Source organism: Betta splendens, chromosome 1 (assembly GCF_900634795.4).
Source record: "Betta splendens chromosome 1, fBetSpl5.4, whole genome shotgun sequence".
Lineage (NCBI taxonomy): Eukaryota > Metazoa > Chordata > Actinopteri > Anabantiformes > Osphronemidae > Betta > Betta splendens.
In genome coordinates, this window is record NC_040881.3 from 11,518,315 (window position 1) to 12,087,564 (window position 569,250).

Sequence of the window (569,250 nt, forward strand, 5' to 3'; positions counted from 1 at the left end):
CCCGCCGCTGCTGTGAAATAACAGCCTCAGAACACAGAAATTGCACATCGGGCGTGAATACCAGTCACTGAATGTAAACCGTTCAGTGAGGCCACTCTGTGCCGCCGTGTGATGCACTGTTCTATCCTTTTTTTTTAGATTGTGTGGGATTTGTTTGCATTGAAATTGCTTAGTTAGTGAAAGAAACATCAGGAGCAGCAGAGTTTTGTGGATGCAGTGAAAATCATCAGCCTCTGTGTGACATCGTCATTTAACCCGGCCTCCTCTGCCTCGTACACATCTTGGTATTTCTAAAGGATCTGAGTTGTGATTTGATGATGTTTATGTGCGAGGTAACCCTGCCCGACTTTTGCACGGGATTCATTTCCATCCCATCTGTGGAACCTTGTATTAAAGAACCAGAGGTTGTCAGCTTCCGTGGCAGACTGTACTTTGTGGGCTACTACAATATATCTCTGATAAAGATTTGCATGCATTTTTAGAGATGCAGATTTGAAAGAGCTGTTTTTTTTAGATTGGACAACATACAAAAGGGTCTGATTTGAAGAATGTCCTTTTACAGTGAGTTTTGTTTGCAACAAAGTCACATTTTTATAGCTTAGTTTGCGTTTCATACTAAATATTCCCACATATGAACATTTATGACAAAGGGTTGGAGTAAAAGTACGAGTCGAGTGTAATTATACGTCAACATGACAAAATCGTTTAGTGTAAAAGGAACAAAGCTATGGTTAATAATAGTTTCTCTTAATTGAGATTTTACTTTAAATCAGGTATAAATTGTGAGATTGGAGTTCAGAATGTGAATTTGAAGTTAAATCAAAGTGCTTTGACTTTATTGTGTGACATTTATGCGCAGTATGTGTCAACCAGGGCACGTGTGCAGTTTGAATTATGTCATCAGTTACAGTGTGTCTCAGTCTCATTTGTGTGCCTGAAAGATACAGTACATCACAAGTGTGCAAACTGAGATAAAAAGAATATTTTATTTAAATATAATAACCTTCATAATAACAAAGAGAGATGCAGAAGTTTATATCGCTGACAACTGTGTATTTCTTTAGGAGCTTTGGACCCTGAACGTTATAATACTGAAACCCACTTATATAGAGTTAGAGAACAAAGCAAATCCCACTTGAGCGGCACTAAACTGGAGAGAAAAATCTCCCTTTAACAGAAGAAACCTGCAGCGGAAGTGGGCTCGGGCGATTCAGGCGACGCCGCTATTCACTTCTGAACATCAGAGGCCACAGTGTATCACAGGATCGCAAAAGCACACAACTATGAACCACAAAAAGAAACAGTGTTTGTCACCTTGAAATCTGTTCTGGTTTTGCTTTGCACATGTGGCCACGCTGGTGCGTGTTGGCGCGTGGTGCTGTCAAAGGGCCTGGGTAGTGGTTGAAGCACACAGCTGCTGCTGAAGTGCTGCTGATGGACTTTGAATGCATGAGCGGCACACTAGACTCTGGAGAGTGAAGAACCATTACAGCTAAAGCTGATAGTAGCGATTTGAAAACACGCGCCGCGGGATAATTGAGAGTAACAACATTGAATGTTTCACGTGCGCGCGGCCCCCAGAATGGGTTACATTTTTAAATGTAAAACACTGGAAATATGACAGCGGAAGATGAGACGCGGGGAACGTATTTAATTTTTCATCCGCATGCTACAGCTTCTGTGCCGTAATGCAGCACAGTGGCCTTTGTTTTCATAATTCACTGCAGGCCAGGACCGCGGTGGAAATACGTTATTTTAGTGTTGTTTTTCTTCTGTCCTCCGTCTTATTACGCTTTTCTTTTATCTTTCATGAATATTTGGTGTTTGCTTCTGACAAACCAATGCACAGAAAGAACCAGTCAGATTTTTCAGACAGACAGACAGACAGACAGACAGACAGACAGACAGACAGACAGACAGACAGACAGACAGACAGACAGACAGACAGACAGACAGTTGTTAGCCTAAACTAATACATAGTTTTCAGTGTTCAAACAACCTTTAATGAAGTTAATAATAAAGTCATTAAAGGCATGTATATAAAATACAGTACATTTATGCTCTACATAACTCTTTGTGTAAAAGCACTAAATGACTTTACGTTCATGCTGAGTGGCTGCAGCAAAGCAAATTAAATGCTGTCATCAATGGACACAAGTTGATAGTAAAATTAGCAACGTCTGCTCTTATCGATAATTGAGTAAATGCTATGGTGTATATATGTACAAAGATTGAGTGCAGCTTCCTTTCCAAGTACAAAATTAAAGGGACAGAGGCAGATACAGAGAACAACAAGCGTTCAGGTTGGCCTACTTCTACTGTGGATGTACCCAGGCTACATTTTTAATGAGTTCTCGGAGCAGCAGAAAATAATTGTTAAAAATAAATGTGTCAAAATTAGAATTCAGAAAACTAGAGTTTACCCCATTTTGATAAAATGAACATGTTTCTGCTACGGACAATAAGGTGGAAGGAATTTTATGCCTTCATGCAAATGAACATTGTTTACTGCACATGGCCACACATTTACATGTGTTTTACTTTGTTCTTCTGTTTTTTTTTTGCATGCGATGGATTTTACTGTATAATGGTTTTGTGCTTGTGCTTCTCTGGTAATGTATTCCACCATGGTCAAAGCCGTGTGCATACATGTATCTAATTACGGAACTGTAAACTGGACTTATTCTAATAATGTGACTAACAATTTGTGCATGTGCATTGATTGTTGACTCAGGAACAGTATGAACCACTAGTCTGGTGGACTTGATTAGACTGTGTAGTAAATGCATCCAATGCAAGTGCTCATTGCTCAGCTAATTTTTTAAACTTTTTATGATACTTTAAAACTGTATTATTTTAGTTTTTTTCTACTAACAGGTTTTTGGAAGAAATGAAAAGTAAATTTATTTCCCAGGTCCTTCCCAGTCTGATGCGTCATCGTCCTCCTCTCTCGTCATTAGCCTTGTGTGCCCACAAACCCTCGGATGACTCAAGGGATGTGGGAGGAGTGTTCGTCACAAAGCACCTGTACAGCGTCTGATGAAAACTGAGAACGCAGTGAGCACATATGTCACCAAATGCATTCATCCCCACCTGCACACTGGCAAACACACAACACAACTGGACGTCATCTCTTGTGTTTTAGACGCATTCATATTAGAAAAACTCCCACAAAGAAGTCTTTCAAATATTTCAGAGCTGTTTTTAAATAATTATTAATATCATTAAATTTATTTACTTATCTCTGCGTCAGAGCTGTTTTAAAATAATTATTAATATCATTAAATTGATTTACTTATCTCTGCGTTTGGTCTGTGAGCAGACTGTTGGATTTGAATGAGCAGCTGGTCAGATCTTGAAGCTCCTTGTTGCAATCAGAGGCTCTTTTTCAGATTTGCCTGGTGCTGTGATTTGACACAAAATGCCTCCACTGTACTCTATAAGTCAAGCAGTCAGTGTGTGTTCTCTGAGCAGTCCTCTCTGGATTATACATGTTACGGCGTCTATGGATTTCTGCCTTTCATGGCCCCCACATCCTACAGAGAAATAACATTAAGAGCTTTAATTATTCGGCTCATGCCCGATGCTTTGAACAGGCCACTCGAGGAGGCAGAATTCTTAGGTGCCAGAATAAAACCCTTTAAATGGATGGAAATGAAATCCTGGAGCCGGGCCTGAGTGCTGATGAGATTTTAGCAAGAGCAGGCTGCGGTTTATATGGATACACAAGGGAGATGGGACCTTTCCTCAAAAATAAGTTCATTCAACCATCTTCAGATTTTTTTAAAAGGTTATTCACTTCATTAAGTTATTCACTGTCACCCAGCCTCTTGCTTTTTATGTTATTTTGATTAAATACGCTCCTGATTATTCCTTTGTGCGCCGCTTGAGCCAATCTCCAAGTGGAAGCAGCATGCTCTCGCCATCTGACTGAGCAGTAGAGCAGTTAGTCACAACAGACGAAGCAGCTTTAGTAGCTGCCACTGCTGCAGGTTCCTCGTACACTACAGTCGGCCTGTGACGCTGAAGAAAAGATGTTGAAGCTTGTCGGGAGTTTGCGAAACATTTGGAGAAGCGTGTGGTCAGACGAGGAGTCTTTGGCAGTGATGCTGCGCCTTCTGTCGGGCGAAGGGATGTGGCCGTGGAGCTAGAGCGACTCGGGAACCGGCTGCGTCTTGCTATGGGAGTGTTAGTGATCCTATGTATGAGGATGTGTCAGGGCATCCTCGAGAGGAAGACGCTGGGATTCAGCCGGACTGTGAGGATGTGGGGGAGCTAATCAGCTCTCAGCACCGCATTATTAGGCTGATTAAGGCAGGATGTAGCTGGGATTATGACTGTAATGCGCTGTTGGTTGTGACTGTAGTGGCGCCTGTGCTTCAGTTACTGTATGTGTCTGATTGTGCATAATGGCTCGCGATGGTTAAACCCCATATAGATAACATGCCGCACCTGCTATGGACAGTTATTGAGCTACGGCGCTAATTCCTAGCAGGGCTATTGTATTGGATTAGGTTAAATTGTACTGGGTCGGTAAGGTATTTGATTATGTGCATTGTGTTGTGGCAAGAGCCAGACAACGTGCTATGCTAATGCAATGATCCCACTAAAGGACTGAAAGATTAATGGGCTGAAGGTAATACACAGACTGCTCTCATTGTCATTAGGGCCGTCTCATTTTTCTACCAGCAAAACTTTGAGAGATGCTGTAATCACATAAAAATTCTGCACACTGAGGATTTAATGAGAAGGTGATTAAAGTGGCAAAGTCTGAAACTCTAGTCTTGTGTTCCTTCTTTTTCCAACTAAAACGCAGTCCGTTAGGAAATATTGGCGACATTAACAAAATCTAGAAAGGTGGTGAAAAATTTGACAAAACGACATTTCAACTAAATGTCTACAACATTTTTCACTTGCACAACTTTTTGCTTTATATTTGAAGCGTGTGTGGGTGTGTGTTAAACATGTGCACACACGCACACACACACACACACACACACACACACACACCCGTTTGTCCTTTTTGGTTCCTGTTCTCCATCATTAGTGGACCACATTCATGGAGACAGCCTTGACCTGGATGTTGTAAACAGCAATAATCTTGCCTTGAAGGTTAATGGCAGTGATAAATATTTACCCCAAAACCGGTTTCTACTGTGGGAGTTAAAAAATGGCACCATGCACCTTGGATTATTTTCCACACAGCTGCACATTCTGATAATTAAAACCTGGGGAAGACAGTTTATCCATGATGAATGCACACGTCCTGACAGCGCCGTGCACTGGTTCACGTCCCAGCGACTGCTCCGCTCCAGCAGCACAGCTCAGGTAATGTGTCTTCAAGTGTGTATTACATTTTCACACATTAACATATAACACAGCGACACGGATTTTTCAAACTGTGCCATTATGGTTAAAGTAGTTGTAAGTTAGATTCATTCACAGCAGGTGAAAGTGATGATACGCTATCTCCTCTAAGGAAACACAAAGCCTGTGTGGAAGGTCACATGAAGGTCACAGGTTTTGGGGTTGTTTCTGGCTCTGTTGTCCTGTTGTTATACAGAAATATGTTTGTGTTACTATCAGTAAAATAAACATGTACAGTAGGGAGACACAGTTTAAACAGGAGCAGAAAATTAGACGGCAACAGGCCTTAGTGGGTCCCTTTCCCTGTTGTGTGTCAGTGTTCTGAATGTCAGCTGTCTTTGCCCAGCGTTTGGTTATGTTGCTCAGTAATTAATTGATTTGTTTAGTTTTCTTGAGTTAGAGCAATTTTGTAATTTGTTTTATTTTCCTTTTGAAACCAAATAAATGTCATTATATTTGAGAACTCCACTTGTGTTCCTCCTTTCACAAAAATATACATAACCTTGCAAATACCTTACAAACCTAACAAACAGTTCTTTCAAATTGAAACCTCTTGGGTCACGTCAACTTTGACCTTACACTGGTCACAAACTGTGGAGAATTAGATTACAGGAGCGAACAATGCAGATAAACGATGGGCACATTTAAAGCATTAGAGCTCTCAATGTTTCATTCTGGCTGCTGCTCGCCCACACATGCTGATCAGACAGTGAAGAAGTAATAGCCACAGGAGAAAACATTCACTGACAAATTTCAGTGACTCACCTTAAGGGAAGCAGTTCATGCCTGGCCAAAAAGTTTGGCAGATTTGTTGCTTGTACTGTAGCTTATTTAGAAAACCGCTGCCTAAAGGGGTCTGAGAAGTCGCTAAATTGGAAAGAAAGGGAAGTCATTTTGCCAACACTTGAACGTGAATGTCTCAGGGCAGAAACTGACTGGATGCTGGAGTTGTCACACCTACCAGCATGCTTATTAAATTAAATCAGCAGCTGTACTAGTAGTAGCTGTACTATTAGTTGTGCTGCTTTATTCTTTAAATCTTGGATGATTACTTTGATTGTATCAAAAATCAACCCAACTGTTTAAACCAGTGGAAACTAAGTGAAACCTAGAATAATACAGTATAAAGTAGAGGCTTCATGCTAAATACATTTAGCATATTTTACATCAAGCATAAAACACTCTTACTGTAGTTTTATGAGAATTTGTATTGCATACAATATGTACAATAAATACATTTTGAATGCATGTTCTCACGTGGGTCAGCACAAACAACTAGAGAAGCTCAGAAATAAAATGTATATTATCACAGTAGTTCGTGGTGCAGTAGGAAAAGTCTGTATCAGTGTGGATGAAGCTGTATTCAGTATGTATGCGTCTGAGATTATGGGATGTTTGTACAATAAATAATCATTCATTTGTGCCTTCCTGCTTTATTTGAAGGCTCTTCTTTCTTTAACAAAATGTTAGTGATGCATGTGTTGTTATCACGTTGTTTGATTCGTACCTCCATCACTGAGCAACTAAGAACTTGTATTTTTCCGCGGTGTCAGAACAAAATTCAAGCATTAACATGTCGTCATTTGTTCAGCGAGGCTCATTGAGAGAAAGCCTTATACATGAAGGCCTTGAACAAGGACACCCTTTTTCGGCTTGTTAGGCCACTGCTCAGATTAAAGCTGGACCTGTGTGGAGGAGCGCTGACCCCTTGTGCTAATAAGAACGATTAAAGCTGCAGGAAGCGTGAGGGACGCTTGTCTTTTATGCCCACACTGTCTGTAAATGAGGCCTAATCAGCCAAAAGGATGAATCATCTGTAACAGGGTTGCAAAAAAGTTTGTCCCGTTAACAAAAAAAAAAAAAATATATATATATATATATATATATATATATATATATATATATATATATATATATATATATATATATATATATATATATATACTTTTGTACAAAACTTCTTCCCTGAGAAAAAGGAGAAAAACTTTAGATCTATGTTGTAAAAAAGCAGGTTTTGTAAATGTTGCCCAGCTGCAAAGACTGCAAAGGAAAGGAAGCATGGCGCTTCCATGTAGAGCTGCATGAAGTGTGATTTGTAATTACTGTGCGTTACGTGGCAGATCTGCTTGGGTTTGTGTTTTTGCCCCTGTGAGCGCTGTGTGTGTGTGTGTGTGTGTGTGTGTGTGTGTGTGTGTGTGTGCATGCATCGTTTTCATGTGCAGCAGGCTGCCGCACCTTTAACACATCTGTCACGGCGCCGCGGAGCCGTCGCGAAGCACGGGACAAAAATAGAGACCGCCTCGTCTGCGGAGCGGAGCAGTGGCGCTCTCAGAAGCAACTTAAGAAGCTGCAGCCCGGCTTGTCACCTAACAAACTAACAGGTCTCGACTCAGTGTTACGCTTAACTAGCGGCTGAGCACACACAGGGAGACGTGCACGTTCCTCACGCTCCTCCAAGCCTCTTTCTCCTCTTGTCAGCTTAACAAGGACGAAAAAAAGGCCGTGCTGCTATAAATAACATGACATTTGTGTTTTGCTCAACTTGTACTAATTAATTTTGATTTGATGGGGGAATCTTAACTTGCCCCTTTTTTATGTTGTTTACCAGTGATTCACTCGAGCTTTAATTAATAGCTTTATGTCCACAACTGTTAGTGATGCTGGTGAAGGAATAAGTCTATTTTTGATGATGATGCACATTGATGGGCTGTAAGTAAAATCACACTGAAAGGGGGGAAACAAATGTTATCCCATTGTTATCCCATGTTGTCCCAGCATGAACTATGTTGAGTACACACATACTGTACAACAATGTCCTACATGTATGAATGTCAGGGCATGTTCTCGTACAGACCAACTAGAGAAGTAGAGGACAACAGGCGGCATAATGTTTGCTCAGTGATGCAGTGGGATGCTGGATCTTTGCGTGTCATATTCAGACGTTCCGTGAGACGCGGTGCCTGTAATGACTCTAAAACGTTACCGCAGCAGACCAGATATGAAACGGCGTCAGGAACACGCGAGAGCCGCGCAATGAATAACGCGGAGCAACAACGGAGCGACGCAACAAAGCACCAAAACCAAAAGCAGGCAGAGAGTGATGGTGTTGCTGTGAGCGGAAGAAATTCACATGGTAAAGCTGTCCCAGCGCAGCAGACAGAGGTGAAGTAGGCAGAACTCACTGGAGACCAGAGTGAAGAGACTCGCATTAATACCCCCCACATGCCTCCACAAATTCTGCCCCCGGACAACAAGACAGAAATGGCCGCGTAAATAATAATGGCCTGTATGTGTGTGTGCGTGTGTGTGTGTGTGTGTGTGTATGCGCGCGCATTTTGAGTGAACGAATGATGATAAAGCCGAGGTTTAAATGACATGCGTGTGTCACGGATGAACGCGCCGTCTCCGGTGCGCGTCGCCTCAGCTTCGCGTGCGCGTCGCTCTTCGCCCGCGTAAATAATCCCCGAGGACTATTTGGCCGCGCGCGCGGCCGTAAAACAAGGCGCGAAACCATATAATAAAATAACAAGTGGAATGTTGGGGTATGTAAGAGGTGTAAAAGCCAGCCGACTGAGAGATCAATAACTTCGGCAGATTTACGCGGAAGGCCATCTTCGGCCGGCTCGCTCCCGTCTTTCTCCTGCCGACACTGTTGCCTAAATTACTACAAAGATGCACGGGAACACAAAAGCCCCACTGTCCTTTCAGGTCCCTGAAGCCATCGTCACGAGGCAGATGCAAAAAAAATCGTCCCCGCTTTACAAACCAATCAAAGTAAGGGCGGCTGCTCTTTCTCAGCTTTTCATTCAATCTCCCATGTTTCTGCTCATCCTGAATAATCATAATCAGTAATCATCAAATAATTTCTAATTGAAACATTCTTGCATTTACTGATTGCGTCGCGTGCCTCGTCACTGCTGGTGACATCTCTGCCGCGTCGGCCCGTGCGCAGCAGCTTCCGGGGCGTTTATAGAAAACTAGTCCCGTCGCTGTTCGCGCGTGCTCTTCCCCGCGAGGTGCCGAAAACGGTGTCAAGCCACGCGGTGAATTGCGTTAAACTGCAGGAGTGCGAGGCTCGTAAATGTCTGTCCCCGTTGTGTTTGGAGCGCAGAGGATTCTGTAGGTTATAAAGGGGGCGACGCTCCATGGGGTAAATGAGTGTTAAAGTCATAAAATCAAAGTTGATCTGATTTAAAAATGTAGCTAACACGATCAAAAGCCCCCGGATTCCGTGTTAGTGGCATTTATGCCGGATGTGTTGGGGATAGAGGGCGTCCTGCTCACCTTTACTCTCACTGATTGTGGTCTTACTGTGACCTGCCGTTGTCCTCATGTGTACAAACGGTCAAAGTGTGTGTGTCAGTGTGTGCAGTGGGCAAACGAGAGCGTGTGTGTCAGTGGAAGGGTTAGATGCAAAATTCATTGGCATAGAAATATTCCTTTTGTCTGCTGGAAGGCCAGGAGCTGACACTGAAGCTGCTGGTGTGTGTGTGTGTGTGTGTGTGTGTGTGTGTGTGTGTGTGTGTGTGTGTGTGTGTGTATGTACTTGTACTTGCATCGGAGCGAGAACCAAAAAACATATTTTCTAAAGTGAGGACATTTTGACAAAGTGAGGACATTTCAGCCACTTGGCTAAAAGTGTGTGTGTGTGTGTGTGTGTGTGTGTGTGTGTGTGTGTGTGTGTGTGTGTGTGTGTGTGTGTGTGTGTGTGTGTGCGGACTTCATGCCACATTGTTTTAAAATGGGCCTAGCGTTGCTCAGTGCATGGGAGACGATGCATTTCCTCGCCGCGTAGATGTTCTTGTGTTGATTGAAGCGTTTCTCCACAGCTCGCCTTCGGGTGCCTCTGCTCTCATTTGTGTTTCGTGGTCTCCTCGCTGCTCTGGTAATTGTGTGCCACCGCTCGGAAGATTCCACCGATAAACCTCTTAATGGCCGCCTGTCGAGGCGCTTCCTGCCTCTGGGCTGCCAGCGTCGCCCGGGATCGGCCCCGGCGGCCCTCAACAGGGAAAGTGATTAGGATAATGGATGTATTGATGGACCTCCACATACCTGGTCAGCGTCTGACACAGGTTGTCGCTGTGCTTGTGACAGAGCGACGTTGCCACTCCTATGTTGTGCACCGCATCCAAAAGCCTCCGCTGAAGCACTGGCTCTCACCATGTTGTCAGGAATGAATCAGGCATGATGTTCCGTCCTACTGACAGCACTGAGCATTGAGCATGTTTTTTGGCTGTCAGTGTTGATAGCTAGAAGCAGGTGTTGCCTCTAGAAATTTTGGGTGCCATAAAAACAGCTCAGCAGCAGCTCTGACATGTTCTATATCCAAAATTGCCTGTTTTTTTCTATTTTTTTTCCAGTTTGTGTCCAGCTTTGGGGTCCCTGCTGGGAAAATATTCCTCCAAAAGGCATCGCTCTCTGCTATTCATGATGCGCATGATGTATTAGTAGTGTAATGTTTACCGACTCGCAGCTCATATTATCGCCAGCACCAGCAACAAGAATAAATGCAATTACATAAACCAAGACTTGAACCCTGGCAAAAATCTCGAATTCACATCTGGAGATACGATTTAAGTATGAATTATCATTTCTCTCTAAGTTGCTGTAATCATTCATAAACCACGCTGCCAAGTAATGCATGTGAATAACACAATAATCACACAGTAAAACAGCCTTTTGTACTGTAGCTAATAAATCACATCTTTCCTCGATCCCGATCTTATTCTAATGCAGTAGTGAGGCCAGGAGAAGATGAGTGGACCTGTCCACCAACGTCCATTCTGGCCTGAGAAGACAAACGACGGCGGCCGAGCGTTTCAGGGCAACCGGTCCAAACAACATGTGAGATCTATCTCCACGGGTTGACGGTTATTAATCTAACTACCTGATTATGTCATGAGCGGCGCGGCATGGGGCCGATACGTTAGAACAGCCCTCCTAATGTGGCCCATTACAGCAGCAGGCGAGTCTTTGACCCTTTGTCCCATTGGCCCAAAAAATTTGTGTTTTTCTAAAAGCAAAGACTCAACGAATGCATTAATACATAGAAATTCTACAAACTCATTTTGCCTTAAAACGGATTAGTTGATGTTGGATTTGGTCTAATTAGTGGATTTGATTAGATTGACACACAGCGTGAAAGTCGGCCACAGGACACAGTGCTGCCCTTAAATATTCATTACGCGGGCAGGCGTGACCCTATAGAAAGCCTTTCTGCTGGGCGTGTGCAGCTTTTGAAAACGCTGCACTGACTGAGTAAGCATTTACTCAGAGTGCAAACTTTAATGTGCCATTGTAAAGGAGAGGAATGGTCCGCGTGAAACCGGCCCAAAGTGCGATTTTATATTGCCTCTTGTCCGACCCAGAAATAGCCTTTCGACGGCTGCGAGGCCACTTTGCAGGCTGTGCGCTAAATTGGCAATAAAAGGTAAACACCCCTATTTGCAACATTAACCTCATAGAGGGAGAGTCGGAGGCTCCGCCCACCTCCCACCCGCAGTTTACTGGAATACCAGCGGATGCGGGTTGCCTGGTCGCGCTCTCGTGGTGGAAGCTAGTAACCCTCAGCGCTTTATGGCTGTCACAGCTGCAGCACGCCCCTGCAGCTCTGCTTACAGTATTTTATTTGAAACTATAAAACATGTAGAGGCAGTGAAAAGTCAATAGACATTTATTGTTAATATCGCCCCGAAAAGGATTTTATTCTGACAAATAAGGACAGAGCGTAAAACGAGCTCCTCGTGGAAGCAGGCTCAGCCTATTTTCAGTGCTCGGGGAAGAGCAGCTCTGCCCCCAGGAGCTGTGTCCACATTAGACCGTTCCACGTCTCCCGTTTTACAGTATCTCCACCATTAGTGTTTGTGTGTTTGTCTGCATGAGTCATCGCTCACAACACAGACCTCGTACAGTAGGAACGCGCATGGGGACGTGATCGGTCTGCAGTCCTGTGTGTCACACTAGCACACGGGAGTCCAGAGTTCAGCCCGGGCTGCAGACGCACAAAGGCCCGAAAGACGCAGCGTTGTCGACGCGCTGGAACCAGAAACCGCGCATTTAAGACATTAATAGGAGATCGCAAGCGTTCCAGCTGCGGCGTCGCCTTTCAAGCGCCTCCGCTGTACCAACGCTCGGCTCACCTGCTCGGCGCCGCTCAGACCCGGTAGGTGGTAGCGGAGGGAGGCCTCGGAGACCATTTGAAATTCATGAAGGCATCTGTCAGTGGCGCGCGTCAGGTAATTGGTTGACTAATAAAAGAACGTGTCAGTCCTCGTCAGGCGGCTTTGTGAACGCTGTTTCTGTTTGTGCGAGCAATAATAAAACAGTCGCATGTTACTACATCAACGTCAGCGCCAGTGTTCTCCCAAGGCGTTTAGTTATGACACCTTCCCGCTTTCATTTATCATTTAATATGTCTTCTAAGACGTTGGCTGGCTGCCACGGAGACGCGGGGAAATGCACGAAGTCGCCTGACAAATATCCGCCGGTCCGTGGGGGGAACAGCCGACGAAAGCTTGTTGAGGAAATGTATTTGTTTGTTCTAACCGCAGAGTAAATTAAAGGGTCAAGTCACGCACAAAACAATATTGTCCAGCTTTTCCCCGGTGGTCTTGGGCTTATTTGCCAGCAACTGTGAGGCGTATGCCGTAACAGCCGCGATGCTGTGTATTTACACACTCATTGGCCACTCTGTCAGGTATGGACCCCCCCCCCCCCCCCCCCCCCCCCCAGATCCTGCCTCCGCTACCTCTTAGCTTTGTGTAGTCACCCAACAGCTTTGCAGACATGGTTAAAACGCACCGTCTCACTGACATAATCATATACCGGCTGCGTGTTTCGCATCCTCCTCTCTTCTAATCAGTCCCTTTGTTGCTGTGATTTGTCACATAAAGGTTAAAGTGACAAAGCCAAATAAATAACCACACCGCTCGCATCACTTGTGACACAATGAGGGATGAGTCACGCGTGGCCCAAATACACACGCCGACACTCCAATCACAGACTGCCTTTTAAGATGCAAATGTTGACGTGCAGCACTCAGCGCCACTTTTCATGGATACAGTAATGAGAGCATCTTGGTTGTGGATCCGTCTGACGCATATTTAACACAGGCTCCAGTTGCACTGGTGGGAAAGCGCTGTAAGCATGCGTGGTTCTGTCACTGCACTGTTGGGTCAGACAGGAAAACAAACCCTTAGTGACTCACGTGAGGTGTTTGAGCTGGACAGTTACCGCCAAATGCTTCGACTGGAAGCTGTGACGCCCGGACTTCTTACTGTAGGTCAGAACGCTTCACTTCTCAGCCCAGTAGCTTCATCAGCTTAATCTTTTGGGGGACAGATGAAAGGGCAGTGAAGTGAGGTTACATCTGAGGCTGAATGAGAGGCTGCTGTAGTCTGCCCTTTCATCTGTCCCCAGAACGATCGAGGCCACTACACAACTAACCTGGAGGACACACGCGCGGTCTCAGACTGATGAAGTCGCGTGGATGAGTAGTAAAATGTTTCCACCCAAAATAAAAAAAGACCAATTGAAACAAAAGCCTGAACATGCACATCAAGAGCAAAGGTATGATGATGTTTAGGATGTTTTCTGAACCTGTCTCAGCAGTAGAACCTAATGTTTGTGATCGTGTGCAAACGCAGATGATTAGGTTTTGTGGCTGTGCTGCGTTCGAGAGGAAGTGAGTGCTCCACATGCAACGCGTCGCCTGAATTAACCTCCTGTTCCTGGTGTTTCCTCTGCACCCGCGACCCCGATGCCACGGTGGCAGCGTGAGACCTCATCTTCGCCGACCTCGGTGGCATCTGGATTCTACCTCGATTAGCGACCTCCCTCGCTCCCCCGTCACCCCAGCACCCCCCTCCCCCATCTGTGTGTCTACCTCGAGCTTTACCTGTCTGGCACGCAACCTATTAGCATGGCTCTATCTTTAACCTCTCTCTCATTCATTAATGAAGCAAGGGAATAGGTGAGGCATATTTAATGAAATCAGAGTGTGACCAGTCCTGCTAAATTATCTGCACAGGTTAAAGACCAAATGACTCTTTACACTTGATCATGCACACTACAAAGCTGCTCAGTCTGCACAGATTCTGATGAGTTTGGCCTGATCAAATTAAACGCGGTCAATGAAGGCAAAGAGGGGAAAGAACGTGTTCAAGCAGTCGTTGATCCAAACAACCTGCAAAGCGATGCAGCAAAATAGACAGCGATGTCTATTATTGAGGTGGCAGCAGGAGGCGAAACGTAATGCAGGCTCTACAGGTGTAGCTAATAACCAAGTGGTCAGTGAGTGTATTGACGAGACGTGTAAAGGAAAAAATCTGGTGTGATAGGAAAGGAAGTGAATCATTTAGGAGATGAGAGTGAGCCGAGAAGGGAAAATGACAATGGATGAAGTGACAGGTTAAGAGTGGCCTTCGGAAAAGTAGAAACATCAGGCGTGATGATTCGGGATTTATGTGGGTTCAAAGGTTCATGTGGTGAACAGGTCTGGGTCTGAAACTCAGTTTGAAGTATCAGTGACCTACAGTAATTGCAAAGCATGTTTCTAAGACAGATGTTCCAGTTTTTCACAGTAAAATCTGCAGAAACAATCAAAGGTTTTATTCTTTGTAGTCTGTGTTGGCGGTTCAGTGGCAGCAGGACCAATGAAAGGACCTTCAGGCTCACAGATGCGCCTCACGTTGCTGCGTCCATCGACGGTGAAACGCCGCATCAGCCACACGTCACAGTTCACGTCACAGTTCACAGCTCCCGGAGAACGAATGACGCTTTTTGGGCCCAACGCAAAGCGCATTACTTAATTCGGGCTTTAACAGTGAGAATGTTCGGGAAAGGTCACGGTGAAAGTGGGCTGTGATTGGAGGGAGGTCATTTGCAGTCAGTCATTGTTGTGACGTGAAAATCCATAGGGAAGAGGAGTTGCCCCTCTCTCCCCGGCTGGAATCAATCGATGGGCCAGGAAATTGGTGGCGCGTGCAGGGAGGCAGGTGGGGGCCAGGTGTGTGTGTGTGTGTGTGTGTGTGTGTGTGTGTGTGTGTGTGTGTGTGTGTGTGTGTGTGTGTGTGTGTGTGTGTGTGGGGTGGGGTGGGTCACTGTTTGGTGAAGCTTCAGCTAAAGATTATTTATGCTCATACATATATTTCTGCTGACACTCTGGCAAGTAGGTCCTGGATTATGAGTCTTTTATTATATGCTGAATGTTTCTTTTTTCTTATTCCAGCGTGCAGACCTAGAACTCTATTCCTTGGTAAATGGCCACCCTGTGATTACATGCTGAAGTCCAAATGAGGATCATTTACTCATTGTCTTCTCATTTACGCTCAGGTCTTGCGAGCCCCAAATGCGTCGTGCTGGCGTTGACGTTTTCCCATCTTCTCTCTCTCTTTCCTGCCTCATCCACTTGTTCTCTCCCTTTTTGCTGGCTCCTCTGATCTCATTTCTTGCTTTCCCTCTCTCTCTCTCTCTCTCTCTCTCTCTCTCTCTCTCTCTCTCTCTCTCTCTCCAGTAGGTACCACAGAGACTTGGAGATGAGCTTATCACTTTCTGCATCACAGGGCCAAGCTGTCACGCTGGCTCTGAATAAGCCTCCCTGTGTACTGTATGTGCGTATGCGTCGTGGAAGAAGCAGGAAGGAACAGCTTGTCACTTTAGATTGGCTCTAGAACAATAATTCTAATTAGTTTTAAGCTCGGCTCTATCTGGAGACGCTAATGACGCGACACAGTCTGATGGAACGCTTCCACATACTGTTTTTTGAGGAGGGATGACCCATAAATTACAATATGAACATGCGCAATAATTAACTTAAGCAAATATGAGCACAGTACAGTACTATACAACACACTGTTACATCGTTTGGTGAATCAGGTCTCCTCATCAGGTGCACAGTTAGCATCGACTAGTGACCTAGCTACACCCCACCTTGCTAACTTTGGCCCAGTTGAACTCCAGATCTTAACCACAGTCTCCCTGTGTATAGAAATGTGATAGTTTTACTCATAGTCAGGTCAAATTCATCAGTGTGTTTGCAATAAGCTCCTCCTCCCAGTCTGCTCTTTTCAACATAGCACTAGCACTCACTGCTGATTGTTATATTTTGCAGTTAGTCACTAATGCATTTGTGCTCAATTCATGCTCAGCGTCAGATTTAAGTCATGATATGTCATGATGCAGCACTACATCAAACTTAACAGACAATAGACACATCTTATTATCTGAGGACAGGAACTCGAAAGATGAATTTGGGGCTGTCCTAATATTTCAGAGGAACAAAGAGGCAGCATCGGCTCCTCGCGTCATCCCCAAAATGTTCCACACATTTAGAAGTAATCCACACACTTTTTGAACTGACTAAAGTTTTCTTCATCTCTTCCCTCAGCTGGCGCAGCGTTGGCAGCGGCGAGCCGCGTATGAAGCGATGATTATGCTTTTGGAAGACGTTCAGGGACGTGGCAGGCATCTTCATCGCATTAGCATATGTCTGTGGATAGAACCTGTAAAACACCAAAGCAGCTCACGTAAGATGATCACACAACATATCAGCGCGTGAGAAGCCTGAGTGGCGCTGTGGGCGGGGACGGAGGAGCGCAGCAGGACTCCCTCAGGTCTGACAGGTCTGTCTCTGCTCTGTTCATTACCGACTGATTTTGTGTAGGCAACATGCGAGAAAGGCCCTGTTTCATCCCATACAGTACAGATGAGGACAGTTCCCAGTGCACAGCAGATGGTGCATGTTGCACACAGTACATGTTAAAGGCTAAGGGTTTGGGTCTAGGAAAGCCTGTTATAGATTTGACACCTTCTGCCTGTGGCATCAGTGGTCGAAAATGAGATTCAGGAGATCACATGGGCACTTGCTCATGCTGTTGGAGTTGATACTGGAGGTCAGCGCGGCATCTCATGCTTGTCTGCTTTTAAGCCGCTTTCATCACCTGAAATATTCTAAATGATGGAGTCGTCTCAGCACCTGTTTATCATTTGAAAGGAAGTTCTCAGTAGGTTTAAGCCAATCGCTGTCCTGGTCTGCACCACATTTGTGGGAGCCAGTGCAGTACGTGACCCTCTTAACAAGTAATGCATGTTCCTCCAATGAGCAGTTCTCTGGTCTCAGAAGCTGCATGTGTGTTCTTTGGAGTACAGTCGCCCCACCAGAAAACATGGTCCACTGTCTTCTTCAACGATGCTGCAGATTTCTTGCATGTATTAAATTCCTCAAAAGAATCTACACCAAATAAATTACTAGACACGAGCATCAAAAACAGACTCGTCGTGGTCAAGGTTCTCTGTGTAAGTAGGGATAAAGCTTTTTATTATGTGGTGTCACTATTCATATTTCTGCACCTTTTCACTGCTACACAATTAAAATCTGCGGCAGCATCGATGCACTGTAGCTAAAGATAGAGGTATTAAACTGAAGGGGAAATTCATTGCCAAGGCTGTAGCTGAACGTGACTGTAGTAAAGAAAAATGTTTGTCACTCCTGTGTGCGGAGGAGTTTGTAGAATAAAATATCTTGACTATGTTGAATACATGTATGTTTGTTTTATATAAATGTTGTGAAAGCGATACCTTACACTGTATATATTGTGGCTCCTCTATAAAGCAATTCGATTTCAACATCAGGAACATCCAGGGAGACGCATCTGCTGTAATAGTACTTCACTCATCAGTACAGCAAACGGGGGAGTTACACCATCGGAGGTTATAAACCTTTATTGACGTGTTATGTACATTATATTGTAAACAGCCTGACCTGCACGTGCACTTTTCAAAACATATCCCGTCTGTTTGCTTTAATATTCAGATTCTTTAACATTAAGTCACTGCATTTTCATAAAGCACGTTGCTGTGTTACAGTCAAGTCGGCCTCCCAGCCTCATTCTAATTGCCCGTCCCTGTGCATGACACTGTGAACTACAGTAGCTCTCTCAGTGCCACTGATATTATAATTCGCTTATCTGTTGTGCTACCAACCGGCTGGGCAGATCCTCAATAATACACGCGACAGTAGCGGAGGATGAATTATTGAATGAGGTACATGGGGCGGTGGGAGGTAGCAGGATGATTTGGTTATTATGGGATTGTGTATATGAGGACGCGGTGTGTGTTGTGTAGATGATGGAGTGAAACGCTGTATACGGACACTCATCACTTACAGGCCGCCGTCCTGGGTTCAGGCTACCGTTGACCTTCTGATGTCACTGTAAGCACTAATGATGAAATAAACAGATGGTGTCATACCCTGCATATTTTGGCCACGCTGCCCTGTGAGTCAGAGACCTGTTGAGTCATAGCTTTCGACTCTCCAGCTTTTCGGCCCGTTTTTTTACGACCTAAACACTGATTATTTTGGAAACCTCTGCCAAAAGCAAATAGTCTCATGGCTCAAATTTGCTTTTTGCGCTGTTCAAAATAAAGAAATAAATGAACTGACCAGATGGGCTGAAAAACACGCTGTTGTGGATTTTCATTTCATCATCCATCTAAGAGGACTTGTTGTCTCCTGCTGCAAGAACACGCACAGAAAAGCGCTACGAGAAGAAGAAGAAGCAGCGACAGACATCAAGCAGAGTCGCCGCTAATGAGCTGCTAACTATGCAACGGAATCTACAATAAACACACTTTAAAAGTCGTCAGATGGTTTCTTTTTACGGGACATGGCCTTTTTTAGGAACGTTTTTTGTTTTGGCTCAAACGATCATAAGTTAAAGACTTTCCATTTACAATTAAATGTCGTGACACATGGTAACAGATTACATTGTAGTCTGTTCATGTTGAAGAACAGTCATCACTGTTTTCAGGTTTCAACATTTATGGATAATTTTCTCAGTTTCTCACTATAAATACATTTACTAAACATCAGACAGTCCAGAACTTGGCGTTCATGGTGATTCTCTCTTCAGCTCCGGCATCATCTTGATGGAACAGTAATAGCAAACAAATATTAAAAGGAAAACGTAGGAGAAGACCCGTGGCCACGTTCCTGTAGCCCACGCACATGTGTGTGTTTAGTGTAATGCTTTTTAACTGGAAACTGGCAAATGATCCAGTCCTAATTTACTGGTTCCCACTGTGCAAAACTGTACAAAAAATCAAAAAATCAATTCAACTGAAGCTAAAATCACAGCGTTGCCGCCTGAGATCTTTGTTAGTTTGCTCCTGTGACAGCGTGTCGCTGATGATCTGCACTGCTCTAATAGGTCTGAAACATGTGGACACAGTCAGAGTTGTCTCCATTATTTGGCTGAAGCCGCCCGTTACCCCTCGGATCAAATGTAAAATCGATTCAAGCAATGAGTTCTGTGTGTTTTCCATCATATGCAATAAACGCATCTTAATGCTTAAGAGGTCCTTTAATGGTTTCGAATCACCAAGAGGGGCAATTAGTGCAGGAACATTTTGGTTCAGCGTTGATACGAGCACCTGACTACTGTCTAAATCCGCTCTATCCTCGCTGTAGCCGCAGATTAAGACATTAACAGCCACAACATCATTAACTTTCAACTGGGAGGCGTTCAGAGAAAAGCTGCCCCTTAAAACCACATCTGCCGGTGACAACCGCGCCGCCATTAACATGCACTTGTAGCTCGCTCCCAGGCAATTTCTGTAATCTTGAGGTGAATAAATGAGCCTGGCATTAGGCGATAAATTGATGTTAATGACCAGAAGTTGAGGCACGGCCGATATGAAGTTTTGACAGCCAATATAAGATATCGGCCGTCTGCAACCCGCTGTCTGCCCCGCGCATCATAAACAATTAATAATCATTAATTTGAAATGGGCTGATAAAGCAGCAACTGCAACTCGGCGAAAGCGTTTTATCGCAACGCGATGACCAGGTGTTAATTATGGCACATATAAATAAATAAATCACTTAACTGTATACGACAGGAGCCGAACAGCTTGAAAGCATTCGCAAGTAATTACCCCCCCTCTGAATCTCCATGCGCCGCTGCCGAATCGCTTGACATTAATGTTTTGTGGCAGCGGAAATATATTTTCTAAAGGGCCGCGGTGAGAAGCGTGTCACTTTTTTTTCTACGATCGCTTTTTTTTTTTTTCACCGGGTGTTATCTTTATTTTCGGTGTAGATGAAATAGGTTCGATCTTCCAGAAACTGACAGCCACACCGGACAAATTATTCTGCGGAGGCTTTGATCACCCTGCTGGCCTGGGCTGGTGGGGAGGTGGGAGAGGGGGGGGGGGGTCTTCAAAGAGCCGCATAAGTGAACTTACACGAGCCTCTCTTCATGCTCTTGTCACACCGGCGCCGCTACCTGTTATGCACTATCCAAGCTGGGATCAATTATGGATTCAGATGCAGCGCGATGATTTGTTTATCACCCTCATTCGTGTGATCATGGAGCAATAATTACTTTTAAAGGGTGCTTTGACATTTTGGGAAAACGTGCGCATTTTGTTAGTTGAGAAGATCGATATCACGCGCGGTGAATTATGAATCTGGAGCCGACACTGGCTTTGCCTGTGGTTTCGAATGCGACGGCGTGACTGCATCACATACTCGGTTTGGCGTGTTTACCTGCGCTCAAAGCTGCAGTGGCAGCTGCCATACGGAGCCACGGGCGGAGGCCTTTTGCATCAGCCGGCGTCTGGGGCTTGTTCTGAGCCCCCTGATGCACGTCTGTGGCTCTCATCCGCCGCGTAAATATTGAAACGGGGTAAAAGTGCTTGAGTCCCGGCCTCGGCATGAGCTCGTTCCCGCGTCTTGGCTTGTCAGAGTCCTCGTTCGGAATTACCCCGTTCCGCGTCTTATTCGCACTCGTCTGTTTGTTTGCGTCGGCCCTCGTGCCGCTCGCAGGCCAAGTGTCGGAGGAAAACCCAGTGCCATAAGCAGACGCACAGCATGAAAGAACAGGCGTGCCTCGCGCTGCACCGGCGAATCCACTTAACTCTGCCCCACTAATGCCGGGCGCAGACGTGACCATGAATGAGAGTGGGAGAAAAAGTAGTTTGATAAGCAAATAATATGCAGTTTCTTGAAAAGCTGTCAGCACAGAACAGAAGGCTGCGTTTTACTGAGTATCTAGAATGCAGCGCGAAGGCAGCGTTTACAAAAACATCAATTATAATACATGGGTAAAAATTCACGCAAGGTTATGACGATTTAAATTTAAATATATCTCACAAGGTAAATCCACGGATTCCACAAACAGGGGTGCTACTGACCTGAACGTTGGGGGCCATGCAACGCGTTACGAGAAAGTTGGATTGAATATCCCAAAATTTGAATGCAGAGTTACATCGACGCTAAATCACAGCATCTTGCAGTCGCTGTCGGCAGTAGAGGTAGATCTGAGCGGAGACGTTCCTGCATCCTGGCAGCGATGGCGACGGCTGAGACGCGTCTGACAGTGGACACGTCCCCAGAGCACACATGCTGGTTATTCAAATTGATTATCTTGAGCCAAATATTGGCTGAAGCTTATTAGGAGCATTACGGGAGCTGTGGTGAATATGGCCGCTGGCTGACGCAGCGGCTCCGTCTGCACCCTGATACGGTTCCACTCTGACTGTGTTCCTTAGGAGCGGCCTGCTTAATTATTCACGCTGCCTCGTCATGAGGGAGCAGCACCGGTGGCTTACAGTACTTTCCTTTGGCCACGGTGGTCACAATCGTTTGGCTCTCAGTGTTTTCTTTTCCTCATTAAATCAATTAAAAGTCTGCTTTTGTGCAGTGAAACACGTCCCTTCCTGCTCCTATATTCAGACAAAAGCAGAGTGGCCCAACACCGACAGTCAGGCCCGTCAACGGTAATTCTGAGCGAGTGTCTGGGTTCACAAGGCCTGAAAGGCAAGAATCTTTGATCCTACCTTCTCCTTTAATCAGCACATTAAAGACCACCTCCTTCACCTCTGTGACATGTAGCCATAATGTGTTTTTTCCGTCCATGTAGAGCGGTAGAGACCCTAATTCACACCTTTGTTAAATGGGTCCGCTCCCTCGGACCCGTCTGATCTCCTTAAACCACATCCGTCCTGAGCTCTCAGAACCCAGGCCTCGTGTCCCCAGAGTTAAGCTGGTGTCTGCGGGCTGCAGGGCATTTCCCTTTCGTGCCCTTCACCTCTGGAATGACCTCACTGACGTCAGACTGTCTGACTGCACAGAGGTCCTTAAATGCAAAGCTACAATGTATCTTATCTTTATTATTATTACCTCACTTTCAGTTAATTACCCATTATGTGGCTACTTCAGGCTTTTCAACCATTAGAAATCAGTTCCTTCTGCCTTCCTGAGACACTAAGGTGCAGTGTGTGGTGTCGTAAAGCACCTTTGGCAAAATCCGAGTGAATAACATTTAGCTTCACCTGAATTCTCCTTGAAACCAGCGATCTCTGTCACATCTGACCACACGTTGTTCACACATCTCTGCTCTCCATCGGCCTCACCTCCACTTTTCTGTCCCCCTCCTTGTCTCCGTGTGTGCGAGGTCCTTCGGGTCACTGCTGTCGGGGTTAAAGGTGGAAGCTGTGCTGTCCACACCGGGCGTTTATGTAGTCAGCAGAGTCATGGAGTCGGTGCCATCTGCATGTGGGCTGACCCGGTGTGTTCCGGTCCGCAGAGTCACCTGTTACGAGACAGACAATTCTTTTTTTTAACACGAGCAAATGTGAATTGACAGTCAGAAGGAGCAATGTGATCAAAGTCTCCCGAGGAGCTGAATAAAAGCTGCACCATGCAGCCGCATCAGCTGAGGGCGGGGTGCGGACTCAATTCCAGGTCAGAGCTACAGACATGTTGCTGCGCTGCACGGCCGAGGTGACACCATATGTTGCTAACAAGCACAACAGCCTCTCTCCTTGAAGTGTCTGTTGGCGCCGGAGTCTGAGAGCCTCTGATGCGGCAGCCTGGGATATGTTACTGCAACAGCCCTGTCGCCTCGCATCAGGTCAGGGCAGGATTTAAAATGCAAGTAACAGGCGAAGCCCTGAAAGTTAAAGAGAGAGAAACTTTACAGATAGTTCATCACCTGCCTTTGCTTATTTTTTGTTATTTAGGAGCACACAAAACTAAGTGTTCTGCAACTACATGTATATACGGTAGATGAGTAGGTAAGATTTGATATCACGTTTCTTATATCTTCCAAATATACAGCATGCATGTATTGAAAAAGACACTGATGGATGGTGGATGAATGATTCCTGCTTCTTTAGGTACATACAGGAGGGCGAAGGAGCCATATAGTAAATCACAGGGACGAATAATGGGGGAAGATGACAAATTGTCCTTTTGAACGTATGCTGATATGTGCACAACATAAACAAGTCAAGGTCCTTGCCTTGAATGTGATACTCCAAGACTATGTCACGGTCAAACGCAGCGCAGATCAGATTCAGACACCAGAACCTCATGTGGACGTCATGTACATCAATGACGCTTTCATTAAGGTTTTTTAAACAGCAACATGGGTCATGTGCTGTAAAGATGATTAGTATGAGTTATTTTTCTGTATTTTCTGAGCAGTACTTTGAGTTTTAGTGAGCTGGTATCGGTCCAGGCAGTTTCTGAGGCCAAAGAGAAGTTGGGAAGCCATGCTGGCAGTGGTTCTGCGTATTACACACAGGCACGTGTGGGACTTTCAGCCGGTTTCTGCACCGTATCAGGGTCTATCTGACAAATTCCGGTATATAGGTGGAACATTTAATCAAAGTGCCGTTCATATATTCAGCATAGCTGTCAGGGAGGAGGGTTAGTCATCACATCCTCCCAGACAGTCTGGGGATTTGAACCAGTCAAGCACTGACGGAGCCGTTTGGAAGGTTGGAATTAAAACGTTTCCCCCCTCGACGAGCGTCGGTCCAACTTCTGTTCCAACACGTGTTTGTAGCTTCAAAAAAATCACACTCCCCCCTGCTGCTGGCACCTCACTGACCTTCCCTAAACCACACACAATCAAGTGTTTGAACAAACAAAAGCAAGTAATTCAATAATAATTTATTTGATAGCATAGTATTTTCAGAATCCAGATTTTAGGGTGTGTTTGTATCTTTTCTATCTACTGAAATGTGTAAATAAAGTGATTCAGCTCATGTTAATATGACAATCGTAGTCACCTCCATCCACCTTGATGTTCAGCAGTACAGCATTTCCTGAAGTGTTCTTATATGGGTCACTTGATAGTTTGATGAATGAGGAAGCGATTCACCGAGGGACATTAGTGTTGAGTCCCAAAGCAGCGTGCGCCTTGGGCTTCGCCAACCTGTGTCCCCGAGGAGCCGTGTGACTAATATAGTTTCGCAGAGTAAAAATAATTACTATCTCAAGGCTCAGCTCGCACAGGACATGTGCAGCTCCGCACTCTGATAAAGTCGTGCCACGTTTAAGGGCGCAGCATTTGCAGGACGCGGCGGAGGGAGACGAGACAGTGGAGCCAGATGCCTTTTCTGGGGAGGAAGGAAGGTGGGAAAAAAGCCACGCGTGACCTCACAATCCAAAAGCAAATATCAAAACCGCTTTTCACCTTGTTGTGTCCCAGTTTTACGCTGTCTCTATTATCCCTGTGCTGTTTTACTCTCTCTCTCTCTCTCTCTGCCTGTCTCTTTCCAACCCCCTTTTTTCTCTCGCTCAGATTTTCCCAGGGCTAATCATTACGCTCTAACAATGCGTCATTAAAGTCACACCAGACGGCTCGGCGCTCACACCGGCCTGCGTTTGGTGTGTGCGCACACGCAGGCTCCCACTCGTATGGTCAGGACTCAAACGGTGTCCCTCGGGGGTCATTGCCGATGCCAGACAGCCCCTTTCAGATTAGGACCTGAATGTGCTTCAACAGGATTGCGCTCCAATTTTATCCCGACTGGTTCGAGCCGGGAGGTTTGGAGCGAAGTCCGACACGTGACGCTTTTAGAAATTGTTGAAGCCGTTCCCTGTTCTCGTTAGAAAAATAGCACAAAGGACGAAGACGAACAAATGTCCTAGACAGGATTTTAAATATAGAACATTTTTGTCTTTAATTTTTTTCAACAGATACATGAAGGAAATTGTTCATTGAAAGTATTCCCACTAAAACTTTGTGGAGGTCCGCAGCAACAACAGTTTTGGGGCCTTAAACTCTGCAAGATTTGCACATCTAAATTTGGGCATCTTGTCCAATTCTTCCTGGCAGGTCCACTCAAGCTCCATCAGATGGGACGGGAGGAGTGTGTGAATCGCCTGCTTCACGTCTCCTCACAGATGTTCCTTGGGGTTTAAGTCTGGGCTCTGCTTGAGCCACTTAAGGACAGACTTAGCTTTACGCTTCAGGGTTTTTTGTGCTGAAAGGCAGAGCGCGGTCCCCGGTCTCAGGTCACACACCCTGCGGAGCAGGAGTTCTTCACCCGTGATCGCTCTCCCTGTCCTTTACACCACAGCGGTGACGGTTTATTACCAGGGCACAAATAGTCTAAATGTTTAGTCCAGAAAGGAAGATAAAGGCAGTCATTTCAGAGCGAACAGCTACTGTATCATTACAGGATAAGTCACTGATTCAACCACTCGTGAGTTCAACTCAATTTGTCTGACAGGAAAAAACACACTTTGTCCTTGTGGTACTGGTTTCCTGTACAACGCTGCTCGGTAAAGTGCTGTGCTAATGAGAGGCATCGCTTCAAAACTAAGAGTAAAGTCTGAAAGTACTTTTCCGACATAGCGACAAGGCCGAAAGCTTTTGGCTTTTAGAGACTCTTACTTTTCTAAAGCTAACTCTGTTTTCTGCTGAGCCCCTATATTTTTCTCTTTAGTGTCACCAGAGCCCTGAAAATAAAGTAAGCAATGGAGTCCTAGAATGTGTGTATAGAGTAAACCAGTTATGGCATCGTATGATAATTTTAGTTATGTAGCGAGTGTACGACGTGTGTGGTTTACCAGTCAATGATTCTCCAACTGTACAGGAAAATATACTCTCAGGTTAGATTTAATTATATTATCCAGATGATCCTGATGTAAATGAGCACTCCTGGTATTGTGGTTGTGATATGTGTCTATATATATATACATATATATACTGTATATGCAAAATGCCAAAATATATTTAAATAAAATGAATTTCTCTGCATCCTTAAACAACTGAAAAAGGAATTTTCAGGAAGGTGTCCTTGTGTATTTACATAATGTTTATATATGCAAAATACAAAATAAAAACTTCTAAATACAAAGAGAGCCGAGGGAGGGCAGTGCTCTCCACAAACAAGGAAATGGAGCCAACTGTAAGTGACAGTTAGAGGCTGTGGGCCATTATTGGTCCATTTTCTACCTGTATGAGGCCGACTTGTGTAGCTGACATATTTGTTCTAACAGGCTGTTGTAACACCAGGCGCTAATAAACTCATTGACATCAGCACTGTTGAGAGCGTCACTTCAGGGAATTCAGTGTAACACACATTAGGTCAACATACACATGTATGCGCTTTTTAAACTTCTCTTTAGCTGCGATACGGGATTCAGTTCAAGAAGAAATCTTTTCGTTTTTTTGTTTCTCCTATTGTCCCTGGCACTAACAAAGAGCCCCTTTCAAAGAAGTTGGTAGCAAGGCAACATATCTCGCAATTTTGTGAAGACATTCCAAGGACTTTAATTTTCAGAGCCTTCAGGAGATAAAAATGTCTTTTGTACAGCAAAGCATCTATGGTTATTATAGCTTTCATCTGCAGTCTGGCTTTCATCACAGTGCTACTATAAGGAGCATTAACAGCATTTCAGTCTAGCGTCTAACTGTATAGCGAACAATAGACACGTGCTGCACAGATGTATAGAGGAGCAAGTACACATGGCTGTGGGCCTGAGGCTGTGGTGGAGGTGGACGAGTGCGGGTCCAGGCTAACGCGCTGCGATGTGAGATAATGCGAGCTGAAGGCTGACGGTTCGTGGGACGTACGCAGGATTTTCTTAGAACTGTGGAAGTTTGAGTTTCTTGTGGAACCTAAAAAAAGGGTGTGACTCGTGTCCAGCGAGCAGCGCTCTGCAAGACTGATGCACAATTTACAGTAAAGCTCTACATCAGCTTGTGACTGATTAGTGTCGTGTATTCTCATTTTTTTCAATCACGGCAGAGATTTCACATGAACTCAACTTTGAAGTTTAAATCAATAGCATACAGGTTTATTTTATGACAAATTAGAGTAATAGCAAGAGAGGCAGAGACCGAATTCACCTGCCTGTTCCTCTGCAGAGAGAACTGAGAGGTCGGAAAAGGTCAGCTGTGTGCTACCAGCGGACCCTCTGCGAAGCGCTCTGAAAACCCCAGCCTGAGAAGGCCTGCTTTTAACCACCACCTAAAATCTTTCCACATGTCCAAATAAGGACGTGCAGATGTTTTTCCACATGTCCAAATAAGGACGTGTAGATGTTTTTCCCGGCTACTCGAAAAGTCCTGGCGCTGGGCCATGTTATCTGTCCAGCTCCCGGATCCATCTGGCCCACCATCAACCTCCTAGTTCCTTTCCCAGGTCGGCGTGACATTTTGATTATTTCCTTAGGAACAGCTCGTTTAAACATTGTTAGGCAACAGATTCTGCGAACACAGATTCTGGGAACCCAGTTTAAGCAAACTCTTTAACCCTATTCACTGAGGACACACGAACCCAGTTTAAGTAAACTCTTTAGGCACTACATCAGTACAGATTTGCTGTTGGCTCTTGAAGTGCAAATATTTGCCATTTAAGCCGATATATATGTTATACTTTTTCATTTTATACAGATCAGGGTTTGGCGTAGGATCAAATTAGATGCAGCTTCCAGTGGCGGACAAACATATGTTTTTCTTGTACGGCCAGCACACGTGGCTGTAGGCAGACGAAAGGTCTTCACGAGACTAAGATATCGCACACATCCATTATAAATGAGCGCATCACACTGAATTAAACATCTGACCGTGGGTGGCAGAAAGGTGAAGATGTTACCGAGTGCTGCATCCAGCCATGGAGCGCGATGGCTCCGCGTAGAGCAGTGTTTCTTCCACATACTGTAATTCCCAAAGCAAATTATTTGCAATTACTGGCATATTTGTGCCACGTTATGCAGCATTTGAAATCAAAGCTGATTGGAGGTCAACCTCCAGACGCAGCTACGATAGATTATCGAGGTCACAACTTTTGATGCTGAGCTTTAATCTTCAAATAACTGTTTTTGTACCGGGATTAAGTAGAATTTCTTAAGAAGCTGTATGATATTCTGTTTTCCTTGACCTCGCGGGAATTTGTTGTAAAGTAATTTTTAGCAGAGCTCACGTATTTACGGTCTTAGTACCTAAAGCTGAGAACGGTAATGCTGCGTGTCGACAAACATCTTAGAGAGAATCAAAGCGCTGTCATAGAATAAACACAGCTTACATGTCCACACAGAGCTCGGTTCATAAACGGGAGCCCTCTGTGCATCTGGATACGCCTGCTGCAGCGGTGGTGCAGATCCCACGGGTCGCGACCTCTTCAGCCACGGGTAGTTTGATCTATACTGCGTTTCTCAGTGACATCAGTCTACAGATATTTTAAATTCTATTTCCACGTTGGAACTTTATGCCTTTTTGATTGCTCTCTATCTCGGTCTGAATCATTTATCAGGCAGCCGACGATGTGTCACCAAAAAAAACAGTGTCAAAATAGCATGTTAAACATGAGAAAGAGTCAGCATTTATGCATGAGGCGAGGCGCGTTCACACACTCAGGCAGCTGCCTTTTCAACACAATGAGACAATGTGTTTGCACACGGTTACATGGGAAGACAAAAAAAAAATATTTGTTCAGTTTTGATTCTGCAGTCTTGGGGAAAGATACGCCTGAACGACTGTGCCAGAGACCTCATTCACGATTTGTCTGTCAGGAGAACGTTGCAGAGGATTGCGTAACCCTTAGCATTCAGCGCGGGAGCGATTTGAATTAGATATTTGCATCAAGGTCTTGAAAAGGCAATTTATACAGGATTGGTTATTATGAATGAATAAAAGAAGAAACATTTAATTAACAACTGTATGTTTCGAACTGGACCTGAGGACAGAAGACAGAGATCAGTCAACGCACTTTATTCTGACCTTTGGCGCAAACAATTTGAATATTCTGTTCTGCAGCAGCGCAAATCTTACAGTATATATGTTATAAAGCAAAGTAATTTGCATGTGAGCCGCTCCTTCAGGCAGATGCACAGGAAGCACAGCCCAGCTTGGTTCTGTGCTGGTGTCAGACAACGAGCCACTGGATCCATCTTCTCGGTGCTATTAACACGCTGCGGCGTTCGGAGCTTAATAATAAAATCGCCGTCGGTTTAGTAAAATGCTGTCAGTCAGATGAAGGCACAATGCATTATGTAGATTGGACATTGTTGTGTCACAGCGGTTCTCCTCGGAAGCCGAAGTCGGCCGCCGTGACATCTATACATGTTGACATTTTCATTTGAGGAGAGAAAATGGTGGGTCCGCCGCTTTGTGCCATTGTCATGAGGGTGACAGGAGGTTTTAATGTGGGTAATTATTGTTTCACTTGAAAGTAAGACAATATTGGCGCCATCTAACACGGTGTCACTGTTGCCTCACGAACTTTTAGCGAGGGCCAGATTAATGCCGGAGACGGTCCTACCGCCGTGGACAGCAGCAGGCTGTGACTCGCAGCATGTAAATTCCGAGGTCATTTTGGAAGGTTAATATGATTTTGAATTCTGTATTATAAAATTAATGTGTTATTCATATTCAAAAAGATGAAGTAAAGACGTTGCTGGAGGGATCAGTGGCCTCGGGTGCAGAAGGCAGTGACGTAAAAGTAGAGTTGCGTGGTTCCATTCATTAAAATGAACAGAGGCAAGCGCCTGTCCTCTCTATCTCCTCCAGAGACGCAGCCAAATATAATTATGCCTTTCCAGGTGAAGAGGCCCAGGAGCTCGCTGGTGACTGAGGAAATTACAATTGCATAGTTTAATTTAGGCAGACAATAATGAGTCCATACGATAGAGAGACTGGTGAGTGGGTCCGGAGGCGCCGCCACACGGACGAGCTGCGGTCGGGCTGATACCGACGACCCGCGAATGCTCAAATAGACCAGAATGGTGAAATTCGGGACTACCAACATGCACATTTGCTTTTCACTGACGTGGTTTAAATAGCAGCAGTCGATCCAGACTTTCCTTTCCCTTGATTGGACTTCCATGTACAGTAGAACACGTTCACATTAGTTAAAAGGCTAAAAATAATGGACCAGAGCACGTTGCTATAATAAAACCCATAACGGCCATTAAAGGGAAAATGGGTACAAAAAAGACTCACTTAAGTAAACAACCCAGATATTAAGAAACAATCTTTGAACAGAAATATACAGAGGCCCTAAGGGAGCATGTTCCCTGTAGCGTCTGGTTTATAGTCTTTAAAATAGAACTCATCCGTGTGAAATACAGAGAAGAGGCACTCTCAGTTTAAAGTATGTGTAATATTTTGGCCTTTTTTTCCTGGTTTGGGAGGATTGGATTTGGTTCATAACCAGCAAAAACTATAAACAGACAGTGACTGGTTTGACTCTTCTTCATGATTCATGGCAGATGACTCCAATATTGGGTGGGGCTTTTCACACTTACATAAAAATAGACGTCTGACAGTCAAATACATAAATGCTCCAGCACAGCATACAGTATATATAGTTTCTTACCAATCCACCAAACTCACAGCTGCAGTTTGGCTCCATTTCTGTGGAGTTCAATATCAATAAATCAATGAATCAAGAGTTGTTTCTAACTTTATTTGATGCTATTGTTGGCGGGTCGCCCCCCTGGAGCTCCTGTGCCGGGGTGCGACACACATTCCACCGACACCGAACTCTGTTTTTTTTTTGGTTTTTTTTTGCATTGATCCACCACAACATTGAATCATCAGGGCTTTCGGCGCTGTGAACAGATGTCGGCAGGAGCTCACCGGTGCATAAACACCACCTGCAGCATAAACAGGTGGTGTTTAAGCGGCGACTATTCCGCCCGTTCACTGTCTCGCTGCATCACGGCGACGCTTCGGTGCCACAGCTTCATCAGCGGCGCTTTAGGTTCTCATCATTAACCCTGAGGAGCTACGATCGCCTGACGGAGACAGAAATACGCCAGTTCTGCTTGCATTTTTTTTATATCTTTTTGGAAACAATGCATCTTGACCCTCATGAGTCACAGTTTACACAACTTTCCTCTGTGGCGCTGTTACCGACTCCCTCCTCCTACACATTCACTGTAGACAGCGCAACACAACCATAGGAGCCGCGCTGCCGAGGCATTAACTTAAAGTCTGGCTAAAACCAAACAGTAAAATCACATAATAGATAACAAGAGAAAACAGGCGATGCTGCAGCACAGAGACCTTCTCCCCGTCCCGTCGATATATACTTCTAAGCCCTGGTCGTGTTGTGTTGAAGTAGCAATATTTAACAAATGTCCCCTTTTCTCTGGGGATGTTTCTTGGCAGAAAATAAATGTCTTGCACCACATCAACACAATTTTTACACACATTCCCAATCATTAAGGGGTGAGGCTGTCTAAAAAGTGAAATATGTGTTATTGCTGTTCTAGGCTTGGCTGTAATGCTGAAGACTTTATCAAACAAGTCAATGCACGTCTTGACAGGGTCCATCTCGTATTCTTTGTGCGCTATTTAACCTTTGGAGCAATTCCTTTAAATTATCTTTTTATTTTGCTTCCGAGGGCAAATCAAATGAGATTGGTACAATCACTCTCCATCGGCCATTTACAGGGTAAGAATTAAGGGACAAAGACCTCTTTACTGCGAGCGTCGCTGATTATTCTTAGAAGCAAAGGCAATTCTGGCTGCGTAAAGATGTTAGAGAGACATTACGAGTCTGGGGTCTGGCACCAATAGCTGAGCGAATGCAGAGGACCTCTTCATTTGTCTCAACCTCTTCTGGGCCTTTTTTTACATGGGTCATATTGAATAATATTCCATTAGTACTGTCACACAGAGCCGCCAACTCACACGTCAGATCAAATCGGAAAAAAGGGTGTTTTGTGTTAATGACATTTTTAACATACGTTGATTTAAATATCCAGCAACGTGTAATTTATGCACAAACCAACATGTAAAAAGACACAACATTGAGTTTTTTTTAGTTTCTCATATCTTATTTTATATCTCACCTCTTCCTTGTCCAAACGCCCGACATTCCTCCTGCTTTGATCAGGACGGTGTTGAGCCGGTCTCAATGAGGCTGAGCTACAGCGGTCGGCAGAGTGTATCTGTCTGTAGACACATGCAGACGCTGTATACAGCTGTGCCAGGCACCTTCACACAGGTGACTGTGAAGACCCTGCAGCACGCGGCCTATGTGTGCGATTTCTCTGGCAATGCCCTGGTCTAGAATGCACGCGACATTAGGAGCCGTGAAGTAATTTCTCCACCTGTCACTCCTTGAGATTTGTAACTTCAGATTTGAGAGTGTGACTTTGCCGGGAGTCATTGCTCAACAGCAAAGCAACTTTATTTTCTTGTAATCTCTCCATTTTCTCCCAGAGGACATTACCCCCACTATTTTTCATCAACATTTCCTGGGAAATGAACACTACCACTACGAGTCTTATTTACCAAACTCCCCCGAGTACCCGCGGTGTCTCATGGGACACGGGATTGATGTAAATGGGGCCTTTTGAATCTAACGCGAATAACGTTTACCAGAACCAATTCGGAAGCACTCAGAAAGAATCAAACATGAAAGTATAGGTGGGTTGAAATCTTCAGTCTAACTGAGGCACACAAGCTCTGAAACCCTTTATACCTTGTTCCCCATTGACACAAATGAGCAGGTTACTGAGGAAATTAAATTGGTGGTTATAGGACTGAAATGAAAAATCTGCTGGAAAACATCAAGTTCTGAAAAGTATTAAAAAAAGCAGAATTATTTACAGTTTTACAACATACGACTTTGATGGCATCATTTCAAATTAGGTGCTTAGTTTAATTGTGCTCATCTCCAGGAAGGCTGCGTCTGGTTATAAATTTAATTACTGTGTTGCTTATGTGTTGATGAGAGGGGATATTAAAATGTGTCTCAGATGCTTTAATCCCATGAGGATATTATGCGTCCGCCGTGAGTGAACGCTGCTGCGTGTGTTGTGCTTTAAACGCCTCCAGGTCTCCGGTCCCAGGATCTCCTGACCTCTGTGCTTTTGTTCTGGTGAAATCCATCATGGGCGGATCACGTCTGTGAATGGGCAAGAACAGGAAAAACGTGAGGAAATGTGACTTTTCCTCTCTGGACCACTTTCCAAAAGTTGGGAAGCCGCTCGTGCCCTTCCTCCCTCGCTGCCTCGCAACCTGGGGCGAGCGGCCGCAACCTGGGCTGGACCGCGGCCAGGCTGCGGCCCACACGTTAGACAGTTGTAAGCACAAAGTAAGGTCGAGCTGGAACTTAAGTGGCCGAGACTGTGAACCCGTGCCCTGCTCAGTGGAGAGGTTAATAGGGATTAACAAAGAAGGACTCTCTGGGGAGCCACTGTTGTGTTCCCTGTTTTTAAAGGCGAGACCCGACAAACCTCGGCGCCTGCGCCGGCCCAACGCGGGCCTGTGGTTTCAGGAGATCCCGTCAGTATTTCTCTCCCGTGCGAAGCCTCCGTTAAAATATGTGCGGCTCCCTCCTCGGGACAAGCTCGGGGCGCCGCTGATTAACACGTTTTCTCGCTGCCGCATAAATACTGTAGCGAGCCGCGCGGCGCGAGATTGATAACAATGAGATATTGTGGCGTGGATCTGCAGCAGATTGGGCTGGGTCAGCAATCCGGCTCCCTGGGCTTAGGTAATGAACAGATATAGCTGCTATCATCACCGGCGATAAAAGCTGGATAGAGTCACTACATCAATACTGGGGCATCATTAAGAATGCACCATTTCGGAGAGCGGAGAGGCCAAAGCCAGAGGTAAAGGCTGCTCTTACACACAAAGCGCTCCATAAGATGTTTATATATCAAAGCCTGGGTTCTGCTTTTATGCAGACACTTAAGGGACCCAATGTCAGAATTGTCTTTTACATGAAATGTGCATTGAAGCTTCTTTTAGTTTTTCACTTCCCCGGATGATGTTGTCTGCTATTTTAAGAGGTTTTATATATTAAATAACTCCCCCCCCCCTCGCGTTAATACTAAATGAGCCCCACCCACTTTTAGAATGCATAAACGCAGAAATACGAGTTCATCCGTCAGCAACATTTGTGTCAGGTGGCTGAAGGAGATGTCAATTCTTTGGCGAGTGATCTGCTGCGGCAATGAAGTCGTAACACAGCAAAATGGGGATTATGTTAATACACTGCATGACACGCTGGTGCACACGCTGGAATGAGGACGGTGGGGAGAAATAAAGTGCACAACGAACTGATTTGCATAAGAAAACATGCTCTTAATGGCCAGAAGTGACGGGTGCCAACAACGCGTTTGCATTTTAATTTAACGCGCTCTCTTCTTTGCCTCGTATATTTGCCGGTCGTACCTTTCCCTCCTCATCCCACCGTTTCATTGTTGGCGCCGCCGCCGTCCCCGTCGCCTCCTTTTACCGCTCATTACGCTCTTTTTCCCCGCGTTCGCCTTCATCTTTCCCCCTCTCTCGTCCCCTCCGTCGTCTACGCGGTGCCCACCTCCCTCCTAACGCTTCCCCATCCCTCATTACTCCATCATTCTATCTCTGTACCAGCACAGCTGCAGAAATGAGAGTTGGCTGTGACTAATCTGCTGGCAGAGCCTCCGAGGGCCCCTGGTGGTGGTGCCTCTTCACAGAGGACACACGTGATTGATTGAACCTAGGGAAAACTTTGTCAGGCTGGCCATCATGACTGGATCTCTTGCCTGATAATAAATTCCCTCCTCCCTCAAGTACTATCAGGAGACGCGAGTGTCATGTGGCGCATTTTCATGACACATGGTGCCCTGTCCTATTACGGTTAATCGTCACTGCCAGCTTCAGCTTTCTCCCATACGTGTGTCACTCACCGACCCCAAAGCAGCCAACACGTATTTTATGTTCCGTTTGTATTTGAGGAGGCTGGAATATGAAAGAGAAATGGGCCTGTGTGTGTGTGTGTGTGTGTGTGTGTGTGTGTGTGTGTGTGTGTGTGTGTGTGTGTGTGTGTGTGTGTGTGTGCGTGTGTGTGTGCGTGTGTGTGTGCGTGTGTGTGTGCGTGTGTGTGTGCGTGTGTGTGTGTGTGTGTGTGTGTGTGTGTGTGTGTGCGTGTGTGTGTGTGTCACTGCTGTGAATTTAGGCATTAATCTGTCCGTATATGGAAACACAGAGCATGTATTTGCTGAGGGTCTAAGTGTGCAACCAATCATTCCAATAACCCCCTTCTTGGTTCTAAGCCTAGTGTGCATATCGGATGAGGGCCGGAGAGAACAGGGGAATTACTTTTATCGGCAAAGTGTCATGACAAATTGATTTTCTCACTTAAATCCCAGACAATGGACAAGACGTAGCAGGTTGACTGTTTCTCCCCCTAAATGGCCCATTTTCTCTTTCCTTCACAGATCAACGCCACAGAGTCATTAAGGAACCCGAGGTAGACCCCCGTGCCAGAACCAGAGGGGCTAAAAGTGCCCCCCCCCCCCCTTTCATCCCACACATGTTCATTTATCAAGTGTGCTTCTGATAGCTGTGGAGCACGAGTCCATGTAGTCTATCACAGGCTCAGTCACCCAATGAAAAGACTCAGAGCTACGTTTGTCATTGGGCCGCTACGTGATTAGTGAGGCTGGCGTGAAGAGGAGGAGGAGGAGGAGGAAGAGGAGGAGGAAGAGGAGGAGGAAGAGGAGGAGGAGGAGGGTGCAGTGAAACGCGTTTCCCCAGCCTGGACACATACTGGGTTATCCACAAAGTCGACTGGCCGCACTGTTCAGCTGTCTGTGTGAAAGTCTGTCAACCAGTTACGGCGCTTCCATAGAGACCAAGACGCTCAAAGCAATGATGAACTAGTATCTGCGAAGTGCGTAGGCTTCACTGGGGAGGCCCTTTATGAATTACGCCTCTGAAATGCACAGATGCCGTTTTCATGCACATTAGTGGTGAACCACACATTAATTCAATGTTTGTTTCGTTGTGTAATTAACTGACATTTACAGCCATATGTTAATTACTGCAGGCAGGTCTTGGGGTAATTTGCATCATCTGAAAACTTAATATCTGTTAATTTATGTGGAAAGTTGAGAGATGTTTAGCCGTTAAAGCCACGAGCTTATACTGTAACCGCAGTAGCTGGGTTTGTTGTGTGCGTTGTATAGTTTTATCTGCTCCACAAACAAATCTGTGTGTGTGGACTAATCCTAAGCTCAATGACCCGCGGCGTATCTGATGTGAGATATTACTCACTCCTCTGCTCAAAAAATCTTAAGAGCTTTGTTGGGATTCATAGGAAATAAAATGTTAACACTAATGCCTCTGTTGTCTTGTTTTATCACACAGGCACGACTGGGTGAAGGAGGAAACAGCCTCCGAAGCAGCGAAGCAGTGGCGTCATCCACTGTCTAACAGGTACAGAGACTTGACTGACCCTGGTGAACACTGTGCAAACACAATGCAAAAAATGCTTTTTTGTCTGAATCCAGTCAGGATATTTGTTGGTTGTTGTTCGCTTGCCTCATGCCTCATGCAGCAATTCCAAAGGAGCGAATGCAGACATTTCTCCTCGTGATCACATGTACAGTTATGGTGAAGTAATGAGGTTGTCTCAGGTGGGGGGGCGCAGCTTCAGTGACATCTTTATTTGCATCTGCCTCTTTGTTTTAACAACCCAATTATGTCCCGTTCCTTCCGCAAACACGGGCGACGAGCCTCGATAAAGCCTCACGAGCCGAAACAAGCCCCGGTCTGCAAATGGCACGCCGGTAAATGGTGGAAATCCAGTTCCCCCCGCCTCGAAACGGGAAAAGCCCACTTACAGTACAGTGCGCCATAAACGTGGCATGTTATGGTCAGAGGAATATATGAGGAGCCACAGACGCCCATTTGTAATCAGAGCCACTAAAAAGGTGCTTCTGACTGCGTGTCGCAAGGTTTTACAGACATACTAGTCTAGTCTAGTCTATAAACGGAGGGGGAAATGCTATATCGCTAAAACCCCATTACAGTATATGTGGAAAACATGCATGTCCTTTGAATCAGGTGTCAGCACATAACAATGTGCGTGCGTGTGTGTGTCCCGAGATTAGATATCTGCTACCAAAATGGCAGCTATCTTGTGACTCAGCATGCTGCATTCCTTAAAATCGCCTCAGATGATGTCTCACTATCTGGGAGAGAGGTAGCCTATTGGTCCACAAGTGATGAGCTGCCAGGAACTACACAATGTCCTGCATGTTATTGCCTCCCATGCTGCGCGACCATGAAATCCGCCTTTCACATTTCGGCATCATCTCACGCTGAAGTGTTTCCTCTCCTCTCTCTCTGCGACAGCGTAGGGGCTTTAAAGCCACCCTCCTACTGTATATGAGCCCGCGGGCGACCAGACATTAATTAATCAAACTTGCAGCCGTTGTGATCAGGCACGAGTCCTCAGAACATGTTGCAGCTTGGACAAATGTGCAATATTCCTTGTTTGTTCAATGTGATTTATTTTAATGGCGAGTGCTGCCCCTGTAATTCAGCGTCTTCTGCATGGATCATTAGCTGATGAGGCAGGCTTTTGCCTGAAACCTGGAAGCTTTGGCCCTTTTTTGCCTCATTAGCCAGCACTGAGTTAGCGTTATGTATGGAGCCATCATGTATGCATATTTCAGCCCTGTGCGGATGTCTCATTCCCAGTTTTTACACTTCTGCTACAGTTGCCAGCAACTTAAAACTTCTGTGGATCGTTACTAGAGACCAGCTAACGTCCCACTACGTTGAAGAAAAGAGGATTTCTGAACGCTCCGCCTGCAGCAGTTATTCTTATAAATGACACATTAGGTGCTTTGCAATCTGCAGAAGTAACTGGGGGCATCTAATGAAACAGCAGGGGAGGTTCTAGGCTACTGAAGGTACACAAACCCACCAGCCCATGAGGAAGACATCTGCTACTGACCAATGCACCCCTGCTTAAGCTGCATGATTTCCCTGATGAAGTGCGAAAGGGCCGCTATACATATAACGTGACAAGCAGATGGAACAACTAATTTAAGACACAAATTAAATTGACCAAGTCATTAGGTTTAAGTAGCTGTCTGTGTAGCGTAGAAGGCCAATAAAGTGTTTGGGGTTCAGGGTGGCTGAAGCCATGTGATGTTAACTCACTGATAGCAGCCAAAGTGTTTTCTGCAAATGATGTTTAATTTAGAAATCAGCGTTAAACATACGACCTGATGAAGGGAACACGCACGGGTGAAGTGGGATGTTGGTCGATTGGGCTTTTCCGCGCGTCATTAGTTGATCATAGAGAGGAAAGTGTCATTTTGAGACTTGTATGTTTAAAAACGATTGGACATGTATCAAACTTAAAGCCCCACAAACATGTTGCAATTGAGTCAAGCTCCAACAGTATTTGAGCCACTGTTGCCCAGAATGTTATTCTGTAGTGTGAAGCAATATGAGAATTTGAAAAAATCATCCAATAGTGTCACTTTGGGTTGAGCTTTTAGTACCGACAACACAGTAGTGCGCAAATAACCAACAACTTACCGCTCGCCTGCATGTGGGAGGAATCACAATGTTGGCGCTGGCATCATTAACACCCTTCATTATAATCAACATCCTCCAACTCTGAATAATTGTTGGAACGTGTGAGTAATGACCTGAGAAGTTCTTCACCCTTCTGTCGCCAGCGGTTGGGCCCCACGTAAATATTAGGTTGCTATAGCAACGCGTCAAAACGCCGCGTCCTTGCGTCCTTTTGGATGGATCTCGCTGGCGTCCGCGGCCTCTCGTTTTAACTGAGGAGCGGAGAATTTGTGCCATTTGTGCATATGATAGATTTGAACAGCATTAACAACGTGATTCAATAAATCAGATTGGTATGGCCCGACATGGGGCTATCGTGGCAAATTGCTTGCTCCCCTGGCTACCTCTAGAATAAAAATGGAAAGGAAGATTGCGGCTCAGATTGTGGAGTGATTACCCACTGATTCCTGCTCTTTAGCGGACCCTCAGATGTCCATGTAATACCACGATGTAATGTCTCCACGGACCCGCTCGTTCCTGTGGAGCTTTCAGTTCATATTGCAGGCGCATTCAAATCAAGGGCCGGCTCCTCGAGCACATGTCCGCACGACTGCTGGCCGATCCCAGCGATGATCAGGATCATTCTATACAGATGTTCATTTGCATTTAGCCGTCTGACGTTTAGCATCTGCAGTATATCAGCTTCTCCGTCATCTAATTGTGGTTTTATTAATAACAAAGTATTAACAAAGTATATACTGTATGTGTTTTTGGTGCATGTGCACTGAATTTCTCAGACATTGGGCAGAACAGAAGTAAATAAAGAAGGTTTTTAATGATGTACTGCGCTTCTCACAGCAGAGGTTCCTGCCTTAATCACTGTCAACACAACATTTTGCAGACAGAAATCCCCGCTTATGTGTTCTCTCCTCTGTCTTCCTACAGCGGCAGCTTTATGTCTGTTCCCCCTTTTAAAGGCTTGTCATGGCTTTGCGGCCTGTCAGCGTTGCTCTCTCGGAGCTTCCCTCCGGGTACAGTCTGTGATGACCATCTTGTAAAGCACAGATTCCCATGTAAAGCTGCCTGGCTTTATCTCCCGGACTGTGTTTCTGTGTTCTCCTCCCCTCTGCCTTCCCAGGTGACCGAGGCACGACATGTGTCAGTGGTGCATGTTAGTGCGGGGAGATGAAATGTTAGCCTCTCTTGTATCAGAAGTCAATGATTCACTGGGGTGCGGAGGACATTTTGCAGCAGTGAACACTTCCTTTGCAGCGCTTTGTGCCTTCATGCAACTGTCTCCAGCTCTTTCTCAGAGCCGGATTTTTCTCCACCCGGCACTATTTATCGCTATGTGATCATTCATTAAGTAGATACACTATAGACCTGGTGCCAGCCCAAGTCCTGTATGTGCTACACTACACTATACCGGTGCATACAAGCTAGTAGGATCCACTTTATGCTAATCCTGTGGTAACAAAGTTAAGGATTGGTTCTGCTTGAGCAGAACTGATTTGTCCGACCACATACTGTACTGTTGGTACAAGTATGCGTAAATGCAGGAGAATATGTGGGCGCTTCGAGGAACAATATGTTACACAGCATGGTCACCACACTTAAAATGAATGTGATTGTGATGAAAGGGAGCATTTAGCGTTACAGCGTGTACGGCCTCATTAGAGGCGTTGGAACATCTGTTTGTGTTTGCACCCGTGCGATGCTGCCCACTGCACATTTGGACTCCGCCGGGCGCCAGATGTGGAACAGCTCAGTCGGTCGAGGTGAGGCGGCGGAGGTGGAGGCAACCTTTACGCAACTCTCTACCAGAAACAAACGAAGCCTGGTTTTAAGCGCATTTACACAAGTGATTACAACCTTATTAACACTACTACATAGTTAGGATTGACATTTAGAAGTATTTGCTACTGAAGCTTTGTGCAGAGGCCTGGTTGCAAATGTAACTAATACACTGTAGGTCTTGTCACGTCCCGATTTGCTTTCTGTGGTGTTTGCCTCCCACTTGTATATTAGCAGGCATTCCACTTTAAAAAGTAAATCCACTTTGGTGTCAATTCCACAACACAATTATTTCGGCGACAGTGTTCTTTAGTTTTTCCTGTATTTTTTCACTTGACCGTTTCAGTCTGCCGCTAGCAATACAACGTAAGGCGACTGAAACCACTTTATCTCCCCCCTCAAGGGTGGTGCACACTGGAGTAGAACGAATATGTATGTATTTATCACATATGACATCATGATTATATCGGCCGTGCTTCTCTGGAGCTTAGTTTCTCGTCCACTGACCGTGCTATTACCCAATATCTCTGGATTGTTTCTGAGCACTCTTGTGCTTTTTAAAGTGTGTGGAAACCGTGTGCTTCAGGTGACAGTGAAGGATAGATTGAAGATACACGTGGAGCTTTGTGGAGTACTGATCGTATCCTCTCCAGGAAATTACTTGTATTTTCAAAATACATATGCTATTATTACATTTCGGCGCTGATACATTGTCTAGCCCTGTTCTGCCTTCACGCAGCATCTGATTCCCACATCAAAATGTGACAAAACTGCCAGTACTGATTTCACGAGTGCATTTTTTTTGCCAGCCGCTGAGCAATGCACAGTGATCCAAGCACAGCAGCAGCTAAAACCACTGCTCAGCAGTGGGTAGCTGGTGCAGGACAGACACAGCAGCTCCCTTTAAACACGGCAGGTACTGCTGAAACAGTAGCTACTGATCCAAAATGTAATAATCACAGACTGAAACGCCATGATATACGTAGATGACGGACAAAATTGTGCCAGAGCACACGGTAATATTAATGTTGTTGTAGATAAATTTAGGACTAATGGTCAAACTAAATTCATTCTTTTAGGGTACATCAGTTAAATTGGCTCAGTATTTAAAAAATGTTTATTTAATTTAAAAGTACTTTTTTTTTCACAAACAAAAAAATATTGTTTACTTTATTATTTAATAACTGCAGCTTTCAGGAAATATTCCACTGGATACAGTATGTTGCATCATTGGGTTCATTCTAGACTTTCTATCAGTTTGTGTGGGCGTCCGTGAAAATGCCTCCTGTGCTAATGCGCCCGACGTCTTGTGACACGTCGCCGTCTCCACCGAGGGTTAAAGTGTCATAATCACCCGGCGCCGGTTCCGCCGGCCTTGAGGATGTTAAAAACGAGTGCTCCTGCCGATGGAGGTGACACGCAACTTCTTTAAAAATGATGGGGAAACTTTGATAAGTCTTCACCAGGGACGTGAACTGTCAGGAAGACGGATACCTCAAGTGGAGCAGAGACCTTTCGTTAATGTAACGCGATCCCTCCGCCATCTGTTTAAGCTGACACGGCGAGGGTCCTTCTGACGCACTCGTGAGCCCCGTGCATGAATAACACTGCTCAGCACTGATGTTCCAGGAGTCTCCAGATCATTAACGTGTGTCTGCTCGCGGTTACAGTAAGCGCACAGAAAATCCATGCTTTACTATTGATTAATCCATTAGCGAACCTTTGAGTAATTTGAAGATTTGGAGACAGGATAAGCGATGCAAATGGGAAGTAGTTGGCCACACAGCAATAATAGATTAATAACAATTAGTAATCGTTCATAAAATACCGCTCACAGGCTTTTCCTGTAATAAAAAATGAATCACTGATGTAATTTATGTTCCCATGTAGCAAGATCATCATAAACAAAGAATTAGCAAAACCTGAATTATAAATGACACCAATTAAGGATTTCATATAAATTGGTGGACGCTTGTCTAATATGTCTAATGTTAATGGAATCAACACAAACTAAAATACCAAGGATGAAGGTTTTACAACATGGTAAAAAAGCAGGTGAACAAACGGGTCCAGCGCTGCCTCGGCCACATGCATGGTGGAAAAACTACAGGTGGAACCACATTGGTATTCCGGCTACAGCTGTCTGCACCAAGCCCACGTCTTCAATTTATAAGCCTCCTGCACTACTATTCTTTTGTGTCCAGCTCCAAATAAAAATCTCTGAGCAGCACACTACTTGATCAAGATGGTGTTGGACCTTGCTACACTCGCTATCGGTATTCACGGCACAGGGCAGAGACGCGCTTTCAGAACAAAGCAACCGCACCTGACAAAAAAAAAAAAAGCAGAGAGGAGAAGCCGACTGCAGCGCCCAGAAGGGAAATCAAGAAGGGGAGCTAATTTTTCATAATCAGTGTCTGTTGCACTGATTATGGAAAATCAGGGCTTAAGTAATCATTAAGCACAAGCGAAGCTTTCTTAGGAGACTTCTGACTGACTGACAAGGGTCTGAAGGGGAGAAGGATGGAGTGGGAAAGCGAAAGCACTAATGCATGTGACAGGCCAGAAGAGAGAAACATGAAGCGAAATGCAGAGGCTCTAATGAGGGAGGCTAGACGCTAATTAAAGCGGAGAGGAACTCTCAGTGTGAAACTTTATTCTGAAGGCGCGCTGGATAAAAGTGGCCGCTCCCTCGACATGTTGTCTCTTTATTCTTCTTTGGATAGTGGTCAATTAGACCGGTGCTCATGACTGAGGAAGACAGTCAGTAAAGCAGACAGGCATGTACACACAGACCTGAGACAGTGGGATGTGACAATGCTGTCTTAATTGGATGTGTACAGGTTGCTGGAGCTCGCCGCTGCCTCCCTCATATTGATATTTCATCAGCCCAGTGCTCGTGTCCCATTTTAGTTCGTTTTGCTTTCCATTCCCACAGCCTCTGGCCAAGCTGAGTAGCGTCGGTCAGACTGTGAGTCACGTCTGGCCTTTCTCATCTCTCGCTCTGTTATCTTGGAATTAAAAAAGTGTGAATGCGGCATAAAAAAGAAAGAGAAAAAAAAAGAAGAAGCTTCAAACGCGTGTATCTTTTAATCTAGGAGAAAGATTTTGCCACTTTCTCTAATGGAGTCAGAGACTTCAGTTGAACTGAGAAGAAGAAGAAAGGCACGAATGCATAACCCTGCGATTGCTGTTGTGTTTGCGTGCACAATGTTCGAACCGTCGCTGCGGCTCAGACATGATCATGAACAAACATTGCTCTTAAATCGTATGCGTGTCGTATGAGTGTGTGTTGAGTAGACGGCGGACACGAGGTGTTTGGAGCTAATGGATCCATATGCTCCATGTTTACCTGCTCAGCGTGCGCTACTCCACAAAAAGAACATTAGAGGCTAATTTAATAGTAGCATGAAACTTTTACTTCATACAGAATATTTAGACCTCCCAACTTTAAAAGGCTCATTCCCAGTCAGCCAACATTACTGGTGCCAGCTCGGATTCCCACACAGCATCATTGTTTCATGTTGTACTGTGACAAACTAATGCTATTAACACAACCCACAGTCAAACATGAATATGAAGCTAAGGATGTGAATTAGGTCGGGGTTCGTCTTCTGTCTAACCACTCGTACGGTAAATGGATGTATTTATGTATTTGGTGATTTTGGTTATTTAAACAGTTAACATGCTATGCAGTAATCTTGCAGTTATAATTTTCTCTGCGACTGGAGTATGAATTTCAACTCAGTCAGTGTTAAAAAAACTCCAAGCTGCAGTTGTCAGATCATTGTTTTATTAATATAACCCCTGAGGCCAGAGCCAGATGATACAGTAGCTCCGTGTCCTCCTGCTTATCAATATTTGCAGTAGAGTTTAGTTTTCACTCATCACTCATTATCACTCATTATTATTAAGGGGTCAAATTTTGCAGCCCTTTGAGTGTTGTGGTTGAAGGTTATTGATTATCATTATATTTTATTTAAGAACAGCTACAGTAGATGGTACATTTAGTATAGCTATAGGTATGAAGGTATATAATTATGATTATGTAGGAAACCACAACAGAACTGTACTGTAAATATGAGTCTTGGAATTTGCATTCTTACATTGTTTTCTCTGATGCACCTCATTTACCGGTAACAGGTGTTCTGTCCTGCTGAAGTATTGGATAGTCCAAAATACACCGGAATCATCTTGCACGCCTATAACGAAGAAAGGAATTTGCATATTTATAAGGTAAGATCCTGTAAGACCTCCAGATACAGACTGACAAACTGGTAATGGCCAACCAAGCTGACATAGTAGTGGTGAACAAAGAAGAGAACAAGGCTGTAGTGATACAGTAGATGTAGCAATCTCGGGTGATAGCAACATCAGGAAGAAGGAGCACGAGAAGATGGAGAAGTACCAAGGGCTGAAAGGAGGTGATGGAGAAGATGTGGAGGGTGAAGTGATACAGTAGGAACACTGGGGGCTGTAACTCCCAGACAGGGAGAGTGGCTCCAGCCGATCCCAGGAACATCTGAGATCTCTAAAAGTGTAGATGAATGCCAGACTTATAGTAGGACTTCTATATGAGCTACTGTACCTGCTGTTCTGTCTTTTCTTCAGAGGGTTATCTCCCTGATTACATAGCTTCATATTTGACTAATATACAGTCATAGTAATTCAATTTTGCAATAATCAAATCAATATAAACAATTCTGTTGGTTGGAGTTTTTTTATTTGTCACTGCCTCGTATAAAAAGATTCATGAAATCGCAAAGCCTTTTTTTCAAACCTCTAGAACGTTTTATTGAAAAGCGCACAGTCAGCGTTGATGCTCCGCTGTTGAAGGCCACTGCTAAACACTGCTACTGTACGAGCGTGTCTCTGGAGCTCTAGTAGTAACTAGCACCGCTGCAGAAATGCGGCCAAACAAAAATAATGAGCGATTAGCCCGATGTCGATGTTGCGTGCACGCCGTGGGATGATGTGTGACGCTTTCTGCCGCCGCATCCGCCGTGGCTGCTTCTGCTGTGAAACAGCTGCTTTTTCCCTGATTCAATCAAACACAATTAGCATCTTCAAGATAAACACTAGCTTCCCCCCATCTCTCTCTCTCTCTCTCCCGCACGCACACACACTGACAATGGTACGATCCCCCTCCCTCTATTAACACCACTCGCCTATGGGGAGCTGGCAAAGTTAAGTGAGCTCTCCATCTGTTAAATTAGAGAGTGTCAAAACTTTTGGCTGCTGAGTGATCCAGAGACATAATCCCACGTCTCCTTGGGTAATGAATTGTACTCATGCTAATTAGTGCGCACATGGCCAGCAGTAGCAGTGAGAATGTCCTAATCAAACAGACTTATGGTTTTGTCATGTCTGCCGTTTTTCTGGAATCTGGCTCAAGCTTTTCTAAACAGCACATGTCATTGTGTACAGGGTAGAGAAACTTTACAAGTCCAAAGGTGATCTATAACAGCACCGACTGACACCAGGTGCTCGGACGCTGCAGGTACATGGTACATATGTTATACACCAAGGACACCGGTTGGTAGTGTTTGACAAATGACAAACATTATGTATCAGCTATATCTGTAGGGGTGTGACACCATAATTGATGAAAGATAAGGATGCACATTAACTGTTCTTCCTGAACCAATATTTGCACCTTTAACGTATCTGTTCATCAGCCTGTGCCGTGGAGTGATAAAATAGAGAGTGACACGAGAGGAGAAAGTCTTCAAGGGTGACTGGAGCGGAGGGTGTCGGCGTTGCTAAACACTGGCTATAATGGAGGCCGCGGATTAGATGGCAAACTTTCTAGCCCTGCACCCAGAGACGCAAATACACTGCATTCCATCAGGGCTTTATCTAGCCTTTTATTTGCCTTTATCGAGCATGGCGGAGGCAGCCTGCTCAGCGCTAACAATGTCGGGCTAAAGTCATTTCACACAACACTACTTGGTCATGTAAGCTGACAACTTTTATATTCCCCCGTGCCCTTGGCCCGCTCTGTCATATGGGCTTATCGGAGCGGCGCCGCCAGTTGGTTTTGAGCACCCGGAGATGCCGCACGGTGGGGTAAACTGTGCTAATTTCAAGCCTGGAGCGACCTTTGCCAGCAGGTGAGCGTAAGTGGTAGTGGCAGGCGAAAGTGCTTTGGAAGGAGGGAGCTACAGGTACACGCGGCACCGGATCTACGCCAGCGCTAGCGTCGTGGTGCATCTAAGCATCTAAGCATTTGCATGCAATTTATCCTCTGGTCGACCAAAGGTGTGTTCCTGGACGAGGGGGGGGGGGGGAGTGTTGGGGAGAGGTGTGACGAGTTCCTCTGCACAGCCTTTTAATTAACCTCGTGCCCTGCTACTGTCCACACTGCCAAGACTTGGCTGACCTTACGCTGATATATACCACAATAAAAGTGACAAGGTTATGGAAATACAGGCTGATTCAAGATGTGGCGAGGGGTGGAGGGGGGGGGGGTGCTGACAGAGGCCTTTATCCTTGATGCCAGATGAAAACGCGTAACGTACAGTACAAGTGCCTCCTGCATTTCATCCCAACCTCCCAGGAAGACGAAGTCATACAAGCTAATTATAGTAGGAACCTGTTTTTATAGCCAAATGAGTGAAGGAAGATATTTGAATAAAACTGAAAAATGACTGATTATAGCTAGAATTCCTTAATATTATCAACACTGTATTTATTATTTAGTCCAGAATGACAATTAATGAAAAATCCCGAAATGATAACATTTCCCATCACTGAAATGAAGCAAAACATGAACCAGGACAGAGTTAATGAAATAATAAAGTGATTGTTCTTACATAGCGTAATCTGGAATGACTAATTATAGATTATTGTAAATGTGAAGCCGTTCTTCCTGACTTCCGTCTTAAAGGTACGTGGGTTCCTCTTTCACTTAGTGTTTGTGATTTCACACCCGCATACATGCCATGCACGCTAATCGTGTCTCTTTCTATGGCTGCCAAACACCATTAGACTAATAGTGCTGGACTTTATCACTGCACTGTTTTTGCTCATGTGTCCTTCTTTTCCTTTATCATTATTTAATCCTTAATGTGAAATGACACGGGGCACAGTGGCTGTATGAATTTGTTAATGGGGATCTTAAAGCGGCCGGGTTTATTAATTAACGATAAAAAGCAGGGGCGAGCACGGTTAGACGCTTCAGCGTGCGATTGCTTCTGGCTGATGACACTTGATTGAATATTGTGTTTTTTCTCGTGTCCGTTCTGCTGAATCGATTAATTTATGTGTTTCGAGTCAATTCAGCAGTGCTAAATTATCTTGCCAGTTAATTAGCATCCTATAAGGACTCGCAGCCCACAAGGTAACTGCCCCTCAGAATAGTGCAATATTAAGTGTACGGGGTCAAAGTGCCTGTCAATATTACCATAGCTTGAGATAATTGAATAATCGTCACTTGGTTAATGGTCATGGGAATGTTGCTAGCAGCACTCGCTATATTCAGTGAACAGGCTTCTGTTGGTATTAGATGTTTGAGGTGATTTTTTTTTCTTCTTGTATTAAGTTTGCATGTTGAATTTTTCACCCAAAAATGTAGCTGTTTTGGAAATGCCCCTGTACAAACGCCAAGCAGCATTTAGCGTGTCCTCCGATCAACCAGCTCGAGGTATTTTTATCAACACATATATTGCGGTGAGAAATTATCTCCACTCACTGACTGACTACAGTGAACACAGTAGATTAATGACACAAAATAATATGAGATCAACTGCCAGATTCCAATGTGCCTTTCAGTGTTAATAATCAATTTGCAATCTGCTGATTTCAGTGAGTCATCGTCCTCCAGCCAAGCAGACGACACGAAGCCAAATACCAGGACAACGAACCGAAAGGAAGCATCACTTGAATCTCTCACACACACACACACACACACACACACACACACACACACACACACACACACACACACACACACACACACACACACACAGGCCACAGCCATTGTGTGTTCCTGCAGCCTCAGATTATCCTGTCGGGCATGTCCTTGACAAAATATAACCCATCTAAATATCTACAGGTCCTTCGTTTCAAAATCTTGATCGCTTGTATCTCGAGTCTCTGCAGACATCGCTTCTCTCTCTTCTCATTTTTTGTCGTGGTATGTAAATAGCTTCTGGCACTGTTCATTGATCTGCCGCATGTTGTGTCTGGATGTTGTTTTGGAGATTGGGCAGGATGAAGGAGCTTATGTAAGCAACAGTCGCAGTCATCGGGGAGGGGGGAGATTTAGCCGTGCGTCGATGTTAGAGGGGAAGCGGTGAGATATTACCAATATCAACCCACTCACGCTGCGTTGAAGCGCATCCGCGGAGTCCCGGGAACGAGCGCGGATAAAGAAGCTGCGGCAAGAAACAGGCGTCGCATGAACATCTGTTCATTACGTTAAAATTGCTACATTAACAGCTGTGAAAGGAAACTGGAATCTTGTACCATAATACTCCTCAAACTGGGTGCAAATGGCTTCCACGCCGATTGGCCCCCACGTGAAAATTGAGCCGGGGCCGATATTGTGCAGGCTCCTTCCTTCTGCCAAAACGGCTTTCACGGGGCCGGACAGGTGCTCCGCAGGGACCCGGACACGTGCACGCCGGCGTCATCTCCTGCCAAGTAAACGAGGCCATGCGGGCGAAACACCTGATTCATCAAGTCCTTCTCCCGACGTCCGCTGAGACAGGCCTTTGTGTTTTTGGTGGTGGACAGGGGCTGTGACACCATCAATTGAATGAGTTCTAAATCTGAAACAGGCACCGGGCCCTCGGATCATCAGAGTCGTTGGGTCACACAGGTCGGGCAGGATTTTCCCTCACTCCCCCACTATCCCAGACGGCGCTGTTTAATAATTATATTATTATAGCTGTGTTTCAGTGGTATTAGCCATTGTATTGTCTTTCAGCAGTTCGTAGGTTGTGGGTCGAAAAAGATGCGATGCCTTCTCATGCTGCCTCTGGCTTTTAAAGCTGTGTTCTAAGTGTACACTGTAAATTTTACTTGCCATTTCCTTGAACTGTGTGTTACGTAAAACAAAAAAAAACAACTAAAAAACTCTTTGCTGCAACACTGACTCATAAACATCTTTGTAAATGATAAAGGTCTTGATTTTTTCCCTTTCTGACGGATATAAATGTATTTTTTTACCATTTGAGATGAATCATCTCCTTTATGACCAAATCATAAATAAATTATGACAACAATCAGATGGAGACTTTATTGAGACCTACAGTACTACGTGTTCATGCAGTCAGGACAGTTTGAGGAAGCTGACGTGGAAAAGTTTTACTGTAAAAACAAACACTACTCAGAAAATTCAAACACGCTCTAATACAAACATAATAATTTGGATCAGGCCCAGTGAGCTGAAAGATGTTAAAAATGCTCTGTAGAGCTGAGACCAAGCAACAGCAGAGCAAGTAAATCTCCCTTATAAACAACACAGCTACCAAACGTTTTCAGGGGGGATTATTACAGCTTTAAAAGGATATCGAAAATCCGTGTATTCAAAGCTCAGCCATGACATGACAAGTTCCACCATCTCACTTTATATGTAGCAGCTACAATAGGACAGAATACGTAAGAATGACGTGTTTCGTCAAAAACCTGGTCTGAGAACAGCTGGGCATCATTTTTTTTTAAGTATTACAGTAAGTGAGTTACCAGTGGAGTCAGTTGGAAACCCTACAGCACAGTGTGTGTCTGTACACAGACACCAAAGGGAGCATGGCTTATCTACAAGACACCAGCGCTTTGGACATGGAGTCATGTGACAACCAGGGACGTGGCCACAGCAACAATCAACTCCACCTCCTTCTGCCAGCGACACACAGCTTTCACTCTGAAGGTGGACTGAGTCATTTGATAAAGCGGGTTAGTTCTTCAGTCTAATGTCATTAACCGCTTATAAGAGAGTCTGCATTAAAATTCTACAGGAAGGACATTATTTAATAACATGGACGAAACCAGCAGCACAAAACTAGATCTGACTAAAAGCTGTCCACATTTCCTGTTGAATCACTCACTCTGTGATAAAAATACACTTAAAATAAGAGATGGCTTTGTTTTACGACCACCTTACATCACCAGCAGCCAAGGGTCAGGCGGCAACAGCTGCTTTATGGAACACTGCATCAGTGTCAAAGTAATTCATCTCAGGGAGGAAGTTTTAAAAATGGAAAGTTCCCGGAGCGGCGGTGACATTATGGCGGTGAAAGGGAACGTGCCTTTAGTTTACTGATCAACGCCTCCAGAGGAACCAGCCGGAGCTGACGGGCGCTGCTTCCGAGCGTATCCGCGCTCGGCAACCCTGAACTTTGGAAGCCAGACGCTACCTGGAAGAGCGGCACGTGGAAATGCAAATGTGTGACATTCACAGGCTGCGCATTAGGCGGGCGTCTTAGTGCAGACTGGGCGAAGTCCGGAGGGCGTGTTGGGAATAAAGCAGCTCCCAGGACGTGGGCGTCAACGTTTGTATTGTGCGACCGACGCTGCTTCTTCCACAGGGAATTCTTTTCCCTCGAGCCCTGACTCCTGCACACTTTACCCTCATCCGTTGAATCCGCTGAACCCAAACAGCATGAGAGCACATCACACGCGGACTAACGTCTGTCCAGTACATTATGTCCTGAGCGGCTCTTTTGTCATTGCCTGCATTAGTCATTGAGCATCGGGAACATCCTCCATCAGCCTTTATATGAGGTACAGTAAACAGCTTAGTGCTAATTAGTGCCTTGTTCCTGTCGCCGTGTATGTGTCAGACCTGGACACAAACATTTATTTAGCTACTCTAACAAACATTAACAGCCTTAAGTCCGTGAAGCGTGCGTTGTACTGTGTACAAGCTTGAGTAGACGCAAAATAAACCAGGACACAATCATTTTTATGGTTTCACGTGACTATGTTTAAAACCCTCTTTGAAGAAATACGCTGCTTCAAAACTCAGCATATTTGTTCCAAGGGCACAGAATTGGTGAATTCCAATTAAACACTGCCCTGGGCTTTTACATATCAAGCGAGCCACAGCTCTTTGTGCGATACCTGCTCACCGCAGCAGCGGTAATGAAACAAAAATGGAAACTACTAACAATGAACCCGGGCTTGGAAATCAACCCAGAGTGATTAGAGCAAACACAATTTGTAGAAATTACAACATAGGAAGAAAGTGAATTAATGAACTCCGCTGCCTGCAAATCGCTGAATAGGAAAATATTTGCTTTTCATGTAAGCAAAAAGTTAATGACGGAAGCAGGGACAGGTTTATGCCCTTGAAGTGAATTACACTCATCAAATGATTTCCGGTGATGCTTCTACTCCAGTGTAACCCGTCAGCTCTGCAGCTCTGTGACATCAGCCCACTGCTGGCAAATTTTAATCAGCTACAACTTGTTTAATTCACAGTTTGCTAATTTGGATTTCATAAAACATTTATTTTACTTGTTCATATCGCATATCATTTAAATTATGTGTTTTGTGGAGGACTGATAGTGTTGTTAAGGCGACACGCTGCCTTCCATGACCGCAAATTACTTAACAAATGGACTCATCAAATGGACTCATAAAAAACTCATTAAAGTTAGTCAAAATTCTCTGAACTTCCTGTGTGTGTGTGTTTATGTTCCTTTAACTCAATGTCAAGTCAAATTAACAAATCATTAACTATTCTACTGTCAAGTGAGGTGATCTTATTTTATTTGCAGTATGTTTTTTATGCGTTTGCAGCTTGATCCTGATTTAGACACACTTAATTTACACTGAACAGCCTTTGGATGCGTCCTGGGAGTGTTGACGTTTTCAGCACATCAGTATTGAAAAATAAACCGAGTTAACAAATCGTTGATCAGACGGGTAATGGCATTCAGGTTGGTTCGTAAATTGGGAGCATCGATTATTGAGTGTCCCCTCAGGTCAGGTGATAAATCTCCCTCGTGTCCCTCAAAGAGCAATGACTGCGCTTGACGTGTCAAGTTGTTGGACAAATTCACCAGCGCCAGAGTTTTTGACAACTAGAGAACTTGGTTTTTTTTCTCCAAACACAATAAAACTTTCTCCTGTCCCAGTACTCGCAGACATTTGCATTCAAAGGGATGTGACCCAATGGGACATCCGCTGTTATAAACAATCACAGACTCCATCATGAATAAAACATATGGTGGGATTGACTCGAGACGCTCGTGTTGCAAACGAATGGGTCGTCCAGGATTTTTTGACTCGTGGTGTGTTTAAAACAGACAAAATGCCTCAGATGTGATATTGTAAAAACAAAAACCTCAGTAACAGGATACCAAAGCAAACAAACCAAAGGTTGAAATCAAAGCAGCAGCATTTGTTTTCAACCATCCCCAGACTTAATTGCTCCATTACTTAATTAGTTATTTATCTTGCACCACTTGAAGACGGCATGTTATCACACCATAAGGGCTGCTACACAAATCTGTTGTTTTTCAAAGCAGAGAGCAACGCCAGGCGAGAGTGTGCGATAGCCCATACATCCAAATTAGCCCTAATGAAGCGAATTATTCCACTGTTTATGATGACAAAGAGGCCAGCTCGCAAACGACTCTTAATATCAAGTGACGGATGGAGGTGAAAGGGAGGCTCGTATTAATACACAGGGAACTTCTTGACACTTTTAATTGTCACCTTAACCTCTGGTGTCAGAGTCATTTAAACAGCACAAAAGCCCCACGTGCGGAAGGAGGAGGAGAGGAAAAAGAGACTAAGCTCTGCATCAGCCTCACTTATCCTCCTTAGCCTGTGACACTATGTTCCCCTATAGTGCTTTGCCAATAAACCAGTAAAACTCCCCCAAGGCTCTGGTACACATGACAAGCCCACAGCGCTGTTATGACCCCTCTCGCTCGGCGCCACTAACCGTGGCTCTTAATTGCCATCTTAACTGTCTTCTGGGTGAACTGCAGACCCGTAACCACAAGCATCAGCGGGCGCAGAAAGCACATTACATAACATAAAGTCAGTCATAATGCACAATAAAAGGCTCTTCGCTCTGTAGGTTACAGCTGAGGATGAGGTGCAGCGCAGCATAGTAATAATGCACTTGCTGGAGGATGATGAAGCCTAAATAAAATGATACCTTTTTGCTCTTTTTATGCTATTGTTGCCATTTTCAGCTCATAATAACCTCACTGAAGCTACTGGAAGTCCAGTACGTGATCCAGTAAGTAGTCTTCAACATTCAGTGTTTGTGGGTTGACTTCAGTCTTTGGTTTGTAGCACTGCGTGCTTTAACCAAGCATACAGTATGTTCATGATTTATGATGTTGTCAGGATTTCCATTCATGGAAAACGAGGCCTGGTGAGAATTTCAGATTCCACAAGAGCCTCTAACCCCCGATATGAAAACTGGACGATGTTCATTTTTTTGGTTATGTTTGGCTGTTACAGTATAACAGAAGGTTAAGTATTTTCTGTTACTAACTTTTTTATGTCAGTGCAGTGAGACACCTTAAGTAAATGTTGACTGATAGAAACAACAGTGTTCATAGGGTCAAAGATTAACTTGTTGACTATCATTTTATGCAATTTCAGAGGCATTTGCATAAAATGTTCTGAATTTTCCCAAAAACCTGTGTGGTTGATGTTGGTTTGTTTTCATCAATGTGGGCCTATAGTCTTATCATTTCGCTTATGAAATGTTTTATATTTTTTATCAGTTATATAATCCAATATAATAACTCAAATTTGAGACAATTACCCCCTTAATCTCCAAGCAATCAACACTCCTTTCAACATATTCAATTTGTTTTTATGACCAGAAAATAAATAAACAAGAAAACCAATCATGTACGAATGCTACAGGGAACTGTTCCAGTGACATTCTGTCACTTTTTGCAGGTTTCTTTTACCTCATTTAATAGAACTGAAAAATGGCACGAATATCATTTTTAAGGCGTTTAAAAATTGTCACCATCTCTGTGATGCGAAGGATAACAGGCTGTTTCAGACCGAACCGGCGCAGGATTTGGTTTTTCCTATTCGTTTGTGTTTGCGGTTAGTCCTGGACAGTTCAACAGACCATGATATTTCCTTAAACTAAATGTCATGAAGGCATTCAGGCATGAAATGTCACACTAATTCAGGGCACAAGCACAAAATGTGAGCTCGCAGAGGACTCGCTCAAACCATACAGAGCAATCCATCAAAGCGAAAAGGTGGCCAGAGAAGAGTGACGCAAAAACAAATGGTGTGCGGACAAAGCGCCCATTGATTTTCCAAGACAAAACGGGCCTGAAATGTTAATTTCAGTTACATGTTGAAGGTGAACTTTTTTGGGGGCAAAATCTATTTGAAAGAAAAAAAAAAAAACCTGTGACTTTTTATTGTGTGTCCGCACATGACTTCAACTAACAAATATTTAAAAATGCTTTTCTTTTTTTATATTTTATATATTTTATAGATAATTTTTTTTTGGCTTGGGATTTTACGACTCCCTCAAAACTAAGGTCACGTGCTTTGTTCCTACCAGAGATGGGTTGGATTTCGTTGAATTACCTCTGAAATCTACTTCTCCAACAGGGATCTTTCTAAATCCCTCATCAAATCTGTCAGCCCGTATAGAAATTTCAAATTCATAGATCACCTCACCGCAACTAAATAAAGAGGTTAGATTAGAGTGCGCTCTAACCTTGTCCATCTGCTTACAGTAAATCTTCATTTAGCTTTGTAATAAAGGAATTGTTTTTGTTGTGTAATAAAAATGTATCTATCCTGCTGCATAAATGCTTCCTGTCCCCACATAAAAGTACACGCTAGTATTAATAGCGTATACATCATCATACTGTGCTGTACAGTAGTTTGCTCTGACTGCATAGAGAGTGTTGAAAGTGAATATTGTACAGGTTTTACAGTAGTAAGGATGTTGACAGAGTCTGAAACACACAAGGCTTCCTTTGACTGTCATGTTACTAAACTGTACAACCATCTAAAACATATATTGCACTGTATCAGTACTGTACAGGATTGACAAAGCCATTCTCTGCCTAATGGGGACATGCCTTTGTAATGATTGTAACTGTACTAATGGCTCTGATTAGTTAATGATCTGTGGCTGGGTCCAGACATTACAACTAGTGTATGATTCACTCCCATTTATTACCCCGGTACTTGTATTTTCTGCATAGACTACAGTACAGCCATAAGACCACCAGTTGTAGCCTGTTAAACGTGGAACACATTTAACCTAAATGGACTGGATTGCGATACGAACTCATCCCCCTCGTTAGCCACTGCACATGTTGTTAAATTGAAACAAGGAGCGATTAAATGAGGATAATAAGGTGCAAGATGAAAATGAAGGGGTTACTAGAAGAGACAGAGCGGGTCAGATGTTAAGTGACAGTGAACTTTCATTTAGCCCGTCCTGAAGCGATTCCGGGTCCTCCTTCATGTTGCATCTACAACCGCTGCTAAACAGCGTAATGAGAATCCCCAACAATCACCGGTAATTAGCTGCTGAATATTCATCAGCCTTAACCAAAGCACGCCTCAGGATTTGCTGAATGGTATCAAATATTAATAAGTGTGGAATGAATGCAGCGGTTTATAGAAGAAGGTGCAGATGTGAGTTATCAGGTTTGATTAATTGGACAAACACTGTTCTATTATTTATGACATAAGGTCTGACAGCGAAAATTTCGAAAAACTAGACTCAGCTTCCTTTGTCACATGACGTTTCAGCAACAAAGACAATCTACAATACGTAAAAAGGGGTTTTCATTTTTGCCTGTCACTTTCATTCATTTCAGCAATCAATGATATCAATGGGGATTCTTTTCATACTTTTAATAGAAAACACAAATTGAATATACATGTATCCAGGCCCCAGCTGTGGCCCAGCTGTTAGTCAGATAATCCTGTTTGTACCTGGACATGTTTGATCGGGCTCACGTTTTGAAGTTTCTAATGTCGCCTCCATGTTGAAAGGGTTTTATACAACGTGTTTTTAGCTTTTTGCATCATGGGCTGGCACAGTTCATTTTCTGTCGCACGTGTTTGCAGTGCCTTGTATACTGTATGCATGCACCTTCCTGACTCAAGGAAGAAAATGGTGTCAGGTTTGATTCCTGTCGCCTTCAGTGTGGTACAGTAAGAACAACTGAGATGATGAACTGCTGTTTGCTGGTAGTATTTGTTATTGCTCCCTCTGGGATGGTAAAGTAACTTTGAACCTGGCAGTTCTGCAGGATATGCATGCTCCTGTTATTTTACTCTGGCTACATTTTAGGGAATCTCTGTAGACTACCTCAGTAACATTTTGTGCTAGAACTGGACACGGATGTAAAGCCTTTGATAAAGCTCTGAGTGTTCCCTTCAGTATTAGAGAGGAAGTCTGGAAGCACCACTGAACCCGGCGGTGACTCTAATAGAGTTTCAGAAATACTGTACTCTGTAGAGATGGGCTCGTCTGGTGAAAGGGTGACTGTCTCAATCAGACCTTGACGGCACAGTGGTGAGACTAGAGGCACTTTAGATTATGAAATGAAAAATGATTCTCTGGTCTGGTGAAACAAAAAATTAACTCCGCCAGACAGAACTTCACGCTCTTCGTCTGGTGTCATCGCAGCTTGTTGAAGCTGCCTCGATCCAAGGGGAGAGGATCTGATTGGCTCAAACTGCAAATAGTCCTAAAGTTAGTTAGTTAGTTAGTTAGTTAGTTAGTTAGTTAGTTAGTTAGTTAGTTAGTTAGTTATTTTTTCTAAACCTGTCCAATATATTTTAATTACAATAATTTGGCCTTTTAGTCATCAATTAAGTATCAAACCAAAATCAAGTCATTCAGAGTCCAAAATAACAAGACACAGATAAGGAGTTGTTAAAGTTTATCCAATTGTCTTTATTATTATCATTGTTTTGTAGTGAACAACCAAGTCACTGTGAATTTACAGTGGAACTAAAGTAAAATGAGCAGTGTTCTAAAAATAAATGCGCTAAAAAGCACTTTTCATTCTACTGTATGTTGTTGGAAACCAATAATTGGTGGTTTATGGTCAAATGAATCAACATAAGCAACTGGATGGAGGCCAAGGTATATTCCAGCACTCTAACAATCTGTTTCCTGAAACAAATCCATTATGTTTTTAATCTTTCATTTCTGGAGGCCATCAATAATAATGCAGCAAGAAAAAATGAATACACGCAAATGATATAAATATGTATTAGCCAGAAATGCTGTGCAATTCAAAACTCTCTCATAGAGGAATTTGTGCAGGGGAAATGTTATCAAGACGACGCTCCATCCCTGCTTCTCATTTCACGATTCCGACCTGTCGTCATTTTGAGTGCTGACATTTCTCTGCGATGGTGGTAATGTCCAGCAGCAACAGCCCCGCTGCCCTGATGGTCATTGATCACCGATATTTATGGGGGAAAATTGCTGAATCAGACAGGGGGCTTATTTTACTGCCACAATTGACTGAATAATATCAATACTCACAGCGAGAAGGAGGCGGACTGAAATGAGTGAAATCATCAAGAGGCGATGTAGCTTGTTTTCATTAGGGAGTGGCCGATAACATCAGATGATTAATCACCGATTTCTCTGCTGCTGTAATTCTCCACATGAGCCAGAAGAGATGTCTAGTAACCAATCACAAAGCATCCTCAGCGGCATAAATCAGCCTCCTTGCAACATGTGAGGGACAGAACCATCATGAAATGGCTTCATGTGTTCCCTGTGGCCGACGCGCTCCCGACCTCACTTCTACTGATGCCGTTACGAAACGGCTGCCATTATTTACACAAGCGTGGAACATTTTATTTTTGTTAGTTAAAAAAAAGGAGGAAGGGGGGGGGGATCTTTGAGGTTTGCTTTAATCCTTGAAACAAAATGGTTCAGAGAAGCGCTGTCATGCATTATGCATGGTGCATTTCTCTCACATATTCAAGGTTTTTTATCTTAACTTGTGCTGGAAACGCACAAGAAAAGAGCTTCCACGTCGCCAAAGCTCAGTTTCCGTCTGTTTGTAGAGGACTAGGGCACGCTGCTCTTACAATGTGTGATAGACCAGACTGGTTTGATTTCCCTAGAGATGTTAAGGCTATCATAGTATCTAGGATTTCCTTTCAATTTGCTCCCACTTCAATTTATGGGACACAATTCGGTTTTAAATCCTCTACAACAATCCTGTGGGAGACTCAAAATAAAGCACAGCCTTAAAAATATATTGTCAATGATCATGATTAGTGCCGTTCTGTTACAGTAAAGGTTAAGATTTGGAACAATTAATATCTATATCTAACTTTTCAATTACACTCTTTCCTTACACACCTACTGTATTAATATTTCTGTGAATTAAAGTGAATTATCAGGTATTAATTGACTTCTGAACCCTTGCTCACCATGCCTTAAATACAGTACTATTGATTCTAACACACACACACACACGCACGCACACACACACACACATGCTGTGCTGTAGAATATAAGAAAAATGTTCCATCATGTGCTGTAGCATCCTGCAGATTGATGCCATCGGGTTGACATCTGAAAATTCATTTTCAGGTTGTTCAAATTCAAATTCAACTTTTTTCCCCCAAACTATGACAGAGCATTTCACTAAAATGTGCAGTCTCTATGTCAGAGTCAGTCCAACCTACGAAAGAGTTCTCATAAGAACACCGAAACCTCCTCTGCCCCCTTTTTATTAAAAGCTATCATTTGACCCACACAAGCTTAAGGTCACAGGAAATGTCTTTTTCTGCATTATTGTGTAAAAAATCTAAAGTACACTGTACTTAGGATATGGATATGTATGTACAGTATAATACCAGAAAATGTATAATATTTATTCTAAAACTATTTTGGAAAATGTCATACAGCCGTCTTCATATGTAAAAGTATAGTCTATCTTTGCTGTGAAATGCCACGGCAAATGCAACAATGGAGCAAAATTAATGTCATCATATTCGCTGACCTTGCTGGAGACAAGAAACTCCTTACTGAAGACCAAGCAATTCATATTTGTGTCAGAAGAAGAGTGTGGAGCCAGGAAGTGGCTTATTAATGCTGCCCTGTAAATCTAACATGGACAACTCTCGGCCTTATTACAGCGTGCTTTTATTAAAGTTGTCAGTTCTTCAGATTACGGCGCTGACCTCTTTTAATGTAGCCTTCTTTTAATGTTCTCCTCAGTCCATCTGGCTTCATAGAGCTGCTGCCAAACCATCACACTTAATCATACAAACAAATCACCAAATCCTGACACTTAGCACCTTTAGCCTCATTAGCGGCATTAGGCAGAGCTGGAGAAACAATAGCATCTATTTGTGAGGAAACCTACAGTGTGGTATCATGTCATATGGGGCATGTTGTCGCTGGTGTAACTTGAAGCTTCATGAGGATTTGTAGCCATAGTGATCGTGGCTGGACCTAAATCCTTCTCCTATCTCTATATTACAGACAACCTGGATCATTGCCTCTAATTTATTACATCACAAAGGACTACATAAGTCAGAGTTAAATAGAAGTCCTTGGATTGAAGTGATTTCTCGAGTCCTTTTCCTTTAGTCACGCTTAGTTAGTAGCAATAAGTAAAAACAGCATCTGCGAGTGAAGCCCAGCTCTGTGTGATTACGAATCAAGCCCAGCGCCGCGGAGCCACAGACTCGGCTCTGCTCTATTCTCGTGTCTCTGTTATGACAACAAGCTGTGTCCAAGAAGGCCGGCATGCTGTCTTTCAGTCACGCAGCCACACGTGAGTCAAGTCCTTAATACGAACTACAGAGAGTAAATAAATATGTCCACAGAACCGGAGACGTGAAACAAACCGGATGCTGGATACAAAGTGAGGCCGCTTTTCACCGGCGTTTGTCTGAAGTCGAGGTCAGACGACCGGCGGATCAGCTGGTGAAGAATTTTCACAAATTAAATGTAGATGTTCTGCAAGGGCCCCAGAAGAATAATATAGTTTATTATTAGAATGTGACAGTCACCATTAGCTCAAAGCTTCTACTCAGGGACAGCTGGTGTCACTTGTCTATTAAAACTAATACGTAAGAATATATTATGGGTTCTATTATTTCTTTCTTGCTACAACAGAACAAGAAATACTTTAGATGAGAGTCTTCATTTAAATTTATATCAGTGAGCAACTTCATCACAAACTGTCTTTATTTTTCTATTTTAAATACATTATAATTGTTCAAAAGCGTGATCCTGGTCCACACCTTCCCCAGTGCTTTGGTGTTTAGATGAAAAAAACCTGCATGCTTCCACCATTTCTTGTGTCCTGTATATGATTTGCAAGTAAACTCTACTAAGAAATGTCCTCATTATGTTGATTATTAAAATATATGCACATTTTCCCAGCAGAGGATTTTTGATCTTCCTTCGTTTTGCCAATTTGGGGCTATTTTAAATGTTGCCACGCAGCCTCACTGGGTTGACACAGTCGCATCAAGCGTGGCCGGTTCGACGGCCTGTGCCAGAGCCGGACCAGTTGTCGCAGGGCCACAGTACATGCCTGCACTCCGCAGGTGTGTTGTGTAAGATAGAGGCCTGGTGTGTGGCTGCAGATCCAACAGTAACTACTGTACGGGACAACATAAACGAATCAGCAGCCAAAGGCAAACTCTCATCGCCTCAGCCCACGGACCTGTGCAGCAGAGATCCTCTGCACGACCCCGACCGAATCTGTTCTTTACACATTTGTGACAACACCTTATCTTTTTTTTTTACTTTTTGACAGCTGCAGCTCCCATTTGTCACAGCTTTGTACAGCTTCACTTACAGGAGGCCCGGTGCTGTGAAATCCACAGCTTTCTGGAAAACAGACTAATTGGTGCATTGAAAAATACCCCTGTCTCTAATCTGGCCTTATTAATCGTGTGATTAATGAGACCAACACTGTGACTCTCAGGAAACAGAAAGGAAGATGCTTCAGACTCTGGCTTCATGCTCAGTCAATTAGTAACTAAACTGCCTTTGATTTATCTTCGGCTACGGCAAAAAAAGAAATTATCTGGCCGTACCTTTGGTGAAGAAGATCATTAATTATACCCAAATTCCTGCTGGTCCAGGACAACAATGAAGATGCACCCTACATGCACACGTGCAGCGCGGCCACAGAAATCTGGCTCCGTCCAATCAAACGTCTCGTAATTGATTTGCAAATGAAACAAATTGCAGTCCACCCATGGCAGATAGAGGTTCCTCACTCCCACATCACATCGTGGGACCCTGCTGCACCAAACACCAAGATGCTGCGGCAGACGCGCTCAGATCTCCCAGTCTTACTTGTCTCTTTAAGGACGGATATCGTAGGATTACAGGAAGCTTGTTCCAAATCACACAATGACTACAATTTCAGCTGTCCTCAAAAGCAGTTGCAGATAGAATAATCAAATAATAGGAGGGTTCTCTGCATCAACTCATTATATCATTTCCAGTTTTGATCTCGCGCTGCACGAATATGTGTGTGTGTGTGTTACACCGTGATGACCCCGGACAAGTTCTTCTAATCAGAAATGCACAAACATGGTCTTTCTTCTTCTTAAGATTTAAAGGAGCTCAGCGACATCCTCGGGATTCGTGATTCGATCACTACTTGATTGCGATCCGGACTCTGACTGGGGAAAGACGAGCCATCTTACTTTCATGTCATCTTGTAGTAAATTATGTAACATCATCCAACAGCTACAGATGGAAGACAGTCACGCTGACATTATGCCTTCCTACTTTTTTGCATGTGCGTGAAGCCGGTGATGAATATGCACACTGTGTGGTAATTGTACAAAATCATTGCACAATACACGGGGCCTAGGAGAGAACATTCACTGAATGGCTAAACCATTACAGCAATTGCAGTCATTTATTGAAATGTTTACAATTATGACAATTAGGCAGCAATTAGCTTGGATTTCTTGGGAAACAGCCACGTTGCCATGTAAGCCTGCTTTTAACTGTGGTTATGAATATGAGCATTTCATTTCTTAGCGTTACCATTTCAGGGCTGCTGGAACTGATTCCAGCTGTTACTGGGCATGAGGTGGGAGGAACCTGGACCCCAGCGCTAAATCTGCTACGACACAAGCATACAATGACGACAGAAAACCCCAACGCTACACAACCGTGACTCCTAATTTGTCTTTTTTATTTTGAATTAACTCTTATGTTGCTGTCTTAAGTGTCTCTGATTTTTTTTCCTAGGGCATATTTCTGATGATATACCTGCTTACATGCTTTTGTGTTCTGATTGTGCAGGTGGTCGTTCCGTTCCCCATCACTGTTGAATTACGGCTTATCAGCTGTGCAGCATTCAGACGCTGCGTGACCTGTTAGCGCTACAATTAGCTGACGTGAAATGCGTTGACCTGTCGCTAAGCCTGCCTCGTTTGTGTCCACATTCTCCAGCTGCTGCGTTGCCTTTCGCTGCATTCCTCCGAGAGATCATAAACACTGTTCCATCCCCCTCGGATCCCAAACACCTGGCTTCACTTCTCACCTGCTTCGTTACTCCGCTCCCTGGGAACCATCCCCCCTCGGACATCCAACTGATCTCAAGGAACTCAAGGCATCCTCCCAAGAGCTCGCTGCTACTGTATCTCCCCTAGTTTGTTTGCTCAGACTCTAAAACCTGAAGTACATTTTATTGACATACTATGCTTTGACAGTTTTTTTTAGTATTTGCAGTCATATGTTTGATAAAACACTGTAGTACAGCACTGACAATGTTTTTAGCCTCCCTGATTTGTGACGTGATAGAAGTCACTCCTTAAAGACAAGCTGCTCCGAGAAGCAGAGATTTATATTTATAAAATCAATTCTGTAACACATACTAGCGTTGTCTGCTGCCACAGTTGGACTGGCACAGACACAATAGGTCATATACCTTCTGCTCAGGAAACCTGGGCTGCATATTGATGCACGAACAGATATGCATAAGCATATGCATGTGCCAGTGTCAGTATAGTTAGTATTCAGCTTTCATTTGAACTTGTGATCCTAAAAGAATTGCACGTACAGGTTTGTGGTTCTTTGCTCTTAAAGTCACTGACAATGTAAACAATGTGCCAGAGAAAACTACACGATTAACAACAGGTAGTGCCGCTGTTTGTATACGTTGATGACCCAAGAGCATCTTCACTGCAAAAGGATAACATGTATTTAATTCCTCCTGTATTCTTTAACAAGGCTGATTTTGATTTGCTGTAAAATACCTGAAAAGCAGTAAAGTCCAGGATTAAAAAGGCTTTGATTTCAAAATCCTGGATCTTGTGTTTGTGGTTCATTCAAGTATGTGCACAAAACTACAGTATGGTTAAAAGGTTCAAAAGTTAACCTGAAGGTCTGTTATTCCGCCTTAATCCTTCCAGCAGTCTGTAATATGAACAGAATGACAGTAAGCTTGTTTTGGTAGCAAAATTTCACGTGATGTTAAAAGCAACACTATTGCAGTAATCCTATTAGTGTAAACAGGTGACGCTGATTATCACATCATTACAGCAGCAGCTGTTAGAGCTGGATGCTACAGTATGCAGCTCTGGCACGTCACTGTATAAGTGCACTTATTGAGTATTTGTGTCTTTGTAAAGTCGATACAGTGCTGTATTAATGTCATTCAATTTAAATTTTACATTTTATGAGCGTTCAAATCTAAGGTCTGATGTCAAAAACCTAGTTATCCTGTTATTAACTTAAATTATTGGTGCGTAGCCGCGCCTCCGAGTCACATGACCAAATTAAGACACTATAAATCTGACTGGATCCGTCTTGCGCTGTTTTTTACTACAGGGCTCGTCATTTGTGATTTCCAACAAACCCTTTAAAAGTGTGAGCGAAGACATTCTGCGCCACAGTCTTGCTGATAAGTCATCTTTATCGTTCTGCCACGTCCAGCTACTGCGGAGACTTAACTGTCAGAGTTTTTAATGTTATATCACAGACATATAAATTTCCTGTCCACTGACATATTACAGGAACATGTGAAAAATGCAAGCACCGGTCCTTTGATTCAACTAATACTAATGTATTGGCGAACACCAGTAGCCTGACTGCTTCCACTACATATTACTGATTTACCAATAGTTTGACCATCTAGAATCAACACTCACCTAAAGTAACATGTGAGTACAGTATCAATTATTACATTAACACAGGCTGGTTGAGCATCCCTGTGAGGAGCTTCGGGTCGGATTTGCTCTCATCACATCCTGACGCAGTAGGATTCCTGCTTCACTGTTCAAGTCATTGGAGCAGACGCTGTCGCATAATAATTACATTGGAATTATTGGCAAATGCAAATCTGCATGTTACGTTCAATGTTCAAGTCCATTTTTGACAGACTGATTGGAAATATGTTAAAATCCCTCAGCACTCATTGCATGTTAACCTTGTATGATATTAAGACACGAGGAGTCTGCTGATGTAGATAGATTGTAGACATTAAATTGAGTTTTTAGCATTGTAAGCTTTATATGTTTAACAATTGAATAATGTTAATAACTTTAAGGTAAACTTAAAACATAAGAATAAATCCAGCAAGTCCCTGTTGCAGCAGACTCACTTTTTTTTCTAATATGCCATTTTTCTGTACTCACAAGCTGTTTGTTAAAGTAAAGTTCTTCAGAGCGACTGTGTGAAAAATGAACCTCTGCTCCAGCCGTTATTATCCTCATGCGGTCAGCGGCACCGCTGTCACTTCGTCTGAACGCACGGCGGGCGTTTCACGGCTCCAGCCATTCGTTTTGTTTAGCTTTCTCTGCTGATGTAGCTAAAAGTTACACTTGCCCCCTGCCCTTTATTGGAGCGCGCCGAGACCGATGACACAGCGCTGAGTTCGTCAGAATGATCAGTCAAGTGTTCTGACAAATAATCCCAGTAATCCACGAAGGCTCTGTTGTTGGGTTCAAACACTTGTTCCTGCGTCTGCAGTTACTACGGTCACAGGGTCACCGGCATTAGGAGTTAGGAGTCCCAAAATACTGATTTGATTGAACAGGTCAAACACTGTTGTGAATTTCATTTAGTATTTTGGCTCAACGGTGAAACCTAGCAGTAACAGCTGGGGCCGTTGTTCTTTTACATGCGTCTGAGCTTTTCCCCTCGAATTTCAAGTCAAATCAGCCCAGGAGCTCTCTGCTCCCTCAAAGAAGATGAATCGCTGTCTTCACCTCACACCTCAGCAGTAGCTCACAATCTCGTACTGAATTCAGGAGGAAGGTTTCAAAACTTTCAAATATAGATTAGACTTTAAAAGTGAGAGGAATAATTCTTGATCCCGTTGAAGGTATCGCGCGATACGTGGCAGAGAAGAGGAACATCTGACAGCTTAACAGATGTCAGATATATATCTATCCTTGTCAAGAGAATTATTATATGGCCTTGCGAAACATTCAAGGAACAATAGGACACAAAAATAGTACAGTATAAGTATTATCATCCATAATCTCTCACAGAATGCTAATTTGATGCTTTAAAAAAAGGTCATCAAGTCAAATGATTCCATTTTATGGGACTTTTTTGAATTTGACTTTGGAGATTTTATGGCTTGAAAACAAAAAAGGTTCATTAGGCAATTAAGATGTTTTGGGAAATTAATTTGCATCCCTCTTAGCAAGCAAATGGTCCATCTCTGCAGGGGTGTAGTGCTGCTGGAATATTTAGACAGATGATTTCATATTTCCGTTTGACTGCCAGTCTGCAGCAGTGTCAGTTTAATTGATTGAATCCATTGTGAACCGCTAACTCGATTAAAAACTGTGCGCAGTGCAGTTGAACAGAGCTTGAAGCCACATATGAGGCCCCCCTTGTTCTCTGTGGGTTTCCCCTTCAGTGTGTGCGTCCTGTCACAGTATTTACTCTCTCCAATGGATGTCTGCTGATGATGTATCCCCGTCTACTTCACACTGGCTAAAAGGCTAAAGATGACCTTTGCGGGTGTTGTTAGTCAGGGCCTCACAGCCTGTGCTCATTTCTACAGGATATCGAGTACAAGAGGAAGAAGTTCACACAAAGCAGAACCAAACGCCTTCAAATATCACGCCAGCTCTTAAGGTGACAGGTTTTAACTCGGACAGCCTCACATTTCACAGCTGAATACTGTGAAGGGATGGGAAAAACAACATGCAGTTCATAAATATATGAAGATAGACAGGATAGATACAGTATAGATAAGGCCTGAAGAAAAGAATCTTTGACCAAGAAGTTTTATGCATCCATTACTGTAAATGTTGTGCCAATTTTGGGCTTATTTTTTTCTTGAACAAAGATTTTTTTTTCACAGCTCCATATAAATGGGATTCAGATCACCACCAAAACTTCTTCAACAAACTTCCCAAGGATGCCTCACGCTCCCCAGGGCTGCAGTGATGAACACGAGGGCACTATAGGCAATGCTAAAGCAGGCCCTTTTGGGAATCTAGTTAAAAGTACCACACAATTAAAACAGCACGTAAAGTACATTCTTATTCATTATTGATACATACGCCAACAAGTTTATTAGAGCTCTGTGTTGGAGTTGGAGACACTAGCCGGTAGCTTTAGCCTTAAGTTTGTAACTCAGTTTTGGAACTAATGGGGAAATCTGCTTCACTTGATCGACAAGGCTTTCAGTTAACTCACAAAAATATCACTGCCTACAAACAAAAGTGTAATGATAATGTAATAAAGCTCATCTCTTGTGATTTTAGACTTTAGAAGCAAAAAGTGACTACGGTATATTGATAATAACCTTCAGGTCTTTTTTCTCTGCCAAGGCTGCCATTTAAAAGCAGTACTGTACAGTATGTATGATTAGGCTTGGTTTGCCTTATCATCAGTAGGAGGGCTGGATTCAAGCTAAAAGCCGTGTTCTTTTTGAACACTGTTTTTAGTGCAGAGCTACAGGCATCGATTCATCCAGGATCAACCTGAAATCATGACTGTGATGACACCGGCGCCTTCACTGAGGTAGGCTGAGTCAGGCAGCAGGCCAAGAGCTTTTTTATTGACCCTTCCCTATGCTTGGCAGGAGAATGGTCAGGATACAGAGCACACGGCACTGGTCCACAGACTCGACGCACCATAAACACGCTGCATTTGGTTCCAGGCTCCGTGAGCTTCTGCGATGGGTGGATCAAGATGGGTGGATGCGTTTAGGGTTGGCAGGAGCAACAGTGTTGAATGCTAATTGTTTTGAAGGGCACAGGATCCGCTGGTTGTTATGGTAACAAGAGGCCGTGCACACGATTGCAGGAGAGATGTGGTGAATTAAAGAAAAAGAGCGAGAGCGATGGAGAAACGGAGATAAACAGAGGAACAGAAAGACGGACGAGAAAAAGGCAAACATCCACAGACAATCATGGAGGGGGAGAAAGAGAGACGTGTCTGCAAAACGTACTGCAACAAGCCACCGTGTCTGGAGTAGTGGTTGGTTTGTAATTTGTAAATCTGATTGAAACAAAGATCAAAACCTTATCAAAGAGGCAAGAGTTTTAACAAAAGGACACACAAGTGGGGCTTTGATATTCTTATTTTGGCAGCTTGAAATAGTTTGAAAGCTTTTTTTAGAAAATGAGTCAGGGTTTCTACTTTGGTAGAAACTACAGTACCTTGGCATCATTATACCACGAGTAGTAGTATATTTCAACCTCACTTTCCTATCTTTATGGTCATATAACCTGGGACCTGCTCATAAACGTGTTATTGAATAGTAATTACTTTAAGACTATTTCATAAGAGATATTTTGGTTTATTTTGGTAGCGGTTTCTAAACCGGCATAGTTGGTCCTTTGGTTTCATTAAATCTTCTCCTAAATTCTTTAAATAGCAAATGTACTGCAGTTCAATCAGTGTAGCACAAAGCTGGACTCGAGAGTGGTTTCCATGGCCTTGAAGAAATACATGTCTGTCACAAACTCCAATTTCAAGGTTTCAGGTCAACTGACATCGAGCTTATTCACACCTGGAATATTTTGACCCAAGCGAGTGTGCTTATATGTAGGATTGGTTGATTCAATGCATTTCACTGTACAACTCTGACTAAAGTTTGGATTTGGATGTCAACTGGTAACCTTCTAGATGAAAGTTCTACATTTTTATAATATAGAACATTATAGAAGGTTAAGCTGCACTAAAAAACTAAAACTATGGCCTCAGTCTCACTCACTGCTGAGATGCTGACCGGTTGATTCTTGCCCCTCTATGACAGCATGTGAATTCCCACAGCCCTCTGACATTTCAACATCACACATCTGAGAAGGTGTTTCAGGTGCTGCACCTGCATGAGCATGTGGAGGCAGCTCATGGGGTCACAGGGAAGATGAATGCGTGTCTGCCTGCACCAATGGGGGCAGATATTTAGTACATGATCTCATTCAGTGTTTTGGGTTTAAGTTGTGATCAGTATGAGAATTCTAATAGTACAGGCTGGTCAATACTGGCATTTACACTCAACCAGAGAACTTGCAGATTAATTGGCTTCTTGTTGCTCTAAACAGATTTTAGCAACTCAGTGAAGGAGACTGCTTTTATTGCTTTTCATGCTAAAGAATGTTGGACTTTAATGTCTCAATAAGGTGTCTGCAAGTTTTCGTGCCAAACAGCCCTGTAGACTGTCCACGTCTCAAAGTGAGTATTTCCAGCCCCCTGGTAGAAAACGCTGTTTTAGGGGTCTGTCGTATTTTTGGACCCCAGCATTTTGGATGGGTCAAACGAGCCCATTTAAGCATTTTTAAATCTACTGTGTAGTCTTTTGTGTCGAGCCGTTCACACCTCTTCATCACAGGGATCACAGGTCACAGCATCCAGCTTGCTGTTGTTTGGCTAAAGCTAAAGGCTCACAGCATGCTAACAGCCTGTTAGTTATTATATTAACCCAGAGTCTGGGTTAATATAATAATTAATCAGATTATTTTTTAGGTACAATGCAGTTTAAAGAGTCTACAGAGAAGATTTAATCACCCAGTTGTTGTTGGATCACGCACATAGTCTAGCGCTTCCACAGCTGTGTTTTACAGACCACATTCCATCCCTCAAAAACAGCAGCATCTCAATTTGCTAACAAAGGAAAAAAAATTATGAATCACAAGCTGGGATGTTTTCTTCGCTGCCTGTTGCTACAAAGAAGGACCGACACAGCTGTGGAGTCTAACACAGCTGCAGGTTTGCTGCATCACTTCCAGCAGCGGGGCTAAACGTTGCACAGCCACATCACCAGTGTGGACTCACTGGTGGACTGAAAAACTGATGACACACTCTTGTTGTTGAGTAACAAAACAAAAAACAACAAAAAAATGGCACTGCAATGTGGAAATGGACTAAACTGTCCTTTTAAAATGAATGGCACTGAATGTTTCTAAGAGCTTAATAGAATAAGCTCTTAATAGAAATAGTCCAAATGAGTCGCAAGCTACAAAATGGTTTCGTGAATGTGTTGGTGGTGAACTGGCCAACGACTGTGGCGCACGCTGTGAGCTAAGTGATAATGATGACACATACTGTTGCTCCACACGCTGTTACCTGTGAAAGTCATTAACTTAAAGGTGCAAAACAAGATGTAAGCGTGATTAGGCCAATCTCCCCCTTCCGCATATAGCCTTTATTCTCACCCGTGTGTATTGATGTGTCACAGCGAGATGTGTTCAAGGAGAATACGGGATGTGCACCCTAATTAGTTGTCACTTCCAGCCGTAGTGACTATTCATGCAGAACGCACCATCAGTGCAGCACTTGGAAAATACTAAGTATGTAGTAAGTCCCACCGCTGCAGCAACAAAGAACGGAGGAGAAACGGGATGAGCAGTGTGTTGTGCCATTGTGTCGGACAGAACAGGAGGAGGGCGTTGTTGTGTTATTTCCTCTGTACGGCCAGTAAAAAGTGAAAATAGACACACTGTATGCAGTAATACAGTCTTCATCGCACCGTTTCAGCTACCGAAGAGACACAGTAGCAATAGATTCATACCTAAAAGGCACATTCGCTGCCCTCACCTTTATGCTAGATGTGGTTTTCTACTCTCAAATTTGCAGTTTTATTTTGAAACAATCAGTGCTTTATGTCCAGATTTTAATTTGGGCGCAAACAACACCAGTAATTAGGACCCAGTTGTTTACAGGCCATAACCGTGTCATTGTCATAATGATAATGCTCGGGCAGCATAATCCGAGCAGATGGTTTTCAAACAATTCTTTTCTGTTTGATAGAAAAACCTGTAAAACCTCCCTCACGATCTCTATTTCGGAGCTAATGGTGAGAGTGTGAATGGCTGCTTGCAGGTCTTTCAAAAGGCTCAGCTCGCACACGTGTCCCCACAGACTAATGCAACAGAGGAGTCTCCATTCTTTTGAGATATGACAATGAGCACTAATCTACTATACAGTAAATATTATGCGCTGATGAAATGCATATAGGATGCATTCATTACACAGCCTTTATGCTGCATAAGCTTTTCAAAGACTTGGGTCATGGAGTTTTAGTTTAGTTAAAATACCCATGGGTTCTCAGTTCACAGGGATGGGAAAACTTGCCTTTTTACAAGGTTCCACAACTGTGTGGTCCATAAAAAACAAATAACCGGATGTGAAATATCCTTCAGAGTTTTCTCCCTTTCATGTTTTTAGCAGTATTGATGTTAAAAATATAATGAAATATAAGCACAGCACATCTTTTCTGTGCTGTGCTGAGAGACTTGGAAGATGCATTTAGACATTGTTTTGGGGAGTAAACGTTTTACACAAATGATCATTTTTGCAGACTGTAAGGTTAAGATTTTCTGTGCATCCTGCAAATTAATAATAGCTAAAGAAGATGGAGGATAAGGTCAAAGTTTTAGTCTTAACCTTCTCCATCCTGCTTTGTTTAACGGTGCTTTCACCTTTACTCCAAGCCATTTATTCACTTCTTACCCTATATATTAGTTTCCATCCTTAATTTCTCTTCCCTATAGCATTATACCACCATTATACTCCCATCTGTCCCTTTAACAAATCTGTGCCCTTTGGTAATACATTTGTCACATGTCAGATCATTAGAGTGTCCTTGCTCCAGGTGCGAGAACATTTGTTTCGCTTACTGTAATTTGTGGACCAAATGAAGGCTCTTGAGGATTTACGTCACAAACATCCCATCATTTAAAAAACTACCCGCTAAGAATGATATACTGGAATTGAAAACATTATGTTTTAACATTCTGAAAATACTTTTTTAATGAAATATTCGTTTTTAAAAGGCTCCTGGAATGTTTGTCTGTAGGTTTAGGGACAGGCCATGCTCTAGTTCCAAGTCCATGCGCTAGTTAAACGTGCTGGGTCATCACAATATCCAGTGTGATCTCAAAAGTACTGCACTTCAAGCCATTAACATTCAGAGGTTGTAGCTGAAACCTCTGACCTACTGTACAGCATATCTGCATCTCATATTTGAACAATTTTCTTCCTATTGGGCACCATATTGGAAAAAGATTCCCATCCAGACTGCAGCACGGGAAGCTACAATACAGTAACGCGAATACGCTACAGTAGCTGCTTGATTAAACCAGAAAAGTGCTGCAGATAAAACATGAACATACTGTATAAGACACAAACTACTGATGTGCTGGTAGCTTTGACTAAGCAAAGTTAAACCAGCATCAAAGGAACTTAAATGACACAACACACAACACACACACACACACACACACACACACACACACACACACACACACACACACACACACACACACACACACACACACACACAGTTGAGTCAGTGTCTACTAAGAATAGATGCACCTCAAACTGCTGGAAACCACTTTGAAGTTTGCTTTTCCAAAAGATCAACTGCAGATCCATTAATCTGTTTGAAGCAATTTGGGATGTTTCAGCTCAATGTCTTACGTTACAGTGTTACACTTATTTAGACAATCACAAAAGCTCACTCACTATAGTCTATCTGCCCATAATTAACATGAGACACAAACATAAAGTAGATAATTATTTAAAAACTTTACATTCTCTCGTGGAGTTGTGCAACAAACTAGACAGAAAGTAAATAAATTTGTATTCATCGTCACAGTTTTATATAGAAAGTACATTGCATGCAGTGTTAATTCTGACACAACTAATCCTGACACAACAATAATCGTGCCCGACCATGTCCAAGAAGTTCAAAATATATATGAGCTAAAGTCATGAACTTACTAATAATTAAAATACAGTAAACTGCGTTAAGGTAAACAAGGAGGACACATCATATCAATCTGGGGGAATAATGACATCAAAGAAAAGCAGCAAACCAGAGTCCCCATCACGCACAGCTGGCAGCACAGTGACTCCACTGGTTCTCTCACTGGTCACATCAAGAAGGAGTAGTTGCAACTCTGATTAAAAATGACACCAGACACAGAAAAAATGGCACCAAAAATGATTTCAGTCAAGTTTTTCCTCCTATGCTTTCGTGTTTTCTTTATATATATTTTCAACCTGACCTCTACTGTAAAGTCGACAGATTTAGAAACGCATGATCACACATTGTAGAGAAATGTAGTTGTTTCTCGCTGGGTTCTGCATTATTTCTGAAAACTCGTGAGTAAAAAAAATGAAAAAATATCTTAAGAGAACCTGCACCCAGCTGTTTATGTTGGAGTCGGATCAGACACGCAGTGTCCCAGAAGGCATCTGAGGCCAGTAAAAGCACTGGTTACATACTGCAGATGTGTTACACATTAGAATAAAACACATACAGCATTAGAATGTGTACTGTACATATTGATTTATGTTGTGCAGCAAAACATTACTGCTGAAGGTCTTGACATTCAGAACATTCCAGGAGTCACCAAGTTAATATTTTAATATCTGTGATGCATGGCTTTAGTCTGTTGTTGGTGTGATTATGCACAGTATAAGAAATGTGTGAAGTAGTGGTGTGTTGCTATATTTTGCTTTTTTAAAAAACTAGAGAGGGATTTAAGCAGAGACTATAAGACCTCAGGCCTGTAATGTATTCATCATCATGCATTACGATTATTTTAATAAGATGAGAAATGCTCTCAGGAAAAATATTACTAACCTATGACATTTGCAGCATGGAGATGTGTCATCACTATGGTATTTGGTGTAGGAACATGGGGCATTTCAACCACAACCACATGATGTTTGTCTAAGGCATAAAGTAAAATACAGTATAATAAATCACATATATGACAAACATATGAAATGAAAAAGCCCACTGGCTACCGTCATCAGTGTTTTGGCCTATTCTAATTTAAGTTATTGGATATTTGTTGCATTCTGTTTATTGAATCAAAACTTTGAGCTTTTCAGTTATATATGACATTTTATTCGATTAGATATTTTATTTAAATGTCTGAAATCTGAAATTTTATTTAAAATAAGTTTGTGTATTTGTATGTGTGTGCGTGTTAATTACTATTTTTATTATTTTTATTTTTGTTATTTATTTATTTATTTATTTATTTATTTATTTATTTATTTATTTATTTATTTATTTATTTATTTAATGCTCCTTTTTTGCAATCCTGCACAATTTCCTTGCTGTTGTGTTTCTTTGCTGTTTCCTTTTTTGTTTCCTGTAACTGAATTTCCGTGCTGTGGGATCAATCAATTCCATCTACTGTATCTATCTACAGTATCTATTATTGGTGCTACATTTTCTCTATGTTTACGCTGAATTACCTGATGATCCAGCTCAGTCCCACGGTGAGGGCCCGTTCGTGGCAGTTGGTGCGTGTGTGTGACCGGTTCGTACCCAAGGCAGATCAGCGGATGTGTCCGTCTGACCAAGTAACTTACAATAGGTGGGCGGGCGGCAGATGGCCTTCTCTCTCGGGGTGCTGGGCTCACGTCAGGTGGACGCCAGAGATCAAAGGGAAGGTCAGCGCACACCCGAGGACGATGATCAGCCACGATGAGTGGAAGTCTGATCCCCACTGGCGAGGACTGTAGGAAAGGAGCTATTAATCATGTTTTATGAGGAGCCGGGCAATGAACCACCAGTCGCCTGTCACCACACATGTTTGGCGCAGCTGCGTGCTGGGATTCCTCCTAAAAGCCGTGGGCACAAGAGAAGAGGAGCGTGTTAGAAGCTGCTTCCAGCTGGTTAAACGGAAACTTTCATTACAGTGTGTGTGTTGTGAGTCACCAAAGAGTGAATCTACTGAATCAAACAGCATTTAGCTCTGCTGTATTTTCATGTAGAGATCCCGGCCGGGTCAGTGAGACAAACCTTTTGCCCACATATGTGACATTCAGAAATCCGTTTAATGCCGCAAACCGTGGCGACAAATGAATAAAGCGCTGGGGCTTAAAAGAGGAGGTAGTGGGAAAAAGAGATGTCACCACACCAATAAACAGTGTGCACCGGCACAAAAGTGGAAGAATGGGGAAGAGGAAAACATTTTAGGACGAGGACGGGGGGGACTTTTCTTTAATCCCTGTGAGGCAAAGCGACTTAATGGAAACTTCCTCTTATCAGGCATGATGCAGCGACGTTACCAATGCCTCTGCTTCACTTTGATGTGTTTCTGGAGAGAGAGAGAGAGCGAGAGAGAGACCGCCAAAGACGGCTTGGGCATGTGCACGCACACATACAGTACAGGCCTCACAGCCCTTTACGAGGCCTCGCGCTGCAATAGACCCCCACTGCAAACATGTGGCTTTTCCCACGACCACCGGGTTTGAACCTGATCCCACCGCGTGTGATGTGTGATAGCGTTTCACTTTCAATTCAGGTTCCCAGAGGCCCTCGGGCACAAATCAGGCCTTTTGACCCCTTGTCACGAGCGAAGGGATCATTTCAAATGTTTTAAGATACAGTGAGATACCGTTCGCTCTGGCTTCATCAGGCAGGGAAATAAATAGGACTCAAACGAGGAGCCGTCCTTCACGGGGTGATTAATAGAAAGCGTGATTGCGGCGCCGGCGCCGCTTTGTGTAGATGGTTTGATGAAATATTGATACAATTGTAATAACACAATACGGTTTAATGCTTTGTGAGAACACAAGTGGCAAATCCCCTGCAGAGATAACAGCAGGTTTTTGTAATCACCATCCTCACAGTACGTCTGCTATAAATCAAAACAATGTGAAGATCGTGTAATATTAGTAAACAAGCGTTCGCTGATTGTGGTGTACTCTGGCATTTAAACACCCAAAATATTCCTATTCCGCGCCATGCCCTCCCGGATTAGACCAGCACCGTAGCTGCAACAGGAATTAGTTATACTTTCGTTCACGTGTCTGAGGATTGCACCATCAGATGGTGTTGATGTCTTCATTTTTTAAATTAGTGAAAAACAGAAATGCAAATAAGGAGTCTTCACACCATCTTTCAAGGGGAGCTTGAAAATATGTCTCATTAAGGGGAGCGGAGTCCCTGCGGCTGCTTCATGCTGGGTTTGGTTTTCCACAGATGTCCTACACCGCCGCCTATGACCCATCCTCAACCTGCTGCTTGAGCGCTGCCTCGTCTTGCTGTTCGTGCGAGAGCGCGAGGTTTCCCCTGATTTCCCAGACCGGGTTTGCTCACCATCGCCTTCCAGGTTCCCAAGGTGTTCTGGGAGAGAGAGACTTTTTTCCTTTTTTCATCTCTCGTGCGCCTCCCTAGCTGAGTCAGTGCTGTGCTTTTTGGGGTAATCTGGAAAGTTGGTCACTCCGGCGAGGATTCACTATTGTGGAAAGTGGTGTTAATTTGGAGATAATGGGTTTGAGGTTCGTTTGGGTCTCAGAGCTTCAGTAATCCTTCCTCTTCAGGACTTTGCTTTGATTGTACCAAAACATGGTGTTTAGGTGAGATGGGCAACGAAAGGACACGCAATACCAGGTCTGACTCTGTTTTTTGCCTATTTAAATAAATAATAATTTAAAAACAGAAATAATTGATGTGGTACTGTATAAATTTACTGAAATAGCACTTCAGTATGTACTTTCAGTACAGTATATACAGACTCTATGTACTGTAGTTATGGTTGTACCTACAGGTAAAAGAAAAACACTTATAAAAGACAAGAAGCACGCAGAAAGAGGAGAAAGTCTAATCAACACGCAGACATAAGGACGCATCATCTGTTATTCAGTGCACATAGAACGTCTGACAGGAAATTGGAAGTGTTAATGTTTTTCTGTGCTTTTTGTTATACGCAGTGTTGCATTTACAGGCCAGTAAAATGGCAAAAGAAATATTGTAGTGAAATTTATCAAAATCAATTTTTCAAAATCATCTCAATCGGCCAGTAGAATTCTAATGAAAGGACTACTTGAAAGCAAGATTCTGATTATGGTGGGGGTTATAAAAAGAAATATAGCTAGTAGTTTTATATTCTCCTCAAAGTAGAGAAAATAATACTTTGGATCACGTTTGGCTTATTATAGAGGATGATGATGATGATGATGATGATGATGATGATGATGATGATGATGATGATGATGATGATGATGATGATGATGATGACGATGACGACTTTGGTAGGACTGGCAAATTATGCAATTCAGTAGGAACTAACTGGAACTAAAAAAAAAAATCAATGTAGGGAGCTTCTCTGTGAGCATAGGGCAGATATTCAAACACATCTTCTGATTATCCTACTTGGTAGCGAGAGCTTTATTCATCACTAAGCCGTGCTACTGACCACCTGGAGTTGCGACCTGACTGGCTGAATAAACAGGGAGAGATGCACACATATGGAGCTTTATGCAAATAGATGAGAAGGAGCAGGCACCAGTAGGAAAGAGGCAGGCGTGGCTGCTGGGCACCACAGGTATCTCTGCTGGGATCTCTTTAACACAACAACGTAACAAACACAAGCAAAACAAGCTGCCGTTGCATTGAGAGTTTCAACACTAGTTTTGTTTGCCTAAAGCTGCAGTGAAGGAACTACATGAAATATAGACATTCCTTTGAATCCTTTTTGAACATTGTCTTAAGAGGTCCACATTCAGACATATGAAGACAAACATTTGTTACAGAAGTTAAAGTGTATTTTAAAAATGTGAAATTATTAATAATATTAACATAATACATGGTGTATATTGTTGTTAAATTTGAACCATAATGAATCATAAATAACAATTTTTGCAATATGAAATTGAAAATTTTTGTAAAAACGACCAGCATTTAAAACTAAAAGGTAAAGCACAAAATAAAACAGAAGCTAGTATTTTGATGGGTATTTTGTTAATGGATCGCAGTAATCTACTATATAAATCCATGCATCCATAAAAAGGACTTTAACTTTAGGGCTCTGTCAAAGGAACCACCCACTAGACCCTGATGAAGATTTAAAGACTAGTAACAGATTTACTGTAATGTTACACCTATCAATCATACTGAAGTCCTAAAATCAAGCTGCCCTTTGGACTGGCATAAAAAATATGGCAGATGACTCAGTGCAGACAAAAGCAGTAGAAACCCGTTAAGTGAGGGACAAGGTGACCCGGTCGAAGCAGGTGTAGGACACTGGACAATGAGGAGCTGACATCACAGGCTTCAAACTGGGACGAGAGGCAAACCTGAACATACAAAAACCTTAAACGAGTGAGACGCGTCAGTGTGAGAACTCCGACCTGGATTTTAATGAGTCGTCTGGAACTTAGCTATTGAGCAAACAGGCATAAAAAGTTGTGCAAAGTCATGCAGTGGGGTTAATTGTAGACGCTAAGTTGATAAATAGCATATAGTGTGTGGTTGTCTGCCTCTGTATGTGTCCAGACACTATCCCACCTCTGGCCCTATACGACAACTGAGCGGGGACGGATGGGTGAAAAAGAAAAACAACCTTCAGAAAAATGATTTCATCTCAACAGCTTAACAATATTTATTGATAGCCAATGTGGTGCACAGAACGTTCCCCAACAACTACTTAATAGATCTTGCGCAACTATTTTTCCCAAGTGCTCTTTTCAGGGTCAATGATGACAGAGTGCTTCTGTGAGAGAGAGCACTTTCGGAGCATGCATTTCCAACATCGCGGCCTGAACATGTCTGCAGGTTTCGCGAAATGGGTTTTTGTGGCTCAATTGGTCCGGTTCCCTCCATTTCCTGTCTAAATGCCGAAGTACAGCAGCTGTGGCTCAGGAAGTGGAGCGGTTTTGCGTCAATCGTGGATGCAGTGGTGTGATTCCCAGCGACCAGTGTCGCTGGGAATCACATCGTCACGTTCCTTCAGTCTGAAGCGACTGAAGGAACGTGGAGCAGCATCAAAGCAGCTTAAAGACCAAAAAGGTACAAAAAAAAGCCTAGCTCATTTAGCAAATTATTCAGTTGTAATGGCGTTGCTGCGTGGACAGAGAATCCACCAGACGATAAATAAATAAATAAATAAAAAGCGTATTGTAGCTGTTACTGTCATATTAGTTAAGCTGTGATGAAAGACACGAGTTAAAGCGAAGGCCGCCCTTTACAATCAGCGTGACCTCTTCCTGCAATAGCATCAACCTCATTTCATCCCACTTAGCATATGCCATCATCCCAGAATGATACGATAGAATGCAGCACACAACAAATTACAAATATCATTATCTATGAAATGAAGCAAATCACGCTACACAATGGCCACTGAGGCGAGAGACGGACACTGGGAACGACCGCCGCTGTGTGTAATATATCTGTCAGAGGCAGCGGTCGTGGAGCAGCTTCTGGCACAGGGTCCTTAAATGCAAATCACACGCATTAGCTCGTGCGGGTGTCATAAAAGCAAAGCAAATGTCAACTTAAAATTATGAAGCGCAGACCAATGACAGCGAAGGTCTCAGAGGAACAACAAGTGTGTTTGTAACAATTGCAGTTTTACGAAACATGAGCTCGAAGCGGGGTCTTGACAAAGCATCATGTCATGTGTTGATCCTATGGCTGTAGCCAGAGGTGGAGGCCACTGACCCCGCCCCCAAAAGGTGATTGGCTGAAGCAGCTGCTGCCCCAGAGATCTTCAACTTCATTGGCTCATTTGTAAAACCATGCTCATTTGAGAAGTCACTGTCTCTCTCTCTGCATACTAACTAAATAAAGGTGTAATATACATATGTAAGTACACTGTAGCAACAGAACCTGTTGACAAGCTTAACAAATATAATAAAAGTTGGACCTGTGGTTGTTAACTGCAGCTTCCTCTCCCTCTTACAAAGATCAGCGTTGATGGATGTAGCAATAGAAGCTTTTCATTGTGTCTGTATTTATAGTGATTTCATTTTGGTTCCCTGTGATATTAAAGTGCATTATTTATATTTGACTGACACAGAGTTTCTGTGTGAATTTGCTTTTCCCAATAGAAATCTTTCAGCGTTTTTAGACTCTGATTTCAATTTCCCTAAATATTTTAGCATCGTGAAATTAGCCATCTGTTAACATGGCACATAGCCAATATTTGATCGCCTCCTTCATTCGAGGATCCACAAATGCATTTTGTGCCTCTGTCTCCAGCCAATTATATTACTGTAACTCAATATTTGCTGGATTGCCCCAGAAACCACTTAACCGGCTTCAGCTTGTACAAACATTGCTGTCAGGCTACACGGAAGAGTTTGGAAATCTAAGCAGCCATCCTGTGTTTCGGCTTCTTTTAACTTGTCACTGTACGTGCGATTTCGTAAGATTCCCATGATTTATTTGTTGTTTCCATTCTTTATTCATAAGACAAAATTATAAACAAAACATTTTCACAGCCCAAATAAACTGTGAGCCTACAACATCCTCAAGCGTGTTGAGAAAAAAAAATAATATTTAATAATTCAATTATAAATTCAATTAGTGGGGTTCATCTTAAATCATTATAATTATGTATGATTCCAAAATTAGTAGGTTAATTGTTAACAGATGAGAGTATCATGATTGGGTATAGAAAGACCATCCATCAGGCTCAGGCTTTTATGCACATTATGCTGTGAAAGGATTCAGCGAAATCAGTCAGGTTAGAAACGCTCAGAGTGTAAAACTCCAGTTCCAGTTTGCTAATATTCAACTACTGCAACAGTTATTATGTTCGTGCTTTAAATGAAAAAGTTATAAACTGTAGAAAATATATACTGTAGCTGTGGATGAGCAACAGAAAGAAAAAGAAAGCAATGGTGGAGAAAAGAGTGAATGGTAGAAATGACACACGCTCGTGCTGTGTTATATGAAAGAAAAGATCAGCAATATAACAAACCGTCATTACATTATGAAACTATACACAGCTGTCAAATATGAGATTTTCAAGCAAAATGTTGGTGCAGTATTTAGAGTGACAATCTCATAATGGAGAAGTAAAAGGTCACTTGCTGCCTGCAAGAGTATTAAAGTGCTTCTGTAGAAGAGTGTCTGCTACAGTAATTGTCCTGCTTGCAAATTAACGTCTAGGAGTCCTTCCATGTTATCCCTCGGAAGCGCAGCCTCTCACCAATCAGCCGGCCTATTTTGTGATGTATAATAAAGTTTATCAGATACAGGCCCAAAATCTTGTCTGCAGGAGCCATTCCGGTGAAATGTTGCAGAAATTTAGCTTTACAAATCAATAACAGACAATTTAACTTTTCCGTTCTTTTGCCTTCAGCCGCTCCAGCCATCCATTTTCTGCGAGGCACAAGGCGTTCCTCCGCTGATACACTGTCGTAACTCAAGTGAGTTTCTAATTTGGGTAAACTGGCTCTGGCGGAGCAATAAAATGGATCGCAAACAGAACAAAAAAAAAAAAAAAAAAGAAGCGGCGAGGTGCGTGGGGACTTCACGTCTCGAGCAGGCGGGAGACAAATCAACAAATCCCACCTTGACGGCCCACATCGCCTGTGGGAAGAAGTGGCTGCCGGTACATCAGGTACAAGCAAAGAGGAGGATAATGCATCAAACAGTCACTAATTACACAACAGTCAGTCTGACAGCGGCTGAGGACAACTTGTCCTCTTGCAAATTTCTCCCACAGGTTCCAGATTAACAAACACTAATAAGTGTGTTTTTTTCATGTATGTGCATTGTTTTTCCGCACAGATAACACTAAACAGCTGTAAATGAATCATTTCTGTATATTAACCTTCCACCTTACGCTGTGTAGAGCTCTCGCCCTGTTGCCAGCCATTGATTTTTCTTCCGCGCGTGTACACGAGTGCGTTTGACATGTACCATTAATCACGCTTTGAAAAACAATTTACTCGGAATTCCATGAGATACATTTGTAATTTTAGTGAGTATAAGCATAGTCAGAAGGGCTGAGACCAGCCGCCCATGCACGAGCTGGGAGGAGTCCTGTGCAGAGCAAGGTGGACGTTTGAATCAATACCTCCTGTCCTGAGGCCAGAGAGGAAACCCACTAACAATTATGATAACTCGTGTTCTTATGCACAACAAAGTGTGAAGTGCACGCTATGAGAAGAGGCGCATGCTGTCGCGCACGGGTGGAAAATGTTCCATGACGGATCGGTGGAAGCGGTTAAACACACGTACAGTCACACAAACGCTTTGAACACAACGAGCGCATTAATGGACTACAGCAGCCAAAGCCAATTTGACGCTGACGTGAGCTCACTTTTGCTGCTGATGTGATCACTATGTCTAGTTTGTCTCTATGTACAGTACTAAAGGCTGGAATGGCTTAAAACGCAGTTCATTGGGTTTTGTAGAAGTCTAGCTGGAGCAGAGCTGCAGAGTGATGTGTGAAGTCAGCTTCTTATACAGAACCACAGAACCCATTAGACAGTAATGCCAATCTGGTGGCACATGTTCAGTTCTTCTATATGATGCGTCCTAATAGACACGACGGATGTTCACTTGTGGAATCTTTGAAGACCTGAGAAATGACTCGCTACAAAATTGAACCCTAGTTAGTTTCTCTGACTCCAGCAGAGATCAGACCCTGTGGTTTTTAGCCTTGTATGAGGCTTGGAAGACATGCATGTGCAGGCTGGCTGCCACCGCAGTGCTCCGGTTGTGTTACTGACACGATACCCACGGAAACTGGACTAGACAGCGTTCACAGCCTCGGTTTTAGTTCAGCTGCCTTCGCATCCCTGTGCGAATGCGAGAGAGAGAGAGCGATGCTGAGCTAATCAATGTGCTGCATAGCTTTGCAATGAAATATGGCTTCTCATGCATTTTAAATGGAGGAAAAGACAAAATCAATAAGAGGAGGTCACTGTTGACAATTCAGCAGACCACCACAAAGGAGTGAATGTATGGGGGAGTTTCAAGCACTTTGTTTAACGCCCAATAAAAAACAAACAGAAAGCTGCAAACTATCGATCGCAACATTTTAGGAAAACTCCGATAATGTGTGAGCAAACGCGCTCCTGAGTGCTCGAAGCCAGCACACATATGTATTATCCTGCATAGCTGTTTGTGCTTTCCGCTCATCAAATTGGACGCCATTACATGCCGCACGCTGGGCAACACTCACAATAGCGTTAATGACCACAGCGCGGGTCAGCGCTCGGAGAGAAATAAAAGGGGGGAAAAGGAGCAGGAACTTGGAAATGAGCAAAGAGCAAAACCTCTTGTTTTGGATCCAGACGGGGAAGATCGCTTCCCTTGGAAACTGGCATCCGGCTGGTGAAACCACTCATTAGTCTGCATTTAATTCTCCTAAAGAACAATTATTTTCACAGAAACACGGCCCCTGAAATTAATTCCCACAGTGCTGAGCTTCGGAGTCCGTGACACGGCCTCACTTAACAGCTCCGTAGACAAATATATCATGTTTTACCACAGCGGCGAGGAGAGATGAGCTGGCGAAATTCAAATTACACACGCGCTCTGCAAACTGGCAGAAAGCTTCACTCCCTTTCAAGTCACCCGCGCTGCATTTTTAATGCAAACAAACATTTCTGTTTTGATAATGTGCGGCTGCCCAAGAGTGTCGTAATTTGTCAAGGTGAGGAGCTTTCACAAGCCTGATGAAGCACTCGATTAATTGTCGAGCTTTGCAAATGAGGAGGGGAGACGCGCGGAACGTACGGCGGCACAGAGGCACAGGAATAATTGTTGGAAACAGTTTTCATTTCGTCCGGTCCAGGAGCCCATGGCAAAGAGAGGCGGGGGGGAGGTCAAGTAGAAAAAATAATTGCAGGAGAGAGGACGCGGCAAAGCTTTGAAAGGAGGGAGAAGGTCGGTGTCGGAGGGATGAGGTGGTGGAAATGTTTAGGACGGAGGAGAGAGGCCGGGTTCATCACAGGGAGCGTGGCCACGAGAGCAGGAAGATAACGGGACTCAGCGTAATGTGTGCGTGTTAAAATGCAGCCATGGCGTCAGCAGGTCGCAGTAAACATTCCGTCATCCCCTACACACTTATGTATATTGTCAGATGGGACAAATATACAGGAGTTGCGCCACTTTCAGGTTGAAAGCTGTCATTGTTTCCTGAACGCGGACGTCTCACCTCATGTCTCAGTATGTTTTGCCCGTGCGGGTCAAAGGTCAGGTTTGTGTTCCCACTTCTTCACTGCTGCTTTCAATTCAAATAAAACGGATGGCAGAGAGGAAATAACAACACGCCTCTGAATGCTTCTGAGAAACTTCAGGCCTGTTTTAGCTTCAATTAATTAAAGACTAAAAATTTGATTGGAGCACTTCCTGCCCGTGACTCGACGCTGGCCTAGTCTGAAGGAGAAATTCAATTACACATAGCTGTCATCGTCTTGGCCTTCATTTAACTGTCATCATGCAGTTTCACGGGTGGAGGTTCAAACATTTGACCTCTGCTGATTGATAGCAGGCCGTTTGGTGACTGGAATTGCTTTTCTCACCTTAGTTATAAAACAAGCCACCTCAGCAGATAGTAATTGCTCTGCGCGCTAAGGTTCATCAAAGCATTAAGTTATTGGCTTGATTAAAGTTATTCCTCACGCAGAGGGGGAGCAGGGAGTGAGAGAGGACACCAAACCAAACCAAGGCCAGGCTCACGCACTGGGTTTGAGCGTTAAGTTAAGTAAAACATAACGTATGAGAGAAGGATTTCACTCCTGAAGCATTTCATTCACACCACATAAACTAATTATTGTTGGTGAAGTGTCTGTAAAAGAGCAACAACAATCCACTTAGGTTTGTGTGATGCTGGTGACTTGTGGCCTGAGATCACGGATAAGTTGATGCAGGCAAACAAGCAGTTCATACATGTTAAAAAATAAAGTGTTAATCAAAAATGCAGCGAATGTAATAAACTCAGTGTCTCATCCAGGGTAAAATGCAACGTCCCTGTTGTGCATTATTCATTGCAGGAACTGAGGCTTCATAAATACTGCAAAGACTAAAAGTTTTCATATTCTTTGGGGCATTTTTGCCTTTATGTGAGAGGCAGACAGGAAACATGAGAGAAGATGTGGACTTTGACATACAGCAAAGGTCACCAGCTGATCTCAAACCTGGGGTGCTGTGACTGCGTGGTATGTGCTGAAACCATTAGGCTCCAGACTCACTTTTGATGGGCATTTGCGGCACGACCTCACCCGCTGACAAGGTGCACGGAAGTGAAAACAAGAGAAAGATAAAATATCCAACAGCATTTCTGGAATTCATGATGATTTTAAATGCTCTTCTGCGACCAGCCTTCATCTGTGTCCTAATGAAAATGGGCTTTTTTTCTCTGTAAGCATGCCAGAGCTAATAATCTAATCATCTAGATGGGTAGATGTTTAAGTAAATAGGAAACAAAATGGCATTAGAACACAGAGTTAGTGTCTGGGGACCCCCTGCTGCTTCCACGTCTCATGAAAGGCCTTTAGTTACTGCAGAAAGCGTATCAACGCTACACTTTGGGACGTGGCTGCATGTTAGCCACCTCTCCAGATGCATGAGCCTTTAGAAAGAACCGGCCACAGTAGCAGGCGGATTATCCACCAGGATAAAGAAGCAAGAAAATCAGCTCCAGTGGGGGGGGAAGCACACGAGTCCCCCCCCCCCCCGAGCTTCAGGGAACCTGAACTGTGAGTGGCTACCTTTGAGCCCTGTTAGCTCAAATACTGGAAATGACCTAACAAGTGCGACGCCACAAAAGGATTCTGCGGCACAGAGCTGCAGTATGTGACATAGCTCGGCGTCTGAGCACCGGGGCTGCACATCTGTCACTAAAGGCCAGATACCTGCTGCCAAAACACAGTGTACACATAGATTTGATGTAGTAAATAAAGAAGGAGCATTTTTATTTGTCTTTAATGAATTGCTAGTTTTCCTCGGCTTATATGCGCCGTCCTCTATTCTGCATCTGGGTGTAACTTACTCTATACTTAGAGTACGGCTGGAGCTGTAAATGTTAATGTTCTTGAATATGTTTGTAGCATTTTTTTGCATCAGACTCACAAATTGTCTGTAATCGTATCACGTTTAAGTTGCAAACGCCTCGTGGCCTGGAAACTCAGGCAAAGAATTGTTAAAATCTTAAAATTAAATCTTAAATCTTAAAATTGTGTGCCTATGCAACAAAGCCATTGGCGGCAGATGAATGAAGGTGAGTTTTATGATACATAGCAGAAACAAATAGACAACCAGGTTAGAAACGAAGAGGAACTTACACAGGAGGTGTGAGTTCTAGCGTAATTTAGATCTACAACTTTTCACTATTGCCCTCCTCTAAGTGTTTGCATGGCTTTGGTGACGTTGGACGCCGAGGTTGAATTTGTCCGAAGCAGTGCAAGGAGACACTGTATTGTTATTGATGAGAATAGTAATTAAGTGTCAAAAGGTTAATAAAGGCCAATGTATTAATTGGTGCATCATTCCGAGTCAGCTGCTTGATAGAGAGCTCAGTACGTAGCACTCTGACATTGTCCCTTTCTCTTCAAAACAAGTGCAGGAGCTAAATTGATGGGCGATTAAGGAGGGATAAGATTGATGGATTCACATCAGCATAGCTGACCGCGTGCTGCAGGGAAATGTATGGCACCCAACGCCGTTGGGTTTGATTTGGGTCCAAGCTTGGTGCTTTGAGAGCTTTTATTAAAAGCTTCAAATATTTGCACGGATCGTTTTTGATGCCACATTATCAGAGCCCCCAAAGTTTAGAGCTGGGAGTGAGCTCTGGTCAAACCCATCATCGTCAACATCATCATCATGGCGTATAGCACATGATGCGCAGTAACAAGCCATCTGGTTGCATCTGGAAGAGATGAGTGTAATTAATAACACAAGGAGCCTCCCTCACCCCCTATAAATAACTGTTGGTTTTAATGGTTTGAATATATTACACAAGTAAGGGACATTTTGAGTGAGATGAGCTACAGACGGTTGTTAGGTAAGGAGCTGCAAGTCAATATTAATGCTTCAATATTACATTTATACAAATATTATTAGATATCAGTAGCTCTGACCAATATAAAACCATATGAAATCAGCTGGTTTATTATATATAACAGTATGTTACTGTGCATCAGGATTCTGTGATTTTTGTCACACAGCAAAGGTTATTGTCTGATACACACCTTCCTGCCTCATAATCACATGCTGAAAGCTCTTTACCAACACTTAATGGCGGTTTAATGGTGGTGAGGTATCAAGCCACTCAGTAGAAGTTAGTGGAGGAGGGAGGAGCATTTGGTTGCTCAACGGTCATCGCAGCAGGTTGTTCAAGAACAAAGATCCGGAAAGCAACAGTAACCAGGAAATAATCATTATTAAATAATAATAAATAGAATATTAAACAATGATCTAATCTCTGTGGGCGACTCAACATGGCTGCTGAATAGTTCACTTCTCTCTTTTCTCCTGTGGCACAGATGAACCATATTGGCCTGTTTACGTCTCAGCCAATATCACAGAGCACAATGTGCCAACCTTTTATCTCATACTATTCTAACTGAAACCAACCTTTGCAAAATACATGCACAAGATTCTGAAATTACAATACGCTGTTCGGGCATTAAGTATTTACAATAAAAACACATGGCTGTGTCTACTTTCTGTGAGGACTTTGTCAAATTGCATGCAACATATTTTTTTTTTGTTTAAATACGTATCACACTTCCAATTATTCAGGATAAGGTCTTTTAATTTCATCCTCACGTCTACGCTTGTCAACACCTCGCAGCCGAGCACACCTTCGTTAATTACCAGAGAAAATTCAGCGCCACTCTGGAGGGATGATGGATCACGATATGCATCCTTCAAGGCAATTATTCCTTTGTAGCACATGTAATTAAGTAGGGAAATATAATGTAGCGAATTAATTATGATTAATGGATCTAATTTTAATGGACAGATTAAGTGTAGTGTTTTAATGCTCTCATATTTTATGTCTTTTTTTCTCGACTGACAATTCCTGCTGCCCCCTGCTGCACATCACACTGAAGTGATAATGCTACTGTACCATATGGGCAGTGGACAGCTTTTTTTAATATTGTTGTTATCGAAGCGCTCCACCATCATCATCATCATTTCCACTATTGGGATCATTAGAGTCAGACAAAAAATATAGAAATCCTCTGAGGCTCTGTGACCAATCAAAGGACTGGCAACACAGCAACAAGCTCCTTCCTTCCTTCCTTCTTCAATTCTTCCTTAAAACTTTCATACTCCATGTCCTTTTAATTCTTACTTTTTAAGTCTTTTAGTAATTAATCATTAATTCTTAATAATTATGTAATAATTAATTAATTTAATTTATTAATTTTTAATTGTTAATAATTACTTGTTTACTTACGTCCTTGTCTTTCATAATTCTTCCTTCCTTCCTTCCTTCCTTCCTTCCTTCCTTCCTTCCTTCCTTCCTTCCTTCCTTCCTTCCTTCCTTCCCTTCCCTCTATCCTTCCTTCCTTCATTCCTTCCTTCCTTCAATCCATCCATCCATCCATCCATCCATCCATCCATCCATCCATCCATCCATCCATCCATCCATCCATCCCTCCTTTCACTTACAGGGCTGCTGGAGTCAATCCCATCTGTCACTGGGCGTCATATGGATGTCTGACCAGTTGTAAAAAACAGAAGCACATGTGTGGTGTCAACATACTGCATGTTCCTGTCAAGCAAGACATTCCAGATAAAAACTCACATTGTGACAACTACTGCATTGCGCCTGTAACAAGGCATGAGGTAATGAAAAGACATCACAAAATTTTCTGAATTAGCGAACTAAACAAATACTCTCCCTGCTGAGTTATTATCAACTTCAAGTATAAACCATCGCACAAACAAAGACAAACAAACATCTTTTCAAGTGCGACTGCATCTGCCCAACCAATTATTCAGTAATGTCCTTGTGTTGCCAAACTCGACTAGTCAAAGACATGCATCAGTGGTTGTCATTAATATTATTGGAAAAGTGACATGTAAACAAACATGTCCATCAATTATTCTCTGGCAGAGCAGTGACTTAGATTGAGTGGTCGGGCATATCGATTGAATGGCTAATGACTGCTTTGTCACAATGGGAACTTTTTGCCCAAAATGAGATTGCATCAATTTACATTAAAAAGTTAACAAGACACTGATTTTTATAACAGTATTAACATGGAATTATTGAGGGGATGACGTACAGTAAATGCTTGAAGTGTTCCCTCAGTTCCAACCAATGTTCCCTCTAACTTTTCATGTGTCGGAGCAAACACACCCCCCCTGAGCGATGCCTTGGACCACAGTGAGCGACATCAGACACGTACACTGTGTTCACGCCAGCATCACATCCATCCACATTGCATGGTTCATTAACGTCAAATTACAGCATTTACACTTGTGTTAGAATATCAAATAAAAAACAATATAAATCAAACTTACAGTGATGAGGAGGGGGATTGACGCTCAGACGTTCTCTTTCAAAAATCAACACGCCACCAACTGAGCAAACAGACATTTTGTGAAAGCTTAAACTTTCAAACAATATTTTGAGTAAACAAGGGAACTTTTGAACACTCGAATACTTGGTAACTTACAAAAGTATCGACTTTCTGACTGACTGCTCATGTTTGGGAGCGACTGACAAATACCAGAGTACGTGGAGCAACGCTGATTTGACCACGGAAAAGATAACAGCGGCTCATTTGACCGCGGTTGTCAATGACGCTGACTCATTGCAAAATAGCGCAGAATGAATTGTTATATGTTTGTTTTACTTTCAATTCAGGTTGGATTTTTAGATTTTCTGTGCGGTGGTTCTAATATGTTCTAACAGTGATGGAACGTGAACGTGAAATCAACCAGAATTATGGCAGTCATTGGTTTGTTATTGCCCTCTATTACATAGAATAAAGACAGAAAAAATATATATAAATACTGTACAGTATTCAACATTTAATGTTACTTAGCCTCTAACCCACGCCACTCAAATATGCTAGTTGTTTCAATATCCATTTAAAATAAGCCTTGCAGATATGTAAAAAGGGGACTGTATTGATTATGAAATAGACTGCATTGACTTAAATAGAAAAAAAATTGAGATGAATGATCGGAGCCAAAGCGCTTTATCTGTATGCATGTGTTTGCACAATGCCTGGTAGCGCAGAGATAAAGGTCAGCGTCTGTCTGGAAACACCCGCCTTTAGTTCAGTATTTCCGCCACTCGGCGCCCGCACATGAAGTTACCCGTGCAAAAAGTCGAACTCCAGCGCCTGCTTTCCGTCTGGTTTCCACCAGGCGCTTGAGCCCCGCGGGCTTCATTGGTAGGGACGTGATGCAACCACGTGTCCGCACATCTGTGCCGGGGACGCTGCTGTTGACTTCCTTGTGTGCCTGTGCTGCAACCCGTCTGACACCCCCCTCGTTAGCCGTGCCCCGTCCTGCAGATGACAGGCAGACACATGGGAGTGTGAATTAGAATTCACCTCTAATCACTCTCTGATTCACCTCCTGTCACTCCGGAGGCTCACTGGATGCACTGTTTCTGCCATATAAGCGCTTTGTAGGTGAATGCTGAGGGGAAGGAGCTCCTCCACATGCACAATACAACCCCAGATGTAAGCAGAGCAGAGGGTCACCTTCACAAACACCATCTACAAGCAGTCGCCATGGTGACATTATGAACTTGATTATAATAATATGCTGTATTGATTCCTAATTTCTATGTCAATAAATCTTCCTTTCCTTCCTCCTGCGTCGCCCTCTCAATCCTACTGTACATTCATTTGTGCAGTGACAGGGAAGTGCTTTTGCATCTGAAAGCAATTTCAAGAGTGTCTGTTCTATATTTAGAGTTGAGGCACAGCCGACGCGTATTGTCCACCAAGCATTCATGCGACGCTAAAGAACTGCAAAATATGCAGCTTGTTGTCATTTAAATTAACAGATTATGGTTCCCTCAGTCTTATCAATATTAATTTGGCCCACGAGCGTTTGCCCAAAGACGTTTGTGCAATTCCTCTTAAAGTCGGAACGTGTTCATTATTTAAAATTCAAACACACACTGAGTCATTATAGAGAACAGGTGACACATAACAATGGATTTATTTGCTACATTAAATACAATACTGTGTTTAGAACATTATAATAATAATGAAAAGGTGGTGCAAATTATTATCAGACAATTGCTGAGCTCCACAAGGCATAAACAAAAACAAAACAAATTTCATATACCATATTATGCTTATTTGTTTTCCTAGATTGGTATGTACATATAAAATATCTAGATGATAGTTGTCCCACTGATTACAAGTAATATTCACACAACCAATGAGAGTCTGGAAAACCTGGCTTTAAAAACATTACCCTGCACAGTATGCAGCATTACAAAACGTATTCATTTAGTTGTTGGTTTGTTTTAATCAAAACTTTTACACGGAATGTAACTTCGCAAGTGCCAAACTACTTTAAATATATATGTCGGAGAAGAAGAGGCATTTGCAGAAAGACACAGATGGGTGTAGGCAGGTTGCTTCAGTAACTGTAACATATTAGTCACCGAGGACTGAGGCTGAACGCAGCCATTTGTCACCTGGAGATGCAGAACGGTGAGGTAAACACAGACACGGACACGCTGTAGTCGGCATCATGGCTGAGATTACAACACATTATTGGCTTAGAGGGATGCCACTATAATTGCAATGCAAAATGACGAGGTCTGGAAGAGGAACGCGGTTAATGGGGACGCTCCAAGGGCTTCGCTTTATGGCCTGTTACAGTAGGAAGAGGCTCCACCACTCCATTATTTCAATTCTACTTCAGCTGAGGTCACAGAAACCATTCTGAACATTTTCGGTAACCAGTTTAAACAGGTTGTGGCCATGTTGGCAACTGTTTACATTTATTTTTTTGAGTTTGCTCTTCTCTATAATCTGCCAGTCAATCAGTGTGGGAGCTGAATGTAAACACACTCGTTTGGACCGTTTCAGCGCGTCCTGCTGCGCTTTTTGCACCTGCTGCCATTAAAAGTATGGAGCAATGCCCTGTTTACTGATTACAACCAAGCAAAGTGTGTTTCAGGAACCGGCGTAGTTGGTGCAGCTCGGCCCATAACAGTGATCAGATGACTGGCAGCTATAGCCTCTAAGAATGAGAACGCAACCATCACTAAACGGAGCTGCTGAAATATAATATAAGCTTTAACTGCAACTACATCGTGACAGGTTGGGAAAAAGATTTTCTACTGAGTTATTATTTTATTTTTTAGTCCTTTCAAATTTCCAAACAAACATTTTACAGTGATAAAGATTATTCACAGGTAAAAAAAAAGCATTTAAAAATGCTTTGTAATAACGGCACAGTGAAAAACAGAACTGAAAGAGGATTATGTTCCATTAAATGTCTGTCAGGAAAGAGAGTTTCTGTAAAGCTACTTAAGACTAGTAAGATGTAAAATATGTATACGACATATTAACTGCACTTTGCATTTAAATGATCGCTGTGCAACAGAGAGTACAAGATAAAGCCATCACAGGGAGGTTCTGCATTATTGACACAGGTAAAATACAATTCAAATTCATGTACGCCAGAAACACTGCAGCAGGTTTTCTCCTCTTGGGTGAAAATTGCAGGCAGAAGGTTGAGGAATGAATGATGAGGCACTTCAGTGAACCGAGGGAAAAAGCACTGCAGGTGGGCTTTGTCCGCACGGTAACATCACACCTATCCATCTGAAGTGAAAAACGCAGCACTTTACAAAAAACAACAACAACAAAAAAAAAGAAAAACTCAAAATATTCTCACGAATGCAGACGGAAAACGCTTTGAAAGTGGACATGGATGTCTGATGCGTCCACAAGGAAGTGACACGTGGGGGATGCAATTCAGACCCAGACGGGAACTACAGCGCTCTCAGCGACAATGGCCAAAAGCTGTGTGTGCTGTGAAAGCATCCCGGTGACACTGACACCGACGTTTGGGGATGAAAAGAATCTTATAATCTGCAGGAGTTGGTCAACACATTCTTTCAGCGCTTATCCAATCAGTTTAGCATTCTTCCGAGGGTTTCCCTGACAAGAAATGCCGAAGAAGCTGAGGGGGAGCAGAGCAGGGTCTCCAGCGTTTGAGTGATGAGCCGCAGCATCAGCACCAATAACGGCTGATTGAAGTTGCCGTGTTTCACAGTGGCCTCGTTCTCGTCTCACGTCCCAACCGGCAGCAGCAGCAGCAGCAACGGCCGCAGCGCGGGGCCGGACGGGCTCCGGGCTCCGAGCGGCGCCGACGGCGACAGGCTGAGGGTGAAGGTCCATCATCCCTGCAGCCACCGCACGTCACAGCATCCATCACCGCCCTTAGCGAACAGCACGCCGATAACGGCCCCATCTGACATTTCATTTTATTTGACCCGTACAAGTTCAACATCACTGTGTTAATAGTAGTTAGTGATTGTATTGTTCCGGGACACTGCATGTTTGGTGCTAAGCTCTATATTGTAGCTTTTTGTCATTCTACTCGTTTCTTTGTTTTCATTTATTAAGATTCCAGACGCTGCTTTAACACTTGAATCTCCCCCTTGAGGATGAGAGGGAGTGTTGCCCTGATTTACCTTAGTCGTGTCTGTGTTGTCGACCCAATGCTAATCCAGAGAGGCCCTGCTCTGTATTAAAATTGATTCTTGTTTTATGAAAGGTAGAAACAATTCATCAATACGTGAAGACGCGGAACGCTGTAGCACATGCAGGAGGTTCCGGACAGATAGCGAGTTAATTGGGGACTCGTTAGATAGAGAACAACCTTTTAGATTAAAAGGCGATTCCACTCATGAATGTCATGATTAATTATGTATAATAGTAATTTACTTAATAAGGGATCATTAATTGTTTTTTTTTACTAGACAAATAAAAGCTGCAGGCAGATTCTTCAACCTGATCTCTGGGTCGGGTCAAAGATGCTGCAGGTTTGTCTCGGCTGTTAGCTCCGAGGCTATGTCCTCCTCAGAGGCCCTCCCTCCGCTTGGCTGCACCCTGCACTAGGTTTTCCTCCAGCATGTGTCTGTATTTGGCTGCATTGATCCTTCCCTCCGCGGGGAGGACAGTCCCCAAGATGCTGTCACCGCTGTGCTCCACTGTGAGGAGGGTTTTACCCCGGAGGTGAGCTGTGTCCCATCCTCATTAGGCGTCGAGCTGGGGTCCGTATTGTTTTAAAGGTTCCTTCTAGTGGTTCCTTCTTTACAAAGCTGCTACTCAACTGAAAACCTAGGTTTTCCCCTAAACACACAAACATGAGGACGCGCAAAAATGCCCAAACGTACTGTAGCAGAGTAGATGATAGACAGACAAGTGTGTCACACTATCAGGAGGGAGGAAGGGAAGACGATTCTCTTAGAAGCTGAGTTCGGAGTAAAACAGAAGGACGAGAAGAAAGTTAATTGGCTGCTTCCGCGCCAGTCGGGATCTGTATTCACTTTAACATGCAAAAGAACCACTAATTATAGGACACAATGCACCGCTGTCTCGTGGATGACTGCATACTCTGCAGGTCAGGCCGTCAGACGCTCCCAGAAAAATCAAAGCAAAACACATCACGGAGGAGAGGCGGTAATTAGCCCTCACTTTCTAACAGCAGGGAGCACTGGGTGTGTGAAAACACGCTGTGGGAAGCATCAGCCTCACAAAAATTACATCCACGTACGACTAAGCTGCATTATGAAGCGTTTACAAAGCAGTTTACAGCGAAGGAACACGTCCACTGTGAACCTACGGCTACAACTCAGGCGTTACTGACCTCACGACTACCTTCGTGAACAGATTTAATTTTGAAAAGTCTGAATTTCTGGTACTGTATAATAACTTCAGCCTCTTCAGTCTTAGTGGGGGATGCACAAACCAACCAGAATAGGAGCATTTACTGTATGTTCAGCCAAAGTGTGTGTAACACTGTTGTGATATTCTACATTACTTTTTATAATCCTGTGCCAGATATATTATTCTCATAACTTATTTGGAAAGTTTGAAGGTCAGACAGGGCTCAGTCTGGCCGGGAACTCTTGTTTACCTTCCCCGTTCCTGGAAGGAATGCAATATTTATGAAGAACTAAGCACCCGGGTTAAGAGACGTTATAAAAAGCCTCACACCTCTGCATGCAAACAGCAAGAACATGCACGTGAATACATGAAGCTTCAATATGAGGGTGGATCACGTTAGTAGAGATGGAACATGAACACAGCCACCTGTTGCAACTACTGAGCAAACTTTATTCACATAATTACTAAAGTTACACCGCGTCGTGTTTTGTGTCCGTCTGAACACAGACTTCCTAGTAACCAGTGCAACAATGTGCACTCACTTCCTGATGCTGCATCCTCTCTGGTATTTGTTCACCATATCTATTTCAGTCCAGTCCTGAACTCCTACACTGCGCTATTTATAGCTCAGCGCGACGCATTTATGTAACTAACTTTAGCTGAAAAAGGTAGGGAACGAAATCAAATGTGATGCATAACGGTGTAAAATGTAAAAAACGATATCACATTCACTTCGATGCCCCCCAGTCAGTCAGGCTGCAGGAACGCACACACCCGACGAGAACCGGAGTCAGGTCTGAGAACGCTGTCGTCTTTTTAATTGTTTATAGAGCAACAAAACGCTGTTATAGCAAAGACATCTGTGAGACAAGACGCCAGAATGTTTATAGTGGAACTGGTGATAAACAAATGTAAAATTGAAATTAGCTACAAATAAATGACACATTTTCAACTTCGTGTTCTGTCGTGTCATTGCGTTATGACAATAATTGCTGCTCAGCTGATTCCTACTGTACATCAGAAACCATGACTGACAGAAAGGATGTGTTCTACTAGTATGAACTCAGTCGTGCATCGCGGGCTGTAGGCGGCAGGTCAATAACAGGTCAGGTTAATGGGTCGACAGGTGCAACATCGATACCCGGATGTATTTTGTCAATAACTATCACAATATATTGTCAGATTTTATTGATATGAATCCTATAAATGATCTCGGGTTCAGTGAATCTGGTATCTTGGGTTATGAGGCAGTGGGAAAGTGCTGGTTCTGTCTGCAGCAGGTCCGTCCTACTGCTACCGCTCGCTTTGGAGCGAGGGTTCAATGCGCGTTTCCTTCCAACGAAGCCAGCGTCATGATTGATGGCGTCAGCTCACGCGTCAATGTCAGTAAAATTGGCACATTCAGCGGCGACCTGCTCCCCAGCCACCAACACAAACGGCGGGCGGGTTGTTTCCAGCCGTGGACAGCTGCGCCACCTGGGGGATGAGCGGCGCAGCTAGTTCACACAGACGAAAAAACATGCAATGGTAATAATAATAATAAGGTTTTATTGGTTCTTGTGTGGGTGATGCAGAAACGATGACGCTGTGATCTTGAATAGATTTCTGAGGAGCACGACGTTAGTTCAGATCAGCTGATAAAGATCTACTGCAGACCTGCTTCATGATGTACAGCACGAGGCAACGTAATGCTGGAGATGATGACTCAACACAAATACACGATTACAACACCTACAGTTCATATCACTTATGCGCCGTGAATAAAGTTGTTTCTCCTTTCATTTGTGTTGATTGGACACGTTGAGGACCATCATTTGGCAGATCAGAGTGGTTCCCCTCAGACGCCCACCCGCACACGGGCGCCGCGCACCTTCCCACTGTAAGTGCTTTGTCTCATTTATTTTGACAGCCGGGCTTTTAATTCCTCAGCCGAGCCCAGTAATTGCGCTCGGACTTCGCGCGGCGCCGATCCGCCCGCTGACCCCTCGCGCTCCTCGCCGGCGCCCATATTTGGGCGCGTGATGCGAGTTCGCCGCGAGCAAAATTACAGTCTTCAGCCACCTGAGTCGGCTTCAAATGTCAGCAATTCACCGGATCATGGAGCGGGTGGGGGAGTGCGGAGTGAAATGTCAAGTAATGCTTTTTAAACTAATTGCCTTCAGTGTCTTTGAAGAAGCGACTGTGGGCTGATTGGCGAAGGCGGCTTCGCGGCGCCGACCGCCTGATGAGAGGATGGGTTCTGTGCCGGGCCTCGTAGAGAAATGCGCAATTATCAAGAGCGTTTCTGGGAAAGACTAACCACGGCGCTCGCTTTATGTTTCAGTACATTCAGTCCATTTTCAGATTTCACCCAGGTTTTGCTGGTCTAAACCCATCTTTGGGGCCATGTCAGTCTGACCTCGCTGACTAAATCCTACACAGTTACCATCCGTGACTGTTTAATGGCAGAGGCAGGTCTGTGGGTCAGCAGGAGTCCGGCTCATCGGTGGTTTTGCTCATCAAAGGGCAACGGCTTCACTCATGCACACAGTATGTTTCTGAACAAAGGTTTAACACACAGTGAACACACTACCCACCTTTACGACTGTGACTGACTTTGTGATTATTTTTTGTTGTAACTTTTACAAGGCCCAATTTTATTTAGAATTTGAGGATTTAAAACAAAAACTGTTCCCTGATTTGCCAGAAGTTGTGGCCTCCATTTTTTCTTTTTTTTCTTTTTGATAGACTTCAGCTTTAAATCGCTAAGAAAAGTAAGGACAGTCAAGTTCAAAGAGTCTATTAAGACGTTATTTGAGCATGTGAGACATTTTTTGGACATTTTAGACATTCCTGTAATTACCACCTAAAATTACTAGGTCTTTACTCAAGATGAAAGCAGATTAACGCCGTATTTTATAAAACGACTTAAGTGACTTCAAGCATGACTGCTCATCCCTGGTCTAGATACGCTGCATGACAGAATAATGCACCTTTTGACAGCTTAAATGTCAATTATTTCTATCTGCACTCATACACTTTGATTACGTCCTAATTCTCTTCCATCTCCTGCACTTTTAGTGTTTATAGCGGAGGCTGGCGCAGCGAGGCGCCTTCTGGGACTCAGAACAAATGACGAGAAGAATTCTGATTAGGAAAATACAGAAGTGAAAGAAGCCATTTACCTTTTATTCGCACTGTAGAGGTTCAAGTGTTTTAGTGGATTATGAAAGCATGCGTACAGTGTCTATATTATTAGACCTCACCTCCCGGTTTTGCAAATTTCGCCGCTTCCCCAGACACAGAGACGTGCGCCGGTGACTTTTAACAGCGTTTGGAGAGCTCTTCATACGTGGACTAGAATTCCGTGTTTCACATATCAGATTTTTATACTGTAGATGTAGGAGATTTCATCCGGCCTGTCCCTGTTCGTACAGTTATCTCTATCGCTGAGCCAACGTAAGCCTCACTCATCTCACCTACAGCAGCGCCGGTCACTTCCATTTAAGCGCTGTTGCTGTAGTTGTTGCTCCGTTATCCTTTGTACGGATGGAGGTATCACTTGATTATAACAACCCCCGGGTCCGGCGATAAGGCGCCGCACACGCAGCGCAATTGAACAAAAGGATGTGAAGATTACGTCCCCTCCAAGCGTTTGCAGCAGTGTCTAAATAAGACACGGAGGGTTTTTTTGAGGAATCTGAGTCATGTTTAGATAAAAAGCGTCCACTTGAGCCGGTGCAGTGGCATTTGAGGTGCCGGTTTCAGAGCGACGCAGAATTAATTACTAATTGGACACTGACAAAGGTGCAGAGCTGCAGGCTGTCTTTGTTTCTTATGTATCTGAAATGAATATCAATTAGGGACCTGGTATGCAAATTCAAACCACAATAAAATGGACCGAGATTGCTTTTTCATCTGGCCATCTTCATCTCAATAGAGGAAATGATTTATTTTTGTGCAAATAAATGCATTCACTGAGAGCTTAATTAAGCGGTGATTCATGATTTGGGTTGAGACTCAACTCTCCCCAGCTTTCAGAAGAATCTCATTTTCTGAGACAGCATTGATTCTTTTTTTTCCTCCCCTCTCCCCTGAGATGATTAGTTTTGCGCATATGCCCGCTGACGACGCCTTGTCCTCCGCGTGCGTCCGGATTCGCGATAAACCCCCAACTCCATTAAAACCACACGTCCCACCTATGGCAGGCACACCATAAGAGCCCTGTAAACGCTCCCCTAAAAGATGTAACGATACTTTCAGGCGAGTTGCTTTTTGTCACGATGGCCTGAAGTCAATAAAACAATTTAACTGAGGCAGAGTTGCTCAGTTAGATGCTGTTACATCATATAGGAGAATGAAAGGATGGGGCGGTTGTAGGTTAGATTTGGAAAGTGGTGGTAGTAAAGTTTAAGCTATTCAGCAGCACCTAGAAAAGCATTTCCGACAGCCGTCGAACCACTTCCCATGTCGTCCTAGGGGATGCCGGTGTTCTGCACTAAACCTTCTTGTAGGAAGACACAAAGGTCACCGGGGGTCGTGTCAGCAGCCCCCCCTGTCGCTCCCCTGGGTGCGGCGGCAACAGAGCGCAGTCAGCAACAGTTAGGAGAACTCCCGCGTCCCCGTTTCACCAGCTGGTGAAATGGAAAAGCAGCATGAAGAGCTCTGAAGCTGCTAATCCATCCACTGTTCACCTCATCACCTGCCACTGTGCTGTACAGCACCGGCGCTCCCTAAAATAAAGGGCTCCAGCACCCCCCCCCCCAAAGAAAAGGGCCTTTTCCGCCTGCGCCTGGAGATTTGTGAGGTATTTTGATAACTGATTACAGTTCAAATGTGATCTGTGCAGTGTGCGACTATGGGAAACATTGATAGCAGCCAGAGCAGCTGAAGTCAAATTGTATTCACAGCATAAAGCCACATATCACACATGCGCCTCAAAGGGCTGGAGAGGGCTTAAATCATCAAAGACTCGCTTAAAGGGAACGCTGCGTTTTCTATTTTCGGTTGCGATAACCTCATAAAGAACCGCAACAAAACTGACTTTATTTTATCTTTGATTAAAAAATATGAACTGATCACACAGCTTTTAAACTTACAGTAGAAATGGAACATGCTTCCATCAGCCATATTCTATTCAAACCTTTGGCAAGTCAGTTTGTTTTTAGCATTACGACCCATTCTGCACTTTGACTCCCCACAAAAAAAACAATCGATACATGCTGCAGTTCATGGTCGTACACAGAGAACACGACGACATCCTCCATTTATTCGCCATCTTGACTCATGAGGGGCGTGAGGGTGCACGAGCGAAGGTAATCCTGCCTGTCACAGCCATTCGTACCCATGGGTGTCACTCATGCAGCACTGCACTGCAGACGATTCAGGATTCAAAGGCTTTAGTTGTCACATACTGTACATGTTTGTATAACTACAACAGTAGTATAATGGAAATTGGGTCATGCTCCAGAATGTCAAAAATTTTCATTTGTTAGTGAGATATAATGTTAATGCCCTAATAGCTTGGTGGTAAAAGCTCCTGTTTAGTAGATGACTGTGTATTCAAGAAACATTAACCAGATCTCAGTAAGTTGTTGGAAAATTGTAGCATTTTATTTTTACAATAATGTTCATATTTTACTTTTTAAAGCAATTTTTTTGTATTTTGTTTTGTAGTTACAATTTTTTTTTTCTAAATACACTACTATAACATATTGTACATATTTTACATTGTACATACATATTGTGCATGCTATGACAGGAAGGAAGCCATAACAAAATAGCTCTGTTGGCTGCTAAAGTTAGAAAAGGTCAAAATTGGATGCGACTTGTTCAGGAATTTAATTTCCAAATTAAAATGTTTGCTTGTAACTTTTTCGAAGGCCTCTAGTAACAAAACTGCTTCGAAAAACTGGAAGACCAAACCAAGACACAGCCACTGCAGCGGGCAACAAGTGTACAGCTGGGTTGATTGTTTGGTAGTAGATTAATTGAGTCCCTGGCGTAATTACTCAGACAGGACAGCGGGCAGACACAGATCCTCAGCATCTCTGATTATGTGGTGTTTGTGCTGTGAAAGGGGTCATTAGTCACTCTCACGGCGGCAGCTGGACGTCTTCCCAAAATACTTTGTGTGTGTGTGTGTGTGTGTGTGTGTGTGTGTGTGTGTGTGTGTGTGTGTGTGTGTGTGTGTGTGTGTGTGTGTGTGTGTGTGTGTGTGTGTGTGTGTGTGTGTGTGTGTGTGTGTGTGTGTTAAAGAATGAACAGAAATGAGGAGGAGCCAATGGAAATGGGAACACTGAGGTCACGCTGTACTTTTCCAATGTTTCGTTTGGACCCTCACAACAAACGACGCTGTATAAAGTCAGTGCTGCTTTTCCACTTTGGTGCTCGGACGCCCCTCACTGCCGACAGGCTCCCTCACCTCAAAATAAATGTATAAAAAAAGCTGAACTTTTCCTTCTTGGGCTGGTTATGAACTTATGGAGTGTGTTCAATAAGACTTTAGTACAGTGTAAAATAAGACATTTTACACTGTTTGAACTCAAGCTCGTTTTTTGACATGGACAATAAAGCAATAAAGCTCGTTTTTTGACATGGACAATAAAGCAATAATGAGGAATATTTACTGGCTTCAGTAAGTGGCCAAAGCTGCCGCATGCACTGCTTTGGTTTGGAGATCAGAGGAAGATATTTTCTCTCAAGATACAGCCTATTGATGTGTTTATTAACATCTATACATAGGTTTTATTTTAAGTCCAGACAAGTGCAAAGATTCTAGGCTGCATTAAAAACCTCAAACGGCTCTTACAGTATTGTGAAGCAGCTGAACGGCTGCTACAGAAACATCTCCTGTACCAGATGCTCAGACGATAAACAAAAAGCTATCGTCCTGCGTTAAAACTCGGGCTCTGTGGAGAAGAAACGAGGTGAAACCTTCCACACTGGCAGAAAATCAGGGAGCGCTTTCTTCAAATCAACCTGTTTGAAAGAGGAAGAGATGCATTAGCTGTTAATATGGAGTTTGGAGACATAAAAATGTGTGGATTGTGATCAGTGTTCACCACAAGGGATTTGCTTCACTGCCTCTAGAAGCTCCCAAATGCTTCAGTGCCCAATGACTTTTAGTGTCTCCTTCTATAATACAATGCACCTCATGCGGATTAAACATTTCAGAAACTACCACAGCTGACACGCTTTCGCTGGCCTGTGTGAGCACTACATGCTGCACCAGCCCCCAGCGTCCGCAAACAACTGGAAACGGCTGATTTAGCTGATAAGATGACAAAACAGTGATTTCACAGATTCAGACGATGTTTGAGGAGGCCAGTCAGAGTCCAGGAGGGCAGCAGGTGGTGCCCGAACTGATTTCTTCTGGTAAATGCAACAGACTTGAACTCTTATGTCCCCCTCCAGAAAACTTCACAGCATTTAGTCATTTGCAAGATTTTAACCCTTTGAAAGCCAGTTTTCCTATTTGAAGTATTGCCATTTTCTAATCAGTAAACTAAACAGCAGTACGATGGGGTTTTGGTTGTGATTAGAGTCTTAGAAATGTCAAAGATTAACAACAAAATTGGTTTGATTGCATTAGTATGTTGCATGTAGTGCCACATACTGTACATGTACGACTGGAGACCAAAAATGCCCCATTGACTTCAATGTAAACCACGTTTATTAATCTCCCTGCCATTACGCTATGAAACCATGCATTATGTAATGTCAGCATTCCATCTTGAAGAAAAGTAGTGATATTTGACATTTGAACCGTATCTCACCAGATTTAGACTATTTTCCATTGTAGGGTGAAGCATAAAATTTTTGTATTTTTGTATTTTTGTTATATTATGGAGGCGTGTGATTACCAGGTGCCCCCAAAAGCAATTTTTAGCGGTGCGTGTGCACACCTGTGTGTGTGTGTGTGTGTGTGTGTGTGTGTGTGTGTGTGTGTGTGTGTGTGTGTGTGTGTGTGTGTGTGTGTGTGTGTGTGTGTGTGTGTGTGTGTGTGGGTCCGTCATACAAAACTCATCATACTGATTACAATACAGATGTACGAGCCATTACGTGGATCCAGATGAGGGTAACATATGTATAACAACAGCTGCCTGAAGCATATGCAGACTATGTATGTTTTGTGGGAGGAGAGAGAATGATTTCACACTGTCGGCTGTGAACACGGTCACCACAACTGAGATCTGAGGCAGTGGACAAATCACATAATGAAGTAAAGTGCAAAGGTAAGCCGTTAAAAGTGTTGTTTTCCTTTAATCAAATTCACAATAAATGTTAAATAAATATTTGCTGCTGCCCATTCTCAGTCTGTCCAGGTGGGTCGCTTTAAGCACTGCAGAGAACTTGGCTGGGTTCTTCCATGGATTCAGGTCATCTCATTGTCTTTTGTCTCTCCTTGTAATCCTGGACTGACTCAGCGGAGCTGAGATCAGAGCTCAGTGGAGACCGTTTCATCTGTAGCAGGACTCCTTGTTCTTGATGGCTCTTACTTTACTTTACATGGCTCTGGCCGTATGTTCGGTGTCATACTGTACTTTTATATCTTCAGCACTGTACGTTTTACAAGAAAGATAAAAATCTAAAGAACAACAAAAAGCTTTTAAAGCCTCGACACTGAATATTAAATTAAACACCTTGAAACCTACATGTTTGTCAAACTAGGCACCTGGTTTACGTCATTTTAAGCTGAACTTTGGGAGCAATTTGAAGTTTTGTAAAGAGGTCAACAGCCTCAGTCGTGCAGCAGGAGAATGTTGGATGAATGAGGAGATTACTGCTCGAGCTGGAAATGTTTCGCCCTCATCTTTTTGCTTGTACACAAGGTATGACGGGTGTAATAAAAATAACCTGACTGTGTTTCGGTGCGGTTTGTCAGAGCTCGTCACACAAAAGGAGACGCGAGACTTGTGAGAGTTGCTTTTTTGATATATGCTCCGTGTTCGTCCTCATTCACACGCTGCCACGGTAGTTAGCTTAAATGGGAGTAATTAAAAGAGTGTCTGTCCTTCGGGGCAGGTTAATAAAAATATTCATAAAATTAAATTTAATTTGCCCTCCTCAAATATTGCTTCATAAATATTATCTATATACTGTAATATTGTCATTGTCTATGCTAGTAAATAGTGCTGGTGTAGTTAAATAATAATGAAATTACAGAATACAATTAGCAATTAATAATTTAGGCAACTGAATATCAAAGGCTGTATCACACAGGTGTCATTGCAAATGCACCAAAACGAGATAGAACTACAACTGAAAACAAATATAATGTCTTGACCAAATGAACTAAAACCTGTATGTTTCTATTAGTTCCCTAGTGAAAATGTGGTATTCCTCACTTCACCCTCAAACTGATCCCCTGTCAGGGGAACTTTTAGGAGTGTCTCCACTGTCACTAACCCAGTGAGGCACTGTGCCCTGATGACACGTCTTTGTGTGGGAGTGAACCGCACTAAGTCAAGAGCGACTGAAAGCGAGGAGATATTGGAGGGGGTTTCATCGCAGGTCAGCTTTGAAGGCGATGCCGCGTGTGAGGATCAGTGATGCTAAAAAGCATGCGGCCGTGGATGGAAGGCGGCTGCTGTGGTCTCCAAGGTGAGAGGAAACAGCTGCAGCACGTGTCAGGCCTGGATCTCTGTGCAGCAGCAGCAATAAGAGTGGAAGAAGATGGACGAGAGCTGATATTACAATGGGCTGGATAATGAACTTGCATTGTAAAAATACTAGAAAAGTGATGGTTGATTGGATTTGTGGTATTTTTCTCCAAGCCTCATTGTGAAACAAATCTGTTGTCTTTATTTTTTTATTTTGTGTGTTCTGAACATTCTGCACAAAAATATATTTTTTTTTTCATTTACTAAATGTGAGTGAGTTTAGAGCGACTTAGACGCAGGAGCCATGTTAAGTGAGCAGACAGTTATTTAGTGGTGTACAGCCAAGTCTGATCACCAAGCGATGTCAGGCAACACAAAGGAAAATTAAGGCGACATGTTTCAAACTCACTAATATGAACCGACAAGGTCAAAGGTCAAACACTGTGACAGCAAAAAGCAGCCTCAGCTTCGGCTTTCAAAGGATATTGTGATTTCCAGGGAGGTCTGCAACCAGGTTTTAGGTGCTCCTCCTCTGTCTGTTTAGACCTAATCAAGCTTATGTCAGTGTCATGTTTGGACCACACTTTTTCTGGTACCCGGCTGAGCTTCAGATTCTGTTCTAAAATACCAAAGTGTCCAATGAGGAGGACACGTAGGCTGAGAAGCTTCTGGCGTATTGGCTTTGATTAGGTCCATCTATATTTCAGCAGAGTTCATGAATGTCTCATTAAAGTTCCCAAGCCAACAGACCATTTCTTCATCTTCATTCACAGTCATTTGACAATGTGCCGTGTCCACAATAACTCCATCAGGCGTACGCAGAATGGCACAGCCTAGTTTGCACAAAGCATCTCTTCCGAGCAAACAAGTAAAGGCAACTCTGGAATCAGCCATTATGTTCATAGGTTTACCAGCTACAAGTACCAGCATCCAAGGCTCCTCCTCAGGGCTTGAAATTAATGTTAATGGCAACTGACATTGCCCTCCTGGACTCCCCTGATCCTCAGGGCACCCCTAAACAGATGGGGGACCCCACCATGGACTGGTGGAACCCTTCTGCCTGGGAACCCCTCGTGAGTTCAGACTCAACCCGTCTTGGGACCGTTGAAACAAATTAAAAAGAGAACACAAATTCAAACTTACAATAAAATACTAATCAGACACAACTCAGAGCAGATACAGTATGTTTGTTTTCTTACTCCGTAGAAGACAAACAGACCAGAGGGACAGCGCAAACTAAGAAACAGACATGTCAAAGGTGCATTGTAAAACATAAATGACACACAGCGCCCCCAAAGGCCTGGAGGGCTGAATTGCTACAGACAGTGACTGCTTTGGATTTTGTGTAACCAAATTTAGGAAATATTTACATATATAAATAATCAAAAGTTATTTTTTTTGTAGAAAGTATGTTTTAAAACCCATCTGGATGAGAGGTGCTATTGCTCCGACTAACTCCAGCAGAAGCACAGAAAACTTGCATGTATACAATATAATTACTTTTCTGTTGTTTTAGTGCATTTTAAAGTATCCTAACTGTAATAACCACTTCCTGAGAAGTGCAACTGCAGTGAAGTGTCTACACGTGTTATTACTTCCCTTTGTGAGTCAACACAAGGGGTTTTCTCTTCAAGCGACTGTGTTTTGCGGTCATAAACAACAATTAAATGCAGTGATCTTAAAATACCGCCAAACAACTGTGTAGGTGTCACGAAATAGGAGTTTGTTTTTCAGTCGATGCAACAATGCACACTTTGCTTCTACTCCGACAACTGTCATGTTCGTCGTAGCCTAGAGCGCCAGGTTCTGGCTCTGGTAATGAAACTTTGATTGGTATACGAACGCTGTTGCTGAATCAAGAACGTTGCCCTTAGCTTTCAAACAAGCACAGCTGTAAAACACCACAAATAGAACCTTGTGATCAGAACATTTATTCCTACAGTAGCACTAAACGTGATGTAGGATTACATTTACACACCTTCAAGCGCTGAACTAGTATTTTATGGATCTACATATTGGCTTTGAAGATTAAGTGTTATCTGATTATGTTAGATTTTAGGAAATACAATTAATAAAGAGGACAAAACTGAACAATTAAACCTGTTTTACTTTGTACAATCCTCATACAGTAGCTGAACAACTTTGACAGTGCAGCCCGAGACCCGAGACAATGTTCAAAGCTGCATGTTAGTTGTGTTTTATTGCAAACGTTTTGAGACATTTCCTCACATGAACTACCGGGACCTTTGGCATCAACCCCAATTACTGTGCTGATCAAAACAACACTGAAGTCATGCAGGCACTGCAAATCCCCCCAGAAAGGATTGGAAAACACCAACGGTATAACAGGAAGCGAGAACCTCTACTTGCATTGATAGATAAGATCTAAGTAAAAGACAAAGGCCAGGAGTCGGTGAACCCAGAGACAGGTCAGTGGGTGATGGAGGGATTTATCAGAGCATCATTAAACTTAGTTTTCTGCCCAATAAGGGACAACATAAAATGTGTGTATTTTGATACGCACTGAAAGACGTTTATCTTGAACAACTATCTTACTGTGTGTATAACTGCAAAAACGAAAACCTAATTTCACTCGGTTCATTATGTTTGACTTTCATTACATAACCATAGAGTAATTGCCAATCAATACTTGACAAACAAATAATGTCTTGGCCTGGGGAAATATGTCAATGAAATCGATTACACTCGTTACATAAACATTGAAACATTGCTCTATGTGTAATGCATCAGCACATCACAATGTTTGCATTCATAAATCCAGAAATTATTGCAGCTCGCACTCCCAAGCTGATTCCAAATAGTCATAAGTGGGAAGTTCTTAAGTTAATAAAATAATGATTGTGTTCTGTCGGTTCAAGGGCCAAAACACAAATTAATAATTGAAAATTGAAAAAAATTATATTGTCAGGGAAACTATTACAGAACAAATATTTGTCCTAATATTAATCAAAATTCTAATCACAGTAAGAACTGGCCAAGTTAGCAACAGTTAACAACCGCTGCTCGTGTGTTGCATTCAGGAGCAGGACAAAGTGTAGGTAACCTTCAATTTAAGATCTTCAACACAGATAGAATATACTGTACTAAATTATTCCTTAGTGACGTTAGTTAGACCCAGACTTAAGGTAATACAATATTAGATAGAATCATTCATAAATAAATAGTTTTGTGGACAGTCATTACTTTTACAAAAAGAATAAAATGTTTTAAATGTTACTAATTAGATTCAAAAATGACCACAAACAATATTTTTTATATATTACCAATGAAGAAATCTGAAAAACACAACAAAAAAGATGAAAGATGCCTCATATACAGTACAGTACTGACAACCACCGATAGACAACATGTGCAAAACTGAAACAGTTTTTCGTTTTTGTATTGTAGATTTGAATATAGTCAACAGCTTCATTTACACAAAACAGTTTGTTGTAGAAATCTTCCAAATAAAAACTTAGAATAAAAGTATGTGATGTAAACACCTCAGCCTAAATGAAAATTCAATTCAGCTTCAAAGCGCTGTCTTGAATAATTCACCAATTCAATAAAACTTAACTTGTGCATTTTTCCTCTAGTTTAAAGTATGAAGGTTCTTTCAGTGCATTCAGTCTCCAGCACATATTTAAAATCAAGGCAGAAGCTGCAGGTCAGTCATCGTCTTGCTGAGCTGCTAGCATAAGGTTACAGAATGCATAATGCTCCAAACAGCTCAAACTTAGTCAAATGTTTTTGATGCGCTATATTTGGTTTGGCAGCACATTTTTTTCAGGCTACTTAGAACATAAGGGTGAGATGGGGAACGGGCTCCAGTGCAGATGCTATAAACTCCATTACCTCCAGTCTTTCATGCACTGAAATACACGTCTGTTTTCTTTGCTGAAACAAATGGTGTCAGTTGTCTTTATTTCTAACCGTGATTGAAATAACCGACCCGACCCGGCGAGACGATCAGCAGACTTGCAACGAGTCGGATGAAGTCAGGAACGATTTGCACAGCGAGCAAATGAGATTGTTGTGAAAGTTGGTATTTTTATTTATTTATTTTTTTATTTTTTTGCAGAGGTACTGCAGCTGATTTCACAGTCTCTAATGCGCTTTATACAAGGTAGAAAACATCCTCTGCTGCTACAGCACAGGAGAAAAGAAGCCAAACGATACATTTATGATTCTGTAGTATGAATTTGTGTAAGATCAACAATAGTAGCTGTTATGTTCAGAGTTATTATATTAATATTAACTATATATGGATATTATTTCTCGTGCAGCTCTGTGCCATGCAGACTGTTTAGTGATGTGCTTTTGATATAAGGAGATGGATTCAGACTGAATTACCCTCATGTGTCATTGAAACAGATCAATTCTTATCGACAGATTCATTTTGATGTCATAGTCTTGTTTTTGTAAATAGCAGCTCACTGGACTTTACATTGATTTAGTATCTAATATTAACAAACACCAACGAATCACATAGTCAATACATAATCTAGGAAAAATGTGGCCATACTTTTGCATTTATGCTCATGAGGTTATGATGGTGTCAAGGGTCAGCAGCCACGAAGCCTGATTAGTCTGTGCAGTCTTAACCAGGAGAACCAGGATACGGGGAAACAAAAGGAGGATGAGGGGAGTGACGTGCTGACAGAGAGAGGATGGCTCTGCAAAAAGCAGCAAGCAGCACACGAGAAGAAGAGAGAGAGCGAAATGAGGAGAGTGTGACAGCTCCACCCAGTGGCTCATGATTTTCATTCTTCATGGATCAACAGGAGGAGCGGTCTGCTGCTCTCAGCCTGACGTCGACGTGCTCGGCGTTAGTGACGAGGAGCCATGAAGAAACAAACAGTCAAAACAGCTGTGTCGTGTGGATGTTGTCGTGGGAGACAAGATGGCCAGCGACTGGTCAAGATGGCGGCTGTCCACCAGCTCCACCAGTTATAACCAGCGAAAGCAGCCCATGTTATACATGTGCCGTTGTTTTTTCTTTAGGCTTCACATTTTGCTGCCTCTGAGCATAGATGAGCTGAGGAGCCTGTGTGCAGACCAGCTGACTCCGTACCCGATGCTCCTGACCTGCGCACAGGCATCTGAGTAGTAGGGCGTCATCTACAGGAGGGGGTTTTAATCAAGTCCACAGGTGCTTTTAAACAAGCGATGGAGCTGGGACAGACGCCACATACAGTGGCCTCATTACACACACGCACTAGAAACATTTGAGCTTTAATGTGACATCCATGCAGTCGCCACTATGAGCTGAGCCTCATTCTCACTGTGACACAAGTTGCTTCTCTTACTGTAAAGGAAGTGGCGCAGTGTGAACACTGGTAAACGGCTCTGACTGGAATCACAGCGTCTTGTCTTCACATAGATCAAACCTGTACATCGCCTCAGTGGATTTGACATAAATAAATGACACGTCCACCTGTTGTCTAACAGTAGCGAATAATATGTTATACAAAATATCACATTGTGTTTAATAAAAATATGTTCTACCCTGTGTCATCTAAGAAAACTCCCCGTGCAATGGCGAGTTATAATCATTGTACTATTAAAAACAGACTTTTCACATTAAAAACAAATAAGAGCTTAAAAGACGTGCTCAAACTCATTTCCGACAGATATTTTTTTTTAGTTCGGCTCAGAGTGCGACGCAGCCGCTAAACACCTACGTGCTTCTCCAGTGAAAAGACAAAGCCATTTACAGAGTGCTCTCAAACCACTGAAGTAAAATCCACATCCCTGCTGTCTAAGCTCTGAACATTTCAAACGTTCAGTTTCACTGGATTTGGCTGAACGTGCAGTCTGCTCTGAATGCTCACGGACGCATCGCACTGGCACAAAGAGCATGGGAACGCGAAGCGGGGAACTCTTCATTCAGCCATTTTGCTGCAGAACTCCTTTTTTCGAATCACACATGGGTCGTGCATGAGACAAAGCACACCGGCCTTGATCTACCCTCATATTAGAGGAGGAAGGGAAGGGAATGAGGTGGCAATGATGCAATGGAGAAAAATAGAAGACGTGAAGAAGAAGGGGCTCAAAGTGTGATTTTTTAAAGGTGTATTATTGTGACAATAGACTGATGACACTGTGGATCTGGTGCATATTGAAATGTTGTCTTTGAGGTAAGTAGAACCTGCAGTGAATCGGCAAACGGAGCCACTTCTGCCACTTTGGGCTTCCAGAGCCTCTGGGAGCCTGAACGTATCCGAACCTTGCTGTTGCTACAGTATTTGCGCGCGAGAACACGCATTTTCAAGGCAGACGGCCGGAAGAGAACTCCACTTAAAATAAAAAGACTAATGAGCGAACCCGATCTCCGCTGTGTCATGGCACCAACGCAGACGCGCGTCCCCTGGCTGAGGTCAGGCAGGGTTTCCCCTCGCGCACACAATCACCAGCTGTGCTGTGAGAAAACATGCACGGAAACATGTCACGCGTCAGAGACCAGCAGCAGCTCAGCCGTGACCACAATTTACATAAAACAGACTTCTGCACACGGCGTAGTATAATTCAACAGTCCTCAGAGGAACCGTGGTAAGTTCAGGGACTGTAGGTCATCCTCATTGCAGAAACCTCTTTTAATATTTGAAAAACGGAGTAGTTTCATTAAGTATTAAATACCTACTCCAGCTTGATTTGAATCTAGATAGTCTATAATTATTGTTGTAGAAAAGTTCATCTTTTCACAGTTGAACAGTTAAAGTCATCTGTCTGAGCAAAGAAGCAGAAGGATGATGATCAAGAAGGATCGGGAGCCACTTCCTGGTCACCGTCATGCAGCAGGACCCAGGTACTAAAGGCTTTCTCACATGAGAGAGAGAAACAGAGAGATAAAAAAACCAAAACGAGGTTAGAGAAAGTAGCGGTGGATCAGAAAATGTGTTTGCGGTGGTTCTGTCGCTTGAAGGTGGCTCACACCCAAAAAAACAAAAGCCAATAAATTGGGAGCACGAATTAGAGAATCTTTGAGCACAGATTACTTGATTTGTGCTCTCAATTCATTAATTTGTGCTCTCAATTTATTTCAGCTTCTCCCCTGTAGCAGCTCCTGGGCTCCGCAGATGTGAGCGATGCTGTATGAAAGATGAAAACAAAAGCACAGAAAGATCCCAGCAGCTGGCGAGATTTAAGATTGTAAACACAAAGGAATGATTAACAAAGACTGCAGGCAAGTGAAAAGTAGCACGTCTGGCTCCGAGCAAAAGTGAGACAGATGCGCTTGATTAAAACACATGCAAGTCAAATCATGCGCTTTACGGAGGGGTCTAGCGACTGAAGACAGAGAACAGCCTGATGATTATGCCTTTCTACTGTAACGCAGGAGGCATGCGCTCGCTGGCGTGGCGTCTATTTGCATCATCTAGTTTCAGGAGAAAATGGCTCTGATTGTGACTTAATGTTTCCTGAGCCATGCAATAGATCTGTGCGAACAGCCACAACACAACTGAGACAATGTCCAGACGTTACAGCACATTACATTACAAACTTTGTAGCATTTCCTTTGTGAAATAATAACAAATCCTAAGTGACTAAAACTCATAATACATCACACAAGATTCCTCAGTCGCTTCCTACAGTAACATATGAGCGAGGAGGTAAATGTGGGCGCTTACTTCTCACTCATCCAAACAAATTGTACAAACGTAACATGGTCTCAAATTAATTCAGAACCCCCGTACACCGGCATCATGGATGAGATGAGTCGACTCCCATCGCTCACTGTCGGGCGTCTGCAACGAGCAATTTAAGCAATTTAAGAGTCCCAGCACATCTAGCGTTACAACATGTTTACAACACAGTGGAAACGGCTCGGCACGAGTTCGGCACCGTGGAGGAGGTGAGGAGGGGGCGCGTGGGGACGGGCGCTGAGTTATGGAAACAGGCAGGTGTCAGTTCGCTCAGAGATGATTAACGCTTCCCTGTCAGGGCTGCAAAGGTGCTTTAAACATGCACTGGAACACTGAGCGTCGCGAGACATTATGACGTGACTGAACTCTATAAAGGAACGAAAATGTTTGGACATAAACCGACTCTACATTGGGAGCCTGTGTTGGAATGAAGCACCTATTTGTCCAGTCACAGCGAGTGAGTGAGTGGCTGCATCGTTTCAGAAACTAACCGTTTCCTTATTCACAAAAGCACGAGCAACATCAGCACCAGTGGACCGGCTTCACGCTCAGTGAGACACCAGGCGGTGCAGCGCGGTGGTGGACTGGTCTTGTCTTCCACAGGCACTGGAAACCAGCTGAGGACTGGGGGTCGGTCCCAAAGGTTGTGCTCAGTGGTGCCCAGGCTTCAGTTCAGGCGTTTGGCCAGTGAGACTGGGCCACAATTCCTCAGGTTTGCTGCCGGAAGCTGGAGTCTGGCTGTGCATCACATTTACAGCAGAAGTCTGCTTAAGACACTGGTCATAAAGCAGCTAAATCATTTTGACGCTGCAGGAGTCGTGTTGCATTTTGTGTGGGACGAGAAGGAGCCACTTGCGACGTAGTTGTAAATTGTCCTTGTTTATTCACTGCCAAAAACCTAAAGTCTGCACATGGTGTCTAAACACCATAAACTTTAATTACTATCAAATATAATAATGTACAAATTGAAACATGGTGCAGAGATAAAATACATTTTTTTGCCTGAAAGGTTCACTAAAGAATCAACTGACACCCTGAAGGTGACTAAGTGATACACCATGACTTAAAAACACATGCTTCAAGCAACTGAATGGAGCAAGTCGTCTGCAAACTGCACAGCCTCAGTCGTCAGATGGGGAACGGATACGACCAGGTGTCCGCTGTCACTGGCTCCTGACAAGTTTTGATAAAATAATTCGTATTAATAAAAACAGCTGTAGAAAAGCATTCCAGGCATGTCTCGGTTCTCGCCTGAATCCTGGGGACAGGTGCCTCGAGCGCCATGGCTCCCCGAGCGTTTGACGTGTTTGCAGAGCCTGTAATTATCAGAACGGGGCGAAACATGTTGCTTTTTATGAGGGAGAAGGAATAATCACATTTAAAACGCAGCCAGTGAAAATGCAAATGAGCCAGAGTTACATACAACTGAATCTGCTGGTGCAGTGAATTTAGACACAGAATAAATAAAAACTATAATTAAATAATGCCAATAATGTCCTATTCTTGAGTCAATAGTGTGTTTCATTACGTTTGTTTTTCAGAATATTACGTTTTCTGAATTAGTTAGGAAGATAATGTCATTTTAACACTCTCATAAAACCATATTTTACATTTTCTAACATTCGACTGTGTCCCAGCCAACATCCACAGTGCTGCAGGAGAGGCAGACACCGACGGAGCCTCGGTGCCGAGCTCAACCTCAGCCACTTTTGTGGAATTGGATTCATTCATCGGGAATTTTTTGCACTGCTCTCGTTCACAGAAATGCGTCCGATCAAGCAAAGCGCCTGTTGTCTGGAGGTCAGGTCAGTATTTGTATCTGAGCCCTGACAGGGTCGAGCCAAGGGCCGGATTTCCTTTGACCCGCCGCTCATGGCTGTTATGGGCCACGGAACTTTGCACAGTCTGTCCATGCTCGGTGGAACGGCCGTTCAATTATAATATTGCTTTGTTTGGTGTATACATGGAAACTACAGCCAAATGACCTATAGGCAGCGCTGACGTGATGCGCGTGGGTTTTGTGACATTTCTGTGATCGAATGTGCGTCTGGAGGACATGGACGCAGACAGACTTTGTCTCTCCCATAGTGAGACGTAGAGACGGGCTGCTTTTCCCACAGGAGCCTCGAGGTGATGGAATGCTGAGCACAATATTCCACACAAGATCACCTCCACCGCTGAAAGAGCCTCCGTGTATTTAATCAAGAGGGCCTCTTATACGGTGTATGAACTCCCAGAAAGATATTAGGACTCGCACAAAGCCGTGCGCTGGGCCTTTGTGAGATGATCATAATTGTCCGGGACCAAAGCGGAGGAAAAAAAAACTGGTCACTGGTTTCAGCTACGTGAATGTGAAGCATCTGTGTCTGTATCAGTCAGATTTGTGCCCACTGGTGCAGGAGAGTTCTAACTAGCAGGGAGCGTCCTCTTCCACATGAAAGCGAAGGTCTTCGCACCTCAGGGAGTCCGAGAGCAGCCGTGTTTGTGTCTCTGTGGTTAATAAAACCTCTGAAAATGAGCCCGAGGTGGAGGCGAGATCAGATTATCATGCAAATGTGAATGTATACGTGTGGCTCCACCAGATCCCCACCACAGCACGGCGGATGAATGGGTTCTATTAGTAACGCGGACTTATCAAGAAGATTAGGAGCATCGCGAAGCAAGACTTTTCCAGCAAGATGTGGTCAATGGGGGGGATTTTGCATGTGCGTGGTTTATAAATTCACCACCGGGTTAAAAGAACAACATGCACAACCCAGACGATAGCAGAGTCAGAGAGGAGGTGGCCTGAATTAGAGACCTTCAGCTTCCACAGCATGCAACAGCAATCATTAACTCAACAGAGCAGCTGACAGCTGATCCCCAACCGGTGGCCGCCCTCTGATACATCATTTCTGCTGCTGCCTGTTTGTTTGCTTACTCAAGCAGAGGCCTGACATTCTGATAAGAAGTTGACAAAAAGCCCTCGGGGGAAGATGAAAAATAAAAAGGCACCAGAGATTTAGACCTTATCGGCAGAGCTTCACTGTAAGGGACTGTAAAGTGCGAGAGGGGAGGGAGAGCGGCGGCCGCGGAGGAGGACGAGACAGGATGAGAGAGACTCGGGGACAGTGAGGAATTGTCATAGTGTTTACAGTGAGATTAATGGTAGGGGAGTGATGCTTTGGCAGGAGCTTGGAGACAGACAGGCTCATAAAAACCTAATTCTAGCACAGTTACAATTTGGGCTCCTACGCCGAATGTCCTGAATGCGGTGTAAACAATCGTCATCGCTTTAACTCACCCATTTTCTACCACTTAGTCCTCGTGAGGACCGTGGGCCTGCTGGAGCCCAGCCCGGCTGTCAATCAAACCACTCGGGAACATCTTTTCGGATCTCCAGTCGATAGTGTTTGGACTGTGGGAGGGAAACGGAGCAAAGGACCTGGACGACCCGGAGGAGCTGCAGCCGTGGAAGTGATTAGACCCCAACCAGTCGACTGACTGCTACAGCGGCACAAACATATGGAAAAGCGCAGCTTCTCATGGATCTGTTGAGGAGCCACGAGGAGCTGTTGGGAGGTGGAGGAGGTTTCGTCAGAGGTTCTGACGTTTCCAGCATTTTTTTGGGGGGGGGCGAAAGATGTGGCTCATGAAAGGAAGGCGAAGGAGCAGGGCCCCGAGATAAGACGTGTGATCACTCACTGCTAAGTGTTTAGCAAAGGTAACGTGAAGATGTACTGCAGACAAAAATGACGCACATAGAGATGCTTGGGGATTTTTATCGAGCGTCTGTCGAAGATAAAGCCCCTCTGCCAGAGGGACCCTTGTTGTCATGCACGCATGGAGTAGCAGAAAACTAATTGGTCCTGAAAAGTGGAAGGGTTTCATTATGTCATGGACAGAAGCTGAAATTAAAGGGCAAGTCCCACAAAATTTAGCAACAGAGACAGAAAGGAGCTGGCAAACAAACTGCAATTAATAACGGTTTAATTAATTGATTTAGTTGCGCGTTTTAGTTTAGTTGGTTCAGAAATCAATACAGGAAATCAATCTCGAATCCCAAACCACAGTGGCGCGTTTACCTACTGATCTCCACCATCAGCTCCGGGGCGTTTGCGTGCTCAGACGTCAAGACGCGGCCTCGGGTTCACGTGGAGATGGAATCCAAGCTGACCAAGAGCCACTCAGTCAGAGGCCGCGGGGAGCGACCCGGGGCTGGAGCTCAGCTGACATTTAGAGCCGAGGCCCCGGGCCGCCGCTTCCTCTCCCTTCCCGCGGCTCCGCGGGAACTCCACTTGACAGACACTGCTGCTCGATGAGCCCCGACTTGGTTTGGCGTCGGAGCGACTCACATTCTCCCTCGCGTTTCTCTCGAGGGGCCGCGCGGACGGGGACGACGTCATCGCACGCGCGCTCCAAACGGACGCAGGCCGGGACTTAAGGCCCTCGCACAGACACCCAATAATGGCTCGAGCCGACGCTTCAGACCCCTCCTCTTCCAGGGCTGAGAACCGCGGTGGCAGACGGAGGAGCGGGGAGTCAGAGAGGCGCAAAGGAAAGGGAGCAGGAGGTGGGAAAAGTGTTGGAGGGGCCGGGGCGAGAGGGAAAATTGATTTATTGCAGCGCTGATGAGGAGCGGCACGCCAGGAGACAGCGGGCGCTCTCCAAGCCCTTGCTGCGGCAACATAAAACGAAACACGGGCCCTCCCTCCGGTCCTAATTGCTGCAGAGACCTCAGGAACGGCTGGAAGCCTCCGCGTAGGAATTTATGCAACCCCGACTGCCGCTACGCTCCCCTTTTATTTCCAATCTCCGTGCCGGGATGCCGCGAGAAGAAATACGGGACGTGCCCCGCGCCGCTCTGCTCTATTGGCAGATTTAATGTACAGCGTAAATATCGCCACACGCGCGCACCCAATCGAAGGCCCCGGCGCAGACGCTCCGTGCGGGACGCGCGTCGGTCGGTTCGTCGCGGAGCAAAAGCAACGCGAACGTGTGGAGGAAAGATAAACATCCCCGATGCGGTCAAGAACGGAGAAAAAGCGCTGTGAATGGTGTGATGCAGATTGCGGGTGTTTAATTCGAGCCGAGCCCTCGCAGCTGTTGTTGAGGTGCGGACAGATTGTTTGAAGGAAACGAGCAGAACATGATATTCTGACCTTCTCGCCAGACTTTCCCACACTTAATCAGGCGCGCTCTCAAATGTATGTTAAACTATGCATTTCTGCCTCATTCGTATGAGACGCCGCGCTGGAGTTGTCGTTTGACGCACAAAACGGTCCAGTCACGCTCGGCCAGTGGTGACTGCACCTCCTGGAGCATCACCTGAACAGTCTGCGATTTAGCACTGGGATTTTTTTTTTTTTTCTTTTTGCAGAGGAACCGACTGCTGCAGTGTTTAAAGGCAGACACAGCACGAGGGCGGAGGATGCGGAGGGAGGAGTTACACAAACAAGCTTCCCACCACCTTTGTCAGCAGTATTGGCCGTGTGTGTGTGCGTGCGTGCGTGCGTGCGTGCGTGCGTGCGTGCGTGCGTGCGTGCGTGTGTGCGTGTGTGTGTGTGTGTGAAAGGTTGTTTTTCTTCCCTCACATTCAAATGCCACTTCCTGTAATCATGGATTATCTTCCATCAAAATGTCTCCAACAAATCACCAGCAAACCAAGCAATAATCTCTGCGGATGCTATCGCCGCACCGACGCCGACGCCGCGAATGATGATTGCAAATGGCAAAGCGAAAACACAAAGTAATGCAGCTGCACACGTCAGATCCTCAGTCTTTCAGTCTTCCTCCGGGACTTGGTTTTGCCTGGGGTCAACGTCTTTCCCCACTCAACCAAAGAGGATCTTCAGTCTGCACAGATGGAGGGAGCAACTTGGATGAAGCTGCTGTAACAAGAAGAACGTCCTCACACACGTAGCTACAGGCCGAGAGCTGACCCTGTGCCTCCATGATCAAAAGTGCCGTTCATTTAACATTAACCTGTGTTTCAAGTCTTCTAAAAACATTTTATATCTGAGGTGTTTATATTTAAGCATCTGATGCTATTTCCCCACTGCAGGACAATAAGGCTTTCATATGCTTAGTTTTGTTCTGATCCTTATTGTCATTCTTATTCAAAAAAAAAAAAATGTCTCAATGGGTTTTGAGGAATTGTAAGAGCTAAAAGGTTTACGAGAAGATAAAGATACATCTAATTTATATGTGAAGTTGTATTATGCCTCTTTGTGTTAGCAGCCTTATCACATAACTGATTTCCCTTAATGGCTGATATGAGACACAGTGTCACAGAGTTTCGAGAAAACAGCGCAAGGATCCGTGAACAAAAACAAGTGGAGCAGAACACGCACTATGATAACTCATACCAGCCCTAAATCGCTCTAAATAATTGATGCTCCTTTTCTTGCTCATCAGCGAACTTCTCCGAGTCAGCTCCCGCTAAGAGGCAGGAAACTGAGATGAGCGGGGGGGCGGGAGGTGAATTAAAACAAAAGGAAGCCGGGGCTGAGCACGTTTCTGCAGCGGAACAATTGGAGAGTCGCACACCCAGGAGGCTTGCAGCAGTGCATGCGGTGGAATGAGAGATGAAGACTGCTGCACCGTCACACTGGATCACAGTTCTGAAGATTAGCTAAACGCCACGTTGCCTGAATTATAAATGAACAAAAAACTTATTAGTGTTGACAGTTTATCGTTCCTTTATCAGAGTCGGAAAATGATGCCCAATAATAAAAATAAATATTTAAAGAATGTAGGAAAAACTAACCATTATGTTCTATAAAATTAAGGAAATGTAACGTAATCTCTAGATTACTTGTGTGTGAGTACAAAGGTCAAAGGTGAGAGCTCCCATTGTGACCGTTCCTCCCGGAGGAGAGACTTTTGTCACACTGATGTAGATCCTTGGATAAGTTTCACCCCAGAACGCTGAAATCCAGACACTGTGAATCAACTCCCAGACGACCCCACCTGGACGAATGAGGAACTGCAGCGACGCGCTCACTGCATAACTCCTGGCACCGCTAACGCCTCCGCCGCTCAGCTTCCAATGTTCTGAGTGGCTTTAGCTTCTTTTCATTTACAGGCTAAGAGTAGCACTTCAATAAATAAATAAAGACAATAAATTTATATATATTTTTTGTCACACCACATGCTGTAGATACTGTTGCTGCTCGCTCACACCTCCAAACCCTTGGGATGGGAGAAGCTCCGGTTGGGGGGGGGGGGGGGGGGGGGGTCAAGTTCCCCTTAACCTCGGCTGACGAAAGCCACAGTGGGACGTATGAAAATTGCTCCAAGTTCAACAGCCAGTCTCACACAATACCTCAAACGGGCAAAAGCCATTTTGGTCGAATCAGGCAAAGCAGGGACGCGCGAGACTTGGGACGGTAATTAACCTCGAAGCTGCAGCGAAGAAGAGGACAAAAACCCTGCCAGGCTTTAATCTGCTTGTCTGCGGTCGGTAAATAAGAAGCTCCGGGCGGACTGCTTTATTGAAACACCCTCACAGGTTGGCCTGCCAGGTAGCCGGGCATTAATATTGGCGCTGGCGAGCAGCTGTCAGGATTTATTAGGCGGTATCACTGGTGCTCAGCCAGCAGGTGTCAGCGCTGGCAGAGGAGGAGCGCGAGATAGATTCACAGAGGGAGACGCGAGACGGATGGAGAGCCTCTCTGGCTTCTACGGTCAAAGAGCAGCCGCGTCAACACACGTCATCCGAGTTCCCTGCGTGGTTCATCAGAGCCAGCGGGAGGCGCAGCGCATGGCACCGCGCGCACGCGGATGAACGCGCAGCCTCCGTCCTCGACCCCAGCATATGGTCCCGTCTCCTCTTTGATCTGCGCGCTGGCGTTCACAAGTTAAACTGTTTACCGTTTTCGCTCCTCAACGCCGCCGAGGCCCCCTCCAGAAGCGGGTGTGTGGGGGGGGGGGGGGGGGGCGTTCTCCTCCGTTGCTAGGCAACAGGCAGCGCTCAGCCACTCTGCCAGGGAACGCGGCGCCAGGCAGTTGATGAGGATACAAAAGAGTCAACTTCGAATGTGCGATGTTGCTGCGGGCGGAGAGAAAAAAAGTCTGAATCTGCGCGCGCGATTTGGGTTGGATTAAGGATCCTCGCGACTCTAAACGCGATGCCGCTGACGTCACGCGTTGCGCCGCGCGTTCGATAAAACGCCAGCGTCGCGCGCGGACGTGTGTGTGTGTGTGTGTGTGTGTGTGTGTGTGTGTGTGTGTGTGTGTGTGTGTGTGTGTGATTCTCAGATTAAGGCCTCCACTTAGTGACACGTTCCTGAGGCAGAATGTGGACGGGCGGAATGTCCGCGAGCGATAAGAGCCACGAGCGTCAGGTTGCGGCGGCGGGATGTGCCGCAACTGTGATCAACCGCGGAGACGCAGAGCTGCCGTGTCACGCTGGCGCACGAATCACAGGGGGACGAGGTTTAAAGGACTCGCACAACAACTTCATCATCCACAGGAACGAGTGCATTATGGCGAGGCCTGGACGCTGGTTCGTATCTGCGGTGGGATTTTTTGTTTTTACTCCAAAAAAACTGACCAGCGTTTATCATTTTCGCATGTAGACTAATCAATTCAGTCTATTTGATCAGGGTTCAGCGGGAGCAGGTGTCTAATTAAAAAGCAGGGGGGCAGTCGCCAAACAAGGCATTGATTTATCATTAAAGATATCTTTGGCTCAAGGCACATCTGCCTGCGTGTAATCAGCCCAAAACACATGGGCCAAGAGGCGTCTGCCTGTTTATTGTAGTGAGAGCATTATTCCTGAGGCCACGAGCGTTCTGCAACGGGTCCCCGGTCTCTGACGACATCCAAACAGCCTCACGCGTCTCTCTTTTCCCCTTTTTTTTTTTTTTGCATTGATGCAGAAACACTTGCATGGCGGCGTCTGCAGGTTTATTTACCTTTACACTGTGGACAGTCAACCCTTTGCATATTATCTTCCTCTGACAAGACTCTGCTCAAGGGAAGGAGGCGTGATTAAACACTAATGTATGTGGGGATTTGTTGACAAAGGTGCCCTTACACCTGCAGCAAAGTAATCCATTCCTCCTCACAGGGGGCGACTTCAATTAGATGCCTATAAATAAAAGGAGAGAAAACTCAAAATCAGCTGCGGGAACTGAATGTTCAGATGTGACAGATGAAGGTAAATGTCAGAGTCCAACCCGAACGTCTTTAGCTCAGTGGGCGCCGAGTCGGAGCCGCAATCAGTCCTGGCGTTTTCTTACTTAGTGACTCCTGGCGCGGCTCGGTTTCCGTTCGCCCGTCCGGGAGCGCAACCTTCGGAGCGGCAGCGGTTTATTGCGGAGTGAACCGAACAAAATGTCTCAAACACGTCGGCTCCGCGAGGTCAGGGGACGTTTCCGCCGCGATCCAGCGGCGGATAAAACGGCGCCGACCTCCCTTTCCGGACGGTTTAACACCCATTTACACCCGGGCTGATGCGGCCTACTAATAACACATGGGCGGCCAAACGACCCACGCAGCCTGAAGGTCCCTGAAGGTGTGAACCGCTCCGAGGTCGAGCTCTGAAGTCATCGCAACTTAAAAAGCTCTTTGAGTCGTGAAGCACCCGCAGGAGCCTTATGCGAGTCCAAAATAAAGCACTGGAGGAAATCGTGTAGTAAGTTTAAAGTAACCCTGAGACCAATGAAAGGGATTCAGAAGGGAAGTAAGTTGGACGCTTAAACCCCCGCTGAGGACTGCGAACGCCCCACGACCCCTGGAATAAACATACACAGGTCACAGCTGACCTCACTTAACCACGCACACACACATACACACACATGCACTTTGGTGCAAAATGTGAGAATAATATGAAGGTGAAGGTTTATGTCACATTTTGTTTTGGTGTTTGACAAAACTTGACATTTTTTTTTCTCAAATATTATATATATTTTTTTAATATCTGCATTTTTCTCTGCTTGGAATAACTTTGCTGTTTCCAACTTGGTCAAAATACAACTTTTACCTCCAGTTGCATTATGAGTCTACTGGGCAACCGCAGAGGCATAATCCACGCATAATAATTATTAATATTATCTATGCTTTCCTTATCCTGATTAAAGGTCAGCTGGCTTTCAAAAGCAGATCAGTACCCAGTCCCAGGAGAAGGCCACGAGCCTGAGACACTGAAGGTTACAGTCCTTCAATTGATCTCTTCCCTCAAGGTTACATACCACTTATTTGTGGGTCTGACTATTGATTTAGATGCTTGGAGCTTCAAAATATGATTTGCATGAGTCATAAGCGGGCTGCATAAGTTATACATGAATTGATGTGGAGATTTAAAAAAAAGAAAGAAGAAGAAAGAGGCAAAGGCTGGTAGGATTTTACATGCACATCATCCATCTTGCAAACGTTATGCTCCTTTAACTGTGTGACAAATTGGAACGGCGGAGTAACGGCATAGATCATAGATCAATGGATGCGAGCATGTGACTCACAACACAATCCGTTACTTCACCCCACCACCGGCAGCCAGAGGAAGGCACTGTACAGGGAAGACACAGTGTCATATTGAACCCGCGGTAACGCGACGAGAACGGAATCGATAACGAGCTCAACAGAGGAGGAGCTCGACGTGGGCCCAGATACCAGCTATCGCTAATTACTAACAGGGAATACAGTGGGCGACGTGCTTTGTCTCATAAGCCCGGACACATCCACCGCCCGTCTGCACCTGTGGGGCTAATTACTGGAATAATAACACTTTGATCACCGGTGTTAAACCATGTATCAGCTGCAACGAACCCTGAGAGATGGAAAAGCGGAGAAAAGGTCACGTCTGGCAAAGCTGCAAACTGTGTCAAATAAATCCTGAAGCCCATGTATTGTAATGGTTTCACACTGCAAAGTTGACTTTGATTGACATGAGATGAATATTTGTAGCTTTTGAAACTGATGCCAGCTTCAAACCTGAACCTTTGACTCTAAAAGTACAAGGATGCTCAAGTTTGGACTCAGCTTTGGAAGCTGGAAATACAGTAAGTGAGGCTTTGTTCTTCTCACTGATTCGTTGCAGACGCAGACGCATCTTTTGCGCCTCGGTTTTATGCAGATTTATAAATTCTGCATGAGACAGAACAGGTGGAGGGAGACGCATCGAGTGATATGAGCGAAGTCCCACCTTTGAAAACATCCCCGCGTGATTTGGAGGGTTTCGTTTCAGTGCAACTGTGGGGAGAGTTGAAGCATGTGCGACAAGAAACACAGATTTCATGTTTTTATCCAACTCAAAACGGAGCTTTTGTCTTTAACAAAGGAGCCGAACAATGAGGGGGGAAAAAAAAACAGCTGGTTTAACGTCATCTACCAGGAGCTGGTGAAGGAAAAAACAGGCAGACAAGCTGAATCTGACATTAACCCCGTTTAGCACTGATTGTGACTTAACTTTCATGTCTTTGTGGGCAATTAACAAAGAGGGAGGAAGAAACAACACGCCATCCAAGTTTCACCTACAGTAGTTTACAATCTGCTCTCAGGCAACGGGAACGGTCTGAAGAGAAAATAGAAAAATAATCGACTTATTTGAGGACAGGAAAAAAGCGTGCATCAAAACAGCCGACATTAACTAAATCTCTTCTGAAGATTGGATCGCATAGTCTAATGGATTTCCAAATCATTTTAGACTCTGCACAGACTGAATGATTCGGTTCTGCCGGGTCTGCCGGCACTAAAGCCTGGACATGCTCCTCGTACAATGGACTGGAAGCCGCTCGTCTCCTCAGATTTACATTTTATGAACCCCCCCTTATTTCGTCCAATCTGCGTCTTCGCTTGAAGGAGCATATTCAACTTTTCAACCCGAAGACCCGAGGACAGAATGAATGCGACGCAGCGCGAGGACGCTGCCTCCGTCCCCCCCGCGCAGCGAGCGACTGCACTGCAGCACGGAGCCGAGGGCGCAGGAGAGCAGGGTGCGGGAGCGGAGCCGGCGGAACCAGCTGCGGTACCGGTGAGCGTGTGCTGGGTTTGATGGCGCGATGGACCCGAAGGCATCGTCCGCCAGGCTGCATCCGGTGACCTCACATGCGAAACCACCGAGCTGCATCATGTGCAGACAGGCTGCGTGGACCTCTCCCCGCCACGTGCACCAGCGATGCATTTGAAGAGCCTCGCTCGGCCGATAAAGTCCTTCAGAGGAGTGACGTTACATGACGGGAAGCAGCCGCTCATTTAAAGCGTGCCCTGTCCTTGAAGGAGGATTATGTGAACGGCGGTGAAAGTGTAACCCTGACAATGTCTGTTTAAAAAAGCAAAACACTCTGCCCATTACCATGGCAACAGTGGCACAGGAAAAATCTCTGGGCTGTCAAAAGATTATTAAAGTATTTGAGGCTTTTCTTATTTTACTTTCATACAGGAAACCCATGTTAAACATGCTCTGGTGAGCGCGTATTCAACCCCAGTGGGGCCTGTTCATAATCCTCCATCGTCCACATTCAGGGCCTCGGGTCTGAATGTGGTTTCATACAAGACACCGTTAAGCCCCAAAATGTTAGAATTTACTGTACGGTGTGTGTGTGTGTGTGTGTGTGTGTGTGTGTGTGTTGTCAGTCAGTTATTGATTATTGCGTGGTATCAATTCAATCACCAAAGCGTGAGCGAGCGCATGCAGGAGACAATTTAAAGGGGCAGCTCTTTGTCAACCGCGTATCAACCTCCCTTTGGTGCATTGGTGGCAAAGTGCTGCACTCTCTCTATTCTTCCGTGCGTGACCCCAATTTACCTCCGTCACCTTTTCTCCCCGCTGACGCAAACAGGGCTAAAAAGAAAGGCGTGTTTTCAGATCTTTATTTGGTCCATCAGCACTATTCCATCGCCTCTGCGCTGACAGACACCGAGCAGCACAATACGTCTTGGACCGGTCTGGACACCCGTCATCACGAAGCTTTTTGGTAGAAAAAATGCACTGCAACAGCGCTCGTTGCTTCTGAGAAGAGAGCGGTGCAACGAGCGGGTCCGGCCTGCAGACGGCCGGGCTGCACTCACACCTGCTTGTTTAGACAAGAGCGAGGGCTGGAGGTAAATAGCAGTTTCCTTTGGTCCGCTTTTTGCAGCAGTAAATCATCAGAAAGCCCACTTCCCTCACGCGCATCTGGTGGCGGCGCCTGGGTGACGTTGGTGATGCGATTAATTGAACGGCATTAGCCGTTCTAGTCAAACATACGCACATATTAAACATTATGAGCCTGTGTGTGAGCAGGTAAATTAACAATTTAAATTAAAACTACAAGGCTCCCGTAATAAAAAAAAACAACTAAGAGCTGCTGCCATGGTCGAAAAAACGATCAGACGCAGGGCATCACTTTACTGGAGGGTGGCACTGATCTGCATCCTGTCCCCCTGCTTCAAAATAGTTAAATAAAATAAGAATAAAAGTCTGTTTTCACTTTACGACCTGCTTTACCAGTGACAGCTGGAGGTCTGGGCTCCTTCAGGGACCGTTCGGCGAGTAGGTCATCGGCGTTGTGAGGCATTCACGAGCCGTATACGATGCAGGATCTTTGTGTTGCGCAAAAGCTAAAATCCAAATGTCAAGGCCTGAAGCGAAGTAAATTTGGAAAAACGATCGTTCCACTGCTTCAAGGAGATGTCGACGTGTGACAAGCTCTGCCTTCTGCGTGTTTCCCTCCCATGTGGCCAAATCAGAGCCATAAAACACGTTGGACAGCACACGTCACTCATCTGTATCTCACACAGATGTATTTCCAGACTGAGATTGCAGGCGTCCCGGCCTGAGGCGCAGCATCTCCCATTCCTCACACAGGTACTTGTGGAGCACTCACTGTAGTAATGCACACTCTGGCCCACAGGCCCATTATAATATATAATGCATAACATTATTTGTTCTTTGTGCATAAAATTGCCATATGTAACGTCCCGGGGCATCGTTTCACAGCCGCGTAACATATGTTAATTGAACAACATAAATCAGGCAAAATAAATTTCACAGTGCGACAAAGTTTGAAGTTAGGAGTGGATTTAACAGATGACTCTGTCAGCGCCAGAGACTGAGCCGTGCTTGGTTAACTTTAGTATCAAACGGTGATAATCTATGAAATGGATTTGAGGCTTAGAAATGGTTGTTCGCTCTCCGCGATGCGCCGATACAGTTATGTTTTAGTCGAGTGCGCCTCTGCTCCGTTCTCTTATTACCTCCTGTCTCGTGCAGCCTCTTCTTGAAGGGCGGCTGTAAATAAGAACCCGAAGACACGGTGCCGCTGCAACGACTGGGCTGACGGGCGGCTCCACCGCGTGTGGCCAGTGGCTGTTGTGGTCGTGCATTCATAAATACATCTAATGGCTTGTTTTATGAACAGCAGCGATTTATCCCCCCCCTCTCTTGTTCTTCTCTTGAGACTGATTGGTTTCGAAAGATTGAGACGATAATGCTGTGAGATACAAATGAGGAGACTGTGAAAAACCTCATTTGGAAAAGCAAGGGGAAGCGGAGCCTTGTAAACAAAATTCTATTTCACATTGTTAAAAGGTAATTTGTCTCCATCGTGCCTGGCAGAGTCTTCATAAATAAACACGGCACACTGCAGGTGAGCACTTCTTCTCATTTCTTTTGTTTTTTCTCCCCTTCCACTTGCGGTAGCGTGTGCTCTACTGCTCGCATACAAAGTAGGCCAAGTAAAATGGGAGATAAGAAGACACAACATTAATAACAGTTAACGCCAGAGGCTCCACTATACGGTGGTCATCATTTTGCAATATTTTCCACACAGAAATAATTTGTGCAAAGTGTAAAAGTATTTGTATTCTCGCTATATCAAACGTTTAGTTTTTCAAAATCCTATTTGCTATGAGAAAAGACTAAAATTTACAACCACTGACCATTAAGATGAAGTACTTTGGGTAAAACTATTCATGAAAAAGAGCTGTTTTTTTATGAATATTACAATAACAATGCATTTTTCAAATCATCTTATTAATCTATTTCTTTTAATGCTGCAGATTCAATGCAACTAAGGTACAAACAGCCGATTGTGGCCATAAATCTGAATTCAAAGACCACCAGAAAAATATCTCCAGAAACTGAAAAGGTCACGTGAAAAGCCCAATGTCAGATGAGAGACTGACATCAAGAGTTCACCGTGAGGACCAGAAGAGGGAACAAATAAATGACTACACACCGAAAATGTCTGAGGAGCAGATGCAACTGTTGCTTCCACAATCATGTCACAGGCCGGCGCTGCTCCCGGGGTCAGGGCTCCCGCGTGTCCCGCTGCTTGATAGGGCAGCGTCCCGCTTCTCTTGACGCCGCAGGCGTCGACACACGCTGTCACGCTGGAAAACAAGCCTCCCACCAACGCGCCGCGTTCGCCTGGCAGCAGCACCTGGAGGACACGGGAGAGAGAGCTTTATTTAGTACATTAATTGTTACCAAGAGAAAAATAAAAGTGCTTGATGTAATCTATAGATTAATTGACTATTCAAAGAAAGAATCAGGGGGAAATAATCATTAGCTGCAGCCCTACTTTACTAGAACGAGCTGCAACAGAGCATGAAATGAGACAGTGGTTGGTTTCAAAATTAGCCTCTATCTTCAGGAGACGCTGCTGCGGTTGGTGAGGGAACGTTCCAAGAGCAAATCACGGCGCCGTTGGTTGTCGGTTCAACGCCCTGGCAGGCCTGCTCTCGCGGCGTGTTAGTTAGCGCTGCGTTAACAGGCGCCTCGTTTGCCTGAGCCGCTTGTTTGCGCAGACGTTTGAGTCGGAGTCTTTGTGACTTATCAATTCAGCAAATCTGTCCTTGGTGAAACGAGCAGCCGACGCTCGCAGCGGGGAGATTACGCGTCGCATCGCGCGGCAACATAGAAAAGAGCAATTTCAATCACACAAACAACCTTTGGGAAATAATGCCAGCAGCCAATAAATGAAGTGGCCACACAGGTGACCTAGTTCACAACAATAGAGGAGCAGCAGCGTTGGACGAGACACTGGGTTCACTTCACAACAGATGAAGATCATCTCTGTGTTCAGAACAATTATTCTACATTATTAATGTTTATATTGTGATTTATATAACTAGACACATAAATTATAAAACTACCGTATAAGAGTTATTACAGTATTCTTATAATGTTATACTAAAATAATGAGTTTGTTGGATGTGTGATCTCCACTGACAGATCCTAAATTAGTGCCACGAAATCATTCAAGCAATAATGCTGAGTTGCTGCCATGGGGTTAAATAATGCTAATCGCTAAATAATATTCTTCCCGCTAAAACACTGTGTTCAGGCCCAACCCTTAACTTAATTTTCGATGATTGAGTAGCTGCAGTAAGTGTTTGGACACTGGGTGGCTACTTTACAGAATCAGCTGTTAATCATGTTTGGTTCTAAACGTACACGACAGGAAGAACTTATCGCTGATAACTCCCACACAATAAAGCACCAGAGTACAGCCTGGGGGTTGAACCAACACCTCTCTGACACTAAGTGTCATTTCTCAGATGATGTAGTTCTCATAGTGGTGTTGATGCCTAAGCAAGTGGAGCAAATGTGGGAGCGGGACATAGTGTGATGTTTAAGTGAGGAGGACGTCTGCATGTAATCCGAGTTTTAATACTGTTACCAGCAAGAATGCAGTTGTCACATTAGCTAAGCATCAGTTGGGATGGGCTTAGCCAGCTTCACGGGCTGTAATGGGTCTCATGAAAGTGGTTTAGTGCCATTATAGATATTAAAGGTTCTATTGTTAGACACAGACTTGTTCTTCATCCAGACAGAAGCAGTTTTTATCCATCGCTTTAGTAAATGGTGCATCTTAACGTTTTGGTTATCGCCTCAACATTTAGGTGAGAAAGGATGAGATAAACTGTGCAGATGTTGTAATGTTGGCATCACAGTTAAACTATGGGCTGCTCTCTGTAGAGTTTATATGTGAATCTGTTTATTTTTCATTCTACAGGCATATAATTATCTGACAACATATTGTAGACTACATTTAAAAGAGACTCAAAGTTATTTTAAATCATTTAAATTATACTTTATAAGTTTTTTTTTAACTCATGCCAAACTTACATCACAGCATTTCCTCCTCATAGTCCCCTTTTTCTAACGTTACCACCACCAGTGCTGCCCCCATCCCTTTGCCTCCACCGTGCTTGATGTGCTTCCACAGCGACTTTGCTGCAAAATATTTCTGACTTCTGAAATTAATTCTGCATCTCATTAAAACGTGTGTTTGTTGGTGTAGAATGGTGGCATCCGTGCCTAGCAGTGCAGGTAGCGTTTCACAAAAGCTGCCAGCTGAGGAGCACACGATGTAGGTTAGACACCTTCCTCTATTCATCCATCTTTAAAAAAAAAAAAAAAGATGACGTAAATATAACTTATGTAACTGTATTATTAGCAACAAATAATTCAGTTTTAACACTCCTATCAAACACAAACAACCATCAGGATAAACTTTAGCAAGAAGGAAAAAAACAAAAAGAAACTAAACAAGATTAACAAAACAAGGCTGGCAGCTAACAGGCACGATGCACGTCTTATTTTATTATTTATATCTAACAACAGCGCGTGACTGACATGGCTAAATATGGTAAGCAAGGCTAAGCAAGGCTTTACATGGCTAATAATGGCATAAAGCAAACACAGGCAAAGGAAACAAGGCTGTATGGCACCACAATACACAACCTATAGAGTATTAGCCCAAATGTGTGACTGATATGACTGAAAATGGACTGACATGGCTAAACATGACTAATCACAGCAAACAGGGCTAAACAAAAGCAAACATATGTCTAAGGCTAACATCACGTACAGATCATGCATGACTAACAGGGCTGACACTAAACACAAAAAATGCAAGAACAGAAGAGTCTAGAGAAACCTGGACTTTGTTATGGGGGACGTGGTCAAATGCCTTCTCAAAGTCCACTAAACACATGTGGTCTGATCGGTCAAACTCCCACAAACCCTCGAGCACCCTGGTGAAGGTGTAGAGCTGGTCCGGCGTTCCACCACCAGGTCGAAAACCACATTGTTCCTCCTGTATCTGAGGTTGGACTATCGGTGGAACTCCTTTGTCCTCTGCCTCCGCTTCCTCAGCAGAAGGTGGCAGAATCCTCAGTCGAGACCCACAGGTTATCCTTCAGCTTGATAGCATCCCTTATCCATCACTGGGTTCAGGGATTTCCACCACGACAGGCACTGGAACCCCTGCGTCCTCAGCTCCGAACACCCGCATTGACAATGGAGGTGGAGAACGTAGTCCACTCGCTCTGACTCAATGTCTCCAACCTCCATCAGAATGTGGTCGAAACTCTGCTGGAGGTGTGAGTTGAAGATCCCTTTGACACTGCTCCGTTCAGCCAGACGTTCCCAACAGACCCTCACAATACGTTTGGACCAGTCTTTCTGGTCTCCTTTGCTGCCAGGTGGTCTCCTCACCCTAGTGTCTGAAACATATGGCTGAAGGTCGGGTGACACGTGGAGGTGAGCCTGACAGTGACAACTGTTATCAACCTCAACCTCCGGCACAAGCTCAGGCTCCTCCCCCCCAGTGAGTTGACGTTCCATGTTCCAGTAGTATTAAATAGTATTAAAAACAAAGTATTAAATGCAAAGATAAGTCTTGCATGAACTACATAAAAATGTGATGCACCTTCCCTTAATGTTATGTATTTTTTAAGTGGATCCTGCAGGTTATTTTTATCAGTGTACACCACTCTGTGATACTACACAGGGTATTCATCGTTTCTAAGATGGCAGTGCTTCCCTATTTATGAAAAAACTGTTATCTGAAGTTGTACTGGTGATGGAGTATTTTGACATTGTTGTTCTTCCCTTTCAAAGGCTTTTTCTAACCGGGTTCACACATTCTTCCTTGTTGCACGTTGCACAGTCCAAATCCTTTCGCTGCTCCATTTTCGTCCAACTTTACCGTGGGCATGACCACACAGCCTGTGATGGAAGGCAGCTGTTAAGTCCTCTTGACACAGCTCTCTGGGCATTTGAGAAAACTCAGCCCACCACAGGAATTCAGAGATGGTGTAAATAATGTCAGCCCGCCCTCCAGAAATCATAAAAACACACACATTTGGGATACAGTGTTGAACACCTGAGCTTAGTCCGTGTGGCACCAAGTCACTGGGAGTAGAAAGATGTAATTATCATAGCAAAAAGATGAATGTGGTACTGCAGCCATTTACAAATACCACCATTCATTTTACACTTTGATATAACATTAGAGTAAGTGTTGGTTGGGCACCAGCTCTTGTTTAATGGAAACACAAAACCAGGACTCTCCATTCATCCATTCCGTCGTCTCACTCCTTCAGGATTTGCTTGTCTCAGAGCAGCAAAACATACATTACCTCTAGCAATAACCGCTACACGACAAGGAAATGAAACACAGTATGATCCACAATAGAATACGATGCTGTTTTTGTATTACACTGTAGAGAGGAAGCTCATTACTGTCAGAAGCAAGATATTAAAAAATCGGAATGTTTACATTGCACAAATCGCTTTTCATCGAAGTTAATATTCCCGGCGACAAATGCTGTCTGCTAAATGTCATGAGAATACAAATAATCTGTGTCATTGTTTACACACTGGAAGGCTGGCGTAGGTCGTGTAGGTTAGATTTAGGGGCTATAGTGAAGAGTTTAATAATTATAACTGAATATACAACTACAGTATGTCTCATATGACAGTGTAAAACCAAGAAAAAGCAAGAAGCCAGAGCATCTAGCGAATTATTGACAAGCTGCAGAGAACACCCATGTATAGAGGAGCTCATATAGTAAATGGCCGAGGGCCCTGAAACAAGACGCTAGCAGTTTCTTCTTCACAGCCTCCAAAATATTTTTTATCTACTGCATACTTTACTTAGGAAACGCTAATCTGTCCTTCGCTATGTAATTTCAACCTGCACCTCGACAGGTAGCTGCGTTCTTAATCCACAGTATAAATAGTCGGCCAGACGGGACAGCAACGCTTTGTGCTGTGCAGATGAGGGCCTGGGATGATTCTCATGTCAGATCGCTTTGACCCGAACCCGCCCACTGCAGCGCAACCAGCTCTCCAGCCAAGAGCACGAGTCATTAGGACCGCGGTGTATTATTCATGCACAGACCCACAGCATCTGCTCAGATACACGTTTGGTGAGTGTGTGGGAAAAGTGCGCAGCCACTACGTCTGCCATGGAGCCTGATTTAGGACAGCAGCGAGACTGAATTTAACATTCACACTGGGACTCATAGCATCATCCAGAAACACTTACTTTAGGCTTAAATCACTGGAGCAGAGTCTGTCACTAACTGTAACGGGCTTTACACTCATAATACAGCTTGAGACATTGAAGCAAACATGGTCCATGGCACTGACCTTTGACCTGAGAACTCATTATGTCAGGTCCATGACTACCAAGTGTGACACTGCCCACAAACCACAGCTGTTGCATAATAAAAGACAGTCTGTAAAGATGTTGAAAGACCTATTGAGCCTCAACCAGTAGACCCTGACCTCATTCTATATATCTAATAGACTTTGGCTTTATATTGTAAAGCTTCTTGAGTTTTGCTTACGAGTTTAAATGATGAACGATGAATTTAATAATACAAAAATAGAGTACAATATTTACAATTTTGTCAATAGTCAAAAAACACAATGACAGTGATCTGCAACTTTTAAAGCAGAGTAACAGTGTACCAGTGCAGGGTTTGCACATCAGCATGAGCAGCAGCAGCAACAACAGCTCACTGTTGCTTTAGATGCTCCATCTATAACTTGTAAAAGAAAAACACTTGTATTTTTAGGAGTTCAATACACAAGTCAAACTTTAAATTAAACAGTGTGTTTGCCCAAACGTCACCATCAGGGTTTTTCTTTGGGGTGAGTCTAAAAGGTCTGTCCCTTTGCTGAACCAGTTTTATTTTTGAGTTAAAAAAGCAATTTCAAAAGGGAGGAAAATGTTGTTTACAATAGGAATATGGACAAAATGCATCAGAAAAGTTGGACTTTTTAACTGTGTCCAGACAGCCCAGTGAAATCCTCTCAAGGAAGCTATTGTGGAGGTTCTCTGGGTTGTTATCGGTGGAGCCACGTGGCTCCTGTGCAGCACTGGAAGCCTGGATGTGCCGTCTTTTTCAGCTACGCCGCTCACACATCCTCATTACGAACCACACACTTAGAAGCATGAAACTTCAGAATGAATTGCTTTATCTCATATTGCAGCATAATGGTTACGACCGCTGTAATTGCATCCTATGAATCCTGCGTAATTAATATTTACATTTGTTCGATCCTATTTATTACATTCTCCTCGAGTGAGGTAGCACTCAGAGAAACGACTGCCTAAACCCCCGGAGCTCTGCCTGGGTCAGAATCCCACACGGTCCCGACTCCTGAAGCTGAGCGGCAGTCAGTGCTTCCACGTTGACTCGGCGCAGGGTCGGCGCCCTTCAGGAGATGAAGAAGTCTTCCTGACAAGCCAGACTAAACACGCGGAACGCCGGATGCACACGTCGCGTCGCAAACGGGTCGGGCCCACTTAGCGGTGCTCGCTTGGCAGACGTGACCCTGAGCAGCGTATAGCGGGCAGCCCGGGTGCAACGACAGGCAACCTGTGACTAATACGCTACGCGGGTAGTGAACGCTGAGGCTGAGTGGGCCCTCAGCCATGTGCAGCTACTAGCGCAGCCAAGGGGAAATGCCCACGTGACGCTCACAGACCTCAGAGCTAACGAGACCGTGTTTGTTATAGGCCCACTGCAATGGGAGGAGGCACAACAGGTTCAAGCTCCATGACTGGACCCCCGACGCGACCTGCAGGAGATAAAGGCTAAAGATGTAAAGTCGCAGGCCTTGTTGGAACGGCCCCGATTTGCAAACTGATTTCAAGTGCAATCAGGAAGCACTTGCTATTTTTGCAGCGCCGGCGTGCGGTAAATCTCTCGCAGGAGCCGGAGACGGACTCGCGCTAAAGCCCCGCGGTGCTTCCTGCCTCCGCCAGCGTCCGTCGGAGGCACACCTGCATGGTGTCAATCACCCCGACGTGCGGCACTAGATTAGATGTTGCCAGACATGAATCACAGGAGTGCGGCCGCAAACAGCAACCGTATTCTCCTCAGGATTAAGCTACTTTTAAATTGGCTGCAGTGAAGAAGTTGAAGCGAGGAGCGGGGAGAGCGAGGCAAAGCCGGAGAATGGGGAAGGAGGTGAGAGGGGGGAGGAGGGGATAATGAGCTTTGCTAGGAGGTGGAGGCAACAGAATGTCGCTATGACGCTGTGTTTAACTTCAAGAATTACGGCCCTGTTGTGTGAAATGAGGGAAACTGGAGGAAATTATTCACTGAGAGGTAATTAAATTCACTGTGAAACTTTAAATCGGCTAAATAAATTGCTTTTCTCAATTAGGCTGCCTTGAATCCTCCTCAGAGCGGCTTTCAGGCTCTTATTATTTGTTTGTTTTACCTTAATTTCGTGAAATAGGATGTTTTTGGCTACTTTTACAAATGGTTTTCTCTTGACATTAATTATTTTCTGGGTGAAAAATGATCCGTCTCTAATAATTAAATGTGTTAAGACATAATTACATCAAAGTTTAATTCACAGTTGCCCTGATATTTCACTGTGCTTAATCTACATTTGCAACATCAGCTTAAACATGTAGCAATTATAATAATCACAAGCTTTTGAACAAGGGTGTTGTGGACCAGACATAGAAACAACAGCCTGGACCGGATGAGAGCAGATCCATGCTTCTATTTAGCCCTCAGTGACCTTTTGTTTATCATTATGTGCAAAATGGGCCCTTTTAAAAGACTGCGTTTAACATTCTTACTGTACCACGCACACATTAGCATTTTTCTTCTATTATGTTTACATGCACACTATTAATGCGAGGCACCACACTGATTACTAAATGTGTAAATAGCATAAACTGATTACCTACATGAGACGGAGGCCATTATAATCAGATTAGATCCCGGAGCACTGTTCCTGCTTAACCTGCACTCACAGGGACAATTAAATCTATTCGTTCAAGTTTTTTGCCATTTCGGGCCGGACGTTTTATGCACACGAATCGAACGATGCTTTTAAAGAATGTAGCCGCTGTGAGAAAATGTGGCCACTAGGGGGCGTCGGTCAGACGTGAGCTGTGGTTTACAGCTCTGCTACTGATATGTAAGTGTCGTCTGCATACACGTACATCCTCCACATGTCGCATAAGCAGAAGGTCAGAGACTGAAATATTTCACTCAAAAATAAATGCAATTTCTACATGCTTAATTACATTTTTGGTTACCGCCCAGTAAATGGCTGCACCTGCATTGTCCTGGAGCGCATGCAGCCACTTGTGCGTCATGTTTTCGCTCCTTTCTGCTCATCATTATTTAAAGGGCTTTGGCCACTTCAAAGAGCCATTGTCGGAGGACATGGCCTTTGCCCGCTGGTTTGTCTCTCGTCCCCTGCCCATGCTCTCCATCGACAAAAATGGAATTGGATTAATTGCGAAGGAGAGTGACAGCTGGCACCAAGTGGCTACAGCAAAAAGACTCCCATTAATATGGAACAGACCATTTACACCTGAGGATGCACTACTGTAAAAACCCAGGTATCCCAGCAGCTTTACTGAAGAATTCATGTATGAGAACACGTTTGCTGGTTGTCTACACACGTTTGGTACAATACACACGGAGTAATGTGCTTGCTGAGAGTTTCCACAGGAACAGGGTTGTTCCCCTGGGCAGTCGCTGGGATCTCAGCCAGTCTCTCACTGATTCCACTTTCACAGCGTACTATATGAAATGCACCTAAGGTCTCAGTGAGATGTTAAATGAACGGCTGCCTCTTTATTTAGCAAAATGTAGCTTTGTTTGGGAGGCGTCTGTGTTTTCATGAAGCCAGTGCAACGCTGTTAGCGTCTCACTGCATGATTCACTTAACAAACCGTATCAGCTCTCCTCTCATGGTCAGCAAAAATTATACGATAAATCTTTGATTTCTGAGTCATGTTTATAACGCCCGCTGCGTTATATCAATAAATATTCCACAAGCATCTCATAGTTAATGCTGGCTTGTCATAAAGAGACGTGCACCACACTGCAGCACCCCATGCATCACAAACATCACAAAGGCTCCCCAGATATTCTTTAGCTCATACCGCATAGTTTCTACGTGACGTGAAAGTCATTAATGAGCCACACGCAGAGCTCCTGTGTGTGTGTGTGTGTGTGTGTGTGTGTGTGTGTGTGTGTGTGTGTGTGTGTGTGTGTGTGTGTGTGTGCCTGGCATCCCAACGTCTAACGAACGGGCACAGTCTCTCGCCCTCGTTCGTTTCGCAGCCACGACGAAACGATCGTCAAGCATGAGAGAATGGAATTATTTGTGGAAGGAGAAATAAGATTTCGTTGGGGGGAGGAGGGGGGGGGGGGGGGGGGGGGGGGGGGTGCTGGTGCCACCTGTGCACCCACTTCTGCTGCTCAGGTTTTAGCCGCTGAGGACGCAGCTTGGCACAAATGCTAAATAATGCACAATGCCAGTCTGTGCGTCACATGAAGCAGGATGTTGGGCTGAAAAACAACCGGATTTCTATTATTACCCCGAGCTGTGCCTTTCAGCGCGTCTGAGAAAGTAAGGCTCACGCTGAAGGGCGGAGGTAAAAACCGACCTGAGTCAGAAGCGCGAGGGCAACGGTTTCGTAGCAGCCTGTGTCTCTTAGCACCACGCTCATTAAGGGTTCATTGTGACGCCCTAATTGTTTGGGTTCCATTACATGAGCCTCCTCTCGGTTTATCACACTGTCGCATTGGGCACGGCAGCGCGCTCTGAATCCGTGATTAGCTATTTTTCCACTGTTAACATATTTCCATCGGCCTTTACTCATTTTCCTGTCACAGCACGTCAGGCTGATAATCCTTCTATCTACTGTCCACCCACTGCCACCGCTGATAAATCCCAGCTCTCATTATTAAAACACTCTTCGTATCTCGCATTCAGAACGGAGAACAACGGCTGCAACGTCGATCCACTACGTGGGTCTGTGCTGATTTCTGCTCCAGATTTGAGCTGAACATGTTCGATGAGTGTCAGATTTACCTGGCCTCTATCATCTTTGCAAGCTGTTATAAACAAATAATTTTTTTTCACTCAAAAGGTAAAAAAAAGACGAATTGTGTCCTTTTAATGACACACTTTGCAAGAATGTGTTATGTGTTGATCTCCAGTGAAAAGAGCATGAGCGGAGTCTGTTAACAAGAACTTCCTGAACTTACTGCATGAATGAAGGCACATTTTTGTCTGGCGTCGGTAAAAGAACGTGGGGAACAGCACCGGCCTCATTCAGATGAGATACTGCACAGCGGCGAGTTGAGTCGGATCCAAATAAAAAGTAAGCCAGCAGCTTATTGTGCATCAACTCAGGTCAAGGAAGTCAAGTGCAAGTGCAGCTTTTAATCCCATTCTCACAAAGCAAGTGTTGTGAATAATACATGAAGATAAATAAGGAGCAGCATTAAAGAGATGTCAAATTGGCAACAGGGGAATAAAAGAAAAACAAACAAATAGAAACAACTGGATCTAAGGACAGACTCATAGCAAAAGAGAGAATATTTTATCAAGGTAAATACATAGAACGACACTGTGGCAGGTGAATAGGTTGATACTTTATGGAGCAGGCGAAGCTGCCAGAACCTGTGATGACGGAGGAATTTCTCCTTGTTAAGTTTGTTAAGGCTCAACAGGTGATGGGCAGAATGGCAGCTCCACCATAAACCACAGAGGCGTGTTTACTTCCATCAGCTGACGACTTCCTCCCCTCCGATGGCTGCGGCAGGATGTTTCTGTCACACTGCATATATTAGCGCAGCCGTAGAAATGCACGTAGAACCTGCATGAGTCACAGCTTGGCCCCTTTCACGCGCTCGTGCTGACGCGATCCAGGCGGCGCCGACCTCACCGGCGCTGACAGGAACAGCAGCCCCTCTTCTGCTGCAGCCAGTTTGCATGTTTTTTTTGTGTGCGTGTGTTTTTTCTTTTCTGTGTCAAACTAACAACGTGTCACGGCGCTTGTCAGAATGGGCGACAGCAAGAAAAAATAAAAAGGCTCCTGGCAGAGTAGCAGCAAGTAGTGTCAGGTATATGTGACACTTAACACAGGCAATCGTCATCCCTGACATTCGTTTTTGTTCCTCGGTGCCAGGTAGTTTGTGCGACGATGTGGCACAAGCGTATTCGCACAATGCCGCATGCGAGGCTTCATCAGGCCCGGAGTTTACGGCATCCTCCGAGCTCCAGCTTCAACGGGCTGACAAGGTGAGAAGCATCACAGCCAGGCGAGAAACTTACCAATACACGTAGCGGCTGCGAACGTAGTTCACGATGAAGGTGGAGTCTACGAGCAGTGTCTTCCTTCACATCAGACTATGTGCTCTACACCAAACTAAACACAGGCTAATGTGCGATTATTAAAAATCGGCTCCTGCTCGCACGCGTACGATGCATACGTGCAGTAAGTGGCTCTGTCGCCTCGCAGCTGCGAGGCTCTGGGTTCAGATCCACCCATCAGACGGAGCCTTCTGTGCCGAGCTTCCTCCAGGTGCTGCAGCGACACGCTGTCAGGTTAATGGGCGACTCCATCGCCCCCGTCGCTGTCAGCCGCGTGATAGACTGGCAGCCTGTCCGGGACGAGCCCCGTCTGGCGCCCGGCGACGGCCGGGACCGTCTCCAGCAGCCGCGACCCTCGACGGGAGGAGCCGCTAGAATGATGGACGGACGGATGCGAGCAGCAGCATGAGGTGTTAAAAGAGAGGCCATTGTTGCTGGTTCAAGTGTTTATTGGCACAGCTGGAGGCGGGAGTCAAAACAGAACATGATGGGACGTGACCTGTAAGAAGTTATGCCTTGAAGCGAGTTTTAAAGGTTATTCCATACAACGTGGAGCGAGGCTGAGTCACGTCACTACATCTCTACGTATGTATGAGCTCACCGGGGAAGCGGCCGTTTCAGTGGATTCGTCAGATGACGCCACCAGCGTCTTCACATACTGACGTGAAGGTTGTCCAAATTTGCAAAGGAGGTCTAATTGTTTAAAGATGCACTCTGGTCTCATACGTCTCAGCCAAATGCATCTCCTTCCTCCTTTTGGCTCTAACTTAATTACGGCTACCACTCATTCTACTTCAATGCCGGATTTCTTTCAAAAGGATGAAAAACACCCCGAGGCCCCAAAAGAGGGGAGTGGTCGTTTAACCTTCATCTTCAATCTCGGGGTTGTTCGGCCAATGGAGCGTGAGGGGAACTTTTGAAGTCTATTTCTGAGAGTGTAGCGGCAAACAACTGACCACAGTACACCTGTCACTGTGAATCATGTGGAGCCCATATTGTAGGCGGTGAAGTTTACCTTTCCCCCAAGGACGCCACAGTCTGACATGGTTAGCGTATCACAAGATGACATCCTCCAGACTAATCCGGAGGATATGTTGGGGATCTGAATATGAAAGTCCCCTGATGTGTAATGTCAGAACGATCGTGCGGGTGCAGTCAGAACATGGACTGACTGCAGCGAGTCCAAAAGGGAGTCCAAAAAGTTTTCTGAGCCGCTTTTAACTTTAATAATGTTTTACTTCCAGCACGCGATGCTAGCTTTGATGCCCTCCAGTATCGGCTGCTGCTGCTGATCAGACTATAACATAATGTCCTGAACACATCATTCCTATACTCAGACCTTTATTCCGGCCCCTGAATTTGCTTTGAGATGGCACTCCTTGGTTGATTATAAGGCACAGGATGACCCGCCTCCACAATGCTCCACTCTCGCGCCCCGTGTTTATCCCCGGCAGCGCCGGTCGGGGGTGGGGGGGTGGATGGGGGAGCTCACGGTGTTCCGAGGGTGGAATCTGGCTAAGCCGCGCTGAGTCGCTCTGCCCAGGAAGTGCGGCTCGGCCCAGCGATGACCCGCGATACGCCCCTAATCTTTTCACTTTAAGGGAGCTTCAAAGCATCCTCCTCCCGTGTTATTAGTTTTCACGTGCATGCGTGTCCGTGCGGCCACCGTGTGTCCAGCTGAATCCGCCTCACACTCCACACGCGACACTCAAACCTCTGACGACTAATAACCGCGATTACTTTTAGGACGCAGGAGCGAGTCGTCCTGATTGCTAATGCGGTCGACGCGGTTAAACGTTAGCATTCGCTTGCAGTTATGTTTATGCGCCTGATAAAATAAGCTCTGATATTTCTCGCCCCCCCGAGGTGTGTTGTGGTCTCCGCGAGCCCTCAGGGAAATATCTGACTCTTTAGCTCATAAATGCTTCACTGTGTTCACCTGCAACGTTATCTATCCGCTATTTGGTGCTGCGCAGGTAAAGCATAGCGGCTTCTAGGACGGGTTTTGTAGCTGCGCTGGCTAAAGGCTGATAAGAAAAGTGGATGAGTCGCAGGTCACCTTAAAGCCAATGGTCTCATTAAATTCATTCTTCAGAAAGGATCATTTTATGAATCAAACAAACCAGCAGCAACAGCCAAGCTGAAGGATAGGTGCATCCTTCTGGGTCTGTCGCTAACATACGTAGGCCGCTAACGACTCCAACGCAACATCAAACTCAAATTCTTACATGATTTGTTTCAGGCTTCTTTTAAACAGCCACTATGTGAATGTGCTGACGCGTGCCGTGCGATGTGGCGTTTGAAGCATAATCACACTTTGTTGATATTTTCCTTGACATGATGCTGATGCAGACACACGTGCAGTAAGAATCACTCCCTTCACACTTCAGGAGCGTAAGCAGGTTGATGATAAGGATGATGGAGTCAAAATGAAAACCAAACCTTTTTTTTTCCATTCTGTTTTGTTTTGGGAACAGCTGCTGGGTCGTGATTGATTCCCGGGATCAGCCTAACCATAATGAGACACCTTCCATCTCCCGTCTGATTGATTTAAACAGCACTGTCAAGCGCTTCCTTCCCGGCCAATGCTCATTTAAAACAGATGGCAACACTTGTTTTTGGCAGCCACCTTGGAACAAGCCGAGCCATTAAACAAGCGAAAGTATGCGCTGTGTACGTTATAATAGCCTACTGGGATCGTGTTTGTCCTCACAAGGGCCCATTGATTACTTGTCAAACGGCAGCAGACGTTATGCAGTACATGTCCGGAGGTCATTTAATGTGAAGGAGCTGGAAACTTTGAACACACAGCTAGAAGCTTGCCGCTAATATACAGTACGCGTGTGTTTTCCTCTTGTCTTTTCAAATGACATCACACAGGTGATTACATCATGCCCACATTTGCACTAATTGCTGGATGAAAGAGGCGGGGTGCCAAAAAACACAAAAAAGATGGGAGATGGAAAAAAAGAGGAGCTTCGCAGAACTGGAATCAAGTTTTCAGTCAGTGCGAAGCTAAAAGAATAACTCAAGCATCAGGACAAGTTTGAAAAACATTCACTTCTGTGGCATAATTATCACTAATTAAGTCATGAGGGAACAAAATCACTTTGAACATTATCTCTTTTTTAACATAAAAGTCCATGCGAGCACTATGCCATTAGGAAAGGCACAGATAAAGGCACTTGAGCAGTCAGCAAGACGCCTCGTGGAGTCGGCCAGTATCTCCCTCTGGGTGCTCGCTATCTTGTAGCGCCGCAGCTAAAGCACTGTGATCGAGCAGGGCCGCTCAATGAATGCAGATATATTTACTCAGACCGCTGCCGTGGGAAGCATCAATCCCATAGACGTCGCTCCCCCAAAGTTGAGGGAGGGCATCGATCGGCGAAACGTGCTAAATGATTTAGGAGTAAGCATTTCTCCGGCAGCCCTGACGGCGCCAGCCAAAGGGCAGAGCTTCGCAAAGAGGATGAGAGCCGGTTTATGTAAAGCAGGCGAAGAGGAGAAGGAGCGGAGTTCCACCTGCCCCGAGACAGACAGCAGGTAAAAAAAACGATGGCTGGAGCTCAGTCATGAATAACAACGTAACTGTACCGTAAGAGACCTTTGGTTGAGATGACTGACTCAACGCTGGCTGAACTGGACTCTTGTTGCAGCTAGGAGTCATAAATAAGGGCCGGAGAATAAAGACGCGTCCCGCGTGCGCGAGCGGCCGCGACGCGTGCAGCTGCAGACACTTGTTGCGGCCGCCGTCCATTGTCTGCCGCGTATTCATGAGTCCAACTCGTACAAATGGCCCCAGCGGGAAACGTGTTGTCCGCGGCGTCCGACGCGCCGGAACAATCGTTCCCCGACGTGTTGTCAATTGTGCTGTTTTCGTTTATAATAAAAACAATTATTATGAAAAATGTTGTTGTTTTTTCTTTTGTTGGAACACGAGGGAATATTTATTTAAACCTGTGCCAAATTCGAACCCTCTCGGCCGCTTTTTATCCCACTGCCTCCGGCCTCCTGTAAAACAAACAATGATATAAAAGTAGAAGTTTCCTCCGACTACTTTTGCAGATATTTGTTCCGTGTGCGTTAGAAACCCTGCTGAGCTGCTGCATTTGATCCTTTCCTGCTGAATCAGACCCCAAATGACGATCTGCTCCGGTTTTACCTGAAACTATTGACTGAATGAAGGAGCTGTTACTTGCTCATCGGTTTTCATTGTCTGCCCCGTTCGGCTTCTGATTATCTGGTTGAGCTGTGGAATCATGGCGAAATAAGCTTAACGTGCTCAAGAGTCAACACAAATGACTGGCTGTACAGTTCCCCACAACGTGGAGGAGGTGGAGGATTGGCTTTGTTCACAGTGTGACAGGTACAGGAGGCTTCAAAACACTTCACCCAGACTGAAGATAGAAATTTTGTCCATTATTTAGACCGTTCTGTACTAAAGACCCACTATTTCCATTTTCAAGCTTATATTTAATATGAGGAGGACTTCCTTGAAGCAGTGGGTAATAGAGCTTGAGACTGGTTTGTACCTTATCACAATTAACCAGTCCGACTCCTTTCCCCCAACGCTTCACACGACTGCAGCAGCTGCTGGTTCACAAAACAAAGACGCCGCGTCCCATCCGCGCCTTTAGCTTTGCTCGATGTTCTTCTTACAGGTTTACAACGGCACAGTGATGTAAACTGTAACTAGGGCTTTCTCCTTAACGGTTCATTTGCAGGATGATAAAGTCTGCGTGAAGTGACACTTCAGCAGTTCCCATTTCCTCCGGCAGCTTCTGGGAACAGGTAATCTGCTAAACGCGCCGGGCTAATTAGCCTCGTAAACATCTGTAAAACCAAAAGGGGAACATATTATAAGAGAACCCCGGCGTTGCTGTGTCTGCGGAGGATGGTGCTCATAACAACATTCAATAATTCATGAATAACCTTAATGCGTAACCCGTAATCATGCAGAGAAGTTCTCATCCTTTAATGTGAACAAGTCGACAAGATGTCTTTAAAACACCCAGCGCATCCCTTTCAGTTTCCCCGAGCCGGGCTCCTCTCCCGGCTAAGTTGTTATGCAGGCGCTCGGCTCAGACACTCGCTCATTCACAATTCATGCTCGTCGCTCGAACGCCCACGCGCCAAAAACCCTTTTCGCTACCTGTTTTCCTCCCCGGCTCACCCTAAACTGTAATTTTGAGTCCCACAACACAAGATGCGTCTTCATCAGCGCACTCGCGCTCCCTGCTAATGGCTTGTGCCTTCTGCCATGTGTGGAGCTCAATGCTGCATCCAGGGCAGGCTGTCGTTTGTTGGGCTCGTCTTCTCTGCTTGTCAGCTGCCCTGCACAGAGCCGGATGCCTGCAGCTCCAGGTAAATACAGCATTAGACCATCTTGTACATTGGTGGTTATCTAATCATTCTCTCTCGTCGCTTCCTGATTCTTGCCAATGAATCGCCTCAGCCTCCTGCAGAGTCTCGTGCAGAGCAAAGTATGTGCAATTTGAATGGCATTATTTAGATGTGGGCACCCGGGGAAGCAGAAGTGATATCCTTATTAGTGGCCCTATCTGATGTGTGCGGCTCAGTCTGTTCCCACACGCCGGCAGTCAACAAACTAGAAAGTGAAACAGAGCCCCGGCGCCGCGAGTACGAGCGCTAGCCGCTCGTCCTAATTAGTCGATTTTTGTTCAACACGCCTAAAAAGCCTTGGTCGCGCTTCCCTTTTGTGGTGTAAATGAAACAATTTAGGGAGAGAAATATTCAGGAAAATTAAACACCTGGTGAGCCGGGGGTCAGGATTGTCGTTACGCAGGGGAGAGGTTGTGTTGTCTCTCCAAAAACAGCGAGGCAACACACAAGCACGGAGGCTGGAAGACCATGGGCTCCACCTTGGGGAATGGGAGACATCTTTTGATGTGGGTGTTAAGAGGCGCAGAGATAATAATCCACTTTGGGACCGAGCATTTTCTTCGACATCATTATATCGCATTCACAAGGTGATGGGCAAGAACACAGGCTGGAAAACATGTTTGTTTCTGCGGCGCCACATGCAAATAATCGGGTTTTTAATTTTAGCGTAATGATCAAAAGTGTATTGCGTTAGGATACTGCAAAAGTTTTTCAGCTTCACTAATTTGATTGAGGTTTACGTTACTTCTGGCACCACTGGGCTTCCGTAGGGGTAAGAATCACCTGATCAGACCGTGTAGAGCCATTACAGCCCATTAACACACACACACACACAGACACACACACACACACACACACACACACACACACACACACACACACACACACACACACACACACACACACACACACACACACACTCACACACGCCCTGCTGCTTCGTAGCATTCTGCTCAATCCTTACGTTTTCATTTAATTTGTCCGGAGATGTCCCAAGGCAGCAGTGGCCCCCATTGACTGATTCCCAGGCTGCGACCTTTAAGTCAGTCCTGAAGCACTAATTAATCTTAGCAGAGTGAAACATGCAGAGGTCGAAGCGGCGCGCGACGCGGCCGCGCACGCGCTCCTCACGGGCAAATACATTTTCACACCGGGAGGAAGCCCCCGTGTTCACACACACACACACACACACACACACACACACACACACACACACACACACACACACACACACACACACACACACACACACACACACACACACACACACACACCACGGCAGATGCGCCAACGCAATAGTCCCTGAGCTAAAGGCTTTAAGGAGAGGTTGAGCAGATAATAAAGATTTAAATAAATGGAGAGGCGAGCCTGCGCGCTATCTTGGGGATATAATATCTCTGGGAACAGTTGGCAGGGAAATTCATGAGACAAATATTTGCACGGAAAGATAAAAGTAAAGAGTTGGGGATTTGAGTCTCACACCTCGCTGAACACTGCTGGTTCGGTATTCATTCCCCAGCAGGATGAGGGCAGAATTTAGTGGACACATAGATTATTCATCTGTGACTCCAGCACAACCACTTACAGGCCTATATCTCAACAACACACCGGAATGTAAAAGTGACTACAACGGGCGCTGATTGATGGCCAGCGTGAGATATTTATGAGGCGAACGCGGCGTCCTAAAATATGTTGGCACATATACGTCAGCCCAGAATATGTATTCTGCCTCTAACTGCTACTGATAAACACAGACCTGCTCCGGCGACAAGCAGCACTGCCTCCGCTCTCAGATATGAAAAAGTCATCGTCGTATTATTGGAATGAATTATTTTTGACAGCACGACTTGGTTTTAAATATATATCTGTCTATATATATATATATATATATATATATATATATATATATATATATATATATATATATATATATATATTATTCTTTTTTATTTATAGAGGAGCACGACAAGAAGAAAAAAAGGGCATTCACCCAATTCCATTTTAGATGTGATCTGGGGACTCTTAAGTGAGTGTGAGTGATGGACTTAAAACACGGATGAATAACTGATGGCCGGAAAACAGCTGAAAATGAAATGAAAATCTCCGAGCCCGTCTGACTCCCCGCTCCCGCTCCCCCCGTGTTGTCCTCTCTGCTTTGAATGCAGCAAAGCATTTTCAATGAGTTACCATAGAGATGATTATTGCAGTTGCTGTTATGGAGGAAGGGGGAAGAAAAAGACTCAAAACCTCAGGGACGGTAGCAGCATGACAGATATGCAAAGCAAGCGGAGAAAAGATAAATAAACAGGCAGTTTTTGAAAGAGGCTACGGAGGTTTTTGAAGGTCAGGAACAGCAAAGTCGACCCGCTACAATGATTTAAAATAACATTAATATCAATTGTTTGGTTTAAAGAGTACGCAGTCCCATTCCCTGAAGAATTTATATGTATTTATTTTCCAAGAAGCTACATAAACACGGCACAGACCAGCAGGGGGTCCTGGAGCGTCGTCGCTGCTTTCATCCAGGTGCCCTTGAGTGAGACACTTAACCTCGGCTGCTCCGCAGAAGCCGCTCAGTGGTCAACAGCTGGGGACCGCAGCAGAACCTGGCGGCCGCCGGGCGTGAGCGCCAGCGTGGATGCTGAACAGGGCACAGCTGGGAAAAACCAAATGAAGAGAGAGAGAGCGAGAGAGAGAGAGAGAGAGAGAGAGAGAGAGAGAGAGGCAAGCACGCTCGGCTGACTCTGCGCAAGATAAATAAAAGTAAAAAGGGAGCAAATCCGAAGCAGTGTGTTTCTTTTTTTTTTTTTCTTTTTTTTTGAAGGTGTGCCATTTTCAGCACAGTGAGCGGCGAGTCAAAGGTTAGAGCCTCCGAAGGCACTCGGAATACAGAGACGGCGGCGAGATAAAGGCGGCGGAGGATTCAGAAGGTCTCGACCAAAGCTGCGGAAAATAGTAAAGTCGCCCCCGTCTGCCGCGTGATCTGGTGTTAAGACCCCAGAACCAGAAAGAAACCCTCTGCTGCTGCTGAGGAAATCGAACATCAGACGGTTTCGGTCATAAACGGATGCGTGAATCCACAAACGTGGACCGTGACACCGGGAACCTGGGTGCGAGAGAGACGCGCGTGACGCCCACCGCCGCTTCGTTACGGGGGGGGGGGGGGACCTGCGTGACGCTGCGTAACGCGATTAGACGTGGAGTGGGTTTGGAACTGTCCCCGCGCATGTGCGCGTGCGCTAATGGCCTCGTAGAGCTTCACGCTGCACAGGTGACGGCATTCATCTTCTCATTCGCCACGTGCAGGTTTCCTCTCAACGGTTCCCCGGCATCTTTCCATCCGCGCTGTGTCACTTATTGCCCAGGTAAACTTCAGGCTCCCTCCGCGGCTCGAGGCCGATGACGCCCACGCCGCGACCTGAAAATCGCAGGAGATCCTCCCCGAGCCCCCGTTTTTCCAAAAGCTTGTTGCGCCGGGGCCGCTTCCTCAGCCCGGTCCTCGGCCGCCTTTCAGCCGGGCCCTCGGAGGCCGCCTCCCGTATCTGCACCGGCGCCAGGTTTAATAAAGCCACAACACAGTGGAGAGCGGAGATTGCGTTAAGTGTGACATTACCGGCTCTGTTGCGTTCACTCTGGGAGTGATGGATGGGCAGCGGTCGGGAGCCATAAGGGAGGAGATCGCTGCTTCCCGACGAGACGCCGGGCAGGCGTTGGACGGACGGACGGCGTGTTCCTCAATCGTTCCCTTATCTGGAGCGCAGGTGAACTCGCCACTGCGCTGCGAGCGAGTCCACGAGCGGCGATCAATACATCAATCAGGAGGCGCTCCCAGCTCGAGGCAGCTCTTACCAGTAATCATCCTCTCGAGACATCCTTTCGGTGAAATAGAAGTTTCAATATCTTTATCGGTGGGATTGTGTTTATGGAGGGCCGGGGGGGGGGGGGGGGGGGGGGGGGGGGGGGTCGAAGAGGACGGCGGGTGAAAAGGCCAAACTTGACAATAAGTGCCCACAAAACGGCAACAAGTGGATCGATAAAATCCGCGACACGGGCGAAAGGCATCTGTGAAGAGAAGGGGTTCCACGGACCCCGTCCAGGAGGTGAGGTGGGGTGGGGTGAGGTGAGGTGGGGGGCGCGTTCATTCATCTCTTTAACCTTGAAGGATTACAGCGCTTCATGATGTGACTCGTGTTCTGCAGCATCCCGTGTCCTAAGGCGTCGCCCACAGGTTCCAATGATGACATGTGAAGAGCAGCGTCCGTCCTCCGGCAAAAAAAGAGAAATTTGAACAAACATTAAAGGCTCTCATGTCAATTAGACGCACGTTAGCGTCAATGCAAAGCAGGAGAATGAATGAATGAATGAATGAATGAATGAATGAATGAATGAATGAATGAATGAATGAATGGCACCTGTGGCAGGCACTTTATGAGTTCCTATAGATTTTATTACCTTTGACTCCAGCTCATGTTTCTACAGACTTCATGAGCTTTATGACCGAGCTGAGGTCCCCCTCGCCCCCCCCCCCCCCCCCCCTCCCGCGTGCATCATCAAAGTCCATCTCTCCTCAGAATGAGCCTGCGCCGCCGTCTTTCCCACTGCGGGGATCCCGATGGGTCGGACCGGATAACTCAGCGTGAAACTCACCGCTGCAGTTGTTACGTGGCCCCCGACCGAGAGGCTCGCACCTCCAGCGCGCGGCAGGCGAACACATACGCCGACGGTTGCTACTGCGACACAACAGAAACATACTCTATGCGCATTTATGTAACGGACGCTCCATTTGTCGAAGCACTTCACGTACCGTATGTCACAAAAATGTTGTGTTCTACTGTATAATTGGTAATATTTTACAGGTGAATCGTGTTTTTCCAGTCTTTGGTACTGTCAGCAGACACAAAAAGCATTAGTCAGCAGTTTATTACTCGTGTCATGTTAAAGCTCAGCCTATAATATTCAAGCCACTGAAACAAACAAACAAACAAACAAACACACACACAAACAAGCAAACAAACAAATCCAGCAGCTGACTTGGAAACAAGACCAGGGCTCTGTTCCAGGATCCCTGTACTTCGGCTCCTCTGTCCTCATTCCTGCCCTCAATTCCCAAAGCAATCTCAAGTCAGCGGTCCTATTAAAACAATAGTGCTTCATGCAAATTGCTACTGTCAAGCTCCTCGGCTTGATTTCTCGTCGCGGCCGCCGCTCCGCAGCGCTTTAATGGAGAGCGCGCCAACGCGGCGCTGCGGCATCGGGTGCGATCAATGGTATCAATAAACCAATCTGACGATGACCACTGGCTCCGTCGGGGCTAAAGAGAGCAGCGCGTGACGCCGGAGTGGACGAGCGCCGCTGCCAACAAGCAGGTAATTACAAACGGGGGGGGGGGGGGGGGGGGGGGGTGCGCGAGCGCGAGCTGCGCGCGCGCGGCTTCCACGTCACGCAACTTTTTAAAACGCAAACACGGCCCAATTTTAATTCTGGCAGGTGGCGGCCCGAGCTTTTGTTCCGTTCCAATGGCGATGTTAATGAGCTACTGTGCGCCGCGTGCTAGCTTGCGCTCATCCCCAGCAAATGGCGGCCGTGCTAAACACACACACACACACACACACACACACACACACACACACACACACACACACACACACACACACACACACACACACACACACACACACACACACACACACACACACTTCTCTTAGCAAAACGTAAGATTTGCCCTGTCAGTGTCGTTAGCGACCATTTAATTGAGTGAGTGATTTACATAGCGGGCACTTTGGCACCGGCTACAACTCTGCTCACATACATTAGTCATAAGGTGTTGCAGCACGTGCAAGGCCACCTGCCGAGCGCCCCGCTGGGTTCATTAGAACCGCCGTCTGCTCCCGGGAATATTTCTGATAGTTCAGTTTCCGCTCAGACGATTGACGACAGTCCGCGCTCGTGCTAATGAGGCCTTTGCTGCAGGTCTGTGGGCGGGTCCCCATTAGCCATTCATAACTCCACGGAAAAAGGCAGGTCTCCGGTCTCAGAATTAATTGTCAGGCCACCAAATCCTCGGGCTAAACTGATAAGGCACCTGTCATCAGCGCCGCTTTATTAGTGGGAATCCCGGCTGCAATAAAAAAGGACCCGGTTAATAACTTAGTGTAAATTATAAGGAACTTTGGAAAAATGTTTCTCGACTCCAGAGCACTTTACAAGAAAATCCTCAAAAGCAAATATCAACTCTTCCAATGGAACAACACAGAGTTAATCCCACCCACGTTACAGACAAAAAACATTGCAAGTATTCTAGTAAATACACCCGTGTCCAAGAAATGGTGGAAGCGTCCAGGCCCCAACCTGAGCTACACGTCGTGCCCGGCGGACGATGCGGTTCTTCAGTGACATAATGAAGCTGCTGATGCAGCGGCGCTGCTTTAATGCTGCCGGCACCAGCAGGAGGCACGCGCCGGCCTCCTCCGCATCCTGCGAAGCGCAGAACCGCCGGGCAACTTCGGCACGAGGAACTTCTGAGCCTCCAAATAAACAAGCTTTCAGGTCCACTGTCAGTCATTATGTTAATTCACTAATGCAGATTAAAAAGCAATTGTTAACAATGTGTACACAGAATAATCTGCCTTGGCTGACTGCGGCAGAGGAGATAAGAATAAGCTGTGGAGATGTCCAGTGTAGGGCATTATATGCTTCATTACACACTTTTGTTCCTGGCGCTTTAATTTAAAAAGATTCTGTGGGAGCAAAAGCGAGTGTAACCTTATCTTCCCTTTTCATTTCCCTCCACTTGGGCTAATTTCACCTTGTGTACAATAATGAGGTGTTAATTTAACCTACAGCGTTTTGTCTTCATTAGCGGTTAACCTGAGACTTCGCTCTGGATTTTCACACGTGTTGTGTGTTTACAACTTGACATGCCAGAAGTGGCTTTTATTCTCCAGATGTTAAACCCAAAATAAAACAATTCATAACGCAACCTACAGTTTGCCTGAAGGCAAAATAACCACAAGACAAAACGCGCTAATGAGAGTCCTATTACAGGAAATGCAGGAAAAGTAAGACGGCTATTTGAAATCAAATGAGTGTCTACATGTTCTTCACTGATTTCAGTTAACATGTGTTTTTGTCACCAGAATCCAAAGTAACATCATGAAACCTACAAAACCCTAAAACATCCAGGGCCTTATTACAGAAAAAATGTGGTGCGATGTGGTTTTCTAGTGACCAACGGTGTGGTAATACAAACAAGTGGCAGGTGAACACAGCGACTGCTGTTGGATATGAAGCTCGCAGAGTCCTCCCACGTTCACCGCCGTGGGACAGGGCGGTTTACTCCTCCATGGCGGTTTGTTCTGAAGATTGTGCAGCTTTTTCTTTCTTTTTCAATAAAAAAACATTTTTCAAGGAGAATAAAATCTTTCAGCCCGAGCCTGTGACAAATGACAAATAGCAAACCAATACAAATTCTCCCAGAATGTGTGTGTCCCTGCACCTCTTAAAAAGACCAAATAGCTCACATAAGGTTAAATAAGAGTGGATCACGGTGCAATTAAACTATACTGGAGCATTTCGTACATTTAAATGACTTCCTCAATAACTCTGCATCTCGAAAAGACACTTCAGCTGAGAAAATAAGCACAGCTTAAAAGCACCTTCCCATTGAATCTTTGATTCTGTGCACCAGGTTGTGTTGACAAGCTTGAAAACATTGCACCCACTCAACTTTTAATGTCGTCGTATGCCCATCTGCTTTCTTACATACATGGTAAAACTCATTGTCCAACAAGGCGCCACATGCTGCGATATGCTGAAAAAACAGGACACCATACAGTAGAAAATGATAACGGAACTATTTGTTATTCAGGTGGACAGCCAGTGAAATGTGCGGTGGAACACGTCTTACAGCAGTAGAAGAACAGAACGGAACAGATCGCCAAGGTTAGCAAGGCTCCTTCTCTTCAGCTGTCAAGTGTGGAGTCGCATGGAGAAAACTTTCACATCGTGCACAATGAATTCTTAAGGATACTATTAAGACACAATATTTTTTAATTCTTTCATTATGTGTAAAGGTACAAGTTCATGGCAGATGTTACAATATTAACACCATATATGTGCGTTGCTGAGATAATCAGGGTTTACAGATAGTGTAGGGCCCATCCCTCTCCACGATCAGGCTGCTCATCTCAATTTCAGGGCAGGGGTTAAAAGGGCAGGCGCCTTCTTGAACAATTTACAACATCTTCCTCTTCTCAAACTCCTACAGAGGTGGACGATAGAGAGGGGGAACAAAAGGAACAATGTGAGATGAAGTGAGATAGACAGGAGTGAATGATTTATTCATGCAGAATTCACACTGCTCTGTTTTGATCCCATGTCCCCGATCTGCTGTGGTGGGGAGAAAACGGCTTTGGGGAGCCAGTTGTTTTTTCCTGGAGAGAGCAAATTGCAGCACGTACGTGCCATGAAAGTAGCACTTGTAAAACGAGTTACTTCCTGTAATTTAGAGGCCCCACACATCTGCAAAAATCTGATTTATGGCAGCGTAGAGTAGCCATGTTTATCAGCACGCTCCAACCATGTGACTATAAATGAGAAAGCATTATGTTAGCCATTAAAAAAAAGGATGTCACTATTTACATATTCAATTTGGAAAATATCAAACAAACTGCAGGATGATAGAATACGTCCTTCCCTGAGAATTTTCCAAGCACGTGGGGAAAGTAACTTAATGCAAATGTCATTCATCAGGTCTAGAGAACACAGAAGCCCACATTTACATGGTGGACCATTCCTGTGTGGCTGGTGGATCGCTGAAGGCCTACTGCCACCTAGAGGAACAAGGACGTTCCTGTTCCTAAGATCTGAACACCGACATTCAGACAGAGGCTAAATGGACGGTGGGTCGAGTTTTAACTTTGCTCACTAGATTTTTAATTTACACATATGGTGAGGTAAGAGAACACTGGAAGCAGTTCAGGTTTGAGGTAATGAGGAGCAAAGATGACAGGACATACAGACTAATTGGATGAGAAGAATGACAAGAAAGAGGATGATGTTTGGTGTTTTAAGCAGAACGAAGGTTTGTTGTTCCACCCAGATGACGATAACAGAACAAAACAGGCATGATGGAACTCAGGTCAGAGCAGAGACGCTTGAGGCAGGAAAGGGGGAAAAAGACAGACTTTTAGTATTAGACAGTCAGACACTTGACAAGGCTAGTCAAGAGTAAGAGGGAAGGTAAAATGAGAAAAGTAGAGGTTGCCACTCAAAAGGGACAAGTGAAAAATGCATCTGAATGGAAAACGAAATCAACCAACACGACGTAAAAGAAGAGCGAGACATTTGCAAGCCATCGGTGACGAGAGCTTTGACACAGAGGAGGCCAGAGGTGCGAGCAGCGCAGGCGTCGTAAACTACCTCTGAGCCGCTCCAGCGTTTGGAGTCTGGTATTTATTGAACCAACAGAAAGTGCAGATTAAATGCGTTCGCTTCTGTTTGTCTGCAGCCATCAGTATGTGCGTGAGCTGAGAATATTGAGTGGGATAGGATAATACTATCTGCTGCTGTGATTACGAGCTGCAGATATTTTGTAAACAAGTAAAAGGTTATAATTATTCTACCTTGCATATAAATTAAGTTCTTCTGAGATAAACACGTTTTCTCATTTCTTGTCCTTGCACCAGTGGCACTGAGTATTCCTTTGGATATCATGGCGGGCAATGCATTTTTAATTCAGTTTCTATACACTTCTACCATTTCGCAGTTAATGGTGGAAAATATTGGTTGAAGTTGAAATCAGAACTCCTATTACATCAATGAAATACCAAACAACAGCACACTGGGGACCAGTTCAACAATGAAGACATCGGGCACAGGGTGGACAACAGTCTGGGTAAAGTCCAAGACAAACCCTCTGACTGCATGGCCTGCCACATTCTTACTTTCATTACGTGATGAAATGGAAAGACAGTGAACAGACAGGTGGTTCCATCACTGTAACAAGACCTCCATTTACTGAGGAGGAAGCGTTAATTAATACGTTGTACAGTGTGGGAGGAAACGTTTGTTCAACTCGATACCAGAGGTAAGAGCAGGAGTAGGATTTAGGTCTGTTGTTCTGCCTGCTGACATTTCATTTAGCTAAAAACACCTCAAAATGACACCTTGTTTATTCTCTAAAACACATTTGATGATGTGTAAACACACCACTGACAATCGTATCGCAGTAGCTGTATGTATAATTTATAAACCTCTAATTAAATATAATGAAACATGTCTACAATTTACAAAAAAAAAAAAAAAACACTGACTCTAGAAATTATTCAGAACATTTCGCTTACCGAGCATGTTTTTGTGTTGCAGTTTGAATTCTAAATTGTTGTTCATTCACAAACATTTTCCCACACAGACACTGAAGATTATGTTGCAAACATAAACAACTGCACTATAAAAGCTAAGGTGACTTGGATGGGTCACCTGAGCCCAGTCCGTCTCACCTGTAGACTTCAGGTCAGGCCTTTTAGCTGCATAAAAAAATCAAGCTTTAAATAAAACTCGTAATTAAAGCAAACTAGAAACGTCTGACAGAAATTTGAGAGAATGAGAGGCTCAGGCTCATCAAACATCTACAAAAGGTGAGGGCGTCTGAATAAATTCTGAAGTGACTGAACATGTGCTCAGCATTGGCTGAACAGCTGCAACTGGGGTTTTTAATTGTTTCCCCACACCACAATTACATCTACTTGCTTCTCTTACGTGTTATTACTTCGATTACAGTGGTCAATGAGATTAACAGAGATGTATGAACACAATGTGCTGTGCAATGAGCAAGCACAGCACATTTCTCATCATTACACACAATGATTATGAATTAAACTTTGGCTTAAAAAAAACAGAGTGTATAAATCTATGTCTCCATGTAGTGGTGCTAGCAAGGATAATGAAAGTACAAGATGAGGAATGGGTGTAATAGACGCTTTCACGTTTTATGCATCTTGTTAAGAGTCTTCCCTAGAGATAAACTGAAATAAAGAGGCAGTGGTGCCAACTCATTCACCGTCAGCATGCGTTTATTAATTTCTGTCTTTTTTCCCTGCACAGTAAAAGTTTAATCTCAGCCTTGCTAGTCCAAGATGAGAAATGCCACAGTATTGCCAGTAAACCTTTTCACACTGTAAGCGCCCAGTGACCAGCAGGATATTCAGATCTGGAGCCAGAGTATTTAGTGGTGACTAAATCCACATCGTTAGTGCTGGCTCCAAAAATCACCTTCATAACTGGTGCCGGGCCTTTGTATTTGTTGATTTTAGCTGTAGAATATTTTTGGATCTAAAGTAAATGCATAGTGAATATTAATTAGGAGATCATCTATTATTAACACTAATGTACAAAAGATAGTAAAACAAGCTGCATGACGTAAAACCAAGATGACATAAGAAATGTGGGATTTCTTACTTTACCCTTACTGAAGCTGGCATCGTAAACCTGTCCAGGAAAGCTATCAACATTAAAGTGGGGTGAACTTACCAAGACATTGTTATAAAGCAAAATTGATTAACTGGAAGTCTCCCAACTAAACATCATTCTGGGAAACTATGTGAATTTATTATGAAATTACGAGCCTATAAAAATGTTCCTGACATAAACCCTGAATGTGTGGTCCTGTCCTTTTGCACATCCTTTCAAAACAGTGCAATCATCACATTTCCATAATTACCATTACTGTCCTTGTATAACATAATACTTGGTGGTGAGAAAACGACTCACCTTGAACATAGTGCTGCCCAGCTGGGCAGGGGACATGCTGACTACAACTCCAGCTGACTGCAGGGCTGCAATCTTCTCTTTGGCTCCACCTTTTCCACCGGCGATAATGGCGCCGGCGTGGCCCATCCTCCGACCGGGAGGAGCGGTTAGCCCCGCGATGAAGGACACGACGGGCTTTGAATTAACACCCTGAGACGAGAGAGAGGAAAACGTAAGCGTGGGATGAGGTAACAATGAACAGAAAGGGAGAATAAGCTTGAGGGGCAGCAAATACAGTGGGCAAAGCAAACGGGGCAGGGAGGGGGGTAAAAAAAATAGTGAATTATTTTCTGCACCTGCATTTTATCCATTCATTAGAAATTAAACAGCCCATGTCCTCCCATTACAGAGCTCCCATGATAACAGGCTTGTCTAACCAGCCATCTCTGTCTCAGCCTGCATTATTAAAACAAAGGGTCAATCAAGCCATTTAATTGCATGGGTTGGTGTGTGACCAGATAGCGGCTCAGACTCCTGCCATTTTATATCATCTCATTTTTGAGATGGTAATTAGTCATGCGGGCACTGATTAGCTCGGCGCCTGTCTATGCTGCTTGCTCATTGATGGATGTTACGTTCAACAGTTAAGATCATTTCCAAGGTGAGGGGAGCTAATATTTCATCTTCAGCAATAACATCATAACCAGCGTGTGTGGGTGTGAGTGCACACACAGACGGGCGCCAGTGTTTCATACTTAGCAACAAAAACATAATTGAAAGGGACACACACACACACACACACACACACACACACACACACACACACACACACACACACACACACACTTTTTCAACTAGAGCTGCAGCTCATCTGGCAGACGGCTTTTAGAGGGTGAACGCATCATGCTCAGCAGCCCAAACAAGACGGTGCGGTCCTTCACAACCACCCACCTTTCCAGCATCGAATTTAAGCCCAACACTGACGGCAATACGCGGGTAGCCACTAGTGTAGATGGAGAGGATTTCTGATAATTAATACTAGCAGGGTGTAATCAGCCATAGAAACGTTGAGGACCTTTGCTAGAGATTCACAGCTAATGAGACTTGTGCACACTTAACAGAGAGGAGCAACGTGCTTAATGCATGTGTGTGTGTATATATATAATTTTTTTGTAACACACACACACACACACACACACACACACACACACACACACACACACACACACACACACACACACACACACACACACACACACACACACACACACACACACACACACACACACACACACACACACACACACACACACACACACACACACACACACACACACACACACACACACACACACACACACACACACACACACACTATATAGAAAATTTAAGTACAAAACAAATTAGCACCGAGCCCTGCTTAGCATTCAGAAGTCAAATCACATTCTGAATAAACAAGCCGCCCTCATGTGAATCGAGTCTAAAATCTACCTCAAACTAAAGGGGTTTAATTACTCTATTAATCCCTGCCTCCCCTGATACTAAGTGCTAACAATGCATACAGGCAGGGGAGTCATACCACCATTCACACCACCAGCCTTTTGTCTTCTACTGTTAGCAGTTCAGATATATTACCTTAATTATGAGACCAATAGGGTTCCCCCATCACGGTGTGCAAACAAGAGTGGAGGAGGGCATAGTTCTGTGAACACAAACCAGCCTGCTCCAAGGTGAGGTATGGTATTCACAAGCTTAATAAGTTCAAGGTAGACAATTACAGCCCCTATAAACATGACAGGTAGCCATGAACAAACCAGCAAGTGTGCACAGACACGGAGCGCACAGACACTTTCTAACCTCGGGCTTTTTCCGGACTGCATTAGTTTCCGCTGTTGTTTCCATAGAATTACAAGAGGTTTAGCTAAGCTCAGTGGAGTCGGGGTGGGCTAAAAGTCAAGAGGCTGAAATAGGAAAGAGGAGGAAAAAAAGGAACCCTCAGTAAACCTCCACGGTGGCTTAAGTGCCAAATACATCAATCTACTTGATATGCATGAAGCAAAAAGGAATATGGATGTTCAGCGTAAAGCCCATTCTGTCCCCGGGAAGCCTGTGACACTACGACGATGATGAGCAGGAGACAGGTGACTTTTAGTAGCACATTATTTTAGTGAGCATAGCAGAGCCTGATGAAGACTGAAGCCTGAAATATGCCCTGCATCATAAAATCTGACAGCACAACCTAGTGGGAAGTATAAACTTGTTTTCTTGAATTCTACTGTATTAAAGAGCCGTTAGATAAACAGTGTGCACTAACTCAGCTGTAACACTGATGGATACTGGGATCAATACGTTCTGACCTTTCTTGTATAACGCGCCTCTCAAAACAGACGCTCGATATATTTAATGTTGCATGACACAAATCAATTACAACACTGGACCTTTACTTTTACTGAGCATTCGATACATAATGTGTCTACTGTGGCAGAATGTGCCAGGTCAATGTGAAACACAGCATCCTGATATAAACTTTACTTTATTTCACCATCAACTTTTCACAATGAGGGGCGTGGTTCAACCACATCAACATGGTCCTGAAGAAAAATATTAGCACATTGAGTAAAAATTAAAAGCAACCAATAACATTTTACATCTAGTTTGTCCTCTGCATTGTCAAGAATAATTAAGGTTATGAAGAAACAAAGGTTGCAGAAGCTTTAAATATACACTGACTACAATAAAAATAATGTGCTCCACATGTATTTGTACATGTGCAGGGAGAATGAATTCAAATCAAAAACATGACGTTTGCTTGAAAGTGAAAACAATGTCTCCCGAATTCTTTGTGTGGTTCAAGCATTCAATAAACGGTCCAAAGAAAACCATTTGATGTACAATGTTCTACACAAGCGGCTTTGAACGGAAGATCTGAAGCTTACTCTTACGCTCGGCTGGGTTTTTTCATGCATATGTTTCATTTGAACTGTCCCTTGTTGTCAACACTCTGGGTGGCTGGGTGTGAGGGTGTTTGTACTTTATTTGTTGAGTGAGAGAAGTTATTCCCCTGAGACGCCAGCAGAAGATTTGCATGCATTAGAGCAGCCGAGGGCAAATCAAATCCATTTTTTTAGCTCAAGGGGACCATGGGCGCACACACACGAGTATGGAGAAAAAATTAACAGATTAAAAGTCTTCTGCAAAGAGCGAAATGCCACGTACAGACGAGGGGAAGTGAAAAATGTCAATTGTAATTGTCTGTCACTTGGCTCCATAGGCCAATCATCACCCCACTGCTCTTATCACATGGGGGCATCGCAAAAGGTTCACCACGCATGAGCAATGCATTTTTCGGTAAAATGCCCTGTAAATCACACCTTCAGACCATCTGTCAATCTTTATATTTCTCAGAAAACTAAGGGAGCAGCCTGAGGCTATGATAAAAGGACACTTTCATTCAGTTGTACCTTGTTCTCTTTCGTATGATGGTTTTCCAGTGTTCACTACAGGTGATAGATTTCAAAGGGCATGGCTAAGAGCTAATTCAGAAAATGATACATTTTTTATATGAACAGATATATCTGCTGAGATGAAGTGCTTGCAGTGAAGGATATTACATGGAAAGTGAAGCGAGTTAATGGCTGTCCAGTGTGTTATTTCCTTACAGTGTTGTGCTCTTTGAGGTACTCTGCTGCATTTTCTTCCGCGTTGCCTCCGATTTCTCCAATAAGGATAATGCCCTCCGTCTTGGAATCCTGCAGAAACACCTCCAGACAATCTATGAAGTTCGTACCATTGAACGGGTCCCCGCCGATACCTTGAAGAAAACAAAGCAAACACTTGTTGATTACTAAACAATCTCAAAACAATAATAACTCCTGTAAATATTGCTTAGAGTCAGGGCTGAATAAGGCAACAGTTCACAATCATCACCATCATTCAAACGTCCTATTAATTTTAATGTTGTGGTGAAGGGCTCAGCAACTCTGGCCAGGGTGCTGCACAAAATGTTTTGATCACTGCCAATTTAGCCAGCATCAAACTTCCCATCAGCCATATTGTCTGATAAGTGCATATGTGGGCAGTGGAAACAATTTTAATCATCTTTCAAAAGTTTAACTTTTTAAAAGTTAACAAATCCAGCAGACTCCAAGTCAAATATTTTCTCTGTCCTCTGCCGTCTTCATCAGCTGGTATTCAAATGCATTTATAATCATCATATCATCTGTCTGTAGTTTGGTGCTAGGCATATAGTCAACATTGGATTTATCAAAGATTAAACTTTGTGAAACAGCTGCAATAGGAAATAACTTATTTTACAGTCATATGATATATTACTGGTATATAATACCAGTAATATGAAAAAATTAACAGCTGATGGTTTTGTTTTTCACATTAGGCCTGGTCAATAGTTTGGATTGTCCTTCATGTCTGAATGTTAGTTTAATAATGATTTTCCTTTCGTATCCAGAAATAATGATTAAGATATTAAAAACCGCAAAGGTCCAGGAGTGATTCACAAAAGAGTAAATAAAATTCCAGAAAATTACACCAGCATCTGAAAACTTTGTACGAGATTTTATAAAGACAAAATGTCACCTAAAATTTATATTCATGCCATTAAAAATCCTGGCAACATCAAGAAAAAAAAAACATGAATAATAATCAAAGAGAAGCATATTACCAGCAACAAGGATAGTTATATTAAATAATATATCAGCTATAATTTGCTGTAGCCCCTAGGTCATACTCAGACTTTAGAAGTCGCAAGCAGAACCACCAATAAACCGTGTTAATGAACTCTACAATATTTAATACTGTTGCAGCACTGGCTTTATGAAGTCTAGATGGAGAAGCCTACATAATTAAAAATGTCTGAATAATAATGAAGCCAAGTTGTTTTCAGTTAATTTGGATGTCCAAAACCCCCATATAGACAGTCCGGTGGAAAATAAGTTAGCTAAAACAATTGGTCAAATAATTAATATTAATAATCATTATTTCAACATGGACAAATGTTCTGATCAAAATAGATAAATTCATAGTCCAGATAATTTAGAGAGCAGCTTCAAACATTAAACTGTCAATAAGGAACAGTGAAACAAACTAATTACTTTTCAAACTATTATTAGCAATAGTGTCCAGTATTCAGAGCAAACAGTGTGATAGGACAGAAAGGCACGATATGTACAGAACTGCTGGTAACGTTTTACTTTGAAGCATTTAAATCTGATATGCATCTACCAAGTTATGTGACATACAAATCAAAACTCTCTCTTCTTGTTTGTACAGGAAAAAAAAACATGGCTTATTGTGGAGAGATGGAACTCACTTTTTACAATATTGAGGACAAAAACATCTGAAAAGAGAGAAACAAGGTTCCGCCTCCAATCTGAGCCTCTTGATGCGGCTGTTCAGTCTCAACAGTCCTTCAAAGGCAGCAGCTGCTTACAGCTGAGGGGGATATTCTGAGCAATGTTCAGAAACTAGGCACGTGTCGTAGTATAAAACGTCTGTGCTTTTCAGTGGAATAGCAAAGAAATGGATGAACCTTTGAACGATGTGACAGTGGTAGATGACCTTCCTGTTTCTAGTGTGCCACAGTACGACAGACATCAATGTTGTGGTGTGTAGAACACAAAGACCCGGCAGGAGCCTTTTGGTTCATTGTTCTTTTCAATATATTGGAAATGAGCACCTGTTTATAGTCTGTTTAGGGTTTCGTTACACTTTTGTTCTTTTATTCATATCTAAATATGATTTATAGCTTTATACGTCACAGGTCAGTGCAAACTTACCAACGCAGAGCGACTGGCCTAGGCCCACTTGTGTGGTCTGGTGCACAGCTTCATACGTCAGGGTACCCGATCTAGACACGATGCCTGGAAGGAGGACAGAGAAAGAACAAATGTGTTTTTTGATGCATTTCGGTCCAAATTGCTTCATACTTTACTTCTCCACTCAAGGGTGATACAAAATATAAAATGCACCTGTCATTTTCTGTCCAACTTTGACCAAATTGTTGTCAACATGACAGCAAAAACAACAGAGCTCTGTAACAGCTGTTGTCTGTGCTTTGGGAATGATGGCAGTCGATTTAGTATAAAAACAAACTTCTTGTGAAGGTTCACTGACCGACGGCAGCACAAACTGCTCATCAAGCTGTCAGCAGCAGACGCACAATCTAGGATTTAAGTAGACTATTGTAGGAAATGAGTTTTGTAAGAAAGGTATTAGTACGATTAAAGCTCTTCCATTACACTTCATACATTTAAGAAAACTGTTAATAGAAGACCAACACGACTGCTGTCATTCAGCAAATAAAGATATTAAAAGGTTAACATGAATGTCAATGGAAAAAAAAAAAAAATAGTCTTACCAATTCTTCCTTTCTTGTGAATGTGGCCGGGCATGATCCCAATCTTGCATTCTCCAGGCTTCAAATAAAATCATTAGAATTCATAATTGAAGTGAGTAACAAACAATGACATAAACGTATCAGCACATTATGTCAAGTTCACTAGTTCAATCTTAAACTCTGTCCCACGTTTAACGTCTTTATCCTTTCAGGAGGAAAACATTTGACTTTACCTATAGACATTAGAGTGCTTCATTATTTAACTTATTTCTAACCCATAAATGACATAAAATAAACTAGAACAAAATTCAAAGACCATGCCTCTGCTACTTCCCACCAGAACATCTAAAAATTTTCCTGTCACAGTACATATTTTGCTGTGCCCTAAAATCCAGGAAACATCAAATAACTGACATTTATTATTATGAAAAGCAGAAACTCACATAAAACAGTCAGAGAATCATACTGCTTTAAATCTTTACAGTTTGACACTGAAGAATATTAATGCATTAAATCTGAATTACCCCAGGACCCTTAGGAGGGAGTTTGCACTTCTAGCCGTCTTTGCCACAGCTATTAAAAGTACATTCAGTGAGAAAGAGAGAGAGGCAGAGAGACAGAAGGGGATTGTGTGTGAATGGGAGCTTACATTGATTACTCCTGGGCAGTTGGGGCCTATGAGGCGGGTGTTGCTCTGGCGCAGCAGCTTATGTTTGACTCTCACCATGTCCTGCTGGGGGATGCCCTCAGTGATGCACACCACCAGCGGCATCTCTGCATCAATGGCCTCAATGATGGCTGCTGCCGCAAAAGGGGGAGGTACATAAATCACGGTGGCGTCGGCCCCTGTGCCCTCCCTTGCCTGAGGCGAGGAATAAATGCAGTGGATGTGCATTAGACAAGGAAATGCAAAAGTTATGAAATAGTGCCACCTAATGTTTTTAAAATATAATGCTGTAAATCTAACAGGCCTTCACAAGATGTCTGATTGTCATCTTATATGACACTGTTTGATTTATATCATATTTATTACTTTTTTTATATACACATTCCTTTAGAAAAGGGACACAGGTGGATAAGAAGTTGCACATACCTCCTTCACGGAGTTGAATACTGGCAGGCCCAGATGCGTCTTACCGCCCTTTCCGGGGGAAACACCTCCGACTAACTGGGAGCCATAATCAAGAGCCTGCTGACTGTGAAACGTTCCCTGCAAGGACAGTGAGAGTTTGAGTAGCTGGTGTGTGCATGAGTGTGTAATGAAGTGAAATGGGGGTTCAGCCACCTCTGCAGCATCAACCTTGAGATATTGTTACGGACGGAGCAGAAGGAGGAAATATGCTGCCACGCAGGATTAATCACCTGTGCTGCTGGGGAAAGCGGTGGAGATAGTAAAGTGAGGGTGGGTTCTTCTATGGGATGAAGCTGCTGGTTAATGGGAAGCAAAATGTTCTTGACAAATAAATAATGATGTAAGTTTAAGTTTAATCTCCTTGCTCAACATATGAAAAACGAATCAAAAGCAGCTTCAGATATTCTTCTACTCAGTAAATATCTGCTGCAAAAGGCATCGGGGCACAAGAAAAAACGAAAATTACTTAAAAAATACTGAAAAATACTACACAATGTCACTCCCATGCAGGCTATAGTGAAGGAGACTGCTGGTGCGTCAAGAAGGAGACAATTCAACACAAACTAGAGTTGCATTTCTGTGATTGCCCAGAAGAAAAGGGTAAAACTGACAGAGCAGAGACTTTCACTTCGCGTCACAAACCTTTTTGATATGTGCCAAATATACCAGTCAAAGATTTAATAAATAAACAAAGAAACAAGTACTCAGACAAACAGTATTTGTGTACATACGTGTGGCTTATGCAATAAGCAGTGAATCAGCCCAATGTCAATCGAGTCTGCATCATTTCAAAGCCATGTTTTGGATTCTTCTGCTAAATTCCCAAATGTCACATAATGTCTGGTAAATAAGGACAAATCATGCTGTGCGGTCCAACTGTTCTAACCCACACAGCCTGTAAATAAGTCAGCTAGAAGAACGAACTTTGCAAAACGCAGCCAACTTTGAGTGTTCTGCTATTAATGTCATTACAAGCTATTTCAATTGGAAAAGAAACCTTTCACAGCTGCGAAAAAATATCTTCTAAATAATAATAAGAGCCGAATGCGATAATTGTGAGTCAAACTCCACTGTACTTTCCCTGACATTTAGAGCATAACTGAGGAGTACATTGATTTTCAGCTGAACAAATTCTATCAGTCTGCAGTCAGTTAATTATTGCTGAAAATGCTGAAACAATGTAGATAAAGCAGCCAAGGGTTATAACTACAAGTGCAAATAAATGACCTTAATGTAAAAATTATAACTGGCCTATTAAGAGGAATTAGAAGCAATGAATCAGCATTTTCCCATCACTGTAATATACTCCTTCACCCTGCTAACTTTGCTGTTTTTGCCAGTCATTATTATCACAAATGTTGGGACAATAAATTTGAAAAATTACTTGCTTATCAAGCCAGAAAGACACGACAATGTGCACTCAATAGCACTTGCTTCATTTCTCATCTTTTTCTAATTAACCAGAGTGTTCACTGGAACTATATTTAACAACCTTTTATTACGTCGAAGGGAAAATGGGAGATGAAAAATGGAATGTGGGTGAGGACGAAGAGGGGGATATAAATCTGTGAAGTGCACATTTCTGGCTTGTTGAACACATTTGCCAAGAGTTTTATTCCCCTTGACTGGACATGGCTAAAAGAGACGCACCTGGGATTTTTCATGCTTCTGAAAAGTGGAACAATGAACAAATTATGTCTTGTTCTTGTTGATGCTATGACTGCAGATTGCAATGTTTTCAAACTTAAAAAATGAAGGTTATGTAAAAATTAAAGTTGTGATTTACCCATAGTAACAAAGAAAATCTCACAAGTGATCCAAGGACACATTATTAGCATTTGCTACACTTGAAATATATGAATCTCCAATTGTCGCCATATTGTATGCAACATTTATCAACATAATATAATCCTTCACTGACAAAATTTATGCAACACACAAATCTGAAGAAAGCCATGTATAAACAACTACCACTGTGCAATAACGTTTAAAGACAAAGTTTCCATTCTTTTCCTCCTCTAACAAAGAAAACAATAAACTGTGTGGTAGTGAGTGCACAGAAAGAAAAAAAACCCTGACATTTCACAAGGGTACAGTAATTTAATCCAATGTGAAGCAATAGAAGAATGAGAATAGAAAAATATTTTGATGGTAACAAGTCGTCAGTACAAACCTGCTTCCCTGTGAAGCCTTGGCAGATAACTTTTGTGTTCTGGCTGATATAGAGATTCTTTCTTGTTCCCGTATAACAGTGCCTGACTCCGCTCTGCTGCACTGAATGGAGAAAGAAAGCAAAACACTTAATAGGTTAAACCTGAAAAACAAAACCAAGCTGAACTCAAACTACAGTATTTCTGCATTAACTAAAATGTATAGAGTAAACAAGATGTATAAGGATGTGTGAAAAATCTGCTGATCTCCAGAATCGACGACTGACTTACTGCACAAACAGTTTTTACTTTTCTAAACTGTTTGTTTCTTTAGATTTAAAGAAGCAGTTGCTTTTGGTGAAGACCTGCTACTGTACAGTATGTTAACTAAAGAGGAAACTTTGTAAAAACAACTGTAACAATCTATAACAGGGACAAACCTAACTGAGCAATTTGTGGGATCGTTGATTTTTAATCCTGTATGTGAACTATCATCAGTTGAGCTTATTATGTTTGTTTACAGCAGCTGTCTTCAGTAACATGACACATTTAGGTCAAAGTGCAAAGGAGGAGACACTGTAAAGTTTGCCCTCTACTATAAAACAAATATTGGGACAAAAACTAGCCGTGCAACTTGACAACGTACAGTGATCTTAGTAAAACTAGTTACATGCATCACTTTTCGGAACCTCACAATAATGACAACAAACTCAAAGTCAGCTTCACACAACAGAACATGCACCATCTTAGCAGGTTAAATAAAGAAGAACATGACTGCAATTCAGTTTAACTTCATTAAAGACCACTACAGAGTGATTGCCATAAAACATGCCACATTCCCACACAATCATAACTTTGCATGGGACAATTAGTTGACCGAGCCAGTCGATGCAGTCAATAAACGCTGAATCAATTAAAACTGTAAAACTCATCAGCTGTCTAACTCCCAACACACATTATGACACAGACGCCTTTCTAATTCAAAACTAGTGGGCATATATATTACATGTTTGTCACTGTTTGTTCTCTTCATTTTTGTATCTATTGGATCAATGACTAAATTTCAAATGAAACAAAGAATTTACCCTCCGTTTTTAGGGAGGCGTTGTTGCCACATGTGCTGCCTTCTGCGCGTGCACAGCAATCACTAACAAACTACCAATAGGAAGACGTGTGAGTGAACTTTGGTCCTCGGGCTGTCAGAGACAACACTTCTGCAGTCACATTTAGTGGGCAAAGTTCAGTGGTCGACTGCTCAAACTCTGATTAAACTATTATGTCACGAGGTAATATTAACCAGTGACATTAGCTTGCCAAAGCATCTTCTGAAACAAACTTGGATAAATGGTCCAGAATGGAGCCACTGGGAGACTGAGCAGCTATTTTTGCAGCTCCCAACGAGCACTGGGTCACTGCTAATCATAGGCTAATGCTACTCCGCTAACACAGCTTAGAATAAAAGGGACACGGCAAGGTCAATACCTGCCTTGGCATGACAGCGGGTTGGCACATAGTTACAGCTAGATTCCATTTAAACATTAGCTGGAGGGTAGCTAGTTAGCTCGCTGGCTAGCTGTCGAAGTTTACAATGGCATTTGCGGTTGACAAGCTAACGCTTGCTAACTAGTGTAGTCAGTCAACACAGTTGAACTTTGCTAGCCTGCTTAGCATGCAAAGCTTGGCTAATGCACTGCACAGATCCAACGTGCAGAACCTAAACGACCAAGAATTTCAAGTCATTAACACAGTAATTCATGAAATACTTACAGAGCAGCCTGGCAAACAACCTGCTGTGAGACATCTTCGGTCACTCACCAATGACACCGTGAGCTCAGGACCTGACACACGGAATTTAGCTGACTGAACAATCGCCGAACAAGCCCGGAACTTTAAAACAGCCCGATAAAAAGATATTGATGTTATTGATGTTCTGCGGTAATATATAACATTTAAATATTTAGTTGTTGTTTAATAAAGCTGCAATGAAATAGCTGTATTTTCGTTAATGTGAAATGTTTATAGGGATTATTATTTTTCAGGGCATATAGCTGGCTGCGCCAATGCACACGGCATTCTGGGTAATGAAGTTCTTCATAGTTCTTAAAAGTGCTCTACATCTGCACTAGCATTAATCACAGTGTTAAGTTCAGTAAACGTTATCATAGTCTTTTACTATGAACAACCACTAAAGAGCCAGACAGTTTAATGTAAAGTCCAGTTGCATTTTAAGATCTATTTACTCTACTTGTACAGTCAAACTCAGTAAATAGGGTTAATAGGGAAAAATACATACATTTAAAAAATGCATTGAAACTTTAGGAAGAACCCCCTGCCTGACCCCCCATCACCATCCACAATAATACAGTGTCTACCGTGGACTTATACAGGTTCCTAGGGTTCAAACAATCTCACAGGACCTGAAGTGGTCCCCCCACATAGACACTGTCTACTTTTTGTGGGGGGCCCACTTCAGAGGTTGTACTTCCTGAGACAGCTCAGAAGGTTCAACCTGCCCCATGAGCTGCTGACCATCTTCTACACGGCCATCATCCAGTCTGTCCTCTGCACGTCCATCACTGTGTGGTTTGGTTCAGCCACCAAGCAGGACAGACACAGACTCCAGTGGGTGGTCCGGTCAGCAGAGAGGATTATTGGGACTGAGTTTCCATTCACTGAGTATGTGTACATTGCCAGACTCAGAAAACGGACTGTCAGCATCACTGCTGACCCCACACACCCCACACACAAACTGTTCAAACTCCTTCCCTCAGGTAGGCATCACAGATCTATAGGCACCAGAACCACCAGAACCACCAGACACAGAGTCAGCTTCTTCCTCCAGGAAGCTGAACTCTACCGGTCACACAATACAATTACTCAGTGACTCTCATAAACATAAACATAAATGTGCAATAACCACTGTTGATTGTGACACAACGAGCTGCAGTTTATTTGTTCTTTTTTTGAAAATAACTGTAATTAAAATTTAAAATTTAAAAAAATTCATTTTTTTAATTAAAAAAGGAATTTTTTTTGCCACAAGGGGGAAGAAAGACGGAGTCAGGCCACATATAATTTCTTGGTTGTCCTGTGCACTGTAAAGTACATATAATTTTATGTTTTTATCACTTTCATAATAAGAGTAAAATATTGTTTTGTTTACTATGCAAGTAACAAATATACTTGTCAAAAATAATATTAAATTGTTTTCAGAAACATGATTAGCTAAAAGCTATAACACCTGTGCTGTTTGCTGTGTTATGTTGATGTCCATGCTGTGAGTACTGCACATTTGCAAGGATGTACTGCAGCACATGTGTGAAGAGTTTAAAAACTCTGCTCAGTGAAGTCCACATAACAGTTGTGATCCTTGCATCAGAATTTGGAGACTGAATATCTTTTTTCTTTGCTCATGACTTTTTATTTAAACCTCATGCAAATTGGTCTGGTTCAGCTCCTCCTGCTCTCCAGATCTTATTTGTTGGAGGATCACACTTTGCTTTTATGCTTAACCCTACACTCAGCAATGGAGTATTCGGACTTAAAGTAAAAAACTTTGTTATTCTTTGTGTACTTTCTGTTTTCTCTTTACTTTACTTTAATCGATGAAATTTGATATTACAAGCAGACAAAAACCACCTCCATTAGTCTGAATTCATATTGTCCAATCAGGAGCCACCAACTCCTCCTACGCTTATTGGTTAATTCTGCCACCGTCACGGACGCGTGTTACGTGTATTCACGAAGATATGTACGCTCCACTTCGGCCGTTACGTGGTCTTATCCAAGGTGTTTACGTACCGGTAACAAATGACATAAAAGAACGCCAGGAAATATCCAAGTCAAACACAAAACGTGCCGGAGTGAAAACGCCAGGATGGTTTTAGAAACAATCTCACGGATAATCAAGCACCAGCTTCCAGCGTACCTCAAGAAGCTTCCTCTTCCGGAGACGATCGGCGGGTTTGCAAGGTTAACAGGTAATTATTTGGAGCCGTGCTGCACTTTCCTTTCCGGAGGAGATGTCATGTGCCGTCAGTGGGGACACCCGGACGGAGCGCTTGTCCTCGGCCAACCCGTAAACCGAGCCCCGGTCACACGGCAGCGGAGCCGTGGCTGTCGGCGTCCCACAAAACGAGCCTCGGCGCAGCTCCGCTCCTGGAAAACTTTTGATGGTCGCTCTCATGCAGCGTGAAATCAGCAAAGTTTACCGCATTGAGAGCAGCTAGTTTTCGTGGTTTTGAATGTTGAAAGTGGACTACGTCAAGTGTGACACGTTTTATTCTAGACACGTGTATTGTGTGGGTTTGGAGCAGGCCTGTTAATCCCATCATTATCATCATCGGCCCGTGTTGCTAAGTGACCCCCTGCACGTGTCACCTCTCAGATCATCAAGCCGTGGTCTTGATAGTTTTTCTTATATGAATGTTTTAAGCCACAGTATCTGTGGTGAAGCATCACTGGCCGCGCTCCTTTCAGTCTATAATGTGGGATTTCCCCTGGAAGCTGTCGGTCAGAGGTGACATTTAATGGGGATCAGTTATAGTATTTCAGAAAACAGGTGACAGAGTTCACCCCCGCATGAACCTATTGTGCAACCGTCACTTGAAGTCGTCTTGCTGGAATCAGGAGCGCAACAGAACCTGCTCAGATGCAAAAATCATGAAGACAGATGTAAAATATTGACACCAATTAAGCTATTTTTTAACTCAGACCAAAAACAAAAACACAAACATAAGAATAGTGCATATATTTTTAGAGTAGCCCTAGGTCTGACCTAATGGCACTTATACAGTGTGTGAATGCCGTTGTACAAGTAGTAAAACTGTGTGACACTTCTGTTTTAAAGTTGGACGAAAACAAAAGCCTCAAAGTCCAAGTAAAGTCGAGGTGGGTCTGATGATAAGAGCCCTTAATTAATTTCTCAAATCCCAAGGTGGAGGTGCAATCATCTCCCCAAATATAACAGCAAATCATCACCAAAATTGTGTTAATTGAAAATTCACTATGAAGTTGAGTCATTGTGCAATTCTAAAGCAATGCTGTGGTGTTCACGTGTTTTCAGTGTCCGAGTGGCTGCGGTTGCTGCCCCTCCTGGGCATCCTGGCGTTGCTCGGCTACCTGACCATTCGCCCGTTCCTGCCTAAGAAGAAGAAGCAGAGAGACAGCCTCATCAACCTCAAGATCCAGAAGGAGAACCCAAAGGTTGTCAACGAGATAGACATCGAGGACCTGAACAGTGCTAATGTGTGCTACTGCCGCTGCTGGCGCTCCAAAACCGTGAGTCGACAGCTTTTCTGAAGATGACACTTTTTTTTTTTTTTTTCCCGTGAAAGGCTTTGACCGCCACGAAGCCACAAAGTGGACTGCTGGAGATACAGACTTACTTCCAGACCTACCACCGATTAGCGTTCTACACCATCACTTTGCATGCTAGTTACTTAATGAGGAGTTTGACTTGCCGCATCTTGCTAATGAGCTCATTTTATTTCCTCTTTTAGTTTCCTGTTTGCGATAAGTCACACTTGAAGCACAACGAGCTGACCGGAGACAACGTGGGACCACTCATTCTCAAAAAGAAGATCCTATAATCGATCAACTTGGAGTTTTCCCTCTCACCTGACCAGGATTTAGTTTTATATGTTGTTCTCACCTTGGAGTAGTATGTGTGATTGTCAGAAGCAATAACTTCCAGTCTTTATTTGAAGTGGCCCCAACACACAGAAATGACATTTCCTGTATTTTTGTTAGCGAGGAGGGCTTTTCATTTACTGTAGCTTTTGACAAGCCACTGGGACCACGTGGAGGTGATGTTATGTGGACTGATCTGCACTCTGCAAAAAGGCTCTTTTCTTCATTAAATGGGTGAAATACCTATTAACAGTCTAAGTGTTGTGAGCTGTACATTTCCAGTTTGCCTGATTCTTTGGAGTTATTTAAGTCATTTCCCATCTTCCTGACTTTCACTGTGCCAAACTTTAACACACATGTAAAATACTATATTAAACCATAGCGTGCCTATTGATACTAATGTATTGTGTATTTTGCCTTTAAATATCTTAGGACACTGCAAACATTTGCATTATGTGCAGATTTTTGCATTTTGTTTTAATGTGAGCACTTTCTCCTGCAGTATTTTCTTTATTTGTCAGCTATATTTTACACCACTAATTTGAGTTGTCAGATATATGTTTTAATGATAATGTCTATGTATGTTTGCTTTGTTTATGAATCTTTGTAGGACAATGGCTGGAATGGAAAGAAAAACTGCAGCTTCATTGCATTCTTTCACTAATACAAGTCAGGAACACACAACAGACATTTTTATCGTTCATTACATTATTAAGTAAACCAAAAATAGTAAAGTAGATTTCATAATTTATTGTTCAAAGAATATTTGGTACAAAATCTAGTGCTCAATTCTGTAAATGCTAAATAATTGTTAATACTACTTTAAAAAATATTCAATATGTTCATATAAATTTAAACATCCACTGTGTACTATTACAAAAATCTAAAACCTTGCAATAAAAAAAATACGAAAAACCCTGGATTTGAATAACTGTTTAAATATGAAATTCAATCTAACAGAGGTCTTAGTGTACATAATACATGAAAACAGCTTTAGCAGCATTGTATGTAAAGCAGAGGACTGTGGATTACTTGCTTGTTTTCCTCAGTCAGTAAACTACACACGCCCTTCTCAAACACAGCTGATAACACATTTTGATAAACATAGATACACTTAGAAATACTGAGCGTTAAACACAAAGACTTAAATCAGTGTGAACTGAGTAGTCTAATATAAAACAAGACAAAATTACTACTGTAAGTACATTCAATTCTACTGCAGCTTTATCACATTTTCAAAATTAAAATTCAGTGAAGAGCAGATCAATAGTGAATTTGGGTTTTGATATAAGAAATGATATAAGTTGCTGATACAGCTGGACAGTGCATACACTGGATTATGGGGCATTTGTTTGGAGACCATGGACTGGAAACCACCAGACGCTATAAATATAGAGTGATTCATGTGTTCAAGAAGCGTGGAAAGCAGGAGCTGACCAGCAGACAGAGAGACAAAACAGAGCCACTTGGTGGCCAAGGGGGGGCTCAAAAGGTGTAAAAGCACACTGGAAGTGCCTTAAATGTCTTTGCTTTGCTGGGTCAACACAGACGATGTCAAAGTGTACTCTCATACGTTACAGGCGTCTCGTCATCTTCACCTCCTGCCTCAGTTCCTAAAAGAGACAGAAAGAAGTTTAAAGAGATATGAGATATGCTTCAGCAAACGACTGACTAGTCACAAGAGCTGTGGACAAAACATCTTTATCAAAACTAGTCATTTATGAGTTGCACTTTTGATCTGCAGATGATCCAGTGTGCTGTGATAGCAACAATGTCACTGTTGTGCGGATGTAAAAGACATCAAACCACAGACGGCAGAGTAAACAGCCAACCTACAGCTATGCAAAGTGTGGCCTGAAAGGATGCAGCTACCACAGGAAAATGATATACACTACTCCAACGAAACTACCAAGCAAGGTTGGACGAGCTCAGCTGTAAAGTTGAATGTAGTGTTTGACCTACCCAGAAAAAAAGCCGATAAATTGGGTTTGACTCGCTCACCACAGGCTAAGTTCTTTGGTCTCTGCAGCAGGCGAGGTCCTAAAAGCCCAATGATAAGAGCCCCTACAGGGGCTGTGAGAAGGATGGACAACACGGCCACTGTCAACACATCCATGCCGTACTTCTGCAGCTCCTTGTCGTCCTTGGTCCTGGCCATGTCCAAAGCTGTGGAGCCAATAGCTGCCTAATGGGGCGAAAGACAACACGGTTTCTTCTATTTCCATACAGTGGCCTACAGCGTGATTCATTGAGGAGATATTTATACAGCATGTTCTTTAAAAACTGTAAAAAGAAGTCCAACAAAGAACAGACACTCCCTCAATTTAACATCTAAATCATGAACAAACAAATGCCCCCACACTGATGAAATGATGAATGTACCGTTGACATACCTGGACTGTGGCCTTAGGCATCCACGCTAGGGCTATGAAGACCTTCTCCCTGAAGTTAAAGCCCGCACACAAAACACACACATAGGTAAAAAGCAGTCGTACCAATAGAGCAATGAGCAGAGAAGCAATTCCCAAACCTGCAGAGAAACAACAGAAAAGAGTCGCACAAAGTCACACCCCACTGGCCCTGAGGAAGACGGCAGTACAAAAAACAACATGTGAAAAGTGTGGTGCATATTCTTGTCAACCTCTAGACGTAAAGTGTGTGTGCAGCTGCAGCACAGCATAAGGAAACGCTCATTTTGTGCAGCATTAACACATTTTGTAGGCCAAAAAGTGCAATCAAGCAGATCATTTGTAAAATGTTGCCCCAATGCACAAATATATTATAAAACTCTGGAAATCTGATCTGAGAGCAGATGATGCTCTACAGTAGCTCATTTCTGGGTATGAGGAAATTCAACACTATGAGATAAATGAGTGCTAACATAGACTGTGATGAAGATAAAACTCTGAGGGCTCACATTCAAATGTGAGTGTATGAATGCAAAAATATTTACATTCACTCACTCATATTTGAATTTGTCATAACAGCCCTCTGTGTGTGTGTGTGTGTGTGTGTGTGTGTGTGTGTGTGTGTGTGTGTGTGTGTGTGTGTGTGTGTGTGTGTGTGTGTGTGTTGTCTCACCGACTGTGTGTCCCTCCAGTTCAGAGACCCGTATCTCGGCTCCGATAAGTCCAAAGAGAAGAGGTTGAAACACGTCCCACGCCCACCCGACTACTTCCTCCACACGTGCCTTAAGACAAATCACCACCAAATGTTCGGTGAGGTTGTCTGGACATGCAGATGTTGTGTAACTAATGTAGAACTGAAGAACTGTTGGACAGTACTTAATGCACATGGAAAACAGCACACTTGTCATTTAAAGGTTTTAGATGTTTCAGATCTTTTGTTACTATGTTTATTTTATGCAACTGAAAAAAGTGTCTTACTTTACTCTTTGTGTCAGGTTTACTTCAGAATATAAAATGTATTACAGTATGTAGTATTTGAACAGTACCGCATCACTGCATTTGAGCTTAATACTTGTGACAGGGGATGTACTGTGTCTTCAACAGGTACGCTATATGCACGTCAATACCTTTTCCTTCCCCCAGCCAAGCCCAGCCAGGAACGCCAGCACCAACGTGCAGAGACCTCCAGAACCAGGGAAGCCGGCCACACCGCTGCCGAACACAGCAAAGACCGAGAGGCCCAGCACCAGGAAGGAACGCTTCAGGGTCATGTATTTCTAGGAGATAAAAATACACATTCCCTCCACATAATGAAATCTGTAAATGAAAAATACTTTTTATAACATTGTGATGGCAAATACAATATTAGCCTGATAGCATTATATGCACAGTGACAGTTGTTTTTGCAGATCTACACTGAACCGTGACTGATGACATGGCTGGCTACTATGATTACACTGCTGCAAGCTGATGTCTACCTGGTCAACGCTAGGAAAATATTGGATTAGGAAGCCAAGGAGAATCCCAGCCGCCATCCCACCGGCCACCTCCAGGACACCTCTGAGGAGGTTGTACCAAGTGGAGCCTGGAGGAGGAGCAGAAGGTTATAGGTGGTTGAAACATAAAAATAAATGAATGAATGAGAGTAGCAGAAGAAAACCCTTATTTGTGATATTTGCAGGAGGCTCAGAGAACACTTGCACCCTCTGCAGAGATCTGTGACAAACTACACTTACACTAGGCAAAACAAGTTTCCTAGATGTGCTATAAGGTGGTAAATACTAATGTGTGCATTGTGTTTCACTTCACAAACAGTAGGGGTTACCTGTGGCGAAAGCCATCCCCAAGCAAGTGGTGAACCCAGTGATGGCAAGAATGTCATCAAAGCTGCCTGCAGCCATGAGCAGCGTGGGGATGCCCTGCTCCACCCCATAACCGTCCTTCTGCAGCAGCAGCATGGAAGGCACCACCACAGCTGGAGACACAGCACCCAGAACAAAGCTACGACGCAGAGGAGACATTTTTAAATTAATAAGTAGAGAAACAGGCCTCAGCATTTGTAAACAAATGAATAGAATAAGAAATATCTGATAATTTGATAATAGGTCTATATTTACATTTAGAAACATGTCTACGTCTGAGGTTTTTGAGGTTTGAAATGACCTACAGTAGTAAAGCTAAAACAGTTTCTCACTATGGCCACTTCACTTTGTTTACTTTATTGACCTTAAGCTGTTTCTAGGAACAATATCTACAATCTACAAGTTTTTTTTATATATCAGTTTGGCCAAATGTTCAAATAAACTAAAGAGAGAGTCTGACAAAAAGGATAAGCGACTAGTGCTGTATTTACCCAAGGATGAAGCCCCAGATCCAGGGCAAGCCCAAAAGGAAGTGGGACACCAGTGCTGTGGTACAAGCCTCTGTAAGGCAGGGCCCAGCTGCCACGCGTAAACACACCGTCTTCACTTTCTTCAGAGCCTAAGCACACACACATGAAAACACAAAACAGTTACACACATACTGTACACACACTGTGAGAAAGTGCATTCAGTAATAATCCTCATTTCATAAAAGTGCAAACAGAAGGCTTGATGGTCGGATGATGAAAGCTATGTTACGACATCACTTCATGCTCTGGTACTTATCTTGCAGCTACAGTCACAAGAATGTAAAAAATAACCATTCAAGATAAAACTATTTCTGACTGCGATTGTGTTCTTAGTCATCTGACACTGAGACAGAATCTTTGAGCATTTTGGTGCACAGAAATAAGTGTCACTAGAGGAATACAAAACATTCAGTACCGTGGGATCCAACCCTAGACCGGCTCTGGCCAGGATGACGGCCAGGGCTACGTTTCTCAGTGAAGAAGACCACCTGAAGTCAATGTACACCCCATCGGTTACCACAGGGATGTTCCTCAGCAGGAAACCCATCAGCAGCATTCCTACAACACAGCAGCGCAGTGAGAGCGGAGACATGATCCACTCCACGCCAGCTCCAGAACAAGCATGAACATCACCTGATGCTTGCTTTTTTAATATTAGTTTTTTTTGGCATTTTTCCTTTTTTTCAGTAAGCAAGAAATGAAATGAAGAAAGACAGAGAGAATGAGTCGGTTTGACATTCAACAAAGATCCCTAGCATGAACCCAAACCTGGGATATTGCTTTTATGTGACATTCACTCTGAACACAGAGCCACAATAGAGCTCTGACCTGATGCTTATAGGGTAATAAACTGGACGCCTGACATACTAAGATTTCATGCAGGTAGAAAACACAAAACATTCAAATTTGAAAAAAAACTGCCTTAAAACCTCATGATAAATCAAAAATCTTAGTAAGGAAACATAGTATTAATAAAAATAATGCAATAATAAAAATAAGTATTTCGTGTAGGACTCTAGAACAATGCAAACATGCATGCTTGACCTTGAATGCAGACTTTTTACAGCAGAAGAACTGACACCCTTGTTAAGTAATCGGTTTGCCTTACCAAGGAGAGGTGGGAATGGTGGAAGCTTGGGTATATGGATGAGAGCCACCAATTTGCCACCAATAACTGCACAGATGAAAAGCATTGTGATGCCAAACAGGTTTCCACCGGGAAGACACTCCTTCTCTGTGATAGACCACACCACTCCGAAGAGGACAGCTGCCAAAAGGACTGGGGGGGGGGGGGGGGGGGGGGGGGGGGGGGGGGGGGGGGGGGGGGGCACAGATACAGTAATTAAATATAACGAGAGTTACAGTATATGATTATTACTGTTGTATACAATATAACAGGGGCCAAGAACCACCACCACGCTCCCTTCACACCTACCTTTGGTAATGAGAGAGGCCAGGAGACCTCTAGGTGGACATGGGCAAACTCGGCGCAGCAAGGGGCAGCAGACCACCGGCGGGTCAGTGTTGGTGCCGGTGTCCACCACGGGGTTTCGAGGGATGAAGTAGGTGGTCTCCTCCGTAACGTTTGGACTCGAGCAGCGTCGCACCACCACCTGGATCTGGTTCACGTTCAGGTGCTGGAGAAGGAAGAACGAGGACGTGACGCACGGAACATCTAATACTGTGGGCGTAGAATAGAGCTCAGTCATAGGTTCACTGCACACAGGGCTGCAACTCTGTAAAAGTACACAGCAGTTAAAAAGATCATAAATTCAAAAGTGTGTTTTTTTTTAAAATATATTTATAAGTTTTGAGCACATGAGCACAGTTGGACCTTTTGTTCTCATTTGCAGCGTGTTCCAGTGTGTGGCTATCAGTCTTATTTCTCTTTATCCTGGCAGCTGGGTCATAGCAGTGGGAGATCACTGGCTTATGGGTCATGTCAAAATAACAAGTGAAAATATGGCTGTGATGGCCGTGACCTTCCCCGACAGCCGGCGCAGGTGGGCACAGTAGGAAGCCTCAAAAATGCTTCTTTAATTACCCAAGGCTTTACTTAACTCACAGCAGCAAGGCTGCAGAACGTTGGGTTTCCCCAAGGCGGTAAAGACACATTACAGCCGAGTCATCTGCTGCAGTTACAGTACCTCCACGTGGTTCGCTGCAGGCAAAGCGATCCGGTCCGGCAGCGGGCTGGGAGCCGGACTGGGAGCCGGACTGGGAGCCGGACTGGGAGCAGGGCTCGGCTCTGGTGCAGCAGGCTTGGCTTGAACGTCCTCCATGGCAACGAGCTACAGTCGTTCTGCTGCACTGGACCCTCTATCACAGCACATGAAGACGACGGGTGGGACGGGCATTGACACTTCCCTCCTTCACTCCTGGTCCTGTGAACCCAGATCCCACTCTATTGTGGTTTTATCAGTGGAAACACACATTTTATTGACTTAGTGCTGGAGAACAGAGTGAAGATTAACCTATATTCATATCTGATCTCACCAATATTACACAGGGTTTATGACAAGAACGTTGGTTACAGTAGAAGCATTAAAGGCGGTGAAACAATGCCGGTTGTTACATTAAACACGCGAGCGTTTCACTACACGTTACTACGACGTTTCGGCAGACTTGAGTTAATCCCGTTGACAACAGACCACGCAGCATATGGCGCCACGTTAGCTCCAGCAGGTGAGTTAGTGAGGATGCTGGGGCAAGTAGGTCACAGGTAACTGGCACCGACCCGGCGAGTTGTGCTGCGTGACCAAGTTCCACGGTTCGGTTAGTTTTACACCTCACGGAACCGAGACCGTTCAGTGTAAGAGGTGGGGAATTAGCTGTTAGCCGTAGAGGCTATGAGCCGAGTTAATAAACCCATTCTCGGACACGTCTTGTTAATGTACCACAGTGGTGTCGGTTCGCTCGAACTGATTTAAACACAATCCTGGCATTTTACTTACAATGTCTGTGCCGCCGGCGCGAGATTAGCTCGCGGATGTGAACCTAGCTAAGTTAGCGAATGCTAAACGTGCTATCGATCCTGGGACATCGCGTTACGTTGACACGGCGTGAGCGGCTGTGGAATGAAGCGCCGCCGCATAACTGTGGCGCTGGCACCGCCAGCTGAAAACAAGCCGGCGCCGTCATTCACAGCTGATGGACGAGCGGTGTCCGACGACGGACGCGCCGCCTCTCACTACACGCGTAGAGCCCCCTCCCCACGGCTGTCACGCCCCACACCCACTCGGAACTAGCCTGCTCGGATGGAGCACACGGTTCATTCCTACACGTGAGGCGCTATTAAAGAAAGAGCCGCTCACCTCTTCAGCAGTCACCGTCACCGGGGGCTCTGACACACGGAGCAGCCGGGCAGTGCGAATGATGGGGATTAGCGACGGCCAAGTAGGAGGGAGGAGGGAGGGTCATCGTTGCTCAACATCGTTTATTGATAGAAGCAATGGAGTTCACATTTATTTGAACAAGTGTTTGTTACATTGTATTTGTGATTTAATCAGTTTATTACAAAGCACGTCAACAAAAAACATGCACAAATCTGCATCATGGACTAAATAAAAGGTTTATCCAGCTATATAATAATTAATTATAGCTAATAATTGCAAACTCTTCCCATTTTATTAAGATTAGTGATTTTATAATTATTGTATCTAATAATAATGTGTCTTGATAAATTTGCCTTAATGTTCTCAGAGACTCCATCCTCCATCGATGATTTGTTCCGTCCCAGTCACGTAGGCCGACTGTGGAGGCGCCGAGGCACACGTCAGGGCAATGACTACAAGGAAATCTCACAGTCACCATATGCAAACACTCACCTCATCGGAGGCCAAGTACACGCAGAGGTAGGCCACCTCCTCCGCTGTGCACATTCTGCCAGTTTTCTGTCGTGCCATGAAATCCTTATAAGCCTGCACAGAAGAGTGACTGTTGTAGTAGACACTGCCTTGACTGCCCAGTCATCACATGATTGTTGTGGAGCCATAATTAAGTGTGTAGCTGTTACATCACTCAGACAGGCATTACTGTCAGATTGTGGATGAATTAAATGACAGTAAATCACAATGTTCAGTACCTGTTCTGGATCAGGTTGGGCCTGGATTCTACCCCTCAGTGATGGGGTATCAACAGTCCCTGAGGAAATATAAGAGCAATGCTTCAGCATAACACAATACTGAATGCAGGTATTTAGATAGTTGCCATTTTACTAGGGGATAAACATCTTTGTTGTTTTAAACTTACCAGGACAAACACAATTACAGCGAATTCCTTGCTGAATGAAATCTGCAGCTATTGATTTCGTCAGCCCTATCACAGCAGCCTTGGTGGTACAATACACGCATCGGTTCACAACACCTGTGTTGTAGAAACACATATGTCACAAAGACACACACGCAAAGCAATTATCTAAGGTAAGAGGATTACAATGGACATGGCTATACTACTGTGACAGTGAATTTGTTCCTTTATGGGGCTTAGGGCTTGTTCTACATGCATCTACAGTGAAAAGAAATGTTTGGACAACATTTACCTTTTATGCTTGAGGCAACCGAAGCCATGTTAATAATGTTTCCTGACTTCTTTGCCAACATCTGTAATCACAATATACAGAAGGCAATAAAAAATTAATGCTATGTCTAATGTAGTTTTACAGTAGAACATTCAGTTGGCTGTGATCCAAGCTGAAACTGCCCTTTGATGCAGTTTGGTTAGGGTGCAGCTCAAGGCAGATTAGCGATTGTGCAGTCAGTGCTTATCATGTCACAGGTTTAGAGTAGTACAGATAATCCTAGCAGACAAAGCATGAGAACAGAATCAAAGCATGTGCTACTTCATTTACTACAGCACATAAAGCATTCACTCAGTGAGACAAAACAAAAAAGGGAAGTGGGCAAAGGTCACCTTAGGCAGGAAGGCCTTGCACATGAGGTACATGCTCCGGACATTCAAGTTCATGGAAAAATCCCAGGCGGCTTCATCACAGTCCAAGATGGAGCCGTGGTGCACAAACCTGTAAAACAGGGTTTCATAAATGGAAACAAGAATAGCTGCTTCTCAAATGATTACAGAAGACATGCTTTTAAACACACGATGAACACCCCACCTGTCAATCAGACCAAAGCAAAGAAAGAGATAAATAAGAAATATAATTGACTTAAGTTAAAGACAAAAATGCAGCATCAACCCCCTCAGAAATTAACTGAGTGTTAAAGTTGGCAATTTATAGACTTGTGCTAAGGAGATTGTAAAAAGGTCAGGAGGTTAACTCCTGAGATTTAGGGATTATGGAAATGTAGATGAAGTGGATATGGGTAGGCCTTATATTGCCTTATATTACTGTAATATAGGCCCGGCCCGTCACATTAACATAAAAGGAGAGGAGAGACGAACCCGGCTACATTGAACAGCACATCCACGTTCTCATGTTCCTTAGCCAGGGCTTCCACTTGGTCCTTCTTGGTAACGTCCACCACCTTCGTCTTGATGCCTGATGATGCAAAAAGAACAAAGTCAAGTTCTTTGGCCTCAAGTTACCGTGGAATATGTATGATCATAATGAACAGCAGTTACATATTACTGTATGACACACAGTAGTAAATTACGTGTGACAAAAACAAAGTAGACATCCCCACAGATACACATGTTAGCATTCAACAGCTGTATATAAAGCAGATATCTGAAACAGGGGCTTGTGTTTTGCTTGTGAGACACCTGAGAGGAGGTGTTGAGACAGGGAAGAGCGTTAATCACCTCCTAGCAATTCAAGTCTGGTCTAGGAGCTCAACTATTTTTAATAACTATTCAGTGATTGCAATATACTGGACATAAATGAAAAGCAAAAAACAAAAAGATAGCTTAATGTTTTAGACTCCTATGATGCTCCTCTCTTATCTACAAATTTCAATTATGCACTTGTTAAATCTGTATCTTCTTTCTCCCATTGTCTGCTGACTTTTGTTGCTCGTCTTTCTCCACTTTCTATTCAACCCACCTAAATAAAGCAAATGACTAATCCCCCAAACCTACAGTAGTTTTACTGGAGTGTGAGTTTTTCTCACTCTCACTGAATTGATTCATTCAATTTTAGATAAACATGGCACAATATAAATACATTGAATATGTAGTTTGATTTACTTAATTTATTTACTCAGTTTCAAAAATTAAATTGGATGGAATTTTTCACAACTGTCACCAGTCACTGTAGAATTGAACTGTAGAAATGTCCTGAACTGTACACAACGTGTGATGGAGGTTGTAGGAGCAGTCATCACGGCTGCATCACCTGACTCTCCAGCAGATGGCAGGTGCAGACCAAGAGAACTGTTTCTCACCTGGAACGCCATCCAGTTCCTTCAGCTTCTCTCCGTTGATGTCTGTGGCTGTGACCTGAGCTCCTTCCTTCGCAAATGCCTGCAGTGAATAAAAACACTTGAGTGAGATGCAAGCGGGTCCACAATGTCTAGGCAAAAGGCAATTTAAGCAAAACAGATATTTACATTCTAAACTGCATGAAAGTCATTTTATTTAATAGGCTTTTCATGATGCACAGTCATTGTGTGCTGAAACCATGACCACATTACCAAATACCACAGAATTCCATTTGTAACCCAGATTACTTAAATGCCAGTTCACCGTCAGGTCAAATTATGGCTGAAGGTGTGACTGCATCATTAATCAGAGCACAGACTAGATACACAACAAGTACACGTAATGGTTAACATGCTCAATAAACACCTCGCAGCATAGGAAACCTTTGATACAGTCAGTCAGCCTAGCATCTACTGTAGCCAGCAGCTCCTGGTGTCACACAGTCGCTTCATAAACTACAGTCTGTTTATTATTTTACAGTCTCGTCTCGTTCCACTCAAGCTTGTATTCCGTGCAGATGAAACTTAGTTAAAGTGTCACCACTGCTGACACTGTGTCAACTCAAGTGAAGAAAACAGATGCCACATAGAATGAAGATGTTGGTGTTTGGTTTGATGAATGACTTCTTTACAGCCGTAAGTTGAAAACCTTGAAAAAAATAAGACCGGAGTTAAAGGTTTTATTTCAAGTCCTGCTTTTCTTTGGTTGCTGCCACCTTCCTATCTACTTTTATAAGAGAACTTTCTGCTACATACATCTATGTATGCACCAGCTGTCTTCTTATGGCGTATACAGTTTGGGGCGTTTACTTATTGTTTATTTATTAGGCCATTCCAGGCTACTACCCTCATATGTTTCTGTAGCACTGTCATGAGGAAGATGATGTTTTGGCACATTGTTTTTGTATGATGCAACAAACAGCACAACATATCACAGAAGTCCATTTACATAAAGCTTTGACCTCATACACTACCTACTACTACAACTACAGCTATTACTTTGTAGTATTTTTTCTGTGATTTGTTGTGAACCATAGCAGTGAGAAGTCCTTATTATAAAGCTCATTACCAGTGCAGCAGCACGTCCAATCCCCTGTGCAGCAGCTGACAACACAATCACTTTCCCATCCAGGCGGCCCATGGTGCTCCTTCTACTGCTGCAGTGAACCACACTGAAATAGAGTACTGAAAAATAACAACAGGTTTATTTTGATGATAAAGGCGCCTTTTTAACATTGCGTTGTGTGTTTGTTAAAGATTGTTATAATTAAGTAAATAAGGAGAAACAATGAAGGTAGGTTTATGATATAACTTGTAGGCATGAATTAGAAAACTGGCAGAGAACACTATTGGCGATGAAGCATAGGCTGTTGAATAGAGTGAGAGGAAGACTACCGGCAATTCCTCTAGATTTGCCTCTATTCAGCCTCTGAATCTAGCTTTGGGAGAGGTTACAGGAGTAAAAGACAGATCAAATATAAAGAAAAAATGTAAAAAAGAAAAAAAGCAGGCAAGACATCTTAAAATTCAAGATAATCTGAACACAAAATGGCATAAACTGTTTAACTTTGAAGATTTACCAGTTCTGACAGATGTGATGGTTGAAGCAGCACGTTGTAGAAACCCCTGTAGGAGATTAAATTAGACCATAAAATCTCAAATAAAAATAGAGTTCATGTCTAGAGAAACATAACTACCTTAACAGTTTAATAATATTTAAACAATACAATATATTTCTGCATTATGGTTAACCGTATGGATGTGTCTTTAACTGTGGACTGGTCACTGTCAAGTTCATAGATTTGGATTTCAGCACCGTTTGTTTTTGTGGCTGCTGATGTGACTTAAAATGAAGCTGAACTCAGGCGACCTGATTTAAAAATGCGTCACTACCCTAGCTGCACCCAGTATGCTTAATATTTAATAGAGTTTTAATTTAAAAAATGCTAATACAATGTGAAAACACCAAAATGAATACTACACTTAAAAAAAGACATTATTCTAATTTATTAGAAAAAATTATTTAAACAATTTAATTAAATCCCACTACTTGGCCAATAGATTAAAAAAGTTTCTTAAATAACTTCCTCAATGCACACTGAATAACAACAACTTCTTCTTGCTCTTTCAAACTATATAATAAACCACAATGCGTCATCTCTGCACTGTTTTTCCCCTGTAAAGTGCTTCATCAAGTTAAGGTCTGGAATGTTCAAACTGAGACTGGTCAGACGTTTTGGGATTTATTCCTGAACTCTATCAACGCTAAAAAGTAACAGAAACTCAGGTTGCGTTAGCTAAAAAATGACGTTTTAGTGGTGCCCAGAAACCAGAACTTGACCAGCAGCAACCGAATGTGTATTTTTCTTACTCATACCGAAGTAAAGCATTTTAATATTATTTTTTAACATGTTGAGGCGAGTGAGACAGGGTAATAAATACTAATTACAGACTACAAAGTCAAGTAGCAGCACAAACTCACCCACTGCTCAGGTCACACGCATTGAACGTCAAACGCTGGAGGAACCAACCACGTGACGTCACGCTTGTACTGCTATTGGCTGCTGAATGAGAAGCCAGCAAAAGATGAAACACGGAGCAAGATGGTGCACTAAACCGTCACTTATACACCGTATTGAGGGCTGTAGTATAATTTGTTTGTATGTGGACGTTTACTGTATTTTAGAAAAATCATTAAGTCATATGTAGGACATAAAACGATGCTCATTTAACGATGTCATTAGTTTTTCAGCTACTGTACCTTTTTAAACTAGGGTATAAGTCGAAATTTGGTTGGTGGGATTTGTCTTGATGCTGCTACTGAACGCACTGTAGTATCTTTGGATAGAAACTGAACTTTGAGATCTGTACAGATGTGGCTTATGTGTAGCTATCACAGAAGTTAATGGTTCATGATTAAAGTACATAAAACACAGCTTTTGCAATCTGTTTATTGAAAATAAAATAAAATCAAAATGAAGCAGTTGGAGGGTGATTACTGTATTCTGTGGTTCACAAGGACAACAACTGCACATGATTTCAGTAGATGGATACTGTAAGCATTTACTACAGTTCTCTATACAATAGGTGTCCATATGGATTTATGTGAAGGCAAAAAGCCTGCTGTCATAAGGTAAAAAGGGAAAGAACTGAAATCCTGCAAACAAGGATATCAGCAAGCGCTACAAAACACAATCTGACTCATCATGATTTTTCAGCATTCTTGCATTTTTCTTGCTTCCGATTTCTTAATTAAATATAAATTGTCCTTGTCGAAGAAATATATATGTACTGGCTAAAACTACTTTTATAATGCACCAAAATAAATGGCTTTAAAAATCAATACATTAGTACAGTATCTGCTCAGTGACTTGTAATAACCTTTAATGACTTATTGATCGTCTTGACTAAAAAAATTAAAACACTTTCATCCTTAAGGCTATAAAACCATTTAATTTGTCAACATGTGCAGCACTTACATTTGTATTAACCAAATAAGTCTATGCATATAAAGTATTCACTGAAGTATATTGTCTACATTTAGGTTTGTTGTCAAGAATAAAATGTGAGGAAGAGGGTTGATGCGTAATAGAATCTGATGCATTAATCAAACATATGTTGAGACATATGTCGTTTTAAAAGGAACACACCTCAGCGTTAAGAATTATTGAGTGCAGATTGTTCAGATGTAAAACTTACAGCTTGCAGCCTGCTGTTGCTCGCTACCTGAGGTGATGCAGGCTGCCATGGGTACAAGGAATCCTATCAAACAGATGCACATTTATGATTAACTGTTAAAATAATAATTACAAATGTATTGCTCCGCTCTGTAGGATCATAAAAATTTTAGTATCAGTAGTAAAAAGACTGTGATGCAGTTGCCTTTAGGTTTAGCTTTTACACATGTAAAATGAATGTTCAAGCCAGCAAACCATTTGAAATGAGCAGCCAATCACCAAAGCTGACAAATGAACGGGTACTTCAAACCAACCTCCATTTATAAAACAATGTGTTTTTGTAAAAATCTGTGGGTAAACTACACAAACTCTGATGATTTCTCCCATTTCGTTAAAGTTGTGTTTCTTTGACTGCGAGGATTAAAGGTGAACAGAAAGTGTCTTGTCATGGCGCCCAGCAGCCTTGGACAACGATCTGATGTTGATTCAGTGGAAAATCCATCATCGGTTTCCAATCTGTGAGAATTGGTCTGCCAGATCCTGCCAGAGTGAAGATTAAATGCTTATGTTTGTCCTGTTGCTACACATTCTCCCATCCGCATGGCCACATGGTTTATATCCACCTTCTGCCCATGTGGACCATGACAAACATAGATTTGTTCTTTAGCTTAATGTGCAATGATAACGTACTTTTAGACTTTTGCTGAGGTACTGTATAAAATTGAGAGGTTAGACACCAGTGACATTAATCTGTGACTTTTGTATATTTTCTTATTGGATAATTGAAAAGGACGACTGTCCACAATTCTATGAGAATTAAAAGAAGAGGCCCCCTTGAGGATGAACAGTTGCAGACTGTGTAGACACCTTATGACCACTTCACAATATCCCTGCCTGTAAGTCAAGTTCTGCTCTTAAAAAGTCTGCTGTCAGTCATTTGTCCGTCTCAATTTCCAAAACGTTCCCTGGCGTTCTCAGTAGACTCTTCGAGCGACAGCGTAATATTTGGGTGTACTGTATGTGTGTACTGCACCCTTCCTTCAAAAAGAACAAGAAAAGGCAAACTTCAAAACGGCAGTTCCTGATTCACGCAGGACTGGAACTATTTGCACAGTATAACCTCTAAAATCAGTGAGCCCTACTCAGACATCTATTCATCATACTGATTGTAATCACGCTGGAAACCTGCTGTAGTCGGTGTTTCATGTTATATGCAATATATCCCAATATCATACAAACATAACTCTGTGCACAGTCTGTCACACTTTTAATCAGTATTTCATCCAGTATAACAGAACACTGTGAACCTTTGCCTTGTATTACAGTAAGATCATTTTTATGAGATAGAGAGTTTTGTGTTGAAGTGTTAAGCATTTGGATGAAGGTTTATGTATTCACAATGATAAACCTCCAGGCATTTAAGCTGTAATCAAATGAATTTGAACCACACATAAATTACTGGTGCTCAGGTTTGATCATGGCACTAGAATAAAAATTCCTGGCTCCGTAATACATCATCATTGGCTAAAGAAATGACAAACAAAACCCTTTTATTTTCTAAAAAGCAGTGTAGAAATAAAGATAAAGGGTACTAAAAACAAATGTTTTAAAACCTTTAAATGCAGAGGAGTGATTCCAATTTAAATCCATTGGCCTCGGATTGGACAGCAGCGTGTCAGGCTCGTTAACAGTGATGCTGAGGGAATAGGTTACTAATAGGAAATTAAAAATAATAATAAAAACGTAAGCTTCTTTCCTTTTTGCTGTCTTGTAACAGGAAAAAACAGAGGAGTCGCTTAGTGTACCTGGAGACTGGCGTCCGAGGGCCCTTTAACACCTCAGCCTCCAAATGCCATGTGACACTTAGCTGCTAGCTGTATTATTTGAGAACAGTGATGAGGTTGTTAATTCACAAGACAGACTGTGACCGGAGCTGAAGGTTTCTCAAAGGTCTAAGAGAGGGGCGTTGTACTACTGTATTTTACCATAACACCAAGGTTAAAATAAAAGCAGATTAGTAAGAATACATATTTTGTTCATTCTTTAAATGCAAGTAACAGGAAGTGAAATGTGCATTTTTATTGTTGTTGAAAAGTGCAATATTTGGTATTTACTTATTTTGATCATTTCTATTCTGCACCAGAACATTAGGCGTCTTCATAGTTTCAGGAAGTGTAGATTTATTAAAATGAGCCCTTTGATCCTCCAACACTAATTCAGACAAATCCTCAACGTTTACTGCAAATAAATCTGACTTTTATGGCAGAAAAAATGCAGTAACGAAACAGCTTTTTGCAGTAAATGACGATGCTCAGCGAACATTCACCACCGTCTGTATGGCTGCTGACAAGTTGATGAATATGCGTCTTTGATGTCATAGAATAATTTCATCTTTTTCGTTCTGCAGACATGTGTCTCCTCCGTGGAGCCGGCGTCTTTCCTCCTTGTATGCCAAACATGCTCTGAAGCCACGGGCACGTTATCCAGCCCACTGATGACTTTGACAATCACACTTTAAAGGCAGCACCCAGGGCACAACGCTGGTCCATATTGGGAAAGCCTCCTGCATAGTGATGAGGAGCTGACAGACTACACCTGCAGGATTAAAAGGGTAAAAAGGAGTTTACATCAAAATGACAACAGCGGAATTGTTTATCATGTGCCTTGTTAATCTTTGTGAGAACAGGTGTGGAATGACTCAACATCTGCTGTGTACTCTACCTTTGCCCTTGCTGATTTAAAAAGGCATTCAGGAGAGGAGCAGAGCCTGAATGGAACCTTCGCTAAAGGTCAATTACTTATAGAGAAATCGTGTTTAGTGCAAATATGCATTTTTCACAAAACAGGACATAATCAGCGTCCTTGCGGCGCATCATTTTTTTTTTATTTCGACTCAACTGAAAGACATGGCAAAAACAAACAAAGATAGATGTGAACTGTTCTGGATCATTGATGTTAGAAGGTTTGTGTGTCTGTGTCAGCAGTGGCAATTATTCCTGCAAAGGTCCTGAAACACTCATCATTTTACAGTGTTTCCTTATATTTCACTCTCGTGGGGATTTGTTCTTGAACACAAGACTGATTGTGTTGAATCATATTTGGGCTCAGTTGGCCCGTTGAGGGTGGACATTTGGTAAAGAGACGTCCCCGAAAGCTGAGCCGAGAATCTGCAGACCTCCTGTAGAGGCGGTGCTCTGTGGATGCCTGCGGATCAAAGGAGGCAGAGTGGCCCTTGTTTTTCTTATTCTCCTCTGGATCGCAGCCATTCTCTCACACCCTATTTTCTTTCGAGGCGGTTTCGTGCTTCTCGCGGAGAGAGACAATCTCGTCGCCACGGAAAATGAGAGGGTGAAGTGGTGAAAAAACAGAACGCACTCGCCGGATCCGCGCCACCTCCCAGAACCATCAAACACAGCACCAAACGCAGCCGAGCCTGTGTGTGTGTGGGGGGGGGGCGGCTTGTGGACTCCATTCACTCAGGGAAAGTGACAGAAATGCCATTAAGCTAATCACGTCCCCATCGTTCAAACGAGCGCTCCGCGTCTTCGCCTCACGGTTCACACCACATCACTCACCTCCTCGCTGACCTTCGCTGGCCGTGTCAAGCACAATCTGCACCACCAGCTCTGCTAATTATGGACATGACAAAGGAGGGGAGTAGCTCTTTCGCCCGGGCAGGCGTAACTAATCGGGTCGACAGGGTCGCAGAAAGTTTTTCCGTTGGACAACAATCGGCAATCTGACACCACGTGGTTGCGTGTGATCAGCTTAACACTGACCAAGCAAAACAACACAAATGCCAGATTGCATTTAAATTTAATAACTCAGCAATTTATTACTATTGCATTGGCCTCGTTGTGATTCCATAGACGACTCAAATGCATAGAAAATGTAGTAATTTACCCACTAGTCTCCTGTAATTGTAATATGCAGCGGTTTGACTGGAGCTTCCATTAGGAAGTTCAGGCAGGTCTCAGGCTAAGTGAAGGTAGGAGACACAGTAAAACTGTTAAGTGTGAGGAGCTCAACGGAAAAGGAGCTCAGAATAAAACCTGGTTACAACTTCAACAGTAGTCAAGTCGGGAAATGCTCTGAAGAGATGCTTTTATGCCTTAAAACAGATGATGCATCCTTTTAAATTGGCACAGATGACTTTCATTAAGACTCAACCATCACCTGACAATCAACCGTAGCTTGAGTTCAGCTCGTTACGGGTTCGCTGATGCTCCTCACTGGGTCCCTGAGGCGTCGCAGGCTTCTGTCAGCTTGTTGTCTGTCCCTGGTTCCGGCTGTGAGCCCGACCCGCCGAGCCCGGCCCAGCCTGGGGTTCTGAGGTCCTGCTCTTCAACACCAAGCCTTTGGATTAAAGTGTGGAATTGGATCTTTGTAGTTTATGTCTTTTGAGTATTTGAAAGAGGTTCTCACTTCACTTATTAGTAGATTTTAGTTCCTCAAAGAGATTTTTAGCTGTTGCGAAATGAGCGTCTGTGTTAATTACTAAGAACTTCATCAGAACTCCAGAAATCTTTGCTGATCACTGTAGAAGTAGGTCTCTTTGCCTCCTTTTCCTGAAAACTCTTCATCCAGACTGTGACTGCGTTGACCTGTTATTATTTTATTGCCTTTATTAATCACCAAAATGACACCTTCCCAGTTTATGGTTTATTGCTTGACTGTCAGTTCTGCACTTGTCTTTCCTGCTCCTGCCTTGTCATGCATGAATGAGGACAACAAAACAAGTAACGTGTGAAATGGCAGCACTAAGTGTTAATGAATGGAAAAGCCTGGTTTCTGTTGCTCAAAAAGGACATTAACTATACATTATTGAACCATAGCTCACGCTCTCACTCCCTCACAGAAGCAGTTAACTAAACTCTCAACTCGCTATTAATAATGAAAACCCAATGCAGCTCTGGCACCAGAAACGACTCTAGGTGGAGAGTCCTGGCGAAGTGACAGAGAACTGCTGTGAAAAACATGGAGCAGATCTTAGGGTTGTCAGATTTTGCTGTTCATTCAGGACTCTATTAGTAGCGTTGTTGTGTTGTTTTACACACACACACACACACACACACACACACACACACACACACACACACACACACACACACACACACACACACACACACACACACACACACACACACATACACACACCAAGACTGATTGTCCCCAGAGGAGACGGCCTTTCGTTGCTGTTATGGTTCTATGGCGGCAGCGTGTGCGGCGTTAGATAAGCACGGCACCACCGGGACTTCTTTTGAACGTCATGTCTAGGGCTTCAGGTGATGAATACAACCAGCACAGTTCAAAGCACACATTCTTATTGGATGGTTGAAAAGTTATGTTTTCAGTTTACGTGATTTTACTTGACTTTTAATTTTTCAAACCTAAAACTAACTCATGGAGCAGATCTAGTAAAACTGATAAAAAACTAACATTTGAAAAAGGCCTAATGCTGCATATTTATATACAGCACATGAAGGATTTGAATGTGTTATGTTGACATTTTTCACACAAAGGGGAGCTGCTGTATCATCTGGAGCATCATCCACTGTTGAACTGCTTGTCATTGCTACTCGGTAAATGTCACTGAACTCATGAACGTGGGGCTGTTTACATTTAATCAAACGTGGTCCAACTTGATAAATATGCCCTAAAGCATATTATATAACAATACATAGTAAATGTCATTGTCACATTATTTAAGTTATATTGTTTGGTTAATTATTACATGGGAGACAAAGTGAAAGGAAAACCCTGAATAGACGACTACTTAACGACTCCTAGTGCAGATTGAAGGAAACTTTCTCATTGTATTTACCACATTCAGATGTCAGATAAAAGTTTTCAAATCATATCAATTAAATAGACACATAAAGTGTGAAAAAGCCAATACACTTTCAAGGCTGGAGAACGTTCAACAAATAAAATGTATGTAATTGGTTTCTATGTGCTGTGATGGCTGATAGTAGCTTTTTATTCCCACAGTGTGCTCAACTGATCCAATGATGATGAGTTGCATGATGGGAAGTGAATGAGCACGCCTTGTTTATGTAGATTCTCTCCGTTGCCTTTGTGCTGCTTTCAGCAGCTGTGTCGCCTCCTATCTTGTTGCCTTTGCTGCAGCTCGGTGCTGATGCTGAGTCAGAGTCCAACGCAGACTCTACTGTAGAGTCTCATTTTAGCGTGCAGACTGGGCCTATTCCTGCAGTTTCTCGATTTCCTGTTTATCCTCCGTGCACCTCCTGCCGTCCAGCACCTCCTGCTGTCAACACTCAACCGCGCTGGCCTTCGAATACAGTGGGAAGGAGAGCGATGGCGAACGTCATCGGTAAAACAGAAGGAGCAGGTTTCTCAAATAGGCTCCTATAGTGTTTAATGAACATGAAAATGCCATCATACTGTAAATGGAGCGTACAGAAAACGAGAGTAATCTGTTTAGAGAATCACAATGTGCTGGAAACCACATCTATGTGAGAAAACTCCACTCACACAATACAAACCTGTCCACAACAAGGTCAGACTGACCAGAGAACTGTAGACCTCCCACACTGCTTTTGACACGCTCTTCAACCTTCCATTCGTCCTCTTACCGATTAATGTGAACAAATATTGCTTAAAAGTGTTTGTGTCAAGCTCTTGCTCATAAATATATAACCGAGTAAACTGGAGATTAGATTATGAGCTGGAGGTTGTCCGGGAATAAACCGGATTTTATCTGTTGTAACTCAGCATTTACGGCAGATAATTATTGTTGACTAATGGATGATAATTACTGTAACTTGCCCGAATAAGACTGCCTCAGGATTAGATTTAACAAGGTTGAAATAGGACGAACACACATGTTCAGTCCATTTTGGTTGTTTATTGATTTTGGAGCTGGAGAAAAAAGAATTCAAAATGTTTAAATAAAAACAGTTTTCCTGAATAGTAATACGTTTGCAATAGTAATACTGTGATGTGCATTATGGATGATGTTGTTTACAATAATTAACCGCCATAATGGTTTTTTGCCACTGTGGAGCCGGTCGGCCTTCATCTTCGACCCAGTCGACCTACTGTAGCTGTAATGACGCCTCAAACAAACACACTGTGACGCTCCAGGTGCCATTAAAATGACCTCACACTGGTCTTTATTTCACATTCATTCGCTCAAACCAAGTGCTACTGGGGACTCGCCAGTGGATGCAGCCGAGCTTAAACATTTTTCATGGGCTATAACTCATGAAGAGCTTAAGTACTTTTCCCAGACGGTGTTCTGCAGACACACACAGATGATGGATTTGCTGATATTGTCCCTGGCACTGGGACGCTGAAATGGAATGGAGCCATTATTTATGCCATTAATTACACGCGTGTTTGACAAGTCAAGCGGTCGACAGGCGCAGCCTTATCTGCACGTTTGGTTTAACGTGGGAGGTGGGACTAGAAGCTGTAAACCACCGGATGAGGCATACACACGCGTTTAACAAATGATGCTGGATTTAAAGGCCGATAACAGTGGATCCACTGCAGATGCTCACATCACTAACATATAACACGTTCCTGAGGCCTGGAAAGTCAAGGCGTTGACTTTCCTGCAGACAATGACTCTGTACTATGAGCTTCTCAGTGTCTCTGTAGAACGACAGACAGGGAGAAATAACATTTCCCTATAAACACATGTGACGTCACACTCAGAGCAGCTGAAGATTAAGTTAATATTTACTAATAGGGCTGATGTTTATTGGGATCCATTACATTGAAACTCAAAAGTTTATTTTAAAGACAGAATACTCCTCAGGTTAAAGTCAACACTGTCTCTTCATTACTGGGCTTTTACATCTCCAGGAACCAGGGATTCCTCATTACTGTATAAAACTGGAAGGAAACATAGTGTAGTGAGCTGTTGCAGTGAAGTTGCTACAGAGTTAACATGGGAACTTGTTCGTCTCCGCCTGCACGCGCCCCCATGGGGACCGGCACAAAATAATGTCGGCGCCGGCGATGCATGTGCACAGGCCGGCGCGCCTGCATGGGGCTGATGTGGCCGATCCACGATTCATCACCTCCACACACTCCTGCATGAAATAAGAGCGATTATTTCAATTGGAGGAGGGTGCAGCAGCTGTGTCAGCATAGGCCATGTAACATGCAAGTTGTTCTCTTGATCACCTTTAGATAATATTTTGTTGGGATGTTGTGAAATCTGTATCTTAACATGACTTTAATCTCTAACACCACTACAGTCAGTGGTGTTAAACGTGCTGCTTTTCTATTTGATCCCTTTTGACCTTTAGTTGTATCTGCTCTCCATCGTTTCCTGGATGCCCGCTGTGCAGACATCCAGTAAAAAGGCAAAAACGTCTGATAACACGCAGCAAAACAATCGATCACAGTCACCGATGACAGCAACACACGCAAGTGGACGGCTGCCGCTGTCCGATCATGAATTCAATTAAGAGATAGGCAAAGCAGGTGATTCATTTCTGTGAAGATGCTTCACTGAGACTTTATTAGCGCGTTGCCAATGAATGTGAGGAAACAAGCAGACATGTGGAAGTTTCACTGCGAGGAAACGAGCCTCTTCCCAAGCATGCACGTTGCCAGTACTGTTTAGTTCTGGCAAGCCTGCTCTAATAACATGTTGAGGAAGAAGTGGAATGATTCATTATATCCAAGCAGCACAGCCTGTTATTTTAAAATGGATGCAAGCAGGACAGCAGCCAAGCTTTAGCATCGTTATTCTCAGAACAGCAAAAAGAGAGTGCCTGCTTATTTTCAGTCGCTCTTTTTTCTCAACCCCCTTTTTTAAGTCAGGGAAAATTGCTTCCTCTTACTTATAAATAGACACATTTGGTTCAGTGTGGTCACTTTTGTGAAATGCTTCCATGTAATAAAATGTGAACACAAGTCTGCTGATGCCTGGCACCACTTAGAGTGGTAGACGTACTGTATACAAACTTACTGAAGTAAAAAGACAAGTGCTTGACTAAACAGTATAATTGTGACCACTTGACGTTCGTTGAAATTATTTATATATGAAGTATAAAAAGACAATCACTGCTTTTCAAAAGTAGCGTGTTTGTGTTACACTGAATTGTGTATATATACTGTATGCTGTGTGTATATATACAGTTGCAGTTGCAGTTGCAACGACTTTAACTAAAATTATACAGCCTGTTATAGAACATATGAAAATATTGCTATTACAAAACTAAAACTCTTAAAAGTGATTTGGAAAATGGTTTAAAAAAAATAATGATAATCCTTTTATTCTAATAAGCCAGGTTGGAACATTTCACTGTGTACTGTTATCATTTTGGAATTTTTTAAAATAGTTTTATTAATCAATTTAGCACAAGACAGAAACAACATTTCTCAACACATTAATAAAACTGGACATAGTGCTACAGTTTAATCTGCAAAACGTTTGTGGCTCTCAGGTTTGGTGACTCTTCTGGTGGCAAATGGTTATTGCACTACAGCCTTAGAGAGCAAATTCAGGCAACACTGTAAAACCAGTTGTTGTTTAATGGCGGGAGTGACTAAAACTATGGGAATAACAAAAGGTGCTGCACAGCAACGTGATCACAGGAGGAATACTGTCACACTTCATCTGCAGTACACACTTCATCGTGCTTTAGTTTCTCAAAAAAAAATGTTCTCAAATGTTTTTACACATAAATTGTGTGTGAATTTATCTCCTTAGCTGTTAAAAGTTTTATAATATAATATTTATGTATAATATGTCTGTATACATAGCTGTATGAGGTAGAAAATAATTTAACATTACGAATGCAGATTGTAGATTTATATAGCTTTATCTATACAGTATAGAAATAAAGTGTAAGACAATATCAACACAGAAGCTGTAGTTGCTTATTTGCAGAATTTTTTCTTTCTCTTTAAAGTTTTACTGCATTTGCCAAACGTCACAGTGACACTTCATCATGTCATGTAACCTGTAAACACCGTCATGAAGCTGCAGTACATCAAACAAATACATCAGCAGAGACCAGTGCAGAGCAATGAAAACCCCTTCAAGGTAAAACATACAGTATAGAAATGTGATACACACAAGAATGTACAACTGTAAAGTCACTTGGAATCTTTGTATACATGTGTGACATTACCAAAATAAGTGTCATTTTCTGGCAAAAATGTATTTATAAATGTTTTTTTTAAGATAATGTTGTGTCCAACCTGAGTCCTGCCTTAGAATCAAATGAAAGCAGTAGTTAACGCAACACGTAGATAAGTAATAGCAACGTGAGGTTTGATTGTAGAGGAGAACAAGGAAACGTGGAGCTCAGGTTGAAACAAACTAATTATCCTTTAAATACACCGTTAAGAACACAGTCACCAGTTTACACAGAGAGGCACGAGTTGTCCTGTACATTCATGCAGAACACAGATAAAGTACGAAACGGCTGATTACCACATACAAATATCAACCAACTTCAATAAAATGATGAGCCAGCAGCGTGAAAAATACAACAGAATACACGTTTCTCTACACATTCACATTCTTACTGCAAGTCATTATTGTACAGTACTTTCATGGAGTCTAACATTCAGAACTGTTGCTAAATATCATTACGCTTTGTAAGCTTCTATATTATCCTGAAACTGTTTATTCTTTGTGTATTACAACCATATTATGCTTTGGTGGAAGATGTTGCAGGAAATGGGTAAACAACAAAACAAACGCGCCTACACTAAATAATCTACTGAATGCTGTGTCGTCCGAGGGAACAGTGTTCATTCAGCATGAGTTCAGGAATCCAACCGTCACACTATGGTTCCGTACATGAAATAATTAAACCAGTGGCGCAACATGACAGGACACTGGAAGAACATTAACCAAACGGTTCAGCCTTTTAATAGGACACAGAGAAGGCTTCGCCGTGCAGCTTCACCACCAGTCCAGCGGTTCGGCCAATCAGCAGCTGGGCCGCGGTTATTGACGTGGCACAAATGTACACCGGATTTTGCCCGGAGCCAATTGTCCTTTCCCCTCCCACAAAAAAGTGGTCTTTGCAAGCGTTACATAACCGAAGAAGTCACTTTCGATACTTTCAGAGTGCGGCGAGGTCCACATACGGAGTCAGACAGAGTTCGGGTCATTCAGCTCGTTGGTGGCTGCAGGCGGACGCAGAGCAGAGAGCAGCTCGGTGTCAAATACGGTGCACGCGCTCTACTTTCAAACGGAAAGGAAAAATGGTGACACGCAGTCAGCGTGGTTTGTTTTCAGGCTATCTCCATTGTGAAATTGTCGCCGCATTCTACCGTACATTTTCATAACGTGTTTCTAAACAGCCTCTCTTAATATCATTATCAGGACCCACTGAGCCGTGGGAGCGAGAAATTAACAAATGCCAGTGCGCTGCCTAATCGGTTCCAGAGTCGATTGATGAAAACAGAAAGGCTCCTAAATGTGGAGAAAAACTCGGCCGGATCGGAGGCAAATTGAGTATGGCTTTAAGGGAAAATGGTTCAATACAGGCCCATGTTGCGATGCAGACCGAGCGTGATCAAAGCTGCTTCTGAGAGAAAACACCCGACGGCGCCGACACGTCGAGGGCCGGAGGGCGCGCGCGCCCCCGTCGGCCCCGCCCTCCCGCCCGTGGCGTTCATCACTAAAACCGCCACTAACAAGTTCTGCAGCTGTCACTGACACCACGACTCCAACACAGCACACACGGCAGCAAGCGGCGGGAAATTTGTCATGATGAACACATTGTTTGAAGTAAAAAAAACAGTCGGTGGTTAATTTGTATTATTTTGATTTCAACATACAATAAAGTATGGGATGATAAAAAACAATCCATTCCATAACATCTAGAATATCTACAGATTCAAGCGCGTCAGTCATTGAGCCAACGCCACGTGTGCTGTGTGTATGTACAGTGCCGTATGCGGTGCGGTTACACCTGTGCGCGTGGCGCTCCCCTCACGAGAACTCCTCCGGCTGAGCCGTCGGCGCGTCGCCGTTCAGCGCTCGCGCGCCGTCGCCGTTGCACCCGGCGACCTCCGGGTGGCGAGCCGTGATGTAGCTCCGCTTCCGGGCGGGCAGGGGGTGCTTCCTCCCGCGGCCGGCGCCGCCGCCGTCGCCCTCGGCCGGGTCGTACACGACCACCAGCGTGGTGTCCATGCGGGACAGCGTGTACATGCTGCTCTGGCGCGCGGGGTGCAGCCGCGTGGAGCGCAGCTCCAGCTCGTCGTAGCTGGACACCTTGATGAATGGGCACCAGCGGAAGGCGCGCTTGAAGCCGGCTCGGAACCTGGGGCCGAACGAGGAGAGAGAGGAGAGCAAATACAAATCTCTTAACAAACTGGAGTTTCCTTAATAATATGACTTCCGGTTGGTTGAGCGGGATAAACTGCTTGATTTAGTGCCAGGGTTTGGCCCCGTGGCAGAAAAGAGGATTCGTGTTATTGATGCTCATTTTAATCTTACAGTAATGAGGAAGTTAGCTGAGGTAGAGCTGCAGCATCACTGGATGTAATGGATTCCTGAACGAATTGTCTTTTAATTCATTTAAACATTCTGAAGCATGAATAAGTGAGAAATCTAAATGCCTTTGTGAGTTTTATCATCCAAAAGGCGCTGGCGGGTTTCAGCTGGAGACCTTTGTCCTCGGGCTCGTTTTTGCCGTTGCCCGTTGTTACGCACCTGCTGTTGAGGCAGCAGTAGATGATGGGGTTGTACATGGTGGAGCTCATCGCCAGCCACAGCACCGACAGGTACACCTGCTGGATGTACTTCCACCTGCTCAGGCGCTTGTTGAGACCCGTCACGATGAAGTACACGTGGTACGGCAGCCAGCAGAGGGCGAAGGTCACCACCACGATGATCATCATCTTCACCACCTGCGGACGGGGCAGAGCGCGCTCGTGAGGAACGCGCACGAGCGGCCGCGCGGCGCGAGGACATCGCCGCTGCCGCGCGCGGACCGTTTTTGTTTGCAGCTGGCAAAACGAGCTGTGCGGGAAACTGAGCCACAGCGAGTCCACCTCAGACTGCAGATTAGACACACGCCACGCGCATGCGCAAAGCTGAGCCACTGTTTAAAAGACTCGATGTCTCACATTGGACTCATTTTACAAACCAGAGAACCGTTGCAGTGACCACAGCAGAAACAACAAGATGCTGCTAATAGACATGCTAATATTAGTGGCTGGTCTGTATTAGGTCTATGTCTGCTGCTGGATACCTTTGCTTTCCATCATGCACACTTTCACTTGAATTTTTAATGACAAGAGGCTGCATCTTTCTCGAAATAAGCAAAAAGAATCATCTAATTAATTTAAGTATTGACATGTAGTCATGCACAGAACCATCCCTGAGATGTGATTCCATCCTTTTCTTGGGGAGCTGCTGGGTGGTAACTGTCAGGATGAGCCTGCAGAGGCTGGCGGACACAAAACAGACATCATTGAGTCCGTCCCGAAATCTAAACACCACTCCTGGCACTGCTCGTTTTGACTGAACGTTTCAAAGCTGTTTATGGCATAACACATGCCACGCTGTGAACCGCTGCTAAACAGCCACTCGCTGCTTTTGTTTGACGGCGGCGGGAATAGTTTGGTGTAACTCTAAGCCATATTTCACCCCACGGTGCTCACGTTGGCTCTGGACGAAGTCGGTCTTAAAGTTAGCGACTCCTATTACACGTCCTCGCGCTGTGATAAAGCTGGAGAGCAACCAAACGATGATTCAAACCCAGGCCCTTCTGCATTAACATTGACATTAACATTGTGTTTCAGGTCTTGACCACACACATCCACGTCCCTCAACTCACTGAAATTATAAATAGGAGAAATGCTTCTAGTGCCAGAAACTGTAACACGATTAATATGACTTACATGTACAGATATGAAAGGTAAACTTTGTGTTTGTGTGGCTGGTTCTGGCTTATGCTTCACTCGAAAGAACCCATGCAAATGTGCAACGTTCTTCACAATGTGGGTAAAAGTTTGGTTTTTACATGTAGAGAGAGACACACTGGTGTTGAAAACAGCGGGGGGAATGAAAACGTTTTCCTCCCGCTGTGGTTTCCTGTAAAACCTGATGTCAAGACGATTTGCCCGATAGAAAAACACTTTCTGCGCCAGGCTTCGTATTCTCTGCCTCACACAAGCGCTCTTCAGCTCACTTCAGGGCCGTCAGCACATCGGAAAAACGCTGTTGCACATTTTTCATGGACGATAATTAGAACGTCAAAGCACTTACATCAGGCGACGCGTCACATTGGTTTTACATAACGATGTCGGGCCTTAGCATAGCCGCATGCTTCCTATTTCTGAACTCCACCAGGCATTCGCAGACATCTGCTAGAACGATAATTGTTCTATTGTTTTAAAATGTCAGGTAACGTGAATCTACCATAATAGAATGTTACAATTTAAAACACTTAAATTTGAGTAACTAACACATTAGCAGCATAATAACAATAAAATAGGGAAAAAACAAATAATAGATGCTTCAATAATACCAAAGTTTATGGAATTGTAGAAAAAAAAAACATAATAGTAAAAATAGTAAATAAACAAGACTCACTCGATGTATGTATGTCTGTTAAGCAGCTTTCAGTTATTCTGGTTTGTGGTAATTGGATGAACAGATACAATTTTTCTTCATCCACGTTTCATATTGCTGGTAAAGATTATTAGGAATCAAAGCAGAAAGTACTGGGAAATTCTTCTGAAGGTCTTCTGCATAGTAATATTTTCCCCAAGAATATCTTCCCCAAGAATGAATAATAATTACTGGCTGAAAGACAAAGCTTCCTTGAGGCTTACGTTATGAATAATAAACAGAATCAAGACATTACGCTTAATGAAAAGGACACAGGACATTCTAAAATTATTGAAAGGCACATTTCAAATCAAACTGTTTGTGAAGTATTATTATCAGTATAATATTAAAGCATTAGCAAGAAGCCTAACTAAAATATCAACATGATCATGAGTTAACAGATCATGGAAACAATCCGTCAATGGTTTCAGGTTTTTTGTTGGCTGTGGATATGAAGGAGAAGAAGGGTGGAACCGCTCAGAGGACCTTAGGATTACAGGTCACGTATCCACCAGCGCCTAGAATAGCGACTACATCCAAGCAGCTCTGAGAAAATGTAAATTCCTCTCCTGCTATAAAATGCTCCTACAGTTAGGTAAGAAAATATAGTGTTTTCTATGTCTATGTTTGACACTCTTAGAAAACTGGTCGTTTTAAAAGCTATTAATTTTAGCAACTGAGATTCATTTTGCATAAACAGTTCACATGTGAGGAATATTAAGGATAAAGGTTTGGATTTGAAAATCCCAAAATTATGCAGAGAGAGAAAGAGTTGGCGAGTGACGAGCAAATGAAGGAAATTTACACACAGTGAAGTAAACCTCAAAGGGAACACGTCTTGGGTACTTCCACCACTTTGATGTTGTCTCGATTACAACTCTACAAAGACTAGTGAGACCAAAACACACACGCAGGCAAAATGGCCACCTAATAGGAATAATAATGGTGGTAACACAGTACCGTACCTGATGGTTCAGTGGAGCAGTAAACACAGCATGTTGTGAACTTTCCTGAGTTTTATTGTAGGTCTGTGAACTGTTGTGTCCACATTGTTCAGTGCAAAATTAGTTTAAGGCACATTTCGCTGAATATTAGCAACTACCGTACCAAACAAGCTAATCAAGCCCACACGTTTAGTTTTAATGTGAGGAAAATAAAAAGGAAACTGTGCAGTTTGTAATTTAGCTCACAATGTGCAAAAATACCTGTATCTAATCTGGGATTGTAATTAACAAGTCACCGCTGTAGCGCTGTACGCTGCACAGCAGGCGAGGTGCAGCTACAGTACGAGCACTGATAAAGACGGCTGCTCCGTGGCTTTCTTCATTTTAACAGTAGATGGCTTCGGCCATTACCGCAGCACGGGTTATTTCCTCGCTCACAGTAGGCACAGTTACTGAGCTGCCGCTAATGGGGGCAGAGCAAAAAATAGCATCTGAGTTGACAGCTGCTCCTGGACAGCGAATCTACGGCGCGAAGAGAAGCACCGCGGCGGTTTCCAGCTTCACGGCCGCGGGGATTCGACAGGTGGGCGACCGGCGAGCTGGGAGGTAATTCCATTCACGCTTCTGGATCTTCAAGCAGCAGAGATGAGGAGGGGCAGTCGGCCGGGGCCTGCTCTTACAATAACCTGAGCCCCTTCAAGTCTGTGCACTACAGAAGGTTCCACTTGTCAAATATGGAGAATCAATCTTCACCGTAATGGCCAGAAGACCAGGCCTTTGTAATTTAAAGCCGCTTCGGTTCTGTTCTACAACATGAATTAGACCAAAGGTCAAGAGGAACTAAACTGAAGGCACTGGCTTGGTCCCTTGAGAGTTTGTGGACACAAAATGTGCTACAAGCAGAAAATACAAAAATGAGTGAATCTCCCACTTGACGCTGGTGTCTGTGCAGATATTGGACTGTGCTTTATGGAATTACTTCTAAACATTAGTGAGTTATTAGAGTGGGATCGCTGACGGTAAAACACTGGAAATGAGAACTGAGGGAAGTCAACGCTTCTCACCAGCTCATCGCACCTTTCCAACAAATCCTCCATCAACACACAATTTCATATCCTAATGACAGCGAGCGGTGGTAAACGAATGGGAAAACATTAGGTTCATGTTGATATTCCTTTGAAGAAAAAAAAAAGTAATGAAACTCACACGCTAATGAGCCTGTTAACACATAAAAATGGTTACTGAGTTAGATCGTAACTGTCTCGGGGCTCGCCCCAGCCATGGATTTATGTTCCTCCATTAATTCAGTAAATGACCGGCCATTGGTTAGCATGAAGCCAGGGTGAGTTTCAACAACAATTTGAAACATGATATGATAAGGAAAACCCTTAGCGAGCTGTGTGCCTCAACGGAACTGAGGGATTTAACTGCAAAACAAAAACAGAAAGAACGAATGAAAACAGGCGTGAGGACTAATCTATAGAAACCTCTCCAGTTTATATTAGAAGGGTCCAGTTAATGCTGGAGGTCTTTAGGTCGGAGCCAGTGCTTCACTCCTCCAGTATGTGAGAAAGGAAAAGCATACAGTGGATAATTGAGGCTGGGCACAACGCGTGTTGAGCAAACAGGGCGTCAAACAGCCAACCAGTCTCATGACAGTCTATTAGTGCACAACAGACCGACACTCTGCACACACTTATAGCAGAAGAACAACACCACATTAGACGGCTTCATTAATGTGAAATCGTTAGGGTTGATGGGGCGGCACCAATAACGGACCCTTCAGTCTAAAGATTAAAAGACTAGCATCACGCATGAAGGACGTGATGTAAAATGACATTGAGGATTCAGAAACAGAGCAGCAACTCTAAAAAAACACTTTATCAACGAGGACAAACTCTAAATCAGGGCAGACATTGTGAAATGAGAGGGACACGGCTGCCGAGCACATGGTCAAAGGACTGGATTATTACAGCTGCATATGCAGGTTCCTCTACGGGTCATTAGCATTTCATGGCCGTCGGGGCTATTGTACCACTGTCTACCTGTCCCTCAGGTTAACTGGAGGCTCTGAATTGCCCAGCGGTGCTCCGTCTGCTCTGTGATGGGCAGCGTGCCCCCCGCCTCGGGCCTCTGACAGCTGGAATTGGCTGCAGCACCTCTGCATGGATGTGCACAGACGCCATAAGTAAGTTGCCGCCGTGAAGCTAACCTGGCGCCAGCCAATATAACACGGCGCAGCGTGAAGACGAGGCGTTTACTGGTCTGCTCGGCTGAACGTGTTTGTTCAGCGGCGGATTCTGGCTGATGAGTCCCGGTGAAAACGTCGAGGTGATCCCCCCTCCTCTCACCCTAACCCTGAGTCCAGCGCTAAACATCCAGCCAACGTGACATTTATCAAACAGCGATCTCTCTCTTTCTCACGCGCCAGAAAACATCAAGCTGCCGTCTATAATATTAGGAACACCGATAGTCGTGTCCACGTATTGATCCACGCTGGGAGGACTTCCTGCGGCTGCATTTAATACCCCGACGAGTCAGAAGCAATGATGGCGCTAACACTGGCGCTTATATAAAGGTGAACTGGTGTATTGACAGACAGGCTAGACACTGAGCCCCCCCCCCTTTCATTGTTCTTAGGTTCCCTCTCGTCTCCCTGTGTTTCTAGTCGTTAAATTGTTCCTGCGGTTTATGAGCCTTCATGCTTTTTGTCTTCTCCTTCGTCCGACATTGACCTGCTGTAAATTCATCGTATTTGGTCTGTTTGTCATCCCTCCGTTAAGGTTTAAACCACATACATCTCATATAATTCATGACAGCCACCTTTTAACTTGAGGTTTAGACACTCTTGGACCTTCTCTCATTGAATTTCCAGCAGTCCTGACAGAGAACCCAGAGGCGGTGAAGCTTTTCCATCACATTCAGTTGCAACTCATTAAACCACCTGAGTTAGATTGAGGTTGAGACCAAGTGTCTGTGGCGGTCAGGCCGTCTGATGCAGAAGCCCATCACTCTCCTCCTCTGACAAATAGCTCTGATTTAACCCAGAGGTGTGTTTGGAGTCACCGGTCGTCCAGCTGGAAAACGAAGCAGGGTCCCACCGAACCACCTGCTGTGGCGGCCGTGCTGGCTAAGTGTCTCCTCACTTGTGACTAGAAAAGCACTCGACACACAGGGTGTCAGTCCGCCTCCCCTCAAGATTCACGGTGGGATCCACACATTCAGGACCGGTTGTCCAACGGTATGGACAGGCAAAACACTTAGAACCAAAGATCTCATCAGATCCAAATGACCTGTATTTCTTAAAGTAAAAATGATTTAATACTCAACTAAGTGTTCAGTAGCACTAAACTGACTCATTATCTGATTCAGATTAGGAAGGTCTCTCTTGAGAATTAACACACTCTCCCACATGTCTGTCATCATTCATTTGTCTGTTTTAATGACCACTGCTGCAACAGTAGCATTAAAAACTCAAGCAGCAGAAATGTGTCATCAATGCATCAACACAGAGACACAGTGGACGCGCTGAACACGCCTCCAGACACTGTGAACGCATGGGCAACGGTCGATCCAAGACAAGTGACAACCACAAAGGTTGTGTTGTGTTCACGGCCCCCCCGCCTACGCACACACACACAACAACACACACACACGCACGCACGCACGCACACACACACACACACACAAACACACACACACACACACTCACACACACACATCTCAGGTCAAAGTCGCTCTGGTTCAATGCAGAGCACTTTAGCTGTTGGCCTCAACTTTAATTGTTTTCTATCTATCAGTGAAACAGAAAATTAAAGCTGAAAACAAGGCTGAGCCGCTTTATTGTCAGTTGAATCTGTTTTCGGTTTTACCCATCGGCTAATCCTTTTTTTCCCATCTGTAATGATTAAAGAGCCTGAGTGGAAACTGTTCCTTGGTTTCGGTGTGGTCCAACTCCTGCTACTGCTCGATATCGACTTATTAACATCAGCGCTGCAGGACTTCGTATGAATGTGTCTTTCTGCAGAGACTGGTGTAATTTGCAGTACAAAAAACAAATTGCATCTGGAGTCCACTTGTTTGGTTAAAGAAGACGCCATTAAAGATACAAAGCATCAGCTCAACAATTACTGCATCACTACCGCACACACAAAAAGGTATACAGCTAAAGACCTGTTGATCCTTTACTTTTAAACGATAAATATGTGAATGTGAACATTGATGTGGGCTGAGAGATGCTTTGAATGGCTTCTAGTTGTATTAACCTTCCACGTTTCCCTTTCCAAAGTGTCAAAACTGCAATAATTTCAGATTTACCTGATCCTATTACATTCTGTATAGTGAACCAGCAGCGAGGTGACAATTACCTGGATCCGCAGACGGCGCAGCGGCAGAACCTCACAAATTATTTCTGCTTCTACGACTTCATGCTCACGAGCCGCTCTGCAGGGTCCACGCTGAATTATTCAGGAAAATGAAGCAAGCGTGAATCTCCCCCTTGGACATTCTCACCTTCCTTTTAGCCTGGAGTTGTCCGTGATAATTGTCAGATGAGTCTCCGGGAATCTCTCCTCCCCACAGAGTCACCCCTACGACGGTGTAAGTGATGCCCATCACCACCAGCGGCAGCACGTAGACCAGGACCGTCACTATGATATGATACCTGGTGGAAAATGAGGAGAAAACGCTGCAGCAGCATGACATTCACACAGGTGTGTATTCCAAACAGCCTTGTACGTTACACAACTCCTCGGACCAGATGCAGCAGCTGTGGCTTTAATGGCAAATCCAACGCGAACTGCTGGGTTGTTTCACTGTAATTGTACCAACACGGCTGCTGCATAATGGATTTAAACAGCTAACAGCTATAACCTGTGATATTCAGGTGTCGCTGCTAATAAGCTCAACTATCAGAAACAAACAATATTAGAGTGATGTCCAGTAGGGGGCCACGTCTAAGCTTATTACCAGCCATAATCATTTTCCAATGGCTCAGACACACACACACACACACACACACACACACACACACACACACACACACACACACACACACTGTAATGCACCAGCGGTGCGTTCTCACAGGCGAGTTACTTAGAGCTTCTCACATGAAGGGGTCGTCGGCCATGCGGGGCCAGGCCACGTAGCACAGGGTCCGCTTGGGCAGCGTGCGGGTGGTGGAGAAGTAGCAGAGAGGAAAGGCCAGGATCACAGCCAGAGTCCAGATGCAGACGATGACCCCGGTGGTGACCTTCGCCGACAGACGCGGCTTCAGAGGGTGGATGATGGCCATGTACCTGGAGAGGGTACAAAAGACACGGTCGTGCGTTAAAGCTGTCTGTCCAAAAATAAAAATGAACGGCCGCTCCATGTTATTTCATTCAAAATTTAGAACGCCCCATTAGGACTGCATTTAATTTTCTGAAAGGCCACCTGTGAAAATCCAATTATGCTCCCGCATCTGATATTTTTGGAGAAACCGACGGATGATTAATCCAAAAAGAGCGGGAGCGCATTGCGCGGACCGCTACAAACGGGCCGAGGCTTCCGAGCAGAGACTGGACCCAGCCCAGGATGCTGCCAACTCGAAGCACAGAAGCCGCTAATTCAATCTTCATCAGCCGCTAAACAATGAGCCTGGTCCTGTCACCTCCATGAGTGGAAGTCTCTGAGGGCAGGACAAGAAGGATGTCCTGTCTATTTACCAGTAATTGCCTGGCATTTATTCCGAGGGTCCCACTGGCTCTGGTGGATAGCGGCGTAAAAATAGCTTGTTAGATGTCCAATCAATTATGCGCCAGAGCAGTCAGTTCTACGGGATCCAACGTGGTTCTACTGACTGGTCCAACAGACCCGTGGCAGCTGCACTAACTCAAATAGGCTGCATGGAATTCTACCCACACACACCTGAGCACCCCCACGGGGCGTCAGCGCCAGGTGGGTGCGATCCAAGACGTTCCTCTGGTGAAATATGAAATCTCCCGTCTTTTCCTCTGCTGGTGTCAGTGATTAACGCTGCGCAGAGGAGCGTTTGGACAACGCACCGCTCTGAGACCAGGTCTCTGTGGCGCGACGCTGCCGACTAAACACTCGCTCCATCACTGCCTGCTGTTGAACAAGCACAGGCTGCCTGGGAGGAGGCTTCCAGCGCAAGAAGCCCAAATAACACAGCGAAATGTCAAACGCTGGCTCGGACCAGAGCATGCTTGACGTTCAGCCGGCCTCACTCCATTCACCCGGAACACGTTTACCAGCAGCCGGGCTGACAGCTTTCCTTGTAACTGCCTTAAGACACAATGGGAGCCAGCGTCTCTTCCTAAGGGTTAGCGCTGGAAGCGGTTCTAGTGAAAACAATCTTCGAAAGTCAACGATGGAGTCCAAGCGAGATTCTGGATGTAGACTGTCTCTCAAAACCTGGAACAGTATGTTTAAAAAAACGCAGGAAAGGACAGAGTTTTATATTCACACTGTGGCTGTTTGTGTCGCCCTCCATCTTCCACTTCAAATAACACGACAAGTATCTTTTTTGTGGCAATAAAGAGGTAAAGGATCCACAAAAACGTGGTCGCAGGCTGTGAACGATGAATGGAAACCCCAAGGAATCCACACCGACGCCGTCGCAGCTTCAGCATGAGAAGATAAAGGCGCGAGACGGGAAAACAAGTCAGCGATCGCGCTATCGCGCAGAGCTTTACGGGCTGACCTTTCACCTTTCACACCACAACCTGTGTTTATCCTGCTACACTGCCCGGGGGCGCGGGGGGTCGGCGGATTCGCGGACGACGGCGAACTGTGGCCTCGTGCCATTTCAAGACACGGGAGCGGAGGCGGCACCATGCCGAGGTCACGGGAGGCACGGCCGCGGGTCACGGCGACGTCGCGTACCGTGGGTCAGGGCGATGTTCTCCTTCTCGGTGCGCGGGTGACGGAATGGAACGGACACCGGCGGACCCAAAAATACCCGGCGCATGAAAATGGCTGAAGAGGAGCCAAAACCAGCACAGCCTCGGGAGTGTGTGTGTGTGTGTGTGTGTGTGTGTGTGTGTGTGTGTGTGTGTGTGTGGAGACGCAGCAAAAGAGCAAGACACCTCACAGACAACACCACAACATGCTGTCACCAACACTCTGAGCCTCAGCTGTAACACAACCTGACCTGCTTGTAAAGGCATTTCCTGTATTTTTACGGCGTTGGATCCAACAGGTGTATCCAACAAAGTGACCAGTGAGCCTGTCACACACATCCTCCCTGCCTTTTGCTCCCATTATGTCCAGTCTCCGGTTGCCTCCCTCATCAGCCTAATCCTTTTACTCCAACGCTGTGACGTACGACGCTTCACTGATCGCTATCAAAGCCCAGCTGTTAGCGATGAGCCGCATCCCCGCATCGCGGCGAGGCACAAGGCCGAGGGGAAGGAGCGCGGGGGAGCGAAGGGGAAGAAAGAAGAAGGCGCACGGAGAGAGGGCGGCAGAGCTTAAAGGGTTGATCCGTAACAGGGTGTTGGCACAGAGTTGTTCACTGCAGAGCTCACGCCAGGCAACACGACAGCTTCACTCTACGATTAATGAGCGCTGGAATGTGTGGAATTGACCTATTATCCTTTTATATGTGCTGGGAAACTGTCTTCTCGGGTAAATAATGCAAATCAGACGTGAGCCATTCACCTTCCTCTGGGTTCTGATGTAAACTTGATGAATCAACACCATGAGTGAAATGCAAATTCACACAGTGCAGATTCTACACCAAGACAGAGGCCGGCGCCGTTTTACGCACGGAATTAAATTGTTCCAAGGCAGCGCTGCCAAGTGTAACAATCCTCGAGGAGGGCGCTGCGAATCATGCATGAAATAGTTCAGATGAAAGGGAGGAGAGGATGCGGTCCAGCGGCTTTTAAACGTCCCCGTTCGGTTTGGAAGCGTTTTCATGGATGAGCGGGGACTGAGACGTGCCAACGTGGAGGTGCAGCAAATACAACCGCGTCGCGCACACACACACACACACACACACACACGCACACTCTTATCCCAACAAAGCCAGGGGTTGTTTCGGGTCCAGATTCGTTCACATCGCATCTGAGATAAAGAGTTGCACGGTTTTATTATGAGCCCACCTGTCCACAGCGATGGCCGTCATGGAGTAGATGCTGGCAAACACGGACGTGACCGGGAAGAAGTTGTGAAATTTGCAGTACGCCTCCCCGAAGTACCACTCCCCGTGGGCAGCGTAGACAAAGTTTATCAGCGTGTTGAACGCCGCCATGGACGCGTCCGAGAACGCCAAGTTCAGCAGAAAGTAGTTGGTCACCGTCCGCATCCGCTTGTGAGCGAGGATGATCCATATCACGATGAGGTTGCCGAACACGGCCACGGCCAGCACGGAGCTGTAGGCGACGGACCAGAGCGCCACGCGCCACGGCGGCTGCACGAACTGGTTGGTCAAGTTCGTCGTCGCGTTGGACCCGTTATGTGGCGCCTCCATGCTGAACGCGGTTGCGCGAGCCTGATTTACCCGCTACGGTGCGAAGCGGGAGAGGTCACGGCGCACGAGCGTTTTGGCACCATGGCGCGCAACTTAACGACTTCACGGTCCTCAATAAAAAAAAAAAAAAGAATATCTCCAAATGTCCCACGAGTCCCCGTTTAAAAGAACGGCGGCAAGGCGCGCGTAACAAGTTGAAAGTGGTTGTGAGCGCGAGCGCAGAGCCCCTCTCTCGCGCGCGCTCTCTCTCTCTCTCTCTTGCAGCAGGAGCAGCAACAGGCGGGACGCCGTGCGCACTCGCTGACGCACGAGCGGCACAAACGGTGAAAGGGACTGATTGATGCGCGTGGCTGCCGCTTTAAACTTCATGAATAACGGATGCGCTGCGCCGGGTCTCCCCGCCCGACTGTAATCTGACGGCATACAATGTGCGCCTCTATCTCCTCGGAGCCTCTGTATTATATCAGCTTGTCGGCGGCCATTCACAGGTGACACAAACAGGATATGAGACGCGAAATATGGCGGGCAGCGTCTGTACAGTAACACTCTTTCGCGCCTTCTCGGCTCGCGTTCAAAGAGACGATGAGGCTTTTGTTAAGGACTCACGTGTAAATCACCACCGCTTGTTCGCTCTGTCTGAAGTTGCCTCCAGACATTCAACCATTCACATCAGATAAAACTCTTCTCTTCTACTTCTTCTTCTACTTTTTTCCCGGTCCCTACTCGTCTTACGTGTGCTGCGCGTGCGATCTGGGTCCGATCAGGTCCAATCGGGCTAGAAAAGCTTTATAAACAGACATTCAGCCATACTCCACTGTGGCAAGCATTCCCAGAACGGAATTATGCTTAAAAGTCACATTTTAGCGCTCTGAAATAAAGGGGAGCTGACGTGAACGCTCAGTCAGCAGAATGTGTAATGTTGCATTCAAATACCAGAGATCACACATCTGCATTTTGGCTCCACGGCTCCAGAGACACTGTCTCGCTGTGTCGTTGCAGTGTGGTGTTTTTAAAGTCTGCTGCTTTGATTCCACTTCCCCACATACATCGCAGTAAAGGTAGGTTTCAGTAATCCATAATATATAGTGGGGAGCAGGAATAACAACCTAAACTACCTCAAATTATAAAATCACTGAGTTGTTACGAGATGCTATTAAAAAGAGATTCTGTGTTTCACACGTACCCGACATAAATCAAATTGCTTTTTGTTCTGCTTCGCAGTCCTGCGTTTTAACGATTACGGCAGCTTCCGTTCGGTCGCCTCATCAGCCTCCGTGTCAGAGACTGTGTCGGGCCTCTGCTGGTTTTTGATCATCTCAAAATGCAACCGAGGACAATTTATTCATAAAGCGCCGCGCTGCTAATGACCGCCTGCTGACAGTCCGGCGGTCCCAGTGGGACGCGGCGCGAGGGCCTCTCTCCCCAGCTTTTAAAGCCAGGTTGACTATGGATTAGCAGTGACCCGCCTCACACTAATCAATTAAAGGTTATCGCGGGGCCTGTTTGTGCCGCTACTTCGTCAGGACTCAAATCCAGCGTGAAGGCAGCGATGGGGCTTTTCCACACACGGCGTGGACCCTTTACACTAAAGCTGCACCTCCTGCATGTGCAAGTAGCGCAGGCGGCCTGTCATACAGAGCATCACTCACAGCAATGATCCCTGAATAATAGATGTTATTGGACGAGAATAGCACATCACAGATAATGATCCTAATAAGAAGAATACATTTGTGTATGTTGCATTTAGGAGAGCGGGTCCTCAGGGCTCGTCTGCGAGGCCGCCCCCCTGCTGTGCTCATATATACTGTGCTCACACAATGTGACACCAATCAATGAGTGTCACTTTCACTACATCGCACCCACACTGGTCTTCCCTCACACGCAGCATAAATGCTGTATGACCTGTGAGACCCGGAGCTGACGACTATTAGGCAGGTTATTGTAATAGGGCAAGGATTTTTTTTTTATTTCTTCGCCCACTGGGTGATGGAAGGAGAGCAGAGACACACACACACTTATACAGACACAGTCCTGTGTTCTCACCCAACACATCAGCAGCATTTTAATGTTGCAGCTACAATAGTTACAGTGGAGATATATTCAACAGCTTTATTCACTGTCCACTGTTGTTACTGAATGTGTAACACTCTGGACATAAAAACCAATATTCTATTACGTGGCATTAATTATTAATCAGCTGGTTTAATGAATAATGAGCAAAGTAAAGTGTATGGGTTCACTTATTGGCCAGTTGGGGACAAATTATTGACAACGGACATTTTACATGAATGCATTGTCCTGTGGCAAATAGATTGCAGTTGCATACTAAACAGAAGACTGTGTCTGAAAATGTATGTAATTAGTGTTAATTTAATTATGTAAATGATTTTGGGAGTGAATCATTAAACACATCACAGACCTACAGTATGTCTACATATTCACTTCATAAATCATTGTCTAAACTAAACACTTATCTTTGTCTTATTTTTCCAGAAGCTATTTGCCGGTCAGGGTGAGGGAATGTGCCACATATACCAGTGACCCCAGTTCAAATGATTATTTTATTTTATCCTCCCACTGTATGGTTGTGTTATTCATGTCTCTGCTCTTTTCCCGTCTTCTCTCCACCGTCAAAGCACAAAGAAATGGCATAAAACATGTCTCCTAAACGCTTCAGGTGCAGAATAGTCCAGTATGGATTTAATTCCTATGACAAGAATGAATCTCCAAAGCAAATGTTGAATCCTCAGCCAATTAAAACTGACTATTATTGACTATTTATAGATGAGGATAAAACAGGTAAAGATACTCGTCGGGCCTTTGAAGAAACTAATGAGACTGAAACTATAATTAATGAGGTGTGACTGTTTCCAGCAGAGGTTTTTTCAGCCACTGAAATGAAAATGAATGTGAAGGACTTGCAGCAATTATTCCTTTGTGGTGTCATATCTGTAAAGAAGTGTCTTCCTCCTTTGTGACTTAGTTTATTAGTTTAGTGGCTGAATTAACACTGGAGGTTAAATGTTTCACCTAATAGGCAATAGACACTTATTCATTGGACACATACAGTCCAGCTTATACTGATCACTGACATTGATGTGAGTTTTCTTTTGGGTGGTTAAGTCAGTGGAACCAAGTTCATCTTTTGAAATTTATGGATTATTTTAATTAACAAATTCTGAGCAGTAGCAGGAGTTGAACTAGACATAATCTAAGAACACGTGTTTTTTAATCATTAGAAATAAATAATTAAAAAATTAAAACTGCCCAAAGCCAACAGAAAAATAACTGAACAGTGAGGTCTTGCTTTTGGTTTTTAATTTCCTGTTTCATAAAAACACACTGTGTGCAACGTCCGACGGAACAACGACAGCCTAGATTCTAAACAACCTTTGCGCTCGTCACTCGTCTCCAGGTGTTTGTCTGTGAATCTGGACTCACAGACGTAGACGTACCTGAAGCTAAGGCCTTAAAAACCTGATTAAAATAACTCAGACTAATCAAGACATCTATTGTATCTGCAGCATCTACTGCGCTGGCAAATATAATTACATAATACTCAGACGAGACACAGTTAATTAAAATAGATTTTATATTGTTAAAACTCTCTGAATCATCAGTTAAATCATATTTTATAGATTCTTTTTACCTGATTTATCCAATTAAACTTTTTGTCTCTACAGACCACAATACACTAACATCAACACTAATGGTGGTTTTCTACCACTGAGGGGCTCAGTGTGTGTGTGTGTGTGTGTGTGCGTGTGTGTGTGTGTGTGTGTGTGTGTGTGTGTGTGTGTGTACCTTGACTTTCATTAATCCTCTTTGTTTGCCAGCTGGGTGTGAAGCCTGATGTTCACGGCTGTTTCCACAGACGGTTCTCCGTGCTCTCAGCAGCCACAGCAAGGTTTTACATTTCACGGTCGCTGGTCCAAGGCGGTGGAGGCGCCGCCTTCTTAACTCCTTTGCTTTGCATTGTGGCAAGAAAATTCTCCCCAATCATTAGGACATAGCGAATAGGAAACATGCCGATCAGGGTTTCAGGTATTGATATATGAACACGGTCTTTCCAATACTCATCAGGATGCGCACCTTTTCCAGATAATTAAATCCACCTTTTCTAATTCACATCCTAAGCGAAGTCTAGGATTAAAACATCCCTACAACCAGTCTTCTCCTGCTCAGAGGGGGTTTATAGAACTTTTAATATGAATCCGTGTGGGGTCTGGGCTCATACTTATCCAGCCCTGAACTAAATTATTTTAATCATACTGTCGGTAATGAAGCTGGCAGTGTATGATGAAACCAGGGTGCTGGTGGAGACCAGGCCTGTCAGGAGCAATAAGTCAAATGACACTGTGGTAAACAGCATCCAGCAGCAGCAGCAGCAGCAACAGCACACAGGACACAGTGCCTCAAGTATCTAGTGCAGACAGTGTGTTAATCTATTCACTGCATGTTCTTCAGACTTGGGGATGAGAGACACACACGACCAATGAGAGACTAATTAATTTCATTTCATTGTCTTTTTACTGGAGTTTTTGCGAGTAACAAAATCTCATCCATAAGGACGTGTCCCATAAACAGTGGCTGCACGTATCTCTTCTGCCAGCTTTTAATGTGTCTTCCATTGTATATGTGGCTTTTGTAAAACAGACTTTTCTCTACTTTCGATGAATGTTGTTAATACAAAGAAGTCGCTTTCAGCTTAGAAACAGCCCAGGCAGCGTTTTGCCCCATGATGTGCACTATTTCTTTACATTACAACACTAAGGGCATCAGAAATGAGAGCTTGAGTGTGTGTTAGGAATATATCTACAGTAGCAGGGTGTGTAGTTTTGCCTACAGTAAAAGGAATCAAGACACCGGACCCAGTCCCAGGTAACAAATACCAAAGCAGATTTGGAGTTCTATGATTTCACATCATTGTTTTAAAGTCAACTGTGGACGTTAAATACCTGAAGACTTAAAGATTTGCTGATTTTCTCTTTGTAAGCAGATGTTTTGGACCAAAGAACCTTTTTTAAATAATGAACTAAAATAGACATTACTATTAGTAAGGTTATAAAGTGTTTAGCCTTAAATATTGACAGAGACTGAAATATTTATTATATTATTATAAATGCTTCACATAGTAAGACATTTGAACTTTTCAATTAAAACTCAATTCAAGTACAACTTGCGTGACTCATTGATTAATCTACGCCAGACACACACGGACTGTTTGTCTTCTTGGTTTGGACTTCAAACAAATAGTATCTGGCGTCACATCAATGCTCCGAGACCAACAAATAAAGATCGATAGCACATGCCCAGTCATCCTCACACTCTGAATGTAAACTCTTAAGTAGTTTCCTCAGCACAATAGCAGTGGAGATGTGCCCTTATAAAGTCCTGACAAGAGCAACAATGTGTGAGCTCATTGTGGGAAAATTCTTAGCAAAGAATACACTACATTAGAGTTAGTTAGTATTCTAGTATTTTTATACATTTTTTATTTTACAGGACAGGTCAACAGGACGACTGAAGAAAATGCAGTCAGACGAAGGAAACAGTAAACAGTCCAGGCAAAGTCTAGAAATGCACATGACATCAGGTTGAGGAGACAGCAGGTGGATAGAGGGCGGCACAGAAGCAGAAAGCAGAAAAAACAAAAACCCACAACAATACACAATGTATACTAATGTATTTCATAAATCACTCGCCTTGAGCTCTCGGCAAATTGGGATCTTAAGTTGGCCGCTTTTTCCTGACCTGTTCCTTTCACTTGGACTTTACTTTGGCAAACCTAAATACCAGCGTTGCGGGGACTCGTGGGGACATTCTCTCGGCTCCACTGTCTACAGACGTAGCAGCGTAGATGGATGAGGCCCCCCTGGCTATATTGACGTGCACTGTAGCTCATAATTCAGCAGGCGTTGAATTGAACGTTTATTAAATCTACGTTGCACAGTGACTTGCAGTAGCCCCTCCGGACTGATGAATTCTCACAGTCTGTGCTGTTCAAGGCCTGGTACCGAGAGGCAGAAGAAGAGAAGATCAAGTTCTGGTTCATTTGTAAACAGCGCTGTTGTTCGTTAAGTTTGATTTTCACTTTACTTGACACTTGCGTGATGGCGGTGCCACCATCAGTTTCGGTCTAATTGCGTCTCTGTGGAGTTGTGCTGTGATTGTCTCAATCCGCTGCTGTGTTGAAGTGTTAAAATGTGAACGTGTTAATGTGGGACCTCCCACGTCCCACGTTTCAACTCCCAGGAAGTGACTGTAGCACCTTCACAATAATGTTATCTGGTATTGTAGTTGTTTGACAGGTTGGATCCCACCATTGTTACCTTAACTTTACCCAAACATCTCAGACACATCGGCACCAAGCGCACAGATGTTTGAATATTTAAACTGATTACAGAGACATTTAAATAAGTTCCTGTTCTGCGAAATGAGTCTCAACTGTGCAAAAGCTGTTTTTGATTATGATCTGGGATCGGACCACTTCATAGATTCTCAGTGCGGTCTCCAGAGGCAGCCATTACCGCGTCGCAGTAAGGTCACGATTGAGCTTCAGACAGTTTGTGTTATTCATGAGGCAGCATTCTGATTCTGTTTTTGTAGCTTGGGAAGCGCTTGTGCTGGTCCGGGCGGGCATGAATAATGCAGGCGGCTGAAGCTCAGGAGGGACTCTAGACGGATTTAGAGACGTTTACCTGTTAGTGAATAAAATGGGATTTAGACCTTAGAGCAGAGTCTTTTTTTTAGTGTTAGCAAAAAAGCTAATTAGCTCACTGTAAAACAGTAAGTGTTTATATTTTGACCTAAATGGCCAAAAAAGTGTGCTTTGGTTTTATATTATAACCTATTATAAAACAAATGCTAAATGTCATGAAAAGTTGAAAAAAATATGTTGTATATGTATATTTGTATTAAATGGCAGTTTTGTCATTGGCCACTTGTACTGAATGGTTAAAATGATATTTGATGTGAGGAGAAAAGTGTACTTATGTCAAAGGTGCTATAGTGCTACAGTATAAAAAAGTGTGTTTGAGCTATAAAGTATGTTTATTTTATCTTTTCCTCTGGACTTTCTTCATCTTTCTTCTTAACTACCTCTTTGTCTATTCTCCCTTTTCCTCCTCTGGCATTTTCTCGGTCTCTTCCTTCTGATCTTCTTCTTCTTCCTTCTCTCCCATTAGTCGTTCCATATCTGTGATGCGATTTTCCAAGGCTTCGTCGCTGTAATTGTAGTTTCCCAGAACCTTGTTCAGCTTGGTTTGCGTCAGTGCCATTGTATTGTACAATTTGTTGACCTTCCCCTCCAGCTCCTGGACCTCAGGCATGATGTTTGCTGGGTCCAACTCTATCAGACCGTCTTTCATCAGAATCTGCCGGCCTTTCTCCTCTAGCATGCTTTTGGCGTCTGGGTACTCTATCAGTGACTCCATCAGGTCGTCCTTGGACAGACAGAAAAGCTCGGAGTATCCAATACTGCGGATGTTGGCTGTCCTTCTGTTCCCTGCTTTGCTGCCTTTGATATTAAGGATACTGATCTCACCGAAATAGCTGCCGCTTCCCAGGACCACAAACTGTGTGACGCCATCGTCAGCGACCACCGCGAGCTTTCCGTCTTTCACAATATACATCTCGCGACCGATGTCGCCCTTCTTGCAGATGTAGTCGTGAGGGCTGAACACCTGTGGTCGCAGCTTGAGCACCAGCTCAATCAGCAGGCCTGCTTCACAGTCCGCAAAGATTCGGACCTTTTGCAGCGTATCCATGTGGACCTGAATGGCAATTTCAGCCTTGAGCTTGTCTGGTAGATATCGCAGAACTTCTCGTTCATCCTGCGCCTTGCCGTTATTCCACAGGTAGTCAAACCACTTGATGACCCGCTCCTCAAGTTCCTTGCCGACTTTTCGGACCTAAGGATGAGAAAAACTTGAGCATACAAATTGTAAACAAACAATTAACAAGGCCAAATTGTTGTTCTACGTGCCTGCATGTACTGCTTAATGTTGTCAATGCGGGCCTGAAACTCAGCCTGGGCGGCGTTCATGTTGGAGATCATGGTGGCAATATTTCCCACAATGGTAGCAAAGATCAGGACTCCCACTAAGAAGTCAACTACATGGAACAGAAACTCTGAGTCCAGAGCCGGTGGTGGCGTTTCTCCTATGGTTGTCAGGGTTAGCGTGGACCAGTAGAGGCTAAATGCATATTTCCTCATGAGCTCCCCAAACTCTGGCTCCTCTGGATTGTCCACAGCCGGGTAGACCCAGTCATCAGCCCCAAAACCAATGGCCTTGGAGAAGGAGAAGTAGAAGCAGGCGTTCCAGTGGATGATAATGAGGATGTACATGATCAGTTTTGCAATGCGGAAGATGTTGGGGAAGTTGGTTTTAGTCTCTGTTCTCGCGAAAAACTCCATCATGCGGCCGATTTTCAGAAGCCTGTTAATGCGAACTTCAGGGTACGAGAGGCCAAAGTAGAAAATGAAGAGGTCGGTGGGAAGCACGGAGAGGACATCAAGGCGGAACTGGAAGCTGTCGACGTAACGATCATGCAGCAGCTTCTCGTCTTTGACAATGAGGCCTTGCTCAAGGTAACCTGCATTCAACAATGGAATGTCCAAAATGCATCGTCAGCAAATTGCAAAGTTCTGCGATAGAGTATGAGTGACAGCTCTGAGAAAAGTACAAGTCTGTCTGGATTTTCATATTCATGCATGAAGTAGAAGATGTTTTTCACCTGTTCTGAGCCTGACAGCCATATCAGCAAGATACATTAGGTCTGATGTGTAGTCCAGTACAATCCAGTACACAATGTAGTCAAACTGCAGCTCCTCAAAGCAAGCCCTGTTTGCATGAAAAGACAGCTCCCAGCACTGAGTTAATCATGTCAAACTCCTTCATGGCGGCTCCTGTTGTGCTGCTGCAGGAGCTGATATGAGCCAACGTCACTATTCTCAACTTAAAAAAGAGTGAGTTCATATAAGATCTTATTACTTATCATCTTAGAAAGAACAAGGTCACCATCTCCAACCAGCCTGCTTCTAAAATACAATATAGTGTAAATAACACAAAAATATTCTGTACACTATGATGAGAATGGAACAGACTCATAATATGAGGACATTTGACCTGCAGGAAAGCTGTGGTGGTAAAGAAATATTGAGTGTTAATGTCACCTGGCTATGATCATGGTCCAGTTGTACATGACTGGCAGCGTGATGATGAGCAGCCAGTTGTAATAAAGATTCCCAGCGGGATTAATGACGAAGATTTCCTTGGGCCTTTGAGGCGAGATAATTAAAATGTAAATTAAATATCTGAAAGCAAATGACTGTGGTAATGTTTTTCTAATGTTTTGTAAGTTATGTTCTTACTTATCTTTTTCTTTTTCTTTTTCTTTTTCTTTTCTTTTTCTTTTTCTTTTTCTTTTTCTTTTTCTTTTTCCATTTCTTTTTCTTTTTCCATTTCTTTTTCTTTTTCCAGTTTCTCTTTTGCTTCACATTCTTCCTTCTCCTTCTTCTCTACATTTCTTCAATGTGAATCAGTGAATTGAAGAAAACATTATTTTATACCAGCATTTACTAAAAACCCTGTAATATTACCAAATGAAATTTCACACAATTACTCTTTTTTATTCTTCTTCTTTTCCTTCTTCTCTTTTTTGTCCTTTTTCCTTTTTTTCTTTTTCTCCCTGAATAAAAATGAATCACCACATTTTATTATAGCACAAAACTTCAAAGTTTTTGAAATGACTTTTTTCACAGTATCTGTGAATTTACTTACTCTTCATTGTTGTTACTGTTATTCACATTGGAAAGTGCTTGAAGATCTGATTGAGGTGAATTTCTATAACAAAAAAGAACATTTTAAAAAGTTCTTTGGTTAGTATTTATGGACCCTCTGTTGGATTTATCTTTAGACTTAATAACTTACAGCTCCTCCTCGCTCTGCTCTTCCTGGTCTGTGGATAGAAGCTGAGGTGAATCCGTGAGGTGGGCAATGGCGCTCGAACTGGCCATGGCAGCAGATCTGCAGTATTTTGTGTAAAAAAACTGGGGATGTAAAGGAAACTGTAGTATCAAATCATTGTTAACAGGCTGCAGGTGAGCCAGCAATACAGCTGAAAGTATTTATGGATGATTTTTCAAGTTCAGCAACAGTTAATTAATTAATTAATTAAAGTGAGACGGCAACAATTAATGACAATTGTTTCCTCCAAAATGATCTACAGCACAATTTAATGGACAAGTTTGGCTTTTTTTGATGTTCTGAACCAATAGCATCAACATAATCAATAACTGCAGCTCCTCAAGTCTTGTCTGCCCTGAGGCTAATTAGTAGTTATTGTTTCAATGCTGCATATTAAAGAAACTAGTATGTAACACATACAATACATCTGTTTGCAGTTTGTTTAAAATGTCTTGTGTAAGGCATAGTCATTCTAAGAACAACACACAGAACATCCACAACATTGCTAAAACCAACTGGCTCACATCTGCAGCTGCATCATTAAGTACTATATAAAGTCCCGAAAGGTAAATCCATGCAAACATGAGGGTTTTTTTCTAATTATTCTTACCTTATTCGATATTTAACATAAGTGAAAGTCCATCTTCCATAATGCTGTAGAAGCTGATCACTCCAGAAGATGCACAATTATTGAATTAGTCATGAAATGTTACATAAAACGATATCAAAATATATTAAATATATAAATATATATACCATATATATCAAAAACACAGCTGATGTGTACAAGCACTGAGTCTTAACTGTGTCATGGAGTCTCAGTGACCCTGTCAAGGATTTATGGATTAGTGCTGGCTGAGAGAAGGAGAGGCAAAGTCATTCATCCTTTTTATTTGTTCACGCCAGCGGGAGGTTGGATACGTTCAAGTGAGGTTTGAGCAGCCCTCCTTAACCTGTTAGTGGGAACCCACAGCAATCAAAGCATTTCATGTTGACCCTCCATCTTTTATCTGCAACAGGCGGTAATTTTCCCGACCATTTCAGAGGAGCAGAGGATTAAGTCTGCAGACGCACACACACACACACACACACACACACACACACACACACACACACACACACACACACACACACACACACAGGTGTCTCCTGCTCAGTCAGCATTCTGAGGCGCATGCAGCCCTGATCCTATTAGATTGTGCCGGGTATTAGAGGGTTCAGAACAGGTGGATCCAGTTACTTTCAGATAAATAAGAATCATGAGGGTGAAGCGTAATCGGAGCTTCTGTCTGTGTTTCATGTGCCGAATGCAGGACGGATGCTTCCCGTGGGTCCTACACATATGCTGTGGTTCAGTGGCTCTCCCTGTTGGCTGATAGGGAATTTGCAGCTTCAGAGTTTCACAGCTTATACTTGAACTGAAGAGCACAACTTGGGGTGAAATGCACTTTTATTTTGCACTTGAATCATTCTGAAACAATGTGAAAGAACACCAGTGACAAAGGCAATGAGGGCAACCTTTACTCATGGTTAACAAAAAGAAAAAGACACAATGCTGACAGTTTTATAAAGCAATAACAGGTAAACTGGCTTCAGTATAATTTCCTCATGTTATCAATGGGTTTGGAAACATATTTTTTTATATATATGATGTTAGGATGCCAATAGACAACACAGACAGACAGACAGACCTATTAGTCCTTTTCTGGACAGTGTACACATCGCTGCATTACAGAACATTCTCTACCAGTCTTTTTCATCGTGTCGTGTTGTTTTGTGGTGCATAGAGACCCGTCCGGGTCAGTAACGAGCGGACGGCGGCTAGACTGGAGCAGGATCCGCTGCCGCTCCAGCTGCGCCGCCCTCAGCGGCAGCATCAGGAGCAGCAGCGCCAGCGGGAGCCGCGACATCAACAGCCTCGGGGGCTGCGGGGGCCACGGGGGCCGCGACATCAACAGCCTCGGGGGCCGCGGGGGCAGTGTCCACGGAGGCCACATCCACAGGCGCGTCCACAGCGGCAGCCACTACAGGGACATCACCCCCAGCTGGCCCCACAGCTGCAGGCTGGGCTGCTGTGGCTGCTGTGGCTGCTGGCTCCACTGCTGCTGCTGCTGCTTCAGCCACCGCCGGCTCCACCGCTTCGGCCTCCTCGGCCTCCTCGGCCTCGTCAGAGTTCAGGGGGGCGGCGGCGGCAGCCGCTCTGGGGGACGCGTGCCCATCCTGTGAAAATGAAAGACGAAGCGGAGCAGCTGAGCTGAGAAGAGCCGTTACTGCTAATGAAAAACATAACTGGAGTCATTCTGCTTTTTTCATCCAGCAGAGTTCTCTCCTCGTTATGGGTGGAAGCAGCTCTGCAGGTACGATATGTCCTCCAGTTCGCACACGCGTCCTCCTCTGAATATGTAAATGCCTTTCTCCCTTGTTTCAACATGGTGTTGTTGTTGCTTCTGCATAGCAAGTCTTTAAGTAGGGGCTTATTTTTAAAAGGCCACACTTTTTAAAAAGAAGCCCCAGCTTTGGGCAAAACTTTACACAGTTAAATGCTTCTGAGCATAAACATAAACAACAGCTTTTCATAAATGAACAGAGGAAGATCTTTAGTGGAAACCAGCTTGACGTACGGCTGGACATGAAGCTGCGTGCTCACCTCGGCCTCCTCTTCTGAGGCATCTTCCGCAGCTCTGGGAGCAGCGGGGGGCACGTCGGCGGGCGCAGCATTCACCTGCACACGAGACGCTTTAGTCGAACGACAAACAGACATCAGACGAAATGTTGCAGCACCTGATACACGACGTGCTCACCACCGCTGCCTCGGCTGGATCAGCCTAGAGAGATGAAGTATTTACAGTATAAGTATCACATAAGTGTCATATTAGCTTGTGACGAGCAGATAATAACACGAGAATGTGGAGAACTTACAGGTGCATGAGACGCAGGAAGGAAGGGGTTGCTAACTAGTTTCTGAAAAAAATCAGCCAGATATTTAATTTAATACCAAACTAAATGACAAGCAGATGCATCTTATTTTGAAGTGTACCCTTCAATACCTGCTGCTGGTAGAGCCTGTACATCTCCATCCACCTCAGGGCCTCGTTAGCATGAGCTGCATGAGCTGCAACCTGCTACAGAAACACCAGACCCACCCAGACACGTATCATACAATTAAAGCCAGGCCCCAATCACAGCACAGGCGCTGGTCGTACAGTAAAGCATGACATGGCAGATGTGTTACCTCGTTGCTTTCACTCTGTGGAGCCTGCACATGCAAAAAAAAGGCTCAGGTTTACGTCATGTCCTCAAAACAACAGTGTTTGAATGTTAACTAACTCACTGGTGCAGCCAAGGCAGAGACCAGCAGACACATCATCAACACCAGCAGCTTCATGGTGACTCCTGTTAACAAGGCAAATGGACAATGTATGACAGTGATTTAGGTCTAAATTCCTTTGCTTAATAAAATGAAACCTTTTAAAGATAAAAGTTAATTAAAGCGTTGTGGCTGTGGGATCTATAAATTGTGCAGGATTATGTTTCTAACAAAGTGTAAAATTGCTTCATTTTAAAAATTCATTACCTTTATTTCTTCTTTGTGGAGAGAGAGAGTGGTTCAATATGTGCCTCCTCGGAGACGAGACGAGAACTGCTCATTGTCTATCATGAAAGCCACTTATATAGTGGAACATCTCATAGCAGCCAATCACATACAGTGAGAGACACATAGCTATGTGTTTGAAGAACACTTCAAAAATGAAAAAAGAGACGCAAGTATGATGAAGGCCCCTCTCAGTTAATTACACGCTGCACAAGCATCCTTTGCACACACGATCTGTGCTGTGCCTCAAACCAAGCTGAAACAAGACGAGAAGCTGACATATGCAGACTTAGGGCCATAAGACGCAGTGGGAACAACACAACTAGTCTGAGCCTTGCTCTGAACATACTGTAACTTGAACTTGAATTCTGGCCTAAACTTTATCCTAACCTTCAAACAGCCTTTTCAAGTCCCTTGTACTCAAAAATGTGCTCACTTTGCTAGGACACACACACACACACACACACACACACACACACACACACACACACACACACACACACACACATACACACTGGGTTTACTGATGACTGTGCCTCTGCATACATTACTGGGATCTTGGTAACTTATGTTTACATTTTGTTTACTTTTTGCAGCTACAAGATAATGAAGGACTTGGTGGATAATCTGCAAAACTGTGATGTAAATAGTCCTCCTTAAAACCTGCTGAGTTTGTGACTTTTAGCAAGCAGCATAATCACCTCCTTAAAACATAAAGCAGTACTTTCATTGTCCTTAATGCCAGTGTTTGTACCTATCGGCGGATCTCAATAAAATATTTCAGTGAAATATTGACTGTGTTTGTTACAGTAGTTATTAGATATTGTTTTTTGCCAGGGAATTAAGAATCCAAATAAAGAGAATTGATTCACCGCTTCTATTTTCCAGAGCGTGTCTGCAACAATCCTGCCTCTCACTCTCTGACAGGTGAGCAGCTCTGTTACACATAAGAGGTGAGGACACTGTACAGTCGATGGATGGATGAAGGTTGGAGCTCAAGGTGGAGTAAAACCTGCAGCCACATCATTTCCTGCTGCATCAACGCGTCAACCTGAAATAGATTTCCACTTAAAATCTCATTAATCCCATAAGAAGTGTAACCTACTAAAGAAGTGATGACAGTAAACGCTCACACCCAGCGTCGGCGTAAAATGGCTTCATTTCACTCACAACCTCATATTCATTCCAAACTGTTCCTTCCCTCAGACATAATTAGCCAGCGGCTCCAGCTGAGTGTTCCATGCGGTGGGTGCAGGTCTCAGCAGGCGCTGACCCACAGCTGGTGGGAAGTGGCTGCTCGTGGGAGTGATGATTGGAGGAAGACCTCACCGTTCAGTTTCACAGCACACACGACAGCACGAAGAACAGAGGGCCTCGTTCATGCAGGTAAAACGAACGCTCTCCAACACGTCCTCAGCCGTCGGTGAAACAGTAGACGTCGTGTAGATCCAGTAAAAAACCCAGTGAATAAAAGCCAGACCTCGCGTGAGTGAGCGGCGCCTGTGCGTTTTAGGCGTCTTTGAAGAGTTAAGTGGTCTCGGGTTGTGACAGGTTTTTGTCCCCAGGGGCCGTTTTCCATATTACCTTTACGTCTTCTCTGATGAGACGGTTCCTGTACATTCTGCCGTGGGGAAGGTTGATGTGTTGCATTTATGACCTGCTGCCTTTGCAGTGAAAGACGCTTTTATTGTAGACGCCAGTCTTGGTGATTTATGTTACAAAACACAGGTGTTTTGAGGTTTACACTTATATATGTTTCATATATTTTTAGTAGCTTTTCATGGTTATTGCTTCATGTTTTCCAATGGTTCTGAAATAACTTGGCAGTATGTTGTTATCGCGTCTAATTTTAGGATGTGCTGGAATTCAAAGGGTTAAATTAAACCCAGCGATGCATTTGTAGGATGCAGTGTTATTTGATTAGCACCCGCTCGTCACATTTCCAAATTCACAAGTCCACAAAAGTCCTATAAATGATGTAAACAATGTCAAACTTGAATATGCTTGAAAATGTATGCTTTATTGTTATTTTTTTAAATGCAAATAGTAAAGGTTAGAAAAGGCAGCATTTTCTCCAGGTCCTGTCAAAATAAAGCATGAAAGTCCATTTCACAATAACAATAACAGAAAATGGCTGCTGAAAGGTTTACAGGCACAGTACATGTTAATATTAATGAATGGCACACAGTATAAAGTGAAACACATTCTTCAGAAACACGTTTCATTATATCTTAATGATGTTGTCATTAGATACAGTAATGTATTAAATCTCTGTGACTCTATTCTCTATAAAATGTACTTATAAGGTATCTTTTTAGTATTTTAACTAAGACTGTATGAAACAGTGTTGTAGGTCATTTTCTCTCCTGTAGAACGCGTGTCATCCTCTTTTCATGACTCCTCACAGCTTCACAGGCACCTGTAAAGACAGATCAGCATTTTAAATAGTCCAACAATAACACAGATGACAGTTTCCACATATTCACTGCAGGCATCGTTTCAATGTAGACCTGGTTTGTCTGAGTGGGTTGGTCCTGCTGGAGAGGCTTCATGGGATCCTGGGACGGAAGAGGATTGGCATCAAACGAAGGAACCTGAAAGAAGGAACAAAATCCATCAGTAAAAATCATTTATGGCAAGTTGATATAATATCTCAGACATTGATATAAGCTCACAGCTTGCTGGTGGAAGTTTGTTGTGGGGTACTCGAAAGGGTTAACCTGTAAAAATTAAGATGATGATGAAACACCTCTTTACAAAGAAGCAAGATGCATTAAATCTTTGGAGCAAATAACATCTTATATTACTGTAGATACCTGAGGGGAATTTGTCATAGGAGGGATGTTTGTTAGTATCTGAAAAAAATATATTCATATTAATCATTAAAGATCCAATTATATCTCTCTATATTATTATATATAGGTTTAAAATGTGTTACCCTTTGCTGACTGAAGTCATAGGGTAATACTGTAAATAAGTCAGCACAAGAAAATAATCAACAAACTGTTTTTGCAAAACTGCGTGTATGAAAAAAGAAAGGCACTTACAACTTCAACACTCTGTCTGCCTGGTGGCTGAGGAATGGAGTACTTGAGGAAACCATAGGCGGGAAAGGGCTAAAGAGGAACCCAGAGTAAAAACATCAGCAGGCTGTTGGGACATGTGTTAATGACTTCAGTCAAACTAGCTGCTCACCAGGCCTCCATTTGTTCCAGCCGTTCCTGCAGGAAAACTGGGATAGATCTACGAAACCGGGGGACAGAACACATCAGCAGGCTGTGGTCCACACGCATGAAACTAGCATACAAAACCAGCATGAGGGACTTACTAGTTCTACACTATAGGCGCCAGTCATTGGAGGCTGGGGGAGGGGCTGACCAGCTGAGAAAGGCAGAGGTTTCGCCTAAATACAGATGGAAACATGGTCACGAGACGTTCAAGCAACAGGGTCTTCATCTTCATCGTCTGTAACACCCCATATTCAACGGTTTCCTTTCTCTTTTGCATTTTCTAAATAAATGCTGCACAGTGAGCTGGGTACCTGCTGTCTGGGTCCGGCGAAATGAGGCGTGTAATGAAACGGCGACTGAAAACAACACACAAGAAACACAGACACAAATCAGACGGGAAGCGGCGTGAAACCCGAGCAGCACGTCCTCGGCTGCAGTACAAACTCACGGGCGCAGCCGAGGCCGAGGCCAGACACAGGCACAGGATGGCCAGCTTCATTTTGGCAGCGTCTGCAGGGATAGAATCCACCCCAGTGAGTGATAACAGGCGCAGCAGGGGGGGCCGGCGTTGAAAACACCGTCCGGTCTACAGCGCGTGGCTGCTGGAGCCTCATCAGCACTCACCTTGTGCAACGGCAACGCGGCTGGAGTCGGTGATGATGCTGGAGATGATGCCGGGTGATGGTGTTTTCCACAGCGCTGCTCTGGCTTTTTATGCGCTGCCGGCCCCACAGAGGGCCACTCCCAGTGGACGCTGATGCTACCTGATAATTAGGCACAGCGCAGGTGTCTAGTCCTCAGCTTTACTGAATGACCAGTGGTCAAATCCACTTTCTGTGTAATGGCAGGCTGTTTGATTATAACCTTCAGCCTGCCTGCTCCTCGTTGTGCCATCACAGCAGTGGTGGAGTGTCTGCTGCTTGAATGCTGTGGTTTTAATAGACTGCATAAAATGAGTCCATCTACAATATTATTCATCAGGACGTTATTGCTTGTTTAAAACCTGGGCTCTTCTTACTGTAGGTGAGGTCGTCATGTTGTTTTCTTCTTCGTTCTCTAGGCTGATCTGGTAAATACAGTATACTGAGTTGCATTTAGCAATTAGCAACAAACAAAAACATGTTTTAGAAACACCGAGGTGTGACATGTTTGAGTCGAAATATCATCGTTGCAGCTGCTGCTTTTTGACAGTTTATTTCAGTGAAGCGAGAAAAGCTGGTCGTTGAAAAACACTCGTTTCATTGAACAGCACAGTATTTTTTATTAGGACGCTCTACAAGTCGTTTCGCTCCCATATAAAAGCGTAGCACCATCTCTTCAACAAGGCAGCATCAGCAACATTTTCACTTTTAAAGGCAAAGCACCGTATTGGTTTGAACAGAAGCCTCTGTCACCACGACAGGTCCTGGTTTCATCACCTGAAGGACAGAGAGGCAAAATCCTCTCAATATGTGAATTATACACTTGTTATTATGTTGTGTGTTTATGTGTGTGCGCGTGTGTGTACCTGTGAGCACACACTGCTGATTCTGATGTTTTAATCATCCTCCTCATCATCATCATCACCACCTCTGGGCCTGGCAGGCTAAAGTGACAGAGAACAGGTTTCTGCTGATGAGTCAAAGTTTCTCAACACTTCACCAGAAAATAGCTTGGCTGCCGCTACCCTGAGGCAACACTCAATAATTAAAATGAACCCGAAGCCCTCAGATTGATTGGTTATATAGTTCACATAATGAACAATATAACCAATCGATCCTTTTCAAATGATTGGTTAAGTGAAAAAAAGAATCAGTCTTACGGCGGCAGCGACAGCGAAGACTGGGAGAACGGGCTGAGCAGGAACAGCTGGAGCAGCTGGAGCAGCTGGAGCAGCTCTGACAGCAGGAGCAGCGGGATTGGAGAGAAGAACGGGGGCAGCAGCAGCAGCGGGATCTGATGGCGCAAAACCAAAGGGGTAGTACTGGAGAAAAAGAGAGAGAGAGACGGAGAAATTAATACATTCTCAACATAACAGCAACAAAAACACATCAATATCTGCCACTTACCACTTCCTTGATCTCTCTGCCATCTGGCCCGATTACGTCCTGCTTGATGAAACCTCGGACCTTTCAGTGGAATCGCAAATCATTCAATGTTTAAAAGGTTTCACATGCATTCACACTGTGCATTCATTTAGACACAGCTGAGCTGCTAACATAAACTATTAAGGCTTTTTTTTTTGCTTTTTTTGCTTCTGCTGTCACATAGAGGTGGTTTGTTAAACGGGCACTCACAGGTCCGCCAACAAAGTTCTTCTGGTCATCAACCGGGAGCAGCTGACAATAAAAGCAGCCAGATCATCAGCAGCAGCAGTTTATCTCAGTTGCATTAATCACCATTCATGTCACTAACAAAACTATGAAATGATGCAAACTGATTTATAAATGTGTGGTTAAAGGTTGCGTAACTGAGCTCTTACTACGTCCAGAGTTCCAACAGGAGCTCCAACAGGAATGGCCTGGGCTGCCTGGAAAGGTCACCATAAACTCAATGTACGCAGGTCAGAGTAAAGCCCCAGGAACTGCATTATAATAGCAGCGGTGCATTAGCATTAGACTGTACCTCAGGTGGAGCAAAGCGGATGTCAAACTCCATGTACATCTGCGGCTGTACAGAGGAATGAGAAGAGAACATGCTGCAGCCTGAGCATCGTCAAAGGTCAGGGTGATGTATGTATGTAACTATATTATGCTACGTTGTGAAATGTGGTAGCGCTAAAACACAAATGAGAAAAATATCAAGAGACATGTTTAGAAATGTGAGAAAACAAGTGAGTGTTTCCTCATACAGCACAGACGGCAATCCCCAGGATGCAGGCAGCCAGGAGGAAAGACTTCATCTTGAAGAAACGCTGTGAAAGAGAACATCTGGAGTCATTACACTGGACTGCATCAACCGCATCTGAACCTCATCGCTTCATATTGTCCAACAAGAAATGCCGTTACTGTACCTTTTCTTTCGGACAGTCGCACGAGGTTGTGGAGGAGCGCAGTGATCGGCGGAGAGGGAGCTGCTCCTATTTATTTGCCGACACAAAAAGCACGACGCAAACCTTTGACAGGCGTTGGTGATCAGCCAGGGATTTTTATTGTTTTATGATTACTAAATTGGCAGCTCCATCTCCACGGGGGCTCTTATAAATCACGTTAGGCTCCAAACAGCCATTAATCACATTCCTAAACTATGTGTTTACACTCCCGAAGGTCACCGGGTTTGTACATGAGCTGGAGACAAAAGCGTACAGTACAGTAGAAGTAAACGCAGCATTTTACAGTTTTAAAGGTTTATTGTAGTTAAAGCACTTTTATAAACACTAGTCTACTACACACTAGTCTGATCCATCATTTACACTAATACAATACAAAAATTTGAATATTGTGTATGGTAAATAGTTTGTTGATGACATCATGAACGTGCCTCACTCACTCACCCACTCACTGAACTGTACGGTGTGTAGGACACACTAAGTGCTGCACAGGGACCCAAATCAGTTTATTATTATTATTTGTAAGAATTGCTCCAAGTTTCAGGTAAAACCAAAAAAGTATTTTATATTTATAGTGATAGTGATAGTGATTTTAGCTATTTTTTTATTGCCTCATAACTTTCTGCTTTGGTTCATTAATGCAGCTCTGCTTTCCAGCTGCAGCAATAGACATTTGCTCTAAGAAGCATGTGATAAACGTCGAGTGGCAGAGAGAAGAAGAACTACAGTAGCTGTTAAACATAAAAGAGAAGACTTTTCTCACAAACAGCAAAGAGTGAACATACTGGGACATAATGCATACAAATGGAGACAGTATTGATTTTAATCGCCTCTGTTTGGTTTTATAGGGTGTTTATTATAAAAGAAGAGCAAAGAATAAAATGATTTAAAACACGTCCATAGTCAGTAAAATCTCAATCAAAAAATGATTTAAAGGAAACCTCATTGTTAGTCTTTGTTTCTTTTCTCTGTGAGTCGCTGTGTTATTGTTGCTGGTGTCCACAGTTTCCTTGGCTGCGTTGGACTTTGGCTTGAACGGGCGCTTGGACTGTGGCCTGAGCTGCTTTTTCCGACCCCGCGGGGACCCTGCTGGTGCCGGGCCGCGGTCCAGCGCCGGCCGGCCTCTGTGCCAGTGGGCCGGCCGCTGGTGGCGCCCCGTCCGTGGGCGCCGGGCCTCGCTGGTCCGGGTTGGCGAGCCCCGCGGCCTGCTGCACCGGCTGCAGCACCGTGGGCCTGTACGCGCCCAGCTGGCTCAGTTTAGCTGCGATCTGAAACAGAGAGACAGCGCAACCAGGGGTGAGGGAGGGAGACGGCTGGATCCTCGCTGGGATCAGGGAGTTCGTTGGGCAGATTGTTTGAACAAGTGGGAGACAGACAAAAATCTTGGCGGCGACGCGGTACCTCCAGCTCCTCTGAGCTCAGGCTGCCGAGTGGAGCGCTCTGTAACGAATGACAGCACTTTAAATTAAACGCCATGACTTAGAAAGTTGTGAAATTACAAAAAAAAAAAGAAGCATTTACCCCAGGTTGCTGGAGCATGTACATAATTTGACCATTCTGTGGAGGAAAATGAGATGTTTTTAAGTTCAGACTATGTTGTGTTTGCTGTGAAGCCGTCAGATTTGGGTTCATCTTAATACAAATACCTGTAGCACTGGCTGTGGTGCATCTCCTGACGGAGCAGCTACAGGTGATGCTTCTGCAGGTAACAGGGGACTGTTTGGTGCGGGAGCTGCCGGAGTCTGTGGGAGAGGTGGTTCGAAACGCACTGGGAAACTGTACGGGGAGAACTGGAGCACAGACCATTTGCATTCGCATGTTATTTGTGTGAAATGTTTCTGTGCAAAGTCAGGAAGAAGAAGGAATTCTAGCAGATTAAACAAACCACAAACATCACGTGTAAAAAAAACAACGCATGACAGACAAAGTGGTGTTGAGGTTCCCATTTCAAAGCCACATTTTATCCGAGACATCAATCAATCATCTCTATTTCCACAACACAGTTTGGTATGAAAGGGTGTCGGGTTCTGTCAGTTACACAGTACACACTGACAGCACATGCAAGTGTGAAGAAACACCCTGCGCTGCATTGTACAGGCATGTTTCCAAATCCCCGGGTGAAATATTTCAGGCGGAACGTATGTTTTGTTTGTAGAGTCAGTGGCATAAAGCACAGACAGCGGCAGGGAGCGCTCCGTCTGTTTAATGTCTTACCAGCTGGTTTGTGTATGGTGATAAAAACAGAGGGAAGTATCCATAAGGAGGGAAAACCTGAAAACAACGAGCACAAAATGAATGACTGGAAGTCCTGAAATGGCTGAATAACAGCAGGGAAAGGCAGATTTCTAAATACGTTGTCTTGTTTGCTGTGACTTATTCTCCATGTGTTACTGTGTTTTTCTAATGAAGTCCTACCAGCGGCTGCTGTGGTACTGGTAGCGGTAGCGGTAGCGCAGGCTGGTTAACAGGCAGGGACTCTTGCACGCCTGGCTGCAGAGGCATCATCGCTGCAGTGCCCCCTATTGGAGACCAGGTGTACTGTTGGAGGAAAGGGAGGAGGTCTGGACCACCCTGGGGCCCCGGCTGCCGAGGGACTCCAGCCTGCGCTTGTTCCAGCACGGGGGAGGGCAAGGCTGCAGCCTGAGGTGTCTGACCCTCAGCCGGTTGAATCGGTGGAGCCTGAGTGGCTCCACCTTGTGACAGCGAGGGAGGAAGGGCATCGCGGACCTGAAAAGACAACAAAGCCTCACGTGTTCAAACTAATGCAGACAAAGATTAGGTTGAATTAAATAATAAAGGTTGACACATTTGTTTCTATGAATCTACTTACTGGTACTGCAGACGCCATGATCGAGAAAGACGCAGATAGAATTAGAACAAACATTTCCATGGATGTAACAAAACCGTTAACTCCACAATAGCAGTGAAAGCTGTGGATGAATGTCCACCCGGAGCCCCGACGCCACTGTAAGTGACTGTATGTATGTATGAAACGGCCCAGAGGTGAAGACAAACTTATGCGTCGCTCGCAGAGTGAAACAACCAATCACACAACAGTAAAAGGAGACAAATTCAACCTAATCTTGTGTGTGTATGAAGCAACGAGTTAAACGCTGAAAGTAGTCGACTGTGTAGGCCAGACGTCCTGTTTTCCTTCAATTATCATGCTGTAATGTCTACAGAAATGAGTAAACAAACCTGTGGCTACAAGTGATGGGTCAGTGTCTCAATGATCTAATTACAGCAAAGCAAAGGCGCGACAAACTGTGAGAAAAATGGAAGGAAGGGAAGAAAGGATTTTATTAAATACTACTGAATATTGATTATATGAGTGAACGTGATCATATTTTTTTGTATAGTGTACAATTATTGGCAATTTTAGTTGGGCAAAACCAAACATTGCAGTATCAGTTTTTCAGTGTGGAGGAAAATAAAAGACAGAGACTAAAATACTCTTTTGTTTTGTGACTAAATGTTTAGATTTAGATTTTTTACAATTTAGCAGTTGTATGATTTTATATTTATATGTTTATACAGTAGGAAATTCAGTGTGTACTGTACTCACATGTAACCACAAAAAAAAACACAAACTGACTAAACAAAAAATTATTTGGTTCAGTTTATTTTAGTTCCTATTTTAAAATGATTAAATTTAGGCTGTGAAGTTTGCCTGTAAACTAACTTTTCCAAATCTTTAAAATAGTACATTCATAACAAATCTTTGTGCAAACCCACTTTTGGGGAAAGCAAATAAACCATGAGCCCACAGTGATTTGGTTGGGAATTAAATAACAGCTGTTCATTGGTGGGAATGTTGAGGAAGTGGACCATGTTCTGTTCTGTTAAGTGCAGCAAAGATTTTGGCAGTGCAGCAAAGAAAATACTGGTCAAGAGGCTGAGTCATGATAAAAAATATAGTGCAAGACACTTCACTGGCGAAGCAGACATGAGGGTATTACAGGCTTAACGCTCATCCTTTTCTTAAGCTGCGTTGATCCAGGGGTGGTGAAATGTGGCCACGCTGAGTGGATATTACATCAGTATGTCATCAAGACAGTCCCGCTGGTGTCTCGCACCAAAAGACCGGTTCCTATTCCACATCACAATACGTCACTACATTCTGAAAACGTAACATGGACATTATAGGAAAAGTAAGCAGCAAATATATTAAAAATCATACATATTGGTATTAATAAATACTGAAATTTAAAAGCATGCAAGAAAATACTTTTGTGAAACTTAATATCTTGTTTTAACTATGCTTCCAAAGTCTAAAATATTACCAACATTCTAGGGTTCCAGATGAAGATTTTTTTTGTGCAAACCAAAGAATAGTGAATGAAGGAAAAGCTAATTCTGCTCTCAGCTCATCACGCATTATCTGTTGTCTCCTCGTGGACTAACAGCAATGGTGGTCGGGACCGTCGGGTCTGGGGTTGGAGTAGTTGGAGCCGGGGTTGTGGTTGGAGCTGGAGTCGTTGTTGGAGCTGGAGTCGTTGTTGGAGCTGGAGTCGGGGTTGGAGCTGGAGTCGTTGTTGGAGCTGGAGTCGTGGTTGGAGCTGGAGTCGTTGTTGGAGCTGGAGTCGTTGTTGGAGCTGGAGTCGTTGTTGGAGCTGGAGTCGTTGTTGGAGCTGGAGTCGTTGTGGTTGGAGTGGGGGTCGTTGTGGTGGTGGTTGGAGTCGTAGTCGTGGCTTTAGTCGTGGTTGAGGTCGTAGTCGTGGCTGGCTTTGGTGCCGGTAACGGTGGTGGTGGTGGAGGAAACGGTCGTGGAAGCAGACCTGGAAACAGCGGCCACAGAGGGATGGAAGGCTGGCGAGGTCGTGGCCAATAGCCTCGGTGCCATTTCTAAACCAAGACAAATAGATTAAAATAATTTTTGATATAGTATTTAAAAAAAAAATGAGCAAACAGACTCATTTTGCTACGCGACCAGATTAACCTGATGCTTACCTCATCACTGTCAGACTCACTGCTACTGCTAGAGTCATGATAGTTCTTTCTTACCTCATCACTATCTGAAAAACCTCTAAAATTGCGATGGCAGTCCTGCAGGAAACAGAACATAATATAATAATAATAATTTGATTCGTGAATTAACATTTACTAAATGAAAAATGAAAAATTTACTGGATTCTGGTATGGATCCAGTAGCTGGATTTTTGTACTTACAGCAACAGGTGAAATGGTGAAGTAGAGAATCATCAGAAGAATCAAGGTCATCTTGCGCTGCAGCTGCAGGACGTCACAGTACGAGTGTAAAAAGCCTAATGCAGTAAATATTAAGCTGGTGTTTTCTGCCTCGTCGCCAGTCCCTCCAGGAAATGCAATAAGCTTTTAAACAGCATCACAGAGGCTGCATCTTTAAAGGTGTGTTGCTTCACCATCAGATGTGGTCGGTTTCATTAGAACCTGCACAGACAAAACCAGCACAGGCGTGAACAAGGCCTCATTATCTGATTAGAAACACGACCTCTTAATAATCCTCAAGTGTAAAGTATTGATGAAAGATGCTGCTTATCCCACCCACACAAATAAACCCGTCCCTTTGATTATGCCCAAAATAGTAGTAATTATTAAATACAATAGTTTATGAAACAATTCATACTGTTTAGTGTGACGTATTTTGACATGGTTTCTTAACACACACTGTAGTATCTGTTGCCTGAGCTGTGTCTCCGCCTGTGAAACAGTGGTTGCTCTGTGTTTTCCAAACACTGTAATCGCCTTGTTGACTGATGGTGGACCTTATTTCTTTCCGCCATAGCAGTAATTACATTTTAGGATCTGTTGCAACGATCATATCTCTGCCCATCTGAAGATTAATAAGGCGTTTATTTCTTAATAACAGACAGACATGTGGAAACCAACACAACTCTGAGGAGTGAAACTTTCAGAAGGAGACCTTTAGAAAATGTCATTGTATAATATTTCGTGTTTCACAGTTATCACCTTCTTCATGAAAATACATTTATTGGGTTTTATCAAAAGAGAATTCATTATGATGACAGCATCATGACAATGATCTGTAATGTAATGTTGACCTGTGCAGAGTGACATTTTGTCAGCTGGATCTCTGGGTGTGCTGGGATGGGCTCCAGCATTCATGCTCTTTAGGACAAGCAGTTATTGTACCAGGAATGGTTAGAAAAACAATAATGTTTCAGGCACAGCAAATCCTGTGTCTCAATCTCCAGTTCAATACATTGTCTGCCTGTTGAAGGTTAGGAAAAACATTGGAAGGTTAGCTAAATATGTAAAGTCAAAACTAATTTGACTTAAACAGTTTCAGTTTTCAAACAATGCTAAAGTTAACAGTTCACTAAGAGTCTTTATCATTTGGTGCGTTAGCCCAGAATGTTAATGTTTGGTTTAATTGCTTGGAATAAAAGGACCTACATTCTGTGAGACTTTGCTTTCGCCAACACCACGCTGAGAAATGTGCGTCTAATAAACCTAATGACTTTTTATTTTTTGAATTTATAACAATTCCACCAAATCCACTTAAACAGAACTAAACAGTGCTCTTCTTATAGAAACCATATATACAGCATTGGTTCATTCTATTATGTATTTGATGTGATTCTTTACATTACACCTCGTATCTTTCTTCATAGCTGCTTGTTTATTAAATAAATCATGAAGCATTCATTCCAAATTTCATATGATGTCACTTTTTTGTCCTTCTTTCGCCTCATCCATTACAAGTCTCTTAGACAGAAAGATGTCACTCAGTGACTGACTGACTATAGAAAGTATGTTGTGCTAATCATGGTCAGAATCTATCAAACCTAATGCCGCAGTATGATTTGGTTTTAGAGCAGATTTTGGTAAAGAGTACAGCAACCTTTGTGTAGTATGGTTTACTTAAACTAAAGTTAAAAATATCCATATAAAATAAGAAGTAGTATTATATTCATAATCTGTGCAAGAGAGTTCTTTATGGCAAATTAACATATTTGACATTTACAGTAGCAGTTAATTAGTTGGATATTATGTCCAGCTTTAAGTGCCTACAGTAAAGACAGTGCAGTGAAAAGTTGCTGAGTTGTGACAAGAAGAACAGTCAGACACATTTTACAGAAGCAAAGAGTCTGGAATTACAGGGTCCATCCCCTTCTTAAGCTGTGCTGATCCACAGGTGGTGATTTGTGTGCACACAGAGTACATAGTATTACAGTAGAATACTCCCACTGGTGTCTCTGACAAGCCTCCAAAGGAACACCGTAATTACACCATGGACAATATGCCACTAACAGTAATTCAAAAGTGATAAACATGAAAGATAGGTAAAAGAAATATGCATACCATTCTTAATACTGAAATGAGAAAACATGCAAGCATATACTTTTCAAAAGTGAGCAATATTTTTTACATATAAGAGACAGCCCAGTTTTTTATATCACTGAATTTTGTCATTCATTTGATAATGAATGAAAATAAAGTGATTCCTGCCCTCCAATGAGCACAGGTCATCTGTTGTCGCCTCGTGGATCCGTGGTCTGGGGGGGCAGGGGGCTTGGGGTCGTGGCTGGGTTTGGTGCTGGAGGGGAAGCTGTAGCAGGTGGTGGCAGTGGCAACAGACCTGGAAACAGTGGCCAGAGAGGGTAGGAAGGCCATGGATTAATCGGCCTGATCCAGTACACTGGGTAACCATAGCCTCTCTGCAGCAAAAGGAAAAAAATAATATTAATTAGTAAAATTATATATTCTTTTGTTGACAACTGGTCATATTAAATTGTTGCTATAGCATAAAAAATCTTTCTTACCTCACCACTGCCTGAATAGCGTTTATAGTAAGGATGGCAGTTCTGTAGAAGCCAACAAATAAAACACCGATTTGCTTGTTGCATTCGCTTAAAACACTTCAAACTCTAAGTTGCACAAATGGAAGTAAAAAACAAGTAAATGTAATCATTTTGTACTTACTGCAACAGGGAAACTGAATAAGTAGAAAACCATTAGAAGAATAAACATCTTGCACTTAAAACTGAGAGGACGTCTTGAGTGCAGGTGTAGCTTAACGCCGAATTAAATATCAAGCGTGTGTATTCTGCCTCGGAGCCAGTCCCTCCAGGAAGCGCTATTAGCTTATAAACTGTGTGGATGTGTCCACGTCTCTCATGTACATTAAAGTTGTGTCACTTCACCTCAGATGCCGTTGATGTCAGAGCAGACACCGAAACCAAAGCAGACGTAAACACAATGTCATTACCTGAGTAGGCGCTAAGCTCCGCATCCTGTTCAAAGATGAATGACACACACACCATTGGCCAATATACCCACTGTGTAGACCCACACACTGGCGTGAATCACTTCAAGGGGCGTCCCATTAAGTTACTGTACCTCCATTTAACCTGGATAACATTCATTGATTTCCTTATGAGGAGCAGCATCTTGTTCTCTCAAGGAGAGACTAGACCCCTAAAGTAGGTGTGATTTCAGATGGAGGTTCCCACAACTTCAGCAATTGCAGCGCACGCGTGCGCACACACACACACACACACACACACACACACACACACACACACACACACACACCCTTGTACTTTCATTATGGTGAGGACCTCCATTGACATAATGCCTTCCCTAGCCCCTTACCCTAACTCTAACCATCACAACTAAAGGCAGACGTCTAACCTTTGCTCTAATCCGAACTTATCAACCTAAACCTAACCTAACCTCAGCCCTAAAATTACATCTTAACTCTCAAACAGCCCTTTAAACTTGTGTGGATCTGCCAGCCACTATTCAGTTTGTATTTGAATCAAGAATTAAAAGTAAAATGCAGAAGATTAAAATTCTGAATACACGTAGTTTACAAAAGGTGTAACTGTTAATTTTTTTAGAACCTGATGCAAAATTGTATTGTAAATACTGACATATTAAGACATTTTTCCCCAATGATATACAGAAGTTTCCAAACTAATGCATTTACTATAAAAAAAGCAATGATTCTTTACATTTTTTATATTTTAGAATAAATACATTTAAAAAACTTAATGGGCTAAACAAATAGGCTAAAACAAAATTATTTTATAGAGGAAAAAGGTTGTTTTTGTTGTCATACAACAAAGTTTTCTATTCCACCACCAACCCTGACTTTTTCAGTCTGTACAGATAAATGATAACACCTACCTTTTTTCCTCCTCTCGTTTCCTCCTCGTACTAAAGCTACTGCAGCCTCTAGAGGCAAAAATGAAATGTGACTATGGAAGCCTGAACCCTGAGGGGTGTGTGTGTGTGTGTGTGTGTGTGTGTGTGTGTGTGTGTGTGTGTGTGTGTGTGTGTGTGTGTGTGTGTTTGTGTGTACTCTATGTACGTGTATATATAATTATAAATTGGTCATTACACATTATTTGGTGTGACCAGTGTTATAATAATATAATTTTCTATCAGTTACAGTATATTTGGTGTTATTCGATCTAGGTTTTCCAATGTGCAGCAGAAATAAGATCATAAGCACATAAAACACACAAAACAATTTCAAGACAACATTTTTTTTCTTTTGTTTATTACCAGATGTTACAGAAAAAATAGAAAAAATTATTGACTCTCGGTCGACAAAGACACTGACATCATCAAACTACTTGTTTCCTTTTGCAATATAAATTGAATAAAGTCAAGGTGCCGCTGAAGTAGTGCTACTTTTATAGGTATGTTTACGTATGTGGGTACACACAACTAACCATTACAACATTAAAATATGGTTGAAATAATGTCAATATTTTTGTGATGTTGATGTCAACACTGAAACAACGTTGAACGCTAACATTTAATGCAACAATACATAATACATTAATCAATACTGTCTTTCCTAAACTGTCCTGTCCAAATTAAAGCGTTTTTGCCTCTCTCTCCCTCTCTCTCTCTCTTAGTGTGTCTGTTGTGTTGTGTATGTGACGATGCAGCAAACAGAACAGGAAATCCCTTAAGTTGTCACATTCATGTTTATTTACTGTAGTCAACATGATTCATTTGATTTTGTGATCCACACATTGAAAATGTAATGTCAGCTCAATCTGGTTTTGATGATGGTTAATGTTATGGGAAAAATTGTTTCTTCCTTATTCGATGCAGTTATTATATGATTTATGACTTAAGACAAAACACAAGATATTCATTGTAGAACATAAGTATTTTTTATGGATTTGACATTTCACCTACATTGTTCAATGCTTGTCTCTGCCTGATAGACTCTGGACTCTAGCTCCCAAACCCAAGGTCGGGGAGTTGTGCCTCTCTGTCTGTTGAGACTTAGTGCTCCTTCCTCTCTGATAGTCAGACGCCAGTGATGCAGGTGTGAGAATGTAAACATCTGCACACACGGCGACAGGGATGAGAAGGTGCATGCAGTCTGATTGGGCTGCACAGACACTCCACGTGGTCGGACAGAGAGGTTAAAAGGCAGAAGCAACTTGAGGATCGTGGGCTCTTTGCATCACACCTTCGTGGTGTGTGCACTGATCTCCCCAGCTGGTTTTTGGTTTGTTGATGTGCACGATCAACATCCAAGTTTTTGATTTGCTTTCCCCGTTATTTTTATTTCCCTTTATTTTTATAATAAATTACCCAAAAGACAACTCTCCCATCTGCCTCTTTCATGGGAAATCTCCACCACATTAATGATCATCTATGATGTGGCCTTAGCAGTGGTAGTTGTGGCCGCGGTTGTAGTGGCAGCAGGTGGTATCAAAAGCTGCGCCAGCAGGAGGGAAAACAAAAGATTGCTTTGAGGACGGGGATAAGAAGGGTAGTACATGTACGGCATGAAAGCACCCTGCACGACAATGAAAAATAGTTATAATGACATATATCACGACTTTCTTATTTATCCTAATAAAGGTGTGTCATTCTCTAGTAAAAAGAGGAAAACTCACCCTAAAGCCGTAGCGTTCCCGTGAGCGTGCAACTCGTTTGGGGGACTTATCATTAATCTGTGGCAAAAGTAGTGAAGTTGTGCTCTTAGTGTTGCTTCTGAATAACAAATACAAGCACACTGATACTGCGCATTTCCCACTTACAGGATTGGCCAAAGCAAGGCACAGGATGCACCCGAGCACAAACGCTACCTTCAGCATGCTTTCACCTGTAGGAGCAAAGACTCAAAGACTCATGAACTCCCAGAAAATGCATAAAGACTTGAATTACTTACAGTCAAATACAGCGTGTGCAACGTCAGCCGAGAGTCTCAGTTGAGGTGGGTGGAGCGGAGTCGTGCTGTCAGGTTCCACCTTATATATGATCACAGGAGGGGATTTTCTCCTGGTTAGCAAACAACCAGGCAACGCAAAAATGCATGTAGGACAAATGTAGTGAGGAAACCTTGACCACCTCTTGTCAAAGTGAGGAAACAGGCAAATGGAGTAATCTTCAGAGACACACCTGGTCAGTGTGACGAATCCACTGCGAAATATCAGCTGTGCCTTTGTGTGCATTGGAATTAGATCTGCATTTGCACGGAAAGCTGCTAAAACCAAGAGCAGGATCGAACATATGAGAGATGTATTCTATTCTATGTATGTGTATGTAAAATAATGAATTAGTCATATTGGTAATAATATTATTATTATATAATATTATAATATAATTTTTCTGTCAGTTATATTCGGTCTTATTCGAACTAGGTCTTGCAATGTGCAGCAGAAATAACATCATAAGCACATGAAACCCTCGAAACAACATTTTGTTTTCTTTTGTTTATTTACCAGATGTTACAGAAAAAACAATATCTACATACTGTATATGATCACACAACATTGGATTTCATTAATTCATTGTACAACAAAGTTTCCGGTTTTATGTGGTAGCAGTTACACTAGTGGTTGCGCTAGCGGTGGTTGTAGCCGGAGCTGGAGAAGGAGTTGGTCCTGGTGTAGTTGTGGCGCTAGTAGCTGTAGTGGTGGTGGTAGCAGCAGTAGTAGTAGTTGCAGCAGTAGTAGTAGTTGCAGTAGTAGTAGTTGTCGCAGGCGTAGTAGTTGTTGCAGGTGTAGTAGTTGTCGCAGGTCTAGTAGTTGTCGCAGGTGTAGTAGTTGTTGCAGGTGTAGTAGTGAGTTGTAGCTGCAATAATTTATTAATAAGCTGGATCAACTGTGATTTCAAATCAGGGTTGCCAGGAAAAAAAGGGCGACGGGGATGCGACTGCGGAGCAGAGGAAGCGTTCATTAGTACGTTCAGTAATTCAGTAATACTTCAGTAATTGTGCAGTATCATGAGACAGTCCTTTGTGTTGAATAATGAAGGTTCACATAGAGGAGGACACTTACTTTACGGTTGCCATAGCGTTCATGTGAGCGTGCCAGTCGTTTGGGTGCCTGGTCATCATCCTGAGAAATAAAAACACTCAAGGTTTTGTGTTGTTATAGGTCTGCTACACAATTTGATGTCACACTTACAGAGTTAAACTCAGCCAGAGCAAGACACAGGAGGCATCCGAGCACAAACACAGCCTTCAGCATGGCTTCAGCGTTCACACCTGCTGGAAAGGGAGAACATGTTTAGATGCTGTACAAGTGTTGTCTAATATTAACAAAACGTTTCTACCTCTACAGAAGAGAATAAGGAAGGGATATCAGCAGGACAGACAAGTCCTCACAACTTTAGCAGACTCGCAAAAGACATAGTGGCCTTCTGAATCTTGTGCTCCTCTTATATTCAGCTAACAGGAAGTGGGAATGCTGGGAAACTGTGGTTATTAGGACACTCCTAATTTCGCCATGTGAAAATTAGGAAACAGGTCATTAAATGCAGACACACCTAGGATAAATAAATTTATTTCACATTTTAGGAAGTAAAATAGTGAAACATTGTATTTTACATTGAGAGAGTGAGAAAAATACATTGACAGGGCAAGAACTACTGTAGGTGTCAGTATAATAGAGAATGAGAAACTAAATGAACATTTGCTTTGTTTGTCTTTAGATAATTTTAATCCTTAGGGATATGTGTAACTAGGTGGGGAGAATAATCAATGCAAATGTCACATGCTTAAACACTCTTGCACAACAAATGGATTTTAGTAAAATATTAGTGGTAGTAGTGACTTCAGGATATACTGATGTTAAATGAATGCAATGCTGCAATTACACCATACATATATATATAACTGCAATGCTTTCTGATAGTAATATGTGATTAACTTTATAAATAATAAAAAAAAATATATAAATCATCATAGTTTTGCCTCAGGTGTGACTGAAACATCCAGTTGGGCTTCTTACAGCACAAGAAGCAACTAGAAAAGGTGTTTTTACAAGAGATGTTTCCAAAAAGACACCAACCCCTTATAAATAGACTGACTAGAATACAAGTGATTTTAGGATCTAAACATGGTGGAGTCAACAGTTGACTCTCGGTCAACAAAGAGACTGACATCATCAAACCATTCGTTTACTTTTGCAACATAACTTGAATAAAGTCAAGGTGCCGCTGAAGTAGTGCTACTTTTACAGGTGTGTTTACGTATGCGTGTACACACAACTGACCATTACAACCTTAAAATATGGTTGACAGGGTTCAATATTTTTGTGATGTTGATTCAACATTGAATGCTAACGTTTAATGCTAAAACGTCGACAGAACCACATTGAATTCCTGTTTCCCCATCGACGATAATTCACCTTTCTATTATGAAAACATAATCCAGTGGTCGTTCATCCATAATTAGGATGTTTCATCAACTATGATTCAACATAAAAATGGGTACATAATTCAAAACTGTCTCTCCTAAACTGTCCTGTCCAAATTAAAGTGTTTTTGCTTCTCTCTCCCTCTCTCTTAGTGTGTCTGTTGTGTTAGTGTATGTGATGATGCAGCAAACAGAACAGAAAATCCCTTAAGGTGTCACATTCATGTTTATTTACTGTAGTCAACATGATTCATTTGATTTTGTGATCCACACATTGAAAACGTAATGTCAGCTCAATCTAGTTTTCATGAGGGATAATGATCATCTTAGGGCTTAGCAGTGGTTGTCGTAGTTGTGGCCACGGTTGTAGTGGCAGCAGGTGGTATCAAAAGCTGGGCCAGCAGGAGGGACAACCAAGGATTGCTTTGAGGACGGGGATAAGAAGGGTAATACATGTACGGCATGAAACCACCCTGCAAGACAATGAAAAATAGTTATAATGACATATATCATGACTTTCTTATTTATCCTAATAAAGAAGGTGTGTCATTCTCTGGTAAAAAGAGGAAAACTCACCCTAAAGCCATAGCGTTCACCTGAGCGTGCAACCCGTTTTGGCGACTTATCATCAATCTGTGGCAAAAGTAGTGAAGTTGTGCTGTTAGTGTTGCTTCTGAATAACAAGTACAAGCACACTGATGTTGCGCATTTCACACTTACAGGATTGGCCAAAGCAAGGCACAGGATGCACCCGAGCACAAACGCTACCTTCAGCATGCTTTCACCTGTAGGAGCAAAGACTGTGATGGAGACTGGCTCTCATGAACTCCCAGAAAATGCATAAAGACTTGAATTACTTACAGTCAAATACAGCGTAGGAAACGTCAGCCGAGAGTCTCAGTTGAGGTGGGTGGAGCGGAGTCGTGCTGTCAGGTTCCACCTTATATATGATCACAGGAGGGGATTTTCTCCTGGTTAGCAAACAACCAGGCAACGCAAAAATGCATGTAGGACAAATGTAGTGAGGAAACCTTGACCACCTCTTGTCAAAGTGAGGAAACAGGCAAATGGACTAATCTTCAGAGACACACCTGGTCAGTGTGACGAATCCACTGCGAAATATCAGCTGTGCCTTTGTGTGCATTGGAATTAGATCTGCATTTACGCGGAAAGCTGCTAAAACCAAGAGCAGGATCGAACATATGAGAGCTGTAACCAATAAACCGCTGCAAAGCTGCTCAAAAATTCCAAAAGCCTTGGAATTTTTTTTGGGGGGGGGACTTATATTAAAGTAAACAAATAACACAAGTATGCTCTTAAAAATATTTTTAATGCAGAAATAATTTCCACTGTGTGTAATAAAATTGTATGTTATAATCAAAAATTTGATTTAACATAAACGTCATTTTTAAAAAGTCCTAGTTTTTATGATGGAATTTTTGGTTTGTACTGTATAAATACTAAAATAGATGTTTTAACAGTAGCTAACTTTAGTTTGGGTAAAACTTAACCTACAGTAGATGTCCTTTAATATGAAGTCATTAATACTAGAGGACAGTCAGGTGAGTTAAATGTTGACGTTTATGTGACAAAGGAGGACTCAGGCCTCATGGGAGTTTGACCCAGATCCTTGAGAGTGCGCATGGTCTTCAAGCACCTTGTTGTCAACTATGAGTGTATTTCTACTTTCTGGTCTGATTTGGCCTGAGTGTTTTAAGAAATACTTAACGTCAAACTGCTGAGATGTGTCCCTGATCGTTACCTCACCCTGTTTCCTCACTTCGACATGAGAAGGCGGACGGCTTCGTAACTGCACCGCACAATAAATCCTGATGAAGCCTCTGTGTTTGTTCTGTACCTGTATAAAAGCAGTTCTGGATCGTAGCAGCGCTACAACATCCACCGTCCTCCACACTGTCTGCTGACCCTGTGAAGACTTGGCTGTAAGTACAGCATATTCATTCACTGTCTTCTTTGGTTCCTGAGGGCGATGGGTTGATACAACAACACAGGCTTTAAATCAGGATCACTATTTTTTGTCCAACAGTGAAACCATGCTGAAGGTAGTGTTCATGCTGTGCGGCCTCCTGTGCCTCACTCTGGCTGAGCCTGTAAGTTACTGAGACAGTGTCATTGTCGTTTTACTCTAATGCCTGGACTCTTATAAGCGCTGTTACTTTTCACAGATGGATGAGAAGGTGCTTGAACGTCATGCACGCTCACATGGCTCTGACTCTAACTCCATTGAGGTGAGTGTCTTCCTCTGTCCTATAAACTTCAACATTCACCACATCAGAATGTCCTTCAATATTAGTAATAAATGACTGTATTTTTTAAAATTATTGCTTCTCTCTTTCCTACAGCATTTACCTAAACCTAAGCCTAATCCTAATCCTAACGTGCCTGCCAATGATCCATATTTCAAGATGTTGCAGGACATTTTTGCCTTTTTGGCCAAACTGCCAACTCCACCACCTCCTGCTACTACTACTACTGCAGCAGCTACCTCCACCACAGCTGCCTCCACCACAGCCACTGCTAAACCTGCTACTACATAAAATCTTAAACATAGAGCACTAAATGAATGTGTTACCAGCTAACATGTCTTAACGAATCAAGATAAACTGATCTGTAATATCTGCTGAATAAAGAAGAGAAAAGGAAAAAATGTCTAAGTGTGTTTGTTTTCCAAACATCATGAAGTCAACTGTGAAACTCTTTAACCGTTTGCAACTAAAACCTAAATTAACTAAGTATTTTGAAGGGGGGTATTCAGATGCACTAAATTGCTCAGTGAACAGCAATAAAGCTTGACCTCAATGTTTATTATAAAGCTCAAGTGTTTTTTTAAAAAAAAAAACATCTCAGTTATTAAATCCAACTTTTTCCAGCAAAATGTATTCTTGTCTGAATTTGAGAAGATGATGCATTAACTCTTCCTTGACTTACTGTAATATAATAAGACATAAGAGATATGACTTTATTGATCCCACAGTGGGGAACTCCCTGTGTTCCAGCAGCAGTAACAGTAAAGAGACAGAGAAGAACACGGAAAAAAACAGTAAAAACTAATAACCAATAACTGTGCAACTGTGCAACATTATTAATAGTGTAGAGAAAAGTAAAACAACAATGACAATATGCCACTCATAAACATACTTCTAGTAACAAATGTCTTCTATATACAGCAGTTTAAAAATTGTGCAGGAACAGGGCATTATGTGCTCTACGCATTTACCTTAAAGAAAAACACTGTTTGTATCACTGCAGTGCTGTGTTGTATAGTCTGATGGTTGTTGAGAGAAATGACCTGCCGTAGCACTGCTCTCGGATATTACAGGGAATAAAATGATTTGAAACCTGATAGCAAGACAAAGTCAAATCCAGTGAGGTCAGTGTCTGTGCCTGTCACGTAAACATTAACATTTGAACTATACTCATTCTTGTGAAAATTTTTGACAAATATTGCTTTGGAGGTCAGTGTTCACATTGACATGAATCATACTTAATGAATCACCCCTAAGCGATGGTTAGATTACAGATGTGTTTTAAATGGTTTCGAAATGATAAAAACTAATATCTGGGTGTGATCCTGGAAGGTGACAACATTAGTTAATCTCATCAGTGTTATGAAACAATAAATGATACATTTACCACAACCTTCATGCTCCAAGTGTTTGTGCTTTTTGCTGCACAGCTGCTGTAATGTTTTTAGGTATCTTTTGAAAAAAGAAGATACTTTTACATGTTAATATTTGCACCGCTAAAAAGTTTTTGATTGGATTTCTTTTTTGGATTTAGAAATGTAAAAGGAGTATTACTTCCACGGTATTTAAGATGTATGACCTGGTTGAACTTAAGTCTGGTTCAGCACATCTGAACACAGCATCAGACCCCTTCTCTTACAAAGCCACACTATAGATAACCAACTTTTACAAACCGTTGCTGTATGAGTCAGTTTCGGAGATTTCAGCTTTGGTCACAGACGGCGGTGTTACGTTTCAGCCAGCTGTTGCACATATTGGATTTGGTGGGGCTATGAACAATTTTGAGCTTTAGGCGTCCTACAGAAACAAGAGCTACTAGAAGAGGGTGTACCAAAATAAGCAATCTGTAACTAAAGTTGATTATTCATTGAGGTAACCCTACTATTTGCTATTATGCTTCTCTGTGCCTTATTTGGAGACGCAGTGTTCCTCATTAAGTGTGTCTTGTTTTTTTGCTCAGATAGTTTTAAAGCACAGCATCCAATTTCCTCTTTAGACCAGACCAGTCCCAATTCATAATGCGTAAGTGTTATATTATATAGTGGAGTGAAGACGATTCAACAAAATGTGAATAACCGGATCACATGAGGCTTAGATGGTTTTACAGTGGCAAAGAAACGTATCTTGTGTCCCGGCAGACACACAACCCACTTCCAACATTAAAATATGTTTAAAATAATGTCAGTTATTGTTATGACGTTGATGCAACAGAGACAAGATTCAGGGGTATACAAAAAAGATTCAAAAGAAAATACACCAAAACTGAGTAAGCAGGTTCATTGGGTGAGCCATAATTGCCACGTTTTTCCATATAGTTTCATCTTATTCCCTAATACTCAGACAGTGTGTACATTGGCAACTCATCATTTAGACACAAACTCACACATATTTATTTGAAAAAAAACGACATATTTTTGTCAATGTAATCTACTGTTTGTCAATAATTACTACTTACTGGTAATCCAGATCTGTTCTACATTAGAAAACATAAGGTGGATTCATTTAATCAAAGGTAATTCATGATACCAGTAAATATGTTGTAGGCTGTAATTACACCAAAGCGCAGAGCCGTTTAACCTCAATAATATATAAAACCTAGTAAACAGTAAAAAGGTTTAGACTGCTCAAGACAATTTTGTTGAACAGATATTCAAAAATATTATTTTACACAATTTTTTCATTTTTCCTTTAAAAACAAATAAAATTCACACTTTTGGTCTATGAAATCAATGCATGAAACTGCATCACAACTTTTACCGAGTACTTTATGACAATTTTATACTAAAGTGCTGATGTGTTAGAATAGAAATATCTCTTTTAGTTCTGTCTTTTGGGCCACCATTTAAGTACAATGCATCTCTACAGTTAATAAGTCAAGGCAGAAAAACAAACTGGGGAGAAAACATACAGTAGATTCATTTGATCTATTTTGTTTTATTTTCCAGCCAGTCTTGCCAATAACAGCATTAATACCGGGTTTTGTGAGAAAGAGTCGACAGGGTAGGATGGGTAGTATGAATATCCACCCATTGGCATAAATCCGTATCTGCCCCACTAGTAAAAAGAAAAACAGTGTTTAGTAATCTGGTAATTTCGCAAATTTCACCTAAAATGAGTTACAACATTACACAAACACACAGTACTGACCTTGCTAGAGCGTTTGACTCGATCATTCTCCACAGGGGCCTATGTTGTGAGAAGAATTTCAACATTTTGTCAGAAATAAAAGTAACATTGAACATTTTCTCATACGATATGACAGTTTACAAGCACATAAATATGAGTACTCACAGAAAAAGCAAGACTTAGTGCCAAGGAGCACAGAACGAGGACCAGCAGTTTCATGGCTGAACAATTGAAGTCTCGTTTCTGAAACATTTAAAAAGCAAAACGACAATTAAGTTGCCGGAGGCTGCATCTACAAACTGTGAATTATGATGAAAATTTTACCTGCAAGCTCAAGGATGCTAGACAAATAAGGCAGAGTCCTGTGGTGAATTCATGAAGTTGCTCCATGTGCTCTTTATAAAACATTCTTCCACCTCTCATCCAATCAGCTGTTGAAGATATTTGATCGCAAGGTTGTCATGAAATTATTGCGGTGTCCCTTAAACAAGCGTTTGGTTGTTTGTGGTGATTTTACACATGTCCAGTAATAGTCCTGTTAAAACAAAAACACCTCCTGAAGCATCAGGATGCAAGGTGGAGAACAGACGGTTTCCTGATCCTTTTAGTCCTGCATCTGTACAAAAGCCAGGCATGCATACCTTGTGCCTTCATCACTATAGCGACCAACACCCTTTATAATTTCCATGCATACCCTCTCACATGTTGCTAAAGATTTGGAAAAACATGCATTTATGCAGCTGAATTATATATTTTTTCTTTTTCCTATGATGTCTTAATTGGTTTCACTATATATTTTTTTACTACAAGTAAAATGCTGAGAGCAGGCAGAAAGACAGACAGTGGGTGTTCCCTGATACCTTTCTAAGCCTCTAAGACACCTAATTTGTAATGATAAAACTAGGTTGCATGTGTTTACAAGTGCAATGATGTTGGATGATGGTAGGTAGAGCATTGGCTTGGGAAGCAGAAGGTCCCTGGTTTGATGCCACCTGGCACCAGGTGTGTCCTTGAGCAAGACACTTCATGCTAGCCACGATGTAGCAGCTCACTGCTCCCCAGGCGATGGGCAAAATGCAGAGGACAATTTCCCCACTGTGGGACTAATAAGGGAATTAAAAGAACAGTATTTATTATGGTGAAATAGACGTACTGTATGAAACACCTCGGGTACTACTATCAAACATGATATTTAGAAACATCCATTATCTAGAAATATAACATTTGATATCTGTGCCTAAATAGTATATGGACCAAATGTTCTGACTATGTGTTTTGTGCTATGTGCAATAACATACAGTAGCTAAAGAAACTCAAATGTTGCTCAGACACCATGAGCTCAGCTGATATTAATAAACATACTAGCATTTTGGACTCCGGAGTACAAACCTTGCTACTGGTCCTTTGAGTGTGAATGGCTCCACACCATTGACTACACAATAGAACTGAATAGTATTGAACCACACCTGTTTAGGCCACACCGCAAATGCTGGGGCCCAAAAGGTTAGACTTATAATTTTTTATTTTAATTTCTAGCCTGCCATTTCTTCTATTATGCAGTGTTACCATGTGTTTCTCTGAATGTAAAATCCATTAAACTAACATGCTTTCAGTTATAAAAAATAATGAGAAAATCTCTTTCTATGTATTTGGTTATTGTTTCTGTTGCTGTTGTAATACATTGTTCAAGTAAAGGTTAAAAGCTGAAAAAGAAATAAAAAAAAAACATCCACAAATACTATCATTATCACAATGGTTTATTTATGCCGAAGATGAAATAATCTCTTGCAACCAGTTTGTTTTATCATTTTCCTTGAGCTGCCAAATACTGAAGCAAGGCCAATATTGCGCTAGGCGGGATTTGCTGATTGGTAGGAGGGGGGGTGACAGGGGGTTGTGGTGGTGGTGGGTAGTAGATGTAGGGTGGGTAGGGCATCCGCTGTTTCGGAAAAAAAAGTTGAAATTCATTTAGCACAATATAATTATACGTATTTTATGAGTAAGGGAATATCTTACAAACATACTGACCTCGTTACTTTTACTTTTAGAGCGTTTGATTCGCTCATTCTCCTCAGAGGCCTTGGAAAGTAAAGAATTTTAATCAATCATTTTTTACGTGAACTAGGAGTAAAATAAAACACCTGTCATGAGTACTCACAGGAAAGGCAGAACTTAATGCCAAGACGCACAGAACGAGCACCAGCAGTTTCATGACTGAACGACTGAAGAATCCTGAAAAAACAGAAACGGAAAAGAACAGAATGTTCTTGTTAGTGCTCCAAGATGCACCTATAAAGTGCAAATTAACAATACTACTGTGAATAATAAAGAAATCTTACCCTCAAACTGAAGAGTGATGTTGGCGCAAAGGTCAAATATGCAGAGTCAAGGGTGAATTCGCTCTGATGCCACGCTTTCGTCTGTGTGCTCTTTATAAAGACATGTCCCACCTGCAATCGTCCAATCAGCTGTTGAACACGTCTTGATTTCATGGATAACAAATAAAGGTGTCAAGTCATGATGTGTGGTGAAATGTAATTGTATTTGAATGATTTGTCAGCAGTACTTGGGAAACTATGGTGTTCATCAGACATAATGGATTTAAAAGGTGTAATGTTGTTTGTAAAGATTTAGATAATCCATACCTTACAATTACAAAATGATGATTAATTATTATACATGAATGGTTTTTAACTTTTAATAGTCTAAATCCATTAATAGATCATTTACCTTATTACCTAATGTAGAAACATAAGAACATCAGAATACAGAATAATAATATTCTCTGTTATTTCCAAGTTGTTTTCATTAGGTTAAATACAATTATTGGCTACACTTACGCTTGTTTTAAATTTTAATGGGATTTATTATTTTTTTTATTATTTTCTTCAGGGAAAGAACAAACCCATTTCATAAAACAAGAGGGAGCGGGCAGACAGACTTCACTGGGTGTTACCTGTTACCTGCCTAAGCCTCTAAGACACTAGACATTTAAAATCATAAGAGCAGATGTTTGTGTTTCCAAGTCTAACAGTTCTTAAGGCACTAAACCTACATTACAGTGTACTATGTCTACAGTGTAATATCCTCTGGCTACAATAGACTATTTTAACATAGATCATCAGGTTTTCTCTTTCCTTTTGTTCATTCTTATTTATTTAATGGTGAAACATATTTTATTATCCATCAGACACAGGCTTTAGTATTTATTTTTATTTGATCGCTTTCTTCTTCAGTTATAGAAAACAGTACAATCCACAAACCCTAAGTCAGTGATTTGGGTCACCATTTTATTTTGATATGGCTTATTTGTAGTTTTTTCATAAAAATGTTCTTAATAAAACATTATGTGGCACCTGCATAACACTAAAGTAAAAAAATGTTTGCCATTAGCTGCCGAAATTATTACATCATTATTATATTTTTCAGGCACACACTTAAGGAAACTGAGTAAAGAGCAACACACTTCCCTTAGACCTTAGCTAAAACAAACTGCAGTTTAATCTTAGATCTAATCTAATCTTAGACTCTGAACCTTTTCGTAGTGGTGCTGATTTGGACCTGGAACCTCTGTTTCTAGATGTGATTATCACATTAATGTCCACCTTCAGACCTGACGGTTCCTATTGGTTCCTTCATAGTTATTGTTGCTCCTCTTGCGGGCTCATTGTGTTGTCCAAGAACATTGATTGTACTCTACTGTATGATCAGGAGGAACCAGGAGTCAAGCCACTGAGCTTATGGTTCATGACCAACTGCTCTACTATCTCCTTCTAGCTATGACTCGGTTATTGATCCCACCAACCAGTCCAACACTGGTTGTTGTTTATTCTTTCTCTTTTCTCTCTGTTTTTACTTCACACTGACCATATTTGCTCAAGGTGGTACAGAACATTTCTTTGTTTTTTGTAAACCTGTGTTATCATTTTTTTTCCATTGTACAGTGTTACAATATATTGTGTCTAGCATATGAACCATTAAACTCAAACCTGTTCACAAACACATGCAACACGTGATGATAACTAAGAATCTGTATGTGCCTGTTAAAACAGAGTACTGTTAAATAAGTTAGAGCAAAAAAGCAAACCAGAGGAAGAAATAACATGATATAGTCATTTATTTATTCATTTATTCATATTTCATTATGTTGACAAGGTGAACATATTTCATCTGTACTATGTTCACCAAAGTGTTCACCATTATTTTCCTGGTGCGGGAGTAATTAATCGTGCAATCAGCAGCGGCAGAAGTTGCGTAAAGATGTCATTTTGTGCCTGATAGGGTGCATATCCATATCCATATTGATATGTAGGGTTGAAATATCTCTGTTAAACAGAGCAAAGCAACATGTTAGAGCATTATACAGAACAGCTTTGATCAACATATGATATTATTATGTTATATTATGATATTATGAATGAGAGAATATTTTGTGAAAATACTGACCTCTCTACTGCCAGAGCGTTTGACTCGATCGCCATCCTTCATGGCCTTTAAGAGTGAAGAATGTTAAAACTTCATGATTTCTGATGTTAACATATCATAGATTATAGGTTGATAACTCAATATGACAGGGAGGACTCACAGGGAAGGCTTGGCTTAATGCCAGGCAGCAAAGGACAAGGACCAGCAGTTTCATGGCTCCACAACTGAAGAAACAGAAGCGAAAACACAAAATGATGAATCAACTGTAGGAGCTGCAGGCTGCACCTACGAACTATGAATTGTCCCTAGTGATAAATATCTTACCTTCAAACTGACGAGTGACGTTAGAAATAGTCAGGTATACGGTGATGAATTCACTCCGATGCCACTCGTACATCCGTGTGCTCCTTATATAAGACGTGTTCCACCTCCCGTCGTCCAGTCAGCTGATAAAGATTTGATCACATCAGCCAAACAAAATGATGAAACGACTTGTTTAACTGCTGAAATATATTTGTAGGCAAGACTCGGCGCTAAGCTCTTGGCTGTTGGCAATCTATGGTGTTCATTAGACAGAGTAATATTTGTACACACACTTATGTGTGAGCTCATTAACATACTGTAATTAATCACATACAGTATATGGCTCAATAATGGAAAGATGCCTTTATATGATTACAGCTAAGTAATTGTTGTAGCAGTTTTGACCAACTTAAATCCCCCAGTGAAACAAAACATCACTCTGTTGTCTTCATTATCACCTTTTCCAGAATAAAACATTCAAAATCATAAAATGGTTTATTTTATCTGACATCTACCCAAATTAATTAATTGATTTAGTTGCTATTTTTTTAAGAAACTGAAATTTTTACTTTTTTACCAGACATACAGCCTTTGTCTACATCTACCTTGCATTGCTACACACAGCCATTTTTTCATTGTACTGATTCAGACTTGCTGGAGGCCTGCCTTCGTGCGCTGAGCTCCTCTCCACCCCATACATGTAAGTGCATATGCTTTGTTGGAAGGGAGGGAGAGAGCGAGTGCTACTGACTTTCATGTTATAGTGCTACACATTCAGTTTTTGTCCAACATAAACATTAGTACAGCTGTGACTCAGTATATCTTTCTTGCCAGTGTCATGATTCTGGATGACCCCCTTCCTTCTTCACGTACTTTCCACTCACTCTCAACCTGAACTGCTTTTATATGCACTCAAGTAACTTCTCAGGTAATTAGTTAACATGGGCTTACTATGTTAACGTAACTGAAACATTACTACTGTAAATGCAGGAATTCTCCTCGATTTCATGCCTGTACTTTGCAAGTTTGCTTGTAAATAGAAAGAGATAATGGCCAAACAGCAAATCTACCTTATTTTGACATTTAAAGAGAACTGTCTGTCAATTTCATGTTTAGTATGAGGTTTAAGTGTTCTCCAGGAAACCTACCTAGGTGGAAAAGCAAACAATTCATTTAAATCAGTTACACAAATCATGTGGTTAAATAGCTATGTTTTTACTCTCTGGCCGTTGGTATTGGCAAATTGTTAAACAGATGTCATCATAACACCTGGTCCCACATTTACTAAACTAGTGTCTTAGTGGATTATACAAGTATCCGCTAACACCCAGTGCTACTCCCTCGTTTTACGAAACTAGTTTTTGCACTGAATTCACACAAATGAGTCTGTGTAACAAATGTACATAATGTTCAGAAAAGACTTTCTACATAATAGCTATGTTGTATTGTTACTTATAACTCTGCCTGTCAAACTGGTGTCACCATTGACTAGTTATTGATTCAAAAACCTTAGGTAACAATGTGTGGTGTAATTGTTGTTGAGGCTGTTTTGTTTGATGTGTTGAAATATTTGCCGTGTTGAACTATGAGACACTGGATATAGTGCAAATACAGTACATAGTACAGTACATGATGTTTCCTTTTTTTACTGCATTCTATAGTATAAAACGTTTGCTTGGACAATGCAAAGTTTGCAATGAATATATCCTATTTTTCTCCATTGCTGAAATAAAGTATTAATTTAAATAAAGAAGAAAAATGCAATCCTTTAATTATTTTATTTATTTGTTCAGTTGATGAAAACCCATAAACATTAAAATATCTGGTAAACTGCACTGATGGATTTCATCTTGGGTCTGTCTGCAGGTTTGATGGATCATTTTCCTGCTGTAGGAGCAGGAGTTGGAAGGCCTGCCAACAACAGCGCCAGCATTAGCTCCCTGTTTTGAGAGGTTGATGGATAGATAGGGTAGGGCAGATAGTACTGAGGATATCCACCCATAGGCATATATCCATAACCACCACCCTAAAAGGAAGATACAGTATGTTAGCATTGTAATGAAAAATGGATCATGCACATACAGTACATAGAATGTGTTTGGGAGTAGGATAGTCTCCTATAAATGTACCCACCTCTCCACTGCTGGAGCGTTTGACTCGATCATTTTCCTTAGAGTCCTTTAAAAAAATAAGAATTCATGATTTATGTTGTATCTTAACTTACAGTGTGAATAAGAATGGATATGTTTGTATTTAACTGTATAATATAAGTACAAAAAAAATATGAGAACATGAGTACCCACAGGCAAGGCATGAATCAATGCCACGACACACAAAACGAGTACCAGCAGTTTCATAGCTGAACAACTGAGATTTTTTTTCTGAAACAGGAGTTTAAAAACGATTATTCAATTATAGTCTGACAAATTTAAAACGCTCCACAATGTATGTCTTACCTCCAAAGTGAAGAGTGATCTTAACACATGAGACGTCCAGTGGGAAATTCACTCTGACTTGTATTTTCACATGCACTTTATAGAATAATTTCATCTTTGTTTGTCCAATCAGCTGTCAGAGCTGTTATGATGAATGGATGTTTGTCAGAAAAGCTGTGAAATCTACAGTTAAAATACTGAAATGTTGAAATATATTTGTGAAATAAACATCCACATCTAGACTTAATCTTTACTGTGGCTCTTGGGAAACAGTGGTGTCCAATAAACACAAATTATGTTCACACCTTAATGTTGTTAGGTCACATATTTCCTAAAATGTGTGAGTGGCGACCTGACGTATAGTACAGACAACTGCAAAGTCATGCTTTCATCTCCAGAACAACAACACTCAAAAACAGATTAACCGTGTTTGTCCTCATATGTTTTTTAAAATACTACCTCTGCGGCAGGTGACGTTTAACTTTATTTCTCTGTTTAATTTTGAAACACAAGCTGTATTAATAAACTAAGTTCCACAATGCAACAGCCTGAAAAGAACAACTATCCAAAAATGAAAGACAGTGACAGGCAGACAGAGGATGCTGCACCCACTGAAGCATCACCTTAGCACAGGGATCCAGTGACGTGCAGCTGTGTTTTTCATTCTACACATTAATTTAACAGTAGGTCACAGCAGGCACTGACACTGGGATTTTAATGTTTGACTCTTCTCTATATAGATTTTCATACACAAATAATTTCTCATGCCCCTCATTATACGTGCATAAAGTCCTGGGGAAAATAGCACCATCACTGCATGCATCTGGCTCAAACTCATTGGAAAGCTAGTGGTGATTTTATTTGTGCTAAGCATCATTTAAATTTATACTTGTGACAATATTTGGTCACATATCACAAAACAATACGTTTCTACAACACATTTCATTTTCATCACATATGAATGTTTAAAAGCAGACCAAATATGACTGACATTTTTTTAAATAGTAAAGGTGTTTAGACTTTTAACAATAATTCTAATAATAATATTATGAATTCCCCTTCACTCAGATGTTTACCTCTGTTGTATAATGTGTTACAATACAGGTGCTATCAGTAAACATTGTAACTTCAATGTGTCAATCAAATGTTTTCAGTCACGCAGAAGATGGCAAGAAGCATCAGATAGCAACCCTACATATATCAGCATGCTGTGATAGCCTCAGACAGTTATGAAATGGGCTCAATGCAGTATAAGACTCAGCAGCTAGAAGAGCCAGTTCAATGCTGCAGAGCCACTGAGAAGCTGAGCTACGGTGCCTGAAAGTAGTCATAGTACAGATCATTCATTCCCCCTACGACCAGACAGTTTTATTCAAATTATAAGTATACTGTACAACCCACATTCATTATTATACATTCCTGTCTACTTGTAGTTCACAGTGACATTACTACTGTACTACTGTACAAACATACACCACTTAGACATATATGCACTGTACAACATATAGACATAATATATATCAAATAGTCCTGTGTGATGTTGGCCTTTTGCAATAATGTATATTCATAATATTGATTGTTCCTATTTTTATTTTCCTTTCTTCTGTCAACCCCAGTGTGAGATCAATAAAAAGTATTATCTTAACTAGTCATTAACTTTCTGCCAGCCTGTTGGATTTCAGGAATGTTAAAAAGAAGCAGAAATACAATCAAAGAGAAACAAAACAAGTATTCAGGGTTTGAATCATTTCTTTATTTCTCTGGGTTTTTGTCAAGTTAACAAAGGCCCTAAATGAACATGATTGAATTTCAGCATCGCTCGGTTCCGTAGGTTTGTTGAATCACTTTCCTGCGGCAGGAGTTACCAGTCTCAGCAACAAGTAGGGCAGCAAAAATGAAAGGTCTTGGTTGCTCTGTGAATAGTAGGTGGGTGGTAACATCTGAGGAAATCCACCCATAGGAAATCCATTCATAGGCATATAGCCATATCCACCCCCCTGGTAAAAAAATACATGAAACACTGTAAATCATATGGACGTTAATATAAAATAAAAAAGAGTCAACAATGAATGCGTTCATGTTAAGCTAAAGCCAATATACTGACCTCTCCACTGCTGGAGCGTTTCACTCGATCCTTCTCCTCAGAGGCCTGTAAAAGTGAAGTGTTTTACACTTAGTAGTTTTCTTTCTATCAGATTTAAAAGAGTAGCAAACCATGGACGTCTGTTAATACGAGTACTCACAGGAAAGGCACAACTTAGTGCCAAGAAGCACAGAACGAGGACCAGCAGTTTCATAGCTGTAAAACAGAACAAACTAAATTATTAAAAAGTTGAGCCGCAGGCTGTACCTGCAAACTATAAGAAATCTCTGGTAAAAGCCTTACCTGTAACGTGTGGAGCGGTTGAACCAAGGGTCAAATTCTGTCTACACCAACCAGTGGCGAATTCACTCTGAAGTTCCTTCAGCAAAGAGGTCGTTTATAAGGAAAAATTCTTCTTCTCGTTGGCCAATCAGCTGTTAGCAATGTTTTGATTTCACAGTTCTCACAAAAAAATGTGTGAAACAATAAGTATTTGAATGTTGAAATATTTTTGCAAGAAAACCTGCTGAACACAACCTGGACTAGACCTGGAGATAGTGTCATGGCTGTTGAGAAACAGTGGTGACATGAGTCATGTGCAGGACTGTTCACACCTTTATGTTGTTTCTTCTTGCTTCTTGGTAAAAATATGGATTGGAAACACAAAACCCACTCAATCACAGACTGATTTTGTAACATGTTTGTCACGGTCATTCTTCTGAAATGCTATTAGACAGATATAAACACACTTCTTACCCACTTTCCTGACGTTTGTATGAAGTAGGTAGGAGGTAGGCACACTTCCTCTGGCCCTGGATATTATCAACATCTGTCCAAATACAGGGAAGTTTTACTGAAGCTTATATTAATTTATACTTGTGAATATAACTCTATAGCTCTTTTTATCCCATTGTTAAGACCTCTGCTCATTTATAGAAACACAGTCAGCCATTACCCCCCTGTAAATACCTGCTGAATGTGTTTCCTGATGCTCACCAGACTCCTGCTCGCTTTCTGCCCTGGAGCAGTTTGGACCAAACTGGTTTGTCCACATCATTCTCTTTCAAACTATATTAATTACAGAATTACTATTTCAAAAACACCAATTATATTACCGAATGTTCGACTAACGCACCAGCTTTCATCTCTCAAGACAAAAAACACACCAAGACAACTGATATGCGCAAGTTAGCCTTAGCTGATAGGCTAATAGCTAATATCTGCTAGCTAGTCTAAAATAACATGTAGAGATGCGAAGTACTTTCAACAAGATATATGGAGATTTTTGATTTTTTTTTATTCCACTACCCAGTTGGTTAAACTATTCGGCATCAGTCATTTCTATGCTCACCACTTTACAATGTGTGGCATGTTCTTGTGTGGCATGTCATTGTGTGGCATGTTCTCTGCCCCAAAAGCACACGACAGTCAAAATAAAATATTAAATTATTTTATAAAATGGTCATTTTAAATTGTTTAGCAGTTGTGGTCTACTTGTATTATGTAGCAACTTCAAAAATGTTAACAAAACATAATAAAATAAATCAGTCTGAAAGGCCAATGAACACACGGAGGACGATATGAATGCAGTATTATGTGTACAGTATTGATCACATGCCTTTACTTTATGTATAGTATGCTTCTGATTGATTTGTACAGTATTAAGCAGCTACTAAAAATTTATTCAGTCAGTGTTAAAGTTGATTAATCCTACATTCCAAACTTTGAGTCTGAACTGTGCTGGTTTTGTCCAAGTGTCACCTTAAAACCAGTTTATGTTCAGGAATTCATCAATCGTTAACCTCTAAAGTAAAAATAAAATCTATGTTACAATACCGCAAAGGTTAAATCAGAGGAAAGAGATGCAGTGGCCGTACAGTAAAAGAACTTTAGATAAAGTGAACAAGTTAAACTTAGAGAAAGTGAACAAGTTAAACTTAGAGTTTATGAGTTTATGAAGAGTTTATGAAGATACCTGAACCATCCAGACATTTTACTTCTTGTTTGATTGTTTGTTGCCAATTTCATATTTCACTTATAATACAATAATAACCAAATCAGTCACCAAATAAAATCATTTAGCCCACATGTGTGAATTTATAAAGTTTATTTAGCACTTGAAGTAGCTCAAGTGTATTGAAGTGAAAGACTGGTTACATTTACATTTACATTTTTTACTTAAACAAACAAAACACCTGTATGCCCTTAGTAAGAACAAAACTGTACTGTGTCAGAATTGAACATAATTCACTGCTGCTTATTGATGTCTTGCTGAATTGGGGATATTATTTCGTGACAGGTGTAGCAGGGGTTTTTGTTGTAGTTGTTGTAGTTGCAGATGTTGTAGTTGGGGTTGTAGTAGCAGTTGTGGTAGTTGGTGCAGGGGTAGGTCGTTGGAAGAGCATGATGATGTCGTACCATTGCTGGGGAGTTAGATTGGGCAACCTCATACGCTGAAACATCGATAGTTATTTAACACCAGAGCTTTTTCTCATGAATTCATTAATAATAGAGAGTCTGAATGCTTACTGGAGGAGCGACCATTCCCCTCTCATCTGACTCAGAGGAAGAGGCTGACCGCTCCAGTCGTTTGGCGGCCGAGTCCAACTGCACAGTGAAGGTTGCAAATTCAATATAGCCTGCTGTGCACTATTAAAGTGGTAATAATGGTATTGATAAGTACGCCGACACTGAATATTAGCATTTAACTTACAGGAATAGCCAGGACAAGACCCAGCAGGCATCCGAGCACAAACACTGCCTTAAGCATGGTTTAAGTTTTCACACCTGCTGAAAAAATTATTAAACGATACAATTTGCACCTAAAGATGTGGACAACATAATAATCCACATAATCCAACTCCCACAGAAAAGATAAGCATGGTCCGATAAATGGAAAGAGCATAATTACCTTTGAGCCTCCAGCAGAGTTTCTCACAGAATTTTGATTTACTTATGCTCTGAATGCTGAGGCTCTCCTTTATAAAGATACAGGAGCAAAAGTTATGTAATTCCTTATTATCAGTAAAACATTGTTGGGAAATTTTTCGACACCACCTTTTAAGGCGTGACAACTAATTAGATCCTGAAACCACATGTGAAGCAAATACATTTTTGCATCATTCATTAAAATTTCTTGTGTCAGTGATACAATATAACGTAATATATTGAGATCTATGAGCTTTGTCATTTTGCATCTCACTACTTTTATCATATCTACAGTGTACGTGTAGTTTCATTCTCAGACATTTAGCAAATTGGTAAATAGATGCTACTCAAATACCTGGTCTCTGTATGCCTGTTTACTAATTAAGCGTCTTAGTGATTGTGGCCAACACCCAGTGATGTCTTTGTTTGTGTGTTCTCTTGCTTTAGGATATGTGTTTGTTGCCTAAACTGTAGTTACTCAGTGAAGATAAAGATAAAACCTGAAAAATAAATTCAGATTTCTTTCAAGGTTTTATTTTTCACTTTAAGAATTTAAACAGCTTCAAATTGTTGTCGACATGTACTGGTACTCTTTACTCATAGAAAGAGGATTAAACCTGATTAAGAGGACGTTGAGAAACGAAGCGTGGGGTAATTGCGGCTCTGGATTAGTTTGGATACTTTTTGTGATTAAAATGTTTTGTTTTGAAAACTGTGGGGTGTTTCAATCTAAGACGGGTGACATAAAAACTGATGTCTGTTCAGATCAGACACACACAGTACCTGCTCTTACTGCAGTTGAGTGCAGTTGAGTGAATACTTATAGTACTGTATATTGGATGCTCTACAGTAAGTAACTGGACTTTGACTTGTTAAATATCCAGTCTGTTTTGATGAGCAAGTGATTCACATGCTAAACAAAAGTGTATTTTTTTCTGTAGGTTCTTCAGCAGTTATGCAGATCTCTTTCATCGCAGCTTTCCTTCTGGTAGCAGTCGCTCATGCTGTGAGTGTTCCTCCCTTGTTTATTTATATTAAGAATAAGAATAAGAAAACCTTTAATAGTCCCACAATGGGGAAATTTCGTCTCACAGCAGCAAAGTGTGATACAGAATAAGAAAAATGCAGCAGCAAGTAAAGTACAGAAACAGATCAGTGAAACTGGGTTGAGTTAGCACAGTAACAGGACGACAAAGCACTCAGCAAACAAACTTGTGCACTGATGCACAATCGTATGATCTGATTGCAAAAAATTAATTAACATTAAGTAGGATTTGGAGGTAAGTAGACAATACAAATGTAGTCATTACTAATTTACTGTACAATTGACTTCATCTATACTTCACACAGGCTCCTGGTTTAGAGCAACAAGGACAGCCAAATGGTGGGATGGGTGGACCCAGTCAACCCGGGCAACCCCAGGGACGGCTAAATGGTGGGATGGGTGGCCCAAATCAACCCGGGCAACCCCAAGGACGGCCAAATGGTGGAGTGGGTAGGCCCAGTCAACCCGGGCAACCCGAGGGACGGCCAAATGGTGGGATGGGTGGACCCAGTCAACCCGGGCAACCCGAGGGACGGCCAAATGGTGGGATAGGTGGACCCAGTCAACCCGGGCAACCCCAAGGACGGCCAAATGGTGGGATGGGTGGCCCCAATCGACCTGGGCAACCCCAAGGACGGCCAAATGGTGGAGTGGGTGGGCCCAGTCAACCCGGGCAACCCCAGAGTCGGCCAAATGGTGGGATGGGTGGCCCAAATCAACCCGGGCAACCCCAAGGACGGCCAAATGGTGGGATGGGTGGCCCCAATCGACCTGGGCAACCCCAAGAACGGCCAAATGGTGGGATGGGTGGCCCCAATCGACCTGGGCAACCCCAAGGACGGCCAAATGATGGAGTGGGTGGCCCCAATGACCAAATAAATCAACCTGGGCAACCCCAACAACAGCCAAACATTGGTGGGCCTCTGGCCCTTAGGGAAAGCAGGTCTGGGAGTCCCCCACCACCAAAACATGAGGAACCTCACAGGCGTTGCCCTCATCTCCTGGTGAGCTCACAATGAAAAATGTAGATTGAACACCTGACTCAGGATTAATGTTGTTTTGTGATTTAATGTCAAATAGTTTCATATTATATCTAAAATTAAGCCTTTCAAAGCCATCTGTTGTGACTGTGATGTGAAGATAAACTTCATGCTCTTTTATTTGTTTTAGGACAACTTTGTGTTTTCCACTGTATTCAAGGTAAGAGTACTGTTGTCTCTCAATACAACAACAACACACTTCTACTTCTACAATCTATTTATGTGCTTTCAATTCTTTTTTAGGTGGATAATGTGACATTTCAGGTATTAGTTTTCTTCTTAAGATTTGTTGTATATTAAACATAATAATGGGATTTCCATTGAAACATGTTTTTTTCTTCCTAGAACGCCACCAACATCCCCTTAAAGGAGGTAAACCTTTATAGCAAGTAATTCTTTCATGTTGTAAAGCACACCTCATTGTGAGGTTTACTGCTCTGTTAATGCTATACCTTGACATTTTTCAGGGGGAGAACATATTTTTGCCAGAGGTAAAAAAGGTAGGTGCGAACATTTCAAATTTATAGTTACCAAATTACAGTTAAAGAAATACTTGATGAAGGGTTTCTTCATTCATAGGTTGGTGAAAGTCGACTTCATCACGCCTAAACAGTCACTTGAGTTTAACCAAAGTTGTTTTACTTCTAATACAGGGAGAAGGATGTGGGCCTCCACACAAAAAGGTACAATGTATTGTTGATTTTTGGTTGTTTGTTATTTCCATAATTTAATTGTTACATTGGCTTTATTTCTTATCTGATTAGTTTGTATGGTCTTTGGTAGACAAGTATATTAGGATTTATTTTTCTTTATGTCAGATACTACAATATGTGAAGCTCACCTACAGCCACATGACCCCGGTAATGTACATAAATATATATTATTTATATAGTCTAATATGTCAGTTCGTTCTTTAATGTATTTCTTCTCTGTTTTTTCACTTATTGTATTTCACAGACCAACTTCGCCATAGAGTTCGGAGTTTTTAAACCTGTAAGTACAAACATTTTTTTTCTTTATCAGTTTAAGGTTCTCTGGTTATATTATATGCTTCACTAACAAAATAAATTCCATTCTATTACTTTAGAACCAAGTCCCTAAACTTGTTTTCATCAGATTCACTATTATTTCTGTAACATTGACTAGGCTTGTGTAATTAATTTATAGACATTTCTTTGTTATTTAAGAGGGGTGCACAATGAAGACGATGATGATGATGCTCATGATTTGGTATAAAAGGTGAAAATTTGAATTAATTTTGACTGATAACCTCAAAAGCCTGAAGTAACTATTTATTTATCTCATATCTTTTGCAGGAGAATCCACATTCAACAGAGAAGTTTTATTCCACTTTCATAACGTATAAAAAGAGATTATGATTTATTCTAGGTGGAAACCTCTGTAATATCTGTCCTGTAACTGAGCACTTCACAAAATTGGGTTTCTGTGGAAAAAAATAAAAGCCTTAAACGCTTCACTTTGGCTGAATTCTTTATTGTGTAGTGAAAAAGAGGAGACTACTTTACACTATGCAACATTCAGTAGTTTAGAATGGAATAAAAAGTTGGGTCCAAACAAATTAGTACAAATACGTACAGACTTTAGGACACTTTGCAGAAGAATCAATGCAGTGAATACAGGCAAACTCGTGGAAAGGAATTCCTGCCTGAGCACCTCAGACATCTAAGGCTCAAACAGGAACGGAAAGTTGGTCTGACCCTGAAGAAACAGTCAGAAAAGCAAAGTTGGATTAGAAATTCTAAATCAGTCAGTTTTTTTTTTATGTGTGTGTGTGTGTGTGTGTGTGTGTGTGTGTGTGTGTGTGTGTGTGTGTGTGTGTGTGCTAGATTGCTGGCAGGAATAACAGCTTTGAAAGTTTAGTTCCTTTGTATTAAACTACTGCATACCTCGTCAATCCCAGGACCAGTCGCATCACCACGGGGCACTGGAGGCATTGCTGTTGTCCCAGTCGGCCATGGCTGGTAGGAAGGTTACAAAACACAGCCGTTAGACTGGTTCACACTGCTCCTTGGCAAAAAAATAAGGCTATTGTGTTGTGTACTCACTTTTTCTGTCTGGACCTTTGGCTGGGAAGCCTGCTGAGATGAGATGAAACACATTTATTATAACCCCAACAGAAACCATTGGCATTGTCTGACAAAGACAGTCAGCAAAGAAACACACAATTGCAAACAACCTACACACACAAACAAAAACACACAAAGCATCATTTGCAAAGGACGCTGAATAGTTGAGGTCTAAAAGGCAATACTGAACATGTAGGCATGTGTGACTCTCAGTCCACCACTAAACCAGACACAACAGACATGTTGTCATTGCGTTACAGGCACGACCTACAGTCATGACTCAACACCCACAGCTATGTGATTATCTCCAGCTCTTAGTGTCATTGTCTGCACAAGACCTGAAGCGTGAAATCGAACAGGACAATAAAAATTTACTATCATTTATATCAGATTATATACTGCTTTTAGGGATTATTAGTCTTGAAGCCAATGCGCTGTAACACGTACACTTCACACTCGAGAGAAAGTCAACAAATTCCTTTTAAGAGAATCTCTGCCTCGTCAATGTGTGCGTCTTACCTGCAGAGGGAGCTGTGGCCTCTGTGTGGTTCTCTCCAGGGCCTGCTGGGCATTGTTGGGCTGCAGCATCACTGGGCTCCTCTGCCGAGGGTAGCCGTAAGGGGACATGAAGTACGGGAAGCCCTGCAAACCATCACATGTAAAAGACAGTTACAAATCTATGAAAATATGCAGAAGAAAAGGGTCTATTCGTCATCATCGTACCTGCTGCTGGGGAAACTGGGGAAATCCATACGCAGGGAACTGTGGATACATCTGACGGACATTTAAAATGAATTACCTTCTCTATGACTCCCACAGATTCAGTAATCACTATGAGAAATATCTTTTCTACCTGCACAGGATTTTGGGCCTGCTGAGGGACGTTGGGCGCGTTGGGGTCCTGCGGGAGCCCAAGTTGCTCTTGTTGGCCATTGGGCACAAGCACAGGTGTTAGCTGGTTGCCCTGGTTGGGAAAGAGCAACTGGGGCCCCTGTGGGCCGAAGGGACCGGCCACCTGTGGGTTCAGGTTGACCACCTGTGGAGTGAGCAGCACCTCCGGCTGCTGCTGCTGCAGCACATACGGGGGTAAAAGCGAAGAGGCCTGGAGACAACGGGGACAGGGCTCCGTTTACATGATGTCCGGTGGGTAAATACTGTAAGATGTAACGGCTTCTACACGGTACCTGTGCTTGTCCAAGAGCTGCTAGAGTTAGTCCATTCAGCCTCAGGATCTGAAGACGCAAAATGATCTGATTAGATATAGATTGTCCTGACATGACAAATAACCATTCTTATAGCATCCGTTCACCTCATTGCTGTTGCTTGCTAGAATTCCTATTTGCACCTGTAGATGGAAAATGACAGTTTAGCATTTTGCCGTCAGACACAATAAAGTATGAGAGAAAAGTAAAGGCTGGACTCACTGGCAGAGTGAAGCTGGTTCTGAACAGACACACCAACAGCAGAGCAGTTTGCAGCTTCATCTTGTCCTGCATTCGTGTGCGTGGAGAAAACGTCATTACACTGTAAGAAGACAGAAAAGGCATTCGCTGTGGAACCAGGAGCGTTCCCAGCTGCTCTCACCGTGTCTCGGGTTCCTCGTTCCTGTGCTGTGCTGTCTCCTCGTCCGCTCCTTGTGCCTTTTAAATTCTCCTCAGCGGAGCCGCAGTCCACCAGCGGCCCAACCAGACGCCGTGCGGTCGGCGTGACAGACGCTCCTCATGGCACCGACTCAGACACTGACAACACAGCACAGGTAATGTGTTATTATGTTTAGGTCATGTCTCTAAAGGCCGTGACAGAACTTTTTTTATCTAACCTTCATAGGATTTAAAGTGAGTGAATTAGAGTTATCAGCAGTCATTGGTGTTTGGCTCTTTTACAGGCCACAGCTCATTGACTCCCTGTTTAGATGCTGTGCACTTCTTACAACTTGTAAGGAAAGTTTACGTGCATATTTCAGAGTGCGGCGCTCCAGCCTGTAATTACAGACACGTTAGGAGATTTGAAGTCATTTAGGCAAGTCATGAGCAAAGGCCAGAGACAGGAGAGGGGAGCTTATCGTCAGACGTTCTGTCACAGGCGGCTCATCACACCCAAATCGGGGCGTTATAAGTGTGAGCGCGATATGATTGATGATGAGGATACAGGACAAAAACAGGAAAAATCTCTAAATCAGTGTCTTGTAGAGAAGTTCAACTTTGGAGCACAGGTTCGGGACAGGAAAGAAATATTATGTAGACTTCATGCAATTGAACTTGAAAATGTATTTATTGTTTTAGTTAAGTAACAACCACACACCTACTGTTTTCTTAGGCTTAAATTTCCATTTTCAGCCTGATTTGAATATGTTTGTGTTTGTGTTTTAGTACATTCTTTTCCCTAGCCTATTTTGTCTAGTTCAAGTTAATTGATTGATTGATTGATTGATTGATTGATTGATTGATTGATTGATTGATTGATTGATTCATTCATTCATTCATTCATTCATTCATTCATTGATTCATTCATTCATTCATTCATTCATTCATTCATTCATTCATTCATTCATTCATCCATTCATTCATTCATTCATTCATTCTCAAATATAAAAGTACCAACACACATAATCTCACTCATATACAACAAACGAGAACCATTACAGAATGTTAACATCCGTGCACTCCTCCGTGATCACTGTCTAAATTGTGCTTATCATCAGATTTATACAGTGGCATAACCTCAGCTACCCACTTAACAGTTGTCATGGTGATACCATCACTATCAGTAGATGTCTTGTTACCATATTTACTCACTATCTCTTTAATTCCCTTTTCAGCTATAGGTTTCAGGCAGATCATTCACCTGTGCAAAGGTTTCTTGCTAAACAGGAAAAATATATAAAAAACAGAACCTGTCTACTACATCCTCCATTCTATTAACTGAGGTGTCATTAAAACAGAACACATAGAATCTTAAGTTGGATCAATAAGCTGTTTAAAGTTAAACATTTTCTTTGGTCAGTTAGGTCTGGTAAATCAGATTGTTACAATTATTGAATGCTTCCACTGCAGAAAGTGAACCCTGGACAATAATTTATGACAATTTATAACAGTCTTGCTTATATCTATCTTTATTGAGTGCAGTTATTTAACCACGATGACAGTGGAGATTTTGTGTTGTGTGGACCGTAAGATGTGATGGTTTTATGACTGTTATCCTCTAGATGGCAGCAGAGAGCTGCTACAAAATGCATTCACTTTGTAACGTGTCTTGTGGGAATGTTGGTGTATAATCAGACCAAAATACATTTAACTGCAAGTCTAATTTATTAAAGTATGCAAGTACAGTCAACATCTATGTTTATCTGCTGCACATGGCTGCCGTCATCATTCACTCTTGTTTCATCTTAATTGCCTTGATGACGACCTTGTTCTTCACACCCAGTTGTCGCTGTTGCGTCAGTAGGAACTGGGGCCTGAAAACAACAAAGAGCAGCGGTTAGAGAAACGCTGACCTCAGCAATCGTTCATCAGAGGCGAGCTGTGACCCTTTTAATCTGTTCTGTTAATAGCACATTCTTACCTGAGTGTCCACGGTTGACTTGAGGGCATTCTGTTGTGTCATGAGCTGGCGCTGCACAGTCACAGAACAGTAACAGCTGTCAGTGCTCAAACATACAGACAGTAAAGCTAACTAACTACAACTAACTAACTACAGTCTAGTTAGTTACTCACCCTGAACCTGGTGAGAGGCCCGGGCTGAGGAGCAAGCTGCTGTGGCATGGCCCCCCCTGCTGCTCCCTGAGCAAAGACAGTAATCATTTAGTGAATAAAACTGTGTGTTAGACATTGTTATACAATAAATACTGTGATACTGTAGTTACTATTACCCCTGCTGGCTGCTGAGCAACATTCATTGGTGCCATTGGTGCCATTGGTGCCATTGGTGCCATAGGGGCCATTGGTGCCATAGGGGCCATTGGTGCCATCTGAGGGACTCCCATCATTGGATACTGATACTAAGCAGAAAAAAACGCACATGGAATACTTGTACTCACTACTCTAATACAGGAACCAGTATTACATGAGTGTTGCTGTGCGTTATTAACACCCACTAACCGCAGGCATGGGGTACATGTTGGGTACAGCAAAAGCTCCAGGAGCAAACTAAAATGCAAAAAAAACTTTGTCAGTATAATTCTATGATTGCAGTACTTTTTTGGAAGCTGACAAGAAAAAAACACTAAACTAAAACGACAACATAAAGTACAACTGAAATGAAATTGCCCTGATTCCCCTTGCAAAATGACCAGTGATGAGTGGTGGACTGACCTGCGCCATCTGAGGCTGCCCAGCCACACCTGCCCCGCCACCGACCACGAGGGGCGGGGTCAGGCCTGCAGCCACCAGCGCGGGGTTGACGCCGTTCCCCAATGCACCATTAGCCATCAAGGCTGCCAGCAACCTCTGTGTCTGCATGGAGAGAGAGAGAGAGAGAGAGAGAGAGAGAGAGAGAGAGAGCTTGTTGTTGGAGTCCAGTAAGCTTCATGGCAGTAATAATACGTACTTTGAGTGTTTTACCTTGCCAGCGCTGACCTGCAAGGAAAAGGAAAATGACAAGATGTTACATAACGTTCTTACACTGACAGACAGACATACAAACATACAGACAGACAGACAGACAGACAGACAGACAGACAGTACTCACACAGCAGAACATGGCTGCGAATGTTGTAAGGAGGAGAAACTTCATTTTGCTGGTTTGAAACCTGTAGAAACAGCATTCCTGTGGTAATATATAAACACAAACACAATGTAGAAGCATGCAAAACCCTCGGCCGGACCCCACATACCTGATATCACTGTTCTTCCTGCAAATAGGACAGTTATGAGCCAGGAGCACTGTAGGTGTCCTGTGATCATAGGACACCTTTTATCCTTGCAAGAGATTATAATGAGCCAATTAGAGAGAGGAACCCCGACTTGGTCATGAACTAAATGTGTCACCTGTGCGTCACAGAAATTTGTAGAGTGACATCTTCTTTTTCTACAATGCAAGATTTGGAGAAATAAGGCGCTAAGCTGGCTGTTTTCAAAGACGCTGCGTCCCAGTCAATCATCCGACATTGTTCTCGATGCAACAAGCGACCACAAAGAAAAACACGGTGATTCACTGTCTTGGGGTGGGTTTGCGGCGTTACTAAACTGGAACCCAGCGTGACCCAGCATCTAAACGATGCGGCCTGAGGTCACAGTGGGCAAACACCATCAAGTGCTTTGGTGGGAGAATGTATTAACCAATAAGAACACCTGCACAGTCGTTGGCGTCATGGAACGTGCAGCCTGTGGGCATTACACTGTTTAAGAAGGAAAAACAGCTGGTGATTGATTCATGTTCAGAAGAGCATCTGTCATTGTTGCAATGTGAAGCAGGAATAAATAAGAGTTTAGATTTCATTTAATGAAAATGCTAATGAAACGCTATGAGGGCACGTCTAATAAACACAGGCCTCTGATATTTTGAATAGGCAGAAATCTGTTTGCTTTGTTGCAAAGCTCTGGAGACATCGCGCTCATTCACGCTGCGGTGAGCTGGGTCTGTTGTCACATCCTGAGGCTGTCTGGGGATCGGTTTCCTGGTGCTGACTGGGCAGGCCACAGCCGACCAGGTAAACAGTCTCTGTGGAAGTCTGGTCTGGAGCTTTATGCTAATTATATGCTGTCATGCAGTTCAGATTTAGAATCATTTCGTGGCTGCTTGCAGTTCATGTCATGATTTGCTGATTTGAGTAGCTTCTTATATTTTGTGATTGTCAGACATCCATGTATGACTCTTATGTTTAATTTTCTCACAGGCTCAGTGTTGCCTCTGTGAATCCTGCCTGATGTGAGTGTGTGCTCAGGATGTTTTCATATTCAGGCTCCTAAATCACTATGTTGCAAACAACGTACTGTTTATAGAAAATATTTGTGTCTCATACAAAAATAACAACAGCAAGCAGAGCCACACCCATGATGTTAGTGCTTCGCTTGAGCACTTTCACATGTAGTAGACTCAAATTAAAGACATATAAATATGTCATGTCAATAAAATATATATTTATGTATTTGAATAAAGAATCAGTATATGATCAGCACCAGATTTAAATATTTTATTCGGTTACTACGACAATTAGCTATAAGGTTAGCATTCAGACACGGAAATGAATCATGGGACATTCGCGATGTCAGATCTCTGCGGGGCCTCATTTGGTTTCTCCTCCTCCTCCTCCATGCCGGAGCATTCTTCCTCCTCCTCACTTGGCTCCTCCTTCGTCGCGGGGAACTGCATCCTCCCGAGGAGAGCGGCGGCTGAGCGCTGAAACCTCAGCCTGCCAGCCGCGGTCCCACCGGCGGCGCCCGCCTGCTGCTGGTTGTTCAGCCCAGTCAAAGGGATCAACTGCACTTGGCCCGGAGCCAACGCAGCCCCCTGGGGGTCTCCGCCAGCATTTCTCTGGGACAGCAGGGCAAACAGGGTGACCGGGCCCCCCCTGGCCCCCTGAGCCCCCTGCCCTTGAGCGTTCACATTGGCTCCACCTGTCTGGCCCAAAAGCACTGCCCCGCCCTGTTGGAGGCCCCCAATAGGAATGAGCTGCAGGGGAGGTTGGCCCTTCGCGTTCCCCACTGGCTGGATGAAAAGCGAGCCCCCGATTTGCACCAGGCGCCCCACGACGGCTTCACCGTTCAGGGGGAGCCCGTTCTGAGCGCCGGCGTTGGCGTTGTTGCCGCCCGCTGCTCCGTTATTATTCACGGCCCCATTGGGGAGTGCTTCGGCGCTCCCAGACGATGCGCCGCCCCCCTCCACAGCAGCCAGGACCTGAAAGATGACCCACAGAAGGCAGAGCATCTTGAGTCTTATCACGGGGAGGTCAGACACACAGCAGGTGAAGTGCTGTGTCCGTACCTGCTTATATAGAGAGCGGCAGATTCAGCGAAGGTCCAATCAGAGTCCAACACAACAAGTCACTGTAATCACCATGACCAAGCTCGGCGCTATTTTCTGCTTTGTTACCTTACACAGGGCCATTATTCAGGATTATGTGGCAAACCTGAAGTTGGCATCAGGGACTTGCGTTGTCATAACCACCCGTGGAGGCCACGCATCCACGTCATGGTGACATCAGAGAAATTACAGTAAGTAGCCACCGAATGGTGAAATCTGATATTAGAACTAACTCGGCCCAGGTCCTATCAGGGTCAAGTGGGATCCACCATCATGATGCAATAATTTTTATTTTAGGATTGAAAATGAATACAAACCATCAAATCACAGATCACAACAGGCTACACTGAAATGTTCTACATGACGACATCATAAATTCTTTGCCATCCTGAAGTCAGTCAGAGCTAACAATGAAAAATTAAAACACAGATTCAAACATTTACAACTAGTTAACGCAAAGGTCTGAAAAAACAGGTTACGTGTGATTTAAAGAGTAACTCTGCACTAAATCATTCTGTATAGCTTTCTATAATCTACCCTCGTATCTACACTGGCATGTATTAGAAAACAGTCTGAGGGAAAAACAAATGTAACTCTTTTACGTTGTAATAAACATATTCCTGTAGCTGTGTCTGAGTTAGTTAGTTAATAAAAAGTCCAGATGTCCAAGCAATGACTGACACATTGATATTTGTCCTTTATAAAGGGAGGTGATATGAATCCCTTTCATCTGCACTGCTCAGGAATTCATATGATCCTGAGGTTGATGGCACCTCTGTCTGGATGAGGTCCAACAGGAAGCTCAGAAGAGCAGGTTGACGTCCATGTCCTCTGTAGAGACAAAACATAATAAGAATAAATTTAACAGAAGATGGTTAAATTAACTATATGACGGTAATGTATTATGACCATTGTGCAATTTAAAGGAAGGTACAATTGTGCCCTTGTATTCTGCCATTACCATGTTTGATGCCAAAACAGGAAGTCCACTCTTTAAAGGACACCTGCTTGTCCTTGTCAGCGTCGCACACCTGGAAGAAGCGTGAGGTGCAGTGCTCCATCGGCACCAGAGGAACCCTGAGCGGGGCCAGCTCTGAGTGGGACAGCAGCCTGCGGAGCACGGGCCACAGGAAGTCAGCAGTACAAGCAAACAAACACACATAACCCAGAACCCCTCAACTGCTGACAGATGAAGGTTCATCTTCGCCACGTTAAGAGCAAACACATTTTGGGTTTTGGCTTCTCTTTTATTGCGGGCTATCATTTTATTGTACTTTCCTATAATCCTCACATACTGTAGTTGCAGGTGCGCAGACCACAACAGGTCAACCCACCTGTCAGAGGGGTGTTGGTCCAGCTGGGCAAACTGCCAGTGCACCGGGTAGATGTACATGTTGTAGTTCTTCTCAAAGTCCTGCGCGAGCAGCTCGACGGGGTGATCGCCCGCGTGCAGGCGCCGCTCGCTCTCGAAGATCTTCGTCACCTGCAAGCGTCAGAGCGCCACGTTCAGTTGAAGCCCCGCCCACCACAGGGCGGGAGAATCGGACGGCGGCATCCTACCCGGAAGCGCTGCTTGGGCGTGAGGTAGCCCGGCGACGCGGAGTCGTGCTCGTAGAGCTGCAGCAGCACGTTTTTCAGCCAGTCCCTCATCCGCAGCGGAAACTGGACCAGCTCCGTGTCCACGCACGCCGGTATCACTGCGAGGGAGGAAGAGGACGGGCACGTTTATCCCCGCACGGGAAACGGCTTCCGCGCGTGCGCAGCGTGCTCGGCGCTCACGTTTGCACGGCCCCGTGTAGTCCAGGTGGAGCCTGTGGCCCTTCTTGGTTCCCTCCAGGCTGCATTTGGTGGCAAAGAGCTGGCACGACGTGTCGTAGGTCCTGTTGTCGGTGCCGCACACCTGCGCGGGGCACAAGAGCGGCAGTCACGCGCGTAGCGGCCGCCGGCGTCGGCGGCGCGCGCATACTCACGTGCTCAAACTCATTGACGCTGGGCGGACACGCCGACGCCTCCTGACACACGCAGCCGGGCTTGTTGTCGGCGTCGAGTTTGCACATCTTTCCACGTTTGCAGTGGAAATCCTCACAGGGATCTAGAAGAGCAGACGATCACCTGAACGACCTTATACGACCGAATAGATTTCATTTTACAGTGTGTGGACTTGAGATGAAAAAGCTGCAGCCGCCGCCGCACATCGCCCCCGTGCATTCCTGCGCTAGTTGAGTTTGTACAGTGATTAAACTGGGCCTGAGCTCGCGTATTCTCTCTTTAAGCCCGCGGGGCCGAGTTTTGGTAGCGAACGTCGAGCGCAGCGGCACCATTCATGCGGAAGGTCCGGCAAAATGAGCCAGTCAGCAGATTCCCGTCAGACTGTTGGGACAGTGTATTAGTGGGCGAGATGAGCGCAGCTGAAGGAAACCAACCAGCAGGGGCTTCTGGGTCATGAGTGCCTCCACCAGGAGAGGGCCTGGAACTGGGGTAGAGCTCCACTGTGGATCTGATCTGCACTGGGTTCATTCCCACCAAAGGGCCCTGGAAACACCGAACACATGCGAAAGCAACTGAAGGAGACACTAAAAACAGTGTTAAAACCATTTACTGTACCTCTACATCGAAACCTGCAATAATCTTATTTTTAGCAACTTGGGGTAAACACAACGCAGGCAGATTAGCACATTTTGTTGGTTTGAGGAACTACATGATCATTCACTGGGTCTGGACCTAGCTAAGTGTCAGAACTGACAGAACATTTACCCATTTTCCCGCCCGCCTCCTCTTGGCCTTGTGAACTGTATTGTGGGAGTCCTGAGGCTCCTGCTGGTTCTGATCCGGCCCAGGTTGCGCCACCTCCCTCTGCGGCGAGCGATTCTTCGCCCTCTGGTTCTTCTTTTGCTTCCTCGTCTTCCCCTCGCCGTCCATCTTGGCGCTTTCTCCCTCCCTTCCTGAGTCACGCTCGGTGTTGCCCTTCGCTTCTGGAGCGTCCACGTCCTCGCTCACGTCTTTGCGTTTGGCCTGCGACTCTTTGTCCTCTTGAAGCCTCTCCTCATCAGACGCATCCCCATCGCTGTCCGCTGCCTCAGTGTTTTGTACATCTTGATCATAGTCATCAGATACCGGGAGAAGCTCTTTTTCACTATCTTCCTTCTCCTTAACATCTGCAACGTCTGTCTTCAAGACATACTGGGTGTCATCGATGTGGGATTTCCCTTCAGCAGGCTGTAAAACCTCAGTGTCAGCAGCGTAGTCCACATCTCCTGGGATCTCTGACTCCGTGCTGCCTGTCTCCTCCAGCTGGGCCACACTGGTCATCGGGTCACCTTGGGGCACCTTCTCGACCTCCTCCTCCACTTTACCCACCACACTCTCCTCCATCGTCTCCTCCTCATGTGCTACCTCCTCCTCTTCTCTCTTCTTCTGCTCCCCCTCAGCCTCCTCATACTCATCGCCCCTCGCGGTCTCCAGCGTGGACCTGTGGGCCTCGTCCTCTCCTTCTTTCAGCTCCCTTCTCTCCACTTCTTCCTCCTCCTCTGCCTCTTTCCTTAGTACCTCCACCAGCTCCTCCTCGCTCATCAGAACCGCAGGGCTTTCATCTCCTCTTTCAGTCCCCTCCAACTCTCCGTCCTCCTTGTTAGTGTTAGCGTTGCCCTCAGAGCGCTGCTCCTGAGTTTCCTGCTTGTGGGTTGTGGGCTCAAGTGGACTTAAAGTGGGTAAGAGCTGTGGCTTGTTGGTCTCCTCTGTGACGATGTCCTAGTAAAGTGAATTTGATCATGAAATATGATTGAATCTAACGCAATTTTATATGTGCAAAGTGTGAAACTGTCTTGTTTTGAAGAAATAAAAGTAAAAGTGTGCCCTGCTTCACCTGTTCTTTGGTGGCATGTGAAGCCTTACGCAATCTGTGATGTTTTCCATGATGTTTGTTTTTTACCTGGAGACAACAAAAATTATTAATAAGGATCATTATTAGTTAAAAGTGCAAAAATATCGAACTAGGAAAATCATTGATAGCTAAGCTACTCACAGACAGGGCAAATGTGACTGCCAGTAAGCAGATGAAAACTAAGCAGGCCCTCATATCTGAAACAGTAAAGACAAAATCAAATGCTGCAAAACTTGCATCAAAAATGATGAAACAAGATGATGGCTTCCATCAAAAAGCACATCCTAGACAGTCAACACCCTGTCTCCTGTTTTCTAGCTGGTCGCAACGGTGATGTGAACTTGGCAGCTCTTGCGAAGTTAAAACAGATGAGTGCATCTGTATGCTGCCAACACGGCCACAACAAGCAGCGCTGCAGGACTGGCTTCATTGTTGTCACGGCAACAGGCCTCTGAGATGCGCCCCTCTCTCAAAAGTCACATTCAGCGCTAAAGTAAACATCAGAAGCTACCAGACTGGAAAAAGTGGACTAAGCCCACAAACTTTTTGTGCATAAGCGGAAAAAAAGCCGGAGTTACTGGACCCAGGGGAACAATGTCTGATTCAGCCCAGTGAAAGAGACAGAAATATACATTATTATTATTTATCAATTATGATGCAATGTTTCAAATGACACATAATATTTAACAGAGCTCCTAATGTATATTATATGATAGTCATGAGTGTATGTTTCCCATTTTCATATAAACCACATTTGATTATATCATGTAGAATTAAAAACGTAAGTTAACCATATTTGAATTTGTCTATATGCTACTACTATTATTGTACTCTATATTAGACAGTCGCGGTACAGTATAACTATGTCAATCGTCACTTCATGTTAATTAATGCAACTAGAGTAAAGCTTTTAATATTTAAAAGCATTAAGGCATAGTTTTTGTTAAGAGGATACAGTGTAAATTAGCTAGTAGTTGCTGCTTCTTTTACACATCTTCAAATTAAGATAATCACATCCACACACGGGCTAATTGATACATGCTGCTGGAACATAGCGTAACGATTTACCTGAGGCTGTGAGTTGCAAGAGAAATAAGAATCCCACACAAACACCAGTGTGTCTGTGTAGAACCTGTGGAGGTGTCCTGTATTCAAGACAAACTGGCAAACGCACACACCGTAACAGACAGGCGATTTGGGGAGGGTCTCTGGGCTGCAGCAATACAGACAGGGGGAGAGAGAGAACCCACATTAAGCTGCAGTTGGTTGATGAGATAAAAACACATAAAAAATAAACATTAGCTAACATTAAACCCATGTCTGTTCCAAATAAAAGACAAATAAAATCAACTGTCTCAAAAAAGTCTAACACATTTTATTTCAGGTTGTATATATTATATGGGTATTCCATGTAGTATAGTATAGCAAAGTAGAGTAGAGTAAATTAATCAAATACAACCTGTGCTTTTCTGGCAGAAATAATGCAGGTGTATGGTCAGCAGATGTCACCCTATTCCCAGTTTGCAGACACTAACTTTGTGTATTGTTAATATTTAGACAAATAGAAGATAATATTTTACCATACATTATAATACTTAAATCCTTTCTTCATCATTTTAAAAACAAACAACTAAACTATATGAGACATAAAATCCATTACTTGCCACAATTATAAAATTATTGACAAGGACGTTTTTTTTCCTCCCAAAATCATCATATTAAACAAAAAAATATGTTATGGCACATTCGTCACGTGTCTTTAATCAGAATATTGCAATTTTGGGAAACTACAAAAACATTAGTTCTTTAGCATTGTCATTTTACTGAAGGTTAGAATATTCAGAAATAAATCCATTTCATCATTATCAATTTCAAAACATCAGCCTCATGCGTGTTATTCTGTACTTTGCTGGATGCACCAAGATACCACCAGCCAAAGGATTTCATAGGATCAGTGGTTTGGTTCCGAGCTCCCCTGGTAATGTGTGTCAAAGTGTCCTTAGCAAAACACTGAAGCCCAAGTTGCCACCTGTGTGTCAGGTTAAGCTAGAATACCACTAAGATAGAAAAGACCCGACTGTTTAACCAGCTATGGCACTACGCGGCTCTATTTAAGTTACTGTAAATGTCCGGTCACATTGAGCACATCTGTGACGTTATGATGTCATAGAATGTTAAGTAACCCCAAGGTGAACCTGTGGACGTTTTACGTGCTGCAGCAGGCATTAATCATCCCGTCCTCTCTCCTCCGCCTACTAAACCAGGGCCGTTCAGCGACTGGGAGTTGTGGTGTTGGCAAACAGATCCAGACGAGCGAACATCCAGTCTAATTACACGTTCCTTTTCCACCACTGAGAGGTTAAACAAGGAATTCTGTAATCTCCTTTTAGGCCTGACCATATAAGGATATCCAGGAAACACATTTGAGGTTCAGGGAGGAAATACAGGAGGTCTTTATTTAGACTTACTACTGTATGTGCTTTATTTCCAGGAATGAGTCTGTTTTTCCAAGAACATCGTGCAACCCTGAGGATGACGGGTCGCAGAAAATTTAGCCTCTGAGCGTGTGTGTTTGTTTTCCCTCCATATTAAATAATCTCAATTTGTCTGGTCTAGATAAACATTTTACGTCTGTGTTTGAACAATGCACCACAGTCTGTAATTCATCATTAGGCAACAAATTACCATCCAACCACTGGTCAACCAGATAGTAAATAAAAAAACACCCATTTCACCGGAAACAGGCACGATCCTGTCTGGCCCTCCTTTCCTCTGTGAGTGGGTGAGTTTGTTTTTCCAGCAGGCCACAAACCCTATAGTTTAGTATGCTGCTCTATATTTCACTTACAATTTGAGAGGGGCAGGAAAACTACCGTCTGAATAAAAACATGTGTGTGTGTATTTGTGGTGTGTGAGATGATGTGCAATCATCGTGCCAGCGTCTGTTTTGTTTAGTACTTGCTCTCCAGGACAAATACACCTTTGCATGTCGCCGGGAGTGACAGACATCCGGGTGGAAGTGATGCAATCATCCTAATTGAGGTTCATTCTATACATAAGTGGAGTCTGGTGCAGCCTCTCCACCCATCGCGCTTTTACCGTCTCGACCGCCAGCTTCCATACGCGGCTCTGAACAGCCTCTGGATCCTCCTGTCTGCTGCTAAAGACCCGCTAACTACGCTTCTCACAGCTCTCAATCCAACAAACAGAAGGTAATTTATCTTTTATTTATAGAGTTTGTTTTAATTTAGTTGCTTTTTTGCTTTTCTTACTTTGTGCTTAGATCCTTTTTATAACTGGTTGCTCATTCTTTCAAAAGCATATTTTAGTATTTAGTATTTTTTCAATTGTTTTGTTTCCTTGACATGCTTGTTTTACATTTTCAATGTAATTTCATTGACTTAAACGTTAGCTATTATAACTTCATATACATAATGTTTGTTTGTTCCAGAATGAAGCTATCTTTGGTAATACTTTGCCTCATTGGGGCAGTTTTTGCCAACCCAGTAAGTATGAAATGATAATATGAATCTTTTAAAATGAATCTACTTTTGAAAATCACTTTAACCTAAAAGTACACAGACCTATTTCTACTCAAAGGAGAAAAATGTGAACCAAAACATAAATAAAACAAAATTGTAATGTATTGTATTTAGTGCCATTTGTGAATCAGCTTTTAACTCACTAATAACATTTTCAACAGATTCCATACAACGCTGTTTTGGAAACTAGTGAGCTTGAGGCGAACACGGTGAGTTCCAGACAATGAACATTACTTTTTTCCATCTCTGTCTCATCTCTAATTTAGCAATTCAGAGACTATTGTTTACAGTATGTCTGCTGTATACAGTCTATGGTGGTTGCAGCCACGACCACAACTATTGATGCAGCCGTGAAAGCTTATAATCAAATATGCATTTAAGGGTTTTTTTGTTCATTTTTTTTTTTACAGACTGAAAGCTTGTCTCTGTCGCAATCATCTGAAAATGACATGTCTCAGCATCAGGTACTGCACATTCATGCCAGCAATGAGTAAATGATTATTTTGAGTCACTTTTGAAGATTCAATTTTGAAAATTCATTCTGTCTTTGTTGCAGAACTCTGCCGAAAATACCTCAGAGCAAGTGAGTCCTGGTGATTTCTGTCCTCTTCCTTACACAAGGAGCAGGATGTAATTGTGGTGTACTGTAACTATGTGCAAGTGAATTCATCTAATTAAATTATATCGATCTTTCCAGAGTTCCGAGTCAGAGTCGCTAGAAACCACATCAGAGGACACGGTAGGTCATGTCATCTGTTTACATCCCAACATTACTGGTGTTGGTACTTGAGTAGCAGGTTATATTAAAATAGTCACACTGTTTACCCTCACTACTCATAGATTTAAAGATGAAAATGAAAACATAAAGTATTGTCTTTAGTAAAGAATGACAGAAATGAGAATGAGTGTAACATGGCTTATTTACCTACAACTTTGTGAATTGTCCCTTTTAAGTTTATTCTTTTCTAATGTTTAATATTTGTCTTCACCAAACAGACTTCAGAGGAGAGTAACAGTCAGTCAGATGAGAGCAATCAGGTAAATGATCAATATGATTTGCCACTTCTTAAAGTAATCACATTATTCCGACTCTGACCACACCTTTTTATTATTTGATACCCTTCTGCAGATCACTCAGGATTTAATCTCTGAAACCCGAGACGACAGCATGGGCAGTGAGGAGAACGTTCGAAAGGTGAGACAAACGTTTTACCTCAAAGTCTTCCTATTAAAAGCGTTTCCTGTTCATCCCCCATTCATATGCTCTGTTCATTCTCTGCCTCAGAACCTGGTTCCGATGCTTGCGAAGGTTGCCAACGCCCTGAGCGCAGAGGACGACAACAGCACGGAGGTCAAAGGTCAGCCAGACCTGAGCAACGAGCAGACCGACAAGCTGCCCGCCTTCACCGCTTTCAAACAGGGGGCCGCAGCCGCGCAGCCGGCGGACACCCCCGCCGGCAGCAGCGACACCACCAGCGAGAGCGCGGAGTCCAGTGACGTCACCACGGCCGCGCCGGACAGCAGCAGCAGCAGCGAGAGCAACGAGTCCAGCGACGAAAGCCGGAGCCCCGAGGACAGCGGCGCGAGCGACAGCGCCGAGCTGCCGCAGATCCGGGCCCAGCCCTGCGGCAATGCGACGCAGAGCTGCGAGAGCGAGGAGGTCTTCCAGGCGATAGGGGACGACGGCCATCACCCCGTGGACACTCTGATGGCCCCGGACGAGGAGGAGATGGAGCTGAGTCTAAGGAGGCGATAACAAGCGCTGCTGCAGCTTTATGCCCCCATCATGAACTACAAGTCCATTAAACAGCCTGCCTGAAGACTCAGTATGAAGCATGCCCTTCAATTTGATGATATATTGATTCCTGTGTGTGTGATTATTATTGTGACTGATTTACTCTGTTTAGATAATATCCTAATAAACTAAATATACCGTAGCTCAACGCGAACTGTGTGGTTTATGTAACGAGTAAAAAAGCAAATGCTGGTGAGCGGGATGTGGCCGGTTAGCTCAGTTGGTTAGAGCGTGGTGCTAATAACGCCAAGGTCGCGGGTTCGATCCCCGTACGGGCCAACGTTTTTCTTCCTCAACATTTGCATCTTGGACGTTTTCACTCCCGACTACAGTTTTTACAACATTAGTTTTATCCTATTGAGATCAAGCAGTGCATTTTAGTGTTTCTAGTGTACAAGACGTTGTAGATCTTTATTTTAAAAACAAAATTTCCTATTAGAAGTTTATCCAATTTCTGCTGTACTAACCACATTGTTTCGTGGTCACAAGGAAAGTAAGATTTATTAATATGTTGCACTTGTAATAGTAAAAAATTATGTTTAAATCACAAGTAAAGTAAGTAAATAGAATAAGAACATAATTTGAGGTGTTTAGTTTCATGCAGATTTTTTTAACGTACTGAATCCAACACATTTTCGCTGTCCTCTGTGGTGAACAAATGGGACTCAGATGATGAGAAAGATGACAATAAGTTAGGAGTTAGGGTTTTGAGGAGCTAATTAAGCATTGTTTATTGCTACACATATCAGTGGGAAGGTTGTTTTGGCTGGTTTCAGCTATGTTTGGGTGTGAAGTCGTTTGTCTGTAGTTATTCTAGCCCAAAGTCCTATACTAAATGGTGATGAATTATTTTTGATGCTCATGCAAATACTTGTTGCAGGCTGCAATCCTGGGCCTAACCCATTTCATGGTGATAATACATTGCCTACAAATCAGAATTGCTTAAACAGTGGTACTATGAAGGACAAAGTAAAACACAAACGCTACAAATGAGAAATAAGGCCAAGAATAATGAAGGTGTGAATGTTACAAATTTATGTTCAACAATGTGTTTATGTAGCGTTGCCATTATTCCACGTGAACATCAGATGGCGACAAATTCCACAGATCAAGTGGTCATGTTTACTTATGCTGGCATATTTTATAAAACCTTTATAAATGAAACCTTGATAAAACTAAAGAACTATAAAGGTACGACAGGTGCTGCAGACTTACCTGGTTTATCCCTGGTTCTTTTGGGGTGGACAGCGTTGACCCACAGTGGCCCATTCTGGCCTTGGGTGTTATTAAGTATTATGTGATTATGTATAATAATGCATAGGTGTAAGTATATTTTTTATGTATGTATGTATGCACATACCTTAACACTATTATTAGTATTAATATTAATTTAACAGTTAACCACAGTACAGCAGTTGTTTATTTATGAATGTGTTAGCCTAAGGTACATCCCTACCTACAGTCAGGACCATAAATATTTGGACAGAGACACATTTCTTCTAATTTTGTTTCTGTACATTACCACAGTGAATTTTAAATGAAACAACTCAGATGCCATTGAAGTGCAGACTTTCAGCTTTAATTCCATGGGTTGAAAACTGTGAAAAACTAAAGCATTTATTAAACACAATGCCTTCATTTTAATGGGCTCGTAAGTAATTGGACAAATGAAATAACTGAAAATAAAATGGTCATTACTAATATTTGGTTGAAAACCCTTTGTTGGCAATGACAGCCTGGAGTCTTGAACTCATGGACATCACGAGATGCTGGGTTTTCTCCTTCTGAATGCTCTGCCAGGCCTTTACTGCAGCGGCTTTCAGTTGCTGTTTGTTTGTGGGCCTTTCTGTCTGCAGTTTAGTCTTCAACAAGTGAAATGCATGCTCAAATGGGTTAAGATCAGGTGACTGACTTGGCCATTCAAGCATATTCCACTTCTTTGCTTTAATAAACTCTAATAAACAACTGCTTTGGCTGTATGTTTTGGGTCGTTGTCCATCTGTATTATGAAACACCGCCCAATCAGTTTGACTGCATTCACCTGGATCTGCGCAGACAGTATGTCTCTGAACACCTCAGAATTCATTCGGCTGCTTCTGTCCTGTGTCACGTCATCAATAAACACTAGTGTCCCAGTGCCACTAGCAGCCATGCACGCCCAGGCCATCACACTGCCTCCACAGTGTTTTACTGATGATGTAGTGTGCTTTGGATCATGAGCTTCTCCACGCCTTCTCCATACTTTTCTCTTGCCATCATTCTGGTAGAGGTTGATTTTGGTTTCATCTGTCCAAAGAATGTTTTTCCAGAAGTGTGCTGGCTTTTTTAGATGCTTTCTAGCAAAGTCCAATCTGGCCTTCCTATTCTTGAGGCTTATGAGTGGCTTGCACCTTGCAGTGTACCCTCTGTATCTACTTTCATGCAGTCTTCTCTTTATGGTAGACTTGGATATTGATACGCCTACCTCCTGGAGAGTGTTGTTCACTTGGTTGGCTGTTGTGAATGGGTTCCTCTTCACCATGGAAATGATTCTGCGATCATCCACCACTGTTGTCTTCCGTGGACGTCCAGGTCTTTTTGCGTTGCTAAGTTCACCAGTGCTTTCTTTCTTTCTCAGGATGTACCACACTGTTGATTTTGCCACTCCTAATACTGTAGCAATTTCTCCCATGTTTTTTTTTCTGTTTTCTCAGCTTAATGATGGCTCGTTTCACCTGCATGGAGAGCTCCTTTGACCGCATGTTGTCTGTTCACAGCAAAATCTTCAAAATGCAAACACGAGTCCTCTAATCAACTCCAGGTCTTTTATCTGCTTCACTCATAATGACATAACAAGGGAATTGTCCACACCTGCCCATGCAATAGCATGGAAGTCAATTGTCCAATTACTTACGAGCCCATGAAATGAAGGGATTGTGTTTAATAAATACTTTAGTTTTTCACATTTTTATGCAATCTTTTTGTTCAACCCATGGAATTAAAGCTGAGAGTCTGCACTTCAATGGCATCTGAGTTGTTTCATTTAAAATTCACTGTGGTAATGTACAGAAACAAAATTTGAAAAAATGTTTCTCTGTCCAAATATTTATGGTCCTGACTGTATTTCTTTTGTGTCTATTGTTTTGCTTCATTGATTTGTTTAGTTTCAGCAGATGGGTGCAAACACACACACACACACACACACACACGCACACACATACGCACACACACACACACACACACACACACACACACACACACACACACACACACACACACACACACACACACACACACACACACACAAACTCAACCTGTCCACTAACACAGCAACATCACATACTGTATATATAGGATAGACTAAATAAAACAAAAAACAAACCATTAATCAAGAGTTCATATTTTTCTTATATTCTCCTCTTGTAAAAGCAAAACTGTCCATCACAATACGACATGCCGCTTGTTGAACTGCTGGACAGGATAAAAAGAAACATCTTAATTCTGAAAATCGTTTTTGCCATTTAAGACGAAAATAAATTAAACGTACACCTACGTTACAACAAACATTTGTTTTATTATTTTAAATTTTTAAGTTTATTTTATGCCAAACATTTTTACAACTACAGTACTTAAATGAGGCTGAAACTTTAGGAAGAAATCTTTGAAATCTCAGGACTCAGGACACGAGGCCTTATAACCTGCATTACATACTTAAACATGTAACTAAACCTATAGATGAACAACATGTTTAAATAATTTATTACAGTACTGTAAATACCAAAGAAGAATTATATTCAACATACCAAGAGAACATACTTTTATTTTACCCGAGGCCCTGTATGTTCTTTGCGGCCATATTATTTTTTGGGAAAGTGCGACTTTAGGTGTTCCTTCAGAGCTGGTATAGTGGGGAGCTCCTTGCGACACACATGGCAGCGAAGAGGTAGTTTCAACAGTTCACTTGTGCCTTCTTTGACAGTGACCCTTCCGTTAGTTTCAAGCATCTGAATGACATCTGCCGGAAAAGGAAAGTGTGTAAAATGAGATGTGCTGTAATGGATATGTTATTGGTTGAATACCTAAACAGACATTGACAGATTTGCTCTCACCATAAGAATCAATGAAATAATCAGTTGTGAACGAGTTCCAGTGTTTTTTGTTCTTCAAACAAGGAGAGTCAAAGTCTTGGCTGATTACGTGAAGATGAACATGACTGTAAAAGAGAATACAGAGAAATTAGTTAGTTGAATGTGTGGTGTTTTTTAGCAATAGCTGTCTTTCATTTTTTTTAATTATTTTTCCTTTGTTAAAAAAAGCTGATACATAATTTCCCCAAAATAATGGGATACATCTATACTATACATTTTCTTACCTCATACTGGGGATGGCATGGTATCCAGTGCGAAAGCGTAACGACCCAACATCTGGACACTGCTGAACAATCTGGTCTGCAACTTGCTGCATGTGTTTTAGCAGGTCACAGTGCTCTTTACACAGTGCCTTCAGACTGGGAATAGACTGCCACGGGAGGACTAGCCAGTGGTATCGAGCTTTTGGATATTTATCCTTAATCACTACTACTGTATCGTCCTTGTATACCTATAAGCCCAAGACAGTAAAGAACAGTTCAATATAGTGAAGAAATCATCCTTAGATTTAAGATCAAGTCAAACTTTTGTCTTATTATTTATTATTTTAACAATAACTACCTGCATCTTTGGGTCTTGCATTGAGGTCTTCAGGCCTTGACTCCAGTGTCCAACACTTTCCTACAACACATGTCAGGTTAACCTGACTCTTTTGTATTATATAAACATGCAGCTCTACAGATGATCCATACCAGGCAAGACAGGAATAAAAACATTTTGTGTCTGCATGTACAGTCTTTTCTTACAGTGGTTTTTGTAGCTTCCCGATGGCTGTCTGGCACAGAGGGCTTTTCTGTCTGTTTGGGTACTTTCATGTTCTGAGCTTCTCTTTGGCTTTCTCTGTTCTCTGAAGGTGACTCTCGCGGTCTTTTGGTGCCACACTGATTTCCAGTGGGATCCTCTTTGAACTGTACAGTGTATGGGTAGAGCTGATTGACAAAATGAAGCTGCTGCCCAGGCTTCATTTTAGCCTCATTGCCTGTGCCTACCACCAGAAAGTCTATGGAGGTGGGGTTTACACCCAGCTTTGGAATAGAGAAGAGAGATTACAGAAGTGGCAGAGAACTGAAATCAGTCATTCAAAAAATCAGTTGCATGACTTACCTGCTTCACTTTGACATAACCTTTGTTGCATTCTGCTTTCAATTCAACTGGTTAAGAATAGACATAAAGCACATGTTGAAGTATATAAGGATTTTAGGTATATATGTAAGACGTATAATCCATGATTACAAAATATAGGAACGATTTATAAATATCCGCAAATAAACATCTTGCCCAGAACACATAATTTAAATTACATATAAATAAAGTTTAAAACAATGTTATTAATGTTTGCTATTATTTTATAATATACCTCGTAATAATAGTTTAGTTAGTGAAGTATTTGGGAAAACCTTATGCATTCGCTGGCAAAAGGAAAATATTGTCATTCCAAAGATAAATTAAATGAATGAAACGTAAGTAAATAATTCATTTCGTCTCATAATGCTTAAGTGAGTAACATATTTAGGCTGTTTATTCCTTGAGCTTGTCTTTCGTGTGCCTTTAGCTACTTGCTACCTCGGTGTATCAAACTGAATTGTTTACCTTGCTCTCGAGAACATTTTTTGTCTTTAATTGTCGTTTCTGGACCTCGGCCCAGAACAACTGCCTGTAAGTGGGGCAGGTGGATGGGTTTATGGTTGCCCTCCTCGCTAATAAGCCAGCAAACAGGCATTTTATCATCTTATGTATTACTTATTTACTGCGAATCGACAAAACTACAGCGCGCGCCGCAAAGCACGTCTGTTCGCCTCGTCGCAGGGCGATGACGTCACGCGACCATATTTTTCTGGAGGCGGGTTTTAGAAGATTCTCGAAGAGACTGTGTGAACCTAAGTCTGATCTGAGCTCATGAGGATTCTGTGTATTGTCTTCTTATAAGGTTGGAAAATAAAATTGTATAAAATTTATATTCGATACCATGTTACTGTTTGACGTTTTGTTGAATGTTAATGTTGAATTTCCCAGCGAAGGGAGCGTTAGCCAAGCTGGGCTAAGTAGCTAAAGGAAGGCCTGGTAATTAAAGGCTACTTATATTATATATTAGTAACAGCTAGTTACGTGCTATCCTGTGTTAACACGACAAAGAGTGTTGACAAAACACTGTGGTGGTCATAACGGCATAGTTCACGATCCACTGCCTCCCGTGATCGTGTAACACGCAAATAATAAGTATTGATAGGGTTATAAAGGTTTTTATTATTTGTTTACCCCGTTTTGCCACATCAATATATGAAAGCAAAAACAAAAAAACATGTCTGTCTTTCCACTACCCGTCTTTTAGTTCTGAGAAAATTAGGGGGGCTACTACTAATTTAGCTTGTATTAAAATTTCTTCATACTATATTATATTTGTTTGCATTCTTTAATGCACTAATGTAATGTTTCCTTTGCCACTAGCTCTGTCACAACCCTACAATATCATAACTAGTTCCAGCCATCAGTCCATTGTCTGAACTACTTATGCTTTTGAGAGTGTAACAAACAGATATTAGGTTCTATATTTATGTTGTATCACATTGACAAATATAGTCATTGTGCCAATCTCCAATCGCCAATAAAGACTCTGGAAAGAAGATTTATAATTCATGTGGTTTTTCATCCTGGCAGTAAAGAACTACACTACTGACAAAATATTGTATTAATTATACCCGTATTTTCCTTTGCCTTGTCAAGGTTATCCTATAAAGGCAAACATGGTCAAGGAAACAGGCTTCTATGACACTTTAGGTGTGAAACCTAATGCTACACCTGATGAATTGAAAAGGGCCTATCGCAAACTAGCCTTGAAGTATCACCCTGACAAAAATCCCACAGAAGGAGAGAAGGTAAATTCAACAGTTTTCTTCTCACCTGTTGAATGTCTACTTGTGTAAATGCTTATTTAAAAAGGACTTTAGCAGTTGTATGTTGCTGGGAAGTTTTGTTTCTTTTCTGTCCTAGTTCAAGCAGATCTCGCAGGCATATGAGGTGTTGTCAGATGCCAAGAAAAGAGAACTTTATGACCGTGGAGGTGAAAAGGCGATAAAGGAAGGAGGCACTGGCGGTGGTGGGGGTGGCTCTGTGTCACCCATGGACATCTTTGACATGTTTTTTGGAGGAGGCAGTCGAATGCACAGAGAGCGAAAAGGTATAGAAATATTGGAGAAGCAACCAGTAAGCTGAGGTAGCTGTGTTGAGTAAGAAACACATTAGTTTCAGTTCTATTGTTGCATTACACTATTGTTGTTTCATTATTGCCAGAACCAAGAGCTTCTCTCTTACTTGTTTTCACAATCTTTTGCATTGTTGCCATGACAATATGTTTAACAGATTTATTAGCAGTTATGATTAAAGATAGTCAGCCGAGGTTTAGGTGTGTAAGATGGAAAATATAGAAAAAGCAGAATTTTTTAGCATTGGTCCTGTCAAAAAAGAAAAATACTTTCAAATTCAAACTATTTTCTTCTTGTACAATGTTCTATTCTTCCCTAGGTAAGAATATTGTTCACCAGATATCGGTGACGCTTGAAGACCTGTATAATGGAGCTACACGAAAACTTTCTGTCCAGAAGAATATTGTTTGTGACAGATGTGAAGGTACGTAATTTGCTGTGAGTAACTAACTCTCTAGTACTATATCTATACTAGTAACTAAGTGATCATTAGCGTGCAACACCTTGTCTGATAATTCAAGCAGACCTTTTGTGAAATTGAGACCTAAGTGAGTCAGATCAGTCTTGTTAATGTAATCCATTCCTTCCTTGCCTAAATCTGTGAAAAAGTTACCTATAAAATTGTCGTTTTTAATTACTGTACTCACTGTTCCCCTCCCCTTTCTCAACAGGCCGTGGGAGTCGCAAAGGAGCAGGACAATTGTGTATGTCTTGCCACGGCACAGGCATGCAGGTCAGAGTGCATCAGCTACTACCAGGTATGGTCCAGCAAGTGTCCACGGTGTGCCACAACTGCCAGGGCCAGGGACAGAAAATCAGTCACAAGGACCGCTGCAAAGCTTGTGCAGGCCGCAAGATCTTGCGACAGAAGAAGATCTTAGAGGTCCACATCGACAAAGGAATGAAAGACGGTCAGAAAATAGTTTTCCATGGAGAGGGCGACCAGGAGCCAGGACTTGAGCCAGGCGACATCATCATTGTCCTGGACCAGTGTGAACATCCACGTTTCACCAGGTACAGTAAGTGCATACAGCCGATACTGTATGTTACTTAAGAGTGGTAAATAGGGTAAATGCACCCACCAGATCCTTCCTACTGATCAGTAATGCCAACATTTAGACATTTTTGAGTAATTTACATTTATATTAAAATTGGTAATATTTGTTCATCAGTAGTTGACAGGTGACCCTGATGTAGAGCACCCAGCCAAACTAGTAAAATCAATTTCAGCTGTTGTGGATGTGATTATAGGAGAGGACAGGACCTGATGATGTCCATGGAGTTGCAGCTGGTTGAGGCCTTGTGTGGTTTCAAGAAGCCTGTTCAAACACTGGACGACAGAACGCTCCTTGTCACCTCACATCCAGGTGACTAGTGTCATAAAATGCTTTGAAATTTTGACTGGGAATGACTAATCTGTAAAATAGTTTTCATTTTTGTCAACTAAAATGATGCATGTTTTGTTTCGACTGTAGGAAAATTGATCAAACCAGGAGACACAAAATGCGTCCTGAATGAAGGGATGCCCACGTACCGGAGGCCGTTTGAGAAGGGACGTCTCATAATTAACTTTTCGGTCAGAGAATCCACCTCTCAAAGATTGTTTTAAATCATTTTGCAAGCTCATTGTCAATTTCTCATTTCCAACTGTTTCAGCAAGTCTGCTATCAGAAATTACTAAACCGAAAAACAAAAGAAATCAGCTGGTCACAGTAGAGAACAGAAAAGCTGATGTTGTTGGGATTAACTTGTTTCCGTTTTTTTTCATTAGGTGGTGTTTCCACGAGACAACTTCCTCTCCAACAACAAGCTGAAGGAGCTGGAGCGCTACCTCCCAAAGAAGATGGATGCAGCAGAGCCAGACGGTATGGACGATGACCTCTACATCTACGCTGACCTGGAGGAGTGTGACTTTGAGAACAGAAAGCGGCACAACCATCACTACTACTACATGGACGAAGACGACTATGCCAGCACCGGGGGCGTTCAGTGCCACACGTCTTAAATGACAACTGCCTACTATTCTTCTATAACAAGCCCAAATCATCATCTCTAAAGCGAAGCACCTTTTTGAAAAATTTGTGCACTTTCTATTTTGTTGCATTTCAAAAATTCATAACTGTCGACTTGTTGAAGATTTCTTAGAATCATAAAAGTGAGTCCTAACACATGGCTAGTCTGAGGAAGCAAAGCATGTTGAAGTTCCTGGACTAAACTCTGATCCTGTTGAATGGGATTCTTACCATCTCTGGGACCTTTTAATTCCTTTTTCTAATCACACTGTGATGTAGATGAGGGCTGGTGTTACAGCAGCTACTGAAGAAAGACAAACCTCGATCTAAGTAGTGACTGTCTGCTCAATATGCAGTTACACTACATTTGCCAATATAAATATTAATATAAACTTAACTTTTTTTGTGCTGTCACTAAATCAGCTGTTATTGTGAACCACTCGGCCGACTGACCTGTTCAGCCTGCTGTGTGTGAAGACTCAGTGTTGAGCTTGTGGTGGAGCAGGATATGTTAAAACTTGATTTTATTATGTTTTAAATTTAAGGGCTATTTTCTAAACACTCAAAAATGTGACGAGCAGGAGGTAATGTTGCAAGCAGGCAGACTGTTTAGGTTCAAACCACTAGATTGTATCCAGACTAATATTTAAGTTTAGTTTAATATTTTTGATTTTATGTTGCAATCTGTTGTGTGTTGTAATCTCCCTCTGGTTTTTGTTTTGGAAACCTTGATAAGAAAGTGGTACATTCTTTGTATATAGGTGTGTATGTACAAGCACAGCAGGGTTGGTATGGTCCAATATAAGCGAGAGGTCACTTTATTTCAAAATGAAAACAAAGAACGCAAATTTCATTCGTTTTTAGGTCTTAATTGGATCTAAATAAACAGAGCTGCCTCTTGTTTTGATGGTAAATGTTTTCCCAGATTTTTAAAATGTGTCAAGTGCCAACAGGTGAACAAAGGAGTTTCAGGTGTATGGGTTGTTGTTTCAAGGTTAAGTGATATGAAAGCTTAAATCTAGAAGTAAAAGACAATTTTCAATCAAAACAATAGTTTTTGCTGCTGTTGGCTCACGGCACTATTAAGTGTTTACTGTTTTAATGTGTAATCCTAATTGTAAATGCCAAATGGACCGGTGGGGGGTAATGGAGGGACTTGCTACACCATATACCTCACTCAAGTGTCTGCTGGTCTGAAATACTGAAATAATTTGCCTTGAATATTGTAAAACGCAACTCGCAGCTCACAGAAGAGCAGATTCTTAAGTAGTTTTGAACCAGAAGTTCATGAGGGTTGATCCAGTCGGGATTCATCTGAAATCAGTGTTGTGTCAGGACCAATGATCTGCTTGTTTGTGTTCATAATTTGAAAATAAATTCAGTCTTTCTAAATTGTGTGTTTTTTGTGGGTGGTGGTGGTGTGTGTGTGAGTGTGTGTGTGTGTGTGTGTGTGGTGGGGGAGGGGGTTACAGGTTATATTTTATAAAATTACTAAATTATTAAAGCATTATAAAATCACAACACTGTCTTTATATATGTTACAAAAAAGAATGACAGAGGAAAGTAAAAACTAATCAGAAAGCTCAGTCATGGACATTGTCAAATCATTGGTTTCTACACCTTTTGTATTAGTAAATACTTTCTAACTATACCAAATACTAAAGTAGTGTGTTTTTACATTTTATTGATAATCATTTTTACAATGCTGGCAGTGTTATATACAACATTATGAATATACAAAATAGTGCAATGAGTAAACATTAGTGACACTTGGTACAGTGACAGCCAGTGCAACAAAATAGTGATTTGACCACATGAATCACATTTATATTACTACACCTCCACTTATGCTAATCATTAGTCATCATGCATATCTGTAGTGTAACTGCTGTAGCATGCAGGGAGGACACGGAGAGAAGACGTTAAAAAAAGACCTTTACAAACCAAAGCTGACGCTATACCTGATATTGTTTGATTATGCCCAAACAAGAAGCATTTTATAATTAAGTACGTCTTTTTTTCACGACAGTTCACCATCATCATCATGCATTTCCATGTCTGATAAAGACATAAGAGATGAAAATGTGGATTCAAACTGCACTGGTGAGGCTGGAGTCTGTACAGCGTGGAGGACCTAGACAGAGCGACGCCTGCAAAGGAACCAATCGGCGCTTAGAGTTCCACGCGGGGAGAAGCTCACCTTCTAAATGTCAGTCAATCACTGGATGACATTTTTATTGCGAAGTTAAACAGAAATGAGCCCATTGCTTTGGAAAGGGCGCGCGCGGCTCTCTAGGTCCCCCCACGCGGCGGCGAGGGCGCCGCTTCAGGGCTTCCACAGCCGCAGGAGGCCGTCCTCGCTGAACGTGGCGATCAGGTTCTCGTGTGGGTGGTGGGCGATGCCGATCACGTCCTTCTCGTGAACCTGCGGGCGCAGAGAGAGCCTCGTTAGCGCTTTTCCGCTTCCCATCGGCCCGTGAATGCAATGCGCCCGCCCTCACACGTCATTAGCAGCGGAGCTTACGGTCAGAGTCTTCTCCAGCTTCCCCGTCATGTAGCTGAAGCAGTACAGCACCAGGTCCTCTCCCACACAGTAGATCCACTCCCCGCGCGGAGACAGGGCGCAGCACACAAAGTCCGCTCCTTCCTTCTTATTGGAGCTGAATGTCTTCACCGTCTGAGGAGGAAGAGGAGGCCGTGAGCTGCAATAGAGTCTCTGAGGAGCCGTGTGGGCACAGGTTGAATATGGATATGCAGAATAAATCGGCACACACGGAACACTTAAAGGCTTTTCTATTAGAAGACTGGTTGTTAATTGAATAAATACCCAGTCTTCGGCTCTGACCTGGCCGTGCATGCTAACGATGGCCACGGTGTTGGAGTGGTTGCACACCACGAAGTGCTCCGGGCTCTGGGGCAGAGGAATCACGTTGTTGACGGGGACCTCCAACGCCTGCGACACAGACTTTAAAGTGTGGACGCAGTCGTAAGTCTCCGTGTTCCAAATCTGCAACAAGGCAGGAGGAAGCGGTCAGTCGCACGCGCTTCTCCAGCGCCTCTGACCTCCATGACCTTTGGTCCGACCTTTACCTTCACGGTGCCGTCAGACGAGGCGCTGATGATGTGAAGTCCGTCTTGGGTGAAAGACGCGTCGTTCACAAAGGACGCGTGGCCGTTTAACTCCTTCAGCGTCTTGCCTGACCTCAGTTCGTGGATTCTGAAAGATGACATCATCAAAGCTGTTTTAACGCGAAACTCCTGAGCTCGGGAGGATTTTTTTTTTTTTTTTTTTTTTTTTTTTGTTGCAGAGCCGCCGCAGTTATTTTTAGCCGCCGCGGCGCGACCGCGGCTAAACGCTTAGCGCGCGCCGATTCCGCTCGCGCCGCGCGTCAACAGTTCGACTCCGCGCACGTTGCAGCTTTTGTCCCCGAGCACATGGTGTGTGCGCTGCTACGCCCACGCCGCACATGTGCATCCATCAGAGCCGCGCGGCTCAGCCCACAGCCCCCGGTCAGAAATAGACACTCAGCATGCGCCACTGCGCCGCATTTACATTCCGACGCGCTGTCCACGCACACAACACCCGGCATCCCCTGCTTTTTTTGTGATATCTTAGAGGAATATGAATTAAAGTTCTCCAGAAAGTTTAGGAATGGAACAGGCCACATTCTGCACATCTCCTGTGGGATGTGAAAACGAGCTTCCAGCTGAACTGCGTCCGCGTGTAAGACTTTCGTGAATCGTATCTGAGGCCAGTGAACGGGGTTTTTTTTTTATTTTTTTGGCTCTACTTTAAACTTTAGCCTGTGTCCACTGCTGTTACTGGTGGCGCCACAGCCTGATGAGGCCCCTCCCACCTGATGGTCTGGTCGAAGGACGCGCTCATGATCTGGTCGCCGTCCTTGGAGAAGCTCAGGCACGTCACGCCGTTGTTGTGAGCGTGCTCGAACCGGCGCACGCACAGGCCGCTCTGGATCTTCCACACCTGGAAGCAGGTTTAGCAGAGACAAAGCGTCAGTTGGATTTAATATGATTGACACAACTTTTGCATGTGCACGCAGTGATAACAGACGGAACAGGGTGGGACGGCATTATGAACTGACCTTTATTTTGCCGTTCTGAGCTCCAGTTGCCAACAGATCATTGTCTTTACTGAAGCACATGCACAGCACAGCGTCATCCATCATCATGAAGCTGTCCTGAGCCTGGTACTTCAGGTCCTACAATGAAACAACTTCCTTGTAATAAGAAATTAAAACCAGAACCGGGTCACATCCTCTGACATCACGCGACTGGCGCTCACCTTGCTAATTGTCCCAGTGGTGAAGTTCCAGACCTTGATGAACCCGTCCACGGAGCCAGTGATCAAATACTTTCCATTGGGAGAGAATCGAGCACATTCTACATGCGACCGTCGGCCGAACTGCAAAACATAGGATCAAGTTTTTAAAGCTCCTCTAGAGGGAAACGTGAAAAGAGGTGCTTCAAGCAGCCTAATGCATGATGAAAGTGTGTGTGTGTGTGTGTGTGTGTGTGTGCGTGTGTGTGTGTGTGTGCGTGTGCGTGTGTGTGTGTGTGTGTACGGCTGCCTGTCAACCAGTCATCACCTTGATGTGCCGATACAGCTGGGTGGGAAAGTTGTCCTTCTCCCCGTGTCTGTCCTTGCTGTGGGACGTGTCGATGGTGATTTCGGGGGAGAGGTGGCCCGAGCAGTGGTCTTGTCTCATGGTCTGTGGACAGAGGCGAGCGGGGGGTTTAGTAGCCGCCGCGCGGCCCGGGGGCGCGTGCAGGACGCGTGCGGGGATGCTCACGCCAACTTGCTCCAGGAGCCCGATGAGCCGCGACGGCGGCACCACGCTGACCTCCCTCACCAGGGCCTCCGCTATGGCCCTGCGCCGCTTCTCCTTGCTGCTGCCGTTGGGATACGCCTGCAGACGGAGGGGAAGGGGGGGGGGGGGTCACGACGTGAAGCTTCACCGGAACAGCAGGAGGGGGAGAAACGACACTCACCTCGCGAGGGTCAAAGTACGAGCACGTGAGCAGGTCCTCCAGGTGGAAGTACCTGTCGGGCTGCGTCTGCTTCAACATGATCATGGGGTCGGTTTGTCTGAGGAGGGAGCGCGCCGCGCCCACCTCCCTCATCTCAATCAGCTCCATCACCACCTGTCGGGGCGACGGGTCACGTTGTGACGCTCGGCTCTAGGGCCAGGACGGGGAAGGAGCGCGGGGCTCACCTGCTCGTAAAGGTCGATCAGCGTGTTGTCGGGCAACTTGAGCGACTCGATGGCCAGGAGCACGGAGTCCCAGTGGCCGCAGTTGATGTCGGCGATGAAGCTGTCGATGCTTTCCACCGTGTTGAGGGAGACGGTGGTCTCCTCCTGCAGCGTCGTCAGCGTTCGATACAGGTTGTTCTCCTTGAGGTACTGCATGATGAGGCGGATCACGCTACGGGGACAGGGAGAGTTACACCACGGTTTAGGGTGGAGCGGGTTCCACTGACGAGGAGCCGAGTTCGTCCAGCTGTGGCCACAGCTGCCGTTAGACAAACGGCACAACGGACCGAACGAAGCCAGACGCACGGATCCTGCTCCCAGAGGACTTTCGCACTTCAGCGCCACCTGCTGGCCACGTTTGTAACTCGCTATTGTGTCTCACTACGTGGCTGTCAACTAAGTTTTATGGTCACTTGAATGCGAAGACGCGGATCATTGGCGTTGCCTCGTGACTACACCAACACTGCCCACAAATGCTCTGAGATACTATTTCCGTCAATGTTAACGCCCACAATGAAAAAAAAAATACACAAAAACAAACAACTACTTTAATTTATTTTGAAATAAATAATCAATAAGTAAAAAAAAAACATATCCTGAACAAGAGTGAGAGCCTCTTCGATCAACAGGCACGTGCAGCAGACACAACAGAGACCCGCCTCTCTGTCTCAACAAAATCCCCACGAACACCAGGTTAAATGGCTCAAATCCGCTGCATCACGTCAGACGCCGCTGACTGCATGGACAACACACAGACGCGGAGCGCAGACAACTTTACGTCATAAGCGTATCCGTGAGTGGATGGGAGATTCCACAAGTGATTACGCACCTCATGGGTAAACAAATTGTACCCAGTTAACAAAAAACAGAAACAGCATCATATTAGAACATCTGTTAACATTAACAAATAAAGCGGATGTCAGTCACGCGCAATAGGATTTTAGGATCGCAGCAATTATGACATAAACAAACGCCTTCTACATTACTGCGTAAAGTTTAATAGGTTGTCTGTCTGGATGTGCGCACCTTCTAATGCGTAGAAATCCACCCGAGTGTTCTTATCTCTGCCTGTCTCTGCTTTCCTAATCAAATGAACTGGAAAATGACCGGTAGCTATTAAAACCCCCGCATGAGGACGCACTTACTCCGAGGGCTCCATCTCCACAGCCATGTTGATGTCGGTGCAGGTGTCTCTCGCCGTCGCAGCGTCGGACTGACTGCGCGGCGGCTCGACTCGCGCTCGTCGCTCGCCAGAGCCACGTGAAATGCGTGTGCCGAGGACCACCCACTACACGTGCTTCTCCCGCGTCTCGCTCGCTCTTTTGCGGCGGAGAGCGGTCCCAAACCTTGTGACTGCCGCTGCCACACAACGTCCTGGAGCCGCGCGCGCGCACGCGCGCACACGCCCCCCTCCTCCGCACCGCATGCCGATTTATAGGAAAGCAATTTTCTCGGCACGTTGCGCGCAGGAGACGCGGTGTGAGCGGTGGAATGCGGCAGCGGCGGTTAAGGCGCGACAACCGCAGCAGCAGCATCAGCACCGCGCGCGGAACCTCGTGGCTCGGAGCGTGCTCGCCTTTAGGAACGGGAGCCAAAGACAAAGCGCTCCGAACGTCCTCTGTTGGAAAATCACCTCATCAATATGCAGATGCGGCGCTGGGTGCGTCTGGGTCTTATGAGCAGCTTTGCCTTAAGTGCCTCGTTATTTCTCAAACGTAACATCACCGGGGTTTCTTTTAATTACATATTGGAGGCGGCACTGCTGTTAATGCGTTCTTCCACTTGACAATGCTTAGTTGAGTCGCCTGTCATCGTTTACGCCGCATTTCTAAATGAACCTGTTGGTGCGTGAGAGGTTTGTTTATTGTTTTGTGGTGCGTGCCAGCAGAACATCAGACGAACACACGGCGATCAGGCTGAGATAGTGTGGAAGCTACGGTTCTTGCACATATATAAGAGAATAAATACTCAGTCAGCTGTCCTAGACTATGGTACAGATAGAAAATTTAAACGTCATCACAAAATAAATAAATAAGATACGATGGTACAAGAAACCACGTGTGATATAAGATATAATCAATCATGTCTTAAGTGATGTGATGATTAACTGATGTTAAGGCTTTTAGATCATTACAGTAAACATGTTCAGTCACTAATTTTTCTATTTATATGAGTTACATTATTTTGATTTTGCTCCATAGCTACACCCTCATCTCTTTTTTCCTGCCTGAAGAGTCTGGAAGTTGGTAAATTTAATTAATGAAACACAGGAGTCAGACAGCTAAAGGTCATCATTTAAATCCAATGTGAAAGCAAGGCATAGGTGTCAAATGAACACAAGTAGGTAGAAAAACCCAGCCTTGGGTTAAAGTATAACGGTTCTATAATCTATAAGTTACAAATAACAAATAAAGATATGAAGGTCGAAAGCTGATCTCAAGGCAGAAGGAAGTTACTGGTTAAGTACCAGCAGCAGACTCCTGGGCCCCTCATTGGTTCCCAGACTACACAGGAGGATTAATGTACAACGAGTCCAGAGAGAATCATTAAAAGTGTTATTAACTAATTAGGACTCCGTGACAAACCTCATCAGAGGATAATGGCTCCTATGCAGCGCTGGACGCTACACCTCATGTGGCTCTGATGATCATGTCTCTGCACAGTGACGTAACCACATAAGCATTACTCCCGACATACAGTAGCACGATCACACGAGCCTAAATAAAAGCATGCTGACTTATGTGCACGCGCATTTTCATGTCTGACGTGACATAAACGTAATTGCCTGTAATTCGTTCCTCAACAGCAGTCTACATATTTTAAAATTCACTTTTTTCATGAATTAGCAAGGGATCTACCTACATTGGGACAATACAGCAGGAGCGAAGCAGCGTAAACATTACAGGTCGTGATGTATTCAAAAATATATCCAAGGCAACGCGTCAGTTGGCCTAGTACAGATTCTTTATAAAAACTTCAACCGTCTAATTGCATCGGTTGTCGTGGCCGAGTGGTTAAGGCGATGGACTAGAAATCCATTGGGGTCTCCCCGCGCAGGTTCGAATCCTGCCGACAACGTAATGTTTTCTTGCAGAAAGAAATAGAAAACCTTTATTTGTCCAGCGATCGGGAAATTGCCATGTTGCGACAGCACTCCAGCACGAAAAGACAAATAATACGGAAGATAATACTTACACAATTGTTGAAAGAAAGACAGAAACAGGGCGTAAACTACACGTTATCTTTAATCGGCATTATGAACACATGAGTGAACTAAAGTAATTGCAGCTATTAAAGTGACTGGTTTAAGTGTGTAGTGTGTGTGGTGAAACTGTGCACTATGTTATAATTGTTCATTATAAAGTCTGACGGCAGCAAGAAGGAAAGACCGGCGGAATCTCTCCTTCCCACGGCGAGCGTGGATCAGTCTGTCGCGGAATCTGCTCTGGTTCATACGCTTCATACTGACTTTTTGAGCAGTGAAACCAGCCTCACTTACGTACGCAGCGGTGCAGCTGTCGACTAAGAATCTATTAGGACTTATTTTACTTTAATAAAGAGCAGTGAGCACACCTTGTGGGTCGCTCCAAAACTACAACACGTTGCAGCTTATTTATCTGAAGGACACGTGAGATTATGCTTCAGTATATTTTAGGCTACTCACAGACAGACTCGAGCAGATTCGTCAACGTCACGTTTTTGTCCGATAAGAACGCTAAAAGCTAATGTTATTATGTTAGGCTTCTTCGGTTTTATAATAACCACACCGTCTGGTAAAGAGTTCTACACCAGCCGTCACTATTTTTCGTTGCAGCGAGTTGTGTCAAAGTAAAAAACACCCGTCTGTTCATAAACATATGATGAGAGTAAAAGAATTTGTAAAAACCTACTTGCGTAAATAAATTCTGAATCAACACTTATCTTGCAATTATTATACAAATTATAACTTCTCGTGACACTAAACACTAGATAGACTAAACTTAAAGAAATCACAATTAACTAATGCACATGCACCTTGTTTCAGTTTGAGCATTTTTCAATATTTTAATAAAAATAGACGTCCAACTTCAAATAACAGTTTTCCTATTATTTTATAATGTGGATTGACATAAAGTGAGAGATAGTGAAACCAGAACAAAGTCGCCACTGTCTACAAATCTTCTGGATGGTAAGTCACAGTTTGAATGGTCCCATTTTCAAACATGCCTAAAATCACAATTTAAATGCATCTGCGATAAATTCATGGTATAATAGTGACACTCATACAACTTGAGTTCTGAAAACTCTGTCAGAAATGCTGGAGGGAGACAATTTGCTCAGCGATTTATTAAAACATTTTCTGTACATAATCTAAAAAAGCTCAATGACTTCGATGGAGTACTGTCCAATGTCCTTGTTGGACTTCATCTTATTGAGCTGTTGAAGGCTGCCCTCGATCTTTCCAAGTTCAGAAACCAGTCTCACCTGACAAAACAAGAAAGCATTGTAGCAACAATTCTACTTCAGATAACTTTGCACTGATTTTTAAATATAAGTTTAAAGTCATTAAAACTTTTGCTCCACACAGCTACAGCAACATTGTTGTTTAAAAAGCAAACAAAAGAGAAGAGAGTTACCTGAGACTTAACAAAGCTGTACAGGTTGTGCAGTAAGCTTTTGGCTTTGGGAGTCATCACGAGCACTGTAAAATGAGCATCCAACACCAGGCAAACCCAGTCCATAATCTATAAACAAGTCCAAATGACAGAGGTAGAATTAGAAGCTTCCTTCCTTGTCAGCTAACAGCTAACAACAGTAAAAAGACACTTCCTGCACTAGAGTGTCGAGTGTTCACATTTAAACAGACCTGATTTAGATTTAGAGATTTTACTCCATGAGTCTGCCGGGAAGGCTCTTGGGAATATTTCTGGTACAGAAAATGTAGGTACTGAAGGAAAAGCTAAAAGAAAAATATTAACATTACACAGAGAACAAACCATTACACATGTAACATATCCATAAACTAGTGGTTGTTGCTGTTTTTTATAAAAAGAACTAAAAACAATTAAGGTTTAAATTGTATATACTATTTACACTAAGATTTATTAAAACACAGGACATTATTTGATTAGCAAAGTGTTAAACTTACAAAAACATGCTGGGAGGAGAGATCTTTCAGATGTGGGAGGAGGAAATTGTCATTGCATGCCCTCTTCAGCACCTCATTCCTTTGCAGCATGAGTTAAGATGTCATCATGTTTTATTGTTTTCGACTCAGTAATGGTTTACAGTTTATAATGGAAATAATAAGACAATAGCAAAACACCATCAGGCTCAAGAAACCGATTCAGCTGAATCTAAAAAGCTGCGTCATATAAACCGGTGAATGTGTGAGAGAATGTGCATTGGGAGGATACAATAGGACAGCCTTGTTTAATCCTACGGGACAAGTCAGCTCTGCTGGTGGAGTAGGAGTTTTCTCATCTTCTCTGCTCTGTGCACCACCCCCACTGAGGGTGTCTGAGTGGTCGCCCTCCATGAACGTAGGGCTGAAGCCATTCTGCAAACCACCCTGGCCACTATCCCTTGACATGATGGTTTCCATGAACACAACGCTGTCAGGATCTAGCGTTACTTTCTCTGCATCGACATCTGGAATACTGCAGAAGGGAGGCAAACCACACATGCATAGCAACAATTCAATGATTAAACCTCTAAGCCGAGTCTGCAATACTGTTAGCATGATATTTTAATGGGGCCTATCCTGTTACATTCGAGAGATCACAGTCATAAGTTATCATTATTTGTAAATGTTGATATTACCTGATAAAGGCCTTGAGGCAGGCACAGGTGACCACTTCAGGGATGTCAGGGAAGAACTGCAGGCACAACTGACACAGGAAATAATCCTTCCTCTCCAGAGCCAGCAGCACAAGGTCAGGACACACACTGTAGACATAATGGTAAACCATGACATTCAGCAGGATTTACATTGGTGGTGACTGAACTACTAGCCACAGTCTGGTTTAATTAAGGCATGTTTCCTTTATTAAGGTGCGAATAAAAATAATTTAAATCACTGACCTGTGGCAGAGGCACTGAGTGTGCACGAGCTGGGCCAGTGTGCTAGAACTGTAAAAGGCTGCATCAGCCAGGCTCCGGGACACAAGGGTTGATGCCAGCTGAGCTATCAACGGCTGCGTAATTTGCATGTCGAGCCTGGAGAGCAGCCCCTCGACCTCTGTCTGGACCTCTTCTGCTGGTGCCGTCTGCATTGGGAAAATTAAGGGTCAGTACAGATATGTTTGATGTAAAATGCATGTGTGTTACAAGCAAATCCATCACAACACTTTTTACCTTAACAAGCTCCAGAACTTGCTCAGCTGATAAAGTAGATGTTGACAGGGTCTTACGGCTTGTTTTCTATCAAAAGAGGAAGAATTCCACTGAATTAGAGCCTCTCCTGTGGAGGTTATATTCACAGACAGCAACAAAATAACAAACCAACAAACAATCATAAAAAAGTCGTTTGAAAACAAAATAAAGAACTAAGGTAACAATATTATCGCAGATATTTTACGTATGACTATCAACCACATGGTTAAATAAATAATCAGTGTGTTTGGGACATTTGCCACTTTGCTTTAAAAACACACCGTTCTCCTAGTTTCCATTGCTTTTGACGGTTGAGCTTCTCCGTGCAGGATGTTGTTCCAAGATGGCACCATAAGTAGAGGTTTGGATTCTAACAGAACAAATACATATAAAAATACTGAGTACATGCATAAATCTGCCATGTAGAACAGTGAACATAATAAGTGTAGACAGCTAAATATACACAGTACACAGGCAAACATCAAGACACTGGATTTTTACACTGAAGTGGAAAAGTAAAAAAAAAAAAAAAACAGCTCAACACGAGAACTGGATAAACCAGCCAACACATTAAACTTAAACTCATCAGTCTGTGATTTTAAAGAGTTAGGATCCAGTGAGATATATGCAGTACAGAACACAGACCCAGAGCTCATGAGAAGATGACAGATGGCTGCCATATACCATCAGTGAAGAATGAAGGTTTGAAATGTGAGGACATTATGACCTGACCACTATAACACTGTTTTAGCTCACCTTCGGTCTGGATTTGTCTTAGTTTCCCCAACGCAGAGGCCAATGAAGATTTAGGGCACTCGTATGGAATAACAGAGAGGGTTTTTGCATGTGGAATTAATAACTTGTTGGAATAAGTCCAAAGCTAAATGAGAAAGAAAACAGAGTGCAAAGTTAAATGAATGGTAGAAGTTAAAGATATTATTAAAAGACAGATCTATCTGTGCCTCAGTTTTAAGATTGTAAACTGCCATATAGTTGTGAGGAGGGACAGCGAGCCCTGTCACAGTGGAGAGCAGACACACTGTTCTACCAAAGTCATACAGTCCTCCATCAGCACACAGCAGCTGGAAGGACAGGGAACCTTGGCCTGCAGCAATAACAACTACCATCACGATATCTAACAACTTGTTGGGTTCTCAGCATCCAATACAAACAAAATCTTACCTGCCCATAGATTTTACCCCCCATCTCTTTTCCTGCCTGAAGTGTCTGGAAGTTGGTATTCCATATGCAAAGAAAGTCTGAAAAAACAATGTAATCAATGAAGACACCAATTATACGGGAGTCACATAGCTACAAGTCATTGTTTGAACCCACTTAATGTAACCCTGGATGCACATCAAACAAGTATCTATAATCTACAAGGTACTTTCTGTTGCAGCAAATAAAGATATGAAGGCCAAAAACAAAGCCCAGGCCTGAAGAACATTTCATAGCACACACTTTTGTGTTGCCTGTGATTTTACAGAGATAAAATATTTATACTGTATTTCATATAGTTAGAATATCTGAACACATGAATATCCGACATTTAGAGCTATAGTGGTCTTCATTTGAGGAGGTCTTATTAAAATGTTGATTACCGTTACCAGCTCCGGCAGAGGGGTGGGGAACTCCCACCACAGCTACATGGGCTTCATCCAGGAGCAGGGCTGACGCCGTCTCTAGACGGCCCTCACCAACAGGAAGGGTCAGCAACAGCTTCCTGGGCAGCGGAACAGCCTGGGCCCCTTCATCAGCCCCCAGGCCCTGTACAGAGACTACACTCTGGTACACACAGCCGTTAGGGTCTGGATGGCACAAAAAGATTGACATACAAAGAGACCGGAGGGAATTACTAAAACTATTATTCAGCTCATCATGATATATAACTAGATCACAAACAGAATAATTACAAAGTACATCAGTATTATAGAACAGTATGTTTTATTCTGTAAACTAAATGTACAGGACAGCAAAACATCTGTGCCAGATGTTTTACCAGATTAAAAACAGAAAAGTGTTGCAGCTGCTGTTGAACGTCACACATTTGTAAAATGATTACTTATTCTTAAATCACTTTAATGTATCTACTAAGTTGCTTTTGAATATTTGTCTCATTATTGACTACTGCCTGTCAATGAAAAAGAAAATAACCAGCATGTAGCAGATTTATTCACCAACTCTGTCTGTGACACAGACAGTAATGTGTGTCACTCATTTGAGCCTCTGTTCCAGAAATCAATGACTTGTAAGAAACGCATACTTACAAAGATAAAGCAGGCGGATGTGTTTGTCTCTGTAGGATGCAGAGAAGCTGAGTGGAGAGAGTCCAGGCTCCTCTTTCTCTAGCCTGTAGCTCTGTAGGGTGTTAGGATTCAGTCTCTGCAGGTAGAGAAAATGATCTCCTTTCTGTGGAAACAAAGGCACAGCCATTCAGCTCAAAGCGCCATTCAGAAATACAAAGAGAGATCATTTTGACGCACATGTCCATAGAGGTATTGTTACAAATGATGAATTAAGTAATGCCATGGCAGAAACATACATACATATGAAAACTGTGACAGCTTCAAAGCTTAGGTAAAATGCATAACTGGGTTACCTGTTCAGTTGTGAACATGACAAACTGCTGAGTCTCTGCCATTACACTGATGCTCCACCTAACAACAAAAATATATATATTTATTTTATATTTGGACAGGATTTTATAATCTGAATGTCACTTCTATCCTGAACTACAAGACAAGTGATATGCTGTGTTACTCAGCAGTACTGACCTTATGACCTCGTCTTGATGTAGGACTTCCTCTATGGGCTGCTGTGGTGCAGAGAGCAGCGAGTCCAGCAGTCTCACAGCTCCTCTTTGGAACAAGACCACAGGCTCTGCTCCATGTACACAAAGCACCCGGGAGACATCTGCCGAGACCTGCAGCAAAGGTGAAGTAGAATGAAAATGATCACATGGAGCAGATGTTCTTTTGCATGTAGTATGCCTCATGACACTTACAGTGGCTTTAAAGGCTTTATCCAGGACGACATCGTGTTCCTTCCAAATTCTGATCACCTTAAAAACAACAAGGCAAGAATGGGGCTATTATATTGGAACACAAACGTTCAAAAACACAACTAAAACGTAGTTTTATTTCTAAAGTTCTAGTACTCATATCATCTTGTACTCTCATTCCTCCACACACACACACGTACGTATGCATGTATACACATAACCACTCACACCTACAGACAATTTAGATTCTGCAGTCAACTTAAGTGCAGGGTTTTGGACCTTGGAGAGGAAATCCACATAGAAAGAGAACAAGCAAACTCCACTGAGAAAGGCACATGGAACCGTTTTGCTGTGAAGCATGAGTGCAAACCACTACACCCCTGTGACGTGCATTATAGTAGTCACACCTCTAGTAAATCAGGGAGACGATATAAATAATGAAACCAATCATGTAAACGCACTATACTTATGCAAAATTCAACTTCACAAACTGTTTTATAGTTGTTGTCAGTGAGGATCTGTAAGGCTACAGAAAACACAGATCACCAGAGGAATCCTACCTTGTTGTCGCAGACTGCTACGTATTCCTTAGTCTGTGGGTTGTAGACAGCTGGACAGGTCAGAGTTTGGCCTTGTTTGACGGTCCAGCTGCCCAGCGCTCTCTGGTCCGACACCTGTCAGAACCACAAAGAGGAGAAACGTTAAACGTCATCACTTTGTCTAAGAAGGCGCTAATCACACAACAGGTTCTCCTTTTATCCAACACGCTGTCCAATGTTAAGTTAATAACAAAATCAAGATCCAAAACAAACCTAAGCAGAACCTCTGGCGGCGTCACACAATGGCTACTGTAAACACTTTTGTACGAGCGTTTGCTTGCACTACAGTATAAAGCTAACTCCAAGCTGCTGCTGTCGATGTTAAACGAGCGGAGACAGGGAACTACGAAGGTTAACGTACAAATCAAACATGTGGTATTGTATTGTCTTGTCTATGGCTTTTGTTACTACAGTCGAAGGAAGACGAGGACGCAAACACGAGTCACACACTTCGCAGAGGTGAGTTAGGCCAGACTCCTAGAAACGGACACTACGACTTGCCTTATGTAACGTGACAGATCTGCCTGAATCCGTGACAAGGACATGGTCGCTATCTCTCTCCTCTTCGATCCCTCTTATGCCCGAATTTGCAAGATTTTGAGACGGTACGAGTCCACACAACGTGTATCCCTCATACAGCGCAGCCATGCTGGACGAGAAGAAGGCACAACTCGTCGGGTCTCGCGAGAGTAGGCTTCTACTAACCGGAAACACGAGACCGAGGGGGCAGCAAAGCATTTCAACATGCCGAAGTACTGATGTTCACCCTTCAGGACAGTAGGTGGCAGTAAGACACCACGAGGTGGTTGCTAACCGCCAATTTCAGAAGAAGAAGAAGAAGAAGAAGAAGAAGAAGAAGAAGAAGAAGAAAAGCCCGCCCCGTACATTTTAACATCCAGCCTTAAGTTTCTAGCATTAGTTGTGTTTAATTAGTTTAGCTGAATAATATGCTTCGAAAGCAATTCTCATCACTAACTATTTAATATTTTCATTCATTTATATCCCATATGTGCTGGCATACAGAAAGACCTAGGTACCAGTATGTGAGTTTGAATTTACATTGAATGCACACAGAGCAAAACAACATGTGTCAAACCATATTCTTTAATTTGGGAGAACAGATCCAAACACACTTCCTGAATAGTGGAGTACAGATGTGATCTGCTGCTTTGCTGCTGTTCAGCATGCCTGGATTTCCGATGGAAGTGAACCGGATTTGAGCGTATAATTAACAGCGCTGGGCTCTAGAGACACAGACAAACAGAAATGCACAAAGCAGGTTAGCGCAGTAACACTACAACACTTCCTTGACAATTTAAGGTAACTCTGAGGATGGTGTTTCTTTGCACACACTGACTGTGAGCAAAAACGATAATGTCAGACATACACTAATAAAATAAAATAATATAGTGTGAAAGTCAATGCATGTTAGTCAAAAACGTATTGGACTGATGTTGCATAATATCATGCTTCTTTGTTAAATAAACCTTACCCTTAAAGCACGGTGGTATGGTAATGTTTCCATCTATGCACTGAGTTGGTACAGCATAACCACAGCTCCTGACTGTATCTTTGCAGTAGACTGACACAGTTTCCCTGTGTAAAACTCGGTTTGGGTTAAAATCTTCAATCCAGACTTTTTTTTCATTGTATAATATCCTTCCTCTTGCTATGTCCACGCTGCAAGGAGCTAAAATTTACGATGAAAAAACAACATTACAAATACTAATATAACATTGGGCAAAAATCAAATATTCTATTTTAACACATGTTTCAGCATAATCTTCAAAAACATTGAACTTTTGTTGCACATGGTACAAGTACATGTACAAAGGTGAAAATATTATAATAATAATAATATTTATAAAACTGGCAAGAACTGGTAAAAGGCTAAGTCAGGATGGATAGAACAATGAAGACAAACAAAACATTTCACTCTCATGTCATCTTCCAAAAAGTTTTTAAGGACCCACTGGAGGTATCTAGAACTGATGGTCCTATTGAGCTGCTGATATTCTGACAGTGGGAGGGACAATGCAATTTGGTTCCTCCTCAGTGGTGTTGAATTGTCTGGACAGGACATCACATCTGCAACTCTTTACAAGGCCTGTAATTTTATTATTGCAGATTTTGTGATCTGAGTACAATGATCTTTGAGCTTTCAGAGCCAGGAGGTCCATCGCTGGTGTCGTAGTTTAAAATGAGAAAGCACAGGAATGACTCGTTTGGCCTCTCATTTTAACTTTGACTGCTTTGATGGTTTGGTCCAGTAAGTATTACTTCATACTGAGTAAAAAAATAGAAAAATAGAGGCAACCTCGGTATGCAGGTAACCAGGAAATGGACAGCAGAGTAAGAAGGTGAGAGAAAAACACAAAGTCACAACTGTGGCAAAAGAAAAAAAAAAGTTGTGTGATGTAAAATGAATTGTGGGACTCGCCTTTGCAGGATGGCTTTTCAGACCACTCTCCATTCTCCTGACAGACAACCTGCATACTTCCTTCCAGTACGTAGTGTCCATGGCAGCCATACTTGACCGCTTCCATGAAGTCATATTCTCGATCTTCATCACTGGACACGAAACCATTGTCAATATTTTTCGGTGGAGGGCAAGTCACCACTGCAAAACAAGTTCATTCATATGAAAGACTGTAAGCATACTTTATAGCCTGCTTCTACTTGTCACTTAAGAAAGCCCCTGAAGTAAAAATGTAAAAATGTCATTTATAATATCGCTATAATCTGAGACCTCATAGCAGGATGTCACAGTCACTGAGCAAACCTGGTCTCTACATCTGCGTGTCTGAAACCAAAACCAGCATAAGGCCTTAAGAGAATAAAATCTGGAGTACCTCTGCATGTAGGCATCGCTGTCCAGGTGCCACTAGCTGTGCATTTAGTTCTTGGGTTGCCAGTGACTACGTACGGAGGCAGGCACCTGTACGTCCCTGTGACGCCGTAATCAGTGCTGCTTCCTCTGATCCTCCTGTCATAAATGATCATCCCATATTCTGGGATTGGAGCCGGACCACAGGACACCGCTATGATAGAACAATCCATGGTCACTAATAAAGTACAGCCAGTCTTGTTTCATGCAAACTGTTTACCTGGCATGCATTGTTGGCTAACATGCTGTTAGCTACTGGACACGGTGGGTGACATACCTGTGCACTCTGGTACCGGTGAACTCCATGTTCCATTGGCTTGGCACACAGCAGAGCTGGCTCCAGTCATGATGTACCTGTGTGGAGGACCGTCAGTTCATGCTCATGCTTGTTAAATCACTTACTGTGCCGATTACAGAGTTTGGGTACGTCAAATAGGTTATATAAAAATATAAAAAGATGTGTTTGTCTACCCTTCATGACAAGTGTAGTTAATCACACTCTGGTATGTTGTATCCTCGTACTCCAGAGCTCCATTGGATAGTACATCAGGGTACGGGCACAATTTAGCTGCACAGTGAAGAAGTGTACAAACAGAAAGTTACCTATAAAGAATGACGCAAAAGGACTGTTTATTGGAGTATATAATATATAATTCTTTACTGATGGAAACCTACGCAGGCACTTTAATTTGGTTTTCGTCCATTGCCCCCTTGCGGCGCAGACAATGTTCCGAGGTCCAGACAGAGGAGTGTATCCCTGCTTACAGGACAGCACCAACTCCTCCCCAGGGTTAAAGTACCTCTGGATCCCATCCATCTCTATGTTGTCAAACAGTTCTGGCCTAGAACACACTTCAACGCACAATGATTGCACACAATTACATGAAGACTTTTAAAGCCAATCAAATATATGAATAGTCGCAGTACATTAGAATTTACAGGCAAATGCATTTTTTGGTTTTATGTGGAACCAGTATCAATGTGAAAATGCTAATCAACACAAATAAATAAAACTGAGCCACAAATCACACTGCAACAACAGGAAGACAACAAATAATACGAAATAATTACTGCTTAGCTACAAAACTAAACACAGTCTGTACAAAGCTGGCATTTATGAGATAAGACTGAAGTTAAGTTTTAAATATAAAGCAGTTAAAAGCAAATACCATTGTCCTGTTGGGATGTGGCAGTGATAAAAAACACAAAGGCACACAGCAGAAATGAAGTCAGCTCGCGATCCATCGCAGCCTGTCCTCAGTGCTTTAGTGTCTTCTCCGCCTCAAAGCTGAGTCTTTTTTAACTTGGCCACTGTTGTTTGTGTTTCTCTAACAGTAAACAGATAAGGGCAGCGTGGGACCTTTTACTGGAAGCTGGGAACTCCCAAAGTGGACACTTGTTGTTGTGAAGCAGCCCAAAAACATTTTAGATATTATATAGATATATAAAAAATTACAAATAAACTAAAATAAGAACAAATCTCATAAATGTGTTTAATAAGACAGGGGTTCGTCACAATGACCTAGAAACATAGAACATCTCTCAGCCACATGTGGTCGTGTACCTGGACCACATGCACCGTTATTAAAGGGAAAATACAAATGGAAAATGTACAATTTTAAAAATGCATAATGGCCAAATACACCGCCATCTTGGAGACAGCAACCGGGAACTTCTCCTGCTCCTCTCTAGATGTCCCACTTTTAAATGTCTATTGCAAATGTTTTTCTGTCGAAACAGCTATGCAGTGTAGGAACAGACGCCACAACAGTAATGAAAACATCTTTTCAGTTTTTCACAAATGGCTGGTATTTATTCTCATTTAAAATGGAAACAAATGAGGAATGCCATCTGCCTTAGAGCACAACTGTTAATTATTAACTATTAATCATTTGCAACGTCCAGCCGGCATTCGACGTGTTCCAGCTCATCTCGTGTGATGCTACGAAGGCCTTGGAGAGCGTGTGGCGCTCGCAGGGGGTGAAGCAGCGCACATTTCGATTTCTGATGGAAGGCTTTTTGGCTTTAATGCATACTCCATCTTGCTGGGTTCTAAAAGCAGGAAGGCAGAAGCGGATATGGAACCTTTATCATAAAATACGTCTGACCATATGGGAACATAAGCTTTTCTCTCAAACTGTCATTTTTTACAGTGGGATAATATTTAATATTAGCTCAAAGTGGAACTCACCCTCAAAGCATTCTGGGATGGGGAGTGATCCATCATTACAGACGCTGGCCACAGGGTAGCCACACCTCTCGGCTTTGTTCAGACAGTAGAAGACAACCGGCTCCCCGTGAAGGACTCTGTTGGGTTTCAGGTCTGCAATCCAGAGCTTCCTGGCATTGTAGAAGATGCGGCCTCTTTTTATTCCCACTGTGCAGGGAGCTGAGTGGGAAAAAGCACAGTTAACTCTCACCTTTGCAATGTTGACAAACCTGTTTTTTCAATGAATTTGACTCACCTCTGCAGACTGGTTTGGACGACCAGTTTCCTGTGTTTTGACACTGCATCTCGGCCTCGCCTTCCATAACATAGTGCTCATTGCAGGCGTATTTGACCTTCTCTCTGTAGCCATGTTGCCTCATGACGGCAAAGGTGATGACGCCATTTGGCAAACCTGTTGGAATGGGGCAGCTCACCTCTGGGGAGATCAAACCAATTAACCAGGTCAACACGTTTTTCAGAACAACCAAAAGAAGCCTCCTCTTTAAAGCTGTCGCTGCAGTGGAACGTATCGGTGTCACCTCGGCACACCGGGGCTCCAGTCGTGCTTCCATCAGCCAGACAGGATCCCCTTTCATAACTGGGAGCTTTAGGTGGGTTACACTCATAGCTCCAGGTCTGTCCGTAAATAGTGGTGGTCCCAGTAAAGGTTCTGTCATGGACAACCCTCCCGTCGTTGGGCGGCTTGGGCAGAGGACAGGTCACAGCTGTGTGGAGAACATGACTTTAACAGTACAGCCTTACTTCCTGTACAGCGGATACTGGTGCACACTGGTACAGTCACTTCCTCCGATACCTTTGCAGAGAGGCGGAGGATTGCTCCAGGTGCCGTCGTGCAAGCATGTGCTCACGTTGGCTCCTTGCATCACGTACCTGAGGAGCAGAAGGTTAGCCTGGCGTCAGATGTCACACTAACACATGGAAGAACAGGTAACGGCTGCAAAAGTGACTTTACCCAGCATCACACGTGAAGTTCAGCACACTCTTGAACGGAGCCTCTGTCCTTCCCAGGGCTAATGGCTGCAGGAGTCTCGGTATCGGGCACATCTTAGCTATAAGCATGTATGACAATATGATTTACACGTCTCATTGGTGAAACATGAGCGTATGAATCAGGATTGAACAGCAGTATACGAAGAAAACATATAATTAATAAGAGGCCCCCTATGTATTCATAACTCACGGGAACAGGCCAAGTTGGACCGTGTCCACTCCCCCGCGGCGGTGCATGTTATCCGCTGAGGGGTCGCTGTGGAAGGCGAGTACCCCTGTTCACACGCAAGGGTCACCTCTTCTGCCACCTCGTACACGCGCTTCAGAGCGGACGCGTCGACCCCGTCAGTCACAGGTGGGCGGCCACACACTGGTTATTGGAGGCACCATTGGAAACATATAAATAGAGAGCAAGAGTTGCAATGTTGCAGCTTATTGAGACTTTTAACAGCTTGGAATGCATGAGATGCTCAAACACAAGGAGATCCATTGCGTGTGTGCTTATTTTACCTTTCGTTGACGTTACAGTTGAGAATAAAGCCACTTGGCAGAAGAGTACAAAAGCCAAAGTTGGAGCCATCATCTTGGCAGTGAAGCCTTCTTTCAGTGGGGATGGAGTCAGCTCAAAGACCGCTGGGTAATCATCTCCCTGAAAGCCCGCGCCAATCACATGCCACTGGAAGCTCCTATTGATTAGGCTCAAAGGTCTGAGCTTCTGCATGTTTACCGGGAGTTGATCAATAACCTTGATTCTGTGCCAGAGCCCTCCTGGAATGATTGATATTCATGACTGATAAAAAGAAGAGATGCACAGAATACAAACACATTCAGCACTTGAATAACAGAGCTTAAAACATTTACCGTCACTGCTCTAGTTCATATAATGCAACAGAAAAAACACGTTAGGCTACAGTGTGTGCCCTCTGCCATAGGGCTTGGGGATTATAGGAGCAATCAGCATTCAAGCGATATACAGTAGTCCCATTTTTTCAAAGGATAAAGCCTCAGAGCCACAAAAATGAAATCTAACTGGGTCAAATGATTTGACATAGTGTGTGTCCTTCACAGGGGCGGATAAACGGCATTATGCAAAAGTCTCATTTCTTTGTTATATGTTGGTCTGAACAGAATATCTGGATTTGATTTCACATAAGATGGAGAGAATTTGTCGGGCCAACCTGCAGGTTGGTGACCCTTTGGGAACAAAAGTTGATTCAGTTATACAAGCAAGTCCAAATATTTGGCAAGGGCTGTGAAAAATCATTTCAAATGTGAAGCTTCCAGTTAAATAAAACACGAGCTGCTGAGATGTGAGTAGGAAATGATTCCATCATAGTCAAAAGGCGATCAAACAAATACAACAAATGATCTTTAAGGACAATTTGTTAAACTAAATGAACCACATTATCAGAGACAAGCGCTGCAATCTTGATTGTAAACGTGCATTAATAATCTATGAGGCAATCAGCCTGTTTGTGCTTAATAAATAATAACTGATTGCATACTGTGACATTGTGGCTGGAGGCATTAGCTAAGACGCTGTGTGATACATTTAATAGTTCATAGCATGAATAAAAAAAAATCACAATTTTCTTTTATTTCTAAATGGTGGGAAACATTTACAACTGAAAATGGCACACAAAGCTAAAGTCACCCAGATAAGCTACTACAGAGCATGTTTACAATTTCGGCGCTTGAACGCGCAATGCGCACATTATCCGCAAGGTGGCGCCTCCACCCTATATTCTTTTTTTTTTTTTTTACTTTTTTTTTTTTTTTTTTTTTTTTTTTTTTTTTTTTTTTGTTCTGTCCAGCAGTTAAGCAAGCAGCATATATTACGCTGAATGCCATATTGTGATGGACAGCTTTGCTTTAACAAGAAGAGTATATATAGAATATATATACTCTTCCTGATTTATGGTTTATTTAATGGTTTATTTAGCTAATCCAAAATGTGTGTGATGTTGCTGTGTTGGTGGACAGGTTAGGTTTCTGCTTTAGGGTGTGTATGCGGGAGGGTGGGGGGGAGGGGGGGGTAAGGGGTGCAACCAGCTGCTGAAACCAAGCAAATCTGTTAAGTAAACAATCGGAGCAAAAAAAAAAAATAAAATAAATAAAATAAATAAGAAGCATGGATGTACCTTAGGCTAACACATTCATAACTAAACAATTTTTGTGCTGTGGTTTACCTTGGAGATTAATACTAATACCAATAATAGTGCTAAGGTATGTGCACATACTAATACAAACATATACATACAATATACATACATATGTGCATTATTATACATATCCCATACTACTTAATAAAAGTCATGACATACAACACCACAAATTCCATATTCACACATTGTTCATGTTGGTAGTGATAAGTATCAATAATACTTACAGTTGGATTTGGAAAGTGTCCCACTACAAGGTTAGTAAGGCTGTAGCTTAACATTATTCACCCAAAGGGTGAGGCAGACGTTGGTGCATGAACAATGCCACTTGTGGAAGCCAGGGTGATGTGAGGGGCTCCACCACTACGCCCATCCAGCAAGCAGAGGAAGGAATCCTAGCAGCCAGGGAGCACACACACCTTCAGTTCCAGGAGGGCAGGTGTTGCGACCCAAGCCGCCCACACAGAGCCCCCCAGGCAGAGCTGCAGCAGCCACAGAGACAGCACCCGAGGCCAGAGTGGGCCACCGTGGGTCAACGCTGTCCGCCCCATGAGAACCAGGGGCAAAACACTCCCCCCGGCGGGAGGGTCGGCCTGAAAGAGTAGAGCCCGAGGACCCACGGTCCGTAGGGAGCCCGCCAGAAGATGCCCCCGCGCCCAGAGTGGGGCCCGCCCCCAGTCCACCACCCCCACACGGGCGGAGCGGGGCCTACCCTATCGGCCCGACCTCATCCCCTGGCGCTACAGCGGCCTGCAGCACAAGGCCAGCAATTGGTGGGGTCAGCAGAAAAGAGACCACCCAGGCAGACGATCATCGTACCCCGGGTGAAAAACCGGACCCCCCACACTTCAACCGCACCACACGCATACCAACTCACACAAACACAGATGCACATGTGCAACACACATCATCACATCAACACACACACACACCATAGACTCTCTCACAACAAACTAGTCAATCATACGTGAACCAATGCACTCTCAGATACATTCTCCCACCCACACCATTCGCTTGATCACATTCGTGGGGAGGGTAGGTCTCCGGCCTGCCGTCCATGTGGCCCCAGGCAGGGACCGCAGCTCCTCCCGAGCCCCGACCGACCCCCCCCCAACCCGGAGGAGGCAGAGGGCAGCAGAAAAAGGCACCCCAGAACCCTGCAACCCAGCTTGGACGTGAGTGTGTGGAACTAAAGTGCACTGAAGGTGGGTGACACCTCCAGGAGCACAACCGCTGGCTGACGGTGTGTCCCCCGGACAGTGCCCCCCCGCGCCCTAAATGTCTTTTTGCAGTTAAAACTGGGTGGTGATCTCTCCATCAGGGCCAGTGGCCGAGGCCACAACTGGCCTCAGCCCCAAGCCCCAGTGAAAGAGCCCACCCCCGGCCCTAAATGTATGTGTATGTAGCTAAGTATGAGGAACTTTAGGAGATACCCAATTCTCCGGGGGGTCCAGCAGACAGAGCCATCAATGGGAAGTCTACTGGCCCTCCCGGAAGGAGCCCCCAGATTCCTGGACAAGTGTGTATGACTAATGCAATTAAAACTGCAGAGCATCCCACTTGGAAGGGACGGAACCACTTCCCAGTAGCCCTGGTCCCTCCATCAGCAGGACGCCCCTTGCAGACCTAAGTGGATGAATGCGGAGAAATGTAGTTGGGAAGCAGAGCTCCAGGGTCCGCAGAGCCAGGTTCCCGACTGGCTCTGCTACCTATCCCACCACCCCCCACAACCCCCAGCCACGAAGGGACAGCCGAGACCCAGGGACCGCAGTACTACTGCCCAGGCGCCACACGCAGCACAGCCAGAGCCATCCTCACCCTTCTTTCACACTTACCCATTCTCTCGCTCAAGTATGCCCATGCTCGCCCCGTGTAGTGTGACACTCAAACCCACACACATACTCTGCGGTTGTGCATTGAGGGCCAGCTTCCGCCCAGGGCCCAATGAAGGTTCTAGCCTGAGTAGTCCGCCAACCCCCCCTGCAACAGGCCCGAGCAGTTACCAGAGGGCGTCGGACCGCTAGGGCAGGCAGCGCCCCACCCGAGCAGGGGCAGCGCCCCAGGGGAGAGACACCCCTCCGGGCACAGGCAGGCACCCCCAGAGGGAGTCCCCCGGACGCAGGTTACCCAGGTCTCCACCCCCAGGTCCGCCCCCGCACACCGGCAGGGAGGCCCGCCTCCGGCTCTCCGGAGACAGGCACACGCCAACCCTCAAAATGGTCCCACCCCGGCACAGGGCCGCCGGTCCCAGCAGCCACCACACCCCCGCCGCAGGGGACCCCTGCGGCCAGCCCTGAGTCCACCAACCCGTTGTCCCGGTTCTTTAGGCAGGCAGGCACCACCAACCACCAGTCACCCCCCCACCACTGTGCCAGACATGACGCAGCACCCGAGCCCCACGCATCCTTACCTGGAAATGGAATCAATCAGAGTATAGTTTTGGTCATTGATTTGATGAAGCAGACAATGTGTCTAGGGTGGTGTAATCTAACAAGCTGTTCAAGTACTGAGTGATAATTAATTTTGTTTTTGTTTCCAGTACATGAGGATTTCTTTGCGACACAGAGGGCAGAAAGGAGTGTGTGTGATGAGTTTGTCTCTAGATCAAGCCCACTTAGATCTCCTAGAAGACAAAGTGCAGGGGCTGCTGGGATTGGACAGCTTAACTGGGTTGACAGGTGTTCACATACTCTTTGCCAAAATTGCTGCACAGGTGAGCATGACCAGAATGCATGTAGGAATCTATCTGCTGTGTTATCTGTACAGTGAGGGCAAATATTTGAGTTTGTGAGACCCATTTGGAACATCCTTTGTCCTGTATAGTGAGTTCTATGAAGAATTTTGTATTGTATTAGTTGTAAATTTGTATTTTTTGTCATTCTGAATAAATTAGAACATATGTTATTCCAGAATGTGTAATTAGTGGTGATATTGAGATCAGCTTCCCATTTAGAGATCGGAAGGCTCACTGTCTGGTCTACATTGGAAATTAAGATATAGATTTTGGATACTGTCCTTTTCCCTGATATATCAATAAATCGCTCTATTACTGGTGGTGGTTGCATGTGGATGGCAGTATTCTTACTTTTTGCATTAAGTATTGACTTTAGTTGTTGGTATTCTAAGAAATTGGCACTAGTGATTTCATAGTGAGACACTAGTTCTTCAAAAGAGGTAAACTTGTCTCTTGTGAAAACATGTTTCAGATGTGTTATCCCTTTGATATGCCAAGTTGGAAAGTGTATTGCCTTTTTGTTTTGTATGATGTCTGGATTGTTCCAGAGAGGTGTGTTTTGGCAAAGAGTAAGCGAAGACCCATTAATTTTAAGAAACTCCCACCAGGCTTGCAGAGATGCTTTTATGCTAATGTTCTGGTAACAACTATGATGTTTGATTTTGGTGCTGATAAAGGGCAGATCTGCAACTTTAATATTTCCACAAAATGTTTGTTCAATGTCTATCCAGGAGGAGTCTGCTGGCATGGATTTTATCCATTTGTGGACATGGTTCAGTCTATTGGCAAGAAAATAGTGGTGGAAGTTAGGTAGTTCTAGGCCGCCGCAGCGTCTGGATTTTTGAAGAGTTTTTAAACTAATTCGTGGTGGCTTGGTTTTCCACAAAAACTGTGAGATGTAGGAGTCTAATGTCTTAAACCACGCCTGGGCTGGCTGAGTTGGAATCATTGAAAATATGTAATTAATTTTTGGCAGGATCATCATTTTTATGGTGGCAATTCTTCCCATAAGTGAAATGGGTAAGGACTGCCATCTTTTGAGGTTGGCTTCTATTTGTTTTAATAGTGGATTGTAGTTTAGATCAATAAGCTCTGATAGCCTAGACGACAATTCAATGCCCAAGTATTTAATGTTTCCTGAATGGAGTGTGGTAGAGGAGATGTTAGTCACCTTAAGGTTAAGTGGTAGCACTATAGATTTGGTCCAGTTAATAGAGTACTCTGAAAGTCCTGAGAATTCATCTATGAGGCTGATAGTTGTAGGAAGAGACGTCTGTGGCTCAAGGAGAAACAGTAACACATCGTCAGCATATAAACTTATTTTATGATTTACTGATTTGGTCGATATTCCAGTAATTCCTTCATGCTGTCTTATTGCTGCGGCTAGAGGTTCAATAAATATTGCAAATAGTGATGGGGACAGTGGGCAGCCCTGTCTTGTCCCTCTATGCAGATTAAACCTTGGTGAGATCTGGTTGTTTGTTCTGACTGCAGCGTTTGCTGAGTTGTATAATATTTGGATCCAGTCTATGAATGTTTCCCCAATGCCGAATTTGTGCAGAGTGGCTAAAAGAAATTTCCAGTTTACTCTATCGAAAGCTTTTTCTGCATCTAAGGAGACGATGGCTGTCTCTAGTTTATGGATGGTGACATAATCAATTAAATTAATTAGTCTGTTCATATTGTTTGTTGACTGTCTACCTTTAATGAAGCCTGTTTGATCAGAGTGAATTATATATGGAGTGATTTTTTCTAGTCTTCTAGCAAGTGCTTTACACACTATTTTTAGATCTACATTTATTAGTGAAATTGGTCTATAACTCGATGGGAGTGTAGGGTCTTTCCCTGGTTTTTGGAGCAGGCTTATGAAGGCAGAATTCATATTTGTGGGTAATGAATGTTGTTGTTTAATTTCAGCTAACATTTTGTAAAAGCTGGGTGCCAGCATGGACCAGAACTCTTTATAAAATTCAGTTGGGAATCCATCTGGTCCTGGAGCTTTTTTATTGGGCATCTCCTGCAGAGCTTCATGTAGTTCTGCCAAAGATAACAATGAGTCTAGAGTTGTAGATTGTTCTTCATTTAGCTTTGGCAGTTCTAGTTTATTCAGAAACGCCTCTATGGCTGAGGTGGGTGGATCTATTTGGGACGTATATAACTCTTGGTAAAAGTTTTTAAAGGTATCATTTATTTCATGGGGATCACGAGTAATGTTGCCTACCTTATTAGTTATTGAATGGATGATTTGTTTCTCTTTATTATTTTTTAATTGGTTAGCTAGAAATTTACCACATTTATTAGCATGGTCAAAATTCTCCCAGCGTAATTGGTCTATCTGAAACTGAGTTTTGCAATCAATTATATTATTTAATTTCAGCTTTAGATTCTTTAGGTCTTCTAGGACATCATTGGTTGGAGAGGCTGCATATTTAATCTCTAGAGATTTTATTTTTTGCTCTAATTCTAATTCAAGTAACATGTCCTTTTTTTTCTTGTGTGATGAATATGAAATAATTCTACCGCGCATAACTGCCTTCCCAGTCTCCCAAAGAACACAGGGTGAGATTTCCGGTGTATCGTTGATTTCTATAAAGGTTTTCCATTCTCTCCTGACATAACTGATGAAGTCTTGATCATTGAGTAATGATGTATTAAACCTCCAATTCCTGGTTGATGGTGTGGCTGTCTTAATCATCGAAATGGACATTGGTGCATGATCACTGATTGTGATAGAGTGAATATTGGTGTCAGAGACATCTTGTAAGACTGAGTTATTTACTAAAATATAATCTATACGGGAGTGAGAGTGGTGAACTGGCGAGAAAAAGGTATATTCCCTGGATGTAGGATGAAGAGAACGCCATGTGTCACAGAGACCAAAGTCATCCATGTACTGTTTTAAGGTCTGTACTGATTGCCAGTTCCTGTTGCTCACAGCTTTGCTTAGCCTGTCCAACTCTGGGTTAAATACTAAATTAAAGTCCCCTCCTACTATAAGTTTGGAACCAGAGTGAGCAGACAGTGATGTGAAGAAGCTGTGAAAGAAAGAGGGGTCGTCAGCATTAGGGCCATACACATTAGCTATGCAATATTCAATGTTTCCTATCAAGATATTAATGATTATATATCTCCCTTCTGGATCTACAATGGTATCGTTATGCGTAAAGTTAATCTTTTATTTATCAGGATGGCGACCCCTCTTTGTTTAGAATTGTAACCGGCTAAGTAAGCATGTGGGAACTCTGCTGATGCCAGAGTGTAATTTATAATTTTGGGAATATGAGTTTCCTGTAGTAAAACAATGTCTGCTTGTAGGGTTTTCAAATGGTTAAATATTTTAAATCGTTTCTCCTTCTTATTGATTCCACGTACATTCCAAGTGACAATCTTCAGTGGTGTCATATCTTACCTGACTGCTGTGGATCACTAGTCTTGTGTGTATGTAGTGTGACAGACTTTAGGTGTGTGGCTAACCTTAAGTACCTGTGTATTCTGAGTTGTGTGTTATCTATGTATGTGCACGTGATTCCCCTGTGCAGTAGATGTTTGTGTGTGGCTGCTGGAGGGCTACATAGCTGGCTGACTACGTGGAAGAAGAATCGAGGAAAGAAGGATGTACACAGTGTGGAGTGAAAGTAGGTGAAGGAAAAAGAGTAAAGGGAAGGAAAATTAAAGTGAAAGGAAAGTGGGTGATTACGTATGGTGAGCGCTTTGCAAAGTGAGTGAGTGAGTGACATTAGAATGACAATAAACATTTATATGAAACATCTGCGAGAGAACGAGTTTGAATACTGGATGTAAAGTTATAACACATAGTTGCATTACATCTATTGTTTTTTTTTAACAAACCTTATACATTAAACCATTGTTTTTACATACCACCTGCTAGTACAGCCACGGAGTTGCTTCCCGGTCCCGGTAGAGCTCTCCGTTGACGTACAGTTTGTCGACGCTGATGACGGCCCTGCAGCCTTCTGCCATGAACCTCTTACGGATGGGGAACAGTCGGCGGCGGCGGTCGAGGATCTCCTTGGGGAACTGGTCGTTGACGCTGTAGTCGGTTCCCTTCAGCTGTCTGCCCCGGCTCTTAACCAGTTCCTTCTGCTTAAAGTCATGAAACTTGGCAACGATGGGTCGAGGACGCTGGCCATCCGGTCGTCTTCCTCCTAGTCTATGCGAACGGTGGAACGCCATCTTGTCGACAACTTCCGCTGGGATCTTCATCTGTTGTTTAATGAAGTTTTTAATTGTGGTTTCCGTGTTTTCCTCCGCCTGTTCTGGAATCCCCGAGAACACCAGGTTGTCCCTCATGCTGCGGGCCTGCAGATCGATGATACCTTCTTTTATTTTTTTATTTTCGGCCGCTAGCTGAGCGACATCCTCCGTCAGGGACTGCACCGTTCCTTTCAGGGCCTCGTTCTCGGTGGCGAGAGAAATCACCTGCTGCTGGCTAAATTCCAGGGAGTCGCGGAGGGCCATAAACTCTTTGTGGAGGAGTTCCACTAGCGCCAGACGTGCGTCGAAACTTGTTATTTTTTTTTCGATGGACTCCAGGATGTCCGTGATGTTTTTGTCCGCCGAGCTAGCTCCAGGTGACTCAGGTGAGTCAGACGGACGGGAACGCTTGTTTGGAGCCGTCTCCTTTTTCCCCATTACCAGACGCTCGAAGCACTCGTCGATGTACTCGAAACTTTCTTCGATGTTATCCAGAATGGTAGGGTGGTTGATTATTTTCCGAAAAATGAGGTAGTTATTTATTTAAATTGGCGGATAGTTTGTCGCGCTGTTGTTTACTACCGGTGTCGCGCCGCCTTGTTGAATTTCTCGTGCTGTTCTCGCAGAGTCTCGCGTTCTCTCACAGCATCGCGTCTCCTCACCCCCTGATTTCCTGCTGTACCACCCTATATTCTTGAATCAGGGACCCCCCCCCCCCCCCCCCCCCCCCCCACACACACACACACACACACACAGACAGAGCAGCCTGTTGCGTCACATCAACCGGCAAAGCAGCGTCAAGTTACTCGAAGACAAAGGCACCACAGGCCGGAAGTTACAGGTCTTTCAAATCTAAATCAGGGCACACGGAAAGCGATCATGCTGAATATGATTTAAATGACGGCTCCACAGGTTTGACTATAATACTGCGTCTGAGATTGAAAAATAAGCAGATGCAAGAATACAACAAAAACACCTGCTTATTTAATATAATATGATGATGATTGAGTTATTGCCTTACTGACATTAACAACTGTTAGATACGTTGATTTTTCTAAAGTAACCAAGGTGGGAAACATTGCCTCTGCCACGGCCGCCGGGGAAAGGATGCTTTTACTTTGAAGGAGGGGCCGGATGTGACCCTTTCGCGGCGCGCCTAGCTTGACAACGTGCCGAGCTGTCAGCGGAGCAGCCCAGCGGTGTCGACAGGCAGGGAAAGCCCTCAGACAGCGAGCACAGCGTCTCCAGCGCACACCGCCGCTCGCTCCCCGCTGGCCCCACACGGCTCTGCCTCTGCGTCCACACGGGCTCGTGAACTCCGCGAAGCCGCAGCGCTGCCCCGACCCTCCGCCGGACATGGCTGATGTGACTTCCAACGAGTCGTCCACCGCGGACGTCGCCAATCGGTTCGCGCGCAAGGGCGCCCTGAGGCAAAAGAACGTCCACGAAATCAAGAACCACAAATTCATAGCCAGGTTCTTCAAGCAGCCGACCTTCTGCAGCCACTGCACCGACTTCATCTGGTAAGCCCGCCGCCGCTCGCCTCCTCCACCTGGGCGCGCGACCGCCCGCCTGTTGCGCGTCGCGGACTTCAGCCTCGCGGGCTCCGCGCCGCGCCGCGCCGCGCCGCGCCGCGCCGCGCCGCGCCGCGCCGCTCATCCAGCGCAACTTCGGGCCAACTTTTACTCGCAAGCGCCGCCGCACATGGGATGCGCCCTTTCCCCCCCAGTGGAGCGAGGCAACATGGGCGATCGCAGGTCCTCGGGGTTGTCTCTGGTTTATTTCAGTCCAGGGAATCCCAGTTCGTCCAGATTTGACCCAGGCAGTCCCGAAATGGGAGGAGTCACGCTGTTGATGTTATTAGCGCAGCACTGAATATAATTACAGACTTGCATCATGTGCACTCGCAGTTCCACGATTATGGGTTTATATCCCGTTTGTGTCATGGAAAGGATCTTGTGCTTGTCATGTGGCTGAAGGAATAGGCCAGAATCCCTCTAACCTGAACTTGAACTGTGATCATCCACCAGTATCAGTCGTGGCAGGAAACTAAACTCCAGCTGTTTAAAGTCCATTTTTCTAGCCGTTGCCCCTGATTGACACATTGGTGCTGTGCTGATATGGAGAGTGGAGCTGGCTGAAGTCCCTGGATGGCTTCCGCGCGACACTTACCTGAGATATGAAGGCTTTCCACTTAAATCCACTGTGTGGTGGGGGCTGTGGGGGCTGAACAGGCTTCGCCGCCTCACGTGAGGGATGTAAACTTGCAGCCGCAGTCTGCTGTCTGGCGGATGGGAGTGGGATGTCAGACCTTTCATTGCCAGCGGCCTTTAACATTTCTGCACCAGAACCTGCGCCCAGTCTGTTCTGAAAGCTACAAACAAACCACTTGTTGATTATTAAGGTTTGTTTAGAGCCTGTATATTCAGGTTCATGAGGACCGGTTACTGCCTGTTATCATATAACATCCAAATAGCTGCACTCATGCTTATAATGCTATTATTGCATATTCACAGGTGGTTCTGACGGGTTCTTGGCTGCACTGTCGCCTTCCCCCATAGGATGAGGAACATGGTGCATGAGGACTGTGCTCTTTGAAATCATAAAGGGTGTTTCCTAAGCTGCTGATGTGACGTAGGGAGCACAGTACGCTCTTGTTTGTCCAATGGGTCATGTAGCGAAGCGTCAACATTTGGGTTTAATGACACCAAGGAGCGCCTTCAAGCGTGAAACACACAAAGTTGTCCACACACTTTTGGTTGTGTTATGTTCTGTTGCTTTGGTTGAGGAGAATAAATAATTAATAGGTTTGTCATTTAAACGTGTAGGAGCAGTCCTGTTGTTCAGTAATGCAACACCTTGTCTCTCTGGATTTGTTGTTTAATGCTTCTCCGTATAGAATAATGAAAACATTTGATTGACTTAACAACTATTTAATGCAACCTTTTCTCTTTCACAGGGGATTTGGAAAACAAGGATTCCAGTGCCAAGGTAAATAAAAACTGACCAACACCTGAGTAACACTTTTTAAAGCCCCTCTAGAGGGAAATGTGAAAAAAAAGAGGTGCTTCAAGCAGCTTAATGCATGATGAAAGTGTGTGTGTGTTTGTGTGTGTGTGTGTGTGTGTGTGTGTGTGTGTGTGTGTGTGTGTGTTTGTGTGTTTGTGTGTGTGTGTACTATTTTGCTACTTGACATAATTTGTTTACCCACAACGAGTGTCCCTGTGGTCAAATCATTAGAAACCTGTTCCAAATGTCAAACCTCCAGTAGAACCTCTACCTCCAGTGCTTCTTTTGATATCAGCACTGCTGTTCATGGTCTATGAGGGTTCTCTGAGTGATGCTTCTGCTCAGAACCGTCAACCAGTCTGGCAAAAAGGAAGTAAGTTGAGGCAAAAAGCGGAAGTTGAGGGAAAAAGGAAGGACAGGTGTTTTAGAGAGCAGGTGGAACAGAACGGGAAAATAAGAAGAAGCAGCGACTGTGCAAAGATGCTCACATGGAAGGTGGAGTCGCTATTAACCGGCCGGTGTCAGCTCCTCGCAACTCTCAGGATTCCTCATCTAATGTGGAAACTCCTGGACTTGCCAAAGTTTGACTCTCTGTAAGTGCCCAGGTAACAGTGCGGGTTCATTCTCATTCAGTTATAGATACTTTAATTTGGTCTCAGCGTGTTTATCAAAACTCAGTCTTCTGTATTTTCAGGTGCTTAGAACAAGGGGATGGTTTCTCCATTCAGTTCTATATGACGCTGAATCATAGAAAATGTAAATAACTGTAAATCAAATGAACAGCCTTGCATTTTGTAAAGTGTCATAAACACACACACACACACACACTTTCCCTATATGATATATGCAAAAGCAGATTGGATTGGGAAGATGAATACCATAATTTTAACAGGATAATTATTTGTCATCCTAAGCAAGTGTGACAGTAGCGTTGAAACACTGGCAGTATGACATTTAATGACTGGATTAGAATCTGTCCTCCCGACAGATTTCTGCTCGCAGAGCTGTTGAGCAGAAGATAAACACTTCTCCATGCAAGCCGTTTGATCCCAATGATTCAGAAGCTCCTCTCTCAGGAGCGTCAGAGTGAGTAAGACGCGCAGAGGTCTTCACTGAGGCATTACTCATGACACTAATACATTAGATGCTTCATAGCGCCTCGTCTGCCGGCGCCTTTGTCCGGGAGGCGTCCGCGTAAAAGCACACGCGCATTAACCTGTGTGCGCGCGTTAATCCATCCACTCGCCCTCGTCTGCGGCCTCCAGCGCGGGGGTGGGAGGCCGCGTGCTCCCCAGCCCGCCACCGCTCGCTCCCACTCGGGGCGACAGCGGCCCCGTCAATGAGTCAGTTCAAGGTGTCGGAGCGTTGACGGCTTCACATGTTTTTGCATGACCGCACACCATCAGGGCCGATGGTGCCGTCGGCGTTTGGCAAAAAACAAGCTTATCGTGCGCAAACAGCCCTCTGGAGACGTTTTTGTCACCTGCACCTCTGGAAGTCCTGGCCTCTCCCTTTTCTTCTGTCATAAAACCACGCGTGACCTGGTAAATAAATAATACCCGACGCCGATTGGTTCCTCGAAGAGCGAAAGGTCCCTCCTTTATAATATCTGCTTAGCCATCAATTATTAAACCTCCGCGCCCATAAAACCAGGGCGAGGGCCTCCAGCGGCGCCGGACGGGGGAGCCTCGCAGTCACCACTTGGAAATGACAGAGTGACGAGCGGGACGGTGGCATTTCTGTAACAAGAGTGACATTTTATTTTCAGTCCTGCAAATGTCCCCTCCGAGAATAGTGTGCGCCGCGCTGCATTGACACAGCACAGCGCCCGCTAATGATGCTTCCTGACTCAGGTCGACGGGGTCAGAGTTAGTTCATGGGATGTGATAGAGCAAATGCACATATGTTAAATAATGTGTATGCTGTTGACCCGTCCGCACCTACTGTGTCTGGGCTCGAGGCTTGTTTGGAAGCATCATATTCGCTTCAGGGAGCTAATATCGACAAGCCTGGGCTATTAATGTAGTTGACTGACAGCCCGTTGCATTTCATAATGGCTACTTCATCATTATGACACGCACGGGGATGAGAATGGACTGTATTACATCACTGAAATAGTTTGTAGTGTTGCATGTTTGCAGTCGCTGGGGTTTATTGAGTGCGTGTTAATCCATATATCCATGATGGCGGGGGTTTTGTTTGTGCGCTCTCACTTTCGATTTACTGCTGTTATAGCATGCGGAGTTCCGAGAAGCCGGACCAGCTGATCTCGAATATGTGATGAGAAGCATCGAGACGCCGGTTCGTCAGCCAATGGAACATAAACGTGCAACTGCAAGGAATTATAATTTTAGCTTTTAGTAGAAAATACCATAATGTGGGCGGTTTTGGCTCCTCGGGTGTGAATGTTTGCTGTAGTTTCCTTTAATAGTAAATGTAATATCTTTGTTTTGGGGGCTTTTGTTGAGACAAACATACAGCAAATCAAGCACAATTGTGTCATTCTCATATGTTTAGACCAAATCACTCATTTATTGAGTTAAAAAAAGGCTGTTTCGATGGAATCACATTCACATCACAGTTTATTCTAATTTTATTGCTACAAAGAACATTTATACTATATTGCATGTTTGCACCCTTCTCTATCTGTGGGCAGGGGAGTTTCTCATTTGGCTCGTTGCTCATTGTTTATGATGAACAGATTCATAATTATCCGGAGCTTTTGTCTCTTTTCACAGCTCTTTTTGGGTCAAGTGCCTTCTTCAAGCACATTCAATCCTTGCTCCAGTTGTTTAACGGCCGATATCGGCCGATGGAGACGAGGCTCTTCCACGGTGAAACATGCGCGGGCCCGGGAGGCGACAGCAGCGTGGACCGTTCCACCTGTAACCAGCCCGGCGCTGCTCATTTGATACCCGCTAGCCTTGTTTGATGTGCCACATCAAACAGCGATGGTGTCGAACCAATGATAACTAATACAAACGCTGAATCCCACTGGTGCGCAGCAGCTTCATTAGCCTCCCGCTGCGCATTGTTTGGACAGCGCTCAGTGCATCCTTGTGCACATCCGCGACGGTGTCCTCCCCGCCACGCTTCTGTTGACACTGCGGGGAACGGTAACCTCCCCGAACGTCCGTGTTCGCGCCCTGCGTGAGCTGTGTTTCTGCTGCGTCGCGGTGCTGCAGGCTGAGCGCTGCCAGAAGGCGGACGGCGCGTCAGAAAAGCAGAAACCCGGCCCAGAGGGAGAACGCACGCGCGGATTGACCCGCGTAACGTATAATCACGACTGCAGAGAGCAGGAGAAGATGCGGGGTTTAAATGCGCCGCTGCTTTGTGATTTATACACACGGATACACTGGTTTCGGCTTTTATTTCTCCTGCGGGCTCATAATAAAATCCATCTTTTCATGAGTGACGTACACGTTCGGCCTAGTAATATGTAAAATGCTTCAAATTAGATGGATTTTGCTCATTTTCCCTCCGGTTTTCTCTCAGTAGTGTGTTTTTTATTTACCCACATGAGCACGATACGGTGATGCGAGCTTTAAAAAACAAGGCCGGAGACAAACATGCCTTTTTTCAAAGTCACAAAGGCCGCATTTACTTCACTGCTGAGGTTCTCATGAGCCTCTGTCTCCCTCACACCTGTCAAACCGCAGACGACTCTCCTGCATCTGCCGCTTTATCTCCGCCGCCTTAGTGGCCGAGCCTTTGTCTGAGCCGTCATCTCTGTCCTCTCCCCCTCCGCTGTAAACCTCTGTACAAAGACTTAAATTCGTTGCTGACAGCTTTGATGCCGGCAGCTGAATCTCGTGGACTGCCGGCTGTTCCTTCTCTTTTCATCTCTGCCCATTCGTTTGTTTCCGTCATCTTTCATTAATTGAACGTGCAACTAGAAAACGGCCCCTTTTGCGCACACACACGCACACACACACACACACACACACACACACACACACACACACACACACACACACACACACACACACACACACACACACACACACACACACACACACACACACACACACAAGACATTAGTGGTCTCCTTCCTTCTCATGACGTTAAATGCAAGGCCACGCTCAGGGTTAAAATGTTCCAGCATCATCTTTGACGCTGTTCCGGCCCAAAGTCAAAGTCAGACATGGACATACGGGTCTGGGGGTTGTTTGAGCGGAGCAGAGATGAGGCGTTGTGCTGTACAGTGCGTGTGTGTGTTTATGAGACAACTATGGAAGGGTGCAGAGTTCAGCACACGCTATATTTAGAGGCGCTCCTCGGTCCCCTGAAGAGATACAGCGCTATGCATGAAGCTGGTTCTGTTTACAGCAGCACACATGGCCTGTCTTTTCAGATGGCCACTGGCTTTTGGAACTTGTTGAGCTGTTTTTTCTTTGTTTTTCTTTTCATTTCAGCAAACTAACCCACACTAAATTCCATCTTGCACAGATTTACAGAAGTGCCTGTTGTTCCGTACACTTAGCATTTTGTTTGACAAAAGTCATAATTTAAGCAGCAATATGCAACTTGATCTTGAGCTTTGAGACTTGACCTCTGCCAGGCCTGCATCTCCCTGCTCTGCTACGCAGCATCTGCTGCTTTTACTGCACCTCACCCACCAACTGACCGGAGGAAAGCAGCCTTAGGTGCCTACAGATTGATTAAAGCAGTTTGAACTGTGAGCTAGTGGTGTGGTTTGGAATTAAACAGAACTTCTGGCCTCAGACAAAGCTGAGCTGTAGATTTGCATTTGAATCAAAGCCTTGTAGAGCAAACACCCGTATCAGCCATAAATACCACTGTATCAATATTGGTGTGGTCACTTTGAAATGTGTGGAAAACATTCCTTGGACCATGATTGGCATTTGACTTGTCCACTCCTCCCAGTGCCTGTAAAGTGACACAAGTAGAGATACAGCTCTTAGACTATTATAACTACCGCTGCTGTGGTAAATCCCTGGCAATAAAACCGCTTAGTCCTAAAGCTTCCCCAGCTGTAAAAGGCTCACCACCCTGCACCCTGAATTCATGGTCACTATAGCTACTTTCTATTGACTCCAGTGCACAAGCCGTCTGATCAAAAGGCCATAAATACATTGAACCCTTTTCTTACACTCCTTTAAGTGGCGGTGCAGGCATATTACGTTGCGGGTCGTAGATATCCCACCAGCAGGTTCTGTCAAAGATGAGCAGCAGCCAAAGCGGCTGTGACGCGATTACTCTCAGGAACCTCATTAACCAAGCGCTCCTCATTCTGGCTCTGCCTGGTCAGCGCTCATTAGGCCTTCAGCTGGAGACAGCGGTAAATCGTCGGGTAATAACGGACGTGGGGGGGGGCGTCGTTAACCTACAACTATAAGTGCGTTTAAGTGGATGTAGAGCGTTTTGTTCCCAGGGTAATTGCGGAAATCGCAGCAAGCGCGATGAGCGTTGGGTTGGAGCCGTTTCCCCGCGGCGATGCGCGGGACGCAGCCGGATGGAGGCGGCCATGACAGGGGTGCCCCGACTGAATGGCTCCACAGTTACCTGCTATGCTGCTTCGACCGCAGGAAGGGCGAAGGCCAAATGGATGAACTGCGTTTTGTGTGTGGGCGTCCCGTTATTTTGGATCGCGTTTCACGCTGTTAATTACAAGCATGAATCTGCACCAGAGGGCTGATTAACTGTGAAGCGCTCCACAGGCGATAACGTTGATCTTAGTGTGGTTGTTGCTCAAGAGCATGTAGAGTGTTCGTGTGTTGCCTTTGACCAACTTTATTGTCCAGTTATGAAATAGACCATATAACCGCAATCAGTCGCTTTGAAGCTGGATGCTCAAAACATTACCCATAACTCTAATGCTTTTGACACACGAAGCAGCAAAGGAAAAAACAAAGACGAAGATTACCTTCTGTGCTCCCAGGACCTGGACGACGCGGTGATGCAGATCTTTCTCGCCTCTTAGCACAGGACGTCTGACTCGCGGGGGGGGGGGGCGCGTCCTCCGACACCTGCACGTCGTGAGATAATGGAGCCCGGTTCTGTCACGATGAAACCCAATCTGTTTCACAGCTCGATAAGGGGATTTTTGAGCGGGAAGGGGACGGAGCGAGCGGCCCCAGGTGGGAGCACATCTGTGTCCCTGTAGTCACGCTGAAGTCACATCAGCTTTTAATAATCAGGCTTTTCATGCAGGAGACGCAGACACATGTTAGAGTCATTTGGAAATGAAACGCGCCTCACCTTCTGTTTTACTGGTGTGACCCCTAAGTCATATCCTGTGTGCTTTGGAGCTTGTTCCGGGGTCTTTCCTCACATGTTTATTTTTTGTGGCGCTGTGTTCGCGCCTTCGTTGAGCGGCGAGCAGCTCCGTGTTGTGGCGTCTGCTCTGTGTTTGCTTCTCCTGGAGGAGGAAGTGTTTGGCAGCTCGGTCCTAATGGAATCAGGTTGAGAGCGTGCAGATGCAGCGTGGAAAGCCAAGTCTCATAGTCTCAGTTACATAGTGCTTCCTCCCTTGGCTTGTCATGTTATAGTTGATATTTATTGTTGCTAGTTTGACCGGGCTTCAGTAAAATACATATATTTCTCATGGGAAGATAATTCCTATTTCATTTTATATTTTTATGGCTGTAAAATATGGGGGAACCATAAACGCATCGTAGAATGAGACTTATTATTATGATTCTCAGGCCTGAGATGGATTGGAGTCATTTAGCAGCAAGTCATCAGCCTGTGTACTGTACAGGATAATGCGGCACAACTGTTTTGCATTTGCTTCTCTTCGCTAAGTTGCTTTCGCTACCCACACACATGCACCAGAGTTTCAGAGCTGTCTGGGTGTCGCTGGCAGTCGCGGACGTGTAGGAGCATAACTCAATCTGAGGCAAACTCGGGACGAATCAAAATGGCAGCGCGGTTACTCAGAGTCACGAGTGCTACCGGCTGAAACATCAACACAGGTTATGTCTGCGAGGACACAACCCGAAGGCACCCATTTGCGGTGGTTTTGATATTAAACGGACCTGGTGGGAGTCATAATGAAGGTTCAGTTCATTCATTTAGATGGGGAAAGCTGCATCTATGGTTTTAGTTTTAAATCCACTTTCGGGTAGTTGACGGCTATGTTTCGCGGGGGGACTTGGCGTCATGGTTACCTAACGTGAGCTTAACAGTGGCTTTTACGTCGTCAAACACTCATTCTGCCCTTTGTTGGAGTTTTCATTTTCTTGTAGTGAGCCCTCTGGCTGGGATTAACGTTTGGGCCTGATGTGAAGAGGAGGGAACAATCGTCCCCTGCACTTCTGAACTGATGAGGTAACATCAACGCCTTAGGAAGCCTACGTCGGTGCGATGGGCTGCTGCTCCGGCTGCAGCCGGGCTGTCCTACACGTAGCACAGACATCACGTTAGGAGGGTACAACCTTTAGCGGTGTTTTACATCCTTGACCGGTGACCGTGTGATGAGGTGTGCTCAGATCGTAGCGCTTCTCATGACTGTGAACTATTCCTGCAGGTGGGATATTAATAGAATTAATCAGGTTTAAAAGGCGACCTTGACATGAAGATAATCAAAGGTGGAGAAGCTGTTCAATGCCCCATCTACATCACAAACGTATCTTGATTAAACACACCCAGAGCTTTTACGTTCTTCCTCTGTAACTTGACCAACCCCCTCTTTGGTACATTACACTGCGGCTCATGGATTACAGGCCACAGAATAATCCAGAGGATCATTGGGGAATATCGTCGGCATCATCAACAGTAGTTACAGACGCTAAGCACATACGAGCATGTGCTCAGTCCATCCTGTGGGTTCAGGTTGTTCCTTCACCAGGAAGTACCTCCCCTGAAAAAAAGTTGTTAGTTTGTTTTGTGCTGTAGTTAATTGAACCCCAGTGGCCAGTAGTTGCAAAGGAGGAAGTAAAAGGTGGGTAAAGAGCAACAGTCTGGACACAAACATCTATTCCATAACCAAGCTAATTTTGTGCCTACATCCCTGATTAATGATCTTAACTGTGTGACTGTAACTACTAAGATGGTGATGTAGTGCATCTTGCTGCAAACATGTATATTACATAACTGGAGGACTCGCTGAAATGCAGGGAGGCTTATTGACACACATAAGCTCACGCACTTCATGTGGGCCTGTATGTCAACATCTGCTCGCACAAAGTGGAGCGATGGCTGTCAACATAATCAACTTAATACACGAGAGATTTTAATACACGACTTTACGTGTTGACGGTTGAGAGATGAGCAGCACATGATGTCTTTCTGCATTGGAGGTCCAGCTTATTATTGTTGCGGTCAAGTAACAGTGGTTCTCATGACATTGATGAAATGAAATAGAAATCGAAGCGGGGAGTGTGTGATTGGCTTTATACAGGCTGGATTTTAATCAGCTCCACACAACCATAGACAAAACATAATTAAGTTTGTATTTTTAACACAGGAAGTAAATATTTAGCTTAAGAGGAAGATCTTTCTTTCTTTCTTTCTTTCTTTCTTTCTTTCTTTCTTTCTTTCTTTCTTTCTTTCTTTCTTTCTTTCTTTCTTTCTTTCTTTCTTTCTTTCTTTCTTTCTTTCTTTCTTTCTGTCCTTCCTTCCTTCCTTCCTTCCTTCCTTCCTTCCTTCCTTCCTTCCTTCCTTCCTTCCTTCCTTCCTTCCTTTTGTTACTTTACCCTTTACTCCTCACAATTTGTACTACTCACTGAAACTGCACTAATTTGACCGCCAACATATCAAAGCTTTGCAAAACCCTGCAGTGGAAGGACCCACACCACAGTTACCAATTATACCACATTTTAATGAGCGCCGTTGCAGGGTGAGCGCAGCGTTACATAAGCTATGATCCATACCAAGTCACGGCAGGATAAATGGGTGAATTCACTAAAGTGCAGCTTTACTGGACAGAAAACTCCCTCACTCCACCGCTTTATCCTGGAAGGGGCCTGACGTGGCGGAGCCGCTCCCAGCTGTCAGTCGGTGGAGAGGAGGGGTTCGCCTTCTCACGACGCTGTGTTTTAGCCCTGCTGGGTTTAGTTCCCCTCCCGCTGGAGGGCCAGCGTGACGCTAACTCTGGCTCCTCTTTTAGCCGATGGCTGCCAGGCCATTTATTTACAACTGTTTTACTTTTCCTGCCTGTATGTTTATCTGTCTCCTGTCATTCTGTTTATGCAGATCATTCATAATCATAGCTTTGTGATTCAGAGGTAACACTCGTGGAGAGCAAAACAAGATTCGTGCTAATGCTTCCAGCTCGATGAATAATTGAGTTTCTGTGGCTCTTCAGCGTTGACGTTATGGTTGGGACGGGTCCTTCCAGTATCTGCGTAATGTTATGGCAGTGAACACAGTCTTTGTGCCAACCTATGCACTCAGATGGTTCGGTATGTAAGTGAAGTGAAGTATGTTTTGATGCTTTCACTTTAGGCCCCAGGGTAAAATCGAAGCTGATTTGTTGTTTGTTTAATTTCATTCAGGACGCATCTCATCCATTAAGACATTAGTGGTTAGTCATTATCATAATTATGCCGCAGAGGACAAGAACAAAATACACCAATCAAACGCTACGGAGAAGCATTTGGATCTAAAGTCACAGATTGGAGTGAATATAACTGTAAAAAACTTGCAAATCTTGCATATTTTCCAAAATCCTTAATTATAATCGTGAATAGAGTATTTACTGACAGTGGAGCCCGATTCAGCAGAAAAACATCCAGCTGCGTTGCTGCTGGTGACCTGACTACCTCTCAGGGAATGACGTAGTTAGTGTAATGTTAGTGGGAAACAGTGAATCAGTAGACATAGCTTTTCCAAGAGACGTGAAGTCAACGTAATAAAAGGTTTACCTTCCAGAGGTGCACACCACTTTGTGTACAGAGCAGAATGCTTTTAAAACGCAGAGTGTTTGCTTAATCCATTGGGAGGTGCAGCACCGAACATTACCAAGGATTAGAGAGGGATATTACTGTCTGAATGCATTAGAGGTGTATTAGATAGCTCCGTGATGGAGCACAGACTAATGTACCAGACTCTGAATTACAGCATAATCTGCATTTAATTGCCCTGAGTTTTGTTGCGATAATGATATTATCTAATGGAAGAGCTCTGTCCGAGGAACAAAAGGCAGGGAAATGGAACAGAGCCACAGTTGCAGGCTGGTAAATGGTGACCTCGGCTACACAAAGATCACATCTACTGACGTACAAGAATGCACAGACTAGAATGTGCGCTTGTAATCGATGCCTCGCCCTCCAGCCCAACACATTGGGTGAATTTCCCATTTGTCCAGTACTGGGTTGATACCTCAGCGTAGGAGAGACAGTTTTGTACCTTCTGCTGGGTATTTGGCCACAGTGGAAGGAAAAGGAATTTGGCAGTAAAAGTGAAATGTTGTCTGGAGAGGGGATTGTGTGCAGAGAGCCATTTGTAGTGGAAATCAGAAGCAGGGAACCTGTCAGGAGGCGCGACAAGCTGCCCGGTGCCGCTCGGAATAAAAAAAAGGCTCAGCTCGAGCATCGCTGGGCTTCATTTCTGATAACGAGGTTGAGTTGCACTTCAGACTCAGACTCAGTAGCATCCTTACTCATTTCTGAGTTAGGATGTTTGCTTCAATTTTAAACCTGTCCTGGTGATAAATGCAAGGAGAATTTCTTTTATTTATTTATTATCTTACTTTTACTGTTGCGATGTCACGACAGGAAATTCCATTATGTTCTATTAAGGGAGAAGTGAAATGTTAGACATGCTTGTGTTTTTGTTTTGTTTTTATAGGCTTCAGCTTCAGTTCACAAGCTGTGGTCATGTGCCGATACAAATGCACAGTGTGGATATTAAGCCTGTTGTGATTGAGGCCCTTTGTCTGTGTGCATTTTACGTGCCTTCCAGCTATTGTTGCCACTTGCAGATGCTTCCTGATTCTTAGTCAAATACCATATGTGCCGCTGATGTACTGATAAGCTAGAAAGGAACTACAATTAAACGGTCCTTGTGTCTGCATTTGCACATTCGGGCCTGATACCGTCTTTAAACTCTGATTTGAACACGTGCCTTATCTTCTGCTTTTAATCCGGAAACCCGTCCTTCCTTCACGCCTCACCTGAGAGATTAGTCTCCGTGAACGTCGCAGTCCATCAGCGCTTGGTGCTGGAGGTGTCGGTTTGCCTCAGGCCCCTCGCGTCTTTCATTAAAGATCACGAGCCACACTCACTTTGAAGAGTGAGACTGAATTTTTGCCGTCGATACCTGCCATCCTCCACTGGACGTCAAGTAGGTCAAGCAAAAAGTCTTCTCTGGAGAATAAAGCGGTTCAGCCTCCGACTGTGGTGCGGATTGGTTAAACACTCACTCTGAGAAGGAAGCCCCAACGCTACTCACACTGCTGATTGATTTTTACTGCAGTTGTTTGGAGCCCTTGAGAAGAGGATACTGTAAAAATGTGAACCAACACAGTAAATGATTAAACTTCAGTTAATGATCTAAGTCTTTAAACCACGAGAGAAGTCCACATGTCCATGCAACATTTATGATGTGAACCTGTAAAAACACAAATCACATCCTCTTTGCACCACTACAGTTTAACACAGCTCTCACTGGCTTTTGCACCCAACATAATTTTTTTTTACATTTATTGTGTATAAGCAGTCCACTCCTTTTCTAAAATGTTTCCATTAATACAGCACTTAAATTTATTTATTTAATCGTGCCACAGAAGTGCTTCACAATCCATTTTCAAGACAAGATAAGAGCTAAGTGACTTTAAGCTGATGTGATATAACATCATATTGTTCATTATAACATCATAACAAACAATAAAAATGCTGCCTGAAAATACACTTATATAGGAATAATAAGAAAGTTCTTTCTGTGTTCTGTACCTTCATTATTATTCAACACAGATTTAAACAGTTGACTCTGGTATAAACCTTAGTATGTGACAGCGAGGACAGTTGGCTGTCAGCTGCCACGAAAATGGACAAGGTGCCAAGTGTATAGAAAAATACGTGGCAGAGGGAATTTCATCAACAGGAAGCGCCTTCTACGCAACCATTGATTTGTTGCGGGAAGATCGTTGATGTCAGAAATCCGTCATATTTCAACGATCAGGAATACGCTTACTTCACAAATTCCAAATGTTCAAACCTATTTTAAACTAATCACTATTCCTGTGATATGTAAAGATTTACTAAATATATTACTGCATATTAAGCCACTCTATGATCATGTGAACGGGACTAGACGAGACACCTACAGGGAGGCGGGGCCACTGGCTGTTATCCACACCGTGAGCCAGCACCTGACATTTGGCCTTTAGCCGTGAGACATGCGAGATGCGCAGTCTGAAGGCGTCATGAGTCATGCGTGTTCCTGTCATGGACTCGGACCCGTTCACGTGTGTCTCGTCTGGCTCCCTGCGTGGAGTGGGCAGCTGTGTGGCGGCCTCCGCTTGTTACTGGCTGTCTGCATGACTGTATAAACCCTGCGTATAATCCACACTGCTGTGGATTAAATCCGATGGGATGCATTGTTGTCGCCGGGCTAGTAGACGCGTAGTTAATGAGTGTTTTATAATAAAAGTGCAGTGTGTTATTGAGGCTGCAGACAGCAGGGACCGTGCAGGCCGACAGGCTAACAAGCTTTGTACAGTGGCCAAGGGGAGTGTGTCCAAACTGGAGCAGATACAAAGTTTGTTCTGTTGTATAATCCTGCTCCAGCAGCAGCAACATCATCCAAAGTGAGGTGATTAACTGTAGCTTAAATGGAACCTCACACTAATAAGTAGAGATTTTAGATTTATTGTGCAACCGGTTTGTTCTATGTCTGACCTTTACCCGAACTTTGTCTTTAATTATACAGGTTATGGGCTGTAACAGGTCCTTCAGGCTGCTGACATGACGCAACTGTAGCTACGTAGTAATTCAGTCCTGTCTGAAACAGACTGGTTCAAACAGGACAGGAAGTTGAGTCAAAAAGGCTGGTTGACGTTTTGTAAGGGCAGTGACAGCAGATACATTATCATTACATGCAAAACCTCCTCCAGTTGTAGTTATGTTTGCATTTCCTTAGGCCAACCAAAACAGCCCAAATCTTTGAAATCTCTCCATGTCATTCTCTGCCCTCTGCTTTTCTGTCTCAGCCGAGCCTGCAATGAACGGGAGCAATTCACGAAATGCCTTGAATTTTCGAGCGATCTCACCTTTCTTTAGACGTGATTCTTCACCATCACGTACGCGCAAATGACCCGTCGCGATAACGGATCACTGCGCACGCGGCTCAGAGCCGTGACCTAATAATAACCCTCATAATTGTATTTTCTGCAAATCGTCGGTCTGTGAGGAATCAGAACTCACGACTTGTTCCTTCGGCTCTAACACCCACAGCATTTCAAGCATTTCATCCCCTGATAATTTACTGACGTGAGAATTAAAACAGAATAAAACTTCTGCTGCATGTTTATATGAGCCAGGAGCTAATAAATCCTGCCCTGTTGGCCTCTTTGGATTCTCCACCGTCTCTTCATTCCAGCGTGTCATTCATCCATCACGCCCCCATCTGAGCTCCTTATCATAGTGAGACCTATTAGTCAAACACACCCCCGGCTCTAAAGTGAGCTCTTGAAGCAGCGTCTTGAGCTGCAGCACCAATTGGACCAACGCTCATTCATTCTTAGGCAAATAGCCTTTTCATTCAGGGGCAGACAGAGCCCATATATGATTAAAGTTGTTACAGCGGCGGATCGGGAAGATTGCGCTCACTGCAGCCGTGAATCCCGTATCCGAGAGCAACACTGCTCGAGCGAAGCGGTCGCGTGCATGTGGAATGCTTTGTTGTCAGACGTGTTACACGTGAGCGCCAGTCATTATGAACCCTTCCGCTTCTCCTGTACATCCATTCATTTCCTCTCAGGCTCTCTGGTGGCTCTATAGCTGCCTAGTCAGCGGTTCCTCCTTACGTAAACACTCCTGCAGCTATTGTCTCTTGACGTCATCGACCTATAGCTCGTACTCGGCCTTTGTTCACTTGCTGCACACACGCAGTCATAGATTGGCAGCCACTGTGGAGCGTTTGCGCTCATGCTGCTGCTTCTAGTCCTGCACCTTAATACTGAGACTGAGCCTTTCTTCCTGCCCAGGGGCGCCTAGGGATGAGTGGCACATAATGCAGTAAAATGGAAGATGAATAAAGCAGCGGCATTGTCCTGTCAGAGCTTTGGCCTTTCCCCAGGAGTCTTTGCCCTAGAAATTATCTGATGTATTGTGAGGCTTTAATGGTGCGTCTCCCTTTAGAAATGAGGAGGTGATCCTCATGTGCAGTCTGAGAAGCAGTGGGAGCAGGAAAAGGTCAGGGTACAGTGACTAATGCAGTTGAATAGCTTACTGGTGTACACTTAGTGCCAAATCATCTAAGACGTTCATTACAATATTTAATATTATTTTGAGGCAAGAGTTCAGGATGTTGAGTGGATGGGGACGGTTTGGAACTGCGGTAGTGAGCTGGTTTCTCTGGCGAGGCGAGGTGACAGCCAGCAGGAGGTCCTCTTTCTCGCCGTGCGCTAATTTTAGTACGGCAACCCTCATTCTTCTCTTACGCCCCACGGTCGCACCACTGGGGTGGCGGTTGCGACTGCGATGCGCCGCCGCCGCCGCCGCCGCGTGTGAGACAATGAGAGACGCAAGTGGTATGCACTGAATGTGCACGCGCAGGGTGTGAAATCATGGCTGGCTGAAGAGGCCATTGTGGCTCCGGCTGTTGACATGCTTCACAGCTGGCGTAATCGTTTTTAATAATAAGCCCTACTGCATGTGTCGCGAACATGAATCAGCATTAACGAGCGCCGCGTCACCTCACTCACCTGCAGTGACCAGCGCTGTGAATGACTCCTGCCTCTGCGGTGCGTAACTGCATTCAGTCCCATTCGAAGCTGTGCTCAGTCATGTTCTAACACAACAACTATTATTTATAGAGCTATTAATAATGATTAATAACTCGTGATGCAAATGTTCTGCACAGTCTGCGCAATCTGCAGCATGTAAACAACTGTTATGAGTCAACTACAGTAAAGGAGAAAGAATATTGAACTTCAGCCCGCTATCAACAGTCCAAACAACAACGGGCAGGAGCTGGTGAATGGACCTCATGGTTCTAGTTGGATGAACCACAGAGTCATAAAAATGTACCAGAATGCCCAAATAGTGGATTTTGCATGTGCTGAGACCTTTAAAGTCAAAGCAATCACAAAATGCTCCCTTTTGAATTGTATCTGTTTTAAATGTAAATTCAGCTCTTTCTATTTGCGAGCGTCCCAGTTCAAAGTGATGCAGCGCCTGGCCCTCCTCAAGGCCTCGTTGATTTGACCCAGGCGCCGAAGCGCTTGGCAGCTGGATTACGCCCATTTCCTGCCGTGTTATCTGTTGCTGCTTCCTTTGCACCCTATTGCTGCATCCTGCGCTCCCATTATTGGCCGTTGCTGTCGGTGACAGGAGGATATGGGTGACGGCGGCTTGGGTTCGCGTCAGCCGTGTGTCAGATCGAAAACTATCACATCAAAACAATGTGGATGAAACCCATGGCAGCATATTTACCAACGATACACAACTTTACTCGAACCTCAGCCCCAGTCACAGTTAAATTCTACTGTGTTAAATCCTTACAAAGTACAGTATAAATCTAATAGATAGGATTCATAAGCCCAGGGTTCGACATATCCTCGTGTTGCCGACCTTAAAGCAATCTGTCGGGTGCTGAAAGTTTGTAAGTCTGCAGTGTTTTTTGCTTCCCATCTGCCCCTGACTGCTTCCATCAGCTCCAGACATCTACACACAATTTGTGTTAAATCACGTCAGATACTCTAGATGGTTGTGGATGCTAATTAGCTGCAGTTGGCTTCAGACTACTACACCTGCTCAAAACACAGGCCACTGTTGCACTTTGCACCTCCCCCAAGACAAATGCACGGTGTTAGCAGACTTTACCCCAATGCTGTTTGTTCTATGCATCAGACCTGCTCTCCTTATCCCTTATTTTGCTTGCAGCCTCGACAAAGGATGTGGTTGTTTTGAGCTACTCGCTGCGAAGCGGCCTCCTCAGCACTTCGCTCCCTTTGCCTCCGCGGCCTAATGCACTTTCTCAAAACCGCAGAGTAACTGTTAGAGCGCTTGCTGCCTTGGCATTTGCAGTGTGACTCTGACGCACGGTGCTCACAAGAAGCGCTGTTCGAACGCACGATGCCGGAGATAGAGCCCAAAGACATGAACGCCGTGAGGGAGAGACGCTTGTAAGACAACAGAAGATGAAATAAAAGGAGAGAAGCAGAAAGGCCCATTTATGTAAGTGGCAGTAATGCTGTTGTGGTGTCTTGGAGCCTTTCCAGCTCCGTGGTGTACACTTCCCCACACATTCACACACGCCCACCCGCACAGACCCACTCAGTGGAAGGCTGCGGAGTGTAATGTCCTGTCTGGCTGCAGGCTGTAAGAACCACAATAAGCAGTGTCTCTGGCCAGCTGACCGCAGCTGAAGGGGCTGAAGGAAACGCTGTACGCAGAAGCTGAGCAGGAACCAAAACAGACCTCTGCAGCTCAGCCACCATGGCACAGTCTCTTCCTAGTTTCGCTCATTTTGTTTTAATTTCTCCACCGGTCATTAAACTTTTATGCTTTTCTCATGAGTCACTTCTGGCTGTTTTTTCCTATTTCCTACATACAGTAATCTGCTCCCGTAAACTCCTTGATGTTGTGGTCTCATCCCGGCCAAGCTGTTAGCACTTAATGGGACTGACAATTGATTCCAGGGAGGAGTTGTGACTTTTGTCCAGGATGCCCGTTTCCAGATTTTATGCTAAGCTAAGCTACTCGGCTGCTGTCCGTAGCTGATCAATCATCATATTTATGTAAGCTTGGAGAACCACCAGACAAACACAGCAAATCAAATAATAATAAAGAGAAAGGAACTTTTTGAACTGTTTTCAGTGCACCAACCTTTCAGAAATGACAAAAACGTTGAGCTCACATTCACACTGAGTGAGTGTTAATCACACTCAGTGTTGAGTACCACTAGAACATGTGAATGAATGAGCCTGCTCAATCAGACTCATCTTTCTTTTGCAACAAGCTGCCAACCAGTTTAAATGTATACTTTGACCTGCAGAGCTGCAGTCAGTTCTGGCACCTCACCTCATTACAGCATCTCCATCAGCAGTGAAATAGTAACAGTAGTAATATTCGTCCTCATAAGTGAACAGGTAGTACATTGATTATGTGAATTAGAGTTGAGAGGAAGTATAATTGGTGAGTATGAAGCCTAAGAATAGAAGAGTCATCACACATTCTGTACCTGGATAATGTTTGGGATGAATTTTTAATAAAAATTACTCTGTTCCTCATTTTGTGAAATGGTCCCTGTTATTCTCCCGCAGACACAAACCTCAGGTTTTTGGGTTAAAGACGCCTGACTGCATTATTTACAGTGTGTAATAAAGGTCGCGACATGAATCAGATGGACTGTCACCACACCCAGTAATCGCTTAGGATTATTTATAGCCTCTGCAGAGCTGGAACCCATGGGAGGATGGCGAGGTTTAAAGCATTGTGTAATAGTGTCCGGTTTCTTTGTTTGGGAGCGTTACAGTAAGCGTGCACACACATCTGCACCGCTGTGTGAATGTATCAATACTATATGAAACAGATAAAGGCTAAATGAAAACGATGCTGAGCACAGCACTGGTTCTGATGACCAGCACAGTACATTAAACCACAGAGACCGAGCAGGGTCAACGAGAGGTGACCCTGTCGTGCAACAGATTCAGACGCTTCACAGTGTAATGAAGCTCCTTCTGAAGCCGTTTCCTAATTTAAACAGCGAGGCTGTGCAGTTTACCATAATTAAGTTCAAACCCATGGGCTATATTTTCACGCCTTTGAGTTATTCGTCGCCGTGGCCTCAGCTGACAGGAACGGAAGCGTTCGCAGGCATTCTGGGGGCGGTGGAAGTAATGAAATCCCAGAATGCTGCCAATGAAGCTATTTTTCTCCGAAGCGGTGTCACCATCTTTTTTTTCCCCGTTTATTGGCCTGTAGAGCAGGACGATGAGCTGCGGGGACATTATCACAGATCGATGCGTTCGGCTCCACGTGGAGCTATAACTTCTAGGATCTACAGCCGCTCAGCGCTGCTGCCAACTTAGCATCGAATTAACTGTTCTTACTAAGGAGCTCAGTGGTGGTGGTGGTGGTGGTGGGGGGGTTCTGTTTGTATGCAGTAGTGAGTAATGTGCACATATTTCACACATCCATCAATGAGCACTGAAATCAGGAGTCTCAGCCGTTATTGCATGCGGGCTGTTCCCAGGCCCAGCCACACTCGGGCCTCTTTGCCGCTATCATAGCTCTTGATGGTCCTGCTGTGAAGGCTCGTTAAGGTGGGTCCTTCCGCGTTGTGCCTTGGCAGGTTATTGTGTTTCTAGTGAAATATTTTCATTCCAACCACTAGTTACCGCCACAGCCACGGCTACACACTGCTCCTGGGAGGCTGTGACGCCACCGTCGCATTGTTCGGTGAGCTCCTCTGCACAATGGATGAATTAGCATGTCCGGCCTTTCTCTTGTTGCCCCCTCGGTTTCAAACTCCTCCTGACAACTGTAATTTGTGAGCCGTGAGCTGAGCTGATGATATGCTTTTAGACCGTCTGCCCCTGAGTTTCTATTGTCTACGCTCACAATTGCACGTTGCGGCTCCGAATTCAGCCCCAAGACAACGTCACAATCATTCGCATTGTTGTTTGTTCCAGACCCAAGAGCTCCAAATTAATTTCTGTCTCCTTCACTCCCTCATTATCTTGTGCACTTTCTTCTTCATCCTCTTCCACCCCCATATTAAGCCTTGTCAGGTATCCAAGTGTAGCCTGGTCAGGCTGTGTCTTACAGCACCCCGAGCCTCAGATGTAACGAGCTGCTTGAATACTGGCTGACACTGAACCTCTGTGCTATGGTTCCAGAAAACAGGTGCAGACCGACTAATTAAATTAGATAGAGATGCACCTCGGCTCAGGCGTCATTGCTTATATCTCTCCCAAGTCTTCATCAGTAGCTGCAGAGAGCCAAAAGGGCGGTGACGCTAAAATACAGCCTGCTAATTACAAAGTAAAGATCAACAGAAGAACATTTTTGCATTATCTACTAACCTGCTGTCAGACACTTAAACAGAGGATATTAATACAGGACTGCATACGCAGGTCAACAACACTGAAGCATTGTTTAGAAAATAAAATATAATGCATATATATGTATTATCTTTGTCTGTCAAGGTGTTGCTCATTATGACTTGCTCTAAATGTCACTGCACGCGATTAATTATTAATTGGGTGTGTGTGCATTGCTTCACCATTAAAGGAGGGTGTTCATTTAAGCTATTTTTAGGTTAATGTTCCATTTTCCACGTGATGAGTCATGCATAGTGTTTGTTTTCATTACATCAATACAGTTCTAAACTCTTAGAAGGCCAGTCGCATGCTTAAATCCAGAGGTGTGTCAAAATGAAACAAGTGTCTGATTTATGTTGGGCTGCAGCCTCACAACTGTGGTGTAACATTAGCTTGTAAATCTATAAAAACACAGTCGTGCCAATGTTTCTAAAAAGGATCCCATGTCAACCTGCGACTGGGTCCAGAAGGTGCTCTGCCTTTTTGATGCGCTCATGTAACATGTTTTGATAGAAACTCAATAGAAATCGATTTTGGTCAATAAAGACGCAGTTAAACGGCAGAGAGCTGTGAGCAGCTGCCTCCCTGGGGTGTGTTTGCCTTTGCAGGCTGTGCTTTGGATCAGCCCTGCCTTTTCAAAATCCCATTAACACGCTACCCTATCGGTTACCTCATCTCACAGCGCATCCAACGTATGCAGCAAGGTGTGTTATTACAAGACTCATTTGTGTAGGCGTAGCATTCCATCAACCCCATGCGGCACAGCAGGGGGCACCTGTGGAAGGATAGTGATTCAACTCACCAATGCCAATATCTCCTTGCAGAGATCAATACTGTGACATGTGTACTAGTATCCCCAGTGTGTGCAATATGTAGGGATCAATGTGTTTGGACAAAGGGATATGCATTTGGTGAATGTGAGGCCCCCTGTGTCTGCTGTGGAAGGAAAAACAAAGTTCCCAAATGAAAGCCAGCTGTGTCTCCTCTGTTGTTAGCGGGAGCTTGAAACAGGAAGCGGGGTGTTTGGTGGGAGGACGTCTGCTACGAGGTCCTGAGCTGCAAACAGAGCAGCAGAGCCTTTTCATCTGCAGCAGGGTTTCTGGTGAGGTGGTAACGGTACGTCTATTGATTATCGTGTAAAAGTATCATATGTGGCTTACGTTGGTTTACCACAGGGCCCAGGATCAAGATGATGTCACCCTCCTATAGAGTTAAGCCTTCAGCATTTAATTAGACTGGAACGTTTATCATTCATGCAGGCAAGCCTACGTTCTCCGCTGCATGCGTGAGGCCTTATGCTTCTCTCCATGCGTCTGGCCGCTGGTGCATTTGCAGCATAAGCATGTGCATCAGGCATAAACAGGGACACGGAGGATGAAAGCAGCCGGTTTGCTCCTGTGAGTAAATCATCAGCTGCACGGCCTCGTTCCTGCAGCGCTGACCGGTGGCACAGCGCTCCCCTGTCTCCGGCCAGTCTCCCTCCATAACCGCCGCTCACTGTGAGATGCTGTGTTACGCAGTCACGTCCAAAAAGGACCGGCAGCTTCTCTGAGTTTGTTCACTTTTGATAATGCCTTCACAGAATGCACAAGTTACAGTAAATGAAACTCTCAACCATGTTGAGTTTGGAGCTTGTTTATGCCCAGTCTCAGTGAATTCTGAATTAATACCAGAGATGTTCCAGCCAACACTATCATCTCTTATCAATCGATTCTATTTTTGCTCCTCACGGCAGATTTTTAGCATTGCACAGCTTCCTCGGAGGGATTTGCTGGACACATATCTGTGTCTATGTCTATGGTCACAGAAGCTGAAGTGGTTGAGGAAATGTGGCCCAATGCTACGTCATTTATTGGTGATTTGTTTGGAAATGCTGAATTTATTAAACAAAACTAGTCGTTGTGTTAAAGCCATACGTTATCCTTCAGTAAGGTGTTCAGCTAGTTCAGCCAGTCTAGTCCGGAACAGATGGGAGATGATGTTAGTTTAGAGGTTAGTGGATTCCTCGTGTGTATACAGTAGTTTACTGTGGAATTTCTGTGGAAAGAACAGCAACACCCACTGTTATTAGACTTAGTCTTGTCAAAGAGCCTGTTCATTATTATCTGTAGATATGCATTTGACGCACACACACACTTTTTTCAATAATCAATTCAGAAACAATGTTTTTTCCTCAGTTAAGCCTCATAATATTGATCCGCTGCCACTGCAGAACCATGTTTAATGTAATGCATCTTATACTTACTCTTACACTGCTGACCAGGGCTGATTTTGTCCGCCTATATTCTTTCTACCAGCAGCCTTTGCTCTTACAGGCCTCTGCTGGGCAGGGGAGCATAAGCTGAATAATGTGTATGCAGACAGCTCCCTTCGACTCGCAGCAGCCATAACACCACAGTTTCTGTCTCCATGTCGTGTAGGAGTCTGCTGTTGCGGCTGGCTCTAATTGTTCTAGCTACAAGGATCCCCGTCAGCCGGCATGATGTAATTTGCCCACATCCTTCCATTACATGTCATTCCTCTTGTCTGCTCTTTACCACAAGTGACCATTATGTCTGCGCTGTGCATGAGGCTCCTTCTCGCTATTCACCAATTACTGTACAAGCGAATCCATCTGCGCTCTTCACGGCATTAAGCATCATACTCCCCGTTGAAGCTCTACTTAGAGGTTTTGTTACAACTTGGTGCATCTTAAATGCCATTGTGTAGACAGATACTGGCCAAACAACAAACAAACAGTATTTACCGTCCTCTTTAACAGCAGACAGACTGAATCGGCGGCAGAAAGGTGTCCTGCGACTTGTGTCCGCTGGAGACTCTATTTAGATACTTGAGGTTTTGCACCAAGCTAAGCTCGGTTGCATGGGTTATAATACACTGATCTTGGTATTGGTAGCATTTTTATTTGGACACTGCATCCAGTTTTAGAATATCTTCTCCTGCCTGCATCTTTCTCCAAGGCCCATTCGTGCAGACGGGCTTCTTAATTCTTATGATAAGCTGTAGGTGTGTGTATAACTACACTATGCTGTATATACTCACAATCAGTGTCATGTGGATGGGAATGAATCATATTGAATTTCAGGATAAATACTAATGACCCCCCACTAAACCAACGTCCTGATCACTCATGAAGAGAGTCATGAATGTCATTTAACACCAAAGCCATTTTGCTGGGTGAGCTGGCTGTCGGCTCATGAGCCTGCTGTGAAATGAGCTTGTTTTTAAATGATCCATCTATCCACCCTTGAAAAACAGCCTCGCCTCACTTCCTGCTTGGTTCTAGTCACACTTATTAGAAGGATGCCCTACAGTACCTGTGGGTAGGACGTCTAACATGTAAATGCAGCTGCACCTTCATTACTATCTGTCCTAAGTGGGAACCAGTCTGATCAGTGTCTACAGTCGGTGCTGCTAATGCACAGCAGGGCTTTTTACTTAATACAGGACTACAGCAGGGCACAGATGTCAAGTGTGAGTGGGAAAAAAATTAAATAGGACAATACAGATTTTAATTATTCTTCATTTTATTTCGTGCTGTGGCTTTAGATCATACACATCCTGCTGGTTATTGGCCGAGGTTCGTCTGACACTGACAGTCAGGGTTAATAAGCAGACTTTTACTGTAGGTTATGTTGATGCTCAATATACATACTGATACACAGCGATGAGTGAAAGCCATATGAGGTGTTGATGCAGCGATGTAGCCGCCATAATAACTGCAAGTGCTGACGAGGCGATCAGCGCTGCTTCTAATGGCTTTAGTATTGAGTGTTAGAGGATAATTACATTTTGACTGTGGGATTTGTAGCGGTGGAGGTTGTGGGGTGTCAGGTTAAAACTATATCCCTGTTAAAGACTGGAAATGGATCATATGGGCCATAATGGTGCTGATGTCATGATCTAAGTTGAACACTAATCATCCAGCTTTAATGTTGTATGCATTTAATGTATGTTCAGGCACCAGACTCTGCTCCAGTCAGTCGAACTTGCATCATTCAATGATTTCTTTCAGTCACCTTTCTCGGGCCATGGATTTATCGTTTAGCAGCAGCGGTGACAGTTGTTCCGGCATTCGATGAGAGAAAAGAACCGCAGTCGATAGCGAAGCCTCCCAGCGTATGAGGAGACGCCTTTGTGATGGCCGCCAGCAGCCTGCAAGGATCGCTTCATCTCAAAACATTCCTCTTTTCAATATTGTTTTACTGAAGTAGTTTAAATTAATCACATCTGCATACATTCAAACTCTTGAGCAAAATCCCCGCCTCTTTCTCATTTCCTGTCTGTATTCTAGACAAAAAGCTGAGGAAATTGCTCCTGTGAACTTGTGACCTGGAAAAGATTCTGAGGAAATTGATTTGCCAGAGTGGTAATAGAAACGAGCCCCTTATCTTTCGGGAACAAAAGTGATTTTGTTGTGAGCTGTGCTAAAAGGTAATAAGTATTGATTTGAAAACCCTCATTACAATCTCACTTGCTGCATAATTACTTCTGTCGAGAGATGAAGGAAATGATTAGGTCAATAGCAGACAACGATTTCCATTTTGGGTGAAAAACTTCACCGCTTTGCTGCTCGACTGTCGTCAACACATGACAGAGGCACTTCACATTGAGGATTACTTTCTTATGCTAACACGACAAGCTTTAATTGCTTCATGAAATGCCAGCAGCCAGGCTCCCTGTTTTAACCCAGCAGCTTTTAATAGAAACTGACTCACCTGACTCTGCTATTGTCAGTGTGCGCGTTGGCTTGGTTTGGGCGCTTTCCAAGCATTATTTCACACTAGCTACCCTAATGATTAGCTCTGACACATTTGCTTTATTAGTAACTAATTACCAGCCTCCGCTGTAAAAACATAGAGCCCACCGTCCTTTGACGGTGGCTGTGTCCTCTCAACGGGGTTTGAGCAAAACAAGACCTTTGGGAGTCAGCTGAGCTTTAATCAGATGCTGTGACCATCTTCATCTTCAGCACCGACCTTATTGACCTCCTTTTTTATGTAATCACATCCTTTGGACTCTTCAGCATACAAAGCAATGATGGGGGTGCAGCTACATTAGCATGTTTGTAAGTAATTAGGCAGGAAGTGAAGAGATGGAGTAGGAGGAGCTCATGAAGCACAGCTGGAAAGCTCATCAAAAGGGGAAAGATAAACTTTACTCTCTGTGATTCACATACAGTAACAAGCAATCATTGGAAAAAAACAAAAAACCAAGGTAAATGTCTCAAGATTCCAGTATGTTTGGATGTGTTTTTCCACCAGGGCTGTTGAATGGTAATGCTTTTTCACCTGTGTGCAGTAAATATGGATTTCTTTATTAAAATCTGATACGAGCGCGATGAGGCCGAATGCCAGCATCACATTTCTTACTGGGTTCCAGCGTCTGCATACAAACAGGCTGCTGTGTATGCGGAAGCCGTGTTTGTGGGGAACAGGACAGCAGCGGCGGCACCGTATCAAAAAGCCCGTTTCCGATATTGATGCTGGTCAAGCGCCAGAGACAGTGCCCACTGTCTCTGTATAATATCATCTGTTGTTTAAAATATGCATTAGCACATACTCATGAATACATACTGTAGTTGTAGTAGAGGCAGAGCGGTGAGGGGTCAGATGGTGGATGGATGTGCAGGAGCTGACTCACGCCCAGACGAGTGTGCAGAAGTCAAACATAATGACCATAATCTTAACATCAGCACCGTCATTAACCAGTTTGTGTTAACACCGACTTATTATTTATGCATTTAAACCAAGCAAGGACACATGAATGGATAATTAACTGGTAACAAGACACAAATGCATGAATGGAGTGTTTTGAAAATCACGAGATGTTCTCTAATGATGTATTATTATTGGTCATTAGCAGTCTTTGTGCATGTGCCCGATTAGCTGACAGTCGGTCCGGCCTTGGATTTTCTGACTGTTGAGGACTGTTCATCTGCGGCGCCTGTACATAACAGCTCATCCTAAGTTCCCGGTTATTTGCGCTCGAGTGGATGTGTTTGAAAAGGATGTGGCGGAAAAGACGGGAGGTGATCTGTAGGTGGATGCATCTGAGAGACGCGGCTCCTGCACGTTGCTTTGCTCCGATTCTGAGGCACTAGTAAAAAGGAAAAAAGGCTGAAAATCAGGCGAGGGAACGTGGAACGTGACACAACGCACTAATGGAGTGCGTTCGCCGTTCCTGCCGTGTGAGGACTATTAAGAACAGAAACAAACCGGCTCAGACGCTTTCTTTTCACGCTGCAAGTGGCCTTGAAAGCAAGAGACACGTCTGTGGCGAGCCAGTGTCAACTGAGCCTTTAACAGCAGGACATGGAGGAGATGCGGGTGTTTGTGGCAGCCAGCTGGACTTCAGCCGCACCCTGTCTGGTTCTGTGTCGGCCCGGTGGCGACGGCGGCCTCACGACGTCCGCCTCAGCTCCCGTCATGTCGGCGAGGAGGTGGCTCTGGGCCGTGCAGTCAGAGCAGTCAGCCCGCAGGCAGGACTGGCCATCTGGACCCGCGATAAGGAGCCCAGCCCAGACATCATCAGCCGCTTTCCCAATTCCTCTTAGCGCTATCAGATCCGGACTTTCTGCGTTCTGTCCACATATCGGTCAACAGTGACACGCAGCATTTAACCACGCCGCTCTCTCTCTCTCTCCCTTGTCTTTTCCATCTCTCCCCATCTGTCTCTGTTACTCCGTCTCCTCTCTGCCACTGCAGTTTGCTGTTTCGTGGTCCACAAGAGGTGCCATGAATTCGTCACGTTCTCCTGCCCGGGGGCCGATAAAGGAGCCGACACGGACGTAAGTAACCGAAGCTCAGCTGTTGATTCGCCTGTGACATGCAAACACAGTATCGCCACTACGCAGGTGTATCATGGCCTCACTCTTCTTTGAAGTAGACGAAAACCTGCACGAATCGCAGCAAAACACCATGATAGGCTGCAGCTCAGAGCGCTGATTATATTTGTGCAAAAAATGGCATTCAAATGTTACATTTCAATTAAATCACAGTAGCAGCAGGTGGCTAATTCGTCATCACACCTACAGTGATATCAAGCTTTCCCAGTTGAGTCACTGGGCTTCATGCTTCACCTGTAGGAAAACCTGAGTCATTGCCTCCGGTCCCTCCAAGAAGATGAGAGCAACTGTGATTATACACCCTGTTATCCCAGCTCCAATTAATTCTACATGACAGAGGCTTGCAGGCTTCTGTAGCATCACATTACAAATGGCCCGACTGGGCCAAGAGGCAAATGAAAGCCATGCCAAAATCAACACGTCTAAGAAAACTGGGTAATTGAATCAGCTTATTGAGGCCTATGCAGGAGGCCATTGTAGTTTTATAGACAATCTAGACTCAGTAAATGTCTAACTCACCCCTGTACGGTAACTCTGACCAGTAGGTGTGTGCCATCAGCCACTGCATGTCTGTTAAGCGTGAAACTCTATTTGCATACCTGTTTGCCTGTCGGGCACGCGTAGCCTCCCAGCATTACAGTGACGCGGCCTGGCTTCGGTAACTGGAGATGTGTCAGTGTGTCTTCCAGGATGGTCGGCCCAGACTCTTTAAATAGAGAGGATGACACGAAGGCTGCAGCAATAAATAATAGTCCGAGCTGAATCCAGTGGACTCTGGGGTTTAGAGCAGCCAAGGAGCATTAATTAGGCCTTTGACGCCTGCTTGACCCCAGGCCATTAGTTCCCACTCAGTAGCTTCATGACTCTATAATTTCTGTGACTGCATGAGCATCAACTGAATGTCTGTCTGTTAAAATTGTATTTTCTGAGTATTTATTTTGACATGTCACAATATTTGATGCTTCCCTTTAATATACATTCCTGGACACTTAGTAGTACTGTTGCCAGGGGCAACCACACATATTACATGGCTTGCTGCCTCCCAGGCATGCGATCCAGGAAGCCAATAACTCCCTTAGCCAACAAATATCCTGAAGATCTGCAGTATCTAGGCTACCTGCATTTCATGACTCATGTCTGTGTTTTATAACTTGTCCACCGGGAGAAACAAAAGTGTGCACAACGATGAAGAAGAAGAGGAGCGACCAGATCTCCAGATATCAGATCTCAGTGGCCGTCGAGTTAGGTGTGGCTAACCTCTATGTGATGCACCCACATTAGCAAGAAAACACTGTTTCTCTCAACAAACGCCTCGGGGGCTTGTTTAAAGGGCAGGTAGGCTGCACATAGGTGAGAAATTCTCTGCTCAGCCAGACTCGAGAGAAAGAATCAGAGAGGTAGTTTGAGTTTCTGTAGTCTTTGAGCAGAGAACAAACACTCAAATAATCTACTGTAATAGTTTCGCAGGGATTGAAAAATGTGACTCCAGGACACAAGACTTAGCATTTTTCTCTGGATTTTTCAGTATTTGAATGTATCTGACACTTCAGCATATTAGATTCTTGTATGAAGTCTGCTTAAAAGCCAGTTTAAGAAATGTTTTCGTGTGCTGGGTGTAACATCACCAGCATCTCCACTAAGTTTGGCACTTTACAGGACAAGCACATCAATAATGCAGAAGCTTCCTGTTTCACTACAGGGGCTCAACAGATGAAAGTGAGAGGTTTGTTCTGTGTGGGTGTGTGGCTGCTGAATCATTGATGTCCACTTAACCAGTGCCGCACGTATGACCCAGAGCAATCTGCAAATTGTTGGCTGTGATTTCCTCCGTACACACAACATATACAGTATTTGTACATATATATTTATATATATACACACCAGATGACATCTCCTACTGTAGCATCATTCACAACAGAACACCCCAGGCTTAACCCCCCTCCCAAAAAAAATGTATTATTACCTCAACTAAAAAAGTCAAAACCTCAATAGAGCTTTTAAAACTGCAGTGACTGGTCTGTCTCTCTCTCTCTCTCTCTCTCTCTCTCTCTCTCTCTCTTTCTCTCTCTCTCTCTCCTGTCGCTCTCTCATTCTTGCTCAAACACAAACACACACACACACAAGCAGGAGCACAGACAATCACCCCCCAGCCCCTTGGGGCTGTTCAGTGCACCGATAGCTTAGACATTAAGCCACAGCACGGTGGCCTTTCCGTCGCCTTTGCCTGGGAAATAGACAGAGCTGACCTGAGGGTGACACGACAGCGAGGTCGGGCTCAGGCAGCTCCTTTTGAGTTGCTATAACATGCATGCAAATGGACCCGTTCGGGGCGTGGCCCTCCTCTCGCTCGATGTCAGCTGGAATTGGCTCCAGCAGCCCCGGGGCCTCCAACAGGAACAGTGGTAGTGGGTGGACGGGCGCAGTGGACTCAGACCCAACGAGTAAAAAGGCATCACAACACCAGTCATAAGGAGAAAGCAGGCCTTGTGTGATGTGATGTGTAATGGTAATTCAAGCGAAGCAGAGCACTGTCTTACTCAAGAGATGTTTGGCAGGTCCAGAGGCAGCCCGGTGACAAGGCTTAGGACACAAGGACTCTTCCTGGGAATTGAAAACAAGATTAAACCGGAGAGGAGTGAAATTACATCAGATGTGCCACAGGCATTTTGGGTTGTCACAGGCAATGGAGCCTTTCATCTACAGGGTCTTATTTGGTTTGCTTGTAGCCAGGGTGTTGGCCAGCTCCTTCTAACAGGCCTGGATGCTCGCCGTGAACTTTGTCCTCGCGCTCAGCTCTTCGCTCGCACAAGGCCATCGCTGGCTTTATTTAGCCATTTCACCACATGCCGCATCAGCCAGTTCACAATATACAGTGAGTTTCAGGTTTTTAGGTCGGTGCATTGCTCATTTTCTTCGAATGGCTGCATTTTGGCGAGGAACTGTCTCTTTTGCTTATCGCGATCATCCGAACATAAAGGCCAAAACTGTCAACCACAGGCAACTAAGCGGAGCCAGTGTTATTAAGACCTGTGCCACAAAAATGAGGCTGGTGCTGGTGCTCAAACATTTCCATGGCCTTCTTTGACATTTCCATGGAAATGATGAAGTCAGATCTAAAAATATTATACTGAATTTTGATGATTCTGTTTCGTTTTAGAATTTCGTTTTCCTCCTGTGAACGGTAAACAGTAGAGAGGCAGACGGGAAGCATGCGGCAAGGCAGTGCAGGATTTTAGCCCAAAGAAACGTTTTGCATGATTATGCTTAGTGCACTGATTTTATTGTTGCTTTACGGTTTAAACAAATGAGATAACTGTAGATATTGGGCATGCAAATACGCCCTGCAGACAGCAGCAGGTCCTCATACAGTGTTTTTCACGAGCTCTATTGATTGTCTCAGGAGTGCTTCCTTAATCAAACGAACATACTTCAGGCTATGATAAACATGAGTGCAGTTAAACACACTGTGCCTGCAGCAAAATGGAGGTCACTCGTGTAATGGGGTGGTTCTGTTACAAAGACACAAACGTGCTTCTGGGAATAAGTTGCAGCGGATCTTCATAATGTACAAACACTCGTATTTCTCACCACTGATGGCTGTTGGTTATCTGTAGCGGGTCTTTGCACATGTGGCAGCGCAGAGGCTCATAAATGTTCTCATCTCCGAGCCTCCTGGGGTTATGGTGCGCATTGTAAACATGTGTAGGCCTACAGAGGAATTCTCCAACCCACTTTAACAAGCACACGTTCAGATATTATCACACGCATTCTCAGAATACAGATCACTATTGGAACTATTTGCCTTTTTTGCTGAAAACAACCATATGCAGTTAGAAATAGATGATGGTTTGAGTTCCCATGCTCCGTGTTGAGCCAGATTAAAAGCCAAGACCATGGGAGGCGTGTTTATAGAGTCGTACTGTACAATAGACAGTACTCCAGTTTTCTCTGGAGATTTAGGCATCGCACTGACTGCACAGTGTAAATGTTTGGACAGTTATCTCCCGTGTGATACAGGAGCTTAGGTTAATGAGAGTCTCATTCAAATACTGAATGAGGCTCTCATTACTTTTGCTGTTCTCTGGGCCTGTAAACACTGTTTTTGTTTTTTGTCTCAAGTCTAAAATATACTGGAAGCTACTGTACTTTGCATTTGTCAAGTTAGCGATGCCAGCAGAGAATATATGTTCTGAGCGGCAAATGACATGGTCAGAATATTCTTAAATCACCCAGTCTCATTTGGAAATGTATAATAATTAACAATAATGAATAATGTTGATCTTATCTTATATATGCATATTATACTATAATATATTTATTTCTATATTTATTCTAGTCATGGACCTCCACTGCGCTACAGTTGTTTGAAAAGGAATGAAGCATAATGTTTCATGACATCGTTTAATAAATGTATTGTTGTTGGTGATTATCAGAGCTGACTGATGGTGCACAGGATGCTGTGTGGACAGTCCCCTGAGGTGCTGCTGATAGTATTTATGCGCTATGAGATCGTAATGAACACTTCACTGTCTGTCTGGCTAATGGTCTGTGACGGGCTCGTCTACAACGAGCTCCGATTAAGGCTTCGCCAGAGGGTGGCGGTCTCTGGAGTTGGTGTGTGTTTGGTAGAGGTGAAGGGGAAAGAATGGGCTGAACCACACGTTGCGCTGGATGTTCTAGGCCTCATTAAATAATACTTACTTTTATATTCTTTTGTCAGTTTGACCTTTCATTAACAGTAAATCACCAGCTGGTCTCCCAAGATGATGCCGCGTTTGCTTTTGTTGTATGAAACGTCCAGACGCCATCATCAGCTTCCTTTTTTCGAAGGGGCCTCCAGTTTATTTATGTCACCTGATTCGCTGTTTGACATACAGGCAGTATTTCAGGTAAGGCTCTGCAGGCAGAAATGAGTGACCCGCAGAAGGTTAGACTGATTTAGACTGTTTAAGCACGTCGGCTGCACAGACAGACTCATTGGCCTATGCAGGTAAAACTGAGCTCCACTAATCTGCACCTCTACTTTGCCTCAGCCTCACAGGCGTTCAGATCGTTGGGTTCAGGCTTGACTCATGACACATGGGAGAAACTCCAATTATGTTCACACTGTGGAGCGGCCTGGTCTCCTCTGCAGCCGGACAACAGAATATGTGACTAGCAGACAGTCTAAGTATGTTACAGACACGCTGCTGTGGCATGTGTATCAAGCTGAAATATTAAACTTTCTATGATCAGGTCTGGGATGTGGAGGATACTGTTAGTCTGGATCTTCAGCATCTCTACACATTATTTTGATTTTATAATGGAAAATAGTTTACTACAAATTACAGGTAGTAAAAACAGACGGCCTATTTGTAATGAAATTCCCTGACGACCTGTCCAGTCGTAAGCTATATCTGGAGGCACTGTATTGGCCTTGGCCTTTGTCATAACCTCAGCAGTGGGTCTGCTACCGTGGGTAATACATGCCAAGACATGCACTCAAGCTAAGAATCTACTAAAACACAGCTTAATGAGAGGAGCGGCGCTGTCCCTCCTTGTTTAATGTAGGTGACAAAGGTGGCCTTTGTGTATGTACAGTAGAAAAGGGTAGTTTAACGATTTACAACCGATCCCTTAGAAGGAAATATGTCCAGAGCTGTTCACCGTGGATGGTAACTCTAGCCCTGAATCAAAGCGCCAACCCTGAAATAGCCCCTTGATGAAAGGAGCCAATAATGAAAGGCATGTAAACACAAATACATAGAACAAACACATTGAACATGCGCAGAACGAACAATGCTGCAAACACACGCGTGGATGCATTCCACCAGGCCCCTGTGAGGATGTTTACAGCAAGTGTCTGGTAGCCAGCCTCGCTTCCAACCATGGTAAGTATTACTAATGACCTGCACTTGGGAGAGTTGGAATTGCTCCGGACTCTGGGCCCTGTCACCGATCCTGCAGCGCCTGCTACTAGTCCACTACAAGACCATCGGCCCGTGACATCAGCATGGAATCGCCCAGTCTCGGCCTGTTGAATGATCACGCTTCTGTTTTTTTAACTACAGGGTTCAAAAAGAGTTGTTTTCTTGGACAACCATTGATTTGAGATTAAGCACAGGCATTATTCCTTCAATCCATTCATAATCTTGGTTGCCACCCACACTGGGTGGGTCATTCAGATATCTAATGATAGCGAATGGCAGGTAAAGGTAAAAGCATATGTTTGAGATGGTCCCCATGCAGACGTGCTATAACCAGCTCACAAAAACACTTGGAATAGCAGCCTGCGAGGGGCTGAAATCGAAACCTGGCCCGCTAGTGTAACAGCGAGTAGCAGGTCTGAAGCTCAGCTCCAGAAATAGAGAGTTACAGAGAGGCCAGGCTTCCAATCTCCTCCCCGGCATCTCAGGAGAGTTAGACCCTGCTCTCTGTCGAGGTGGAAGCTTTGTATTACACTGTAAACGTCATCCAACGCGTAGTTACACCCAGTGTGCTGATAATTACCTTCAGCAGGCCGCTGGCATTTACTGTATTTGGAGCTCTCTTGTATTTCTAGGAGTCTATAATCATTGCCTCCCTCGGCCTGTGAATGTGAATTGACCTGCTTTATGTAGTTCACACTTTTTAATGTATGTCTCCGTTGGAGTTTGTCTGCTTCTACATTAAATATGAGACTCTGACAGTTTCTATTTATGAATTCCCCTTTCTTTATCTGCTGCGCTCTGTGCACTGGGCAGTACAGTGCCTTTATTAACCATTCCTCCAAATCTATAATCAAATCCCCAAACACACAAATATATGTACATGTATACACACACACGCACACACAGCCGCAGGCGGCAAACTGATTGCATGAACAGTAGCTTTCCTGAGACTCGTGCAGGCCGGAGCAGCGACCACAGAGCGCAGCGCTGCTCGGCCGAGGCGCCGCTCCTGTCAGCTGGCTCATTACAGCCAGAGAAGACTTTGCCAAGACTCTGGCTATTAGACAACTTTTTGGAACGGATCTTGTGAAGTCATTTCAATTATTGAGCACCTGACAGATGGCCCGCGTCTGATAAGCCAATTTATTCGGACTTTCGGCATCTGCGACGTGACCAAGAGGAACCAGCAGGTTTTCTTAAAGTTCCTCCCTGGTCGTTCCTTGTTTACCGCCTGTTCTGCCTGTTACTGTGCAGCAATAGGAGGCGCAATTATCCCCCAGCCGGTGTGACGGCCGTGACTGACGCCTCGTCCTCCCGCGACCCAGCGGATGCCACTCACTCTATGCAGACACACCGTGTGCGTTATCACTGTACCAACCCAGAGCTCTCTTCTGGAGAGAGGCTTCAGAGGATTCTAGATCTGCGTGCAGTTAGTTTTATAAATACTTCCCTGCACTGTACTTCAACACACTGAAGTTTTAATACAGTTAGAGAATGGAATTAATGGCTGTGAAGCAGCTGCGTGGCCCTGTGTTTCTTATAGCATCACGTTATATTATTGTACGTTTGTCAGCGCTAACTCTTTTCTTTTAAAACACAATGTCACATCAGATTTAGTTGCACAAAGCACTGCACGCTGACAGGAAAGGTCTTATTTACAGTGAGAAAAGTTGGAAACCCCAAGTGAGGCGAGGTCCCCATTTTTCGTCCAACTTCGACTGGTGGAACAGACCCGAGCTCCAATTTGAGCAAAGGTTTCCGTCTCGCAGCACAGGCCTGCAACATGTGGAACCCGCCGCCGGTGAAGAATTGCCTGTTATTATCTGGAGCTCTCCTTGCAGACAGATGTGTTAACAGATACACAGCGAGGGAAACCCCCAGTGAGCAGTGAGCAGCACTCAGCAGCTTAGTGAAAGGCCAAGAGGAATCAGGGAGATGATTTATGAGCTAAATATAGCAACCGTCGCCCAACACCTTATGTCTGCCTGAACCGTAGTTTCATTCTGTTTTCCGCAAAGCCTCTTCTCACCTTTAGTAATAAACATTGCTTTTACGCAGAGGTAGGGATGTTCACTGTAAAGTAGCTACTGTAGCAGCAAAGCACGTGGAGAGGAATAAATCTGTGCTCGTTTCAGTCGAACTCTAAGGTTACAGCATGTTCCACAAGGCTTCAATCACGCCTGTGTGTCTGTGGTATGTGACCCCTCTAATGTGATGGAGTTTGATCGAAGCAGGAGAGTGTGATTATATCAAGCAAGCTGTAATTAGAAGTTGAAGGGCTCAGTTCAGACGCAGGCTGATTTGCATGGTTCTGTATATTTTCATACAGTCATTAGTACCATTGGAGCAAAATGATTGACGCTGGGTGCAGGAGGGAAGTGTTTCACATCTCTCCGCTGCAGTATCGTACCAAAGTACAGCACAGTAGAGCCATAGCTTGGCATTTATTAAATACGTGCTCATCCATTTTTAGAAATTCACATTTCATGCAAAATTGATTAACAACAGGAAAGAGTGAATGAAATGCTGCCGCCCCCATTTCTAATGTCACTTCCCAGTGAGGGATCATGGGTGAGGAGAGCGGGGCGATCTCGGTGATATTAATGCTGAACATTAAGGGAACTGTCAGCGCCAGGTCTCAGCACTGTGGGTGAGCACACATCAATGACATGATCACTGGGTCTCGTTCACACTTGCTCTCTCTCTCTCTCTCTCTCTCTGTCCGCAAACGTCACACCAGGTGGACGGCGTCAGCAGCTGCCGTACAGTAGCTCCTCTCTGGGATGATTGAGTCAGTTGGATCTGTTCTTTACCCGTGGTTGTGTGAGCGAGTCAGAGAGGGCGTTCGACACTGGCCGCTTGGGCTTACTGTTTTTTTTTTTTTGACGGTATTAATATTCCGTGCTTGGCGTCGAAAGCCCTGATTCGAGGGCTCCTTTCAGAGACGAGCGCAGGCCCTCTACATCTGCGCCGCACACTCGGCCTGGAATTCATTATTTACCAAACAGTCTTGGCTCCAGACCCCCAGGCACGCGCGCCGCTGAAAACAGACTCTGAAACTTTCAGCATATTCAGTCATTTTGGGAGCGCTTGATGCTGGTGATTTATTAGCTTAGGTTCCCTTTTCAGCCACCACGATGCATTATGCATGTTCAGCAACCGTTCCCCTCCACTTTATGAGTATATTTAATGTTCTCTCATGACTTTGTGTAGATCCACCCATACCAAATAATTTACTGCCTTCATAGCCCGTGTGGTATTTGCATTTCTTGCCAATTATGCTTCTTATTACTGCTTCTTATTGAGCTTAAACGATATATTATGCTGAGTCTTTGCACACATATTGCAACTGTTGATGTGGAAATCACTCCAGTATAATCTAATAGTCACTGTGCAGACAGTCTCTACTTTTATTCATTTCTAGCCTGCATTTCTATTGTATCACCATGTTTACATTCAGAAAAAAGCCTCACTGCTCTACAGGTGTTGATAACATATTTGTCTTACAAGTAAAATGAATTTAAACACACATCGGCATCAATAGTATTATCATTTGAAATATTAATAAAATATTAAATATTAATTAATATCCTTTTGTATTGTTTGCAAATCCCTAAATAAATAAAGGGCATCATCCTCATAATGTTTCCTGAACAATAGGTGGTGACTGGGTGTTGTTATTCCTCCCATGGGCAGTGTGTGCAGGCTTTAACATCAGTCGCCTGTGCCCCTTCCTGCAGCCTTTCCGTATCATCCCACCCAGCTGTTTTTTAAGGCCTGCTTGGCGTCCTGCTTGCTAATTACACTGGATTGGAGAGCCTGGCTAATTAGCCCACATCATGGTGCAGACCCCCTTCGCTTCTGTTTTCGCTGCTACCTCCAGGTTGCTGCTCCTCCTTTGATCAGCCCTTTTGCCCGTTTGTGCTTTTGATCGGTAAGTTCACATGCGTACTTGAGATCACTCCAAGGCAGAAGCTCAACTATGTTCAGAGATATTTACTGAAAAATCCAGTCAAGGTTGTTGAAAATACACTGTATCCCACAGGCATCTGTGAAAGGAGGATCTAATGAAAGCAAGGATGAAATGTAAGTGGTAACAATGAGAGAATTAAAGTTCAACTAGTACAGTAAGTAACAGTAGAACTTAAGAGACGTTCCAGTTTAATCAAAGGAAATGTAGTTTTAGCTGTGAGTAAAATTTGACAAAGAGCTCATTATCGTCATCCAGGGCCCAGCCAGCGTTCTTGCAGCCTCGTGAAGTCGGCCTGTATCTCCCCTGACGACCTTGTTCACGTGGAGCCCGCTGACTGGCTTGCTCTTGGCTTTACACTCCGCTTCACTTGCTGTTCTAGCAAAGCAGCGCCATCCAGTCTGTCTCGAATTTCCCATTAAGGCCCAATTAGGCTGTAATAGAGGACGGAAGCCACAGGGGTAAACCCCTCCATTCCACAGCTCACTGAAAGCATGTGTTAATGGGCAAGCCAGCGTGCCTGCTGATGTGTAGATGCCTATTTTCTGCATATTACAACTCGCCAAATCTTCAAATGGCCCCTTGCAAAGCCAGTTGGTGTTTACCTTGGTGCTGACAAATAAGTCTGATCCATTCGTTTCACTTGAGTGGTTGAATGTGAAAATTATTTTGTGTCTGAAGCTTGGTCTTACAGATAAAATACACCAAATAATAATATATCAATGATTAGTTGTTATAGGAACAGAACAAATCTGAATCAAGCTTTAGGCACCCACGCGTTTACTTTTGTGCTTTTGCAGTCGTTAAAAAATTCAAAAAGCGAGCGACAGTTCAGATGACAGAGGTCTCCTGGAGCTGCGTTTTATTGGGCATCCTCCATTATTACTTAAGCTGCAGTTCAACCATCAAAAGCCGATGTTCCAGTTGATCAAAATACGTGATTCATCTGCAGCTGAATGCAGCTCTTAGCCTCCATCACTCATTCATGCCGTGGATTGGAGGAACAAAGCAGGGGATGCGGGATGCAGAGTCGGGGGGTGAGAGGATAATCCTTCAGGATCAGCTGTGTGTGGGTGGACATGAGTAAGGGCAGCTGTCTCTCTCTCTCTCTCTCTCTCTCTCTCTCTCTTTGTGCCTGACCTTAACTAGCACGCTAAACTGCTGGACTGCACAAAGTAGTCGGCCGCTAATTGGAGAACGCGCGTGGTGTGTGACTGTGCAGTTCACCGTGTCTCTGCAGGAGAACAGCAGCTCAAAAGACGAAACGCGGCGCCCACTGACTCAGAACGTGCACCGCGGAGCCTGAACATTTATTTTCTCTACTGACCCTTCTCTTGCCTTAGCTGTGTTGTGATCTTGACGTAGGGTGTTTTTGCATAGAATGTGTTGTCGGGCGTCTCTCAGGAAGTAGCAGCTCGGGTCAGGAGCTTGGCAGCTTGAACTGTGCTGAAAAGCGCACTGAGGAGGATCAACAAACATTTCTGAGTTTGTGAAATCATACTATTACTTTTCAGGCAGAAACATTAAGAGCTGCTTTTACTGCTCTTTAGTACTAAATAGCGTAGTAAATATGCATTTGAACATCACCCGTTGACTTATTACAGTAGGTATCTTTACCACGGTGGGAGATCAAGGCCCAGGAAGACAAGGCAGCGCTTCTCTTTGTTGTTAAAGCCTGTGCGGACTGACGGGCAGAAAAATGGCAGGTTTGAGGCACGATCTGAGGAGTCTCTGCTGCATTGGCCCAGAGGCCAGTGTCAGGCTGACTGAAATTGCAAATAGCAGCATTGATCACCGCGGCACCTCGCAGTGAAGCGAGGTGTCATCTCTCGCTGAGATCGGTGACACGCAGCTCCCCTCACCGATGATTCATTTCTCGCCGGTCAAGCACTTTTCATTCATTTCGTAAGATACTGAAAATTACAAGCAATTTTCTTAGCAGCGGTGAATCTCATCAGCCGGATACAAAGCGGAGCTCGGCTGTTTTGATGGTGTTTTCAGGTAAAAGCAGTGTGAAGAGAGAAAAAAAACTAGACTACATAATGTTTTTATGCAAATTCACTTCAAGAGGTTCTATAGAGTAGTAGCACATTTTGAAAATGAAGAGGAAAGCTCCTCAAATGGGTCCTTGGATTCTACTGGAGAGCGGCTAAGATCGGAACAAATGGACCGATGAACTCTGTCAGAGTAATACTGCAGTCACGTTTACCGTATGCATCCTCCCTGTATCATCCTTTAAGTTCACTGTCTCTATTTATACTCTACTGCTACTGTAAGTAAACAAAAGAACACAGCGGGTGGGAACTGGTTCTGCTTGTTCGGCAGTTGACGGATGACACCTACACATGCAGTACTTAAGGGCTGCTTGCTTTTTGCTTCCTTTAATGTAACTTTTTATTCAATTGCAAATGCTGAAATGAAGAGAAATGTCAAGCGGCGCCGTATTCTGTCGGTTACGTTCGCATGTGCTTCCACTCCATCCACCGAGTCACCGCTTGCTGCAGTAACCGCCGTGGACCTATCTCGACCTGTGAAGCGAAGCATGTTCTGAGTTGTTGAGCTTCATATTTGACCTGCTGTGTCTTTCTACATCCGACAGCATGGACGGTAAATGGAACTTTTGAAGCTACATCTCTTATTTGAGTGCCCTAATAGCTGCATGTTATACAGTGCAATGGCTGCTGGCCATCGAACCGGTTGCAGTGTGTGCTTGAAGAGGGGGAAGGAAGCTGCCCATGCAAATAACAGGCCAGCGTTCAGGACTGACAGATGCAAACCAAGCATAATAGGTGGGTTGTTTGATTGGTGGCGTCTGACAATCCTCGCCCGTGTCCCACTGAGCACGCATTCCCCAGCACTCAGGGCCACTTTGTTTGACGCACAACACCCGTGTGTTTAGTTTGTCACCACGTCGGTCTGTGGCGTGTTTGCCTTCAGCAGGAATTGTTCAGGATGGTATTTTTCCAAAGAATCCACTCACAGTGTTTGATCCGTACGGTGTATGCGAATGTCTGACACTGATCAAATAAACCTGTGCAAACATGCAGGTAATTTTAAACAGCATACAGTACAGACAGTAGTCAGTGGCTCCGACAAGCAGATCCTTTACCGGCCGCGACGACTGCACACCGTGACTAATATCACACTGTAATGTGCATAATATGTGGACATACGGTGGTGCAATGTACAGTGATAACAGGAGGCTGATGACTGGATTAAAATGCTTTAGGAGTGTTTTCAGTGTCTATGCTAAGCACTCACATATATTTCCCGCTGTTGACGTAATATCTTGTTCATTCTTTTTTCCTCCAGGACCCCAGAACAAAGCACAAGTTTAAGATCCACACCTATGGGAGTCCCACCTTCTGCGACCACTGTGGCTCTCTGCTCTATGGCCTCATCCACCAGGGCATGAAGTGCGACTGTAAGTATGAAAAAATTGTAGTGGCTTTAAACTGTTCTGTTCTGTCACAGTTACTACAGTTTCATTACTAGCATTGTAGGAGTACATACTGTACAGTATGTACTCTACTGCTACTTCATGAATTGCACCCATAGAACTCAAACATTGTCTATTTCCAGTCTGCAGCTGTGCTCCATGCGCTGCTTTCAAAGCTCTACTGAGTCTTCAATAAATATTTCCCTCATTCTTCTCGTTAATCCTGTTAGTGGATTAAAGTCTGACTGACTTAATGAGCTCCTACACTAAATAGATTACCTGCTAGAGACCACCAGTTACTGTACACAATATCTAATGACTGGCTTATTTGCACTTGTAATTATACTACAATAAGATCCAGTAAGACTGGAATGTGGTGTTTGATCGGACACAGAATATAGATTGAATAAAAAAGCCCTGTAGCCGTTTTTCATTATCTTTCATGTGCTGACCCGCTGGCGTGATGATCATAGAGATGATGTAACAAATAGAAATGTTTCCTAATCCATGACTGTGTGTCTCCACTGACACATACATTATACATAGACTTAATATCATGGAGCTGAATCTGGGGCGTAACCTCCTTTAAATTTGTGCCACGCATACAAAGAAATGCCTGAAATGAAATGAGTGATATTAAAATACGTCCTTAAACTGAGTAAAGCAGCTTGCTGCATTAGAACCTCGGGCCTTGAGAGGCTTTGTTCATGCAAACATAGCTTTTATATGATGATGTTTCATCTTAGCATCCGGACTTAGAGTTTTGCAAAAGCCATTCGCTCTGCTTTCGTTTCGAACCCACGCATGGAGCTCATCCTGATCTGCATTAAATACGCGTCTTCCCTGTGCGCTGTGTTCTCTCCCTCCAGCCTGTGACATGAACGTCCACAAGCAGTGTGTCCTGAACGTGCCCAGCCTGTGCGGCACCGATCACACTGAGAGGAGGGGCCGGCTTTACCTCAAGTGTGAGGTCGGCGGCGATAAGCTGCAGGTCACAGGTACAGCACTGTTAGCACACACTGAGCCGCTTGACGATGATAGCTGACCTCAGATCGGTTTCAGCACATTTTTGTGAGAAAAAAAAAACCTCGGCTGTCTAATTTTACACACACATTCAATCTCCTGCTGCCATTAACCTGAATTAAAGCTCACTCGCCATTAACCCGCCTGCTCATGAGGCGGTGCCTCCAGCTGATGAGTCCACGCCGAGGCCTGCGACGTCTCTAATCAGCGCTAACGAGGCTGTTTGCTGTCATTTACTGTCTACTCCTCTGCTCAACACTCTCCAGTTAGAGACAATTCACAGTTACGACACACTTGGAAGCCAATCCCAATCCAAATCTGTAGTCCTGCAGTGGTGTGTGCTCTGCTGCGTGGGCCTCCTGTTGTTACTCTTTTTAAACAGTCACGACTTGCTCCATGTTGGCTGAAGTCTCTGTGAAGCTAACTGGATGCTTGATGTACGTTTCATCAGAACAAAGCATGGTGCTTGTGGTCAGGGTCATTCCTTTAGAAGCCTCAGACTCACTATTATTTATTAGAAGCTGGCTGCTCCAAGTGTTTAATTACTGATTTGCTTACAAAGACACAAATAACTCTGAGTGAAGCAATGACAATCTTCTACTAGCATTTGATTACAGTAATAAAATGCACCATAATGGTCCAGAGCAACTAAACAGGAAAACAGGAAAACAAAATCCACATGAATAATATGCATAAAATGAATCGTTGCCACCTCCTGTTCATTAATGTTATCATTCATCCAGTTACTATACACCTGCCTAGTTTTGTGCCATGACACAGTACTGTGCACAGCGGGATGTAGGCCAGTGTTGCTTGAGCCTCCCAGAGCAAAGCTGAGATCATGTAGTGATTATGACGTATCTGTCGTGGTGGGTCTGATACAAAGTGAAAGAAAGCCGATCTGTGTTCGCTTGAAACAAACTAAACTGTTTGGAGAAGTATTATGATGCAATTGCGCACTGTCTATTTAACTATTAGAAGTTAAATGAACAGATGCTGCCCTCTGTATCATATATACACATCACCCATTAAATGAGTTTATTACAGACTCCAGCGCTGCATCGCCTCCTTTTTATGCCTTGTATTTTGAGGCATGCTGTAAATCTCCTGGCTGTAATGATTGTGCATTAGCACATCTGCCGGAGCAGTGGTGACGGCATAGAGCTGACACCAGGCACACAATCATCCAATTAGCTGCCTAACAGGGGGCAGTGCATCACAAGACCCTGGCATTGAACTTCAGTGACTTCAATGACTTATCCCGTTAACGCCGGCTGGATGCTGCCAGGCACGGAGTGTCTCACCCACAGTGTGCAGGGAAGCAGCAGCTGAATAATGAAGGAATACCAGGTTTCGGGCTTACAAGCAGTAAGCGAGCGATGGGCGAGCACCATTATCACCTGCACCGGTGTTTGATTCCAGCAGGAACGTGCAGACTCTCGGCCGTCTGTCATGTGTAACAGCTGATTCCTCATGAGGACTCGCATGTTGAGGAGCGGGGAGCGCGCATGCAGACCTGCTGCACTCATCCGCAGCCCACGCACCATCACATCAGCTGCTGCGGACACCTTGCAGTTCAGCGTTAGAGGACACGTACTGTACGTGGTGAAGAGTCCTGCATCTTTACAGGTGTGATGCTTTGAATACGTACAGTACATGTACTGTAGATGCATTTTGTCCACTGGCACTGCAGGATGCAGATATCAGATCAGCACTACTCTCACTGATCCTCGTAAGACTTTGAGAAAATCTAAATGCAGGTTGTGATTCCAAAAAAGATGAATTTCTGCTGCTCTGGAGCAGCAACAGAAAAGTTACCTGAAAAAAATCTGCTAGAGTTGCCAGTGTCTGAGTTTCTTCTTTCTATCTCTGCAGCCAAATAAGCTCAAACATGGATTTAAGAGCACAGCGGGATCTGATTTGGTTTTTGGATTTGGTTTTTATTGGCTGCTGTTCCTTCACGTCCACAAATGCTCTCCTCAAATGCTTTAAATAAAATGGGTTTAACTAACACACACAGGCTCTCTCACACCCTCAGACACTTCAAATGTTAAACCTTGAGAACTTCCCAATATCTTTGTTTTACAAACTTTTTAGAGCCTGCATATTTGAGCAGGAAGCTTCATGGCTGCCAGGGGAAGAAGCTGCCCTTTTGAACACACATGGACTCCAGTGAGTCACCGAAAAACACTTCAACTTTTCAGCAGTTGCCAGAATCCTACAGTAGCCGCTGCGAATGCGTGTTTGGGACACTTATGGTGGAATGGACAGAGAGGGGGGAGGTTCAGACGAAGACAAACGGGTTCTGTTGTTGTTATGAAGGACAGATGTAGCCCACTACCCTCGTCCTCTCCGTCCTGCCAGCACACAGCTCTCCTCTGTGTGGTGGCGCTGAGCCACCGTGTTCGTCCCAGCAGCTCTATTGTCCATTGACTCCACCATACAAACAGTTAGTGTGAGAGGCCAACTCTCTGTCCTTATTCGTTATTTATACTTCCATTTAACCCCATTGCTCTGTGTGTGTGTGTGTGGGGGGGGGGGGGGGGGGGGGGGGGGGGGGGGGGGGGGGGGGTGTCATGCCGTTCGTCCTCGGGGAGTGTGTGGCAGACGATGCTAATAATTACATTTCCATTTTGCTCCCTTGTTGACTCACCCAATTCTGCAGAAAGGCCTCATTCTAAGCAGGCCCGTGCTCTCCCTTTCACTCCCTTCCTCTCCTTTATCTCAGCGCTAGCCTTTTCCTGACGTTCTGTCTCTTGAGTCCGCGTCCAAATATGTCCCTGCTATTTGTTTCTGTAGCTGTAGGAGCCGTGGTGTTTTATATGGAGGTGCGGTATATGCATGTAGGTGGATCAGGGAAGCCAGATTTACTGTTAGACCTTCTGGAGGTGTAGTGACACTTCACTGTGAAAGACAAAATCCACCTAAACGCTCTTAATACCCTCTGGCCAGTGCAGCTGCCAACAAGCTGCCTGCATTTCTGTCTTTGATGTCGCCTTATTGTTCTGGAGAACGGGCCCAAAGGTGGAAAAGAACAAAGGGAAAGTGCTGCTGGAAGAAAACATGGGCACTTTGAGGTGCATGTGTATGAAAGGGAGAACAATGGACGATGAGATTATAATAATGGCTCTCATCCTAGTAGACTTATCATGACTTTGCAGAAAATAATTTTCATTGTGTTATGTAAGATAAACAGCAGAGCAGATAAACAAAATGACATTGTCTCCACACAGAGCATCTCTTATTAGTCTGTGGAATACAAACATTTATGTGGCAGCCTATTAATCATAGTGTAACTAATAAATAGGTTTCTCATTAAAAGAAGCTACACATTCCTCTTTTTACTCCAGATTCCCTGGATTCCAATAAAGCCGGTGAAAGGCGAGGTCGAGGAGGGGTCAGGGCTGCAGGTCTCCAGGCTGAGCTGGATGCTGCTGACTGACCCCCCGGTGCTTCTGCTGAGTAGCCCGTCCTTTCAGTCATTTCCAATTGCAGCGTCTGAGTCACTGCGAAGAAAAACCCGGCGCTTTCTTGCCAGGGGAAAATTTCATTAGAAATCCTGCTATTGCATTTCTTCCAGTGAATCGCCTCGAACGGAGCAGCTGACGGCACTTGTGTTGGCTCCGTCCGCGTGCCGGCGCTTTTCCACCGCGGAGGCTGGGCCTGTGAGGCTCCAGGCTTCACGTCCTGTAGTGAGCTCCATTACTGGACAGTGTGGACTAGTTACTCCACGTTTCAGCTGATGTAATATTACATTACAAAGCAAACAGTGTTGAAGCAGTGGAAAACAGAGCGTGACGATGGCGTATAGACTGTGTCCACACAGGGAGGTGTAGAGCAAACAAAGCTGGCCTCATTTCTGAGGTGCAGGGTCAAGTAGTTCAGCCGATGACAAGGCTCTCAGTGTCGCTGTGTTTTTACAAGACTCTTTTACAAGACTTCTGCTTCTAATGAGCCCCATCAGAAAAGCCTCCTGGCTGCAGACGCTGTGGTTTCAAGTAAGGATTCATCTCAGCACACATTCGTGCACTCTCCATTGCTGTTGAACTTTCTCTGTGTGATTTCTGCTTCCAGACGTCTGCAGCCTTACGTGTTATTGGTATTCCCAGTGTGTCGCCGCTGCTCTGACTCGCCTCCCTCTTCTCAGCATGTTGCTGCCATTTTAACATATGCCTCCGTGGCTCGCATCTCGCTGTGCGCGAGCCCTTCCTGTGCTGTTTGTTGTTTCTTTTTTCCTTCCATGTCATGTTGCAAAACAGAAACTGGCAAGCACTCATCTTTAGTACCCTATTACTATAGAATACTGTAAGCAGGAGCCTTGAACTATATTCTTCTAAACTCCACGACAAACACACACACACACACACACACACACACACACACACACACACACACACACACACACACACACACACACACACACACCCCCATGAAGTGAAGATATGGAACAATCACTTCTACAGCCAAGCTAAGATAGAAAATGTAGAGCAGCTCCCCCTGCTGGTCACGGCTGGAAAACCGGTGGTTACCTTTATTTAACCTTTTCTTAGATAGTCATATTATAATCATAAAAATCTTATAATAATAAAAATGTTAAATTGTTGAAATCATTGTTTCTTTACCTTTGATGACAGCTTTACAGACTCACCATTATCTCAGTCGGCCTTATGACATACTGACATAGAGTAGATGATGAGATGTCATGAAGGGGCATTACTGTCACAGTTTTTTTATGAGCAACCAGGCACATTGGTCATTGAAACAGTCTGTCAGGGAGCCTGTGTGATTCCATCAAGGAGCTAAAGCACACAAACGTGTGCTCTTTGTGTGATTTTACAATTTAAATTTGCTTCTATCCCATTGTGGCTATTTGAAGTGAAAAATTTACAAGAGGTTCTGACATCCTCTTTTGCAGAGTACAACTGGATCTTGGTCGTAGGTGCCGTAATCTTATCCATCAGTTTTCTGAAAAAATCAGGGCGTTGGCAGCTTTGGATCACTCAGTCCTTTCCCACACCTCGGTTTCGCTCAGCATCTGTCTTCCCTTGTAAGCGCTCTCTCTCTCTCTCTCTCTCTCTCTCTCTCTCTCTCTCTCTCTCTCTCTCTCTCCCGCTTTCTGTTTGTGTTCTGCAGCAGCGCGCTCCATCGCTTGTCTGACTTCACACACCGACATCACTCAACACCCAAATCCCACACCACAGGTGCTGAGAATACAAAGCAAACAGAGGGAAGGCATTTATTCATGACATATTAAATAGTCAATGTATAATAATGGTGCAACTGCACATCCACTGAAAGCAAACAAGTCACTCTGTCAGTATGATCACATTTAATCATTTTTGTTATTGTGAAAGGTTCCATTAGTCGTCTTAGATAAAACGCAACAGTACTGTGCTGCGATTGTTGTATTAGTCCAGATATGGCACACAAGACCCTGCAGGGCCTTTACGAATGCTCACCTGGAGGCAAAAAGACTTCTATTCTTCTGCTTTATGGTCAAGTGGAACAAAATTTGAATTTTTTGGCCAATGATGTAGCCTTCATTTTTCAAGTGTAAATAAAATAATTAATTAATTTTCCCACAATGATGCCTTTTGTACATTCGTCTTATTATCTTATATGCTGGTTGAATAAAAGCAACTTTAAATCAGAATTTGCCAGGGGTGTGAATAACTCTTGGCTCGACTGTAAGCGCTGCTGTGTGTGTGTGTTTTTGTGCGCAGCTCAGGGCTGGAGTTGCTCCAGTGCTCAGCGCTAGTGTCCCTGGTGTGCCTTTGTTTATTGAACGGCTAAATACAGGAGGACAGGAAGAAAGCATTTGCCCACTTAAGCCTGACGCAGTCGGCACATTTGAATTACTGTTCGCCCGACGCTTCCTGCATTTACTCCCTGCGTGGCTCAGAGCTGCTGTTTGATCTGCTGCACCTGTAGATCATTCGCTTGCTGGAGCTTGAAGCTAACACTTCCTGGACACACATTTCTCTTCCTAAAGATCCTGTAATAAACCTAAATGCTGAAACAAGTAAAATGCAATTAATCTACCAGTTGTCTGTACTTTTACCTGCTGCAGTTTTTGATGCTTGAACAAATACGACCGGATACTCCAACCATGCTATAAATACTATAAACACATTTCAACATCTTGTTGATTCTTGTTGTCAGTGGGCGAGGGCAGAAACCTGATTCCCATGGACCCAAATGGACTCTCCGATCCATACGTCAAGCTCAAGCTTATACCAGACCCCAAAAACGAGACCAAGCAGAAGACCAAAACCATCCGCTCCAACCTCAACCCCAAATGGAACGAGACCTTCAATTTGTGAGCGAATCAGCTGTTCTCTCGAACGTTTTAAAAGCTGTGGTTCCAATGCCAGCTGTAATTGACCCGTATGTGTGTGTGTGTCTGTTCGGCAGCAAGCTGAGGCCTACAGATAAGGACCGCAGGCTGTCGGTGGAGGTGTGGGACTGGGACCGGACCACCAGGAACGACTTCATGGGAGCCCTGTCTTTCGGCGTGTCCGAGCTCATGAAGTCTCCGGTCTGCGGCTGGTAACAATGACTTGCTTTTCATTGCATCCTTTGCGTCTTACGTTTTGCAGTTTGTAACCTGTACTCGCGTCTCCTCTCTCCTGACTCCAGGTACAAGTTGCTGTGCCAGGAGGAGGGCGAGTACTACAACGTTCCCATCTCAGAGGAGGACGACGGCAACGAGGAGCTGAGGCAGAAGTTTGAGGTGAGCACCACCACTGTCTCCTGTCTGTCGGTCTCAGTTCACTGGTGCAGTGTGGCACAAGGATGATCTTGGATCTTAGATTCCATTTAGTGATGAATAGAAAAGTAGCCTAAAATCCAAACGTTCACCTCCTGAACGCGTATTCTTTGAGTGAGGGCGGGTCAGTGATGAGATGCAACGGCGTGCTCTTTGCCTCCATCCAGTTTGCTGCGTCAGCGTTTCCATGCGCAGTGGAGCAGCTCTCTCTCTCTGGTTCCTCTGATTGTCTGTCAGAACGTTCGGCCTCTCAGTGGGAGCCCAAGCCTCTGGTGGAGGCTTCCTTTCCCTGACATTTCTGCCACGCTTGCTGGAAACCGGTACATAGAATGAGAAAGTCCAGAGATGCAAGATGGCACAAAAAAGTTAATAACTAAAGGGTTTGATTTGCAAAATCAAAACATGTTTTAATAATAATAATATGTTTGCAGATGTTAAACGATTAATTCTTTTTTGCTCTAAATAAATGGAAGAAGGTTCATATGAATGAGCTCAACACCTGTTGATCTGATGAGCATGAAGCGTTTTAAAACAATGCTACTGCACAGAAAAGTCTAATTATCAGGGATCCCTGACCGTGGATGAAACATCTTATTTGTGGTGACACATGAAAACATATTATAATTGTAAGTAATGTATAATAAGAGAAAAGTTTTAAGTCATTGTTAATGTATGTTAAATTAATTATTTTAATAAAATGTTAAATTGTTTGATTATTTTTGTGTTTTTATCTTTGTATGTTATAACTCATATTTTAGATGTTTTTATATTTACCTTATATTATGTTTAATTTGTAGTTTTATGCTTCCTTTTATTATTGAATAAAACTAACAGGCTTTAAAAATAATTAGGTTGACTGGGGAGTGTGAAGGGTGAGTGATGATGGACTAGTGACCTGTCCAGAGGGAACCCACCTCCCACCTGATGCACGCTGAGATCTGATCCAAAGCGAACATGTGGATTAAATGAAATAAAATGCTAATAAATCAGGTGAATGGATTAAATATATTTCTCATCCACAACTATAAGTGCATTCAAGATAGGTTGTGTTCACTTGGTTTGATTAGACGCATTAAAGGTGCTATGCAGAAATCACTGGGTGGTGAAAGGTTGTGAATGGGACTGAAACCTCACACTAAATAATAGAATGTGAAGTATTTTGGTGTTTGGCTGTTTTTTTTTTCTAGGATGACACTTGTTTTAGGAGATATAATAATATTATGCACATCTTTTATTAGGATAAGGATGTCATGTATTATGATTCACAAAGTATTCTGTTTTCTAAGGTATTTCTTAAGGTCTCCAGTTGTCACAACGTGTCATCCCCTTGACTTTACTGTATCCTAGTTGGGCTTGTTAAGGCCTGGAAACCTCTCTCTCCTCGTTCCTGGTCATAAATCCCTGTGTGGTTCTCTCCCTTTCTTCCCTCAGCTTCCTGCTCCCTCCTGTGTGCTTGGTGAGACTAATACTGTACAAGTGCTTCTTCATCCCGTGTCACGTTGTCACGTTTAATGCAAGCGTTTCTCTCTTCCTTCCTCCACTTCTTGTCCGTGGACTCTCAGGACTGCCAAATTAACTTTAATCTAAAGGTAGCCCTCTCCTCTCCTCCTTCCTCCTCTTCCTCTCCTCATCGATGTGACATGTCCCTTTACTTTTCACTATTCCATCGTGCCTCATCATCCATACTGTACATGTATGTGGTTTCAAACTGCAAGCAGATACGATTTACTAACAATTGTGTGGAACAATGGCGATGTTTCATTGCAGCCCCACAGTAAGGGAGCGTGAACAGTGTGACTGTAGTGATTACAGTGTGTACATCAGGTCTTTTGTCTTCACAGCTTCCTGTTTCTCAGAGCTTGTCAGAGGATTGTTAGTAAATCTCGAAGCTGTTCTGCTCACAGTTCGTACATGTGACGCTGCATGTGTGTCTGTGTTTTGTACTTGGTGTCCGTCTTGTCCGTGGTTTGTTGTTTCCCATCGTACAACCTGCCTAATCTGTCATCTTGTACTTGTACTTTGTTAGAACTAGACTAAACCTAAAGTGAAACAAAACCAAGTCTGTCCACTAGATGTCAGCATCGACTTACAGCACATGTGTAAATGTTTGTCTAGTTCTAGTTGTGTGTGTGTGTGTGTGTGTGTGTAAGGTAACTTCTTGTCACCCTCAAATTGTCACCTTGCTTTTTTCACACCACCTTCTCATACATATGATTCTCAAAATAGTTTTTCTGCCGCATGTCTTCATCTTCCTGGTGATAGTGTTGTTGTTGTACTCTGCGGCTCATTTTACTTTACAATAAGTGAAACACGAGACAACGCAGCCCTTTTATTTACCTACTGCATCTACAGTAAATATATGCACTTGCTGTAATGGCAGCAAGGCTGGATTTGGAGTTGCACTCACTCCTGTTGCTTCTCAAATATTCACCGAAGCTCGGCTGCGGTCGCGCACACCGTACGTGAGCGCACAGAGCGGGCCGAGGCGCTTGGCTCACATCTCCTTGTGGTTTCAGGACCATGCAGTTGTGGACGACTCTGATAAGGTGCGTCTCAGAGGAGGACAGTAAGGCTGCTGCTGCTGCTTGCTCGGCCGGGCCGGGCCGGGCTCCTGTCGCTGGCTGAAGCTTACAGGTGTGCTGTGGGCCCGTGTGTCGTTCTCTGCTTGGCCTCTCCCTTCAGCCAGTTCATGCAGAGGCTGTTCGTCAAACTAAAGCTTGTCTGAGTGAACACAAGGGGCGTTTTGACCAACTCTCCTGCTTTTGGTGCATTGCGTGATGTGGTCGGCGCATATTGCAATGAGCTGAGCACTCGTGGCTTCGCCGCTTCTCCAGGGAGGTACGTTTCCTTACTCGGTCTGAGCAGCGGACCTGCCGTGCAGCACGTGGGGCGCACGCTGTTTATGGGATGCCGGGGTGAGGCATGAGTTTGAGTCTGCGGCAGTTGTTTTGTGCAGAGTGACAGAAGCTGAATTGGTTTGAGGCCTGTGTGGTACAGTAGCTCACTGGTCTTGAAGCATCATGACCTGCTGGGACACTGAGCATGACTTTAGCATGAAGGAAGTGCATAATTTAAAATGAAACATGGAGCTTTTCGTTACTTGTGGTCATGAAGAGTCCAGACGTTCCCCTGCACTACGCATGCATGCACCTGCTAAAGCCACTGGGTGGCGCCCTGTCCTCTGTACTAACAGCTGTACAAGCCTCAGGTAATTACCATCCAACCAAGTGTTATTAAGAGTTTTTCTTTATAGAAAACATACCATATTGTGTCCGACTATGTAAATAGTCCAACATTTAAATTATGCACTTCTTTATTATCCAGGTACATCATCATCAGTGTCGTAAATGATTTGTCTTAACACACTGACATACATGTATCTATATTTACTGGTATAATTCATCATATACAAGTTTCTGATAGAATTAAGATGTTGGTAATAAACCAATAAACAGTTCATTTAATGTCAGTGTCATGCAGCACATCAATTTGACTCAGAGGCATAAATAGGGTTTTGGTGCTTCTCCTCGTAGTAGTAGTAGTTGAAAATCCCTTTGTCTTTGGCTTTAGCTATTCCTGAATGATGTGTGCCTCTAAATAAAATCAGTGCCACCTCTTGTTTGACATGGTTCAGTGGACTTTTTTAACCTGTGTCTCTGTATGAATCGATTTTCAGCTCCATAGTCGCACTAAAGTCTCATCTCATCCCATTTAAATTCTGCTTATCGATCAGTTTACTGACTGTGACTGTGAGTGAGAAAATGCGCTGTGTGTGTGTGTGTGTGTGTGTGTGTGTGTGTGTGTGTGTGTGTGAGCATGGGCGATAAATGTGTCATAAAGTGGCTGCAGTGGTAAAATATTAAAAATGAGGTACTTGTATGTGCTGGTTTGGTGAGTGCCCCTGTGTCACTTCCATGTAGACAGAGTTCCTGCTCCATTTCGACCACTTGTACCACATTTTAAAACTCTTGCTACAGAGTGTTGTTTTTTAAAGACATTTGGCCTTTTAGACACTGAATCGTGCCTGAGCTACACAGTGCAGCTTTACGTTGCGTGTCCTTCGGTGCGTTCAGACATGTGTCTCTTACACACCTTCATCTTCTGTGCTCTGAGTGCAGAAAGCCAAGCTCGGCCCCGGGAAGAAGGTGATCGACGAGACGGACGACGCCGGCTCCAACCAGCTGCCGTCCAACAACCTGGACCGAGTCAAGCTCAGCGACTTCGCCTTCCTGGCGGTGCTGGGGAAAGGCAGCTTTGGGAAGGTGAGCTGCAGGAGCGGCTTGTGTCGCCGGTGTCACGGAGAGCGGGTCGGTCACAATATGTGCTCCCTGTTTGTGTCTCTCTAAAGGTCATGCTGGCAGAAATGAAGTCAACCGAAGAGCTGTATGCAATAAAGATCCTGAAGAAGGACGTGGTGATCCAGGACGATGACGTGGAATGTACCATGGTGGAGAAGCGGGTCCTGGTCCTGCAGGACAAGCCGCCCTTCCTCACACAGCTGCACTCGTGCTTCCAGACTGTGGTAGGTCGAAAGGCTGCAGGGCGCGAACAGGACAGGTCACTGCAGGTCAGGTCGAATTAAATATGAAGAGGGCTTTTAGCTAAACAGCTTAGTCATGAAATGCTGTGGAGGATGCGTCCGAAACAAAAGCAAAGAAAGAAACAGACCTTGATTATGAGGCTGAGGTTCCAGTGCATGTTTGTGTTGACCTTGAACACAAAACCAGAACACACAACTCAACACCGCTGACGTGTACAGGAGCAGCAGGCACGAAACACGTGCACTGATTTGCATGAACTCATTTTCTCAGTCTCTCCTCCTGCATGGCAAGAAAACCCATTTGTATTTGTTCCTACCAGTATTTCTTACTTTATCTTTATATTATTATTATTATTAGACATTTTTATATACTGTACGTGAATGAAAGTGACTGTCAGCAGTTGCATCCTACAGAGCAGATGAAAGAGGACGTGACACAGCATTGCTCATAGCATAGCACACACACACACGCACACACACACACACACACACACACACACACACACACACACACACACACACACACACACACACACACACACACACACACACACCCTTCTCCTTTAGATGCAACATCAGGCCACTGCAACCTGGAGGACGGAGGATGTACGCTATGGTGGAGGAATCCTCTGTGTTACTGCTTTGTTTCATCTTGTACTTTAGAAGATATTCAGATAAAGTATCCAAGCTCATCGTACATCCGTTTTCTGGTTTTTGCTCATCGATATCTAGAAAGCAGCATGCGTGAACACCAGTGAAGTTAAGTTCAGGGAAGTTGTGTCCACTTTGCCCAGCGGACTGTCATGTAGCTGGGAGTAAACAGAGTCCAGAGCTTTGTGGTGGCTGGTGACATTCTGTGAGTCAGAGGAGACCTGTTGCTGTGTGGAACGCTTTTTGTTCTGCTAGAAAGTGACTGTCCATCACAGCTGAGAACAGGGTCAGGCCAAACATGTCACGGGCTGTGAGGGACCAGCGCTGCTGGAGCAGCCAAATGTTTCCTGGCAGATGTCTGCGCTGGGTGTTTTCATTTCCAGTGAAGTGCTTTGTTGTGGTCTTTGTAGGTCACCTTGTCATGGTAAGTGTAACGCGGATCATAGGATGACTCAGGCCGCAACATGGCGCTGTGTCTTCCAGGTTGCGGCTTCGTCACTGAAGAAAAATGGAGAAACTTCGCAGCTTATCTGAAATATTGCCTGTGTTGAACTCAACCTTTTTTTCTGTGACGCCACAGGATCGTCTCTACTTCGTCATGGAGTATGTGAATGGTGGAGACCTCATGTACCATATCCAACAAGTGGGCAAATTCAAGGAACCTCAGGCTGTGTAAGACATTCAAAAAGCATCTGAGCTGAGCCTCACTGGAACTGTTCTATGCTGGATGATGGACTTACGAGCATTTGCCTGCGTTGTGTTTTAGGTTTTACGCGGCAGAGATTGCTGTGGGCCTCATCTTCCTGCACAGTAAAGGAATCATCTACAGGTGAGTGCGACCCAGTTGTGTTGTTCACCAGCTGTGAAAGCCAAGCGAAAGCAACTCTGAGAGGGAAGTGCGCGTCACACTGTGCGCCTGCGTGTCCTTCCTCAGAGATCTGAAGTTGGACAATGTGATGCTTGACTCTGAGGGACACATTAAGATTGCTGACTTTGGGATGTGTAAAGAGCAAATGGTGGAGGGAGTGAGCACGCGCACCTTCTGCGGGACTCCAGACTACATCGCCCCGGAGGTAAGTGGAGCTCTGCTGAGCGGAGGTGTGTGTGTGTGTGTGTGTGTGTGTGTGTGTGTGTGTGTTAACGCGCATGTTGGCGTGCGTGTATGTTATGATGCATGAGGTCATCTCTGTCACCGTCTCGTCTGAGCCTGTGTCACCCTTGTGGTTTCAGATTAAGGTCACTGCCTCGGGGTAGACACACACACACACACACACACACACACACACACACACACACACACACACACACACACACACACACACACACACACACACAGAGGCGCGGTAACACTCCCTCATGACGTAAGCTTCCCACTCAAAGACACCCAGTGTGTCTAGTGGCTACACGCCCACGCTGGGGACTGGGTATATCCCAGTGGGTTTTCTCCTCAGCTACTTGTTTAACAGTGACGTCATTTAGGATAAGTCACTCTACTGAACACTCTTAGCAGCATCTGTTCAATATTAAATTCCTTGAATGTTGAAAATAAATAAACGCATTATTCTGAAAAATATATATATATCTATATAAATACAGATATACAGTATAAATATACATACGGTTCTAAATATGTTACTGGCATAAAAAAAGAGGCTCAAACATCTCACCAAACAAGCATTTTTTGACAGAATCACAGTCATTTTGACAGAGAGGATTTATTATTTTTGACACCTTAATAATTACCTTACTAGATTATAGGTGCTTCATACAGTATTATTGGTGGCAAGCTCTGGATGACGTCATCTCAACAGGTTCGTTCTGTGGGGTTGAACGTGAGCGATACATTGCACAGCAGACAACACATACCGTATTGTGTGTTTGCATGTGTGCGAGCTGCTGCAGTGAGGTCCGTGTTGAGCTTCACTCACACCTGCCTCCACTCCGTCGGTGAGGGAGCAGCAGCCTGGTCCCCTGCCGGGCTGCAGCGGCGCCGCACACAGTGTTTCCCCGTGTTTACTCTGACCTATATAGCCAGTCGCTCAGCCAGCGCCCTCGCGCTAATGTAAAGTCACACCTCAGTGGGTTGGACACAGGCAGGAAGAGAGCGAGAGGGAACCATGAGGAGCGGGAGACAGAGCAGCCATGACGCCCTGTCAGGTGTCAGCTGTGAGAGAGCAGCAGGCGCTGATGAGAGTAACCGGGCCCTGATGGAAAGGCAGCAAAGCGACAGAGAGCTCCCTCATCATTCCTGTGTGCAGCCTTTGAGGATATTGAGCTGTCTGACGTGGACCATTTCCCTCCACGCCCTAGTTGGCCCCCAGCTCAGTGTGGCATTAAGGGGCTTGTGGCTCCTCTTTGGGCTGAAGCAGGAGGCACATGCACTGTAACGTGCTACAATACATACAGAAGATGTGTCTGTTACTTTGACAGGCAGTTTAAAACCACCATGTCTGCTCACAAGAAGCTAACATCTGGATTTTTGTACAATATTTTGGAGTAACAGTTGTTTGGTTCTTCTCTTTCTTTCTTTCTCCTTCTCTAATAGGTGCGCTTGCTTTCATTAGGGGAAATTATTTATTTAAAGCGAGACGTAACGTCCACATGTTCTAGCTAATTGAACAGACATAATTGTGGGTCTCCGTGCAGCGTATCTATGCACAGGTCAGCGATGCAGCGCGGCCTCCGCCGTTGAATAATGACTGTTCCACATTTCTCAGAAATGTTCTCAGGACCGCAAATAATAACACTGAGTCATCGCGGACTCGTCATCGCGGACTCGTCGTCTTGTCTCGCGCTTTTTGCAGCGGCGGCTCCATTTTCGGCCCCCACAACAATTACCCTGCACTCAGTGGTGTTTTTAGATGAGGACTATTAGGGGTCTTACAGACTCGCTGCAGCTGCTGATGTGAAAGTGAGCGAGAGGCGAGAGAACGCAGGTGAGGGAGGGGTGAGGATGTGAGGAGGGGGGAGGAGGCGGCGGGGAGCACGAGGCTGTCAAGCTTTGACGGCTTTCATTAGAAGAGTCTGCTCTTTTAGAAACATTAGGTTAAATTAACAATGTTCTGTTCTGTCTCCATTTCTCATTTCTATAATCTTCTTCTAATTAGTCTAATTAATTTATGTTAATTTATGTGTCCCTGATACATTATACAGTATATTACATACAGCAACAAGCTGTAGTTGTGATGTGAATAAACACCTTGAGTCATTTGTTTTATTTATTTGGCCTCTATAGATGCTGCTTATTATGGACCTGTTGCTTACTCTGCCTTTGCTTTGTTGTGTTCAGAGCTGTGCAGATGAATCTGTGTGTAGTCTCAGTAAAGATCTCAGCATGAGCGGGACATGAATTCACAGGCAGCACACAAAGGACAGATTTAAAGCCAAATGAATGTCCTTTCGGTGCTTTAGTGTCTCATCTAAGGCAGACAGTGGAAACGTCCAGCGTCAGTGACCTGAGTCTGAGTCTGACTATAGTTTGGCATTGGCTTATTCCATGCTGTGAATCAGCATGAAGAGCAGAACAACTAATTCAAGTGAAGGAAAAGTAATTTAGAGGCATGTTATTGACTTCTCACCTCAGCTTTAATATTCTCCTTTTGAGAAATGCTTCATGTCTAATGAGTCTTGGTTACCTCTACACTCCTATTAAACTATGTTAACTAGAATCATTAATCTGTCTGGGGTCACAAGGCCTCATTCGCCTCAATGCTTTGAGTCGATGCTTCTAAATGCTGGCGCGCCCCTTTAATTGGTCTCATGTTCTTAACTACATGGAAAAGGTGCAGTGAGGCAGGATGCGTGTGAACCCCAAGGCTGCTTATTAAAATCACCAGCGTATGAAACCGACTGCGGCAGCATGCTGCAAAATACACAGTGACCTAATGCACAACCTGTTTGTTCCACAACAACAACAACAACAACAACAACAACAACAACAACAACAACAACAACAACAACAACAACAACAACAACAACAACAACAACAACAACAAAAACCCATAGCTACCTGTGTTCCTTTATTGTACATTTCTACATAGGTTGGTGTGTGTGTGTGTGTGTGTGTGTGTGTGTGTGTGTGTGTGTGTGTGTGTGTGTGTGTGTGTGTGTGTGTGTGTGCGTGTGTGTGTGTGTGTGTGTGTGTGTTTTAGGAGAGGAGCCTTGAATAGCTAGCAGTCTGATCCAGAACTGTCATGTAGCATTATCCCTAATGGGAGAGAGATGTCTGCAGCGCTGCAGTGCTCATGCCTGCACACACACACACACACACACACACACACAAACACACACATGCATATGCAGAGAGCCACAAGGTGCATAAACAGGCACGCAGAAGATTTAATGTAAGAATATCAAAGGGATTAGACTTATATACATATAAGCTGTAGGTGGCCATTAGCAAAGTGAATCTCTTGTTCTACTTTTTCTTCTTCTTCTTCTTCTTCTTCTTCTTCTTCTTCTTCTTCTTCTTCTTCTTCTTCTTCTTCTTCTTCTTCTTCTTCTTCTTCTTCTCAGTAATACGACACAGCTCCACTGGCCACAGGCTTTCATACAATAGAGTAAAAGATAAAAGAGGACGAGGGCAGGGAATTTCAGGCACAGGTCACGCTTGTCTATTTCCATCACTGACAACGTGGCAAAAGGAAAGAGCACTTCACGTATTTATCAGCCGTCGCCGAAGTAGCGGAACCGGCATCATCTGGTGAAAAGTAGAAAGCATAAGACGTAGACGGTTCAGAGTATGAAGGTCGCTTTGCCTGAAACTGTAAGTGGCCTTGGCGTAAACAAGCAAAGGACGGCAAGTCACACATTCACACACACAGTAGAGCTGCTGCGTATACTGTACGTTTTAAGAATAGCATATTGTTTCCAAAGTTATTAAGGGAATTTCAATAATTCTGTGCTGAAGTAGAATCTTGGACACAGTGTGATTGGCTTCATCTTCGCTGATGTATACTGTATGTGTAGCATTCAAAATGTACTGTGGCATGAATAATTCGAAGGAGGCAGTCTTACTGCTCAGAGCCCAATGTAACAGCACAGACCAAATAAAAATCCTTCTAGCTTCAGTACGAGCTGCTGATGCACCGGCTCCTCAGCTCTGTCGGCCTGATGTTCCGCGCTGAGTAGAAAGTGCTGTTCTAGTTCAATTCTAATTAAGCTCAAAAAAAATTAGACAAGCTGCGGTGAGAGGAAAACTACTTTAATGTTCATTAATAATTGACTTGTTTGTTGTGTTGCATTTGTGATGTGCCTCCGTGAGCTCCCCGCTCTGCTCGGTGACAACGAGAAGATACAGTACGTTTAGAACATGGAAGCACAAACTAGCGAAGGAACACTTTTGCATAGTAGGACCTCAACAAACGCCTGGTTATATGCTCTTTTCTCACCTCTTCCCTGTCTGTGCCTGCAGTAAAAGTGTTATCACAGATACTGTAGGCAGGACCATATTGTGAGCACCGCTATCAGCTTGTCCTAGACCACAGTCGTTACTATATACGTACAGTGAAAGCGGGAATCGAATGCGTGCATTTGGGAGACAATCATCCAGACGTTACAGCCGCCGTGGCTTTTGCTTCTCCTTAACTTTGTGGAAATGGTGAAAAAGCTCCAAGGTGTTGGTGTTTTGTAAAATGATAGATGGTGACTTGTGTTTGTGTTTCGCTATCTGCTTCCTACCCACACACCAAATACTCGCGCCGCGCCAGGAATCCTCAGCCTCCCAGCTCCTCCGCTCGCTCGGTCGCGGCGAATCTGCTGCTGCAGGTGGTTCAAGGTACAGGAAACGGTTCAGGGGGCGCTCGGCTTTTGCGCCGTCGCCGCCGCAGATGTTTTCTTCGCTTTATAGGTCGCCGTTGTCTGAGGCGACTCTCTTTAGCGGAGCAAAGGAGCTGTCGCTGTCTGTTTACTGCAGTAAACGGGATTTTCAAGGCTGCTGTCAAACCTGAACCGCGTGTGTTTATTAGCATTAGACAGAGTCTGCGCCCTTAAAAAGGAAATCTGAAAAGCTGTTACAATATGTGCTATTCATGCTAAAGAAATGACTCAAACTGCGTTGTGGGTGGAAAAGAGTTCTTGGCAAAAGCTTCCAGATGTTGTGTGAGGAAGTGTTACACGCCGTGGCGTTGAGTGAACTGGTTTCTCCTTTCTCCCCCTGCAGATCATTGCGTATCAGCCATACGGACGCTCTGTGGACTGGTGGGCATACGGAGTGCTGCTCTACGAAATGCTGGCAGGACAGGTGACTGACACACACGCACACACACACACACACACACACGCACACACGCATGCACACACACACACGCATGCACACACACACACACACACACACACACACACACACACACACACACACACACACACACACACACACACACAGTCCCGGGTACGAGGCCGCATCCACATTGCTTCATGTGAACTGCTGCTGAGGACGCATCCTGTGGAGGAGGACTGAGCTTCAGCAGCTCTAACCACTTGCCCAAATCCTTGTATGTTCCCTAAGTGCTTTAATCGCAGTGTTCCTTCCACTCTTCTGCACGGAGCCTCTGCCTCCATTCTCTTTATGTATTATGCATGTACATATATTCTGTGTACAGCTGTATATTACCTTTTCATGAGCCAAGTGCAGCATATAGAAGCATCAGTCTGGTTGCTGAACTAAAATAGATCATTCATTTGCCAAGTGGTTCAAAACTCAGTGTTTTGTTCCACAGGTTTTGACCGAAGACACATTTTCGAAAACTGACATTAATGTCAGGAGGATATTTTTGAGGCGCCAAAAGCTGAATGCACCCAGTACCAACACCCCAAACCCCCCCCCCCCCCCGGCTACCCTGCCTCGTGTAAAATCAGGTAAAGGGGCTTGATGCAGACAGGTTATCTGTACTGAAGGGGCCGCTGGAGTGGAAATGACAAATAATTCATTTTATGGACTGTCAAAACACCCACATTATGGTAACTGATGATGAGCAGCCAGAGAGCGGGGAGGGAAGCTGGGTCATCCACTCCATTTGCCCTGCCACGGCCTCCTGAAACCCCTTCCTCTCTCGCTGGTTGTTGTTTTTCCACATCTCCGCATTTTTGTGTGTCCTGTCTGCTGAAAGTGAACAGAGTTGGTTATGAAAGTGGTTTCAGAACAGCAGCCTCTCGTCCGTCCTCAAAATGAAGCACCGTCAGCGCTCTCAGTATCGTGTCCTTCCGCCCTCAGCCTCCTTTTGATGGAGAGGATGAAGATGAGTTGTTTCAGTCCATTATGGAGCACAACGTGTCCTACCCCAAGTCCCTGTCCAAAGAAGCTGTCTCCATCTGCAAAGGGGTGAGTGGGCGTCTTTAGTCATCAACTAAACTTCCCACACACACAATACTGTGTAAAAACAGGTACATTTACTTGCTCATTAAGTAACATTCACACAGATTCTTTCACTTCTTTAGCTGCCTGACATAAAATCTCCCTTTTGTCCCATTTTAGTGGGACATTTCTTTCCACAGAAGCTCATTGAAATTCCCGTAAATCCGCTTTTTAAGAACTGTGTCTTTTAAGCTCCTTGCCGAAGCCAAAATAATTCTGCTCGCCGAAAGACGGCTCCGAGCTCTTCCTGCAACGCCTGACAGGCTGCGGCACACTGGCTGCTCTGGGGCTGTTCTCCGCTTTCTACAGTCACATGTCGCATACTGTCTGAGCAGTCGCTGGTAGAATTAAGTCTGAGGATGCAGAGTTCCCTCGTCTCCTCTCACTTTGACATTTGCATTTTTACAGCTAAGCCCTGACGGTAAACCTATTAACTTCATGGAAAACGTTCTATTTAATTAAATGATAGAGATATCTTTTTACAGCATGTTCCTTCAGAAACAAAAAGGGATCATACGTACTTTAACTTCTGATTGTGTGACCTTTTGAAGCTAAAACACATCCTTCCATTTCCTTACAATGAGCAGCTGATGACCAAGCACCCGTCCAAGCGTCTTGGCTGCGGTCCTGAGGGAGAGAGGGACATCAGAGAGCACGCCTTCTTCAGACGCATCGACTGGGACCGCCTCCAGAACCGGGAGATCCAGCCGCCCTTCAAGCCCAAAGTGGTGAGCCATTTACTGTGGTGCTACTTCAGCCAGGGTTAAGGGCATGGGCAGCCCGTCCAACACACAGTCGCTCAGAATCCTCCGCTGTGAGATACCGACCACATGTCGTTTGAGCCTGCAGGTTTCTGGCCCCAGCATAAATGTGTTAAAAATAGGCGACTTGTAGCATCATCTAGGAAGTGCCCCTTGAACACGATGCCTTGATGCACAGAAGCAGCAGCCTTCTCTTTTTACTGTTCTCTCTCAGTGAAAGTGTGTTTTTTTTTTTTTTTGTTTTTCCACTAAAATCATTTTAGAAACTCGCGTCAGCTTCTCGCTCAGCACCTGCTCTTACTGCTTTCAACTAGTGAACACAGTGAACCTGTACCCTGTTGACAACGTAGCGCTGCTGGTTAGAAATGTTGAGGCGTTGTGTGAACACATGCAACAGGAGGAACTGACAAGAAGACACAGACGACCTCCAACCTCCTGCATGTAACTGAGCGAACGGGACCGTGTGTGTTCACCTTCAGCTCCGTCCTCGGCTCCATCGGCAGCTGCTTGACAGAAAGTAACAGAAAGTTACCAGTAAACTGCTGTAAAAGGACGGATTTGACACACTACATAATGGAGCATTTTAAGTGATATGCAGCTATATTGGCTGTGCATACTGTACACATGTATTACTTACATATTTATTGGTGTGTGCGTGTGTGTGAGAGATAGGAAGAGAGAGAAAGAGACAGAGAGACTGCTGTAAGTGTGTGTGTGTGTGTGTGTGTGTGTGTGTGTGTGTGTGTGTGTGTGTGTGTGTGTGTGTGTGTGTGTGTGTGTGTGTGTGTGTGTGTGTGTGTGTGTGGGAAGGATTGCGAGGGAGGAAGATGTCTCCTCATGCACTCTTCGTCTTCAGTGTGAGTTTCTTCGTGTGTAGGGGGTTAAAATCAATATTAGCTGAAGAAACGAGTCATTCTGCGCTTGTTGTCTGTTTTTGGTGCACTGTGAAAGTTGTGCACGTGTTTCATAAGGAATGCTCGTTCACATGCTGTTTACACTGTAAGGGTGAATGATGGAGCGAGCCCTCCACCCGCCATGACCTACATGTACACGTACATGCCCTATCCCCAACCTCAATAATGACTCATTTACTGTAGTTCTTATTGGAACACAGTTCTCCTGAACCTGCCGCACTCTCCTGCAAATGTTCCTACTCAGTCTCTCTTCATCTGCCTGTGACAGCTGTGGAATTGCAATCAATACACCAGCTGCATCCGACTGAGCATTTCTAATGGTTTGTGTCCACTGGACCGGGACAGAGGACACAGTCTGTGTGGCTGAGGAGCCAGTTCATGCACATGCGGCAGTCGAAAAAATGTAGGTCGAATAGGTAGAAACTGCTGATTGATAGTGAATGAAAGGACAGACGTAGAGCAAGAAGAAAGAGTGGGAGGACTTAGTCACTGCGCAGAGTCAAAGGAAGAGATGTGCATGATGAGATGCACGGACACACACCCACAGCAATATGGATGAGTTGTGACTCACTGTAGCTGTAAGAAGACTTGACTGAGCATGTCTGCCTCCCTAGTTTATCTCAGGACTGGAGAAGGAGTGTGTTCACCGTTCACTGTTTGTTATTCATATTCATTTTTATAAAAAATGTAGTTTTAATTCTCAGCAGACACAGATTGGATGTTGAAGCGCTGATGGCCGCCCAAGACTCACCAGTAACCGGTGGGGTCGGAGCCTCAGACTGAATGCATGAAAGTTGTCCTGCTGCAATCTGTTCGCTGCAAGTGACGAGCTAACAGATCAGCAAAACGGAGCGCCGCGTCGGGAGACGATGAGCAGAACGGAGGGCTTCCTCCGCGCCGGTGGCTTCGGGGAGCGAGCGGGAGAGTCTTGGCACAACTCTTAATGGAGGCTGGCGCTCATTTATCATCCTAAGTAGCTGAGTGTTCTTTTAATATGCTTGAGTGCAGAGACGCGCGCGTCTGTGTGTGTGCGCGCGAAGGGAGATTAAAGATGAGAGAAAGTAGGTCAAAATTCCATGTAGGACACTCTGTCACCATGTACGGGAGGATGCATCAACAGCATCACAGATCTGGTCAGTCCATAAGGGTCGGGCTGAATCACACCCTGAGAAACGGAGGATGTACGACCAGAGCTGTGTTTTGCCAAAAGGCCACATTTATGTCCCAAATATGCCACAAACGAGCTGAAGCCCATTCTCATAAGACCATCGTTCAGAGCCTTGTTGAGCTTGTTGAGCTAATCGGACCTTCATTTTTTTATTAAACATTTTCTGTCATATTGAAGATTTTTTTTAATTGTATAGTGAAACAATGTTAACCTTTAACTTACAGCTCAGTCGTAACAACGCGATTAATCCTTATGACATTTTGGTTCATTCCTGCTTGAGAAATGAGAGCCGTTGTCTCGTGGAGCGAGTGTTGTGCGATTTAGAAGGAGTCATCTCAGTGCTGGGGACTTTCTGGGGAGGTCAGAGCCAAACATGTCTTGCTTCACTTGACAGATGGTCAGTGATGGATAGAAGGCGACAAGTAGACAAACAGACAGTGCAGAGCGGTTGAAGGCGGCTGCCGATTACCCATCAGGTATCTGCTGTGTGGCAAAGAGAAAAAGGGACACGCACGCACACACACACACGCACGCACACACACACACACACACACACACACACACACACACACACACACACACACTGTCCTCTGTCTGCCCTGTCAGTTTCAACAGTCATGGTGGGACCTGAAAACACACTGGGAACATCTGTCTAACATCACTTCCTGTTAGATCGTCTGACCTGTTCTGCGTGGCCTTGCCAGTATTTTACAAGAAAACTAAATATTCATATCTGTGCCCCTGTTCTTCTAACAGACAGATGTGTGTAACACACACACACACCAAGCTTATGTAGGTCAGCAGTAGATAAGGCCGGTTAATTGAAATGCTTGCTTTAGTTAAAGGGGTCACAGACTCAAGCTGCCGACTCACCAACAGCTAAAATCATCTGAAGGGGCTAAAAACAAAAAAAGGGAAGTTGTGTAATAAACGAGCAGTGATTTCACTTTGGCAAAATCCTGCTCCTCTTGTCTCCCCACGAATTATTGGGTCTGGGTTAGTAGGCGTATGTGAGAAACAGCAGCTTTGATGCAAGATGGAGGTGTCTGTTGTTTTATTGTGGCGGATTAGGGTCAGAAAAAGGACTCACACTGTACTGAATGAAGTAGCGCGTAGACGTCAGGCCCCAACGACTGGAGATGATCACTTTTAAATATCACCTTTGAAGTCGCAGCCTCCCAGAGCTTCTTCCCATGACAAACGTGTTGCTTGCCTCCCTGAGCTCCAGCCTCGTGGCGTTTGGCTCCACAGAGTCAGCTTCGTTGGCAGCCAGCTGCAGAACGCTCCCTCTCTCCCTGGGGAGCACGAATTAGCAGGGACGCTAGCACAGTGTGCGTCGTGTACTAGAGCAGTGTTTGTGAGGTGGAGGTGTGTGGGCGGACTGGCTGATGAGAACGGAACAGGATGGCGGCCGGCGTGCAGACTCTCCCCGTCTCCCCCTTGTGTCGTTCTCTGTCCCCACAAACCAAAGACAAAAGGATAATTGGAAAGTTAACAGCTGTACGTTTGGACGAGGCCGACAACAGATAGTCGGCGTTTGAATCACACGTCCACCACGCGCTCCAATGTTGAAGCAAGCTGTGATGTCACATGTCAAGTTTGCCTTCAAGGGGAATAAAAATAAAAGTGAGATGCACACACACACACACACACACACACACACACACACATGCGACCTTCCTTGAGGAATTCTCTGAAGTGCTAATTCCTCCAACGCGTGACACGATCCGGCACCTTTGGATCCACTTTGATTCTGCCCTCATCACAGAGAAAAGGCAACATCCCCCAGCGGCTCCTGCACCAATTAACCCTTTCCTCACCTCGCTGCACGCTGCTGTTTCTGCAGGCCGTTCGTCCGCTCTTCTCTCTTTAACCTCCTCCACGTCTCCTCCCCACAGTGCGGCAAAGCGGCGGAGAACTTCGACAAGTTCTTCACTCGCACCCAGCCGCAGCTCACCCCGCCGGACGAGCTGGTCATCGCCAACATCGACCAGGCCGAGTTCGCGGGCTTCTCCTTCATCAACCCGCAGTTCGTGCACCCGTCGCTCAGCAGCAGCTTGTGAGCAGGACGAGGAGGCTCAGCGCTCACTGCCACCAACGGAAATCTACCAAAAACTCAACGTCTGACTGCAACTTGATCAAGGCCTACCATTGATGTTTATGTGTTAGTTTGAATTGCAAACAGGAATTTAGGGCATGCATATTCGTTCTGTAAAACACCTTCGCCAGGTTGGCGTGTCATTCACATTGTTTTCCAGCCTCCATGAGAAATGATTTCATTTAGATTAAAGTCAAAGTCCAGGATCCTTTCGCCTGTAATAGATGTTTGAAAGTTTACCATAACTGGATGCGTGATGAAATGACCACAGTGAATGACAGCGTGTCAGTATGAAACACACCAGCTGGTGCAGGTGGAACCAGCACCTTGTTCCCTGTGTGGCGTTTACAGGTCGCACCCCCCTTTGGTTTCATGGTGACGGCGTAACATTGATTGTAGACATTTTTAACTTGCGATGTGTCGATCCAGTAGGTACGTAGTTATATAACATGCAGCCTGTAGAACTGCCAAACGTTGAGACGCACCCAGTGGGTTTGATTCCGGTCACCCTGTTTTACTGCTAGCGATGCCAAGCCCTTTGTTTCTATTCCCACTTTAGGAATCACCGTAGTCGTGCATCTACCCTGAGAAATCGAACCTACAAGTTTACAGTTTGTCATGTTTGAAGACTAGTCAGTGTTAACTTCTCTTCCTGTCCCCTTAGTCTTACAATATGAGATTTCTAAGATTACAACATCAGCTGATGTCATTGTGTATTAAACATGCAAATATCACATCTGTCAAGTTTCTTAGACATTAACCAGATTAGAGAGTCGCCACAATCATTATTAGTTTAACGTTTTCGATCCTTTAAAGGATTTTTTTAAACCAGACTTGCTTCTACTCTTCTTTTGTTTGTGGTTTAATCCGTATTTTTCCATTAGATCAATATTTTCATGCATCTTCTGTCAGCATACGGCTCCTTTGTAAATAATCGTGTTATTATTGTGAAGAAGAGTAGAGCAAGTGACAGTTTTTATACCAACACCTGAATGTGCTTTTATGACATGAATCAGACAAACCAACATTGGTTTGTCTGAATAGAATCAAACTAGGAACATGACCCAGTAGGCAGCCCATCAACTTTTTATCCGCTGGGTGTCTTAAATGCAATCCAGATTTAGCACGTTGTTAGAATTACCTTTTTTGCCTGTGTTGGCAGATTGATCAGGATTTGTGTTCCTGTTTTTGTTTTTGTTTGTTTGACCTAATTTGATGTTCTGCGTTGACTGGATGCACGTCTGGCTGTGTGTGCACGCTGTTGGTATGCGCCTGCCGTGCATGTGATCACGTGAGAAAGCAAGAAGCCTGACGCAGTCAAAGGAAGGCTCCACTCAGTGGCCTGGCTCGTGTTAACTTCAGTTCACCATGTTCAATACAAACTAATTAACTCTCTGCGCAGCAGTAATCAAAGAAAGTCAAGTTATCACAATTTTCTCAGTTCCCACAATTTTCCAGATTCTTCAAATAGGTTTAGACTTTTTGTACATGTGCATCGTGTATTTTCAGTAGGAGAATGTAAATGCTGACATGAATGGATTTGGCTATAAACTTAATGCTGCGTTGTTGTAATTGTTCTTCTTTTTAGTGTTGTTTTTTGGATGTTGTTTGTTGACCCGAGTGGCGTGCGATACGTGGAAACTTTAGATGCGTTCACACTCGCTCACCCAGACTGTACCCCATCGGACGGAACCTTTTGCACGTGCCAAACCTGAGAGCTGCCAGGACCCGACAGCGGTCCCGCGGGCGTCAGGGGCCTGCTCTGCGCCCCCTACAGCTCAGCGTGGGGTTAGCGGCTCCCAGCGTACGAGGACGCTAGAAGCCCCTCGCTCACGGTGGTGGATTTCGAACTCTTGTCTGAGAATTTGACTGAGCGTCTACAGATGTGACAGAAGATATTTTCTGTGCACATCCAGAGCTCACCCCGACAGTCTGGCCCTTGTCTGAGCCTTCGTGCACCTCTGAATGATACTGTGCATCCCTTTAATGGAAGCTGATGACTTCCTTCTTCCTGTTTGTAGAAACCTTGAAATAACGAGTCACAGATAGTGTATGCATGAAACAATACAGTCCCCTGTGTGCCTTTCCCAACCGCAACACATTTATTTAGCATCCTTCTTCTAATGTCTAACTCTCCATAATCCATGTTTCCTCCACATCATTGCTTCACCTAATCTTTTTGTACTACTTCAGTTAGTTTCTACTTTCGATCTGTGTCGGTGTCTCAGAACGTCTCTTGATTCTCAATGAATGTAAAGCTCCTATAAACAACTCTGCACGCGTTAGTCCCACAGCCGGGCCACCAACTACTGTAGTTTGTACTTTAAATCTAACCTGAAAACAACTGGGCTCATGCTCCCGTGTCCGCTTGCCTGACCTTTGCCTCCCTGTGCCTAATATCGACTGAATGCTTTAGTGAGTGATTGCTAACCGTGTCGACAGTCTCAAAGTATAATAATCAGGGAGTGACGGAACAATGAACGTTGGTGGATGTGACTGAGCTGAAAAGAGCAATGATGATGATGATGATGATGATGATGATGATGATGATGATGATGATGATAATGGCTTGTGTGGAGGACGACCCTCGTGCCTCGTCACTTTGAACCATCCAACCCCCCTTTTGTTTTTTTTTACCTCTTCCTCCTTCCTCAGTGCCTGGGCCCCATCTTCATCACAACACTCCTCCTCTCACCCTTTAAAGCCCATCAGGTCAGGAGCGCACTGTTTCCTTCCTACAGATGGCATCAGTTCTTCCTCGCTACACGCTCTCCCTAGTGCATCATGGGAAAAGAGTTAGCCAAACTTATTTGGTGTTTAACTTTGTTTACAATCTATTTGACGTCCTGACATTTGTTATTAGCTTATGATTCATAATTAGGACCTGAAGGGAACTAAACCCTTTTTAGTTTTGACAAAATTCATTTGAAAATAAGGGTTTAAGGGAGAGGTCTATTTAAAACACTCAGTTTATGTAAGTTTAAGTTTTGTTTTAGAGTAATGATTTTTCTTTTTTGTAGGGAGTCATTACAGTATGTTTTGTGTGGTCTCCGCTGTAAAAACAAGAGTTAAAGTGAACTGCAAAGCACAGGATCATTAACATGCAGGAATGCCTTATCGCTTTACCGAGACAGTACCACGGTCTCTACTCTCCTCTCGTTGTTCATTTAGAGTCTAGACACCCTGCTGTTGTACATAAATGACTTACAGTAGACGCCTACATAGATTGTACAAGAAGATATATTGTATTTTGCAAATGGTGTATGTTTCCATTGTCCACCTTAAACCTTTACAGTGAGTCTGAGCTACTTACCTTGTACCTGATTGTCTCATTTGTACCTAATGTATGATAACAAAAATTAATAAAGGAAAAATCTGGTTCATACTCAAATGTGGGTGGTTTATTTGTCATCTGCTCAAAATGCTAGGTTTGGTTTGATTGACATCTCAGTTGTGACTTACAGTGGCTTAAGTTTAATAAGGACACCAGATACTTCTGTTCATGTGTTTACTGATAGTAATGAAGTACAGTGGATGTAATGGTTGGTAACCATCAAATAAACAATTATTGGGTCTTGTCTGAAGGTCTTAAAAAGCCAAGATGCCCAGTTCTCACCACTGACTTCATTATTGTACTAATAAGTTGTACTGAAGTCTTAACTTCTTACAACCTTGACCTCTTTATGGACACAAGCTTAATCATTTGAGTCTCAACACACTTCATAACTGCAGCACCTTCATATATCAGTCGCCTGCTTTCATCCATCTTCATGACGTTACTTTAAATGAGGGCCCATAATTACTAAATTACTGGCAGGCAGCCAGTTTCATTACTAGTGGATCCCAGTGATAATTCTGATATCCTGACTTTGTATTTTCAGGTTTACAGAGTATGTGTGGTGATGTAAAGGTGATGTACTGCAATCTATATTATATCTTTTCTCCCGTTTGTTGTAGCTGTGCTGATAGTAATGTTCACAGTCTGATTCACAATAGCATCTCTGCGACTGCGTCACAGAAGCTGACTAAATGATGTATGTTTATTTCCAGCATCATTCGAAGAATGTAAACCGAATTAAATGTAGGTAAAAATAATGTGGTCAGTTGTACAAATTGATCAAATCAGTTGTTGAAGTTTTAACATCTAACCTGTTCTGGTCTGGGAGGGTCCGCAACAAAACAACTGTGACGCCTCGTGGCTTTAATCTGGTCTGAACCGCGAACTCGCCGTTATTCCCCGCGTCACGTGAACGCAGCATCTCAGAGAGGTGGAGTGCTGAGTTACACCATGTGCGCACTGGCTCGGATAGTAGCTCCGCAGCCGCGCTTCCCCGCAGACACACACGCTTCACTCATCGCTGCGCTCAGACGACACCGACCGACTGACCGGAGACCGACGAGGGACGAGACCAGAGCGGCGGCAAGAAGTGGCCTCAGTGCGACCTCTCATCGAAGGTAATAAAACATTTTGGATGAATGTCAGCGGAGTTAAGAGACAATTATTCGTTGTTCCCTCCGTATTTGAGTTCCTTGTTTTATTAGTTGAATGCGAAACATATCGCATATATCACTGCGCACTCTAAGCGCGAGCCCCTAAAAATAACTTTGTGTGTGAAGAAAGCGGCTTAATCCGACGCGCTGTGGGCTCAAACGCGCTTTACTGAAGGCTGCACCGCGTCCCCTTCAAAGCAGAGCGAGCGGAATAAAGCGGCGCTGGACCATGTGTGAACTTTAACGGCGGCTCGTTGCCTCGTGGCTTCCTGGCAGCCGGGACTCTGTTGTTACAAGTCTGCGTGCAGCCTAGAATGAGGGTGAAGTGATCTGGCACGAATGCTCTTTCTCGGCTGAGAGAGAGGGAAATGACACACAGAGGTGTTCTGGTAAAAAAACAAAAACAAAAACACGGGATATAACGATGTCCACGTCAGCTCTGGTGGTTTTGCCCTCCACGCTCTAAACCGGAGGTTCACGCGTGTCTTTGTTCACTAGTTTATTACTGGGGGACTTTTCAGCACCGCGGACAGCGACCAGGGATGAGGCGACGGGAGTAACAGCTGATTCACCCCGTGCTGCACCTCAGCAGAGCGTTGGGTTCAAATTAGCTGGTGACAGAAGAATGCAATGTTTCCAAGTTCTCCAATCCGGACATCAGCGGAAACTTATATCACGTTTTTATTTCACGTGCTGCGACACCAGAGCTGTAGCTGTAAAAAGTAAAGTGTAAGTAAACAGAGGGGAGATGTAAATGCAGGCTCAACTTGGAGCAGGACTGCGGTAACAGGCAGCCTGCAGGCCTGGTTGGCCCACGTCCACTCCTCACTGTGCCAGCCAGACAAATATTGCTACCATACAAATTCAGACAGAGATGTGTGGGCTGCAGGGGATTATTTTTCTCCGATTGCAGGAGAGGAATGTTTTTTCAGGCTGCATTCTGGTCGATGGCATCTTCTCAGTTCTCAGGTTTAGTGTAACTTTAACATCATCACATCGACGTTCGGAGCTTTACTCCGACAATACTTTTAGCTTATTTCTTAATTTTAGTGTGTACATGAAGCATGACCAACACAAAATGCACATTTATTGGACACAGTATACTGTACATGAGCTTCCCCTCTGGCATCAGCCCACTGTCTTGGCTGTAGCTCACTGGTTTCAGAGATCATGGTGGGCATAGTCCTACAGGAACTTCACGCAGTTCTTTCTTTGGAGATGTCACTGTTAAAAGAAATGTTATTGATGTGCGCATATATTTAAAAAGGAGTGTGAATAGAATTGATATCTCAGTCTAAAATTTTCTCCATTTGTGTCTGTCCCAGTGAAGAAGCCTTGTTTTGGGACTCGCTCTTTGGCGCATTCACGCTCGGCTAATTCGGAGGCCTCCCTTTATAGCGTTGCCAGGCAACGAGGCCAAGTCAGGCACTCACAAACGAGAAACTTGTTCTTACGACAAACGCTGAAAAAGGGACGCTCTACTTCTATTGCTGTGGCTCCGTCCTGGATTGAAGCTGTTCGTGATAATTGTTCCCTCGATGCTCTTTTGAAGCCAACAAACGCTTTGGAAAGTGTTTTGCACCGAGGATCCGAAGTCATTAAAGTCTCCGTCCAAAACATCCACAGTTATTACGATTATGACACGGGTTTGAACGCGGAGAACAATCTGCCTGACAGGCTGTGTGCACACGCTTCACTCGCGATCCGCGGTGAAGGATGGAGGATGACAGCGCGGAGCCAGAAACCAGCTCGCTAAAAGACATTAGCTGCTTCTGCAGCGCCGTGAAAAGGCTCGGCCTCGTCCAGAGCTGCCCCGTCTCATTGGGGGGGGGGGGGGGGGCTCTCAGTGTAACCTGAGTCCGCTGATGCTCACTGAACCTCCACCTTAAGTGGGTTCCTCACAGCTTGTAGCACCAGGGCTGATGATGATCTGATGATGAGTGCGGCTTGTCGTGCCGTCAGCGTACTGTATAGCGTGGCTCTGAGGGAGCCCACCTGAGCGTCTGCAGGCGGAGGAGCCCCCGTGGAGGCCGTGGAGGGCTGCCAGCCTTCTCTCCAGCTGTGTCTGTGGCTCTCTCCTCCCCGTTGTCCTCAGGCTCCTCCAGCGCTCGCTGCGTGTCCACATCGGCGGCAGCAGAGGGAGCGCAGTAACTGGGTCAACAAGCATGTCTCTGTTTAAATTATATTTTGTATGCACCAAATGTTTTTTTTTTTGTGGGGGGGGGGGGGGGGGTTAGACACAGTATATTGCAAAATCTGAAATCACATTACTGCTTTCTTCCAACCCATGTGTGTTTCTATGGAGATCTGCGTTTCAGTTGTTATTCCGTGCTAAAGGCTGCAGACATATGCTTCCATAGAGGTTCCATAGGTTTTTTGGGGGGGGGGGGGGGCGCATGCGTATCCTTGAAGGGGCCTCCGCAGCTGATAGTACACGGCGACTGCAGTGTTCTTGGCAGCGAGCCGCTGGAATCGGGGTTGACAGGAGGTCAGGTGCATGTTAACGACGTAGACAGAGGAGGAGTGCCCTACTTTGGGGCGATGACGTGCCCTTTGCTCTCGCAGCGCTGTGCATCTGCCTGACTTGACGCCAACGTGGCCCCCGTGATGTTCGGCATCACATGAAAGAGGTTTTAAACGATGCATCGCATGTGAACAAGGAGCGCGCACTAATAAAAATACGTTCATTTAATACAAAATCAGAACAAGCTTTTGTTGTGAAAGTATTGATTGTAATTTAGTGCTGATGTTTATTCATGGAACAGGGGGTTCGTGCGTCCCCACTTCAAGGCTCTGAACCTTTAATGAGAAATACTAATAAAATAAAGTCACCATTTATAATCCTTTTCAGACCAGAGCAGTTTTTAGAATTCACGTTCCACTGAATGGTAAATGGTGGCGTGTCCAGTTGTTCCAGCTGTTTTCACTTCCAGTTGTTGACACTCTGATTCACAGGTCAGTCAGGGTGCAGTCTGGGGGTTTTGAGGTGGTGGTCGGGTTTTAATTTGAACTCGAGCTTTCCCTCTGCAGCTCCAGCGCATGAGTGGATCAGGAGCCCTGTGCGCGTTCTGTGATGTGACGTTCGCTTCCGCACGACGCTCTGCTGAGGGAAAAAGCACGCGTCGCGTCCACAAGTTGTGGTTTGATGCCAAATGACCGGAAACAGAGCCGCGCCCTGGTCAGTGTACTGTGAAAGAACGGCTCTGTGGCATCGTGCGCCGCTGACGTCCGCTTTACTTCTCACTCGTCAAATCTGCTTTTTTGTGCTTCAGAAAACTTTAATGGTGTGTGATATTAAAAATACATTTAGCTATGGTCAGAGATGTGTATAAATCATGTATATATAAATTGTATAAATATATATATGCATATATAGTGTATAAAATGTATACATGTAGACAGTCCAGAGGCGTTGTCCGTCTTTCTGATCATTAACTCACCTCATTTCCCTTTAACGCTACACAGCAGAGGAGCTCTGTCCTCCTGGGACAGTCGGTCACAACAGCAGAAGGATGCTGCGCGCTGTCCTTTCTGTGGGTTCTCAGCGTGGCAGCGCGCTGACATCTCATTATGTAAAATGCGCTCCTTTCAGTGCACGTTGCGCTAAGATCACCGCCGCACACGCAGCTCCGTCACTGTGTTGGCACATGTGAAGCGCCTGCACGGCAGATCATCATACGGTATCACAGCAGAATCCAACCTGCTTCATGACTGCACTTTTCATCATAGACGCTGTTATGATACTGTACTACGCACGTCTTCTGTAAATCTGTATATATTAATGTATATGGGAGACTTTATACTCCAATGAGAGAGAACTTTTCCCAGATTTCTTTATTAGCTGAAACAAAGAACACCCTCACACGTCTTGCTTTATTTCCCATGCGTCGCCGTCACTGTATCAGGAGTAGAGCTTAATTAAGATGAAACAATGCGCAGCTGTCAGACTGGCTCGCACCATTTACAACAGAACAGCTGCAAACTTGATTATCCATTTGTATTTTTAGCCGTACACGTTCTCATCGTTCAGCATAGTCTCTACATATTTACTGTTAGGCTCACGTCAGGTATGTTTTATTAAATGATTTAATTATAAATGTTGCTCATTGTTAATTGTTTTTTTTACTTATTTTTATTATCTTGTTTTATCTCTTATTCTTAAAGTACAACACTTTGTTCAACCTGGTTGTGTTATAGGGCTGGATCAAATAAAGGCTACTGTTACTGTAATTACTTTCAGTCAGTTTCAGGGTCCCAGTTTCAGTCACTCAGTTCAGTCTAATCCAGCCCCATGTCTCTTCATCTACTTCCATCAGTGTTTCTCTGTGTTCCTCCCCCAGCTCCCCGTTCTCTCAGTGGCGCCCCCTGCTGTCCAGGCTGTGGCATGAGCCTGTGTGGCAGGAAGGCGCTGACGTTGCTGAGCAGCGTGTTCGCTGTTTGCGGCCTGGGCCTGTTGGGCGTCGCCGTGAGCACCGACTACTGGCTCTACCTGGAGGAGGGCATCATCCTCCCCCTCAACCAGAGCACGGAGATCCGCATGTCGCTGCACTCCGGCCTCTGGAGGGTTTGTTTCTTGGCTGGTGAGTCAATCCGTTCCGTTTCTTCTTCTTGTGCCTTCCTCTGGCTTCCCGCCCTTGAACCTCCAGGCGGCTGCCGGTTTTTGAGCATGCGTTGGTAGCTTTGCGATAGAACCGGTGCCTCTGCTTCTCTTTGTCTCGTCTGTTTTGTCCACGCGGCTTCCTCTCCCGCCTTTTGCCTCCTCAGCTCCGACACCAGACGCTTTTTCCTCCAGCTCTTGATTAGAAAAGACAAACTAACTGTCAGATCTCATTCTTTTCTTAGAGACACAACCTTCAGCGCACGTTTTGTCCCAGAGTAAACCAGGTATCATCTTTTGTTCTTACTGATTTGCTCCGTCTGGTAACAACAACACCTAACTTTATTATTGCACTGGTGTTAAGATGCTTTTTCACCAGCTTTGGTCCTGGAAAACTGAAAGTGCCACATTACTCCATTTACTGACGATGTGTTCCATTAACCTCTGTGCTCTGTCCTGTTTCAGGGTTAATCATTGAGTTGTGGCAAATATTTTGTGAGTCCAGTTGTGATTAAGTGACGATGTTGGGGCCGTAGCTATAAATGGACTAATGGTGGAGTGTGTGCTTTAAGGGCAATTGAGTGGCCTTGTTGCCTAATTAAGTCTTGTGGTGCATGATGTTTGACCCAGAATAGTTCACCATCGCAGTCAGAGGATGCTCCACAGAGTTTTGGTGGTATTGGGTGTTAGAGCTTATAGAGGTTCTTTAGTTTCTATGACTTATGTTCATTGTATTCAGTAAACTCCTTTATTGCGAGTATCAAGTAAGTGATGTCTGATGTTCATGAAGTTTACCTTTTTTTTGTTTTTTTTGCTAAACACAATGTTTCTTCTGCATTAATTTAACACAAACACGGCACCGAGCCAAAGCCTGAACGCACATTGTTTCACCGCATCAACACACGGGAGTGAGAGCTCATGTGCAAAATCTCACCTTCTCCCACACCTCGCAGTGTCTGAGGTTAATGAAGGGCGCGCTTCTGCGGCGCCGTTGTCGGAGGAAGGTGCTGGAGTCGCACATCGGAGGCTCCCGCAAACAGCTCGTTGTTGAGCGGCTCCCAACAGCTCCCATGAAATAAGCCGCCGCTGTTTCACACTTTTCCACGAGAGTGAATCACGTGCGGTTACAGTAGCGACAGCTCGATATTTGTGGTGCACAGTGGCGACGTTTCCCCGCGGGAGCAGCAGTCGTTCGGAGAGCGGCTCTGCCTCCGTTTCGCAGCCACAGCATGTGGATCGGACTGACTGACCGTTCCTCTCTGTCCGCGCAGGCGAGGAGAAAGGCCGGTGTTTTACCATAGAGTACGTGATGCCCACTAACGTCCAGATGACCTCAGAGTCCACTGTCAGCGTCCTGAGTAAGTAAAATGAGTTCAGGGTCAAAGTCTGAGAGAGAAAACGCAAAGGCTACGTCACTGGACTGATTCTCACCCCCCCAGAGATGATACGCTCGGCCACGCCCTTCCCTCTGGTGAGCCTCTTCTTCATGTTCATCGGCTTTGTGCTGAGTAACATCGGCCACATCCGACCGCATCGCACCATCCTGGCCTTCGTCTCTGGCATCTTCTTCATCTTGTCGGGTGCGTTTTCGGCGTTTCGCTCGCGGCATCAGACGAGCAGGCGAGCGGATGCTGATGCTGACGCGTCCTCCCGCCTCCTCACAGGTCTGTCTCTGGTCGTCGGCCTCGTCCTGTACATCTCCAACATCAACGACGAAATGCTGAACCGAACCAAAAGCAACGAGGCCTACTTCAGCTACAAGTATGGCTGGTCTTTCGCCTTCGCTGCCATCTCCTTCCTGCTCACTGAGGTAATGTCTCAGGATTCGCCACTTTATGGTGAATCGGTGGCCCGTTTACAGCGTAAATCCTGCCTCTTGTCTCCGCAGACGGCCGGCGTGATGTCGGTCTACCTGTTCATGAAGCGCTACACAGCGGAGGAGATGTACCGGCCCCACCAGGGCTTCTACCGCCCGCGCCTCAGCAACTGCTCCGACTACTCCGGCCAGTTCCTGCACCCAGACGCCTGGGCCGGCCGCGGCCGCAGCCCCTCCTCCATCTCCTCCGAGGCCTCGCTGCAGATGAACTCCGCCCACTACCCCGCGCTCCTCAAGTGCCCCGAGTACGAGCAGATGTCCTCCTCGCCGTGCTGAGGCACAGGGTGCTGGTTGGGTTCTGTCTAGATCCTTAAGATTCGGCAAAATCAATTCAGTCACTACGAGCTCTTACTGTAAGTCTGACCCGGTCTTCCTGCCGCCCATCCTGTAATAGCACCTTTTGGCTCTGTGGAGCATAACTCTGAGGTTAAAGGTCGACCTGTTTGCTTTATAGTTTGCTAACCAGGGAGAATTGAACCAAGAATAGGCTACGGCCTGCTGATCCATCCAAGTGACTTTAGGAAGAAAGACAGTTTGATTTATTTCAGAATTATCAATTCTCAATTTGGTTATAAGATTGTTGTTTATGTTGTGCAGCCATCCGATTTATAAAAGATGACACATCTGCACCAGCTGCACACGAGCATCCTCAGCGGTGACTAATGAGGTCACTGTGTAGGGAACGTCCTGCTCAACCAGTTCGGACACATTTAATGACGCTGAGGAACATGAATGTGAATAGAAACACATTCCAACTGATCATTTTATGACCAAACAGTGGCTTACTGTGCTGTACGTGTTGGGAGAGTTGCCCTCTGACCTCCCATGTGACCCTCACCTCCGTGTGTACCGCGCAGAACACCACTGTTATGTTACAACAGTAACTGAGTGGTGTTCTGGGACCTTTTGAGCTGTAATGTGGGTGGAAAGCGTCACCTCCCTGCATTAGCTAATGTTACATTAGGTCGACGCCAGAAAACAGGAGTATTTACACCACCGTAATAGTTGGTACGAAAGGCTGCTACGGTAGTTAAGACGCATCATCGGCCCAAATCTTATTATTGTTACTCAGCATTTAGATAAATCATGTGATTGTTATTGTATATTTTGTACAGAAAATAGACAAAACATAACCTGTCTAGGCTTATATACTGTATGATCAGAGAACCTGAAACTCCGGTGTATGATTTTATGCTTTTAACCTAAATGAAAATACTAAAATAAGCAGTAGGAGCATTTGTCACTTTTGACAGGTTGGTGGCACTTTAAAGCTCAGTAATCGATAAATAGGAGCAGATGTGAATAATTAATAAATAAAGTGGTTGTTCACTAAAGTAATAACCAGATGGTCAATTGATATAAACAGTTGATAAACTAGAGATGGTTATTAAAAAGTAACTATATAAAAAGTATATAAAAGTAAACGTAACTATATACTGTATGCTATAACATGAAGAGTGAAGCAGCTGTTCAGTGTATTTAGCCCCAGAAAGGAGGAGGTGGGACTGTGTGGAGAATGTAAACGGTTCAGGTGGTAGGATGTAGGAAAAATACATCTACGACAGACAGCGATATAGAACTTAAAATATAGATACATATTTTTATAAATGAGCCCCTAAAATGGAAAGAGAATGCTGTTCAGCTTCAGTGCGAAAGTATCAAGTATATACGTTTTATAAGTGTAAGTAAACATATAATTGCTGTAAACATTTTGTGTTTGTGTAATAATTTATCTTAGTTTAATATGTTACTAAAATCCTAATTATTGCCATTATTTGTTGTTGCGTGCCGTGATCCCCACATGTAGTGGCAGCTTTCATCACTGGATTCATGTGCCATCTGCAGAACATGTGAACACAGCCACGTAAACATTCATCGTGCCAGGTCTACAGGCAGGTCACAGGCTGCTGCGCTGACACACTGTACATAGAAAATCATCACGTGTGTGTAGCCTCGTGAAGACAGCAGTAACCGTCGTGGAGTGGATTTGCTGTGTATGCAGTATTTGTGGCAGCTGCTTTGCCTCCTTAACCATTTTGAGAATGTGAGCCTTTGCATAACATGCTTATATACATAAATGTAAAGTATCCAGATGGTGTCTGTGTCATGAAATGTCAATTCTCCTGCATTTTTACCATCGGCCATTTTCATTATCATACATGTGCAATGAAGAAATAAATTTTTGATTTGATAAATATTGAGCTCGTTCATTTAAACACACACACATTTAGAAGCTCATCGAGTTCATTAAAAAGATGTTGTTGAGGTGCCGCCCTGTTCACGACCTGTCACATGTTCACATCAGAAAGGCTGAAGCTGCAAATGGGAGAGCAGTGGAATAGGGATGAGAAGAGTGCAGATGTGGGGAAAACAAAATTGGATTTGTCATCTACAGGTCTAGACTGTGCTAATTATAAGTTAGCGAGGGGAAAAAGCCTAGAATAGAATCCCACTGTAAAACTTCATGCAGGCTGCTCAATTCAGCACTTTATAAAGAGGACTGATCTGCTATTGTACCAGAGGGTCAGAGTAGCAAACAATATACTAATTATATACTAATATACAGTACATGTTTATTGCAGTAAACATGGGAGAAGTGGCTCATTGAGACTGAGTTAAGTTCTAGTTAAGTTAAGCACATTTAGACAAAGCAAAGACTGTTCTATCAAACAGCTGAGACGAATGATGGTGATAAAAAGCTTTAGACCTCTGATGAAACGTGTTCAATAAACTCCAGCTCCAGCTGGTTTCTGTACAGCTCAATGTCGCCCCCTGTTGACATAGGACAGAAATGCAGCGAGTGTCAGTTGTCCTGTAAATAGCTGCTTCCTAAACAATGAACAAATGAAACTTACTTACTTTATCTACAAGAACAACATTTTACACAACACATGTTTATACTCCATTAAGTATTATGAAGTGTTATTCGTGCTAATGTCAGCAGCTGCATTGACACAAAATACCAAGAAGCTTTAATTAAAAGAATAGAAACAAATAAATGTATGTGTGTGTGACCTGGTGGCTCAATAGGTATAAAGCAGGAGGAAGGAAGGTTCGCGGTTTGATGCCTGCCTCTAGTGCCAGGTGTGTCCTTGAGCAAGACACTTCACCGTGTGTCTCAGCTCCCTCTGGTGACGTCGCTGGACTCGTGTTCTCCGTTGTATGGACATGACTTATTGAGTGTGAAAAGACCTGAGGGAGAGAAATGGGCCGATACAGTAAATGTTAACGTGTGCCAAATAAACCCATTTGATCAGCTGATCATCAGATTCAATTCACTTACAAACATCCACTTGCTTTGGATTCCACATTTACACCAATTCTCCTGCTTCTGTGGAACATTAGACAGAAGCAGTTTTATGTCCCAATATCAAGGACACGTTTGCTCTGAGACAGTAGGATTGGACATGATCAATATTGACACTGACAAGATTTTACCTTCTTTCAACTAAACCTGCAACTAATTTAGTGTAAGATGACTTTTTTGTTTATTCTGGTTTGTTTATGCAAAATGAGACGTAATGACGTATTCCAGCAGCTAATATGCATCTGCGTGTGCTGTTGTGCACCTTAAAAAAGGGTTAGTTCGTTGTTCGTGGTAAGGAACAACATAAAGACTTAAAGTAGCTGAGTTTTTTTGACAACAGCGCCATCTAGTGTTCGTGCTCAGTGCGGTGACGTGTACATTCGATTTTCTCTGCACAACGTTACTCCCATAGAAAAACGACATGGAAGTTAAGAAATATTATAAAGCTCATCTGCAATTCCTTCTCCTCCTCCTCCTCCTCCTCCTCCTCCTCATCATCATCATCATCATCATCATCATCATCAAAAGGAAAGTCCGCTTCCTGTGGGTTGTGCCTCCCCAGTAAGCGGCCACTCAATGTATTGATAAGTCTGTATCACCAAGCGCAGAGTGGAAGCAGGTTTTTGCCAAAAGCATACATTATTATAATGTATGCATATATATGTGTTGCCATATTTGGTCTTGCTGTATTATTTGTAGTCAAGTAAACTTACTGTACTGAAGGCTTGACCAGGAAGTGATGCTACAGTACATTAATTTATTTAATTATGTTCACACTGAATGAACAGAAGCTGAGGAAACTGTTAGAATTCTGCCAATGCCCCAATGAAGGGAATAACACACACACACACACACACACACACACACACACACACACACACACACACACACACACACACACACACACACACACACACACACACACACACACTGTATTGTTTCCTCCTCTGTGCATCTTTAATCGTGCTTCCTCCGTGTCAGTGTTGTTTTCTCCCTTACTGCTCGTGGAGAAGACAAATCTTCTGTAAGTAGTTTCAGTAAGTTGTTTGAACAGTAAACACAGCACGTTGGTCTCTGTCCAGCAGAAGACCTGAAGGAGAAAGTCATGTCAGCGCAAGCCAAGGTTTGTCCCAGCTCTGTTAAATGCACCTAATTATTGAGTTGGGCTAAACATGATCTGATGGGTGTGTGTGTGTGTGTGTGTGTGTGTGTTTGTGTTTGTGTGTGTGTGTGTGTGTGTGTGTGTGTGTTTGTGTGTGTGTGTGTGTGTGTGTGTGTGTGTGTGTGTGTGTGTGTGTGTGTTTGTGTTTGTGTTTGTGTGTTGTGCGTGATCATAATATTTAAATCCAGGTCTAAAAACACAATCATTAATTGCATGTCCCCCTAATATCAACGTAGCAATAATGATGTTGATGCTCAACCAGCGTCCTGTACAAAATTCAGAGGAGCAGAAAAAGAACTGAGACCAAAGCAATTACAGACAAGCAGGGGATCAATTCTGTGAGGGACATTTGCTAACAAGCACCAAACACTTGGATCTTATTCGTGTGAGCCATTATTGGACCTGGGAGTGAAAACAGCGGTCCAGAGAAGAGGTCAGCGTGGAATCAATCCCTGTTTGCTCATTAGACATGAGGAATAAAGACACGCGTTGTGCAGTGGAGACCGAGTGATAACGAGCTTCCGGTCACGGACTTGTTTGTCTTTGTGAAATATGCTTACGTGACAGTGGACAGTTTATGAAGCGTGGCGCACCACGCCCCGCCTGGATCTGTGTATTTGACTGGATCATACCGGATCCCTTAGAGCCTGAACCCGTTTAACCCGGTTTGTGACCACTGAGGTTCTGGGGAGAGGACCAGCATTAGAACGTGTGCCCTGATGAGGCTCAGCAATATTGATTTATCACTTGTGAGATTCACAACTAGATGAAAAGCTCATGTATTATGTATGATAATGTGTGTGTGTGTGTGTGTGTGTGTGTGTGTGTGTGTGTGTGTGTGTGTGTGTGTGTGTGTGTGTGTGTGTGATTGGATTTTAGTCACAATGGTTTGTTAACAAAGCAAACGGAGCTGCACATCCAGGACCAGAACTGACTGGAAGGTGATTTATTGTATCATAATCGGGTAAAGTCGGGGCTGTTAGTAATGGAAAGCTGTGTCCTGCACCACTAATGACTGGGTCACTGAAGCTCATATTACTGCTGGACCCGGGAATCGAACCCGGCATCTTCTAGTGTTCATTGCTCCGCGTCCTGTCAGCCTGTTTTTAAGCTGCACCAGCGCGCGTGGAGATGACGCCTGCTTTCGCGATGCGCTCAGACCAAACTTTCTGCCTTTAATCACTGGCGTCGTGCCGTCGGATTTAGAGCCCGACTGGACCCGCGAGGCCTGAAAATTGGACTTTGAAGATCACGCCTGCGATGTGCACCCGATTTCCAGCGGATCCGAACCACCCACGGAACTGACTGCCCGTTGCCATGAACCTGAAGGCTTCTGGAAACCAGTGGGCACAGGGTCCACGCTGAGGGCCCTGAACGCAGCACGGGGCTGAGACCACTTTGTGTGTGTGTGTGTGTGTGTGTGTGTGTGTGTGTGTGTGTGTGTGTGTGTGTGTGTGTGTGTGTTGGGGGGGACGTGTTGTCTTACATGAATCTCATATTCCCTATATTCTGCCCATCACGTCGGGTCCTATTGTTAAAAAGAGATCAGAGGGGACGAGAAGCCAAACGACAGATGAGCGTGTTGCTTCTACGGAAGCATCCGCTTTTATGTTTGGGAGTTTCACCCGGACGTTACCTTCACGTGGAGTGTGTCTAGATCTAAAAAAAAAAGCGAATACAAACGACGCCCGAAGCTTTTAAAGCACCGACGCCACGACAGAAGAAAAAGGCCGCCTTCGAAGCGTTCTAAGGTAAAACTAGTGTGAGAAACGGGGGGAGCGGAGCCGGAGCTGCAGCCCGTCCGCGCACAGCTTGCCTCTGGCAGCCGGAGGGCTCAGTCTGTGTTTGCCTTCCTTTAGCACGCTCTCATATGCTCTTTATCCCGCTCCCTCTTCTGCTCCAGGCGCCGTCTGCTCACACGACGTCTCGCTGGTGACTGCGGCACGCGCTTCATCCCGCACCGGAAGTCAGCGGAGAGGACGGCGGCGCCGGTCGCCGGTTCCAAGCCGAGGAATGAGCAGCTCGATCTAATTACATGTCACATTATAAACGCTATGATGGTGGTTAGTGCGTGATCGCTCCCCGTGCAGTTCAATCAGACTTTTTATTTCAGCTCAGAATACGAGTGAAATCTATCGCACAGCTGTACTGGTCTCTTTCACATAAAACAGCACATCAAAACGCTCTGGCTGCGTCTCTGCGTTTGGCCCCCGAGGCCTAAATGCATTTGCTTTGAATTGAAACTGAACTTTCACCACATCTCAGCTGGTACATACTGTATTTTCTTTGCATATTCAAACTTTTAATGCTCCCTCTCATCGTGACGCCGTCGATCTTGCATCCGCTTCGCACTCGGTCCCCTTCTCCTCTCGTCTCCTCTTCAAAGGGAACAAGATCCGAACGCTTCCTCCTTCACCCTACAATTTCGACGAATTCTGCCCGAATTTTGACAAAATAATTTCAAAAGAAATAACCAATTACTTCCTTGATAGGGTCTCCAATTTCCTTTTCTAAATGGCCGCGGCACATTGGCACATTCACCAGCGCCGCGTGGAGTCGCGCGGCATTCATTCGCTGCAGCGCGCGGGCCAGGTTGCGGCAGCGACCCAAAACACGCGCGAGACAGCGCTTATGAGACGCGGTGTGAACACATAAAGCAGCGCGCCCGCGAGGCAGGTCGCGACGGGGCCACGGAGAAGGACTTGGCACCGGCCGAAACCTGCCTGAAAGAAGGGAACGCCGCGAGGAAGGAGGAAGCTGGCGGAGGAGGCTTCAATTAGAGAGGAATGGGTGAGCGGTGCCAAGGCGTTCTGGAGAGTCTGTGACGCCGGAAACGCTCACAGGAATCACACTCATTATCCTTTGGTGTTCCAGTCCTGACAGCTGATTAACTGCAGTGTTTGTGGGTTTTTTTTACACTCCTGGCGGACGCGTTCCCACGACGTTTGTTCCGTGTTCCATCATGGTCTGCGGGTTTTCCGTACAGCACACAACCACAAAGGCTGCACAGATACAGTTCTAATATGTGAACTGCACCTTCTCGTCCTACCCCGTATTCCCATTTGACCCCCCCCCCCCCCCCCCCCCCATCTCCCAATCCGCTCGAAGCCATTGGGACCACACGCAGTTTGCTCAACGGGCAACAGGAAGTGATTCATACAGAGGCTGGGATTTTAGGGCGGAAACAAAAGATGGGGCACAAGCAAACGCATCAGGCCAAGTCAAACCCAGCAGGTCCTCCCAGTGTCAGTGCCCCTCCCCCCCCCCCCCCCCCCCCCCCCCCCACACACACACACACCAACCCCATCCTTTCTGTGACATTTTTACTTTTAGGATTTGGGATCATTCTTCAGCTTGGGTGTGTTTCATCTTGACGTTATGTGACTTCTGATCACTGGTGATACTTTCGCTGCTTCCATGCAACCTGCTGCTCCCCGTATACGTCCCTCTTCCATCAGCTGATCCCCATTGGCCTGGCTTCAGCCGTGGAAGGTGTGGTCTGGACGAACTGCGCCGCATCCTTTGCCGAGCCCCGCCGTTAAATACCGAATGGTCGTAACGGCGTCTACTCGCCGCCGTTGGCTCTCCGTCTCCCTCCAATTACAGAGTTTGATCAACGCGCCCCCCGCTTTCAGGTCGAACGTCACCACCTGTGGCGGCGGATAGGACATGTCCGACCAACTCAGCGGACTGAAACGGCAACTGCGCTCGCGCCAGGCTCCGCCACTCGGATCGAGTGCCGTGGGAAGGGGAGAAGCGCGCGAGCGGGCGAGGATCGAGACTCGATGAGGGGAAACCCCGCGAGACGCGCGCGCTCCTTCTGACCATGGTTTTGGGCGCCGCGCGCTCCTCGCCGTGCGCGTAAGCTGCTGTGGAGGAGCCACACGCTATGAGACGCCATGGCATGGTGTGACCGAGGGGTTCAGACTCTGCTGGCCGTCGTGGGGGCCTTTGCCGCCTTCAGCCTCATGACCATCGCCATCGGCACCGACTACTGGCTTTACTCTCGTGCGTACATCTGCAACGCCACTAATGTCACCGCTGACGAGACCCAGATGCAAAGCAAGAAAGTCAAAGGCGACCTGACGCACTCCGGGCTGTGGAGAATCTGCTGCATCGAAGGTAAAAGTGGAGTCTAATAAGTTTGTGTACTACTTTTTAAACTTTGTGTTATATTCCAGCGCATTGTGTGCAATTAAATGTGATGTGTTCTTATTATTGTGTATCTGACGGTCAGAGGTTCAGTGTGTGCGGCAGAACGGAATAAAACTGGACCCGAAGAAAGGCGGCGACTGAGAGACGCGTAAAAACACAAGATCCTGTCTCATTTAAGCAAAAGAAAACGCCCGAGCGTTGTCGTGCACGTTTCCACTCAGATATCAGCCATTGGTCTCTGAAAGTCATATTCCATGAAGCAAATTGGAGGGAAAGTGTGGCTTGTGCGCAACGTGTGCGTAAAGGCGCGTTTGCGTCGTGCTTTTCGGGAAAAACAACAACGGCCGTTTCGGCTCAGCGTAAAAACCTTTAATGGTTTGAGTTGTGTTCACCGTTTCCGCGCCTTCTCTTCCTAATGTGGGAAAATGGAGCAAGTTGGAGCCACAGGAGGTCGAACGGCAACGCGCTGCCCTTCGCGTCCCTGTGATCAACCGACCGACACGGCTGGAGACTTCTGGGTTCGGCTCCTCGCGTCGACAGCGGCTCGTTAGCGCTCGGACGCGTTTGCGTATCGCCGCGCGCCACTGCTTCATTTTGGAGACGTCAAACCGACAGAAATCCATCAGCAGCGCCGCCAAAGTTGCGGTGCGTCTGCGCGTCGCGTCGCTGTCCACTGCTCCTGGTGCTGAAGTCTCGCCTCTGACTGCCTTCGTTACTTTCAAGCATCAAACCTGAAACCCGACTAGTGGAAACAAATGAACAGACCTCTTTACATTTGGAACACAGTGCCGTGCTATTTTTACCACAGCAGCAAAAACAGAGGTAGTTGCTGACTTGTTAAATATTCTCTTTGTGGAGCCCATCAGTCAAAGCGCACGCGCCCATTGATCTTTAATGACCTGACAATAGCAACGGAACGGAACCCTGCTCGTCTCTCTCCTATGAGCGCGCTGACATAAAGGCATGACATCAGTACTTTGTAAGCAGGGTCACTTGCATCTCCAGTGTTTGCCTGTGACACGAAGGCATCATCTGTCAAACGCGTAGAGAGATGTGACAGCGTTGTGGGTGGAGGTTCCACATGAAGGCGCAGCACTGGACTGTCTCCCATAGGCTGATCATGACGAATGTCGCACACATGCTTTGCTCCAGACCCCGCGTGCTTTTTTACTTTAACTTCTTTTTTTTTAATTGCATCGCTGTTTATGGGCTTCCGATGATAATCAGCTCACCGTCGCCTCCGGTCGGGAGCTTCGTCAGTTGAAGTGAGCTGGAGTTCTGCCTGTTCTTAAACATCTGTCGCCGTTTCCCCTCCACGCGCGTTGTTGCAAAGGTGTTACATGCGGAGCTGATACAGACAGCAGCTCCTGCTCTCTCTCTCTCTCTCTCTCTCTTTCACACCCACACATCACACAGGCACTTTTGCGACAACGTTGTGAAATTCATTCTGACGTTCCTCTGGTGACACACCTGTATCTGAAGCCGACACAAACCAAAAGGCTTCAAAACTTAGACTGGGAGCGTTTCTGGCAACCAACCAAACGCTTTGCGTTCAGTCAGCCTTGTTAACCCTTTGCGTTAAACCGAATTGTATCAAATATTTAAGAGTTAGTGTTGTAGAACATTCGACGAAGGTGAGCGCTGGTGCTCAACCAGCTTTTAAGGCAAACAAAGTGGAGTCTTGTTCTGCAGCCAGTCAGGCAGAAATGCAACAAGAACTCTCACTTAGGCAGCTGGCTCTCTGATGAGTGAACGCACTGGAGTCACACTAAAGGAGGCAACGTCTCAAACATTAAAAGATCAAACCTGGCTGATTTCCTAGTTGTTTTTCCTAGCGTGGTGATTTCAGCCCTTTCTGCGGCCGCTCGCTGGTGCGGTGGCTTTGTTAGTGTTTGTGTTGGGCTGGTGAATGCATTAGTAAGATGTCAAAGGCATCCTCTGAGAAGCGGAGCTAGAAATGTGATTCTGGGTTGCTGGGGGGAGGTTGCCATGGTGAATCTATGCTGAGTAATAAAAGATGGGCTCCGGTCTCTCAGACAGATGGGCTCTGGGGAGATACCTCCCCTACTGAGCTCACTCGCTCTCTCAACGTCATTCCTCAGATAATTAACTCACTGTCCCTGTGTGTGTGTGTGTGTGTGTGTGTGTGTGTGTGTGTGCTGTTCACTGAAATGATCATTTCTTCATAAAAAAAGCTCATCTAAAGAATTTTTTGATGTCTTTTGGTTTATTTCCGTCAGTACTTTTCCTGTATCCAGTTACTGTACACTGAATAATTGATGTTATAAAACACATGGAGAACACATTCACTCAGTGAATAGTGAATATATTACAGTGCTTATATTTGCATTCATGCGAACATTGTTTGATACAGTAAATCAAAGCAGACATAGAGAGAAATGTTAGTGACAACATGGGGAGACGTGCGTAATTAAGACCTTCTACTGGTGAGAGACTTGAAAGAGACTGAGACAGTTGAGTTGGTGAAGATGACGAGAGTCTGAGCTCTTCAAAAGTTTTTAATGGCGGAAATCAAAGTTAGGAGCGGGACACATTGGGCGTCGATACAACAAAAACGGCGAATGAGTCGTGTCCTCATCACACATTTCAGCCTCAGACCCCGTAGCGCTTCCAGACGGGCCGTCCACCACAGAAGGCCGCGTGGCCTCGAGCGACGCTGACCAGGAGGTCAAGGCTCTCGGCAAAGGAGAAGCGGGAGCGCGGTGATTGCGGCTGCGTTAGCCGTGCCACGGCCCATCATCGCGTCTGGAAAGTCACTTTACAGTATTTACAACAATCACGAGAGACTGGATGTTAGCGGTTGCCATGGTTACGCACAATAGGGATTACAGTCAGCATTTGCTGCTAACACGTATCAGGTGTATGAGTTTTCCTCCTCCCTTTGTTAGTGGAGTGAATGAATACTTCAGATGTCCCTGTGAAACAGAAATACTGAATGCATCTAGTAGTAGTAGTAGTAAAAGTACAATAGTTCAAACGTGGTGAAGCTGATGCACCAGAAAATGGAAATGAAAAAGAAAGTAAATGTACTGTCTTATGTAAAATCAGTTTGTATCTTGTGTAATGTAATTTGTTGCTGGAGTCAGTTAAAAGCGGTGCTTGCAGCTTTAATTGTCTTTTCAAAGTATTTATGATAAGAACATCATTACGTCGTACGTATTTGCTGCAAAATGCTGTAGATGGCCTGTTGTGTGTAGTGATTCATTAAAATGTGCCCGACCGGCCCCGAGCTGTGATTCAGATGTACAGTGCTGCACTTTAGTACAGTGTGAGCTAAGCTGTCATTATTTTGTTGCAGAGCAAACGTGAGAATCCGCGTTTCAAGTCAAGTCCGTGTTATGTGTTTACTCCCTACACGTCTCTCACACGTCTGGCGTCGGGCGCGGCCACGGAGAAACTCGCACAAAGACCGAAGTGACAGGGCGCCGCCGCCGAGGCCGACGCCAGACTTTAAATCAAAGTGGAACCTTTCAATATTCATAATGCTCCAATGTTTTATTCTGTTGAAAGCGGGGAGGATTTCCTCGGCGAAGAGACTGGCTCTTTGAATAGACGGTGCCTGAAGGCCTGGGAGCAGAATCTCACATCCACGGCAGCCTGTCCTCAAACGGTTCCTGACACGTATAGAGGTGAAAGCGGCTCCGCGCAGAACGCAGGTGCTCTGTGCCGAAAACAGACTCCAGGTTCGGCCTCGGCGTCGCGGTCGACGCGCCGTTCTCGTTACGCCTCATTTATCCCAAACGGACCTTTTCATGTCAGCCTCCATTCTCCTCTGACTGGCTGTCGATTCCTCCCCTCCGCGGTGTCGCCGCCATCGGATTCACGCCCTGCGCGCTTGTGGCTTCTCTGCAGGTATCAACAAAGGGAGCTGTTTTCGGATCAATCACTTCCCAGAGGATAACGACTACGATACGGACAGCTCGGAGTACATCTTACGTAAGTCGCTGCAACCCCCTCGTCTTCAAACACTCCAACCCTTAATCCTCCCCTCTTTTCTTTCTTCCACTGGTGATGGAGTTATCACCAGGGTACTTAATGTGTCATGACATTTCTATCCCTGCCCCATGAAAGTCTGATGTCATGGCAGTAATTAGAGCTATGGAAATGATGGAGTGTGGTGCGTGCCCATGAGTCATAGGGCTCATCTAAAACACGACAGTGGAGCCCACTGTGCTTATGACCAAAGCTACAGCTACGCTGAAATGTGTCCCATCATGGTGGGAGGCGTCCAATATCACCACGCAGCTTCACTCGGCGCAGGTTGAGTGGAGGTCAGGGGTCAAACATGAGTCTCGGGGCCGAACACTCGCTAACGGGCTTCTCCTCCTTTCAGGGATAGTCCGCGCGTCCAGCCTCTTCCCCATCCTCAGCACCGTCCTGCTGATGCTGGGCGGCCTGTGCGTCGGGGCCGGGCGCGTCTACAACAGCAGGAACAACATCCTGCTCAGCGCCGGCATCCTGTTTGTAGCTGCAGGTGAGACGAGCAGAGCGTTGTGTCATGGGCTAAACTCACGTGCGTCTCTCCACAGGAAGCTGGTTGAATCACTGTTAGTATGAAAGCTCTACTAATTTCCCTTTGATTCAACTTGAAATATCTGCTTTGGGGCTCATGTGCAAGAAGTTCCATCAGAAACCCCTTTCGTGACTTCCTCCCCTCTCCTCCTCAGGCCTCAGCAACATCATCGGCATCATCGTCTACATCTCCAGCAACGCCGGCGACCCCAGCGACAAGAAGGACGAGGACAAGAAGAACCAGTACAACTACGGCTGGTCCTTCTACTTCGGGGCGCTGTCGTTCATCGTGGCGGAGTCGGTCGGCGTCCTCGCCGTCAACATTTACATCGAGAAGAACAAGGAGACGCGCTACAGGGCCAGACGCGACTTCATCAAAGCCACCTCCTCCTCCTCCCCGTACTCGCGCATTCCGAGCTACCGCTACCGGCGGCGGCGCTCGCGCTCCAGCTCCAGGTCCACGGACCCGTCCCGGGAGCCCTCGCCGGTGGGCATGAAGGCGGGGGGAGGGGGAGGGGGGGCCGCGCTGGGCATGGGGCTGCCGATGGGAGACATATCCCTGTACGCCCTCAGCAGGGACCCTTTGAAGGGGGCCAGTGGGACAGCGGGGCCCTACAGTCCTGAGAGGGACTCCGGCTTTTTACAAGTCCACAACTGCTTCCAGAAGGACGCGAAGGATGGCGCGAACCGGAGGACCACGCCGGTATGAGGGCGGGAGCGTGTGCCGGGGTAAACAATAAGCCTGATGGAGCACGTTAGCTACTGTACAGTTAATGAGAGGGGACAGTTCCTCCCGGGGCCATTGTTGAAAGGTCAGAGCTCTAAATTGTTTTCCTTGCGTCCCTCTGTGCGTTTCATTCGGTGGAGGAGGAAAAACGGACCTAAAAATAAGACGACGTCCCTTTTCATATGACTCTGTGTCTTTTGCTTAAACGTGGATGCCGCTTTGTAGCGATGGTTGAACTGTTCCGTTCTAAAAGGACACGTCCACTGTTTGACAAAGCGGCTTCTTCCCCATAGATAAAGGTTGGCAGTGTTCTGACATGCATTCAAATAAACGTACTTAGGACGTGTTCATCTTTTCTAGATAAGATGCTGAAGAAGGCAGAATATTCCATGTGCGTTTCCAGGTGATGATGATGTTTTATAGTCAGATGTAGCTGTATAATGTTTTTTCGACATTATTGTATTTCTTTCATTCTAGGACAAAAGACTAAATAGATTTATGTGGTTAGTTATGAAAGTATTATTGTGTTTCTGTTTGTAACTTAACACAACTGGTGCTAACTTAACCTGTACACCTTTAAAAGCGCCTCAGCTGCCGTTTGAATACTTGTAATCAAGCTTGTATGTGAGTCTAGTGATAGAAATGTGTGTGTTCCAGTAGATGAAGTGTGTTACGGTTCAGAAACGCTGCCGCACTATTACACAACCGTACTGCGAACATGGATTTCTGCTGTTCTACATGTATATAATGCCACACATGCTGTGGGCTTGTTGTACAGACTGTGTGTGTGTGTGTGTGTGTGTGTGTGTGTGTGTGTGTGTGTGTGTGTGTGTGTGTGTGTGTGTGTGTGTGTGTGTGTGTGTGTGTGTGTGTGTGTGTGTTCGCTCAGGGTCCATGTAAGGAACTAATGGATTCCTTCCCTACGCCAGACAGACTGTTAAGTTACTGTGTGTGGGATCCTGCTGTGTTAACGTATGTGCAGAGAACTGTGGGTGTATGAATCTCTGATCACACTGCGAGGAACGTATTGTTAGTGTGAAAACTATTCTGATCTGGTACTATTATCTTATAGATGTTTTGGTGTTTAATAGAAAACCCCAAGAAACAGCCAAAAAGACCTTGGTGTGGAATTTTTAACACTTGATCGGACCGGAGGCTCATTTTTAAATGGCATGAATTACACTAAACGTCCAACACGCAGCTACTTTCCTCCGCCGTTCCTGATTGATGAAGCACGCGGCTAATGACGCGGGCTCGATTGGCCCGTTATGCTGGGCCACGAAGCGCCACGGCAGACAGTCGGGCACCCACAGGGTGTTAAAGGAAATCGGCATCAGCCAACTTAATGCTCGACTGAGCTAACAGGCTCCCAAATGCTCATCCAGACTCTGCAAAGTTTGTCTCATTGTCTCCAAACAAACACTGGAGCGAAGTGGGCGTTGTGTGTGTGTGCGCAGCTACTGCTGCTAGAAGATCAAATTACTCATTTTTGCTATAGCACACACTCCACTGACTTCCGTGTCAACTTCATGGTTTGTTTCCCTGCTGTATTTTTAGCGGCAGCTGGGATTGGTTTAATTTGTTTCTTGCTTTGTGAATCATGGCCGCCGCGCCTGTCTCGCGTGTTTAAGCATTCAGGGCCACGGCGGGCTGTGGGAAGTGGCTGCTCCTCCAGTTATAGTTGTCATTCAAGTCACTGGAACGGAGAAGAGGAAGCCTTGAATTAGAATAGACTCGTTTTCGCCCCGAGAGTGTGTGATGTGTCTTTGCTGAGCCAAGCTGGCCTCCCGGTTCCAGCCCATCGCCCCCTTATCCGGGCCAGAACCCGGCCCGTTATATCTGAGAGCCGCTGACATTTCCATCCACGATGAGCCGCACCGACCCGCCGACCTCGGCGCCGCCGGGAGTGAGATGGCAGCGTCACCTCTCTGGACGCCCACAGAACTAGCCAACATGCTTGTTAGCATCGGAACTGCACCCGGCTGTGCCGGGCAGATGAAGTCAGGCGTCAGGGTGTCAACTCAGCTTCTGTCTCTTTAACCAGAAAACCATAGGGTGATGCATTTGCAGTCGCTGTCCCTTCGCACTAGTATATTGACCCTGCTATTAGCAAGTGGTGGGAGCAGCGCTGTTTAGCAGCCATTTTACTCATTACACAGAGTTTGTCAACAGCACGTGTTGGTTTAACTTTGTGCTGTTTGAACCACATGTACTCTGAGCTTCTGTGGAAGCCAGATGTGATTTCCTCCCCCGGAGATCGGATCTCCACGGGGCCCCTTCACTCCTCCCAAGTTCTTTTTGAAAATCTAAAATGGCTGACACTGCTGCCAGCAGGGGGCCCGGTTCCCCTCTCCCCGTCGGCACCGGCGTCGTACTCCAGGAACCGCGGGCGTTCGTTAGGATGACATCTGTCACTGCGCTAAGACTGGATTTAGTCGGCAGCAGTCGGAGCTCAACCCGTTTCGGCTGTAACGACGCATGAAGCGCATCGGATCTTTGTGGTGTGGCGTGATTGGGTCATGTCTTACGTTGGTGGTGCATTTTAGCCTCTCAGTCCTCTGTGTGTTGCCATACTGTACACTGCTCATGTTTAACATATTGTACTGCCAAGCCTGTAAATATGTCATTTAAGTCACTCTGAAATAAAAACGTGGCGAATGGAACTGAATTGCTGTGAGGAAATGAACATTCTTCATTCGTTCACTGCGGACAGCTGCTGCATTCAAGGTGCTACGAAGCCACGTGGGCTTCAGGGTCACTTCACCCCACAGTCCATGCATGACTAGTCCCAGGAGACCACTTCAGGGCACATACAACTTACATGGAAGTGAATGAAGTGTAAACCATGGATGCAGTCTGTTTGTATCTCATATATACAGAACTAGTAACATAAAAATATTTGAAGTGCCTTTTATTTAAGACCTTAAGCCAACAATGTGCTCTATATACTTTAGTTAATCACAAATTGTTGTGATGTGTGAAGTTTTGTTTAGTTTTCCTCCCTGTCCTGCCATCAAAACCACAATCAAAGTAAAAAAAAACACTTTCCCTGCACCACAAGAAGCAGCAGACGGAGGCCCCCCTTTATTAGGTGCATCCTCACAGCAGCTGCAGAAACATACAGCTCTCCTGAGCAGCCACCTGTTGCTCAGGTTCACACAGCTGTCCAGGAAAACAGAGCACAGCATCACACACCCTGATGAAGCCGGTGACTTTACAAACCGCAGCTTGCAAACCTGTGTCCTTGTTGTTTACACGTTTTGGTCTGTGTGTAACATCCAGACGTTTCCCTTCTGAAGCTAAACACTAAATGTAGTGTTGTACACTTTCATCTTACTAGACATAAACATTGAACCTTCACAAGAATTTGGAAGTCACAACCTTTCAAACCAAAATAGACTGGTACGAGGTTGTAAAGATATTTTCCTCAGCCCAGGCTACAGAGGCAGGTCAGCGATGGTTCACATTGCATAGCAAGTACTAGCTCCATCATATTTTCACCATAGGCCATAACTCTTACTCTTTTGCCCAGGAGACCTGCTCAGTCCTCTGTTTGCGAGTCTCTGCCGTCATCTGCATGCCACTGATGCTCCCTGGGAGGCGTCGCCGTCCTCAGGTCACGGGCTCCAATTCATGTCATGAATACGACTGAGGACAAGAGATGTGAAATCGCTGTAATGATTATTACTATGCAGTGTGACATTAGGCTGACAGCTGAAAAACACACAGCAGCTCACGCCACGGATCGTCTTAATTTGGTGAATCCGGCCAACGGATCACTTTGGGAGAATGTTCCGAACTACTGGACTGACGAGTCTAATAAACATCCTGGATGCACCCACTTTCACATTAACAGGCACCTCCTATTGGTGCTTCACTGTGTATGAGTTATCTGCGACGAAGCTGCCAAGAATAAATGGTTTTCGTTGACTTGAAGAGTTTCGAATGAGAGCAGCGAGAGGACAAACGTGCACTGAAGTGGGATCTCGGTGTTTCATTACAAACTTGACAGAGGACGTGTGAAGCATCGTCTGAGACACAAGCGGTGCCCGTCTCCATGCGCTCGAGTGCCGCTTTTATTTCCACGAGGACTTTTTGACTTTCACCGGCGTCTGGACTCGCACCGAGGGGAAGTGGGTCATCGTTTCTATAAAGCCGCCCGAAGTGGGCCACAGCGTAAAGCAGACAAACAGAGACGCACCATCAGTGAGTCACCGTGGAAGGAGATTAATATGAAGCCCCTCGTTCTGTCAATGCGCCTTTGTTGCAAACGTGTTCGCTGTGGGTCATTTTGATTTCAAGTAAATGAACTGCACTCCGCATCCTCAGTGACTTCATGCAGACGTACAGTAGAGCATCCCCGCAGCGGCTGTGCTGCGTCAGAGGAACTCGTGTGTGGTGCAGCAGCTGCAGCCTGCTCCTTATAAACACATCCACCTTTTCCCCCATAAACTGTTTACAGAAACGCCCCGTAGAAAAACCGCACGCGGGGGGAAACTGCCCTCACACACTCCGAAAGGTTGCACGTAAATATGGCCGAGTCCACTCGTCCCGGGGCGCCGCACGGCGCTGTAACCGGATCGGCGGGCGGCCCAACGACTTGACTCACCGCGCACATTTATAGCACGGGCGCTGCCGGCGGAACGCTCGGCTGCGCACGAGCGGCGGAGCCCCCTCGCCCCCCCTCCCCCCCCGCGGCAGACAGTTGGTTGGGTCATCAACTTTCCTGATCCACCTCAACAGCTGTACGTCTAAACTTGCAGCTCCTCGGTGGCGCGGCCGCTCCCACCGAGCGGGACCTGAAACTGGGACGGGAGCAGTCTGGCCCCTCTCCCTCCGAACTCGGAGGCACAGATTCGCGAGAGGAGAGACTAGTCTCGGGCACAGAGGGGAGGAAGAGGAGAGACTCGCCGCTGCAGAAGCTCTGGACACAAGCTCCTGGGTCCGAACTGCACGACGTCTAGTTGTATAGATTTTGCGTCACTGCGCCAGGAGCCGGACGGTTCCCCTCACCTGGAACCATGCACAAGCGAACCAAGATAAGGATCGCCGTCTTCGTGCTGCTGGTGGGCATGGCCTGCATGTTCACGGCGGTGGTGACGGACCACTGGGCAGTGCTGAGCCCGAAGGTGGAAAAGCTCAACCAGACCTGCGAGGCGGCCCACTTCGGCCTGTGGAGGCTGTGCAAGAAGCACATTTACATCAGCTCCGAAAACTACGTGCAGGGGCACGGCTGCGGACCCATCAGCCTGCCAGGAGGTAGGTCCGAAGGAAGCCTGCGTTTGCCAGATGAACAATAAAACCGATTATTGGCGGAGACTTTCTGTCTGTCTCTGATAAATGGTGTGGGGGCTTTTTGTCTCTGGGCCATCTGTCTGTACTGAATGAATATGAATATGAATATAATTATTGTTTGTCTGCGACTCAACCCAGCCCAGTTCTGATGAGTTATGAAGCTGCTAAGAATAGAGGCCCTGATGCCGGATCAGTGCACCGGTCGTATGACATTGTAGCAGTCAGACAAAACAGAGATCCTGTTACTTATCCTGGTGATAATGAACATGGGAAGAAACACAACTCAGTTGCTGTCCAACTAATGCCTTAGCGTCCTGCTGCAATGAAAGCAAGTAATGAAAGGTGAATTTAGGCTGCGGTTCATCAGCTGGGAGGCGATCCCCGCGAGTCCTCCTTAAACCTGACAACAGACACACAGCATCCAGGCGGACGGGGCCTGTGTCGAGGCCTCGGCAGGCCGCCGCACCTCCCAGTTCGCCGTAAAGACCGAACTGAGGTGCAGCAGAGTCTCGACAGGCTGCGGGCTTCGTCTAAGCCAACGTCAAACACTACGGCAGCTGATTCCACAGCGGAGAGTGTTCTCTGCCTGTGGAGTCAGCTCACATCGAGTTTACACTGCTGATGCAGCGCCACTTCCTCGACTGTACCTGTCGCACACAGCGACTCTGAGATTCGGCCTTGGAATAATATTTATTAGTGGTGAGACTAAATTTGAAGTCTTTAGACAAGGGCTGTGATTAAATAAACGGATGATGTGCTTTACGCTTTTAATAATTACAGCTAATTAGCATAAACCTTTATCAACGTAACACATTTTTGCTCAGCATTAATCCATTGATCACACAGCTGCATGTAGAAAAACCTACTGTGACCTTAGTCATCACTGCACTTGTCTCTATTTTTATTAAATACTTAGTTGTAAGTGTTTTTTCTAACGGACTCTAGTCTAATTCCAGCCCAACCCCACTAATACCAATATAGTGGAAGGTTATAGCTGGTGTCCTAAGAGCTCACTTCGCCATAAAAGTCTGAAAATAAACTTTGCGGCCAACGGACGCTCCCGCAGCTGCTTGAGTAAAAAACAGAGTGCAACAGAGTAAACGTGTTGCAATCTCACATCGCTGAGTGACGGTGAGCTCTGTGGCCCAGTTGACTGTTGACTGAAGAGATTATCTGGCATAAGATTAGATCATGATTGTTATCTGAGCCTTGCGTGTCGCATACACACAGCCGGGACTTCCCAGGAAAATGCCCCTAATTCACAAAGCTGAAAGAAATCCCGTAAATACTTCCGAGGCGATGGCTGCTGTCGGACCTTTGGGAATCCCAGACTGTGTCTGCACAGCAGGGTCATTCCAGGAGCAGCTGAAGTGCCTGAGGGCGAGTCACTGGTGCAGGCATGTGCTGAATAGGCTAAACCCACCCAGACACCCCGCTGGGAATTCCTCAGGTTGTGATGACATGTGGTCGATAATAATGACACCATTATCTTTAGCAATATTAATTAAGACTCTATTCTGCTCTAAGTCACATTTTAATGAGCCACATGCTGCTAAAAAGCTGTTGCTGACTTTGGTTCAGTGACTTTATCCACCTTGACAACCTTGTTTTAAGCCGCGGGTCAATCGAGCAGGAGTCCAAATCAGGATCCAGGGGTTTCTCCTCGAGCAGCCACTGTATTTGGAGAGGAATATGACTGTTTATCGTACACGTCTACAGAGAGGTGTCAGACCCTGAGCCAAAGCAGACTTAAACAGCTTGATGAGGTCCTGCTGATGAGAGAGACACTCATGTGGAAAATATGGGGCTGAGCTGCTGCACATGGCGGCGGACTAGGTCCAAGAACCTTCTCTCACCATAGTTTTCCTATAATGAATGACAGCTATTACTGGTTGCACCAGCTCCTAAAGGGTCCACCTCAGACTGACGCGCGTGAAAAGCGTGATATTGTGCAAACTGCTCCGCATTCGGACGCTGCGGTTCTAAATACAGGACGCGTAAATGCTCAGCTGTCTTGGGTGGAAGCGGTGGGAGTCAAGTGTTCCAAGTGCGGCGTTGCTCTGAGTGACGGGGCCGCCTGGTGGAGTCCGGCTCCATGGCCCGCTGTCCCACCGGAATATTCCCATGAGACCTTGCTGCAAATTCACGTCTCGGTGCAGGCCGCTCAAATTACTTAACACACCCTGGGGATGAAACGCACGGTCCAAAAAGCAAATGGAACCACTGGTATTTTGCCTTTAAGGGAACTCAAATGACAGAGCAGTGTAGGGTTAGGCATCCTATATGGGGAGGGGGACTTTAACACTTAAATAGACACGTCATTTTGGCAATTGTGGCTTTGAAGCCCACTTAACACTACACAGCACATCACTCACTTGGCGCGTCAGTGCTTGAGTGGTAGCAGAAGTTAAAAGCTAAGTAGTGACACGTGTTCTGTAGCCAAGCAGTTGTACCTTGGAATCGCTGATCTAGATGATCCAGACCTACTGTGCGTTAAAAGTGAGGACGCTCACGCACGTCAAACGGCAGCGGCGTCAGCTCTGGCTGTGAGGTCTGACGCTAACCTGTGTGTACATTAAACCAATGGGATCGGGCACCGCGAGGCTTTAAAAGGCGCTGCGGAGGGAGGACAGTGTGCAGAGATGCTGCTAATCCTAGTGTGTGTGTGTGTGTGTGTGTGTGTGTGTGTGTGTGTGTGTGCGTGTGTGTGTGCGCACGCTCCCACAGATGAATACGGATTCATTTATGACCACCAGCTCGTCCTCACAGTTTCGTTCGCACTCCAGAGATGCTACAAAAAGGTGCAATTAGGCAGCATGTGTAGGGACCAAAGCTGCTTGATGCAGATAATGAGCTTGAAGCCTCCACATGAAGGTCTGATAAGCGCTGAGTGGTTCCACTTATGCCTACATAACAAACCACATATGCATTTAGTGAATGAAAGAGGACGTCTTATCTCCAGCTGCTGACAGAGTTGCGTGATGCTCCAGCAGAGGACAGAGGCAGGAGTGTTTACAGTGTTTTTGAACACAGGGTTTGACTGAGAAGTGCAACAGCTCCATCACACCTTCATATACTGTACTGTATGTGTGTGTGCCCACTACTTTGAAACACATGAGCGCTCGTTGCTTAGTAACAACCTCTGTAGTTCTTTCTTTTATTTTGCTAGCCAGTCCCTGTCCTCATTCATAAAAACATGTTGCTTTATCTGTGGACCAACACAGAACAACACGCTGTGATTTAAAACGACTCTCTATAAACCTTACAGCGTTATAGAGATTTAGGAAATTCCTTTAACTTAATTTGATTGAAAGTTTGAAAGTTTTTTGAAACTTATTTTCTTTTAGCTCATGTTTAGGGTTTCCTGGATACACAAGGAAAAAAATGTAGGACCCCATTGTCGTGGTGACATGATACTACATGCAGCTGCTGCACATTCAGTCCACATTAAAGCACTGCACCCACGCCCTATAGCGAGACTGTATGGAATTAGGAGCATGCGTGCGTGTGTGGACACCTCGAATCTGAGCAGGATAACTGACTATGCGTGGGGTTTGGTGTTACACGCATAAGCCTCCCTCGCTCCGCTGGGAAACGATCTAAACCGATGCTGGTGTTGTCGCCTGCATTCAGAAGCCCGCTTCATGTAGTCGAGCCTCAGACATTGCAGTGTGAGTTGCAATGTGTGTGCGCTCATCACCCACCGCAGTCGCGTGTATGTGTTTAAGCCCCAGTGGGAAGTATGTGCTGCTGGATAAGTCATAGGAAATCAACGTGTGGGGGAAGCTTGTTTTTACAGTGGGTCCAAATGCTTTATTGTAACTCTTGCATAAGAGAGTTGACTCCAAACTGCTCTGTCATCACACAGGCGCAAATCCCACAGGTTTAACACTTCGAGAAAGACCCACTGTGCCGTCGACTGTACACATTAAACTCTAATAGTCCGACCACACGAAGGCGTCGACTGACATCACGCTACCATTTTAGTATGAGGGTAATAACCCGCGGGTGTCGATCCGCGAGAGCCTTTGGAGGAACAATGTGAGAGAGATGGCAGATAAAGCCGTCACATGACACAGAGCGGCAGGTGGAGCGTCGCCGCCGCTGAAAACGAATCTGGGTCAAAGCTTGAGCAGAGGTGTGACAACATTCAACGGTTCAGACACAGAAGACCGGGCTTAGAGTAAACATAATGGAAACCAGATGAAAAAAAAGCAGCTGAAAGCTACTAATTATAGGATTAAGAGAGTAAAATTCATTAGTAAAGTTGATTGATTTTATTGGCCTGTAGCTAATGTGATTGATGAAAAGCACCAGAATTAAAGACCAGGCTGATAATTAAGGCTGAGACCTTCTTTAATGACCTATTTGCATATAAAGATATTTTAAATGCTGTGACAAATGGACAAGGTGAAACTTTTAAAAAACAGATAAAATCACAGATCATCCACTCAGTTCTCTTTTCTCTTCCTCCCACAGATGAAAACTGCACTTACTTCGGGCACTTCACTCCAGGGCAGGACACCGAGATCTTTGAATATAAAACACAAAAAGGTAGGTCTCCTTCTGCTGCGGCAGAAACCAGGAGAGGGGAGATTCATGTGTGAGTTCACTTAGAGAACGCGGCGTTTGGAGCCCGGAGGTTCTCAGCTGCTGCTCGTGGGCTCCGCCTTTCATTCACGTTTTGCACAGCGGGAGCTGCCGTCAGTGACAAATCACATCAAATCATCAGACGTTCAGACGTCCTCGGCACAAGGCAGAGCCCGTGGCGCATAAATATGCACTACTGTACATTACACGAGTCTTTTGACGTTACGCTGGAAGATTTCGAGGCGTGAATTAATGGTTTTTGAATGTGTGGCTGTTTTCTCCCGCCGGCCGTCACCGAGTTGAGGTCCGAGTTCGCTCACTCCAGCCACAGACCTCCCAACGTGTGCTGACACACACGCTTTTGCACGTGCGCCCATGGAACGAGTGCAGGAGGTTTACTGTACATACAGTACACTCACCCCCCCCCACCTCCTCCCCCCTCCTTTTCCGTGGTATTCCTTTAGATTTCGTTCCCCGACGTCGTGTGACAGATCTCCCATGCGCCGCGCGTTCGAGGCCTGAGCACATGTGGAGAGCTGTCAGACTCTATTACGAGCGCGTACATGTACCAGGGCATGTGCATGAAGCTGTTTGCTAATGCAGGCGACCCCCCCCCCCCTCCCCCCTCCTCTAACATGCACACACATGTGCAGCATCGCAGTGCTGATGGCGAACCCTTGGGAAACGCGCTGTAAATTGCGGCGCTGACCTACGTTGCCTCCAGTTGTTGTTCACTCTTGACCGAGCCATTTGGCTGCACCGCGGTGGGAGACGTGGTCGAATGAGCAAAGTACTGGTCATGTATGCCGCCACGGCGTGAAAGGCACTCTTCCATAGGGGGGTTGCCGTTAAATGAGAAGTTAAAAGGATGTGCAAGATCACATTAGACAAGAATGTTAATGAAACGCATCTGAATGGGTTTTAGAGACCGTTCACATACCATTACTATTTTCAAAATCGTGATTTGATGTCTAAATTCCAATTAGAAAGAACACCAGGACAACACACAAGGTCATGTGTGTATACTTAAAAACACTAAATAACGGTTTACACAACCTCCAACCTCTTTTATACACGCGCTTGCTTTTGGTGGTTTAGAAATGATAAAAAACGGCCAGTTGTGGCGTATTCCCTCACTGCTCGGTGACTAATCAGGCCTGGAACCCGCTCTGAGGGGAGCATTTGCATTCGCTGGGCGCTCACTGGAAAGCTCAACATGAGGTCTATGAGGAGGTGAATGAGGTCGTCGCTGGGCTGAGAATGCACAATGAGCCCACGAGACATGGGAACGCTCCCGGGAGGCAGGTGCGCCGTCGTCATCGCTGCCGAAAAGCTCTGCGGCCGGAAGTACACGCGCGGCTCCTATTCAGCTCTCGGCTCAGAATTGACAGGACGCAGCATCATCGTGCGGGTGGAGAGTGAAAACGTACAGCGGAAAAAAGCATCCCAGCGTCTCCGAGCGAAGGTGTGGGACACGGGTCCAGTCCGACACCTGAGCCACTAAACACCTGGTCAGGTGAAAGGGACTCATCCAAGTTCCCTCTGTAATTAACCAATTTTCATTTCATTAGCTGCACATGAACGTTAACCACACTAAAACCTGAAGCCGTGAGGATGTAAATGTGTGTGATTCCTGAATGGCCGCCGATCGTTCACGCGCTTCTTATTGTACATCTACTGTACCACATGCTGCGTGTCAGAGGACGTGCCACGAGAAGATGAAGGCTCGTTCCCCTGGAGGAGCCACTCCCCCCTGGGCATGTTCCACAGGAGAACGGGCTGCACATCAAAGGCCCTGCAACCTGCAACAGAAAACCATAGCAGCTGCTGCTCCCGTTGCACAAACACACCGTGTCTGAAGCCAAAAAATACTTTCATTCAGTACGGTCTGTCTGTGAATGTAACGCTTATGGCCTTTAGAACTCATGGAAAAGGATCCACTGTTGAGCACAGTGTCCAGACATCCGCTAATGACTCATTGGGTGCTGGTGTTGAAATGACTCTAACCGCGTGGGTTCCTTCCCTCTAGAGTACAACATCTCTGCTGCAGCCATCTCCATCTTCAGCCTGGCCTTCATGATCCTGGGGTCCCTCTGTCTGATGGGCTCATGCACCGGCGGCGGCGCGGGCAGGGACTACCTCCTCAAGCCCGCGGGCATGTTCTTCGCATTTGCAGGTGGGCTCCACTGCCGTCGCCGTGCGCTCGTGCGGTTCCGCCCCGCGCTGACGCCTTTCTGCTCCCCAGGTCTCTGCGCCTTCATCTCGCTGGAGGTGATGCGCCAGTCGGTCAAGCGGATGATCGAGAGCGAGGACACCATCTGGATCGAGTACTACTACGCCTGGTCCTTCGCCTGCGCCTGCACGGGCTTCGTCCTCCTCTTCCTCACCGGCATCGCCCTCCTGGTCCTCTCCATGCCCCAGATGCCCAGGAATCCGTGGGAGACCTGCATGGACGCAGAGCCAGATCAAGTAGAGTGAGCGATAGGCAGAGAGACAGACATGCGCAGGCAGTGAGAGTCTGCGCCTTTTATTTTGAGCAATTATCTTAGACTCATTTCCAGAACAAGAGCCGGGCGTAAAGGGATGAAAGACTCTGGACTCTGGAGTGGGTGGACTATACCTTATTCCCTACAATTATACAGAAACTTGTCCAGTTTGGAAAGTTTTTAACTTCTATTCGTTAGCGAGTGGTAAAATAAATTTTAAAAAAAAGTCCTTTCCAACACCTCTGTACCGTAGGTGCTCTTCCTGTTTGAAGCGGTGGCCAAATCTGGCTTCTTATTAAGTTCTTTCTTCATCTGAAAGCACTTTCAGACCGTTTCCTTCTCCATTCATCATTTCCATCTCGTCATTTACCTTTGGTATGGATTAGAAGTCAATGTTTTCTCATCATGGTCTTATTTGATCTAATAATGGTTTTAATTATATTTACATCTTAGTAAATCAACAAAAAACACTTTAGGACATAATGAAAACCAAAAAGTCCTGACGCAGTACTTTAATTTGATGTATGATATTTTGTACATGTCTAATTTTTGTAATGCATCTCTTGACTCTGGACTCACAATGAGCTACGTCACACAAGTCAACATCGACTACATGTTACTAGTGTGTAATGTGTAGAAGGAATTTAGCATCCAAATAAGACATTTGTGGAGAAAAGCAGCAGTGCGGAGCAGATTTATGTGTGTGTGTGTGTCAGGCAGAATGCTAAACACCCACACGGTCGCTGCACAGCACTGATCATGCTGGAAAAGGTTCAGTTCTAGCAGGTGCGCATACTGGGCCTTTTACTTTGTGTTTACAGCTCCCAAACCAAAGCCAAACAAAAAATGCCCTGTTCGTTTTCTCCTCCCGTTCGGTTCCCGAGCATCCATCCATTCGGTACAGTGGACGTAGACCCGAGCGTGCGATCGTGGTCTGCACGCGCCCGTGACTACGCTTTAAAGGTTCACATGCAGAAACTCTGAGTCAAAGTGTCACTAAGCAGCACGGGTGAACGTGAGGTGCACTCCTCCACGCGGCACGTTCTATGACACAGTACACCCCATAATAAATCAACAAGTAATACACAAACATCTGGTGCAAAGCTCAGTTCACTTTTTGGTTTGGGTTCAAAGAAGCTACAGTTACATTTGTGGCAAAGCAGAAGGGACGTCACTACTTCTACATAAAACAATACGACATATAATTAATTAAAAGAGTAATTTAATTGCTATAGCCCCAAAACCTGCCAAAATGTTGTAAAACACAGCATTGCACTACAGCTGTGGGTATTTTAGGACAGTATCTCAAACAGGCACGTTTGGTATTTTACTTACATACTGCAACTGAACTGCTACCAGAGGTGAGCAGTTCAGGAGGCGACATGTTTGACCTTTTGCTGCAAACTCTGATGCAAAGAGAAAGAAAGAGGAACAGTTCAAATGAAGACAACTAACGACATGAACTTTCCACACGTTCTACATCTCCTGTATTTGTAGTTTGTTTGTTTTTCGTCTTTTTCATTGAACATAGCATGCAATCAATCTTCTGGAACGCAGCAGATTCTGTGTGAGTGTGTGCCATAGGCTGTAACCTTGAAATGAAAAATATGAATATGAATAATAAATCTGGAGCTTTGGAAATCAAGTGTCTGACATCACTTTGTGAGAACAAAATGAGTGAATGAGAGAAATAAAGCTTTTAAAAGAGGGTGTTATTATCCATGTAGATGAGTGCTTCCCTCTCTTTTCATCCGATTGTCATTTCAATGTTATAAACATTCATAACAGGGTTAATATCTGCTGCAAGTCTCATCTATGTAACCATGTTCCCAGGTGCCTTCAAATAAAGATGCGTGGGAAAAAAAGACTCTGAATACCAGCACTATCAATAAAAACACTTTAATAGAGAAACAAATAAAAAAAAGAAATAAACCTTTAAAACACAGTCTAAATCCTTTATTATAACCACCACCAACTAAAATAAAGAATAGTAAAACAGGCCTATTCATTATTTTGTATCCACGAGGGAGGAACCAATGAGACCGGGAGGCTGGGAGAACAGGTGTGCCATTGATTTACTGCAGCGGGGGAAGAACAGAGGAGAGCAAACAGATAACGGGCAGAGATGTGGCGTCAACAGAAGGCAGAACACAGTGCTCTCTACTGGCTGGGCAGGAGGTTGCTCCCAAACCATGCTCCCTCCCAACACACACACTCACACTCACAGAAAGATGTTAGAAAGCAGGCCAGATCTACCGGGAACAGAAGAGCTGCACCCTTCATTTTATAACAAAGATCCTTTCAAACACAAACTAAACATGATGCCTAAAAACCATTTATAGAACATGTGTAAATAAAATCCCTTTAAAATGTCTTTGGCTCAATCTCTTCTGCTTCAAATATAAATAAAAGTGTAGCTGAAGAAGCGTGAAATATTAGTATTGCACAATGTGAGACATCAGCCGACAACTGCTTTGTGAAAAAGACATAAAGTGGGCACACGCCCGGGAGCAACCTCAGCTTCAGCCCGTCTAACTGGGAACAAAAAGGTTTACATGACCATTACATATTGACATATTAGTAAAATATCATAATAGTTTTGTAAATAATGTCACAAGGTACTGTACACATCAAATAATATACTGAAATTTGACTGTGTAATTGAACAAAAAACTTTTGTTTTCATTCAAAAACAAAAACAGATAAAAAAAAAACAAGGATTAACAACAGCCAGGTCATCTCAACATGCACGGAAAGAAAACAGCCTTCACATTTAAAACAAAGCCTCTGTTGATTGTTCTACAGCTGTGAAGTGGCGAAAACAGGACACATCCAGCAACTCAGATGTCAAATATTAAATTTTGTACAGTGAAATAAGACGTCTTTGAACAACGGCAACATAAACTCTCCTACTTGTGAAATCAGCCGGACACCGTCAGAAAACAAAACCCAACAAATGACAACAAGGTGTTGCAACTACCAACTGGGTCGTTATAGTTATCATATTTGTGAATTTGCATAATTAAAAAGGGCATACCTCTTCTTAGAACAGCTTCTACAAAATTGAGGCGCTCCCAAAGTTCTTGTTTGTAAATACTTAGAAAATGCATATTTACAAGTATGCGTTGTTCTCCACTAAGTCAAAAAATCTGGACCTCTGAAGTGAAATGTCAAACGTTAAAACCCGTCTGTGTGAATCTTCCTGCTGACTGTTCAGACCTCCTAAGCGCTTAGCGGTAAAGTGTTGGCTACTGCTATTGGACAGCTGTGACACAGCAGATGATGTCATAACAATTACACCAACTAGCAGATGAGGCAGTGGTCGTTTAACAATAAACGCAGTGACCGGACCAGGCATCCACGACTGTTCCCAGTATTGCTTTTATCAAAAAGAAAAACATGGGCAGATAAACTGTAGAAGCCTTTTATGTATTTTTTTTCCAGCATGAGAGTATTTTAGCAGGAACGTTGACGTGTGTGCAGCCGTGAGGCCTCCTCACGCTGAACAGACAGACTCCAATTCAAACATAAATGCTCCTGGTCACCGTGTGTCTCCAGTGCAAGGTGAAAAACATGGTTGGGTATTTTTCCAATAATCCTCCACTTACTGATGTCACATGAACATACTGATCAGATAAAGAGGATAATCTCATTTCATAACTAAATGACCAGGAACAACTACAACAACGTTACCAATTCATTCTTATTACGCACAGTCTAAAAGCAGGCACTCCATCAGTCGTATGTTTTTGAACAGCTCACTGTATGATTACAGAAAAACATGACCAAGATGCGACAACATGTTCTTCTATCTAACAAATCATCTGAATGTTTGAGGGTATGGATGATAAAAATCAGCTCAAGAAAGAGTTTATTATACATTAAACGGTTCATGTATTCACAAACTTAAACCATATAGATTGTCTTACAGAGAAAATTAGAAAGGATCTTTGGATATTTGAGAAACTAAAAGACCAGGTATATAATAAACGGGTTTCAGAACATAATTAATGTATAAAAAACGTCAAACCTACAACACCCTTTACATTATCGTTGAAATTTCAGGGCGATAGTTATTATATGTAAAATAAAAGTAAAACAAATGAAATGTTGCGTTCAGAAACATTCGACTGGCAGAGCTGATAACACCCTCAGCTTCAATCATCACACGCCACGCTCTTCACTTTCACAAACCCTCTGGGTATTGCAACCTTAAAAATGTCCACGAGTGACAGCAAAATTTAAAAATTATAAAAACAATTCAGGTCTTCAGAAGGTTTTATACAACTTCCACTGTGAATATTGTTTGACAAGAATAGTTCTGTCAAAAAAAACAAGCACAAAAAAGTTAAATATTTTCTGACAGAGAATGGGCCACACAGCTCAAATCTTATTACACTAACACTTATGGTGTTTTTGTGATCCTTAAAACAAACAGAATAGAGATGATGTGGTTGTTCCTTTTTAGACAAATTTATACTGTTTCTACCGTTGCTGCTGAGACAATGGTGAAAAGTAAAAAGACAGAACCAATAGTTGTATTTTTGGGGTAAATGGTCACATTTACTACTAAATCACTCGAAGATTTCCAGGTGAGGAAGTCCAAGAATCAGGGATCAAAGGCTGGCAAACATAAAACAATTTATAATGCTAACATAATACAGGAGTTTAAGGGCATGTCTGTGGCATTCAACTCAGTCTTTAGTTCTTTATATGTACAGATTAGAGGGAAATTTATCTACTTCTATACACTGTTCCATGTAGTTTCTGTCAGTTGAACACTTAGCTCCCCCCCCCATTATCACAATGACAATAGGATGAATAAATCAAGATGTAAACTCAAAGCTGAGGAGTAAAAAGAAAAAAAACAAACAAAAAAAACAAACAAAAACGATAAAAACTTTTTTAGTAACTGACCTAAACCCAATTTCACTAAGGAAACATAGGCAGGTAGCTAAGTGGTCAACCAAGCCTCGCCTTTTTATTTTATTTTACTTTTTTTAGCATTACGTACATATACAAGTGTAGATAATATAAGTATATATTCATATATACATAATGAGTATGTATATATAACAGTAATGCATTCATTATATATACTTGTTTTCTTCACAGGATAAAAATGACTGTTACAAATAAAAGGTTAGAATGAAACAAAATAAAGAAAACAAACCTACTGATAGAAACAAACTGTAAATGCACTTTGAACTATTTTTTTGTGTTTTTAAGAGATGTTTACCTTTTTTCTGTTTTTTTTTTTTTTTTTTTTTTTTTTTACACGACTTATGTGGGAGAGGTGACACTCATTTGAAGTAGGAATAGTACCCACTGCTACCATTTGAACTTCCTATACTCAGCTCTTGGAGGAGGGAGATGGGGTCGCTGTTCTTTTTGACCTGTTCTGGACGAACAGCTCTGGGCTTGGGTGGGGCACGGAGGGCGCTCGCATAGGACATGGTCGGTGGTTTGCTTAAATTTGCACCCCCTTGGTTGGGCTCTGTGGGAGTCTGCGGCGGTGCCTGCTGTTGCTGCTGCGGTTGTTGCTGCTGCTGTTGTTGTTGCTGCTGCGGTTGTTGCTGCTGCTGTTGTTGTTGCTGCTGCGGTTGTTGCTGCTGCTGCTGTTGTTGCTGCTGCTGCTGCTGTTGTTGCTGCTGCTGCTGTTGTTGTTGCTGCTGCTGTTGTTGTTGCTGCTGCTGTTGTTGTTGTTGTTGTTGTTGTTGCTGCTGCTTGTTGCTGGGCAGGAGAGGAGGAAACTGTCCAAGGTGCTGAAAGGAATTCAGAGCGTGTGGGTGCGCCTGCTGTACTGCTGTGGCCTCAGCCTTAACCTGCTCACTTGTCTGCCGAACGGCCTTGGAAGCTGCCATAAGCAAAAGTGACCCAGAAAAGACAAGAGAATTAATCATTACAACAAACAATTTAATTGCAATTTATTTGACTTCATTAGAAGTGAGAATGCCTAAAAGCAAGATAATTGGGTGATACCTACCCATAAGGTCCCGGTGCTGCGCAAGTGTGCCAGCTCCATTACATGGAATGTTTTGGAACGGGCTGGGACCTGCACCATTACTAGGCCAGGGGTCAGGTGAGGGATAAATATAAGAGGGCTGTGGCTGTTGATGATGCTGCATGTGTGGATGGGGGTGGTCCTGGTGTTCTGATGTACAGGGCTGTGACTGCTGGGAGAGAGAATTGTGGGCGTTGGCTGGAGATGGTTCATCTGGATAGCCTGTGGAGATGCGGCGCTGATAAAGAGGCCGACCTGGACCTCTGGGTTCATACTGGACAGAGAAGTGAAAAAATATCAAACCATCAGCAGAGATGATGAAAACGAACGTGGGCAACAACAGGTGAAATATAGGCCTTGAACTGTAAAATTACTTTAATATACTGTCTAGATCTATATACTGTATATTTATAAAGAAGAATTAAAGTCATGCATGTAATTTATGTTCTCTGGTCTCACAGATTTTGGCTCTACATCCTAATCTGCATTTTGTATATCTAGTAACTTAAAGTGACTTAAGTCTTTTTTACACACAGCTGCCTGTGGAGATAGATTATTTTGATTTTACTGGGACACATTAAAATGTGCTCTTCATGGAACATTAGGAGCTCATTATTAGAGACTGTCCAGGCTAATCACTTTATGATGCTTGCAACTATACCAAAATGGAGACAAATTGAACTAATTTCCCACTTTTCAGGAGATAAAACAGGTTCTTCATTAACTTAAATCAAGGCTTCAATGGGGTATTTGCACATCAGCATACAGTATGTGTGACTTATGAATTACACACAATCAAGGTAAAAGAATGTGTAATATCAAAATAGTCCCTACACTTATTTGAAGTATTTTTAACCTGGATTAAAGCTTATGCCCCTAAAATCTACAGTTATAGTGAAATGAATATGAATGTATTTTCTGGACTATAAATCGCTACTTTTTTCTCACGCTTTAATCCCTGCGGCCCAAACAACAATGTAGCTAATTTATGGATTTTAACAGGCTAACGAGCTTCCTGCCGCCAATACATTTAGCCTCATCACATCAGACCAATTCAATTAGCAAACACGGTCAAGATGTTTACACCGTGTAGATCCGACTGACAGCCATAACATTCACCACAGAAAATATGAAACGAAAAGGCCTGTCCATCAGGGCACGGACAACTCTGTGGCAGCAACTTCCTCCCAATTACAAGTCAACGAAACAGCAAATGAGAGACAGAGAAAGAGTGTGACGCTGTAAGGCAGTTTAATTCTGACACTGACGACGACTGACGACGACTTTAGTGTTTTTAAAAGGTGCAGGAGGCAACAGTAGATAGTAATTAATGACTTTTGTGGTACGCTGCTGTACTTTTAATTTTTTAACCAACCATATTACAGTTACAAAAATGTATTTAAATCGAATTCATGCGGCTTATATTCAGGTGCGCTCAATTATGCAGAATTTACTGTATTTTATTAGATTCAACTGAGCTCAGTTTACAACATCTGGCTCACTATCTTGTTGCAGGTAAAATTGGTAAACAAAGGATACCTCATCTACGTTGTGAAGGGCTGCAGCTGCTGATGTTCTGGGGGACAGTGGATGGTAGGACTCTTGTTCTTGACCTCGACTTTGTTGTTGATGTTGGTGGTGGTGGTGATGCTGCTGCTGCTGCTGCTGGTGCTGATGGTGAAGCTGCATCAGGTGAACTTGCTCTGGCCTGCTAGGGTGAGCCATGATGGGCAGTCCATAAGGTAAGCCGTGACCCTGGTTCCCTAACGGGTGGTTCTGTTGTGGCGGGCTCACAGATGCAGCTCCACTGTGGGACCACTGAGCATCCTGCAGAAGGTACTTGACCTGGGCGGGTGGGGGACTGGCAGAGTGAGCTGGTGGCTGCTGTGGGTAGCTACCAGTGTTGAACATGGAGTTCCCCGGGTGATGTTGCTGTTGCAGAGCTGGTTTGTTAAGAGGGTTGTCGTTAAGGACGTCGCGACCGATGTCATGCGAGTAAGGTCCTGATGGAAAAGGCCCAACATGATTGGAGGCGGCACCTAAAGATGATGAAGGGTCACCTGAGGCACGAGACTGGCGATACTGGAGGAGACGAGACTGAGGAGGAGGCTGCATCTCAGCTGCTTCCCTGGGTTCAGTTTGTTCTTGAGGAGGCATTTCCCTTAGGAGGCCAGGATACCTGGTTTAAATAAAAACGTCTTTATATTTGACTTTTCTAACATGTCTAAAAACCTATTTTAAAATAGATTATAGATTTCTTTGGTATTGAGATTCCAAACTGTTACAAGCCATCTGAAATACAACCTTGAATCTAAGAGTTGAATCTAACCTGTTGAAAACTGGACCAGAAGAGGCAGAAGAAACAGTATCGTCCTCCATATTGGCACTAAAGCCCCAACTGGCTGCGCGGAGCAGCTGATGAGGAAATCGAGCCATACTGGGCTGAGCAAGGTGGGCAAGCTGTTGGGGCATAGGAAAAGCAACACTGCCTTGAAGGAAAGGGCCTGCTGCCTCACCCCACTGACCCAGCCTGGCTGCCTGCTGCTGGCTTAGGGCCTCTAGAGCCAAGGGACCTTGGAGGTCTGAAAGAGAATCCATGTGATTAGTGTGGTGTTTTCTCATGATTCTAAGGATTAACAATACTTAGAGACAATCATAAGAGAGGAGGGGAAGTTTGCTGGATTCAGAGTAAAGAAAGAAACAACAGACTATGAAGCAGAGGTACAGATCACAGAAAGGAGTGTTAAACACATTTGTCTTGAAATAATGATTATAATTAAGAGAAATTTGACAACAAAAGTCAATTTCAATTACTTTATTAATATAAACCTAGTGTCTTACTCACCCAAACCATCTCCCAAGCCTCCATCCTGTCCATCCTCCCCAAAGCTGTTGACCCTGTTGTGCTGTGACAGGCCAGGGTGGTGACCTCCTGGATGGCCCATTGGGGGCCTAATAGAACTGCTCATCTCTTCCACCCCTCCAGAATCTGGTCCGTCCAAAGTAGGAGACTGGAGAGCCCTGTGAGCTGGCATGGGACCATTAAAGAAGGAAGCATTATGGCTGCCACCAGTGTAAGCAGGACTGAGCTGTTGCTGCTGCTGCTGCTGCTGCTGCTGCTGCTGCTGAGGATTCTGTTGGGCCATCCCTGGGTGCTGAGGCTGACCAACTCGATAAGGAAGCCTGGAGACGGGATACTGTGGAGGGAAGGCTCTTCCACTGGCAGGTGGAAATGCTGGGTTGGGTGGCGCAAGGTGGTAGTTGAGAGGTCTGTGCGAAGCTGAGGGGTCTTTTCGATGAAGCAGCGCATTGGGATATCCAACAAGGCCATCCAGTTGTGAGTCTAGATTTCGACTTTGGCCTGTGTCTAAATCTCCCTACAAAAAAACAAAACAAAAAAAAAAAAAACAGACAAACATTATAGACACTGCAGCCACATATTTGTTCTAATTTGGTCATACATTAACTACATGTGGTATAAATAAACTTGCCTGTTTTTCCTTCATGTCTGTTGTTTTTCTCTCTGGTGTCTGAAGACGGTTCTGTTCTGACTTTGGACATGCTTCTAATTTCCCTAAAACATCAAAAACAAACAAAAGAATAATTCGGTTACTTTGCATAATCTGATGGTGTTGAATATGATAAATCAATACAGACAAATTAAAGCTAATGGGAAAATTAATCAGGACGCACCGTTTCTTATAGTGTCTGCCTGTAGTTCCTTGTCTGGGCTTGGCTGACTCATGCCTAGGGGAGAGGGATGGGCAACGGCACTGTAAGGGAGGGGGGAGCCTCGGTTCTGGGCCTGCAGCAGATTAAAGTTGTAGGCCATGGCTGCTGGGTGGCTCATGATGCGAGGGTCCACAGCAAACCTGTTCTGGTAACCTGGCCATGGTAACTACAAACAAAAAGGGGAAAAAAAAACAAACATGTGTAATATGTACAGTGTACCAAGCAAAAGACGATAACTGCACATGAACAGCACATTTCCTATAATGATGTTAGAAACAGTTTCTAATAAAAGAGGTTAGAGGAAAATCTTTAAGGACATTTACATTTTATTAAACTTCTAGACTGTGACTGATGAATGTCTCTGAAGTTAGGACAGGCAAAGTTTTTAAAAAGTTACTGCGCTATTTGCTATGTTATCTATTGTGAAAAAAGCTTTTTGAAAGTTAAAGTTTTTGAGAATCGTAAACCATTGCAGCTACTAACATAAAACTGAAAACTTACATGTAGGGGCACGGGCATCACCATGTTTCCACCATACACAGCTGGCACATAGAGGATACTGGTGCCTGTATGAGGATCTATCCTCTGCACAGGACTGGGAGACTTGCCTATACCAGCAGGTGTCCCAGCCAGTGGTGGTGTATATGCCCGAATCGGGTTTCCCATCAGCACAGCTGGGTTTGGTTGGACTTAAAGGAAAGAAGTTTGAAAAGATAATATAAATAATTGTGATGTGTCTTCAAAAAGGCAGAAGTAAAGCATAGAAAATATTAAATACAGAGGCAAACATAAATACACTACAAAATATCAAGAAATGTATGTCTATAATGTAAGTGGCTGAAGCAACAACATGGTCTTTGTTACTCAAGCCTGAATTGTTATGTGATCTTCCCTCCTGTAAACACCTCTGCCATTTACGCTGGTCCTCCAGCACCTGAAATCCCAACTGTTGGACTTTACTCCCCTTCAGCGTACATATCAGGCACACGCTGGGGTAGAGGTTGGTCTAATTCCGGCACAGAGTGTACTCTCACCCCCGAGGTGCAGGGCAGCACAGGAACAGCTACGTTCTCTGCCTTATAACAGTGCAGCCACACCTTCTAGCTACAGGAAATTCAATTTACACTGACCCCGTGGAGTGTTGGGGGTGGGGAGGTGGAAGTGATGGGACTGGCATTAAAAATGCTTATATTTTACAGAACTAAGGAACCTGCCATGAATGCAATAATGAGAACGATAACTAGGAATACCTGATGAACACCATTCTGGCGCATCAATAATGGCTTAAAGCTCAACATCATTAAAAACAAAAACCTGCTGGTAAACTTTAGGAAGAGCTGGAAGTTCCTAGTGCCACTCCCCAAACGAAGGGAGATGATGTGGTGAAACTGGTCTATTCAAACCATATAGATACCATCCAGAGAAGACTATCCATTCTTAGGTGACAGCTGATATAAGCAATATGCTAGTGATGCTCAGTCTCTATTTTTTAAAGGTTGTTTGCTGGGATGGTGGCTTTAATGCTAGTGAAGTAAAACACAAAAAACAATCGACGATCCAAAAGGCAAACTATTTGGATTTAAACTGGAAAGTCTGGAGGCTGTGGAAGGGAGGAGGATAGTGGGCACCTACACAATTCATCTCATTCACTCTTTGATAAACTGTGGCAGATGGAAGCTTAGCTACAGACTAATTCCACTAAAGAACACGGCTAGAGTGAGATCTGTGTATGATTTAAACAATATACAACAATATAGATAACATTTTAATTTTACAAACATTAGACATTTGTCTAATAACACAATAGCAAAAGCTGACCTGTGAAACCTATACATGTATATGTGTGTTTTAAAGAGCATGTTGCGTAATACAGATTTAGATGCTAAGCAAATTTGTTATGGTAAAAATAGGCCCTTACTGTATCCTTCAGGTGGAAGATGATCTGTGTGGTTTGCATGTTTCCCCTGTGAGACAAAAATCATTAGAAAATAGTAGATACTCAGGTGAGAAAAAATATATCTTTCTGTACATATACATGTAGTTGTTTCAGTAAGTTCCTAAATACTGCAGACATGTGCAAATGTCATGAAAGCTGAACAGAAAAAATTATTAAAGCTATCAGTGTGTGATACTGACCCATATTGTCCAATGCAATGACGTCTAATAAAGCATGTTTAAAACAGACTTTTAAATCAATGTTACAGTTTACTTTACTGCTGAAAACATTGATTATATTCCTTTAATTGAAGGACTGTTTTTTGGAGACCTGAGTCATCAGTTGATATAACCCATAAGCAGTCACTGATGTATTATAATATAGATAATTTGGAGACACCACTTAATTGCATATTTAATAATAATTGCAACATATTAGCACTGAACATACGTCATTTTCGCCATTACACATGCAGATTTATATGTATATACTGTAGATTTACTTTCCACACCGCAACACACAGCAACAGAACCAGAAGCAGAATATCTGCCTATGCTTCCTGCAAACACAATCCCTTCGTTTTTCAGGGGCCTTCACAATAATAGCGTGTCTACCGCATGAGCACACAGCATTCGGACTGAATCAATGTTAAAACATGTTTGAATTTAAGTATACATAATTACTCCTGTGGGGCTACACACACAAACCTAAAAAAAAAAAAATGCGTAAACACATCGACACAAACATCTCCAGAGGGTGAAATTATCGACATCCCCCATTTTGTGAAATCCACTATATTGCTGTGCTGATATTATGACCAAAATGTAGAAGAACCTCTGAACAAAAAATACATTAATTATGCGCAACAGACAGATAGCGCTTTTACAAAACATAGATAAATTTGACGCTTATGACTACAACACGTCCTCCAGCTTCAGGAGCATAAATACAAGCAACAGGAAATAAACACTTTTGTTGTGCCTGTAAAAACTTTGTTCCTCACCAAGGAGCACGGCAAAATGCAACAATATCTAATTAATAATTAAGGTCTGACATACTGCAACAGCAGCTGATTCGCTTGGCTGCTATTTCAGATTGTAACATCAGCAAAGCAATGGTCAGACCGAAACACATGACTCCCCTCGTTAAAAGTAATGGTTCTGTCCAGAGTGAAATGTACAGATTATAATTGTTCAAACAAGTTATCTACCATTAGGTCAAACAGGGAGCTACAGGCTATTTCAGCTACAGTAAGAGAATATTTGCAGGTAAACATTTGCCACTGTCTAATTGCTTTCAGTGATTCACTGTGTGTTGAGGTGTGGATGAAAGTTGAGATAGAAAAAGAGGTGGCTAAGTAACCTGTTTGAAGTCAGTGTCGTTTCTGTAAAACTGATTCAGGAGGTGAGTCAAAGCTTCAGGATGTCAGCAGAACCACAGAGTGAAGCTAATCTGATGTTAACACAAGTAAATGAGGTAGGTTCTCATGATTAAGTTTCTTTCCCTGAGCTACTGGTAACATTTGACAGGTGGTCTAATAAATGTGTTGAGAAGACTAAATGTTGGTGGAAAGCATGCAAGCTAAAGGGTGAAACTCACAGGCCTTAAGGGTGAATATGAAAAAGGATCATAACTTTAACATGTGTAATCATAAAAATAACAATATAATAAGAATGTAGCTGATTGACAGCAGCTGAGTTTGGATGTGTGAACAATTGATGAGCAGTTTTTTTTTCCCCTGTCACACTGGGTCTCACTCCTGGAGATGTGTGACTGTAACATTATTCTCTGACAGGTCATTCAGACACACTGTGGCGATAAAAAGCCTGAATGGATGTTAACTAACGCTTGCATACAGGTCGTGACAGGACATACTAATTTTAATAGGAGGTATCATAGTTTTTCATACACTTTAAGACACCATCGATGTGTAGAAGTAGCACTTCACTTAATACCAAATATAAAATGTATTTTTTCCTCTACCTTGAGTTATATTACTATTTTGATAGCATGTTACAGTAGAGTTAAAGCTGTTTCCACTTTGAGACACATCGCAGTAAATGCACCGTATATCAAAGTGACTTATTAAGGCAGTCTCCTGTGCCTCATTGTGATGAACGTCCCTGCACAGACCTTTTTCTCCAGGTGAATAGAGCTGAGTTGTCAGTGAGATTCAGATCACCAGGAAAAAACAGGAAGCAGTGAGCCAGTCTCTCTCTCTCTCCCTCCCTCCGGCTTACATACTGTTCGGTTTAGTTGATTTGGTGTTTGTGATAGTTTGCCTTCTTATGTATACCTTTTTTTAGTAATTTTGAAGTTTATGAAAAATGTTGCATTACATAAACCTGGTTTAATCCATGTGAAATTAGTCTATTCTACCACAAAGCAGGAATGAAGCTGGCAGTGCGGTACAAAATGTATATATGCCAGTGGCTTTGTGTCTATTTCCCAAGTGGTTGTGTGTAACATACAGTATATTTGAGGAGGGAGATACAAAGGGAAGGAGAGAGGAAGTGTGGGTGTGTGGCTCAAGCTGGTTGATGCTGCAGAGCTGCGGCTCATTACGCCCAGTGGGTGACGGCAGCAGGTTGGCAGCTGTGGTGTTTTTGTTAACCTTTACCTCAGGGCAAGCAGCGAGGACAGACAGACACAAAGACATTTCAGCCTGAGATAAACAAATAACATCTCTTTCCTGCAACATTAAAATCCTCACTGTGTTGTTTCTCTGGGGCTAAATCCTGTAAATAATTTTCTGTGGTAAAAATTAAATTGAGTAATTTAACAGAGCCACATGTGCGAAGCTTTTAGCATGAGTCAAAAACTAGAAAAACTCAATGTATTCCGTTTGTTAATTTGACAAACCTATAAATTTACACAAGACTACAAGACAAGTTACTTTAACACAGGAACCCCTACAACAGAAAATCTTTCAAGACACCTCCTACATCTACGTTATTTTGTCTGCTTTCCCTCTTTATGTTCCCTCTCTGCATCTGCTCTTTTATACTGTATTTAAAATATATATAAAATAGGTTTCCATCATCTGTACCTTTAAAATTACTAGTACTAATAATTTTGTGTGAGGATAAATTGAGACAGTGGATGGAAAATTTTATTTACTTCATTGCGTCCTATTTGCTGGGAAGCACCTTACCTTGGGCGGTGACTGCTGTTGCTGCTGGGGCTGTTGTGGGCCTTGCTTGTTCAACGCAGGCTGCACGTGCTGAGGATGCACATGATGGTGAGGGTGGAGGGGCTGTGAGGAAGAGTGAAGCCCCTGTAGGGGCCTGAGGGCTCGAGGGATGAATTCTGGAGCCAGTGGGTTGAGGACGTAGGTCTTCTTGAGCTCCAGGGCCTCCAGCTGTGCCTTGATCTGCTCAAAGGTGATGCCGTGAAGGCTTGAGTTTTCATGGCAGATGGAGATAAAGTGCTCCCAGAATTTTCTGACCAGACAAAGAAGAAACAACATATTTAAACTGTGTTAAATTTCTTTATGTTGACTGTAATAATTTGCCATTTGTAAGTTGAATATAAAAGATGACAAAAATGGAAAACTTGGAAAGTGGCTTGTGGAAAGACCACAACAGAAAAATCATCAAAAATATAAAGCACAGTAAAAAAGTAAAAAGGCTTCAGCTGAAAAATACAAGCCTGAATAAACCAGAAGAATGTCTCCATATACTGTTTACAGATTACTCAACAGATGAGAACTATTAGAATAAAATTAAAACAATTGCAATACAATGAAAATTGTAAAGCCTGACATTTACAAACAACCTGAAGTCTGCAATGAGCAAGACAAAACAGTTGCTATGGAGATGGGGGGGAAAGGCTTGGCAGCATATTATAAATATAAAACTAGATGCTGGCACACACAAAAGTCATGGTATGGAGAAAAAGAAGCAGAACCTGAAGTGTATGGAACTTTATTCCTACAGTCCACATTATCTACATCATCACATTAATGTGAAACTTGATTACAGCAAAGCCCACGCAGGGGATTAGAAAAAAACTCTCTGCCGCGTGCTTGTACAATTAGCATTTATACGTGCATCACAAAACACTGAAGCAGGCCAACGGTGAAGGAGCACAGTGGATTAGCTGTGTGACATGAGAGACCGTCATTAGTCTATGTGGAGTGATGCTTCCTGCACTAATCTGTTTTCCAGTAAACCTATATTTATGCTTCCGCACTGAATCCGTTTAAAGCCTGTGAGTTTCTGAAAGCCAATTCAATTAATTATTTCAATGGCATATTTTTCCCGTCACATGTATAAAACCTTAGTGATAAGTGCTGGTATTTACCTGCATCGCCCAACAGAGCACAGTGCTATGGGGTCTCCTACAACTGCAACCAGTGATTGTGCTCTGGTTATGGCAGTATTGAGGAGCTTGTAGTTGGAGAGGAAACCATAGTCGAGGTCCTCTGTTGAGTCCTCGACTAGCTGCTCTTTGCGCTTGATGGCCGTTTGCTTGTGCTTGCAAGTGTACCGCGTCCTTACCGTGCTGAGAAACAGCACCCGGAACTGTTTACCTGCAAAGCATTTTTTATTAGAAATGTCTCTGTAATTAAAAGTGCTTTTAATTTTAAAAAGAGGTTTGACGCAACGTTCAATTTAAAATAAATATAGACTCAATATTAGGTCATAGTAATCTGACCACTTATAACAGGTAGAACATTTGCGTGATTTGTCTTCAGGGTAACAGGGCTCCAAACATAAACATTGTTATTGCTGCAGAGAAACAAATCATCTTGCATATAAAAAAAACATTAATGAGGTGCTTTGGGATCTTTAGGAATGGGGTTTAATTATTTTTTTGCCAGTGCTCGACAGACAAATTTCTTTCAATTCTCATTTACGCTTATTTGAATAATTACCACCCTGAAATTAACATAATACTAAAAATGGATGCTGTGATTCTACATTTTGTCAATGAATCTGACAAATAAAAAATTAATTACAACTATTGTAAAACACAATAATAATTTATAGAAGCTTCTGGCTGTAGTATCAGCACATGGGCTAGTGACACACACACACACACTGTACTTTTTCTCACCTTGAACATTAAGCACTCTTTCCACGCTGACCTCATGCATTCTCTTCTTACGAAGCTCAGCACGAATGCGAAACACCTGGTCAGCATACGGTGACACCACTCCGATGCTGCCCTCGTCCAACTTACCCCAGGCCACTGGCCACTTTTTACGCAACTCCTCAACCCGCTCAACAATCTCAAAGACCTGCGTGGGATGACAGAGGGAGATGAGAGGGAGAGAGACGGGGGGTTCAATCCATGCGCTCTTCACACAAACCTGACCTGAAAAGGTTCTGTAAAATCAAGGACATGAGGGACCAGGTAGTAGTTGATGTAGCAAGGGACAAATTCACAGAAGAGCTAAACAAGAACTATGTGACGTATAGCACTCAGTCTATTAACAAATAAGCTTTAGCTTGAAGGCAATGGAACTGATTCATGTATGATCTATGCCTACATTTACATTTTTAAACTCTGACTTTGAGCAGCCTCTAATGTCTTAAATATATCACTTTATAACAGTATGACTAAACTCTGACATTTTCCTATAGAGGAGCTACAAAATCAATATTACTGCAAACTCTAAAAAGACTTTAGCTAATAGTTTTTGAAAACAAATTAGCTTTTGTCACATGTTCCACTTGGAGCTAAGCCCATGAAAGATGCTTACACTAGACAACAAACAAACACTTTTTTCAATGCATATTAATTCCACATGATTATCATAATGTTAAAGTATGACATGGATTCTGTATCGTTGGGACAGTGTCTAATTATTTTGGCACTTTTGACAGTTTGAGAGCAAAATCAAGAAGAGCCTTATTTTAATTAGGTGGAAAACGTCAGGCAAGGGTGAGGGGTCAAACAGTCAATGACCACAGCCAAGCGATTGTTGGCTCCATCAAAAGCTAGGACAGACACCTAATCACGCATCATGGGTGTCAAGTGTGGCTCAGCTGCTTACCAAATTAACTTTACGGGCCTCGTCTCGTATTATTTTTTAAATCGCTGAGGGTGTTCTGATTAGCTGTGATGAGGCAAACATTGCTGATTAGCAGTCTTCCATAAGCATACTGTTTTTATCTTAAGCCGATGGAATTCGGTGACAAACAACTCCATCATCTGTGATTGCCTCACAACCTTTTTCCAAGATAGATGTGAGCAGATCGCAAAAAATGCCACTCTGTAAGCTTTTAATTGTCTTTAATTAACTCTTAAATCTTTAATTTAACTCATACCTCAGCATTGTTGTAATAGGCAGTGCTGTTCTTCTCCTGCACGTCTTCTCCTCTTGCTGTGAAGAACGTCAGAGGATAAAAGTCCTTATGGGAAGGCTGTTTTCCACTTGCCATTAGCTTTCCTTCATAAAATAACTCTGATGTGTAGCTGTAGGAAAGAAAGAAAGGAATGATAATGTTTTTGAAAGAGCATTTATCAGGATAAATGAAAATAACCACAAAGAAGACATATCCAGATTGTACACATCATTGTACACACATTTCAATAAATTGTCAAAAAGCATAAGTTCATTTTGATTCACAATTACCTTAGAAGAACTATGATGGGATACTTTTGTCCATATAATGTTTTATGCATGTGATAAGCTTTCAATCAGAACTCCCTAGTGTGCATCAAATCCTCCTCTCACCAGCTTATTTAACATGCTCACAACATACTTCGTCACATTCTTTATTATCCCACTTTCAACTCTTCACCTCCATTTTACCCTGACCCCTTCTTCCCACCACCTCTTCACTCTAGCATTTGTCTTCCCACTGGTTTGACACAAGGCAGTGTTGCGGGCTCACACCTACTTGATGATAGCTTCATGAGAGCGGTAGTTCTCACAGAGGAGGATGCGACAGGGGAACTCAGGAGGGTAGTGCTCATACAGTCGGTCCAGCAGCGACACATGCAGGTTACGCTCCCGTGCAAACTCGCTATACACAAATGGACTGAGCTGAAATTCAAGACACAAAAAAATTGGGCAGGGGGTGGATATCAGATACCCAATGTTCTTATACATTCTGTCAACTTCATCTGCTTTAACAGAATATTAGAGAACTCTTTAAGTAGCAGCATTAAATAAACAGACTATTGACTGGATGTAATTAAAGTAGACTTTACCAGTGATTCCATAGGAGTTTGAAAACATGTCAAATTTAGAGATGGGCTTCATAAGCAAAAAAGGTAGACACAGAGCCAGACATGAGAAACATGGTGTGTAATGTTACACCCGGGAGAATACATGTATTGACACTATTATTTACAGATCTAGTTCAAATGGAAAGCCAAGGTATGACAGCCTTTAATTACTTTAATAATCAAAGCCAGAGCAGGATTTAAGGGTTTAACTCCTTGTATTGGCTTAAAAGCCTTACTGATGCAAGCTGCTGCTCTCTGTGGCCAAGGTTTTCTGCAGAACCACAGATCTGCAGTGTCTTGTTCATATTTGAAGTGACAAGTAAAGTTTAAATGGCAGGGTTACTTTTACTTGTCATAGCCCTGGTCTATTTGCCCTGGCAATCCATTTTTTATTACAGAAGACAATGAATAAACTTCAAACATCTGAAGGAATAAGTTCAAGACTTTGTAGTGTGCACTTATGCACTTCTGGAGAAAGAAATGCTGCACATTTATTACCTTAGAGAAGCTTTAAGATTCAACAAAGTCAAAAAGAAATCAACTAGATGTCTTATACCTGCCCTCACGAATTCTTAACATACCTGCATATGGTCTCCAGCCAGCACAACACGGGTGGTCTTGCTAGCTAGAGCAAAAGGCATGATGGTTTCACACTCCATGGCCTGAGCCGCTTCATCCAACAGGATATGAGTGAACAAACCTGCAAAACATGTTCTATTTCAATTTACTGTATAAATTAACTGCAATTACATCAAAGCCAAGTGCAACCAGTTAAATCAGATGAACATGTAAAAGAAAAAATGCCAGGACCTGCAGTATTAGCACATTTTATGTCAACACTATCATAATATATTAATGAAGCTTACTGTTACAATACAATAAATATCATGCAATGTGCTAATATAACAATAGGTCACTTTTTCCATTTACTCTTTTAACCAGCAAACTAAAGACATTTTGCAAGGGACTGAACAGTAGCCTAACCCTGATTTAAAAAGCTCAAACTGTGCTTGGCAGTGAGAGGGGATGGGATGAAACGGCATGGCAAATAAGTGCAGGAGCAGGGAGGAAAGAGGCAGAATAACAACCAGCAAAACAGTCTCTGAAGCCTATACAACATTTTAAGAGAAAAGTACAAGCAGAAATTAAATGTAACATGTTTTGTGAAGGGGGAGGCAACTTATCAACCCACAAACAGTAAACAAACAACCTAAACACAAGCTTACAATAAAAAAATAAAAGCAAGAAGGACAGTTTGATCTGAGACAACAATTGCTTCTTAGTTTCTGCCTTTGTACAATACTTGCTAAACATATTGATTTTGTATTGAAGCCTCAAGCCAATGTGAACTGTGTACACCTTGTGTCCCCACTTATTCCTCCCTGTGGTCAAAAAAAAAAAAAAAAAAAAAAAAAAAAAAAAAGACATTGCTAAAATTGCTAAACAGACCAGTATTTCCCTATAAAAACTGACAAAATGTATATGTGACAGAAAAATGTCCATTTATTGTTGTAGAGATATTAAAGCTTATTAGAAAATCCACGTTGCATGAAATATGAAAGAAATGCTTGAGGCAAATTTAAATACAAACCAAATTTGTACAGCCATTAGGAAAAATCAATTCCAAATGTTAGAGCACTGGAATACCAATATGCAAATGGCTATTCTCTAGAGAGGGTGTATATACTTAAAATATTGAACTTGAGTATTCACTGAATGGTTTATTCATGGGTTGAATAAACAAAGCAGTGACAACATTAAAATACTGTTTAAATAATGTTTAAGCTTGTTTTGAGATCATCTCAGGGGAACTTAAAATATTTCATCATTGCCATATGGAACAAAGCAGTCACAAAGAACGTCCTGGGTTGTGCCACCTTATATAACATTGTTAATTATTGAGGTCAGGTACTTTAGTTTAATTCACCTATAAATTGTGGTGAACAGATTCCCTGCTGCATCCTACCTACTTGCTCTATTACTTCAATCGAAATAACATTCTCAAATGATGTACATGGGTCTTTACAAATATGAATGCTTCCCTGGCAGGGAAGCAAAGCTTAGAACAGATGCAATGAGGAGGAAGAGATGGGCTTCATAAGCACCAAGTAGACAAAGAGGCCGATACGAGGAACATGAGGCTTAATGTTACACCTGGGAGCTGGCTATCTGCCTTGGGGAGCCTGTCTAAAGCAAAGGTCGAAATTACCTTTCTGTAGCTGCTATCCATCTGTCACAGGGCTAATAATGGTGGTTGGTTTTAGACATAACAGTGGTAGGAAGGCAGCAGGGAGGATAATAAGCAGAGGTGATTGAGATCAGAGTCACAGTGTAGCAGAAGTGATTTGGGGCAAAAGCACTATTTAATAATAAATGACAGCTCCTTCACCTCATGGACCATGTCTCTCACATTCTCCCTTTTACAGTTTCTTTCTAGCCTTTTCACACAGTAAAAGTGACTTGGAAAATCTGTGATCAGAGAGTGTAAAAGGCTCTGTGTAGGTAATCTCTATATCCCATGAAACAAGCTTAGTACAACGTATCAGAAAGGTTTGTCAAACCATTCCTGGCTCCGTGTGCTTAAAAATAGCAAGAAGATAACAAAAATAATTATATATTACCATCCTATGACTCTTCAGGGATAAGCATAGAACCTAACGGAAAAATATAAAATGGAAATTTTTTAAAAGATTCTCATTCTCATGTCTCTCCAACAGCTGAAATTCTTTTATGAATAAAAAAAAACGTTTCCTTGTAAGAACTTGTAAGACTACAAAAAGAGTACGGAAAGTGGCCTTTTATCGTGTAAACATCATGGATTAAATGTGAGGCCATGTTTATTTTTCAAACTGGCTTTAGAGAGTCACTCTCCATTATGCATTAGCTGGAGAACAGCATTATTACATGGAAGTAAAATTAGCTATTAGTTCTTTTTTTTTTTTTTTTGCAAAACCCATTAACCGTAGTAAAACTAGGCATGTACAGATAATACATAACCAATACCATTTCCAAGGCATAAAGAAAGAGAAAATCAACAATCCAAACATAAAAAAACAGCTTAGCCATCTTTTTGAGGGCACCTGTGTGTTTGTAGCTAGAATTTTTTTTAATCGCTACTTAGTAGACTTCCTGGCTCCCAGTTGCCTCATTCACATGATTTTCATCACAGATGAACAACATGAGAGCAGGAGAGCTGGGATGAGGGCTAATGATGTAAAGTACATTCGAAAAAGGCAGATGGTGTTCCCAAGCAACAGACAAAGCCTCCTCTGCTGACACATTAAAGTCAGTTATTAGCCTACACTGACAAATTAGTTTGTTTTCCGTGTCTTTAACGCAGCTTAAATGAGTTCCATCCCTCTCTATGTGGTGGTTCTCTGGCAACACATGATATTAGTCACTAGGGATGACAAAAGAACAAGAGACTGCATCTGACTCTAGTCATCAGCGTGCATGATATAAACGTTTACCATGTATTACAGTTAATTTTAATCATGTAATAAAGTACATTTCAATAACCTCGCCTGCTACCATCACAGACATATGAAGAGCCATCTGTTGTATCTTTCTGTAAAAATTGCATCCAGCCACATCTAAATTGTTCTTGGGAAACCCATGCATCATTTACTTCCCAGCTAAATTGGTCTAGGACATAAAACTTCTGAAGGCAGTTATTGATCATCATTAGGCAGTTTAACTATTTTTATGAGGACTAAATGTCTTTTCATATGACTCACCAGGCTCCAAGTCAAGCTGGCAGAGGTACTGGGAGGTGCTGAGGGTGACCACCACCACACGGTGCCTGAGGACGTCCTCCCTCGAGGGCATTTGGAAAGTGACCTGCGTGTTGGAGATGAGACAGTACTGCTGGACTACTGGGTGGACTGTCTTCACCCAGCGGTTCCGGAAGTATACCCTGTAGAAGTAGAAACACAGGGCGACAAAAATTAACCAGACACAATAAATATTAATACCTATTACCTTCGCCTACAGTATTTGAAGGAAGGTAGAAGAGGAGAGGTTAGCTAAGAGGAAGATTTACTATAGTCAAATTCACACTGCAACCAACAGTAATCAAGCTAACCGCTTGCATGCTGACATCAATTTCCTTTATGACCCCTAGTAGTGCTGAAATGTGATTAGAAGTCAATGATGCAGCGTAAGGAAGTTTGTTGTATCAGTGAAAGTGTGTTTGTTGCCCAAAGGTGTTGTTCTTAACGCAGAAGAGTTCTTAAAGTTGCAACTCCAAAGTCAGCCTGATGTCTGGCTGCCATTGCCATCGGGCCAACACACTCCAGCCACTCAGTCTCTGTATGATATGAATAGTGCATCTTTCTGACTACAGGCTTTTAAAGAGGATTAATCCCAATGATTTGTCCAACATCAGGCTAGTTTGGCCCCAGATATGCATACAAACAGACCAGAGTCACACAAAATAACAGAGTACCAATTTCATAGACTATTATAACTCAATGTCAAACACTGAAGGTTGTTTCACCATTATGTGTTGTGGATATATCAATGCTACTTTTTTTAAAACTATTTTATATACAATTTATCTCCAATTAAACATTTATGAAGTACTTCCAAGCTAATGAAGAAATTTGTCTTGTTTCACTTGCATATGACAGACCCTATTGGAGAAAAAGCCATAGACAAACATAATGTGGCATACTTCCCCTCTTTTTGAGCCAAGCAGAATACCGGTTGTGAACTAAAACACACAAAAAGTACACAAAAAAGTGCCCTTAGTCATCCCAGCATTCCTACCTGAGAGGTCTGGCGTGCGGATTGCCTGCTTCAACGTAAGGGTGAAGGTAGTCCTTAATGTAAAGATCAGCAGCACTGTTTGAATGGGTGCAGATCAGGACCCTAGACATAAACATAAACCATGTTAGTCTGTGCCAACAATTAGAAAGGCGTGGAACCTAAAAGTAATGATGATCTTAGTGCAAAAAGATACAGTATTTAGAGTGTTTATACTTATTACACAGTACAGTATCACATCCGCAAATCTTGCAGCATCGATCATTTACAATGACACTTTAATAATAGTGGGTTCCTGACAGGGGGTCTATATGAAGTCTTTACAATTTTAAAAGAATCGTGCAGGCAGCTGTAGTGCTGAGGGTCACTTCCCTTGGTCATGGCTTTTAAAATATCTATAATTCATCCTAAACATAAAATAATAAATGTATTCAAAGTGATATGAGAAATGAATTTTACATTGAAACACATTTTTTAAAAGCCGTTTCTTTTACATTACATATACAACCCTCTCTTTCCTACTAATAAATGCTAGATTCTGTTCAGGGGACACTGTCCGAGGTATTGCATTCATTTTTCATAAAGACCAACCACACATTTCTGTGCAACACCACTTTGCTTCAAACACAGAAATTGCAGATTTTCCTGTGGGTATGTGTGCGCAGCGAGGGAGCAAACTAATGATGAGAAATGGCATTGGAAGAAAATGTTGCAATGTTTTGTTGTTACACAGTGCTGCATGGCCCACTGAAGTGACGTGATTAATCCTATTATGCTTCACATGATCATCCATTCTGTCCCAGAAGATTTGATAATCAAACTAACCATGTGCATAAAACCTAAATCGACGCAACCAGAACTAACACTAACTACACATACCCACACAAAACAAAAACAGGCTGCAGACATACAGACACATACACACCACATATTGACACCTTGCAGCTCAGTGTTTTCTACTTTAAATGTCAAGCTCAAGGCAGCCACTGACCTAGAGCAATAACTGAGGTCACAACCATCCCACAACCCCTGCCACATCCATCACACCCTCACACCCTGATCTCCATTAGCGTCTAAAGCCTTTATGATTGATGTCAACCTAAATGCCCACACATCCCCACATCTATATGTACTAAAATCACCCCACTTTCACTCAATGAAACCTATTATTTAACAGCAAGTGCCTATATGTTCAATAAAGGGAAGACTGTGTCATCAAGTTTGCTCAGTGAACCCAGAATAGTGAGATGTGTTTGCATGCAGCCAAGATTCCTCAGAGAAACCAGATTTCTCTGAGAACGGGGGAAATACATGTTTATGTGCAGCAGAAGACAAATCTGCTCTACCTCAGGGTTATTTTAGAGGCCTGTTTACATGGCATGGTACATCTGAGATCTCTAATCCCCTACCACGATTATGGAAAAGTTTCCCATGAAACCTGACTTGGCTTGGCTTGCTGAACATTGCTGTGATGATGCTGTGAAATTATATTGCACAAATTAAAGAAAACAATTTAAAAAGAGCATATACAGACCTGCTGTGTTCTTGGCGAAGGATGTGCTTGACAGCCTGTGCCAGGGTGAATGTCTTGCCTGTGCCATAGGGCCCAATGATCAGGACTGGGGGCAGGGGGACAGAGATGGGTGTGGTGATGGCCAGGATAGCCTCTTTCTGCTTTGCATTCAGACGAGGATCCAGCTGCTCATCCCACTGCCTGAGGGCGGAGGAAGGATGGAGAAATTATTAAATGAATTAAAAAGTTAAGCTGCAGTGAAATTTCAGATTTATTTTATCAAGTGAGTTCCTTTTTCTTATAAACAAGTGATCGCTTTGAACATGAGAGACAAAGCAACATTTGCTCATTAAATTAGTTTCAGTGGGACAGAGATAATGTGAGAAACAAAAAGGTCTGGCACAGAATGATAAATGGATTCCTTAATGTAGAGTCAAATAGTTAAGTTAATATCACTATGAGAACGTGTAGTGCATGTGGGAACACTAGGACCCATCAATAGCAAAAACTATGCAGAAGAACAAACTATATTAATGCACAACATCTATATCTTTCCACCACAAAAACAACTGATAAACAATGAACAGACAAACATACTCTTCTTAACTAAGACACAAGGGTATACATGTTTGAAAAACAGAAATCGGGTAAAAGAGGGTGGTATCGTGCAATATCTTCATGAAATTAGAGAAAGTAGAGTTTGCGTGTATGTGTGCGCTGATGTGTCTCGTAGCATCACTGTTTGAAAGAACATCCTCTAAAGCTGTGAATCCACCAACACTAATTGATTGAGCTCCAGCTGTGCCATAGTTGGTGGCCTGCTCTTCATATTCAAGTGTGTGCGTGTGTGGTACTGGAATATAGATGGATGAGATCAAGAAAAAGTTAAAAATAAAAAAATGCCTCAATGTCAACAATGTATATTACAGCTAATACATGGTTTTGGCTTCCACATTAGATGGAAATTCTGTAAAGTCCAGTCATTTTTCAACACAAACTGATACCTGAAATGACATTCAACATTGTCAAGACTGACTGAGATGAGAGGCTTAGTATCTGGCTTAAACAAATTGTAAGTCATAAATGACATGAAAGAAATGCTACTACTGCAAGGTGTTATGGGTTACTTCTTTGTCTATGAGTTACTAGTGAATAAAAGTGACAAAAATGAAGTTGTCAAATGAAATAATTCAATTGCACAAGGTCTTAACGGTAAATCTTCAATTACCCCCATAGTATACATCTTATTTTTTCAGGGTTAAACAGCTAGAGCAAGAGTTTAATTGCCAATTGGGATGGAGTCACCTTTACAGTGATGGTAAAGCTGAGGCAAAAGACAGAAAGAAAGCACAAGCTTAAACTTAGATAACTGCACATCTTGTCCATTACTTATCTGAATTCCAATTAAAACAAAAGCCTACATCAATCATATTCTGGAGCCTTGATAAAACTGCAGACTTGGAAATCACAAGGGATTATAGGGTATTTGACCCTGGCTCTAGTCAATCAAGATTACAGTTGAACTCTCTCTTCACCTGTCCAACTTTGGAGAAAAACATCTGAAGCTGCAAAGAGCTGCCAGCATATTAGAATAGCTGCCAAGTCAGCAAGGCAAGAGATATTCGGTCAACACTCAAATTGATGTGGTGGCCCCATCATTAGGGTATTTGTCAACTTAATATGATGTGCAGGTATTAAAACAGTTCCTGCATAATAAATGGGTTTAAGATTAGTAGTATTTAATATCCATGAATATGGGAATATATTTTCCCCACTAAAATAAAAATAAACTGAAGTTTATATAATATCAGACACCTGCACTTCTGATAATACTGATCGTATCCGCTTTGTAAAAGATTTTATTTAAATAATGTATTTCTCTTTTTATCATGCAAAATGAATAATGGTTGTCCCGAAATAAAACATAATAAAAGTGCATAGTGAGATACACACCTGTTGGGGCTCCATGGGATGGTAGGAACAAGGCTAATGTCTGGGAAAAGGATGGTATTCTCTCTGATGCGATCCAGGGCATAGTGCATCTCACAGAGTGGCAGTCTGTTGAGCTGGAACTGAAGCTCCACCTGATACAGAGGCAACATTGAAATTATACTACCATACACAACAAAAGCCAAACCCACATTTGGAACCACTTACTGGGGACCCTAGGTTTAACACACAGTGTGTGCACTTGGTGAATTTAACTTTCATATTATTAACCAACTAATCGAGATCCCAATCAGCTAACATGGTTAGGAGGAAGTGTGCAATATATACAATTAAATTTTATGAACAATCTAAAAGAACAACTGTAAAAAGGAGTAACATTGAAAACAGTAGAAAAAAAAGTGGGGAAGAAAGAAGATTTAAATGAATCACATGATTAATACTAAAGCAGGTAAATCAGATATATGAGAGCAAAAAGAGCATGAAAAATCAAGAGAGCGTGGAATATTGTAAGAGCCGACAAAAGAGATAGGAAAATGAATCTGTAGCACATAAGCGGGCAAGAGCAGCAATAGCTGAAGAATAAGAGGATTACGTCCACACAGTGTTAGGATGAGGTTGGTTTGATAACTGTCCTGCATGGACATTCATGCTGGGGGGGAGACAAACATGAGGCTGCTGAAGGAAGTACCAAGTATTCAGCAGAGGGAGATTTCTCAGAACTTGAGACAAAACAATGTAGTCAAGCCTTCTTGGAAAGACTGTGTTCTTCTGCGTGACCTTTTGTAAAAGCACTAATCAGTGGGTAAAACTTTCATTCACAGACGTTTTCCCAAGACCATAGAAGATAAAAACCCTGAGCTGAAATGTTACGTAACATGTTGTGCTAGCGACAGCAGGAAAGAAATGTCTCCTTGTCTCTTAGTGGGACCGATACCTGTAATTCTCTGTCAGGTTGGAGCCCCAACTCGTCACAGCAGTCTTTGCAGATCCTTAGAAAAATGTACTCCTTGGTCTTCTCCTCAATCACAGCCTCATAAACACGCTCTTTGACTCCAGGAGGTGGCTGACTGATGAACCCTTCACGGCCCAATGGAAGCAGCAGGACTGAATTCACCTTGGTCATCACTAGCCTCCCAGCCAATGTGTCCTAAGGTAAAAACATACAGTGCTTAGTATCCAAGTGCTGCTATTAATTACTTTCAGTGCTTAACAGTGGTGCATGCAACAGATGCAGTTACCTCAGACAGTGTTTCAGTGAGTTTAAAACGTGCAAAGAGCTGCCCATTTTGGGCATACTTGGCTCCAACAGAGATGCCAGTGAGCATGAAGCTAGTGACTAGCTGGAGGTTGACTTTGATGTTAAACCTGTGTAGACAAAGAGGGACATTTGGTTATGCTTTGACAATTCTTAAGTCTAATCTGAAAGCAATCACAATATCATAAAAGTACAATTTAACCTGTACTTTCCATTACCAAACAGCCAATACATCACACAGGGGAACACGCTGTTTTACATGTAATTTGGGAGGCTCATACGACCAAGGAAACCAGCCCCAGAGACCATATGTACAAACAGCTTCTGAGCACTGTGGTGCCCTTGACACTCTGTTACACTGGCTAAATATAAGGTTGTTTGAACAAAACACTGCCAGAGCTCAGCCTAAACAGCAGACAAATTATTCGATATGTCAGCTCTAAAGACAAAATGTGTTATCTGCACACATACACAGTGGATAATTGAAGCAGTTTTTGTCTGTTTTTTGCTGTGTCTGAAGTGATGAAATAGTAAGAAACATTGGTGATGAACTCTGATGGATGACTGATGTACGCAGATGAGTTCTGCATTAATTTGCAAACCAGTTGTGTCTTGAAACCGGAATGGCTCTTGATGATTTTGTTAAGGTTTGCATCACCTTTTTAAAGTCAAGTCTTACAACAGGAAACATTCAATATAAGACAGCAAGACCCTTTTGTGCCCCATGACTAATCAGGTGATGCCTCTTGCCCTATATAGAAAAGGTTGCTTAAAATGAGGATGTTATTCTGATTGAACAAGAACTATATTTAGTTCTAACTAGAAATGATTAGTGCAAGAACTAGTTTATTTAGGCTGGAGGCTAGATTCAAAGTAGTATTTAGTTTGTCAATTCCACATCCAGTAGGCACCACTCTTAACCAAAACGAGCTGATAAAACCTTGTCAACCATGAAAAGCATTAAACCTAGAACATAGATGGTTTAGCTGTTGAGAGATTATTCATATGCACATTAAAAATGTGGAGGATTCAAACATTTGACTTTAAATTAAAAAAAAGGATTTATTATTCAATTCTTTACCAAGTCCAAAGCTGAGATGAGATCAAATTAAGCGCAATAATGAAAGATGGGAAGTTTAAAATGCTCAAAGGGGGCACTGAATCGCACTGAATGTGGGATTAAGCAGTTACTGTTAATTCACTTATAATTATCAAGGGACTTTGTTAACCCTATGGAGCAGCAGTTAATTACATTTTAAGGACAAAAATATCCGTCCATTCAAGAGGAAAAAATCTCTTGAATGGATACCTGCTACTCAGGAATCACCTTAGACAGAATTTGGTAAACAGAAGTGGCACTGTGTGTCAAATTGTGTATCAGACAGACAGCAAATTCACAATGCAGGTAGAGTCTGACACCTTGTGGCACAGTTCATAAAGCAAAAGCAACTCTAAAAAAGGTCAATTCTCCTAATTTTTCTATAGTGTAATAACCTATGCAAGAAATGTCTTATGTACATATTGTGACTTATTTACTTACTTACCATTTGTATATATTGTATTATTATTACTATTATTATCCTGATACTATTTATCTGCTGTATTGCTGGAGTAATGAGGAAATTTCCCACTGTGGGACAATTAAAGAATTATCTTATCCACCTATTCTGACAATGGTTGACAATTTATAAGCATAAAAGACTGAAAAGAAAGTGTTTGAATGGAACAATGAAAGGAACAAAATATCACATTATACTTCAGAGCAGCAATAACAAAGAACATGAGTGTAACACACATTTACTCACTTGCTAACTTCCTTATATTGTGCAATTTCCTCTATGTAAAGCAGGTCATGCAGTCGGGCCTGGTAATTGTCTTTGGTCAGAGTCTTGTCCAGGACTGACTGGGTGAAGAGCTGGTCAGCAGACAAAGGGATCTGATACCGCGAAAGAAGGCTGCGCTCCAGATCAGCCATCTCATTAGGACTAAATTCTACAATGGTCTTACATGAAGAGTCCCAGCGTTTTGCAGTCATCAAAAGCTGCTGCCTGGCTGCCATTAGGTGTTCCAGGTCTACAGTAAAAAAGATAGATAGGCATTATAACCTGTAGATGTATTGAGTATACAATTTTTACCTACATATAAAACCTAATATAATTAATAACAAAACACCTAAAACTACATTTTGATACCAATGTCAAACTGTCAACAGATGTTATAAAAGATGCCTGAATGTGTGTTTTGAAATTGAACAAACAACAAAAAGACCATCTGATTATGTCCAGACGTATTCATACCTTCAATAGAGGCAGCATCCACCATGATTCGCTGCATCAGCACAGGTTCTGAACCAAAGTCAAAAACTACAGTCTGTCGAAAGGTACCAAAGATCTCTGTGCTGAAGCCCACAGCCACCTTGTAGATACAGTGGTCAAGGCCATTGTCTGCTGGTACTGTCAAAACAGAAAGGTAATTTTACACTTGCGGTCCACTACTGATAAAACAAGAGGAATGTAATTTTAAGGATAGAGAGAGAAAAGGCACAAATAATGTTCACAAATGCAAGAAAATAAGGGAAAAAAATAAATCTATATACACACTGTAAGACATACATGCTGTTTCTTCTCCTGGAGTCCACTCTTGGCAGCCTTTGGGTACGGCTTGGAGCCGCTCCCCATCTGATACACCTGTGATGAAGAAGTGTGGTCGGTGCGCATCATAGAGCAAGGCAACGCGATTCAGTTTTCTAGCAGGCTGATAAAAGACACAGACAGGGAGACAAAACATTGAGAAAAATATAATTATATAATAGCAGTAAGAGCATGTCCACATTTTTCTGTTTCATGCTGCTCTTAGAATGCATGTGGATACATTTTATCCTACCTTGCACAACAATGAAAAGGTCCAGGAGTGGGAGGATTTTTTGGTGGTAACGGTAACAGAGAGGCTGGAGCTGGTATCAACATTTACTCCATCTAAACAGTCACTCAGCTAGAAAAAAGAGCATGTTGGAAAAGACTATTAACAAGTGTTTTACAAGGCACCATTTATAAAAACAAAGGCTAAAAGTTTACTAAATAAGAAAAAATTGGAATCATATTTAATTTTTAAACACTGCATATTGACCTGTTAAAAACAACCAGGTTGTGAATGTGCACGTCTGAAAGAACAGCATAGTGGTATTTCTGCATTTGTCTAGTAGGAAGTAACTTCTAAAGAGTGTTATTTTACTGTATTCTACCCACTGAGCCATATTGAGCTTTAAGCCCCACAAAGCTGCTCACCACTTTCTCTGGGGACAGGGAGTTCATCCATTTCTCTATCAGGGTCTCCATGTAGTTTTCAGTGAAGTGCTTGCTCTCCTGCTGCTGTTTGAGGCGGATGAGGCGTGACGCATAGCGCTTTTGCCACTCCATAAGTTCCTCCTGGGAGTGGGCTGATGTACACTGAGCCCCATACCGACACAGACCCTGCTCCAAGTACCTAGAGAAGGGCACACAGCATGATGAAGTGGTGTTAAATTCACTTTTTAAACTCATAATCCCCCAATGACAAAGTCAAATGTTTGCCAACTAGAGTTTCCACAATTTTAGAAGTTTGTCACATATTATGTTGAATTAACACCTTTGATATTTTCAGTTTTGGACAGACATGGTAATCAATCTGCTGCATAGATTGGCAACATGCATTTTTTTGTTTTATTTTGAGTTTAGAAATCTGAAACTTTGTGCAGCGAGATATGTAAGTGCATGATAAATACTAAAAACTTTAAATTAAATTGAACGACTTAAACAAAATTAAAACCTTAAAGCAAAACAAATCATTCCACACAGTAAGAAACAGTAGGTCTAAAGGAACTGAAAAAATATACAGTGTGTTAGCAAAGGGCAGTGTAAGCTTGACACAACATTAGAAAAATGCAGCAGTACCACAAAGCAGCACATTATGTTAGTAGCCTGTGGCAGGGCACGTGGGCTATAGAACACTGAACATGGTAAGCCTAAGGGTAAATCCATTTGTTGGTGTGTAATTAGTCAAACACCCAGGATGTAGATAGATGTGTGTAACAGGATGCCTTAAGTATGTACGTACGTTTTAGAGCCGTCACTGTGCCTGAACACCATAACTGCTTCCTTAATCGCTCACAAACGTCTACATATTACCAAGAAGTTTGCATTACCTTTTACAGAGGGTATACTCCTCACTGCTGGTGACTCCTCGGGGAGGAGGCCGGAACTGCCAGCCATCTTGGACCTCTGTCAGTACAGACAGCCAAGTGGTCAATATAAGAGAGCCAATGCAACTCTAAAGACATCACAATATGGGCTTCAGCCAGATTCTAACCAGCTGAATGCGCTCATGATGCCAGTTAAAAACAAAACATGTATATATAAAAATGATAAATTATACTTTTAGGATTGATACTTAAATAATTCCAAAACGGATTTGCTCACCTTCCTCCTGGTCATCGGTGTATTCTGGTGGTGCCATCTCCCTATTTATAGCCTAACAGACACAGGTGGGGAGGGAGCAGATGGGCAGACTTTCACACACACAATTGTTGCACTACTAGAAGTATTACATGTAAATGAGTAATAAATGCAGTAATGAGTAATAAACAGTTATAAGCTAAAAAGAAGAACACAAATTCACTGAGTGTTAGAAATAGGCCATTTGTCAACTTTACCAACTCATCAACATTACATCATTTACTTGTATAAAACCAAATACAAAAATTCCAGAAGCGGAGGAGACACTTACCTCTATTTCTGAGAGAAGCATTTTCAATCTAGTCAGGTCCTTTGTGATAATACCATTCTGTGAAAGTGAAGAAAAATATTTTTCATTACAACTGCAAAATGCTACAATTAGTGGTTTCCCAAAAAGGTGAAACTTGTTACCTTAGAAGAGCATGTGTAGTTTTTTTTAATAGTATATCATATTTATGTCAATACAAACAACATCAAGACATAAAGAAATATTTGGGGATTTATTCCAAAATTAAAGTTTTAATTTATCATTCTCAGGATATGACAATGCTCAGGTGGCTCATTTAAGCAGAGTAGACGAGGCTAGGGCTGTAACTAATGATTATTTTGATAATCAATTAACCTGTTGCTTTCTTTTTAATTGGATAAAAAGATAAGAAAAACATATTTTATGTTTTGCTTATTATAAATCCCTTAGGGTTTATTTTGACTCTTTAAATTTCAAATATATCCATTAATATCGATTTGTTGTTGCAGCTCTAGACAAGTCAATAAAAATACATTTTATTTGTTCATACCATTTGTTTATACCTCTAAAAACAAAAACTCTCCAGCAGGTACACTGTTATTAATTACTGACTCTATTCACAAGAACGTTCCTACAGCTCAGATTCCAGAAGAGCTTCAGGAGCTTATTCATCAACAGGTGCGTGATTTGTGTTACCTGGTTGCTACTGAGCACATTTATAAAATAAATCAAATTAACAAAATCAGTAGGCAGTTAAACACATCTAAATAGCGATGGATCAAATGACAAACTGTGCATGGAGGAAGCACCACGCAGGCCAAGATGAAGTTGTAAATAAAGAATAAAAAAAACAAGAGCTTTCTGTAGTGTTTCCATTCAGTTTCTGTGGTACTAATCTGCAAGAGAAAAGTAAACGAATTTGCTAAACAGTCTATTTTTGGAGACAAAGATTAAAAACTGCATAATGTAAGACCATGGAAGTATAGCTTTACAACTTGTGTTAGCTGCTTAAATGAAAAAATATAGAGCAAAGGTGAGTGTGGTTGACAGAGTATAATCATCTAAAGCTGTATCAAAATACTGTGTGCGCACTTCTTAAAAAGGATAGAAAAACATTCAGGGACCTATGTAACAAACAGGATTGCCTGCACTTGCATAAAATGTTGTATGACCTTGGGGGCCAAACACAGCCTCTCAACAAATGCTTGAGTGTGTTGCAGTGGGCAGGAAGTGCCTGCAAAAGAGAACACTGAAACAGGAGAAGGCACTTTGGCAGCTTAACGCGTGTTGTGGTATAAAAAAATGACGGTAGGATAAGCAAATGGTAGGCAAAGTCAGTGTAAGAAAAAAGTGAAAAACAGGAAAAACGAGTGTTACATCCAGAAAGGCACCAAACAAAGTTTTTTTTAAGTCCAGGTGACTAAGATACACAAAGCCTGCAGGAATTTACATTTTAGATTAAGTGCAGCGTAACACTCTTTACATAGTCTAGCTAACAAACAGGAAGCATAATGAGAAGCGACCCGATTAAGGAAAAGGAGTCTGAAAGAAGCCCCAGGGCCCTTATTTATTGCCATGACTCTTGCCAAAGTTGATGCCATTGTATGTGTGGTGGCCAGGAATGCTATGCCAGCAAACTATAGACGATACTGCTGCTGAGTGCCAGATCACAGCAAATGCATGCACATTCAATATTTAAACTTAATTACAAATACCAACACTGTGGGATTAGCAGCTTTGTGACATTAACAACCTTTACATCCCAATTATCATAAACACACAGGTTGGCTGTTTCTAAGCATGTACTGTACACAATGTTATTTTAATCATACCATTGGTTCTCCATATAAGGCTTTAGAGAGGATGCTGGCCACCTCCTGCAAGCTGCCATCCAACAGCATGGAGCGCAAGCTGGCCTGTAGCGAACCGTCTCCCCTGGCAATCTCTCCTGCCAGGACTAGGACAGGACAAAGAAGGATCAGGTAGAGGAATCATGAGAGGCATTTCTTACAAAAGATGAATTCCAAGTCTCCTTTCTATAAAATGAAAGTTCAGGGTTAGAAAAAGTTAGGAGGGCATTGTTTATTTAAGCTAAATTTTAGGTGCAAACTCCATTCTGCTGATTTGTAAACGTCTGTGACTGTTACATTAACCACTTTAGTGACAACTGACCTTTTAATAGGGCATTGTATAGGAAAAAACTGTAAGTAAAGCTTTCACCTGATTTAATTATGCAATAAAAAAGACATCTCTAATTGTGCTATTGACGGATTCCTATATTACACTGAAACCCAGGCATATTGACTTTGCTTCTGCTTTCTTCTGTCTGCCATTGGTAAACTAACAGACTATACAACATGAGCAGATGGTTCCAGTTTGAACTGCTACTCACCATGTTTGCAGTCTTCATCAGCTTCATCATAGTTTTTCTGTTGGGAGACAAAGAAATGTTGAGGTAGAAAAGTGGCACTCAACAAATATGTCAGCACATTGTCTAAAGGGTCAAAGCTACACAAAACACATCAGAACAACACCTCACTACACACTCAACTTGCTCACAGCATATTTTACAGCTGGAGAACCAGGTAATATGCGTGTCTCAAACAGAGGCAAAGCTAAACGTGCTCAGCACACAACGTTGTAGTTGAATCTGATCGTTCTTTTAGATGACTAGACTCTAAGGCCACGGTTGTTCTACTACAATTACTACTACAACTACATTAGTAACACTTTGCTTGCTACCATCAATGTCCTCACCAGCTGCAGGAAGGCAGCGATTCTGTAGAGCAGTGCACGGCTGCGCAGGGACCCGGCGGCAATAAGGGACGTGGGGCTCGGTGGGACAGGGGCACCAGAGGATGGGGCTTGTGGTGCAAGGAACACAAGGGCGTCCGTACTGTGGGTGACTGCCACCTCATACTCCCGCCTGGCTAACGATCTGCTGGCTTCTTCACATGACTTCTCCGCTCTCCTGTCTGCCATGACTCAGGGACAAAACGTCTGGAGAAAGGAAATACAAGAAAAAAGACATAGAATGAGCTCCACCTTTTAACCACAGTTTGGCTAAGTGAAAAAAATATTCTTTCAATATTTGTATTCTTTGTAACCACAGAATTATACTAAAAACAGACTGAACATGATATTGTTTGTGTACAACAAATATTAACTCTTTGACAAACATACAACACTGAACACTTCTAAATGCTTTCCCCTCACTTATAATAATGTAAATCTGAAAAAGAAAATGACTGTAGCTAGACACACAACAACTTACCATAGCAGTATTAAAGTAGTAGTAGTAGTAGTAGTAGTAGTAGTAAAGTAGAAATTCAATTATTCCTGTTATACAGCATATCCTTGCATGATGTATAATCAGGAATCTTTGAAAGCATAAGTCAGCTGGAGTAAGACCTGTATTCTAGTTTTCCTTGCAGCCATTTACTGGGACTTCACATGGAAAGCCAGACCAGACCGGAAGCATTACTGAAGAAACACCTAATCCACACCGACTCCTGGCTCTGGAGACAGCAGATAGATAAACCTCCCAACCCTCCCCAGGCTGACTGACAACAAACGTTTACTGGACAAATTTACTTTTCAGGCACAGCACAAAGAAACAACAAATTAATGACCCTCTTATTCACTACAGAGACCAGTAAAAGTGAAACCAGAAAGCTCACAGTGACAAGAAGCCTAATCATTACAGATACCAGTGATGAGTTATAGTGTTTTAAACGGCTACTACGAGAGATTGCACTTTACAAAATGTCCAAAAAAAATGAGGATCCGACCGAAACAACAAAATAAACTTTTATTCTAATTAACAAAAAATATATACATATTTGTTTTTGTTGATGTTATATTTGGAAGTATTCAACAAAAAAAAAACAGAAAACATAAACCAGCAGAGAACAAAAACAGATTTTCATCATGAAGAATGTGTTTTATGTGTGGTGGCCCATGCAATGTGAATATCTCCTCACCATATGAGCCCATGTAGGTGATCTGTGCCTCTGCTCACTTACTACTTATCTGGCGTGCTTACTATAAATTACATTGGCAAATTGTTTGCAAAGTGCGAATCATAAGAGAAGCCCAAACCATGTTGTAAGACATACTTCATCATCTAAAGCTCCAAGGTCAACAAAAGTTAAATCAGCTGTGTGTTGTCCCATGACTGCTTAGACCAAGGATGTTCTCATGATTGATAATAACAACCTTTATATTTTACATTAAGACATTAAGACAGTGTTTTGTGAGACCTCACTGCTACACAGCCAAACAGACAGCACTACTGTGCAAATTGAAATGCTCTAGTTACGGGACCTACTTTACCACCACCTCAAAATATTTTTTTAATATGTGGCTCGACAACAAGGCTTTGTACATTTAATGTATCTTTTTAATGCTTTGTGGGCAACCTCAGAGGCTTGAGTACTTACAAGTATAAACACAACAGCTGCCAAAAAACTACAGGACTTTCAAAGCCTTAGCTAAAGCCAAAAGAAGTGCATCAATCTCATCTTACAACAAATTTTGACAGAAGCCATGCTGAACCAATCACATCTTCTGGACCCTATGTCTGTTAAATACAGCTGTAAGCAACCGTTTGCATTCTGCTATGACATTTAAAGTTGTTGGTGTCACTAAGAGATTACATCCAAAACAAAAACAAATATGTAGGTGTCAGAAGAAAGGTCTGTGGTTCTGTGTGTAGTAGGAGGCTGTGTTTTAATGTAGGTGGTGGTAGAACAACACATCCAACTACTTTTATCATAACATGTATTACGCACTGAAGTTATAAGAGAAGATGGCATATACTTTATTTAGTTCCTACATTGATAATTTCCGAGACATAATGGTTTTCTACTTCAGTAGCTTTAAGAATCAAAATATCCATAGTAATTGAGACTGCAAATAGTAATCATTAAAAATTTAAAAAGCCTTGAAAAGAAATGACATGCATTTACTGCATAATGCCCATGCGCACTTCCAGGGCCAGGCTGACTAACAACAAAAACATCACGCAATCTATAGGGTGACAGAATAGATTTATTGGTAAATTGTGTATTGCAATGTACTCTCCATCACAAGAACCCTGAGAGATCAGGATAAGGAGGGTACATTCTGAACTGCTGGAGAACACGAGGAGTACAAATGATCAACCTTGGCCAATAGCCTAGTAACTTTGATCCTACATTCAACTCAATGGTTTCACAACTTACACCATAGCTCATCTTCTGGTGACAAATAAACTGATTTAACACCAAAACACTTCCCAAAGACTCCATCATAGTTATTAGGTGCAAAGATGACACATCAAGCATTTGGTTGGCAATTAAAATCCCACAACAATTATCTGATTTTTCAGCCTCGCACTCACCACAGGCTGGATTAAAGCTTCTCACCATGACTGCCTCAAGAACTGCAAAGCTGAGGCAGAGACATTTTGTGCACAGTTATGGCAGTTAGTACAAGAAAGTTAACTTTCAGGAACAGAAAAAGAAATTGGCAATTTTTAAAAAGCTGTGAATTGGGGTATTGTGCCACCCCAATTCCATTTGATGTGTGAAATGTAAATAAAGACAAAGTGCAATGCAATAAATTTGATGGTTGCAACATATATCAATATTTGGAACAGGGTAATATTTACAATTTTTTTTAGAAAATTGATTGTTAACTGTGTTTACCCTAAAGATCTGTGAATTAGGCCCTTTGCTGGGGTTTTAGGTGATGGATGGTGTACCAATCTTGTCTGACGCAGGTTCTAGCTGATCCACTGTTCTGGGCTTTTTATGTCACTTTTTTAATTTCGTGATGTGCCAAATGTTTAAAATTGGTCAACAATTTTTTCATCACAAAGACTCTTTTTCTGTGAAGCCAAGTTGTTGCGAGACATGAAGTATGTCGTTTAGCATTATTTTGCTGGAATATGCAACGTCTTCCCTGTAAGAGACAATGTGTGGATAGGAGCATTTGTTGCTCTAAAGGGCACATATCCTTTTGGCATTGATGATGCTTAAGCACAGACGCACCGCCATAACATCAGAGATGTGGCATCCATGATAACCAAAAATTATTTAAAACTTGGGTAAATTAAAAATTCAGCTGACAACAGAACAGCTGATAAATGTGCTTTGAATCACAGAACACTGTGTTGTTTCTGAATTTGATTATGGCTTCTTCTAACTAACAAACAAATATTTGTAGATTGCACAACAAACTGTGCTTACACACAGTGATTTCTGGTCACGCGGTGACAAATCGAAGCTCGCGCAATTCATCCTGTAATTGTACCCTATTTCAGTTACTTCATAAGTTCCCAGCAAAAGACAACTAGGCTTGTACAAGCAGCTCTAGCCAAACTCCCCCTGCCTGTTGTTGTCTATTAGGATACTACCACACACAACTTGTATCCAATGGACAGCGTTGGGTGCACAAATGAGATTTAGATTTAGTGTAAATAAACAGCATTTGAGTTAGATTTCAAATCATATAATATGATATATATGATATATATCTGATGATATAATATTTCAGTTAAAATTTAAAAAAATGCATTAAAATGTACCCTGTCTGCATGTACAATTTCTAAAAAAACTATTACAGCTCTGATGTCCACAATCTCAAGTTTGTCTCAAGAAAAACCACAATCTCAAGTTTGTCTCAAGAAAAACCACAATCTCAAGTTTGTCTCAAGAAAAACCACAATCTCAAGTTTGTCTAGAGAAAAAACATGAACTAATGTTACTACCACTAAACTTTTAAACACAGAACATCTTATGATAGGCCTGTAGCATAATGTCTCCTTATATAATAACTCCATATGGCAAATAGCTAGATTTGACTTATTTACTTGCAGCAATTTCCATACAACTATAACTAACAATGTAACTATAATAAATGGCTTTACTGGAGCGTCCAAAAGGCTCCGATGGGGTTCAAATGACTATATAACAATGTATTTATTCTGTACCTAAAAAAACGGTTAAAAACACAGGTAGGGAATTATCTTGCAGTCATCTCATATCACTGTTAGCGCCTGGGAGCCTGTCCCTTTATAGGGGCAACAACAAATAGTTGGCGGGATGCGGTGGGTGGACACCTGGTTTGTCCTGTCGCGGTGACTACACCTTCGTCCGTAGCACAGACGAAGTGAACGCTCATTTTATTGGCTAAAAATATTTGTGAACGAGCATCGACCGCTTTCATCCTGAAATACTATATAACGGTTCTTAGCTTTCGTTAACAGCACTGCGTGGAAACACACCAGCAGGTATACGAAAATGTACCCGATCTCCAACAGTATAAAAAGACGCCGTGTAAAATTAAACACAAACGTTATTAATGGCTTGTTTCGCCTTGTACTTATAGCCGCTGTTCGTCTGGGAAACTTGTCATGACTGGTGCAAGTCAGAGCGATGACGGCAGCGTTACAAAGCCTTATAAACGTCCCCCATAGTGTTTGTTAACTTGTCGTTAGCATTCGAACAGAGTAAACACTATTGGCACACTAACCAGGGTGTGCGTGCATAACTACTACCCTGCTCGCCAGAACACGGCCTTTCTTGGCTCCACACTGCCGAGCTCACGAGAATAGCTGCCTGGTCTGTTCATGCTAGCAGGCTAACTAGCTAGCTAGCTAGCTAGCTTGGCTCGCCGAAACAAAACGGGTCGGGGCCTGTAATTTTGCCACGGTGTTTAGACGCATATAAGTGTTGTGACATCGTGTTGTTACCCGTGCATAAACTCCAATCATTCGTCATTATGCTAGGGGTTTATGAAGACGATTTGTGTCAGTGGCTCTGCGATGAAAAAGACAACTGGAAGAGCTGAAAATGGGAAGTCAACACTTACCTAGCTTTACTTTCTACGCCATCTTGGATCCACTTGTCAGACCATCGCAAAGCATAGTGGGATGTACTGATCTGAAGGTTGATGGGACTGGGGTGTGTGTGCGTGCGTGCGTGCGAGCGAGTGCATGTGCATGTTTCAAACTAATGTATTTCCTGAGTTATTCTATATTTCACGGTTCTCGCAGCCTTTATATGAAACGTACCATATTATGTAGTATAAACTGTAACATATACCCACACACCCAGGAGCATCTGGTTTTGGTGACATTTGGAGATGTGGGCCAGGGGAGTCAAGGATTGAACCAGCAACCTTGTAATTACTAGACAACGCGCTTGTCACGTTATGAGTGCAACGGTACGTATGAGCCAATTACATTTGCTCCAAAAACAAACTGTATTTATGGAGATTTTCTGGCTCACTGACCTGGGGTGTGTGCTGGTCTTGTATCTAGATATAAACAATGTCACATGAGGGAGTTTACTATTTTTTATTCAACCCATATCTAAGAAGGTTTCCATCATTAAACATCCATGTTTCTGCCCATCTGACCCTCTTGGCCTTGAAGTCAGTCTACCACATACCCTGCTGGCTCCAGAGGTCGAATGCATGAGCTGATGTTTTTTGCTTTGAAATCAAGATTTCTGATGTGGATCCCGGCTCGTAACTCCCACCATAAGTGCCCTGTTTTTACCATGTTCTTGCCTTCTCTTTCTTGTACACAGGAGTCTAAATTAATCCCAGATGTTTTGCTGCTCTAATGTTAAAGTTCCACCATAATTTACGCCATCCAGGATGAAATCTGGCCTTTCAAAACAAATTTAAAAAACCGAGTCGTGACTAATTGAGATTTGTTGCTAAAGCTTTTAACTACCCTGTGTCTTCTATTCATATCTTCATATCATTTATATTCTCTATGGAGACCATATAAGCAAGTGAATCTCTGTTTTACTAAAATCATTTGAACCAACTTTAAAAATGTCCTTACTTTCCATACCTTAATTTCAGCTGACTTGTGTATATTGAAGTTTCCAGGGAAAAAAATGATTACTGCTCCCCCTATGCTCAGCTGATGTGAAATGACCACATTTCACAGATCCTGTCGACACTAGCTATGTGTCACATTAAGATATATCCAAAAAAATCTCCTACAATAACCAAAGAGATTGTGTCTATATCACCCCACACACATGTTCCAAGGGCCAATTAGACAAAAAGGTGATACTGTGTCACAGATTTTAGAAAAAACTTCCCTAAAAACAAAGATACATTTTTTCAATTACTAATTTATTCCCTAGTTCGTTGTGCTGAAGTGAAAAAACTTCACCTTCAACGCCATTATTCCAAAGGGTAACTAGTGTATCTACACCTGCTTACTGCAAATGTTAAATATGTTGTAAAAACTGTAAAGCCAACTGAGACACATTTGTGTTTTGACATATGGGGTGTGACTAAACCTGATTATAATTTTTATATTGTTTACATAACTTATTTCACACTCAAAAACCTGGTGACCCCTCATGCCCTTAATAGATGCAACTGAATTTATTTGCTAATTAATTCAGATTTTATTTTAATTAGTCATCAGGGGATGGTTAAAGCGCTCTATGGAGTGCACATCATGATTCCACTGGCTGCTGTGTCATTGTGACACCTAATTACCTGGCACAGAAGTGACACAGAAGTGAGGCAAAAATCTTGAAAAGGTTAAACACATATACCAAAAATGTATGACATTAGATTTTATAAATTGTACTTTTCTGCAGAACCAAACCTTCATATTTTCTCACTCAATTTGTTATTGTTACCTGATGAAAACACTTTGTTTTGTTTTGATGACCTACAACTTTTAACAGCTTTTCTTATTTAGACAAAAAAAAAAGGTTTGTGCCTTTACGTTTACAGCTTCACTTGTTTTGTTTACAGGCACTGTCTCCAAATGTTTAGCTGTTCTTGATAAAAAAATGATTTCTTATAATACATCTAGTTTCTTTTTATAAAGAAAAATACAGGATAATAGTCATGATCAGTACCAAGGCAGCCAGGTCTGCAGCTGCCATGTTTAAATGTTAACTCAACATTGGCTGCATTACAATGTAATTCAGAGTAAAATTTAAGATCTACACACAACTGTTAACCAAATGTAAGGAGTTTATTGTTTACATTGCTCAGTATACATTTCCGAGTGCTCTCAGCCATGTTCTCATACAGCTATAAAAGCAAAAGTAATGTTTATAGTCTGCAGATGGGAAATATATTTCAAGATCTAGTTGTCAACACATTGGTTCAAGGAGGAAATGTTTGTGTGTTTATTGAAAGGTTTAACTGGACAGTGAAAACCAAATAAAGGAATCTGTGTATGGCTATGCACTTCCACACTCACAGTCCACTGTGTCTTTACTGTATTTTCAAAAACATTCCCACAAAAGGAAAAACAACAAATATTGACCAAAACATAAAATGATGCATTCTTCTTTCACTGCAGGTTGTGGATCATCTCCTCCTTGGCAATCAGGTGTGTGGTTTTGTTGACAAGAGACATGAGAGAGTTGAGTTTGTGTGACCAGTCGTTGAGCAGGTCATTGGGATCTTTAGGCCTCTGGAAGTTGATGATACCGGCCAGCCTGTCCACCTTGGCATAGATGGTCTTGTTCACAACTAGACTGGATAGGAACTCCTCAGATTCCTGATGAAAAACATATCAAATTCAGATTTTCCTTTACCATCCAAGGGCAACTCAAGTTAAAGCAAAATCAAATCACTTAAATATATATACCTAATATACTTATATATTACTTATATATAAACTCAACTTCTTAAAGAGAGTCTAGGTTTAGTTTGTGTGAGCTAATTAGTTAAATATTGAAGCTTACGTCAATGGAGAGGTCAAGAAGTCCAGCCATTCTCTTCATTGTGATTCTGGTGTAATATTTGGCCATTATTCTGATGTTCTGGAGGAAATGAGGGAATTTCATTAATCACATATCTGAAGCATAATATCTGCATACATTATTTAAAGTCATAACACAGAAGTCACCAGGTCAAACTAACCCTTACAGCTAAAGAAAACTGAGTGAAATTCAATTCATTACTAATCTGATTTGTTTGAACTTTAACTTAAATATAAGCATATAATTGGACAGTTACAAATCTAAGGAAAGCTGTAATATTACCTTAAACTCCTTCTTACTTAATTCATAAAATCATTCCAAAATATTACATATTTATGGAATAGAATTCTTCTGTAAATGTTTAGTATGTGGTCGATGGATATAATTTTCCTTAAAGAGATATTCACTAACATGAAACCTCTTATATCTATCCCCTAAGTGGATTTGCTGACTTTATTTTTGAGATTTGCAAGGTAGCTATATTACAATGCTAAAAATGCACATTTAGAGCAATTGTGTTGGCTCTATTTAGCTAATCATCAAACACATTAAAGCAACTGGCTGCACCCCAAGATGACTTGTTCATTTCAGGGGTAAATACGTTTGCAAACTCTTGTTTTAGATTTTTTTTATAACATTTATTGCTATAAATTGCTAAAATGTATATAGCTATTGCTATATAAACCTATTTTACTTTAAGTTAAAATAATGTATGTCAATTACATTCGGATAGCTAAAAGTAGCAGTATACAAGATATTTGGAACTTACATGCTCCACTACTCTGTTCTTCAAGTCATTCCACCTTTTCTCTGCCTCCTCTGAATAAGAGAACACATCTGTGGCGGGGCTGTCAGGTGAGCCCTCTCTGAGCTCCTTGCCATAATCCTCCACCACAGATGCCCAGCGCATCAACTCCATAGTGGTGAACTGCTTCAACAGATCCCTGGGAATAGAGGCATACCATAAAAAAATCATCTGGTCATCACCTACCTGTAAAAAATATTTATTTACTGCAATCAGATGAGAAGGTGCCTATCATTAGAACTATCTGCTTACATGTGCTGTATGTATCAATGTGATGGAAATGGTATAAGGATGGATTTCGACAAGAGTGAAACAAGACAAACACTAGTGTTCCAGTTATCTGTAGGAAGTGTGACCAGTAACTGCTATTACATAGAGTAATATTATATTAGTAATATAGTAGTATTACATTCAAGGAAAACCTCCTCTTTGACTGTACAACCTATGTTTTAACTTGTCTTATTATGTGACAAAAAGTTGTAAGAGTACAAGTGAACAACTACGTCTGAGCAGCAGTAGTGAATCTTACTTGTATTTGGGAATTTCTTCCAGCTTCTTGTCTGAACTAATTCTGTGCACAAGATCTGACTGCTCGTTATCGTAAGGGGAAAGAATCACATATAGCACCACACTCTTCAGAGCCTGAAACACATTAATGAATTATTTGCATTTAGGTTTCCACAGACAACTGGAAAAAGTAAAATTGTTGTCAAGAAATTGCTTATCTACCTGTTGCCACTTGCTGCTGTCCTCCAAAATGCAGGGGGTGTCATAGATGGCCCTGTAGTGTTTGCAGATAGACAGGTAAGAGCCCTCGTGCAGGTCAACCTGAATCATCAGGTCGTAATACTTGAGCTTTAACTCCTGAAACGAACAAGGAAAACGGAGAAACCTTAGTGTTTGGGTTACACCAACCTATTGGTTAGCAACACAGCAATAGCACTCTGGCTTTCATACCTCTGTGCCTTCTTCCTGGAAGAATTTGGTGTTGATCTTCTTGCTGATGATCTGGGTGCGAATGTAATCTTTCACAGCAATGCAAAGCCTCATCTGTTCCAAAATAAACTCCACCTTCTCCTTTTTTTCCATGGAGCCATATGTTTCTACCTGAAGCAAAGACAAACAAAACATGTTTTAAACATCTTCTAAAGCAAAACATATGTCTTTTAGCTTAATCAAGTTCTTGAAATCCCAAATTTAGGTTGCTTACCTGCAGCTCCTGGAGGATGGAAGCAGCCTCTTTGACCTCTCCACTTTGCTCTTTAATGTTGGCCAAGGTCTTTGTCAGTCTGGCACGCTCAATCTCTACATAGATCTGTGTAGAAAACATGCTTTTTGTCTTAGTAAGTATTCACTACATATTCTTAGTATATTTAGTCAAATGCGGATTATCACGAGTTTACAGCTCCGTTTTAACAAATAGATTATTTACCTTGCCAGCAGTGACAGTGCGAAGTGTATCAATGAGTCTCAGCTTGATGGGCAGATCAGTGACAGAGTCCACATACTTGTAACATTCTTGCACCATTTTGGCAACAGCCTGATAAAACAGGTGACACAACACAAATCAGATGTAGGCCTTATAAATAAAATTTACATCAAGTATTGGACTGAAAATATATTTGGTCTCTAATAAAAGAAAATAGCACAAAAAAACAGGTATTTGACCTGTTTGAGCTGACTTCTTCGTTTTGTCAGCAACATAATGTTTTCGTTCAGAGCATCCCAGTCTTTGGCTTCATAGCACATCTGGACCACAGCTACTAGGATTCTAGAGGTGGACACCATGTCTGAAGCCTGAGCAAAGAAGGAAGATAGCTAGTAAGAGACAGTCTATAATATCTAAACAAAATATTAAGCTGACATTTTATTTCTTTATTAAACACGGACCAGTAAGAGTTTGTTTTCCCAAGTACCGTGACATAGGTACAAACAATGTGCAATGACATGAGGATTAATCAACACATGCAAAAGCTTGATACATTCAGGGCAATGTAGTAAGGATGTAAAGGTGTTCCAGCAATAATGTGCAAGATCTCAAAAGTTCGATGACTTACAGTTCTGGTTTGCTTCTCCAACGACAACAAGCTCTCAATGGCTTCTTGCAGTTTGCCCTCCTGTAGATGAGAATGCGCTAAATTGTCAGTACCTATTATAATTGATACAGGACTAGTTTTAATAAATGCGTTAGAAGTTAAAGAGTATTAAAGAGTATCTGCTTGGCTAGCATGCTAGCTAAGGATGATGCCAATGACTAAACTGTTAAGACTACTAGCATGCTAGGAATATTAATAACAACAACAAAGGAATCAACAAACGTGTCAAAGACCAACCAATAAGGTCATATTCATCATTAGCTATTACTTAATAAACTAATAATGAGGTCTCCGGGTCGCGCTTAAGCAAGTTTATATTAGCGATTTTAGCTTCCTAGCATGCTAACACAGATGATCTTGCTGCACCATGACTCAGCCGGCGCTGGCCTCTTTCACTCCTCTTACTTTAGCCATTTTTTCACATTCCGGGAGTCGTTGGTCTACAGTCGAACTGTAGTCGATCTCCATCTTCACAATTCTGCCATCAGATCGTTCGGATCGCTCCTCGGACATGTTTGCGGTGAGAAAGCTAAGCGACGGTCGTGTACGGACTCTTTCTTCGCTCACTCAGTATTTTGCTTGTCAAATGAACGAAACGGAAAATTGACCAATCAGGGAAGAGGGAGAAAAAGTTGTCCAAAGTGCCTGAAGGACCCAGTTAGGACCCCCTACAACATTTAAGGCAGGCAGTTAGGGTTCCTCACACTTTGTCTTATACATTCTATTTATTAAAAAGGTAATAAATACATTCATGCAGTATGAGAACAAGGTAGTTATTTATGTATAATATTATAGTATTTACTGAATACTATTCAGTAAAAGCTCTACTCTATGACTTTAAGATAGTAATGTTCCTGTTACTACTTTGAGACAGTAGTGTATATAGTCTTGTTACATGTAATTAATACATTACATATAATAAAGCATGTATTTGGCAAATGGTTGGTTGAAGACATTGTTTTTATTACCTAACTTCACTCATGTGAGTTGCTAGTTGTCAATCAACCTAAGTATGCTTTTTTAAGATAACCTTTTTTAACAGAGTCTTGATTTAGCTCAGTATTAGAAAAGATTATGTGTAAGTGAGAGACACTATTCTCTGACAAGAACACCTGCCAGAAGCCATCTACCTTTCTTTAGAAGAGAATAAGAACAAAACTGAAGCAAAGAAGTTATGAAAAGTTTTAATAATAATAATAATAATAATAATAATAATAATAATAATAATAATAATAATAATAATAATAATAATAATAATAATAATAATAATAAATAAAATATATACTACTGACATGTAAGATGCTTGTGACAAATCAGTGCAGTATCGTCTTCATTTTGTCATTTCAGTAAATTGCAATGATGATCAGAATCAAAATCAGAAGGAGGAGGAACAAGGAGTTGCATCCAGTCTGACTCCGTCTTTTCATACCCTCATACCAAACAGTAATTATTTACATATCAATATTTACTGTTCGGTATGAGGGTATGAAAAGATGAAAAGTATGATGATGATGATGTGGACAATCGTCAAAAATAAAGAATAAACAGACATCTGTCTTGACTCTTTTAATGGTCGAAAGCTGTGAATGGACTTGGTCCTATGAATGGACACTGGATGTTGTGATTATAATCCACCAGTAGGTGTCCTAATGTCTTTGTGCATTCATGTGTTTTTACACTTCATGGTTTTGAAAGGCTTCTATGTCCCTCATAAATGAAGCTAATGTGGATCAGTGATTTTCCTTCCCGTTGCTAAGACAGCCCCTAAGCCCTCGGCTAAAATCAGTTTGATCCCAGCACAGACCTTGGAGGCCTAGTAACCTGAACATGACTTGAATCCTCTGAGAGGGGGATCAAATAGCCTATGGAACAAGAACTCTGATTGCACAGGTGTGAAAAATTCTCACTGCTCTGAGCACACTTTTCACAACCTAGACCATTTTGGCCATCATCATCTCCATCATTAAAAGCGGAATCTACTTTAATACCAACAATGACAATCACAGGCTGCAAAGCCAAGGCTAAAAGTAATGTTTGTTTTCCAAACACTGACAGATAATTATTGCAAGCACGCTTTAAACAGTGAAAAACTATATTTAAACAGGGTTTGCTTTATTAAATGCACTGACTGGGTTGACTATATTACACTAGTTGGCTGTCTCAGAACCTGCAGATTTATGTGGAGTTATTGACGTGACACAGCAGTTCAGATGACATCAATCGCTAATCTACTTTCTAACCAACACAGACCTTATTGATATAGTTGGGTCATCATTGGGTCATGGCTGGTTGCTGCAGAGATACCACTCACATGAAAACCAGTCACTGTCACGTGGCCCTTAAGCTCCAGGGTTTGTAGGTTAGGATAAACACAGGCTGTCAAAATGAAAGGCTGGCCTGGTAATAAAAAAATATTGTTTATTGTCTTAATAATCCAGTGACATTAAAATAAGTCTATGTTAACAGCTTTAGACTTGTCTGATATTAACCTGAATGTCTTGTGTATTACAGATGGACAGTATAGAAAGTTGGAGGATGACTTAGTCTTCATAACAATGCATGATATTCCACAGGGACCCTTTAGTATGCAATGCATCACATCCAGTGTATGTTTTTGGGAGCTAGTGTAAATTTGTGCATTTAATTCAGTTTTTTTTTCAGTTTGTAATCAGCTGCACAAACAAATGTGTGAGGATACAGTGTTTTACTCACTTTGCATGCTATATGCATTTATTATGTATTTAAGTGTTCTCTTGATACAAAGGCGGCTCATGCATTGATCTGGGGATCAAGTGGAGAGCTTAAATTTAATCACTGTTTCAGAAGGTTTGCTGCCGTGGCATGAACATATTTCTATACAGAAATGCTGTATGCTGACACTGCAAAAGGCTGTTTGTCAGCATCTTTGGCGCTGAAACACGAGGATGGATTTGCTGCATAGACCGAAATAAATCGAAGATGTCAATGAAGCCAGCAGTTCTGCCTCTATTAAAAATGACCGTTTTTTATTGTATTTACCCCATTCCTTTTATTTTTGTCATGACAGACATTTTTGACAGACAGGCAGGTCTGGAGAATCTGTAAAGCTGTTGTCTTGTCTATAAGATAAAGCCTAATTGTAGTATGTGGTAAATATTTTGTTAGGATTTGACAGTGATGTCAGCCTCCTAAATCATGCCGGTATTGTTTGCAAGAGGACGTCTGAAAACTGTAGAAACACAACGTCAACGTCAGCAGAAGTCGTTTTGTGACATGTAAATGATATAAACTGAACCTTATTCTGTGTGAACGTCCTCACACAGCTTTAAAGCTGAAGGTCGGAGCTTTAACCCGGCAACAGTTTCAAATCCTGTGTGCTGGAGAGAGGCCAAAACAACACAAAATGCGTCACCGGCTGCTGATGTCAAATGGTTCAATAGGGCCCTGACACAAACTGCAAGAGTGCGTTACATATGCGAGGCTGAGACAGATGTGTTTTTTTTTTTAGCGCTGATGTTTCCGGTGCGATGGTTCAGGCGACCGTGTTTCAGCGTCCCAGCAGCAGGAGGGAAGGAGGTTGGGGCGGCCGCTAACCGCTTCGAATTTCCGATTCCTCTGCAGGCGGGCGGCGTTTGCAAGTAGGAAAGGAAAAAGCCCAGAAAGCACAGTGGCACTTTTCTCCCCAACGAGAAGTCGATTTGTGTTGATAACGCTCGAGATGATAGTGTCAGACTTTGGATGAGTGCACAACAACTCAGAGGCTCCTCAGTCAAAGCCACATCCGGTCAGCTGTTTTTCAAAATAAAGACTACGATGAACGCCACGAAACGCGGACTGGAAAAATATTACAAAAGACAAAAAAGAACAAAAAAGACAATGGATAACGCTGTCACCAGACAGGATTCAGCGCAGATAGACAATTATGGACAACATTTATGAGGGTGTAATGCAAATGACTGTAGCTGTGATGTTGTTAAAACAGACGGGTTGATTCATCACACCTGAAAAGATGATTTATATTCAGATTACTCAAATCTACACAAATGTAATAAATGCATGTCGCCGTGTAGCTTATCATAAATATGAGCCTTTCACAGCATAGGGTATCATAGGCCTGGGACCCACAATGCGCAAAAAGACACAAGCGCTATTGCTCCGTAAATTAGGTGCGCCATTACTTTGAAAGCTCCTTGCATTGGTTTCCGCCTGTGTTGAGCGCTGTTTACGTGTAACTTGACCCATCAGTGTGAAAGGAGGGGACTATCCTAAACCGAGCTCATTTTTACGCTTAGGTCCCTTTGCGGAGAGAGCGTCCTCTGGATCTGATGAAAGAGCTCCGCGCGAACTCAGAGCGCACTTCATAACCCGGGGTCCGCATCTTCCCACATGCGCCGCTGACACGTCTCCAGACGTCACGCACATCCCTTCGGGCGGCAGAGGGAACGTTCACCGGGCTGGTGTGGCACATTGTGACTACGCACGAGAGACGCGCGCCAGGGGGACGATGTTGCTGAAGGAGTACAGGATATGCATGCCGCTCACGGTGGAGGAGGTAAGTTTGTCCCTCTTTGTACGGTTTCCGTCCAGCTCGGGGCTCGGACCGTGGCCGTTTCGCACGTGTGGCGCGAGGTTCCGAGACGCGGCGGAGTCCGGATGAACTTGAAGCGCTCCGCTGGAGCCCGTGCACTCCCCCGTCCGCCTGTCTCTGCTGCTACTTTTCACGAGGCACCCCGTCCGTCGCCCCGTTAACCCGAGCGGACGCTACTTTTTGGCCTGAGCGCTCAAGCGTTCGTGCACCTTCAGGCGCAAAAGCAGCAATGCAACGTTTAACTAAAGGCTCGTGATTAGTTCAGTTTATTGTGAGTGAAATGATTAGATCTTAATTTATCTGATAAGCAGTTAAAGACTGTCACGTCGTTTCTGCATCGTCACTTATTCTGCCCCCCTCGGCCTCTCTCTCTCGCACACGCACGCACGCGCACACGCACACTGTCACATGCACATCGCCTTGCGTTAAACTCATGCAGCTTTATTGGTTGCACATGACGCCTCTGCAGACTTCGCGGAGTTTCAAGATGTTGCACTGATTGGTATCAGAAAGAGCCGTAGTCTGTACTCGACCTCACGGCGGGGGCTAAAATTAGAAGGTGAAGACGACTGTTCTCCTGCCCTGGCACGCGCGGTGTTCGTAACGACAGCACCTATTTTCAATTATCACCCGCCTTGTTGTTTCCTAAGTCAGCGCTGTGGTTTCTGTTGTTGTGACGCGTTGGTGTTGTTGATAGTTTTCTTGCAGCACGGGGAATAATGGTTTCGCTGCAGAGCCGCGTCTCCATTGACATCTTGTCATTTCAGAGTTGCAAGCCCCGACGAGACCGGGTGCTCAGCGAGCGCACACGGTGCAGCGTGTGTTCTCATCTGAACAAAGACAGACTGAGTTCTTACATTTCATCCCTCCCAGCCTTGTCTCCTGCACTAATGATGCTCTGAGCGTTGGCTTCAACCAACATTTGTAACCTGCAGCAAAATGTGTAGGCCCATTATTCACAGACCTGGAACTAGAAGGCGATAATCCCTGTTTTTGATATAGGTCAATACTGTGCATTGATATTTACATATTACTAACATAATTATGCTTATTATTTATGCAACCATGAACATTTCATCACCGACTAAATCCTGTGGCCATAAGAAAACATCATTTTCTACAAGGCTGAATGTGTTTGTGGACTTTTTTAATTTTGCATATTTGTGAGTGATTTGCATTTGTTGTGTTATTTGGGTATTTGCTTTCATACATGCATTTTATGTTTAGCCCAAACTCAAAAGTAGAGAAAGCTTGTTTTGTCTATGCCAAAAAGCTGTGAACACATCCAGACGCAAGAACAGTGCAATTAAAGGTTCAGTCTGTAATCACACTGGACTACAATGTGTTTTAATAAGCAGGTCGATGAGAGTTGCTCATGTTATATTACTATGATAATGAAATCAACATACTTATTTTAAATGGCCGAAAACTCAAGTGTATTTATTTTCAACTGAACCTATCGGCACCTGCTTATGTAACCTCCTGTCACTATGAGGTTCTACAGAGTAAAACATTTCCTTTACAGTCCAAACCTGCCTCCACCTCTTATAATTAGGCCAAACAACTGACATCATCTGTGGGACATTTGTGCAGAAGCTGGTGTTTAACTTGTTTTTTTTCCAAGTTAAAAGGTCATGAAAGAGGTTTAGACCAACAAGGAAGTACAGGAAGTTTGTGTGAATAAGAAAATGCACAATGTCTCCAAGCTGTTACACCTTAGTAAGAAGGTAATGTTGTCATAATGGTCACCCGTGCATGCACACATGTGGACAGTGGCTGTCACAGCTCCTCAGCTACAACCCGCGTTATAAAATAGGGTCCTGTTAGGATGAATGCCAGGAAGCAGGGCGTCATTGTTTATTGACAGTCCCGACTCAACGCAGTGCAGTTAACGGTCCAGAGGGAAACACAGAGGAGGCGGTGGTTTGGTCTTATCGTGGCTGCGCACACTGAGCCAACGGGGTCAGCCCTCGTCTCCTCCTAGAGGCGAGTTTCCTGCCCCTCCGACGGGGAGAGGAAGGAAGGATGGCTGGAGGTAGCGATGGAATAAACCAGGGAGGGGTGGAGCGGAAAAGGACTGAGAAGAGGGCACAGAGGGGGGAGTGGAGGTGATTCCCCAAGTTCTGGGAGACTGGGATATTTTGGAGGGTCAAGTATCTGTTCGCTGCATGTGTGTGTGTGCGTGCGTGTGTGTGTGCGCACATTTGAAGTCATGCAGACGTGCGAGGTCAGAGTCTCTGTATTGTCTCTAGGAAGAGATTAGTGTCTGCTGCCGGCCAGCGTTGCGTCACAGCATTACTACAGCAGATGTTGGACCGGCTGCGTGAACAGCGTTTATGTAAGTTTACCAAACTTCGTACCCGCCGCAGGAGCGATGTAGCAACACCGGAGGGGACGGGGTGATCTGTGAACCGTGGCGCTCTGCCCTCTTAATCATCTCTTGCCTAAATGGGAGTGTCAACAAAGTATTAGACGTAATGACTGTTATACGCTCCGCGGAGACTGGAGGAATATTTTATTGGCGAGTCACACATACCACAAACGCAACAAGAGGTCAACGTTTTGTTTAGTCTGGAATAAGCACTGAAAGCAGAGAGATTAAAGCTTCATTAACAATTAATCTTACTGGTTATTTTCAACCACATGAATATTGTCTCCAACACTAGACACTCCTTGAACATCTGGAGCAATTCTGGCACCACACCCTAGAAGATAGCAGCCTGCCCCAGAAGAGAAAGCGTTTAAGCCAGGACTCTCCTGAACCTGGAGCCGTTTCCTCTGACAACTTGCTGTCGGATGAGCTGTGGTTGAGCTAAACTCCTGCTGCCGCCTGTTTGCTGCACCCACACAAGCCCCGGATCCATCTTCTCACCTAACTCTGATTAGTGGGTCTCCCAAAAGGTTAAACTGCTACTGTAAAGGACATCCTGCGCGACTGCACTGACCTTTACTGGTCCTGGATAGCGATGCCTGGTTCAAAGGTGACATAAAACACAGCGCGTGGATTATAGTGTAGTAAATATTTTCCAAACGCCTCAGATTTTTGCCGGATTCTGTCTTTCTGTCGTGACTAAATGCCAAAAATGTCTTCCGTGTGATTGTGAAGACGACCTCGCAGCACTGTCGCTGAGTGTATACATGCAGTGGAATAAGGCGAGTGGTGTCAAACGAGCTCTGAGGTGGTGAAAAACCACTGGAACACAAAGAAAGCGGCGCTGTCAATCCAGGCGCGTTTAGAAGGTGCTTAAAGGCGACACAGCGGTAAAGTCAACCAGTCGACAAACAGGTTCTTACCATTATGAGCAGTGTTAGATGTCAGGACGACTTAGTGGAACTCAGGCCGAGCCACAAACTGAGGTCTGGATAAAGTTTGAGCTTGGTCACAGTGGAGCTTGTGTGTTTCCAGTCTTGGTGTAAAGTTCCAGCTCGCAGGAAGATTTAGATGTGACCACTTAGCAAGGAAATAATCATTTTCCTTCCCAGCGCTTTGGGGAAAACTGTGATATTTCTTCTCCTGTGAGCAGAGTCATCCATCAGCCGCGGTGGTCGTTTTTGTGTGTGTGTGTGTGTGTGTGTGTGTGTGTGTGTGTGTGTGGGTGTAAAAGATGGAGAGGTGATGTATCACAGGTGACGTGGATAGATGCCTTCCTCCTGTTATGTCCTCCCCCGCTGCAGTGGCTCTGTCTGTCGTTTACAGCTCGCGGGAAAAACGCCGACCTCTGCCGACCTTTTGACCCCGGTCACGTCTGCATCCAAAACCTGCCCTGACCCTTCGCCTGGCGGCTAGAGACGAAGCCGAACTCCTCATTGTGTGGATGATTTCCCTCCTAATGGGCAGTTGAAAGAGACTTAAAGTCAAATAGTAGAAAAATGCCACGGGAAGAAATCTGAACCTAGTCGTTATTGGAAACCACTCTTATTTCCATGATCCATAATGACTCAGCGTATAGTGTGTAGACATTCTGACTAAATTACGTGAACATCTCTGTGTTTTCAGTCTAACTGCATTGTCACAATGGCTGTTTGATATCATCTTGGCGTTGCTAGTGAAGGATTATGTTGCCGTCTGATTGTGAAAGACCAAAATCTGCGCCGAGGGGAACGACTTCAGAGTTTCAGCCGTCAAACACACAATAAGCACAAGGTTGTCACCGCTTTGTATCCACGAGTCACATCTGCGCATGCCTGATGCCTCTTGGAAGGAGCGGACGCGTGTTCAGGTGCTGCTGGCAGGTCCAGAGAATGGATGGCTTCAATCAGGAATGGATGGCTGCATAAACGGGAGGATGTGGGTCTGGATGGATAGCTGGAGAGACACCTCGGCTGCCGGCTCATGCCAAGGCATCTCCGCAAGTCCCAATCAAGCCAGAATTCATTAGAGGGAATGAATATATTATAATGTAGTGCGCGCCGTGCTTGCCAAAAAACACTTTGAGTTTATTCAATTTTACTAATGTGCCATTTGGGATCACACTGCATGGTGTGACCTGCATCTGCAACGTGCAGCTGCGATAATAAAACGCACACACGCGCACGCATGCACACACACACACACACACACACACACACACACACACACACACACACACACACACACACACACACACACACACACACACACACACGCAGCAATTTGTCTAAAATTACCTCCCAGCCAGTAAATGCATGAAGCTCAATAATAGAAATAGAACTGCTGTGTAATATTGTGCTTACACTCACTCACACTTCTCCTTCACAGATGCACATGCTGTCGAGTAGTTTGTTGATATTGTGACGGTATGAGGGCAATTTGAACCATGTGGTGTAACATAAGGGGGTGAAATTGGGCAAAAGTCAGTATAGGATTGGATTACCACCGTGTCTCTCACCACTGGATGGAAAAACTTCTCAGTGACGGCTGCTTCGCTGAGCTGAAGCCCCCTTTTAATAAGGGCTCTTTAACGTGATTGGTTGCCGTTGCTCAATCCTGGAGCATGTTTCCATGACGCCAGCAGTTAATTTCACGTGTCCACAGGCTGCCAGAGTTAAAGGCGGTAAGAACTCACTCCAGTGTTAATGCTCAGCCGGGGACAACAACAAATCAGAGCAGATGTTTTCTTTTTTTTTATTTGTAGGTGACTGTCACGTTCCTGCAAAATGAACGCGTGACGTAATGAAGTTGTGTAAAGTGAAACCCTTGTGCCTGTGGGGGAATTCTGCTGGTTAGACCGTGTGGTATACGTGTTGTGTTTCATGCACCTTTACCAGCTCACCCAGATGATTGTTCTCTGTTTGTGTGGTTTGACACATCCCATCCCCTCCTCGGCTCATACAGGAAGTGGAGCCTGGTGGCTGCTGTTTGTTTCTTTGGTGTCATGGTAAGGTGCTAGGCCTTTCTGCCATCTGGTGTACATGACAATGCTGTGATTCAATCAACATCCCATTTACTACCATTTACTCTTGTAGAGGAAACCATCATGGGTTGTGATGGACCATTATCCACGGATGAGGCTTGTTCTCATTTCCTAGATGGCCGTGTGTGTGTGTGTGTGTGTGTGTGTGTGTGTGTGTGTGTGTGTGTGTGTGTGTGTGTGGATGCAGAAAGGCCATGTCACGGCTACATGGGACCTGCTGCCGTCTTTGTGCTCCGTGGCGAAGCGTTCCTGTTATTTTACACGCATCACAGAGCATCTCATCGTCTCTATCCTGTAAGCTTTTCAGCAACCCACACTCCGTGGCACCATCCGCTACTCTAGCCCTGAGATGTTCACGAGGCTGCTGATGACCCCATTGGGCCAATGCAGCGTAACACTGATTCGTGCCGCGCTGAGGAGAGTCCAATGATAGTAACTCAGCATGAAATATAAAGGCAGCGTTGCTTCATTATTATATGTGCCTAAAATATTCATTTGCTGTAGCTCAAATGCAGCATGCAAGTTAATTCTAACACGTGAAGTAGGTAAGAGATTAATCCTATCATCAATTATTCAGAGCTACAGGCCTATGTGTAAAATAAATCTCCCAACTTGATGATGAAGTTAATCCTTGATGGATAAAACCTCTGTTTATTTATTCGCTCCAGTGTTTTCCCATCACAAGTTCAGGTGAGAAGCTGCCCAGTGCAAAAGAGGATTTATTTCACCGCCTATGCTGCCGCGCCAACAAATCAAGAGTCCTACCAGCAGCCGGAGTCCGAAGGTGGCTGCTAAATCTGTTACACGTGGCAGGAAAATGGAGACAAAGCAGCTGATTCCTTAGAGCAAAGCAAATCTTCTCGCGGTGGATATCGAGTGTCCACAGTTTACTGTCGCTGCAGAGGCTTCGCTATCCTATCCCACACTGCAGTGATTCCCGCTGCAGTGTACATAAAGAGAGGCTGAGACCGGCAGGCACGCTGACACTTGTGCAAATAGTGCACTTGTTTAATCAGCGACCAGGATGTGAATGAAACTGTATTTAAAAAACAACCTTTACTTAAAACCCATTTACATATAACAGTCTTTTATTTATTAGGCCAAATCTCAATATGCTTTTAATCTTTTAAACCGTTTTTGTTGTTAAATGTTTAATTTTGCAAAACCATGCACATTCTCCACATGTTCATGCTAACGCAGCCGTGTCCTGTAAACCTGTCGGATTAATAGAATTACAGTTTAATTTTCAGATGAAAGGCTGCTTGTTGTAAAAATAACTGAACCGAGCGTTTTCCGCGCACACGGTGAAAGGCTGGGAGTTAATGGATGTATCACAGTCTCGCTGCGGCGCGGACGCTTACATTTAAAAATAGATTTGTGCACTTCGCTTCAGAACTTTCGCAGCGTGCGGTCGTGCAGCTCTGACGGGAGGGATCACAGAAATCCCATGGAAACGTTTATGGTGAAATCTCATAGGCTGCACCCACGCGCTGAGCCTTTATGAATAGGAGTCTCTCGCGCCATCCTCGCTCGGAGTGCAGAGTGTGGCTGCATGGGAGAGACTGTAGACATGAAGGGATTCGATTGACTGATGGCACAGCAGGAATCATATCGCCCGCACACCCTCGCGGCCAGAGATCCGGCCCCCCTAAACATGGCTTTAACTAACACATACAGTACGGCTCATTCTTTCAATTTCTGCTCGTTAGGGTTCCACAAAAAATTGTTGCCAAATAATGTGAGTTCACGTGGTGCAATAAATGTAAATGGCTCCTGACTGAGATGGAGTGAAATGGCTTAGAAGTGATTTTTGTTTCCTGCTGTTGATGTTTTTTTGGACTAATCTCTGTTGACTTTGCAGCTCAGAGGCCTGTATTAACATCGCATTCTGCATCGGGCAGAGCAGAGACGGGGGCTGAAAGCTGGATGCCACTTTGAGTTATGTTGTCATTATGCAAAACGCATAGCTTGGATGCACGGGGGCACGTTGTGAGTTATGTCCCCGATGTGCTCGAGCTGCCATGTGATTACCTGCCTGCCGGCATTTGAAAATAGAGCTACGTCTGCGAACGGCTTGGAGGCATCTGTGAGGAGGATGATTCAAACGCTGACTCGCTCCTACCGCGGGTTTGAAGGTTGAACAGCTTGGGCTGTAAAATCTGAAGCGGCCGAAGTCGGATCGCCAGATGTTTGCGCAACAGATGTTTTCTGGAAGCACAGTCTCTGTTGTTGTTGTTACCTTGAGCCGAGCCGTCCCGGTGGCCTTGGATGTGTCCAAGGCCCTCTCATCCAATCGCTCCTCAGTGCATTGCTGCTTTTGGGGACGGCCAAGTAGGAATGCACTTTCAGCAGGAATACTAGCCTCCATTTTTGTTTTTTAAAGACACTAAGTGTCGTCTGTGCAATGTGCTTCAGTATAATATAGACTTTATATTTATACAGTGCAATGGCCTTAAGAAGGAAGATAGTTGTCCTTCAAGCCTTGTGTTTTGTTCTGTTGGTCAGGTCATGACACTTATCTTAACATTAAACATTTCTATTGTACTGCTGTTCTCAGGTCAGCCCAGATTGTGACCTTCCTTGAGGAGAACCATTATCACAAGGTTCACACTAGAACACGTGTGCTGCTCAAAGCCTGATTTAGGTTTATAATGTCTCCATTGCCTCAGCAAATGTAGCCTTGATATCGCTATCTCTTGAGTGTGAAAGTGGCTCAAAGTGGATTTGTGTGTATCTGGCTGTCCTATCAGCAGCTGCCGCTCCACCAGGTTCTGGCACTGATTAGGTCGTTGGCTTCACCATTTTACTCAGTGTTTGCCTTTATTTCTCACTCCTTCCGACACTGTAGGTAGTAGAGATAGTTGTCATCTGTTCAACTTGAATGTAATGTTCTGTATTTTCTCTTGTGCCGCTGTGTTTGGATTTGTGTTTGTATTTGTTCCCAAGCACTAATCCTACAGTACTTGTTTTCTTTTCACAACCTGTACCTGCACAATAGCTGCTTGTTCCTTTCATTCCACAGAGACACTTAGAGATGGTACAAGCGCAGCATAAGAGGAAATAAAAAAAAGTCAAATTAGTGTCTCCTTCCCTCTTTGTCTATAAAGAGAGGAGCATGAATAGTTCATTTTATATTAGTCAAGACAGAATGAGAGTGGACCTACATGGTGACAGATGGTTGAGCAGACACTTAAATACTATATGCAAGCGGAAAGAGGGGCAAAAAAAAGATGTAGACAGAGAAGCTCGAGTGGTCGCGTATATGATGAAGAGGCGAGAAAGGAAGTTATCTGTGGTTAAATGCAGACAGTGGAGCTCTGCGGCTTGCTCATAGCTGCACTACAGCAATGCAACGAGCTGCTGCAACAGCCCAGCGCAAGTCAAGACCGTAGGTACAGGTGTTCGGACGCTTTAATTAAGTGCGGATTAATTGGCTTTAACTGTGGGCGCTGGGTGACGTAAGCAGCTCCTTAAAGCGGATGTTTGCACGTGTGTTTGTAGAAAGGTTTGCGATTCAACCCCTGCCCACACGCCGGTGCAACGCGTCTTTGGTGGCGCAGCTCACGATTCCGCCCATGCACACACACATAGATGCGAACCTGCACGCAGAAAAGGCTATAGATAGCTATATGCTGACACACTTCATTATCATCTCTCGTTTCTATGGTAACACTTGCCATCCATCCCTACTATTACCCCTATAGCGGTATTATAGTGATTATAGTGCTAGGCCATGCTAAGGATCACTGTCAAATAATGAGGCAGATGATGCAGTGTTACATTCCCTCAATCCTGGGATTTACCACCAGCCTCCGTTGCAGCGGTTTGTGTATATCAGCTTATAGTAGATAGGATGTGGTTATATTAGGTAAACAAAGCAACTGCTGCTTTTAGTTTGATTTAAGGTGGTTAATGATTCTGCTTTTTACCAAATGTAACCAAAGTGTCAGTATATTTTTTTTACAGATCCTTAGTCAAACAAAATAAAATATTTAGAGTTTTCAGTATATTTTTCAGACAGTGTTTTAAGATAAATGCAAATGCTCACAATAAGAAATGCAAAAATGCTGATGTTTCATATGACTGTAAGGCAGCTCTGTCTGCTCAAATATATGGAAATGTGATAAACCTCAACATGAAAACCTTCCAGACAGGGAAGACAGTCGCTGATGTCGAAAAGAAGGAGCTGGTATGAGCCAGAGGTTGTTAATCTGTGCAGCAAAATGACCTTGAGATTGCGTTGGGTAGAACAAGGCTGTGGGGTTGGGTGATTAGTGTCAGAGGAGTATGACTCAGGCACACACACTGAAACAGAAAAAGTCAAAGGTTAAAGGTCTGACATCTAGTTAGCAGTCTCTTATCTAGCGTGTCAGTCTGCAAACACATTTATCTCATTTCAACGCTTATTTGTAATAAGACCACTAGGGGCAGTAATGAGCCAGTTTCTATTGACAGTGGAGCAAAAAAAAGTAATTTGAAATATGTAAGCTATTAAATGGACAAGCATCAGAGGTATTCTATCACAAAGGATTACTCACTGGTCTGTGGTCAGCACCATCTTAATGTGAAGCCAAAGGGGGAGACGTCAGGACAGAACAACACGCCTCACATGACGGCGACAAAAAGGCAGGTCCCATTCTGAACCACTACACAGCTGCTGCATTGGACAGGTTCATCCCCCTCCACTGGCGCACGCGTGTGAAACTCTTTCCCCTGATCTCCTCTTTTCCAACTGTGTCAGCTCTGAGCACAGCAGATTTGCAGTGTGATTTAGAGAATTAGGAAGCAAAGTGCCCACTAAGACGTATTGACTGACGGAACTGTGTGTTCTGGGGGAAATGGTCTGTGTGTGTGTGTGTGTGTGTGTGTGTGTGTGTGTGTGTGTGTGTGTGTGTGTGTGTGTGTGTGTGTGTGTGTGTGTGTGTGTGTGTGTGTGTGTGTGTGTGTGTAGGCTTGTACATGCTGTCCAGGCCACAGCGGAGGAGAGGGGAATAATGGTCTAAAATGATGAGAGATGTTCCTATCTATTAATTAGGTATCAGCCGTGTTAATCGTGTTGACGGTTCCAGTCAGTTTGTGGAAAAAGATAGAGCTGGGATTTGTCGGCGTGTGTGGCTTTTGTTGAGAATTGTAGAAAGGGAATAAATAATTGAGATTGTTTATAACAATAGCTATATCTATAGTGTGTTTTGCCATGTTATTTGTAGTTCTTTGTAAATTTATTCCACTATTTATTTTTATTGTTTGCTCTTTGTCTCCATGAAGATGTTCACACAGGAAGCGCTTGTGCATGTTTGTGTGTGACTGTGATAAAACTGCTTTCGTCTCACATCTCTCCAGGCTTCCTTGTAGTTGGCATCTTTTCAGGTTGTTGTCAGTCAAGTGAGATTTTAGAGCCAGTTAGTTCAAGTGGTCACTCACCCTTTTACTTATGTCCTGTCCCCATTAGTTGTAGTCGATCGACCTGGAATAATTGTGGTATTAGAGTCGGTCGGTCTCACCGGTCCTTTCATGGTCCTGTTGCAGTCTGAGGCCTTTGACAGCACTTTTTCAAGATAGATTAACTCTGTGGCTCAATGTGGCTTCAAGAGTTGAAACCATCCAAATAAAGTGATGCACTATTGTTATCATATGAGATGATCTGCTAACACAACACAACCACAGAAGGACGGACGTGTGAGAGATCACATATGTGAAGATGCTGCAGCGTTTGTTCATAGCTGTTCTGTAATAGTTGAAGTAGCCTGGCTATGCAATAAACTGGACTGTGTGTGTGTGGGGGGGTGTAGCTGGTTAAATTGATCATTAGGGTCAGCTCAGCTCTGGGGACATCCCTGGACTCAGTTCAGGAACTGGGAGAGGGGCGGATGGAGGCCAAGCTGTCATCCCCTGTATGATGGAGTGTCATCTCTGAGCAGCTCCTTCGGTGACAGACTGTTACATCCAAGTGTGTGAAGGAGCGACGCTGAAGCTCTTTTCTTCCTGCTGCTGTCAGACTTCACAATCAGCGCGGCTCCCAGTGAACCACTAATCACCATTAGCCACTAGAATGGATTTCATTGTGCGTTACAAATAACCCTTAGTGCACCTGCTTACTGTATGTCATTGAGTGAATTTTAAATGATCTTTTCCATCACATTATTTTTGACAGTCACTCCTCAAAATGTTACCTGCAGACGCGGATGTCATTAATAAATCAACACACACATTTTAGATTCAAGTTTTGACAAACCAAAATAGCATAAAACTGCTTTAAGGAGTACTGCGCTTCCTCACTTTCATAGTTTCCATAACAACGGTGTGATGTTCTTTCTGTAGCCATCTAATGTACGAGCTGGTGGAAAGCAAAAGAAACTCCTAAGACAGTTGGTTTGTACATTCAACTCCCATTGTGTCCATTTAAAGCTCGTGGTGCAAACAGTCTCATTGCCCTTCGCATAAAGAGTATCTCCACTCGCTTCCATCACGCCTCACTCTCCTTTCACCTCCCAGGTTTTACGGCCCTGGAAAGGCAAACAGGGGGCAGATGTGCCAGCTCTTTAAATAGACCTAAAGAGGTCTTAACAGGCCGTCAGCTCAGCTCCGCTTAATGTCTGGCTGCCCCTCACGGCCACATACGAATTCCTCAGATTATAACAATTAATGACTTTTCTTTTTTTCACTGGGGTTCTGTCTGTTGGATCAGAGGTGTGTAGAACAGCTGATGTCATTAATAGGGAATCTTTGTTGCGAAACAGGTTTTATATTCTGTGATTGAAAGGAGGGAGGGGTGACACGTTGTTTAGCTGGAGTTTGGGTGATTGACACCTTTGTGCTTTCAGTTTGTCATCTTTTCTTTTTTTTTTTTTTGCAGCTTCATGTAATCGCTGTCATGGTTCGTCTCCTATCGATCACCCCGGGCTTTATTTCTTCCCTCTCGCTTGTTGCATTGTGACCTGAGTGTACTGCTTTTTTGGTGAAAGCACATGGCTGATCACTTCCCACACATTTTTCTTTTTTTGGTTTTGTGCGCTGTTGTGTATTTGTATACACATGAATCACTTTCATCCCACATCTTTTTCTCCCGAGGACGGAAGGGGGGAAGGGGGGGGGGTTACAGAATCCTCTTCCTCACCTCAAACGCTGGCCTGCGAGTTGTGAGTTTAAATTCGTTTTGTCACGTTTGTGTCTACTAAACAAAAGAAAACGTGAGGAAACGATGTCTGTGATGTCGAGGCTGAGATAAATTGTTGGCGGGAGCCTCTGTTAGTTTGACGGAGAAGCAAAGGAAGGAATGAGCCAGTAGTAAAGCTGAGCCAAACCAGCGTTTAACCTTTCCAGCGTGTTGCTGGGTAATTAATACAATATGGCTCTGTCTTGTCTCTAACTCCAAACACCATCTCCTTCCAACTTCTATCCCCTCTTCTCCCCTAGTGATGTCATCGCACACACACACACACACACACACACACACACACACACACACACACACACACACACTGGCCAAGTATCAACAGTGGAGATATTTTGGAAAAAGCGCAATGATTTCCTTGAAATAAGTGGGGGAAGTGAGGCATTGCTGCTGGGCTGCTTTGGCCTTAATAGGGCTTTGACGTCAGTGGGAGGCGACGCGGACTGAGGTGCATATTTTTGAGAGCTTCGCTCGAGAGGCCTGAACAGAGGAGCTTTTGCCTTTGCTTGTTTACTGTTGCTGTGAAGTCTTTCACGTTCGTCACAGAGGGGTTTGGTTCGTGCAGTGGGACATTGGGGGACGTAACGCTCTAAATGGCACCAGTAGATTTAAGAACACCGGAGCAGTGCTGATCTGTCTTTATTCATTGTGGTGAAGCCCTTAAAGACATGTGTTGATTGCTTTATATCTTGTCAGCCTACCTTCTGTTTGTTACAGATCCACAGACTCTCCTTCATAGGAAGGTACAGATGGATGGAAAAACAGGCCCAGAGCAATGAGTTCCAGCTGCTCTGACGAGGCACGACTGAGAGGAAGTTATTTGTTTAAAGCACGGGTGGCGCCAAACTGAGGTGGTCTGAAACACCGAATAGGCCTCAGTTCAGTACACAGGGGCTGTTATTATTATTTTGGCAACTTTTGGGAGTGGAAAGTCAATCAAATGCTGTTATTGTTGTTATATGAGGGTATATTGTTCATAACCTAATATAATTATAAGCTTTAAAAAATGATGTGTGGCTAATTTTTAACCAAAAAGACTAAGCAGATGTTTTACTGTTCAGAAGTGAACCCTCGCGTTTGCTCCAGCTCTGATGCAGTCACAGGTCGGACACAAGCCTTTAGTTCCTCAGTAAACTGTACCGGTGGCATTTAAGCAGCTGAGTCGTCTTTATTTCCTCTTGTTGCCTCAACAAGGTGGAAAAACCCAATGGTGCTGGTATGTTCCTGGAGGTTCTACTTAGTGGAAATGTACACGGAGCAGTTATCCAGTTTGGTCAGCGGTGTTGAAGCTGTGCAAACATCTGGGACGGCTGCTAGTTGGGACGAGCCGGTTTCCTGTCACCACCTTCCGCGAACATGACTATCGTTCGCCTCTGTGGCGCTAGCGATGCTTCAGTCTGTGAGCAGTTGTAAAGAGCAAACAACACTACGCAGCGTTTTATCTCCATGCCTGATCAGCGAGTCTCGGTGGCGTCTTTGTGTCCAGATTCGCCGCATGAATAAGATTACGCTCAGTACTTTTCATCTGGATAAACAAGCAGCTCCTGCCAGTGGAACGTCCGTCTGAAAACAAGCGCGCACTCGACTGGCGTGAGCGTTTATGCCCATACAAATACAAAGAGCTTCGCATCGGCAACCGGCGCTTCCTTTTGTAGAAGTGGCTTCGATCGCACAGACAGCCATTAAGTAATAAATGTCTCTCAAGTAATACAGCAGAACTAAAATGTCTGGTCTTGGCTGCCTGCGCTGGCAGCAGCTCCTCATTCTTCTGTCGCTCCCTCTGCTGCCGCTCTTTCCCTCCGACACACACACACACACACACACACACACACACACACACACACACACACACACACACACACACACACACACACACACACACACACACACACACACACACACAGATGCTCGACAGGCGCCAAGTTACACTTTTCAAGGAAGTGAAAAAGAAATCCCCTGCAGTCCATTTTAATCCCCTAATTCCAGTAGTAACCCGCTCAGCAGCGGCCCCCTCTCCCGCTGTCAGTCATATCGCAGCGGAGCTCCAAGTACTTCATCACCTCCGCGGCCTCTAATGCCACTCTTTGTGGGGCAGGAGGAGGCAGCGAGTGCAAAGAAATGTGCAGGCCAAAGCGCTGAGCAGAGGCCGGGAGACACGCCGCCGCCTTGCTGGTGTTTGTAAAGGTGCGGCGGATTAGCCTAATGGCCAGTAGTTGCCCCGTCAAGCACATGACCGCCTCATGACCAGCATGTGCGGAGATAATGCTGGTCACATGACCAGTGCTTACCCACCGTGAATCACTGGGGAAACACTGGTCAGCTTAACGTGTGAACGTAGTTTATTTTCTTACTCAGCAGTACGACTGTGTGCTCACTGGCCACACACACACACACACACACACACACACACACACACACACACACACACACACACACACACGCTTTAGTGGGAATGGATGTTGCTTATCTTTGCTGCACGATTTGGCGTATAAAACATATTTTCATTTTGGACAATGTTGATATTGTAATAATAATAAAGGTTGATTCATGGAGCTACTAAACAAATTATAACTAACCTCTCAGCCATGATGACGAACTTGTGTGACTCAGTGTTGGAATGAGTTCTTGTTTTTAACATTTTCAGTCCAAAAATACTTACTGGCTGAAAATACTTGCTGACTTAAAGTGGAAGAATGTAGATGACAGTGGCACAAGGCCATGACATGGCACCAACTCACTTCACAGAGCAGATGTTTTTCATTGCTGACCTAAAAGTTTGTTCCTCACTTCTGATTTCTGATTATGCAAATGCCATTAATCCGCCACCTCTCTGATGAGACTCTGTGGTACCTCTGTTCACCTCTGACCTTTCACCATCACTATTACCACAGCAATGTCCATCAGCATCCAGTTAGTTAGTTCCTGATAAATCAAGCGATTCTTTGCTTCCAGGAACTTTCAAAAGAAACACAGGCAGAAAGAAAGAGGGGGGGGGGAAACGCTTGGGCAGCCATTTTGATACTCTGCCAACTGAGCTCATTTCTATGCTTTCCCTGTCTCTGGAGTTTCAGGCCTTTCATTCTCCACTCTTTGGTTGATTTGTCCGTGCTTCTGTTACACTTCCAGTGGGCCAGGCTGATCAGAGCTGATCAGAGCTGATCAGAGCTGATCAGAGCTCAGAGGTTGGTACCTAGTCCTGTTAGAAACAGCTTGTCCTGCACTGCTTCTCATGCGTTGGACATACGGTGTCTTCTTTGTTGAAATAAAAAAGCTGACTCTCCACAATTCTTCCGGCTTGAGAATGCGTTGCTGCCATGGTCCAGTCCAGCACGTCATAGAACATTCATTACGTTAGTGGGTTCCCTCTTGCCCTTTTACAGAAGCTAGTGGAATCTCTTTAACATAAAAATCAAGCTCCAGCTGCACCAGTGAAGAAATATAAGAGTATTACCTTTAAATGTCATTTTTTAATAGTGTATGGTCCAGATGCTATTCAGTTCCTGTTAAATCAAATGAAACAATCTGGTTTTGCGTTTTTGTTTTATAGGCTGCACTCCACTTTATTCCATAAAATACTCAGACACTTAAGAACCCTGTGAATTTGAGCTGACTTTAATGAGCTGCCCTGTGAACAGTGTAGGTGTGTAGGTAAAGACGTTTTCAATGAGGTCTGTTAATGCAGAACCAATTTAAAAGATGTTCAGTGGTGAATTTAAGCAAATTCATTACATTTAACTGTACAGTTTGTCAACCTAAATATATGTTTAGCTTTTCAATGACATATATTAAATATATATAATATATCTATTCTATTCTATTCTATTCTATTCTATTCTATTCTATTCTATTCTATCTTACTTTGAGTTTAATTGTTTATCATCTTCATTGTAAAACTTTCCCCGTCTTTATGTTTAAAGTGGTATTGCAATGATATAATTTGCTTATTAGACTTATTAGATTGCAAAATATGTGCATGAGATAATTGATTAAATGATAAATGAATCTGACACATACATAGTTTGCAGACATTTCAACAATGCAGTCGGCCTTGAATGTTTTTGCAGCCCCTCGAGTTTTTTCTATGGACTCTTGTTTGAACTGTACAGTTTCAATTAAAATTCCTTCAATGTTAAACTGTCTGGGATTCTGCTATACAGTATGTTCTGTTATATTGTGAGAATATAAGAGAATATATCTTCATTTGACCCATGGACTCCTCGAGATCCCCACCCATCACGTTTTTCCACACTCATCTGTGAGGATATATTCCACTGGGATCATGTAAGCGTGAAGAAAGAAGTGTCTGTGTTATCAACAACCGTCATTTAGATGACATTTGATATATGCGTGAAGGAATCCAACATTTACATTTAGTAGAATAAATCAATCAACCAATCATCCATCCATCCCTCCATCCATTTTCTTAACCGCTTACTCCCTAGTGCGGGGTCACGGGGGTGCCGGAGCCTATCTCAGCTGGCTACGGGCGAGAGGCAGGGTACACCCTGGATGGGTCGCAGGGCAACACATAGACAGACAACCATTCACACACACACTCACACCTACGGGCAATGGAGAGAAGCCAATCAACCTAATGCACGTCTTTGGACTGTGGGAGGAAGCCGGAGAACCCGGAGAGAACCCACGCAAACACGGGGAGAACGTGCAAACTCCACACAGAAAGGCACCAGGGCCGCCTCCGGGAATCGAACCCAGAACCTTCTTGCTGTGAGGCGACAGTGCTACCCACCGCACCACCGTGCCGCCCCTCAACCAATCAATCAGTCAATTAATCAATCAATCAATCAATAAGGCTGGCCACTAGGGGCAGTCTATCGCATCCCTAATTTGTTGTTTCTTCCTTGTAAACATCCACTGCTGAACATTCTGTGTCTTTCACAGGGCTGACATATAGATACAGTACATGACCATTAACACCTGTCTCATGTTTGCTCTGAGAGGAAGCCAGACAAAACCTATGCAGACACGTTCTGCCTGATTTGCTCAGTCAATCTATTATTCAGGCTGGTGCGTCTGTAGGATTCAGGCTTTCGGTTTGGCTGCATTCTGCATCTGTCAAGGCTTGAGCCTAATTGAAACAGAATTAGATTCACAGTGGCGAGCTCTGTGATTCTAATTATTGTCAGTCCATTCAAATTTGTAATCCACTATGCAGCTAGACCAAATTACTGCTGGTTCTCGGAGGTCATCTCCTAACGGCCGAGCAATCAAAGGGACGTGTGTGTGTGTGTGTGTGTGTGTGTGTGTGTGTGTGTGTGTGTGTGTGTGTGTGTGTGTGTGTGTGTGTGTGTGTGTGTGTGTGCGTGTGTGCATGTGTGCGTCCATGTATACATGCGTGTGGGTGTGTTTTAGTCAAGCAAACGATACTGAAAGGATGTATATTCAGATACAGTACCTTAAAGTCAGATGGCCACTCACATTCAGCCTGGTTGTGCTGGAGGTTTCTTCTTCTAACGAGGGGGAGTTTTTTCTCTCCCCTGTTGCTGTTAAATTGTAATTAATTATAATTAAAGGCTTGCTGTATGTGGGTTTTTTGGGTTTAGTTGTGTAAGGTCTTGTAAAGTGTCTTGAGATAACTTGGTTGTGATTTGGCACTATATAGATACAATTGTATTGAATTGAACGTAATGGCCGTTCAGTACAGTAGCCCTAATGCCTCTTACCCCTCTGAGATATTTGTAGCTGTCCAAGGTACTGAAGTGTGTCTGTAACCCAAGTGGTTACAGCCACTAGCAAACCCGCATTTGTCATGTGACGTGCAAAATTCCTCTTTTGTTCCTCCTTCTGTAATTGCTTGTCTGACTGAGTCCCGAGGTTCATTTTGCTCATTGTGTGTACATGTTTCTGCACAGTGATGAGCATTTACAGGACAGAGCACTCAGCTGCTTGCGGTAGTTGTCTGACAGCCAGAGAATGTGTCTCTGCTGTTTGTCTGTGCAGACAGACTTCATTTAGCCTAAAATTTCTGTGTAGAGCATTTTGCGTTTAAAGGAATGGCACATTTGTAACACAGTAAATGTGCTTTGGATACTTCTGTTCAGTGGCAGCTTTCCTATTAGTCTTCAGTTAAATATGCAGAATATAAATAGACATGAATAATGCGCTGGTCTTTTTGTTGTTTTGCTCTAATCAAACCTACAGTCATACGCAGCGTCTCACAGCCAGCTTTTCCCTTTCTGCTTCCTCATTACCTGTGGTGTATTTATAGATGCCTGTTACCACAGCCTCGGGCTAGAAACTATTTTAAGGTGGATGACTTGTCAAATGAGTCACGAGTTGTCAGAATTACTTGACCAGGCAGTAAAGAACAAAGCGCATACATCATAAGGTGACTAATGGTGCATGGGAAGGTGTTGTCCACCATGAATGTTCAAAAAGGGAACGGATAGATTAATATGGAAATGGAGGAAGCCCAAGCTAAAGGGAGGCAACTAGAAAACAGACAGGTGACCCACAGGCGGTGGTAGCGTTTTCAGCGTGAAGCAATATTGATATTATGAATTATGTTAAAACTACGACCTTGTTCCCACATTTCGTTCTAGAGCCTTAAATTAGATTTGATGGAATAAACTGTGTCTAGATTTCGGCAACACAGCAAATGCTGAGAGCAATTCAGAACAGGACGCACACACGCACACACTCACGTCTGCATACTTAGCATAGGGTTGAGTGTGTTTAAGTTTCCCCTTATGCTCATTTACTGACACACTAAAGTAAGTAGTTCCATGAGCAGCTTGTTGAAGATGAGCCACCCGGCTGCTGTGTGGCCACGTGAGAGTGCCTCAGTACTGTAGGACCCTATGTACCAGCTATAACTATAATTAGCCCGTGTGTTTTGGTTGCCTTGGTAGCGCCACACAGTCCTCGCGGCTGCGGCGCCGTGGATGGGAATGTGTGAGAGAATTTGCCTTAACGGGTGCGTCGTCCCCTTATCTCCGCGCTGCACGGCTCCGTGGACGTTTCATCGGGGACGCGTCGGGATGAAGCTGCACAAGCAGGAGGTTCGCACAGCTGCACGTGCTGCTCATCAGCGAGTCGTCAGCTTCAGATTTGATCGGAATTGTTTCCGCGTGTCGTTTAGTGACAGTGTTTTGATGCACAGCCTTTCTTGCAGCGATTGAGGCTTAGGATTTATGGCAACATGGCGCCTGAGAGTGTGACCCCAGAGCTTTCATTAAGAGGAAAACTGAATTCCTTCCAAAGAACGGGGCTTTGTGGGTGTTAACGCTGAACCATAAGCAGAAGCTGGTGGTTTTTCTAAAAGCTTTGCACAATAACATTTAAATCCTCCTGCACCTTTTAACAGACTGGCGTGACAGTTTACTTCATAGCTGTGAACTGGTTTAGATTCCCCCCTTCTGGTGCCAGAGGTTTGAATTAGCAGGTTTACATTAGCCAGGTAGTGAGATTGTAGAAATGGATGTGGAGCGTCACAGATCATGGAGCTTCATGCATAAAATGTCATCAGCTTGTGTACAATTACGCCAGCGTGCACAGTGACGCCAGTATGCAGCGGCCAGCAGAGGGCGACGTGGACGTCAGTGGATGGACAGAGATAGCGGGAGAGGGCGCGTGTGGTGTGTACGGTCAGATTTGAACGCTGAAGCCTGATTTCTTAATTCCAACTTTTGCTGGAGTACGAGGTGAACAACCCAGCAGACAAGTCTGAAACCGGACCTGTTCGAAGCAAACGCCAGCGATGAGTTGCTACTGTACCAGTTGTAAGGTTCTTCTTCTTCCTTACCACCTATTTTTCTGCTAAACCAATGCCATGAAGTTAGTTACACTGCAGGTGATGAAGCTTGTAAAAGCTTGTTCCTTGACACACACATGTCTTAAATCTACAGAAAGTTCAAGTTTAAGAAAACGCTGGAAATCTGTTATTGTTTTTTCGTGGTCACTGACAACAATGACATCACTGACTGGACTCATATTCTTGGAAGTGTGGAAAATTCACACGTCTTTTTATCAACACACACACCAACAAAGCTGTCTAACATCCAAATAGCACAATATAATGTGTGCTTTACACATTACTGGTAACACTGGCAGGCTCCTTCTTCACTCGTCTGACGGGGTGAACAAAGTTGTGAATATGTGCGGTAGTTTGTTTCTAAGAGGATGTCCGGCCGTCTGTGGCTGTCTGAAAGCCTCCGGCCTTCACCGCTGATAATAAACTGTGTGCACAGCTGGCCGTGCACATACAGACCCGGAGTTTAGATAATGAACACAGGAAAACTCATGAGACCACACAGTCTTAATTGGCTTTAACTTTGAGCCAGTGTAGAGAGAATTGTCTGACTCACTCACCTTCTGTCGAAACACCTCGAGTAACGGTGATGAAGCATGAGTCTCCGGGAAGGAAACGCACGATGAGAGGACAGAACAAGACACGCGGGAAGTGGAGTCAGACGAGGGGAAGGAACAGAGGAGGAGGCCGGGTAATTGGTCGTCCTTAGTCCCTGATGATGAAGTCGAACTTCAACCAGTGCGGCTAAAAATAGCACCGTAGCTGCCCTGCTGCCGCCACACACACACACATCCCAGCGGGGATTCCCATCAAAGCTGCTTTCACCCATCGTGACCTTTTCATCTAAGTTATGTTCGCTCACTCTCCTACTCCACCATTCACAAGCTCCCTGCGTGCTGGAAAACATTCACCTGCACTCCTGCGCTGAGCGGCTACATTCATTAACACCTGCTCACACACACACACACGCACACACACACACAGATTTCATAGCGCTGGCGCAGCATGTAAAAACAGATGGCTGGGTGCGATGCAACAGGGTACAAGGAATCCGTCTGTGTTTCTGTCTCCAAGCTGCAGCCGAGCTGGCAGCGCCGTGCTCAGCGAGCTCAGGCAGGAAGGGCTTCTGGTGACCAGGTGTATTCCTTCAGAGCTATTACAAATTAAAGCCAGCAAACAGTGAGAAACTATGCCGGAATCACTTAGGAGGAAGTGGACCGCTCTGCGGTCACGGTGACACTGGAGAGAGGAAAACAGAATACTTGGATGTGTGAAAATGAAAGCATGCTGAAAGTCCAAGGCTCCAGATGGGACATGGAGCGAAAGGAAAATTAAATGAGGAGTGAGAAGAAAAGCGAAAGGACATATTAGAGGTGCCAGGGAGGCGACAGCGGAGCAGTGACAGGAGTGATAGTTACAGTTAGACAGCGAAAGGGAATTAAAGGCGGAATGAGATAAAAATGTAAAATGACAAGATCATTGCTGCTCGTTTAGTTTCATCGGGTGCATTGACAGAATTACAGCTTCGCCGCACGCCATTTACTTCCCAGTTTCATCTTTGTTGCTTGTTGGAAGGAAACAACAAAATCTTAATGAAGAGCAGTGAGCAGTAAAGTAGAGGGTGACGTGAAGCGCGTCTGCCCCGAGAAAAGGCAGAAGCGAAACCTGAAAAAGTCAACAGTTTAGGCCGGATCCACAGGTAGAAGCTGTCTCACATGGGAACGATGAGCTCGGTGCGTGATGCTGATTGATGGGCACTGCGTGTTCTGAGCTGGTGGCTCACTGTGTTCCAGCACACGTTGTGAGTGACTTCCATCCGGCAGCAGATGGACACGAGACGGATCGTATAAAATGTGACTGTGACTTTTAAACTGTAGCAGTGATCGAGAGCGTTGACAGGGTTTCCATTGTGTGTGTGTGTGTGTGTGTGTGTGTGTGTGTGTGTGTGTGTATGCGTTCCTGTGTGTGTGTGTGTGTGTGTGTGCGTGCGTGCGTGCGTGTGTCTGTGTGTGTGTGTGTGTAGGCTGGTCCTCCCTCTGCCGGACCAGGCTGATGCTTTGTTTACACGCTCTCGAGTTTCGGGGGATTTACAGTCCCTGCGTTGGCCTGTGGGTGAGGAGGGAGCTGGGAGCAGTCTACTTCCTGTGCAGGGCTTAGTTTTCCCCTGTAACATCCTCATGCTTTATTCAGATCGCCATCGCTCATCTTTTTGAATATTTCGCTGTTTCTGCACGAAGCCCCTACTTTCTCACTCTGTTGGCGCCCTAATGCAGCGCACCCTCCTCAGATATTCTCTCCGCATTCATTTACCAGCATTAATTTTGTGCCGACTGTCATTCAAACTTCTCTTCGCCCCGTCGCTCCTGTCACTTCTCTGTTTGCAGCCTCAGTCTCTGGTCCATTATCTAGCCCTCTGCTGGGCTCCTCTTGTTTTTGGGAGGCCCAGTCTTCCCATCTCTCACTCATCCATTTTACATTTTGTCACATTTACATCACGTTTTTCTTCATAATGTGCTTGAGGCTCTGCTTTTCTGTTGCCTTCCTTGTTTTATGTGATATTAAGATTTAAACCCTCTTGCTGCGTGGTTTTATGGGTGATATAGGTGAATGTTTTTAGCTTTTTGATTCTCCCACAAGCTGAATCATAATTTACCGCTGAGCTGGAATCATTCAAATCGAACAGACTTTTCTCATGAGACTCCATGTGTGTTTCCTGTTTGTCCTGTTCTTTAGGTTTACTACAGTATTTAATCCTAAATATTCAGCTGTAACCATCATGTCTGTTCACCTTCTCCCACGTCAACATTAAAGACAAACTTACCCCCACCGTCTCTTTCTCTGTTTGTTTATGAAGCAACTTTACCAGAAGCCGTGTACAAGTCACTGAGTAACCAGGTGGCAGTTGACATTAAGGCTTTAAGACCAACAGCTCATTCACTAACTGTTACCTGAACATTATTGGTTTGGCAAACAAATTTGTTTGTGGCCTCAGAACCTGAAAGGGGAAATTATTTTACTGAGCACTGCTGCTCAAAACTGTTGCATAGTGTCCTTTACCTGAGCATTTAACTTCAGTAATAAAACCCCACTGAAGCCTGAAAGCAGCTACGTATGAATTCATCTGACCTGCCACTTGCCTGCATTCATCTTTCTCTCAAAGGCCTTCGACATCAGTCTTTCTTAGCCTGAGCTCATTGGAGTAATTGAAGCCACTTCCCGTCTAGTGATTTTTTAATGAATAGAGTCAATGAAATAGTGGCTTAAACTGTGAAAAGGACAGAAAACGTGGTGGACTTGTTTGTTGCCGAGGAGAAAAACAGGCCAGTTGTTAAAAAAGCAGCGCTCGGGTCCAAGTGGTGCTGATGAGAATGCTGATGAGTGCTTCGTGTGGAAGACTCCGCACCTCGTACCTACGTCGTAAATGTCTGGATGTTTGCTTCCAAACTGTAGCGCACGTTCTCAGTGCATTCGCACCCATCGCTCTCTGTTGAGTCCTGTTGCGTATCACGTGCGCTCACAGGCCGACGGGAAGGAGGAGGCTTTTTATGGTGGAAGATTTAGCTACTTGTGCCCATTGATTTCTCGTTTTACGGTGCACAGTGCAGCTGGACCGGCCTGATAACTTGTCTCTGCCTCTTCCCCTCTCACTCATTCAGCCGCTGACTTTATTATCATTTTCTCCCTTGTTAATTTGTCTTTTCTCTCCTCTGGCGCTCTCTTGCATTAACAAGCACCAATCGCACTTCTCGTCCACCTATTGACTGACTACAACTGAAGAATAATCTTATCTGCAGAGAGCAGCCTGGTGCTGTCACGTTGCCACAGTTGATTATATGACCGGGGAAGGAGGTTGCCTGTGTGTGCGTGCGTGTGTGTGTGTGTGTGTGTGTGTGTGTGTGTGTGTGTGTGTGTGTGTGTGTGTTTGTGTTTGTGTGAGAGACGCTGGCCATACTGTACATGGCAGGTACTGTACGCTTGTTCCTAATGAGGTGCTTTTATGTCACATTGTGCCTCCATCATTCTCCATGCAGGTGCAGCACCATGCACAGTCCTCTGTGCACACCTGATTCTTCAGGTCCATGGATCAGCTGAAAAAGTTACAAAAGGGTTTAGCAACAAAAGCAATAGGCGGCAGAAACATGCTCATCACGTTTCCTGATAGTGGTTTAATCCGTCTGGTCTGATACTGCATCTCTGTTCATCCTCACTGCTCCAATAGTCGATGCAGCCATTCATCACTATGGAGGCCTTGTGAGGGTGTGACGGGTAAAAGCTGATTACTTCAGACTTGAGCGTCACAGTTTCCCCAGAATTTGATTTACTTGTTTGTTTGCTTGAGTGGATGCCACGACGTGCCCATTAAACGACTTCCAGATCTTCTAGATCGAGACCAATCAAACACAGGCATGAGCTGTACATCATGTGATTGGTTTGAGCGATCCTTGCCAGCTCAGAGTTGTGGTGCGGCGCATCCCGTGTGGGCTCGCTGTCTTCCAGAAACTCCCCCAGCTGCTCAGCTGTTCAGATGGCTATTTATAAGAGACCAGCACATCCTTCTGCTCGCTTTTCCACAGGTCCCCGGCATGTGATCATAATAGCGCAAAACTTGCTTCCCACACAGGCCCATTCACCCGGTAACCAAGGAAAGCACACTGAGCTCAATTATACAAGCTGTGAGCTCAGGGTTATTTTTACACTTCCACTGTCATCTCCAGAGCTATTTCACTCTTTCAGGTGGAAATTGAGCAATTAACATCACATGAGCTCTGCACCCGGAAAGGTTTCTTTTCCCCTTTAAAGATGTTCTTACATGTTGTCAGTGTTTCAGTACTTACCATGCACAGAATGGGTTCTCTGTTGTGCTGCCATTGTGGCCCCATAAGACATTAATGTGGCCCTTTACAAGTAGAACACAGTAATTAGCAGAGCTATTAGTGTAGCTGTTACTGCACACTGACGTTCAAATGAAGCTGTGCTGGTCTGGCTGCTTTGTGACAGGAGGTGCATTATGTCCTCACTGATGTGTAAGAAATTACCTTAATATTGCAACAATATGTCTTGCAAGAATTTCTTTATTTGCAGAAGTCACTTGTTCGTTTTGTGTTGCGTTTCTTTATCGATCGCTGTATTGGCAGCGACACAGTGTACGAAGTTGGCATGTGAGCTTGTTTTGGCTCTGAAGATAAATTCTCCACCATGAACCTTGACAAGAGCTTCTCTGTTGCAAAAATGTGCAGCAGCAGATTCAGATACTGGGGGAACAAAACAACTGTGAGGGCGTAACGCATAACACAAACAAATTCACGCACCAAAGATTACACCGACTTCATGGTGAGAGCCACAATATCACAGTAAACAGTTATTTGTAAAATGTGCGTCTATAGTTTCTTGAGCCGGATCTGTTTGCGATTTCAGTACTGTAGAGAGTATTCTCAGCGTGTCCTTCAGCTCATGATGCATGGCAGCGTTGTCTGATTTGTGAATGTAGCTCTCATTCCCATTCATAAAACACCATTTGCCCTCAGTCAAATTAACCAATTAGTCGAGTTTGTAGATTCCACATCACTAAAATGAGGGTGCATCCAATAACTGCTTTTATAATAATGACTTCCTGTAGTAAGATATGAGAAGCTATTAGATTTAAGCTGATGTGTGATCGTTTGTCGACAGATTAGATTAGATAAGATTTGGCACTAACGCAGAATATTTGTGAAATGAATCCATAAATATTTAAACTGAGCGACTAAAGAGGATTTTGGTTGAATCATTAAAGTGTGTGCATTGAATGACCTTTGTTCCAACTGATCTTCATCAGAAGCATGGGTCCAGTTTCAATTAAAAGCCAGGCCATTAACTGAGCCAGCGAAGCCAGAAGATGTGGGCGGTTCATATCTTTGATGAGCGATGCTGTGCCACAGAATAACAAGGGAGATCATCTCTCAGTGGACAGAGAGCGATCATACTCCTCCCCGCCTCCTTCCTCCCCCCATTTTCAACAGCTCTCCCTCACATAAGCTGCCTCTCTCGCCACTGCTTGTGTGCTGAGGCCTGACTGCGAGGTGATATACAGCACAGTGCAGCCTGCTAATCATGACCTCTATCTACTGTTTCTTTCCTTCTCACTCCATCATCATCATATCCTCTTCGGCCTCTTTACGCCTCATTCTTTGGCCTCAGTTTGCCCTTAAGCAACACAACTGTAGTTTGCGGATTTTAAAAATGCCATCTTGTCTTTTCCTTTTCCTCCTTCACCTTCCCTGCAACTCTCTCATGGTAAAATGATGAGGAGTCCGGACTTGTGTTGTTTGTTAGGGATGTTTTTGGACCAGCAGTGATGTGATTATCACGGAAATTGCAGAAAATGAAACAAGTTGCCACCCGCTACGTAACACTTAGATGGAAACACATCAACACGATGAAATAAACTTGTCTGAAAATGAAATTATTATTGAAGTGTGAATAATTTAAATCATGTCAGATGTGTGAGGGCAAGTCCTTGGTATTTGAATACGACACTCGAAACTCAGACAAAGCAGACAATAAACCCTCAACAGCACTTGGCTGATATTGACACTTCACACATAGAGCCCAGATGAATATTTGACTAAACAAACCACAATCCTATTTGATTATGCTCCACCTGTGGCTAAGTATCTCCAACCTGGCATAACCTGGCGCGAGTAGTACTTCAGCGCTGGAGCGTGATTGCCTGTTGTGCTTCATTGGAGGAAAACAACACGGTCCTTCACCCAGTCAGGACAAGCTTTTATTTGTTGTTGTGCAAACCTTCCCTTAATTTGGAGCGGCCTGTCCACGGATGAGCGCATTCGTCATGGTGCCCTGAAACATTTCACATAATTGCTCCGGCCTTATATGGAGTCCACATAACATACTTAGGCGTGTCCTTGATATTTTTTAATGTTGATTACCGCTGCAGCTCATTGATGATGAAGTGACTAGAGTGGGACGTGGCTGATGTCACACCGTCCCGCCTCTGTAACCTGATGTGCTAAACATGTTCATCTCTGCAGCTCTGACCTAGTTATAAAGGAACAACATTCACTTCCCCTTGGTTGTCTGTCGGAAATGTATTATAAATGTACCCAGTCATATAGTGACTCTCAAGGCAGAGGACTAAAATCTTGACTGACTTATGATAAATAAATAAATTACTAATAACAAGATTTCTCTTACATGAAGTCTGGTCTTTTCCAAACTTACCAAAACCACTTTTACTTGCAGTATCACTCCAATCTGTAGTCACCTCATCAGTCCACCTCTCGTGTCTGAAACTTAAATGATAGAGTTACTCATTTACTAATTGCTTTGTTTCTAAATAAAGTAACATGGGTTCTCAAATTTGCCATCAGGCTTTGTAAAAGTAAAGAAAATTACTTCTCCTCACATACACCCGCTGCTTGTACGGTGTCCTAACTGAGGCAGCAGTCACACACTAACGCTGCTTCTTAATTGTTCAGCTCAGCTCAGCTTTTTTTAAATGCTGCCTATGTGGTCAGTGACTTCTGACGCCTTTCTTCTCCACCATCTTACACAGCTAACGCATACAGAGGAAGCGAGTAGTAACGACGCTGCCCCCGTCAGTGAAAGCTTTCAATAGCGCCACACAGACAACAGGGCCGAGGTGCTGCGTCGTATCGTAATACAGAAGGTGTTTGGTGATGAGTTAAGTTTTAAAGAAATATAGTTTATACTCATCTGACAGTAAGGAACTTGTTAAGAGGAACAATTTATAGTAAAGAGCATTGAACTGCGATAAGTGATTATATAAGTGATGGGTTTGTGTTTTTGATAGTGGTGGTTCCTGCATTAATCACTTGCAGGGCTTTACACAGCAGTTTCAGTGCATACCTGTAAACAAGGTGCATCCATCAGACACAGTATAACACATGCTTTGTGCTGACACGTTTCCGAGTCCCCCTCTGGGCTATTTTAGGTGAGCACATCGCATTTTCCCCCTGACAGCATGTTACAGCTCAGCCAGCAGCTGTGACAGGTAAAGGTCAGAGAGGGAGAGGGGAAGTGAAAATACAGGACTTTGACTTGTGGGGTAAAGAAGTGCATTACCAGCCTGTCCCTAGTCCACACCTGTAACATTACCAGACATTACCAACTGTCATTAAAATTTTCTTTCCCTTTTAACCTGACGTCTGAAATCTCTTTGATTAAATTTTAGCCCCTCCTCCTCATTAAAAGTTTCCTTTTCATGTTCCCCACTCTCACGCTCCCTGTCAGCTCTTTCGCTCTCCTTTTGAAAACGTTTAATCTTTTCCATCTCTCTATTGCTCATTTCTGGGTCTTTTGTCATGAACAGAATCTTTAGAACAAGGAAAAAAAAGATCAAACGCAGACACGCCACAATTTATTGCCTGAAAAAAGCCAAGATAGGGTGTTGAGAACTAAAATTGCTCTATGTAATAATATTGGAAGGCTTTTGTACTTTTGTCACCAACGATTACAACAAATACAAGTCAGCCATGACCTAACTCTGTTTTTTTTGTTTTTTTAATTATTTCTTATTAATTACAAACAATAAAACTAAATGAATAAAACTACACAGGTAAAAATTATTTTCTTCAGGGATACGCAGGTAAATTCCACGGTCCAGTTGTTATTTTTACAGGTTGTACATTTATCTCATTCTGGTGTTATTTCTTTGCATTGAGGGTATTTCTTTAAATTAACAAAAACTTTAGGGTCAAAGGTCACATTTGCTGGATCCCATTTCAACCTTTGAAATGACTTGAGGGAATTTATTCATTTTTGATTTGGCCCAAATGTGTTAAGGTCCTGGTAAAAAGCAGCTGACAAGCAAACCTTTAGAGGGAGAAATTCTAGTTAGTTCTGACATCCGATACTCAGAGCATCTGAACCAGGACAACATACCCCACATATAAACGTTCAACATAAGGGACTTAATAACACAAACACAACTTAACATATACACTAGGATGAACTAAGGCAAGGTGAAAATAACCAAGTCAAAGAAACTACACACGTGAAGCACTGCACTCATGACCAAACATACAAACGCATACATAACAAGGGCAAACGCACAGAGAACATCCACCCACTAACCAGCAAAGACAGCACACAAGTACATAAATACTGTTAACACAGGTGACACTAATTACACAGATTACACCCAGGAAGCAAACAGGAAATGATGGCAGATGACAGGACTGAATCAAAACCCAGAGCGCCCCCGGCAGGCCGGAGGGACGAACTGTAACAAGACGTTCACATTTTCCCAAATGCTTGACATGGACTTGTGTGTCTGTGTTTTCTGTTCCAGTACCGGATTGGGCAGCTGTACATGATCAGTAAGCACAGTCATGAGCAGAGTGACCGGGGGGAAGGCGTGGAAGTGGTCCAGAACGAACCCTATGAAGACCCGGCACATGGCCAAGGACAGTTCACAGAGAAAAGAGTCTACCTCAACAGGTCAGTGGCGCGTGTGCCTGCTTTAAGAGTGTAATGGTATAAGAACAATTCACTGATGAGACTAACACAGTCTGCATCTCATTCTGACTAGCATCTGTCTGCCTGTCATCAGAAAGACAGGAAAGAAACAGCAAGAGAAGGACAGAGGAAACATTATAAGGCCAAGGGAGAGAACAGATACAGATGCTGTGGGCCTATTGTTTGAGCACAAATACCTGTGTCAGCGTTCACTATGCCAGGGAACTAATTATGTAGGGCCAGCGCAGGCATGCTCTGCAGAGGAGAGGAGACAACGAAGCCGGGTATCCAAGCAGCTCACGCTATGGAATCAGCGCAGCCTCGGGTTTTAACAGCAGAGGTGTCCAATGAATTCCAGGAATCTCTGCACACCGGTTCAACAGGAGTAATTGAATCCTGCTAATTGTAACATTTGTTGGGTGTCTATTGTAACTTAAGCAGTTATGGTTAATGTATATGATGCTTTGTTGTGAAATATAGTCAACACTGAGGGAACCTTATTTACTTGCTTCTCACCCACATTTGATGACTTAGTTGAAGAAATGCAATCCTCCTGACTTAAACTATGGCTTGTGATGATGCATTGGGAAGTCATGTTCGTTAATGTTAAATATTAAAATAATGAATGACTTTACCATCATTTCTGTTCTGACCATCTGGCGTTCAAAAACTAAACATTTAGCTCTGATTCATCAGCAGGAAAGCCAATCTGGACTCGTTCTGTCACGCTTCATCCACCTCATTAGCCCTCGCAATCTGCCTCATGCTATACTTTACTATTGGGCCGGAGCCCGTCCAACCTGGACATCAGCCTCACACCTTTTTTCTCAGTAGCCTCCCTTCATCTGCAGAGAGGGGCTGGTGTTTGTAAATCAAGTAAAGATGACGTGTTGCCCTTCCTTGGATATATTAGGTAAAGCAGCGTGTGGCTACTTTTTCCTGAATACAAACAACGGGTTTGGCGTGAAAACTCGGAGCGTCCACCCACCACAGTCGCACGCTTGGCAATGTGGGCTCATCGCAGCAGCTACTGGCAAAGCGCTTTGAAGGAGGAAGGAGGGAATGGGAGAATTCAACAGATGGAGGTGTAGGAGGAGTGTCAGTCTCTTTTGTTAGGGGAGAGAGAGAGAGAGACACACACACACACACACACACACACACACACACACACACACACACACACACACACACAGAAGGGGAGAGGAGCTGAGCGAGCCTGCCAACATTTACACAATGTAGCCGTCGAAGGCTGTTTTTATTCTCAGTCATCACGATGCAGTGGGCGCCATTTTCGTCCTCCTCACGAAACTGTTTTAGTGTCTGTCAAAGAAAGTGCAAATGGCACAGGCTAAAATAAAAGCTGTGCACTGGTGCGTCTCATGTGGCTCGTAAATAAGTTTTCAGTCTAAGCAGCAGTTCGGATTTGTCAGTGCCGCGATTGAGTTCAGAGGTGCATGCGCAGTCGTACACGGAGCCTTTTAGAAGAAGCCGGGCAGATGGTTGCAACACGCTCAGATTAATCAAAATGCCATCGTTAAAGTTCTGTGGAGCCTTTGAGGACTGTTGCTCCTCAGAAGCATTTGTGGAGAAGGAAACCAACTAGCGAACCATGGCGGTGAAACATTGATGCTCGGATGCTGCTTGGCTGGTCAAACGGAACACGTTATGTGGACTGGGCTGAGGTTCTACGAGTAGCTGGTGTTCTTCTATGTATCATATTTGCAGCGTGTCATTAAAGCGCAAAGGAGCTTTAATCTGGGCTGCAGTGTAGCAGTTGAGTGGGTTTGTGACTGCAGTGGTCAAGGGTTTAACATCGTAACATTAGTTGAACTACTCGACTTTAATGGTTCTCATTGCAGACGGTTGAAGGGCTTTTACATTTTTGCAAATGCAATGTAATGCAAAACGGTGCTGTAAGTAACTGAGAGAACACGGAGACTGTGTTTCTGAACAGACAGCATTGCACTAAGACCGACAAAACATATCATTATAAGATTTGTGTCATTTTGTTGATGTTTACATTTCATGGTTGGCCTAAAAAAAGCCTTTAAAATGTGTTCAGCACCAAAGAGATGCAGTAAACCCATCTACCGAAAAATATGTTTGGGCCTTCGCAGCATCATCCCTGAATTAAAGCTTGGAAGGCGTCTTTTCATATCGTCCCTCAGTTTCGATGTTGTGCGCTCTGACTAGATTTCCTTTCACAAGTTTTTAATGATTGCTGCAGTAGCGGAAGCAATTTCACCCCCGTTCCTGCTCTAATGTCTCCCTCACACTGTCTGTGTCTGCCTCAATGTCTCTCCGCAGTAAATTACCCAGCTGGGCTCGAGCAGTGGTTCCGAAAATCTTCTACGTGACGGAGAAAGCGTGGAATTACTACCCTTACACCATAACAGGTGAGCAGACACACACAACAGCAGGGAATAACTTCGCTCATCTGTCCAACAAATTAATGTGAAGCTGATCAGATCAGATAAAGTAGGTTTTTACACTCAACCAGTTTACTCGGCACTCACCAGTTGGTGCAAACATTAATCTTAAAGAGTTGGCGTGGTATAAAAACACTGCATGAGTCGAACAGTCCAGGTTTGCTGTGTGCTGCACTTTTGTCCCATCTATTTAAAACCGACCTACCAAACAACAGCTCCAGCTCCAGACCGAGCGAGAGGGAGATGCTATCGACACGCGTTGGCTGTTGTGCCGCGCAACAGATGCCTTGAGTCCACACAGGCTTACTGGGATTGCTGGAGTGGAATAAGCTTCGCTTTCTAAATTGCCAAGAGCACGCGGGAGCCGAAGGCGGCGGCGCAGCGGTCCCAGCTGCAGAGCCCACAACATGTTTCTGGGACGCTTTAATGAGCCCGGTGTGAGGGAGAGGTGTTAGAACCTGAGCAACGCCGATAAGAAGAAAGGCCCGTTTTGGATCGGAGAGTCACTCAGGAGGAGATGGTGGCAGCGACAGTACAGTGGTGCAGATGTTTATTCTGAGCAGCATCTGCATGTGTAGCATGTGTTTTTCATAAGTGTGCTTCTGTGTTTCCCCCCCCTGCTATGACCTGATGCCCGTGTCCCCCACCGCCGCTGGTCTGTAGAATATACCGTAAGTACTCTCTCTTTTTACTAGCCAGTTACAGGCTCGCGTTAAAGCCGAAGGAACACGAGGCTTTGACGCGACAAGCTGAGGCATTGGGAGACGCACGTGTCTGCTGTTAAGCTTAGAAGCGTTTCAGAAATGTCGCCAGCGTGACTCATGCCGCTTTAGCGTGCGGGGATGTCAGGGGAAAGTAGTGACAGTGACACAATGCTTGATATTTTCTCTGTGTCTAATGTGGGAGCGTTTCATGTATGAGTCACTTTAAGCACACAGACGTCCAGAATATCTTTATTTATCTTTTATTTATCTTTATTTAGGCAAAAGACTAGAGAACTGTTTCGCATAATGTCACTTTGGACGAGAAAATACAGAATTTGGACAGTCGAAAGTTATAGAGCAGTGGTTAGTTACAGTAAATTACACAATTCACAAAAACGCAGCAGCCGAGCTAACTGCCCTCACTCACATGCCGCTAGTGAGAGACGCTACCGATTAATCTTTTCCACGTGTAAATAAACAAAAACTAATCCTATTTTCATAATAAAGGAGTTTTACCATGTACAGGATTATGAGGTTTACGCTGTTTGTTTTCCTTTTTCTCCACATGAAGTGCTCCTTCCTACCTAAGTTCTCCATCCACATAGAGACGAAATACGAGGACAACAAAGGATGCAATGACAACGTGAGCTGTCTGTCTGTCTGTCTGTCTGTCTGTCTGTCTGTCTGTCTGTCTGTCTGTCTGTCATACGCCTATGTTTCCCTTATTAGCCGACATATGCGCCACGCTGATATTAAGTGTATATTAACCCACAGGCCAGTTGATTGTTGAGGCTGTAACTCCCACACAGATCTGTTCGGGAGCAGTGCTGCTTGTCTCCTGTCACTCTGACATAAAAATGGAAAAACCCACCAACACATTATCACACGTCAGACGTATGCTAGCCCGAGAATGGCCGCCCAGCCATTGCACAGAGCCTCCCGTGCTGTTCTGCTGCTGCTTGGTGCCAGCTATACATACTGCAAGGCCTAAGTGCGTGCCAAAAACCAGCCCACTTGTTGGACGTCTCGTTTTAATCGAGCAGTTTTCCCACTCGCTCACGTTCTCTTCTGAATGCAGTCTGACCAGTAAAAATAACAGTCAGATTACTTTAAATGTTTTGTTGTTGAATGTTGTGTCTTCATGTTTTGGGGATTTTATGAGGGAGGAACTGTTTCCAACCTAGCTCAGCTGTGTTAATGTGTCTCCGAAGAATTTGCATGCAGTTGTAAAGTGCAGCAGAAAATGGACAGGCTGTCGGCGCGCACCGTTAGCCTGGCACTTCCCTGATTAGATGGGATATGGCTACAGATCATAACGTCTTTATCAGATTTAACCCCCCGCGTCTGCCTGGAGCAGGTGCACTTAACGCTTAAAATCCGTCAGAATCTACAGTCGTGGCAGCCAAATATACGATTTTGTTCAGACATCTGACACTTTGAGAGCCCCGTGGATATGAGCAGAGTCACCCATTCAGTGATTCAGCTGCACTGCATTGCATAACATCTTAAGGGCAAACGAGAAGAAGGCTTTGCATGTTTTATGAAATTGTATAAGAATGTCTGCTATAAAGAATGTCGTGACATGTTTTGAATAGTTTTTTGCTAAGTATTTTTTACAATTTGTACAACACATGTCCTATAAACAACAGATATGAGTCCCAATGCGCTGATTCTAGTTGCATATCTGTGTGTGTTTATGAGCCTATACAAAATAATAACTGACTACAGCAGCTGCCTAAAAGGATGTTAACACAGAGGATGTGAGGAAGGAAGGAAAGGGATGGTTACAGAGAGAATCACCATCCACAATTCAGCACTAAACATGTAAACAATTTATTTTTTCAAGTTTTCCTCCCTAAAATTACTTGAACCACCAGAAAAACACAAATCCACAGCAGCGAACACATTTCAGACCCTCTTATACTGAAACCCCTCTGGCTTTGAAACCTCACCTTTTAAAAGACGTCATGTCATCTGAAAGAACAGATGTGAAAGTCTGTATGAGTGAGATGACATCTGTGATGAAGTGACCACATCAGAAACTTACATATATGCAGAGCATCAGCACATATTGATTTGTACAACAGGTGTGTATTAATTGTTAACATTGTTAATCTAGTTAGCTTAACTGTGAGGCGCTAACAAGTTGCTCCTGCCTACTGAGGAATTCATTTGCAAATCAAGTGATGGAAATAGAGAGTTCATACCTAAACAGCTGGCAGGAATGTGTTTCCTGTGTTGCCAGCACAAATTGCATCAGCTGACTGTCTACATAAAGCAGTCTTAATTGGCACAGATGTGAGGCTAGGTCTCCCCCTAGTGGTTATGTAGGCAAGTACATAATCACGTCTCAGTCTGTATTCAGAGTCATGTTGTCATTTTTCGGCCACATCTAAGTAAAAATGACCATATCTCTTGCAAGGTGAAGCGGAGCGGACACATGTCTGAGTTGTGTTTAGATGCATGGACACTGATTGAATGGGGGCAGAGGCTGCACCAAGCACTGCCAAACCGTTGTGTTGTGTTTTCAGATCTTCGACACCGAGCTGAAGGACAATGAGAGGGAAGTGTGCTTCGTCGACATTGCCTACGATGAGATCCCAGAGCGCTACTATAAAGAGTCTGAGGTGAGCTTGTGTGGGTGTGAGTGTGTAAATGTTCCTGTGTGTTGGAGGTGTTCAACACAGCTAAATCTGAAAATTTAGTAGTATAAGCATGGATGTAAGTGAAGCAGTATGGTTTGGAGGCAGCCGGACTGGTGGAGCATCCCATGTGTTTCACCTCTGTGGAGCTGTCAACTCTGTGACGATGGTTGAGGGTGTTAAATTAGTATCTTAATACAAAGTTTACAAACTTGAGAAACCATGATATCAATCGTCTGGCAGCTGCTGTACATGCTTCTCCTGTTTCAGCCATTCATTTAGTGAGTGAAAACCTTGTGTACTGCAGTGTCTGTGACTAAGGGAGCTGGTAATTGTCTTCATAGCTGTTTAATAACAGATTGCTTCAGCTCTAATGAGCCTAGATAGAGATTCTCCAAGGACCGGCGGGGTTAACGTGAATGGTATTTAATGCCAGTGTTCATCCAGGCATCTAATTTTAGCCCGTCCCTTAGGTCTGTCTCCGTTTGGCTGCAAAAACACTGATCCCTCATGGTTTTAGTCATTATCGTACGAACATGTATGTTTATGTTCCCGCACTGCAGGACTTGCGGTATTTTAAGTCGGAGAAGACGTCGCGGGGAATGCTTCAGGAGGGCTGGAGGGACACCCAGGACCCCATTATGTGTTCATACAAACTGGTCACAGTCAAGTTTGAGGTCTGGGGACTGCAGACGCGAGTGGAGCAGTTTGTACACAAGGTGATTTGGGATTCATTTTTCTTTTTTTATTCAGACTGCAGGTCAAGATATTCTCTACAAATCCCACAAAATCTTTCCGTATAAACATAGAAAAACAATACTGAAAGAAAAATGAGTTGGTTGCTCATTTGTATTGTCAGCACCTGGTCTCTCTGACTTTTTCAAATGTACCTGGTCGCATTTTATTCACCACTGAGCTTGAATTCTAATTTTTAAAATGTTGGAAATTGTAAAGTCAAAAGATAAATGCATATATAACATGTAAAGCTATATAGTGACCACGACTGTGTGGTGTTACAGGTGGTTCGGGACGTGCTGCTGCTGGGACACAGACAAGCGTTTGCATGGGTGGACGAATGGATCGGTAGGTCTGCCACCTCCTGCCCGACAGATGCACACAGATGTTACTTTTAGCCAACGACTATTAACTCATCCAAAATCAGTATAAATGCTTCGCAGAAACGGTGACATGCATTTTCCTATTTAAGTAAATATGTAGGATTTACATTTTTTGTACATTGTACAGAATACTGTATACATACAGTATGTGGTATTAAAGCTATTGTTGTATTACTAGTTTTTATGTCTACTTGCTGTACTTTGTGCATGATAAAGCTCCTCCTGCATCTTCTTCCTTCTGCTCCATCTACAGCATGGAATCCTCCTCTAACCTGCTAACAACAAATCTGTTAATCTGATTTCCTGGTACAGTCAATGTTTCAAACGAAACCTGCAGAAAATGTAATTAACCCTTAACCCTTCATATTTCATGAGGTCATACGGCTTTACTAACCACTAACCTTTACACACATGGATTTGCTGTTATGATGATCGCGATTTTCAACATGGGGACTGATTTTGCCTGTCAACTGTTGCAGGTTTTGCTTTCTTGTGCTTCCAGTGGTTCAACCACTTCTTTCAGTGTAGATTGCTTGTGTCTTTTCTTAATCTTTAAAAGTCCTTGATCCTTTATTTCCTTCTTCCTTCCTGGTGTGGATCAGACCTGTCTGTCTCCTCTAATCTCTATATAAGGATTTTGCACTTTAATCTCTAAAGCTTTAACTTCAAACGTAACTTCATTCATTGAGAGCGCTACATTTAGCCATTTGCCCTTGCTACCTAACCCTCTTTTCCTTGCCCACCTCAACTGGAGAAGAATTGTAGAGGACTCACCAACATTTCAACCCTCGTTCCATCCCTCCCACCTTCTTTCAGATATGACTTTGGATGACGTGCGGAATTATGAGAGTCAAATGCATGAGAAAACCAACATTAAGGTTTGCCAAGAGCAGCAAGAGCAGTCCACAACAAACCCATCTTCACTGGCTGACATAGAGATCCATGACAGAGCAAGTGTATGTGTGATTTTATTGTTTCCTACCTTGACTTGTGTTTGACTTGTCTAGTACAGTAGCTGCAAAAATTTAACAAGTGCATACAAACAATGACAAGCAGCATCATCTTTGTTGGTAAACTAACAAAATGTGAGGTGATATTTGTTTTTCAGCATTGTACTGACCATGTTGTGCTCTTCTGTTTTCTGTCTTCAGTGACAGGTTATGGAAAGCTCCAGCTCCAGCCTTTTTTCTAAAAATGTTTGTAGAAGCCTTTTGTTGTTCCCTCATGCTTCCACTTACTGTTTTGAATTGATCTCTTTGCAATCCAGACATGACAATGGATGAGGTGAGAGAGTTTGAACGCGCCATCCAGGAGGCCACCAACCAGAAGATTGGGATGTTCCCCCCCTCGATCTCCATCAGCGAGACACCCCTCTCCTCCTGTGCCCTCACTGGCCCTGCCAGTGCCCCATCAACCCCCATGTGCACTGATGCACCTGAGTCTCTCTCTGTCCCTAAGGACAGACCTCGCAAAAAGTCTGCTCCGGAAACTTTAACCCTTCCCGACCCTGATTCTAGTGGCGTCCTCCAGGGCTCTACCCTGAGCCCACAACCAGTGTCCAACCACCTCCAATCAGCCACACTACCCTCCTCAAGCTCGGTTCTTGCTGAGGTAGATGAGCACTAGAAGGACCGTTGGATGTCTCCCCCCCCCCCCCCCCCCCCCCCCCCCCCTTTTCCCCAACACCACTGTCTTAGAAGGCCAGTAAGGCTTGCCTATCCTCCAGACACCAGTACCCAAACAAGAGGTTCTCTTGCCATATTTGCCATGGTCCTGGACATGCAACAGTCACTCTAAACATTTTTGTTAGTGTCACTGATGCCATTCAGGCAGCTGTAGGCTTAGTGAATCTAATGTGGCTGACTTCAACTTTTGTGAGTGTAGCCTGCCTTGTTTCTTGTCTATTGGGACAAACACCTATGATGTCCAATTAAAACAAAGAGCATCTCAAGTCATTTTGCTAAGGAACGTTCTGTATGTTTTATAAATGAATTATCCTCATTGTGTTCACGGCATGTTTTCTTTGTTTTGAACTATAAATTAGTTGCCTTAGCACCACATAGCTATATGTAGTGGTGTTTATTAGTTTTCCCAGTATGCACAGATCAATGATGACATTGTCCTTGCAGCCTGTTTAACGAGTGTATGTATTTAATTAGAAGGAAAATCAATAATAGAGTATCACAGCGGACCTAATATGATCGACTGTCACACAACAGAGACCTACAACCAATGAAAGAACCATCTAGCTACCGCGACCGGAGCTGTCCGAACAGGTCTGTGGATCAAAGTGCATCCTTTCGTTTCCATCCGAGACTCGAGATGCACGATCAGTACAATCACAGTTTACGCCTCAGGTTTCTCCAACCTCAAAGGCAGGGATATTGCTGTACCTTTCTTTCCTGCTTATTGCCACCAAGCCACATTTTATACCTCCACATATATTACAGTACAGCTACTGTTGTATGTGCTCTACCGGTCAACTTAACCCTCAGAATGTTTACACAAAAGAACCTTGGAGCATTTGCATAATAGCAGTAATATAATAGACTGAGCTGACGAAGCATGATTAGGTATTCTAAAATGTAATTCATTTTTTTTAACATTAGTTACTGTACTTACTGTTACTGTTGTATAACAACAGCAACAAGTCAAATGTTGCCTGAACTAATGCTGGACATGTAGTGACATCCAGTTTTATCAAATGAGTGAACCGCTTTAATTTTCATTTGTAGGATCGAGGCCATTTTTAAGCAAAGACTGATATTTGTGACAGCAACTCAAAGCAGAATATGTGCATCGCTTTGGCTTGAGTATGTGCTGCAGTGGCCGCATAAAGCTTACAGGAGGGTTCTACTTTGCCACATACTGTAGTATTTCAGACAGTGCTTTGGTAGGAACTTCTTTTAGAGGGAACCAGGCTTGTATTTCTACTTTCCACATTCACTGACACCTCTGAATTCCACCAAGTTATTAAAAGAAAGGGTTTTATATGCTGCATGGAATGTTCACCACATATTATGTGAAGTATATATGTAGATACTGTAAATCGATTGATATACTGGATTTATATTTGGTGATGTATGGAAAAAAGCGAATGCTAATTTCTGAAGCTCTTTACTAGCTTTGTATAATAGTAAAAGTCGATTGGTGTTGAGAGAAACTAACGTAAGCATGTCCAGAGAAAATACTGCAGGCCTTCAACTCAGTGCCTCTGCATGCAACAGCCCTACTGTAACAACAGACGGTATGTGTACATGAAAGTCATATTTTTTTTATTATTAGTTTTACCCAAAACGTTGCAATTACCAAGAATAAAAATGACCAAGAGCGACGTAATCAGATCAGCCATATTCAACCACATTAGATTTACAAACAGGGCTAACTTGTTATTATATTTTAGGACATTATAAGATAATTTATTCTCCCATTTTTTTCAAGTTTTACAGAGCAAATACATTTTGCACTTTTCCAGTCTGTGACACCTTATTTGACAGTAAGGGAATATGTTACATTAAAGTTGTGTTAGGTCTGTTGGACCAAAGTCCTGTAATACAGCACTGGGACTTTGAAGAGAGCAGGTTAAGAGTCCTTAGTGGTCTTGCCATAAAATCTTGTTAATATTTTGTACAGTTTCTCACTTGCTTTTGGTAAAAGAAATCCAACTGTAGCTATTTATCTGTGACTGTAGCTTTTGTCTTTGCCTTTTTGAGGATAAAATGTTACATCCAGTACCAGTCATCTGCCCTCTGAAACCACCTAGAATCAGACCTGTCTCTCTTGTCAGGGACACAGAGATCCAGGGATAAGATGTTCCACTGGCTGTTAAATAGTGGAAAACATCCTATTATGATCCTTAAGCTCTGTTTAAAAGAGTAATATTAGCTATTGTAAATACTGTTGTTAATGATTAATATAGTGGGATTTCTTACGTTGAATCTGATACAGCTTTCATTGCTGGTGCACCATGAATGTGGTCAAAGTGATTAGCGACAACAACATCTTTGCAGACTCTCTTTTAACCTAGGAGTAATGTGTGTCTGTATCTATGAATCGTCATCTACTGAGGATACTGAATTCAGCTAAGTTCGATCTCCTCAGATGAGCTTCACGACTCTCGTTGTAGTGGTGAACTTTGACATTCTCCAGTTGCTTTTGGCAAAATGATTCGTACAAGCTTTTTTTAGTGGCTGCTTCAACGTTTAATTGTTATGGTATCTTCTTTTTTTTCTAGTAAATTTCTGTACTTTGATTTTGTGATGGCTGTATTGTTTGAAGAAAAACTTAAATGGGTTTATTCTTTACACCGTTTAGATTAAAAGGACCAAGCTGTTCACTTCCCCCTTATCATCCTCCTGATGCACTGTGCATTTGGACACTGTTGTGCTGTCTCCTGATAACTAGGACCTGCCTCACGATCCAGTGTCACTGAGTTACTGTAGCTGAAGGACTGCACTGAGAACACTCCGGTGCTCTCTTGTGGTTCAGGTGTGTGCAACAACATCATTGATCCTGCTTGTGAGACAGAGCCAAGAAGTGCCATTCTTGCTCGGCTGCTGGAAGTTGCTCGTAGTTCTTCCTCTCTAGCTGTTATTGTATTTGTTACATTTTTACAGACTTTTTAGGTTCATTTAATTATTTGTTGTAATTATTGTTTAACATTTTTCTGAAATACACAAATAAACAAATTTACTACCTACTGAAACTGTACTGAAAATTATTCTGACAGCTTTGTCATCTATATCTGCACTGCCTCCTATGCTGGGATGAATGAAATCCCTGGCTTCATGTAGATCACTATTCTGGATTTAGGCTGACGAAAACTGAAGGTGAAGGGATTGTGTTTTTATGTCGACTGTACCTATTGCCAGTTTCCCAGACCCATCAAAGCTTTGTTTGTTCCAATCGTATATTTTTGTGCTATTTAACCCTACGCCTAACTCAAATCATAAAATTATGAAGGAGGGAAGAGATAGATTTCTGTTTTCATGAAACTGTGCTACATCCGACTCATGCTGCAGTCTGAATGAACAGAAAATGCCAATGTAAAATAATAATAATAATAATAATAATAATAATAATAATAATAATAATAATAATAATAATAATAATCACTTAAATGTGGACACTGTTATACCATTATTTAAATGATCAATGTAGAGTGTATCATCATTTGATATATACAGTATTAGTAATTTAATATTCAGAATGTAATACTACACCAGAAGACTGTAGGAGGGTTGAGCATTTGTACAACTGTAATGATTAAACTTACAGAACTGAACTTTCAGATAAGTAGGCCATGTTTCAAAACCTATGTAAAATGAAAATTTTTACTACAGATGTGTTTCAGAGTCAGATTTTTCCCCTGCTCACTGATCTTATTTTTTAAATCAGAACGCATCTAACGTCAAATCAACAACAATTGCAAGTATTTCATTTAGCTTGCCGGCCTTCTATTTATTGAATTTAGGGACAGATTATGGAACATAAACATTAGTACACATATTTGTGATTCTTCAGGTATGTGGACCGAAACTGTGTTAAGTTCAGTTCTATACAATTATTACAAATAATTCCCGTGCCAGCCCGGGTGCCTTTCTGGGTGAAGTTTGTTCTCCCTGTGCTCTTGTGGGTTCTCCGGCTTCCTCCCACGGTCCAGAAACATGCATTAGGTTGATTAGTCACTCTCAATTGCCTGTAGGGGTGTGTGTCAATAATTGTCTGTCTGCGTGTTGCCCTGCGATGGACTGGCGACCTGTCCAGGGTTTACCTATCCCAGCTGTCTCGCCCAAAGACAGGTAGGATAGGCTCCAGCACCACCCGTGATCCCGCATGGGAACAAGTGGTAGAAAATGGATGGATTGATGTTTCCGCTATTTATTGTATGAGACTAGCCACCACAACCAAACACTTGGACCATAGCCCAAAACCACAATTCACTAGTGTCACAACCAGTCAAGCTAAGACCACAAATTGAAGGCCTACAACGTTATTGATACCAAGCTAAATTACCAGAACAAACTCGGCTTCCTTGGCTCATTCCAACAACAGGCTGATCAGAGGAACAGAATAAGTTGGAATCATGGAAAAGTACAACAGGCAACTGAAAGCAAGAGGACAGAGAGCTCGAGATTTTGGTATAGTACACACAAACTCATTATTTGCAATTTATCCTGCAGGATAAATCCATGGGGAAAACTGAAAATTAAAAAAGGGTCAGTTGTGGTGGCATAGCGACCATCCAAAACCCACTTACTGTGTGTAGACCTTCCTGGCCTATGGGACCTTTATTTAGAATTTTTTTATGAGCCAGCATCTTTGAAGAAATTAAATGTCACAGTACAGCAACGACAAAACCCATGGAACTTACTACTACCATCAAAATGTAAAAAATAGTGTCACCTGGTTAGCTAGCAGGCAGATTCACTACAATGTGATCTTTAACTCCTGTGTCTTCACATAAAAAACACATGTGGCTTAATTCTCCATATTACCCATCACTCTTTAGGTTAGAACAGAGAACACACAAAGACATAGAGGTGAATAAAATAATGCTATTTTGTTTATTCTAAATAAAATTCCAATAATCAACATGCATATGTTGAAACAACAAACACAAACAATCTTATAAAGTGTTGAATAGGGAGTTTTGTTTTAAGGTGTTGAGGAAGGGTCCAGGGAGAGAGAAGTCTGGAACTCTCTGCTCAGACTGCTTTCCCCACAACATTTAACCTATGTTTCTACATTCTACAGAGTAAAACGATTACATTTTTCATCTTCTGATATATTTACTGCTTAAAGCACACAGTCCTGTTGCTGAATGCAATGAGTTGATTCCAGTTTGTGTTTCTGTTATTCTGTACTATAGTGACCTGTGGGGCAGATCAACCCGCTGGATACAGGTTCACTAAGCAGTGTGGTAAAAGACTGCAGGAAAACAATGTGTTCGTCTCCAAGGTATTCAATTATGGACATGTACACAATGATTTGAGCAAAGATACAACATACTTTTAGATTTGTGTTAATCATACTTTTAACTTTGAAAATTAAAGATATATCCGTACTTGATCGAAGTCAAAAACGTTTTTACTGAATTTATAAATGTGCTTTGAGGAAAAGCAAAACAATTAGCTGTAACAAAGTGGAGTAATTTTTTTATGTGAACCAAAGGATCATTTTCTTTAGTGTAGTCTACCTGGGAGTCTTTGCCTCCTGTTGTCTGTTGGTGGGATTGAGGAGAACCTCAAACCAAACGGTTTACCCGGATCTCTTTGAAGCCGACTGATGGCCTCTCCAGGAGGTGGGAGTTGATATCCCTCTGATGTAGGGTCCAGTCAGACGTTCCCAACAGACCCACAGGCCCACTGATTTGGTCCGGCTTCATCCTCTGCCAGTGGATCCAATGACCACCAGGTGGCGATAACTTACTGACATATAACAGCTCAGACCCTCTTTTCACAGGAGTGTCCATAAGAGTGTAGTTGTGCTCAGTGACTCCGCTGATTCTTCCAAATCACTTAATTTTTAATAAATGAATTAATTAAGCCAAATCACAATTACCAGGTCATGCCTTTTTTATCATATATCCAGATATTTACATCTAAATACTACATTACATCTAATGCAGAACTTAGAAGATACCATGTTTTGTCAGAACTTGACTATGTTTTAATGTGAGAAACAGTACTGGAACTGCAAGAAGTTATGGTCAAAGCCTGGAAAAGCATCACAAGCAAACAAAGCTAAAGTTTGGTGATGCCAGTGGGCATATGTAGTTGAATATTTCAACTACATATGTGTTAATGTGTTAATCACTTTAATTTCTTTTAAGATGATGTATTGCAACTATAGTTGATGTGTGTGGGTCCTGACAAAGGTTCTATCTTCTAAGTTCAAGATCAAGTGACATCAAGATGTAAGTGTTAATTTAGAAGATTGAAGGTGAATGAATAAATAAATACCTATGTCAGGTCAAATGGAGATCTGTTTGGTAACTCAACCTATAAACAACCTACTAATGAAACACAACCTATTGATATAAACATAACACATCTTAATAATAAAACAATAATTAATCAAACCTTAAAAATACAAACATGATTGACATTTGCCAAATTATCATTTTTTAATACGAACTTCGTACGAGACCTTTAGTGTATGATGCCCTGACGTAGATGATGCTTGTGAGCAAATTACACCAAATCAACTTTAGGATATTTAAACTCAGTGTCATTGTGAAATTTTCTTCATCAAAAGTAGTGTGTAAAGTTACATGAAAACATCATGTATGTCAACCATATGATTAAGGTAATAATTAGAATAACACAAAATGAAGTCTAACAAAACAGGGTTACAATTCATGGCTTGTAACAATCTGCTTCGTCCTTTTGAACAGTAGCATTAGATTGTTTCCAACCTGTGTGTTGACACATTGATCCTTCGTTGGGGTCCTTCAGGTTGTGATCAGCTGATCACAGAGACACTTGGGATTTGTTAACACCGCAAGGTTTCCCTCCCAGTGTCGCCTGTGTCACTGTCAATGTGCGGGGTAGACGGAGGGTTGTCTGTCGGATCCGGGAGCTTCCAGCAGTGGATGGAGTGGATTCAAGTCGCTCTCTCTGCGGCCATCACAGCCGTGTGGGTCGTCAGAAGGACCTGGAAGGTCATTAAACATTAAAGGTTATTTTGAACAAAATATCAGTTACGGGATGGAAACTATGAGAGCTTCACAGTTGATCCATGTTTGTTAACAATACACATGGATGTTGTATTTTATACATGAATAAAGGCTGACTAGTGCTCAGGAAGTTTTACACCCGTTAGCTGCTTTAAAAACCTGGGTAAGTAATATTTCTCTTCAAATGGTATCAGATTGCAGTCAGGAAATAAGCATCTTCAACTCAGCTTCAATAGTTTTATTCATAAAAACATGATCACATAAACTCAAAGACGATTTGTGTGTACACATAATTATGCTTAAATCATGCTGCTGTGATAATATTGGTTAATGAAATGTTATTTGTGAGCAGCAGAACTGATTCTCAGCTAATGTTAGTTTATATTGACAATGATAAAACTGACTGAAGCATTTTAGTTACCAGCATTTAACACAGCTCTTCTTTACTGGTGAAACAGCAGCTTTATCCCATCAAATCAGCAGCAGCTGTTTTAGATGGCCTCAGTTTAAAAGGTCAAATTATTTTAATACATCCAGACTTTTATTTAAAATGACATAAAACACATCAAAAGTTGGTTTCAGTGAATTCGTATTTTAAATAACTTCATATTTTTTCATATTATGAAACCATAGCTGTTTATTTAGTGCAGTAGCAACTCAGTGCAGAAAGAAGTGTTGACTGAAGGAAACACAATAAACTTCGCATAAAGCTGCACATCTCAGTCCGATGCTGATTAGAGTAAAACTAATATAAAACATGAGAGTCCAGCCCATCGGCGCAGTTCGCCCCTTTCGACGGGACGGGAACCTGGACACACTTTGCTCAGAAGGGAATCAACCTGCTTCAGGTCGCTAATTGCCAGCAGCGCACATGGAGGAAGGCGTGTCTATGACAGAGACTCAGCTGATCACCGGCCAGCGAGAGCAACAGCGTGAAACCCAGGCTCAAAGCGCTCGGTACCGACCTTCATCGTCACCTCGTTAACAAGCAGTTGGAGCGGACAGCAGGCACGCTGATGATCGCGCCAGGACAGCAACACTAACAACTCATAGTAAGACTAGCGGGATTTTCTTTAAATATGAGTGCAGCGTTCAGGACTTTATAGGTGGTCAGTAAATGAAGTGTTCGTCTTTTATTTTGTACGAGCCGCGTATGGTCTAATTAACCTGTCGCTGTGTTATTGTCACGTGACTATGCCGCCGCACATCTTCTGGTTATCTGCTTTGTTGATGTGCTCTTTCTGTCTTTCATTGCTCTGTGTTAAAGGTGGCTCTGGGTTTTATCCTGAAACCCCTTTGTTCCATTTTAGTACTAAAACGCACACTTTGCTTGCAAACAATAAAGATATGCACGTATGTGCTAGGATTACCCGCCATCTTGTGTAAGTAAATCTAGCCACCGCCATCTTGGTTTCCTCGCGCACAACTAGATGGCCTTGATCACTTACAGACACTTTTTCTCTAACACATCATGCACATTTTAGGTAACTCACACAACCGCCTAGTAGAACAGTGATCGTACTGTTAATTTTGCTACTACAACTGCGGCTGGTTAGTGTTTTCTATATGTGGACTGTCTAACGTTGTCTGGACATTTTAATTCTGCCGCATACTGTAAACCGAGGCCGTGATCAATTAACCAGAGAATGTTCCCCTGAGAAGGGAGGTCTGAGAGGTGAGTGGGACAAAATAGATGGTGTTTTAGCAGCTGATTAATGCAACCGTCAGCTTTCAGCTAGCATGCTAAGTCTTCCTACAGCTTTCAGCTAACATGCTAATGCTAACGGCCATTTAGCATAAGCAAAACAATTTGTTTGATATTAATTAGAAATTCTTGCATGTAAAGTAAGTTAACTTCTTTCTAAAGACAGTTTAGTTGACTTGATCAGAAAATACAAGTCAAGTCCACATTTTACCTTAGCTGTAAAGTGTCATACCTCTCACTCTCTCAGTTGGGTTGGGAAAAGAACTTTCTAGATCTTTCTCCTATTAGTAGCTAGGGGAATTCCATGTCGCCATGGTTACATCACATGACCAGTTATGGACTGTATCTGCCCATGTTGTCCTCATATGCATATCAGTAATATTTAACTCATCAGAGCTATTTTTTCTGCTGCAGCAAAAAAACTGGGCCCACTTTAAACTGTTGCCTGAATCTTTACTCATGTAAAAAGGGTTTAATAAACAGGTAAACATTTTTTTTCCAAATGTAATGTAATCTTACTGTATGTAATCTTTTTATATTAGAGAGCAAAATATTTACATCATCAACTCACTAATTATTCAAAACGATGAAAGATGCTTTAACAACATAGAAAAATATTAATTTGTTTGTCACTGATGAAATCAGCTTTTTCCTTCTTTAGCCCCATCAGCTTCATGTTAATATCTGTGACGGTGTGTGTGTAAATATCTGATCCCATCGAGCGTCTGCATCAGGTCTCCACCACCTGATCATGATGATGATGATGAAGAACCATCAGAAGATGCTCCTAAGGATCTGTATGGTCTTATCCCTCTGTTAACTGTATGCTGTCATTTTGTGCTGTGGTGCACAGACAGTGGTTTGTCCACTAACATGCAGATCAGCATGAAGAACACCCTGTTTTCTTCTCTTTCCAGGTTGTTTGTTGAAGTCGCCTCCAATGACGTTGGAAATGTGTGCAGGCAACCTTCAAGCCTACGGTTACAGAACAATGGACACCATCTGAAAATCTGTTTCTGTTCAGGACCGCAGCACGTTCCTCAGGTCTTTGCTTCACATGCTGCAGTTTGTCATTAGATCTGTAGATTGCAGCAAGAGTTCTGTTGGTGCCAACATCACTTTCTAGGTCTTTAGCACCAGAACCTACATGAGGTATGAACTCTGTGAGAAATTATTGCTTAAATTGATGCGGACATGTAATAATTAAAGCTATGAACTGTTGTGCAGATGTGGAAGGTAGTCCACCATTGAATATGACAACTCCACCTTTTATCTTGGACTGTCAGATCAACATTCAGTGAAGACATGTCTGAAGGTGGACCTGAAGATATTCGGCAAATTAAGAAATCACTTCTGCTCCATTTCTTTTGGTTCTGTGTGTTTGATCCTTTAGCTCACAGGGTCTGTGGTCTTTACAGGACAGAGAAGGAGAAGATCTCTGCTAATCGGCTGTCACAGGTACTGGAGATTACCAGCAGCCATCAGAAGGTAAAGCAGAGAGTCCCCACAGACATGGTCATGTCATCAGACCACCGGCCATTCTTTGCCCTACAAAGTGAGTTACATCACATTTCTCCTCCTACATGTCCAAAACCCACATTAACATGTTCTGTTCTAATTAGTGATCTGACCACCCTTCCTTCATCTTCGGTTCTCAGCATTTGATCTTTCACCCCGTAAAATTTATGTTCATGAACAATAGGGCATATTTAAAATAATCCTGGTTCTCTAGGCTATATCATGAAAAAAACACCGTGTTGAGAAATGATCATTTCTCTAGCACTAGTTGTAGTCTGTAAGCCCAAGGCAAAAAGGCCTCTGACCTGTTTCAGAGACACTTTGCAGAAGAATAAATTACATTTTCTCAAAATACAGAAAATACAGAGGAATCTGAGTGTCCTGGTGAATCGGTGAAGTTTTACTTTAACAAGCAAAGCTGAAGGTTGCAATAGTTTAAAAGTAGATATGATGCACAGGTGAATATGCTAATAGAAAATCATCCAACAATCATAGGTTAACAAAGCTTAGAAGAAAAAGCTGAAAAGGTTTTTCCTGATGGGGAAACAAAATTCTAAATATGTTATAATTTAAACATGCAATAAAGGGCTGAAAGTTATAATAAAAGTTGTAAAATGGGTAAACCATTCACTAAAAAGTGAATATTCAAATACAAAGTCAAAGTCACGAGTATTGCGCTGAAAATCTGCATATATTGTGAAATGCTATAACACTGACTTTAATCCTCAAGAAATTCTGAAACATTAATACAAATAGCTTAAAGTGGTTAACACATATAAAGTATAGCTGAATATATCTATATATGAAAAAGGGCACAGAAATATCTGGGGTTGTGCAGTGTAGGGGACATGGATATTCTCACTTATAGATTAGCATAGAAATTAGCTGCACAGTTAGTCAATTAGCATAGCTTAGCTCTTGCTAAATATTTATTATATTAAGTGAAGACTTGTATGTTGCAACAGTCTCAAAGGTGTAAACATAAGGCAAATATAAATATTTTAATTCAAAATAATGTTTCAATCATTGTATCTATAAGTAAAAGGACAAAGCTGAAGAGCCTTCTGATTAAAGAAAAATAATTTATCTAAACTTTTAATAATATTAAGATACTTAAAATATTGTTATTGAACAAAAAGCTGTTATTTACAACAGATTACTGTATTAGGTGCAACTCTGATGTAAATGTGAAGAGTCTAAGGCAAACGTCATTAACCAACCAACTACCAAGGTCACCCCTATTTACACCAGTTTCTGTTATTGTGCATTACCCACAAGACATTGTGCTATAAATTTGCATATATTGCTGAATTCATTTATAACATTTTTAAATAGCTGAAAGTGGTTGATACAATACAAGTATAGCTAAATATACCATGATAAGAAAGATCATCATACCCGTATTTTTATTTTTAAAACTGAATGTCTACACCTGCTCTTATGGAATTTGACCGGTCAGTCAAACTGTTGCTGAGTTTAACCACTCATCTACTGCAGCTGCACCGTTGTCATGCAAACGGTTCTCCAATGGCAGGAAACTTCACAGATCAGCAGCTCAATCAGTTGTAGAGAAGCTAAATTGCACCCCCGATTAACAGGCCTATTACAGCAAAACCAGTAGGTTTATCAATAAAATAATTTCACTTTGTGTCCCAAGTCTATGGGATGAATTCTGGAACTCTCAGCACTTAGGGGCAGCTGCAGACTAAAATATAGCTCTAAGGGCTTAACCAGACAGATCATCATAAAGAAGACAAGTATGACTACGACTGAGTGGAAAAAAACATGTTCATATAGTGAAAACTTTAGCTTTAGTGATGAGTTAAAGAGAAACGTTCTGGCTGAAAAAAATGTGTCCTCACACTAGCTGTGACATAACGCACTCTAGCTCACGCAAACACACTAATGGAAAAGCTGAGAATTCCTCAAAAACCACCCTATGCTTAAACAGCTTTAACTCAAGTAATGGGGAAATTGCTTCTTCCTTATTTTATGCGGTTATTATATGATTTATGGCTTATGTTCTGCAATGAATATCTTCACCCTAGCCGGTCGAGGCAGATGGCCGCCCACATCCAGCCTGGTTATGCTGGAGGTTTCCTCCTCGTTAGAGAGGGAGTTTTTCCTCTCCAATGTTGCTGTCAAATTAAATTCTTGCTGTATGTGGGATTTGTTGGGTTTAGTTGTGTAAGGTCTTAAACCTTACTTTGTAAAGTGCCTTGAGATAACTTTGTTGTGATTTGGCACTATATAAATAAAATTGAATGGAATTGAATGTTTTGTCCTACATCTGTTTTATGTAGTTGACTTTTCACCTACATTGTTCAATTCTTATCTCTGCTTGATAGACTCTGAACTCAAGGCCGGGGAGTTGTGTCTCTCTGTCTGGTGAGACTCAGCGCACCGTCCTCTCTGAGAGTCAGACGCCAGTGATGCACATGTGAGAATGTAAACATCTCCACACATACGGCACAGGGATGAGATGGCGCATGCAATTTGATTTGGCTACACAGACATTCCACCGTAGTCGCCTTTGATGAGACCCAACAAGCTCAAATTCAAACTCAAATCGTAACTTGGCTTGGCCCGGTAAGAGAGAGATCTTTATGTGGTGATTGATTTGATTTGGAAAAAAAAAAAAGATTGGAACTTTTTATTTTTAATTTGGCTGAAACCTTTTATGGGTTGGAAAAGCTTCTATTTGGTTGAAACATTACATTTGATTAGGAAAATTGATTAGATTAAAATAAAAATCACAATAATCATCAAAGTCTGCTCTGGGTGCTGAGACGACGGTTGCTAATGGTTGGCCCATGGAACCGAATTTTACGGAGACGTCCGATAAAATAGAATTTTGGGGAAGTTCTGGCCAAAATACAGAAAAAAATCTAAGGCAGGAAACCGTCAAACTCTGAAAGATGGGTTCGGGGCAATTTGAGTCTTCACCACTGGACAGCAACCTTGCAAAATGAATGACGAGTAAATATGGTTATTAGTGCGTTTCATGTTTTCATGAGTGGGAAACTGGTTATGGGTTCAAAAGGAAAATCGCTTAGTGTAAAGGACATACAGTCGTAGCACTTCAATGTAACCACCTTTTTTACTGCAGTACGGTTGCATTGCCACTGCGCAACAGGTGCGTCCCCGACTAAGGATTTTTAATCCTGCAGCAAGCTGAAAAAAATCAGGGTGCCAGTCTCGTGCACCAGGTGGCACACATATGTTTAGAAGCCCCTCCTCCAGCCAATAGGACTGTTTATTCATCGATCTGTGTTATAAATGTATGTTATATGTATCTCTGTACTTGTCTTCTGGTTTGTTGGTCATGAAGAAAAAATACAAAACAAACTGTTTTTTCGTTTTTCTTGATATGAGCGACAAAACAGAATTAAAGTGTTTCTTTTTTCCAACACAAGGCACGAAGCTGTTTGTTTTGTTTTGAGAAAAAAGCCGAGAACAAAAAATAAGTTGTTCTCTCATTATAGCAGCTTTTAAGTTGGTGGAGAAACCAAACTTATAAAATTTAAACAGACCGCAATGACCTATAGTTTGCTCTGACTCTGAATGAAACGTAAGAGCCCGAATGACAGAAATGTATGTATGTGCAAAAGCAGGCAACAGAATCGGGGAAGTGGTGTTGCTGTCTGAAGCAGACAGTGATGTGACGTTCCAACAATCTGGTGCTGAGGAGCCACTTATTTATAGGCAGATGACGTGGATCAAGTTGTCAATTCGCGCTAGTGTTTGTTGTCAATTTCCAAAGTTGCTGATGTCTTTATACAGTATGTGTCATGATCCATGGTTCTTAGTCACGTTTTCCAGTCACATCCGGTTTTATTTTGTTACCACTTCCTGTCTAGGATTCATATTCAGTTAACCCAGCTTCACTTCCGTTTCTCGTTAACCTCACCTGTGTTTCATCTAGCCATAGTCACCTGCCAGATTGTCTATGTTGATTACTCACTAGCATTCCAGCATTCGTTGTACTTGTGCCTTGTGTTTGACCGTGCTTTGCCATCCACCCTGCTCTTGCTTATCCTATGACAGTCCTGTACCTTCGCCTGTACCTTGACCACGTCTCTGCCTGCTCCTTGTCGGATCCTGATTGCTACTTCACCGTGTATGACCTCTGCCTGTCTGACCTTGCTATAAATAGCAAGGTCAGACAGGAATAAACCTTCTTATCATAATCAAGTCAACGCTGTGCAGTTGGTGTCCTTCCTTCATCGGCGGTTTGTGACAGAACAATCTGGCCAAACATGGACCCAACCGGTGCCAAGTCAATCAAGACCGAGCTGCAAGCCCAGGAAGCACGGATTTGCACTCAAGAACAGAGAATCACCACCATGCTTCAGGAACTCTCCAGATTTGCAGCTCGCCAGGAAAATCTCATGACGGCGTACGGAGAACAACTGGCGGTAATTACCCAGCAAGAAAAGCCAGCTCCAGCTCCGGTCGCTGCTGCAGCACCCACGCCAAGCCCAACTCGGAGCCCCGACGCGCTTCTTCGGTGAAACAGGTGACTGCAGAGCTTTCCTAACCCAGTGTGAGATCCAATTCGAACTTCATGCTCCATCATTTCCGACGGAGCGAGCCAAGGTCGCTTTCGCGGTGTCCCATCTCTCGGGAAAAGCAGAACCTTGGGCCACGGCGGAGTGGCAAAATAACTTGGCCTGTCTAGCCTCGTTCACAGCCTTCTCCGCAACCCTGAAACACATATTCCAGGAGGTCACGCCAGGTCGAGAAGCCGCCCAGAAGCTGGTGAGTCTCCGACAGCGTATGCAATCGAGTTTCGGACACTCGCCGCAGAGGCAGGTTGGGGTTCCACAGTTCTGAGCGACGTTTTCATCAAAGGTCTGTGTGAGTTAAAGACAGTCTAGCGGCCACCGAACCGCCAGTCGACCTAGACGACTTAATAGCCCTGGCCGTCAAGGTGGACCGTCGGTTATGGACCAGCATCAAGGAGCGCCCTGAGGAGGAACGCGCTAACCCACCTCAACGCTCCAAGCTAACATCGCCCTCGAGTCTAGATTTACCCAGTCACCCCGAACGCACCTCGTCGCAGGTCTTCGGCAACAGGCGCCAACTCACCACGCCCACGCGGAAGGAGTCGCCGAGTCGGCCGCGTCAGCGTCAGCAGTCCAGCCCATGGAGATGGGACGTCTTCGTCTGACGAGCGCGGAGAAAGACCGCAGACGTCATTCAGGTCTGTGCTTATATTGTGGCCAACCCGGCCATATTGCCTTGTCGTGCCCAGTAAAAGCCAACGCTCCCCACTACTCCGGAGGTTAGTAGTGAGCCAATCAACCCTGTGCAAATCCTCCGTCAGGCCATTACCCGTAGCCACATTCTCCGTGGGAACCCAGTCTATTCAACAGGCAGTTTTGGTGGATTCCGGGCCGACGCTAGTCTCATGGATGCTAGTCTGGTAAAACGCCTGGGTGTGCCCACGTTTCCACTACCTACCTCCTTAGAAGGCACAGCCTTAGATGGTCATAGATTATGGAAGGTCACGCACATTACTGGTCCCATTACCATGGTTTTCCCGGACACTTATTCAGAGCAGATCCATTTTCATGTGGTTGAGTCCTCTCCACACCCTGTGGTCATTGGTTATACCTGGCTCAGATGCCATAACCCCAACCTGGATTGGAGGATGGGAGAGGTGACGGGCTGGGGAGCTGAGTGCCACGAGTCATGTTTTTCTCTTAATGAGAACAGTCATTACCTAACTCCGCGCCAGCCCTGCCAGAAGAGGAGATCGACCTCTCGTCTGTCCCATCCTGTTATCATGACCTCAACCAAGTTTTCAGTAAAAGGAGAGCCACTTCTCTCCCTCTGCACCGTCCCTACGACTGCTGCATCAATCTCCGCCCAGGTACCACACCCCCCTGGGCACCCAGGGAAGGTTATTCTCTCTCTCTCAGCTCCTGAACGCAAAGCCATGTCTGAGTACATTGAACAATCCTTAGCCGCTGGAATCATCCGCCCATCATCCTCCCCAGCCGGTGCAGGTTTCTTTTTTGTGTCAAAGAAAGATGGCTTTCTACGCCCCTGCATCGACTACTGTAGACTCAACACCATCACTGTCCGAGACTCTTATCCACTTCCTCTGCTCTCTTCAGCTTTTGAGCTCCTGGCCGAAGCAAGGTTCTTCACCAAATTGGATCTGAGGAACACATATCACCTGGTCCGCATCAGAGAAGGAGACGAATGGAAAACGGCCTTCAACACTCCTGCCGGACATTAGGAGTACCTTGTGATGCCTTTCGGTCTCACCCCTGCGATTTTCCAAGCCATGGTTAATGACATATTGAGTCCCATGATCAATGTCTTTTCCTTCGTATACCTCGACAATATTCTGTTTTTTTCACGCACCAAAGAAGAACACCGGGTTGTCCAGCGATTCTTAGGCTTCGCCAATTTCTATCGCCGTTTCATCCACAGATTTAGTTCTATAACCACACCTCTCCATAACCTAACCTCGTCTAAAGTCTCTTTCCAGTGGTCGCCTTAAGCTGATACCGCATTCCAGCGACTCAAGATGGCCTTCTGTTATGGGAAAAATTGTGTCTTCCTTACTTCTATGCAATTATATGATTTATGACTTATGTCCTGCAATTAATATCTTATGTTTTGTCTTACTGTATGCATTTGACATTTCACCTACATTGTTCAATGGTTGTCTCTGCCTGATAGACTCTCAACTCTAGCTCCCAAACCCAAGGTCGGGGAGTTGTGTCTCTGTCTGTTGAGACTTGGTGCTCCTTTCTCACAGATAGTTGGACGTCAGCAATGCAGGTGTGAGAATGTAAATATTTTCGCACACACTGGGACAGGGAGGAGATGGTGCATGTAATTTGATTGGGTTAGAAAGACATTCCACCCTAGTCGGACAGAGAAGCTAAAAGGCAGAAACAACTTGAGGATCGTGGGCTCTTTGCATCACACCTTCGTGGTGTGTGCACTGATCTCCCCAGCTGGTTTTTGATTTGTCTATGTGCACGATCAACATCCATGCTTTTTATTTGCTTTCCCCATTATTTTTATTTTCTTTATTATTTCAATAAATCGCACAAAAGGACAACTCTCTCATCTGCTTCTTTATGGAAAATTTCCACCACACCTTCACATCTTTCATATCTTTTCATCTTTCATATCGCCCTTGATCTAGAAACGGTAAACCAGATGCACTATCAAGAGTGCATGAGTCTAAGCCGGAGATGACAGAACCCACCACAATCCTGCTGGCTTCTTGTCTTGTTGGGGCCATAACCTGGTCCATCGAGAGTCGTGTCCAGGAGGTGACTTTGGGCCTCCCGGTGCCTCCATCCTGCCCACCAAATCGGCTGTTCGTCCCTCCGGAGCTTCAGGGGGAGGTACAGTAGTCCACTGGGCCTACACCTCGTCTTTCAGTTGCCACCCTGGGGTCCAGCGGACTGCCTTTGTGATCGGCAGTCGCTTCTGGTGGCCATTCGTACCAAAAGACGTACGAGAATACGTCACCGCCTGTCCTGTTTGTTCCGCCCGTAGGTCATCGCACAAGCCGCCTCCAGGGTTCCTCCAGCCTCTACCAGTTCCCCATCGTCCTTGGTCCCATATTACCCTGGATTTTGTAACTGGTCTTCCTCCGTCCCGGGGTAATACTGTAGTCCTCACAGTCATTGATCGGTTCTCAAGGTTAACTCATTTTGTTCCCCTACCTAAGCTTCTCTCCGCCAAGCAGACAGCCCAGGCAGTGCTAGAACATGTCTTTTGGCTGCACGGGTTCCCCAAGGACATTGTTTCAGATCGAGGGCCCCAGTTCGTGTCCCGCTTTTGGAAGGAATTCTGCGAGGTACTCGGAGCTGCCCATTAAATCAACGTCACGTAAGCTGAACAGAAAATTCATTGGTCCCTTCAGTATTGAACGCATTATCAATTCCTCTGCTGTCAGACTCACCCTGCCAAGAACCATGTGCATTCATCCAACATTCCACGTCAGCCGCCTCAAGCCTTTCCGGTCTAGTCCTCTGGTTCCACCCACGCCACTACGGCCTCCTCCACGACTGGTCGATGGCGGCCCTGTCTACACGGTCCGAACCTTGCTCAACTGTCGCCGCCGAGGACGTGGTCTGCAGTACCTGGTGGACTGGGAGGGATACGGGCCGGAGGAACGCCCGTGGATTCCGGCCCGAAACATCTGGGGGGTGTTACCAAGGCAGCTACTCATTGAATATGTCACTGTGGGGGATCAGGGGCCTTGCATGGGGATTAGTGAGACCACACTGTAAATCAACGTAAACCTGACATTGATAATTGACCATAAATCAACTTGAACATAACATTGATAATTGACCATAAATCAACATAAATAACGTTGCCCCATCAATGCTGATTCACCTTTCAAAATATAAATACAGTATAATCCAATGGTCCAATATTTACTCCCAAATAAAAATGAAACTGGTGTAAAATAATACAATTAAAGAATTTCCTTTCCACAGCATGGACTCTTAATATTATAGGGTGTAAAAAATCTAAATGCTAACATCTGAAGCTCTTTACTAGTTTTGTATAAAAGTAAAACCTGATTGGTGTTGAGAGAAACTAACATAAGCATTTCCAGAGAAAATGGTGCAGGGCTTCTGCATGCAACAGCGCTACTGCCACAACAGACAGTATGTGTACAAGAAAGTCATATATTTCACCTATAGGAGCACACAGTTCATTTTATTACTTTGCTTATGTTTTTATCTCAAATGTTGTATTTAACATGAATGAAAATGGCAGAGACCTACGTAATCAGAACAACCATATCAAACCACATACTGTAGATTCATAGAAACAGCGCTAACTTGTTATTATATTCTAGATTACAAGTGTGTTTTTTATTTTTCCTGTGTCTTTGACACAATGTTTCTCATTGTAATTGTGCACTTTGACCTGTCCATTTGCTTTTGCCAAAATTATTTGGACTACTGGCAAGAAAAACGACTTTTTTGAAATCAGTGGCTGATCTGATTTTTAATTGTCATGCATTCTACTTTTTGTCTAGTAACTTTTTATACAATGATTTTGTGATGACTGTATTGTTTGATGGAAAATTTAATGTATGGAAATTTAACGTTTGGATTAAGCGACCAATCACTTCACTCCTGATTCTCTGTGCATTTGAACACTGGTGTGCAGTTTCCTGATAACAAGGACCTGCCTAATGATCCAGGATCACTGTGCAGCTTCTGGACTGCACTAAGAACAATAGAATATTTTGTTGTGGTGTATGCAGCATCATCATTGATCCTGTTGGTGAGACAGAGCCAAGAAATGACATTCTTGTTTGGCTGCTGGAAGTTGCTAATAGTTTTTACTCTCTAGCTGTCTTTTTTTACAGCCTTCTGATGTTACCTGCTACTTATTGCAATTGTGTTGGTTTCATTCTGTTCCCAGACAATACTATACAGTTTAAGAGTAAGGAAGGTCTCTATTCCAGTTGGTTTTTAAGATGTGAAAGTCAACCTTCAGAGGAAGTCAGACTCTGCCACTAAAAGAACACACATACATTGCAAACCTCTACCTAAAATATTGTCTCCGCCTCAAATTCCTACCGAGGCACCTCCAAATTCATGGTTTCCATCAAAAACAACTTTCTCATAACAAGCAGAATCTAAAGCAGATTATGTCAACAATACAGTTCGTTTTATTGTATACTGTAACTCTACTCAAACAGGAAAAAACATTTTTAAATTGATTATACTCTAACTTCAAAAGTGGTAAAATATACTTAAACCTATTTACGAACTGAAACCCTAAATTTCAACATGTTGTTGGTTTTGACTAGTATTACTAAATTACTAGTGGCACAGACAGCGGAAATTGTAATCACAGGTGCAGTTTTATTCCTAATAGGGCCTCAAGTGGAAGTCACAGTGGCAAGCCTTCAGTGGAAGTAACAGGGACAGTTGGTTTAGTAGTGTGCCCTCCAGTGGACGTCACAGGGCCAGTTGTGTAACTGGTGGGACCTTCAGTGGAGGTCACAAGAGAAGTTGTTTTACTAGTGAGCCCTGCAGTGGTAGTCACAGGGGCAGCCGTCTTAATAGTGTGCCCTCCAGTGGAGGTCACAGGGACAGTTGGTTTACTGGTGTGCCCTTCGGTGAAACCCACAGGAGCAGTTGTGTACCTAGTATGCCCTGCAGCGGACGTCACAGGGGCATTTGTTTTACTAGTGTCTCCTCTAGCAGATGTCACAGGGGCAGTCAGTTTACTAGTGTGCCCTGCAGTGGAAGTCACAGGGACATTTGTTTTACTAGTGTGCCCTGCAGTAGTAGTCACAGAGGCAGTCGCCTTAATAGTGTGCCCCCCAGCGGACGTCACAGGGGCATTTGTTTTACCAGTGTCTCCTCCAGCAGATGTCACAGGGGCAGTCAATTTGCTAGTGTCCCCTTTAGTGGACGTCACAGGAGCAGTGAATTTACTAGTATGCCCTCCAGCGGATGTAACAGGGGCATTTGTTTTACTAGTGTCTCCTCCAGCAGATGTCACAGGGGCAGTCAATGTGCTAGTGTGCCCTGCAGTGGAAGTCAGGGGGACAGGTGTTTTACTAGTGTGCCCTCCAGTGGTAGTCACAGTGGTAGTGGTGTTACTATTGGGACCTTCAGTAGAAGTCACAGGGTCAAACATTATCCTAATGAGCCCTGCAGTGGACGTCAAAGGGCCATTTGTTTTACTAGTGTGCCCTGCAGTGGAAGTCACAGGGGCAGTTGTATTACTAGTGTGCCCTCTAGCAGATGTCACAGGGGCAGTGACTTTATTAGTGTGCCCTCCAGTGGACGTCACTGGGGCAGTCAATTTACTAATGTGCCCTGCAGTGGGAGTCATAGGGGCAGTTGTGTACCTGGTGGGACTTTCAGTGGAAGTCACAAGAGAGGTTGTTTTACTAGTGTGCCCTGCAGTGGTAGTCACAGAGGCAGTCACCTTAATAGTATGCCCCGCAGAGGACATCACAGTGGCATTTGTTTTACCAGTATCTCCTCCAGCAGATGTCACAGGGGCAGTCAATTTGCTAGTGTGCCCTGTAGTGGAAGTCAGAGGGGCAGTCAATTTATTAGTGTGCCCTCCAGTGGATGTCACAGGGGCATTTGTTTTACTAGTATCCCCTCCAGCAGATGTCACAGGAGCAGTGAATTTACTAGTATGCCCTCCAGCGGACGTCACAGGGGCATTTGTTTTACTAGTATCCCCTCCAGCAGATGTCACAGGGGCAGTCAATTTGCTAGTGTGCCCTGCAGTGGAAGTCAAGGGGGCAGTTGTGTTCCTGGTGGGACTTTCGGTGGAAGTTACAAGGGAGGTTGTTTTACTAGTGTGCCCTGCAGTGGTAGTCACAGATGCAGTCATCTTAATAGTGTGCCCCCCAGCGGACGTCACAGTGGCATTTGTTTTACCAGTGTCTCCTCCAGCAGATGTCACAAGGGCAGTCAATTTGCTAGTGTGCCCTGTAGTGGAAGTCAGAGGGGCAGTCAATTTACTAGTATACCCTCCAGTGGATGTCACAGGGGCATTTGTTTTACTAGTATCTCCTCCAGCAGATGTCACAGAAGCAGTGAATTTACTAGTATGCCCTCCAGCGGACGTCACAGGGGCATTTGTTTTACTAGTATCCCCTCCAGCAGATGTCACAGGGGCAGTCAATTTGCTAGTGTGCCCTGCAGTGGAAGTCAAGGGGGCAGTTGTGTTCCTGGTGGGACTTTCGGTGGAAGTTACAAGGGAGTTTGTTTTACTAGTGTGCCCTGCAGTGGTAGTCACAGATGCAGTCATCTTAATAGTGTTCCCCCCAGCGGACGTCACAGTGGCATTTGTTTTACCAGTGTCTCCTCCAGCAGATGTCACAAGGGCAGTCAATTTGCTAGTGTGCCCTGTAGTGGAAGTCATAGGGGCAGTCAATTTACTAGTGTACCCTCCAGTGGATGTCACAGGGGCATTTGTTTTACTAGTATCTCCTCCAGCAGATGTCACAGGGGCAGTCAATTTGCTAGTGTGCCCTGCAGTAGAAGTCAGGGGGGCAGGTGTTTTACTAGTGTGCCCTCCAGTGGTAGTCACAGTGGTAGTGGTGTTACTATTGGGACCTTCAGTAGAAGTCACAGGGGCAAACATTATCCTAATGAGCCCTGCAGTGGACGTCAAAGGGCCATTTGTTTTACTAGTGTGCCCTGCAGTGGAAGTCACAGGGGCAGTTGTATTACTAGTGTGCCCTCTAGCAGATGTCACAGGGGCAGTGACTTTATTAGTGTGCCCTCCAGTGGACGTCACTGGGGCAGTCAATTTACTAATGTGCCCTGCAGTGAGAGTCATAGGGGCAGTTGTGTACCTGGTGGGACTTTCAGTGGAAGTCACAAGAGAGGTTGTTTTACTAGTGTGCCCTGCAGTGGTAGTCACAGAGGCAGTCACCTTAATAGTATGCCCCGCAGAGGACATCACAGTGGCATTTGTTTTACCAGTATCTCCTCCAGCAGATGTCACAGGGGCAGTCAATTTGCTAGTGTGCCCTGTAGTGGAAGTCAGAGGGGCAGTCAATTTATTAGTGTGCCCTCCAGTGGATGTCACAGGGGCATTTGTTTTACTAGTATCCCCTCCAGCAGATGTCACAGGAGCAGTGAATTTACTAGTATGCCCTCCAGCGGACGTCACAGGGGCATTTGTTTTACTAGTATCCCCTCCAGCAGATGTCACAGGGGCAGTCAATTTGCTAGTGTGCCCTGCAGTGGAAGTCAAGGGGGCAGTTGTGTTCCTGGTGGGACTTTCGGTGGAAGTTACAAGGGAGGTTGTTTTACTAGTGTGCCCTGCAGTGGTAGTCACAGATGCAGTCATCTTAATAGTGTGCCCCCCAGCGGACGTCACAGTGGCATTTGTTTTACCAGTGTCTCCTCCAGCAGATGTCACAAGGGCAGTCAATTTGCTAGTGTGCCCTGTAGTGGAAGTCAGAGGGGCAGTCAATTTACTAGTATACCCTCCAGTGGATGTCACAGGGGCATTTGTTTTACTAGTATCTCCTCCAGCAGATGTCACAGAAGCAGTGAATTTACTAGTATGCCCTCCAGCGGACGTCACAGGGGCATTTGTTTTACTAGTATCCCCTCCAGCAGATGTCACAGGGGCAGTCAATTTGCTAGTGTGCCCTGCAGTGGAAGTCAAGGGGGCAGTTGTGTTCCTGGTGGGACTTTCGGTGGAAGTTACAAGGGAGTTTGTTTTACTAGTGTGCCCTGCAGTGGTAGTCACAGATGCAGTCATCTTAATAGTGTTCCCCCCAGCGGACGTCACAGTGGCATTTATTTTACCAGTGTCTCCTCCAGCAGATGTCACAAGGGCAGTCAATTTGCTAGTGTGCCCTGTAGTGGAAGTCAGAGGGGCAGTCAATTTACTAGTGTACCCTCCAGTGGATGTCACAGGGGCATTTGTTTTACTAGTATCTCCTCCAGCAGATGTCACAGGGGCAGTCATTTTGCTAGTGTGCCCTGCAGTGGAAGTCAGGGGGGCAGGTGTTTTACTAGTGTGCCCTCCAGTGGTAGTCACAGTGGTAGTGGTGTTACTATTGGGACCTTCAGTAGAAGTCACAGGGTCAAACATTATCCTAATGAGCCCTGCAGTGGACGTCAAAGGGCCATTTGTTTTACTAGTGTGCCCTGCAGTGGAAGTCACAGGGGCAGTTGTATTACTAGTGTGCCCTCTAGCAGATGTCACAGGGGCAGTGACTTTATTAGTGTGCCCTCCAGTGGACGTCACTGGGGCAGTCAATTTACTAATGTGCCCTGCAGTGGGAGTCATAGGGGCAGTTGTGTACCTGGTGGGACTTTCAGTGGAAGTCACAAGAGAGGTTGTTTTACTAGTGTGCCCTGCAGTGGTAGTCACAGAGGCAGTCATCTTAATAGTGTGCCCCCCAGCGGACGTCACAGTGGCATTTGTTTTACCAGTGTCTCCTCCAGCAGATGTCACAAGGGCAGTCAATTTGCTAGTGTGCCCTGTAGTGGAAGTCATAGGGGCAGTCAATTTACTAGTGTACCCTCCAGTGGATGTCACAGGGGCATTTGTTTTGCTAGTATCCCCTCCAGCAGATGTCACAGGGGCAGTCAATTTGCTAGTGTGCCCTGCAGTGGAAGTCAAGGGGGCAGTTGTGTTCCTGGTGGGACTTTCGGTGGAAGTTACAAGGGAGTTTGTTTTACTAGTGTGCCCTGCAGTGGTAGTCACAGATGCAGTCATCTTAATAGTGTTCCCCCCAGCGGACGTCACAGTGGCATTTATTTTACCAGTGTCTCCTCCAGCAGATGTCACAAGGGCAGTCAATTTGCTAGTGTGCCCTGTAGTGGAAGTCAGAGGGGCAGTCAATTTACTAGTGTACCCTCCAGTGGATGTCACAGGGGCATTTGTTTTACTAGTATCTCCTCCAGCAGATGTCACAGGGGCAGTCATTTTGCTAGTGTGCCCTGCAGTGGAAGTCAGGGGGGCAGGTGTTTTACTAGTGTGCCCTCCAGTGGTAGTCACAGTGGTAGTGGTGTTACTATTGGGACCTTCAGTAGAAGTCACAGGGTCAAACATAAGCCTAATGAGCCCTGCAGTGGACGTCAAAGGGCCATTTGTTTTACTAGTGTGCCCTGCAGTGGAAGTCACAGGGGCAGTTGTATTACTAGTGTGCCCTCTAGCAGATGTCACAGGGGCAGTGACTTTATTAGTGTGCCCTCCAGTGGACGTCACTGGGGCAGTCAATTTACTAATGTGCCCTGCAGTGGGAGTCATAGGGGCAGTTGTGTACCTGGTGGGACTTTCAGTGGAAGTCACAAGAGAGGTTGTTTTACTAGTGTGCCCTGCAGTGGTAGTCACAGAGGCAGTCATCTTAATAGTGTGCCCCCCAGCGGACGTCACAGTGGCATTTGTTTTACCAGTGTCTCCTCCAGCAGATGTCACAAGGGCAGTCAATTTGCTAGTGTGCCCTGTAGTGGAAGTCATAGGGGCAGTCAATTTACTAGTGTACCCTCCAGTGGATGTCACAGGGGCATTTGTTTTACTAGTATCTCCTCCAGCAGATGTCACAGGGGCAGTCAATTTGCTAGTGTGCCCTGCAGTAGAAGTCAGGGGGGCAGGTGTTTTACTAGTGTGCCCTCCAGTGGTAGTCACAGTGGTAGTGGTGTTACTATTGGGACCTTCAGTAGAAGTCACAGGGGCAAACATTATCCTAATGAGCCCTGCAGTGGACGTCAAAGGGCCATTTGTTTTACTAGTGTGCCCTGCAGTGGAAGTCACAGGGGCAGTTGTATTACTAGTGTGCCCTCTAGCAGATGTCACAGGGGCAGTGACTTTATTAGTGTGCCCTCCAGTGGACGTCACTGGGGCAGTCAATTTACTAATGTGCCCTGCAGTGAGAGTCATAGGGGCAGTTGTGTACCTGGTGGGACTTTCAGTGGAAGTCACAAGAGAGGTTGTTTTACTAGTGTGCCCTGCAGTGGTAGTCACAGAGGCAGTCACCTTAATAGTATGCCCCGCAGAGGACATCACAGTGGCATTTGTTTTACCAGTATCTCCTCCAGCAGATGTCACAGGGGCAGTCAATTTGCTAGTGTGCCCTGTAGTGGAAGTCAGAGGGGCAGTCAATTTATTAGTGTGCCCTCCAGTGGATGTCACAGGGGCATTTGTTTTACTAGTATCCCCTCCAGCAGATGTCACAGGAGCAGTGAATTTACTAGTATCCCCTCCAGCGGACGTCACAGGGGCATTTGTTTTACCAGTGTCCCCTCCAGCAGATGTCACAGGGGCAGTCAATTTACTAGTGTCCCCTTTAGTGGACGTCACTGGGGCAGTCAATTTACTAATGTGCCCTCCAGCGGACGTCACAGGTGCCTTTGTTTTACTAGTATCCCCTCCAGCAGATGTCATAGGGGCAGTCAATTTGCTAGTGTGCCCTGCAGTGGACGTCACTGGGGCAGTCAATTTGCTAATGTGCCCTGCAGTGGAAGTCATAGGGGCAGTTGTGTACCTGGTGGGACTTTCGGTGGAAGTCACAAGAGAGGTTGTTTTACTAGTGTGCCCTGCAGTGGTAGTCACAGAGGCAGTTGTCTTAATAGTGTGCCCCGTAGAGGACATCACAGGGGCATTTGTTTTACTAGTGTCCCCTCCAGCAGATGTCACAGGGGCAGTCAATTTACTAGTGTCCCCTTTAGTGGACGTCACTGGGGCAGTCAATTTACTAATGTGCCCTCCAGCGGACGTCACAGGTGCATTTGTTTTACTAGTATCCCCTCCAGCAGATGTCACAGGGGCAGTCAATTTGCTAGTGTGCCCTGCAGTGGACGTCACTGGGGCAGTCAATTTACTAATGTGCCCTGCAGTGGAAGTCATAGGGGCAGTTGTGTACCTGGTGGGACTTTCGGTGGAAGTCACAAGAGAGGTTGTTTTACTAGTGTGCCCCTCAGTGGTAGTCACAGAGGCAGTTGTCTTAATAGTGTGCCCCGTAGAGGACATCACAGGGGCATTTGTTTTACTAGTGTCCCCTCCAGCAGATGTCACAGGGGCAGTCAATTTGCTAGTGTGCCCTGCAGTGGAAGTCAGGGGGGCAGGTGTTTTACTAGTGTGCCCTCCAGTGGTAGTCACAGTGGTAGTGGTGTTACTATTGGGACCTTCAGTAGAAGTCACAGGGGCAAACATTATCCTAATGAGCCCTCCAGTGGACGTCAAAGGGCCATTTGTTTTACTAGTGTGCCCTGCAGTGGAAGTTACAGGGGCAGTTCGTTTACTAGTGTGCCCTGCAGTGGAAGTCACAGGGGCAGTTCTGTTACTAGTGTGCCCTGCAGTGGAAATCACAGGGGCAGTTGTGTTACTAGTGTGCCCTCTAGCAGATGTCACAGGGGCAGTGACTTTATTAGTGTGCCCTCCAGTGGACGTCACTGGGGCAGTCAATTTACTAATGTGCCCTGCAGTGGGAGTCATAGGGGCAGTTGTGTACCTGGTGGGACTTTCAGTGGAAGTCACAAGAGAGGTTGTTTTACTAGTGTGCCCTGCAGTGGTAGTCACAGAGGCAGTCATCTTAATAGTGTGCCCCCCAGCGGACGTCACAGTGGCATTTGTTTTACCAGTGTCTCCTCCAGCAGATGTCACAGGGGCAGTCAATTTGCTAGTGTGCCCTGTAGTGGAAGTCAGAGGGGCAGTCAATTTATTAGTGTGCCCTCCAGTGGATGTCACAGGGGCATTTGTTTTACTAGTATCCCCTCCAGCAGATGTCACAGGAGCAGTGAATTTACTAGTATGCCCTCCAGCGGACGTCACAGGGGCATTTGTTTTACTAGTATCCCCTCCAGCAGATGTCACAGGGGCAGTCAATTTGCTAGTGTGCCCTGCAGTGGAAGTCAAGGGGGCAGTTGTGTTCCTGGTGGGACTTTCGGTGGAAGTTACAAGGGAGGTTGTTTTACTAGTGTGCCCTGCAGTGGTAGTCACAGATGCAGTCATCTTAATAGTGTGCCCCCCAGCGGACGTCACAGTGGCATTTGTTTTACCAGTGTCTCCTCCAGCAGATGTCACAAGGGCAGTCAATTTGCTAGTGTGCCCTGTAGTGGAAGTCAGAGGGGCAGTCAATTTACTAGTATACCCTCCAGCGGACGTCACAGGGGCATTTGTTTTACTAGTATCTCCTCCAGCAGATGTCACAGAAGCAGTGAATTTACTAGTATGCCCTCCAGCGGACGTCACAGGGGCATTTGTTTTACTAGTATCCCCTCCAGTAGATGTCACAGGGGCAGTCAATTTGCTAGTGTGCCCTGCAGTGGAAGTCAAGGGGGCAGTTGTGTTCCTGGTGGGACTTTCGGTGGAAGTTACAAGGGAGTTTGTTTTACTAGTGTGCCCTGCAGTGGTAGTCACAGATGCAGTCATCTTAATAGTGTTCCCCCCAGCGGACGTCACAGTGGCATTTATTTTACCAGTGTCTCCTCCAGCAGATGTCACAAGGGCAGTCAATTTGCTAGTGTGCCCTGTAGTGGAAGTCAGAGGGGCAGTCAATTTACTAGTGTACCCTCCAGTGGATGTCACAGGGGCATTTGTTTTACTAGTATCTCCTCCAGCAGATGTCACAGGGGCAGTCATTTTGCTAGTGTGCCCTGCAGTGGAAGTCAGGGGGGCAGGTGTTTTACTAGTGTGCCCTCCAGTGGTAGTCACAGTGGTAGTGGTGTTACTATTGGGACCTTCAGTAGAAGTCACAGGGTCAAACATTATCCTAATGAGCCCTGCAGTGGACGTCAAAGGGCCATTTGTTTTACTAGTGTGCCCTGCAGTGGAAGTCACAGGGGCAGTTGTATTACTAGTGTGCCCTCTAGCAGATGTCACAGGGGCAGTGACTTTATTAGTGTGCCCTCCAGTGGACGTCACTGGGGCAGTCAATTTACTAATGTGCCCTGCAGTGGGAGTCATAGGGGCAGTTGTGTACCTGGTGGGACTTTCAGTGGAAGTCACAAGAGAGGTTGTTTTACTAGTGTGCCCTGCAGTGGTAGTCACAGAGGCAGTCATCTTAATAGTGTGCCCCCCAGCGGACGTCACAGTGGCATTTGTTTTACCAGTGTCTCCTCCAGCAGATGTCACAAGGGCAGTCAATTTGCTAGTGTGCCCTGTAGTGGAAGTCATAGGGGCAGTCAATTTACTAGTGTACCCTCCAGTGGATGTCACAGGGGCATTTGTTTTACTAGTATCTCCTCCAGCAGATGTCACAGGGGCAGTCAATTTGCTAGTGTGCCCTGCAGTAGAAGTCAGGGGGGCAGGTGTTTTACTAGTGTGCCCTCCAGTGGTAGTCACAGTGGTAGTGGTGTTACTATTGGGACCTTCAGTAGAAGTCACAGGGGCAAACATTATCCTAATGAGCCCTGCAGTGGACGTCAAAGGGCCATTTGTTTTACTAGTGTGCCCTGCAGTGGAAGTCACAGGGGCAGTTGTATTACTAGTGTGCCCTCTAGCAGATGTCACAGGGGCAGTGACTTTATTAGTGTGCCCTCCAGTGGACGTCACTGGGGCAGTCAATTTACTAATGTGCCCTGCAGTGAGAGTCATAGGGGCAGTTGTGTACCTGGTGGGACTTTCAGTGGAAGTCACAAGAGAGGTTGTTTTACTAGTGTGCCCTGCAGTGGTAGTCACAGAGGCAGTCACCTTAATAGTATGCCCCGCAGAGGACATCACAGTGGCATTTGTTTTACCAGTATCTCCTCCAGCAGATGTCACAGGGGCAGTCAATTTGCTAGTGTGCCCTGTAGTGGAAGTCAGAGGGGCAGTCAATTTATTAGTGTGCCCTCCAGTGGATGTCACAGGGGCATTTGTTTTACTAGTATCCCCTCCAGCAGATGTCACAGGAGCAGTGAATTTACTAGTATCCCCTCCAGCGGACGTCACAGGGGCATTTGTTTTACCAGTGTCCCCTCCAGCAGATGTCACAGGGGCAGTCAATTTACTAGTGTCCCCTTTAGTGGACGTCACTGGGGCAGTCAATTTACTAATGTGCCCTCCAGCGGACGTCACAGGTGCCTTTGTTTTACTAGTATCCCCTCCAGCAGATGTCATAGGGGCAGTCAATTTGCTAGTGTGCCCTGCAGTGGACGTCACTGGGGCAGTCAATTTGCTAATGTGCCCTGCAGTGGAAGTCATAGGGGCAGTTGTGTACCTGGTGGGACTTTCGGTGGAAGTCACAAGAGAGGTTGTTTTACTAGTGTGCCCTGCAGTGGTAGTCACAGAGGCAGTTGTCTTAATAGTGTGCCCCGTAGAGGACATCACAGGGGCATTTGTTTTACTAGTGTCCCCTCCAGCAGATGTCACAGGGGCAGTCAATTTACTAGTGTCCCCTTTAGTGGACGTCACTGGGGCAGTCAATTTACTAATGTGCCCTCCAGCGGACGTCACAGGTGCATTTGTTTTACTAGTATCCCCTCCAGCAGATGTCACAGGGGCAGTCAATTTGCTAGTGTGCCCTGCAGTGGACGTCACTGGGGCAGTCAATTTACTAATGTGCCCTGCAGTGGAAGTCATAGGGGCAGTTGTGTACCTGGTGGGACTTTCGGTGGAAGTCACAAGAGAGGTTGTTTTACTAGTGTGCCCCTCAGTGGTAGTCACAGAGGCAGTTGTCTTAATAGTGTGCCCCGTAGAGGACATCACAGGGGCATTTGTTTTACTAGTGTCCCCTCCAGCAGATGTCACAGGGGCAGTCAATTTGCTAGTGTGCCCTGCAGTGGAAGTCAGGGGGGCAGGTGTTTTACTAGTGTGCCCTCCAGTGGTAGTCACAGTGGTAGTGGTGTTACTATTGGGACCTTCAGTAGAAGTCACAGGGGCAAACATTATCCTAATGAGCCCTCCAGTGGACGTCAAAGGGCCATTTGTTTTACTAGTGTGCCCTGCAGTGGAAGTTACAGGGGCAGTTCGTTTACTAGTGTGCCCTGCAGTGGAAGTCACAGGGGCAGTTCTGTTACTAGTGTGCCCTGCAGTGGAAATCACAGGGGCAGTTGTGTTACTAGTGTGCCCTCTAGCAGATGTCAAAGGAGCAGTCAATTTAATAATGTGCCCTGCAGTGGAAGTCATAGGGGCAGTTGCGTACCTAGTGGAACCTTCAGTGAAAGTCAGAGGAGCAGTCTTGTCACTATTGTGCCCTCTAGTAGATGTCAGAGGGGCAGTCATGTTACCAATATGTCCTCCAGTGGAAGTCACAGAGGCAGTCAAGTTACTAGTGGGCGCTACAGTAGAGGTCACAGGGAAAAGCATTTTCCTAATGAGCCCCTGAGCGGAAGTCACAGGGGTACTTGTGTTTTTAGTGGGACCTCGAGTGAAGGTCAGAGGGGTAGTCGTGCCACTAGTGTGCTCCCCAGAGGATGCCACAGGAGCAGTAGTTTTACTAAGGAGCCCTTGAGTGGAGTTCACATGGGCAGTCATGTTATTAGTTCCACATCCAGTGGAAGCTTTGTTACCTGTAGCTGTAATCACAGGGGCAGGTTTAGTGGTGAGTCTAGCCTGTCCTACACATTTCCCGACATTCCCTACATGGTCTATAAAAGATAGGTGCACACTGAGTGAACAGCAGGAACTGTTGTATGTTGCCACGGTAACGTTCTCGCCTCCTGCTCCAGCTATTGTGCTGGTGCTTAGGGAACCGTTCCCTTGGATGATGGTGACAGTTTCAATGCCTGTTCCATTGATCCCATTGGTGATATTAGCAATAAATACCCACTGAGAGTACAAACACAGTGAAGAAGAGGATGGGCACACGCCTGATGTACTGACTTCCTGGCACACAGGACGGGACATGTCTGCCACCTGGATCCAACAGAAGTAAATTAGAGGAAGAATTAAAGAAAGGCAAAAAGTGTTTTGATTTAAAATTTTATTCACAAAATTGTCTGCTGATTAATGTTTTTACTTACAGAATAGTTGATGTCAGTAGCAGCTTCATTCTCCACCTCAGTGGTAAATTTCAAATCTGTTCCAGATGCAGCAGTTATGGGTACAGTTAAAGTCACAACGTTGTTGGTTTTTCCTCCCCTGGCTGCCTCTACAGTGGCAGTATTGGGTGAAGTAGCAGCAAAGCTGCGGTCATTGCTGGCTTGCACTGTAAATATTTTCGATTCAGTCTTTTTACTGGCTTCAATGCTGGTTGTGTCCTCTATGAAAGGGGTGAAGATGGTGGAATCAGGTTCTATGTTGGTCTTGTTGATTTTGGCAGAAAAAGTAAAGTTTTTAGGCCTTCCAGTCACCAACAGAGCCTGATAAACTGTCACCTGAAGGAAGGAAAAAACAGAAAACATCTGTCAACTTACCTATTATTATTAATTTGTAGAGAAAAAAAGGCCTTACTGCAAGTTGTTTATAGTTATAGACAGTTGCATGTTTATTTGCACCACCAATAAAATAATAATAATAGTATAATAATAATAATAATATACAGCAATCTCTCCGTTGACCTCATCTGCCTTTGGTGCGATGTCATGGGGAGTGAGGGATTTCCCAAATGCGTTTAGCAAATGGAAGGTGACGATGAAAATTGTCAGAGACATCTTCACCAGGAACCTCATCATCTGTGCAGTAGTCCTAATGGAGAAGAATAAGGATCGCCTGAAGAAAAAAAAAAGAACAGAAAATCTGACAAGATGATGTCTTTTAATCTTTCTCTGCTGGGTCCAATCCATTCTCTGTTACATGCCATTTTTATTTGTAAACTCCTATTAGATGTTAAAGAATTGTGCAATTTATTTCCCAACCTGTCAAAGTTTTAAACTGAACACCAATCCTTGGTAACCCAGCCTCTGGGCACAGACACCTAATCTTGGGATGTCAAATGTCATCTTAGTTGGTGAAAAGGGCCTGATTTTGTGCACAAGGTTAAATTATACTGACTAGAGATAGTTGAGCTGACCAGTCCAGCTGTCATGTACTGGATTTTGTGTGAATGAGAGGGTTGTTTCAGGTATGGGTGAGTGGATTGATCCTAATATTGATAATATTGATACCAACGGATACCCTGACAAAAATATTGATACTTTGGTTGATTTTTTTCTGCTTCAAACGACTGCTGTTGTTTTTCTCAAAGACACAACCTAATTATCTTGTCTGTCTGCATCTCTAAGTGCATGTGTGTAAGCGCCGTGCTTGTGCGCTTACACACATGCCAGAGAGAAGCAGACACATCAGTCCCTCGCTTTGAGATCTCACTTGACTCAGGGACTCGGGCTAGGAAAAGAAATTAGGCAGAGGACACAGACGAAGAAGAAGGATGGAAGCAAAAAAGTGTAGCAACATGTGGTTATGTTTTCAAGCCAAAAATAAAACAATGGCAACCTATACAATCTGCAAAAAGGGTGTTAAATACAGTGGTAACACCACAAATTTATACCACCACTTATATTTATATAATTAATTATATATTTGTATTTACTGTTAAACTATGTCTGGGCTTTATTAAATGAATACAATTCAATTTCAAACAAAAATGAACTGAAAGTCATGAAAATGTACTTATATCTGATCATGCATTAATTGCCAAAAAGTATCGGTATTGGTACTGATATCAACGATTCTGGTCCAGTATTTACTTGGTATCGGATTGACTCCAAAGTTTGCAGTTTTGCCCACCCCTAGATTCAAGGACTTCTCGGACTTCAGTGCCAGTCACAACTTGTGTGTATGTGTGTAGTAAAGTAACTATTAAAACCAGCATAAAATTATCTACATCTAATGAGATTTTCCCAAATTTACCTCCATCAAAAAAAATGATTGTTACCAAAGCATTAGCGTAAAATCCTCGCCAAAAGCCTAGTTGGAATTTGGGAAACAATACAGACATTCCACAAAATAGGCAATACATTTTCTAATTGACTAATAACACATTTGAAATAGATCTTCCTAACAATGACAAACTCAAATTCATCCCATTTGAATAATTAGTGTCTAATGATGAAATTGTTAGTGTTTGTAAGCACATTTCTAAAATATCAGCAACTCAAGGCGATACTTGAAAAACATATATCAGCCACCTCCAGCAACAAGGCGATTCATTATGTTATCACACTAAAGTGCTAAGATATTATCAGAAAGCTATATTTTACTAACCCAAACACATGACACAGTGTGCCTCCCTTTCTCTAAATAGGAGACAGACTTAGATGTCACCACCGATTAGACATTTTGTAGACACACATACATAGATATATATTATATTTATATTATATTTAAATTTATACCAAATGACAAAAAATACCAAACGTACAGCTAATACAATAGACAAAGGACAAAGGATGTTCTAAATGCATCTCACTCACTGAAGTATTTGCCCACACTGATAGTTGAGTTATGGCAAGTGAACTATTTTCTTCTAGAGTCGAAACATATTACCACCTCTCCAGGTGGTTTCTTCAGTCTGAGGGAAGTTGACTGAAGAAATCAGATTTATCCTCCAGTGAGGTTTCTCTGCACACCTGTAAAGAATAGGCTTGTTGGGTGGACAAAAGACTGGGGGGTGGTGAGTAGGTGTGATATTTTTAGCTTCTGAGAAGTAGCCTTAAGCTTTCTGGGAACAGGATGAATGTGATACAGGTTATGTCTGCCTCTGCCTCCGCTGTGGGGGGTAAGACATAAACATAGGAGGAGCAACATAGTGTTCAATGAAGTGAAGAGTGCGCCAAGCTGTAGACTAGAGAAACCCAGCAGCCATCACATAACAGGGAACAACACATAATCAGGTCCAGAAGCTATCTGGACAGGTGGTACAACATTTGAATTCAAAGAAAGTCCAGTTGTCATGACTCAAATTTCAGTGTGGGAAAATATGAGTGAGACAGACGCATTTAGAACAACCCACCACACCCACCCCCTGATCCCGGGGCACTTGGTGTCATGTTAGCATAGATGCACATATCGCTATTGTGATGGATTATGTTCTTCTGTAATGTCACTCATGTGGTTCTGGTACATGCTACATTTGAACCTGATGAACTACATGCTGTAGGTTGCTGCTATTACTGTAATTGTTGGTATTGTTAACATTACTATTATCTGTTGTTACTATTGGTTATTTTTGTCATGCTATGGTGGCTATGTTTGGGAGTATGTATTTATGTGTTCTCTCTGTGTGTAAATATTTTTTTTCTTTTGGTTGTTTATCATATTTTGTAGTATGTCTCTCTCTATTCCCCCTTCCTCATTCAGCCCGTCTAATCACAAGGGTGCCCTCACTGGTGATCAACCTGGACCACATTAAAAATAAATAAAAGGTTACAGATCAAGAGACTAGACTATATGCATTATGAAAGTTTGGCAGTAAAAATGCATCTTATGAGGACAAATTTAATGGTAAAATTTCATTTCTCAGAATCCAAGGAGCAAGTTACAACTGAAGTAGAATATTCAATGTTGTATACCTTATATTGTTTAATCTTCTTCATTTTGGTTTATTCTATTGTTCTTTTATTTTAGTGTTAGATTTAGTATGTAATAAAGTTGCTATGGTCTGCTAAAGTGGTTAATTGTGGTGGACTTAATTAGAGCTAGAACCAAAGAATGGAGCTTAAGATCAGAGTGGTGGCACTAAACCAAACATTGTGATTAAGGAAGACAATGGACACAGAATCTAAAACCCCAACATGATTATTATGAGAAATAACAAGATTATATAGAACAGGTTTGGAAAACAAAACTTTGAGTCTAGACAAAATAAAATTTAAAATACCTATGACGAAAATATGTGACGCAAATTTCCAATGAGAGAGAGAGAGAGAGAGTTAATTTCATTTTTTTTTTGTTCTGTCTAGCAGTTTACTTGTCAGGATTACGTAGGGGTTGGCCCCACATGCACCACACGAACAGGTTGGTGGTTTAATTGATGACAGTTTTTATGGAACGAGCGTCGTCAAGGCAAGCTGAGTCATACACAGATGATCTCAGGTGTACAGTACAAAGGGAGCAGGCAGACTCAAATCTGGGGACAGGCAAGGTTTCGTCAACGAGTGAACATGGCAGAGGTACAGGTAAGGAACAGACTTATATCTTGTCTCTTGGTCAGACAGTCAGGTACATTAACAGTATTTCCACAGCGAAGGTAAGGAAGGCAAGGAGCAGGCAGGAATCAGGAGTCAAGGTTCAGATGAGATCACTGGCAGGGTAAGCTATACTCTACTGCTGGAAAGTGGTGAGTACATGCGACAATCTGGCAAGTGACTGGTGTGTGATCTGGAGCTTAAGTACTGGATTGATTGATTACTAGCTAACTGTCAGGTGTGTCTGATGTGGACCTGTGATTGCATGGAAAACAGCTGTGACATGAGTAAAAAAAGGGAAGTCCTTTAAAATAAAACCGGAACATGACCAGAAACATGACATCAACAAGCAGAATTTATTAGGCATTTATTAGGCTGAATGCTGTATTTTGATGGACAGCTTTGTGTGATGTTGTTGTGTTGGTGAACAGGTTGAGTTATTGTTTTGGTGTGTGTGTGCTAGAGGTGTGGGTGGGTGGGGGTCTGCAACCAGCTGCTGAAACCAAGCAAATCAGTTAAGCAAACAATTGGTAGGGATGTACCTTAGGCTGACACATTCATAAATAAACAACTATTGTACTGTGGTTTACCTTTGAGATTATTACTAATACCAATAATAGTGTTAAGGTGTGTGCACATACAAATATATACATATATAACTAAACATATGCATTGTTATACATAATGTCATATTACTTAATAATAGCTTTGACATACATCATCACAATTTTTAAGTGGATGAATGTGGAGAGATGTACTTGGTAGGCAGGTTCCAGACTAGTTCTGCAAGCCATCCCACCACCCCCCACAGAGATAGATGAGACTCAGGGACCGCAGTACTACTGCCAATGCACCACACCCAGCAAAGCCAGAAGCATCGTCACCCCTATGTCACACTTACCCATTCTCTCGCTCAAGTATTCTCATGCTCGCCCCGTGTAGTGCTCCACTCAAACCTACACATATACTCTGTGGTTGTGCATTGAGGGCCAGCCTCAGGGCCCAATGAAGACTGCAGCCCGTTTAGCCCGCTAGACCCCCCCAAGTAACAGTAAGTTAGGTTTATTAAATATCAGATCTCTCTCATCTAAATCCTTGTTAATACATGACTTGATAAGTGACTGCTGCAGTAGGATGAATATGTTAGTTTAAAGGTCCATGCACACGCTTTTTTCATGCTCCACATTGCTAAAGAATTGGACCTTGATGTCTCAGTAGGGTGTCTGTAACTTTCATGCCAAAAAGCGCTGTAGATCACCCACATGGCCCGTCTGAAAATGTGTGTTTTAAGCTCTCGTCCACAACACTCTATTTTCGGAGTGTGTCGGAAGCTAAACTGATCGCCACACCCCTTTGAGGAAGCGCATAGCCATGATCCGCCGAGGGAATCAAACGTCATGGTCACTGAATCCAGTGTAACAGCAAAACTGGCTAACTCGTCCTCGTAGTGGAGTTCAACCATATGTTTGATTCAAAATCTGACTCTGAAGTCGAATGGGAGGCTGTTGAAGTGGTTACACTTCGACTGGCGCAAGGTACGTCTAACTGGCAGATTCACGTTTAATTTAATTTATTGATTTATATAATATGCAACTTGATTAGCTGCTAACGCTAATACTAATGGTTGCAAATTAGCAGCCTGAATTAATACAACAGAATATTCATAACACGACTTTAGCTTGTTTGGGATCATAGCTTGATAAACTAATATAAACTCATTTTTACATGTTTTTTTCTTTCTCGTTCTGCTGCTGTGTGAAAATAATTTTTCTATAATGGGATCTTCAGCTGCAGCTTATATTTTGCTGAATTTGTCTGTAATTAAGTGCCAATGTAGGAACAGTGAATGCTATTGCTTTCACGATATTGCATTTGTTTATTACTTTTATTAATAACTTATAATTTCAATAAATCTTACCTCAAGACACCTGAAACAGTTGCTAAACCTACTGTCATGTATGGTTGATGATCCAGGACTGGAGCCAGTATGATTGAATGTATGTATTTTTTACAGAACACATTTAATATACAGTATATAGGACAATTACACATGCATTGAATAAATCAGTATCTCAGAAATTCATAAAAAACTTTAGAACTCTTTACTATGTACAGATTAATCATAATGTACCTGGGAACTCTGGTTTACAAACATAGTTTTGTTTCTATATATATAATGACCTTATATTTTTTTAATTGCTTTTAGTAAGGTGTATGATATATCAAGTAGAAATAGAATAGAAATGTAGTTATTGTTTTTTTCAGTACTATGTCTGTGTGTATCTCAAGTTGTTGCAGGTATCTAGCCTAGAAGTCTTGACAGCTGGTGCTGGGGACTTCTAGGGCGAGAGTCCAAGTCATCCCACCTTCCCTGGTCTGGATCAGGGCAGTTTTTCCTGAGGGACAAGGCACCTATGTTGGACTTAGACCACCTGTGAAATACCTAAATTATTGTTTTTTTGGCAATGCCTCAATAAAAGCTGAAATATTATTATAACATTATATATATATATATATATATATATATATATATATATATATATATATATATATATATATATATATATATATATATATATATATATATATATATATATACACACACACACTCTATTCTCACCCTCCGCGGGTGGTCTCATCCACTTTCCAAGCTCGGGTCCTCTACCAGAGGCCAGGGAGCTTGAGGGTTCTGCGCAGTATCTTTGCTGTTCCTAGGACTGCACTTTTCTGGACTGAGATTTCGGATGTTTTTCCAGGGATCTGTCGTAGCCACTCCTCCAGTTTGGGGGTCACAGCCCCTAGTGCTCCGATCACCACAGGCACCACTGTGGCCTTCACCTTCCAAGCCTTCTCCAGTTCTTCTCTGAGCCCTTGGTATTTCTCTAGTTTCTCATGTTCCTTTTTCCTGATGTTGCCATCGCTTGGTATTGCCACATCCACCACTACGGCTTTCCTCTGCTCTTTATCCACCACCACAATGTCTGGTTGGTTCGCCATTACCATTCTGTCAGTCTGGATCTGGAAGTCCCACAGGATCTTGGCTCGCTCGTTCTCTACCACCTTGGGAGGTGTTTCCCACTTTGACCTTGGGGTTTCCAGTCCATACTCCGCGCAGATGTTCCTGTATACTATGCCAGCCACTTGGTTATGGCGTTCCATGTATGCTTTGCCTGCCAGCATCTTACACCCTGCAGTTATGTGCTGGACCGTCTCTGGGGCCTCTTTGCACAGTCTACACCTTGGGTCTTGTCTGGTGTGGTAGATCTGGGCCTCTATGGCTCTGGTGCTCAGGGCCTGCCCCTGTGCAGCCAGGATGAGTGCCTCTGTGCTGTCCTTCAGCCCAGCCCTTTCAAGCCATTGGTAGGATTTGTTGAGATCAGCCACTTCAGTTATGTTCCGGTGGTACATCCCGTGCAAGGGCTTGTCCTCCCATGATGGTCCCTCTTCCAGCATCTCATCCTCTGTTCTCCACTGCCTGAGACATTCACTCAGCACGTCATCTGTCGGGGCCTTATCCTTGATGTACTTATGGATCTTGGATGTTTCATCCTGGATAGTGGCTCTAACGCTCACTAGTCCTCGGCCTCCTTCCTTGCAGCTAGCGTACAGTCTCAGGGTGCTGGATTTGGGGTGGAACCCTCCGTGCATGGTGAGGAGCTTTCGTGTCTTAACATCTGTGGTCTGTATCTCTTCCTTTGGCCACCTTATTATTCCCGCAGGGTATCTGATCACTGGCAGAGCGTAGCTGTTTATTGCCCGGGATTTGTTCTTGCCATTGAGCTGGCTTCTTAGGACTTGCCTTACTCGTTGGAGGTATTTGGCTGTTGCCGCATTCCTTGTTGCCTGTTCAAGGTTGCCATTTGCCTGTGGTATTCCAAGGTACTTGTAATTGTCCTCAATGTCTGCTATTGTTCCTTCTGGGAGTGAGACCCCTTCTGTGTGGATTACCTTGCCTCTCTTTGTCACCATCCTCCCACATTTCTCGAGTCTGAATGACATCCCGATGTCCGAGCTGTAGATCCTGGTGGTGTGGATCAGCGAGTCGATGTCTCGCTCACTCTTGGCGTACAGCTTGATGTCATCCATGTAGAGGAGGTGACTTATGGTGGCCCCGTTCCGGAGTCGGTATCCGTAGCCAGTCTTGTTTATTATTTGGCTGAGGGGGTTCAGACCTATGCAGAACAGCAGTGGGGACAGTGCATCTCCTTGGTATATGCCACATTTGATGGATACTTGGGCAAGTGGCTTCCCATTGGCTTCAAGGGTGGTTCTCCACAACCTCATCGAGTTTGCAATGAAGGCCCTTAGAGTTCTGTTGATGTTGTACAGCTCCAAGCATTCAGTGATCCATGTGTGTGGCATTGAGTCATAGGCTTTCTTGTAGTCGATCCAGGCTGTGCACAGGTTGGTGTGTCGCATTCTGCAGTCTTGGGCGACTGTTCTGTCTACCAGGAGTTGGTGTTTGGCTCCTCTGGTATCCTTACCAATGCCCTTCTGTGCTTCGCTCATGTATTGACTCATGTGCCCACTTATCTTAGCTGCGATGATGCCTGACATGAGCTTCCATGTTGTGGAGAGACAGGTTATTGGCCGGTAGTTGGATGGGACCGTGCCCTTTGAGGGATCCTTCATTATCAGGATCGTTCGCCCTTCGGTTAGCCATTCAGGGTGAGTCCCATCCCTTAGCAGCTGGTTCATTTGTGCTGCCAGGCGCTCATGGATTGCAGTGAGCTTCTTTAGCCAGTAGGCGTGGATCATGTCAGGGCCAGGTGCTGTCCAGTTTTTCATACCTGAGACTCTATGTTGGATGTCTGCCACTGTGATAGTCACTGGATTCTGTTCAGGGAGGTTGCTGTGGTCTTCCCTCAGATCCACCAGCCACTGTGCATCACTGTTGTGTGATGCCTCCCTTTCCCATATACCCTTCCAGTACTGTTCAGTTTCCAGCCTTGGTGGGTCTGCTCTGTTGTTATTACCCTGCCATTGAGAGTACACTTTCGCAGGTTGTGTTGCGAACAGCCGGTTTATTCGTCTGGCTTCGTTATCTCTGGTGTATCTCTTTAGGCGGCTGGCCAAGGCTTGTAGCCTTTGCTTGGCAGTTTCGAGTGCTTCAGGTATGGTCATCTGGCTGTACCTCTTAGGCATTGGTCTTTTCATTGCACCTCTCTGGGCCTCTGTCATTTGGCTCACTTCCCTCCGAGCTGCCTTGATTTTTGCCTCCAACCTTCGTTTCCATGGTGGGTATTGTTTCTCATGGCTCCCATGGTTGCTCTTATAGCCAAGCATCTCTAGGATCACTGATGCTGAAGCGTATATCAGCTCATTGGTTTCTGTGATTGTTGTGGTAGGGATCGCTCTCAATGCTGCATTCACATCTTCCATGAGACTTTCTGATGGTACTTCACTTAGCCGTTGTAGTGGGGTTCGGGGTTGCCTGTTCAATCTCGCCATGATCTTATCTTTCAGGTCAGTCGCTGCCTCGCTCAGCGTATCTGTGCTTATTGGGGCTTCGTACCCAATTTCCGGTTGGGGAGATGGTGAAACCTCCCCTCTGACCTGGCGTCCTGGCTCCCCCTTGCCGTAGCATTTGTGTTGTATCTCGTCAATCTCAAGTCGTGATAGCAGTTGCCGTTTGTGGATGTTGGAACACTGAGCTACTAGTTGCTTCGCCGTCAGCCTTGAATGTGGGTTTCTCCGTTCCCATTCACCGCACATTCTTTGCATGTAACCCCTCTGACTAGGGTTACTTGAGTAGTAGCATTCCAACAGAGCCTTGTTCTCGCATCTCAGCCATTTCTTTCTTGTTCCAGTAGCCCACTTCTCGCCAAGGTGCTCTGGTTCCCCAGCACCTGGCGCAGACCTTGTTAGACCGGGCGACGTCTGAGCCGGTATCTCATGTGGTTCATTGTCTCTCATGATATGAGGTAGGCGGTAGCTTGAAGGGTCCCAAGGACCCACACTGGATGCCTATTCGCCCTAACGGGGATTCGAACCGGGACCATATATATATATATATATATATATGTAACCCACACGTTCTCTTCCTCTGTCCACTACTGCCCCTGACCAGTGCTCTGCGTTGTGTTAGATGGTGTGAATGGGGGAAGGAGAGGAGCAGGTGGTGATGGTGGGAGAAGGAAGGGAGCGGACACAAGGTTCTGGATGCGGTTCAGACTCGGCCGTCGTTTATTTAGCCTGTGTTGCAGCGCAGCGTAATATCAGCCAATATAAACAAACATAAATTTCCCATTAGACATTGGCACTCAGCATAACATATAAATAAAACCAAAACATAATAATCTCAACTTAAAGCTTGTACTCTCAGATTAAATTAGCACTTTCAGTGAAGAAGTTAGACCAAAAATAATATTTCAAATCAATAACTTAACAGAAAACGGCTACACATGCCACATCCTCCAAATGTTATAAAAGTACAAAAACACAGACAACTGTCACTCAATTTTAACCAAAACTATGATATTGCACATTAGTTATTAATACCCATAAACAAATAAGCCAGATGGGCGTTATTAGCATTGATATTCATGGATGCTTTGAGCAGCCATGCTCACTGCTTACCTGTGTTGCAGCGCAGCGTAATATGAGCCAATATGGCCACCAGCGCGCAAATGGAAACAAAACTACAGCGTCCTGGGAGGGACAGGCCGAGAAACAAAACTTAAAATCTGCAGTGACATGGTGCAACAGCGGCAACTTTTGGCCGTTCGGGAACACTGCCCTACATCCACTCCTCCTTTAATTGATGGCGCCCCAGCCATCAGACAAAACCAAGGAAAATAAACAAAAACTGCCCAAAATAAATACAGTACAAAAGAACATAAGAGGCACTTACTGTAATACAATAATAATATTGTTACAACAATAATAATTTTTTTTTTCCCTGTAACCCTGTTGTCCGTGCTACCATAGAAATGTGTGTGTTTCACTAAACATTCTCTGCTACCCTAATGTGTGACCTTTGACCTGCTGCCCTTTCTGCTCTGATTCTCTGCCACAATCTTCTCCCTCTTTGTATCTTCTGTTCATCACTCTCCCCCTGGATGACCTGAGACTCATAAGACAGTCTTTTTGGGGGGCGGCGAGTTCTGGATGGCAGTTGTCTGGTTGCTCTGGGCCCCGTCTCCACATCCATTTGCACCCGTTCTGCCCCTTCGTCCATGTCCTCCGTGTCGGTGAGCCTGATTGCGACATCCAGCGTCCCAGGTGAAGCACTCCCTCCACCTTCCTCTGCATCATCCACTTCCCAGTCCCCTCCTGAATCTCTCTCTGCATCAGCGTCCGTCTCCCTCACCCCGAGCTCTTCTTCACAGCCTCCTGCCTCACTGATCTGCTCCACTGGCAAGAACATGCATTGGGTCAAGAGGTTACGATGAAGCACACGTTCAGTATCTCCATCTTCCATGCGCACAACATACACGGGAACATTTGGCTGCTTTTTGACCACAATGTACGGCTGGGGTTCCCACCTGTCTCCCAACTTCTGACGACCCTCCACATGACACACCTTGACCAGGACCCTATCCCCTGGGTTGAAAACGTGGCCTTTCGCCTTTTGGTCATAACATTTTTTCTGTTGGCCTTTAGCATGCCGAGACATCCTGTTGGCTTGGTCATAAGCCCGTGACAAACAGTCGTGCAGTGTCTGGACATAGTCACTATAGTCACCCTGCTGAGTTCTGGTTTCAAGTCCAAATGCTAGGTCAACTGGGAGTCTGGGATGTCTGCCAAACATGAGGAAGTATGGTGTGTAACCAGTTGAATCGTGCTGTGTGCAGTTGTATGCATGCGTCATGGCATCTAAATACTCACTCCAGCGATGTTTTTGGTGAGGCTGTAAGGTTCCCAACATGTTCAACAGCGTTCTGTTGAACCTCTCAGTGTTCCCATTTCCCTGTGGGTGGTAGGGGGTTGTGTGGGTCTTCGTGATGCCAGTACATTTGCACAGCTCCTTAACAATAGCACTTTCAAAGTTTCGCCCTTGGTCAGCATGTAGCTTTGCCGGAAAACCGAAGCGGGTGAAGAAGTTCTTCCACAGCACCTTAGCCACCGTACAGGCTTTTTGATCTTTTGTGGGATAGGCCTGTGCAAAGCGGGAGAAGTGGTCAGTGACAATGAGCACATTTTCAATGCCACCTTTAGACTTTTCAATGGTGAGAAAGTCCACACACACCAGCTCCATCGGTACCTCACTGTGGATGCTGACCAGAGGGGCTCTAAGGCCTGCAGTGGGGGTCTTTCTGAGGCAGCATCTCCGACACTTCTCACACCACGTTTTTACTTCCTTAGCCATTCCCGGCCAGTAAAACCTCTCTCTTATCAGCTGCAAAGTCCTCTCAAATCCCAGGTGGCCTGAGTCATCATGAAGAGCAGTCATTACTGATGTGCGCAGCCCCTCTGGCAGGACTAGCTGCTGAATTTCACCTCTCTGACGGTCTCTGATGTTCCGGTATAGGATACCATCTCTCACCACTAACCTCCTCCACTCCTTTAAGAGAAGGCGCACCTGCCAGCCGCCTTCAACCTTCTCCTTGCGGTGTGGTTTGTGGTTGCGGCTTTTAAAATGCACGACCAGACCAACGACAGAGTCTCTTTTCTGTTCTGCTCGCACTTCCTGTTTAGTCATGGCAGGGAGCGACTCGGTCCCCACCTCCACATAGGGCTCGTCGGGCTCCTGAGACTGACTTTGACCCAGCTCTCCTCTGACAGCACCGTCCTGCCCATTTTCCATCTCTCCAGTCCCCACCCGCTGAGGGCAGGTTTGCAGCACCTGGCCGACGTCGTGGCAGGTCATACGAGACAGAGCATCTGCATTTGAGTTGTTTCGCCCTTTCCTGTAGTGGATGTCAAAGTTGAACGCTGACAGTTGTGACACCCACCGCTGACCTGTAGCGTCCAGCTTTGCGGAAGCCATCACATACTTAAGGGGGTTGTTATCAGTCTGAACAGAAAAACAATGACCATACAGGTAATCGTAAAATTTGTCAGTCACTGCCCACTTAAGTGCCAGAAATTCAAGCTTATGCGCAGGATAGCGCGTCTCCGCTGGACTCAAACCCCTGCTGGCATAAGCTATAACCCTCTCCGCTCCCTCCTGCACCTGTGCGAGGACCGCCCCGAGACCGTCACCCGAGGCATCAGTCTGGAGAACAAACGGTAAGTTGTAATTCGGGTAACCTAGCACAGGAGCAGTTGTCAGTTTCTCTTTAAGAGCCTGAAACGCTATTTCACACTCGTCAGTCCAAACAAAGGGGAACCCCGGGCCCCCGCATGTCCTACCCCCTCTCATCTTTCTCCTAGGGTCACCAGAGGTCAGACGATACAGGGGAGCAGCCAACGCTGAATAGCCCTGCACATACCGCCTGTAGTAACCCGCAAAACCCAGGAACTGCAACACTTCTCTGCGACTGGTGGGCCGTGGCCAGTCCTTAACCCTGCTAATCTTCTCTGGGTCTGTTCTGATTCCCTCAGCAGAGACCAAATGACCAAGGTACTGCACCTCCTTTCTCATGAGCTGGCATTTGGATGGCCTCAACTTCAACCCATGCTCCCTAAGACGATCGAACACCAGCTGCAGCCTCTCGATGTGTTCATCAAATGTTTTGGAAAAGATGATAAGGTCATCCAAATAGATCAGGAGATGAGTGAAGTTGAGGTCACCAAAGCAGCAGGTCATGAGCCGCTGGAAAGTGGATGGGGCGTTCTGTAGCCCAAAAGGCATCCTGTTGGCCTCGAACAGCCCCATGGGGGTGCTAAACGCAGTTTTATGCTTGTCGTGCTCTGCTACTTCCACCTGCCAGTACCCAGAAGTGAGGTCAAGGGTGGAGAAATACTTTGCTTGGCCCAGAGCCTCTAGCGCTTCCTCTATTCGAGGAAGCGGAAACGCGTCCCTCGTGCTGCAGGAGTTCAGCTTCCTGTAATCTATGCACAGCCTTAGCGACCCATCTTTCTTAGTTACAATCACCACTGGAGAAGCATAGGGGCTTTTGCTTGGTCTAATTACCCCTGATGCCTCCATCTCTTTCAACATTTTCCTCACATCCTGCCATTGTGAAGGGGGGATTTTGCGGTATGGGAGACGAAAAGGCCTAGAATCAACTAGGGGAATTTCGTGCTGCACTGTCTTAGTGTGGCCATAGTCTAAGGCGTGTCTAGAGAACACAACTGCATTCTTTTCCACCAGGCCCTTGAGAAGAGAGCGTTGCTGCTCACTTTCTACTACTGCCTCACTCAAATCCACACTGCACTCCGCCACCACCTGGTCAAAGCTCAAACACGGGCTGTTGCTACCCTCACCGCCACCTTCTTCCGGCTGCCTGTGAGTAAACTCAATCACACGGTCTATCTGGAAAACATCAGCAATATGTGTATGTGACTTAAGCACAACGGCATGCTGGGACATGTTCAACACTCTAACTGGAGCACGACCTTTTTTTACATCAGCAAGGACTTTTGCAACCACCAGGTTCTGGGGGAGTTGCAGCGAGGAGTGACCTTCTACCAATGCCGTGTAAGTCTTTCTCTGTGGGCCAGCCTTAATCTTGCACATCAAATCCATTTCTTGGCCCCCAGGAATGCAAATTGTGCGTCCAACATACACTGCAGGGCCCACTTTATCACTCAGGTCCCTTTGTGTTTCATCCCCCACTTCCTGTAAAGCTGCATACCACTCTGGGTTGCTGTCTTTTACCTGGTGAAGGAAGTGTTCATGCTCACCATTAGCTAAAAGGAGGTGGGTTCTGAAGGCCCGAATTACATTGGTTCCTATCAGCAGTGGTACGGTGGAGCGATAGTCAGAATCTGGAACAACAAACGCTGGCACATTCTGGAATTCCTTTCCCACCACTCTCAGTTTTATACTCAGGACACCATAATAACGCACAGCCTGCCCCCCCGCACCCTCAATTGGAATGTTAGAGGACTGCAGCTTTCGTTTGCAAAGTGTGGGGTGGCCTCGCCAGTAGCTGTGGGTGATACTGGTTATCTGCGAGCCGGAGTCGATGAGGGCCTTGCACTTCACTCTATTGACCTCTACTTCCCCTTCATTTCTGGGACCCACTAAGGGAGTCTTACACTCAGCGTCGCTCTTTGTTTGTTTGTGCTGTGGGGGGTCTAGCTGCTTGCCCATGGTTACCCCTGCTACCATGGGCTCTAGGCGTTTAAAGGATGAGCTGGGTGATCTGCGCCGCCCTCCGCTGGGGGAACTGGTTGACCCTGCGGCGGAATCCAATCTGAGGACGGTTTAGGAACCATCGCTCTGCAGACTCGAGCTATGTGTCCCTGCTTCCCACATCGGTGGCATGTAACTCTTGGACTCTGGTTGCTCTTCTCCGGTGGTGGCTGCCACAGGGGTGGAGGTGCTGGAGGTGGGGTGTTTAGCCTTGCCTCAAGGTGTGACAGCTTTGCCATCTGTTCCTCCTGGTTGGTGGCTAGCCTTTTGATGACTGCGGTAAGCTCTGCCAGGTCCGAAGCATGCTTAGCCTTTTCGGTTTTCCCGTGTGTGTTGGTGTCTGGTGTAACATGTACCTGTTCATATGTCTTCTTTGGTTTGGGCTGTGTGTGGAACTTTCTAGTCTCTCTTGCCAGGTTACGAAGCTCAGTCTGCAGCTCGCGAAAGCTTAAGAGCCTGGGCTTCATCGGTGAGATCCTCGCATACATTTCCTCATCATGGAGACCTCTCAAGAACTGCCTGGTTAGCTTGCTATCCCGATCAGGGAATGGCCGGCCTCCACGCTGACTTTCTTCCACCTCACGTAGTGTGGCTTCCAGGGCTATAGCATATGAACAGGCCGACTCTCCCGGTCGCTGTGAACACTCATAAAAGTCAGCGAGTGGATCCAGGGAGCCCCGTGTGTCACCATACTCTGCCTTCAACTCCTCAAAAGCTCTTTCTGGGGTCTGTTCATCGAGGGACAGATTCAGGACCAGTTTTCTGGCTTCACCACTCAGGTGCCTCACAACGGTGGAGAAGCGCATGTGCACGGGTAACTCTATTGCCTCCAGGAGATATTGCATGTCCCTTATCCAATCGTCTATGAGCAGCTTACTGTCGACATTGCCAGTGAACACCTGTATATTCTTAACCTGATGGGTCTGCCTAAGCCCTCCATGAGACATCGGTTGGGGGCTGGGGTTAGCCATGACTGAGGAAGTGTTCTTAAGGTGCACGTCAGGTGCGTACTGTTGCATGTGGGGTGCAGAGGAACGGGGGAGGGGCATGGGGTGTGCAGCACCAGGGTACGTGGTGGGCGGGGGGTGGAGTACAGGCGTGTGGTCATATGCCGGTGTCTGGGTAGGAGTGGGGGTTGGAAGAGCCACAGTTGCCAGATTTGGGGGAGCGTAGATGCTGCTGCTTGTGTTGGGGGCGGGCGGGAGTCCGGGGAACGCTCCACTACTCACAGGGTTTGAGGGGTAGGATACAGGTGCTGGTGGGGTGTAAATATTTGTAGGGGAGGGCCTAAAGCCTGAAGGGGACTGTAGGTGACTAATGTAGCTATGTGAGGTTGGGTTGAAGGGATATGCTGGATAAAGGGGGGCTGTTGGGTGGCTTGGGAGGGACTGCGGCTGGGTTGTCGGCTTTGACTCAAAGTGTTGTGGGAGACGTGAAGGAGGCTGGGGTGCACAACCTGTCATGGTGTGCCCTGCCGGCTGGGGCATTGATATTATCACTGAATGATCCAGTGGCCGGCTCTCCTGGGGCATCGATGGGGTGTGCTCCGAGTGGGGCAAGGGGGCCTGCAAGGGGGATCCAAAAGTCCAAGGGGTGGCTGGAGCGGTGTGCTGGTTACCATAGGATGAGAGCCTGGAAGGTGGTGGGGTGAGTTGTGGGCCATGGAGCTGCTGGTGTGCTTCGCCGTGTGGGGGAGAGTGATGGAACAGGGGATCCAGGGGCTTTGTGCTGCGGTTAGTCAGCCTGTGTCTCACCACCGGTTGTGTGTTCATCACCTCCTCACTTAAGGGGTACTGTTCTGCTCTCTCCGGGTCGTGTTTGTAGCCAGTTGGAGTGGGTAACTGTGTGCTGGATGCCATTGCAGAGCCTTCTTCCAACCCCAATAACAAACCCTCAAAACTGTTCATGAAATATGTTGGTATTTACAATAACTATATTGCACTTGCAGTAAATATAACCACTTATTAAACTACTAATTCTGCTTTTGTCTAAAACTGCAGCGTAGGACAGAAAATAAAAAAATAAAAAAAACACTTAAGCAATAACGTGACTAAATATTATGATAGGGCACTATTAATAATCCTCTATACACACACTGCACAAATCCAAATATAGCAGAATGAATACACCGAAATAAGAGCTGGTTCAAATCTCTCTCAAATAATCAAATTATTCTGTCACAGCATATACACTCAAATGGTAAACTCACAGTAATCGGTAGTTTCAAAGATACAGCTGAAGCTTTCTTCCCCATGCAGCAAAGTGCATTCAGAGTAGGCCAGCTGCACCAGGAACAGTTCACTTGCTCTCGAACCACAGACTCAGGTGTCCAACGTTGCTGCCGAAGCTCTCTGCGAACCACATCCGGGGTCACGGCACCAAAGATGTAACCCACACGTTCTCTTCCTCTGTCCACTACTGCCCCTGACCAGTGCTCTGCGTTGTGTTAGATGGTGTGAATGGGGGAAGGAGAGGAGCAGGTGGTGATGGTGGGAGAAGGAAGGGAGCGGACACAAGGTTCTGGATGCGGTTCAGACTCGGCCGTCGTTTATTTAGCCTGTGTTGCAGCGCAGCGTAATATCAGCCAATATAAACAAACATAAATTTCCCATTAGACATTGGCACTCAGCATAACATATAAATAAAACCAAAACATAATAATCTCAACTTAAAGCTTGTACTCTCAGATTAAATTAGCACTTTCAGTGAAGAAGTTAGACCAAAAATAATATTTCAAATCAATAACTTAACAGAAAACGGCTACACATGCCACATCCTCCAAATGTTATAAAAGTACAAAAACACAGACAACTGTCACTCAATTTTAACCAAAACTATGATATTGCACATTAGTTATTAATACCCATAAACAAATAAGCCAGATGGGCGTTATTAGCATTGATATTCATGGATGCTTTGAGCAGCCATGCTCACTGCTTACCTGTGTTGCAGCGCAGCGTAATATGAGCCAATATGGCCACCAGCGCGCAAATGGAAACAAAACTACAGCGTCCTGGGAGGGACAGGCCGAGAAACAAAACTTAAAATCTGCAGTGACATGGTGCAACAGCGGCAACTTTTGGCCGTTCGGGAACACTGCCCTACATATACATATACACATTTTGAACACACTTTGAACATTTGTCTTTTTCCCCTCATTAGGAATACATACAAAAATAGTTCAGTGAAACAGCAATAGTCAAAGCCAACTTTATTTTTAACCAATGCACCAGCACTATAATACTGGATAAGTTACCATCACAGTTGAACAATGAACGGGTAGGATTCATAGTTATGTTGAAAGCATAGTTTCTGGAGTGGAACAGGTACAGTCATGGGCAGTTGGCTGGGGAGATGTCAGGGTCTTTTTTGTCTTCACATGTTGGAAGACATCGGAAGCAGTGCAGCTGCTGTACAGATGGAGGATGCAGCTGTTTTCCTTGACACCACTCTAGAAGGTATAAAGAATAGAATAGCAGATTAATGAAATGACCAGTATTTCCTATGTATCTCACAACCTTTAGAGATCTAAACAATAAATAGAGGTAGTTAGGTCAGTTTTAATGGTGTTTGGAGCAAACACGTTTTTTTAACTTATTTTATAGTGCTGGTTTGGTAAATCTTAGCATAACATTAATGACCTCCTTTCTGTCAGGTTGCTCAAATTCTGCTCAGAGGTCCTCCATAGAACAACCTGAGTCCAGCAGGACTTTATTGAAGTCTCCATCACATTTTCCACATAATCTGCACCATAACATTAGAGTTACAAATTACCCATCAACAGACTAAAATATCAAAATAAGTTGACCAACTGCATACAGAGTAAATACATAGAAAATAATATAGATCAGATTATGAATACCACAACTACTGAAATGTAGTCAAAATGTAGTCTCTGTCAAATAAAACTGCCAAAAGTATCATACTGCTGTTAAATGTATACACCTTGGTTCCTGAGGTGAGCAACAACTCTTCTACAAGGTAGCCGCGTGTCCACAGCCTGCATTGGCATCAGTTTGAGAAGCAACCTCTTCGCGTGTCAGTAGCTGGCATGCGTCAGCCTGTATAAAAAACACGTCACGTTTACAGCTAAAGTAGCTGACTAGATAAGCAACAATATACATGTTAGACTTAGATAGAACTTGCAATAACCCAAATTAACGGGTCTACTCGGGCTACAACATACACATATTCTGTGACATATACACAACAGGCTCGGTAATAATTAGAAACACAGTTGACTCTCACAACTTACTAGCGCTAGCCGCTAATGCTAGCTGCTAACACTGCGCTACCATCGTGCTAGCAGCTACAATGTGAGCTGAGTGAATGACCTCAGTACCATCACACGATTCGAACCGGACGAATGCTGGAGAGGCTTGGACTCATCCAAATTGCGTGTCAGCACCTTGCAACACTATCTCTCTCTGTCGCTGTAGCTGTTAGATTCAACGGTTCTAGCAATTAGCATGCCTTACACAGGAGGGAAGCTAGATTATAAACAGAGAAACTTCTGGAGTACATGCATCCAATAAGAATCAAGCATGTACTTACGTTTGGGGAAGCAGCAAGTGGATACGTGTTGAGGAACAGGGCGCTTCTTCAACCTGAGTGACTTCTTCTTTTATCTTTTAAATGGCGGGTGGCAACCAACTGACAGGTGCATTAGCGCAACCTCCTATGGTAGACTGCGCAGTGAGTGACTTCTTCATCTTTTGTCTGTGACTGGAGTGACTGAAACGAAAGGTTCCAGGTACATTTAGGGGTCCAGGTTTGTCTGGGGGGGCGAAGCTGGTTCTGTGATTGGTCAAAGCGAATGCAGACGTATCCAGTCCGCCAAATTTGAAACGATGCGAAGCGAACCGGATTGGATTGGATAAACTCTCAAAAATGTGAAATACTGTAAATAGGGGGCGTAATTCTAACACACCAGGAGTGTCTTAATGTGACCCAGGGAGTCAAATAAACGTACCAGAATACCCAAAAAGTGAATTTTGCATGTGCAGGCACCTTTAAATGAGTCGACTCCAATGAGTGACATCAACTATCATGTTCCTAGAAGTACAGGTAGAGGTGTAGGAGTAGCAGCAATTTATAACTCAGATTTATAAATTACTTCTAAACCTAAACATTGTTATAACTCATTTGAGAGCCTCACTCTGAGCCTTTATCACCCAGACACTAAAACTCAGAAGCCAGTTGTGTTTTGTATTGTTTACCGTCCTTCTGCTCCATATTCAGAGTTCTTAAATTAATTCTCTAAATTCTTATCTGACTAATTCTTAGCACAGATAAAGTCATTGTAGTTGGAGACTTTAACTTTTATGTTATGTTATGTTATTGTTATGTTATGTTATTATGTTGACAGCAACTGTCTCAGCACTGCTTTTAACTCCTTAATAGACACTATTGGTTTTACTCAGCAGGTAAATGAACCCACTCATCGTTTTAACCATACCCTTGCTCTTGCCTGACATATGTAGTTGAGATTGATAACTTAATAGTTCTTCCCCAAAACCCTCTGTTATCTGACCATTTAAACTTACTAACTTATTAACTTTTGAATTTAGCATAATTGACCTTACAGAAGCTGGAAAGAAACCTTACTGTAGAAAATGTTTACCTGACGCTGTTGCCAGATTCAAGCAGATGATTCCATCATCTTTTGTCTCATTGTCTTGTAGCTACACAGAGGAGAACAGTCACCTTAATCCTTATGAACAGGTGGACTGTCTTGTAGATGGTGCTGCAGCTTCTCCACATACAATGTTAGACACAGTGGCTCCTTTTGAAGAAGAAGGCAGTGAATCAGAAGAGGTTAGCTTCATGGTATAACTCAAGATCCGCAGCCTAAAGCACAGGCAGACCAGACAACTAGACAGGCAGTGGCGTTCCAACAAAATAAATGTAAACTGCATTGCATAGAAGGACAGTCTAATAATATATAAAAAAGCACTTCGTGCTGCCAGAAAAACATATTTTTCTCCTTAATTGAGGAAAATATAAACAACCCCAGGTTTCTTTTCAGCACTGTAGCCAGGCTGACTAAGAGTCATAGCTGTGTTGATCCTACTTAACCCTTAAATCTCAGCAGCAATGACTTTTTGAACTACTTTACTAATAAAATTATCACCATTAGAGAAGACATCCAGCACCAACTTCCAAATGACAGAAAGCACTGTCTATATCCATCCACTTTAAATTGACCAAATCCTCTGTCTTACCTTGACAGCTTTTATTCCCCATAATTTACCCTCACTAATCAACTCTTCCAAGTCGTTCACTTGTCTTTTAGATCCAATCCCAACCAGATTACTCAAAAAGTTCTAACTTTAATCATCCTTACATTTAGGGTATGTACTGTACTACAGGCTTTTAAGGTGGCTGTGGTTAAACATGAGTGGGAATAACCTGTATGAAGACTTTAAGTTTTTTCATGTTAATGAGAAATTCTCCACATGCACAAGGATTAGCTATGGAGTACCACAGGGTTCTCTAAGAGGAATGTTTCTCGCTCCCTCATCGTTGCGAAACGCCATTGAGGACCAGTTTATTTTCCCATCTTTAGAGATAAATGTTTTGGTGCGCTCACGCAGAGTGCAGGCAGGCAAACGGTCAAGGGGTCAGTGTTAGGCGTCTCCCTAACACATTAGTCATTATTACATTATAAAATTTTTGTTTTTAGCTTAAGCTACGTGAGGGCGGTGAAAAGGATCCCCCGCATGTCTGCAAGTCTGTGGATCTTTTGGCTTATGTCACAGAAGAAAAAACGTATTCGGTTTCTTCCTATGCCTGCCTCTGTCATTACGCGTACCGATTAAGATGTGACACGTTTGTATTATGAATACATAATATTAATATGAATATAAATATGAGTGCATATAAATGCATTGTGTACCCCTTTCTTTGATTACTGTTTTATATTCAATAAATATTTAGCATTTAATCAAAAGTTCTGCCTATTTTGTCTTTTCCCCCCTCATGAAAATAATCAAATTATAATATCAAATAATCAACTGTCTCTCTTTGCATCATTGTTGCAGTGATTTTAACCCCCAACACCACCACCACCACCCCTAATAACAACAAGTCATATAACCCCCCTGATTGGACAGTTA

At 43.8% G+C, this 569,250-nt stretch overlaps 29 protein-coding genes, 8 long non-coding RNA genes and 2 other non-coding genes across 54 annotated transcripts; 13 read left to right on the forward strand and 26 right to left on the reverse strand.

Moving 5' to 3' along the window:
- Nucleotides 1-151,727: 151,727 nt before the first annotated feature.
- Nucleotides 151,728-166,931, reverse strand: suclg1 (succinate-CoA ligase GDP/ADP-forming subunit alph). Its single transcript, XM_029145344.2, has 9 exons — nt 166,846-166,931; nt 165,102-165,202; nt 162,890-163,006; nt 162,446-162,658; nt 161,818-161,875; nt 161,237-161,320; nt 159,104-159,255; nt 155,466-155,654; nt 151,728-151,956 (listed from the first exon to the last, which is right to left on the reverse strand). Exons 1-9 carry the CDS (start codon nt 166,877-166,879, stop codon nt 151,930-151,932), a joined length of 975 nt encoding a protein of 324 aa, XP_029001177.1. The 5' UTR covers nt 166,880-166,931; the 3' UTR covers nt 151,728-151,929.
- A 1,893-nt stretch (nt 166,932-168,824) lies between these two features.
- Nucleotides 168,825-171,103, forward strand: cisd2 (CDGSH iron sulfur domain 2). The gene is made up of 3 exons (XM_029145355.3): nt 168,825-169,058; nt 170,144-170,358; nt 170,580-171,103. Exons 1-3 carry the CDS (start codon nt 168,956-168,958, stop codon nt 170,667-170,669), a joined length of 408 nt encoding a protein of 135 aa, XP_029001188.1. The 5' UTR covers nt 168,825-168,955; the 3' UTR covers nt 170,670-171,103.
- A 341-nt stretch (nt 171,104-171,444) lies between these two features.
- On the reverse strand, nt 171,445-178,939 carry si:dkey-162b23.4 (sodium/hydrogen exchanger 9B2). 2 transcript variants are annotated; one of them, XM_029145321.3, is made up of 13 exons: nt 178,824-178,939; nt 177,657-177,893; nt 176,945-177,146; nt 176,618-176,788; nt 175,925-176,067; nt 175,471-175,598; nt 174,943-175,118; nt 174,596-174,702; nt 174,245-174,394; nt 173,791-173,899; nt 173,103-173,239; nt 172,672-172,894; nt 171,445-172,322 (listed from the first exon to the last, which is right to left on the reverse strand). In XM_029145321.3, the coding sequence occupies exons 2-13, from the start codon at nt 177,789-177,791 to the stop codon at nt 172,264-172,266; spliced, it is 1,740 nt and encodes a 579-aa protein (XP_029001154.1). In that variant the 5' UTR covers nt 177,792-177,893; nt 178,824-178,939; the 3' UTR covers nt 171,445-172,263. The 2 variants fall into 2 exon arrangements, with proteins under 2 accessions (XP_029001154.1, XP_029001165.1); XM_029145332.3 differs by lacking the exon at nt 178,824-178,939 and having other exon boundaries at nt 172,711-172,894; nt 177,657-178,232.
- Nucleotides 178,931-184,453, reverse strand: bdh2 (3-hydroxybutyrate dehydrogenase, type 2). Of its 2 annotated transcripts, XM_029145364.3 has the most exons (11): nt 184,369-184,453; nt 183,467-183,517; nt 182,956-183,071; nt 181,851-181,929; nt 180,910-181,006; nt 180,421-180,529; nt 180,050-180,110; nt 179,761-179,874; nt 179,594-179,652; nt 179,337-179,429; nt 178,931-179,261 (listed from the first exon to the last, which is right to left on the reverse strand). In XM_029145364.3, the coding sequence occupies exons 3-11, from the start codon at nt 183,025-183,027 to the stop codon at nt 179,208-179,210; spliced, it is 738 nt and encodes a 245-aa protein (XP_029001197.1). In that variant the 5' UTR covers nt 183,028-183,071; nt 183,467-183,517; nt 184,369-184,453; the 3' UTR covers nt 178,931-179,207. The 2 variants fall into 2 exon arrangements, with proteins under 2 accessions (XP_029001197.1, XP_055364905.1); XM_055508930.1 differs by lacking the exon at nt 183,467-183,517 and having other exon boundaries at nt 184,369-184,389.
- A 3,521-nt stretch (nt 184,454-187,974) lies between these two features.
- On the forward strand, nt 187,975-188,509 carry LOC114863673 (uncharacterized). Its single transcript, XR_003787157.1, has 2 exons — nt 187,975-188,174; nt 188,309-188,509. It is a non-coding gene; the product is annotated as an uncharacterized LOC114863673 (long non-coding RNA).
- A 4,985-nt stretch (nt 188,510-193,494) lies between these two features.
- tacr3a (tachykinin receptor 3a) lies at nt 193,495-210,153 on the reverse strand. 2 transcript variants are annotated; one of them, XM_055510492.1, is made up of 6 exons: nt 209,182-210,153; nt 206,182-206,370; nt 205,586-205,736; nt 198,225-198,421; nt 197,482-197,832; nt 193,495-193,626 (listed from the first exon to the last, which is right to left on the reverse strand). In XM_055510492.1, exons 1-5 carry the CDS (start codon nt 209,547-209,549, stop codon nt 197,502-197,504), a joined length of 1,236 nt encoding a protein of 411 aa, XP_055366467.1. In that variant the 5' UTR covers nt 209,550-210,153; the 3' UTR covers nt 193,495-193,626; nt 197,482-197,501. The 2 variants fall into 2 exon arrangements, with proteins under 2 accessions (XP_055366467.1, XP_029013158.1); XM_029157325.3 differs by lacking the exon at nt 193,495-193,626 and having other exon boundaries at nt 197,433-197,832; nt 209,182-210,151.
- A 4,262-nt stretch (nt 210,154-214,415) lies between these two features.
- On the reverse strand, nt 214,416-220,346 carry cnga1a (cyclic nucleotide gated channel subunit alpha 1a). Its single transcript, XM_041072348.2, is given in 10 exon segments — nt 214,416-216,656; nt 216,659-217,462; nt 217,537-218,147; nt 218,289-218,395; nt 218,728-218,837; nt 218,933-219,080; nt 219,177-219,242; nt 219,335-219,397; nt 219,485-219,603; nt 220,131-220,346. Coding segments are annotated over 9 exon segments (2,049 nt in total). The 5' UTR covers nt 219,571-219,603; nt 220,131-220,346; the 3' UTR covers nt 214,416-216,602.
- A 606-nt stretch (nt 220,347-220,952) lies between these two features.
- Nucleotides 220,953-223,173, reverse strand: enam (enamelin). Of its 2 annotated transcripts, none has more exons than XM_055509669.1 (8): nt 223,095-223,173; nt 222,852-222,913; nt 222,753-222,776; nt 222,568-222,639; nt 222,440-222,481; nt 222,322-222,345; nt 222,168-222,242; nt 220,953-221,740 (listed from the first exon to the last, which is right to left on the reverse strand). In XM_055509669.1, the coding sequence occupies exons 2-8, from the start codon at nt 222,903-222,905 to the stop codon at nt 221,342-221,344; spliced, it is 690 nt and encodes a 229-aa protein (XP_055365644.1). In that variant the 5' UTR covers nt 222,906-222,913; nt 223,095-223,173; the 3' UTR covers nt 220,953-221,341. The 2 variants fall into 2 exon arrangements, with proteins under 2 accessions (XP_055365644.1, XP_029014850.1); XM_029159017.3 differs by having other exon boundaries at nt 222,568-222,642; nt 223,095-223,171.
- A 1,947-nt stretch (nt 223,174-225,120) lies between these two features.
- LOC114859863 (uncharacterized) lies at nt 225,121-226,074 on the reverse strand. The gene is made up of 5 exons (XR_003786559.3): nt 226,051-226,074; nt 225,929-225,967; nt 225,788-225,832; nt 225,623-225,706; nt 225,121-225,531 (listed from the first exon to the last, which is right to left on the reverse strand). It is a non-coding gene; the product is annotated as an uncharacterized LOC114859863 (long non-coding RNA).
- On the reverse strand, nt 226,069-227,430 carry scpp5 (secretory calcium-binding phosphoprotein 5). Its single transcript, XM_041069420.2, has 6 exons — nt 226,967-227,430; nt 226,791-226,852; nt 226,654-226,698; nt 226,441-226,515; nt 226,308-226,355; nt 226,069-226,228 (listed from the first exon to the last, which is right to left on the reverse strand). Exons 2-6 carry the CDS (start codon nt 226,839-226,841, stop codon nt 226,091-226,093), a joined length of 357 nt encoding a protein of 118 aa, XP_040925354.1. The 5' UTR covers nt 226,842-226,852; nt 226,967-227,430; the 3' UTR covers nt 226,069-226,090.
- A 90-nt stretch (nt 227,431-227,520) lies between these two features.
- Nucleotides 227,521-229,430, reverse strand: scpp7 (secretory calcium-binding phosphoprotein 7). Its single transcript, XM_029151096.3, has 9 exons — nt 229,335-229,430; nt 229,173-229,235; nt 228,947-228,991; nt 228,804-228,851; nt 228,619-228,660; nt 228,391-228,450; nt 228,144-228,305; nt 227,850-227,927; nt 227,521-227,760 (listed from the first exon to the last, which is right to left on the reverse strand). The coding sequence occupies exons 2-8, from the start codon at nt 229,221-229,223 to the stop codon at nt 227,880-227,882; spliced, it is 456 nt and encodes a 151-aa protein (XP_029006929.1). The 5' UTR covers nt 229,224-229,235; nt 229,335-229,430; the 3' UTR covers nt 227,521-227,760; nt 227,850-227,879.
- A 923-nt stretch (nt 229,431-230,353) lies between these two features.
- On the reverse strand, nt 230,354-234,782 carry LOC114843747 (basic proline-rich protein-like). The gene is made up of 9 exons (XM_029130599.3): nt 234,540-234,782; nt 234,375-234,416; nt 232,201-234,215; nt 231,786-232,097; nt 231,585-231,641; nt 231,017-231,160; nt 230,892-230,927; nt 230,772-230,810; nt 230,354-230,638 (listed from the first exon to the last, which is right to left on the reverse strand). The coding sequence occupies exons 3-9, from the start codon at nt 232,258-232,260 to the stop codon at nt 230,354-230,356; spliced, it is 933 nt and encodes a 310-aa protein (XP_028986432.3). The 5' UTR covers nt 232,261-234,215; nt 234,375-234,416; nt 234,540-234,782.
- Nucleotides 234,783-236,135: 1,353 nt separating this feature from the next.
- Nucleotides 236,136-237,564, reverse strand: LOC129604392 (uncharacterized). Its single transcript, XR_008695211.1, has 3 exons — nt 237,297-237,564; nt 237,137-237,178; nt 236,136-237,031 (listed from the first exon to the last, which is right to left on the reverse strand). It is a non-coding gene; the product is annotated as an uncharacterized LOC129604392 (long non-coding RNA).
- A 3,497-nt stretch (nt 237,565-241,061) lies between these two features.
- LOC114861885 (integumentary mucin C.1-like) lies at nt 241,062-242,192 on the reverse strand. The gene is made up of 4 exons (XM_029161559.3): nt 241,911-242,192; nt 241,763-241,842; nt 241,634-241,693; nt 241,062-241,508 (listed from the first exon to the last, which is right to left on the reverse strand). The coding sequence occupies exons 2-4, from the start codon at nt 241,823-241,825 to the stop codon at nt 241,167-241,169; spliced, it is 465 nt and encodes a 154-aa protein (XP_029017392.1). The 5' UTR covers nt 241,826-241,842; nt 241,911-242,192; the 3' UTR covers nt 241,062-241,166.
- A 7,730-nt stretch (nt 242,193-249,922) lies between these two features.
- On the reverse strand, nt 249,923-250,808 carry LOC114859271 (uncharacterized). The gene is made up of 4 exons (XR_003786491.2): nt 250,727-250,808; nt 250,546-250,619; nt 250,416-250,466; nt 249,923-250,326 (listed from the first exon to the last, which is right to left on the reverse strand). It is a non-coding gene; the product is annotated as an uncharacterized LOC114859271 (long non-coding RNA).
- A 1,629-nt stretch (nt 250,809-252,437) lies between these two features.
- On the reverse strand, nt 252,438-253,270 carry LOC114862245 (uncharacterized). The gene is made up of 4 exons (XR_003786938.3): nt 253,137-253,270; nt 252,973-253,036; nt 252,834-252,878; nt 252,438-252,712 (listed from the first exon to the last, which is right to left on the reverse strand). It is a non-coding gene; the product is annotated as an uncharacterized LOC114862245 (long non-coding RNA).
- Nucleotides 253,271-257,224: 3,954 nt separating this feature from the next.
- Nucleotides 257,225-258,255, reverse strand: LOC129604497 (uncharacterized). Its single transcript, XR_008695413.1, has 4 exons — nt 257,937-258,255; nt 257,794-257,849; nt 257,655-257,699; nt 257,225-257,547 (listed from the first exon to the last, which is right to left on the reverse strand). It is a non-coding gene; the product is annotated as an uncharacterized LOC129604497 (long non-coding RNA).
- Nucleotides 258,256-258,506: 251 nt separating this feature from the next.
- Nucleotides 258,507-262,070, forward strand: LOC129604282 (uncharacterized). Of its 2 annotated transcripts, none has more exons than XR_008695048.1 (3): nt 258,507-258,675; nt 261,503-261,567; nt 261,912-262,070. It is a non-coding gene; the product is annotated as an uncharacterized LOC129604282 (long non-coding RNA). The 2 variants fall into 2 exon arrangements; XR_008695049.1 differs by lacking the exon at nt 258,507-258,675 and adding an exon at nt 261,365-261,410.
- LOC114859063 (probable serine/threonine-protein kinase ifkA) lies at nt 259,726-260,592 on the reverse strand. Of its 2 annotated transcripts, none has more exons than XM_029156949.2 (4): nt 260,545-260,592; nt 260,347-260,423; nt 260,163-260,240; nt 259,726-260,086 (listed from the first exon to the last, which is right to left on the reverse strand). In XM_029156949.2, exons 2-4 carry the CDS (start codon nt 260,401-260,403, stop codon nt 259,919-259,921), a joined length of 303 nt encoding a protein of 100 aa, XP_029012782.1. In that variant the 5' UTR covers nt 260,404-260,423; nt 260,545-260,592; the 3' UTR covers nt 259,726-259,918. The 2 variants fall into 2 exon arrangements, with proteins under 2 accessions (XP_029012782.1, XP_029012773.1); XM_029156940.2 differs by having other exon boundaries at nt 260,347-260,420; nt 260,545-260,580.
- Nucleotides 262,071-262,882: 812 nt separating the features above from the next.
- LOC129604315 (uncharacterized) lies at nt 262,883-264,114 on the forward strand. Its single transcript, XR_008695111.1, has 7 exons — nt 262,883-262,910; nt 262,992-263,018; nt 263,114-263,146; nt 263,300-263,329; nt 263,465-263,639; nt 263,834-263,885; nt 263,963-264,114. It is a non-coding gene; the product is annotated as an uncharacterized LOC129604315 (long non-coding RNA).
- A 215-nt stretch (nt 264,115-264,329) lies between these two features.
- Nucleotides 264,330-266,375, reverse strand: odam (odontogenic, ameloblast associated). The gene is made up of 10 exons (XM_029130816.2): nt 266,318-266,375; nt 266,158-266,223; nt 266,043-266,078; nt 265,918-265,965; nt 265,587-265,835; nt 265,457-265,507; nt 265,253-265,375; nt 264,713-264,745; nt 264,554-264,625; nt 264,330-264,365 (listed from the first exon to the last, which is right to left on the reverse strand). Exons 2-10 carry the CDS (start codon nt 266,215-266,217, stop codon nt 264,330-264,332), a joined length of 708 nt encoding a protein of 235 aa, XP_028986649.1. The 5' UTR covers nt 266,218-266,223; nt 266,318-266,375.
- A 1,590-nt stretch (nt 266,376-267,965) lies between these two features.
- On the reverse strand, nt 267,966-269,480 carry scpp9 (secretory calcium-binding phosphoprotein 9). The gene is made up of 8 exons (XM_029130955.3): nt 269,423-269,480; nt 269,296-269,310; nt 269,047-269,187; nt 268,834-268,881; nt 268,605-268,733; nt 268,450-268,515; nt 268,298-268,348; nt 267,966-268,190 (listed from the first exon to the last, which is right to left on the reverse strand). Exons 1-8 carry the CDS (start codon nt 269,465-269,467, stop codon nt 268,122-268,124), a joined length of 564 nt encoding a protein of 187 aa, XP_028986788.2. The 5' UTR covers nt 269,468-269,480; the 3' UTR covers nt 267,966-268,121.
- Nucleotides 269,481-271,967: 2,487 nt separating this feature from the next.
- On the reverse strand, nt 271,968-280,457 carry sparcl1 (SPARC-like 1). The gene is made up of 12 exons (XM_029159217.3): nt 280,332-280,457; nt 276,645-276,789; nt 275,718-275,773; nt 275,559-275,624; nt 274,451-275,443; nt 274,120-274,228; nt 273,667-273,788; nt 273,476-273,596; nt 273,257-273,393; nt 273,031-273,179; nt 272,658-272,806; nt 271,968-272,527 (listed from the first exon to the last, which is right to left on the reverse strand). Exons 3-12 carry the CDS (start codon nt 275,769-275,771, stop codon nt 272,499-272,501), a joined length of 1,929 nt encoding a protein of 642 aa, XP_029015050.1. The 5' UTR covers nt 275,772-275,773; nt 276,645-276,789; nt 280,332-280,457; the 3' UTR covers nt 271,968-272,498.
- Nucleotides 278,493-280,944, forward strand: scpp1 (secretory calcium-binding phosphoprotein 1). The gene is made up of 9 exons (XM_029159228.3): nt 278,493-278,788; nt 279,028-279,082; nt 279,280-279,327; nt 279,529-279,582; nt 279,675-279,701; nt 279,816-279,857; nt 280,115-280,156; nt 280,248-280,313; nt 280,404-280,944. Exons 2-9 carry the CDS (start codon nt 279,029-279,031, stop codon nt 280,872-280,874), a joined length of 804 nt encoding a protein of 267 aa, XP_029015061.1. The 5' UTR covers nt 278,493-278,788; nt 279,028; the 3' UTR covers nt 280,875-280,944.
- A 174-nt stretch (nt 280,945-281,118) lies between these two features.
- trnai-aau (transfer RNA isoleucine (anticodon AAU)) lies at nt 281,119-281,192 on the forward strand. The gene has a single exon. It is a non-coding gene; the product is annotated as a tRNA-Ile (tRNA).
- A 3,250-nt stretch (nt 281,193-284,442) lies between these two features.
- On the reverse strand, nt 284,443-286,853 carry aptx (aprataxin). Of its 2 annotated transcripts, XM_029156618.3 has the most exons (7): nt 286,631-286,852; nt 286,145-286,191; nt 285,787-286,065; nt 285,602-285,661; nt 285,265-285,491; nt 285,002-285,105; nt 284,443-284,907 (listed from the first exon to the last, which is right to left on the reverse strand). In XM_029156618.3, the coding sequence occupies exons 1-7, from the start codon at nt 286,758-286,760 to the stop codon at nt 284,750-284,752; spliced, it is 1,005 nt and encodes a 334-aa protein (XP_029012451.1). In that variant the 5' UTR covers nt 286,761-286,852; the 3' UTR covers nt 284,443-284,749. The 2 variants fall into 2 exon arrangements, with proteins under 2 accessions (XP_029012451.1, XP_029012461.1); XM_029156628.3 differs by lacking the exon at nt 286,145-286,191 and having other exon boundaries at nt 285,787-285,948; nt 286,631-286,853.
- Nucleotides 286,837-290,865, forward strand: dnaja1 (DnaJ heat shock protein family (Hsp40) member A1). Its single transcript, XM_029156603.3, has 8 exons — nt 286,837-286,967; nt 287,762-287,913; nt 288,029-288,215; nt 288,560-288,664; nt 288,912-289,254; nt 289,492-289,607; nt 289,716-289,816; nt 290,012-290,865. The coding sequence occupies exons 2-8, from the start codon at nt 287,782-287,784 to the stop codon at nt 290,243-290,245; spliced, it is 1,218 nt and encodes a 405-aa protein (XP_029012436.1). The 5' UTR covers nt 286,837-286,967; nt 287,762-287,781; the 3' UTR covers nt 290,246-290,865.
- A 1,054-nt stretch (nt 290,866-291,919) lies between these two features.
- On the reverse strand, nt 291,920-296,934 carry LOC114860646 (WD40 repeat-containing protein SMU1). Of its 2 annotated transcripts, XM_029159405.3 has the most exons (12): nt 296,671-296,926; nt 295,487-295,697; nt 295,263-295,415; nt 295,064-295,180; nt 294,860-294,982; nt 294,556-294,675; nt 294,356-294,472; nt 294,110-294,237; nt 293,343-293,469; nt 293,098-293,259; nt 292,777-292,929; nt 291,920-292,677 (listed from the first exon to the last, which is right to left on the reverse strand). In XM_029159405.3, exons 1-12 carry the CDS (start codon nt 296,694-296,696, stop codon nt 292,579-292,581), a joined length of 1,536 nt encoding a protein of 511 aa, XP_029015238.1. In that variant the 5' UTR covers nt 296,697-296,926; the 3' UTR covers nt 291,920-292,578. The 2 variants fall into 2 exon arrangements, with proteins under 2 accessions (XP_029015238.1, XP_029015233.1); XM_029159400.3 differs by having other exon boundaries at nt 294,860-295,180; nt 296,671-296,934.
- Nucleotides 296,935-298,521: 1,587 nt separating this feature from the next.
- Nucleotides 298,522-298,603, forward strand: trnas-aga (transfer RNA serine (anticodon AGA)). Its single transcript has one exon. It is a non-coding gene; the product is annotated as a tRNA-Ser (tRNA).
- Nucleotides 298,604-299,831: 1,228 nt separating this feature from the next.
- On the reverse strand, nt 299,832-306,192 carry nol11 (nucleolar protein 11). The gene is made up of 18 exons (XM_029134853.3): nt 305,981-306,192; nt 305,441-305,554; nt 304,884-304,940; nt 304,654-304,802; nt 304,479-304,536; nt 304,147-304,288; nt 303,481-303,687; nt 303,062-303,138; nt 302,636-302,759; nt 302,161-302,249; nt 301,862-301,927; nt 301,589-301,773; nt 301,328-301,453; nt 300,922-301,164; nt 300,654-300,732; nt 300,372-300,464; nt 300,142-300,249; nt 299,832-299,989 (listed from the first exon to the last, which is right to left on the reverse strand). The coding sequence occupies exons 1-18, from the start codon at nt 306,125-306,127 to the stop codon at nt 299,876-299,878; spliced, it is 2,178 nt and encodes a 725-aa protein (XP_028990686.1). The 5' UTR covers nt 306,128-306,192; the 3' UTR covers nt 299,832-299,875.
- Nucleotides 306,193-306,565: 373 nt separating this feature from the next.
- LOC114848342 (beta-2-glycoprotein 1-like) lies at nt 306,566-309,694 on the reverse strand. Its single transcript, XM_029139139.1, has 8 exons — nt 309,536-309,694; nt 309,042-309,218; nt 308,838-308,934; nt 308,644-308,720; nt 308,332-308,520; nt 307,920-308,099; nt 306,972-307,169; nt 306,566-306,723 (listed from the first exon to the last, which is right to left on the reverse strand). The coding sequence occupies exons 1-8, from the start codon at nt 309,609-309,611 to the stop codon at nt 306,659-306,661; spliced, it is 1,059 nt and encodes a 352-aa protein (XP_028994972.1). The 5' UTR covers nt 309,612-309,694; the 3' UTR covers nt 306,566-306,658.
- Nucleotides 309,695-309,846: 152 nt separating this feature from the next.
- LOC114847656 (beta-2-glycoprotein 1-like) lies at nt 309,847-313,302 on the reverse strand. Its single transcript, XM_029137948.3, has 8 exons — nt 312,097-313,302; nt 311,777-311,956; nt 311,549-311,645; nt 311,390-311,466; nt 311,115-311,300; nt 310,832-311,011; nt 310,558-310,755; nt 309,847-310,418 (listed from the first exon to the last, which is right to left on the reverse strand). The coding sequence occupies exons 1-8, from the start codon at nt 312,305-312,307 to the stop codon at nt 310,309-310,311; spliced, it is 1,239 nt and encodes a 412-aa protein (XP_028993781.1). The 5' UTR covers nt 312,308-313,302; the 3' UTR covers nt 309,847-310,308.
- Nucleotides 313,303-321,853: 8,551 nt separating this feature from the next.
- Nucleotides 321,854-391,714, forward strand: prkcaa (protein kinase C, alpha, a). Of its 4 annotated transcripts, XM_055507539.1 has the most exons (19): nt 321,854-322,220; nt 323,657-323,688; nt 349,591-349,673; nt 362,922-363,033; nt 363,918-364,046; nt 370,234-370,390; nt 370,486-370,620; nt 370,711-370,804; nt 372,403-372,429; nt 373,357-373,386; nt 374,959-375,102; nt 375,189-375,362; nt 376,612-376,703; nt 376,798-376,860; nt 376,966-377,104; nt 382,192-382,272; nt 383,242-383,349; nt 383,970-384,110; nt 388,124-391,714. In XM_055507539.1, the coding sequence occupies exons 1-19, from the start codon at nt 322,054-322,056 to the stop codon at nt 388,286-388,288; spliced, it is 2,073 nt and encodes a 690-aa protein (XP_055363514.1). In that variant the 5' UTR covers nt 321,854-322,053; the 3' UTR covers nt 388,289-391,714. The 4 variants fall into 4 exon arrangements, with proteins under 4 accessions (XP_055363514.1, XP_028991758.1, XP_055363515.1 ...); XM_029135925.3 differs by lacking the exon at nt 373,357-373,386; XM_055507540.1 differs by lacking the exon at nt 372,403-372,429.
- Nucleotides 391,715-392,564: 850 nt separating this feature from the next.
- Nucleotides 392,565-401,482, forward strand: LOC114859672 (voltage-dependent calcium channel gamma-5 subunit). 2 transcript variants are annotated; one of them, XM_029157706.3, is made up of 7 exons: nt 392,565-392,778; nt 397,155-397,394; nt 397,657-397,698; nt 398,683-398,769; nt 398,851-398,991; nt 399,076-399,221; nt 399,300-401,482. In XM_029157706.3, the coding sequence occupies exons 2-7, from the start codon at nt 397,199-397,201 to the stop codon at nt 399,561-399,563; spliced, it is 876 nt and encodes a 291-aa protein (XP_029013539.2). In that variant the 5' UTR covers nt 392,565-392,778; nt 397,155-397,198; the 3' UTR covers nt 399,564-401,482. The 2 variants fall into 2 exon arrangements, with proteins under 2 accessions (XP_029013539.2, XP_029013538.2); XM_029157705.3 differs by lacking the exon at nt 397,657-397,698 and having other exon boundaries at nt 392,571-392,778.
- A 5,608-nt stretch (nt 401,483-407,090) lies between these two features.
- Nucleotides 407,091-415,839, forward strand: LOC114860255 (voltage-dependent calcium channel gamma-4 subunit). Its single transcript, XM_029158728.3, has 4 exons — nt 407,091-407,878; nt 411,785-411,868; nt 412,266-412,406; nt 412,600-415,839. Exons 1-4 carry the CDS (start codon nt 407,656-407,658, stop codon nt 413,151-413,153), a joined length of 1,002 nt encoding a protein of 333 aa, XP_029014561.1. The 5' UTR covers nt 407,091-407,655; the 3' UTR covers nt 413,154-415,839.
- Nucleotides 415,840-417,925: 2,086 nt separating this feature from the next.
- Nucleotides 417,926-427,187, forward strand: cacng1a (calcium channel, voltage-dependent, gamma subunit 1a). The gene is made up of 4 exons (XM_029131330.3): nt 417,926-418,430; nt 422,946-423,020; nt 425,086-425,232; nt 425,302-427,187. The coding sequence occupies exons 1-4, from the start codon at nt 418,193-418,195 to the stop codon at nt 425,532-425,534; spliced, it is 693 nt and encodes a 230-aa protein (XP_028987163.1). The 5' UTR covers nt 417,926-418,192; the 3' UTR covers nt 425,535-427,187.
- Nucleotides 427,188-427,425: 238 nt separating this feature from the next.
- helz (helicase with zinc finger) lies at nt 427,426-466,598 on the reverse strand. Of its 3 annotated transcripts, XM_055508179.1 has the most exons (34): nt 466,479-466,598; nt 461,379-461,621; nt 461,014-461,050; nt 460,454-460,578; nt 458,646-458,702; nt 458,339-458,390; nt 458,065-458,140; nt 457,169-457,367; nt 456,768-456,875; nt 456,497-456,638; nt 456,182-456,337; nt 455,690-455,957; nt 453,868-453,994; nt 453,564-453,776; nt 452,633-452,763; nt 450,701-450,880; nt 449,170-449,271; nt 448,137-448,315; nt 444,981-445,099; nt 444,069-444,214; nt 443,493-443,640; nt 442,276-442,459; nt 441,520-441,748; nt 440,369-440,657; nt 437,197-437,242; nt 435,780-435,967; nt 435,240-435,444; nt 435,038-435,120; nt 434,392-434,923; nt 433,876-434,128; nt 433,607-433,725; nt 433,086-433,489; nt 431,529-431,820; nt 427,426-431,399 (listed from the first exon to the last, which is right to left on the reverse strand). In XM_055508179.1, the coding sequence occupies exons 2-34, from the start codon at nt 461,601-461,603 to the stop codon at nt 430,846-430,848; spliced, it is 6,168 nt and encodes a 2,055-aa protein (XP_055364154.1). In that variant the 5' UTR covers nt 461,604-461,621; nt 466,479-466,598; the 3' UTR covers nt 427,426-430,845. The 3 variants fall into 3 exon arrangements, with proteins under 3 accessions (XP_055364154.1, XP_055364150.1, XP_055364153.1); XM_055508175.1 differs by having other exon boundaries at nt 433,086-433,725; XM_055508178.1 differs by lacking the exon at nt 466,479-466,598 and adding an exon at nt 464,005-464,025 and having other exon boundaries at nt 433,086-433,725.
- A 2,010-nt stretch (nt 466,599-468,608) lies between these two features.
- Nucleotides 468,609-472,863, reverse strand: psmd12 (proteasome 26S subunit, non-ATPase 12). Its single transcript, XM_029159607.3, has 11 exons — nt 472,673-472,863; nt 472,229-472,288; nt 471,840-471,968; nt 471,604-471,711; nt 471,382-471,486; nt 471,129-471,278; nt 470,901-471,035; nt 470,701-470,813; nt 470,136-470,310; nt 469,349-469,426; nt 468,609-469,161 (listed from the first exon to the last, which is right to left on the reverse strand). Exons 1-11 carry the CDS (start codon nt 472,778-472,780, stop codon nt 468,952-468,954), a joined length of 1,371 nt encoding a protein of 456 aa, XP_029015440.1. The 5' UTR covers nt 472,781-472,863; the 3' UTR covers nt 468,609-468,951.
- A 3,624-nt stretch (nt 472,864-476,487) lies between these two features.
- On the forward strand, nt 476,488-518,247 carry LOC114853167 (cytoplasmic phosphatidylinositol transfer protein 1). Of its 2 annotated transcripts, XM_029146218.3 has the most exons (10): nt 476,490-476,798; nt 506,483-506,631; nt 508,957-509,045; nt 509,742-509,749; nt 510,354-510,425; nt 512,314-512,409; nt 512,988-513,143; nt 513,444-513,507; nt 514,359-514,498; nt 514,810-514,952. In XM_029146218.3, exons 1-10 carry the CDS (start codon nt 476,751-476,753, stop codon nt 514,813-514,815), a joined length of 828 nt encoding a protein of 275 aa, XP_029002051.1. In that variant the 5' UTR covers nt 476,490-476,750; the 3' UTR covers nt 514,816-514,952. The 2 variants fall into 2 exon arrangements, with proteins under 2 accessions (XP_029002043.1, XP_029002051.1); XM_029146210.3 differs by lacking the exon at nt 514,359-514,498 and having other exon boundaries at nt 476,488-476,798; nt 514,810-518,247.
- Nucleotides 518,248-569,250: the final 51,003 nt, after the last annotated feature.

Coding starts and splice junctions, on each gene's coding strand:
- suclg1 (XM_029145344.2), bottom strand. CDS start 166,879: ATGTCTCACAGCAGGTTGTTTGCCAGGCTGCTCT. Junction 163,007..165,101: donor AAGGCTTCACAGGGAAGCAG/GTTTGTACTGAC, acceptor CTGTCCTTGCAG/GGAACGTTTCACAGTCAGCA. Junction 162,659..162,889: donor TATTCAACTCCGTGAAGGAG/GTATGTGCAACT, acceptor TCCTCGCCTCAG/GCAAGGGAGGGCACAGGGGC.
- cisd2 (XM_029145355.3), top strand. CDS start 168,956: ATGGTTTTAGAAACAATCTCACGGATAATCAAGCACCAGCTTCCAGCG. Junction 169,059..170,143: donor CGGGTTTGCAAGGTTAACAG/GTAATTATTTGG, acceptor ACGTGTTTTCAG/TGTCCGAGTGGCTGCGGTTG. Junction 170,359..170,579: donor GCTGCTGGCGCTCCAAAACC/GTGAGTCGACAG, acceptor TTCCTCTTTTAG/TTTCCTGTTTGCGATAAGTC.
- si:dkey-162b23.4 (XM_029145321.3), bottom strand. CDS start 177,791: ATGGAGGACGTTCAAGCCAAGCCTGCTGCACCAGAGCCGAGCCCTGCT. Junction 176,789..176,944: donor GGCCTCTCTCATTACCAAAG/GTAGGTGTGAAG, acceptor CCCCCCCCCCAG/TCCTTTTGGCAGCTGTCCTC. Junction 174,395..174,595: donor ATTTTCCTAGCGTTGACCAG/GTAGACATCAGC, acceptor TTTATCTCCTAG/AAATACATGACCCTGAAGCG.
- bdh2 (XM_029145364.3), bottom strand. CDS start 183,027: ATGGGCCGCCTGGATGGGAAAGTGATTGTGTTGTCAGCTGCTGCACAG. Junction 181,930..182,955: donor TTGGACGTGCTGCTGCACTG/GTAATGAGCTTT, acceptor TATTCACTGCAG/GCATTTGCGAAGGAAGGAGC. Junction 179,875..180,049: donor GGTTGCCTCAAGCATAAAAG/GTAAATGTTGTC, acceptor TCTACAACACAG/GTGTTGTGAACCGATGCGTG.
- tacr3a (XM_055510492.1), bottom strand. CDS start 209,549: ATGGAGGCGCCACATAACGGGTCCAACGCGACGACGAACTTGACCAAC. Junction 206,371..209,181: donor ACGGCCATCGCTGTGGACAG/GTGGGCTCATAA, acceptor TACCCTCTCCAG/GTACATGGCCATCATCCACC. Junction 198,422..205,585: donor AACTCCAGGCTAAAAGGAAG/GTGAGAATGTCC, acceptor CCCCGTCCGCAG/GTGGTGAAGATGATGATCAT.
- enam (XM_029159017.3), bottom strand. CDS start 222,905: ATGAAGCTGCTGGTGTTGATGATGTGTCTGCTGGTCTCTGCCTTGGCT. Junction 222,777..222,851: donor TCTCTGCCTTGGCTGCACCA/GTGAGTTAGTTA, acceptor TTGCATGTGCAG/GCTCCACAGAGTGAAAGCAA. Junction 222,643..222,752: donor CACAGAGTGAAAGCAACGAG/GTAACACATCTG, acceptor GTGTTTCTGTAG/CAGGTTGCAGCTCATGCAGC.
- scpp5 (XM_041069420.2), bottom strand. CDS start 226,841: ATGAAGCTGGCCATCCTGTGCCTGTGTCTGGCCTCGGCCTCGGCTGCG. Junction 226,699..226,790: donor CCTCGGCCTCGGCTGCGCCC/GTGAGTTTGTAC, acceptor TGTTGTTTTCAG/TCGCCGTTTCATTACACGCC. Junction 226,356..226,440: donor GCGCCTATAGTGTAGAACTA/GTAAGTCCCTCA, acceptor CCGGTTTCGTAG/ATCTATCCCAGTTTTCCTGC.
- scpp7 (XM_029151096.3), bottom strand. CDS start 229,223: ATGAAGTCTTTCCTCCTGGCTGCCTGCATCCTGGGGATTGCCGTCTGT. Junction 228,992..229,172: donor TGGGGATTGCCGTCTGTGCT/GTATGAGGAAAC, acceptor TCCTCTGTACAG/CCGCAGATGTACATGGAGTT. Junction 228,451..228,618: donor AGAACTTTGTTGGCGGACCT/GTGAGTGCCCGT, acceptor TTCCACTGAAAG/GTCCGAGGTTTCATCAAGCA.
- LOC114843747 (XM_029130599.3), bottom strand. CDS start 232,260: ATGGAAATGTTTGTTCTAATTCTATCTGCGTCTTTCTCGATCATGGCG. Junction 232,098..232,200: donor TCATGGCGTCTGCAGTACCA/GTAAGTAGATTC, acceptor TTGTCTTTTCAG/GTCCGCGATGCCCTTCCTCC. Junction 230,928..231,016: donor CACCACAGCCAGTGCTACAG/GTATTTGTATTA, acceptor TTTCCTCCACAG/AATGGTCAAATTATGTACAT.
- LOC114861885 (XM_029161559.3), bottom strand. CDS start 241,825: ATGCTGAAGGCTGTGTTTGTGCTCGGATGCCTCCTGTGTCTTGCTCTG. Junction 241,694..241,762: donor CTCTGGCTGAGTTTAACTCT/GTAAGTGTGACA, acceptor TTTATTTCTCAG/GATGATGACCAGGCACCCAA. Junction 241,509..241,633: donor AACGCTATGGCAACCGTAAA/GTAAGTGTCCTC, acceptor TCTGCTCCGCAG/TCGCATCCCCGTCGCCCTTT.
- LOC114859063 (XM_029156949.2), bottom strand. CDS start 260,403: ATGCTTAAGGCAGTGTTTGTGCTCGGATGCCTGCTGGGTCTTGTCCTG. Junction 260,241..260,346: donor GTCTTGTCCTGGCTATTCCT/GTAAGTTAAATG, acceptor TTCACTGTGCAG/TTGGACTCGGCCGCCAAACG. Junction 260,087..260,162: donor GGGGAATGGTCGCTCCTCCA/GTAAGCATTCAG, acceptor TCGATGTTTCAG/CGTATGAGGTTGCCCAATCT.
- odam (XM_029130816.2), bottom strand. CDS start 266,217: ATGAAGCTGCAAACTGCTCTGCTGTTGGTGTGTCTGTTCAGAACCAGC. Junction 265,836..265,917: donor CAGCTCTTGGACAAGCACAG/GTACCGTGTAGA, acceptor CGTTGTCTCCAG/GCCTCTTCGCTTTTACCCCC. Junction 265,376..265,456: donor CCCAGTTTCCCCAGCAGCAG/GTACGATGATGA, acceptor GATGGTTTGCAG/GGCTTCCCGTACTTCATGTC.
- scpp9 (XM_029130955.3), bottom strand. CDS start 269,467: ATGAAGTTTCTCCTCCTTACAACATTCGCAGCCATGTTCTGCTGT. Junction 268,734..268,833: donor ACATGTACCCCATGCCTGCG/GTTAGTGGGTGT, acceptor TTTTCTGCTTAG/TATCAGTATCCAATGATGGG. Junction 268,191..268,297: donor AGTCAACCGTGGACACTCAG/GTAAGAATGTGC, acceptor TGTTGTTTTCAG/GCCCCAGTTCCTACTGACGC.
- sparcl1 (XM_029159217.3), bottom strand. CDS start 275,771: ATGAGGGCCTGCTTAGTTTTCATCTGCTTACTGGCAGTCACATTTGCC. Junction 275,444..275,558: donor CACATGCCACCAAAGAACAG/GTGAAGCAGGGC, acceptor TCACTTTACTAG/GACATCGTCACAGAGGAGAC. Junction 273,180..273,256: donor CGCCCAAGCAGCGCTTCCGG/GTAGGATGCCGC, acceptor TGACGCTTGCAG/GTGACGAAGATCTTCGAGAG.
- scpp1 (XM_029159228.3), top strand. CDS start 279,029: ATGAAGCTATCTTTGGTAATACTTTGCCTCATTGGGGCAGTTTTTGCC. Junction 279,083..279,279: donor GGGCAGTTTTTGCCAACCCA/GTAAGTATGAAA, acceptor CATTTTCAACAG/ATTCCATACAACGCTGTTTT. Junction 280,157..280,247: donor AGTCAGATGAGAGCAATCAG/GTAAATGATCAA, acceptor ACCCTTCTGCAG/ATCACTCAGGATTTAATCTC.
- aptx (XM_029156618.3), bottom strand. CDS start 286,760: ATGCCTGTTTGCTGGCTTATTAGCGAGGAGGGCAACCATAAACCCATC. Junction 285,662..285,786: donor GGGAAGCTACAAAAACCACT/GTAAGAAAAGAC, acceptor CATGTGTTGTAG/GAAAGTGTTGGACACTGGAG. Junction 284,908..285,001: donor TTATTTCATTGATTCTTATG/GTGAGAGCAAAT, acceptor CTTTTCCGGCAG/ATGTCATTCAGATGCTTGAA.
- dnaja1 (XM_029156603.3), top strand. CDS start 287,782: ATGGTCAAGGAAACAGGCTTCTATGACACTTTAGGTGTGAAACCTAAT. Junction 288,665..288,911: donor TGTTTGTGACAGATGTGAAG/GTACGTAATTTG, acceptor CTTTCTCAACAG/GCCGTGGGAGTCGCAAAGGA. Junction 289,255..289,491: donor GAACATCCACGTTTCACCAG/GTACAGTAAGTG, acceptor ATGTGATTATAG/GAGAGGACAGGACCTGATGA.
- LOC114860646 (XM_029159400.3), bottom strand. CDS start 296,696: ATGGCTGTGGAGATGGAGCCCTCGGA. Junction 295,181..295,262: donor CGTACTTTGACCCTCGCGAG/GTGAGTGTCGTT, acceptor CTCCGTCTGCAG/GCGTATCCCAACGGCAGCAG. Junction 294,238..294,355: donor CTCAGAACGGCAAAATAAAG/GTCAGTTCATAA, acceptor ACCTGCTTCCAG/GTGTGGAAGATCCAGAGCGG.
- nol11 (XM_029134853.3), bottom strand. CDS start 306,127: ATGGCTGCGCTGTATGAGGGATACACGTTGTGTGGACTCGTACCGTCT. Junction 305,555..305,980: donor GATCTGTCACGTTACATAAG/GCAAGTCGTAGT, acceptor TGGTTCTGACAG/GTGTCGGACCAGAGAGCGCT. Junction 302,760..303,061: donor GGGGTAAAATCTATGGGCAG/GTAAGATTTTGT, acceptor TTTCTCATTTAG/CTTTGGACTTATTCCAACAA.
- LOC114848342 (XM_029139139.1), bottom strand. CDS start 309,611: ATGGATCGCGAGCTGACTTCATTTCTGCTGTGTGCCTTTGTGTTTTTT. Junction 309,219..309,535: donor CACATCCCAACAGGACAATG/GTATTTGCTTTT, acceptor TGTGCGTTGAAG/TGTGTTCTAGGCCAGAACTG. Junction 306,724..306,971: donor CATACCACCGTGCTTTAAGG/GTAAGGTTTATT, acceptor CTGTGTCTCTAG/AGCCCAGCGCTGTTAATTAT.
- LOC114847656 (XM_029137948.3), bottom strand. CDS start 312,307: ATGCAGAAGCTCAGACCTTTGAGCCTAATCAATAGGAGCTTCCAGTGG. Junction 311,467..311,548: donor AACTTCACGTGTGATGCTGG/GTAAAGTCACTT, acceptor TCTGCTCCTCAG/GTACGTGATGCAAGGAGCCA. Junction 311,012..311,114: donor TGGAGCCCCGGTGTGCCGAG/GTGACACCGATA, acceptor TGATCTCCCCAG/AGGTGAGCTGCCCCATTCCA.
- prkcaa (XM_055507539.1), top strand. CDS start 322,054: ATGGCTGATGTGACTTCCAACGAGTCGTCCACCGCGGACGTCGCCAAT. Junction 349,674..362,921: donor ATAAAGGAGCCGACACGGAC/GTAAGTAACCGA, acceptor TTTTTCCTCCAG/GACCCCAGAACAAAGCACAA. Junction 373,387..374,958: donor TTGTGGACGACTCTGATAAG/GTGCGTCTCAGA, acceptor CTCTGAGTGCAG/AAAGCCAAGCTCGGCCCCGG.
- LOC114859672 (XM_029157706.3), top strand. CDS start 397,199: ATGAGCCTGTGTGGCAGGAAGGCGCTGACGTTGCTGAGCAGCGTGTTC. Junction 398,770..398,850: donor GTCCACTGTCAGCGTCCTGA/GTAAGTAAAATG, acceptor TCACCCCCCCAG/AGATGATACGCTCGGCCACG. Junction 399,222..399,299: donor TCTCCTTCCTGCTCACTGAG/GTAATGTCTCAG, acceptor TTGTCTCCGCAG/ACGGCCGGCGTGATGTCGGT.
- LOC114860255 (XM_029158728.3), top strand. CDS start 407,656: ATGGCATGGTGTGACCGAGGGGTTCAGACTCTGCTGGCCGTCGTGGGG. Junction 411,869..412,265: donor CAGCTCGGAGTACATCTTAC/GTAAGTCGCTGC, acceptor TCCTCCTTTCAG/GGATAGTCCGCGCGTCCAGC. Junction 412,407..412,599: donor CATCCTGTTTGTAGCTGCAG/GTGAGACGAGCA, acceptor TCTCCTCCTCAG/GCCTCAGCAACATCATCGGC.
- cacng1a (XM_029131330.3), top strand. CDS start 418,193: ATGCACAAGCGAACCAAGATAAGGATCGCCGTCTTCGTGCTGCTGGTG. Junction 423,021..425,085: donor TGAATATAAAACACAAAAAG/GTAGGTCTCCTT, acceptor CCTTCCCTCTAG/AGTACAACATCTCTGCTGCA. Junction 425,233..425,301: donor CATGTTCTTCGCATTTGCAG/GTGGGCTCCACT, acceptor TCTGCTCCCCAG/GTCTCTGCGCCTTCATCTCG.
- helz (XM_055508175.1), bottom strand. CDS start 461,603: ATGGCAGACAGGAGAGCGGAGAAGTCATGTGAAGAAGCCAGCAGATCG. Junction 443,641..444,068: donor TCTCATGAAGCTATCATCAA/GTAGGTGTGAGC, acceptor TCTTTCCTACAG/CTACACATCAGAGTTATTTT. Junction 431,821..433,085: donor CCCTTCACAACGTAGATGAG/GTATCCTTTGTT, acceptor TTCTCTGTCCAG/TATGAACCCAGAGGTCCAGG.
- psmd12 (XM_029159607.3), bottom strand. CDS start 472,780: ATGTCCGAGGAGCGATCCGAACGATCTGATGGCAGAATTGTGAAGATG. Junction 470,311..470,700: donor GAAGAAATTCCCAAATACAA/GTAAGATTCACT, acceptor CTCTATTCCCAG/GGATCTGTTGAAGCAGTTCA. Junction 469,162..469,348: donor TTCTTGACCTCTCCATTGAC/GTAAGCTTCAAT, acceptor GTTTTTCATCAG/GAATCTGAGGAGTTCCTATC.
- LOC114853167 (XM_029146210.3), top strand. CDS start 476,751: ATGTTGCTGAAGGAGTACAGGATATGCATGCCGCTCACGGTGGAGGAG. Junction 476,799..506,482: donor TGCCGCTCACGGTGGAGGAG/GTAAGTTTGTCC, acceptor TTTCTGTTCCAG/TACCGGATTGGGCAGCTGTA. Junction 506,632..508,956: donor AAAAGAGTCTACCTCAACAG/GTCAGTGGCGCG, acceptor GTCTCTCCGCAG/TAAATTACCCAGCTGGGCTC.